We start from the raw sequence: 541,264 nt of genomic DNA, 5'->3' as shown, positions 1-541,264 counted from the left end.
TGTCTTGGAACTGAGGCGAGATTGAAACAGCCCTCCTTGCAATTGAGCTAAGCTCCTGCCAGGCGTCATCTATAGACTGGTCTTCTGTCATCACGAAATTGGTGTATTGCTGAAGCAAACTTCTTCCAGTAGCGAGAAGTCTTCTCTTATATTTAGCTTCAGCCCATTCCCACAACTCCTTCGCATGCCGGATCTCGTATGTCATCTCTTGGTCATCTGTCGACAGACAGATGTACATCTCATACAGGGCCGTTGCATTGTGCCGTCTGTACGATGCCTTCCTTATCGCTTGATCCAAAGGAAGGGATGACTCCGATGATGTAGAGGGTGTCGCTATAGATGGGGTTGCAGCGGGAATGTCCGTGATGATGTCTTCGAGGACCCAGTCAACCTGCTTTGATACCAGGTGTATTCTCATCAGCTTGAACCATGTTTCGTGGTTCTCTCTTGTCAGAAGAGGTGCTGCTCTCTTTCTTATAAACCCAGTCTCGTTCTCCATTTTTTGTAAGTTGAGGGACAGGTTGGCTGCCCTCAGGTAAAAGGATGTATTCGGTCGTACGCGATCGGATCGAAATGGGATAAACCGAACGCGAGGTTGATAGCGGAGAGGATGGCTATCCGCCGGGAAGAGGAGGAAAGTCGGTCGGTAAGGATCGTGTTGGTGCTGAGACACTGTAGCGTAACTCTCTCAGCAGAGGGGGTTTCTGAGACACTGCGGCTCTCTCAGATGGAACAGTTAGTCGATGCGAACGCGATGTCCGGAGAGCGACTCTTCTCAGTAAGCTCGCCCACTTGTCTGAGGTATTGGCACAGGCTCCCTGACTCGGAGTCTGACAGTGCCTCACTAGGCTCTTTCACGTCTTATATGCACCTACAGCGCGGCTGTAGCTTCCTGTGCAATGCGGGTGCGGCCTCCAGTCTGCCTTCCTTTTGTTCTGAAGAGGAATAACTCCAATACGACTTTGTCGAGGGTGAAACACCGAGTTGCTAACCCGGGCTCATAACCTGTTAAACAGGTACGAGTTGCGCAGCAGTGGAAGACGGCGGATCACACCAAAGACGAAGAAGGACCCAATGGGATAGCGTGTATCTACATACAGTATCGCCGGTGTTGGTGTAGGTAGATGCTAGGTGTCCGGATGTTGGCCAGCCTATAGGCTGGCAAACCCTAGTCACGTGATCTAATCACATGACACACCCACACCTACATGCTTGTCCTGCGGCCTGTATGTTCTCAACAGATCTAGATAATATCGAGAAGTAGTTCTTACTTATACGTAATATAAAGGAGAAGTATAGTATCCTCAACTAGGACACCTATAACTTCGACGAGATAGAGTTTATAATAGGTGTTATTATGTCTTAGAGCGTCGTTACGGGTTTAGAAAGGCGTAGTAGAAAGAGGAAGGTCGTTTAATAGGGTAATAGTAAATAGGTAACGTACTTTACTACCGAGTGGGCTATACTACCGAGCGGGCTACTTTTGCTAAGAACTGTACTACTTCTACTTTAATTGCGACGGTATCTTAACACGACGACATCCTATAGAATCGTTACTAGGAGGACAATTCCTCTTTAGATTCTTCGCTATCTAGCGAGTCTACTTAATAGGTACGTACGTTATACCCCGACTCGCTATATCGCTTATAGCGTCGTAGCCTTAGTACTAGCCGAACACTATCTAGCAACTCTCTACTTACTTCCTACCTTCTAGTATCCTCTAGAGATATTAATTACGACGCCTTATCGAAGGTTAGAGACCCTCTAGACTAAATATACTTACGCTTTCGTACTTTCCGCTATATAAGGGCCTTATTAGACTTACGTAGCTTACTAATCTCGCTTTATATAAGAGCTATCTAATGCGCTATCTCTCTACTCCCTCTCTATTGCCCTATTAAACGACCTTCCTCTTTCTACTACGCCTTTCTAAACCCGTAACGACGCTCTAAGACATAATAACACCTATTATAAACTCTATCTCGTCGAAGTTATAGGTGTCCTAGTTAAGGATACTATACTTCTCCTTTATATTACGTATAAGTAAGAACTACTTCTCGATATTATCTAGATCCTCTATTAGGGCTTGCTAACGATCGTATCTACGTGTTATATAAACCTTTAGCTCATAATACCGCCTAATGAACCTGTCTGTCTAATTGAGACTAGTAGGCTTAAGACCCTTCTCTTATAGTAATAAATCGGCTATTACTCGTATACTAGCCTTTAATAGCGGGAAAACTCTAAGATCTAGCTCGAGTATATACTTAAGTATTAGCCTCTCTTCTAGCTCTATAAGCTTCTTCGAATTAGGCTCGTAGTCACTCCGAGGAGGTCGTCTATTTAATCGATACCCTAGTATAGTTCGAGACGCGTCGTATACCTTGATAGCAAGTCGATTCGTGATTGTCGCGTCGCGTTTCGTAGCCTAGACAGCTAAGGTGAGTTTAGCCTCGTTTGAAGATAATATACGCTATAATAGTAGTTATATAGCTATATCTATAGAAGTGGTATAGTTCTTAGTAAAAGTGGCCCGCTCGGTAGTATAGCCCGCTCGGCAGTAAAGCACGTTAATAGTAATATTACGGTTTACTACTGTAAGGGCGCGCGTACCATAGGGTCCGAATGAGATAGTTGTTGTTCTACGAAGCTACGAAAGAGGAGCGCGAGGCGCGGCGAAGTTATAAAGTAAAGCCAAGCCGCGCTAACCCGATGCAGAAGGTCCGCGGTTCAGCCGGGCCGACGCAGCTACAGTGAGGGGTCGCGGGCTGCCCGTGACAGTACCCCCCCTCCCAAAACACGCCTCAGTCCTCTGAGCGTTATTCACCTTGTGAGGCCACTTGCCTGTCGAGCTCCATAATCGCGCGAACGCCGAATCATCCTCTAGTGCCCTGTCGTCATCCGATAACATCGCATTCGCTCTATCAAGACTATCCTCGACCGGCTTCCTTCGAGAAACATGTTGCCTAGTTAGCTGGCTTGCCCCAGATCTAAGTCTGTCTTCGGCTCGCACTCGCGTATGATCCTTATGACCAAAGTTGGGTATCATTGCAGGCTCTGTAGGCTCCACTCGAGTATCGAATATGTGCGGAGCAGATTCTATTAGAGGCAAGGCTCGAGGCGACTCATTCGTGACGGTGTCTTTCGGAATGACCCTGATCGAGTTGAGCCCGAGTATCTCAGTGGCTGGTAGGGACCAGTCAGATGGAGCTGCGAAGCCTACAGGCGTAGACAACTCCGGCCGGTTATGGTGAAAGTCTGCAACAGCGGCGGCTGCGTGTTCAAGCATGTCCTCTGCAGGTTGCCAGGTCTCACCATCCTCTTCGTTCTGATATCCAGCCCATTTCACCTTGTACCATGTATCTACTTTGCGCTTGTGCCCCTTCTTCACCTTGCCTGCCCGCTTACGGGTGTACATGTCAAGGATCTTTTCCACCTCGTACATGTGCGTAGGTGCTGCCACTACATCGGCTGCTGCATCAGCCTCGGTGGTGTCAGGTTCGATAGTTATCGGTGGTGGCGGCGCCAGATGCTGCCCTTCAAGTGGTGGGAAATCGGGGTGGTCGGCTCGTTGTAGTAGTGAGGTGTGGAAGCAGTTATCAAGTCCTACTAGAGCGTCTGATAGTTTCAGTCGATAAGAGAGTCTGGCCGGCATAACTTCCGTGATCTGGTAAGGGCCGGCATATCTCCTGTCCAGCTTCTTAGATGGTCGAGTCGTGCGGATGTTCTTGGTGCTAAGATACACCCAATCACCCACCTTGTAGTCTGGAGGAATGCTTCGGTGGCGGTTTGCTGCCTCTGCTTGGAGAGCTTGTGACATTCGCATATTCTCTTGAAGGTGTTTGTGAAGCTCGCAAATTCGACGCACAAAGGTTTCTGCTGATCGCGCGTCCAGTCGCTGGAGAGTGGTCAGTCCTCCCTCCTTTCCAGCGTTCAGGTCAACTCGCTCTATGAACTCAGGGTTGTATCCTAAGGTGGCGTAGAACGGCGACACACCAGTAGTCTCAGACAGGTGATTGTTGATCGCGAACTGAGCAAGGCACAGCCATTCTGCCCAGTCATCCTGTGCCTCGTTGGTGAACATGCGGAGATACTGTTCCATCGCCTGGTTAGTGCGTTCTGACTGTCCATCAGTTTCTGGGTGATACGAAGAACTCAGCTTGCGATTTGTGCGGAGCATCTTGCAGAGTTTCTTCCAGAAGGTAGCAACCCACTGCTTGCCACGGTCTGATGTAATGGTGTCAGGAAACCCGCGCCGACAGAACACATGTTTGAGGAAAAGCCTTGCCGTATTCTGTGCTGTCATTGCGCCAATAGGGATCAGCTCGACTTCCTTAGTGAGCCTGTCAGTGACGGTCATAATGTTGTTGTAGACCATGCCGTCAAGAGTGCTGTCTGGGAGTCCGACAACGAAGTCGACTGCAATGTGTTTCCAAGGCCGATCTGGAACAGGAAGTGGCTGTAGTAATCCTAGTGGCTGGGAGTGCAGAGATTTTGTTGTACGGCAGGTGCGGCAATTCGCGGTGTATCTGCGCACGGATCTCGCTAATCCAGGCCAGTAGAATTCACGTGCTACGAGTTCATAAGTGCGAGCTCGTCCTGGATGGCCTGCTGCTGGAGCGTCATGGTTTATCTTGATTATCCTGGTCTGTAAAGCTTGGTCATTTGGTACCCATAAGCTCCAGCCGTCGTATTGGTTTCGAACATATAGCAGGTCGCCATCCACTTTGCAGTGTGCTGGGTGAATCTTCGCTCTCTGTAGCAGTGTAGGAGTGCGGTCTTTCTGCAGGTCCTTAATCGCGGTCTTGAGCTCGTTATCGGTTACGTACGCCGTCGACATTCGATACTCGAGTTCGGCTTCCCGCTGACTTTCACGCGTCGCCGGTTGTTCAGTAGGCGCATCTCGTTCTGTAGGCATAAACTCTTCAGCTTCAGGGTTTAGCGGTACTGGTTCCTCTTCTTCCGGCGCATCTTCTACTGTTGCCTGTAGTGAGGCGATCTTAAGGAATCGCTTAGGAGGCAGCAATGTCTGATGCTGATGCTGGTTCCGAGGGTCGTCCACCCCCTGCGGAAGGTCCTGGCTGCGTCTCGTCAGGCTGTCTGGCTTTGTACCTTGAAGTCCTGGACGGTATATTATCTTGAAGTTGAACTGTGACAAGAACTCAGCCCAACGCGCTTGTCGCCGATTTAGCTGCTTTGTCGTCATGAAGTATTCCAGGTTCTTGTGGTCGGTGTAAATCTTGACTGGCTGTGAGTCCTCATCATCTGCCTCGCAGGCGAGCTCGGGTCTCCATTCCTCAAAAGCCTTGATGATGGCTAACAGTTCCTTATCATAGATTTCATAATTGCACTCCTGTGGACTCAACTTCTTCGAGTAGAAGGCCACAGGATGTAGCACACCATTCTCGTCATACTGCGAAAGCACGCCGGCGTTCACAAAATCTGAAGAATCTGTCTCTATTACTGTTTCCCTGCCTGGCACGTAATGTGCGAGCATGCCGGCTTTGCTGAACGCAGCTTTCAAATTGTCAAAGGCTCGTTGGCAATCTAGTGACCATTGAATCCTTCTGTTCTTGTGATTGCTTGGTCCGTCCGACTTGGTCAGGTTTGTGAGAGGAGCAGCTATGCGCGAAAATGCTTCGATGAATCGCCTGTAGAAGTTGGCAAATCCAAGGAAGGCCTGGACATCCTTCAGGTTCTCAGGAGCTTCCCATGTCTGAATACATTCGAGTTTCTCGGGGTCCATCTCGATGCCGTCAGGGGTTATGATTAGCCCAAGATACTTCACCTTCTGTTGGTGGAATTCGCTTTTGTCGATGTCCACTGTAAGTCCTGCATCGCGTAGCTTGGTGAGAACCTTCCGCACGTGTTCAATGTGCTCCTCCAAGGTGTCACTGAAGATAAGTACGTCATCCAGGTAGGCCGACACAAAGTCGTCTAGGTGTTCTTGCAAGACCTTGTTGATGTATGATTGGAACGATGCTGGTCCGTTGCACAAGCCGAATGGCAACACTAGACACTCGTAGATGCCGTATCGTGTCGCAAACGCTGTCAACCACTCGTGCCCTTCAGCTATCCGTAACTTGTTGAAGGCTGCTACAATGTCCAGCTTTGTGAAGTACTTCTTGCCGTGCATGCGGTTGAGCGTCTCTTGTATCAAGGGAATCGGATACCGGTTCTTGATAGTGATCGCATTCAATCCTCTGTAGTCGATACAAACACGCAGCCCACCTCCAGGCTTACGTACCACTAGCACTGGTGCAGGAGACTGGTTCGTCTTTTGCCCTGCTTTCCGCACCTTCCCTTCAGATGTTTGCTCGTCTAGCCATTTTTTAACTGCCTCGTTCTCCTTCTCAGCTAGGCCGTAGGGCTTGCGGTATGGTGGCTCTTGTGGACCATCAGGCTTAATGTGAATCTCATGATCTACGCCTAGTCGGTGAGGTGGGAGTCCTTCATGATCCTTAGCTGAGAAAGCGTCCGCAATATCGTGGTACATTGGCGGCAACTTCTCCTTCGGGTTGTGATTGAACTGCTTGTTCAAGAATTGGTCCAGATCATCAGCAGCCATTGCACTCAGCTTAAGCTCTCCGCCGTCGCTCTCACGCCTAGTGGGCATGATGTAGAAGCACTCAGCCCCAGGCCGGTGCGCGTACATCCCCCACGCGCGTTGAGAAACGCCCTGGCAGTCCACTTCTTCATCGTCTATGTCTTCCAGGTCATATGATGAGGCATTCAGCTCTGCTCCTCCTGCTGTGAAGCTCGCTACATCTCCAGTGAAGGGCTCTGGTCCGTACCGTACTGGTGCCTGCTTCTTCTTCTCGCGGTGGTTCAGGGATTGCACTGTTGTCGGTGTCTTATTCTGTAGACAGTGACCAAAGCAGTAATCCGACCTGAATGCCACCTCGCCTGTCTCCCAGAAGATGTTTGGGTTGTGCGCTGTAAGCCACGGCAGGCCAAAGACGATGTCGTATTCGAGGTCGGTGACGTAGCATAACATTTGCTCGTGATGATCGCCTATGACTACGTCTACAGGGGCCGCGTGTGTAATCTGCCGCGCAGTGGCCGTTCCATCTCCCAGTGTTAGTCGTCGGCTTTGCGTCAAAGGGATCAGGGGTATTGTGTATTTGCGTGTGAATTTCCAGTCAAGAAAGAGAGAGGTGGAAGCAGAATCTACAAGGCCTCGAGCCTTTCTCTGTTGTATCATTACGGGTAACACTATGTGAGGGTACACAGCTGGCTGTTGCTTATCCAGTGCGCATGCCGATATCTTAAGCTCCTCACTATAGTCTGTTACCGTCTCTTGCGTTCCGTGTCTCTCAATCTCATGCTCTTTCTGTCCTAGGAAGTTCGGGTGACCGCTGTCTACCACGCTTAGGCAGCGGTCGTGCCATTTCCCTGCCGCGGATCGGCGGCTAGGGAACTGAGGTTCGCGTTCGGATTCGGCGTGGTATTGCGTGGACGCGGTGGGCGATAGTCGCCATCGTACCCATACATTGGGCATTCAGGGTTGGTCGACACGTGAGAACCTGTACGGCAGCGGTAGCACTTACCCTGCTTCTTAAGGTCTTCGCGCTGCTCACGGTTGAGCGTAGGCAGGTTCTGTAGATGTGTCGGCAGATCCTCCTTCTTCTTGGTACCAGCGTACTGTAGTGGGCGCTGTACTAAGGCACCTGCTACACCGGCAGCGGCACTAGCAACTGCGTTGCCGTTGTTCTGGTTGTTCTGGCCGCCATTGCTGTTCGAGTTGCCATTGCCCCGGGGGCGCTCCTTCTGCGGGTATAGTCGATCTGTCTCGTAGAAACTCTCGTCCAGTGCGGTGCACTCCTCGATAACGTCTTGCATGCTGTCTAGGCGGCGGTCGACTTCGCGGTCGCCGAAGGTCTTGATGAAGTACTTGCGGTTCAGTCGGTTACGGAACAGCATGAGCTCGGTCTCATCGGTCCATGACATCCAGGCGCGCAACTTCGAGTAGCGGGCATGGAAGGCTACAAAGGTTTCGCCTTGTTCTTGCTTGCAGGTAGCAATGTCAACCATAGCCTTGGTTCCCTCATTGCGTGTGCCATATTGGCGTGTCATCCAGTCTAATAACTCTTCTCCAGTCTTGAACTCGTTGAAGGACTGCTGTCCAGGCACAGGGATCCTCGGCTTGATGCTTCGCTGAGGATCACCTTGTGTCCACCCATACACGAAGCGCAGACCATCTGCCTCAGTGCGGAAGGTTGCTACAGTCAGCTTTAGGAGAACACTGCTGTACCAGCTGTCGAAATTGGGGTCGTCATCGTTCTTGAAGTGCTTAGGGTCGGGCACACCCTTGCCGATCTCCATGCCGCGAGTGAGGGTGCGGTCAATGGTGAAGAGACGTTCTGGAAGGTCAACCAGTGGTGTCTGGGTGCGGGTGTTGCGCATTCTCGAGTCACGACTGTTGTTGGGTCCTGGTCGCGGACGGTCGTTGTCACGTCCTCGGCCATTGTCGCCACGGTCATCGTCGTCTCCATCGTTATCGTTATCACCACCACCGCCACCGCCCCCTCCACCAGCAGCTTCGCGATACCTACGCAATAGCTGCTCGAGTGAGGTCTCGCGTGGGCGGGAACGAGAGGGTCGGCGGCCTGAGCGGCCCCTACCTCCGTTCTGTGTGGTGTCTCCTGCCTCAAGCCGAGCCTTCAGGTCATCGACTTCTTGTTGTAGGGCCTGGTTCTTCGCCTCAGCATCTTGTGCCTTCTTCTTCTCCTTCTCGCAGATCTCGCTGAACTGCTTGCACAGGTTGTTGGCTTCCTTGTATTTCTTCCCCAGCTCTTGCAACTTAGCTGGGTCGCAATCCTTCTTGCTCTTGAGATCTGCTGCCATTTTCTGTGTGACAAGCTCTTCACTTCGCAGCATCTTGTAGATGCGGTCGTATTCGGTGTACAGCGTGGTGTACTGGGTGTTCTGGAGGTCGTTGGCTCGCTCCATTACATCGAGTTGTCTGCCCTTAGTAATTGCCGTGTTGACTGCTTGTAGCACGAAGTCGTGGGTGGTCTTCGGGTGTTGGGATGCAAGGGTCGTGAGGTTGTCTGGGGTGACATTCTGGTATTCGGATGCGAGAATGTGTTCTGCCTCGTCGAGTGATAGATACACCTCGTCTGGGTCGCCGCCTGGGTTCTCTTCGAGCTTGAACTCGAACAGTTCTGTAAAGTCAATCTCACCACCTTCTTCTCGCTCGAAGGCCTTCTGGTAAGCTTTATCAATCTCTTGTTGTAGCGCGACACCGGTGTCTACTGTGACCCGCCGGTTGTCGTCCTGTGTCTGACTCTGAGGAAAAGAGGAGAGGTCGGGGAAAAGAGATGTGCGCTGCTTGCTTTTGCCCTTAGGCTTAGGTGGCGGTCGCATGCCGCCGTTCGCTGTTTGTGAAGTCATGTTGTCTGGGTTCGGGGGAGGCGTGACGGTGCCTGTATCCTGACTGTCTACGAGCGCGCGACCACCTGCTGATGGTGTCGCCGCGTTGCGTTCTCTAGGCATCTGCGCGCTGTGCGCCTTACCGTGTTCTGTGTTCTGATGCGGCTCTGCGCGTTCTCGAGTTCTGCGGTTCTGTCTGTTCCTGTTGTTACGCGTCCCTTACCTAGATCCGCGATCAGGGTAGTAAGGTAGAACAAACTGTAAGGGCGCGCGTACCATAGGGTCCGAATGAGATAGTTGTTGTTCTACGAAGCTACGAAAGAGGAGCGCGAGGCGCGGCGAAGTTATAAAGTAAAGCCAAGCCGCGCTAACCCGATGCAGAAGGTCTGCGGTTCAGCCGGGCCGACGCAGCTACAGTGAGGGGTCGCGGGCTGCCCGTGACAACTACTAACGTAACGTCGCGCGCCTTAGCGCTTCCTTATATATCTCGCGCGCTTTACGCTTCTCTTTCGTAGCCTTACCGAATAACGCTTATTTTACGGCAACCCTATACTATCGTCTTATAGATCACTGCCCGTAATAGTTTGTTTAGTTAGACTACGAAAGAGAAGCGCGAAGCGCGCGAGATATATAAGGAAGCGCTAAGGCGCGTAACGTTACGGTAGTAGTAAACCGTAATAGTAGGTTCGGAAACTTCTATCGAAGGTTTATATAGAACTTCTCTAAAATCTATATACCCCTTACGAATTTGATAAAGACTAGTGTTGAGAACATACAGGCCGCAGGACAAGCATATGGGTGTGGGTGTGTCATGTGACTAGATTACGTGACTAGGGTTTGCCAGCCTATAGGCTAGCAAACATCCGGACACCTAGCATCCACCTACACTAACACCGGCGATACTGTATGTAGATACACGCTATCCCATTAGGTCCTTCTTCGTCTTTTGTGTGATCCGCCGTCTTCCACTGCTACGTAACTCGTACCTGTTTAACAGGTTATGAGCCCGGGTTAGCAACTCGGTGTTTCACCCTCGACAAAGTCGTATTAGAGTTATTCCTCTTCAGAACAAAAGGAAGGCAGACTAGAGGCCGCACCCGCATTGCACAGGAAGCTATAGCCGTGCTGTAGGTGCATATAAGACGTGAAAGAGCCTAGTGAGGCACTGTCAGACTCCGAGTCAGGGAGCCTGTGCCAATACCTCAGACAAGTGGGCGAGCTTACTGAGAAGAGTCGCTCTCCGGACATCGCGTTCGTATCGACTAACTGTTCATTCTAAGAGAGCCGCAGTGTCTCAGAAACCCCCTCTGCTAAGAGAGTTACGCTACAGTGTCTCAGCACCAACATCAACCTCGCGTTCGGTTTATCCCATTTCGATCCGATCGCGTACGACCGAATACATCCTATTACCTAAGGGCAGCCAACCTGTCCCTTAACTTACAAAAATGGAGAACGAGATTGGGTTCACAAGAAAGAGAGCAGCACCTCTTCTGACAAGAGAGAACCACGAAACATGGTTCAAGCTGATAAGAATACACCTGGTATCAAAGCAGGTTGACTGGGTCCTCGAGGACATCATTACGGACATTCCCGCTGCAACCCTAGCGACACCCTCTGCATCATCGGAGTCATCCCTTCCTTTGGATCAAGCGATAAGGAAGGCATCGTACAGACGGCACAATGCAACGGCCCTATATAAGATGTACATCTGTCTGTCGATAGATGACTAAGAGATGACATACGAGATCCGGCATGCGAAGGAGTTGTGGGAATAGGCTGAAGCCAAATACAAGAGAAGACTTCTCGCTACTAGAAGAAGTTTGCTTCAGCAATACACCAATTTCGTGATGACAGAGGACTAGTCAATAGATGACGCCTAGCAGGAGCTTAGCTCAATTGCAAGGAGGGCTGTTTCAATCTCGCCTCAGTTCCAAGACATCAAGACTAAGGACAGAAAGATCCAGTAACTCTTAGCAGCTCTGCCAGACTCATTTGGCTCAATTCGCGATGCAATTGATGCCTAGGTGAATCTCTCGCCACAAGACATTCTTGCAATCCTTAGGGAGAAGCAAGAATCAATGATTCATTAAGGGACAGCCATGTTCGCTAAGAAGGGTTTCTAGGGCAAGCTCACGTGCTATCTCTGCAATGGTGACCATTTTATGAGCAAGTGCCCACACCTTTCTGCAGCTCAGCAGGCTGTTAGGAACAAGGACAAACCAGCTAGGGTTACCTACCCTGCTAAGAGACAACCGTCACCACCTCGTAGGAGGTCATCATCACCAAACCTTCGTAATGTCCTCAAGGTGATGACGGACCTTGCAAAGCAGATGAAGGAGAGCCGCAAGCCAAAGGCCTCCTCTAGTAAGCCTGCAAGGGCCCATGCGACCCAGGAAGACGCATCAGACTCTGAGATACCATCAGAAGATGATGATGTTGATGAGGTTGCCCATTCCACTATAGAAGCCAAAGGCAAGTACCCCTCGTCCGAGTGGTTGCTTGACTCTTGTGCATCATCACATATGACTGACCAAGATTCACTATTCAGGACACTGAAGCCTCTTCAAAAGAGGAAGTGGATCAAGGTTGGGGGTGGCTATCTACAAGCTATACATATAGGAAGTGCAGTAATGGGTGGTCCTTCTGGAAAGCAAATTGTCTTAGAAAATGTCCTGTTTGTTCCTGGCCTTGGAGTTAGTCTTGTTTCGTGGAATCAGTTCAGCCAACAGTTTGCTGTCTAACCACCCAGTTTCACCCTAAAATCCTTGTCTAGTAAACCCGTTGTCCAGACCAAACTTCGAGGAGGAGTACCGTTTATCCACTCGATCTCGGAAATTCTTGAGCCACAGCATGCTGGCATACTCTCTTAAGAACGTGACGGTCCCGCTATGGCTAACACTGAGTCCGAAGATCAGTGGGAGCTATGGCATAGAAGATGTGCACACCTTGGCAAGGGACTGCTAAGAAACCTGCATAGAGTCACTGACAAGAAAGATCCCATTCCTGTTCCTTCTGAACACCAGAATTGCAAGGTCTGCTCCCTTGCAAACATGAGGAAGTTCAAAGGACCTGCCACAGAGAGGAAAGGGGAGAGGCTGGCCCTCATCTCCATTGACATCTGTGGGCCTTTTCAGGGCGTAGTCTCTAGGCTAGGATACAAATATTGGCTTGAGATTGTAGACAACTTCTCTAGGAAGAAGTGGGTAATCCCTTTGAAGGCCAGGAGCGACGCTCCTGCAGCCCTACGGGATTGGAAGGTCCAGGCAGAACGGCAGTCAAGGTGCTTTCTGTCTGCGATCCGCAGTGATGGTACAAAGGAAATTCTCGCCTTGCTAAAAGAGTGGGAGAAGGAGTTTGGCACTCAGATGGACACAACTGATGCCTACAACTCTCTTCAGAATGGACCTGTGGAAAGGTCAATTCAAGCCTCTAAGAACACAGTCCGGGCTATGCTTGAAGACTCTGGCATGCCAGTTGAGTTCTGGCCAGAAGCTTTGCAAGCACAGACTGTGATCAGAAACAGACTGCCTAATGGTCCGATCATTGATGGTATTGCTCTTTCACCAGAAGAAGCCTTTACTAGCCAAGTACCGTCAGTCGACCATTTCCGCGTCTAGGGATGCAAAGCTGTGGTCTATGTAGACCTAAGAGCCCAACCTCAAGGCTTGAGGAGAGACAAGTTGATGAACCGAGGAAAAGAAGCCGTGTTTATAGGCTACTTAGAAAACACTACAAAACAATAGCTGTTCTAGGATCCCCACATAAAAGCTATAAAAGCGTATAGTCACGTCGACTAGTTTAAGAATAAGAAGGGGGGAGATATAGATCTTGGTATCACCTTCACTAACCAGCCGAGTCGAGCGCCACAGCGCAATCCTGTTAGGAGGAAGCCCTTTGGGGCGAAATTTTCCGATAGGGGATTATCAGAAACACCGTTACGAAGGCTAGGAGAAAATATTGAGGCGGTTTCAACACTGTCGAAGGCCGATAACGGTGGATCTATACAGAACCTACCCGAGTTATCAACACTATAGTAACCGCTGTCTATACAACTTCCCCCTCCCCCAAAGGACATTAGGGAATACCAGAAGTTTAGAGATCAGGGTACTCTAATGAAAGAAAAAGAAGATGTCGTTCAGTTCGACCTATCTAAACACCTAGCGCCACCTCAGGTTATAGGCAACAAGAGGTCAAGGGGGGACGGAGATAATAACTCTAAAGAGTATGAGGCTAAACACTATAAGGCTCTTATCGCCCAGATGTTCCATCTAGACCCTATAATGAGCTAGGTAGAGGAGATTCTGAACGACGTGGAAGAACATACATTTGCTGCTGTTAGGTAGGCCATAGCCTATTAGTAGGAAGTGCTAATCCCAAAGTCCTATAAGGTAGCCGTAGGAGACCCCGAATAGGGATATATATAGAGAGAGGCAATCGAGAACGAACTTATTGCCTTAGCAAGCAATAACACCTAGGAAGCAGTTGTACCGCCAAAGGGTACGAATCTAATTACTTCTAGGTGGGTCTTTGATGTGAAAAGAATGATTAGTAGAGCTATTGAGAAGTTCAAGGCAAGACTAGTTATAAGAGGGTTTTCATAGAAATATAGGGTTGACTTCGAAGAGACCTTTACACCTACTATTAGACATGATACTCTCCGAGTATTTATAGCAGTAGTGTGTAAGAGAGATCTCGAGATGCACCTAGTAGATGTGAATAATGCTTTTACCCAAAGTAGCCTCCTTGAAGACATCTATATGATCCCACCCCTAGGAGTTGAAGCACCTCTAAACATGGTGTTTAAGGTCCTACGAAGCCTTTATAGGCTTAAGCAAGCAGCTAGAGACTAGAACAAGCTCTGTGTTACGAAGCTAGAGAAGATTAGATTTACCTAGTCCTAGGTAGATCTATACCTACTTGTCTATACGGATAGAGACCTTATGGTCCTTACCTATGTAGATGACATACCTATTGCAGCTCCGAAGCTGTCAGATGTTTAGTGGTTTAAGGCTGAGCTTGGAAAAGTGTTTAAGATTAAAGATCTTAGTGAACCTACGAAGATCCTTAGAATGAGGATTACAAGAGACAGGTCCTAAGGCACTTTAAAGCTTGATCAAGGACACTATGTCCACGCTAACTTAGCCAAGATGAACATGGCTAGAGAGAAGGCTACGCCAACCCACTCACCTATAGAGAGCTACGAGCACTTAGTGCCTACGGCACCTATGGATAAGAGGTGCAACAAACAGGATTACCAGAGCCATAATGGTACCTGGATGTGGCCAATGACAATGACAAGGCCAGACTTAGCATTCCCCCTTAGAAGAATTAGCTCATATGTTGCTGATCCCTCGTAGCAGCATATAAAGGCTTTGAAGAAGCTCTCCCGATACCTGCGGTCGTACCCAGACCTAGGTCTTATGTATAGAAAGGGAGGGGGCAATCTCCAGGGATACTCGGACTCTGACTACGCTATAGATAAAGTGGATAGAGTCTCAATTCTGGGATACGTGTAGTTCCTTTGTGGATCACCTGTGTCCTGGATGAGTAGGAAGCAGAAGTCTGTTGTAACATCAACAATGGAAGCTGAGTTCATGGCTATGAACGTAGCCGCAAAGCAGTCACAATTTCTTACTGCTGTCCTCAGGGAAATAGGGTGCCCAGAACTGGTGGGAAAGAGCTCTTTCCAGCCGAGTGTAAGGGCAAGCAGGGGCACTGTTGACGAGCTAAGGCCAGTCAAGCTCATGGGTGACAACCAAGCCGCTTTGACACTTGTCAAAGATGCCCATGTGCATGAAAGGTCAAAGCATATTAATGTTGCATATAACTATGTTAGACATCTCTGGTGGCAGAAGAAGATTGCAGTGGACTACTGCCATACAAAGGACATGGCTGCTGATGGGTTAACAAAGCCCCTCAATGGCCAGCAGTTCCAAAACTTTGTGAGGCAGCTCCAGCTTACGTAAAGGGATTGTAGGAGACCATGTGGCCTGAGTGGGAGTGTTGAGAACATACAGGCCGCAGGACAAGCATGTGGGTGTGGGTGTGTCATGTGACTAGATTACGTGACTAGGGTTTGCCAGCCCATAGGCTAGCAAACATCCGGACACCTAGCATCCACCTACACCAACACCGGCGATACTGTATGTAGATACACGCTATCCCATTGGGTCCTTCTTCGTCTTTTGTGTGATCCGCCGTCTTCCACTACTACGCAACTCGTACCTGTTTAATAACTAGTAAGAATAGCAAGCCGATACTATTCATTTAGATAATAGAATACAAAGTAGCCTTCTAAGGATTAAAAGATGTATTCTTAACGGACACGGTACTCGTATACTTCGTACTAGGGTTGGAAACTATAGTCGAAACAGATGCCTTAGATTTTGTTACTACGGTAGTAATTTTATAGAAACACGGAGACGTCTAGAGACCGGTAGTATATATGTCTAAGAAGATGTTACTATAGGAGTATAACTACGAGATTTACGATAAGGAACTATTAGCTATCGTCCTCGCCTTCGAAGAATAGAGACCTAAGCTTACCGTTAACTTAGACGATAATATAGACACCAATTTCGAGAATATAAATAATATAGATAACAACCCCGTTATTGTCTACTCCGATTACAAGAACCTAGAATACTTTATAAGTACGAAATAACTTAATAGACGGTAGGTACGCTAGGTATAGTTCCTAGTACAGTTCGTATTCAAAATTACCTATCGTCTAGGTGTATAGGGTATAAAGCCTAATAGTCTTACTAGACGATCGTAAGATCTACCGTTAGATCTAAGCGATCTACGTCTATAGCATTAGAGCTAGGTCATCCTACCGCCCGCTCGCCTCGATATCAAGCTCAATTTAAGCGAGCTACGGGAGGGGGAGGTAGCGTAGTAGGTAGTATAGTAGGATTTACTTATATAAGTTAAGGCTCTATATAACGAAGAGACCGTTTAGGCTACTATATAATAGCTATCCTAGAACTAGTAAGTACCCCTATTACGTAAATATAAGATCGACAATCGTACGTCTAAAGTAGAAGATAGAATAATCTATATAAAGAACGCCTACGAAGGATATAGCTTATTTGTCCTAGAAGTGACTAGCGTAGTAGAACTTCGTACTCTAATTACGAAACGTTTCTACGATATACCCGCGGCTAGGCATCCTAGCCGTTAAAAGACATTCGAGTTAATTAGTAGATACTACCGCTAGCTACGTATAGTATAAACGATTAAGAGATTCGTCCGTAATTATATTATATATAGAACAACGGTTCCGTCAAATTAGTAGTATTAGGGCCTCCTTATACTATTACCGGTACCCTTCGGAGTATAGGAGGATATTACTATTAACTTCGTTATAGATTTACCCGTAAGTAAGAGCTTAACCGATAGACAAACGTATAAGAACGTCCTTATAGTTACGGACAGGCTGACTAAGGAGAGACACCTAATTCTAGTGCTATAGATAGACGCCCTATATATTGTATATATCTTTATCTACTATATCTTCGTACGTTATAGTATTCCTAAGAGTATCGTCTCGGATCGGGGCTCCTAGTAGATGTCTACGTTCTAGAGACGAGTTTACTCCCTACTCGGTATTTAATAACGACTATCGACGGCCTTTTATCTAGAATTCGATAGATAGTCTAAAAATATAAATAAGGTTATAGAACGCTACCTTAGGGCCTATATAAACTACGCCTAAGATAATTAGGTTGATTAGTTACTACTTACCGAGTTTACTACTAATAATTATATATTAGCTACTACTAGAGTATTACTCTTCTACGCTAATACTAGTCGTAACCTAGAATTTACGGATACTAGTCTAACTACCCCTATAAAGCTTATACCCTATGTTACGAGGCTATAGTACGAGAGTATAGGGGTGTGATATTAACAAAGTCAATAGCTAAAGAGAGAAGTAGGTTCTAAGGTCGAGGCCTATACTTAAGGGCCGAGGTGTTACGGGTCGGCTTCGGGCCGAGCGTCACGTGATCTGAGGTCACGTGCCCCTTTGCTAATCCTTTACTTACGGAGCGGCCGTAACACTACTCCCCCTTAAAACACCTTCGTCTCGAAGCGTATGTCCTTAAATCTTCCTTAGTATATATACGAAGGCTTCGTTATCCTCTATACCGTCCGTCTTATCGAGTAGCTCTATCTAGGCCGTTTTAATTATATCCTCTATCGTTATATCCCTCGTTATATCTATTAGCTTACCGTAAGCCTTTATATCGTTACGCCCTCCTACTATACCGGCGGGTAGTCAACTTGGCCTATACGAGCGTATAAAGGTATAGTCGAGCTAGTACTCTCGCTTAATAACTTACTAGAAGTAGGTACCAAAACCCCTTTAACATTACCTATAGTAACATTAGAAGGCGTATAGTTACTAATAGGAAGAGCTATAGTACTAGTACCGTTAAAGGGAGGTCGTACGACTATAGTTACCTAAGGTACTAGATCTATACTATATATATCTCCTTTAGGTCTTATATCGCGTAACGTTTTATTCGGGATCTAACTAGGTAGCGGATAAAAGTTGACCGGTATAGACTTCGCTAGGTTGTTATACTAGAAGCCTATAACTACCTTCGGTACATCTTTATATACTACGCTCGCGGGCTCCTAAGTAGACTTACTATCTAAATATCCCTACTACTTCACTAGTATAGTAATGCCTCTACCCTTCGGCTTTAAATCTAGAATATACTTAATCTCCTACGTTTTAAACGTATTGCCTATATTATCTATAACCTTAATTAGCGGGGGACGTATATTATCCTTAGGATCCGCCGGTCGTAGAAGGTTTACGTAGAACGAGTTATATACTCGTATACGGGTCTCGTCGAGGTTGACTCTATATACGTTCTGTCCTAGTATAGGAGTAATAGTAACCGGTCCGTACTACTTTACGTCGAGCTTCTTAGATAGTCGCGATGACTTCTAGTTCTTAGTATTAATATAGACGCGGTCGCCTTCCTAGTATCTAGGCGGTACGGTACGGTATATATTTATATTATTAGCTTATAGGGCTTAATTATAACGGAGGCACTCGTATAGGTACTCGTAGAAGTCCTTTATCTACTATATAAAGCGCTCCGCTTTCTTAGTACTAATATATTACTTAGTAGGTATAAGGCGCCTCGGTAAGTTACTATTAAAGTTACTAGTACGCGGATTACGGCTACGCTCGGCGAAGAATAGCGAAATACCTATAGCTTCGGTAATATAGTTATTCTTTACAAATTTAGTAAGTAGTAGCCAATCTACCTAATCGTTCTAAGCGTAGTTAGTAAAGGTACGGAGGTACTTCTCTATCTCCTTATTCGTATTCTTAGATTAGCCGTCCGTTTTAGGATAGAAGGCGGTAGATAGTTTATAATCTACGCCGATAAGCTCGTAGAGCCTACGCTAGAAAGTAGAAAGCTATTAGCTACCCCTATTAGTTACAATCGATAGAGGTAGGCCGTAGAGACGGTAGTAGTCCCGTAAGAAGATATATATAATATATTCTACGGTCATCTCCTTTACTAGGATTATATAAGAGCCCTTACCCGTACGGTTAGTAATAGTCAAAACATCCGTATATATCATACCGTCGTAGCTACCCGTGCTTTCTAGTAAGCTAACTACGAAGTCTATTACGATCTTATCCTAGAGCTTAAAGGGAATTAGTAGTAGTTTTAGTAGCCTAGGGTATTACGTCTACGAGGGTTTCGATAAGCGGTATTTATAGTACTTAAAGATCTTATTACGGACGTATTACGATAGACTAGGCTAGACGAAGTCTCTAGTAATAAGCTCGTAGGTCTTCGCTCGTCTAGGGTAGCTAGCGGAAGGTATACTATAGTAAGCCTAGAACACCTTAAAGCGTAGATTAGGTATATCCGGAACCAAAACGTTATAGCCGCCGTATCTATTCTTAATATATATTAAACTGCCTATAGCTACGGCATTAGTATCGTCTATACGGTGTCGCCTAAGGAGCTAATATAGTTCTCCGGTATCTAGCTACCGTAACGCTTACTATATCTCTAGTTTACCGTAGGCTATACGTACTTCTGTTATTAGGTTATTATCTTATCGCCCGGGGCGAATTTCTATAGGTAAGATATTAAGGAAGCGATATTTAGGTAGTAGCGTTTGTTCTTAGTACTATCGCCGTAGGTCGTTATTACTAGCTAGAATGTCTTACGGACGACGAGTAAGCGTATCGGGCTTAACATTACTTTTACTAGGGATATATACGATCTTAAAGTAGAACTATAACAAGAATTTAGACTAGCGTACCGGCGGTTTAGTACCTTTGTACTTGTAAACTATTCTAGGTTCTTATAATTAGAGTATACGAGGATAGGCTTGCCGCTCTCGTTAGTAAGGTACTTAAAGTCGGTCTTATTACCGTCGATATCCCTAGACATAAGCTCCGGTTTCTACTCCTCGAACGCCTTAACGATAGCGAGTAAGTCCTTATTATAGATATTATAGTTACATTCCTATAGTAATATCTTCTTTAATAGAAATATAACCGGGCGCTAAATACTATTATTACCCTTTTACGACATAATAGTAGCCGTAACGAAATCCGATACATCCGTTTTAAGTTTAGTTTCTCTACTAGCTACGAAATACGCGAGTACGATATCATCTTCTATAAAGGCTTACTTTATATTAAATAGGTACGAGTTACGTAGTAGTAGAAGACGGCGGATCATACGAAAGACGAAGAAGGACCTAATAGGATAGCGTATATCTATATATAGTCTCGCCGGTGTTAGTATAGGTAGATACTAGGTGTCCGGATATTTGCTAGCCTATAGGCTAGTAAACCCTAGTCACGTGATCTAGTTATATAACACACCTATACCTATATACTTGTCCTACGGCCTGTATGTTCTTAACACTCCTACTTAGGCTATATAGTCTCCTACAATCCCTTTACGTAAGCTAGAGCTACCTTATAAAGTTTTGGAACTACTAGCTATTAAGGGGCTTTATTAACCTATTAGTAGCTATGTCCTTTATATAGTAGTAGTCCACTACAATCCTCTTCTACTACTAGAGATGTCTAATATAGTTATATATAACATCAATATGCTTTGACCTTTTATGTATATAGGCATCTTTAACAAGTGTTAAAGCGGCTTAGTTGTTACCTATAAGCTTGACTAGCCTTAGCTCGTTAATAGTGCCCTTACTTGCCCTTATACTCGGCTAGAAAGAGCTCTTTCCTACTAGTTCTAGGCACCCCATTTCCCTAAGGACAGTAGTAAGAAATCGTGACTACTTTACGGCTACGTTTATAGCTATAAACTTAGCTTCTATTATTAATGTTATAATAGACTTCTACTTCCTACTTATCTAGAACATAGGTGATCTATAAAGGAACTATACGTATCCTAGAATTAAGACTCTATCCACTTTGTCTATAGCGTAGTTAGAGTCCGAGTATCCCTAGAGATTGCCCCCTCCATTTCTATATATAAGACCTAGGTCTAGGTACGACCGTAGGTATCGGGAGAGCTTCTTTAAAGCCTTTATATACTACTACGAGGGATCAGCAACATATAAGCTAATTCTTCTAAGGGGAAATGCTAAGTCTGGCCTTGTCATTGTTATTGGCTATATCTAGGTACTATTATAGCTCTAGTAATCCTGTTTATTACACCTCTTATCTATAGGTACCGTAGGCACTAAATGCTCGTAGCTCTCTATAGGTAAGTAGGTTGGCGTAGCCTTCTCTCTAGCTATGTTCATCTTGGCTAAGTTAGCGTAGACATAGTATCCTTGATTAAGCTTTAAAGTACCTTAGGACCTATCTCTTGTAATCCTTATTCTAAAGATCTTCGTAGGTTTGCTAAGATTTTTTATCTTAAATACTTTTCTAAGCTTAGCCTTAAACCACTGAACATCTAATAGCTTCGGAGCTACAATAGGTATGTCATCTATATAGATAAGGACTATAAGGTCTCTATCTATATAGATAAGTAGGTATAGATCTACCTAGGACTAGGTAAATCTCATCTTCTCTAGCTTCGTAATATAGAGCTTGTTCTAGTCTCTAGCTGCTTGCTTAAGCCTATAAAGGCTTGGTAGGACCTTAAATACTATATTTATAGGTGCTTTAACTCCTAGGGGTGGGATTATATAGATGTCTTTAAGAAGGCTACTTTAGGCAAAAGCATTATTCACATCTACTAGGTGCATCTCGAGATCTCTCTTATATACTACTACTATGAATACTCGGAGAGTATTGTGTCTAGAAGTAGGTATAAAGGTCTCTTCGAAGTCAACCCTATATTTCTATAAAAACCCTCTAATAACTAGTCTTGCCTTAAACTTCTTAATAGCTCTACTAATCATTCTTTTTATATTAAAGACCTACCTAGAAGTAATTAGATTCGCACCCTTTAGCGGTATAACTGCTTCCTAGGTATTATTGCTTACTAAGGTAATGAGTTCGTTCTCGATTACCTCTCTCTATATATATCCCTATTCGGGGTCTCCTACGGCTACCTTATAGGACTTTAGGATTAGCACTTCCTACTAATAGGCTATAGCCTACCTAACAGTAGCAAATATATATTCTTCTACGTCGTTCAGAATCTCCTCTACCTAGCTTATTATAGGGTCTAGATAGAACATCTAGGCGATTAGAGCCTTATAGTGTTTAGCCTTATACTCTTTAGAGTCATCATCTCCGTCCTCCCTTAACCTCTTATTGCCTATAACCTAAGGTGGCGCTAGGTGTTTGGATAGGTCGAACTGAACGACATCTTCTTTTTCTTTTATTAGAGTACCCTAATCTCCAAACTTCTAGTATTCCCTAATGTCCTTTAGGGGAGGGGGAAGTTATATAAATAGCGGTTGCTATAGTGTTAATAACTTGGGTAGGTTCTATATAGATCCACCGTTATCGGCCTTCGATAGTATTAAAACCGCCTTAATATTTTCTCCTAGCCTTCGTAACGGTGTCTCTAATAATCCCCTATCGGAAAACTTCGCCCTAAAGGGCTTCCTCCTAATAGGATTACGCTGTAGCGCTCGACTCGGCTAGTTAGTGAAGGTGATACTAAGATCTATATCTCTACCCTTCTTATTCTTAAACTAGTCGACGTGACTACACGCTTTTATAGCTTTTATATCGGGATCCTAGAACAGCTATTGTTTTGTAGTGTTTTCTAAGTAGCCTATAAACACGGCTTCTTTTCCTCGGTTTATTAACTTGTCTCTTCTTAAGCCTTAAGGTTAGGCTCTTAGGTCTATATAGACTATAGCTTTATATCCCTAGACGCGGAAATGGTCGACTGACGGTACTTAGCTAGTAAAGGCTTCTTCTAGTAAAAGAGCAATACTATTAATGATCGGACTATTAGGCAGTCTGTTTCTAATTATAGTCTGTGCTTATAAAGCTTCTAGCTAGAACTTAACTAGTATACTAGAGTCTTTAAGTATAGCCTGGACTATGTTCTTAGAGGCTTGAGTTGACCTTTCTATAGGTCCATTTTAAAGAGAGTTATAGGCATCAGTTGTGTCTATCTAATTGCTAAACTCCTTCTCCTACTCTTTTAGTAAGGCGAGAATTTCCTTTATACTATTACTACAGATCGTAGACAGAAAGTACCTTGACTACCGTTCTACCTAGACCTTCTAATCCTATAGAGCTATAGGAGCGCCGCTCCTAGCCTTCAAAGGGATTACCTACTTCTTCCTAGAGAAGTTGTCTATAATCTTAAGCTAATATTTATATCCTAGCCTAGAGACTACGCCCTAAAAAGGCCTATAGATGTTAATAGAGATAAGGGCCAGCCTCTCCCCTTTCCTCTCGATAGCAGGTCCTTTGAACTTCCTTATATTTATAAGGGAGTAGACCTTATAATTCTGGTGTTTAGAAGGAATAGGAATAGGATCTTTCTTATTAGTAACTCTATATAGGTTTCTTAGTAGTCCCTTACTAAGATGTATATATCTTCTATACTATAACTCCTACTAATCTTCGGACTTAGTATTAGCTATAGCGGTGCCGTCACGTTCTTAAGAGAGTATACTAGTATACTATAGCTTAAGAATTTCCGAGATCGAGTAGATAAACGGTACTCCTCCTCGAAGTTTGGTCTAGACAACGGGTTTACTAGATAAGGATTTTAGGGTGAAACTGGGTAGTTAGATAGCAAACTATTAGCTAAACTGATTCTACGAAACAAGACTAACTCCAAGGCTAGGAATAAATAGGACATTTTCTAAGACAATTTGCTTTCTAGAAGGACTACCTATTACTACACTTCCTATATATATAGCTTATAGATAACCTTGATCCACTTCCTCTTTTAAAGAGGCTTTAGTGTCCTAAATAGTAAATCTTAGTCAGTTATATATAATAATGTACAAGAGTTAAGTAACTACTCGGACGAGGGGTACTTGCCTTTAGCTTCTATAGTAGAATAGGCAACCTCATTAACATTATCATCTTCTAATAGTATCTTAGAGTCTAATACGTCTTCCTAGGTCGTATAGGCCCTTATAGGCTTCTTACTAGAGGAGGCCTTTGGCTTACGGCTCTCCTTTATCTACTTTATAAGGACCGTTATTACCTTAAGGACATCACAAAGGTTTAGTAATAATGACCTCCTACGAGGTAGTAACGGTTGTCTCTTAGTAGGGTAGGTAACCCTAGCTAGTTTGTCCTTGTTCCTAACAGCCTACTAAGCTATAGAAAGGTGTAGGCACTTGCTTATAAAATGGTTACTATTATAGAGATAGCACGTAAGCTTACCCTAGAAACCCTTCTTAGCGAACATAGCTGTCCCTTAATAAATTCTTAATTCTTGCTTCTCCCTAAGAATTACAAGATTGTCTTATAGTAAGAGATTTACCTAGGCATCAATTACATCGCGAATTGAGCCAAATAAGTCTAGTAGAGCTACTAAGAGTTGCTAGATCTTTCTGTCCTTAGTCTTAATATCTTAGAACTAAGGCGAGATTAAGACAGCCCTCCTTATAATTAAGCTAAGCTCCTACTAGGCGTTATCTATTGACTAGTCCTCTGTTATTACGAAATTGGTGTATTGCTAAAGCAAACTTCTTCTAGTAGCGAGAAGTCTTCTCTTATATTTAGCTTTAGCCTATTCCTATAACTCCTTCGTATACCGGATCTCGTATATTATCTCTTAGTTATCTATCGATAGACAGATATATATCTTATATAGGGCCGTTATATTATACCGTCTGTACGATGCCTTCCTTATTGCTTAATCTAAAGGAAGGGATGACTCCGATAATATAGAGGGTGTCGCTATAGATAGGGTTATCGCGGGAATGTCCGTAATAATGTCTTCGAGGACCTAGTTAACCTACTTTAATACTAGGTGTATTCTTATTAGCTTGAACTATGTTTCGTAGTTCTCTCTTATTAGAATAGGTACTACTCTCTTTCTTACAAACGTAGTCTCGTTCTCTATTTTTTGTAAGTTAAGGGACAGGTTAGCTACCCTTAGGTAAAACGATATATTCGGTCGTACGCGATCGGATCGAAATAGGATAAAACGAACGCGAGGTTAATAGCGGAGAGGATGGCTATCCGCCGGGAAGGGGAGGAAAGTCGAAGGATCGTGTTAGTACTAAGACACTATAGCGTAACTCTTTTAGTAGAGGGGGTTTCTAAGACACTACGGCTCTCTTAGAATGAACAGTTAGTTAATACGAACGCGATGTCCGGAGAGCGACTCTTCTTAGTAAGCTCGCCTACTTATCTAAGGTATTAGTATAGGCTCCCTAACTCGGAGTCTAATAGTGCCTTACTAGGCTCTTTTACGTCTTATATATACCTATAGCACGGCTATAGCTTCCTATACAATACGGGTACGGCCTCTAGTCTGCCTTCCTTTTGTTCTAAAGAGGAATAACTCTAATACGACTTTGTCGAGGGTGAAATACCGAGTTACTAAACCGGGCTTATAACCTATTAAATAGGTACGAGTTACGTAGTAGTAGAAGACGGCGGATCACACGAAAGACAAAGAAGGACCTAATAGGATAGCGTGTATCTATATATAGTATCGCCGGTATTAGTATAGGTAGATACTAGGTGTCCGGATATTTACTAGCCTATAGGCTAGTAAACCCTAGTCACGTGATCTAGTTACATAATATACCTATACCTATATACTTGTCCTACGGCCTATATGTTCTTAACACTTTATACGGTCGAAGGCTTGTTAATAGGTATTATCCTATAGCTAAGGTACGTCCTTCTTAGTAAGTTATATAATAGGATACGCGATACCTAAGTAGTTACGAATAAACCTACGATAGAAGTTATAGAATCCTAAGAATAACAAGATGTCCGTTAGGTTACGAGGGGTCTCCTATTCCTAGATCGTAGCGATCTTTTCCTTATCTATCTTAATCCTATTAGTACTAATAATAAGGCCTAGGTACTTAGTCTCCTAGACGTAGAACTCGTACTTATCGATGTTAAGCTAGAGGCCGGCCTCCTAAAGCTTAGCTATCACCTTGTCTATATACTCGATATGCTCCTCGAGAGTGTCGCTAAAGATTAGAGCGTTATTAAGGTACGCGGAGGTAAAGTTATCGAGGTACTCTCGTAGGGTATTATTAATATATAACTAGAACGTACTAGGGGCATTATATAATCTAAATGGCATAACTAAGCATTCGAACTACCTATACCGTATTATAAAGGCAGTCTTCTATTTATCGCCTTTTATAATACGTAGGCGATTAAATACGGCGATAACGTCGAGCTTAGTAAAGTACTTCTTCCTACTAATCCGGTTTAGGGTGTCTTAGATAAGCGGAATAGGGTACCTAGACTTGACTATAATAGTATTTAAAGCTCGGTAGTCAATATCTACTCGTAGACCGCCGCCCGGTTTACGTATAATAATAACTAGCGAAGCGGCTAGTAAATTGCTACGCTAGATATTACCTTTCTCGAGCTAGTCGTCAACCTAAGCTTTTACTACCTTAGACTCTTTGTTAGATATTAGATATAGGCGTTTGAAAGGTAGTCTAGCATCCTACTTCAGCTTGATCTCGTGATCTAAGCCTAGCCGATACGGAGGTAGCTTACTTAATTCTGCTTTTAAGAAGAGTTCCTTTCTATACTAGTAGTAGGCTAGCAACTTCGCTATATCGGCTTCCTTCTCCTTCCTATATAACTTCTCTATAAAGACATCGTAATCTACTATACTTATAGCGTACACTTCCGTCTAGTACTCTTAGCGGTGTCATAGTATACGGTAATAGGAATCTTCGACGTATATAGCGTAGGCGAAGGTAGCTTTACTACCTATAACTTTTCGTGCTATTATAGTATATAGGCCTAATACTTATATAGTTACGGGGTTAGCTACGCTCTTACTAGCGTAAGTCTCGCGCGGGTCAATCTATATCGTATAGACTTTAGCCCCCTTTATACGAGATAGCTTACGGAGTTCGTAGAGGCTAATTTGCTTAATATCGCCTTTACTCGTATAGTACCTAATACGCTCTACGCTAACTCCTTCGATAGGTTAAGAGACCGGTATAGCGAAGATGTCTAGTCGTTTAAGGCTATTATAGTCTAGTAGAGGGGTTGCTAGTGTTTTAGTAGGAGGTAAGACTATAGGTAGTATAATATCCTAGTAAAGGGAGTAGCTACGGTAGCTAGTAAAATTAAATATAGGTCGACGACGAGAATTACCTATACGTAGTGTCGGCTACGAACCTCTCGTCTAGCTACGAGAGAGCCAAGTATTCTTACGCTAGAGCGTCGTAGGCGCGACGGGCGCGTAATATAGGCGAAGCCGCGGCGAATAGAGAACTACTAGTAAAACGGGTATAAAAACTATCCGACGAGCGTGTACTCGTGTCGGGAGCGAGTCCCTCTTCTTTCTACGTATAAGAAGGGCGCGGAACCGTGGCCTATACGCTCGACAGGACACCTCTAGTATAAGTGTAGAATTTTCACCTCCGGAGACCGTAAACCGAGTAGGCTAAGCGACGAATATTAGACGAGCGGACTACAGAACAACAACTAAGCGGACTATATAACGGCGTCGAGCGGACTACGAAACAATCTAGTGTTTGCTAGCGGGCAATACGGTGGGTAGGTAGACACGCGACGAAGCCTATAAGGGCCTATTAAACACCCGGTATAGGAACGAGGGTTTTGCCTAAGGTACTACCTATCCCGCTACATAACGTACCTAGTCTAATATAGTAGATTGCGACGAGGAAAAGACGATAGCCTAAGCAAGGAAAAGACGGCTATTAGGACGGGGAAAAGACGTATAATACAAGTAGATTAGTTCTATAATCGGGGAGGATTGAGGGTAGGGTGATAAGGAACTTCATATTAGTTAGTAAGTAGAAACGTAAGGAGTACGCTACCCGGCGTAGTGTGTGCCCCGAGCAAACCTACGAGGTATAGACGGCCGCTTTCTAGAGATAGGCTACGGTAACGCGAAGGGCGTTAAAACCTAGGGCGTAGTATATACTAGTAGCGACGGCTAATACTATCTATATAGCCCGAGAGGACGGATACGTATATCGGTCAATAGAGAGCACTAAAGGGCTTAGGCCTATAGAGGTAGATATTAGCTTAAGGAGTAAATAGGGAGGGAGGGCGTAGAGGGAAGCTTTTGCTCCGGGCTAACCTCTCGAAACGAGGCTATACGGTAGTGCTAGATAAGTAGAAAAGCGCGGTTAAGACTCGTTACCTTATCTCGTAGCTAGCTTACTAAATACGATTCCTTCCTTACTAGGGACTACGGACCTCCTACTTAGGCAAGTCGGCACAGTACCTAGTATAGAAGGTCATCGCTAGTATAGTCGTAAGGGCCCGCGAATTAGTACTAGCGTATAAGGGCATTTGACCCGGAAACGAGCCGAACTACCGGGTAAGGGACGAATAGCTAGCAATATAATAGGAAGGTAAGAAATCGTTTATAGAGCAACTATAGAAAGAGAGGTAGAACAACTAGGTTATAGGGTATAGTAGACGCCCTTAGCTAGCGGGACAACCTAAGGAATAGTTAGCTACAAAATCCGCGGTTAAGCACCCCCCGAAGCTTATCTACTACCGCCTTACGAGGGTATAGAGTAGTATAGTAACCTAACTACGAAGCGAACATATCGGCCTCTAGGGGTACCTATTATAGAGGAAGGTTCTAGGATACACGAATACTAGCTACCCCTACGGCTATCGCTCCTAGAACGTACGGCACGTACTCCTCGTCTATCCGAGGTAGTCGCTAGGAAGGGGGGAGTAGATAGTAAAGGCGAGGAACCGGACGATTAGGGTACTTCTTAACAACGCTAAGGACCTACGGCGCATTACGAACTAGATACTAGAGAAGGGCTAGCTAGAACAGTACCGCCTAGTAGGAGCAGTATAGGAAGAGAGGACACGACGTAGCGCGACGAGACCGGCTAGGAGCGGGGGCTAACGGGGTAGTGATATAGACTACGTACGTTTAGAGAGAAAGCTAAACTAGATAAGGAGTAGTCGGGGGCGGGAAGGGTTTTCACCTATTCGGGTTTCCCTTTATATATAACAATAGATATATACCTATATAGGCCGGATAGGGTTCTAGAACAGGAGAATAACAAATCTATCTATCTATCTATTATTAAATATAATTCTGTGTCGCTTCTAGTCCTTATAAGGGCTGTGTTTTGCGTACTAACCTAAGCCTAATACGATATCGTAGCAAGTGTTAGTAGCTAGATACTTCACGATTTCGGTATAGCCCTATAGGTTAAGCTCGATATTTATTACTTTTAAAATAATAGTAGGAGCTTACGAGCCGTCCCCTAGTCCGAGAGTAAAAGGTTTAATATTATATAAATAGAAGTTGTGTTTTTACGCGTAGGAAGTGTTTACGAGTTTAGAGTTAGTACCGTTATCGAGAAAGGTATATATATAATGTCTATTTGCCCTACCCTCTACTACAAAGTAATACGAGACTTCGGGTCCTTTATCTACTTCTATAGAGGGCGTGTTCGGACGGGCTTATAAGGAAAATGCCTATACTATTCTTATACCGTAATGTTTATGTTCGTGTTCGTGTTCGTAAGGTAAGTAATAGTACTTATACTAATGTAATACTTTCTATATCGGACTATTATCTATTACGCTTAGATAATAGTCTAGGCGTTTTCCGCCGGTAGTACTACTACTATAGCGGTTAGACTGTTATTAGCGGTCTTTCGCTTAGGGCGCTCGTAGGGGTCGAGTAGATAGCTAGCTACTCCTAAGGCGTATCTAGTACCGCGGTACCGTAGGTAGCTACCGCTTATAATAATCTAGGTACGTTAATCTTAGGTAAGTAGTACGAGGTTCTTATATTGCTTAGGCCGGTCCTTCTATAGAAGTAAGGCCTAGTTAGTATACGGTAAGCGACTAAGCGGTACACTAGTATTAGTAGGAATCGCTAGCGGTATTACCTAGCCGATAGTAGGCGTAGTTATACCTAGCGTCGCGCCCGTAGGCTTGCCGCTAGATAGCTTCTTATTGTCCTTATTGTCGTTAACCTTTCGAGGTAGGTCGATATCGAGCTAAGCTATCTCGCTCTCTAGGCGATAGTATTATAAAGCTAGGCCCTCGACTATCTTAAATTCCGTAAGTCCTATAAGACGGGTACGATACTTAAAGCTAAGCTTCTTCTTTAGCTTAAGAGCTTCCTACCTACGGCTTAAAGCTAGCGGTAGGCGAGCGCGTTCCTTCTAGTACTTAGCGTAGAATAGAGAGAACTTGTCTAATTCTCCTATCTTTAGAGCGTCTATATTATTACGTACCGTGCCTTCGGGGTTATAGTCGCCGAAGTTACGGTTAAGGAACTTAAGGGCTTTCTATACGGACTTAAAGGGCTTACTAACTATATACTTTCCGATAAGGATCTTCTATAGAATGTAGTTTCGAAGTATCTACTATACTAATCCGGTAGTATATTCTTAAACGAAGCGGAGGGCGGATAGTACGTCCTTAAAAGTCGAGATGGCGAACTTGTTACTAAGTTATATAGTCTACTCGTCGGGGCTTAGGGAGTCCTTACTATAGTTCTTACTAGAGAACTTAGGCTTCGGTATATCGACGCGGCTACTAGTCTTAAAGTCCTTAGATATAGTAGGATTATAGCGGACCACGTCGACGCTAGTATCTACTATCTCGTAGCCCTCCTTAATAATAACTAGTTCCTTACTCTTCTTCTTATCCTTCTTCTTACCCTTACTCTTACGCGGAGGTAGATCGACGTCGGAATTAGAGTCGGAGGATAAGTCGGATAAATCTAGATTAGATAACTTGTAGACGCGCTACTTACGGTACTTACGGGCGGTAGGCTACTTCTTAGTCCCCTTATCGATAGGCTTATCGGCGGGCGTATTAGTAGGCTTATCGGCGGGCTTATTACCGCGGCGGCGTCGTAACTCGGAGAGGGAACGAGCACTACGTTCCTTCGGTTTCTCGGTAGTACGGCTAGACTTAGCCTCCTCGAGTTCCTACTAGAGCGTCTAAATCTTCTATTATAGCCCTACTATATCTATAGTAGTAGGTACGGTCTTATTAGGTACGAGGCTATCGAGTTCGGCTACCTTAGCCTTAAGAATACTAATTTTCTTCTTAGTAGACTTAGTGTGATTATACTATTCGTTAGCCTACTTCCTATACTTAGTCACGTCCTTCTTTACCTTACTTAAGTCCTCGTTTACTTGTTCGAGGTCTTACTTATATTCCTACTTATACTTCGTAGTATATTATAACTCGGTATATATATCCTTAAACTTCTTCTTATTCAGCTCGTTAGCCTTATATAACGCCGCCCTATCTAGGATAGCTTAGCGATGATCGGCTTCGAGCTTACGAAGTACGTATAAGATAGCTTCTAGTTAATTCTTAACGTAATCGTAAAGCTAGGTCGAGTCGAGTATACGTAGCTACTCGAGTAGGATACGCTAGGTACTACCGCGACTCTAGGCGTCTATAAAGTTAACGGCGAAGTCTTTTCGAGTACTATCGTAGGACCTATCGTCGTTCTTATACTTAATAATATCCCCCTCGTATAATAACGTAGTAAGGTTAAGAGTATCGGGGATTTCGAGCTATATCTCGTTATCTTCCTCCTCTTCTAGAAGCTAGTCGAGAATCGCGCGCTCCGTATTAGCGTACTTAGTATAGAGATCTAGTAGGACGGAGTTATCGGACTAGGTGTACTAATCGGCTCGCGTAAAGAGTTCTAAGTTTCGAGTTAGTCGCGTATAGCGTACGATACGTTAAGTATTCGCGCCGCCGCTAGGGCCGGTACCCTACGGTCTCGCTATACTATAAGTATAGTACGCCCTTCTAGCGTCTTTACTAAGAGGGAGAGAGAGAGAGAGTACTACGCTACTTTCTACGCTAGTACGAGTCGGGGATTTCGAGGAGTCGCGTTATCGCGATTTTTAAGCTAAGCGGCGCTAAATATAGTAGCGCCCTTATTAATAAGCTATCGAAGTGTTACGAGGCTATAGTACGAGAGTATAGGGGTATAGTATTAATAAAGTCGATAGCTAAAGAGAGAATTAGGTTCTAAGGTCGAGGCCTATACTTAAGGGCCGAGGTATTACGGGTCGTCTTCGGGCCGAGCGTTACGTAATCTGAGGTCACGTGCCCCTTTGCTAATCCTTCACTTACGGAGCGGCCGTAATAGCCGTACGAGATTACCGTAGTAATCCCGTATTAAAATACTTACCGCGCTATAATACCCGATTAGTTAGGTAATCTCTATAATACTTTCTACGCCTCGCTCCTATAGCTAGCTACTAATAACCCCGAACCTAGATAGATCTTAGTACCGCCGCCTCTAATCGAGATTACCCGCGACGACGACGGTAAAACATCCGAAGAGTACTTCGTAGAGAATATACTCGATAGGAAATATTTTAAGCTAAAGGGAAGACTACTAAAATACTTACTACCAAAGTAAGACGAGTATAAGTACCTAGTAAAGTAGAAAGGATACCGCGAGCCGAGCTAGGAGCTACTAGAAGTATTAGTAGGAGTAGCCGCCTCTATTATAGACTTCTACTATAACTTTCCGACGAAGTCTATACCCGCCGACTTTAAGCTACCGTACGACTAGGTACCTAATAAGGACCGAGTTACTAGTATACTACGATCTTATACTAAGTCTAGGTAGGTGCCTACGGAGAACGCGAGTACGTCTATACCGGTAGTTATACCGTAAACTAATACGCCCGTAATGGCGTCTAAGCTATAAGTAAGGACGTTACGCTGCTCGATAAGACTTAATATAAGTACGATAGAGTTTTATTCTATAGCCGCCGTCGATACGCCTATAGTTAACCTATAAAGCTCTATAGAAACGAACGCTATAGATATAGGCTCGGATACTTAATACGCTAGGGCTACTATAGAACCGCGTATACCTACTTCTATAAGGATAATAACGGATAGAAGTCTCTATAATAAGCGTTAGAACAAGGATATTACTAACCCTAAGCCTCTATATAGCCGTACTAGCTTAGCCGCCCGACGGATATAGTAATCGATAGTAAGGAGGATATTAAGGGTTTAGAGGATACTTAAGCTAAATAAGGTAGACTAGAGGATAATATAGTTTTCGTAGATATACTACTATAGAGATAGAGCCGTCCGAGGACGAATAGCGATCTAAAGGGGGGGTACTATTACGGTTTACTACTACCGTAACGTCGCGCGCCTTAGCGCTTCCTTATATATCTCGCGCGCTTTTTTCATCGATCTCTACGCCAAAACAAGACACATTCGAAAGCTCTTATCAAGGCCATTCTAACGATATACAAAGCAGGCCACTGCCCCTAGGACTAAGGGAGTTCTACCTTATTTAATCTAGACAGCTTAAAGCTCTCCTTACCCTATTTCTTTAGCTCCGAACGCCGCGGAGGTGCCTAGCTATATTAGGCAACTCCTAGGCAATAGTAGCCTAGGCTACGGTACTAACCGCGCCTACGGCCCTATAGGCGAAGCCACCCTAAGACAACTAGTAGTAACTTATAGAGGACGCAAAAAGTATAGAAACTAACGATTAGCTCCCTTACCGGTCTCTATAGGTAATGATTACTTAGCTACGTACGGCGCTTATACTATCGTATTACCGAGGGCAATAAGAAATAAGGACGACGTCCTAGGCGATTAGTAAGGCCACCCGGAATCAACACCCCTATAGCTAGGTATCGGTCGCGGTATCGATACTAGGCCCCCGCCTAACGTACGATATAGTTACGATCCGTATTATAGTAAAGGAAGACTAGGCCGAAGTTACGAAGCTATTAAACAAGGAGCTCGCCTAACGAATTAACTAACTAGGGGTGGTCGTAGTGAACTAATAGTCTAACGGTACTCTATAGATCTATACTAGCTCTACTACTACTAGGAGGCACCTAGAGGTATAGCTATAGTAGGCATCTAAGGTTACGGCATTAGCGAAGGTCTTAACGAAACAATTCACGATCCTAGTCTACGACATACCTAAGGAGTTTAACCTTACTAACTAGGGTCACCTACGCGCTCTCTAAGAGGACAACCCGGTCACTCTTAACTCTCTAATCCAGAAGGCGACTTAGCTCTATAGGAAATGGCTAGAAGGCAAGAAGGCCTCGGCGCTAATAGTATAGCTATAAGACGCGAAAGCGGCAGATCTAGCGATAGAACAAGGCCTAGTCTAGCAATATAGCCTTAAGATAGTAGAAAAGCACTCCTTATCCTTTCGTGTCCTCTAATACTTCAAATGCTAACAGTATAGACACCAAACCTACACGTATACAAACAAGTAGGCCTACTCGAACTGTATAGGAGGCTATATATCTAGGGACTATATATCGACTACGAGACGGTACGCGAACTGTCCGGGGTACTACCTATCGTATAGTACGGAATGCCTATAGCGGAAACTAGCGAAAAACAAGGCAATTACAAATAGAACCGTCGCCCTAAGATTCTACGGCGACCGTAAGGCTAGCCTATACCGGAACTAACTAGCGGCGGTCGGGTATAAGCGCCCTAGGGCCGAGAACGATATAAAGGATACGCAACCTAGGGCGTACGGGAGGCCACGTACTCTACTAGCTACGGCGAGGGAATCTAACTAGGCCCGGCTCCCCTTTAGTATATAGCCGATAGGCGTAGACTAGGACGTATAGGGTAGTAGGACATAGGACGATATAGAGGAAATGATTATCGATGCCGATAACTAGCCTCGACACGCTTAGTATTATCTAGTATAACGTTAACTATAGTAAGGATATAGTCTAGAACTATTTCCTATACGAGGCGGACCCGCGCGTCCACTACGTCCTTATAATCTAGGAGCTATAGATTAACCCGTACTATAAGAGACTAACGACCTACAAGTTACTAGGCTATACGACATACCTACGAGGCGACGGCAGACCCCGTACGTACTTCTATATTAGTAAGGATATACTAGAATCCGACTAGGAGGTAGTGTACTACGTAGACGAAGAAGGCGGGGGCGATATTACCTCCCTCTACGTAGGTAGTACCTAGATATATAACCTATATATATAACCGCTAGCCTCGAGGTCTAGCCGCGACCTAGGGGTCTATAGATACCTAGACAGTACGCTTAAGAGACAAGGGTGCTACATCGTAGTAGGAGACTTTAACATATACTACCCTTCCTAGGAAAGCCTTATATAGCCGTACCCTATAGCTAACGAAGTACTCGACTTGATAGCGAGTAACGTAATTGCCCTTAATACCCCGAAGGACCTAGGTACCTAGAAGAGAGGGGGACTCTAAGGTACGATCGACCTCTCCTAGATCTTAGATAGCTACTACTATACGGTAACCTACTATAGGATCGAACATAAACTCGAGGCGTCGTTAGACTATATACTAGTCAGGACCTCTATTACGATATAGATATAACGTATACTAGCGAGAACCCCTAAGCTAAACTAGGGAAAGGCCTACTAGGCCAACATCTAGGCGTACCTCGATGACTCTAAGAGGCTAGTCTAGATCGCGTAGTAGTAATATAATAGTAAAGACGAGATAGACGAAGTAGTCTAGGGGTTGATAGACGAAATAAGAAAAGCGACCTTACTTTACGTTCCGCTTACCTAACTAACGATATAGTCTAAACTATACTAGACGCCGGAGTATACTACGGTAGTAAGAGAAGCAAGGAGAGCCCGCCGGGTATAGACGAGCAGCTATAGCGGGGAGGCCTAGAACGTATATAGGGAGGTATACTAATAGAAGAAAGCTATAATACGAAGGGAGAAAGTAGTCGGCTAGAGGGCTATAGTAGAAGAAATCGCCGGTAAGCTAGAGAGGATATAGAAGCTAGCGAAATAGGCCCGACAGGACCCTATATAGGGCCCCTCCTTCTCTATCCTAGCGCTACAATCGCCTAGTAGCCCGGTTAGCGACCCCGAGGCTAAGGCGCGTCTACTAGCTAGTAAGTTCTTCCCGCCTCTAGTCAAGGCTAATCTAAGCGACATAAACAGCTCTACTCCCCTAGCCCCTAGCATCGCGGTCTAATAGGAGGTGTCCGAGGGAGAAGTTGCCGCTATACTAAGGAAGTTACCGGCGAAGAAAGCCCCGGGGCCGGATAGGATCCTAAACGAGCTACTAAAGAAGTGTAGAGATCAACTAGCCCTAGTAGTTATAGCGATCTTTAACGCCTACCTACAGACCGGATACTACCCGATAGCTTTTAAACAATCGACGACAGTAGTCCTACGTAAGCCGTAGAAGGAAGACTATACGTAGGTAAAGTCGTACCGCCTAATTACGCTCCTTAATACTCTTAGGAAGGCGCTTAAGAAGCTAGTTATAACGAGACTCTCCGAGGCGGTAGAGGAACACTCCCTACTCCCGGACACCTAGATAGGTACGCGCCTATAGCGATCGACGCTATCCGCGATAGAAATTATTACCTCTTAGGTAAAGGCTATCTAGTATAAGAATAGGGACAAGGTGGCTTCCTTACTTAGCCTAGATATATCGGAAGCCTTCGACTACGTGTTATACCCGCGGCTACTCTATATCCTAAGGTCGAAAGGACTCCCTAAGTAGCTTGTTAACTTCGTACGGTCCTACCTCTAAAACCGTAGTACGTCGATCCTAGTCGGCTAGTATAGAAGCCTATCTTAAGTAGTCTATACTAGAATCCCGTAAGGCTTAACGCTAGTACCTATTCTATTCCTCTTCTTTATAGCGACGCTACTCCTAGCCCTAGAATCCTAGAACACCGCTACGAGCGGCTTCGTAGACTATACAAACATCCTAGCGTAGTCTTCCTCGACTAAGGAGAACTATAGGCTACTAGAAGAGAAGTACAAGATCTACGAGGACTAGGCTAGGAGGCACGGGGCTCGGTTTGCCCTAGAAAAGTACAATCTGATATACTTTACGCGCCGGCCACGGTTCTATAATATGTAAGCTTCTATCTAGATATAGGGGTATACGACTAACCCGGTAAATTAGCTTAGGATCCTCGGACTATAGGTAGACCCGGCGCTACGGTAGAGGAAGTACGTATAGGTAATATTACGGAAAGCTAAACAGAATATAGCATTATACTAGAGGCTCACTACGTCTATATAGGGGGCGGACTTCCGGTAGTTACGACTTCTATATACGGCTATTATACGGCTAGTCCTTACCTATAGTAGCTAAGTATAGTCCTTAGGCGAGAGGGCCTACCTATCGAAGGGACTCGTCGCGCCGCTAGTAAAGATCTAAAACTAATGCCTAAGGAAGGTCACCGGGGTATATAAGTCGACACTAACGAGGATGCTTAAGCACGAGACCGCTATACCGCCGATCGACCTATATATCTAGGGACTACGGACCTCCTACTTAGGCAAGTCGGCACAGTACCTAGTATAGAAGGTCATCGCTAGTATAGTCGTAAGGGCCCGTAAATTAGTACTAGCGTATAGGGGTATTCGACCCGGAAACGAGCCGAACTACCGGGTAAGGGACGAATAGCTAGTAATATAATAGGAAGGTAAGAAATCGTTTATAGAGTAACTATAGAAAGAGAGGTAGAACAACTAGGTTATAGGGTATAGTAGACGCCCTTAGCTAGCGGGACAACCTAAGGAATAGTTAGCTATAAAATCCGCGGTCAAGTACCCCCCGAAGCTTATCTACTACCGCCTTACGAGGGTATAGAGTAGTATAGTAACCTAACTACGAAGCGAATATATCGGCCTCTAGGGGTACCTATTATAGAGGAAGGTTCTAGGATACACGAATACTAGCTGCCCCTACGGCTATCGCTCCTAGAACGTACGGTACGTACTCCTCGTCTGTCCGAGGTGGTCGCTAGGAAGGGGGGAGTAGATAGTAAAGGCGAGGAACCGGACGATTAGGGCACTTCTTAACAACGCTAAGGACCTATAGCGCATTACAAACTAGATACTAGAGAAGGGCTAGCTAGAATAGTACCGCCTAGTAGGAGTAGTGTAGGAAGAGAGGACACGACGTAGCGCGACGAGACCGGCTAGGAGCGGGGGCTAACGGGGTAGTGATATAGACTACGTACGTTTAGAGAGAAAGCTAAACTAGATAAGGAGTAGTCGGGGGCGGGAAGGGTTTTCACCTATTCGGGTTTCCCTTTATATATAACAATAGATATATACCTATATAGGCCGGATAGGGTCCTAGAACAGGGGAATCACAAATCTATCTATCTATCTATATATCTCGCGCGCTTCGCGCTTCTCTTTTATAGCCTAACCGAATAACGCTTATTTTACGGCAACCCTATATTATCGTCTTATAGATCACTACCCGTAATAAGTAATTAAGACTGTCTATATAGACGGAATAGCGCTCCTACCCTACGTTATCCTTATAGGCAAATAGCATATTAGTACCTAGTACTAAGACGGTAACTTAGGTCTAGACTGGATAATCGGGCTAATAGAGAACGGCTAGACTTATAATAAGTTTAGTATACGGTAGCTAGAGTATTTCTAGAATTATACTATAGCTCCTACGACTAGGGTATAGAGACTACTTATTATCGATAGCTACGAGAGCTATAACTCGAAGGCATTCTAGAATCTATATAAGGAATATAAGATCTTAGCCCTATATATAGATAGATAAATTATTTATTCGCCTATTTTAGTACCCTATAGCCTATATAGATCTCTCGCTATTTAGGTCTATTTATATAGGTAGGAAACCCGATTAACGGATAAAAACCTCCTCGTCTTTGCCCTCCTCGTTCTTTCCTGTCTTGTCTTTTCGTTCTCCTTCCTTTAGGGTACGCTAGTGTTATAGTTATTACCCTATAACTACCTTGCCCGTAACCCTAGTAATGTCCTCCTCTCGATTCCCTTTCTCCCTTCTGTTTCTCCGGCTCTTCTCTCTCTCTCTCCCTCCTCTCTATCTACCTTTCCGTTTCTACTACTAGGGAGAATTGCTCTAGGTAGTCCTCGTTAAGGATCTATCTTGTCACTCTCCTTATATCTTGTCTGTTCTAGATAATAGCCTAGTATTGCCTATCTCTTGCCTTCGCCCTCTACTAGCTTCTCCCTTTTACCCACTTAGTACAGTTTAGCACTATGTGCTCCGGGTTTTAGGATAGGTAGCTATAGGGGTAACGTTTAGAATCGTATCTTAGGACTCTTATTTAGTATAAGTATGCTCTTAGCCTAATGTACTTAGAGCGAATCTAGATAGCTATACTTGCTTCCGCCCTCTTTAGGTCTTTATAGATTAGGTAGTTATACCTCCCGAAGGTCCTAGCTACTAGTAGGGCTCCTAGCCTTACCGGTTTTAGTTCTAACGCGTTTCCTATAGGTGACCTACGATCCTTTCTACTTAGCTTTACTTCTTTTTCCCTTTGTCCCCTATGTTAGCTTGCTCCCTTAGAGCTTCTCTCTATCTAAGGGCGGCTAGGATTTCCTATAATGTTTTTAGGTCTACTTCCTTCTATAGGATTATATATAGCCGGTTAGGTCTTCTCCTCCTCTCCTACTAGGTTCTTATCCTTTAAGTAGCTACTTAGATAGTTCCCTAGGCTAGGTATACTGATGTCTTCTCTACGTATTAACACCTTATACCCTAGAGGTACTCCTAAATAGGGGCTGTACCTGATTCCATTTCTATTGTCCTATAAGGGGTTGACTTATATATCCCTAGTACTCTCTTTAGGCAGGCTACCTACGCTCTATTAAGGGGGTCCTTAATTCTCTTTAGGATATGTTTTTCCGCTACCTAAATTGCTACTCTATATAGTATTACGGGCTTAATAATAGGCTTGTATATAGTCTAGGCCTTTATAAAGGTCGCCCCCTAGGTTGACGTAGTAAGTCTCTCGATTAATTGTCTATTAGTGTCCGCTCTCGCTTACGCCTTCTTTACTTGTGGTCCCTAGCTAAGTTTCGGGTCTAGCTATATCCTAAGGACTCTAAGTTCCCTTATAGGATAGGTCTCGAACCCCTAGATTTTTACTAGTACTACTAAGTTGTGTTTTGTCTTTACCTTACTAAAATAGATAAGTTAGTACTTGTCCGGTACGAATTTTGCCCTATACTCTCTTACCTACTTTTCGTATTGTCTATATCTCTCTTCTAGGAGTACGTAGTTTTCCTCTATAGACCCCGACTACGCTAGGATATTTGTGTTATCTACGAACCCCGATACTAAGGTATTTACTATTTCTAGGAGTCGGGTCAGGTCGGCTATAAAGAGGAGGAACAGAATTAGGGAGAGTATAGAGCCCTATAGGATGCCCGTGTTCGTAATTAGGGTCTATAGGGCTTTAAAGGACCCTAGGAGGATCTAGGTTGTTCTGTCCTTAAGGAATGACTATATAAAGTATACTATCTAGGCTAGGATACTTTTTATTCTAAGGATATATAGGAGCCTTACGTAGGACACGTTATCGAAAGCCCCTAATATATCTAGTAAAAGTAGTAAGGCTACCTTATTATTACTATAGTACTAGATATGTCTAATTTGCTCTATAATCAGTTCGACTACTATAAGGGTAGATCTCTTTTGTCTCCTCCCTATTTACGTTACCGGGAGGAGGTTATGTTCTTCTACTAATCCGGTAAGCCTTATAGCTACGACCTTCTCTAGGAGCTTCCCTAGTATATTTAGTAACGCAATTGGTCTATATAACTTCAACTTGGTATAGTCTTCCTTTTAGGGTTTCCTTAGGACGTAAGTTAGTAATTGCCTAAAGGCCTTTAGGTAATACCCCTTATTTATATACTAGGTGAAGATTAGCGTAAGCACTAGAGTAATAAGGCTACTACTAGCTTTTAGGTAATAGTTAGGGATCTTATCTAGACCTAGGGCTTTGTTACCCTTTAGTTTCTTAATAATGTTTCCGATCTCTATAGTAGACACTTACTAGTCAGCCTCCCTTAGCGGAGGAATGTGTGTTCCTAGGATATTACTTAGGTCTAGCTCTACCTAAGTCCCGAAGAAGTAGTCTACGAATGCTTTCGCTTTCCCTATCGGAGTGGTTTGCGTTTCCCCGTCTTAGTCCTATATTAAGGGAAACTAGGGCGGGGAGTTTCGTTCCTCGTCTAGTTTCCTAGCCTATTCTACTAGTCTCTAGATTTGTTCCGGGTGTTCTATAATCATCCCTATAGTTAACCTCTACTCCTACGTCTTATCTCTTCTAATCTACGCCTTCTTTGCTTTATACGCGTTGTTATAGGCTTCCTAGTTTGCTTAGGTACGTCGTTACTCCTATCTCCTTCTTGCTCTCCTTACCTCCTTGACTTTAGCTATACACTCTAGTGTCTAGTATAGCTTCTAGTATAGCGACTATCTCTTCTTAGGTATATAGGCCTAGGCTACCCTTTATATAGCTTCTATTAGCTACTCTACTACTTAGTTAATCTCCTCCGTTATATAAATGTTGTCTATATTCACCTATTCTAGTTCGCCTTCTAGCCGCTACTATACTAGTATCCACTCGGCCTAGTTCTAGTAGAGCCTCCTCTTAGGTTCCCTCTCCTCCTTAACTATAAGTTAGATGTCGGTTTGGATTAGATAGTGGTCTAATAAGGACTCTAGTTAGTCATTAACTATATAGCTTTCTACCCGTCGTATTAAGGCGTAGGATATAAAGTATAGGTCTAGCGTGCTAGAACTGTTGTTTCTAGCCTAAGTTTCTGTTCCCTTTAGCGTAATCAAGTCTATTTAGGCTGTTTCTATCTAACTAATGAGCCTCCCTACTAAGAAGTAGTATACTAGGGTGAAGTCCGATCCCTACTTTAGGTAGTAGAGGTTGAAATCTCCTATTACGATGTTGTGGTTTTGTTAGTCTATTGCTTCCGGGAGCCTTCCTAGCGTATATAGTTGTGTGCTGCTTCTAGACTCTAGAGGTAGGTTATATACGCTATAGATTAGGATCTAGCCTTAAGTTGTTTTAAGCTATACTATAGTAATATCCCTATCGGTTCTCGGCTAGGCCTACTAGTCCTCTACTAGTACCTTCTTACTAACATAGATACAAGTTCGTAGGACTCCCTCGGTTCTATTTATTACTACGTAGTATCTCGGGTCTCGTATAGTTAATAGAATCCTAGAGTATAGGTTGATCTATAGTTCCTATATTGCTATAATATAGTGTTCCTCCGGGTCTAAGGCTTGTAGAAAGCTCCTTTAGACCTTGTCTTTGCTTCTGTTCACATTATACTAAATGATTGATAGTCTATTAGTATAAGGCATTAGGACATGTTTGTGTCTAGGTCCATTTAGTCTTGCTATTAGTCTTGCTATTAGTTTTCCCGTCCCTCCTCCTATTCTTCCCTTTAGGGTTGGTTCCCTATTATTTAGTTGATTCTTATTTATCTATTGGTCTACGCTACCTTGTATAAGAACGTTAGTCTCCCTATTACTAGCACTATTTATAGCTCCTCTTATAGCCGGGGTCTCTTATTTGGGTAGGTAGTTCTCTCTAGTTGTTTCTATTTACCTACTAGGAACCTAGTTAGTGTTATTACCCTTGCTTCCCGCGCTCTCTACTAGGCTAATAGTCTAACTAGGCATTGGTTTAACTATACCGGGTGTTTTCTCCTATATACTACGTATCTTATGTCCTCCTTCCGTTTTTGGCACTCTTAGGTCGCGTGATTACTAGTATAGTAGGAGTAGACTAGTATAGCTTTACTATACTTTAGGGCAATATGTCCGTACTGTTAATAGTTAAAACATTAAAGGATTCTATAGTTACTCTAATAGATTTCTATATCTAGTCTCTTAAAGTCCTAGTATAACCCTTAGTCTAAGACCTTGTTCGCTTACTCTAGTATTACAACCTATAAGATTAGCGAGGAGGCCCTCTTACCCTCCTCTATCTTCTTCTTGACCTACGCTGTCTTTATGATCTATAGTCCTAGTACTGTTACCTAGTTTTGCCTCTAGAGGTTTAGTGTATCCCTTTATATATTAAAGGTTCGTAGGACCCTATACGTAATTACTATATACTATTAATAGGAGACTTTCGCTATGCTTCCGATCTTTAGTGTCTACTTCTTATTTATTTCGAGGGCCTTCTTGTCCTATACGTATACTATAAACAGCTTGACCCCTTTATTGTCTACCCTTACCCCTACTATTCCCTTTACTCTAATCTTCTCGACTATCTCCCTCCCGGTCATCTTTCCTATCTCTTCCTTCTCTTTCTAGTCCGTAATATAGACTCGTAGTACTATACTTTAAGGGGGGATAGGTTGGCTCGCGATTGTTACCTAGGTCGTTAGGCCCTAGGTCTGTCTCGGGTCTCTTTAAGGGTTATTTCTTACGTTTCGTGTTACTGCCTCGATTGCTATATAAATCGTAGTGCTTGTTTGTCGTTTAAGCGCCTTTAGTCCCCCGAGTAGTACGCTTATTACTCCTTTTAGTACTCTCTCCGGAAACCTCCCTTCTTCTACCGCTACTATCTCTTCCGCTATCTTATAGAGCGTCCTCTACTCGTCTCCCCCTTACTCCTAGTCGTCTACTACCGTTGTCGTCGCCATTTTTCCCTACTTTTATCGACCTATATATACTATCGTACGCCTCGTACTTACTCTAGCTATTAGATATAGGTTACTATTCGCCTTTAAAGAAGGTATACGGTACTTAGCTCTCGGGCTTAGTACGCTAGCGTATTACTTATATCGATAAAGTAGAGTTCTTACGCGCCTTCCGGGTAGCCTATAACGCTATATTTAGATAGAAGAACATCCTATCGAGCTTTAGAGGCGCTAGTTTAGTTCTATTTAATCTATAGGTAGTAATAGACAAGCTTAATATTAAGCTACGTACGCTAACCCCTCTAGCTCCGGACTCTACCCCTTAGGAGTCGAAGACACTAGGAACTATAAAAGAATTCGACTCTTAATCGATACTAGTAACGAACAAAATACGTGCCCGGGCAGGTTTATTACTAAACTCGTTATAGGAAGGGGTGTATTAGCTTATAAAAGGGAGTAGAGAGATAGCGTATTAGATAGCTCTTATATAAAGCGAGATTAGTAAGCTACGTAAGTCTAACGAGGCCCTTATATAGCGGAAAGTACGAAAGCGTAAGTATATTTAGTCTAGAGAGTCTCTAACCTTCGATAAGGCGTCGTAATTATCATCTCTAGAGGATACTAGGAGGTAGAAAGTAAGTAGAGAGTATAAGGGAGCTGTTCTTAATATAGGGCAGATAACGAAGTTATTAGATAGGCTATCTAAGAGGAGTACAAGGTACGGAAAGTTAATATATAAGCCGAGGTATACGCGCCGGCCCGTACCGAGTTATATAACCGACTACTATTTACTAGACGTCCGCCTAGGCCCGTAATAGTCGGTAGTTTACTACTACTACTATATCTATCCTTAAGTCTATATATTATATATAGACTCGTACTATACTACTAGTCGTATAGCTAGTAGCGAGCGTCGCTATCCTTTAGGGCGTACTATATTAGGTACTACTTAGCCTAAGGTAGTAGTCTCTTATACCGAGTCGTACGTTTTTTCTAACGTACGCCGTAATATCTTATTACGGTTATTAATAATCTATACTCCTATAGATCCCGTCGTAGCTCTTCTACGGATATAGAGACCTAGCTAAGTATAGCGGTTTATAGTCGTATTATTACGAATATAGATTAGTAGGTATGTCGTACGGTACTTAGACTAACTTAGTATATACTAAGCTAGTCGAGATAATAGTACGGTAATACTACCGAGACACCGTACGAATAGTAGGAGCGACTTAGAGGACCTAAAGTTACTTAGCTAGTTAGTACGAGACTGTCGGAGGAACTGCCGTCATAGGATAAGATATAGGTAAAACCGATAAGGCGTAGTAAAATAGAACTAGGACTAGAGTAGTATCCCTCTATATAGGTATAAGAGACGTAGTCTCTATACCGATAGTAGAGACACCTTTAGTACTAAACACTATTCTACTATATACCTTCGTATACTATATTAGTCCTTCCTCCTTCCCTATTACGTGTCCTAACTTCCGTATATATATATACTATACCTGTTTAATAGGACATCGATATACTAAGGAAGTACGATGTAGGGTATTATACTCTATACCTAGAATCCGTACGGTAACGTACTAATAGACTCGGGGAGTCTACTATACGGAACGCTACTAATAGACTCGGGCAGTCTAAGCTTATTCTAACTACCGTAGTTAAGTAGAGCTTACTATATATTTAAGGCTACCTTCGCTATAGAAGACTTAACGAGTTACGAGGGCCCCCGGAAGGTCGGCCCTATCCTTACTCGTAAGAACTAGAAGCGCTAGTTTATTATACTACGAGACTATCTCGAAAGCCGGGAGGTATCCTAGGTCATCGACAACTCGTCGGCTAATCTCCTAGAATCCGTTACGCCTAAGATTACTTCGAAGGCGAACGGTATAGCGAGATATACTATCTTAGTATATTTGTCCGAGGAGGATAACTAAGAAATCTTAGATATACGAGATACGAAAGAGATCTAGAAACTTCTATAGAAGAAGTATAGTAAGGTCTATAAGGTATACGTAGTAGCGCTTATGAAATAGCTAGTATCGATTAAGCTACCGGACGATTAGACAATTAGATAAGGGTAGACATATCTAGGTAACCTATCTATATAGATTGCCGAAACAGATAGTAAAGAGACCTACTATAAGGACCCTATCCGGAGGTTTAAGTACCTACTAAGTAGCCTCCCGGACGTCTACGCTAGTACTAGGGATACTATCCTAGCCTAACTAAACCTAGGCTAGGAATCCGCTATAACCTTACTTAAATCCTACGAATTACGGATCTAAGAGAGTAAGGGCGAGACCGCTCTATACTCCTAGAGGCAAGGGGGTAAGAGCGGCTACTTTATCTACGATAGTAACTACCTAGTTATATCGTGCCCGGAACTAGATTCCGTAAAGGAGTTTATTAAAAAGAAGAATACCTAGAAGTAACCGGAGAAGAAGTCCTACGAAGAGCTAGTCCGGGATCTAGAGAAGGCCTAAAACGCCCTTAAGAAGTCTAGGAAACAGTAGAAGGATAGGAGAAGCCAATCCGATAACAAGACAAAGGCAAAGGCGACACGAGCCTATACCTTACGAGAAAGCGATACCGAGGAAATATACGACGACGAAGTCGTCTATTCTACTACCGAAGTAAAAGGTAAGTTTCCCGCCTCCGAATAGTTACTAGACTCCTATACTGTCATGGTCTCCCCACAGAGAGTACAGAAGGTGGGGACAGAAGAGCCTCAGAGTGCTCAGAAGTCGTCAAGAAGTGACAGTCCAGCTTGGTATGTGAGCGCCAAGAATCACATGCCCCGTAATATTCACTACGGGACCCAGCCCTCTAAATTCACCCCTCTACCAAACCTTGACAGATTCACTTCGGCTCGTGACTGTGTGACTCACGGCACTCCCGCGAGCACCCGCGACTGCGCTGGACCCTGGAAGAAGCACGTGGAAGACTCGGAACGTAGGGCAGGTTGGAATAAGGTTTTGAGCAAAGCTGCTAAGCGCGGCTTCGCACGGGTTAGCCCTGTTGATGCGGGGACACGCACTCGCGAGGGTCGCGTATAAATATCTGGCCTTCCCCAGGCCTCTCTTGCTTCCTTCGTCTTTTGTTTTGTGTAGCAATTATACCATACCCTTTTGTATCTGCACTTCGCACCTGCATTCTCGCTTTCACCCTTACATCTCACAGGCCAGGCTCTCGCCCTGACATATACCTCCTTATACATAACTAATAATAAGTCTCTATTCAGATCGCTTAGGAAACTAGCGAGAAGGAAAGTAATCAAAGTCGGTAGGGGGTACCTAGATATATTCTATAAAGGAATAGTAACTATAGGAGGCCTCTAGAGAAAGTCTTGTTTATTCCTAATCTCGGAGTTAATCTAGTTTTATAGAGGTAGTTTAGTAAGTAATTCGATATCGAACCTCTAAACTTTATACTTAAGTATAAGAGCGGAAAGCCTATTATACGAATAGTACTACGAGGGGGGGGTACCGGTAGTATCTTCGATATCCGACTCCCTAAACTAGGTAGATAATAGACCCCCGGAGATACTATACGAGGAAGCTCTAGCCGTAGTAACTACTAAGGATTAGTAGGAGTTTTAGTATAGAAGATTCGTATACCTAAGTAAAGGATTACTCCGGAACGTCTATAGGGTAAGTAATAAGAAGGGCCCGATTCCTATCCCGGACGAGCATAACTATAAGGTATACTCTATCGCGAATATACGGAAGTTTAAAGGCGCTGTCGTAGAACGAAAGAACGAAAGACTTACGCTTATATATATCGACATCTACGGACCTTTTAAAAATGCGACATCTAGGCTAGGTTTTAAATACTAGCTAGAGATCGTAGATAACTTCTTAAGAAAGAAGTAGGTGATCCTACTTAAGAACAAATCCGACGTACCGTAAGCACTAAAATAATAGCGGCTAACTATAGAGAAAGTATCGAAATGCTACGTAAGAGTAGTATAGAGTAATAATATACCTAAGCTACTAATAGTTCTAAAAGAACAGGAGAAAGAATAGGGGGTTTAATACAATACGACGGATACTTATAACTCTATATAGAACGGAGTAGTAGAAAGGTCAATCTAGGTATCGGAGAACGCGATCCGCGTAATGCTCGAGGAATCGGGGATACCGGTAGAATTCTAGCCTAAAGCGCTAGAGGTATAGGCGGTTATACGTAACCTACTACCGAACGGACCGTTACTTAACGGTATCTAACTTTCGCCGGAAGAAGCACTTACTAGTAAAGTGCCGATAGTAGATCACCTAAGAGTATAGGGTTATAGGGTAGTAGTTTACGTAGAACTGAAATTATATCTAAAAGGGCTACGATAGGATAAGTTAATAAACTAGGGTAAGGAAGCTGTTTTCGTTAGATACGGTTAATCGACTAAGTAATAGTTGTTCTAGGAGCCAGATATACGAGCTATTAGGTAGTATAGCCAAGTAGATTAGTTCGAAAACGAGAAGGGGGAGATCTAGACTTAGGTATCTCCTTTATAAACTAACCTAGTAGGGTACCCGAACGAAGGCTAGTCGGTCGACTACCGGCGGTCTCGCGACTACTACTAGTTTAGCGACTAGCGGATACCCTAATAGTAATCTCACGATCCTCGGGTAGTATAATACCCTAACTTCCTACTACTAAAGTAGCCGAGTCCTCTATAGAAGAACAGACGTAGCTAATCCCCGCTCCCTACGTAGAGACCGAACCCGCTACGGCTAAGGACAAAGGACTAACTGTCTTAAGACCGCTCTATATCCAACTTCCCGGTAGACTAGATAATATCGCGGACTATAAGAAGATCGAGGAAACCCCGGAGCTACCGGAACTAATCGTCCGGAGGAAAAGGACTAGGGATCCTAATAATAACTACGGCTAGGACTAGGACTATAAGGCTAAGCACTACAAAGCTATAATAGCTTTATTCTACTAACTACTATAGGTGAATAATAGACTTACCGATACCGACGAACGTATATTTATAGCTACGGAACGTATTTAATCTTAGCGAACGGTATACCTAACTAATCGATCTATTATAGCCCTAAAACACGGCATATTCGAAAGCTCTTATTAAGGCTATTCTAACGATCTATAAAGCAGGCCACTACCCCTAGCATTAAGGGAGTTCTACCTCATTTAATCTAGATAGCTTAAAGTTCTCTTCACCCTATTTCTTTAGCTCTAAACGCCGCGGAGGTGCCTAGCTATATTAGGTAACTCCTAGGTAATAGTAGCCTAGGCTACGGTACTAACGGCGCCTACGGCTCTATAGGCGAAGCTCCCCTAAGACAACTAGTAGCAACTTATAGAGGACGTAAAAAGTATAGAAACTAATAATTAGCTCCTATACCGGTCTCTATAGGTAATGATTACTTAGCTACGTACGGCGCTTATACTATCGTATTCCCGAGGGTAATAAGAAATAAGGACGACGTCTTAGGCGATTAGTAAGGCCACCCGGAATTAATACCCCTATAGCTAGGTATCGGTCGCGATATTGATACTAGGCCCTCCCCTAACGTACGATATAGATAGATAGATATTTCATTAAGCTGTTATAGTGCCCTTTGGCTTATATAGCTATACTATCTTGTTTTCGTATATATAGAGGGGAAACTATGTTAGTGAAAACCCCTCCTCCTTCCCGCCTATCTTTTCCTCCTAGTTATCGTCTTAAATTTCCCTTATTAGGGGTACGCTAGTATTATAGGCCTGCCCTAATAACTACCCTATATACAACCCCCCTAGCTTCCGCCTCTTATCTATCTACCCCTCCGTCTCGCTAGCGAGGCTAAACTACTAGAGGTATCCCTACTATAGTATCTACCGAGAGATTCGGCGAATGTTACCTTTATCCCTAATAATTGACTTATAGTCTCTCCTTCCCGCTTAGTGCCTCTAATTTCCCCTACCTCTCGCCTACTACGGGCATCGTAGTAGTATATATTCTAGGTTTTACGATAGGTAGCTACACTAGTAGGCTAGGCTATAGATGTCTAGTACGCGTCTCCTAAATAGGTAGGCCCTTAATCTAATATATTAGGACCTGATTTGGATCGCTATACTTGCTTCGGCCCTTATTAGATCCCTATATAGCTAGTAATTGTGTCTCTAGAAGGCTCGGAGCGCTATCGGGCCTATTGTCTTAGGGGGCTTCCTTTTCTAGTCCTACTCCTATAGGTAGCTCGCTATCTATTCCGCTAGGCTTTAGGTCTTAGCCTTACTCCTACCGGCCTAGCGAGTCCTACGCTCCTACTCTTTTCGTGCTAGCTATTCGGTACTTGTCTATACGGCCGTAAAGGTAGTAAGGTCATCCTCTTTTTAGCTTGTCCTATGTCCGGCCCCTCTCCGGTAGCGGCTTTCTATCTTATTCTTTACCTCCTAGATCGTAGTTTATACTAGGTAATCTGTCGTCTTTACCGCGTATTAAATTCTTATTCCCCGGATATACTAGCCGATTAGTAGTGTTCCTATCTCTATTTCTACCGTACTTATTAACGTTGTCTTATATACGCCTAGTATCCTACGTAGGTTACCTACCTATATCCTATTTAGGGGTTACTCTATCCGTTTCGGGATCGGCTTACCTATACCTCCTATTCCCTAAATCTGTGCCCCGTATAATATAGCTAGTCTAACGATCGCCTTATATATTACTCTTACCTTATCGAATATTACTCCCTATATAGATACCGTAAGCCTCTTTATCGAGGCTTTATTAACTTACGCTCGACTCTAGGCTTTCTTAATCTATATATTCTAGCTTAGCTTCGGGTCGAGCTAGATCCCTAGTACTCGTAGCTCCGCTAATAGCTTAGTCTCGTAGCCTTAGATTCTTACCGCCGCCTTTATATTATAGTATATTCTCGCTTTACTAAAGTGTATAAGTTAGTACTTTTTAGGGGCGAACCGGGTACTATACTTCTTTGCCTACTCCTCGCATTTCTTATACCTATCTTTAAGGAGGCGACAGTTCTCTTCTATCGAGTCTAACTAGGCTAGGATGTTTATGTCGTCTACGAACCCCGATACTAAGGTTTACGGAGAGGTAAGTAGGGGGATTAGATTAGATATAAATATTAGAAACAGGATAGGGGAGAGAGTAGATCCCTAAGATATTCTAGCCTCTACCTTTACCGGGTCGGACGTATACCTTCCTAGGACTAGGTATATCGTCCGTTCCTAGAGAAAGGAGTAGACGAACGTCGTTACCTACTAGGGGATGCCTTTCTACTATAGGATATATATTAGCCTTTAGTATAAGACGTTATCGAAGGCTCCTACGACGTCGAGGGATAGTAAGGACGCCGCTCGGTTCCTACCGTAGTACTAGAGGGTGTAAATTTGCTCCGTAATTAGCTCTATTACTATTAGTATCGATCGCTAGCTTCTTCCCCCTATCTATGTTACTAGGAGTACGTAGTTGTCCTCGGTTAGCTACGTAAGTCTCTAGGCTACTATCTTTTCTAGGACCTTCCCTATCGTGTTTAGAAGTACGATTAGTCTGTACAACTTAGGCTAAGTATAGTCTTCCTTCTATAGCTTACGTAGTACTACTGTTATAGACTCTCTATACGGCTTCGGGTGATACCCTAGCCGTAGGTACGCGGTAAATAGGTTTATAAGGCTCGGCGCGATCTCTTCTCTATACTCTTTTAGTAGTATATTTAGTATCCTATCTAGGCCTAGGGCTTTTCGTCCTTTTAGCTTACTTATGACTCCTATTACTATATTAGAGCTAACCGCCTAATCTATGTCTAGGGGTTCCGGGTATATACTCGGGTCGATATCCGTAAGATCTGCCTCTACTTACGTCGAAAAGAAATAGTCGGCTAATACTTTTGCCTTACCCCGGGGCGTAGCCTAGGCAATCCCTTCGCGGTCTACGATTAGGGCGAAGTAAGGGGTTTGTTGCTCTTTAGGTAGTCATGCCTATTTAGTAAGTCTCTATATCTATTCCGGGTTTTCTATAACGAGCCCGATCGTCGCTCTCTAGTCCTATAGCTTATCGCGTCGTATCTATACCTTCTTCTCTTATGTCGCGCGACAGTATTACTCCTACGTCTCTTAGGTATACTCCTTCGTCTACTATCGCCTTGCCCTTCTAGCCTCCCTTACCTTCGTAGAGTACTTAGGGGTCTAGAAGGCCTTCTACTACGTTAAGGGCCGGAGTAACGGCGTATATTATTCCGCTACTTGCTATATAACCGAGGTAATCTGTTCCGCTACTTAATCTAGCTAAGCTGTCGTCTCGATCTCTCTATACTATAGTAGGTTCGCTATTAGGAAGCCTCTTATGTCGTCCTAGCGTGCCTTCTTCTAGTTACGGCGTAGTTCGCTTACTAGCTCCTCTATCGCCTTTACCCCTAGCGTCGTTTAGATAGGGATATAGTCTAAGGAGACTTCTAGCGCGTAGTTCGGTCGGCATTAGTCTAGTCTCTCTTTAAGTTCTCGTAATAGAAAGTATAGGTCGATCGTACTTATACTAGTATAGGCGTTCTACGTCTCTATTCCCTTTAGTATTACTAAGGCTATTCCGTAGCGTACGGTTATATCTAGTAGCTTTCCCCCTAGAAACGCGTACGGGGGAGTAAATTCGAGTCCTAACGTACGATATAGTTACGATCCGTATTATAGTAAAGGAAGACTAGGCCGAAGTTACGAAGCTATCGAACAAGGAGCTCGCCTAACGAATTAACTAACTAGGGGTAGTCGTAGTGAACTAATAGTCTAACGGTACTCTATAGATCTAGACTAGCTCTACTACTACTAGGAGGTACCTAGAGGTATAGCTATAGTAGGCATCTGAGGTTACGGTATTAGCGAAGGTCTTAACGAAGTAATTTACGATCCTAGTCTACGATATACCTAAGGAGTTCGACCTAACTAACTAAGGTCACCTACGTACTCTCTAAGAGGACAACCCGGTCACTCTTAACTCTCTAATCTAGAAGGCGACTTAGCTCTTTAGGAAATGGCTAGAAGGTAAGAAGGCCTCGGCGCTAATAGTATAGCTATAAGACGCGAAAGCGGCGGATCTAGCGATAGAACAAGGCCTAATCTAGTAACATAGCCTTAAGATAGTAGAAAAGTACTCCTTATCCTTTCGTGTCCTCTAATACTATAAATACTAATAGTATAGACACTAAGCCTATACGTATATAAACAAGTAGGCCTACTCGAACTATATAGGAGACTATATATCTAGAGACTATATATCGGCTATAGGACGGTACGCGAACTGTCCGGGGCACTACCTATTATATAGCGCGGAATACCTATAGCGGAAACTAGCGAAAAACAAGGCAATTATAAACAGAACCGTCGTCCTAAGATTCTACGGCGACCGTAAGGCTAGCCTATACCGGAACTAGCTAGCGGCGGTCGGGTATAAGCGCCCTAGGGCCGAGAATAATATAAAGGATACGTAACCTAGGGCGTACGGGAGGCTACGTACTCTACTAGCTACGGCGAGGGAATCTAACTAGGCCCGGCTCCCCTTTAGTATATAGCCGATAGGCGTAGACTAGGACGTATAAGGTAGTAGGATATAGAACGCTATAGAGGAAATAATTGTCGATACCGATAACTAGCCTCGATACGCTTAGTATTATCTAGTATAACGTTAACTATAGCAAGGATATAGTCTAGAACTGTTATAGTCTCCCTATAGAGTGTATAGAAGGTAGGGACAGAAGAGCCTTAGAGTGCTTAGAAGTCGTTAAGAAGTGACAGTCTAGCTTAGTATATAAGCGCTAAGAATTATATACCCCGTAATATTTACTACGGGACCTAGCCCTCCAAATTCACCCCTCTACTAAACCTTAACAGATTCACTTCGGCTCGTAACTATATAACTTACGGTACTCCCGCGAGTACCTACGACTACGCTAGACCCTAGAAGAAGCACGTAGAAGACTCGGAACGTAGGGCAGGTTGTAATAAGGTTTTGAGTAAAGCTACTAAGCGCGGCTTCGTACGGGTTAGCCCTATTAATACGGGGACACGTACTCGCGAGGGTCGCGTATAAGTATCTAGCCTTCCCTAGGCCTCTCTTACTTTCTTCGTCTTTCGTTTTGTATAGCAATTATACTATACCCTTTGTATCTACACTTCGTACCTATATTTTCGCTTTTACTCTTATATCTTATAGGCTAGGCTCTCGCCCTAATATTACAAAAGACTAAGAAACCGTTAAATACTCGAGTCATCCTTATAGGTGACTACGCTACCGATAGAGATGTTAACCTCGACAACTAAGACACTCTATTCTACTTTAGTAAGTAGGCTAATATCCCCTTCTTAAACGCCGCTCCCTTCGGTACCTAGGTAAATACTCACCCCGATACCGCCTACGCTCTTATTAACCGTACTATCTCCTCTTTCCGCGAGACCGCCTAGTAGGTCGAGCAAGTAAATAACTAAGTAATATACCTTTAAGGTATTATAAACACCTTCTAGAACCTCGTACCGTACGCCGACGATAACCGCCGCTAGTACTTCTCTAAGAAGGTTAACGACCTAAACGAGTTCGACGGTAATAAGAGTAAGTTCGTAGCATTTAAGACATAGCTCACTATTAAGCTATTAGCTATTACCGACCACTTTCCGTAAGAGAAGGATAGGGTTACGTACGTCTTCTCCCTCCTTCGGGGAGACGTCGCGGCTTAGGTATAATACTATATTAATAACGCTACGTAGACTATCGGCTACCCGGACGTCCTTACCTTAATATAGGACCTCCGTGCTACCTTTAGTGATCTAGACCGTAGAGCTACCGCCTAGAACGCTATCTATAACCTTCTCTAGAAGAACAAGAGCTTCGCCGAGTACCTCGCGGCCTTTAACCGCGACATCGAGTTTACTAGCTATAACGAAGAGACTAAGAAGAGTACTCTCCGCCGTAGTTTATTAGTAGAGCTTCTTCGAGCCCTCGAGGATAAGGACGTCGGTACTATAAGCTTCCGTAAGCTCGTCGAGACCTACTAGCGCCTCGACTCTAATATAAAACATACCGCCTCTCTCCTCGCTTCCCGTTCTTAAGGTCGTTAGCCTCGTAGTCCCGGAAGCCACTTCGCTACTCTACTAGGCGCCGCCGCTCCTACGGCTCTCCCTCCCGTCTCTATAGGTAACGCTATAGATCTTAGCGCTAGTACCGCCGTCCCTCGAGTCTAGGGCCTCGTTAACGGTAAGCTTACTCCCGAAGAGAAGCTTCGCCGTCGCTAGGCCGGACTCTATACCTACTACGGCGGTCTAGGCTATATCGTAGCTAACTGTCCGTAGCTCGCTACCCGTAACGCCCGTAACCCGGTTCGCGGCGCTATCGGCGCTATCGAGCCTAATCCTACTACTCCCGCTAAGCAGGAAAAAGCCTAGGTCTTCATTATCGACGCGATAAAGACTAAGAATAACGTTTACCGAAAGTAAAGAGAGGAAAGAAGTTAAGGATCAATATAGTATAGCTAGACCTATACGACGAGACGGGCAAGGACTACGCTTATAAACCGTTCGTTACGAATGTAAATATCGGCTTAAAGAAACTCTCTTCTTCCAATCTCACTCTTATAGACACTAGCGTACTAGGCGAGTCTTTTATAGACTATAAACTCGCGACCTCTCTTAACCTCGAACCCTAGGAACTAAAGTACCCTCGTACCCTTGAACTCTTTAACGGCACGGAGACTACTACTAGTAAGATTACTTATGTTATATATACGTCAATTACCCTCGGAGGCAAGCGTATGTCGATCACTAGCTTCCTTACGTCCCTACCGTATTAGAAGTTTATCCTCGGCCTCCCCTAGTTTAGACGATACCGACCTATTATCGACTAGACTTCCCTTACTATTAGCTTCCCTCTAGAAGTTCCTCCGGTACCTCCGCCTTCTCCGCCGCCTTAGCGCGGTCCTAAGTATACTAAGATCTTCTAGGTGAACGCCGCTACCTTTACTACTACTACTAAGTAGCCTAAAGCTTAAGTCTTCGCCGCCTCTCTCCGCGATATCGACATCGCCCTCGAGAAGCTCGATAAGAAGCGTACACCTACCGACCCTACTACGAAGGTTCCTCCTTAGGTACACTATATCCTCTACGTATTCGATACTAAAGCCGTAGACGAGCTACCTCCTTATCGCCCTTACGACTATAAGATTAAGCTAGAAGAAGGTATAGAGACACCGTTCGGACCGCTATATTCTATATCCCGAGAAGAGCTTATCGTCCTTAAGAGATACCTCGAAGAGAACCTAAAGAGGGGGTTTATTCGAGCGAGCCGTTCTAGCGCTAGCAGTCCCGTTATGTTCGTTAAGAAGCCCGGCGGTAGTCTACGCTTCTACGTAGACTACCGAGGCTTAAACGCTATTATAAAGAAGAACCGCTACCTAATACCGTTGATTTAGGAGACGCTCGAGCGCCTCTCTAAGGCCAAGTACTTCACTAAGCTCGATGTCATCGCTACGTTTAATAAGTTACGAATAGTAGAAGGATACGAGTATCCTATAGCCTTCCGTACTAGCTACGGGCTATTCGAGTCGCTCGTTATGCCCTTCGGCGTTTATAACGGGCCTAGTACCTTCTAGAACTTTATTAACGACATCCTTTAGGAGTTCCTCGATCAGTTCTACACTACCTATATCGACGACATCCTAGTCTATAGCGAGACTAAGGAGGAGCACCGCGAGCACGTCTATAAGGTCCTTTAGAAGCTCGTAGACGCCGGCTTATAGCTCGATATCGATAAGTACGAGTTTAAGAAGACCGAAGTCAAGTTCCTTAGTTTAATTATTACCGTAGACGGTATCAAGATAGACTAAGAGAAGATCGACGCTATCGTCGAATAGGATGCTCCTACGAACGTTAAAGAGGTCTAGGGTTTCCTAGGCTTTACTAACTTCTACCGCCGCTTTATCTATACATTTTCGGGCGTAGTACGCCCTTTAATAAAGCTTACGCGTAAGGGTAAGAAGTTCGCCTAGACCGACGAATACTAGGAGGCTTTTGACTTACTTAAAGCGAAGTTTATTAAGAACCCGCTTCTATAGCACTTCGATTTCGAACTAGAGACCCGTATAGAGACCGACGTATCCGACGGCGTAGTAGGCGGTGTCCTACTATAACGCCGCTCGCCTAAATCCCCCTAGTTACCTATCGCCTTCCTCTCTAAGAAGATGACCGCTACGGAGTATAACTACGAGATCTACGATAAGGAGCTTCTCGCTATCGTTAAAGCTTTCGAAGAGTAACGCCCCGAGCTCGAAGGCTCTACTATGCCCGTCTAAGTAAGCTCCGACTATAAGAACCTTGTCTACTTTATAAAGAGCAAGCTGCTTAATCGTCGCTAGGCCCGCTAGAGCGAGTTCCTCTCCCGGTTCAACTTTATAATCTCGTATACGCCCGGTAAGGCCAACTCGATAGCCGACGCCCTTACCCGCCGCCCTAGTAACTCTCTAGTTAATCGAAGAGGGGGCCGGTAAATCGTAGAGCAACAAGTTATTAAAGAGTATAACCTCTCTTCCGAGCTTTAAGAGTACCTATCGAACGGCTAGCCTACGCTCGCCGCTTCCTTTACTACTCTCGTACTCGCTCCTACCTACCTTAACGAGAGTAACGATAAATCCGAGCCTAAAGAATACGCCTCGGACGCTAAGGACTTAAACGACGATAAAGAGGGCTTAGTAACGACCGACGGCTTATCCGAATTAGACTTTAAGGGGTTTAATAATAAGGAGTAGCCCGAAAGTATTATAGTACGAGTACGAATAGCGTACGATACCGATATAGACGCCTTAGAGTTAGTTTAGGCCCTTAAATCTAGCGCGAGGACATTCCCGGGCTTCTTACTATCCGAGTACGAGCTCTAGGAAGGTATCGTCTACTTCCGTAAGAAGCTTTACGTACCGTAGCCTAAAGGCTCTAATATCCTAGCTAAGATTCTTTAAATTATCTACGACTCCGCCTCTAGGGGTCACCTAGGCGTAGCTAAGACCTATAAGCTCCTCGCTAGGTATTACTAGTAGCCGTATTCCTAGAAGGACGTCCGCCGCTACGTACTAAACTACGCTACTTACCGAAGAGCTAAAGCTAACCGCTACCGTCCCTACGGTCTCTTACACCCTCTCCCGGCTCCTAATCGTCCGTAGAAGCACATCACTATAGACTTTATTACCGATCTTCCTTACGGCAAGACCTTTAGCGGCGTAAAAGTAAAGGCCCTTCTAGTAATCGTATACCGTTACTCTAAGGACCGGTATATAATCCCGTACTAGAGTATAACCGTAAAGGAGACTACTCGCTTATTCTACGAATTTGTCTAGCGCTTTTAAGGCCTCCCGGATAGTATCACCTCTAATAGAGGTACCTAGTTTATCTCGTACTTCTAGAAGCGTCTATATACTATCCTAGGCATTAAGTATAACCTCTCGACTAGTTTTTAGCTACAGACCGACGGCTAGACCGAAATTACGAACGCTATCCTCGAGTAGGTCCTTCGTTACTTCGTCGACTACTACTAGAAGGATTGGCCTTAGTATATCCCTACGGTAGAGTTCGCTACTCGTAACTAGGACTCGGAGACTACTAGCTACTCTCCCTTCTATACTACGAGAGGTTACTACCCTCGTATAGGTATAGAACTAGAAGAACCTCTCCCGCCTACCGAAGACAAAAACGAGTAAGTAGTAGACGAGTTCGCTACTATACTCTTATAGATCTATAAAGAAGTTCACGACGAGATAGTATACGTATAAGCAATCTACGAGGATCAAGCTAATCGTCGTCGCTAGCTAGCTCCCGACTACTAAGTAGGCGATATAGTCTACCTTAACTCTAAGAATATTAAGACGGACCGCCCCTCTAAGAAGCTAAACTAGAAGAACCTAGGTCCTTTTAAGATCACCGAGCGTATTAGTTCACACGCCTACCGTCTAGCTCTTCCTACGAACATAAAGATCCACGACGTCTTCTATCCCGTACGCCTTCGGCCGTCGGCTAAGGACCTATTCCCGAACCAAAACTAAGACATACTAGGTCCTCCCGATAAAGTAGAAGTCGACGAGCCTATTAACCTACCTTCTAACGACTATACCGTCCGTAAGATCCGGGGAATCCGCGTAGAGCCTAACGACGTTAAAGGACTACCGCCGATTAAGTATAAAGTCGAATAGTAAGGTTGCCCTAAGTAGGATACCTTATAGGAACCTATCTAATATATTATCTTTAATCGTTAAGCAATCGAAGAATACTACGCCGGCGTAGACGGCCTAGAAGTTAATATCGGTAGGCTCTTCGAATCTAAGCTCTTCGACGGGGCTTACTAATAGTATATCGACTATAATATTAGGCCTAGGCCTAGTACTAAAGCTGAACATCCTCGATATATAGAGCTACTACGGCTTCGTAGGAACTTAGCTTTGTTCGGGGGGGCTACTATTATAGTCTCCCTATAGAGAGTATAGAAGGTAGGGACAGAAGAGCCTCAGAGTGCTTAGAAGTCGTCAAGAAGTAACAGTCTAGCTTAGTATATAAGCGCTAAGAATTATATACCCCGTAATATTCACTACGGGACCTAGCCCTCCAAATTCACCCCTCTACTAAACCTTAACAGATTTACTTCGGCTCGTAACTATATAACTTACGGCACTCCCGCGAGTACCCGCGACTACGCTAGACCCTAGAAGAAGCACGTAGAAGACTCGGAACGTAGGGCAGGTTAGAATAAGGTTTTAAGTAAAGCTACTAAGCGCGGCTTCGTACGGGTTAGCCCTATTAATACGGGGACACGTACTCGCGAGGGTCGCGTATAAATATCTAGCCTTCCCTAGGCCTCTCTTACTTTCTTCATCTTTCGTTTTATATAGCAATTATACTATACCCTTTTATATCTATACTTCGTACCTATATTCTCGCTTTTACCCTTATATCTTATAGGCTAGGCTCTCGCCCTAATAAGAACTATTTTCTGTACGAGGCGGACCCGTACGTCTACTACGTCCTAGTAATCTAGGAGCTATAGATTAACCCGTACTATAGGAGACTAACGACCTATAAGTTACTAGGCTATACGATATACCTACGAGGTAACGGTAGACCCCGTACGTGCTTCTATATTAGTAAGGACATACTAGAATCTGACTAGGAGGTAGTATACTACGTAGACGAAGAAGGCGGGGGCGATATTACCTCCCTCTACGTAGGTAGTACTGTCAGGGCGAGAGCCTGGCCTGTGAGATGCAAGGGTGAAAGCGAGAATGCAGGTGCGAAGTGCAGATGCAAAAGGGTATGGTATGATTGCTACACAAAACAAAAGACGAAGAAAGCAAGAGAGGCCTGGGGAAGGCCAGATATTTATACGCGACCCTCGCGAGTGCGTGTCCCCGCATCAACAGGGCTAACCCGTGCGAAGCCGCGCTCAGCAGCTTTGCTCAAAACCTTATTCCAACCTGCCCTACGTTCCGAGTCTTCCACGTGCTTCTTCCAGGGTCCAGCGCAGTCGCGGGTGCTCGCGGGAGTGCCGTGAGTCACACAGTCACGAGCCGAAGTGAATCTGTCAAGGTTTGGTAGAGGGGTGAATTTGGAGGGCTGGGTCCCGTAGCGAATGTTGCGGGCATGTGATTCTTGGCGCTCACACACCAAGCTGGACTGTCACTTCTTGACGACTTCTGAGCACTCTGAGGCTCTTCTGTCCCCACCTTCTGTACACTCTGTGGGGAGACCATGACAGTAGCCCCCCCGAACAAAGCTGAGTTCCTACGAAGCCGTAGTAGTTCCACATATCGAGGATGTTCAGCTTCAGTACCAGGCCTAGGCCTGATGTCATGGTCGATACACCATTGGTAAGCCCCGTCGAAAAGCTCAGATTCGAAGAGCCTGCCGATGTTGACTTCTGGGCCGTCTGCGCGGGCGTGGTATTCTTCGATTGCTTGACGATTGAAGATGATATGTTGGATAGGTTCCCATGAGGTATCCCACTCAGGGCAACCTTGCCATTCGACTTCATACTTGATCGGCGGTAGTCCTTCAACGTCGTTGGGCTCTACGCGGATTCCCCGGATCTTGCGGACGGCATAGTCGTCAGAAGGTAGGTTAACAGGCTCGTCGACTTCTACTTCATCGGGAGGACCTGGCATGTCTTGGTTTTGGTTCGGGAATGGGTCCTCAGCCGACGGCCGAAGGCGTACGGGATGGAAGACGTCGTGGATCTTTATGTTCGCAGGAAGAGCTAGACGGTAGGCGTGTGAACTGATACGCTCGGTGATCTCAAAAGGACCTAGGTTCTTCCAGTTCAGCTTCTTGGAGGGGCGGTCTGTCTTGATGTTCTTGGAGTTGAGGTAGACCATATCGCCTACTTGGTAGTCGGGAGCTGGCTGGCGACGACGATTGGCTTGATCCTCGTAGATTGCTTGTGCGTACACCATCTCGTCGTGAACTTCTTCATGGATCTGTGAGAGCATAGTAGCGAACTCGTCTGCTGCTTGCTCGTTTGCGTCTTCGGTAGGCGGGAGAGGTTCTTCTGGTTCCATGCCTGTACGAGGGTGGTAACCTCTCGTAGTATAGAAGGGAGAGTAGCCAGTAGTCTCCGAGTCCCAGTTACGAGTAGCGAACTCCACCGCAGGGATATGCTGAGGCCAATCCTTCTGGTGGTAGTCGACGAAGCAACGAAGGACCTGCTCGAGGATAGCGTTCGTAATTTCGGTCTGGCCGTCGGTCTGTGGCTGAAAACTGGTCGAGAGGTTATGCTTGATGCCCAGGATAGCACACAGACGCTTCCAGAAGTGCGAGATGAACTGGGTGCCTCTGTCAGAGGTGATGCTATCCGGGAGGCCTTGAAAGCGCCAGACGAATTCGTAGAACAAGCGAGCAGTCTCCTTTGCGGTCATGCTCCAGCACGGGATCATGTACCGGTCCTTGGAGTGACGGTCCACGATCACTAGAAGGGCCTTTGCTTTCACGCCGCTGAAGGTCTTGCCGTGAGGAAGATCGGTGATAAAGTCCATAGTGATGTGCTTCCACGGACGATCAGGAGCCGGGAGAGGGTGCAAGAGACCGTGGGGACGGTGGCGGTTAGCTTTGGCTCTTCGGCAAGCAGCGCAGTTCAGCACGTAGCGGCGGACGTCCTTCCAGGAATGCGGCCACCAGTAATACCTAGCGAGGAGCTTGTGGGTCTTGGCTACGCCTGGGTGACCCCCAGAGGCGGAGTCGTGGATGATTTGAAGAATCTCAGCTCGGATATTAGAGCCTTCGGGCTGCGGTACGTAAAGCTTCTTACGGAAGTAGACGACACCTTCCTGGAGCTCGCACTCGGACAGCGAGAAGCCCGGGAATGTCCTCGCGCCAGATTCAAGGGCCTGAACTAACTCTTGGGCGTCTATGTCGGCATCGTACGCTGTTCGTACTCGTGCCATGATGCCTTCGGGCTGCTCCTCATTATCAAACCCCTCAAAGTCTGATTCGGATGAGCCGTCGGTCGTTACTGAGCCCTCTTCATCGTCGTTCAAGTCCTCAGCGTCCGAGGCGTATTCTTCAGGCTCGGATTCATCGTCACTCTCGTCAAGGTAGGCAGGAGCGAGCACGAGAGTAGCAAAGGAAGCGGCGAGCGTAGGCTGGCCATTCGATAGGTACTCTCGAAGCTCGGAAGAGAGGTTGTGCTCTTTGATGACTTGTTGCCCTGCGATTTGCCGGCCCCCTCTTCGATCAACTGGAGAGTCACCAGGGCGGCGGGTAAGGGCGTCGGCCATCGAGTTGGCCTTGCCGGGCGTGTACGAGATCACGAAGTTGAACCGGGAGAGGAATTCGCTCCAGCGGGCCTGGCGACGATTGAGCAGCTTGCTCTTCATAAAGTAGACGAGGTTCTTATGGTCGGAGCTTACTTGGACGGGCATAGCAGAGCCTTCGAGCTCGGGGCGCCACTCTTCGAAAGCTTTGACGATGGCGAGAAGCTCCTTGTCGTAGATCTCGTAGTTACACTCCGTGGCGGTCATCTTCTTGGAGAGGAAGGCGACAGGTAACCAGGGGGATTCAGGCGAGCGGCGTTGTAGCAGGACACCGCCCACCACGCCGTCGGATGCGTCGGTCTCTACACGGGTCTCCAGTTCGAAATCGAAGTGCCGTAGAAGCGGGTTCTCAACAAACTTCGCTTTGAGCAAGTCAAAAGCCTCCTGGCATTCGTCGGTCCAGGCGAACTTCTCACCCTTGCGCGTGAGCTTCGTCAAAGGGCGTACCACGCCCGAAAATGCGTGGATGAAGCGGCGGTAGAAGTTGGCAAAGCCTAGGAAACCCTGGACCTCTTTGACGTTCGTAGGAGCATCCCATTCGACGATAGCGTCGATCTTCTCTTGGTCCATCTTGATGCCGTCTGCGGTAATGATCAAACCAAGGAACTTGACTTCGGTCTTCTCAAACTCGCACTTGTCGATGTCGAGCTGCAAGCCGGCGTCTGCGAGCTTCTGAAGGACCTTACAGACGTGCTCGCGGTGCTCCTCCTTGGTCTCGCTGTAGACTAGGATGTCGTCGATGTAGGCAGTGCAGAACTGATCGAGGAACTCCTGAAGGATGTCGTTAATGAAGTTCTGGAAGGTACTAGGCCCGTTACAAACGCCGAAGGGCATAACGAGCGACTCGAACAGCCCGTAGCGAGTACGGAAGGCTGTGAGATACTCGTGTCCTTCTGCCATTCGTAACTTGTTGAACGCAGCGATGACATCGAGCTTGGTGAAGTACTTGGCCTTAGAGAGGCGCTCGAGCGTCTCCTGAATCAACGGTATTGGGTAGCGGTTCTTCTTTGTAACAGCGTTCAAGCCTCGGTAGTCTACGCAGAAGCGTAGACCACCGCCGGGCTTCTTGACGAACATGACGGGACTGCCAGCGCTGGAACGGCTCGCTCGAATGAACCCCTTCTTTAGGTTCTCTTCGAGGTATCTCTTGAGGACGATAAGCTCTTCTCGGGACATGGAATATAACGGTCCGAACGGTGTCTCTGCACCTTCTTCTAGCTCAATCTTGTGGTCGTGAGGGCGATGAGGAGGTAGCTCGTCTGCGGCTTTAGCATCGAATACGTGGAGGATGTGGTGTGCCCAAGGAGGGACCTTCGTAGCAGGGTCGGTAGGTGTACGCTTCTTGTCGAGCTTCTCGAGGGCGATGTCGATATCGCGGAGAGAGGCGGCGAAGACTTGAGCTTTGGGCTGCTTAGCAGCAGTGGTGAAGGCAGCGGCGTTCACCTGGAAGATCTTGGTATACTCAGGACCGCGCTGAGGCGGCGGAGAAGGCGGAGGTGCCGGAGGAACTTCTGGAGGGAAGCTGACAGTAAGGGAAGTCCAGTCGATGATAGGTCGGTGTCGTCTGAACCAGGGGAGGCCGAGGATAAACTTCTGATGCGGTAGGGACGTAAGGAAGCTGGTGATCGACATACGCTTGCCTCCGAGGGTGATTGACGTGTGTACAACATGAGTAATCTTACCAGTGGTAGTCTCCGTGCCGTCAAAGAGTTCAAGGGTGCGAGGGTACTTCAGTTCCTGGGGTTCGAGGTTGAGAGAGGTCGCGAGTTTATAGTCCATAAAAGACTCGCCTAGTGCGCCAGTGTCCATGAGAGTGAGATTGGAAGAAGAGAGTTTCTTTGAGCCGATATTTACATTCGTGACGAACGGTTTGCAAGCGTGGTCCTTGCCCGTCTCGTCGTACAGGTCTAGCTGTGCTGTATTGATCCTCAACTTCTTTCCTCTCTTCACTTTCGGTAAACGTTGTTCTTGGTCTTCATCGCGTCGATGAGGAAGACCTAGGCTTTTTCCTGCTCAGCGGGAGCAGCAGGAGCAGGCTCGATAGCGCCGACAGCGCCGCGAACCGGGTTGCGGGCGTTACGGGCAGCGAGCTGCGGACACTTGGCTGCGATGTGGCCTGGACCGCCGCAGTAGGTGCAGAGTCCGGCCTGGCGACGGCGAAGCTTCTCTTCGGGAGTGAGCTTACCGTTGACGAGGCCCTGGACTCGAGGGACGGCGGCACCAGCGCTGAGATCCATAGCGTCACCTACAGAGACGGGAGGGAGAGCCGTAGGAGCGGCGGCGCCTAGTGGAGCAGCGAAGTGGCTTCCGGGACCACGAGGCTGACGACCTTGAGAACGGGAAGCGAGGAGAGAGGCGGTGTGTTTCATGTTGGAGTCGAGGCGCTGGCAGGTCTCGACGAGCTCACGGAAGCTCATAGCACCGACGTCCTTGTCCTCGAGGGCTCGAAGAAGCTCTGCTGACAAACCACGGCGGAGAGTGCTCTTCTTGGTCTCTTCGTTGTAGCCGGTGAACCCGATGTCGCGGTTGAAGGCCGCGAGGTACTCGGCGAAGCTCTTGTTCTTCTGGAGGAGGTTGTGGATGGCGTTCTGGGCGGTGGCTCTACGGTCTGGATCACCAAAGGCAGCACGGAGGTCCTGCATCAAGGTGAGGACGTCCGGGCAGCCGATAGTCTGCGTGGCGTTGTCGATGTAGTGTTGTACCTGAGCCGCGGCGTCTCCCCGAAGGAGGGAGAAGACGTACGTGACTTTGTCCTTCTCTTGCGGAAAGTGGTCGGCATTAGCCAACAGCTTGATGGTGAACTGTGTCTCAAATGCCTCAAACTTGCTCTTGTTGCCGTCGAACTCGTCTGGGTCGTTGACCTTCTTGGAGAAGTGCTGGCGGCGGTTGTCGTCGGCGTGCGGGGCGAGGTTCTGGAAGGTGTTCACAATACCTTGAAGGTATGTTGCTTGGTTGTTTGCTTGCTCGACCTGCTGGGCGGTCTCGCGGAAAGAGGAGACGGTGCGGTTGATGAGAGCGTAGGCGGTGTCGGGGTTGGCGTTTGCCCAGGCACCGAAGGCAGCGGCGTTCGAGAAGGGGATGTCAGTCCACTCACTGAAGTGGAATGGAGTGTCTTGGTTGTCGAGGTTGACACCTCCATCGGTGGCGTGGTCACCCATGAGGATGACTCGAGTGGTTGACGGTTTGTTGGTCTTTTGTGATGTCAGGGCGAGAGCCTGGCCTGTGAGATGCAAGGGTGAAAGCGAGAATGCAGGTGCGAAGTGCAGATGCAAAAGGGTATGGTATGATTGCTACACAAAACAAAAGACGAAGAAAGCAAGAGAGGCCTGGGGAAGGCCAGATATTTATACGCGACCCTCGCGAGTGCGTGTCCCCGCATCAACAGGGCTAACCCGTGCGAAGCCGCGCTCAGCAGCTTTGCTCAAAACCTTATTCCAACCTGCCCTACGTTCCGAGTCTTCCACGTGCTTCTTCCAGGGTCCAGCGCAGTCGCGGGTGCTCGCGGGAGTGCCGTGAGTCACACAGTCACGAGCCGAAGTGAATCTGTCAAGGTTTGGTAGAGGGGTGAATTTGGAGGGCTGGGTCCCGTAGCGAATGTTGCGGGCATGTGATTCTTGGCGCTCACACACCAAGCTGGACTGTCACTTCTTGACGACTTCTGAGCACTCTGAGGCTCTTCTGTCCCCACCTTCTGTACACTCTGTGGGGAGACCATGACAGTAGCCCCCCCGAACAAAGCTGAGTTCCTACGAAGCCGTAGTAGTTCCACATATCGAGGATGTTCAGCTTCAGTACCAGGCCTAGGCCTGATGTCATGGTCGATACACCATTGGTAAGCCCCGTCGAAAAGCTCAGATTCGAAGAGCCTGCCGATGTTGACTTCTGGGCCGTCTGCGCGGGCGTGGTATTCTTCGATTGCTTGACGATTGAAGATGATATGTTGGATAGGTTCCCATGAGGTATCCCACTCAGGGCAACCTTGCCATTCGACTTCATACTTGATCGGCGGTAGTCCTTCAACGTCGTTGGGCTCTACGCGGATTCCCCGGATCTTGCGGACGGCATAGTCGTCAGAAGGTAGGTTAACAGGCTCGTCGACTTCTACTTCATCGGGAGGACCTGGCATGTCTTGGTTTTGGTTCGGGAATGGGTCCTCAGCCGACGGCCGAAGGCGTACGGGATGGAAGACGTCGTGGATCTTTATGTTCGCAGGAAGAGCTAGACGGTAGGCGTGTGAACTGATACGCTCGGTGATCTCAAAAGGACCTAGGTTCTTCCAGTTCAGCTTCTTGGAGGGGCGGTCTGTCTTGATGTTCTTGGAGTTGAGGTAGACCATATCGCCTACTTGGTAGTCGGGAGCTGGCTGGCGACGACGATTGGCTTGATCCTCGTAGATTGCTTGTGCGTACACCATCTCGTCGTGAACTTCTTCATGGATCTGTGAGAGCATAGTAGCGAACTCGTCTGCTGCTTGCTCGTTTGCGTCTTCGGTAGGCGGGAGAGGTTCTTCTGGTTCCATGCCTGTACGAGGGTGGTAACCTCTCGTAGTATAGAAGGGAGAGTAGCCAGTAGTCTCCGAGTCCCAGTTACGAGTAGCGAACTCCACCGCAGGGATATGCTGAGGCCAATCCTTCTGGTGGTAGTCGACGAAGCAACGAAGGACCTGCTCGAGGATAGCGTTCGTAATTTCGGTCTGGCCGTCGGTCTGTGGCTGAAAACTGGTCGAGAGGTTATGCTTGATGCCCAGGATAGCACACAGACGCTTCCAGAAGTGCGAGATGAACTGGGTGCCTCTGTCAGAGGTGATGCTATCCGGGAGGCCTTGAAAGCGCCAGACGAATTCGTAGAACAAGCGAGCAGTCTCCTTTGCGGTCATGCTCCAGCACGGGATCATGTACCGGTCCTTGGAGTGACGGTCCACGATCACTAGAAGGGCCTTTGCTTTCACGCCGCTGAAGGTCTTGCCGTGAGGAAGATCGGTGATAAAGTCCATAGTGATGTGCTTCCACGGACGATCAGGAGCCGGGAGAGGGTGCAAGAGACCGTGGGGACGGTGGCGGTTAGCTTTGGCTCTTCGGCAAGCAGCGCAGTTCAGCACGTAGCGGCGGACGTCCTTCCAGGAATGCGGCCACCAGTAATACCTAGCGAGGAGCTTGTGGGTCTTGGCTACGCCTGGGTGACCCCCAGAGGCGGAGTCGTGGATGATTTGAAGAATCTCAGCTCGGATATTAGAGCCTTCGGGCTGCGGTACGTAAAGCTTCTTACGGAAGTAGACGACACCTTCCTGGAGCTCGCACTCGGACAGCGAGAAGCCCGGGAATGTCCTCGCGCCAGATTCAAGGGCCTGAACTAACTCTTGGGCGTCTATGTCGGCATCGTACGCTGTTCGTACTCGTGCCATGATGCCTTCGGGCTGCTCCTCATTATCAAACCCCTCAAAGTCTGATTCGGATGAGCCGTCGGTCGTTACTGAGCCCTCTTCATCGTCGTTCAAGTCCTCAGCGTCCGAGGCGTATTCTTCAGGCTCGGATTCATCGTCACTCTCGTCAAGGTAGGCAGGAGCGAGCACGAGAGTAGCAAAGGAAGCGGCGAGCGTAGGCTGGCCATTCGATAGGTACTCTCGAAGCTCGGAAGAGAGGTTGTGCTCTTTGATGACTTGTTGCCCTGCGATTTGCCGGCCCCCTCTTCGATCAACTGGAGAGTCACCAGGGCGGCGGGTAAGGGCGTCGGCCATCGAGTTGGCCTTGCCGGGCGTGTACGAGATCACGAAGTTGAACCGGGAGAGGAATTCGCTCCAGCGGGCCTGGCGACGATTGAGCAGCTTGCTCTTCATAAAGTAGACGAGGTTCTTATGGTCGGAGCTTACTTGGACGGGCATAGCAGAGCCTTCGAGCTCGGGGCGCCACTCTTCGAAAGCTTTGACGATGGCGAGAAGCTCCTTGTCGTAGATCTCGTAGTTACACTCCGTGGCGGTCATCTTCTTGGAGAGGAAGGCGACAGGTAACCAGGGGGATTCAGGCGAGCGGCGTTGTAGCAGGACACCGCCCACCACGCCGTCGGATGCGTCGGTCTCTACACGGGTCTCCAGTTCGAAATCGAAGTGCCGTAGAAGCGGGTTCTCAACAAACTTCGCTTTGAGCAAGTCAAAAGCCTCCTGGCATTCGTCGGTCCAGGCGAACTTCTCACCCTTGCGCGTGAGCTTCGTCAAAGGGCGTACCACGCCCGAAAATGCGTGGATGAAGCGGCGGTAGAAGTTGGCAAAGCCTAGGAAACCCTGGACCTCTTTGACGTTCGTAGGAGCATCCCATTCGACGATAGCGTCGATCTTCTCTTGGTCCATCTTGATGCCGTCTGCGGTAATGATCAAACCAAGGAACTTGACTTCGGTCTTCTCAAACTCGCACTTGTCGATGTCGAGCTGCAAGCCGGCGTCTGCGAGCTTCTGAAGGACCTTACAGACGTGCTCGCGGTGCTCCTCCTTGGTCTCGCTGTAGACTAGGATGTCGTCGATGTAGGCAGTGCAGAACTGATCGAGGAACTCCTGAAGGATGTCGTTAATGAAGTTCTGGAAGGTACTAGGCCCGTTACAAACGCCGAAGGGCATAACGAGCGACTCGAACAGCCCGTAGCGAGTACGGAAGGCTGTGAGATACTCGTGTCCTTCTGCCATTCGTAACTTGTTGAACGCAGCGATGACATCGAGCTTGGTGAAGTACTTGGCCTTAGAGAGGCGCTCGAGCGTCTCCTGAATCAACGGTATTGGGTAGCGGTTCTTCTTTGTAACAGCGTTCAAGCCTCGGTAGTCTACGCAGAAGCGTAGACCACCGCCGGGCTTCTTGACGAACATGACGGGACTGCCAGCGCTGGAACGGCTCGCTCGAATGAACCCCTTCTTTAGGTTCTCTTCGAGGTATCTCTTGAGGACGATAAGCTCTTCTCGGGACATGGAATATAACGGTCCGAACGGTGTCTCTGCACCTTCTTCTAGCTCAATCTTGTGGTCGTGAGGGCGATGAGGAGGTAGCTCGTCTGCGGCTTTAGCATCGAATACGTGGAGGATGTGGTGTGCCCAAGGAGGGACCTTCGTAGCAGGGTCGGTAGGTGTACGCTTCTTGTCGAGCTTCTCGAGGGCGATGTCGATATCGCGGAGAGAGGCGGCGAAGACTTGAGCTTTGGGCTGCTTAGCAGCAGTGGTGAAGGCAGCGGCGTTCACCTGGAAGATCTTGGTATACTCAGGACCGCGCTGAGGCGGCGGAGAAGGCGGAGGTGCCGGAGGAACTTCTGGAGGGAAGCTGACAGTAAGGGAAGTCCAGTCGATGATAGGTCGGTGTCGTCTGAACCAGGGGAGGCCGAGGATAAACTTCTGATGCGGTAGGGACGTAAGGAAGCTGGTGATCGACATACGCTTGCCTCCGAGGGTGATTGACGTGTGTACAACATGAGTAATCTTACCAGTGGTAGTCTCCGTGCCGTCAAAGAGTTCAAGGGTGCGAGGGTACTTCAGTTCCTGGGGTTCGAGGTTGAGAGAGGTCGCGAGTTTATAGTCCATAAAAGACTCGCCTAGTGCGCCAGTGTCCATGAGAGTGAGATTGGAAGAAGAGAGTTTCTTTGAGCCGATATTTACATTCGTGACGAACGGTTTGCAAGCGTGGTCCTTGCCCGTCTCGTCGTACAGGTCTAGCTGTGCTGTATTGATCCTCAACTTCTTTCCTCTCTTCACTTTCGGTAAACGTTGTTCTTGGTCTTCATCGCGTCGATGAGGAAGACCTAGGCTTTTTCCTGCTCAGCGGGAGCAGCAGGAGCAGGCTCGATAGCGCCGACAGCGCCGCGAACCGGGTTGCGGGCGTTACGGGCAGCGAGCTGCGGACACTTGGCTGCGATGTGGCCTGGACCGCCGCAGTAGGTGCAGAGTCCGGCCTGGCGACGGCGAAGCTTCTCTTCGGGAGTGAGCTTACCGTTGACGAGGCCCTGGACTCGAGGGACGGCGGCACCAGCGCTGAGATCCATAGCGTCACCTACAGAGACGGGAGGGAGAGCCGTAGGAGCGGCGGCGCCTAGTGGAGCAGCGAAGTGGCTTCCGGGACCACGAGGCTGACGACCTTGAGAACGGGAAGCGAGGAGAGAGGCGGTGTGTTTCATGTTGGAGTCGAGGCGCTGGCAGGTCTCGACGAGCTCACGGAAGCTCATAGCACCGACGTCCTTGTCCTCGAGGGCTCGAAGAAGCTCTGCTGACAAACCACGGCGGAGAGTGCTCTTCTTGGTCTCTTCGTTGTAGCCGGTGAACCCGATGTCGCGGTTGAAGGCCGCGAGGTACTCGGCGAAGCTCTTGTTCTTCTGGAGGAGGTTGTGGATGGCGTTCTGGGCGGTGGCTCTACGGTCTGGATCACCAAAGGCAGCACGGAGGTCCTGCATCAAGGTGAGGACGTCCGGGCAGCCGATAGTCTGCGTGGCGTTGTCGATGTAGTGTTGTACCTGAGCCGCGGCGTCTCCCCGAAGGAGGGAGAAGACGTACGTGACTTTGTCCTTCTCTTGCGGAAAGTGGTCGGCATTAGCCAACAGCTTGATGGTGAACTGTGTCTCAAATGCCTCAAACTTGCTCTTGTTGCCGTCGAACTCGTCTGGGTCGTTGACCTTCTTGGAGAAGTGCTGGCGGCGGTTGTCGTCGGCGTGCGGGGCGAGGTTCTGGAAGGTGTTCACAATACCTTGAAGGTATGTTGCTTGGTTGTTTGCTTGCTCGACCTGCTGGGCGGTCTCGCGGAAAGAGGAGACGGTGCGGTTGATGAGAGCGTAGGCGGTGTCGGGGTTGGCGTTTGCCCAGGCACCGAAGGCAGCGGCGTTCGAGAAGGGGATGTCAGTCCACTCACTGAAGTGGAATGGAGTGTCTTGGTTGTCGAGGTTGACACCTCCATCGGTGGCGTGGTCACCCATGAGGATGACTCGAGTGGTTGACGGTTTGTTGGTCTTTTGTGATGTCAGGGCGAGAGCCTGGCCTGTGAGATGCAAGGGTGAAAGCGAGAATGCAGGTGCGAAGTGCAGATGCAAAAGGGTATGGTATGATTGCTACACAAAACAAAAGACGAAGAAAGCAAGAGAGGCCTGGGGAAGGCCAGATATTTATACGCGACCCTCGCGAGTGCGTGTCCCCGCATCAACAGGGCTAACCCGTGCGAAGCCGCGCTCAGCAGCTTTGCTCAAAACCTTATTCCAACCTGCCCTACGTTCCGAGTCTTCCACGTGCTTCTTCCAGGGTCCAGCGCAGTCGCGGGTGCTCGCGGGAGTGCCGTGAGTCACACAGTCACGAGCCGAAGTGAATCTGTCAAGGTTTGGTAGAGGGGTGAATTTGGAGGGCTGGGTCCCGTAGCGAATGTTGCGGGCATGTGATTCTTGGCGCTCACACACCAAGCTGGACTGTCACTTCTTGACGACTTCTGAGCACTCTGAGGCTCTTCTGTCCCCACCTTCTGTACACTCTGTGGGGAGACCATGACAAGTACCTAGATATATAACCTATATATATAACCGCTAGCCTCGAGGTCTAGCCGCGACCTTAGGGTCTATAGACACCTAGACAGTACGCTTAAGAGACAAGGGTACTACATCGTAGTAGGAGACTTCAACATATACTACCCTTCCTAGGAAAGCCTTATATAGCCGTACCCTATAGCCGACGAAGTACTCGACTTGATAGCGAGCAACGTAATTGCCCTTAATACCCCGAAGGACCTAGGTACCTAGAAGAGAGGGGGACTCTAAGGCACGATCGACCTCTCCTAGATCTTAGATAGCTACTACTATATAGTAACCTACTATAGGATCGAATATAAACTCGAGCCGTCGTTAGACTATATACTAGTTAGGACCTCTATTACGATATAGATATAACGTATACTAGCGAGAACCCCTAAGCTAATATTACGGGTAGCCCGCGACCCCCTACTATAGCTACGTCGGCCCGGCTAAACCGCGGACCTTCCGTATCGGGTTAGCGCGGCTTAGCTTTACTTTATAACTTCGCCGCGCCTCGCGCTCCTCTTTCGTAGCTTCGTAGAATAATAACTTTCTCGTTCGGACCCTATAATACGCGCGCCCTTATAGTTTATTCTACTACCCTATCTAGATCGCGGATCTAGGTAAGGGACGCGTAATAATAGGAATAGACAGAACCGTAGAACTCGAGAACGCGTAGAGTCGTATTAGAATATAGAATACGGTAAGGCGTATAGCGCGTAGATACCTAGAGAACGTAACGCGGCGACATTATTAGTAGGTAGTCGCGCGCTCGTAGACAGTTAGGATATAGGCACCGTTACGCCTCCCCCGAACCTAGACAACATAACTTTATAAATAGCGAACGGCGGTATACTACCGCTACCTAAGCCTAAGGGCAAAAGTAAGTAGCGTATATCTCTTTTCCCCGACCTCTCCTCTTTCCCTTAGAGTTAGATATAGGACGATAACCGGCGGGTTATAGTAGACACCGGTGTCGCGCTATAATAAGAGATTAATAAAGCTTACTAGAAGGCCTTCGAGCGAGAAGAAGGTAGTAAGATTGACTTTATAGAACTGTTCGAGTTCAAGCTCGAAGAGAACCTAGGCGGCGACCTAGACGAGGTATATCTATTACTCGACGAGGTAGAACACATTCTCGTATCCGAATACTAGAATGTCACCCTAGACGACCTCACGACCCTTATATCCTAACACCCGAAGACTACCTACGACTTCGTACTATAAGTAGTTAATATAGCGATTACTAAGGGTAGACAACTCGATATAATAGAGCGAGCTAACGACCTCTAGAACACCTAGTATACTACGCTATATACCGAATACGACCGTATCTATAAGATGCTACGAAGTGAAGAGCTTGTTATATAGAAAATGGTAGCAGATCTTAAGAGTAAGAAGGATTACGACCTAGCTAAGTTATAAGAGCTAGAGAAGAAATATAAGGAAGCTAACAACCTATATAAGTAGTTTAGCGAGATCTACGAGAAGGAGAAGAAGAAGGCATAAGATACTAAGGTGAAGAACTAGGCCCTATAACAAGAAGTCGATAACCTAAAGGCTCGGCTTAAGGTAGGAGACACTATATAGAACGGAGGTAGGGGCCGCTTAGGCCGCCGACCCTCTCGTTCCCGCCTACGCGAGACCTTACTCGAGTAGCTATTACGTAGGTATCGCGAAGCTACTAGTAGAGGTGGCGGTAGCGGTAGTAGTAATAACGATAGAGACGACTATAACCGTAGTAATAATAGCCGAGGACGTAATAACGACCGTCCGCGACTAGGACCTAATAATAGTCGTGACTCGAGAATACGTAATACCCGTACCTAGATACTACTAGTTGACCTTCTAGAACGTCTCTTTACTATTAACCGTACCCTTACTCGCGGTATAGAGATCGGTAAGGGTGTGCCTAACCCTAAGCACTTTAAGAACAATAATGACCCTAATTTCGATAGCTAGTATAGTAGTGTTCTCCTAAAGCTAACTATAGTAACCTTCCGTACTAAGGCAGATAGTCTACGCTTCGTATATAGGTAGACGCAAGGTGATCCTTAGCGAAGCATTAAGCCGAGGATCCCTATACCTAGATAGTAGTCCTTTAACGAGTTTAAGACTAGAGAAGAGTTGTTAGATTAGATAACACGCTAATATAGTACACGTAATAAAGGAACTAAGGCTATAGTTAACATTACTACCTATAAGTAAGAATAAGGCGAAACCTTTATAGCCTTCTATACACGCTACTCGAAGTTACGCGCCTAGATGTTATAGACCGATAAGACCGAGCTTATACTGTTCCGTAACCGACTAAACCGTAAGTACTTTATTAAGACCTTCGGCGACCGCGAAGTCGACCGCCGCCTAGATAGTATATAAGACGTTATCGAGGAGTATACCGTACTAGACGAGAGCTTCTACGAGACAGATCGACTATACCCGTAGAAGGAGCGCCCCCGTAGTAATAGTAACTCGAACGGTAATAGCGGCTAGAATAACTAGAATAACGGTAACGTAGTTACTAGTACCGCTACCGGTATAGTAGGTGCCTTAGTATAGCGCCTACTATAGTACGCTAGTACTAAGAAGAAGGAGGATCTACCGACATATCTATAGAACCTACCTACGCTTAACCGTAAGTAGCGCGAAGACCTTAAGAAGTAGGGTAAGTACTACCGCTACCGTATAGGTTCTTACGTATCGACTAACCCTAAATGCCTAATATATAGGTACAATAGCGACTATCGCCTACCGCGTCTACGTAATACTACGCCGAATCCGAACGCGAACCTTAGTTCCCTAGCCGCCGATCCGTAGTAGGGAAATAGTACGACCGCTACCTAAGCGTAGTAGATAGCGGTTACCCGAACTTCCTAGGACAGAAAGAGTATAAGATTAAGAGACACGGAATGTAAGAGACGGTAATAGACTATAGTAAGGAGCTTAAGATATCGGTATATATACTAGATAAACAATAGCTAGCTATACACCCTTATATATTGTTACCCGTAATGATATAATATAGAAAGGCTCGAGGCCTTATAGATTCTACTTCTACCTCTCTCTTTCTTAACTAGAAATTTATACGCAAATATATAATACCCCTAATCCCTTTAACGTAAAGCCGACGACTAACACTAGGAGATAGAACGGCTACTATACGGCAGATTATATACGCGGCCCTTATAGACGTAGTTATCGGCGATTATTACGAGCAAATGTTATACTACGTCACCGACCTCGAATATAACATCGTCTTTAGCCTACCGTGGCTTATAGCGTACAACCTAAACATCTTCTAGGAGACAGGCGAGGTGGCATTTAGATCGGATTACTGCTTTGGTCACTATCTATAGAATAAGATATCGATAATAGTATAATCCCTAAACTATCGTAAGAAGAAGAAGTAGGCACTAGTACGGTACGGACTAGAGCCCTTTACTAGAGAAGTAGCGAGCTTTATAGTAGGAGGGGCGGAGCTAAACGTCTTATTATATAACCTAGAAGACATAGACGATAAAGAAGTGGACTACTAGGGCGTTTCTTAACGCGCGTAGGGAATGTATACGTACCGGCCTAGGGCTAAGTACTTCTACATTATACCTACTAGGCGTAAGAGCGACGACGGAGAGCTTAAGCTAAGTGTAATAGCTACTAATAATCTAGACTAATTCTTGAACAAGCAGTTTAATCATAACCCGAAGGAGAAGTTGCCGCCGATATACTACGATATTACGGACGCTTTCTTAGCTAAGGATTATAAAGGACTCCCACCTTACCGACTAGGCGTAGATTATAAGATTTATATTAAGCCTAATAGTCTATAAGAGCCACTATACCGCAAGCCCTACGGCCTAGCTAAGAAGGAGAACGAGGCAGTCAAGAAATGGCTAGACGAGTAAATATCTAAAGGGAAGGTACGGAAAGTATAGCAAAAGACGAGCTAGTCTCCTATACTAGTACTAGTAGTACGTAAGCCTAGAGGTAGGCTACGTGTTTATATCGACTATAGAGGATTAAATACGATCACTATTAAGAACCGGTATCCGATTCCCTTAATATAAGAGACGCTTAACCGTATATACGGTAAGAAGTACTTTACGAAGCTAGACATTATAGTAGCCTTTAACAAGTTACGGATAGCTAAAGGGCACGAGTGGTTAACGGCGTTTACGACACGATACGGCATCTACGAGTGTCTAGTACTACTATTCGGCTTATATAACGGACTAGTATCGTTCTAATGATATATTAATAAGGTCTTATAAGAACACCTAGACGACTTTATATCGGCCTACCTAGATAACGTACTTATCTTTAGTAACACCTTAGAGGAGCATATTAAACACGTACGGAAGGTTCTTACTAAGCTACGCGATATAGGACTTATAGTAGACATCGACAAAAGCGAATTCTACTAATAGAAGGTGAGGTATCTTAGGCTAATTATAACCCCTAACGGTATCGAGATAGACCCCGAGAAACTCGAATGTATTTAGACATAGGAAGCTCCTAAGAACCTAAAGGATGTCTAGGCCTTCCTTAGATTTGCTAACTTCTATAGGCGGTTCATCGAAGCATTTTCGCGTATAGCTACTCCTCTTACAAAACTGACCAAGTCGGACGGACTAAGCAATCATAAGAATAGAAGGATTTAATAGTCACTAGATTGCTAACGAGCCTTTAACAATTTGAAAGCTACGTTTAGTAAAGCCGGCATACTCGCGTATTATGTGCTAGGTAGGGAAACGGTAGTAGAGACAGATTCTTTAGATTTTGTAAACGCCGGCGTGCTTTCGTAGTATAACGAGAAGGGTATACTACATCCTATAGCCTTCTACTTAAAGAAGTTAAGTCTATAGGAGTGTAATTATGAAACCTATAATAAGGAACTATTAGCTATTATTAAGGCTTTTGAGGAATAGAGACCCGAGCTCGCCTTCGAAGTAGATAATAAGGACTTATAGCTAGTCAAGATTTATACCGACTATAAGAACCTAGAATACTTTATAAAGACAAAGCAGCTAAATCGGCGACAAGCGCGTTAGGCTAAGTTCTTGTTATAGTTTAACTTTAAGATAATATACCGTCTAGGACTTTAAGGTACAAAGCTAGATAGCCTAACGAGACGTAGCTAGGACCTTCCGTAGGGCGTAAACGACCCTCGGAACTAGCATTAGTATTAGACATTGCTACCTCCTAAGTGATTCCTTAAGATCGCCTTACTATAGGCAATAGTAGAAGATACGCCGGAAGAAGAGGAACTAGTATAGCTAGACCCTAAAGCTGAAGAGTTCATACCTATAGAACGAGATGCGCCTACTAAACAACCGGCGACGTATAAAAGTTAAGGGGAAGCCGAACTCGAGTATCGAATGTCGACGGCGTACGTAACCGATAACGAGCTTAAGACCGCGATTAAGGACCTATAGAAAGACCGTACTCCTACACTACTATAGAGAGCGAAGATTCACCTAGTACACTATAAAGTAGATAGCGACCTACTATATATTCGAAATCAATACGACGGCTAGAGCTTATAGGTACTAAATGACTAAGCCTTATAGACTAGGATAATCAAGATAAACTATAACGCTCTAGTAGTAGGCCATCTAGGACGAGCTCGTACTTATAAACTCGTAGTACGTAAATTCTACTAGCCTAGATTAGCGAGATCCGTACGTAGATATACCGCGAATTGCCGTACCTACCGTATAACAAAATCTCTATACTCCTAGCCACTAGGATTATTATAGCCACTTCCTATTCTAGATCGGCCTTAGAAATATATTATAGTCGACTTCGTTATCGGACTCCTAGATAGCACTCTTAACGGTATAGTCTATAACAACATTATGACCGTTACTAATAGGCTTACTAAGGAAGTCGAGCTGATCCCTATTAGCGTAATAATAGCATAGAATGCGGCAAGGCTTTTCCTTAAACATATATTCTATCGGCGCGGGTTTCCTAATACTATTATATTAGACCGTAGTAAGTAGTAGGTTGCTACCTTCTAGAAGAAACACTATAAGATGCTCCGTAAAAATCGTAAGCTAAGTTCTTTATATCACCTAGAAACTAATAGATAGTCAGAACGCACTAACTAGGCGATAGAACAGTATCTTCGTATATTTACTAATAAGGCATAGGATAACTAGGTAGAATAGCTATGCCTTACTTAGTTCGCGATCAATAATCACCTGTCCGAGACTACTAGTATGTCGCCGTTCTACGCCACCTTAGGCTATAACCCTAAGTTTATAGAGCGAGTTGACCTAAACGCTAGAAAGGAGAGAGGACTAACTACTCTCTAGCGACTAGATACGCGATCAGTAGAAACCTTTATACGTCGAATTTACGAGCTTTATAAGCACCTTTAAGAGAATATACGAATGTCATAAGCTCTCTAAGTAGAAGTAGTAAACCGCTACCGAATCATTCCTCTAGACTATAAGGTAGGTAATTAGGTGTATCTAAGTACTAAGAACATCCGTACGACTCGACTATCTAAGAAGCTAGATAGGAAATATACCGGCCCTTACTAGATCACGGAAGTTATACCGGCTAGACTCTCTTATCGACTAAAACTATTAGACGCTCTAGTAGGACTTAATAACTGCTTCTATACCTTACTACTATAACGAGCCGACCACCCCGATTTCCTACTACTTAAAGGGTAGTATCTAGCGCCGCTACTACCGATAACTATCGAACCTAACACTACCGAGGCTAATATAGTAGCCGATATAGTAGTAGCACCTACGTATATATACGAGGCGGGAAAGATCCTTAATATATATACCCGTAAGCGGGTAGGCAAGGTAAAGAAGGGGTATAAGCGTAAGGTAGATATATAGTATAAGGTGAAATAGGCTAGATATTAGAACGAGGAGGATAGTAAGACCTAGTAACCTATAGAGGATATACTTAAACACGCGGCCGCCGCTATTATAGACTTTTACTATAACCGGCCGGAGTTGTCTACGCCTATAGGCTTCGTAGCTCTATCTGACTAGTCCCTACTAGCTACTAAGGTGCTCGGGCTTAATACGATCAGGGTCATTCCGAAAGACACCGTTACGAATGAGTCGCCTCGAGCCTTACCTCTAATAGAATCTGCTCCGTATATATTCGATACTCGAGTAGAGCCTATAGAGCCTATAATAATACCTAACTTTAGTTATAAGGATTATACGCGAGTACTAGCCGAAGACAGACGTAGGTCTAGGGCAAGCTAGCTAACTAGGTAATATGTTTCTCGAAGGAAGCCGGTCGAGGATAGTCTTAATAGAGCGAATACAATATTATCGGATGACGACAGGGCACTAGAGGATAATTAGGCGTTTGCGTGATTATAGAGCTCGATAGGCAAGTGGCCTTATAAGGTAGATAACGCTTAGAGGACTAAGGCGTGTTTTGGGAGGGGGGATACTATTACGGGTAGCCCGCGACCCCCTACTATAGCTACGTCGGCCCGGCTAAACCGCGGACCTTCTATATCGGGTTAGCGCGGCTTAGCTTTGCTTTATAACTTCGCCGCGCCTCGCGCTCCTCTTTCGTAGCTTCGTAGAACAATAACTATCTCGTTCGGACCCTATAATACGCGCGCCCTTATACTACGTACGTTTAGAGGGAAAGCTAATCTAGATAAGGAGTAGTCGGGGGCGGGAAGGGTTTTTACCTATTCGGGTTTCCCTTTATATATAACAATAGATATATACCTATATAGGCCGGATAGGGTCCTAGAATAGGGGAATGACAAATCTATCTATCTATCTATTTATAGCTACGGTAGAGAAACTATTCGACGAAGTCTAAGAATACGCCTTTACTACATTCGGACCCGGTATCGCCTACTAATAGGAAGTACCTATCCCGAAGATATATAAGGCTACGGTAGGGGATCCTAAATAGGGCTACTTATAGAAGGACGCTATCGATACCGAGCTACTCTCGTTATTAAGTAATAACACCTAGGAAACGGCTATCGCTCTAAGGGGGGCGAATATAGTAACCTCTAAGTAGGTCTTTAACGTAAAGAGACTTATTAGCGGAGCAATCGAAAAGTTTAAGGTAGGACTTGTCGTAAGAGGGTTTTTATAGAAATTCGGCGTTAACTTCGAAGAGACATTCGTACCTATAGTACGCTATAACACCCTAAGGGTCTTAATAGTAGTAGTTTACGAGCGGGATCTCGAGATATACTAGGTCGACGTTAATAATACGTTTACCTAAAGCTACCTAGCCGAAGATATCTATATAAAACCCCTACTAGGAGTCGAAACCCTACCGAACACGGTCCTTAAGGTACTCCGGAGTCTCTACGGCCTAAAGTAGGTAGCTAGAGACTAGAATAAGCTCTATATCGCTACGTTAGTCAAAATAGGATTCTACTAGTCCGAGGTAGACCTATATCTCCTAACTTATACTAAGAGAGACATTATACTACTTATCTATATAGACGATATACCTATTATAGTACTCAGGTTAGTCAATATCTAATAGTTTAAGAAGTAGTTCGCGTAACACTTTAAGATTAAGGATCTTAGGGAACCGGAGAAACTACTAGGACTAAAGATTACTCGCGATAGGCGTAACGGTACTCTAAAACTCGACTAGGGCTATTATATCCGTAAGGCCCTTACTAAAATAGACATAGTAAAAGAAAAGGCAAGCCCTATACTCTCGCTAATAGATAGTTATAATAATCTCCGTCCTATAGCCCCGAACGATAAGAGATGTAGTAAGGATAACTACTAGAGCGATAATAGGACCTAGATATAGCTAATAACTATAACGAGACCGGACCTAGCCTTCCTACTTAGGAGAACTAGTATATATGTCGCGGATCTAACAAAGCGGTATATAAAAGTACTAAAGAAGGTCTCGAGATACCTAAGGTCGTTCCCCGACCTAGGGTTAATATTTAGACGTAGTAGCGGTACCCTAACCGGATACTTAGACTCCGACTACGCGATAGATCGAGTAGATAGGGTCTTAATTCTAGGATATGTCTAGCTAGTATACGGTACGCCTATATCCTAGATAAGTAAGAAGCAAAAGTCTATAGCAACCTCTACTATAGAGGTAGAGTTTATAGCGATAAACGCCGCCGCGAAACAATCCTAGTTCCTAGCGGCTATCCTCCGAGAGATAAACTACCCGGGGCTAGTAGGAGACTACTCTTTCTAACTAATAGTCCTAGCCGATAAGAGTACCGTCGACAAACTAAGACTAGTACACCTTATAGGGGATAACTAGGCGGCTCTAACCTTAGTTAAGGACGCCTATATCTACGAAAGATCTAAGTATATTAATGTTACCTATAACTATATTAGGTACCTCTAGTAGTAGAGGAAGATCAAAGTAGAGTACTACTATACTAAGGAGATAGTAGTAGATAGTTTAACTAAACCGCTAGCCGGTCCCTAGTTCTAGACCTTCGTACGATAGCTATAGCTAGTATAGTAGGAATAATCGTTCCTTACCTTACGACCTAAGTAGGAGTATTACGAATATAGGTTAGTAGGTATGTCGTACGGTACTAAAACTAACTTAGTATATACTAAGCTAGTACGGTAATACTACCGAGACACCGTACGAATAGTAGGAGCGACTTAGAGGACCTAAAGTTGCTTAGCTAGTTAGTACGAGACTGTCGGAGGAACTGCCGTCGTAGGATAAGATATAGGTAAAACCGATAAGGCGTAGTAAAATAGAACTAGGACTAGAGTAGTATCCCTCTATATAGGTATAAGAGACGTAGTCTCTATACCGATAGTAGAGACACCTTTAGTACTAAACACTATTCTACTATATACCTTCGTATACTATGTTAATCCTTCCTCCTTCCCTATTACGTATCCTAACTTCCGTATATATATATACTATACCTATTTAATACGTATTAATATAAAGTAGCTAAGTACGTAGGAAAGAGGAGCGCGAGGTACGCCGAGGCTATATACAAGCCGAGGTGTCACGCTAGTACGCGCGGTCACGTGACCTACGTGCTAGCTATCTATTTACTAGGCCTAGGGCCGTAATAGTTAGACTAGCTATAACGTACGAACGTACTAGGAAGATAAAGAGAACAATTCTAAATTAGATAAGAGTATAAAGTTCACTAGTTCTCTATTTAACAGTAGTGAAAACGATTAATAAAGAATGCGAGTTGGTCGTACTAAGACAAAATTCCTAGCTTACTAGTATTCCTAGCTTACTAGTACTTTACGTTATAGAATTCCATTTTTCTACAGTTAATATTATAGATAAATCCTTAGCTAGACTAGTATATAACTTAAATATACTATAGTCTTTAGGTCTAATACTATATTTACTATTCTTAAAAAGGAAAGAGTATTAATATAAGCTATATTATACTTACGCTAACTTATAGATTAAAATAAAAATATCTATGATTTTCGGATGATTGACAACTATAGCTCTAGTCTCTATACTATACTCTATACCTTATATATATAAGAGCACTCTACTGCCTCCGGAAATTTCTAAGCTAGAAGAGAACCCCGGCCGCTTCGTGGCCTCCCCTGGGCGTCTACCGCCGCTCAGCAGCACCTGGTAATGCTGCCGCTCAATGACCTCACGATTTCCTTCGTCATGGGCTGAAACAACACTGAACGTGAACATACATCCATATCTTCGCCCTAAGGACTTAATCTCTGTAGATATTCTCGAACAATTCCCGCACTCCATAATGCCCTCCCTCTCCTCTCTATCCGACCCTAAAGCCTACCACATCCTAACCTACGGCACGCTCCTCGGTAGCAATCTATTCCAGACCTTCCTCGCGGGTCCTCTCGCCTTCAAAGCTCTCCCTCGCCCCCAGTTCAGCACTCTCCAGCAAGCCATCTTCCCGCCCTACTTTGGCTTCCAGACCGTACTACCCCTCGTCCTCGCATTCACATGGCCTGGTGAGAAGATCATCAAGGCTGGAGGTCTAGAAGCTAGGGACCACGCGGGATGGATCGGGTTACTGGAGGAGCAGAATCGATGGATCGCGCTTGTGCCCATTGCGACCATGTTCCTGACGAGCTTGGCGAATCTTCTGGTATTGGGACCGGCTACGACGAAGGTTATGAAGGAGAGGAAACATCAAGGTAGGGCATAGTAGAAGCAGCGCGTGATACTGGCTGACTAGCGTGGCAGAAACGCGAGACGGGAAGAAATACTATGATCCTGGCCCGAAGACACCGGAGATGCAGCGATTGAACTCGTCGTTTGCTAAGCTGCATGGCATGTCTTCGCTGGCGAATGTCGTCGGACTTGGGGCTATGCTTGTGTATGGTATGGCACTTGCAGAGAAGTTATGATCGGGAGGAATAGATTATATGATACCTCGCTACTGTATTGATACTGGTTCATCAAAATGGTGAAAGCTTTTACGCGAACGCAAAGCAGAGGCACCATCGACTACGAAACTCAACTGTTGGCGGTTATCTATCCGCGCTCATCAGGTCAACGTCGCAGGCGCCGGCGTCCCAGTGACCTCAACAGCACTGGTAGCCTCGTTCGGACACCACGTCTGGCTCCCACACGTCACAGGCCAAACCTCCCGTGTCATGCTGCTTCCGCAGATACAAGAGACAGCACCCCCCGATGCCATTGATCCCGTCTCCGCCGCATCCTGCCTCCTCGCAACAGCAGTCCCTATGTCTCCCACCCCAGAAGCCTCAGTGATGACGACCGGCCCAGCAGCAATCTTCGTGCACTGACGCAAGTCCGCGGAGGTCGGTATGGCACATGCAGATGTCGCACTCGCTGAGATCATCATTGGGGCGGGATCACCCTGAACCTCGATTGCTGTCGTGGCTTCGTTTGGACACCATGTCACGTTGCCGCACATGGTGACGGGCCAGACCGCTTCCGTCATCGTGTTGCCGCACCAACAGGACAGACTACCTGTAGTCGCTGTCTCGCCTCTTCTGGCAATGGGAGTAGCGGTGGCATCTGCTCCTGCCACTTCGGTCATGATGTCTTGCCCTGGTGCGATGATTTTCGTGCAAGGTTCGAACTGGGTTGAAACAGGGGGGCCGCAGTCCGATCTTGAAGAGGAAGAATTGGCGGCCATTGTGGGCATGGGTTCCCAAGTGATCCCTATTGCGCCCGAGCAGCCTACGAGCGATGTCGAGATGGTTGTTGAAGTTGACCCTGTGATGTCGCAGCCTGTGTAGACGGTGGTTGCGGTCTTGGTGCAGGTAACGGATGGTGTAATGGTACTTCCAGCGACAACTGTCTGGGCCATTGAGAAGCAGCTTTCTGTTGCGTCTGTGACTGTTGTGTAAGAATGACAGTCCGTGGAGAATACCGAGGTTGTGGTGGCCGTCAAATCACAGCCTGTTTGTCTAGAGGTTCGAGTCTGCGGACAGTAAGTTGTCGTCATGTTGGCTCCGGTGGCGACGCTGCAAGAGGCTGAGATATGATCGACCACGGTCTCCTGGCAGGTCGTACTCACGATGGACGTGCTCTCTGCTGTGGCATCGCATCCTGTCACCTTGTTCGTGATGGTGCTAGGGCAGGCAGTCGTCACAGTCGAGCTGCCTGCTGTGATGACGGTGCAGTACTCGGAGATCTGGCTGGCTGTAACGGTCCCGCATGCTGTGCTGGTGACGGTGGTTGTTGTAGCAGGAGCCAGGGTGCAGCCTGAACGTGTCTCGCTGGCGGTTGAGGTGCATGTCTCAGAAGCGCCGCCGTTCGTAGCTGTCATCACCTCACAGAAGACTGTTTTGTCGACCGCTGTAGAAGTCGAGGTACAGTCCTCGTCACCTTCATCGTTCTCAGGCTCGAGATCCTCGCACTTATCCATAGGTTCATCGCAGATCTTAGAGTCTCCGAAGAGGCCTGTGATTGATGGGGGCGGATCGCAACCAACGCAGTCCTTGTCCTTGTCGTTGTTCTTGTCTTTCTTCGGACAGCAATTCAAACGAAGTAGACGGCACAACATCTTGGTGATGGGATTGCAAGGCTTGATCCTGATGGGTATCAGCTTCAAGAACCAACCCGTGATACCGTCACAACCGAGCCAGCCGCAGTCGAAATCTCCGCCAATGATCTTGATCCAATCGATAGTAGGCGGCTTAGGGAACCTGATCTCGCCGAATTCGATGTTGATTGTGGGAGGGGGGCCTGGGGGATCCGGTCGTTCGTGCCAGAGAGGAAAGATCGGAATTAGATGGTCGTCATCATCATCGTCCTTGTCTTTGTCCTTATCTTGGTTCAACACCTTGCAGGTTGTGGAGCTATTCCAGCAATCTGACCAGCCCAGCTGGCATCCAGCACCACAGTAGTCTTCGCCGGTACCACACTTTCCATTCTTTCCACAGCACTTCTTTTTGGGGCAGCGGTAGTGGTTGTCTGGTCCACATTTGTCATCATCATCGTAGAACATGTGATAAGGATCACATGTGGTGTAGGCTCCGGGAGCGTTGATGCTGGTCGGTCGCGACATGTAGCTTGGCACGGCGGTGATAATGCCGGGCTCTGACACATCTAAGGGGTAGAAGCATAGCTCTGTTGCGGTGATAGGAGGAAGCTGTATCGTCGTTCGGCTAGTGAAGTGCAGTCCGCAATGTGGTGTACACAGCGTTGTGGTATAGGGGGGATGGCTTATTGTGAAGGGCGTCTCCGAAGGCTTGCACGGCAGGCTGAGTAGGCAAGGAGGAAAGCACCTGATGGTTGGTGTTGGAGACTCCCACAGCCTTGGATCGATGGTTCCAATGTTGACGGTGCCCGATGGTATATCTAGAGAGAGACCACCGGAGCCGCTGGAGCTGGGTAAATCCAGGGAGTTCGCGGGAGTACTCAGGGTTGGGAGACTGAGTGAGCTGCTCGGGCTAGGCAAGTTCGGGGAGTCCGAAGAAGTACTCAGGCTTGGAAGATCGACTGATTCGCTAGAGCTGCTGAGGCTTGACAAAAGACTACTGGCCCCGAAAGTAGCACTGGTCAGGGCGGGCGGCTCTGTGGTTGATACAGACGTACTCGCTGGCCCATCGGAGGTAACGACACTGCCTGGAGACGCCGATGCTGTGACGGATGACGGGGCGTTCGAGGTCGTGATTTCTGCCGACGACGATGACAGTGTAGACGACGTTGGAGTTTCTGATGACAGTCTCGACGAGCTTGAAGTCGTAGAGCTCGAAGGCGGGTATATAGCGGTCACAGTCACTGATGGTGGAGGACATGACTCCGCTTGCCGGACATTGTGTTTTGGCGAAGACCAAATCCTGCTAATAAGATCCGTAACATAAGACACCCCATCCCAGGGGTCTCTGACGATCCTCTGAATTCTTGTAGACGTGAGTGTGACCTGTGTCCCATTCGCAGTGGACACATATGGTTCAGTCTTTGTGACAGTCGTCGTTTCCTTGTAAGTGGTGTAAATGGTGGTTATCGGCTTTGAACTGCCGATGGTAGTGCCACTACCCAAGGTCTCGTACTCAGTAATGGTCGTCGTCGCAGGGCAGCTGTCTTGCGAGATGACCGATGATATTGTTGATGCCAAAGCCAGTGCCAGCAGATGACCTGGCCTGTGCGTGCGACGCATCCTTGTAAACGTTGCGGTGATAATTGAAGTAGGATGCAGTCTTGATGTTAGTGCAACGGGGCGGAGACGTTTCGACTGTAGTCTTGGAAGGCACCAGAGGTCCCGTCCAGACAAAAATGCCGGGCCTTACTCTTCGCAGCTGCTCTCACATGCAAAGCCCAAGCACGCCGTTGCTTGCGTGTTCACGTGTGGTGACCGGACGCAAGTGGCAGCGATCTTTTGCGTAATTCGAGCGGCGAGAGCAGTATTGTGGTGAAAACCAACTGCTAGGTACCGGGACGACACGACTGTGACTCCTTCAGGTGCTGGCGGTGGTGTTGATATAGAACGTCACGTCCGCCGCTACGTTGTATGAGCGAGAGGCTGATGCTAGTGCGTGGTGCTCGAATGCGTAGGACTGGTGTCGTTGTTTGGTGGAAGAGAATGGAAGCAAAAAGGAGTACGGCTTAAGAGCTAGGACAGACCCATGCGCGCGGCGGCTTGCACGTGAGAGTCACTTGCTCACTTGGGCACGCACAGCCTGAAGCCCTTCTGCACATGGCCTCACTCAGCTTCATTGGGCTTCTTTCCTCTTGAACTTGGGACTCGGCAGTTGTACCGTCTCCATGTACGAGGCGATGAAGTGGACTGCTCCCGAACGCACAGTCGACATCTGCGAACAGTGTCAAGTCAAGGGAGTGAAAGCTTTGGGAGATTCTGGAACAATAGCTGGGCCTTAAAGTTAACAGAGCAGCCGGCATGCTTTGTCGTTCTTCTCTGATCGTTAGCAGTCAGTCTGCATCCGACAGATCGCTTTCGAGCGTTCTCGCCACGGCTCCGATGGAGAATGTATATAAGTTAGCTTTTTGAATTCCATATCGAAGATTCAAACGGCAGCTCTGATCGGTCGTTATCGAAGAGGAGCAGAGAGCCAGAAGAGGCCATAGTAACGCATCCATTAGCCATCGACTTGGTAGTCTTCGTTGATCCGCATTGACAGCCAAGGGACATATAAGTGACAGTTGTGCGCTATACCGCTTTTGTGCTTGTACCACGTCATCTGAACATCTGAGGGTGATTCTCCAGCATCTATTCTGTGTTAGCATAGATGTCTGCGTATCAACATTCCCGAGGTGATCTTCTTCGCCAGTTGGGCTATTTCAAATTCTGCGATTGTAACACGAGTTCCTCTCGCCGGAAGACGGGACGAATCGACAAGACCATGGCATGAAGCCAGTCGATGAATGTTAGCGCCACGACAGTGAGACCTCACAATGGCGTTCCTTCAATATCTCTTCTTCTGGAACTTCAAAGAGCCGGAGAGTAACAAATGGCGTCCAGAACCGGGCGGCAACCCAACAAAGTACATCGACAATCTTCCCAATATCCTGAAGCGGACGGACCTCGAAGCAACGGTAGTCGATGTAGCACCTTTCGTTGCAGGAGCTGGAAGCCTGGCACACGTCTCTCAAATTCACGACTTTGGGTTCACGGCACCAGCGAGTGTCTTGCGGAATGTGAAGACGATGACGGCTATGCATCGCACAACGCTGTACCTTACACCGCTGATTCTCGTCTGTCAAGCCGTCGGGTTCCAGTATCGAGACTTCATCCCTCGCTTTGCTCATGAGAGGGAACTCAGGAGACATGAGGAGGAAGTCAGGAAGCATGTTGATGCGGGGATGTACTTGGGAGGGGGCATCTACGCCCTGAGGATGGGCTTCAAGGTTGGCGCTCGGTATTGGGCGCCAATAGATGTCGTGATGGGCGGGGCGCTGGCGGACCTGCTGCAGAGAGAGTATATCAAGGCGCATGGGTTCTGAACAGTGGGCGTTGGAGTGTTGCGTCGCCATGGTGCCTCCAGTTGACATGGCAGTCGAAGAAGGCCCTGCACATGTCGCTTGGCAGCAGTGTCATCGGCAGGTACATGTAGAATCCATGATGGTCCATTGAAGCGGTGTTCCACGTCTCAAGCGCGTGGCCACGTGTTGACATGGCGACGCAACGGGGCGGCTACAGTGAGATCGCCATTGCTGATGCAGTTTGGCCGTCCGCCGTTGCACGGCAGCCGCGAGCCTGCAGAAGATGATGTCAGTGGTAGAGACAAGATGAAGTGCGTGTACAGTGCATGTACATGTATATACATGTAGTATATGCCACACCATCGGCGAAGTGCTGACAGCGGAGCGGAGCAGCACCAGCTCGTCAGCTCTCAACGCATGCACAGGGGTACCGACACGTGGTATAGATGGTCTCTGTCTCTGCGACAGTGGCAGTGGCAAGACTCCAGAGGGCAGGAAACGGCCGCGCCTCTCGAGAGAGCCACCGACGGCATCGATTGCACTGACGTCGCCTTTGTATTGTGTCCACGTGCAGTCAAATTGTTCTTGGGCCGTTTTCGTTCGAGGTGACAAGGTTTCGCTATTTCGCTATGCACGCACAGTGCACTTCTCCACAGCGACCGGCTAGAGCTGCTACCTTAGCCTAGTATCATGTATTACGTGCACCACCACCACGGCCACCTCCTCTCCCATCTCACCCTCCCTCCCTCCATCTCACTCTCCCTCCATCTCACCCTCCCTTGGAAGCAGCGACGACGCCGCCTGCCCCGTTTCACACCCTCACTGTCTCTATTAGGCGCACCCCCGTTGAGGCAAGCTCGCCTCGTCCAAAGGCCGCCGACCGCCGCTCCTTCACCCAGCTCGCCGCAGCCCACGCTGGCTCCCGCCTGCCAGTGCATCGATCATTACCCATCGAAACACTCGAGTCCTGCACCACACCCAAACACATACACCACAACCACACCACACCCCGCGCGCAGCAGCACCCATACACCGCGCCGCCCTCTGCTACCACAGCAGCTTGATCCCGTGCACCCTTCGCACAAAGCAACGATTTTGGCTCGCTCGATTAAGCATACGTCACGCAAGCATCCAACACCTCGAGCCTTGCTCCCCTGACTCGTCCATTGCCCTGCATCCGTGATAGCAGTCAGCGACGACGATACCGGCCACGCCGCCTGTACCATACAGAAGAACATAACATACACAGCATACCATCCCCCGACTAGCCAGTCGCCATGGATCAGCAACAGCAACAGCCCGGTCAGAATGGTCCGCAGGGGCCCGCCGGACGTCGACTGCACATTGCTCATCGCCGCAGCCCATCAGAGATGACCCCATTGATGAGTGAGTTGCCCACTGCTGGCATTCGTGCTTGCCGTCTTCCCGCACGTCACTCCCCCTGTCTAATGCTAATACCCCTCGACAGTGGAACAGCTAGCTCTTGCCCAGCAGATTGAGATGCTGCAGGCCCAGCAACAGCAGATCGCTGCTACCCACCAGCAGTACGTCAACATGGGCATGATCCCGCAGCAACAACAACTCCCCAACCAATTCCAGCAAATGCAGGGACAGATGCAGAACCTCAACGTGTCACCCCAACCCGGCGCTTTCCAATTCCCGCAAGGTCAGCAGATGGGCCAGCAACCTATGGGCATGTCGATGGGTCAAGCCTCTGCACATCGTCGCAATCAGTCCGCAATGCCCAACATGGGTATGGGCCCACCTCCTGCGCCGTCGTCCGGGGCATCCGGAACGGGCTTTGCCGACTTTGGAGCCTTCGGGGCCAGCATACCAAGAAACGAGAACGCAGCGCCGACTCGAGGAAGAGGTGGTGGTGCAGCAGGTGGTGGACACGCACGGAGACACTCGCTTGCCTTGCCCGAGGCCAAGAAAGCTGCTGAGCTGGCAGAGGCGAAACGGAAGACTAGTGGTTTCCAGTTTCCACTCCCTGGCGCGAGCACCGATTCTCCACCCGCGAAGGATCGTACTGCAAGTCCTGCCAACGCAGCCAGCGATGCCACCCAGACCACTCCATCCAGTGCGTCTCGAGGCGGCATGGCTGGGCGTGGTCACGGCCGAAGCCAAAGCATGGCTGTCGGAAATGGTCGCGGCATGGGTCAAAGTAGCCGTGGAGGTCCGCAAGGCTTCCAATTCCCACCACCACAGGCCACAAATGACGGCGGCGCGAATACATCCGAGCTAGGCCGACGCGGTAGCCAAGGACATGGACGAACAGGATCCAGGAACTTTGAGGGTAACTGGCGCAACCCCAACAACAACAACCAGTCCATCAGTGAACCGCAGAACAGCAACATGGGTAACTTCCATATGAACCAGCATGCGTCCGCTCAGCCATTTCAGCCTGGTCATCGCCAGCGCGGATCAGTCAACCAATCCCTCAGCTCTATGCAGGGCTTCCAATACCAGCCTCAGCCACAGCTCATGCAGCTCACACAAGGTCAGGTCCTTGTTCAACAGCCAGGCATGTTCGGTGGTCAGCAGCTGAACGCTCTTCAGCTCGCCCAGCTTCAAGCCTACCAGCAGGCAGGTATCCCTGCACCAAGTCTCGCCCAGCTCACTGGCGCACACAACATGCCACAGATGGGTCCAGGTATGGGCGGTGGACAGCAACAGCAGCGCAAGACTCTGTTCACCCCATACTTGCCTCAAGCAACACTTCCAGCTCTTCTGGCTGATGGCCAGCTTGTGGCTGGTATACTCCGTGTCAACAAGAAGAACCGCAGCGACGCCTATGTTACTACCACCGACCTCGATGCAGATATCTTCATCTGTGGTAGCAAGGACCGCAACAGAGCTCTCGAAGGAGATCTCGTTGCTGTTGAGCTGCTTGATGTTGACGAAGTCTGGGGTCAGAAGCGTGAAAAGGAAGAGAAGAAGAAGCGCAAGGACGTGACTGACGCGCGTAGTGGCAGCGTTACCGCAGTCAACGATGCTACTACTCAGCCTGAGAGTGCTGCAGATGGTGGCCTCCGCCGACGTGGCAGCTTGAAGCAACGTCCAACACAGAAGAAGAACGATGATGTCGAGGTCGAAGGTCAGAGCCTGCTCCTCATGGAGGAAGACGAGATCAACGATGAGCAGAAGCCCCTTTACGCCGGACACATCGTTGCTGTCATCGAGCGTGTTGCAGGACAGATGTTCTCTGGATCACTCGGTCTGCTGCGACCAAGCAGCCAAGCAACAAAGGAGAAGCAAGAGGCAGAGCGTCAAGCTCGTGAGGGTGGTCACGGTCGCCCAGAGCGTCAACAAGAGCGTCCAAAGATTGTTTGGTTCAAGCCAACCGACAAGCGTGTACCACTGATCGCCATTCCAACTGAGCAAGCACCCAAGGACTTCGTCGATCGCCATCATGAATATGCCGGCAAGATCTTTGTCGCATGCATCAAGCGCTGGCCAATAACCAGTCTGCATCCTTTCGGTACTCTCGTTGAGCAACTGGGCGATGCCGGCGATCTTAAGGTGGAAACTGATGCATTGCTTCGCGACAACAACTTCGGTCCAGACGATTTCTCCGATGCTGTCATTAAGAATGTCGGCTACGAGGACTGGTCTGTCGAGAACGACGGCGAGACTGCTCTGGATGGACGCCGCGACTTCCGCGAAGAGCAGACTTTCACCATCGACCCGAACGGCAGCAAAGAGCTCGACGATGCCATTCACTTCAAGGAATTGGCTGATGGATTCGTCGAGATCGGCATCCACGTGGCAGATGTTGCCCACTTCGTGAAGGCAAACTCTCTCGTGGATCGTGAGGCCAAGAAGCGAGGTACTGGAGTATACTTGATGAATAGAAGCGTCAACATGCTTCCGTCCAAGCTTTCGCAGGAAGTTTGCTGCCTTCAGCCAGGTGAAGACCGCTACACTGTCTCGGTCGTTCTCAAGGTTGACGCTACTGGCCGCGTTGTCGACGATGACACCTGGATCGGCAAGTCGGTCATCAAGAGTTCTGGCAAGCTTTCTTACGATGAAGTCGATGCTGTTATCAACGGCGAGACGCCATCTTCCGTCGGCGAAGAGCGAACCAAGCAAATCCTCCAATTGCACTCCATTGCACAAAAGCTCCGACAAGCACGGTACGGCAGCGATGAGAGCAGCATCCCTCCACTCCGTCTGCTGTACCAGCTTGACGACGAGAATGTTCCTGTGGAGCACAATATCTTCGACTCAAGCCCATCACACGAAATGATCGAGGAGTTGAGCCATAAGACGAATGCCTTGGTCGCCCAGAAGATTTACGAGTCTCTTGGAGAGCGAGCACTGCTCCGCCGTCAAGCATCGCCAAACCCAAGACGCCTACGCACCTTTGCCGAACGCATGGCAAACATTGGCTACGACATCGACATCTCCACATCGGCTGCGCTTCAGAACAGCCTTTTCCGTATTGACGATGCAGAAATCCGCAAGGGTATGGAAACACTCATCGTCAAAGCCATGGGTCGTGCCAAGTACATCGTGCCCGGCAGAGCTGCCGACTCCGACCTGAGCCACTACGCCCTTAACCTGCCGCTCTACACACACTTCACTAACCCATCGCGCCGCTATGCCGACATCATTGTACACCGCCAGCTGGAGTCGGTCCTTTCTGAAGGTGCCGTGGAGTTTGCTGAAGACTTGGAATCACTAAACAAAACCGCGGAGACATGCAACACCAAGAAGGACTCTGCTCATGCCGCTCAGGAGCAGAGTGTGCACATTGAGTCTTGCCGAAAGATGAACAAGCTGAGTGAAGAGCAAGGCGGTGACCTGATTTCGGTTGGTATCGTTGTTTGCGTGTACGAGTCGGCGTTTGATGTTCTGATCCCGGAATACGGTTTCGAGAAAAGAGTACACTGCGACCAGCTGCCACTCAAGAAGGCAGAATTCGACAAGAACACACGTCTTCTAGAGCTCTACTGGGAGAAGGGTGTACCTTCTTCGGCGTTCGTACCTGAGGATGAGCGTCAACCAGCGAAGGGCCACCGCCCAACTCACAGCACTGTCGCACGGGAAGTAGCTGCCAAGCAGAAGGAGGCCCAAGAAGCTGAGCGAAAGGCCATGAACACTGGCTCGATTGATGCACAGGATGTTGATGCTCTTTTCGACGATGACGACGACAATGCTTCAGAGGTTACCGACAACACAGCCGGTGTCGCGCTCAACGGTGACCGTGCCACACAGAGCGGTCCACCATCGCCTACCAGAAATGGTCTGGCACCACAACGCTCCAAGTCCGACTCTCGACTCCTCGCCAACAGCTCAGCACCAGAGTCCAAGCTGACGAACAAGGATAAGTACCTTGGTTTGTTCGGCCTGCGTGAGCAGAACGGAGACTATATTCAGGACGTGAAGGAAATGACCAGAGTTCCGGTCCTGTTGAGAACTGATCTGACCAAGAGTCCACCGTAAGTCATGACAGCAACCACTTTTCTGACAGACACTAATGTTTGCCAGGTGCTTGACCATCCGCTCACTCAACCCTTATGCTTTGTGAGCGACCCGCACGACCTCACCATTGTGCGCCTTGCACACCACTACCACACAAGTGCCTATCCTGCACCACCTCTCAGGACGACAACAGCGACTTGCCTGAGCGAAAGCTTGGCACCGTCCACCTACCTGCAGCTCTCGTGAGCCACTGACCGAATACCATCTTTACTACAGCATGCACGCATGCAGTCTGACCTGCACGCCAAGAGAAAACGAGTGGAAGAGAGGAGACATATGTAAGAACTTGCATGCGTTTTGGAACGACATGAACTTCTTGTGAGTATCTGTCACACTTGGGAAATTGAGAGAACGAAGATGTGCCGTCCAGGACGGACGGAGAAGGATGATTGTGGATGAACGGCCGAACAGTCTGGGCTGAAAGGCTCGGTTTGTTTTTATTGCTATCTTGTGTTAATGTTTTGAGCGTTTGTCTGTAGCCATACTATATCTTAGACGACCTTTCTTGACTGCTTGGCAGCTCTTCCAACATGTCTTGTGCACTGCTGTATGACTGCACTCAATTGCCCTGTAACGGCACGTCCACGACCGTCAGACCACCTCCAAATGCTTCATCCCCTCTTGTGACCAACGACTTATCTCAACACGGTGCCACGATGTTCACGCAACTATCAGTCTCCCAGGGCTGCGATACTGTGATGCCGGGTCAACAAGAAGACCCTGTGCTCCTGCTCGACCTCGGCAAGACTTGTTACTTCTAGTGATGTGTTAGCACCGCGAGTCCACAATTTGCTGACATGAAACGCACCAAGCTATAGTCGATACCGCAGGTTGTCTCCATTAGATGGCTTTGGAAGCTCCTGAAGGACGACCGGCAGCTCCTCGCTGCCACGGATCATGATCCTCATTCTGCGGCTGCCATGTTGTGTGCTATGCCACTCGCACCATTGCAATAACTCACGCTTTGGGCCATTGTCATCGAGGGTAGTAGTAAGGCGTCTGGTGCGTTTGTCCTATTGGCAACGGCGGGTGTGCACTGTTTGCAGGCACTTGGTAAACAGCAGGATATCCATTGGCTTGCACATTACCACGTGGGACTTGCTGAATGGCAGCTGGCGCTCCGTGGACTGGAGTTGGAGCCTGGATGTAAACTACTTGCGGTTGCTGAGCGCCTTGGTACCTCAGGTCTGGCCTCTGGGGATCGTACGCCGATGGACGAGGAGCATTTTGGTACTGGGCTCCGTTCTGCTGTGGATGAGGGACGTATTGAATTGGCGCTACCTGCGCATCCATTATGGCAGTCTTCGGTCGCTGGTCCTGTCTGTGGTCACGTCCGGCATGGTACTCCCGACGGTCGTCAGCTCGTATCAGTGGCCGCAATGGATCGTAAGGTTCCGGATCCGGAGGCGGTGGTCTCCGACTGGGATCATGTTGCGCGAAATTCTGCATATGGTATGTTTCCTGAGGCCTACTGGAGAAACCACCTGTGGATGGAGCATAGGGTCCTTCAGGGCGAACGGGCTGGCCAGCACATTGTGGTGCAACTTGCGAACCCCCTTCGATAGAAATACGCGACCTCGCATAAGGATCAAAAGACTGTGCAGCGACAGAGCTTGATGGCGAGTAGCGCTGCACACGATTACCTTCAGTCGTGGACACAGGAGTAGTGAGATCTACACGCCGCCGTTTGCCTGAGTGATCACTGTTTGGTGTTGCAGGGCGAGAGCGACTGCCGTTTTGGCGTGAATGAGACGCAATGGCTGCTCGTCGAAGGTTGTCCTGCGGCTCAATCGATGCGACTGGCCTGTCGTAGAATGATGCATAACCACCTGCAGGGTCAGTATGCCGCTGGTACTGATGCACACTAATCGGTCGGCCAGGTTGCTCGTGCTGTACAGCATACGGACTGCGTGGCTGCGCCGGTACTGCTGCGAATTGCTGTGGTGATGGACGCTGCAATGCCGACGGCGCAGGGGTCTTGGGCGATTCAGCAACCGGTGGCAGGTTACGTGCTGGAGCACTACTCACACGAAGGAATCTCTGTCCATTGATCTCGATAATGTCTCCTCCATTGTCGGGTACGTTAACACGTATGACCCTGACAGAATGATTAGTCTGTACCACTTTACCGGGGAATGCGACATACTGCTGAGTTGTTGGTGCAATACCATTCCTCATCTGCTCTCGTACTGCACCGATTTTCTGACGAACATCAATTCGACGTCTTTGGACATTGCGAGGCGGTGGCTGCCAACGCTGCAAGAACTGTTGCGAGCGCTCATCGTGGCTTTCTGCCCCGAGGTCTTCATCACCTGCCAGTTTGTGGCTGATCTCGATAGTCGTGTCGCTGTTGTAGCCTGTCTCCATGGCCACAACAGAGTCCTCGTCATCAGCTTCGCTACCGTTTGCAGCAGTGGTATCATCGTCATCATCAATCACGATGGTTTCGCGGACGATCTCCTCGAGCTCGTTGTCGTTGTTGTCTTCTGTCTCGCCTCGCCACTCGATCAGCTTCTGCAGGCATACTGGTTCTACCTCAGCACGAGCTTCTTTCCACTCGAAGGCGCGAAGCAATTTATCGTAGTCTGTGTACTCATGGCGAATGCGAGCAATGGTTGCCAGCTGGACGCGGCGTGGCAGGGTCAGCTCGACGTTATTACCTACACGTCCTGTACCTTCTTCCCAAGCATGTTTGAGGATGGCCTGGAGATCCGCTTCAGGTATACGTGGGAAGAGCTCCTTGATGGCAGCACGAACTTGGTCGTCCGTCTCCTGCTGCTGCTCGGATTGATCCAGATGGAGACCATACTTTGCCATAGCTCGAGCCATTCTAGTATGCTCCTCGCGGGCCGCGAGGTCGGCTTCCTTGACAAATTGGTTATTGTGATGAATGTAGCCCAGTTCGTGGCAGGCATCCTCAACAACTTCTGAACGAAAATGATAACCCACACGATGGATATGGTGCGAGACTTTCTCCGGATCGATAGCATGTTTGCTCACGGGTTTGGCCTGTCATTGCATTAGAACTGATATCCTGGTGAATCGTATGGCTGTTTCTGCACATGATATGCGTACGTTGACGACGTAGACTGGCAGGCCTCGCTGCCTTGACAGCTCTTTGCAGCGTTCTGCGAGCTCTGGTGTTCCGACGTGCAGCAGTGTAAATCCTGCGGGTGTGGTTGAAGCCGAGTACGTTGTCTGTGTTGATCGCACTGTCAGTGTCTTCCCTAGCGATGCGCAACATTCCTGGCAACCAACATGTAGGTCGAGCTTTCGCTTTTTCGCGATGACTCTGTTTTGTTCCGTCTTGTAGGGCTTATCGCGCCGTTTCGCAATACTGCGCGCGACACTGCCAGCTCGAAGGCTGGCTGCGCGGGAGGTGGCGCCGTTCGTGGTGGCCGTCATGATGTGTACAGTCGCGCAGAAGCTATGTTAGTGTAACAAGGAAAAGAAGTCCCCAAATCTCCCCAACGCCTCTATCGCCGTCACTTGGACGGATGGAAGCAGTGGCTGGTAATGCAGAAATGCGTTCTAGACAGAGCAGTCCAAGTCCCGGCAGATGGCCAACAGCAAAGGTGAATGTGGCTGGCAGATGCGTATGCTCAAGCGCAAGGCGCGGAGCGTCTCCCCAATGTAAATGTGCGCTGCGCTTCCTCGGACGATTCCTGTTTCCTGCTGGTCAGGCACGAGTCACTGCAGAAACAGGCGACGTTGCTAAAGAATCACAGCACGAAGCGAACGCCTCGCGCAATCTCTACACAGCCCGGACGGGGCACGCGCAACAGCGGTGAGTTATGAACATGGTAGCTGAGAAACAGCGGCCATGTCAGAAGTACACGTTCGAAGCGCTTTGGGAGGTGGTGTGATGAGGGAAGGAAAGAAGGAGGAGAAGAGGCGACGCAGGAAAGTGCTTTGAAAGATATGCATGACCGATCGGATGATCCCGCTCAGATCACGTGCACAGTGGCTCCTGCCTCCACCGCGGTTATTCACGACGGAGACAGTCACTCACCACCGCCACCACCACCACCAACTACACTTCGCTGCTCACCTCCTCGCGCCGGCGACGCACCCACAATCACAATCATGTCGCTACTACGAGCCACCCGATTGATCAGCACCTCCCGCGCTCGTCTCCAGGTCATCCCCAACATTGCCGCTCGACCGCAACACAGACAACTCTCCTCCACAGCCGTCAGAAGCGCCGGCGACCACGCACACGAAGACCACTACGACCCTCCCGGTGGCTGGCTCTGGGGTATCAAGCCAGGAGAGAAGCCTGAAGCTGAAGGCTGGGAGAATATCTGGTTCTACGGCTTCTTTGGAAGCTTGCTTTTTGGTGTAGTCGGATACTGCTATAAGCCTGACACAAGGTAAGACAACTTACGAAAGGTCGAGAACATCTTCACCGGACGTGAAACTAACACTATGTAGCATACAAACATGGGCTCTCGAGGAGGCGCGAAGACGGCTGGAAGCAGAAGGTATTCTGGAGGATCCGGATAAGAGGAAGTAAGGCGGTGGGAAGCACGATAGCGAATAACGAATGGTGTAGAGCAAGCTGTGGCTATGCTCGAGGTCTTCGACGGATCGCTCGGGCGATGTACATACCCAGCCGAGCAGCAGTATAGAGCAGCTGGTCTGTGAGGTGTTTTACAGACGATTGCTGCGTTAATGCTCAACAATCACACTCCGGAGGCTACGCGAGAACAAAGCGGTCAGAATAGAAGCACGTTCCCGGCTCACGTAAAGGCCGTGCCATCTAGACACCGGGCGTGTTCTTAGGAAAACCTCAGAGTTTCGATGACTGGAGAGCATCACAAAAGACTTAAGCTGTAAAGGCCGAGAATCGCAACAATGCAGAACGGAGCACTACCAGAACACTGTATCCTTTGGTCCTGGTCCTCGACCTGGCATACTCTCCGATCGAACACTTTCGTAGCAGTCAGTACGTCAGCGCATTATCGATCATGCAAGTCGCGTATGACGTTGCCGTGGCACGATTTATGAGCACGTCGGTCCTTCTCGGAACAGTATACACAGTAGCATGCTTGCCCATCTCTTGAACATCAAGCGCTTTCTCACCCATTCAGTACAACAGATAACATACTAACTGCCAACATGGAAGACAACCACATATATCAGTAAGCTACACAAGATTGCACCCAATGCCTGACTCCATCATTACGTGCACTGACATGAACTGCAGGTTCTCCCTCCTCAACGCTTTAATGGACGGTGTCTGCGAAACCGGCATCCCCGTTTCCAAACTCGCCACAAAAGGCAACCAAGGCCTCGGCACCTTCTCCCGCATGAACGGCGAGCTCATGTTCCTGGACGGTCACGTCTACCAGCTCCAAGCACAAGGCAACGTCCGCGAGGCAGACCCCTCAGACCAAATCCCCTTCGCAGTCAGCACCCACTTCGTCCCCCAAAAGACATCGCAAGTAGAGCTAAAGGACAAACCCGACGTCGGCAACGCCCTAAACAGTTTCAACGACCACGCCAAAAACTTGTTCATGACGTATCGCATCAATGGCACGTTTGAGTATCTGAAGTGTAGAACTGTGAGGGGGCAGGAGTACAAGGGCCAGCCGTTGTCGGAGCTAAGTCAGAAGCAGAGCGTGGAGGAGTATGAGAATGTTGAGGGAACGATTATCGGCTTCAGAACACCGAAGAATTGGCAGGGGTTTGGAGTCGCTGGGGAGCATCTCCATTTCATTAAGAAGGATCGGAAGGCAGGTGGGCATGTTTTGGAGGTGAGGGCGAAGAAGGTGGAGATGCAGATGGCGGTGGCGAGTAATGTGCATGTCGAGTTGCCGACGAGTGATGATTTCAATGCGGCGGAATTGGTTACTGATGATGAGGGCGTGAAGAAGGCCGAAGGTTGATTAAGCCGTTGCATGGATGACATTGGCAGTCCTGATTTCTGGCAAAATGAAGAGTAATGTGCCCTCGAGACGCGGTATCACACTTCAGGGTGGACGAATGCGGAGAGCCCATATACATTATATCTATACGGTGGCCGCAGAACAGCTCTCAGCCGTGCTCTTAGGCTCTCAGCCGACACTGTCCTTGACGAGGTTGCCCGAAAGATCCTTCGCATGAGAGTAGTCGATCCTGACATCGACCAGCGACAGACCTTTGTGTGCCAGAGCTTCGTCCATAACCTTCTCGATCTCGGATGTGTTGTTGATCCTACCGACTGTTAGCTCTTGCCCAAGGATATGATCGTAATCGCTGAAGCTGATAGACAGAGTAGTCTACAACACTTGCGACGACTTGGCCAACATGGCATGGAAGGATACGTACCTGAATCCCTTGCCACCAAAGCTCTCAGCATACTTGACAAAATCTACGCCACCCAGCTTGATACCACTGCTGCGGCCGTACTTCATTTCTTCCTGAAACTCCACCATGTTGTAGGCTTCGTCGTTCCAGATAAAGTGGGTGATGTTGCAGCCTTGCTGTACTGCAGTCGATAGCTCCTGGGATGAGAACATGAAACCACCATCGCCACTTAAGGACACCACCTTCTGCGAGCACGGTGGGTCTTGAGTCAGTGAGGCTGCGATGGCCCATGGCATGCCGACTCCAAGTGTCTGTTGACCGTTCGAGCATAGCAGTTTTCGCGGCTCGTAGGCGTAGAAGTATCGCATCATATAAATATAGACGGTGCCAACGTCGACCGTCACTGTTGTGTCCTTCGACACGCGTTTCTGTAACGCAGATATAAACCGCAGCGGCTGTACGAGACCCGTATGTTGGTCTTCCTGTTCTTCATACTCCTTTTGCCAGGCGCGCAGTTCCCTGGTCAAGCCCTGGCAAAATTCGTCTTCGGCTGGGTTCGTAACATGTGTCACCTCATTGCCAAGGGCTAGAATGTTCTCCCGTACAGACCCAAGAAGCTCTACCTCAGGATGGTAGTATGCGCCATAGTCGCAGGAAGTGTAGTCGACGTGAACCAGGTTTAGGTCACCATGAGGATTCCACGAGTTGGCGTCATATTCGGTAGGATCGTAACCAAGGGTGATAATGAGATCTGATTTTGCCAGCACTCGATCTCCAATTTGGTTGCGGAAGAGACCAACGCGGCCAAAGAATATTTGATCAGCCAGGCTTTCCGGGACGGCACCAGCTGCTTGGAATGTCTCAACCACTGCGATCGGATGCTTCTTGAGAAATTCTCTGACTGCACTGACAACTACCGAGCTGGAAGCTCTCATCCCAAGGAAAAGGACTGGAAGCTTAGCCTCATCGATCATCTTGGCCACCTTCTTGACATCTGTGTAAGGTGCTGTGCCATACAGGGGCGCCTTGAAAGCTGTGCCAGGGAACGCCGTGATCTTAGACTTCCCAGCTGCCACATCCATCGGCAGAGATACGACGGCGCTGCCCTTTGGGTTGCCATTGGCCGTTCGGAAGGCAGCAAGTATAACCTCCGCCGCCTGATCCTCGACGTCAATGTTGGTGGCAGATTTGGCGGTCGGTCGGAGGATGTCCAAGGCTTTCATAGACTGATGTGTGTGCTTTGTGTTGAGCAGGCGGGGCACGGAGCCAACGATGGCGACAACAGGATCACCTTCGGTAGTGGCTGTCACCAAGCCTGTAGTTAAGTTGCCAGCGCCGGGTCCAGATGTTGCAATGCAGACTCCGGGTGTTCCAGTGATGCGGCCAACGGCGGCTGCCATGAATGCTGCATTTTGTTCGTGCCGGCACACCACGAGCCGAATCTCGGGGTGATCTGATAGAGTATCGAAGACAGCATCGACTTTCGCTCCGGGTATACCGAAGACCACCTTAGCATTGGCATTGATCAAGCTTTGCACGATGATCTGAGCCACCTTCTGTTCCGCCATCATGTCTGTCGTAAGTGGGTTGCCGGTAGTTGAGATGTGAGAGAGAAGACAATGAGGACTCTTAACTTGCCATATACGCCGGAGTACACAGCTCCGAGCAGAAGTGTGGTACGAGAGGGCTCACCAGCATCACCGTCTTCCCGTGATGGGCCGAAGTGGTTATACGTACCGTGCAGACGCAGAAGACGCAGGAACGATGTCATTGTTTGATGACAGAGCGGCGAAAGAGCGGACTGATTCGGCAGGCACCCTGAACCGAAGAGGAGCTTGGGCCACAGCGTTTTTGTGACCTTGCTTGCGACAACGCTTCTTCCTTCAACACATTGAGATATCTTCATGACATGCAGAGGTACAGCACCTTCTTCCTGAGTAATGTGCGACTGGGACGAGCGCTGCAACATGTCGCTCAAGCGCAAGCACTCCCAAGATGAGGATGCGACAACTCCGACCATCTTCCGCTCAGCACCAATCGAAGATCGGCAGTCCACCTTCGTTGGCTACTTCTTCCCAGCAACGACCAAGAAGCCCAAAGAGCTGCAGCAACTAGAGGAGTTCGCAAGCGCGTCCCACAAGGTCATTGGCTGGCGCAGAGAGAGCAATCAGCAGAGCATCACGAAGGCCAAGCAATACGTTCTCGGCAACGACGACGATGGCGAGAAGTATGCTGGCAAGAAGGTCGAGAAAGTCCTCGATGCTATGCGGGTCGAGGGATCATGTGTTGTGGCGCGCTGGTACGGAGGCGTCATGTTGGGCCCGGTCAGGTTCAGTCACATCGAGACTGTTGCAAAGGAGGCTGTTCGATCATGGCAAGACTACGAAGCCGAAGCCAAGTCGAAGAAGCGAAGGCTTGAAGAGGAGGCTGCCGAACATACGAGGCTATGCAAATCCCTGGCAGAAAGAGATCAGAGCGTCGATGTGCTTCGCGACCTGGCTGCCAAGAAGGAGCTTGAGGTGAAGCAGCACGAAGGGGACGCCGAGGAACCGAGTGAGACGCCTACTTCGAGTGCTGCCAACAAGACGGTGGCAGATTACACCATAATGACGATCGAGCGCCTCAGAGCTCTGGACAAAGCTAGAGATGCGACCATTACTTTCCTGCTGAAGCGAATCGATAAAGCGGAAGCAGAACTCAAGGCTCGTGAAAAGCCTACAGGAGATCCATCGTGAACGTACCAGTGACAGTCAATGGAAGGTCCGCGGCTCTTCCTATGGCGTTGTTTAGCCTCTAAGGGCGACCAAACCCAATCACGATCATAAGGCTTGTGGTGATCATGATGATAGTAAGTTCAGATGTGGGAATGTCTTGGCATTGCAGTCTAACGTTCTGCCTTTTTCAAGCCATCAGCATTAAGATACGGATCTCGGGCCTGTTGCGGCGAATCGCTCTCGTGCGACGTCTTCTCAACGTCCTTACCAAGGACTCCAGCCTCTTCATCAAGCGCCAACTCTTCCTTCTCAGAACCGCCAGCGTCCCCTTGCGAAGCACGATCGCCAGAGTGAGCTTGATCGTTATTTGTTGGCCTGCCCTCCTCAGTGGGCGCAAACCTGCTTCGCTTTCTGATTTCTGCTCCATATCGGTAGAACAAGAATGGGATCGGTGCTAGCAGACACGCAACGCCTGCAATGAGGGATCCGGCTGGACCTACGCCGAGCGCCTCAAACATCTGCTCTGTAAACAGTGGAGCTGCTGCGCCCGCTGCAGAACGACAGACTGTATTCGCGGCTATCGCCGAAGCAGCAAAGAGCAAGTAGCTGTCAGCCAGGTAGTTCAGGTAAGAGACGAAGATCAGCACGATGCCTGTAGACAGGAAGACTCCAGCCTGTGGTCGCAAGAAGTCAGCACGATGCCATTCCAAATCATGGACAGCCAGGACTTACAATCGCGACCACCGGCCACGGACATGAGTTGAAATTGCCGCTCCATGCGAACCAGAACATCGATATAGGGAAGAGAATGCCACCAATCATTGCCAGAGGCATGCGGTCTTCTGGAGTTCGTTCGATTCCAGCCAGCATTCTCTTCTTCCCGATTGTACTTTCGTAGAACACTATACCGCCCGCAAGGAAGGCCCCCAACATTGTACCGATCAGTGGCAGCGCTCCCACCCCAGCGTTCCAGCCACGCATCTGCTGGAAAACAATAGGGTATATAGTAAATAACATGTACAGGAGCGCGTAAATGACACTCAAATATATAGCCACCAGGAACGAAATCGGATCGAACAGGATAATCCATGGCCGTGTTAGCGCAACCTTGAAAATGCTAGCAAGACTCTGATTTGCGGCTTCTGCTGGTGACTGCACATTCTCGTAACCTGGTATCTTGGCCTTGCGAATCCGTCTCGCCTTGTTGGTGAGGACTCTCGAAGGAAGAGTCTCAGGAATCGTGAGCATGGGGAGCAACGTTCCAAACGCCAACCAAATCAGCACGTAGAAGATCCAGCGCCAACTCTTCGTGACTTGTAGAAATCCTGCCACGACTGGACCAAGAGCAGGGCCAGCATAAGTCATCATGGAGAAAACTACCATAGCGTTCCCGCGCTGCCAAACAGAAGGGTATTAGCCATAATCGAGGACCACGTGGTAATGTCTTAGCAGATGGTGCCAGGCATGTCTGAGAGAGACGATGCCTTCTGCCCTTCAGTACTCACCTCGATTGGCCCCCACAGATCGGCGAGTACACCAGGAGCATTACTAAGAGCTGCCGATGCGAGGGTGCCAGTCAAGAAGCGTCCGACCAGTAGCCCGGCGAAGTTTGGCGTGAATGCGCAGAGGAAGTTGAAGGCGAAGTACGCCTTGAAGGTTAGGTAGAATATCCATCGTCGTCCGAAGAATTCTGAGAGAGGCGCCCAAACTAGTGGTCCAAAGCAGTATCCAAGCAGGAACAATGTCGTGACCAAATTTGACGCTGTCGTCGATACGTGAAGTTCCTCAGATATGCTCGGAAGTGTTCCAGAGGGTGCTGATGAGGCGAACGTTGCGCTGATGACTAGCGAGACAGAGATCACGGTGATATACCATCGCCTTGCAGTCGACCAGACTTTCGGGTTCTCTATATCGTTGGGACCAAAGTCGACATGTCCATCGGCATTTAGATAGACTCTCTCGTCTTTTGCAAAATTCCCAGACCGGTATGGCTTCGCGGTTGGCCGAGAGAGGACGCGCTCCAAGGACTCTCCAAACGCCATTGTACCGAGAAAGCGGGAATGGGGAGGTGGTATAAGAGGGAGGAAGAAAGAGGTCAGTGTCGACTCACTACTCCTGAAGCACACTACTTCTCTACGTATCCGACGGCCGAGCGACCTACCCACGAGGCCCAAACCCGCTGCGGAATTGAGTCCTTTTTGATACTGGTTCCATATTTGCGAGGAGGCGATCATGGGAACTGACCAGTCGATTGCGTGCCGTCACCCTTCGGCATGCGGCTATCGGCACCTGCTTGCCGTGTGCTCGGAGACGTGGCAGGCTTAAGCCCGAAGTTGTTTGCAGCCAGTCTCATTTGTAAAGCTTGTCGCAAGTACTCTTCCTCCGAAGTTCTCAAGGCGATCGAGCATGGGGATAGGATGGCGTGGTACCACCGGGTACACTGCTATGGGAGATCTGGAGAGTGGGGCAGGTAGGTATGCGTGACATTGACCGGGCCTTTGGACATCGCCTCCATTTTCGGATCCGGAGTAGGCAGTCTTTCCATTCCCTTTCAATCTCTTTCGTTAGAGGACCGCACAGGAGACATTTCTGAGCGCAGGGTCAGCGTCAGCCGACCCTGCAGATGACCGGGTTGGAATGTGATGAACAGCAGGAGAATTTGAATCGCCATCGTGTGCGCTGAACAAGCCTGTGGAGGTGATGTCAGTCGTGCGAATGACGAGCCAGAGATGAGAAGATGCGAGGAGACGAACTTACATCGTGGTCGACGGTTCAAGTGGTAGAAGAAGACAACCTTGAAGGAAACTGATGGCGTGAGGCTCGGAAGACGCCGGTGGCAGCAAGGATGATGACTTTCATACTTTCACATATCAACGAGAGAAAACATGAAACTCAGGGAGAACGTCAAGAAATGTTTGCTTTGTACAGCTAAGAGAAGACCCGGACATACTCAAGTCGTAAAGTAACACTGGTGCACGCACTCGTAGTTATTGCAGTTATTGCTTGAGCGCTTTCAGTAAGTGCGTCCGCATAGTTTTGATAAAGAGCCCCAGCTGCTTCGTCTCTTGCAGCGACTCTTGCGCGGCCTCGATGTCCTCTCGCTCGAGCCGTGGCTTTGTGTTGACCACTTTTTGCTCCCTTCCAATCTGCAACTCATACCAGCACTCTGGCATAGCCGTGTTCTCTTCACTCGTATCGAACACAAATCTCAAACGATCCTCCACGCCCGTACCTTCCAAATGCATGCCTAAGCAGTTCTCCCAAAATTGCAGTTCCGGTAGGTTGTGACGTGCTTGAGAATCCAGCGAGCGCTGATGTGCGGCCTGCGCGTCGCGCTTCTGGCGTATGGCTGTCCGAATCGATTCAATCTCTGACTTGATGTGATCGCGCTGTCGGTTATGCTCCTCCTTCTGCAGAGTCAGGCCTTGGATGGCCTCATGCATCTCATCCGCTTCTTGGGCTTCTCGTGCAAGAATATGCGCATGACTCGATGTCTTCGATTCAAGCTCGTGGATCGCTTGTTTACGTTGGCGCTGTTGATCTTGAGAACAATCAGTATTCGTGTCAGTCCGTGAAATGCCTTCCGTGACCTACCTTCCGCATCTGCCAAGTTCATACGAAACGCATTGCGCTCTTCGAGCACTCTCTTGCGCCCGCGCTCGATGAAGTCGTCAAAGCGCGCCGTGAATTGCGCCATCCGCTCGCGCAAGTCGCCAAAGTTGAAGTCGATAGAGGGTAATGTGTCGGCCATCGAGGGTCCCACTGCGGTGTAGTTGCCAGTGTGTGATGCGCTGAAGCGGCTCGGGGTCAGAGTACCGGCGGCCATGTTGAGGGATGTGAGGTGTGCTCGTGTTTCAGTGCGTCAGTCTAGAGTTGATCAAGTTGTTATGGCGAGTGTTCGTTCTTGCTGTTGTCGCGCGCGCGGTGAGAAGAGGAAGTCGCGTTTCGAGAGCTTGTTGAACATCAACATCCGGAATAATGCCGGCTGTTGCTAGCCGGCAAGCGCCGACGCCAGTTCTCTTGCGAAGCACTTCCAGCTTTTCTGGATGCTCCCACTTCACCAGTATCGGCAGCAGGATCATCAGACTACCATTCAGCGACGTCGACCAAGATATACCATGATTTGGCTTGCGCATCTGGACCCACATCGAAAACGTCGCGCAAAGCCGAATGGCTGATAGGTCGAAATGCGACCTGCCATATGGTCAATATGGACGCATCGCTTACCAACCGCACGATAAAACACTTTCCTTTGGACGTCGCATTCAATTGCCGACTGTCGTCACAGCATTGGGTGGTCCGAAAGTCATAGAGCATCCGCCTCACGCCGACCACCTCTTCGGAAATGTCCGCGATGGCGAGCCCAAAGGCAAGCGGCATGCGAGACAGGTTAAAGCGTTGGTCGAGGCCTTTCCAGAACTTGAGCCAGCAGTAGACTTGTTGCCGCCTCTACTCCAAGTTTCTGAGACGGTAGAGGATGCTCAGAGCCGCCACGATCCGTCAGCAGGAAGCATTGTCGCTTTTGCTAATATCAGATCCCAAGCTGGCCATCGAGCCGTGCCAGTCGTCGCCATGAGGACAGGCGTTACTGGATGTACTTTACGTGTTGCTCAACTGGAAATGCAACGACATGGCTGGGCAGAAGACAAGACCACATGGCTTGAGATGCCCGTCCTTGGGAGCGACCAGACGACTTGGAGTTCTTCTGCTGGCGTCATACAGCAGCTCCTGTTCGCTGAGGAGACCGAAAATCGAGATACTTTACTGGCAGTCAGGCTTCCGACCAAGGTCATCGTATTCAGAATTTTGATTGCCAAGGGTTCTGTTAAAGCTGGCACACCGTCCGGTCTGAAGCTGGACATGATTTTCGAGTCCGATGGCAACCTACCTTCGCAGCGTACCTACATGGACATTGCTTTCAATCCGTGGTTCTCGCAGCAGATCGCTGTCATTGACAGTGCTGGAGAATGGCAAGTGCTCGAGGTGTCCCTGAGAAAGGCTCGACAGTATTCCGTGGTTTGCAAGAGCGCTTCCCAGGACAACAACGATCGTGCTGCCATTGCAGATGGCTGGGCGCGCATTGCTTGGGTCTCAGATGTGGCGACTGTCGCCACCTGCAGTCGGCAGCGAGTCGCACTACACAGCATTCGCGATGCCGAATCTGTGATGCTCAAACAAGTGCCACTGCAGCTGACTGGTGCTGTACCATGGGTACTAGGGTTCGTGAGACTACCCAGCCAGATGCAAAGACTAGCAGTCCTGACAAGCACTCACTTGGTGCTATGCCATATCACGCGTACTGAGCTGGGCGTACTTCGAATCAACGCCGAGCTCAAGGTTCGCCACTACCAAAACACGGACGACTTGAGCTTGCGCATCACGTCCTTTGCGAACGACGAGAATGATGTGCGATCGCATGGGGTTATCGAGCCCTCCATTGATTGTCGCAAAGTACTGGTTCTTGGCGTCTACTCGAACATGCACAGTACGTTGATTATGTACCAACTCTCAAGGAGCTCCGCCGGTCAGCTCGTCAGCAGCGATCCTTATCACTTGACAGTGCCCTCGAGCGGCACTCAGGCTTCACCCGCTGAACACGTTAGGGATCTGCATTTTAGGCTCTTGCGCCTCTGTCCCAAACATGGCACCGGAGCGAGCTACGCTGTGCAACAGTCCTCCAGTGATGCGCAATACCATACATTAATGGTCATTCGAAGCAACGGTGTAATTGAGGAAACTCTGTTCCACACTCAGACCAATAGAGACCAACTCTCCGCTGGTACCCCGGCCACCACATCATGGACCACAAAGCCGGTTCTGAGGACTACGAAACTGGGCTTTCTCGATGCCATGGTGGGCGATTCCGCGTTCCAGTCAGGTGATGCTAGAGAACATCGTGCCGAGCCACTTGCATTACGAGCACGACGACCAGGAAAGAGCCAGATGCCGCAGCAAGCCTTTCTTGACCTGGAAAGTCTGGCCGATGCTTTGAATCAGCCGACAAGCCGTGACTGGACTATGGAGGACGCCGTGTCCGAGATCAAATCGATTGTCTCGTCAGCCGTCCCAAATAGCCAACATACTATGCACACACTCGACCATCTAGTCGGCTCCGAGCTTCTCGTTGATGAGGTGGAGCGAGCCTCGACTGAACTGGAACACTTGTTCTCCACCTTGGCTCGTACGAATGAGGAGCACGAGGACGGTCCAGCCTCGGGCTTGCAGTTGGAAACTATCAGCCTGCCCGCTGCTACAAATTCCTATCCCGAACCCGAACTCTCCAGTCTCTCCACTGCCTATGAGCGAGTTGTGTCTCACTGGATCACTGTCCTGCCCAGTCAGATAGCTGGTAGAATACGTCTTGCGAAGCGCGAGGGAGCATGCCGTATTGCGGCCGAGCTGATACTGGCCAGCCGTAGGTTACGACCCGCTAGTGAGCTGCCCCATCGAGGGATTTTATCTCCAGGAAAGGAGAGCCACAACCCTGTGGAAACATGGGATTTACCAGTAAGGGCTACGAGAACAGCACTCCCATCGTTTTCATCCAGCTCTTCAATGCCAAAACCCTCCACACAGCCCTCCTCCCTACCGACCCCTTCGCCAACTGCAACCCCATCGATCACTACAGCCTCGAGCCGTGTATCGACAGCCGCACCACAACTCGATCGATTAGCAGCCTACACATCCTTCATCAAGCCGTCACCGCTTGTACTGCCGCGCGCGCTTAGCAATGTGCTTTCTCACTGGGAAGTCGGCAGTGATCCGCATGAGTACGATTGGATGTCGAAGTCCCGTCACATCTCCCAGGTAGACGATGACGAAACTCAGGGCCTCACGGAGAAGGAGCGACAGCGGGCGCAGCGCCAAGCAGAACGACACTTGAGGCGTCAACGCAAGGAAGCTGCAGCAAGTCAAGCCTCACAGATGGCGAGCAGTCAGGCAGTGGACATCATCAGCACCAGCCAGAACAGCTTACCTGATACTTACAGCCAACGAGCTGGAGCATCGAAGACTAGCCAGACAGAAAGCCAAAGCCAAAGCCAGGGACGCGATGCTGTTGCCAGTCAGATTATCCGTGGCCCACATGGAGGGCGACCACTGGCGAAGAGGAGGAAGAAAGGTTTCTAACAGCACTCTCTTCCTGAGTGTAACCACCTGCACTCGATAGCAGTGAATGCCTCAGGCTGTCATTCTTCTTGCTGGAAACACGACCGCGGCTGGAATGTGCCTCGGCTCGAGCTAATCTTGCATCGACCGGCATGTGCGAAAGCCAATCTAGTCAAGATCTGTGGAGTCTGCCGATCTTTGTTTCAATGCGGCATGATCGTTGACGACATCGTGACTGGGCGTGCAGCTTCCCGTGGCTACAATTACGATAGCATCGATTCGAGGAATTTTCGATAACCATTCAGAGGACTTTTCAAGATGGCACCATCAGTAAGATTAGGTCATGTGGAATGTGGCATACCACGTCTAATGCAACATGACAGGACAAGAAGAGTTTGAAAGAGATCGCACAAGATAGCAACCCAAGTCAGCTTGGAGATCCTGTATCGTTGAAGGCTGAGACATCCAACACGGTACATAGGAATAGTTCCACCGGGCCATACAGCTAACTAACGTTCATTCGAGGAGCCAACCGATCAGGACCGAGGAGCGAAAGGAGGGGAGAAGTCGTTGAAGCAGATTGCTGAAGACAAGATGAAGACGAACCCTACACAACTTGGCGATCCGGTGAGCCTTAAGGCGGAGACATCGGACACTGAGCCAACAAATGATGATCGCGGTGCGCGGGGCCCAACGAAGAGCAGTGGAAAGCCAAAGATGTGAGGTGGACCTTACCTACACATCGACAGTAAATGCATGGTTAATGTACACCCACGGCCATGTGTAACACGTATCTCGGGCTCAGAAAGAGGTTGATCTGGACACATTTGCAGTCACTGATCTAGAAAGGCGCATGCAAGCGGAGTACCCGCCTTGTGATTACACCACATGTTCAAATGTGTGTTTCAAACTGAGTGAGTGGAAGCAATTGCGGCGGCAAGAACGACCTTGATATGACTCTTCTGCACTTTCATTCTCGTCCACAGCATCTACATACACACATAACACCATTTTGACACGATCGACTCACCAACCATCTACCACCACAGTGAAGCTCCTCGAGCATATTAGCGACATGGCACTTCTCACTCCGCCGCCTACGGTAGCGGAGACTGCAGGCTTCTTCAAGCCGTTCATCTCAGACCCAGTCTACTATGAAGACATCTATGGCACCCGCAACCCAGATGGAGAGCTTGAAGAGCTTGATGCCCCGGATGATTGCGAGTCTGATTCGGACAGTGAGGATGAGGAAGCTCTTTGGCAGGAAGGCGGCGGCTTTTCCAGCTTCCCGAGCACATATCCAAGCCCAGCTGAGCCGCAAAAGCCTGTCACTGATCAGGGTATGTGGCATGATCATTTAGGATCGTTGGTGAGTGACGGCTGACAACGCTCACTGCAGAGGCCGTCTATCCTGATGACAAGGAGACGCGGTACAGGATCGCGCCGAACATCAATGCGAAGACCTCCATACCAGTTTCTTCAACCAAGAAGCTCGCCACCAGGAAGTTTGGAATGTTTGCCACTTATGACCCGCTCGACACTACTACGGTGTCTGGTGACGAGTCCGCAGACATAAAGGAAGTCGTGGAAAGGCGTCGAAGACTTAAGACAATGAGCACCAGTGACCACGGTAAAAGTGATGCCTTCTCATCAGGTTCGAGGAGCAGCCAGAGCGTGTCGGGCAACTCGTCAAAGACTCCAGCGCGCCAAAAGCGTAAGAGCAGAGTCGTTACCATCGACCGGCCAAAGACTCGCCGCTTGATCAATCAAGAGATCGCCCAGCACGCTCGTGAGCGGAAGGCAACTCTTCGAGCAGGTCGCACTCCTCAAGGACGACCAAAAGCAGCTGCGGTTGTTTCGCTTGCCAAAGATCGCTCAAGTCATCCGGTCGTGTTTGAGCGCTTCGGCGAGGACGGCGCTGGTATCAACGGCAACTCTTCAACAACAGATACAAGTAGCCAACGAGAGCCATCTCAGCATGCAAGAAATGCCAGGGCCAGCCACCGCGGTGGAGAGGGACAGGCCGCGAATGCGCCCAGCGACAAGAGCTTCCGAGAGATTGGCAACCAAGAGTTCGAGGAGCTCGTGAAGCAGAAGCTAACGGTGAGGATCGATAACAGCAGCATCGAGGTCGATGAGTACACCAGAAACAACTAGCAAAACATCGGATAAGGTGGTTGTCGTGGTAGTTGGACAAGGATGGGAATGAGAGACAGGATGTACTGTATGCCAGCAATGACATAAGGCTCGTTGTACGACATCTCGCGGGACTCGGGAGCTTGGTGTTGCTTAGCTTAGACCATTCTGGGGTCGAATCGATGTTTTCTAGACGACCACACCTCCTGCAGAGCCTTGTATGTATGGTGTTTCACCACCATCTCCGTACCCATGGCGTGTGTACTTCTTCCCGCTGCTGTCCACGGAAGGTTCATGTTGTCACCGACGTGCAGAAGCATGAGCGAAGTCCATCGTTGCCAAGGACACGACCCGGCTTGGTACCCGACTAGCCAGCCTGCATGCTGCATGCATGTGTTTCAAGCGGTCGTTGCTTGTCGACGGCAAGGTCAGTCAATTACGCGGGCATCCCATCTTGCATCCTGCATCTCAGCTGTCTGCGTCCTGCGCCCTGCACATCGCGCCTTCCCTGCGCCGCCTGCACAACCAGCGCACCTCCCGCGTGTCACTCCTTCTTGCTACACATTCCCTCGTCGCCTTCCACTTCCGCTCTTTGCCTCAGCCTCGCCTCAGCCTCGCCTCTGCCACGCGCCAGAACACTAATTGACAGCACGTGTATGAGCAGTCACTCACCATATAGATTGCGTGCATAATGTCGAACAACAAAGCCGATGGCAGCACGCGCCTCACGACGACGGAGCAGCATGCCGAGCACGCAAAGGCAGTCGCTGGCCTCGACCACATCCCCGATTCCGACCAGCACCGAGCCGTCGACCCGTCCGCTACACGTCAGCCAATCTCACAGAATGCGGATGGCCTTGGGAAAGGCCCGGAGCTCATCAGCACCTCTCACCAGGTCGAGATCATCTGCGGCCCTCTCCTGAACTGTGAGTCTGGCAGCATTGATACGGTGGAAGACGCGGAGCTGACATGGCCCAGACAAGCGCATGAGCAATGCACACACCGATCGCCCACAATGGCACGGAAGCGTTCTGCTGGTCGCGAAGCCTGGCAATGTGCCCGAGGAGCTCTCCATACGATCCCGAGGGCCCACTGGGGGCGCAGCCGGTGCCACGTCTGGCGAGCGCAAGTTCCCTCCTGAGAAACTGTTCGAAGACCCGCGCAAAGGCTTCTGGCGATATGAGATTGACGTGCCCTTTGAGGAGCAAGAGACGGCATGGGAGTACATTATCCCCAGGATGATCACGGCAAAGGATAAGAAACCACTGGACAACGTAAGGACGTTCGTCGTCCCCTCAAAGCATGAGAGCATGCGCATCATGTTCCATTCCTGCAACGGATTCAGCGTGGGAACCGACATGGACCAGTGGACAGGACCCGTACTCTGGAACGATGTCCTGCGCGTGCACGAGCAGCAGCCGTTCCATGTCATGATTGGAGGAGGTGATCAGATCTACAACGACGGAGTGCGTGTTGATGGTCCGTTGGCGCCTTGGACCGCCATTGGCAACCCGAGGAAGCGACGCGAGTTCCCATTCAACGAGGAGATGCGAGCCAAGTGCGACAACTATTACTTCGACAACTACGTGCGATGGTATGGCACTGAGCCATTTGCCACAGCCAACTCGCAGATCGCCCAGCTCAATATTTGGGACGACCATGACATTATTGATGGCTTTGGTTCTTACACCGATCATTTCATGAAGTGCTCCGTGTTCCGTGGCATTGGAGGTGTAGCGCACAAGTACTATCTGCTATTCCAGCACCATATTCCCCCACCACCATCCACTTACACTACCGATGCGCCGCAGACCACCAAGACTACCGGGGCCACGACCGCTGCAGACTCCGTGCAGCTGAGAGACACCTTCGTCATGATGCCAAAGGTGGAGGACCCGAGCTTCATCATCGGTACTCGACCGGGTCCCTATGTCGAAGAGCGAAGTCGCAACATCTACTGTCAGCTTGGCAAGCGCATAGCTTTCTTGGGTATTGATGCTCGCACAGAGAGGACTAGGCATCAGATCAACTACCCAGAGACCTATGATCTGATCTTTAGACGCGCGGGTGAGGAGCTGGCCAAATCAAACGGCACCATCAAGCATTTGATTCTGCTCTTGGGTGTGCCGATTGCATACCCTAGACTGCAGTGGTTGGAGAACATCTTGTCAAGTAAGTTTTTCATGGTCAACTACTTCTTGCGCTTATTAACAACTGAGCAGGTCCAATTATTGGTCCCATCAAGTTCTTGAACAAGCGATTCGGCGTAGCAGGAGGCGTCTTCAACAAGTTCGATGGTGGAGTCGATCTTCTCGATGATCTGGATGACCACTACACGGCTCATCAGCACAAGAAGGAGCGCAAAGCACTTATTCTTCGACTACAGGAGCTGTCCAAGCAGCATAGCATCCGTATCACGATCCTTGGGGGTGATGTCCATCTTGCTGCTCTAGGACGATTTTACAGCAAGCCCGAACTCAACATCCCTGCTGAGCGCGATCATCGATACATGCCCAACATTGTCAGCTCAGCCATCACCAACAAGCCCCCACCGCAGGCAGTTGCCAACCTTCTCGCACGAAGGAACAAGATCCACCATCTTGACCACGAGACTGATGAGACTTTGTTGGAGATGTTCGACAAGAACCCAGGAGAGGGTCTTGAAGGCGTCAAGCCAAAGACGGCGAGCAACAACCACGCCACGATGCCTAGTCGCAACTATGCCATCATCGCGGAGTCACATTTCCACACTGGCAACCAGACCAATGGTGATCCGGCAGCGAATGGTATCAGCGGCATCAACGGAGCCGTCAACGGGGAAGTCTCCGCAGTGCCTGACAACACCAACTTCACCACACCGAAGAACCCACGTGAGCCGCTTCACAAAGGTGAGGAGAAGGCGGGCACGCAGCATCCGGCCGCTGGTGGCGTACAGAAGACCGGTCTGGCGGGTCTCTACGGACTTGATGTCTCGATCAAGGTTGAGATCCAGTCAGGTCGTCCTGAAGGTGATACTGAGGGTTATGGTATCAGTATCCCTGCATTGGACTCGGGAGCTTACAAGGGCCAGGGATCAACATGGTAGAAACGCGCTGATTCTGATGGCGCCGTGTCGAGGGAGTGTTTGCTTTGTTGCTGTTGAGGAATACAGCACTGCAACGGAGTGTGTTAGGTCGGCGCAGATACCCTGTATTGTTTTAGTGTTTGTAGCTATAGTTGCGTAGAACAGAGACGCATCAACGGTGTTATGAGGTTTTACATGATTCCGTTTCGATCGCAGTACGAATATATTGAAGTAGAGATTGGTGCTATATGGTGAATGAGTATTGTACATTCTGCCTATACTACAAGAATGCCTGCAATGCCGCTCGCTAATATGCCTAATACATTAGATCTGTACACTCTTTGGCGTCATGGGAATGCATGGGATTGTCCAACTGTTCTCCTCCGCATCACTGTGGCGCCACCACATCCAAGTGCTCGCCGCCTTCCCTTATTACAACCTTAGCGATATCGCCGCTCTTCACCGCCCCTCGAATAATCTTATCAGCCAGACCATTCCCAACCTCCTTCGCGATGAGCCTATTCAACGGTCTCGCACCATATCTCGGATCGTACCCCTTCGTACACAACCAAGCCTTGACGTCCTCACTGACTTCCAGTGTGATCCGGCGATCGTCCAGACGCCCTTGTAGCTCCTTTAGACGGATGTCAACAATATCCCTCAACGCTTCGCGCGAAAGTCGCCTAAAGACGATGAATTCATCCAGGCGGTTGAGGAATTCTGGTGGGTAGGACATTTGCACCACGTCCATGACCTGCTTCTTCACGTCTGCAGAGATTTCTGAGCCGGCACTTTCATCTGCGACTAGTGCTTCCGCTCCGAGGTTGGACGTGAGCACGATGATGGTGTTGCGGAAGTCGACTTTGTGGCCCTGCGCGTCGGTAAGGAACCCTTCGTCAAGAACTTGCAAGAGCAGGGTACTGATGTCACGATGTGCCTTCTCAAACTCGTCGAAGAGAAGCACCGCGTACGGTTTCCGCCGCACGGCTTCTGTGAGTTGGCCAGCATCTTCGTAGCCTACATATCCAGCTGGGGAGCCTATGAGGCGGCTAACGGTATGTTTCTCGCTGAACTCGGACATGTCGAAGCGGACTACGGCGGTTTCTGTCGAGAAGAGGAAGCTAGCCATTTTCTTGCAGAGTTCTGTCTTTCCGACACCGGTTGGCCCGAGGAACATGAAGGATGCGAGTGGACGGTTCTCGCCGCTGAGACCTGCTCGTTGCATGCGCACTGCGTTGGCTACGGCTGTCAAGGCTTCGTCTTGGCCGCGCACTGATTGACGGAGGGTGTCCTCCATGTTGATGAGTTTCTCGATCTCGCCCGACATAAGCTTGGTAACAGGTATACCAGTTGACTTCGCGACTACTGCAGCGATGTCGTCTGCTGTTACTGAATCGTGGATCAACGTCTCACGGGGCGAAGCGTTGGCTAACTCGCCGCCTTCTTCCGCTGGCAGCTTCTTCTGCAATTCTGGGATGCGAGCATAACGGAGTTCGCTAGCTTTCGCGAAGTTGCCCTCTCGTTGAGCCTGCTCAAGCTCGAGGCGTGCCCGTTCGAGGTCTTGCTTTGCTCGTTTGAGCTCTTCGATCTCCGCACGTTCTCTCTCCCATTTCTCAGTAAGGGCGCCAACTTCATCTTGCTTGAGCGTTAGAGTCTTCTCGAGCTGCTCTCGTCGTTCTTTGCTAGCGATGTCGCTTTCCTTTCGCAATGACTCCAGCTCGATTTGGATCGTCATGATCTGCCGGTCCAGCTCCTGGATGGCATCGGGCTTGCTTTCTTGTTGCAATCGTAATGCTGACGCAGCCTCGTCGACCAGATCGATCGCCTTGTCAGGTAGGAACCGCTCAGTGATGTAGCGGTTGCTATAGGCTGCGGCGGCAACCAATGCGCCATCTGTGATGCGAACACCATGGTGTACTTCATATCTGTCCTTGATACCTCTGAGGATTGATACAGTATCTTGAACAGATGGCTCGCCAACGAGAATTGGCTGGAATCGACGCGCCAGCGCGACGTCCTTCTCGATTTGACGATACTCGTTGAGCGTGGTCGCGCCACAACACTGAAGCTCGCCACGAGATAGTGCAGGCTTCAGCAGATTGCTTGCGTCGATGCTGCCTTCTGCTTTCCCCAATCCAAGCAGAGTATGAAGCTCGTCTATGAACAGTATTACTCCCCCCTTAGCATCCTGCACTTCCTTCAACACGCTCTTTAATCGTTCTTCGAAGTCGCCTCGAAACTTTGCTCCTGCGATCAGACTGCCCAAATCAAGACTGATCACTCGCTTGTCCTTGATGCTTTCGGGCACATCGCCCTTGACTATCCTCTGCGCAAGTCCTTCAAGAATAGCAGTCTTGCCTGTTCCCGCAGAGCCGATCAGCACCGGATTGTTCTTCGTCCGTCTGGACAGGATCTGAATCGTTCTGTGGATCTCGCCATCACGACCGATAACCGGATCAAGCTTGCCATCCTTTGCCTTTGCTGTAAGGTCCACGCCAAATTGCTCCAATGCCGGCTTTTCTGGTTCGCCTCCCATGTTCATTCTGTGTGTGCCTCCTGGCGGTCGCGGAGGTCCGCTCGCGTATGTCCGGCATTGCGATGGTATCATCGATGTTGCTCTTGATACTGCTGGCAGTGTATGCGGCGCTTCGCATCGTGCCGCCGCTCTCAATGCTGTTCGTGATGATGAGTATCGTGCCATGGCTATGCGCCTCGCAGCGCTGCGGCTTGTTGTCTGAAGCATAATGTTTGAGATGAGGCGTAGTGGGTCTAGGAGAGATGATACAGATGGCTATGAAGATGTACAACCCATTGCAATGGACAGATGCATGATACATGTATCTTCAACATCGTGTCTCTTCTCTCTCTGGCGTGACTTGCTCGAAGGCGCTCGAATGCTCTTTCCGTTTGCCGTTATCGATAGCAGAGTCAAGCCACATGGGCTCCACTTCGTTGCAGCCCAGGTGGCTGGAGCAGCGCTTGGACCGTCCAAAAGAATTTGTACTGCGAGCTGTTCTGATTCAAACCCCACCGACTCACAACACCATCAATTGCTGTCTCCTCATCCGAATCACCTACAATACAACCGGTCAACCACACAACAACTTCACGTTACCCACACAGCACGAGGGCAGCGAAATGGGCTTCACCGACTTCGTCTCCGACACTGGCTTGACCCGTACGTGTCACCTCCGTGTTGGCTCCCTCCTGTAACTGGACTAATATCACTTGCAGTGCTCGACCACTGGGTCAAGACTCGCAGCTACATCGTCGGGTATGTTTCTCCCCTTCAGCCCCATCCTCATTCCCTCCTTCCATGATGAGAACTATTTGGTCCGTGTTTATGAGCAGCTTAAGACCCTGCATACGATTACTTCCAATGCGCTTTGCGCAACTCTGATTTTGTCGACATTGTCCCATTTCACCACTCCAAGCATGTGTGTGACTTGTTCACTGACGATTGAACAGCTACGGTCCATCTCAGGCCGACGTCAAGGTCTTCCAGGGCTTCAGTGAGCAGCCAAAGGTCGAGAAGTACCCACACGCATACCGCTGGTACAAGCACATCGCCACCTTCGAGCCAGAGTTCTCCTCGCTTCCAGGTGACCCAAGCAAGGCTGCCACCGCATACGGCCCAGAGTCATCTGAGCTCACAGTCAACCCCGCCAAGGCACCAGAGAAGGAAGAGGAGGATGACGATGAAGTCGATCTCTTCGGCTCGGACGATGAGGAGGAGGACGCAGAGGCCGCCAGGGTCCGTGAGCAGAGGTTGAAGGAATACGCAGAGAAGAAGGCCGGCAAGACCAAGCCAGCCGCCAAGTCTATCGTCACATTGGATGTCAAGCCATGGGGTAAGTCACTACACACTTCGGTATCATTTGAGCCTTGGCGCTAACCACATCTTCAGATGATGAGACCGACATGAAGGAGCTCGAATCCTCTGTTCGTGCCATCGAGAAGGACGGTCTCGTGTGGGGTGGCTCCAAGCTTGTCGCTGTTGGCTTCGGTATCAAGAAGCTCCAGATCAACTTGGTCATTGAAGACGACAAGATTTCCCTTGACGAGCTCCAGGAGCAGATCCAGGACATCGAAGACTACGTCCAGTCTTCCGACATTGCTGCCATGCAGAAGTTGTAGAGAACCACCGAGATGTGGTGGAAGGCGATATGTCCAGTCGCCGGCACAGATACTGCGCGCGGACATGCCTGACATGATATGATAAATGCATGGTCTTCATGGTGACGAATTTTCATGAAGGCATAGACAGTGATACCAAAAAGCACAACTTTCACAGCTATGCATACATTGCAAAGCGCACACCATGATACTTTTCCTCTTCGTTCATCAATCCGTGCTCGTTCTCAGTGTAGTAGTCTCAAATATCTTGAGGTGGAGTTGTCTGCGGAAGTGTGCTCCACGTAGCAGCGTAACTTTGAACTTCGAGCTCAGCTTCAACTTCATTTCCATCGTGCTTGCGCGCACAACAAGCTTACTCCTACACAAATCGCAAGCGTCTCAATATGGGCGCCACCGCCAACGCGCTGAACATACTAGGTCTCGTGTTCCTCTCACATGCGTACGTATTGCGCCTTCAATGCGACAGCACTCCAGACTACTCGAGCTAACATGTCCTACCACAGCGTCTACAGCTCTTACGAACACTCCCTCCTCCCCTCCTCCTCTGTTCCACCACCTCGCAGCTCAATCATTCCACGCCTTCTCGACCCCGCAATCAACCTCCCACTCGACATCGCGCTCGAGACTGTATTCTCGGTACTGTTACTGTGTGTGGGCGTGGTCATGAGCAGCCCGGAACTTAAACCAATCCAGTGGAATGTATGGGCGGGAAGACTGGAGAGGAGCAAAGAGGCGAGAGAGGTCAAGGCTGTGGGTGTGGGAGGAGGAAATCCTTACGCGACACTGGAGGAGAGGCCAGGGTTTTTAGATGTGAGGAAAAGACGGGGGGAGTTTAGGGAGTGGGTGACAAAGGGCGAGGATGTGAAGACCTTGTAGAAGATACCTGGTAGAGGACGACATGGTATGGAATACTCTGCAGAAGTGGTAGTACAATAGCAGACTCGTCTAGGCAACTTGAGCTGGAGCGTACATGCAGACAGTGGCATTACAATCTGTAAGTATCGCTCGTGGCTGCCGACGATCACGAGCAGGTCTTCACCGGCTTCAGAGCTGTACGCTCTTGGTACATGTAGGTCGCCATGGTCCGGAGCGTGAGCTCGATCGTGCCTTCCGTAACTGTAGCGCTGGCGTGCAGGTGAGGAAGGCTCACATCTCTAGCATCTCAAACTAACACAGCACCTCCAAAATCCATCCACAACACCAACACTCGCCCAAGTCCCAGCATTAGCGGCTATGCACGCGCCAAAGAGGCCATACAGCAGCGAGGCTGGCCCGCCTCGTCGCGTCGTGTCGAGAACAGGCACACCCGCATCAAGGCCGCCTTCAGGCAGGCCACCCAGTAGCTCACGCCGAACGTCGCCAGCCCGATCTCTGTCTGGACATGGTCAGCGACGGGTGCATCGATACGATTCCAATCGTTCCGTGGCATCAGCAGCGTCAAGCGTCACTCTCCGTGGCGATGCACCCAGTCGGCATGGAGTGCTGTCCAGGCGTCAGCATCTATCAGGACGAGAACATCTGTCGGCACGCGAAGAAAGTGTTGCTGCCACCACTGAACCGCCTTCGGACGACTTTGGTGACGACGACGATACGGCACAAGAAGTGGTCATGGCCGTACATGTCACCGATCAAGGCTCAGTTGGCTGTGTCTACTACGTGGCGCGTGAGCACAAGCTATACTTCATGGAAGATGCTCAATTAGGCGGTGCTGACGTTGTTGACTTGCGTAAGTACAACGATTCGCTGGTATGGTATACGCTGACAAAAGCCGAGTACGACTGTACATCGACCCGACGACTATCTTGACATCAACCAAATGCAATGACGAGGTCATTGACCGCCTTGATCCGGACATCAGGAACCAGGGTGCGTCTGATGATGGCAGAAGTGACCAAACACGGCTACCTTACCTGCTTGAGTGCCGTCCTAACGCAGAGTTCAACTATGATTCTGCCAGAAACAAACTGGTCAACTTGCGCATAGGTCAAGAGGATGGCCCGAGCCTGACCTATGTCGTGCCTGGCGATGTCGTTGCCGAGGAAGAATACCATGATCTTCGACAGGATGCTGGATTCGCTGGCCGCCACGCGCAGCTGCTGCGACTGTCTGGCTGGGTCAACATGGAGAGCCGGTTGACTGTAAGTTGTGCTGGCGCCGTCCTTTCCTATCTACAGCGCCGACGAGCCACTGCCTACCTTCCAGGAGATCGTGAGGCCGACGCTCTGTTTCGTATTGGCACAGTGGAAATGTTTAGCTTGAAGGATTCCATGTTCATCAACTCAGATACCATGAGCTCACTTCAGATAATGTCGACCGAGTCTCACCCAAACGCACAACAACACGGCCCAGCTGGGAATCAGAACAGCTCCGGAGGCTCAAAGGAAGGACTGTCGGTATATGGACTGTTCCACCAGCTGGCCAAGACCTCACACGGCAGACTGTTGCTGCGACAGTTCTTCTTGCGTCCCAGTCTCAACATGGACGTAATCAAGGAGCGTCACGAGACGATTGCTGTCTTCACCGACCCCGAGAATGCAGTCAGTTTGGAATGCTTAGTCAAGGAGTTGGCCATGGTGAAGAACATGCGCACCGCCACCACCAACTTGCGGAAGGGTATCAACAGTAGCCCCACGAGGCAAGGCAGAGGTGGTATCGCGACTTCTGTCTGGTTCAGTCTACATCGCTTCATGTTTTCGGCTCTCGAGATCTCGGATTTGCTCGCTGGTATGCGAAATGCTGGCCACCTTGCTATCAGCTCGAAAATTGCGGAGCGGTTTGACAGACAGCAATATGCAGCGATCGGCCAGCTCATCGTAGACACGATCGACTTCGACGAGTCCAAGTCGTCACGCCGAACATTCGTGAAGCACGGTGTCGATGAGGAGCTTGATGAAGCTCGGCGAACGTATACCGGCATCGAAGACATGCTGTCTGAGATCGCTACTCACGTAGCTCGTGACGTTCCACTGAATCTGAAGCGCGACATCAACGTCCTGTTCTTCCCGCAGATCGGCTTCTTAATCAGCTTGGAGAAGGAGGAGGATACTGTGGCCACATACTGCGGCCCCCCAGATGAGCCATGGGAGAAGATGTTCTCTTCGCTGAGCGCGGCGTATTTCAAGAACCCGGACATGATTGAGCTGGACGAGCGTTTCGGCGACATCTATGGACACATCCTAGACATGGAGCTGGAGATTGTCCAGAACCTAGCGCAACGCGTTCTAGAGTGTGAACATCTGATCAATGCGACCTCCGACATGTGCGGCGAGCTCGATAGCCTGGTCGCACTGGCTCGTGGCGCGAAGCAGTACAATCTCGTTCGGCCAAGAATGACACACGACAACATCATCAAGATCAAACAAGGCCGGCATATCTTGCAAGAACTCACCGTCCCCGGCTTCATCGCAAACGACACGCTACTGGTCGGTGGCCAAAGCAACGACGGAGAAGAGCGTCGACAACGCATGATCCCCTACCAAGCTCAGATCGACCAATCCCAGATCATCCCCGACCGCTCACGGATAGGTCCCAGCATGCTCATGCTAACAGGCCCCAACTACTCCGGCAAGAGCGTCTACCTCAAGCAAGTAGCTCTAATCGTCTACATGGCCCACATTGGCAGCTTCATCCCAGCCACGGATGCCAAGATCGGCCTGACAGACAAGATCCTGACCAGAGTCTCCACGAAAGAGAGCGTCTCCAAGATCCAAAGCTCCTTCATGATCGACCTACAACAGGCCTCTGTAGCAGTCGCGCACGCGACGCGTCACAGTCTCATCATCATTGACGAGTTTGGCAAGGGGACCGAGTCCTACGACGGAGCAGGTCTTGCGGCAGGCGTTTTCGAGCACTTCCTCCAGCGTGGTGATGAGTGCCCGAAAGTACTCGGAGCTACGCATTTCCACGAAATCTTTGAGACGGGTTTCCTGGCGCCACGGCCGAGTCTCGCGTTTGCGCACATGCAAGTGCAGGTCGATACTGATGCTGAGGACGTTGAGAGTCAGGTGACGTTTCTGTACAATCTTTGTCTGGAGCGGAGCACATCTAGCTTTGGCACGAGCTGTGCGGCGATGAATGGGATTGACAAGAGGGTTGTAGATAGAGCTGAGGAGCTTATTCTGCTTGCTGCTCGGGGAGAAGATCTCGTGGAGGCATGCTCGCATCTGTCGACCAAGGAGATGGGGGATCTGAAGGAAGCGGTAAGCCAAATTGTGAGTTTGTCTGTTGGATGCATACTGACTTTTTCGAACAGGAGGACACTGCTCGGGACTTCCTTGCGTGTGACGATTATGAGAATCCTCGCGAGATCCTGGATGCGCTGCTGGCTGGTGGCGAGACTGCTCCTCCCACCGAAGTTGAAGTCGCATAGACGTCCAAGTGGCTGCTGCTCAATGGAAATTGGTGCGTTGATTGCGGAGGTGAACTTGATAGCTCAACCTGTAGCTCCACGAATGATCGGATCAACGCTCTCATGCGCGCTGAGTATGGTTAATCTTTCATATCACCTTACATCACAGACTCCAATCGCCTCGCCCTTATCCTTCCGGGTATCTTCCCCAGCTAAATACAACCATTCCATCACATCCCATACCCCAATGATCCTGTTTACAATTCAACACCAAATACATTCCAGCACGTCCATCATCGTCATCGAAATTCCACCGCGTCTGGAGTCCTCTGTGTGCTGCACTCACTCCCTTGCGGCTCCTCCCCCGCCGCATACGAGACCTGCTCAATCTCCTGCGTCTTCATGATCTCCAAGGTAGGCTGCCGCCTCGGAGCCCCAGGTCGTTTGTTACTCCATTGCCGTATTATACTAGTCCTCGATTCAACTTCCCGCACATTGTCTGGGACGTAGACCGCGGTTGGTCCTTTCTCTGTCCCGTCACGGTCTAGGCGTAGCATGCCGTATTCCTCGTCGCCGTCCCAGATCGAGTCGCCGCCGCTGCGTTTGGCGAAGGGAGGGCGGAAGGTGGATTTTGTTGAGCGGGTGCTTTTGGAAAGGTCTTTGGGTATTTTGGGGGCTGCGCCGAGGGTGCGAAGGGAGCTGAGTTTGGAGGTCACGAGGCTCGAGACTCGTGACATTGGTTTGTGGAGGAGTGGTTTCAGAGCGGGAGCACACTTGTCTGGTGGTTAGCGAGGAGTTCCGCAAATGACATGATTCAACACTCACGGCGCATATCTGATTGTTTGTCAGCGAGAACTTTCAAAGGTGAATGCGACCCAACACTTACGACACCAACATCAATCTCAATGGCAGCGCATATCCACAGTGGATAGCTGAACCAGGTCTCGTCCCAGCTGTTGATTAATGACTGCCAAATGTAATACGTTCGCACAATGCCTGCCACTGTCACTAGCACGCCAAGGCACAGGAGCATACAGACTCCTAGTCGTTGGCGCACTGGCATCGTGAGTCGGACCACGAGCGGGATCGGTAGGACCGTCGTGAGAAGGTCAGCGCAGCAGTTGAAGATGCCCACGATAAGAGTCGCTGTGCCTTCGTCCAAACACTTGTGGCCGGCCATTGGTGGGAAGACCCAGTACGCTTGAACAGGACTGATGGATACATCAGCTTCGTCTACTAGGCTGGCGAATGCGACAACTTACACGCAAAGGAATATGCCTAGCAACGTGAAAGCAATGCCCAGACCCACCACGAAGAACATGCTGGCATGCAGGACCCAAGCGAACCACGCAATGCCACTGTCCCGCACCAATCGGTAGTAGAAGAATATGAGCGACATTCGCGTGCAAGTAGCCGCCTCCACGTATAAGAGCTTCGCCGCGAAGGCGACGATACTCGCATTTTGATACAAGGTTGGCTTCACATCCCATACATGCCGATCCCATCCATACCTGCGATTCGCAAGCATAACGGTAGCATTCATGCCGATGGTGAAAACCTATCGCCACGTCAGCGACAAATGCTCATAGGGCAGACACATGGCACCAAGCGCCAAGACCTACAAACGCCAGCGTAATCATGGCATCGTCCCAGCCGAACCATTTCTTGATTATGATGCGCGAGTAGTACCGACCGAAGACGGCGAAGAAGACCAGAATGGAAAAGAGAACAAGTAGCACCAGCAAGGCATCTCCTCGCGTCTTCGGATCATCGTAATTAGGAGTAGGCCATGACACAGTCACGTCGACGGGAGGTATTTGCATCTCTCTGCTTTACCAACGCTGCTGAAGCCTCTTCTTTCGTCGAACTCGCGGTAGCGTACTAGTCATTGCCAAGCGAAGTGCTCATACATGCAGTATATCGTCAGCCAGGCCAGCGCAAGGCAGGTCGTGCCTGGACAGATAGCGATCCAATCTGTTTTGGGCGGGGCGAGGGTGGAAGTAGTGGCAGTCAGGTGTCGGAGGAAGGTGAGGGCAGTGAGGGCCGTGAGCGAGAGAAATGCCCAGATGGTATGGCGGCCCCGAGCAGCAAGGCGATTAGAGCTTTGGTGCAGCGCTGGGAGAATGCTGGGAGTACGAGTCAAGCATTTTTTCCAATGAAGCTGTCTGTGGTGGGAACGCATACCCAGGCCAGATTACGGCTCTGACGGGAGCACCACCACATGACGAAAACACGATAGGGTGGTGAGTGCGGGTAGCTGATGTTGTGCAGTGTTACACGACGTGTGATGAGCGTTGTCATGCAGCAAGGAGCGGCCGAGGGCTCTCGCGTGCTGGAACGATAGACGTGGCCACGGCCTGCAGGAGTCAACGTTGACGGTGACAGGTGCTCCAGATCAAGCGCACGCGCTTCGTGTAGCGTGACGGACGGGTGAGAGGGAGAGGGCAGGGCGTGTCGTGCTGTGCTTTCGTTCAATGAATGTCGTTGGCGTGCTGACGTGGAACCATCGCGACTCGCTGAAACGGTGATGCGGCAACCACGTGGGATGAACGCCTGTCAGACCCGAGCCTCACTTGTAGTCTACCTTGCTGCCGATGACTCCCTTCACACACCATGTTCCATGTCAATGGACTAACTACATTTCCCCTGCGCCCACCAGAGGAGCTCGTCCAAATGCTCGGGGTCAGGTCAACAGCAGGGATAACGATCGGGGAAGGCGCTCATCGTAGAGTTATACAAAAGACTCTCTGCGACTACTCACTCCACCGCACACTGCAGATCGAAGTTGCGACTATCGCTTCCAGTCCGAGATATCTACAGTACATAGCTGCTTCTGACGGAGCTAGCTCATGGACGACTCCTTCCAGCGACTCGTGTGGTGCCGCCGCTGCTCGTCTGTCTCGTTATCGCAAACGCCCTCAATGTCCGTACCACATCCCCCGCAACAAGGCTACTCATCCGAGGCATTGTCTTCGTCGACTTCGAATTCGTCAGGCACGGGCGCCTCTTCACCGTCCTCGTCTTCATCGACAGCTGTTAGTACGCCAGCAGCGGCAGCTGCGCCGCCAAATGAAGCCGCTGCGGCATCAGCCATAGCAGTGTCGTTCGAGGATTGCGATACACCAGGGGCTGCCGCCGCCGAAGTCGTCTTCTTGCGTGCCTTGAGCTCCATCAGGTTCTTCTCTTCGCCAGAGTGTTCGTCGTGAAGCAGGATGACACCACCAGTGGGCTGCCAACCGTTAGCAGATGTTGCAATCGAAGCATAATAGTATTCACACTCACCTTCTTCACCGGTTGATACCGCCCCTCTGGCGCGAAGCTGATGTATTTGATCTGCGCTGGGAGCACGCGGCTCATGTTTTCAAGCTCATAGCCCACCTTCTCCTTCTCAAGCTTCTTCTTGGTGCTGTCCTTCTCGCCATCCTTGTCATCATCGATCTTACTCGTGTCGATGACAGACTCATCAGTGTCCATCTTGTCTGTGTCAGCTGAATCTGGCTTCGGTGTGGTCGGTGTTGGATCGATGTCCATGCTTTCGCGTCGATTCTGCCTGTCCTTGGCCAATCTTCTTCGCTTCGCTTGAGCAGTCGTCGAGAGCACTGCAGTCTTGACTTTCTCTGGCGCCTCTTCCGTCTTGACTTCGACCTCAGGCGGGTAGTCGAACATGCTCGGCCTCGTGTTGCTGTGAAACGTGAAGCTTGGAATCTCAAGATCTGAGTCTACACCGATGATCGAGGTGGGCGAGAAGGAGAGTGCCAGGAAGTGGGTGAGTGGGAACCAGTACCAGTACTGCAAGAACACAGACGTGCCGACGATCGCGGCCATGTTGAGGTTGCCAGTCTGTGTCTGAAGGCTGATTGTGCAGTTTCGGCCACCAGCATCGATGATTCCGAGAGCGAGAGCACAGCCAAACTTAGCCATGGCGTCTTCGTGTCGGTCGCCAACAGCCTTCTGCAGCTGCTTCCGTAGTGCGCTCACCTTGGGGTTCATGGCATCATTCTGCTGCACCATGATCATGGCCATGGAAATGAAGGCTCCTTGTCTGACAAAGTCGACAGAGTCCTTCATCATTGGCTCGAGCAAGTCGATGGCCTCGTCGAGACCAGTACCTGCGCAGGCAATGCCTAGGGCCATTGTGGCACCATATCGCACATGAGGGTTGTAGCTCTCAGCCAAGAGTTCGACCATTCTGGGCACGCTGCCAGGCTTCCTGAAGAGCACAAAGCCCAAGCACATGACTGCCGATCTTCTAACATCGTCGCTGGTGTCGGAGACAGCAAGATGCAGCAATTTTCGCACAGCCTTGTTGTTGCCGCTGCCAGCATATGCCAATGCAAGGGTCATGACACCACCGTATCGCAAAGCTGGGTCAGCATCCTCCAACAGACCACCAATGAGCTCATCGGCGCCTTCTTGTCGGTTGTAGTTGATGAGTGCCATGCCCATAGCCAGGCCGCGGACGATCTTCTCGTGCTGTGTGTCGTGGGCGTACTGAATCATGTCATCAATGGCGCGGTTGTTACCAGTCCCAAGCATGACAAGACCCATGGCAAGACCGACAGCCTCACCATTGATGGCAGAATCGGCATAAAGCACGTTCTTGAGCTCATCGTAGATCTCGTCGGAACCAGTAGCCATACCGGCCACACCCAATCCAAGCGCACCGCCGTGCTGCACCACCTCTTCTTGCGTTGCCTTGAACTGTCGCCTGAGGTAGTCTAACACGTGTGTGCCGTGGTTTGTGTAGATAAGACCCAAGGCGAAGAGTGAGCCACCCTGGCTGTATGTGCTGCCAGCGCTGGCATTGGCATGCTCCTTTGGCAAGTAGGGCTCGAGGAGCTTTTGGCCGTTGTTCAGATTACCGCGGTGGATGACCCCAAGAGCTGCGGTTGCGGTGAACTTGCTCCAGTTCACTGCCTTGCCCAGCCACTCGAGGTTGTCTCGGAAGAAGCTATCGACCGTTGTACCTGCATTCATGAACGCATTGGCGAAAGTGACGGAGGTATGGAATATGCTGTTGCGTGCTTCCAGAGAGTCTCGAACCTTGTTGAGGATAGCGCGATCGGTGTGTGCTGCTCGATACAGAAATTCAAGGTTGAGCTCGATGCTCTTTGTGCCTCGCAGGATCTCTCGTATCGATGTGAACGCCTTTTGTTGAGCCTCCGTCTCCGGCTTCGGCTTCGTTCGCGATGTGACGACAGTGGAGGTCTGTGGTGCGCCGGCAGAGTCGTTGAGCTCAGAGAGAAGCTGGTCCGACTCGGCCGCGTTCTCGCTCTGGTTGGGGTGCGGTGTTGACGGACGAACAGCATTACCGTTCATCTGCGACTCCTCTGCTTTCTCTGCCTCATCGTCCTCTGGTAGCTCGTCCATGACCTTTTGCAGGAACTCCTGCGTGCCGTTCTCGTAGAGATCGAAGGAAAGCTGGTACGCAATGGCCAAGGACTTCCCATCACCCTTCTGTACCAGTTGACGGAGCATGTCCGAGGCCATCGATTGCTGGTTCAGATATACCACACACCTGGCAATGGCAAAGTAGTCCGGGCTTGGGATGTCGTTCAGCAAATCGAGGATAAGCTTCAAAATCTCATTCCGAAGCCCACGTTCTTGCACCACGTTCATACAGATATCCAGCACGTATTCCATGAGGTCCTCGGTCTGGCCTGCAGACACATTTGCCGCTTTCTTGCCCTTGCTCTTCTCATCTTTGCTTGATCGCAATATTGCCTCCTTCAGGACTTCCATATTTCTCGCCTCCACTGCAATACCGGCGACATGCTTGTACGCACCAACCTCGTAGCAGCTTTCGAAGATGCTCCTGATAACAGCCTGCAGATTCTTCTTCACTGGGTTGGGCAAAGTCAAAGGATGAGGATGTGCTCCCGGAACGCCCGCATTGCCACCACCGGGTGCCGTGGAGTCCCATGCCTTCTCTTCCTCACGAGACAGTAGCGATTTCGATGGGATAGCCGATTGAGAGAAGGGTGTTGTGGGAGAGCCTCCTGCCGCAGCGGCGTTGTCGAGGTCTTGCGAGGCGTGTCGGCCAAGTGCAGAAGCTGGGGTCGGTGGGTTGTGTAGGGCGCAGAGTGAGATGTATGTGTCGACGCATTTCGCAACGATGGTCTCCTCGTACTCGCCCGCGTGATCGGACTTGAACAGCTTGCCGGCGCCGAGGGCAAAGACCATCGACTCGTCGTATTCCTGTAGCTGGTAGTAGACCTTGGACAGTACCAGCGCGGCCAGTTCGCGGTGGGAAAAGGTCTCGTCCTCGTAAAGTGCTTCTCTGTACCGATTGTGTCAGCTCATCCGTAGCACAAACAGCCACATCATGTCACATGTTCCTCGAGTCCAAAAAGACGACTGTGTCTTTCCATCGAAGGAAGATGAGCACTCACATTTGTCCAATAGAGCCGGATACCTCCGTCCATACGGCGTCGATCTGGGTGTTGAGGCGCTCGAGGGCAAACGCTTGCAGCGCCGGGTCTGGCTCGGACAAGAAGCCCACCAGACCGGCGGCAGACGTGAGGCTAACCATGATGCTATGCCAGTCGGTCTACTCGCGGTCTCCTCTTGCGTGTACTGCGCGGTGATGGCGGTGATGGTGGGATGTGGTGTCGAGACAGATGGTGTTTGGTGTTTGCGGAAGTGCCAGGAGCTTCGAGAGGTCGAGGTGTTTCTGTGTGCTGTGAAGTGGCAAGGCGGCCGGAAAGGACGGCGGGTAAGTGTTAAGCTAATACAAGGCCACGTTGAATGTATGCGAGATGGAGCGTGATGAGTGGTGGCAGACTCGTGACCGGAAGTGAGTGTGTGTATGTGGCAGCCGCAGACAGCAACAGGGCAGCTTCGCGAAGGCAAGCACGACACGCATCATCGGGCAGAAGCCTCCGACCGGCAAACCTTCTCGCCGCACCTTGGCGCTAGTGGACGTGCGGCGCGCGAACTGCTCTCTGGCGAACAGGTCGCGGTGATGTGCTGTTATGGCCATCCACACACCCTCTCATAGCCCTCATCACTCGTAGATAGCTTCCATTCGCCTGCGTACACACCCTCTACTGCCTCTACCTATTCGTGTTCTTCCCCGGCAACAACGACTGCCAGAGCGTGTCCGGTCTCCATCCATGATCCACCAGAGCCGCGTTCGCCAAGGGTCTGCTGTTTGAGGCATCGCAGCAAGTTGAGAAACGTCGCCTACATACATCACTCCTCTTCACGTGTAATATCGTAGCGTGCTGGCCTGATAGCTGACCCTTGCCACACACTGCCCGGCCCTGGATCGATTCCTTACGAGCGCGCGACGGCAGGCTCGACCTGCGGCTGGATCCCTTCGCCAACACCTTGACCCAAGGAGCTCTCCCAAAAAGACGATTTCCCGACGACGGCGGCATATGGCTTGAGGGCGTGGACGCTCAGCGACTGCGCGCGCGACGTAGCCAGGTGGCATTGTATGGAAAAGGAAGTGCCTGGCAGGTCCGGCAATAGCCATAGGAAGAGCAGGCACGGGAGTGGGGCACAGCAGCCGGCGAGATCAGAATCACCATGGACTTATCGGCATTGATGAACGATGGGGAGGGAGCCGCGCCGGCGAAGAAGTCATCGACCGGATCACAGAGCTCTCCTCCGGCCTCCAGTAGAGGGAGCGCGCCGCAGGTGACTCCCGGCCCAGCGCAGAATGGCGCATATGCTGGCGGGGGACCTGGCTATGGACACCCACGACCGGGCCAGGCGACACCACTGTACGGTCCGCCTTCAGCATCGATCGGGCCACCAGGCCAGCCGCAGAGTAGAGGTCTGACGCCTCTGCAGACTTCATCACACGCTCCTGGTGGTGGACAGTATCCCTTTCCTCAACAGCAACAACCGGCGCAAAGTCCGGTATCAGCGCAGCCTCGCTACCCTCCTCTTCAGATGCAGCAGCAGTACAGACCCTACGATGCACATTCGGCGACGACGCCAGGTGCGCGTCCGCCGAGCCATGGCTTTGCCCAGCCGTCTCCATCTGCTGGCCAGTTCTCCCGGCCTCACAATGCGCATCCCTCTCTCTCTCCGACTCCATCCTCGCACCACAGTCAGACACCACACTCAATGCGTCAGAGCCCGATGGCCATGATGGGTCATCCTCCTCCACAGCAACCACCGCCGCCGCACCACTATCACTCCTCGCAACCGTCGACTCCACTGGGACCACCTCAATTACCCCAAAGACATTCCAACCCCCAGTTGGACATGACCAGCCCCTATCACTCGCGAACGTTCTCTGGCACTTCCAACGGCATGATGACGAACTCGCCGGCACACCATCATCAATCGATAGGTCAAGCGATTGCATCGCCAGCGGCATACAGTCGGCCATCGCCTCAACAGCGAAGAACGAGCGATCACTACCGCACTTCGCTTGACCACACTCGTGAAAAGAGTGAGTCTGTGAGTCCCAAGACTCAACCGCGACCACCATCGCTTGGTTCGCGACAAAGCAGCCAGCAAGAGGTGCACAGTGCACGAAGTTCATTACAGCCGGGTGTCAGTGTGGCGCCGCACCCAGTGATACCTAATCACGGACCGACACACAGTCATGCACAGCCACAGCCCTCCTACTCGACTAGTGAGGTCTCACAAGCGTCTTTGCAAACATCTAGCTCATGGCCGGCGCAACCTGTGAATGGAAACTCTTTGTCTCAGCCGGACAATAAGATCCCGCTTCAGCACCAACATCAAAAGATGCCAATGAGCCATTTGCTTGCTCCGACATCACATGCGCAACAACAACATCACCAGGCGCAGAACGGCGGACTTACTCAAGCTGCGCCTCCGACACTGGACACGGCACAATCACAAAACTATTCACGACCATCTCCTGCACCATCAGCAGTCTCGTCAAGATCGCACGAGCAATCTCAGGGTAACATCAAGCAGGAACAACCACTAACACCTGCTTCATCCGTACACTACAGCTCACAGTCACAATCCGAAGGGGTGCCTGGTCACCGTCTGTCCCACCAACGCTCCAGCGACATGTCAGCATCAGAAGCCGCCGAAGCGAGACCGCCTCTGAAGCGTCCCGCAGACTCCGAGTCCGTTGTCGAGCCTCCCGCAAAGCGTGGCAGGATCCGGAAACATCGAGAGCGGCCGATCTGGGCGCATTTGCACCCAAGCAATCCCAGATCTCGAGAGTTCGGCATTGCGCCAAATAGTAGGGAGGTTTCGGCGCCACGAGTGCAACAAGCTCCTCCGCAGACCCTCGCGCCTGGCCAAGATCACGACCATCAAGTACCGCAGCAACCGAACGGGCAGCTGCCACCTCAGCTCAACGGAGCTTCCGACAAGCCTTGGGATCGGAACCCGCCGCTGGACGATGATCTTCTCAACGCTCGACACATTCTTGGCATGCCATGGGAGAAATCAATCGACTGGAACAAGCCACTCCCCCAACTTAACACAGTGGTAGCGGACTGGCTCTTTCATAACTTTCGAGCGAATGCTGACATTGGTCGCGATGTTCGGAGAGGTACCATCGAAATCGAAGCGAAGGTCGGAACATTACGAGGCGAGGATGGAAACCGGTTCTATCTTCCCATCCAGAATGCGTGTGTACTGCACCCAAAATGTCCTGTGAACTTCGAAACCAAGATGAACGCGGATGAGCACAAGCACATGAACCAATTTCTGAACGAAGCGACTGAGAGGGCAGCAAAGGAGCCGGGCCGGCAGAAGCTCCAATACAAGCACACCAGGGAAACAGACTCCTTTGAGCCCCTGAGCAAAGCGGGTCATGACTTACTGCCTGACGCAGCTCACCGGAATGCTGGCAGACGCGGGCGCGAGCTCAGCCTTCGCACAACCACCGAAAACAAGACTGGTAGCGTTGTCGCTCGCATCGTGAAGGTCAAGATAGCGTGAGTGGATCTCAAGCTGCTGGAAGACCAAATGCTAACCTACTATAGTGACGACTTACACATCTATGGCGCCAACGGTCACTACGACATCCGGATCTCGATGAATCTTGAAGTCAACTTCATGGGCGAAGACGTGGATCCAATGGCGCTCACCAACGAACCCCGCCCGGAGAAGAGAAAGCCTGGCCGTAACAAGGACAGAGTCTCCTACAAGCACTTGAACAACACCTTCTCAATCGACTTGACGCGTGTGGACACGCCAGGAATGGATCCTACATACGAACTGGAACTAGAACTGGACGCGAATGTGGCTCGTGACCAAGCTGCCCTTGCTGCGACAGGACGGCCGAATGCTTACATGCCTGTTGTAGAAGGCTTTGTCGACAATTTAACGCTCCTGATGAAGCAGGCTAGAGGGCCTGTTCCGCAATAGTGGCACGGAAGCGAGCCAGGGTGGCTTCGTCTTTGTAAGGCTTTGAGACCAGGATAGGACAGATGGGTGATACAGCACCCTCCGCCAACAGACGGATTCAATTTTATGAGATACCAGAGCGCCTTTTTTGTGACAATATCATAACCTTTAGTCCGCTTCCTCACTAAAGAGTCATGACCATTTCTATCTGTGCTGTACCGGTTTGCGAAAGTGACCATTAGGATCGATTGCTGTGAGCTCCCATAAGCTGAAACACCGAGCAATGCACGCGCTCTTCGCTACACGAGTATCGTTCCGCTTGGTGCTTGCTACTCTTTCACACGACCATGGATCTCCTCCTTTCTATGCGATCATGAAGCTTTGCGATCCTGGTATGCTAGTAATGCGCCACTGTGTAGCCACCTGGAGTCCGCACAACACCACCTCGACCACGAAGCAGCAGCAAAGTGGAAGACTCCTGTCCTGGCTAAATAGCAAAGTTATCATGATTGGTCCAGTAGCGACCTCGCACTTTTACTTATTCCCTCGACAAGGCTTGCAACTCCAGAATGGCTCTGATGGAATGCTGAGTCATTTTGACCTGGTCGCTTTACTTTTGCTTCGGAGTTTCAATGCCGCAAAGGTCGCATGTGATGCCAAGACATTGTAATTATTCTGTCGCATCGACGAACTTCTGTCGGATTGTCAAATTATCTGAGAGGATTGAAGCTGCGGCAGAAACGAGCTGTGTCTCGATGACGGAGACGATACTGGGCTCGCTGGCGTCAAAGGGAGGCTGTGTCTGACCCACAGGTCCACCCAGAAGTGGTCGGCAGAGGGCATAGAGGGAGGATCAGGGGCACGATAAGGTGGTGATGAAGCAGAACGGAGGTACAGCGAAGATACATGCCTCACCCAGCTTGGAATATAACGGAAACTAGAATCTCGAAGTTATCTTTGTATCAGGATGGATGATGCAAAACAATCGGCATCCACCTAATCGCTGTGGGATGACGCATTTGAGCTGAAGCAAGCAATTGTGTCACTGCTTGGACCAAGGTCAGAAGGCGGACCCATATCTTATCAGTGCTTTCCTGGGCGGAAGTAAGCATCTATACCATTAGACCAATGCCGACTGTCAAGTTTACATGGATCGTAGTCACATATATAGCTTTGGAGTCGCACGCAACCGCAGCAAAAGCAGCCTCGAAATTTCTCTCAGGGAACACAGAAATAGCGAAGAAGACGTAACTCTTGAACTGTATAGCTCGGAGCATATTACTATAATTCTGAGGTTATATCATGCTTCAAGCTATACCGTTCCAACGCCTTGCTCAAACGCTTCAACATTTTGCGGACAGTATCTAATCGCCAAGCCAAACTGGTATACCATAGACCACCGGCGCAGCACCGTTCAGATACCTCAGGTAACAGGCATCTCGGTTCCTCGCCACAGCCTCCACCAAACTTATCTTCTTCTGCCCTCTTTCGCGCGACACACTACCACTCCTGACCGGCGTCTTTGGAGGTACAGGGGTCTTCTTGACTTTCGGAGTCTTCGGCGTCTTACACGTCTTCTCTGGCGTCGAAGGTGCAACGACTTTCTCCCTCTTTCGCGGCGTCTTGGCGGGAAGCTTTGTGGAAGCTTGTGGGGCTTTCCATAAACCCCAGTCTTCGCCTACCGCAAGCGAGAAGCGATCGATGTCTTTGTCGGTGACATCCCACAGCGTTGCTAGGACGGACATGCACTTTCCTGTGGATTGTGCGGGTTCAAGCTCCGGGGCTTGCTGTGTCTGGCCAGCTAGCATGTACGTGAGAGGCACAGCAAACGCTTCCAATTTACCGTACTCAGTAACTGCGCCCGAAGAGCAGCCCATGAGCCACACAACCTCACTACACTTCTCAAGCCTTCTGACAGTCCTCGGACGAATGTACTGAGATCCGGCTCCATGACCGAAGTACAGCAGGGTCGATGTCGAGGATAATGCGGATTTGAACTCATCCTCGCTAGGCGCGTGGCGGACGATGGACTTCCAACCAGAACCCTCGGAAGCCGCAAGCTGTGACAGTTCTGGTGTCAGAATGCTCTCAGTGCTCTTGAGATCGCCACCTGGATTGACAATGTAAGTGCCGGACGAACGAGGCACGATGTAGCGGTCCTGCTCAGTAAGCTTTGACGCCTGGACCTGCTGCCGCATTGCAATGATCCGGTCCCGCAAAGAGTGCATGCTGTCCATTCTGCTGACACTGACATGCTCAAAACATGGCAAGCTCTCCCACGGAAATGCTTGCAGGCGTCGGTCAAGCACCAGGATGAGGTGTGCTCCTTCACTCGTCTTCTCATCTGAGTCGTGATAGCTCCTCATGGCATCGAGTACATCGACCACCATTCGATCAATATCGACCTCGTCATAGGCATTGCGCTCTCCATTGAACTGAAGAATGTCTACAACGAAGTAGAGCAGCTCTGCCAGCAGCTCGTCCAGCTCCAGCTCGCCGTCCTGATCACTGCCAAGACCAACGAAGAGCTCGAGGATTTGATCATCAAGCACAAGTCTCTTCGAGCCGCGCTTCGAGCCTCGTCGTGAAGGTAGATGCCGGTCCAGCATCGCCTCGAACGCCTTTCTAAATCGATCAAGCTGTTCCTGGTTCCGGCCGTGTTGCGACATGATGCCTCGAAAGCCACCAAGCCACAGATTCTCCATATTGATAAGAAGCTCGTGCATTCTCCTGTCTAGTGCTTCGCGCTCAGCCCACCAATTGGTCTTGGCACCTTTTGCGCTGGTGTCAAGGGTGCTGTGGCAGCTGAAGTTCGAGAGACTAATGATTTCTTCCAGCTCAGACTTTCCGTCCTCGAAGAGGAACGGTTCTTCCTCGGTCTCATCAGACTTTTGACGCGAAAATGGTATGCGCAGTACCACGGGAGCCTGCGAACCTCGGTACCTGGCAATGCAGAGCTCCTCGCATGACTCACTGAGGCACAGCGATACCACTGTCCAGCTCTGTGGCAGATTGTCGATGTACTCGCTCTGAAAAGATGCCGATGCTACATGCGTTGAGGGCATCGAGAGTTGTTCATTGGGCCACGCAAAGGAGTCAGACGAGCTGTTAGAAACTCGCTCGAGGCAAGCTACTGCCATCATGCTCTGTGAAGCATGGATGCGGCCCTGATCTACGAAGGACAATGGTTTGACAAGCTCAAGACTACTCCGAGACCTTGTTGTGGGGGTGGCCGACGTGATCATGCAAGTCGTTGACAATAGATCATACTGCTTATGTGCCTCGATAGTCGACAATACGGCGCTCGACTCTTCATGTATGGTAGACGCTGTCAAAGGCGAAATGTTGGCGGATGATGATCCTGTAGGAGCGACCTTCTTAGCCCCGCCGGCAGATCTTGAGGACTTAGGCGGTGCTTTGACCGTAGCTGACGTTGTTGATACTTCTGTGGAATCAAGTAGCTGAAGCGAAGGATAGGACAAGACCGACTCGGTCAAAACGCTAAGCGAGAAGTCTGCCTCGAGAGACTTGATGGTTTTGCTCAGAACCACTTCCTGTTCCAGTGATCGCCAATGAATGCCATGGCACTGGCCCGCGTAAAGTTCTTGAAGCTCACTGGTATCTCTGCAACTGTTACTGCCGTATTTGATCTCCATAGCAGCCGTGTTAAAGGCAATTTCAGCTTGGATCTTGCGCAGCAGATAAGGGATGGCTGTGGCTGCATTTTGCTTTGCCGAAGCCTCTAAGATAGCTCTAGGCTTCATAAGAGGCTTCGTGGGAGCGGCTCGGGACTTGATGGATTTCTTGAGAGCGGTACGAGACGATGCTGCCGCTGCTCTTGCTCCAGACGCTGGCTTAGCAGCGTCAGGAGGTCTAGACTTTGCGGCTGACGGTTCAGTGATGATCTGAGGCTTTGTTTCATCCGTCGCGATGCTTGCAGATGTCATGTCTTGCGACAACATTGTCGTTATGATCTTCCCGGCCTCTTGAAGGTGAGTGACGGCGGCTTTCGGTTCGCCTCGCTGTGCGCAAGCAGCTGCCTTTATTTTCCGTCGCTGGGCGCTTCTTAATGACAGCAGCGCCTCTTCTGTTGTCTCCTCTTGCTCTAAACAGAGTTCGGAGTCTTCGAAGCGACCTGCAATCGCCAAGAAAAGACCACGATGAGCTCTGACATCTGACAGTAAGCTCCATGATCCTACAGCTTCAGCAGTCTTGAGTGCTTGTTCTGATGCGTGGTTTGCTTCGTTATAGATCCCATGGTGTACATACATGTCCGAAAGGTGTAAAGTCGACTCACAGAGAGCTCGCACAACGGGCCAGAACGACGCACCTCGAAGCTCGTTTTTCTTGTGTGATCCCGGAGCTGCTGGCTTAAGATTGAGCTTGCTGACTTTGGTGGACAAAGCATCGGCAGGCGGATCTCTCGGCTCCTCTCCATCGTCAACGACTGGGGGCTTCGCGGAATGATCATTACGCTCTAGAGTAGCCCAAATGCTGTTCATGATCTTCGATGCTTGCTTTGCAGCACGCAGTGCGTCCTGGGGTAGGCCCGATGCCATCAGAAAGCGCGATTGTACCAACCATGCTCTGCCGTGCAACACCTTGTAATGCTGCGACTGTGAAGACCTGACGGCTTGAGGAGGTAGCCTTTGACGTGCTTGATATGCGTTTGTCAAAGCCCCGCGACATTCATCCACCTGATCAAGCAGAAGCGTACTCTCAGCCTTGGCAAGGTGATACTCAATCAAGTCCAGAGATGGTGCAGTCTCGTCGACGAGAGGCGATACCAAAGCCGAGTGCAGCACATCTCTTGCCTTCTCGGCATTTCCAAGAATCATGTGTACCCGTGCGAGCTTGCTTGCGCTGCCACATTGCTCTGTGGCAACGCCACGTAATTGTGTGCACTTATGAAGCAAGGTGCTGACAGACAGGCGTGATACATCATCGCCGAGCATTCCTAAGTACTCCTCTAGAGAGATCAGCTGTGCTATGAGCACAGTCGGATTGTCTATCGCACTGTCGATGTCTGCCGGATCATCCGCTTTTTCGAGCAATGTGTTCCATGTCTCCAGGGCGGAGTGCAACTCTGTGGACGAAGGGCGACCATCGCAGAAAGCTCGCGACAGGTTCAAAGTGGCACGAACATCCAATAGGTAGCGCTTGAGACCTTCGTCCTTGGCTAAGTCTGTAATGTTGTCGAGCGTCGCTTTGCTCAAGACCGCAATTGTGTGTGGTGGCAGAAGCTCAGGATACTCTTCGCGAACACGCAGGACCAGCGCTGATAGTCTGGCTCGTCGTATCGGGAATACAGCCGCATCGTATGTCTTTGACAGTCTCCGCACAAGCTCCTGCACGAGCTTGGACAAAGCCTGTCTGTATTTTGGCTTGTGCGCTAGATCTAGTGAGTTCTTGAGTTGCAACTCGAGCAGGGTGCCTCGCTCTGCTGTCTCCAGGCCATCGTCATCCACAACACAGCTTGCACTCTTTTCCGGACCAGATATGATAGCTTTCGTCACCAGAATCTTGAGGATTCTGCCGAAGGCTATAGCAGTACCGGAAGAGCAGCAGAGTAGTGCGAGAGGAGAGGAAGATGCCTTGTCCGTGAGCCGGCGAAGGGCGCCAGACTTGATCATGACTGACGCGGTGTCCGAGCTGACCCAAGAGGTCACATCCTCGCCCGAGCCGCACTTGGACAACGCCAAATGCACAATCTCCTGAGCAGTTGCTACATGCTTTCCAGGACATAACCGTACGTATCGCGACGCGAAAGCTGCTGCGGCGCATAGTAAGCGCTTTTGTTCTTCCAGTTGTGTGTCATTACGAGAGTTGAGTCTGACTACTTGCGCCAGTTCCAACAGCAGCATCTCGTAGTCGGACGAGGTGCCAGACAAGTCCTTCTGTAGGCTCTCGACGATAGTCTTCAGATCCTGCTGATCGGACATCCCAGAAGACATCTCGTGGGGCGTTGCCAATTCTGCACATCCTCGTCTGATTGAAGCCGCAATGTAACGTGCATGGCTCATTTCAAGCTTGTGGCATTGCGTAAGAGCCAGGTCTGCATAGTAAGTCGATTGCTCTTGCGATCCCGCCAGCTGCGCTATCCTGGAAAGTGTGATCAGTACCGTGAACCCGGCGCCAGTACTATCGCTCGTCTCGTGGGCGTCGCAGCCCAAGGATCGATAGCTTGCCGTACACGTCTCCAGTAGCTTTTCCGCATCGCCGCGCGAGCTTGTCCGACGCAAGAGTGTGGACAAGCATTTTGAGAAAGGCCCGACGACGTCTTTCTCGGTATCTTCTGGTCGCTTCATGAGCCTCCTACTCTCCCGTTGAAGTGATAATGAAGCCACTTGCAGCCGAAAGACGGACAGAGGCGCTGCATAGAGAGTTCTGTCTCTGGAATTTTCATCTGCTGCTGCTGATATGCTGGGACACAGTTGGAGCATGGTTCGAGAGAGAGTTTCTAGTTGCTTCGCAGCTTTGATGGGATCCGCTCCACTCTCAACGTGTCGTAGGATGGTTCCAGCGGGTGATTCCTGAGACCCTGAGCACAGGAGTTCGGCAACTCTCTCGACAATGGATCCACTAGTGGTGAGTACAAGAAGCTGCATCACGTGCAGCTGATAAATGATCAGCGTTGGAAGGACCAAGGGCATAGCATGTACATGCCGGTGGAGGAGGAGCAGACTCCAGTGAGAAGCATGCTGCGAGGGCTTTGCGGAAGTAGCAGGGCCTGGTCTAGAGCCAGGCACAGCACGTGCCGCGGTCTCCAGACTGTGTTTGACGGAACGGAGCTGCTTAGCAGCAAGTGCACGATGGTCCAGGGTCAATAGCTTGCCACACAGCGAAAGCATTCCAGTTTCCAAGTGCCATTGCGGAAGCTCGCGAATGCCCAACGTCTTCACGTCCGTGGATCGCAAGCATGAGAACGCGAGTCTTGCACATGCGGCGACACATTCTAGATGGATCGAGCCGGGTGAAGTGCTTGTCACCGAGGCTTGAGATGGCCGCCGCTGAGATCGTGGCTTCTTCCCCGTCGATGTCGGGACGGGCGTGGCATTGGCGCTCCGGAGCTGAAGCGCTTTGTGCGATGGCGTAGAAGGCTGTTTCGCAGTCGAATGGCGCTGTGCAGACGATGCTCTTCGCTGCTGTTGTGGTCCTGGTTTCGTGGCGTCGGTGAGGAGCTTCAAGGTAATGTTGACAATCTCGGTGGCGAGCGCATATCGTGCTTTCGCGGGCACGGGCGCAGGTACATCCTCCAAGACCTGGACCTCGGGCGCCTGACGTCCTCGCGCAGTCGGTGTGCGCCGTGCTGGCGGAGTGGGTGGCCGTTTCGTGATGGCGCGTCGAGCTGTGGAGGCTGATGCAGCTCCGGTCTTGGCTGAAGCCGGCCGGGGCGACGGCTCGCAGAGTAAAGTGTGCAGTGTGGTGACGGTGGCAGAGGAAGCGCCGCCACTCGTGATGGCCGCCTTCACTGCCTCCGCTGCGGCCGCTGTCGCCATGCGCTCGTTTCGACGGGTCAAATAGACATTTCCACTGATGCACGCACAGACGGCCCGCGTCGTGGTGGAAGAGCATTGAATGCCATGTATTATGCTCGCCATGCCGGGCGGGTGTTGCTACGGATACGCCCGGCGTGCCGGCCAAGAATATTCCACTAGCTTTCTCGCTCCAGATCTGGAACATGTTTGCACGTGAGGACCGACATCGATCAGACGGTACATCCATCATGGCACCATCCAGAGCATTGCTGGCTCCGCGTCATGTATGCACACACTGGGTGCAGGCACTTGGTCTGCGACGGCAGTACAGCGCAACGACAAATCTCTTCTACGCCGAAGCGTCATGCCTCCCGCGAGTCGCAACGCCCTCCTTCTGCTCATCTTTGATCCCGAGCTTCTTGCGGCGGCCTGCTAGCAAGGCGGCAGCTGTACGCAGGGCAGAGATCCGCGATGCTGGCGCAGACGAGCGACGCACTGGCCTCATCTTCCTGTTCCTGGGCATTTTCGTTGGCTCCAATGCCATCAACATTATCGGCATTCGAAGGGAGATGCTGAACTTCACCCGCCAGACAGACGCGAAGCTGGAACTGCTACGCGACGTCGTACAGAAAGTGCAGAATGGAGAAGACGTCGACGTGAAGAAGGCGCTCGGCACTGGTGACCCTGAACAGGAAAAGGAGTGGGAGCAAGTGATGCAGGAGCTGGAGAATACGGATATGCTGTGGGAAGGGCGGAAGAAGAGAGATGCGAAGCGTGCCGCAAAGGCTGAAGAAAGGAGGCTGAAAGATGAAGAGAAGACCCGAGCGAAGGAAATGGCCCAACATTCTCCAGACAGCAACAACGAGGCACCTAAGACATCGAGGCCCAAGTTTTTGATGTGAGGATGATAGTACATGTTACATTACGCTTCAGGATATGCCTCATATCTTCCACACCACACGACGATTGATCAAAGGGCTCTGGACAACTACGAGAAAACAGCTCCCCAGCCATGGTCTCTGTCGCCCTGCACTCCTCCTGTCCAGAAACTGCGCGGTTCTGGGAGCTCTCCTTGGGCCATCTGGTCTGCATACTCTCGATTGATGATCTTCGCTCGTACCTGACTGCGGACAGTCAGATCAAACTTGAACGGCATCGGTTTCGCTATAAAGAGAGGACTGAAATCCATTGTAGGGTCACCTTCGTGTTCTGGACGTTGCTGTTTCTCCCGGAAGATCGAGTTTGGAGGTAGATATCCATAGCAGCCCGGGATGTCGGGAGCCAGATCGTCGTGATGTCCGGCCTTCACTCAGCGCGCTCTTGGTACGATCAAATCTACTTCCTCATCAAGCGCAACCTCGGCGAGGGATTCCTTTACGTAGGAGACGTCGAGACTCTCGGCAATGGAGCTGCGCAAATTCGTGCTCGACATCCTGCTGCACACCCCGTGTAGCGTCTTGCTTTCGAGTGAGAGACTTAGCGCCGAGTCATTCGAGTGCTGTTTCCAAAGAGATGTCCCCGACTCAGCGCCGAGGCCAGAATCGTCGGAACTCCGCCTGTGCTTGGTCTTGGAGATTGCATCATCTTCCAGAGGAGGACTGGCGGGCCCCTGATCAGATTCAAGTATCTCGAAAAGAGTCGTTGAATCAGAAGAGCAGCTACCTCGTCGCGAAACACTTTCTCCTGCTTCATTCAGACGGTGCTTCACATCCAGTCCCGCTCGAGAGTCGCCTATCGTTGTACCGGAGGTCGATATCGAGAACAGCCAAGCAAAACTCCCCAAGCCAACAAACAGATCCGCTTCCGCGACGCCCATACCCAAGCATGTGCGCTTCCCGTAGCCAAATTGCGACTACTGCGTAATGGTGGGATGTGTTGTCAAAGGTTTCCGATAAGTTGGATACTGCTCCTCTAACCACCTCATAGGATTCCACTCTTCTGGCTGTGGGAATACCTTCGGATCTCTGGAGATTGACCACTCCAGAGGATGAACCACGGTTCCTTTTGGTATATGGTACCCCTCATACACATCATCATCTTCCAATGCATGAGGGATCCCAGTTGGTATAAGAGGTCTCCATCGAAGTGTCTCACGAATAAAGGCGCGGAGGACTGGCATGTTGGGCACATCAGCGAGCGTCGGCATACTATCCCCAACAACGCGGTCGATCTCTTCGTGAAGGATGTGTTGAAACTGTGCATGGTGGGTCATCGCGAGACAGAAACTCTGCATTGGTGCGGCGATGGTGAGGGCGCCGGCTATGCCGTGCATACCGATGGCATGGGCGCCTTCGAGACGGTTGGAAAAACCTAGGCTCGTTTGGTTCTCGAGGAACGTCTTGGTCCAGGATGGGGTTAGACGAAGTGGAGTCGGGGTTGGTCTCGATCGATTGTTCTGCCTCATCTTGCAGCGTTTTGAAGAACTTCGTTTCGGTCTTGCCTCGTCGCAGCTCCCAGGCTTTGGCCTTGCACCATCTAGCAGGGAGCGACATGACGACAGGAAGCTTGTTGCCCCAAGAGCCGTTGGGTGAGACAGCGACGAGCAACTCGCAAGCTCGTTGCTTGAGCTCATCAGCCGGCGTCGGCGTTCCCCATGCGAGACGACATGTCGTTCTTGCGACGAAGGACTCTAGCTATTCGTCGTACTTTGTGGGCTCAGTCATCAGCTCATGTAGAAGACCAACAGTCTCCAGCTCAGGGTATCCGAAGAAGTCAGCCTTTTGCGACTGATCCAAGATCTGCTTGCCGAACTTGCGTTGACGGGACCAGGTAGAGTTCGGAGACATCAACGGAACGTACTTGTCGCTGGTCCGATTGTCCTGCTCCAAAGCTGGTATGAGAGGTCGTCCAGAGTAGATTGCGCTGCGTTTCGACAACAGCTCTTGAGCAACATGATCGCGAGTCAACCAAACGTGGTTCGTCCCTCCCAGATTGACTTGGTATATTGGCCCGTACTTCTCTGCCCACTCATGGAACTTCGTCCAGACACATTTCGAGGTGATGTCGAGGACATTGCCGATGAATGGGAGCCCTGGTGGCCCAGGCAATCTGGTTCCCGCCGGAGGCGACAATATCCTCGTACTGCGTGGAAGGAGAGCGACGGTGACGAGCACGAGCAGAATGAACAGTGTGACAAGCATAATCTTGCATGGTCGAAAGATAAGACCTGGTCGGCGGGCGATGCTCTGGGACGATACACGGGGAAATACTGGCGATTAAGAACAGTATCTTTTGATTGCCATTGCTGACCAATCAATGCCCACTGTCTCAATATCAACCACATATAATAATAGCAGTAAGCTCTTCCATGATGAAGCCAAAGCCGAGATCACTATGGCACAAGTCAAGAGGACAGCAGCCACACAAAGCATGACCTCATTGGACTGAGAGCAGAACAGCAGTCTCACGGAAGAAGACGCAGTTGAACCTTACGATCGTCATTGCATTGGCGAAGTCTTGGAACTATATTGATTATCGCTTCGAACACATAGTGCAGGATTGATCAGGACTCCATCCCAGGACCATCATCTTCGCGCAGCTTGTTGCTGGGCAGTGTCACTGAAAGTTCCATGGCAACAGGCACGACTCTGGCTTTGTATACCGTAGTACTGCCTTGACGGTGTAGATCGAGCGTACAACTTGTACGGAGCTTCACTCTAAATGTGCTGGCTGAGCTCTGGTGAGCCTAGCCAGCATGATCTCAAACCCAATGGGCAGACCCGATCTGGTGGGAGGTTCTTCCTGATGCTAGACACAGATGAGGGTGAGCATGTCTAGATGCATCATCCAGCGAGAGGCTCCCACCGCCCAGGACCGAGCGATAGTGTCGACTCTGTTCCTGTTGGCCGTATCGAGTCCCTTTCCTGAGCTATGACCCGGATCTGACGAATGAGCACTTCTGTGCAGCACCAACTGTACCGCCGCGAAGCGCGAAGTCGCCAGTACTTGTCGCGTTACTTTCGAACATCACGATCTGGTTATGCACCTTTAATGAGGTAATGCCGTTCGAAAGCGTTCGAACTGTCAAGTCATGGTTCATGGACTCTCTTCACGCACGGAAGTGAAGCTCAGAGGTTCATTATGCTGCGAGTAATCATTGGTAATTCCCCGATGGGCTGGTTTGCATACGCCATAAGGCTAGCAGATAAGCATATGAAGGATTCTATGGGGTTTCGAACCTTCTGCATATGCACGACTCGTGTGAAGCGAGGGACCTTTCTGTCAATATACTCGACACGTCACTGCTGCAAGCCAGACAGATACCAACATTGTACTCTACCCTACAGCGAAGACCATGTGCCGTGTCCAGTCTGCAGTAACCATCCGGCCTGGATTATTGAGCCGACCATGGACTTAGGCATATCCTAAGACTGCAGTGCTTTCCAGCACATTAGCAATACACGCGACCCCGACCCCGACATTCGACGTGCACGTACATACATGATACGGCGGGCTTCAAGCCGTGGTCATTGACTCGGTGTCTACGATCAGGGCTTCCATCTTCCTGGATCCATATCCTATCGGATGCGAGATCACGTTACACGTTACGAAGATGCAGCGTGGTTGTCGTTGGCGAAGAAAGACAGGCAGCCTGAGGCAGGAGGCAAGCTGCCCAGTGCTGAAGTCAAACAAGCGAAGTCGGCAAGCTCCTTCTCCACTCTACCCGACATCCTCGGCCTACTGCAGCGACCTCATTGACACCGACAGACATCATCAACTCATATGTACATGTAGGGAGCACAACAAACGATTGGCACCTCCATCACTTCTCATATACCGATTCAACATGTCTAAGTCCATCATTGACGAGCCAGATCTGGCGCTAGACCAATATGACAACATCTTCATCCTGACCATGCGAAAAGCACCAGAGAACAGAATCAACAGCGCCTATGCCCAGAAACTAATCGCAGCATACAACAAAGTCCACAAGATCCTCGGAGACGATGCAGAAGGGGCTGTCATCACAAAGGGCAACGATGCCAAATTCTGGTGTACAGTAAGTGTCACGGCCAATTCGCAGTGTGGCAATCACCTCCACATCCTTAACAATGTCAACGAACAAATCCTGACACTTCCCAGGGCCTCGAACTAGACGAAGCCGACAACAATCCTTACGCCAATTCCGAGGGCTTCTATCCCCTCCTGGCCACCCTAGTCGACTTTCCCTTCCCCACCATCGCTCTCATCACCGGCCACACCTTCGGCGGTGCAGGACCATTCGCTCTCTCCCACGACTACCGCATTATGAACTCCAAACGGGGCTTCATCTCCATGCCCCCTGTAAATCTAGGCCTTCACTTCCCCGGGATTGGCGCTCTACCACGCCTGAAGTTGCAACCACAAGTGGCACGGAAGATGTTATTGGAAGCGCACCGCTGGACCGGCGAGCAGGCTTTAAAGGACGGGATTGTGGATGAGATTGCGGAGCCGGAGAGAATGTTCGATGTGGCGATGGCGAAGGCGAAGCAGGTGGCGCCAAAGTCGAAGATGGGGGTTTGGAGTCTTTTGAGGAATGAATTGTATGGAGATGCGGGGAGGCATTTCCGGGAGATCAGTTATATCCATGGGAGCATGGTTGGATCAGCGGCGAAGGCGAAGATATGATCCATGTATTCAAGGTTGATTGTACGGAGCTATGCTATAGCTTGGCTAGTATGTCCTTGATGCCCAGTCCGCCACCTCTGACGATCTCCTCATCTTTGTAATACGAGTTGAACGTAATCTCGTTCAGCGGGTTCAGTCTATGGGCCCTGTTGAACAGATCTTCATACACCTTACCGTCCGATCTTCCCAGAGCACTGTCCAGAAGGAAGTCAGGTATACTCCACGCATCGACGAGCCTCACAGCATGAGGCCTGATCTGAGCCATGAGATCCTGGATCCTTGCAGTCAGCTCGTCCAGGTCCTCGTCACAAACAGCGTTCGCCTTGGCAAAGTCACGAGCCTCGTTGTCCATGGTGAAGTAAGCGAACAGGCGGAATTGGAGCTGGAGGTGCGATCTCAGTGTTGATGAGAGGTTGGAACGCGACATAGCTTCGTGGAAGTTTGTCACCAGTATCGACTGTGACTCAGCCACGCTGGCTTTTCGAAGTTGAAGGAGCATGCTGTTCCAGCTACGCTTCTTCTCAAACCGATCAACGTATGCACGATACGTGATGTCTCGTGACCTGCGATGGAAGGCATTCATGAGCTGCTCATCACTGTCGAAGATGCGGTATGGTGATGGCTTCGAGCCCTTCTCATTCTTCAGCCAGTCTCGGCAGATCTGCTCGAAGTCGTCCTGTGCTTCGCCCTTCGATGCCACAGCTGCTTGCATATGTTTGATAAGATATCGTGCAGTCTGCTGCGTGATCATCCAGTTGTCTCCTTCGACTGTGGGCTTGGACAGATAGTCATTGTTAAGCTGAATAAAGCCACTCGATGCCATGAAGCCATGACCACCCATGGCCCTTCGACAGGTTTCGATACTGTTGGCTGCCAACTCGGTGCACAGGCTCTTGAGACCAGACGACTGAGCATGTAGTATTGCGAGTTTGCTGAAATCTCCCTTGTCGATCTCGGCTCTGGTGCTGGAGTACAAATTGTGCATAGCCTCGCCAGTATAGTGTAGTGCGTATGCTGTGGCCAGGAGTGGTAGGATGCGGATCTGCACTGTTGGGTAGTCTAGCACGGACATCTCTGGGGCAAATTTGTCGCTGCTGTCACGGTCCTGGAATTGCTTTCTGATCGTAGCATATCGAACAGCGATCGTTACAGCTCGGGCGATAATCAGCCTCGCATGCATGATGATGCTGGCTCGTACTGCCGTCAGACTGCCGTATACAACAGCTGGGTTGGCAGGCTTCGTATAGGTACAGTTGTTTGGGTCTATCCTCGAGTAATTCGACAGCATAGCAGAGTGCGGTACCCGGATGTTGTTAAGTAAGAGGTACCCGTTATCCATTGAAGCGTAGCCGTACTTCGGGCCAATGTCTCCAACAACGATGCCTTCCAGAGGTTGGTGTGTCTTCATATCTCTGATCTGAACGATGAATGTATGTGGCCCGTGGTTGATTAACTCCGTTGACTCTCTCGACTTGGGCACATGGAGCTGTGCAACAACAATAGCATGATTCGCAGTACGTCCCATGCTACCATTCCACCATTTGCTGGCCGTTAGTGTTGGGCTGTGAATGACGAATTCTCCAGCTTTGGGATCCCACGTCGCTCGACACTCCAAGCCTTTGACATTGCTGCCATGGCCCAGCTCTGTTTGCGCATAACACCCTATGACCTCCCACCGTTCGATTCGAGGCAACCAGTGCTTTCTTTGCTCCTCGCTGCCCTGCTCTCGAATGGTGGTCGGGAACATCGCCTCGTGGACCATGAAAGGACTAACATCGTCGCACAGGTACTCTGCCATCTTAAAGTCTTCCTCGTCCCAGGCATGTTGGTCCATGTACCTTCGGAGTTTCTTGGCTCGTGCCAGGCCTAGCTGGTAGCGTTCTGGTCTTGCCAGGTTCAGCTGCTTCTCCTTCCGGAACAATGGATCTTTCTCGATTATTGGCAGAATCCGCCGTTGCCTGGAGAGGAAGTCATTTCTGGAGAGAAGGTGTTGCGACAGCTCGTCAACCGGTACATCTGACTGCCCTCTTTCTTTTGACAGTATTTCCGGCCCTGTTGGCGAGGCCGGCTTCAGATTATCTGAGAAGTCCGGCATGATGGCTCCAGTGCCTAGATAGTCGTGCTGTCTGTCGACGGTGTCTTGCTCACGTTGTTGATGGCTCCACGATGCAATATAAGTTTTGCTGACTCGTCATCAACGTCAATGGTATAACAACGTCTATGACCTTGATACCCTCGGCAATGTACCCGAGATTCGGAGCGCGTAAGCGTGAGAGATGTCCATTGACCACATCTCACCCCATGCGGGGTTCGCGGCTAACGGCACCTCACCCGTTGTGTTTCATGATCATGTACTGTACAATGTCTCGCCAGCGATCTCGGCCTCGATATGCTGTGAGGACATGTTGTGCAAGTACACTGAGACCGGTCAGCATTCTAATCCATTGTGGCTCGTTGATTAGCGGCAACGAGCCATATGCCACCGACGTTCCCGAGCATAGCTGCCCTATTTCGTCAACTGGAGAGAAAAACAGTAAACTCGTCCTCGACTTACACTCCAGACGCAAGAACCGCACACAGCGATTGGGATTCCAAGAACATCTTCTCAGATGTATTGCCACTGTCAACCATCATGAGATCGCCATGCACTACAGCCGACCCAGGCGATCGAACACAACACGTACCACCACACACAGGCGACAATGTCTTTCCTTGCCATCCTCTCTTCAATCGCCTTGTCCGCTTCGCACATGCAGATCCACCGCGGACCTGCATTCGAGATGTCAACACAGGCGTCGAAGCAACTCATCTCCAGCTCCTGAGCGATGTCTTGGCCTTTCGGTCTCGAGTCTGGTCGAACCTAAGTTCTCCAACTAGACAAGCTCTGACTAACCGCGAGGAAGTCTACATCGCGATTTTGGCTGGAGGTGGATATGAGTTCGCCGTTGCGATCCTGGCGGCGTTGGCATTGGGATCAGCAGTAGTGCCCATGACCACCGCGCTTCCGCCCGAGGAAGCACTTTACTTTGCGCAAAAGTCCCGCGCGGCTGCGCTCTTAGTATCTTCAGACGCGTTACGACTTGGTCTGTCGCTAGAAAAGCTGGTCAAGGACCGCGACGCAAGCTCGCTTTTCATCTGCATACCGGTAGCGCCTTCCCTGCAAACGCCACCTCTGCGACCATCGCAGATTATCGTCTCCTCGGATCGGTTTCTCGATGATAACGCGCCGGGTGTGGTGATCTTCACCTCAGGCACGACCGGCCCACCAAAGGGTGCCGTGATGCGGCGAGCCTTCGTCCACGATGAAGCGATGAGTGTGGTCGACCATTACGGCATAACCTCCAACGATGTGTGTCTTCACCTCTTGCCCGTGCACCACGCGACCGGAATTGGGATGATGTTCTTTCCTTGGCTGATCTCTGGGGCCTTGATGGAGTTCCGAAGTGGTAGCTTCGATTCCAAGTGGACGTGGGAACGATTGCGCAAAGGAGGAGTGACATTCTTCTCAGGAGTACCGACAATATACATGCGTATGATGCGATACTTCCAGCAGCACATTTCGTCGAAGCCGGATGCGCAAAATTATGTTGACGGAGCGAGGAGTCTCAGAGCGTGTATCTGCGGAACATCGGCACTTCCCAAACCTATCGCAGACTTCTGGCGAGGGCTTCTCGGCAAGAATATTCTTCTCAGATATGGCATGACCGAAACCGGTGCTGTCTTCAGAGTCCGCATAGCAGACAAAAGCGTACCCGATGGCTCAGTAGGTAATTTGTTGCCCGGTTGTGAAGTCCAACTATCGGAGGGGGACCAAGGGGAAGTGCTTGCCAAGTCGCCAGGGATGTTCTCGAAATTCTTGTTTGATCCCGAAGCGACCGCTGTTTCGCATACTGAAGATGGGTTCTACAGGTGAGCCTGTCATATCCGAATCCGGCGACCTCGCATTGCTGACGAACGTGTAGGACGGGTGACATCGCTCGAAAAGAAGGCGATTACTACTTTATCATGGGAAGAGCGAGTGTCGACATAATCAAGTCCGGAGGGTACAAGATCAGTGCTCTCGACATCGAGCGTGAGATACTCGCCTTGCCCTACGTCGCCGAAGTCATGATCGTAGGAGTTCCCGACGATGAGTATGGCGAGCGGGTAGCTGCAGCCCTTTGCCTGAAGCACGAAGGCGATCTGCCTGTAGCAGAGAAGAAGTTTGCGCTGCGAGATCTCAGCATACAGAAGCTTCGGCAAGACCTTCGCGACCGGTTAGCAGGCTATAAGATGCCCACTGTCTTGCGCGTCATACCTGGCGAGTTGCCGAAGTCCGGGACTGGAAAGATTGTGAAGAAGACCTTGGGACCGCAGTTCTTTCCTCCAGACCAGTATACGAACGTGTCAGAAGTTCAAGTCTGGGAAAAGGCCAAGGCAAAGCTATGAACAATCTCCCGCTGGGAGCCTGGCTGCCGAATATTCGCTGCACCGTAACAGCGCTTGATGTCGCGGGTCAGCTGTCGGAAGGGAGAGGGATTGTCTTGTCCGCGCTAGTGGGAAACGGGTGCCAACGACATGTTACATTGATAAATGTTCCTAGAGCAGCGCAGCTGCTTATAGTAGGCCCAGCCAGAGTCTATTGGTGGCATGGCATCTGTCCAGCCTGGTTTGGTGGACCTTGCCTCGTCGATGTTGCTATGCGATTTCCTAAGAGGAGAACTTCGCCTTGCGTCGTTCAGCTGCCTGCACAGGTAAAGTGTCAGCCACGCAACCACATTCTCGATCCCCAGTCCATGCGCATGACCACAGAATGGTCCAGATAGAACACTCACCTCTTTATCTTTGTCGGTCATCCAGCTTGGGTAGCCGCCATTGCTCTTCTCGTTGCTCTCCTTCTTCGGCTTAGCCTCACCGCCACCACCTCCCTTCTTACCAGGCCGCACCTTGCTCCTCTTGCGAATGCCACCATCGTTCTCCGCGCCTTCGCGTCCACGCTTACCATATGGCTTCTCTGTCGATAGTGCTTGGTTGAGCATGCCCAGACCCGGCTCACCCTCGACGCCAAACTTCTTCGCGCGTTCCATCTTCTTGATGTTCTCTAACATCTCGGGTGGGTTGCCGAACTTCTCTGCGCGCTTCTTCAGCTTCTCCAGCTCCTCGTCGATAGTGCGATCTGGCATTGTGCTCGTTGGCTTCGCCTCTGTCGTGCCTTCCGGAGGCGCAACGCTCAGGTCATCTGTCTTGGCAGGATCGATCGCGGCTTCTTGGTTAGGCACGGCTTGTGGGTTGGACACCTCACCGACACCTCCTGCTGCTATCGCGTTTGCGGCAGGTTCTGTTGTTGCTGCTTTCGCCGTCTCTGCTGCTGGCTCCTCGTCCCAGTCGATCTCGTCCTCTGCTTTTGCGGGTGCTGCTGCTGTGCCGCTGTCCGCTTTTGCATCGTAGTCTTCGAGTCGCTTCACCAGGTCAGCCTTCTTGCCTGTGTGAGGAAGGCTGCGCTCTTTGCATAGTGCCGCAAGCTCGTCGTTCTTCTTCTTAGAGTAGTCGACCATCTTCAACAGCAATATGCGCGTTCGAAGCGGTGTGGGTGCAGTAGGCGAACCGGCGCGTGTGATCAAGTGGAGGAAGTTGGCGGCAGTAGTGGATGCTGTGATGTTGATGTCGGCGTGAAGATGAAGGCGCGTTGGAATGAGGCCAGGTCAAGCTGGCGCATTGACTGCAGGTGCACTAATGTTTTATGGGGCTACCCAGTAACTCGGGAGTCTCGGGTCGAGGTGGATCCTGGCAACGCGCGATCCAGCACAGACGCGACTTTCTCTCAAGTGAATTAGACCACTCCTTCAATGACTTCTTTGTCTTTCGACATCGGAAACTGGCGCATGCGAGTCTCCGAATAGACGAACCCATCGACCTTTGGAACATGCCAATCTAGCCTCCCGACGAAACTCCCAGAAACGAAGACACAAACATCGTCAAAGCTTCCCTTCTCGATCAACACTCCCGTCAACGTCTCAGCTACACACATTCACGATGTTCAACCTCCGCAGCTCACAGCAGCAGCGTCCACTTGGCATGCAAGTACATGCTGTTCCCGAAGCAGAGCGCTATATCGATAGCACTGGTCGGAAGCTACCTTGGAGCTACGACACTGCCAACACCAACGCAGACAATGAGCCTGCGCCACAAGAGAAAGGCCCTTTTGGCCGGAGTATGAGGCGGACTCGAAGCGGCGCATCGCGTTCGAGGTCGAAGACAGCGGAGCCACGACGGGAAGAGGATAGACTGAAAGCAGAGAATACCGCAGCTGAAGACCTTGTGTTCGGTTCATTACGCAGGGCCGGCACCAAGGACGAGTCAAAGAGAGAAGCTTTGGGTGAAGTAGACCCGAATTCGCAAGCAGCTTCAGGGCGGGGCGCCGACGATGAACCTACAGAAGTGTTATTGTACGGCTTCGGAGAGGACTTGCAATGGTCTGCGATCGACTTTTACGAGCGGGTCTCGAATGGTGTGATTCTCGAGGACTATGAGCGCGCGCCACCTGGGTCGAGATACGACACATCACGGACACTGGGACGAGCCGCTGCGCAGAAGAGCATCTCGCGAGCGGCATTGAGGAAGAAGAACAAGTTCGCAGGCGGAGGACACTGGATCAAAGTAACATTTGACACAAGAGGAGCTGCTGAACTGGCGATCGCGCGAGCACCGCATACCATCAAGGGCCATATGGTGTTCGCCGAGTTCTTCGTCGGCCACGGACCACAGAAAGACGAGCCGGTCCTGGCGACACAAGCAGGCGCACAGATCACGTCCGATGCACTTCCTCCAACATTTTCTACACTCCCGCAGGACCAAGGCACTCCAGAGGGGTCGTCAGCAACAGCATCATCCGCAACAGCTACAGCACCTGATGGTAGCAGGCAAGGTCGTATACCGCCTCCACCGTGGAACATGGCCCTAGCAGGAGTTGTCCAAGATTCTCCTGCCGCCAGCACATCGACTATGAACGGCGCAGCGCCACAACGACCAGTAACGACCAGCTTCCAGACCCAGTCGCAGTCGCAGACTGTACTACAACCTCGACGAGGCCGGATAGAAGGCGCAACACGAATCGAACCGCTGCCAGCAGAACTCGCTATGGCACCGAAGCAACCAAAGGCATCGTGGACATCGTGGATCGGCGCAAGCGAGGTGATAGGATCGGCGGTACCTAGGAAGCAAGACAACACTTTCGACTGGGAAGTGGCAAGCTTCTACTGGAAACTCTTCTATCTGCTAGATCAGCTCCTGGGTACAGACTTTTGTGGGCTAAGGTTGGATGATTGAGAAGAGTTCGCAGATCTCAGCTAAGCAGAGCCGGGTTGCATGATCTTGTGGTATAAGTGTATGATACGAGGGTGGCCCTGGTATCACCATAGAAGTCAACAATGTTTGCGTCTTCTTCAGGAACAACTCATCTTTCAACGCCTTGTGACTCAGCCAGCGAAGCAGCTGGCCATCCTGCTTGCAGAACAGTTGTTGCGAACATCGCTGAGGTGGGTATCGCGCGGGTGAGGTCGTCGCTAGCACACATATGGATTTGGCGCGCAGATCTTGTCGACCACATCGAGCCTTTGGCCAACATCGATGGTCTCTTCGCGCGGACGTTTGGAACGGGTCGTACAACGGATGAAGCCCCGACTGCGGGAGAGCTTTGACTAGATATTGTGAGCGTCTTGGAGAGTGTAGTTGAGTACTGGGCGCATCGCTCGAAGGTTGTTAATTATCATCTCCTCGGATGGAGTGGGATGTCATCTCGATGTATCATGCATGATTGTTCGCATTAGCCGTCATCTGTCTGCTGAAGTCGCAAATGCCTCTGTTCTCGGAGCGCCGAGGTTCTGCTGTCGATCGTGTTGCTACGATGCAGACCCCTTAATAGATGTGCCTTCAGGTGGGAGGACTTTCTGCGTCTCGATTGAGATGTACTGGACGGCACTGTATGGACCGCGAAGCTGGGGTGCCCCTATCCGTCATGTCAAATCGCGTGTCGTCGTTAATCACTGCCGTGTTGGCATTCAAACCTGCAGTCAGCTCTAAGATCGGCTTTGTTGTGGGGCTCGGGCGCGCTACGGCTATGCATATACTAGTACTCTGACCGCGTTCTACGCAGAGCCTCCCTGCCTCCTCAGCGTAGGTGATGTCTCAACGCGTCACATTGGCCAAACGCAAGGCCTTGCGGTCTGATGCTCCGTCGCCGCGAAGACCGATGCCGTGAGCTGCAGGAGCTACCAGGGTGGTTCTCTTCACTGCTCCGTGGTCTGCTCTTGTCGCACAGGATTTCCTCGACGTCCACCTAATTGGCAGGAACGCGACGAGCGCTAAGAAATGTTTCGGAGGAGGACTGCTCTCCGAGAGAGCAAGTTGTATCAGACTGAATCGATGCGATCCGGTCCTGACATGGCTTGGAGGCAGGGCTGAAAGGAGCTTGCAGATTTCCACGAGCATAGCTCCCGCGCCTGGTCAAAATAGAGCAAGCTGAGGTGCATTGGGAATCGGAGATAGTGTCCTTGAGCTTTGCTTGCGCGACATGATCAGAATAGGCGAGAGCTGAAGGCGTGCGACCAGACGATTCCGTGGATAAGGCGTCCAGCCCTGCAGAACAGCATGCCTTCACTGTGTCGTGGCGTTTAGAGTAACTGCTAAAGGCTCGGTTATATCGTGGCAACATGTGGCCGTGTGCCGCCACGATGCAAGTTTGTCACGGGGAGGTGCTTGTGAAGAAGATATGTAGTGCACACTGTATTGACGGGAACAGGAGTGAACACACGCAAACCTCCCGCCGGGCTCAGGTCCGTCGTTCGTCATCATCCCCACGACCTCTGCTTATGTACGCCACAAGCTTCGCCGCACCCCAGCAATCGCCGCACCCCAGTGACTTTTTATCATCAACACCACCAATATTGCTCATATCAACTTGATTCTTTTCCCAATGTGTTTGCAGCTATCTGTTTCCATATTCTGCATACTCATATCGCGTAAAAACACGTTGTGTTGCCGAGAGGTTGGTGTTGACGCTTCGGCATGGGATTTTGGTGAGAGCCCCACCAAAGCTTCATGCGCCCGTGTCGAGATTCACGCGTTTCTTGCTTTCTCACCACCTCACCACATACAACAACACACCATGGAGCCCACTATAGTGCCCACAGGCTCTCAAATTCTGTACTCGCGATGCTATTCTGAGCAATTTGAGGTACATATCGTGTATTTTGAGCGTGTGTGGCAATTGATACAAGCCAGCAACACCATGTGTCGGAACGCGAGAATCCGAGCTGGGGTGCGGCGATTGCTGGGGTGCGGCGAAGCTTGTGGCTATGTACAAGCGTGCACACTGTATAACAATAGCACGTGGCCACTTCAGATGTTGATATTGCGACCTTTCCGCCGGTAGCTGCACACCTCGACTCATTGTCGCGACGCACAAAGCGCAACCATGACCGCCAACAACGGTTACGACACGCTGCTTGAGGCTGTGGCCCACCACTTCGACGCGAATCGACCACTTGTCCCCATGTATCTTCATCTGCTGCTCTCCGCGCTGTTCCCGATCTATATTGGAGCGCACGCTTCCTTGTCGAAGCCATCCTCTGCCGCAAAGCGCAACAAGACTTCGAAGGACGAGGCAGACGACGATGACGATGAGGAAGAGGAGACACAGGTGATGGAGGGCTTGACCCCAAGAGATGCCATAATATTCCCAGTTACGGCTGGCATCGTTCTGGCAGGGCTGTACTGGTTGATCAAGACCTACGGTGCCAGCGTTATCAACATGGTCCTTGGTGTATACTTCTCCTTGGTAGGCACTTTCAGCGTAGCCAAGCTCATCAATGATTCATGGACCACGATCGAAAGCTTCATTAGTCCTGCCTACTATCGCGACAATGGGATAGTGTACAAAGTGCTCAAAGGCGAGCGCAAAGCACTTCAAGTCTTTCCCGCACCACAATATGGCAATGCAAGGATAAGAGCATCACCTTTCGCTGGACCATTGGGTCGCCTACCACTACCAGGTCCGTTTCGAAAACTTGCATGGAGTGCACGCGACCTCACAAAGCAGAAGTTCGTGGTCAAGGGATACCTTCAAGGCCTGATCGACTTTCGCGCTATCTTGACTCGTCATAACATCTTGTCAACTATAATTGGCATCATCGCAGTCGGTTACTCTTTCTACGACAAGCCATGGTGGCTGACCAACCTACAAGGCTTTGCAGTGTCATACGGCGCGCTGCAGCTCATTTCGCCAACCACTTTCGCAACAGGCACGTTGATACTGAGCGGCTTGTTCTTCTACGACATCTGGGCCGTCTTCTTCACCCCTCTAATGGTCACAGTGGCAAAGAACTTGGATGTACCGATCAAGCTTGTCTTTCCACGGCCAGCAGAGCCAGGTGCAGCTCCGGAAGATCCACCAGTCAGAAGCTACAGCATGCTAGGACTTGGCGATATTGTCCTTCCTGGCCTTATGATCGCGTTGGCATTACGATTCGACTTGTATATGTACTATTTGCGTCAGCAGAAGCGCCGCACAGTAGTGGCGAGGGCAGGCGAGGGCCAAAACAAAGCGAAGGAGACCATTGACAAGGCTCCTTACATCCCAGCATCGGGTCACTGGGGTGACAAGTTCTGGACTGCTGTTGAAGCGTCGACACCAGCATCTGCGGTACTGCCAGCGTACCTTACGACTACATTCTCGAGGCCATACTTCTACGCTACCATGACAGGCTACGTCATTGGTATGATCGCAACACTGGTATTCATGAGCATCTTCCAGCATGCTCAGCCTGCCCTTCTGTATCTAGTGCCCGGCGTTTTAATCAGCTTGTGGGGTACTGGTCTGGTCAGAGGCGAGCTGCGGCAGATGTGGGACTTTACCGAGACTTTGACAGGTGAAGAGGCAGAGTCAGATTCCGCAAAGGAAGAGACCAAGGCAGACTCAAAAGGTTTTTGGTCAGACCTGTGGGCTGAACTATTCGGAACCAGCGAGCAGAAGCAGACTAACAAGTCTGGCGCCTCGAGCTCTCTGGATGCCACCAATACCAAGAAGGTGCCAGAAGCCGGCGATGCGTCGAACGAGAAGGCAACGACTGTATCGAAGGATACTGTTTTCTCCTTCGTCGTGACCCGCCACAAGCGGACTGCCACGTCGATCCCCAAGACCGACGACAGTCGCGAAAGTACAGATTCGATTGCTGACGACGCTGTGCTGGTCTCCAATGCTGATTTGGACAACTCCAGCGACAGTATGTCTCATCGGCGTCCTGTGGCAGCTCGCGATGGCGCAAATGCCTAGATCTCGACCCATTGGGGTGGCGCATGTCGAGAAGGATGAAACGGAGTCTGCATAGGTTGCGATAGGTACGCGAGGGCTAAAGCCTTGCTTCTACGCCAGGTCACGATCATCGTGGATGGTCCAATGGGAATAGCTCATCGTCGTCCATAGTAGCCGGATCCACAACGACAGCATTCGCCCCAGCAATAGATTTCTGCTTCTCCAGTTCCTCTTTCCTCTTCAGCCCTTCTGCACGTTTTCTTGCATTACGGACATCGGTCGGTTCCCAGTTCGGGGGGGATGTCCGGCTTGAGGTAGTGCTCAGGAATGCGTGCCGGAAACGTTCTTTGCGTTGCGCATTGCTGGCAAACCTCTCGTTCGCAACCTCGAGCATAGATCTGAGGTACTGCTCCGTGACCATGGGCTTGATGGTCCCATTCGAGTCGACGTAAGCGACCACGCTTTCCAGGGCCAGGCCTTGTGTCCGGACTGCCACGTATGGCGTCGGATCAGTACCAGTGATGCTCCAAATGCCGCTCTCACGGAAGCCGGAGTTGTAGGCAGCGGCGTAGGCGGTCTGTGCATTGACAGCTGAGGACGTAAGGATGTGGAGAATCTGAACAGAAGGACATGAGGAAAGAACAAGATAGAACAAGAACGTATTACCCTCGAACTTACCATCGGCTCAAACTTGAGGTAGACTAGCCGGCAGTGTGCTGCTGACGTAGGCACAGAAGGTGCGGCGTACTCAATGCCGAATGACTTGAACACTTCGCCGTCACCACTTACTTCGTCGGTCTTGAAGGCATCATGCGTGACGAACAACCACTCCCCACCACCCTTTCCTCCCTTGCCCGCCTCTCGCTCAGTCCTTCCACTCCGACCGTCCTCACTGCGATCCTTTCCTGAACCATTCATATACACAGCAATGCGTCCAGCGCAGCTGCTCGTCGTTACATACCCCTCCAGCGCATTGATCTCATCGCAAAGTTCTCGCACGCCCTCATCGACTGATCCTTTCGGCGACAGATCGGTATACTCCTCGGACGGTGTGGCGAGATCTTCTAGAATCCTACGCTTCTTGTCCTGGAAAGTGCTCGGGTTCGGCATGGTGACGCGGCTCAGGATCTCTGAACATGGACATGGGACGGCTGGAGGGAGTGTGAAGTCAAAGACTGCCCGAGATTCTTTCCCGACCTTTCTTAGTGTCCGCGGATCTTTCACCAATTGTGACCCCTGCTTGTCGGCGGAGGTGTGGCAGGTCTCCGTGCTTGCTGTGTGAACTTCGTCCTTCACTCCTGCAACACACACCGGCATACCCCTACGGTTTCCATCTTATGGCGATCAATATGCATCGCAAGAGGCCTACACGCCGCGGGACTCCCATCTCACTGCCTGATCTTCGCCATGAGGAGCGCAGGTGTGTGCATCGCAAGCTTTTGCCGTTTCGCCGCGATACGACCAAAGGTGCAGTGGCGCATGGTAGTCAGTAAGTATGGCCGAGGCCACGTGCCAAGTCGAGAGTCGAAGGAAGAAATCTGTGCGTCTTGAGGTGTGACGATTTGTTGTGCAAACCAGCGGTAGGTTCGCGCAGAAGTGTACGCAATGACGGAACGCGTGGCAGAATTCCCTTTCCCATCGTGGGATGAAGATGTACTGGAGGAGCGGTACACTGTTAATATCATCGGCAAAGCCTTGCGGACGGCGCTGGACGTGATGATCTTTGGAGATGTTGAGAGTGCTAACAAGATCTTGAATGTGAGTGTTGAGCCAGGCGGGCATCCTCTCACTTTCGCTAACTTTTCGCAGCTCATGTACAGCCACAACGCACTGGAATACGGTCTGGCCGACACGAGAGTATTCATGCACTACGCATGGAACGCAAGTGGCTGCTGGCCGACTCATATTGGCCGACCTGAACAAGATCGACTCCCTCCAGCAAGGGATGCGCTGATACAACAGCAGGGCGGTATAGACGGACCAGGACTGATCCCACACCTTCAAGGCCTAAGCCGAAAGTCACGGGCCGACTTACTGGACAAAGACCCCGCAGATGCGGCAGCATGGTCGTGGGGAGACCTAGAGAAAGCTTGTAGGATGATCAAGATGGGTACCGAGGAGACCGTCAACACCGCTGTTTTGCCTCTCAGCGTTGAGATAGCTCTAGAGCTCGAGAAGCACGAGATTGCCGAACAGCTCATTCGACAGCATCTTGTTCGGCCTCTCGGCGACACTACGCTATTGACGCACCCGGACAGTCTGGCCATGCTTCACTCCCCGCGGATTTGGAAGCTACTATGTGAAGGATGGCTACGTCGAGAGCTTCAAGTCTCGCCTGGACTGATCAAATCAAAGGTGGAAGAAGTTCTGAGGCTGCTGGAGAAACGTCTGCTGCATGTCCCGCTACGACCCTTTCGTGACTACAGCATCGATCGTTTGGTCCAGAGCTTCAATGCCACCTGTCTTGAGAACAGACGACTCGGCGGAATTGGGGCCACCAGATTATTCAAGGAGGACGCTGAGAACGAAGATGATAAGCTACCAGCAACATTTCTCAAAGCTCCCGCAGCCGAAGACATGATTCAGGGACTCGAGGACGCAGCCAAAACGAAGGGGTACACCACCGGTCTTCCCCAGGACTACAAGGCCTTCCTACGAGTGACTGATGGGATCTACGCTCATGATCATACCGATTGGGGCGATAACATTTTCCGACCCGTACGTGCTCTCGACTTCGACGACGCGATTGACTGGTGTGTTGAGCTCCTCCCTACCGAATCGCTTGGCTTCGATGGGGACATCGATATCGACTGGCCAGCTGTTGATGTAGCACTTAACATCGGAGCTGGTGGTGATGAAGGCAACCAGTGGCTCGTTCCTGCGGATCTTACCACGAAGGCCAAGGAAGCTTTCTTAGCAGCATATTCGAGGGCTGATCCCGTGGGCCGTATACGTATGGAACGTGCCGCCAAGGATCTCTACGGCTCAGTCGAGGACCTGATGAAGCTGGATTATGTCATTCTGCGTATGTATCATTGGACTGCGGAACTCGAATGCTTTGCATCGTTTCATCATCTCCTACAGGCCACGCTTATGGAAGCTATCAAAGGAGGGTCTGAAGGCTCGGTAGAAGGCGATGAGGATGCCGGCTATATCCACGATGAGACTCGGACGACAGCGAGCCTTACAGCAAATCCAAAGCTCAAGATATAGCACACCGAGCAGGTCTCAACGTCACTTAAAGTGGTGACAGTTTCGTCTCGGCTTCCACGATTGTGCCCGTGTACGCAAATACGTTGCCACGGCACCGGCTCATATCTCGATGCGGTGTTGAACGTGGTCTTTGTCCTCCGAAGATGTGTGTCCCTCGGCTTTGTCCGGCATTTGGGCTATATCACCCACCGCAAATGGCTAGCACAGTCGACACAAAGGGACTTGAACGGAACCTACACAGCCTGCACACTACCTGGGCGATACAATCTGTATGCATTGACTCGACCCAAGCATTCTTCACAATGACCGACAAGACTCGCGGAGGCCGCGTTAATAAGCGTGGTCAGAAAGCACCTCGTGGCGGATCGACAAGCAAGCGAGCGGCTGAGACGCAGCCGCCAGTGCTCACGTCAACGAAGCAACCGAGAGGTCGACAGAGGGGAGGCAGGACGCCGAGATCAGATACACGGCCCAAAACAAACAAGGCAGCAAAGAAGGTAGTCCCAGCACCAGAGCCCAAGGTCGATCGAATTGGCAATGATATCGTGACGACGCTCGTCGAAACACACCTGGCCTTTGTCGCAGATGGCAATCTTGCCAGCGATAGTAATACCGAAGTCATTGCTCTCAACATCATGGACCACATCATCCGGCCAGAAAATTGGGACCCAGCTTTGACAAGGAATGTGCTCTGCGCAGCATGCTTCTATTTCGCGAGCATGGTCACGGGCAAGCAGAACAGCGCGTCATCTGTGGCCGCAAGCATCAGTTGGTTCTGGGAGAAGCACATCAACGCAAACCCAGATCCATACTATGCTTGGTTTGCGAAGGAACGTGATACCAATCTCATGTCAGTCTCCATGGATGAGGTTGAACAAGGCTATGCTCTACTGTGGGACCAGCAAGACCGATTGGAAGATCTTGTGGGCGACTACAAGCAAAGTCTCGCGCAATTGCCGGCTCCTGCGGTCGAGCGACCGAAAGTGGTGGAGGACGATGGGCAACTTGCGCTCGATGAGGAGCTGCTGCAACTCACAGGTGGAGAGCAGCGGGATGGGGACGAGCAGGTATATTACGGACCTGAGGATCGCTCTGGCCAAGATGAGGAGACGTTGGCGGAGGATGAATACAACGAGCTTAGAACACCTACGTACGATGAGGTGGATCAGTCGGAGCTTGATGAGTTTGATCTGTATGTAGAAGAGAATGAGTAATCAAAGGGCGAGTCCTGGAGTGACGACGCATCCATCTCGGGTTAAATGTGCTCTACCGTGCAATGGGATGACCATGCAGTAAAGACGCTGTCACTTGGCGAGAGTCGTAAGCCGGCAGCACATTCAACGCGCAGCCACCCTCGAGGCGGCGCGATGTGACATAGCTCTCGCAGTCAAAGCCGCTTGCAGCATCGCCCTCCAGGCAGGTGCGTAAGAGTAGGTCGTGGTGCCGACAGTGGGACGATTGTGGCATCGGGAGGCAACAGCTTACGGTATGGCACGTACATGTAGCGTATTGCCATGAAATCTTGGTTGATGTTGCGTAGTCCAGCTGCAGGTTCTTCTAGACTTCTAATTTGGCGCGCACTGCCCACCATGCACAGCCGCCCCGGCTGAGCTTAAACGCCGGCAAAGACCCTGGCGTGCCTGGTTGGACGGCTAGCGCGAGCGTGAAACTGCCAACGGCGCATCCTCAAAACACAAGGCGTTCGCACATGTGTGTGTAGCATCTCACTGACGGTCACGCCTCTCACCATAGAAACACAGCAAACATCTTACCATCCAGTGGCGCATTGGTTGAGGCTTGGGAAAGAGCATTGCGGTTACTACAGTACAAGCAGGAAGCAGGGGCACCTTCTGTCTCAGCAAGGCACGCGCGTGACGGGACGGGAGCATTCAGGGGACAACGCAGCCGGAAACAGCAATTCTGGTCAGCAGCAGCAGGAACAGCAGGCGCCAGAATACTCATACTCCGACATGGCTGTAAGTTCAAACCACCACACCATCCTGCAGACACCATACGGCAGTCAGGCGGCAGTATACATGTACCCTGTGTATATCAGAATTGCAGCCATTTGAACAAGCATTGCCTTTCCACAACCCATACAACCGGCCCACTGACATGGCTGCTCCACAGTACAACAACAACGACTACGGCGGCGGCGGCTACGGCCAGTCGAACCCGTACGCAAACAACACCAACGATGCCTACAGCAATCCTCCTCCCGCATATGGCGGCCACAATGTCGAGATGCAGCCACTCGCACAGCACGGCGCTCCCTACTCGGCGACTCCTGAGCCACAACGCGATCCCAATGCCATCCTCAACGATTGTCGTGCGGTCGGGCGTGCCATTGACGACCTCGAGGGCCGACTACAGGAGCTATCACGTCTCCAGAAGAACTTCATCTCTGGCAGCGGCGCCAACAACAAGGATGTGGACTCCCTCAGCGCCGACATAATGAGTGGCTACCGAGGGCTAGCCGATCGTGTGAAGCGTATCAAGGGACAGCCAGATGCTGGCAGCCCTCGCAACAAGGCACAGGTCGAGGCTCTGGACCGCAGAATTCGCAAGGCTATTCAGTCATACCAAACCACCGAGTCTGCGTTCCGCAAGGAGGTGCAAGAGCAGCAAAGAAGACAATACCTGATCGTCCGCCCAGATGCCACGGAGATGGAGATTCGGGAAGCGACAGAGGCCGGTGCGGACACCCAGATCTTCCAGCAGGCGCTGCTCAACGCAGACCGGAGAGGCCAGGCACAGAGTACATTGCGTAACGTGCAGCAGCGTCATGAGGCCATCCAGCAAATCGAGCGCACCATGATCGAGCTGCAGCAGCTGTTCCAGGATCTGGATGCTATCGTTGTTCAGCAAGAGGCACCTGTCATGGCTATTGAGCAAAAGGCGGAGGAGACACACACGCATCTCGAGGCTGGTAATGTGCATGTCGGCAAAGCAGTTGACAGCGCTCGTGCTGCACGCAAGAAGAAGTGGATCTGCCTTGGCATCTGTGGTAAGTCAAGAAGTGTGATGATGTACTGTGAATATGATACTGACACGATCTTCAGTCGCCATCATCGTCATCATCATTATCATCGTGCTCGCATACGGTGCTACGCAAGGCTGGTTCAAGTCGAAGGATAGCACCTAGCAGACAAATGGGCAATAGAGGACGCACCCAAAGATCTCCTACCACTACTACGATACCCACATTCTCCCTAAGTCTGGTTTTGGCGCTTTTATCGAGCTCATTGGAGCATGGTACGCGCAGCCCAAGAGGCAGTTCTCCTTTGTACACTATTCAGCGATGGCGTTTCGGCACGGCTTGGAAAAGGTCATCACATTGGCATATGGTGCCGTAGACGGCTGCCTGTTGTTCAGCAAGTACAGTAGAAGCTTTATAATCACAACATCAGTTCACGTTGAAGGCTTCTCTGCCGTTCCCTCCAGTTATGGTGTTCGCGAGGTCGAGCGTGAAGCCTGCGCTGTGCTTGATGCGGGAGGTACCCGCAACATCGAGGAGGATAGCTGTCAAGGATACAAGCGTGCCTCGACATGCAGGAACAAGACACTCGACGTACATCTCCTTGGACATGGACAGACGATGATCTGGATCGCGTCGCTCCCAACGGCCAGACGCGTCCAAGCCAATCACTTTGTCACAGATCATTTCCGTCGAACGGGTGACTACAGAGTGATGCGAAGGACAGTCAATCTGTCGTCATGCCGTGTTGTTGACAAACGCGTTCAGATGAAGCCAACTCACACTTCAGCATCGCGTTAGAGCTACTGCAATCGATCACCAAACCTCACTACACCTTCCATCCACCAGGACAGCAGACGCAGCAATGGCACCGCGCAACGTCGCCATCACCGCCGTGGACGGCAACACAGGCCACAGCATCGCAGAGCTGCTCCTCACCGACGAGACCTTCTCCACGAAGATCGACTCCATCACCGGCATCACCCTTCACCCATCTGCCGCCAAATCGAAGGAGCTCGCCAAACTCGGCGTCAGCATCGTCGCTCACAAGCACGGCCGCGAGCGTGACATGGTCAAGCTCCTCAAGGACTCCGGCGCTGACACCATCTGCCTGATCCCACCAACTCACGCCGAGAAGTTCGACATCACCGTCGAACTTCTCGGCGTGAGTTAAAGGCAAGCGGCAAGTTTGAAGACGAGCTATGGATACTGCTGTACCATGAACATGTCACCTCCCAGCGAACAAGTGTTACAAGTAGACATTATGTTAACATCCTTGGCAATCGCTAGTGATAGCTCCCCAGATGCCCTCCAGGCCGATCGTGGCCGCCCATCCCATTCCCCTGACCTTCCGAGCCATACTCCGCAGGTATCGCCGGGAACTCGTCAACCCCATCCAAGAACGCAAGCGCCATACCACCCGACAGATGCGACTGGATGTGACAGTGCAGCATGAACGCCCCCGGATTCACGACATGATATCGCATCGTCAACCAGGTCGGTGCTCCAGCGCTAGGAAGTGTCGTGAAGCCATCTCGATACGGAGGATCGTCAAAATTGAACGACTGTGGCTGCGCCGCCGCCGCTTCCGCCACAGACGACCAGTTCCAAGGTCCTACCCCCCGACCGACGAGATACCCCTTGTTACTGTGCTTGTGCATTGGATGCGGCGGACCGTTGAGATCCACGACGACGAAGACGATGTCGATCCAGGTATCGTTCTGGGTCTTGATCACGAGGTTCTGGTTGTTGGCCTCTGTGCTTTCGGGGTAGTATAGCAGTGGTGCGTCTTCTGCGTATTCGGTAGGGAACATAGGGTACGTCTCGTCGCCGTCGAGGGACCAAAGCCAGGGCTTGCCAAATCTCGATAGGCGAAGGATGTGTGTTTGAGCGATTTCCTGTGCTGGAGGTATGTTGTGGAAGGGCACGATCTGACTCTCGTTGAGTGTGACGACCTCTGGGGATACTGGGAAGCCGCCGTAAGTATAATACGGCTGTGAGTCCCTCTTGAAGTGTCTGTTGTATCTGCCGATGCCTTCTTTGTGGCCTCTGCCGCGACCACCCTTCCAGCCGTACCCCTTGCCGCCATTGCCGTGTCCTTCCTGCCAGTGGCCACCGTTCCAGTCGTGATGCTTGCTACCACTGTCTCGATTCTCGTTATCGCTGTTTTTATCGTGACCACCACTAGTGTAGCTCACAGTAGCGAAACCACTGATGAGCTGATTCAAGCCAAAGTTGCTGGCTCTCATGGTGTAGGACCCTTCACGCTTATCAAGCTGCACCATGACTGAGTAACGTTCGCCGCTGAAGATATGCAGGCCATTGACCTTGACTGGTTGAACGTAGCGACCATCAACAGCATAGACCCACATCGGATGCTCGTCTATGGAAATAATTGGCGCCTGGATACCGGTGACACTGATGAAGTTGAAGCTTGCCCACCGCGACCTAGGGTCTACTTGGAATTCTTGCTGAGGAGTATCTGTTGCTGAGCAATCCGTGACGAGGTCTCGTGGTATGGCATCGAGGTTGAGAGTGGCATTGCCCTGGCTGAAGGGACCAAAGGGAAGACATCCGTTGGGACTCAGCCACTGTCCTCGCAGAGGTCCATTGAAGAGCTCCTGGAAGGGTGGCGCGAGTGCTGCCCGCTGCTCTGGCTCGGATAGACAGTTGACTCGTCCTTTACCGTTGAACAATATGCTATTCGTGCAAAAAATGTCAACATTACTGTCCTCTTGGACTTGCCGATGCTGCTGGGACGTCAGATGCATCCAGTCAGAGATCATCACGAACTGGGGATTCTCTTCGGCTTTGAGAATCGCATCTAGCGCATTCTGGTCGCTAGTAATCACGTTGAAGGGCTTGGGCTCAAACGCCCTGGGTTTGATGTAGATCGGTCCGAACATGCCATCGAATACCTGGCTCTGGTAGTGCGCGTGATACCAATAGGTGCCATATTCTGTCGCCTTCCACTTGTAGAGCCATTGGCAACCAGCTTCAATGGGCTTTTGAGAAAGGCCTGGCACCCCGTCCGACCAGGGAGTGTTGAGCTGTGACCCAGTCAGTCGAGAGTGCCCCAGAAGTATCAAGGCCTCAGCAAGCTGGACTTACTTGCTCAATACCGTGAAAGTGCACGGCAGTGTCCACGTTAAGCTTGTTTGTGACCAAGAACTGTCCACCCTGTCACCGCTGGCGCATGATATCTAGAATCTCAAAAACACACCTCGACATCGTCATCTTGGTCGATCACAAGAGCTGGACCTGGCAATTGTCCGTTGACCAGGATCTGTTGCTTCTCAAATCCATCAGGACTGCCCGTCGACCATGTCAGTACGACAGAGAATTGTCTGGTGGCCCCATATGATGACGGACAAAATGCCAATGCGCACAATGCAAGAAATGATAAGGAAGGCATTATGCACGCTGCTACGGGTCCCCACCGAGCACGACAGGCATTGCGAGAGGCGTAGAAGACTTTATACATCGCAGCCAAGAGCAGAATGATCCACTATCAGCCACTGCTCTCCCTCAAAGGCGCACTGCACGTGCAGTGCGGTCGTGGCAGGACCCAACATATCGCAAGCCTGGCCGCAGTGGATTGAGGTTCATCAACATGAGAAGTGCGCAGAAATAGGACTTGCCTTGCAGACTTTGTGGCTTGCATGCCTTCCAATAACGCTCATCTGATCCTTGTCGACTCAGACAACAAAGACTTCCAACCGGTTGGGTCCAAGCGTAAGGCCCATCGGAACAGACGCAGACAGCCGCCAGGCTTGGTTTCAGGATTTTGCGTTCCTCGCGACAATGATAGGCAGACTTCTATTGCCAAGTCGCTTTCTCTCTAGCCAGTGGAATATAGGACGTTCGAATCCAGAATCAAGACATTGCGGCGTTCGCTAGAATTGAGGGCCGAGACGATCTGCGTTTATTGAGGGTCGGTCGCAAACCAGGCAAAGCCCTAGCAATGTGTTGTGCCTCAGTAAAGCGCATGCAAGCCCCGAGCCAAGGCCAGAACGCTGCAGGCGCCACTTTGGTCAGTGCCAAGCAGGCTGTGTTGGCTATAAGGATTGATCGGCGGCAACAGCACGCATGGAGAATCGCTGACTGCTGCAACAGATCATCTAGCCGATCGACATGTGATGAACAGGGCTGAATCGGACCATATAGACCTGAATGTTCTGGACTTTTGTCGAGGACTCGATGCTCGAACACGCAGTGAGAAAGTATGCAGGTACACAGGGTAGAATCAGTTCCGGTCAGCGAGACCCTAGATGCCTCGCTGCAGCCACGTGCGGTCCGGGAGGAACGGCATCTCAATCGCGGACTGTCGTGCCTTGGCCGGCGAGAGATGATGGTACGGTATGTAGGTATAGAGCCGCGAAGAAGGCCGCGAAACATGGTCCTTCCGAGGGTCAGCCCACTTTGCCCGGTGGTGTCGATAGTCGTGTGGCTTTCCAGACCACGGCCTGCTGAGGCGTCAACATCGTGGCGTGCACTCGACTGATTTTGCTGTGGGCGCTGCAGCCATCGATCTAGAATGAACAGGCGAAGGCCGTGGCTACAGTATGTGGATATCACCTCCAGAGCTGGAAGCTTCGTTGATATAGGCTTGCATGGTATTGTGCTTTATCAGTATGTTTCCGAATCGATACCTTGGCAGCGGCTTCTCATTTCGTCTAAATGCCACGCAGAGTCGATGGCGGCGATGAACAGACGCTGTCATTGTTGCTACTAACCGTACTCACGCATCTTAGGACGCCGTAACCGAGCCTGCGTTTGAGATGGCGCTGTGTTAGGGAGGTGCCAGTCCAGGAAGAGTTTCCTCGCATTATCGAGGCAGGTGCCAAGAACATGAGACGTGGAATCTCCATTGCGTCCTGATCAAAGAAGACATCGGAGGAGAGGTGCTGTCCAGACAGGGAGTAGAAATGGTGAAAGGGAAGTGCCAGGCGTGAGCCCATTGAAGACGATGAAGAGCGACCTGCAGTCCGATGAAGGACTTACTGCGCGGCATGTGACACGCCAGAGCAGTACAGCGCTGTTGTCTTTGGATGAACATATGGTCGTGATGAGGGGAAGGGAGAAACGCGTTTGAGGAAAGAGAAGATAGATGTGTCAGCTAGTTCAAGTACATCCGAACTTACCGTGGGACCCGAGGCTCCGAGACATCGGTCAGCTATCCATGAACCACGAGGATAAGGATACTCATACAACGACGTCACCTCCTGTGTATGAGTGGTCCGAGACGATGGTTGCGCGAGCCGCCCACTTTGTGAAGCGTAAATTACAGGCTGCGATCGATGATAGAGGACGGCTATGTATAGCGACTGTAGTAGCATTGATAGAGTTATACTTCTAACTGCTGCGATCCTGTATGTCTCATTATGCGGTGCTCGGCACCGTTTGCCTACTGCTACAGCGTCCGGCTTTTGTAAGTTGACGGATCAAATTGTGAAACAGAACCAGCTATGCATCTTCCAGCTCAACCCGCCCAAAGGCTCCATTGTAACCAGCGCTGCAGGCTGCTTAGAGGGAGATTGGTACGCAGACGGAGCCGAGGGAAACGAGACTCTGTGGAGGTATCAGTACTTGAGTAGCGAAATCATGGGAACGGTGACGAACCTGTGAGTTGACGTTGGTGGTTGGGCAGCATGCAACGGAGCCCTGGCTGCAGACACCGCCGACTAAGGAAATGTTAGTCCGATTGGTTCGAAGGTGGACAAGTTCAATAAGGGTTGACTTACGGACGGAGAGGGTGCAGTCGCCACCGAGGAGGCCGCCGAGAAGGCCACCGATGAGACCAGCCTGGCCACCGGCCTGGTTGTCGCCGTTGCAGCAAGCTGCCTTTTGCTGGTTGCCGCACATGTTCTCACCGGAGCCGTCGCCCATCTCTGGGAGGTACGATTCGGTTGGAACAGCAGCGACGAGGCAGGCGCTGAGGGCCGCAGCGAAGATGGTGGTGAACTGCATTGTTGCTGGTTGAGTGGTTGCTGGAGAGCTGGTGATGAAGTGAAGGTGAATGAGTGTGGTGGAGAGCTTGTTGCTGTTGATGTCTTGTGGTTGCTGGATGATGAGATGAGTGGATGGTCGAGAGAGGTCTACTTATACCTCTCTGTACAGCACCGCGCCACTGCCTTGCAAGCAGATCGACAGTGCGCAATACCGTTTGTATTCGCCTTCCAAGGCGAGAAGCATACAACGCATGCTTGGAGTTTCACCATGCGCAACCCTGACTGCCATCTTAGATGGGCCGTCGTCCGTGACAGCGATTCGGAAGTCAATAAACCTTCGAGCCCGTTGTTGGCTGAGTAGTGTCAGCAGGCCCATAAGATTCCTGGAGTCCAAGTTTGTCCGCAGCAATTACCAAAGCGCAGACGAGGGTCGTGCATCACGAGTGATTAGTTGTGACTTGCTAGATGCCGTTGAGACTTTGGCCGATGCGTTACAGCATCCTTACGAATCCGGCATACATCGTGCGCACTCTCGACAACGCCTTGGGTTGTCGTCGTGCACCTGGACTCACTGTCCCAAACTGTCGACTGATCTCGTGCTATAGGTTTCCGCGACTCGGTGATAATGATATATTCCTGGATGTGTCGTCTATCAGCCTGACAGCGCTTCTACTGCGTTCGGCGTACGTTCATGCGTCTCGCAGCACCCAGCTTCATTTGCTCGGCTGAGTGGGTGGCTGTTAATTGATGCCCTTGGTGGGAAGACTAGGGTTTCAGGAGGTTGTTGCTGTGCTCAGTTGACTTTCGGGGCCATACCGACTGACATGGCGGTGTTGCTCTCGTAAATCATAGGGGGTCCCGAACGTGCTCTTGTTGGCATCCGCTCTTCCTCGCAGATGCCAGACCAACCAGATCTGCAGAAGATCGACTCGAAGAGACAGGGTCAGGCCTTACTGGGCTGACCGCATTTGTCGATCTTCTCATTCTTCGCATGACTCGCGACGGGTATATTCCCATGCGTGTATGCATACGTGCCGGCACGCCACTTCCGACGGAGGCGCTCAGGCGAGTGCCATGCCGTTCCGTCGTCACTGTTCCCTGACTGCATGCTCTGATGATTCTGCGGGCAAGTGTCACAACATTCGATGGGAACGCATTGGCATTGACCATCCAGATCTTCCCAACAGTTCGCATGCGGGAACCCAGAGTCTAAGTAGTGGTCGTCAAGGGTTGGAGTACTGGGTGTCGTCTTGACTTCGTGCCTGTCCTCTTAGATATGCCGTGGTTTGGCCTCTTCGCCCCTCGCACTGTGACATCGACCTGGTAAGAACATTGAGCACGGCTTGTATGCAAGATTCGGGAGCATGATGCTCATCAGAATCCCGAAGTATGCAAAAAGCGGATATGCAGCAGGAGCGGACGTGCCGCTCGGTTGCGGCCTGGTAATCTCGTATGTCGACTCAAGTCAGACTCGTGCGGTGGCCGCCCACGTTTCATACAGCTTGATGGGAATCCTGCGCTTGGTACAAGACGCGGCTGCACGTACGCCAAGGTGGCAAATGAGTAGGCCGATATCATATGGCTCGACGAGTGGAAGTTGAGGTACCACAACGCGGGGATGGATCGTCGTATTGCCTTGTCAGCTTGTGGGCACTGGCGGAGACAGTCCGTTGCGCTTGCTGAAGGAGCCGCGAAGCATGGCGCCGTTTGATCAGCACGCAGTGCATGCGCCTGCAATGTGAACTTGGAGTGGCGCGCAAACTCATCTCATCGGATACCGGCAATCTTGCTCTTCCCTGGCTCCAAGGGTCTACATGTAGTTTGTGAAGATGATGACCGGTCTAACACTCGGTTGTTGGCGCACATTGGGTAGGTGCTGATGAGTGCTGTTCGATGTCAATGTCTTGGACGTCACGGGCCAAGGTGGGAGTGGGAGTGCAGCCAAGCAGGGCTTCGGAATCATGTCCACCGAAGGAGTTGCTGTCAACTTGACTCGTGTGTGCATAGCCGGCAACATATCGACTGGGAAGCTTCATCAGCAGGAGCGAGCGACGACGAGTCGAGCAGCACAATTCAGCCTTCAGGGCGCAAAGCTGAAACGGATCGTCGCGCGGGAACGATCAGCAAGAAGGAAGTGTCGCCATAGTTCTGACAGGCCGGACCGCGGACGACTCTTGCAGGACAATGTCCACGTCGACGGCGTGTTGCCTGTGAAAGTGCATGTGAGTTGTGTGTTGGTGTGGTGGCAGCAGCAGCAGCAGCAGCAGCAGCAGCAGCAACGGCAGCAGCAGGCCTGATGAGAGACGTCCGGGTGTTTGTTAGCCTCGGAAATAAAGTGCTTGCTCGGCTGCCCTGCCCTGGTTGTCGTTGCAGCATCGGATCTCATCCCACGTCCAACACACGCCCGGCCTGCCATTGGGGTGGGGCAGCTCGAGAGCACACTCCAAAGGTGAAGGGCAGTTGTTTGTTCAATGTTGCATTGCCCTGACTACAACTCACCGGCAGCACGACACTGTCACAATCATGGCGCTGACTCTCCTGCCTAGGCGAGCAGCTGTTCGTTCATTACACGCTTCATCCTCGGCCTGCACTCGGTCGTTCAGCACACCCGTCAACGATGCCTTCTCCCCAATCTCGGCAACCCCTCCCCCTCCTCCAGAAGGTAGCAACGCGCTATGGAGTGCAGTGAATGCTCGCACACCCAGGTACGACTGGTCGAAAGATGAGATCCGGGAGATATACAACACCCCGCTCATGGAGCTGGCTCACCAGGCGGTACGTGTTGCCAAACCATAGTAACGAGGTGGACACACGATACTGACACGCACGTTGAATACAGGGCGTGCTACACCGTCGTTTCCACTCTCCGTCAGCTGTCCAAATGTGCACTCTCATGAACATCAAGACCGGTGGCTGCAGTGAAGACTGCTCATACTGCGCCCAGTCGTCCCAGTACAACACTGGTCTCAAGGCAACGAAGATGTCTCCCGTCGATCAAGTCCTCGAGAAGGCTCGGATAGCGAAGAGCAACGGCAGCACACGCTTCTGCATGGGTGCAGCCTGGCGAGACATGCGAGGCCGCAAGACCAGCCTCAAGAATGTCAAAGCCATGGTCGAAGGGATTCGCTCAATGGACATGGAAGTGTGCGTGACCCTTGGCATGATCGATCAGAACCAAGCCCACGAGCTCAAGGCTGCCGGTCTGACAGCATACAATCACAATGTCGATACCTCGAGAGAGCATTATCCCTCGGTCATCACAACCCGCTCGTACGACGAACGACTTCAAACTTTGGCCAACGTCCGACAAGCTGGCATAAATGTCTGCAGCGGCGGCATCCTTGGCCTTGGAGAGAAGCCAGAAGACCACGTCGGTCTCATATACACTGTGTCAACACTTCCAGCGCATCCTGAATCCTTCCCGGTCAACGCCCTGGTACCGATCAAAGGCACACCCCTTGGGGACTCCAACAAGAAGAGGATCGAATTCGACGCTATTCTCCGTACAATCGCTACAGCGCGTCTAGTAATGCCAGCGACCATCATTCGTATCGCCGCAGGCCGGACGACTATGTCTGAATCAGAACAGATTCTGTGCTTCTCTGCGGGTGCCAATGCCGTATTCACCGGTGAGAAGATGTTGACCACAGATGCTGTGGGCTGGGATGCGGATAAGGAGATGTTCCAAAAGTACGGCCTCGTACCGATGAAGAGTTTTGAGCGTGGGGGCTTTCGCGAGACGAGCTGGTCCGCCTTGAAAGCGGAGGCTGCAGCGACTCCTGTCGTCGAGGCTGCTGCGACTCAGCAGACCGCCACTGCGTAGTCAGTCAGGTATGCATATATGTGTACAGCGTGTACAGCATGTACAGCCTAGCCTGCCTTATAGTGACAAATCAGCAGTGCTTCGCGCACGCACTCCGCAGTACTAAGAATCGAGCAACAAAAGCATGGTTCGAAACCTCGAAACCTGCCAGACCAGATAGATGTGCCTTGTCCAGCCACTCAGCCCGGCAATGTTCTTGTTGAGGTCTGTAGTGTGCTCTCTGCTCACTGTGCTTATCATAAGCTATACAGACAATTATAGGAGAAGTGACGGGCTGTCTGTCCAGGCGAGTGCCGTATTTGGTGTTTTAAGTATTGTACAAGACCTGGTATCTCCAACGGCGCTGTGCTGCGATCGAAGCCGAAGATGGTTGATATCGTGCGCGATCGTCCCAACGCTTTCATGCATTCGCGACCTTGTTTATTGATATCTGCAGTGTCCTAGTCGTGCTGTGTATGTGCTGTTGTTATCCTGTCGACATCATCTGAGTGCGACTGAATATCAACTCGTTTACAACGGCTTGTGGATTCTGGCGCTGGAAGCGTTGAAGTAAGCAGACCGACAGTTGAGGAGTAGGTTGATAATAAAGAATCGGCCAAACGCCTGTAGAGTGGGCAAGAGCGCTAGCAGCCCTTCTTCGACACAGGAGCTTGCATGGTCACTGTTGGATTAACCTGTGAAAGTCAGAACCTACCACGATACCTGAGCCTCTGGAACTGGAAGCGTGTCAATACTACAGCGGAGCTAAGATCCCTGTATGCAGCGGCGAGGAAGATCTAGCGATTGAGTAACTAGCAGCTCTTCCCATGGATGGATTGGATTTCCGGCGTCTCCAGCAGCGAGGCCTTCTACTTCAAGAGTAACGCGGGATTGGAGCACGTCCCGTTGTCCGAAAGAGAAATTTAGTTGTGATACCATCAATTCGCGACGTAGAAGCGCTTCTTGATTCTCGGTGAAATCGACGCCAGCAGGCGACATGTATCTGAGGTCACATGGTGGACGCTGCACGCAGCTCTTACTGTTGTCTCCTGAGAGTTGGACAATATCAGCTTTCGTGAGGCCAACGCTCTGGGAGTAACGCTTGATGAGGCACAACTGACAAGGTGTGTAGATGAATTGCTAGTGTAGCACGGAGGCAAGAGCGAGACGCAGTCACGAGCTGGTTGAAATAGAGTTCGGGCCCGTGAGACCAGTGGCCTTGGCGGCATCAGCTCGACTTGCGTCACTGAACAAGGTTCACAGAAGCATCAACAACCTTCCACCGACTCTCAGCGAGCATCAGCAGTCAAGCATCAAGCATCATGCGTAGCCTCGAGGAGGCCAGAGCATGCTGGCCTGAGCTACAACGCCACGCGTCGCTGCGTGATCTCAAGGACGCTGTCCGCCTGGACGGACGCTCCTCAATCGCAACCAACGGACTTCGGTCCGCCTGTTGGAAGGCTTTTCTGCTCTTCGATAGTGTCGACGTGGCGGAGTGGCAGAAGACTCTTGCAGCCTCGCGCTCGGCGTACAACTCACTCAAGTCGCACTTCTTCCGGTACATCGACAACCCTGACGACGTTGGCACCGGCTTCGATCCGCTGAGTCAGGAGACAGAGGTAAGGCCTTGACCTCACTCGCATCGCGTATGCCGTCTGTCTGACGATAGCTAAGGTGTGAAAGACTTCTCCCTGGTCTCGTGTCCATAAAGATGAGGAACTTCGGGCTGAGATCCTGCAAGATGTTGAACGTTGTATGCCAGAATCGGCTTATTTCCGCCAACTTGAGACGCAAAGAACGCTTACAGACATACTATTCGTGTTTTGTAAGCTCAACCCAGATGTCAGCTATCGGCAAGGAATGCACGAGCTCGCCGCTCCAATACTGTGGGTAGTTGAAAACGACGCAGTCGACATCGGAGAAGGCAGCAAGACCCTGGGCCAAGACAGCACGATCAAAGCTCTATTCGATGCTGACCACATAGAACATGACACGTTTGCGCTCTTTGGTCAAGTCATGCAAAGTGCAAAGACATTCGTGAGTCTACGACCGCCTATTTCAAAGTGCAGATGGCAGCTGACCTTTTAGTACCTATCTGAAGGCCCGGTATCAATCGCATCAAGGAGTCGCCACATCTTCAGCGAACTGCTGCCACAGGTTGATCCTGACTTGGTCAAGCATCTGGAAGGTCTCGACATAGTACCTCAGGTCTTTCTCATCAGATGGATCCGCCTTTTATTCGGCCGAGAGTTCGAGTTTGAGGACGTTCTCAGCCTGTGGGATATCATATTTGCCGAGGACAACACCCTGGAGATGGTCGATTACGTGTGCCTGGCCATGCTTCTACGAATACGCTGGCACTTACTAGACGCTGACTACAACAACGCTTTGGGACTTCTGCTCAAGTATCCCGAGCAAGACAAAGAGTTCCCAGCCCAGACATTGGGATTGGACGCTCTGTACCTGGAGTCTCATTTGTCGAAAGACGGTGGCAGTTACCTCGTGTTGAAGTATACCGGTCGGCCTTTGGCCTCTGGACGACCCAGCACGCCACCCGCCCTCCAGAGGAACATCACCGCTTTCAGTGGCGTGAATGCCATCAGGAGTGCAGGCCACCGTCCGGCATTATCTCCTTCTCGTGCTGTGGGTCAATCGAGGAACATCGAGGCTATTCTACAGTCCACAGCCAAAAACATCTACGCTCGTGGGGGAAAGCTTGGCATTGGCAAGGCGGTTCGTAGTGCCGTCGACGAGGTTCATAAGAAGGCCCAGGAGATGCGGGAAGCGCAGACCCCATCGCCACCCCCATGGCGGCGGCCCAACACCAGTGACCCAGCCGTAAGCAGAGTCCTTAATATTGAGCTTCGGAACAAGAAGCTTTCGGGGCTGCTTGCGGGTGCCGTTGGTGAGTTGTGGGAATACCAAAGGTTAGTGACGGAAAATGGGAAGGGCAGCGAGAAAGCCCTCCGAGACGAGACAGTTGAGAAACTCAGCACAGCGATTGCCAAAGTGCAGTTTGTGCAAGTTTACCTCGATCAACCGACCTTAGCACTTCCCGAGGACGATGTTCCGGATACAACTACAGACCACGAGGTTTTAGCCGATCGAGGGAAGCAGAGTCACACGGTGGAGCTAGAAGATGATGGGCGTACAATCGTTCTTCCGGTGACGACTTCAAGCAGTGATCCGGCCGCTGTTGCTGACGATACGAAAGCTTCAGCATTGGCAGATCCTTCCACGTTCGAAGGCTTCTCGGAGTCAACAGACAAGCCTGACTCCTCAAAGTATCGTCATCAAGATAGGACCCAACAAACACTTGGCCATTCAGACCGCGTTCCGTTGGACGCAGACAATACATTGGGCAGCCCGGTACAGCTCAAGCCTCGACCGCGGCTAGATCAGAGCTCATTCTCTTTCATGCTCGGCCAAGAGAAAGATTCGGAAACACCCGCCAGAGCCGCGCACAACCGCAACATATCTGGCGGGTCTCTTTTCGGCGAGAACGAGCGATCAACAAAGCTGAGTACAAACAGTAAAGAAACCGGGCCTGCTTCTGACAACGAAGACTTCGACCTAGGGAGCCTCAGAAGGGCGAGAGGTGCAAAGAAATGATTAGCTCGCATAGCATTGATTCTCTTACAGTTGAACACGACAGGACACCCTATGCAGGAGCGCGCTTTGTAACGATCCCGGACTATTTCTTCCAATGACTACTCTGCGAACCACCACTCTCCATCATGCCGACCTCAGGGGCGTCGGCTCTGAGGAGGAGCTTCATCTCTGGATCTCCCTTCTCCATTGCCTTCTGGTATGCAGGCCTCTCCGAGCAATCCTTGAGCCATCGTAAGATGTTGTCGTATCCAGCAAGACTTACGCGCGGTCCGAAGTATCGTTGTGTGGTCAAGGCGTACACAGACATCGTCTCGGCAGCAGTGAACTCCTTGCCAGCAAGCCACTTACTCTGGCCGAGTCTCTCGTCCATGTGCTTGAAGCCGGCATGTAGTCGTCCTTCAGCGAACTGTGCTATCATTTCATCCTTGGACACGTTGCCCAGGGTCAAGAACATGCTCGTCATCATGTTTGGCTGCGTTGTTGAGCTACATCCTCGTCAGCATCTAGGTCACTTCGTCAATATTGCGCAAACTACTCACTTGGCGAAGTCCTTCCAGTAGAGATAGTCTGCGAAATTCTTGTGGCTGGGAGGAAGAGCAAGCTTTCCGTTGCCATACTTGTAGATGATGTCGTCGGTGATGGCGTTGCTTTCCGAGAGAGTGATCCCAGCGTCGGTGTCTTCGATGAAAGGGGCCTTGCCTGGCTTATTGCCAGGAACACTCTTCAATGACCCAGGAGCCATGACAGGATCGCGTACATGCTTGACGAGTTTGTATTGGAGGCCCAGCTCTTCGAGGAGCCAAACAATCCTCTCCGACTGGGAGATTCCTAGATGGTGGAGGACGATGGTCATAATGTCGATGCTGATGCTGATGCTGACAGAGAATGAGCTGTGATGTAGAAGGAACGAGACTTCGCTGGGAGTAATAGAATGGTGCAGAAAGAAACTGCTTGAACATGGTGCGTCTCACTTCACTAATGCGATGCTACTACCTTTCCGAGGCTACGTCAAGTGGAGTTCGGTTTCCGGGTACATGGAGGGCTCGCTAGAGTTGTGCAAGATCCACCATTGCTTATGCGGTCAGTTCTGAAAAACTGCGGACATGCTCATACCATGTGAAGGCTATGTCGGAAAAAAGCATGTCGTTGGTGTAACGATCTTACCAGCGGCGTTGACGTGGATCGTGGACCTCGGCATCTCCAGGCGCAAGGTTGATGACCACGTCCCATGGCAGCGCTTCAATATCGTCAACTCTTTCTTCCAACACAATACTACGAATACAATGCCGGAGCCTCTCGCTCTCGATCTCGCATCAAAGCGTACGCGGACGCGTAATGATTATGTCTACCTTGAAGACTACAGGTCTCGGTGGTGAGAACCCGAAACCAGAAGCAACGACGAGCCTCGACTGATCGGAAGGCAGGAACGACAACGATATGTTTCATCACCTGAACAATCCTATATATGGTGTCCTGATCGACTCCATCATAAACTCTTACTTGATACAGAAGACTGGCTATAGCACATCGGAGTCGGAATTCATCGGTCTCGTTGGATCTAGCTATTGCGACTATTTTGGCTCTGCGCATTATCCTGGCATGCTGAACGTCGGCTTACGGGTTGTCAAGATGGGCAAGAGCAGTGTCATGTGAGTACTGCTGATGTTCGTGGACATCAAAGCTAATGATAATTAGGTATGAAGTCGGCGTCTTTCAGGAAGGCGAAGACCAGGTCAAGGCTGTAGGCGGCTTCATCCAGATCTGGGTGCTGCGCAAGACGAACAAGCCTACTGCTGAAGGCATTCCTCAGCATGTGCGACGCGAGCTCTCGACATTATTGCAAGGCAGTGAGCAGGATCCGACTACGAAGTCGAAAATGTGACGGCGGTAGAGACGATGCTTCTGAGCTAGCACGCGAGCGCCTCAGGCAACGACTCGACTGCACTTGAATGCCAGAACACAGGGACTTTATGCAGAGTGACGAGGGATCTGTCAGATCATCTAAGATCAACTGGACCATCCCGAGGGTCGCCAAGCTCGCCGAATTGCCTCCGCTTGACAAGAAGCATCAATTGACGCAGACTTGTCGCTTGATGGCGGGTTATAGGCGTTCTGAAAACACTCTGAAGATATGCTCGAAAACTGGATTCCGAGAATGACAAGTGCCGAATGTCAGTACCCGCTGGAGTAGCTTTTTCTGTTATACATGTCTCGATAGTACAGCTCAAAATTCTTAGGTGGAACCAGAATTGTCCGCACAGGAAAACGCAGAGCCTGTCCCCTGATGTTAGCAGCTTCCACGAAAGTTCTGATAGAGTAGAACATACCAATAAGCCCATCCGCATAAGCCTGGATAATCTGTTCGATCCCCCCGTAGGTGCCAGCAACCAGGAAGAACAACCCAAGCGGGATGAGGAGTACGTGGAACCAGAAAGCAATTTGCTGCGATGCGGTGCCTCTCCGATAGGACATGTGGTCATGAAGCCAAAGCCATCCGGGAAGTGCTATAGTAATCGGCGCAAAGCACAAGCTTCCTGTCAAAGCCAGCAGATAGTTGAATATTGGGATCGCCTGCGAAAGGATGAACGAAAGAGCGGCAAGACCAAAGGTGCAGCCAAGCCAAGTCCCCCAATGTACAGCAGTATTCGCTTGTAGGTGCTTGCTCCCGCGTAGGATTCTTACGAAGACGTATTTGGCGGCGATATGTAAGTAAAGGCACGCGCTGACGATCAGTCCGATCAGGCCTACTCCGAAGGCGACCATCTTCACGGTCTGACCAGCGCTTCCGAGTGAGGGAGAGGCGACCCATTTTCCGCACCAGCGGTATACCACCAGTGAGAAGGCCAGGTATGCAGACGTGACCAGGCCCATGCAGACGAACAAAGCCTTGCGATAGTCCTTTGGATTTTTCTGGGGGATGATGTGTTAGCATGTCTGTGCTTGATACGACACACGAGACCTACCATCTCGCTAATGACGGGCAGAAAGGCGCTGGTCGCTGCTGACGAAACAAAGATGGTGCAAGAAGCCACGACTCCAGCTGCAAAGGTGACACCGGAGGGGACGGTATAGTATCCTAGGTCGTAGTCTCCGGTCAGGGGTGCAGCAGCAGGCCGGTCTCGAGTCGTGACGGCAACGACAATAATGAAGACCGCTATGAAGATGCTCGTGAATCCGGCCCATGTAAGCCAGCCGATTTGATGGAACTGCTCACGTTATTAGCGGCGCTTGCCACAATCGTGGTCCCTCTGCATTACCTTGCGAACGGAGGCAGCAACAGCGACCACTATGGTAGCCAAGAATCTGTGTGGTAAGTTAGCGAGGCATCTATGCGATCAGGAATCTCCTGCGTACGCCCACCACACTGAGCACGCAGTATGGGTCGAGAGAGCGTTGAGCCCGATGGCCACGCCAAGAATACCAGATCCTGCTCTGATCAGCGCTAATACACATCTGACGCACATAATCGATCACTTACCAGTACAGAGAATATATGCGATTATGAAGAGGATTCCAGTGATCTCTCGCACCCAGATTCCGCCGACTTCCATGGCCATATCTGCGACGGAGTGACAATAGGGGTGTCTGTTCCGAAAGTCGCCGCTAATCCACACCCCATGATCAGCAACTCTCCTATCCCAGGATGGATGTGCGCTCAAGAACAATACCTACGTTATGACGCCAGAATAGGTATTGAGCATACCAAACCCGATCACGTTGAGTGCGCCGCCAATGGCTCCCAATGATACCATAGCTGTCGGGATGGATAGGACGCCCGTGGCGAAGATGACCTTCAAGAAGATGACCGATGCACGTGGCCAGCCAACGGTACGGAAGTTCACCTCGCCATCCTTCTGGAACACTTCGTGCTCCTCGAGGTCGTCAACCTTGCCCTCGAGCACTTCTGGATCAGGCGAATCTTGGCTAAGATGGATCGTTTTCTCATGTGTCTGTGATGTCGCCATGCTTGAACGTATTAGACGGATGCCTGTTACTGCTGAGGTCCTAGAAAGGGTATGGAGTAGACGGCCAAAAGAGCAGCACAAATCCCAATGCCTAATTCGCGTCCTGCTTGTTGGTATTATGCGGCGCAAGTATCATCGAGCAGTCCAGGCCAGCGTGAGGAGATAGGCCTGCCGTCTCGCCTTCGGCCGTCTGCCATGAGACTTGACAAGCATGCGAGCAGCACGGACACGACGGAGGTAGATAGGTAGCCGCAGATCTGCCAGCCAAGGGCAATGTGAGTGGTCATGGTGACAATCATTCCACTGTTGCTATCGTTGTTTCCACGCGCGAGAGCCATGTGCCGAATGAACCTTGACCGGCACCAGGTCTGGTCGGAGGTGCCAGCTGTGTCATGCAGGCCAGCTTCTGTCTGGAAGCGAGTATCGGTATCTTGATAAGAGCCGCTTGGCTGCCATCACAACGAGGTTGGTTCTCATCACAAAGCTCGTGGTGGAGATCTTGGCGCTGCCACATTCTCCGTTATGATTCGAAGGTTGATGTCCGCGATCGAAGTCGATGCCAATGTTGGAAAAAGAATAAGAAGAGAAAGCTGGCAAGGATGGTCCCTGCACCACCGATGAGAACCCCCCCCCCCCGCGGGGCGACAATAGACATGACCTTCATCTCTCGCGTGCAGCAACATCAACCAACGCCGCCAACTTATCCACCTCGACCCGGCCTTGAAAGGCATTTCGCTCGTGCTACCGAAGAGCGATTTGAGCTCACCAAAGTTATCGAGAGGTATGATCCACTTTGGCGCTTCAGACATCTCAGCGCCAGTCTTGATGCACTATGGCGCATCGATCAATCTCGAAGCTGGTCGAGAAGGTACTCCAGTTGGTGCACCCAAGAGAGCTCATCAGCATCGCCACCGGCTCTTGGTGGACTGCTTAACGGATCAGAGGCAGCTGGAGCGCTACGACTGCCAGGCCGGCATGGGCGCGGGTCAACGTCCGACAGGGACCGCCACGTTTGTCAAGAGCTCTATACTGCAGAACTTGGATATCAGCGAGAGAGATTGGACCGAGTGTCTGAAAGATTTGTAGCTTGCGTCGGAAACAATGTACACAGCTCGCTTACGGGACGCATGCTATGGGTTCAATGCTGGAGACTACTAGCGTCGACGACCAAGACCTCTCTCAACCGCCTGGCTCACGACCTCCTGGCCGCCGTTCTGGTCAACACAACCTCATCTTGAGTCTTCCTCCTCCCCAACTTCCCTCGTCTCACTCTCCGCTTCCTTCTCTCCACTCGAGCCTGGAGGGCTTGGAAAATCTTCTGCCCGCGCAGAGCCCGCTTCGTCTTCGTCCGTCTGCTCTTCTGAGGAGTATATGCTCTGGCCTTCCATTAAAGATGGCGTCCTTGGATTCAACTCGGAAGGCAGATCCGGGCTCGAAGGTGTCGACCCTGAAGCTCCATCGTGTGTCAAGGCCGGTACAACCGACAGGAGACTGCCGGGCCGGGGATCACTGCTTGTGTTGAGATCGGGGGGTGCACTGCTTGATCTGTCCGGGGCATTCATGACTGCATTTCTCATTCGCTCTGCAAGAGGCGCAAGGGCGCTGACACGTTTTCTGTTGCTGTATATGCCCTCGTGGCGTTCATCGACGATATACGTTGGCCTCGCTTGAATGGAAATTATAACCGGAGCGATGAATCCGAGATAGATTGGACGGTTCTCCAGATACCTCTCGCGATTGGTGAGCATGTCTGCATCCTCGGGTTCTTGCTGGGTGGATTACTGAATCAGCCGGCCGGCGGTGTCGTGTGGACTTTGTTGATTGTCATCTTCTTGGCCCGAAGATTTAGGACTTGGCTGACGCGTGTAGTCTGGCATTTTGTACGAGCGGATGTACAGACGTTGAAGTGATATGGTACGGGTTGCTCGTTGCTAGATCCCGATGCGATAAGGCTGGCAGGCTGCGATGTAGAGCGCTAATGATGTTGGGTGTTGGATGCTGGATTGCTGCGAAGTGGACTGCTCGACGCTGACAATGCTGTGTAGTGGTCGGACTTATGAGGCCGCCGCGAAAAGCATTCATCACCGGTGACGACGCTTGCCATCGTTCATCACGCGCAAACCTGCGAAGGAGGCACGAATGCGATGTGGTGGAAACGAAGAAGTCACCAGTGGGTGAGGTGATCGCGGAAGCCTGTTCACAGCGAACCTGCTATCAAGACTTGACAACCCCCCAGGACACGAAGTCTTGCTTGCCACCGAGTGAGCAGATTCATCAAGCTCATCAAAGATCTCGACGCAGACTCCAATCCCCAATGATGAGACTTGCCCTTGACTCATTCACGACGCCAAGCCATGTGCCGCAACAAACCGTCAGCGGGACCCACTTTCGTTATGGCACGCACGTGTAGTAGGGCGTCTCGTGGCGACAAGTCGATATGGAAACGTCTCTGTTTCCTCCTCACTTGCTCTTCTTTGGTCTTTCGTACCTTCCCTCTCATCAAGCCAAGCCGGCCGGCCATAACCACAGCCGCACTACCCGCCCGCGCCTGCCTTCTTATCTCCACGCTCAGCACAGCGGTCCTGCCTATCTGGTCGCGCCTATCTCTTGAGCCTCCTGCCAAGTGATATCGTACAGAGGGAGCGACCGCATGAGAGATGTTCGAGCCTTCTGGCATAATAACTTCGTTCCGGTCGTAACCTCTTCTTCAATATCATTGATTTTGAAATCTTATTTACATTTCCCATCATCCACCAATTACAGATTATGCATACGAACTACTATCGCACGTAAAGGATCCTCTCACGGAGCCGGAGTTATACTGGTCCATGATATCCTGCACAGAGGCGTACGTTCCAAGCCCCAGAGTCGCAACACCGATGATGAGGCATCCAGCGTTCGCCAGGGAAAGCACGATGTTGTGTGTGCTGGCATTCCACTTCCCTTCCTTGATCAGCTGGAACCAGAAGAGAGCTGGGAAGTAGAATGTGAAGCCAGAGATGAACAGGGACGAGATTAGACCGAGCAGAGCGTTGAAGAATGGAATCGCCTCAGCAATGATCCAGCCAATTATGGTAATGGCGGCAATGAGAGCAGCCCACACTGTCCAACCCTTGGTGTTGTTCACCCATCGAATGCTGGAGTTTGGGAATGCCCTGGTGATGATGTAGCGGCCGACGACAGTTCCATTGATCGAGCCAGAGATGAAGATGACTGGCAGAGCGACGCCAAAAGCAATCCTGGAGACCGTGAAGCTGGAGCTGAGAAGTGCCGGGGAGTTGACAGCGCTACCAACGAAAGCATAGATGACGGCGCCGGTGATTGTGTAGATGAAGATCTCGATCAAGCCAAGTGCCCAAATGGACTTGACATAGTCCTTGGGGGTGTGCATCTCCGACATGAAGGAGAATTGGCAGACGGCGAATGAGTAAGCGAAGATGATGTTGGTGCAAGAGAGGAAGGCCTTGTAGAGGGACGTGTCTGGTGGTGGCCAGAGGGACCAGTCCACGGCAGAGAGGCCTCCAGGGGCATTGGAGGCTTCGACACCGGTTGCGACCATTGTGATGAGGATGGCGGCGATGATGCTGACGAAGTCAATGTAGCCGAGGAAGGAGACTTCGTGGAAGGTCGGTGGGAGGGCCAGGAGGAAGAGGATTATCGCGGATACCACCGAGAAGATCAGCGCGCAGAGGCCTGGCTGGTCGACGATTCGGATGAACGCGATAGTACCGGTCAGGGCGTGGGAGCCGACTAGGAGGATGAGGAAGAGTGCGAACATGACACCACACAGCTCGTAACCCGGACGTCCCCAAATCAACCGCACCGCATCGGCGTAGTGCTCGACCTTAGGGTACTTCATCTTGACCTGGCCAACGACATAACTCGTGTAGATGGCAATCAATCCGAGACCGACTGTGAGGATGACACCAGGTACCATGCCAACCGTCGCGAACGCACTTGGAACACTCAGCGATCCCAACGCAATGGCTTCCACGATCAAACAAATCGTCAATGCTTTCCACCCCAGCTTGTTGAACTTCTGCTCGCCTTCATGGACCGTCAATTGCTCGCCCAGCGCGAGTTCCGGATCGAACTTCTCTTGATCCTTGAGCTCATTATCAGTCTGGCTGCCATGCTCCGGTGTCGATGTCGAAAGCTCATCCGGATTCTTGTAACCGCCATCCCGGGCAGCGCCATACTCAGTCATGCCTGTTGCCATGGTCGTGCACCGGATGCGGGGGGGTCTCGCTAGGCCTAGCTGTTGAAGGCAAACGCTGTCCGATGTGGTTGAGCTGTCGGTGCTGTTGAAGAGGCACGACCTGGCACAAGCGCAAGACGGTGACTGTCGGTGCTGTAGTCACGGGGGAGAGTAAGGTTCGAAACGAAGATCAAGACGCGCAGGGCGGCGGAGTGTGCTTTTTGAGGTGTGGTGGAGCAGAGGAATAGAGTGGCTTCTAGCGTCACGCGCCAGGACCTACCCACCTGGTCACCCGAATCGGTGTGTCATCCGGAAAGAGTGGGAAAGAGTTGCACGCGACACAGACCATCTAACTGCAATTGACCGTAGTAGATACGGACATTGTATGCCGTTACTGGCGTTTTCGCTTGCCACGCATTTGCAAACGGTGCAATTGGCTGCGATGAGGGCGTGTTTCCCGAGCCTGAGGGAGGATTGCGGAGTCCATAAACCTTCGCCCAGTAGCAGCAGCAGCGGGCAGCCTGGAGGTTGTTGTGCGGTGGTGTGGTGTGGTTGCAGCGTGACTTCCGACAGAACTATGACGGCACGATGCACTTCCTCCAAGCAGAGGAAATTTTGAGTTTTGAGTGACGTCAAGGCCAAGAAACGCCTCCCGCAAGCCAACCGTGAGGCATAACTGCGATAAGACTGCGATGACCCGTCTTGCCGTCTTGACTATGCAAAGAAGCACACATATAAGCACCACTGCTGCCTCAGAGGTGCAGAAGGGGAGGTCTGACAGGATCGCCGAGAATCAAGCTTCCGTTCAGCCGGAGTGCGTACCTGTATCGCCTTCACGACGCAACACGCTCACCGAGATGCACTCCTCCCACCAACAACGCTTACAACTCTCGCTCATCTCATAACGACATCATTTCTGTCACGGCGGTTGCGCAATCTCAACTCCATCTCGCCATCTGCACACAGCACGCTCGAGCTTGAAACCGGCATCTTGGCTCTGGGATCCCGACCGACAAAAGTTCCCAAAGCCGAACGCCGATGCGGCCCTAGCCGACCTTCAACCATGTTTTCAATGGTCATACAGAGCAACTTCTGTGTCAAGGTTGATGTACCCCGTACGAGCGTATCAGCAGGATTACCATCTCCATTCATGTCACCGGCTTCTCCACACTCTGAGCAGACTCGCGGCGATGCAGCAATTGTCTGGAAGCCGCGTTGTTGCCACGAGAAGTTTCCGGATGTCGAATTGGACGTCTTTGGCCGGGATGCCTGGAGTTTGCTCGGAGACGACACTTGCCATTGCCAAGCCGAGGTCATGGATGCGTGATGTCTGACTAACATCTACCACGGTCATTTCGGATGCGTGATGTCTGGCTAACATCTACCACGGTCATTTCGGATGCGTGATGTCTGGCTAACATCTACCACGGTCATTTCGGATCCTCAGCATATCGGTAGCGCGCGGGTACATCCTCTCACGACAAGGATGTTTTGGCTGTCGAAGCGGCGTATATTCCGACACGCTTCCGAGATTCTGAAGATCCGAAATGATCGTGGTAGATGTTATGCTCTTCTGCGCGTGAGGTGTGAAAGAGAAACATTGCAGGCTTCAGTGAGGAATTCACGGAAACCCTTCGAACAGCTAGGGGAACACCAGATATGAACGTTGTTTCCCGTTTCGAACCGTTGCGAACTTGTCTTGCGGGGGATGAAGAGGTAAGAAAGCATCGGAGAAACATGCCTCCAGCTGTGCCTCCGGAATATCGATGGCATCTCGTCCTCTCATTCATCCCCAGATCCAATTCTGCCCTCACTGCTCAAAGCGATAGCACATTGCCACATTCAACGGCAGGTCCACCTGCCTACAAGACGGGGGCATGTACGCATTGTCAGTCGGCCGCCATCACCGTGTACACATCTTACCAACCAGGATAAGACCGAAAATTGAGTCACTGATGTTGTTGATAGTCTCGTATGTCCCGCCTTGAACATAGGTCCCAATTCTCGATAGGGCTGAGCTCCTCTCCACGGCCAAGTTGATCAGCCGGACACCACGACTCCAGAAAGCCACTGAACCAAGTACAGTACATACAGGAGCCATGCCCTTACGGGTGATCGAGGACCTACGCATACCCGAGTATGTAGCCACCACAAGCAGCCTGTTTCCAAGCACTACCCATCGGTATCCACCTCTTACTGCCCATTATTATCCGGGTCCGCACAGAACAACCACCCCTTGTCTCCGCCCGAAAAGCACTCTTCACCTCCTTCCTTATCCCTCGTAGTGACGCTGGTCCAGATCCGCTGAGGGAAGTTTTCGGTCGTATCGATATCGTAGATGCACTAACCGAGTCGGTCAGAGAAACGCGAACTGTCAAGATCATCCTTCCGATAATGCGACTCACGCAGACAGTGTAGACATTCTTTCCATTGGCCTCACAGCCACCATTACCTTGAGCGCCGCGGTTGCAGGACATGATGCCGCGAGCTGAGACGCTAGCAGCGAACAGGATGGGGAGGAAGGACTTCATGGTTGGGTCGGTCAAGGGTGATGTATGTGAGTTTCACGGATCGATCTGTGGGGTGGACAGTACAGCGTAGTCTTAGAGGCATCGGTGCTGACCTATAGCAGATACAATGACCAAGAAACTAACATCTGAGACAACTGCGCCAAGAATAACATGGCACCACGTCATGCAGCGATGAATGGCTCCACCCCATACAGCCAAGAGGACAAGATACTAAGGCCGGTCCGCAACAGACAAATCACTCCAGGCTTCCGCTCGTCACCGTAAGATCTTGGGCAGGTCTTCGCAAGTATTAATTTGCCACTGGAAGCTCAATAGGTCTGCCATAGCCAAATGCCAGGACACTGTTCGAGATAAGAGATGAACGGACGGGTGCTTACCAGGTTACATTCTTCATAGCAATCGATCGCGTAGCTAAACAAAGTTAGTATTAGCGAGACCACCTCAGCTCTTCCGCGTACGTTATCTGAGTATGAGCAAATGTAGGTTCTGGGGCATATGCTTGATTGACGGGACAGTAAATGAACGATTAGTCACATCGACCGAGCAGCTTCCACAGCTAGCAGCGAAGATGATGGTTTCTCATGTTGCCATCTTACTCTTCGCCCTCGAGTGGTTCTTCCTCGTCGTACTCCTCGCCTTCCGAGACAGAGGCCTCTTGGTACTGCTGGTACTCGGAGACAAGGTCGTTCATGTTCGATTCAGCCTCGGTGAATTCCATCTCGTCCATACCTTCGCCCGTATACCAATGAAGGAAAGCCTTGCGTCTGAACATGGCGCTGAACTGGTCGCCAATGCCTGTTTATGCCAAGATTAGCGGTCATATCACTTTTGAACCAGAGGATGGACATGTACTCACGCTTGAACACTTCCTGGATAGAGGTACTGTTTCCAACGAAGGTCGAAGACATCTTTAGACCCTTTGGTGGCACAGAGCACAATGCTGTCTGAACATTGTTTGGGATCCATTCGACAAAGTACGAGGTGTTCTTGGTCTGGACACCTCGAATCTGGTCCTCGACCTCCTTCATAGATACCTTGCCACGATAGATTGCTGAGCACGTCAGATAGCGACCAGTGCGGAAGTCCGATGCTGCCATCATGTTCTTGGGGTCGAAAAGCTGTTGCGTCAGCTCCGGGACAGTTACAGCTCTGAAGGTTGTGGATCCGCGGGCCGTAAGGGGAGCGAAGCCGACCATGAAGAAGTGCAGCCGTGGGAAAGGAACCATGTTGACAGCAAGCTTGCGAAGATCGCTATTCAGCTGGCCAGGGAAGCGGAGACAGGTGGTGACTCCGGACATGACTGTCGAGACGAGGTAGTTGAGGTCACCGTAGCTAGGGTTCTGGACCTTGAGCGTTCGCTGCACTGTGATGAGGCATGTATGTCAGCCTGAAAGTCGCGGCGCTCGCGAACTGTGGCGCCAACTTACAGATGTCGTAGAGCGCCTCGTTGTCAATGCAGAAGGTCTCGTCTGAGTTCTCAACGAGCTGATGAATAGACAGAGTCGCGTTGTAGGGCTCAACAACGGTGTCAGAGACCTAGAGTCCGGATCAGTCTGTGACAACAATGCGTGGCAAGCGGCAGGAATTATACTTTTGGAGAAGGCATGACCGAGAAGGTTGCCATCATGCGATCTGGAAACTCCTCGCGAATCTTGGAGATTAGGAGTGTACCCATGCCGGATCCAGTTCCACCTGATCAATGTGGGTCAGTCTGTCCATCTTGATGGTGGTGCCAGAGCGGGAGACTCACCGCCAAGAGAGTGGGTGATCTGGAAGCCCTGGAGGCAATCGCAACCTTCTGCCTCACGACGCACCACATCGAGCACATTATCGACAAGTTCTGCACCTTCTGTGTAGTGACCTTTGGCCCAGTTGTTGCCAGCGCCAGACTGGCCAAAAACGTAATTGTCGGGGCGGAAGAGCGAGCCAAACCCTTCTCGCAGGGCGTCCATGGTGCCGGGCTCAAGATCGACGAGAACAGCGCGTGGAACATACTTGTTGTTGCTTGCCTAAGGAGAAGTGTTAGCAGTGCCTTGATGGCATCTGCGAGCACAAAGCCATATTGCGGTGCTTGTCAGATGAGTCGCCATTTGGCGGGGGAATGAAGATTGCCTACCTCGTTGAAGTACACATTCATGCGCTCCAGCTGTAGGTCTGAGCTGCCATTGTACCTATCACTTCTTCAGCATGTGCCACTGACGCGCCATACTGAGCAAGACATACGTTCCGGTGCCATCGAGACCGTGCTCGCCAGAAATGGTCTGCCAGAAGGCGGCTCCGACTTGGTTGCCCTGATTCCGGTTAGATTCGAGACCAATGATGTGGTTCTGTTCGTGCAGGCGCGCCACGTACACACTGGCCAGTCTGAAGATGAACCTGGATGTTTGATAGCGGTTAGCATCAGTCACCTTGCGCACATGGGCGGTACAAGGACACTGCCAAGACGTACGATTTCGCGCATGTTGACGATTCTGCAGGGCGGTCTACTCGAAGATGGTGGCAGAAATTCGTGAAGTCCAGTTGCGGTGACGACGCTGCTGGACGAAGGAAGATGGAAGGGACGGTGTGTGGTGGGAAACTGAGCAGCGTTGGCTAGGCACAGTCTGCCGTTCCCTAGCGGCCGCTAGCTCGCATGCACTCTGCAGGCAGCGATAACCACAGAACAGCCCATTAATAGGATCTACGGTGAAATTTCTGATAGAGTCATCTTCCTGCTGCAATGCTGCATCCGCAAGCGCAGTTTGGCATGGAGCAGGTGCTGAGGAACATGAAGATAGAGGGCGGGAAGTGACCAAGACGCAAGACCCCTCGTCGTCATCACGTGACAGCGCGCGAATCCTGGCGTTTCGAGCACAAGCTGAAGGCAAACACAGCTTTCAACACGTTCAGGCCGTCCCTCCATACATACACTCAAGATGACTGTGACAAGCTGCTCCTTGCTCGCACTGCCCGCAGAGCTTCGATTGAGAATATACGAATACGTTCTGGCGCCTACCCAAACCCTTCACCTCACCTCTTCGGCCACTCATCGGCGTGCGGTCAGTCCCCGGGTGTCTCCCCAGCTCCTGGCAACCTGTCAACAGATCCATGGAGAAGCCCACGAGGTCCTCTATGGCGACAACAGCGTCTGCATCGTCGTTGATGGTCAAGCTATGGGCGCACCGGCCGTTGCAGAGTCGCGTCTGCCACAGAGCGTGCTCGACAGACTCCAACATGTCTGCCTCGTCGTTGACTGTACAGCACTCTTTCGCGCCCATTTCGTGGAAGTGGACTTTGATACCTTGGGAGCACTCATAGGACTGGAGAGAGCGCGGATTGCTATGGTCATACGAACAGGAACGGAGGATGACACGCCAAGCGCAGACATGCGAGACGCGTTGGGAAGTCTGATAGCATTGATTCTGCAGAGAGTTCCAGCTACTGCCAGTGTCGAGTACGGTGTAGAGGCGGGCTCTGCAGAAGCAGACGTTGCCGAGCGTGTTAGAGTCATGCGGCAGCAAAGTTTCAGGAAGGAGCAGCGGATCGTTATCATCAACGTTGACGGAAGCGAGCTGAAGGAGAAGGCTGTCAAGGCTGTTGCACAGGAGGAGATTGAGCAAGGAAGCAAGTCGGGTCTGGTTGCTGATGTTTACGCCGAGTACCGCAGGAGGAGATAAAGATCAGATGCCGCAGGGTTAGCAGCTTGCAGAGCGAAGCTTGATTGCTGGCGTTTTGCACCCACCGCCTGAACAGAAGGGTGTGAGCCATACTCGAACACCACGTGCTAGTGTCGCAGCAACTAGTGCTGAGATGGAGATGCAGCACGCATGTCCCGGACGGGCGATGCCTCCTGATCCTCTGCGGCTAGAGTTCTACCCCAAAGTCTATTGTGGTTGCTGGCAAGTTTGGAGCTAGTGATAAAAGACCAGCCCCAGCCATCTCATGTCCCGCAATGTTCGTGGAATACCATGGTCCTGGAAAGGAGACAAGCTCAACGATACCGCTACCGCAGAGTGGACTCGTGGGACAGTAGATCCTGGTCACTGCTACAAGCCCTGCCTACTCGATGGTCTGCATCGGATTGACCTTCACACTGCCACACTCTGGGGTATAGTTCATTACGAACGCCAAGCCTTGCTACGGGTTTGGAAGTATGAAAGCGGTCGTGACTGCCAAATAGGAGGCATCAACGGCGCCAGGAAGCAGATTGTCTGGACTGGACTAACTTCACACAGCCAGTAGATGACTCCAGAGAGGACGGATTTGGTGACCTACGTCACGGAGATGGGTTACTCTTGCGTTGACCAACGTTGTAGCATCTACTCCAGAGGCTTAGTGGTCATCTGAATGCTCCGGGGTGTTCGGAGAGACGTTCCACGCACCGCGAACAGAGATGGCTTCCCTCAGAATGGTGAAGAAGGGTGTCACAGCATTGTCTCATGACATACTACTCTCTAGTCGCACTGCTTGTGCCGCGATGGAAGGCGTTCTGCATGCTGATGCTGAGGCAAGCGCCTGTACCGATCTGTGTCTTATCCAGCATTTGCACCCAAAGACTCCGGTCGCTTGGGGCTCGACGAGTCGTGCCGGCTACTGTTCCGCTCAGGGATTGATGCTTGCTCTACTTGCGGCCGAGATTGCTGTATAAGGTGTGTTGCTTGATGAAGATGCTGACGAATGCCGTCACGACCGCGAACCCGAGCACAACCACCCAGACTCCTCGAAGTACTCCGACGTATGACTCAATGACACCATCTCGCCATGATTTTGGCAGATCTCGTATGCTACTTGCATCGTCTCGAATGTGTCTGATTCGATCGCGCGCGTCGGGCTGATCACCAAAGCGCTCCCAAAGAAGCGACCTCAGTAAGTTCTGGAAGACGGCACTTGCGATTGTGATACCAATGGAGGATCCTGTTGATCTGAAAGCGTAGCTGGCGCTGGTGATGACAGCCTGGTATTTGTGGTCCACGGCAGAGATCAAGGCGATGAGTGTGATCGTAAGCATAGAGCCGTAGGCAAGACCTCCCATAGCAAGGAAGATGAAAGGTGGTATAGTGGGCACATTCCGGTCAAAAAAGGCCAGTATAAGAGAGCCAGCCGCCACATTCAGCAGCTGGACCAGAATGTTCAACCACCAATACTTTCCAGTCCAGCGCATGATTATACCAGATCCAAGTGAGCCACATGCCATCCCGATGGCCTGTGGAACGAAGAGTGTTCCTGCTTGAGTCGCTGATACATCTCGTACGACCTGGAAGAAGATCGGACCATAGTACATCAAGCTAAAGACGGACTGTGACAATGTCAGGATGTGTGTCTATGCGAACTTCTGAGAGCTTACCATGGTCATAAACCAGTTTGTCAAGCACGCTGCCAGGACACTTCTGTTGGCCAGCAACCTGATCGGGATGATCGGCTCCGAAGCGATTCGATCTTCGACATATATAAATGAGAGGAGAAACGCCAGACTCAACGGCAGAGAAACATAGACTAGCGGATGGTTCCACGGGACAGTGTTACCTCCACTGTTGAGCCCAAGGAGGAGCAGGACCAGAGCTCCAACTAGAGTGAAAGCACCCAGGAAGTCTACTCGTTGGATCTTAGCTTTGTCTGACTCGTTGATGGGAACCTGTATCTCTCGTTAGCCTATTGTCCCTCCTGGCGCGAGACTGCAATTGGCAAACCTTGATCGAAAAGACGCCGACTATGCCTCCCACCACGATGAAAGGTATCTGTATGAAGAAGGCGTACCTCCAGTTGAGGTTGTCGTTGATGACTGTCGTGGTCAGCGCACATCTCAATGTTGCATGAGGTGCACTTACAGCCTCCATAGACTCCACCTAGACCAAGGCCAGCGCCGAATACGATGTTACCAATCCCTTGCCACACACCTCTACGGCGAAGAGGTATCAGATCAGAAGCAACAAAGACGGAGACAGTGTTGATGCAACCACCGCCCATGCCAGCGATGACTCGTCCCGCGATCATCATCTTGTCGTTCTGCGCGAGTCCGCACATCAAGGTGCCAGCAACGAAGAAAGTGACAGCAAATATAAGGCCAGCCCGACGTCCATAAATGTCCGTCAGCTTGCCAGAGAGTGGCTGACAAGCTGCATTGGCCACCAGATAGCCGGACGCAATCCATGAAAACGATGTGCCAGAGTTGAATGATGAACTGATAGGTCCAGACAGCGTTGCCACGACCGAGGTGTCCAGTGCGGCGAAGAAGCTGGTTAGCCAGAGGGAGCCCATCGTCAACAGCAGCTTCCTGGTGCTGGGCTCTTCGGCGACTGGTGCGTGGCCGGCGTCATACTCTCGCCGTTCTTGCTCGGCCTGCGCTTCGAGGTCATCTTCCTCCTGGTCATTGCCGAGCAGAAGTGATCTCTCGTCTATTGGATTTGGCTCCAAGGTTCTGAGGTTGTCCCTCTTCTTGGGCGACATGGCTGTTCTGGTGAGAGTGTTTGTAGCGGAGATGTTCTGCGCGCGTGAGCAGGTCCAGGTGCAAGGATCATCGTTGGCCGAAGTAGCCGCTCGGTAGACCGGGCCGAGAGTTCGTAGTTTCTGCACCTGCGTCTCTTTTGTATTGCGCTCTTCCTTTCAATGTTATTAGCAACATCAACATCCACAGTACGGAGCCTCATGGACGGTAGATTGTTGATGATTACATGATCTTCTACCTCTAGAAACGCTGCTTCACCAGCAACATACGCCAATCTGCAGCATACCCGTTGCACCAGCACACTTTAACTCTGGTCTGGCAATGTGCCATCACTAGGATATGCCAGCAAAGTGAAAGGGATCCGGGCCATCGAAATGGACCGTCGTGGGTAAGTCTTCTGTGCCAAGATGGGCCGCCATCCCAGTAAGATGGCATGCATTGAGATCGATCCAAACAACCATCCGCTCCAGCAGGCCGTTTAACCCAAGTGTCGACAACCCTCCACGCAGCTTGACCATCTGCTGCAGACCTCGCATGTGAGCTGCAAAAACAGTAGTGTCTCCAAAGATCGACTCATACGCCGCGAGCTTTGCTACTGCCATGATCATGGCATCGGTGACCGCTTTTTCGGGATCTGCTAAGGAAGCATTGATCTCGTTCAGCGCTCGTGCTTTCAGTGCGAGCAGATCGATGAGCTTTCCTTTTGTGGGGTTGACCACGCAGTAATGAGACGCACCCATTAGCAGAATGGCGTACATCGCAGCAGCTTCCGTCATGCACATTGGAAAGAGCGATCTTCTCAGCAGTCCTTTCTCATGGGGTCCGTCCAGATCTGGTATGTCGACAGCAATGTTCTGGATGTCTGCATCTCGTCAGCATGGTCTTACAGCCTGTGCCAGATCACGTACAGTGTGCTAATATGGGTGCGATCTCTGGCTTGTAGTCCACGCCAATCGTCCAGAATGGGTCTTCTACACCATTGTCGACCATCCGCGGTATAGTGGGTAAGAGCTCCTCGGATCCAACCGAAGAGCCTGAGGAAGAGCATGCCTTGTCGACTGCAGCAATGCTCTTGATCGGAGGCCGCCTTGGTTTCCTTCGAGACGTGATAGACTCCTTTGGCACACATGGATCGACCGTCCAGCTTTGTAGGTCGACTCCAGCGAACTGTTTCGAATGGGCATGTTGCACACGTGTGACATGAGCACGAACCACTCTCTTCGCGCTCCCTCTGCCCCTTGCGGCCTCCGACTTCGATATCGGCACGAATACAAATGGGTCGATCAGTTTCTGGGCGGCCTTTAATGGTACAGCTCGTCCATCTCCTACTTTCAAGAGAGAACCCCGTGGCTGAACGCAAGTAGTCATTCCAAGACACCCTCATTCAGCTACTGCATTGACGCCTTTCTTGGTCAAGCTTGGTATCCCGCGGGTGTGGGACTCTGATGGACACTCTGCCTAGCTGGGCCCGATGGAACGGTAAGTGTGACAAAGCGTAGTATAGATGGAGTTCGCAGGGAGAAATCGTCCAAGGCAAAGCACCTCCACTAATTGAAGGATTCGGCGACCATTCGTCCGCTTGGCGATCTGCAGAACGGGAAACCCTTAGCCAAACTCTATAAGGCATGCTGACTACCGAAGGAGTCTAGCGAGTTCATACGTGGCGTTGAGGCCCGGGGATGGGGCAAGTCTGGATACAATTCGAATGAATTTGCCTCGTCATCACACATGCAACGACAGTGGCATAGAAGGACTCGGCAATGCAACAGACAGCACGATACGGAACGATCAGTTGTTATCAAGTCACACACCATCATCGAAAGTCACGTCTGAGGCCTGCACATTTGCATACCTGCAAGCTGGACTACTCCGTCAAGTCTAGCAAATGCTAGCTAGACCAAGTAGAGGCGTTACGTAGCAGTGCGTATTGTCGGCCTGACGCTACTCCGCATACTTATGCTGACTGCAGACTCACTCCAAGGCCCTATTGGGTACGACGTAGACCAACGGCAGCCTACTCCGTGATGGGATAACAGCGATGGCCACAACAAGCAAGAGCTCGCCTTGTCCCAAAGTTTCATTCCTCTTCGGTGCAAACTGATGACGTTCGAGTGTTATGCCTACTGTGCTTCGTACAAGGCCAGACAACAACGCCCTAAACAGGCAGTCGACTGCCCCTGATAGTGTCGTACACATGGAACGCAACAATGGTCGGTGAAAGAGCCATGGGGGTTGACAGCATGATGGCACGTACACTGTCCACTGTTCTGCTAATTTTTCGCATCAACTAAAGTGGCAGCCGTGTCCAACACGGACAGCTGGTATTTCTGTCACGAAAACAGATTACTAAAATCAATGAATCTGCTTGATCACTCCTCCGCCATGACCGGAGCTCCCACCACGGCATCGCTGCCAGGAAAAGTGGCATTGATCATTGAAGCATCCAAGATTCCTGGTTGCCACGCCGCACGATCTCTTGTCGAAAAGGGCTTCAGTCTGGCCTTACACTGCACGGCCAGGAGTGGATGTCTTACGTCAGGAGCTGCTGAATTGTTCACATCCCTCCTCAAACATCAGCGTTCACCAGGCACATCTCAGCGGTATCGATGGCATTGAGCTTCTCTTTGCGAACATCCGGCGAGAGCATTTGCGGATCGACTTCGTCGTGAAGCAGGACGGCACCATGGCCGGGAGGTGCGCAGGAGATATCTCAGAGCGCGATGGCTATAAAATGTTTGCATATGTGGTGTTTGTCGATAGCCAGCGAAGGATCTGTACGGACCGGTACAATCAAGCTATGGAGGCACGCCAGAAGTAAGGCTATCTAGTGCAGAAGCCTCTCAAGCGTTCAGACCAGCAAGCTGCGAGCACCTGCACATAGCAACCAGCTTCACATCACCAGACCCGGAACTCCAACCACAGTGAGCTCCAGCCCAGACATCGAACACCTCCTCAAGCAATCTTACACCGAAATCGCCTGCAACCGCCACAAGATCTGGACCACTGTCCCCTCTTCGCTACCATCGGCATCCCACCGCACGGCCACATGGCCCTCGTGTCTCTCTCGAGAGAGAGACGAGGGTTTGCGCCTTTGCGATGATCTCAACGGTAGCGCGCGCTGGACGAGTTTTGAAGCGATAACTCTGCAATTCTCACAGTATGGGGCGCCCGTGCATCCAGCTAGTCGCAATTGGGAGGAGCTTAGTGACCATTGGAAGAGGATGGAAATGATAAGTGAGATGAAGGGGATCGCACATCGAGAGGACGGAAGTGGGTGCAGAAGCAGGACAGAGACAAGCAGGAGTCCGGAGGTGGGTAAGAGTTTTGATCAGTGGGAGGAGGAGAGGAGCCAGAGGGAGGCGAATTCACAAAGTATTGGTGGGAAGGGAAACAGACGCAGTAGAACAGAGGTGATTTGAAAGGGGTAAAAGGAGACATGGTGTGTTCACTGTGCGTACCAGATCGCTGCCAGAGCCTCAAATGTGTCACATGCACACAGCCCCTGTCTTGCATTTCGCTCCAATATCTGCAAGATTTCCTTCCAGGCCATATGAAGTGAGAGCCAACGAAGAGGTCGAACCAGTCCCTGGTCAGAAGTGTTCGCTACCAATGCCAGCAGATCGTTGAGACAGCCTTCTTGGCTCGGCATTCATGCTTGACAATTCTGGCCCCGACTGACAGTGGTATGTAGACTCTTCCGTTGAACGCTTCCCCGCGGGCCTGCCCATAGTCTGCCAGAGGTAGAGTAGCCGTCCTGTCCTCCAAGATAGCAGAAGACAGGGCGAGAAGGCCTGTAGATTGCAATGTCTACATCAGCTCACGACTGCATCGTAAAGTCCGGGCGGAAGAAACGAGCTGAGCTCTGCATGACTGTCATGCAGGCGGGTAGAGAGGCCGGGTAACGCAGCAGGCTTGACATGAGGTCCTGGCCGGGATGGAGGATCTGATGTTCTCGTGTCATGCAGTCAAGTTGGGTTGCAGTTCGGCTTCATGCGGCTTCATCTGACAGAGGTGATCTGGCTACGGCTTGCGTGGCATAACATACGGTGAAGGACGAGTTGGATCTCCTCATACTTTCGAAAGTGACGAGACAGTCGGAGGTGGAAGGCTAGACTTTATCGTAAGGATGCTTGATGATGATGATGATGATGCGAAGGATGAGATGGATGAAGGAAGTTGGCGGAGCGGACAACGTGGCGATTGCTTCCACGTGGTCCAACAGGCGCGGCCTCCACGACGCGAGCTGTGATTTGTCGATGGCAACTAGATTTCGGGGCGGAGTCGGACGCATGTGGCACGCGGTCGGCTTGAACATGATCCTTGCACGCACATGGCTGCAAGCAGGCCACTGGGGACGCCCTTGTTGGACGGTGACACGAGCAAGAAAGGGATTGAGAGACCGAATGGCGCTGTGTCTGCAATATGGGGCGTTCTACGCCTGGTGTATCTGTAAAGAAACAGTGCCTTATAAGAAACCAACGTCAACGTAAACGCAATCTTCACACTTCGACCTCCCCCCGGTCCGCCGCAGATCGATAGGCAGTTTCACAGCTCCTGCTGATCGTCGACGACGAAGGGAAGGCTCTCGCCAGCTTCTGCCGCTGAAGTCAAAAGCATCGCTCGCCCAAGCATTTGAGTCGCCGAGACACCTCTTCCCTGGCTCTTCACTAAAGTAACGAGGTTTCCACCACGACATCTTACCGCGCCCACACACATCACATCACCATACCGCGATTGTCCCGCCCTGCCGCGACTGTGTGCTGTGAGAGTGCGACAGTGTAACCAACGACATCCGCTTCTGTGCCTCGTTTCAGACGACTGTCTCACTTTCCTCGACGAAGGGATAGTTCTCGCAGCCGCGTGCTATACCTGCGACCTCGCGCTCTCGACAGCGCATTCGGCAGACCTTTCGTCCCGTCCACCACCACGCTTCCTTGGTGCAGCGCCAGCAACGTGAGGTACGTTCGCATCCACATGTGGAAGAAGCACGTTTTCGGCACGGTATCAAAGCTTAACTCGCATTGCAGGCACGTGGCAGGAAACAACACAGGGACAGCTACCTTATTCAATACGACACCATGGTATGTTGTCGCATCATCTCCTAGCCAACATACATACACCATCACCCATCCTGCCTGCCTGCCGATCTTGACTCACACAATGCCTGCCCAGACACGCAACGACGCCCGCTTCAGCACCTACTCCGGCGCCCCATCTCTCCAGCCATCTCTCGCTCCAACGCTCGACACAACCTCCAACCGCTCGTCCACGAACCACTACACCACCTCGCGCTTCAGCGAACAGACCTTCCTGACGCCACAAACGATCCCAGAGAACGGCGGCCGCACCGTCTACGGTAACACTGCGGCCACTGGCAGCTCCTTGACGCTTTCATCTACAGACCCTAAGACGGCGGAGATCAAGTGCTTTGCGAATGTGCTGGATCGTATGAGCGATGAGAGGGCAGATAAGCAGCGTTTTGTGATGAACGCGCACAAGACGGAGGAGGTGAGCAAGATTGCACTCGGGGCCAAAGTGGAGAGGGCGCTGTCGAGGAGGATGGTGGGGCAGGATGCGGTTTTCCGGGCCAAGGCTAAGTGCCCGATTGATGAGAAGAGGTGAGAGTATCCTGAGCTGCCATGCGACAAGTCTTGACTGACAGAGTGCAGGGCATTGGAAGTTGAGGCAAACTAGAACCGGCCAACACGACTTCCTCCAGTCGCAGTGAAGCGGCGATATACGTTCCCGGAGCCAACAGCCCGAGATACACGCACGAACGACGACGACAACGACACAATCTTTTCGCGCTTCTTAGCAGCGGGCTATGAGGATACCACTACCTGAGTAAAGCTTGGCGAGGCGTTCACGGATGGAGAGCAGGGCAATGTGGTCAGCTCACAGGTGGGCGTTACGGCGGCATTAACGTCATCATGGGGATCTTGTTTCTTCCTAACTTTTTGGTCCGACTTGCTTACCACTGATGAGACACAACTTCGATCAATGTATGTCTAGACTAAAAGCAGCTTATCCTACCGCGCGGTGGAACAGTACGAAGTAATGAACCGGATTGAACTCTCACAGTACTGTCTAGACTGGTCCCAATAACTGGATCAATGATACAGCCATTCGACACTTCAACCTCAGCCGAAGACAAAAACTTGTGCAAAGAACCCGCCGGTGCTCTACAGCTTCTGTTTGATCTCGGCAACACCTCCTACAAAACTATCATCCACCTCCCTCCAAAGCGTCGTGGACTTCTCAAAGTCGAAGTCAGGATCTAGATAGCTCCTGATTGCCTCTACAGCCACACCATGTTCGCGCGCCTCGCCATGAGTTTCCAACGCCTTGCCATCTCTGTACCTGGCAAACACCAATACCTCCCTCGCCGCCTTTGGTCTCGTAAAGGTCGAGTACGTTAGGACACCCGGCTCTTGGTTTCGTACGAAAGGTAAGAAGTTCCTATTGCTCATTGGACAAAGCTTGAGACACGTCATGTACAGGCACTTACTGTATCGCATTGACAATCCCATCCTTCTCACCGGAAAAGCGAGTGATGCTAACAATCGTCTTGCCCCTGTGTGCGAGAGCACGATCTGAGCGAGCCATGAAGCCGGAATGGAAGTACCATGCTTCTAATTGCTCTTCTTTTGCATAAAGGCCTTCTGTCTTGACGGTGTTGTGGTAGGCTTGGAAGTATTCTGTATCGTCGACTTGGCGTTGGAGGGCGGACTCGTACAAAGGTCAGGCGTCTTAAGAGATGGGAAGGGAATGGGGCGATTTACTTTGTCTGTGTACACTTCCAGCCCGACGACGAGAGGTTGGCTGTTAGGAGGAGGGTTGATGGGAGTGAAGTAGGACCATGTTGTGCAGAGGGAGGAGGGGAGGGGATAGTAGTCTCGGGCGTTGTGGCGGAGGAGGGAGAGGATCTGGTTGGTATCTAAGCTATTGCGTACGATCAAAGGGATGAGACTGCTGAGTACTGACCCTCTCCTGTTTCGAAGATGAGGCTGGGTAGAGGGTGCACAGGAGTGCTATACCACTTTCGCTGGAGGAGGCCATGGCTCTTCAAGCGTCACACTGACGACCTCAACGTCGCTACCGACTGCTTCACCGCCAACTTTATCTCATCGACAGCAGATGATAGCTGTAGCTTCAGTGTCAACAACCAGATGACTTCCATGGAGGATCTTGCTTCCTGCAGGCCGCACGTCATGCTCCACGAGAAATTGAGTTTGGAGATCGACGTTGAGCAAAACATGATCAGATCTTGTGATCGAAAGTCCCTCATCCATTCTCTGCTCTTACCTTTGGAATAAAGAAGGGCTGTCTGTTTCCTCATGTTGCACAGATCTTGATTCATACCTCTTGTCGTTCGTTCTTGCCCTCGAGCAAGGATTCTCCACGATCTCGAACCAAGCCTGCGGGCCCCGCACCAGCAGCCAAGATGGGCTTCACAAACTTCTTGGGCGATAAGAAGTCGCAAGTAAGACAACGTCCTCACTCCAACACACCCTTGGTAGCACATCCAGCAGTAAGTACGCCTGAAGGCTCACAATGGTAGGTCGTCGCATTTTCCTCCTCGGCCATAGCCCTCTATGGCTACGATCAAGGCATGATGAGCCTGATCAACACGAATAAGAGCTATCTCCGAACAATGGGCATAGCAGAAGAGGATCCTCAAGTCGGAGTGATCGTAGCAGTCTATTACCTAGGCTGCTCCGTCGGCGCTGTGCTCTTTTCCTGGCTTGCAGATAACTATGGGCGTAAAAAAGCGCTGTTTGGCTGTCTCGCCATGGCGAGCTTGGGGAATCTCATTATGTTCATTGCAGGATTGAACGGGATGCCGGGAGCTCTGGCAGTAATGTACGCAGGAAGAGTTGTTATGGGACTGGGAGTAGGAGGTGTGGATAGTGTGGTGCCGGTATACTCGAGCGAACTCAGCAGCGACGATGCTCGAGGAAAAGCTCTGGCCCAGGAATTCCAAGCGAACATTCTGGGTCTGAACATTGCGTTCGGCATCAATCTCGCTGTGACCAGAGCTCTGGGAAAGCAGAATCAGTGGGCCTGGCGGATTCCAATCATTGCGATGCAGGTGTTTCCGGTCGTGTTGATGGCGTTTATTGGTGGGCTACCGGAGAGCCCGAGGTGGTGTGTATTCCACGAGCGGCAGGAAGATGCGAAGAAGGCACTGATGCAGTTCGTGGACGAGGAAGAGGCGGAGAAGCAGAGAGATGAGCTGGTTAAAAGTCACGAGGAGGAGGGTGATAATAAGATTGGCTACACAGATATGTTCACGCCGGGACATGCACAGTTTCATCCTACGATCTTGACGATTATGGGGCAGGTCAATCAAGCGTTGACGGGATATGGAGGTAAATTATCCAAAAGTCGGTCTGCGTGTCACTCAGTACTAACATGCTCGACCACAGCTGTATCCGTCTACGGACCCCAGATCTTCGAACTCCTAGGCTACGGGACCCGCACATCCGAATATCTCACCCAAGGGAACTACATCTCCTACCTTGCACTCATGACTTTCGCCTGGCTTCTCATAGACGCCGTCGGCCGTCGTAGCGTCCTCCTGACCGGCTCTGGTACCCTCACAATCTCCTTCCTCCTCCTTGCCCTCTTCGGCGGACTGGCCTACAACAGCTCAGAGCTCCACATCCACGTCGACGCCGTGGCCGTCCCTGGTATCGTCGTTCTTTACATCGCTACCGGCGCCTTTGGCATAGGATGGTTGGTACCGCCGTGGCTGATCCCAACGGAGATATGTAAGCAATCCATGTGCAGAAGCCATTTCACTCCAGCTGACATTCCTCGCCTTCAGATCCGACGACGGCCCGCGCTCAAGGCACAGCCGTCTCAGTCATCATTTGGGGCCTTGCCAACTTCGCCATTACGTTGCTCACCCCCATCATGTTCAACAACCTAAAATACTGGATCTTCTTGGTTTTCGGAGCTACGAACCTGTTCGCAGGGCTGTGGACCTATTTGTATTGCCCTGAGACGGGTGGGAGGACGTTTGAGGAGAACCAGGAGTTCTTTGAGGAGGCGAAGAAGGAGAGAAGTTGGAGAGTTAGTAGGATACGGGATGGGGAGTTTAGGTTCTTGCCGTATCCTAAGCCAGAGGGGAAGGACGATGGTGAGAGTCAGCCGTTGCTGCAGAGGGTTAGAGATCAGGTAGAGGCGTAGAGGTAAAGGGGATGCCCAGTGAGTGGGGTGAATTGTTGCATCGTATTGGGTATCTTTGCATAGCCTTGTCGATTTTGCACAGCATAGCGCTTCACAATATGGGTGCACTGCCAGCGAGCTCTTCGACAGCCACGAAGTCCAGTAGCGCACTGAACTTCCCAGTATTGCACGCATCGCAAGACGCACCCCTCTGCCTCTCACCTCTCCCGACTGAGCCTTCAGCATGGCCTTCCCGCTCACGAGATCTTCGCATTCGAAAAGTCCATCTCCGGATGCTGTTCCTGAAACTTTTTCAACATATCCATCTTCTTCTGTTCATCACTGGTAGGTTTTCCCATCTCCTTCTGCTGCTGATCATACATCATCTTCTCGACCATCGTGCGCGTCTCGCCCTCCAAATCGCTCAGTTTTGAATTCTCAGGCTGGATTTTCGACGTGTCGATTTTGGGCGCAGAGGTGATGACGTGCGGCCACCATTCCATGGTGTTGACCTTTTGGAGGTGGATGTTGAGCTCTTTGCCAGACGGGGAGGTCTCGAGCGTCCAGGCGGATTCGTCGAGGTCGATGGGGTGTGGGAGAGTGCCCTGAGGGGTTTGTTAGTCAGCGAGGATCTCGAGAGTAGTGGGGTGAGCTGTGCTACATACATCGATTATTGGCTCTTGTCCTTTTATGCCGGCTTTGAGAGTGGTCTTGGTGATCTTCACATCAAAGTCCTTGCCTTTCAGGTTGCCTGGCACTGGCGAGACCAGATCGACGTCGGCGATTGTTTGTGTCCATTTGTACGGAAGTTTGCTTTGTTCTTCATTTTCACGCTTTTTGGCTTCCTCGTCAAGCTTCTTTCGCTCTTCAGGCGTTGGCGATGCTGGTCGATCGTCAGCCATTTTTGGAGGTATGGCGGTTGATGTTTCTAGAGAGAGTCGCGTGGAAGACGAAGGGGCCGAAGTTCGGCGCGGGGTGTGGGGTGTCATGTTGAGTTTGGCAGGCACGATCCCTGCGCGACGACAACGTCTGTGCTGCAGGAGGTCGGCATTTTCTACAGACTACATCAAGCTCTACTCAGCTCCCAAGCGCGTCGACACGAGCTCAACATGTCGTGAGCCGGCGAGAGCGATACCGACGTCCCGCCACTCTTGCAGCAGCAGAGCTTCGGGTGTATGGCAGTTCCCATTCACGAACCATCATGCCTTCCAAGGTGGGGTCCGCGTCGGGATCGTCTCACGTGCGTCTTCAGACGCCAGTCCAGAGCGGGGCACTGACGATAGAGCTTCCGGGGACCTTGATGAGATATAAGTATTGACCCTTCTGGCCTCCGCCGATGCAGTCAAGTACGCAACACTTGGAAACATCCAGAGCAGACACTGTAACCGAAAAAGAAGCCGTAAGTCCGCGCCGACCACCCAATCTTACAATCACACCTATGCTAACGCCCAGTCCCTTCGCAGACTCCAAAGACTAGCAACTCCCCAAGTATCACCACCAGTACACACTGCAACCATGGGCGCAACCACCACCGTAGTCTACCCCCAGGGCGTCAACTTCAACAAAGACTACTACAAGTCCACACACATGCCCTTGGTCCAAGAGAAGTGGGCCAAGTTCGGCCTCAAGTCCTGGAGAGTCATCTACTTCGACAACGACGCTCCCTACGCGGTCCAGGCTTCCCTTGAATGGGGGTCGCTGCAGGACTTCCAGAATGCTGCTAGCAGCCCAGAGGCGAAGGAAGTTTTGGGCGATGTACCAAACTTTGCTGATAAGGATCCCGTGATCATCAGTGGAGATGTGGCATTCTCTTCTTCTTAGAGAAAGGGTACTGAGGAAAGGGATATGTAGATATGCTGGTATGGTATGAAATGCCTACATGTGTCGGCATCGTCTCGCGCACTATTCACTATCGCAAACGCCGTGTCTTACCATTCTTCACCGCCAGCACCTACTAACTCACACAGCTGAGACATTCTTCACGACTTCGTGAGCTCAGGTGTTTTTTATCGCTCTTCTCCATTGCTAGACATTCCGACCACCTGGCTGAAAGCGAGACACTCTTCACGATCAAAAGCAAACACAGATATGCTCATACTGGCGAGCCCAGATCGCCTCATTTATGAAAGCGAACCATGAACCACCATCTCAATGGCGACCTCCTTCCTCTACGATGCCGCCAGGTCCATCATGATCCTCCTGAATCTCACCGAGCCCCCATACCAATACCACATCTCCATCCACGACTTCACCAACCCTGACCCGGAAGGCTTCGTTCCCAACAGCGCCTGTATCGCGGTATACGACAGTCGACGCGAAGCAAACGCTGCGCTAGCAATTGCCCTTGGAGACATGGACCTTACTAACAGAAGGATCTGCAGGCGTTTCGTAACGACGACCGACCCAATTGGAATTTGCCATTGTACGACGAATGGAGGAGGGATCAAAGTTGTGGGAATTGTTCACAGAGTTGAAGCATGAGCGATCACTCTATGAGTCGCGTCAATGCTTCGCTATCCACCAGGCTAGGATTACGAAACTGCAGAGACAGAGGAACGCCAGCAGAGCTAGCCACCAGATCCATTTCTGATTCCGAAGAGGCACATTCCTGGAACGCGAGTCATCACTTTCGGAATCTGTGTAGATGGCACAGGATCCGTGCGAGGAGGGAGTACCGGGAGACGCACGCTGAGCCTCAGAGTTGCTGAAGCGTCCGCCATAGGTCCTGGCCGGGTCGATGGCATTGTTTGACAGGGGCTGTCTCTCTCGATGAAGTGGGCTGAAGACATCGTCTGAGGCGAAAGAAGGTCTGCTTACGGATGCTCTCAGGAATGATGCATTTTGAACAGGCGGCGGAGTGGAGGGTGCACCTTTCCAGTGCCAATGGCCGGAGTGTGCGGACGTGCGAGTGGTTGGTGCTATGATACTGTTGTTAACAGGTGGATTGGGGCACTTCGAGGACCATGCCGTTCCGGTTGCGCCTTCTGCTTCCATGACGATGCTCAATGATGTCTGCGGAAGTAGTGGATGGGGTGGATGCATAGTAGAAGGGCGTGCAGCCATCTTATGGCTGCTGATCTTGTTTGCTGGCGTCGCCGATCAACGAGACCGAGTCGCGAGACCTCAGGCGCCATCAATGAGGGCCAGGCCTCACATTGGGCGGACGACGTGTCGATCGAGGTCATGAGGTGAAGGACAGGGATGGCTTGAAGCAAGAACGCTTGAAGACGCATCGCTATTAGCCGACTCGTCGCTGTGGCGGGAAGGTGGTCCGGTCGGAGTTCTGTAGGCTTCATCCATATCTTCAGTCATTGTTGTAATGAGGTGTGTCGTAAAGGCGTCCGACTGAATCATGACGAGTCTCTTCATGTATTCGTGACGGTGACGAGGTCTTAAGTCTGTTTGATGGTCTGGTCTGCCGTCAATGATCAACGGCATTTGGTGCAAAATGACATTGACGAGCATCAATGCTCGGAACACATTGGCAGACATGAAAGACGTCGATGCCCAAAGGCCGATATAAAGAAAACTGAGTTGGTATGGTATCTCTCTCACATGCTAAGCCCCTTCCCTATGCAATCCCGCATCAAATCATGGTATCTCAAACAAAAGACTCGTCGCATCGCATTAAAAAAACATCGTTACCTCATCACACCTTAAATGCATCATGCATGGACTTCACTTCAGCGTGTCCAACCAAAGAAACTCCTGACAGCACTGTCATCCAACCAGTCCGAGAACAATGACCTTTGCGTAGGCGCAGGGACAGCTGCAGCGTTGATCACACCAGCAGGCTGCGAAATGCCAAAGTACTCCTGCACATCTGTCCAGTTCCTCATGACCCAATATGCCACGGCACCGAGCAGCCCACAGCCACCGACGACTTGTAGGAGGACAAAGCCCCCTCTTCTGAAAGTCTGACCGAAGGCAAGGACTCCTAGCGGGTCGCGGGGATCAATGAAGCCCAAGTCACCACCGAGACGACCAGCTTTGGGTCGGCGAATGGCGTCTGCAGTCATCAGCTGTTTCTCGCTCTCGTCAGAACTTGGTGTGTTCGATCGGGTAGTATACATTTGAATGTACTTTCGGCGCTCGTTGTCGAGACTACGCTTCAATTCTTGCGCCCATTTCGCGATTCGCACTTGACGGCATGGTTCTGACGGTTGCGTCTGCTCGTTATACTGCGCCAGCGCTTGCTCGGATGCTCCGACTCCGTTGTTTGCTAACGCGTACCGGTCTGAACTCGTAGATGATGGCGCGCGAAAGTATCTAGAGGTTGAGTGGGGCACAAGGACCTTACTCGGGTCCTCCAAGAGACTGCCAGTACTGGTAACTCCTGGACTCTGTGATCGAATGAAGGAAGATTGTGTAGTGAGAGCTTGGAGATTTTCTTGTCTCCAGGTCACAAACTTTGTAGCAGATTCGTGTCGCATCCTGGCAATGTTGTGAGGCGTCAAGAGCAGGTCGACCAGCGTTCCTAGCTCACTTGGCGCAAGCGGCTGCAGGTACTGTGAAGACATGAGTATGCTAGCATCGATTGTTTCGGCATCATCATCCAGCGCTGATGATATCGCAAAGGGCTCAGTGGGCGTGACTTCATCGCTGGCACTGCTGAGCTGATATGACTCGGACAAGAGCGAGCCCAGCATTTGTGTGAGCTGAGTCTTCCTTGTGAACAGCTGCTCTGGGTTTACAGTGTCCGCGCGACCAATGACCGGGATGAAATTTGTCCAGCGGCAAAGGTCCTGTAGCAATTTCGTATGCAGCTCGCTGCCCCAGTGTGCAGGACTGGCGCCCTCGAGAGGTGTCGGATCAAAAAGGTACACGATAGCATCAATCTGAACGCCGCCTTCTCCCCCAAGCAGGCTCACAATCTCACTATCACTCAAACTTTCGAAGCTGGAAGCACGTCGCAAGCCAAGCTTGACATGGTCGAGCACCCTTTGTACGGAGTCATCGTCGTCCAGTGGCGGTGTATCAATGAAGGTCAGGTTCCGTTCGAGTACGCCTTCGCCGATGCTGGATCGCCTATGCAGACTTCGACTGCGTTCAGCATCAGTCCACCAGGAAGGGTAAGGCCTGGTCGATGCCAGAATTTCGGTGAATGTAGAAGGGTTGTTGTAGTTTTCTGTGTTTGTTGCGAGTGATGTCTGACTTGACGAAGTTTGCGCCACCTGGTCGACATGAACAATGTGCTCAGACGTTCGAAACACACTGTTGATGAAGCTTGACTTTCCGATACCCTTTGGACCGAGGACCATGATCTTCGCCCGTCCCATCCGCCGCCCCTGCTCCGTGAAAGGCCTTCTCGAGGGCATTGCTAAGCTGGGCATGACGAGTTGCGGCATTCGCCGAACTGGTACCATATCATTGTCTTCATCGTCAGAGAGGACTGCCTGGCTGTTAGACTCATCGGCAAGACTTCCACTAGCGATGCTGACTTCCTCATCGCTCAGCCTGAAAGACTTTGGCGATGTAGATCGAGGTGTACTAGGTGTCGCGGAATGTGGATGCGGACTCAATCGGATGGGCGTCAGTGGTTGGCTCATGTTAATCGAGGATGTGGCGGAGCTTCTTCGAACGCCCTTTCTCTGTGGAGAGTCTGTGTTTAATTTAGAGGGAGGCGAAACAACAGAAGCTCGCTGCGATGGCGATCTCTCTGATGAAAGGATGCGTTGGCCAGTGGCTAATATAGTTGGGTGAACGCGGTTGCCCGCTCGGCGCTGCTTGCGTAGTGTCGCGTGCGGGTCGTCGCCATTCACGGACGACAGTTCGCTGCTGTTGCTTGCCGTCCGTGACAAAGTGGCCCCTGCCGCATGGAATACCGAGTTGATCGTGTCATCCAGACTCTGGACGCCAAACGAGCTTTCGGCCATGACTGTGCTGGCATTGGGTGTCTTTTGTTCTTCTGACGCTATCGAGCTTCGCGAGGCTTTCCGACCTCTTTGTGCAGTCTTCTGCTTCTGCTTCTCTTTCTCCAACTCCTTCTCCGTCTTCAGGAAGAAGGTGGTCGGTCCTGACGGCTCACGTTGATGCAGCGAAGGCGGAATCGCCGCGTTCTTCTTCACCTTCCCGTCTCGCGCATGGGGGCCGTGTATCGAGCTCATCGTGGAGTCCTCATCCGTTCTCGTGCTGGCGGGTTGTTGTGGCGTACGCGGTCCTCCTATGTACAGCACTACCGATAATGCGGTATAAGTGTTTCGGTCACTCTTTCAGGATCCACACCACGGCTCAGGCTGTCTTATTGCACTGACCAGAGTAATGTTGAAAACGACCATATGCTTCAATCGATGCCCTGGTCAAGTGGTGATGTTGATATCAACGGAGATCGGGTCGGAGTGTGGTGCCCCTCATGGAGCCTGGCCAAAGCTGTGGTGGAGAGTGGAGCTCGAGGCACGAGATGTCGTCTGAGACAAGACCTGACACAAGTCACCCAACAGACAGACACAGACGACGACGACGACGACGACGACGACGACGAAGACTTGGCTCACGAGACTCGCTAATCACACCGCGGGAGGAAGGTGACAGCGGCTGATGTGTACTGGATACTGTAGGTGTCGAAGGTCACTCCGCCTAGAAACATCACGTCTGATTGGTGGAGCGTTAAGACTAGCTGCATACCAGCTGACAACACATGTCCGAGGTCAACAATACATGTGTTCCTTCATCCCCAAACAAGCCTCTGCAGTATCCCATCATGTGATTGATAGCCCTTATTGACAATGCGGCACGAAGCTCCCACGGCTAAAGCAGCGAATCGACGGCATTGCCGTCAGGAACAGACGGCGCCATCATGGCTGTGGCAGCAGATCACTGCCACGCCGTATAGCCACAAGCATTGAGCCAGCCAACGACATTTCACGCAGCTGAGCTTGACTTTGCTTGCGTCCTCTATTCTGATGGTGGAAGGTACATTCTCTGGTGTCACCCTACAGAAAGATCTGGGAATGTTTCCATTTCCAAACTGCTCAGCCCCGCGAGAGGATGGATAAAGTACGATTGAAGCAGACAAGCGTGCGATCTGCGGTACGAGCTCAGCCCTACAGGCTGGACTTTACATGTACCACGTCGAGACCAACTTGAACGACAGCGGTCCTACAGAAGACACACCCATATCTCCATCGCCAACATGTCTGCAAGTAGTAACCAAAATGGAGCCTCCAGCGACACGGCATCCACTGCGTCATCCCTCTCCAACGACACGGCATTCACAACAGCCACCCTTGTCAACCACAACAACAATGAACAACGCACAACCCTCACCGGCCAGCCCATTCCCCGCCAACAATACGACAGCTACACGAGCATGATGTACAGCCAAGGCGGCATGGGTCTGACTAACGCCGGCGGTGTCAACCTCCTCCCTCCTGGCTACACCGACACCAGCATGGTGCGCATTCCCATCAAAGTCTCTGACTACGCCCCACAATCCCCAGCGCCCAAGAAGAGAAGTCTCCTCAGCAAACTCGAGCACGATAATGATGTTGAGATTAAAGTGGTTGCCATGTCTCGCGGGGATTATCTAAGTACTGGATCAAAGGTGAAGACGGGAACTTCCGGTCTGATGTGATCGTACCACCTGAAGGAAGAGCAGAATGGATCCGAAAGCAACTCGATCTCAACGACCGCTGGCGATCCGAAGGCATCCTAAACGACGGTCCGGACAAACGCATCTCAGGCCCAGGAGGTCTCGTGATCGGAGTCGCAGGCGCAGCGATCACGATGTCATAGTATCATAACTTCGTACCCAACATATACACATCTTACATCGTACACTACCTCCTCGCCAACCCAGGATTTGCCATTTCTCCCTGCACAAGCCCGACTAGCGCCGCATGCACAGACGGCGCATCAAGCTTCTCGTAACTAACTTGCACCTCCCTCGTAACCGTGATGCCCTCGATCTCCTCGGTCGTAGTCGTCCCAAAAATCGCATCAAGACTCGACACACTCGCGCTCTGCGTTGAATGTTCATGGACCTTGATCCTCGAACTGTTCTTCGTACTGAGCGCACTTCCTAACTGAATATGCGACCTCCAAGAGGGCGGCGCAGCATCAAGGCGGTTGCGAGTCCCAGGGCGGGACACCGGGAGGCGGGGTCGCTTGAACAAGGGTCGGAGGAATGGGATGGAGGCGGTGATGATGACGATGTTGATTTCGACAGAGACCCATATCACATAAGAGCAGAGGTTATAGGTGTAGTCGGTTACTTCGCTGAGCATTTTGGCCTCGTAGGTTTTGACTATGGAGGAGATCATTGCCCTAGCAGAATCACGTGTCGTTAGAAGATAGTCCTGAGAGTGGAGAGAGTCGATTGGATGATACTTACAGGGTACTCAGGCAAAGTAAGAACCACAACGTCGTCTTAGCTTTCCTCGATAGCTTGGTATTTTCGATCAAGATAGCCGGGATGACAGCTAGGAAGCAGTCTGTAACCGTATTGACGGCCCCCATCAGATACTGATAATCCGTTTGAATCCTTGGATCCCAGCAGAACTTCTCGTAGTTGAGTTGCTTCTGCACGTGCCAGAAAATATCCAACTCCGTCCCACACTGGACATAGAACACCACAACCCCCACTACATTCACGGCCACCTGCATTACGATGAAGACCCAGATCGGCCAGATCCAAACGCGAGAGTCCGTCTTGGTGAGGTAAAAGATGGTACAACAGAAAGCTACCCGTCCGAGCATAGGGGATAGCCAGCCAAACATCAACGACAGCGCGCCGTACTTCATCGTTCCTTCGATTTGCGGAATGGACAGGTGGATTATATGCCGACCGAAGCCCTTGGAGATCGCCACGGTGACCATGACGGCGTGGACGATTCCCACAAGCAGTGCCGCGACCATGAGGACATCATCGTAGTAGAGGCGGTGGGCGCGTTGGAGTTTTGTCCAGATACGGAGGGCGACGATGATGATGGAGAAGGCGAGAAGGGTCCAGAGTACCTTTAGGAGGAGAGGGCCTTGGGTAACATTTGGCGCTTTTGTCAACTTTGCGAAGATTTTGACGAGTTGTTCCGTTGATGGCATGTCGATGTATGACGTGCGGTGTATAATGTAGCAGAGGTTGAAAGTCGTCGGTTCCCGGGATTTCGTCTACTAGAAGGCAGTTTTGGACACCTTGCTGGGTCTATCATCTATGGATGTCGTTTAGGTCGAGCACCAACGCTTATATGGCGCGTTGGCTTCCTCCCAGGGTAGGACCCAGATGGTGTCCTGGGGTCGAGAGATTGCTCGCAACATATCTTTCCAGGCCAAGAGAAAAAGCTGTTGCTCCCCTGCTTCGAACGCTTGGAGAGCGTGCAAAGGTCTCGAGAAGGAGCGGAAAGATCTGAACCAAGCGTTGCGAATAGAGGCATGTCATGGTCTTTTGGCAACTCCCGCACTCGCCAGATCACATTTGGGTTTGACCATTCAGAGTCGCTAACTTCCTTAGGCCCTGTATCGTTGCTCTAACGTCAAAATCCAATCCTTAAAACAGGCTTCAAGGCTAGGAGGTGAGCACGGAGCACTGCGTTGGCGTTAGATTCGCGATAGACTCCTAGTCCCGACCAGGAGTCGCTTTTTTGAGCTACGGCAACCTCGGAAAGCTCTGGGATACTCGTTATAACATCTGCAAGGGTCAAACTGGAGAATACGCCGCTCCGACAGCGAACATATCCTGGTCGTGAGAGGATATACCCGCGCGCTTGCAGTTCGGTGAGGGACTGAGGATCCAGTCTGACCCTTGCAGATGTTAGCCTAGTTTTTAGTAGCTTGCGATGTCAACGTTCGTGCGATATCCTAAGGCTAGCAGAACTTTTTTGCGGCCTTTATACAGCTTATACATACCCGGATTAAACAACGTAGCTAGAACTTACGGTACGCAGTGGGCTCGTGCTTTTGATTGTCAAAAGTGGTTAGAACCTGTGCAACGACACAGGGCCTTAGTCTAGCTCGAAGCCCTTGCTAGACGTTCTGCGGAGACGGGTGCTAAGGACCGGGATCGCGGTCTAAAGGTCGTTTGCAGATCGGTTCATTCTTGCTGCAAAGCGCTGCCGAGACAGTAACGGCAGTGCTCGCGCGGAGCGCGTGCGGACTTCGCACAAGTCGTTTATAGCGATATGAGGCTCAACACCGCGTGTTGATAATGCTCAAAAAGGGGAGATCTAAAGTGGCATCTATAATGTTCTCTCTATGCGAAGCTGTACCTAGGGTTGCCCGCCACATTGCCAGACTGGCCATTTGTTGCGTGGCTGTAGCTCGGCCATCGAGGCTTAATCTTCGGCTACAACGGCCATAACTCTGGAATCACAAAGTGACCTAGCGACGGCGATATAAGCACGATACTGCGTAACAACGCGTCGTGTAGTAATTACCTACCTCGATAGCACGTACCTAGCGCTTTTAAGCCCGATCCGAGAGAGCTCGACACGACGTTCTTGTTGCCTAAGGCACAATATTTGAAGGGGACCTATTAAACATCAATCAACAATCACGAGCTTAGTCAATAAGCCACGTACAGCCATCCACCTAGTGGCCACAGCCACTACGAGGCCAACGAGGCTGTTGCTTAATCCACGCTGGCCTTGCAACCCTAGCTGTACCTGGGATGCGATCTTATTTGAGCCAATAGTTGTCCTGCGATGTATCAATATATCGACAATGCATGTCTTCGCATCGTTCTAACTCTGTTCGTTCATGTGCCGTCGCGCCGGCTGTGGACATCTTCGGCATTATGACCGACTATGGACATGGAACCCTCGTGACGATCATCGATGAGCACTGTTAAGCCTCTGAGTCGTTGACTTTGGCCGTACCGATGTGATAGCTGTAGCCTTGTGACTGCTCATGACATCTTCGGTTCTGCACCATCCCAGCTATGTGATAGAAGGCTGCGACGCCTGGGGTACGTGGTTGGCAGATCGATCTGCTCGTTTCGATGCACGATGGATGCCAAGGTTGTCGGTCATTAAGCCGCTCTTGCACTTACCATGCAGTATTGAGTGTAGGTGCCAGAATGGTCAGAAGACGGCCAAAAATGATGATTGTATGTGTTGGAGTATCAATAATCTCGTTCGTCCTCAGCCATTTGCCGGTCATGACCGTAGCTTTCTTCTTCGTCTCGAACTCGCTGGAACCCGCTGTTCGGACTGGACGTGCCGTTAGCAACGGTGAGTGGTACGTACGGCTCGTGGCATTGCCTGTCAAGCAAGCTTGGGTAGTATCTTCTCCAGTTGAGATAGGCAACGACCATACCCAACACTGACCCGCTCACGACGTCAAACACGTCATGTCTGTAGTCCTCCAATCGTGATATGGCAATCATCGCAGCTCCTACCAGAGGCGCCAGGCACACCAGTACAGTGGCGAGGTTGGCTCGGGGTCGCAAGACATGCGTCTGACTAGCGAGCACGAGAGCAAGCCAGCCTAGACCTGCGAAGCTGAAGCTGCTGTGTCCACTGGGATAGCTCCGCCAGCCATCGTGTAGCAGGTGATGGTTTGTCTCTGTACATACATCCACCGTCACCATCTCATTTCTTGGAGTGTCGGCTCCTGGCTTGCATCGCGCAACGAGGTCGGGTCGCGGTCGTCCAATGGCGTCTTTGAAAAGGTCGGTCAGAAAGGTGGTGGTGAGGATAGCAATGACAAGCCCTAGCATAGTGATGTGCACTTTATTCGCGTCAGGGCGTAAAAGTACGGCCCAGGCCGCCAATGCAGCAAGAGGTATTGCGCCGGCGTAGGTGAAGAGCCATACTGTGGCGTGCATTAGCCACATCTTCCACCACTGCCCTGTCGATATGTAGGTAATGCATCACATACCAACGCCAACTCGCTCTACCTCTGCGTGCGGGTGCTGTATCCTGGGATCGTCCAGGCGAAATTGTGAATGGAATGGCTCGCCGAACAGCTTCAGCAGCACATATCCAGCGACCAGGACGGCAAGACCAAGGTAGTCGGCAGCGTGCGTCTTTCTCGAGAAGCGCTGGAAGGCGTCGAAAAGGCCGGCATCTTGTGCAGACGCCTTGCCTCTGTCACTGCTCGGCATGTTGTAGTAGATGGCAAGAAGAAGTGGTGGTCGCGGAGGTGCCAGCACTGCCAGCACTGCGGGAGGGTGCAAGGGTAGGGGGCCTCGTGACGAGGCGTGAGGTGCACTTGGGTGTTGCCATTGGACATATCTCCCGACTCATCCCTGCTCTCTAATGACACCAACAACGTTTTCAGACACATGACCGGGCCACCTGCAGGCACCTACGAGGCTCCCGTCTGTCTGATGTGTTACTCCTTTCGAAAGCAAGCACCGAGTACATGGCGTTGCGGCTGCCGACATCCAACTGCGTTGGCACTTTCACCTTTGACGCGTCGACGCGTGAAGCACGACATCATTGCTTGACGCGTGATTTCATGAGGCGCATCATTGCTTGACGGCGATCCTCTTGAAGTCCTGCGTTATGCCTGTGATGGCCTTCTCCACCGGCAGCCTCTCCATCGAGCTGGCTCCAAAGAATCCATGGATGCCACTGACCTTCTCCAGCACGTACTTTGCATCATCTGGTGCCGCGATAGGTCCGCCATGACACAGCACCATGATATCTTTGTTGACCTTCGTCGCAGCATCGCGGATGGCTTGGACCTCCTTCACGCAGTCATCAAGGCTCTTGCCCGACTTGGCACCTATCGACCCAGACGAGGTAAGGCCCATGTGCGCAACAACAACGTCCGCACCCGCCGTGGCCATCTTCGTTGCTTCATCAGCGTTGAACACGTATGGAGTGGTGAGCATGTCCATCTCATGCGCTATCCGAATCGCCTCGACCTCCATATCGAAGCCCATACCAGTCTCCTCCAGATTCGCTCGGAAGGTGCCATCGATCAATCCCACAGTGGGGAAGTTCTGCACGCCTGCGAAGCCCAGTTCCTTCAGCTGCTTCAGCAATCGAGTCATGTCTTTGAACGGATCTGTCCCGCAGATGCCTGCGATAACTGGAGTATGCTTCACGACCGGTATCACCTCCTTGGCCATGTCGACGACCACGTCGTTGGCGTTGGAGTATGGCATCAGTCCGGCCAGCGATCCTCGACCTGCCATGCGAAACCGCCCACTGTTGTAAATGATGATCAGGTCTCCGCCACCTTCCTCGATGAACTTGGCAGAAAGACCAATGCCTGACTGTGGTCAATAACGGGGCCTTGCACAAAGGATGCGTCACGTACCGGCTCCTGCTCCTACTATCGCTCGACTATCTTGTGTCTGCTTGCGGAACGTTTCCAGGATCTGCTTGCGATCTGTGGGGGGCGACATGGTAACGTTTATTCTTGATCGTTCGATATGTCACTGAGAGTATTCACGGCAACAGAATGCACACTGGAGGTTGTTCATATGTACCTCCGGGAATATCTTACTTCTGATGCGCGCACGAGCTGGTGCATCTTCCTCGCAGGATGACGCAGCAGCTGCACGACCCTGGCCTCCGCAGTCGTACCTGGAGCTTGTGCTCATGAGCTCCACCTCAAACACATCTACTACATAACCACACTGAGACTGACTGGAGGCAGTCGTGTTTTGATACAGCCTCATAGAGCTTTGGCAGAGAACAATCAGCAGCAATGCCTCATATTGTACTCCTCGGAACATGCGACGTACGTGCAAGCCATCACCCTAGGCTTCGTTATGGCTGACATTCTACCATCTTGAAGTCTAAGCTTGAAGAACTTCTCTTTCTCAGAACGCAAATCCTCAAAAGCGGAGGCGATGACACGAGGGTAACACTGGTTGATGTAGGACGATCGCCAACAAAGCACGAGTTGATCACAGTATCACAAGATATGTTGACCTCCAAATATGGCCCACTCGAAAGACAAGACTTATCATCACTGGCAAGAGGAGATGTCATAAAGTACATGATCTCTTGCGGGCAGAGCTGGCTCAAGGAAGCTTTTGCTGTTGGCGAGCAAGTCCAAGCCAAAGCTATACACGGAGTCATCAGTGCAGGAGGCACCGGTGGCACCTCTTTGGTTTCCGGCATCATCAGAAATATCCTGCCTATCGGATTTCCTAAGCTCATCGTGAGCACTGCTGCATCTGGAGACACTGGACCTATCGTCGGCGAGACGGATCTGACATTGACGTATTCTGTTGTTGACATCGCAGGAACCAACTCTCTGCTGAGACGCATTCTTTCGAACGCGGCAGGAGCCATCTGTGGAATGGCAAGAGTTTATGAGAAGTCACTGGCCGAAGAGACATATGGCAAGCAACGGAAGCGAGTCGGCCTAACAATGTTTGGCGTCACGACGCCTTGTGTCGACACGGTCCGACAACACCTAGAATCCACTTACGACGTCGAATGCTTTGTGTTTCACTGTACGGGCCATGGCGGGAAAGCTATGGAGCGCCTTGTTGAGCAGGGCGAGCTGGACGCTGTGCTGGACATCACGACTACAGAGATCTGCGACTACCTCTGCGGTGGAGTCATGAGTGCTGGAGAACATCGACTTGAAGCGTCGCTGGAAGCCGGCATTCCTTGCATTATCAGCCTTGGCGCAACAGATATGGTAAATTTCGGTCCAAAGGCGACTGTCCCGGAGAAGTATCAGAATCGCAAGCTCTTTGAGCATAACCCAACTGTTACGCTGATACGCACGTCGCCCGATGAATGCAGGCAGATTGGCGACTTCATCGTGGACAAGCTCAAGAATCACGTCAGGAACTCCAGCAACGTCCAAGTAGTTGTGCCGAAGGGTGGCGTGAGCATGCTCGCATCACCTGGTGGCCCGTTCTATGACGCTGAAGCAGATAAAGCCATCTTCTCTGCAGTTCGTGAAGGCTTGAGAGAGACCGAAACGGACTTGATCGAGGACGACCGCGCTGTGAACGACGAGGGATTCGCACATGATATCGCAGAGCGACTTGCAAAGCTGATGGGCCTTGTTCGTCAATGAGCCAAGTCTAGCTCGCCTAATGCTCTACGGCTATGTCCGGCGCACAACGCATGCAAAGTCATAGCTGACTAAACCCGGCTCAGAGAGCTTCGAGTATGTCTGGCGGGACAAAGCATTCTCTCCTGTAGGGCTCTTACGTTGATCTGTTGCTCAAGACATCCGGCTACGAAACAATTCGGTGGCGGGACTGTGAACTCTATGCCTCGAACATTTTCGATGCTCATCGACGTGTAGTCAGCAGCTCCGGACAAGAAATTCTGGTCGGGCGCGAGAGCGAAGCACAACGCCACCAACGCGAGATGCAGGGCGTCGTTATCTAATTGGCCGCAAAGCACTTTCGTAAAGGACGCGCTTTCGGTGTACCGCAGCTCCGAGCTTGCTTTCAGCCGGAGGATGTTTCTAAGCTGTACCTGTTCCTGACAAGAGGATTGCAAACGTGGAGACCATAGCTAGACTACGTGCAATCCTGCAGCGTTTGATGCGTGCGGGCTAGGCCAAGAGGTCTGGCCTGGGAGTATGGACAGGCTACAGTATAAGAAAGGCTGAGTCGGCTCCTGCTACATTCTGAGGTGCACATAATCACCCAGAAACTCCTAAGACACCCACACAGTACCGATCATTGCAGAACAATTCGGAATCTACTACGACGTCCAATCGATCCATCATGTCTGACAAGAAAGTCATTACAGTGTTCGGTGCCACTGGCAACCAGGGAGGCTCAGTCATAGACATCGTTCTGGCGCGAACAGAGCTCTCCTCCAAGTATGCTCTCCGCGGTGTTACTTGCGACCCCTCCAGCTCCAAATCCAAGGCTCTCGCCGACAAAGGCGTCGAAATGGTCAAAGCTGATCTTGACGATGTGGAGGCCATGAAGCAAGCCATCAAAGGCTCCTACGGCGTCTTCGGTGCCACCGACTTCTGGGCTATCATGGACAAGCAACGAGAGATTCAGCAAGGCAAGAACATTTTCGAAGCTGCCAAGTCCCAGGGTGTCAAGCATTATGTCTTCTCAAGCTTGCCGCATGTTGAGAAGCTTACGAATGGCGAATTGAAGCATGTCGAGCATTTCGATGGCAAGGCAGAAGTCGCGGAGTACATTGAAGAGAACAAGGGCGATATGCTTGCGAGCTACTTCATGCCTGCTATATACGTCTCCCTCACAGGTCAAAACATGCAGCGGGCTAACATGTTCTACAGGTTCATCACTTTCGTCAAGCAACAAATCCGCGACGTCAATGGCACACCAACCCTTGCTCTTCCCTTCCCATCCGAAGACATTGCCTGGCCCCTCCTCGACCTACGCCGCGATAGCGGCGCATACGTCCTAGGCCTCTTCGAATCTGGAGCAGATGCCAACGGTGCTCGCGCCCATGGCGTTAGCGCATGGACCACACCGAAGCAACTTGTGGCAGCTGCCAGCAAGGAGGCTAGGAAGGAAGTCAAGTTCGCGCCACTGCCGGCTGAGGTCTTCGCTGGGGTTTTGCCGGAGAATATCAGAGATGAATTGTTGGAGACGATGTTGCTCGTGGGCAACTACAGCTACTACGGCCTTGGCGAGGAGAAGAAGCAGGAGGAGCATGGTGGGAAGTGGTTGGTGAACGCGGATTTGATTAGTATCGAGGATTGGGTGAAGAGCCATGGCCCTTGGGAGCTTTAATGGCAGCGAGTAGTCATAAAATACTACAGCAGAATTCATCGCGATCCGATGAGTTGAGAGTATGTCCATTGTGATCCTGCCGCAAGACGCCGTTGCGTCGCACAGACGCCTGATGAGGCTGGATCATGGAGGGTGGCGTCGTCGTGCAGACAAGTAGCTTAGTATCAGGGAAGCTCTGCACTTACTCACTTGCAGATCGGAGCCCGTCCGAGGTATACGTGATATGAGAAACAGACGGGTTGTTTCGCGAAATCGTTGTCGCTTTATCTTAGCTTCTCCCCAACCTATCTTCCCACCCAGGCTTCGTGCCCGCACTCACAACTCTTTCTGTGCCTCTGCCTTGGTCTTGCCGTTGATTCCCATCAACTCAATCTCAAAGATGAGCACCGCACCACCTGGAATTGGTCCCACACCGCGATCACCGTATCCATACTCTGGCTGAATTGTCAACGTCCTCTTGTCACCAATGCACATGCCCTGAGTTCCCTCATCCCAGCCCTTGATGACCTGACCTTTGCCAACGGCGAAGTCGAGAGGTTGGTTGCGGTTGTAAGAAGCGTCGAATTCGGAGCCGTCCTTCTCGAGTGTGCCGCGGTAGTGCATGGAGATCTTGTCGCCTGAATTATCGCAAGTCAGCATAGCTCATAGTGTGTTACAGGGAGGATTGTGTTGTTACCAATCTTTGTGCGCTCGCTGTCTGCGCACTCTTCGGAGTGCGTCTTCTCGATGTTCAACGGCTTGTCAAGTGCCAATGCGCCCGCACAGAAGAGAGCGACAGCGGTGATAATGGTTGTGAACTTCATACTGGCGGTATTGCTACTGTCGATGTGTTCAATGTGTAAAGAGAAGATGTTAAGAACTTGAGCTTCAACGTGGCTTTACCGCCTGTTCATTCACACGCATGCAAGGGACCGCGGGGCTTGGAAGCTCGAGCCATGATCGACGGGAACGGCCCGAGAAACCCACATGGTGATCGACAGTCGTTGTCAACGACATGGCGATGTAGGCCAGAACGGTAAAATGTACTGCTAGTAGCCATGCAGTTCATTGGAAGTGTCACAGGAAGCTTGATGATGGTGACACATGCATTCGTGCGATGGAAGATGTTACTTGCCCGATTGGGCAGGAAAGGCATGTGAAATTGTCTTAGCGCGAACATGTTATACTGCCTCGTCCACGAGCGATATCCCCAATGCAGCCAGCGTCGAGAGTCCCATAAGTCGACTCAATTTCGGAGTAGATATCTCCCAGAAGTGAATGCTGCATCGCTTTCCTTCATCCAAGCATAGCCGACAGACAACGTCATCATTGGTGAATGGAAGGTAAATGTGGCAGATGGCTCGAGCTTCACTGAAGCCACGCTTTTCATGATCACGATTGTTACAGCTTGAAGCTCTTCTACCATTGTCAAACATCATAACTCGGTATTGTCAACTAAGTTGTATTGTTGCGATACATCTCTATTGTCCGAGACCAACGGACTTCGTTGCATAAGAGTCCGTCTCTTCTCAACAACTTCGACTTCCTTCCATCACCCGAGACATCTCGCCCGAGTCCCTTTCACGACCAGCGACTGTCTCGCGAACAACACCAAGACCGACCACGTCTACGATCGCGTCCATCGCTCACGCCCCTTCTCGACCCTCCGCGACACCACATCTGAGACATCCTTCGGCGAAGATGGCGAGTGAAGCGAGAGCCGCAGCTGCTACCCAGCGGCGCATGCAAGAACACTCGAGACTGGTAAGTCGCTGTTTGCTATCCTCGACTCGAAGCTTCTCCATCTAACACATCTCACCAGCCTTCCACATCAGACTTTAAAGGCATAGCGCGCCCTTCCCTCCAAACTGGCAACAACATGCCTACAAGTATAAAGCACAAGCGAGACGCCGAGCCACACCCATCCCACAAAAAGGCGAGGACGGACATGCCACCGCCGTCCCCACCACAACCATCACAACACAAGTTCCAAGTTCCTGGCGCCGTGACACACAGTATGGCGAGTGCTCTGAAGTCTGCAAAGGACCCATCAACCGTCACCCGCAACAGCACATCTGTACCAAACATCTATAGCAATCGCCCGAACACTTCGGCCACCACTCCATCATCCTCAGGCACCTCGAGCACGCAACCAAAGAAGCGCAAGCGCAACGATGGCGCAGCGACACAGAACACTTCAGCCAAGAAGTCTCGACAAGAGTCATCGGACGAGGGCGGAGAGCAGTCCATGCGCGTGAAGAAGGAGGCGTCAAGGAAGACGACCGTTAACTCCAAGCCAGCAGCGATGGCCGAGAGCACCCGCTGGATCTGTGACCGCTGCGGTGTCGACCAATCCAGCAAGAGTAACAAGAAGCGCCACCAGAAGAGCGAGACGTGCCAGAAGCTCGCCCACGAGCGCAAGTACGGAGTCAAGAAGACTTCACCAACACCAGCCTCGAAGCAAGGTGCGAAGCAGGAGAGCAAGCCCTCCTCACCAGACCCGCAGAAGAGCGCGACAGCCGGTGAAAGCCCACGAAGCCGACTCGACTCCGTGAGCACCAAGCGAACCTCCGTCTCGCCGGGACCAGAGAAGTCCATCCAAAAGGATGAGACATACCGCGTCGCCACATCTCCCTCCAAGCCCACAGAACAGGCCAAGGAGCCCACACCTACTGCGATGCCAATTGGCTTGAACAACATGCGCGGAGTCTCGGTCTCAGCCCAGAACGCCGCACTCCAGATCCTTTTCCACACATTTACAGATAAGGAGATCGAGCAGCTCTGCGCAGGCGAGGAACCAAAGATGTTCAACCTGAAGCCCGAGGAGCTCCTCAAGTACGACAGCCCCAGCCGACCCAAGAAGCGGTCCATGTTTGACATGAAGTTGAAGGAGGCAAAGGATAAGATTGTCAAGACTGTTCTCACCCCGGAGGAGCTCACCGATGAGCAGGTTCAAAATCCCCAGTACGTCAAGCCCGCCATTGCTCTTGGTCCGTACATCGGCCAACTCTTCAAGAAGATGCGAGAAGCCGAGAGAAGTGGCGAGAAGATCGAGCTCACTGCGATGATGGTGCAGACTACCTTCGCTCTCTCGGGCAAGAAGTTCCGTGAGAGCATTAAAGAGACGGGTGTCGACCTCCAAACCGCCCTTGATGGCCGCAAGTACCTCGACGTCTTGGAAGAGAACCAGAACGAGGATGCCGGCGGATACCTTACGAACCTGACCGAAGCTCTCGGTAGGGAGCACCACTTCATCCTCGAGAAGTTCAAGATGAAGACCCACTTCTTCGGCCACTGCGACAAGGACAATTGCGACGGCAAGCACCAGGAGCTGAAGACGTCCTTCGCTCTCAAAGCTACCGTTCCGGCAGAGAAGTATGATCTGGCCATCGACGAAGATGATGGCGATGTGTATGAGACCGAGATACGGAATGCCACCGGATACATCATCCAGGAGGCAGTCAAGTATGACGACTTCCGTCAAGTCATCTGCCCAGTAGTCGATGCTGACGGAGAGCCATGCGAAGGCGAAATGGAGGTGAAGCCGTGCGTCATCCAGTATCCCGACTACTTGCTGGTGCCACTTGAGCGCGAGGATGCAGAGGCACCACTACACACCGTGAACCTCATCTCCACCATGGTGGGAGACCAGAAATACCGCATGACCGGTATGATCCAGGCAGATGACAAGACGGACCACAACGTGGCATTCCGAGAGGTCGAAAAGAAGTGGTGGAAGCTCAGAGACGAGGACGTCGAGAGTGCGACTCCGGCACAGCTGCAGGACAGCGTGAGGCGCAAGTGTGTCTTGATTTTGATGCAAAAGGTGTAAGGACGCAAAACGTTGGAGACGAAGAGTTGGCGCAGTATGTTGAAGGGCTTCGAGATTCCCGGCGCGGTCTGTTAGGAGGGTTGTGGCACTTAAGAAGGCCGATACAGATCGCCTGAATAGCATGCTTGAGAAATGTGGCTATGGCCCTCTTGAATGACCGCTTCCCGTAACTTCTTACTCCACATCGTGATTACATTGGCGGTGGCCATTGTGCCGGTCGTGATCTCATGAAAACGGCGTTGGAGTGCTAGTGTGATCTGCCGTCTCTGCTCGAATGCTGTAGTTGATTTGTAGTGGTCCCTCACCATCATCGTTCTCGCTTCAGATCATTCGGCTTGTCGTCGTCGATTATTATGATCGGCTTCGTGTCCTGGCATTTGGTCTGGGTCGGTTGTAGCGAGGGTCCTGCCTTCGTTGGCGAGGATGAGGAAGTCTTGAAAGCGGCCCCTGATGTGGCGTTGTGCGTCCTTACAGGACTCGTCCTCAAAGGCGATGAAACTGATGGCGGCTGTGGCGATCCTCTCTTCTTCTCTTCCTCAGAAGAGACTCTTTGTGATGGTGGTAGGTGTCTTGCGGAAAAGCTACGCCTGATGGGCATGCCCATCGTTGCCTGCCATCAGTCAGTAATGTTGATCCCGGCCAGTCGATGTTGAGATCTCATGATCAGCAGCCATCAGTCGTGGTTAATGTCGCGAATTGTCGATTCTGCCGAGACGAACAGCATATATTCCCCACAGCGCTTGTGCAGGTCTTGGCCAAACCTCAGAAGGCGCCAAGTTCTACAAGATAGACATTTATGCTCCTGTCGTACATCTACGCACGTGCAGCGACAAAGTCGGTGGTCTCACAATACGATACATCTTCGGCCTGGGTCACGGAAAGTATGTTGATCGGGGCTGTCATGATAGCCACCGGTCTTCGTGGCCGATCTGAGGAAGTTCATGATTCTTTCTTCGCGCGTCCTGTGCAGCTCGAGGTGCTGCATATCGATGCCCGTCGCTCAATCACTGCCAGCCTGTCTCGATGCCGTCTCCGTGGTAAAGCTTGGTTCTCGACTCGCCCACGACAGGGATTCCAGGGCACGTGCCTGTCTTGGCCGCGCGTACAGCAATGCGATCAAGGCAGGCAGGAACGCATTGCTTGCAGCAAGCATTTACAGCAAACAACACGGGAGGGAAGGACAAAGGCGAGGGATGCACTGATAAGCTTACTCGGCGATAATTGCAATGTAAGTACAGCTAAGTATCAACCTTTGTTCTTTCGTGCATCTTTCTCGCTCGCCTCCGAGGCAACGTGGACCAAGTAAATGGGACGTCTAGTAGAGGGAACAGAATCTCGCAGTGCACAAAACCAGTGACAACACAATGTTTCGGTCAAAAGGAGGAAAAGATTCATCTGCAGTAGCGAAAATGGTGTTGAAGTCCGCCGTTGTTCCAGCCTTCCTCCTTCGCGACCATTACCACAACTTCAGCATGCGCGCGCAGCATCCAGATGCAAGTAGAGAGTCAGGAGTAGCTCCATAAAGCTCCAGCGTTTCGTTCCGCGAGCTCAAGATTGTCATCATTTCTCCAGCAAAGCTCCAGCTTGCTCAGTAGATGGTGTTAAAGTGGGGATCGTTGTCACGCCTTTCGTCGGTGATGACCCTTTCAGAAGTAGGATGTCGTTTCGGTGATGATATGTCGCCACTGATGAGCCAGTAATGTCTTTCGTAGTAGTTCGTAAGGTTTGAAATTGTCGTCACGATGTCGATGATGATGATGATGATGATGATGATGATGGTGGAAATGAGAACGCCGCACCCATGTCAATCCAGGACTTCGATCAGCACTTGATCGAGGCTGGTGCCCAGTGTCGTCCAGTTCCGTGTTCCCAGAGATGTCGCAAATAAAAACACAATTCGGGGTATCCAGTAAGCGAAAACGGTGAAGAGAGAGGTAAGAGAGATAGAGAACAGCCACCCATGTCAGTCCAGGTTCTTCCATCAGCACTTGAGTGAGAAGACTGGTGCCCAGCTGCCGTTCATAAACAAGAGGTAGAGAGGTGTGGTGATGTCGTGTTATCCGTAACGCCGGTGAGTAGACGCTCACATGCTGCCCATCTTGATGAGAGCTGCGATGGCTTCGTGTTCCTCCGGAGTCTGCATAGCCGGAGTGATGGTGTTGAAGCCGCTGCCATAAGGCAGTGAAGTAGATTGTGAAGAGTGGCTGTTGAAGTTGTTGTTCGATGGTCGGCGTTGCCAGCTCTTCTGAGCAAAGCGACCGTTGTAGGGAATGCTGACGGCACGGACTGGCAGTTGTGGAGCGTTGGAAGTGGGCAGTGAAGCCTCCCGCAACGCATCGACGCCAACAGCAGCCCAGTCCTCGTCGTCGGTCTCATCGTCCAACGAATCGGAGTCAGACTCTCCGTCGAGAGACATCTTATCAGCCGCCTCCTCGAGTGGGTCCATGTCGTCCATATCGAGTTCGTCCTCCTCTCGAAGACCATGTTCGGTCCAGCTGCCACCATAGTAGTGCTCTCGATGCTTGCCGTGCATGTGTACAGCAGGCATGTTGACTCCTGAATCGGTATGAGAGACGGCATAGCTGCGCTCGCTTCGCGGTGGCGATAGGTGGCCGTCGTTGAAGGAGCCGACGGCGGAGTCGCGCGACGATCCCTTGATATGTGCATCCCATCGACCCCAGCCGGTCTTGCAGAACTCGACGTTCCCGTCAAGTCCACCTCCCGATCGGCTTTCGAGGGCAGCCACGACGATGCGACGTGCCTTGGCCGGTGGGATGCGAGAGAAGCCGGGCACGGTCTGGCACAGCTCACCCATCACATAGCGGATGGGTCGAGGTCCGTTACCCAGCATGATACCTGGAAGGTGATGCTTGGCGAGCATGCTCGGGGTAATGGTGACTGCATCGTCGAGGTTGGACAAGGCGCCTTTGCTCAGCGGCATGCCGCCTTGTTGGATGTCATCGTTCGGAGAGTCGTGTCGATCCTCCAAATCCATCTCTTCCGTGATGTCCATGAGCGGTGGTGACATGGCACTGGCATGGTTCGGCCAGGCGGCCAGTTCCGGCGAGATGGAGTTGGGAGGCGTCAGCAATGCGCTGGCAGCCCTTTCGTAGCTGGCAGTGCCGGAGTGGTCTCCCGCAGGGCGCGTCTTCGGGATGGCGCGCGAGGAGGACTGCGAGGCCAGAGCCATCGCGATGGAGGACACCTGAGCCATGGAGTCGGTGTTGGTTTCGGGAGAGCTCTCCTGTGGGCGCGGGTGAGTCAGTGTTGATGTCCGACGTGTTGTTGCGCAACGAGGCCGCGGCGGCAGGCGGCAGGCGGCAGAAAGGCTGTAGACGTGTTTGTAGGGGCTATGCGACTCACTTGACGGTGCAAGAGGGCCTCTGGCGGTTGCAGACGCGTGGTGCTGGTAGTCGACCTGCTTGATAGCTGGGCCGAAAGCGGAAAGCTGGATGCGATATGCAACGGAGCGGGCTGAGCGAGCAGGTATGGTTGGTGGTGGTGGCGGTGGCCTGATCAACGGAGCGTTTGCTGTTGGTCAGGGAGAAAGAGGGGACGAAGCTGCGTGTGGTGGTTGATGTGATTTCTTTATTGTGCTGTGCGAGTGGAAACGAAAGGTGGAAACAGGAGGAGCGTCGAGGCGTTGTGTCTCATCGCGCCTGCAAGTTGCGACACACGCATGAGATTGGCTGCATAGTTCTAACGGCAGGTGATCGAGCGCACAAAGGTTGCGGGCTGCGGCATGGATCGGATACATCATACATGTCCTGCAGGCTGCAGCAGATGGTGCACGTTTGCGCGCTTCTCCAACATCACTGGTGGCAACTACATGTATAATGTATTGCTCAACGTGGTCATTCGGTGGCTGTTCCGACTTCGTCATCTGCTAGTCTCACTCACGGCCGCATGTTTGCCAGCTTCTTGGTACTGCACTGTAGACGTGGATGCGATGTCGTCGCCGCCTGTTTCTTGTCATCATCATCATCATCACTATCATCATCGAGCGCCGCATCGTCGCGTCGCACAGTCGTCACGGGTCTCCCACATCGAATTCCGCAGCAACGCTCCTAATCTCGCCTCCATCAGCCTCTTATCAGCGACGGCTGATTCAAGCTCCCAATAGGGCAGTGACCAGTCCACAGCTGCAGCGTATTTCCTATCAAACAGTATCGCGGCGCTTGGCCGGGCCCAGTACATAGAATATGTAGCTGGAGCTGCCCCTCCTTCGCGATGCATCCCACGGCGGAGGTACTGCTGTGTGTACTGTACAAGATACATTACAGGACCGAAGCCGGAGAGAGACGGGCAGAAACCCGGCTCACTGCCTCCAGAACATCGAACAGGTGGCACGTGTATTCCAAGCATCCACTGCGCCGAGGACTGAATATCGACCACTGCTTCACGTGTGCCATCTGCATCGGCTCCTGGTACCTTCGGGCGCTCTCATCGTGTTCCTGGCCCAGACTCCAGTGGTGGTACAACGTGCTGCACTGACTCGTCCAAAGCGCCATGTACTTCTAGCGAGGCACAGCTTGTGGGCACCTCGGCGCTCCTGTACGAAGCCACCACCACAGCTTGTCCTTGTTCGTTGTCTCGGATAGCCAACGACTGCCTCCACAATGACCAAGACACCGCAAATATTGATAACAACTTCCGACAGTGCCGTGACGATTGCGGGAAATCTTGGTCCCGGGCGCACACGAATATGGAACGTTTCCGTCGTACTGATGACTGTGCTGTGGCAGTGTCGATAACAGCACATCAGCTCGGTCAACGATGCTCCGCATACATTGGTGCCTCAATGTGCTCACAACACCGAAAGTTGATGCAGCAGCACGAAGCACGAAATCCGAGAATTCCACGGCCGAACTCAACGAAGTAGGCAACAGAAACGTAGGAGAGCATGTCGTGTTGCAGTCTTGACATCACGGACATCATCTGGAGAAACATCGTACATGTAGGTCAGCATTTCATACCTACTTTCCCACAGCATAGATGACATCTACGTTGAAAAACTCTCGTCCCATAGCCAAACATCCCTCCCCCGTCTCACAAATCTGCCCACCTCCCTCCTCAATGCTTTCCCCAAACCTCTCGGCCCACAAACCACAACAGCAATATTCTCACCACTACTATGCGTAAACATCTGCTCCACAACCCTCCTCAAATCCGGCCTTCCTGCATGTACAACAAGCCCACTTTCTTCCTTCGCCTCACCTCCATCCCTCCCCAACAAATTCTGCTGCTCCTCCAACTCGATTCCATCCTCACCCTCGCCTACCGGCCCCTGCTCATCCTCCTCTTCGCCTACAGCAAAAGTTCCACCAGAGCTCGGAGTTGCAGCGCTGACGTCTTTCGTGAGATGCACCTGCAACCTCTCCACGAAGCCTTCCCGCTCCTTCACATCTTGCGGCAGAGCCCAGGAGACTTCTGCCATAGATCGAGCAGTCCAGATGAAAGTGACACGCTGACGTCTGTGGCTGCCCTTGCTTGGGCTGAGGTCTGAGAGAAGCTGGCGGTAGAGCGGAACGATGAAAGTTGCGCCGACGCCGCCGGCTAAGACGAGGATTCGGTCATATTGGAGGAGTCTTTCGGGGTGTGATGCGAGACCATAGGGACCTTCGGTTGTGATTTGTTGCGAGGTCTTAGGGTTGGAGGCGAGTTTTGCCGTATTACCGTCCAGAATGCGAGCTACAAACCGCAGATTCCCGTCGATGGACGGCATGGAGCTCACCGTGAAGGGGTTACTCTTGAAGGTGCGGAGGAAGGGGTTGCCTGCCAGGGACAGGTAGGCGTGTTGGCCGGTCTGCCATCTATGTGCTACTTTTCCGCTGACAGGTATGTTGATCTCGATGAGGTTGGCATCTTGAATTGTCTTGACGGATCCAGTGTGCGTTTTCGTCGTCACCGCACGAAGGACGATGTGAAGGCCGTACACGAGCAACGTCTCGTAGACGTAGACCCGGACATGATTCACATGAAAGTACAGTGCAGGAAGCACAAGTGTAGCGAGGACGACGTGAACGATGTAGAACACCCGATAGCTCCAGTCTCGAAGTGGCTTTAGGGCTGTTGTGCCAATGGCCGTGAAGGCAAGGATTCCAAAGATGCCGCAAATGATGTAGAACTGCGTAACCTTGGCCAGGAGGAGATTCGACTGAATATAGAAGTTGAGATAGAGAGCCACGTGAGCGTAGAACAGCGCCGTGATGATTCGTCCAAGAAGCTGATGCAGTGCTATGAGACTTTCATGAGAACGTCTGGTCAGCAGCTGAAGTGGAGAGTAGGGCGACTTTAGGGACAATAGATAATGGAAGGGCAGCTGAGATGCTCCAACTGCTCCCAGACGTTTCGTGAGGTGGAGATAGTCTATACATTGTACTTAGCTTGAATGTCTCTAGCTTTCGCAGGTGTGATTCCATGCTCACCATCCCCAGTCTGCAAGAACGACAAAACCACTAGCCAAAGCGTCCAGATGCCAGCTCCCAGTATTTCTCCTCTCGTTCCAATGTGCAGCCCAGCATACTCGACAGAGTCACCGCACCACCACTGGAACTTCCTCCATCTCGCTGCTATGCCGGGCACGTTCAGCCCGTGGCCCAGCCTCGATGCTTTCACATACGGCGAGCTTGGCGTCTGCAGATCATCTTTGCCAATCAATCTGGACTGCGCCCAGCCTACGAGTCTATATATTTGCAATGCTAGGAGAGGCACTAGAACAGACACCTGGGCTAGGAAGCCGTACCAGTCCAAAAGTTCTCGTCTTTCCAGCTGCTGCTCGTGGGTGAGGTCCGCGAAACGGTACATCGTGGCGGTGGGTTGTTTTCAGCGAGATAACATCGCCGTCACGACAAATTTTCAGAGCTTCATGATGGCGCTGTGTTATCTCGACAAGGTTGCTCGTCGGTGTTGGAAAGTGCAGGGGCAGGGTCAGCTCGGCCGAAACAAAGAAGGTGTATCTTCAATAACGGACTCTGTTGGGACTAGCTTGGCACGAGTGGAACGCGTGATACATTCATCGTTGTCTTTGCGTCCTGCTCCTTCCCAACTATCATCACAGACCCGAATGTAATCCTCTCATCAAGACTGACAACCAGCTACGGTATGCCTTCAACTGCCTCTGCGAGAGCTACTCGCGGTCAGACAATGCTTCTTGAGCGAGTCTTGATCTCAAATCAGTACTACAGACCACACATTCAGGAACCTCCTGACATCTCGCCCACTCTCGACGAGTCAGAAATACAGATGCGGGTTAATATGCTCTCAGTCAGCGTGGGAGAAGGAAGGTCAAGGGCGCCCTTCCAAAAGACCAGCCTACGAAGAGCGACCGTCATCCACTGTATCAGCAGGAAAGCCAGGGAAGGGTACATGATCGTGGCCATGTCACCAATAGGCGCTGCTGTTGCGGGTCTGGCTCTTGTGCATGCATCTCAGCGATTGATAGACCAGCAGCAAGAAGCAACATGACGTTTGTGTCGCGTTGTGGGCAGAGGCGACACGCATCTTCTTGTCTTCTAGTCGCATTGACCTCACAACAGTCTGCATGATAGTAGCTTGCATACGTGTACAGCCTGCTGTATGCCATATTCACATGTCAGCCGTGGCGAGCCATTGCCTGAATTCTATATGAGATTCAGTAGGATCGACTCGTCTCACCGAGCTCGATGACCCTGGGACGGGGGCTGGTGAAGTATACAACTCAGCCTCGGCTATCTCAGCTCGAAGGAAGACCTCACTTCAAGCTGCCTTTGTATGCTCTACTGCACGCAACATTCATAGTGTCGAGAAAAGCTACAGCAAAGATGACTACCACAGATCGCCTCAAGTCCGTACTGTCGCAGATTAACCCAGCGACAAGCGCAGTCGACCAAATGTAAGCAGTACAGAGCCTCTGTAGCTGGTGCTTGACACTTACTGTGTCAACAGATGTCAAAAGAATCCCGACGATGTTGTGATTACTTTAGCCATCCGAACGCCACTATGCAAGTACAAGAAGGGCGGCATGAAAGATACGACGCTGGATGATATGGTCTTCAAGCTGCTCGAACAAGTCCGAGCGAAATGTGGCATCGACCCTGCTCAAGTAGACGATATTTGCCTGGGCAATGTAAGTGCTCGCCATCATCGACCACTCCGATCTACTGTCCATACTGACCATCATCAGGTCAACGAAGGCAGAGCAGCGCACTACTGCCGTGCTGCGGCCTTAGCTGCTGGCTTTCCAAACACAACAGCGGCATCAAGCTCCTCCCGCTTCTGCTCCTCCGGCTTGACAGCAACTTGCCACATCGCCAACGAGATAGCAAGCGGCATGATCGACGTCGGTAAGTCATCGCCCCGATCCATCTCTCTTCCACCACTTTCGTGCACTAACACGACACCAGGCATCGCCATCGGCGCCGAATCCCTCAGCGAAGGCAACCAACGCCTCCCCCGCGCGTTCGCTGACAACATCATGAAAGACCGTGAAGCCGAAGACTGCATGCTCCCTATGGGCATTACTTCGGAAAATGTTGCCTCAGACTTCAACATTACCCGTGATGAGCAGGATCGCTACGCAGTAGAATCCTACAAACGCGCCGAAGCAGCCCAGAAGGCCGGCCTCTTCAACGACGAACTCGTCCCTATAACCGTCAAAAAGGACGGCCAAGACCTCCTCATCTCCCAAGACGAAGTCCGCTGGGGCACAACCTTCGAAAACATCAACAAGCTCAAACCCTCCTTCACCAAAGACGGAAAGTCCACACCCGGCAACTCCTCGCAAATCACAGATGGCGCCGCTGCCCTTGTCCTCATGCGCCGCTCAAAGGCACTGGAACTAGGTCAACCGATCCTTGGCAAATACGTCGCCACCTCGATCGCCGGCCTGGCACCTCGAATCATGGGAATAGGGCCATCGATTGTGATTCCCAAACTCCTCTCCCGTCTTGGTCTCGACCTGCACAAAGACGTCGATGTTGTCGAGATTAATGAGGCTTTCGCAAGTATGGCAGTGTACTGTCGCGATAAGCTAGAGGTCGACTGGAGCAAGATGAACCCTCGCGGAGGAGCGATAGCGCTGGGACATCCTTTTGGCATGACGGGTGTAAGACAGATTGTGACGGGGCTGAGTGAGTGTAGGAGGACGAAGAAGAAGGTGTTGTTGACGAGTATGTGTCTGGGCACGGGGATGGGTATGGCAGGCGTGTTCGTCAATGAGGCTTTGTGAGGGGATGGTATTACATTCGGTTGATCCTCAGCCTTCCAACACGATCCCTGAGGTGACACGTTTGGTATCTCTCAAAAGCTAAACTCTCTTCGATCTTGAACCCATGAAGCCTCTTAGCGACGCCAGAGCTCCCACTTTGTTCTGCCCTGCTGCTTGTCCTTCGATAGGAGCCACGTTATCAGGTGGTGCAGGTAGTGGCTTACTCATGACCCAGTCCGGTATGTCGGCCGCTGGCAAAGTCCCGTAAAGGTTCTGATCTACCATGTCCATGCTGTCGAAGCGCTGATGGCCCACTGCTGGGTCACGAAGATCATTGACCTTCATAAACTGATCCAACATGCTCAATCTGTCGAACCTCTCGAGCGCTTCGTCCAGACTTTGAGGAGCTTCGTCTTCGCTTGGACGGTGCATCACGTTCTCGTAGTCATGGCGTTGAAGCTCTGCGCCGTGAAAGGCATTGCGCTTGATCGGCGATCCACGACTGCAGCTTGATGTGCTGGCCGTGAGCTGCATACGTGGCGGGAAGGAAAGGCGGTAGCTGCTCAACTCATCTCGAGCTATTGCTGGCGCCGGCGACGACAGCTGTGGAGAGCTCACGGGTGACAGCGATCTTGGGCTTTGTGGTGGTGAAGAAGCGTAGAAGCTTGCTTTGTAGGCGCCCAGATCGATACCCATGTCGGTGAGTTGAGCTGTCTATTGTCAGTGCGGGTACGCTGCGCGATTGACGAGGGAATACTGACCGATGCTACGCAAGTGGTATCTGAACGTTGCATATGGCTCGTCGATAGGATCGATTAGCGCGTAGGTGTACATGCGCTTTGGATCACTTCTCCTGACACGGCCGGCATCGAGCACGCTAACAGGACGTCAGTATTTAGACTCACCGAGCCTGTTCCCGCTGATACTCACTCGAAACCGCCACCTTTACTTGCTTTGTCTTCATACTTCGGCAGCGTCAAAGGCTCGCGCTTCCTCGCCTTGCTCCGGTACACCCTGATGTCGAATTGCCCACCATGTACGTCTCGGCAACCCCTGTGCTTCCTTGGGAAGAAGAATGCTTTTCTCTCCACGGTGTCATTACCCTCAAAGTCTGTGCCGCCATTGAAGATGCCAAATGATACCTTGCCGCGCCAGCCATCCTTTCCACCCACACCCCAGCTCGAGACGCACCTGCCACCGATGAACACCTTGAAGTAATAGTACTTCACCTCGTCGTGCTGTTCGTCTTCGAAGAGTCTTTCATCGCGATGTTGCGCCATCAGGCAGTCGTAATGTATCCAGAACTGCGCTCCATAGTAGATCGGCACGAAGGATTCGACTGACGGCTCCTGTGATAGTGTCTCTGTTACGATCGATGGCCCCGAGCACAAGGAGCGGAGGGTTGAAGAGCGAGATAGTAAGCTTGTTCTAGAAGCATTACGGTCCGCTGGCGACGCGACAGTCGACGTTCCAGATGTGATACTGGCATTGGATGAAGCGCACGGTGTATGCGGTGCGCGCAGTATCCCAGGGCGAGTAGTAGAGCCATGCGACGAGCTCAGACTAGCGGCAGTCTGAATGTAGCCGGAGGGTCGCGTGTCCGATACTGAAGGCGATGTAGTCTGTGGCGGCGGCGCGTATTCTGGTATCGGGAGGGCATCGTATTGTGTCTGCAACAAGACCGTGATACCGCCATAGCTGGGCATGGTGGCATTGAAGACGTGGTGCAGGCGCCGTCGTTGTGCAAACGATGTGAAGTGGAAGTTGCAATCCGAGATGTTGAGTCCTATCAGCAGGCGCGTTTTGCATGTGACGGAGGCAGGTGGGGTATCAAGGTCCTTCTTGTGCAATCAATAATTGCCTTCGCAGCAATTTGTCTCCCGGACATCACTTACTGGTGATTCCTGAGCGCGTGTCTCAATGCAGCAGTGTCATTTGCTAGGTATCTTTTTTGAGCCCAAGTGCATGTTGCGTCCACAAGCCAGGGCCACAATGCTCATTATCATCGCTAAGAACAATTCCTCTCTGATCTCCTAGCGCTGATTCCTCGTCACACATACCGTGCTCAATGCGGTGCTCCCCATACCTCGTCCCCTCTATTGAATGCCCGACGTAACAGATTCCATGGATTTGACTCCCTAAGTCTCCATGGCGTTTTCTGTGTCAGTCCAGGCCTTGTTGGCCGTAGTTGCGAAGTACCTCACATCCACATCGTCGTCCTGCATCAGCTTCTCGAGTGGGGGAATGACCTCTTCTCTGATGAGTTGTGCGCCGCGCTCGCTGCCAGGGAAATTTGTCGAGCCCTTCTTCTCCAGCTCGACGATTGTGGTGTTCTGATCGTCTGGCAGCCGTTTCAGGATGTCGATGAGGACAGCGTACGACTTTGCCACGTTGAAGCGGATGTTGGGAATGGGATCTGCGACGAGTTGGTTCAGAATTGGCAACACAGATTGCGCCAGGACTGGCAAAGAAAGTGCAGGCGCGAGAATCTATATGATAGTCAGCAAAGGGCAACTTCATGAATCTTCACAGTATTGACTTACGGACACTGCGAAGCATGTCGTCATGCGGTAGAGGTAATTGGGGTGCTCAGCCATTGCAGCAACCTTTGGCACTATCGCCTCGCTGGCCCACTCTACGCCGAAGACCTCGGTGAGCTTCTTGAGGTTCTGTGTGCTTGCCTCGCGGATGCTGAAGACAGTATCGCCGAGCCAGGACATGCAGAGACTGCTGAGCTTCTCATCGAAGAACTTCACGCCAAGCTGCGACGCGAGCAGTGGTACATACTGGATGATGGCCAGTCGGACGCGCCACTGCTTGTCTTCCGCGAGCTGCACGATGGCAGGAAGAAGGGACTGCGACAGGAGCTCAATGCCAATAACATTGTTCACCTGCTCGAGCTTCGAGATGATGTTCAGTCTAACGTCAGGGAAGTCGTCCTTGAGCATTTGCAGCAGCATTGGGAGGAGATGTTCGGTGGTCTCCTGCTTCCCGAGGATGGGCGCCAGGCCGCTGATCTGGTTGCCGAAGGCTGCGCGTACATGCTGAGAAGAGTCGGATACGAGATCTTCGATGGCTGGCATGATGTCGCGGAGAAGTGCCTGTCGGTCCACAAGCTGACAGAAGCCCGGTATTTGACCAGCAATTGCGCTCCTGACTTCGGCCTCGGTGTCTTTCAGAAGCTTGACGAAAGCTGGTACCAGATCTCTTGCAATGACCTCCTCGTCGACTGCCTTCGCAATCTTCTCGAATCGGTCGGCCACCATATATCTGACTCTCCAGCTTTTGTCCTCGAACAGACTTCGCAATGCTGTCAGAAGCACGGCGTGGCTGGTCTGCTGCTCCTTCGGTACTGCCTCTGCAATGGCAATCAACACCTCAACAGTCAATAGTCGCACGCTGTCTTGATCATCCTGTGCCAAATGCTGGAACAACGGAATCATGTCCTCGATGACGACCGCTGCCGGCATGCTCTTGACAAACTTGGCAAGGTTGTTAGCCGCCTGTCTGCGGACCATGGGTGTGTCATCGTGCACGAGCTGCGCGAATTGTTGTCTCAGGCCTTCCTGCGACTGTGCTGTGGCATGGGTGTATGGCGTGTTGTAAAGACCAGTGGCGGAGATCTTGGATGTGAACCAGTCGGCTTTCGAGAGGCGGATGGTGAGGGGGATGAAGTACTGCTCAACCTGCTGTTGGGAGAGCTGGTCGCAAATCTTGTTCAATGATTCAACGGCCTGACTGTGTTAGCTAGTCCTTTGCGAATCGTGTGCCAGTGTCGGTTACCTTATCGCGCACGAGTGGCTCCTCTATTGTTGCGAGATTCTCCAAGGGGGAAAGGAGCACGTGCCCATGCTCTGGGCCTCCAACGTACTCGACGAAGTTGCCAAGCTCGTCTCCCAGGGCGGTCAGCACCTCGTCTTCATCCTCAACAGACTCTACAATGCCGTTAGCATTTTAGGTATACGTGCAATTATTTGGACAGATGCGCCGTACCATCAAGGAAGGGTATCAATTCGTCTCTCGTTCGCTCCGGGCCGAGCGCTAGCGCGATGGTGGACAGTCTGCGGATGGCATTCAATCGTAGCAGTACATCGTCGTGCTTGCACGAGTGTTAGCATGGATACCGTCGTCCCAAGCGAGGAGTGCCAGGGTATTGGCAGCAGCAACGTCATACCTTGAGCTCATCTATGAGGACCGCAATGGGATACAGCTCGTCGTTCTGGCCTTGCTCTTCCATGTTGGAGGATTACTCGGCGGTATGTGGTAGGTAAGGAACGGATGGCCTGGCTGCAGGCCTTTGTATGCAAATCGTCTGTGGTGGTCGCAAGGTCGCCGTGTGCCAGATGTCGGGGGCAGCCGCTCGAGTGTCGTGAGTCGTGGGTGGTGGGTGGACGCGCGCTGCTCGGATCAGTACGCTACGCTATATGCGACATCGCAGACTCGAATGTGGTCGCGGAGGATGTTTGCAGGACCTGACATGGACCTTGGGTGCAGACAAGGTTCGCGGCCGTGTGCCTGCTGCAGGAACCACCACGACCAAGTCACGCTGCCAATACTGCTGCTCCGCCCGCGAGTGCTCGCATGTGAGGGGTCGCACCTACCTGAGTGAGATTGTTCGTGTTGTGGAAGGTGTTGTGGGTGGTGTCTCTGCTGGCGTGGGAGTGTTCGTACAATGTCGCTTGGGCGATGGTCTGCGATGATGTTGTGCCCTGCCCGTGGAGAATCTGTGTTGCGTGGGGCGAGCTTTGGGCAGCCACACCTTCAGCCACACCTCCAAAGAAGTTCAGCCTCCAGCTGGCTCTGGATGACTGTAACAAGACCACTGAACACTTCCCTCCCAAACCACCGCGGAGCAAATCTTCAGCAGTCACGACCCATAGCCGTGCATTTCAAGCAAGCGCGACCCACGACGCATCACGAACAGCGTACGACCAACCACGACGAGGAGGCAGACATAAAGTCTTTGGGTGGAGAGAAGCAGGCAGTGAACGGCGTGCCAGGCACGGCGCATTCGTCAAGACAAGATGCCTACAATCGCAGTAGACAAGGCTCATCTCTACGAGGCATTGGGTAGAGAGTACACAACGGAAGAGTTCGACCAACTATGCTTCGACTTCGGCATTGAGCTCGACGAGGACACCACCGACCAGAAGCGACCAGTGGTGGATGGCGTGCAGGAGAGGCCACAGCTCAAGATCGAGATCCCCGCGAACAGATATGACATGCTCTGCTTCGAGGGCATTGCCATGAATCTCAAGGTCTACCTTGGTCAACAACAGATGCCCAAATACGCCCTCGTGCCCCCCGCCAATGGCGAGATTCTCACCGTCAATGTCGACCCAGCGACAGAGAAGGTCCGACCATACTTCTCATGTGCTATCCTCAGGAACATCAAGTTCACCAAGGAGCGGTACGAGTCTTTCATCGCCCTGCAGGACAAGCTTCACTCCAACCTTGCTCGCAATCGAACATTAGTCGCCATTGGTACCCATGACTTGGACACTCTCGAGGGACCATTCTCCTACGAGGCACTTGCTCCCGACCAGATCAACTTTGCACCTCTCAACCAGACCAAGTCGATGAGGGCAGATGAGATGATGGAGTTCTTCGAGAAGGACAAGCATCTTTCCAAATTCCTGCCCATCATTCGAAGCAAGGATCCTGAACAGCGCAAGAACGACTTATATCCAATCATCTACGACAAGAACCGCACAATACTCTCCATGCCACCCATAATCAACAGCAACCACTCGAAGATCACCCTCGACACGAAGAATGTCTTCATTGACATCACGGCGACTGACAAGACGAAAGTCGAGATTGTCAACCACATTCTGGTGGCCATGTTCTCCACGTATTGTGAGAAGCCATTCACCATCGAGCCTGTCAACATTGTATCGGAACACAACAAGCAGACACGGCAAACTCCTAACCTGAAGCCAGTTCCGTTCAAGGCTTCTACCAACTTCATCAACTCAGTATGCGGGCTCGATTTGTCGCGGGAAGAATGGTCGGAGAAGCTCGCGAAGATGTGCCATTATGTCAAGCCTTCAGAGTCGGATCCTGATAAGCTCGACGTCGATGTGCCAGTCACTCGTGCTGATGTGCTACACGAAGCTGATATCATGGAGGACGCTGCGGTCGCATATGGCTTCAACAAGCTGCCTCGTAACTTTCCCAACCAGAACAGTTCAGTCGCAGCTGGACTACCCATCAACAAGCTCGCCGACATCGTGCGGCTCGAAGCAGCAATGGCGGGCTGGAGCGAAGTCATGCCACTAATTCTTTGCAGTAAAGACGAGAACTACGACTGGCTAAACCATCCATTTGCTAAGGAGGGCGGCAATGCCGTACAGCTGGAGAATCCAAAGACTGCAGAGTATCAAATTGTTCGAACATCACTCGTGCCAGGTCTCCTGAAGACCATCCGAGAGAACAGGAAACATGCCGTGCCGATGAAGATCTTTGAAGTAGCTGACGTGTGCTTCAAGGACGACAAGCTCGAGCGGAGAAGCAGGAATGAGAGGCATTTCGCTGCGGCATGGTATGGCAAGACGAGCGGCTTTGAGCAAGTACATGGCCTATTAGATCGTGTCATGCTTATGTTGAGGTCGACTTTCATCACACGAGAAGACGGTATGAAGAACGACAAGCTGCAGGGATACTTCATTGAGGAAGTTGATGGTAAGTTTAACGGCACTCGCTGTACACTCCCTCCGCCGGCTAACATCTGTTTCAGACCCAACCTACCTCGCAGGCCACTCTGCAGCCATCTACCTCCAACTCGCAGGCAAGCCCACACGTATCGGCACGTTCGGCATCCTTCATCCGAAAGTACTCAAGCGTTTCGAACTACCATTCCCGACATCAGCTCTGGAGTTGAACCTTGAAGTCTTTCTCTAGGATATGAAGACGCTAAAGATTCGCACCATTCCGACCCTGGTCATCCAGGCGGAGTTGCCCTCGCCTACTCGCAGCCTTGGAAAGGGCGAGAGCATGGCGCGCATAGAGCTACGTCCGGACGTGATCGGATAAGACGCCGTCGTGTATTGAGCTTCGAGGCCCTTGTACAGCAGGGAGATAACCATGTTGAGATGGTGTAGATGCACAATGACGACCACTGAACTCGTGAACTCCTATAGCCAGGGTTCAGAAGACGAAGGGTATCATTCTTGCCTTCCCCTTCACAGCTACAACGCCGAACTTCCGCTCATACCATTGCTTCGTACCATACGCCGTCACTCCTAAATTGACGGCAACGAAGGCCAGTGCACTGACCAAAGTCCAGTTCAGCCAATCTCCCTGTGGCGCAGCCGTGATGGCCAGGGCGAGATAAATCAGGCATTCGGCGAAGTAGTGCGGTGTGAGGGATATGTTCCAGGCCGGGTGTTCAGGTACTCGATACCCTGTCTTGTCATTGATGGAGTCCATCTTCTTGTCCTTCAACGCTGCGAGGTATGCATGACAATCGTGCTGGAGACCAGATGCTAGAATGAACAGTATTAGTCCGATGAAGGTGCGTATCGACGGAGGATCTATGGCGAAATCCTTTGCCGTTGGGATGTGGATGAGCATGTTCACTGTACAACAATCAGCGAATCTCCCGGCCTCGAGACCGTCTTCATACTCACAACTCCCCTCGATCCAAACCGCTACACTGATCGCTACATAGAAGAACATGCCCAACGCCCAATGTCCAACCCACATCTCAGATGACGAAGGCTTCGCTACGACCATGCACTCGTACAGCCTCCTACTGCCCTGCGCGAGCATCATCGTCCAGACTACCATCACCTGTCGAAAGCTCATCGACCGTGATCCATTAGGCACAAGTTGTGCGATAGCTCGAAAGGCTGGTCCCTTGACAAGCAGTTCTGCTGCCCAATACAGAGAGAGGATTGCGGAAATGGCGTAGAAGGATGCGAACCAGCTGTGGGGGACGCGGAGGGTTGCTATGGTGTCTAGCATTCTAACAGCGATGCTGTCTTCGTTCTTCGTTGTGGGCTTATCTCTTCCATGCTTCGCGCTCTTCGCATTACGGGGCCCATAATCAAGAAACCTTGAGCGAGTGGCAGGAACAGCGAAGACCACCAAGACCTACCGTGCATCAGCCTCGATAGACTGTTCTACACCTGCTTCTCCGTGCGTGCTCACCGACGCTGCAGCGCCCAAGTAGGCGGCGCGGCAGAGCTGTATGGCGTCCATGGTGGTGTTCTGCCAGGCCGGATAGCTCTTTCGTGTCGATGCACCCCTCCCAAGCTCCCTTGCTCTTCGCTGTCGGTGGTCTCGTGGACGTGGACGGCATGTATGCTCTCCCCTCTCCCCTCTCTCACACGCTGACTGCAGGCAATAGCGCTGTGCGGCAACGAGGTAGGTTGTAGGCTGATGAGAGTCGCGGCGTTGCCATTATTGCGTCAAGTAAGCGGCCGATCATAGATGTCCCCCACAAAGTGGGGCCCCTTTGATCAGCAACCACCACTGTTATGTTGCGAACGGCTGCTTCGCAATCCACTTACTTTCATTTCTCCCTCACAACATCTCCTGCTACCATATGCTTTGCGCCTCTTTCATATCATCATTCTCACGTAACGCGCCCCATCTACCGCCAGCAATGCAACAATAGCAACGGCACCATGGACTTCCCCAATCTTCTTAACCCATCGCCCGAGACCGAAACACGGCCAACAACAGACACTTGCCCCCCGACTCAACAGGCGCCCTCGAGCGAAGACACGCGTACGATATCGCCGGTATCCTCGCGATCGAATCCCCCGAACTACACCTACTCGACTGCGACTCAACAGGAGGCAGCGCAAGCTCTAGCAAGCCTGTCGCAGAGCCCGCAGCCTCCGCCTGCACAATGGAATGGCTATACCGCACCTGATGCCAATGCCTTGGAACGGCAGAGATCGTGGGAGAGGCAGAAAAGTGGCTTTGGCGACCCAATCCAGTTGCCCCCCCCTCCGATGGGCGGCGATGCGCGTAAGATGAGCTCGCCCACCCTCGACCAGTACCATGTCGCGTCGCGGTCGCCAGAGCACCGACGACAATCCATGGTGTCGCCACCTCAGGCGAACTTCACTTTGCCGCCGTTGCAGGGTTTCGCGCTGCCATCAGCCGAGCCGGCGAGACGGCAGTCGCAGGTCTCGAGCCACGAACATGAAGTGAATGAGCAGCAGAGAACGTCATCGAGCTCCTCACACGGCCATAACTCGAACGCGCCTTCCGCTGCTCTTCCAAGTGAGCCTCATGTGGAAACCTCGACCCAGACACCGATCACCGCACAAGTCGCAAATGCCATTTCACCACAACAACCGAACCCTCAAATCACAACCATACCCGAAGAAGTCGCTTCGTCACCAGCAGTCATCAAGCAAGAGAACACCAGCACACCTCAGCCCTCGTCCCCGATCAACGCTCGTCGACCGTCCGACGTGGACCAGAAAGCACTCAAGGCGGTAACTTCACTCAAAAGCGAGCACAGCATGTCCAAGCAATCGCCCCTACGCGAGTCGTCCGTGCCGATCCCCTCGACTGAAGACCCATCCCTCGAGCAGGCCGCCACTGCGTCAAAGAAGCGCCCAGCACCCGCCAAGACGAAGAAAGGTACCGCCAGTATGGTCAAAAAGGACAAGGCCGCGCCGCCGGCGAAGAAGAGGAAGGTAGAGACAAAGAAGTCAGGAACACCTTCGACAGCAAAAGGGACCAGCGCGAAAGGCACACCGCTCAATTCCTCGCCAGCACCGTCCAACCGCTCGTACTCGGCCGACCCGGATGAGGAGACGTATGAGAATGAGGACGAGGATATGGAGGGACGCTCAGACGATGGCGACGAGTATTGCATCTGCCGTAAGCCCGACAATGGCACATTCATGATAGGGTGCGACGGTCCTTGTGAGGACTGGTTCCACGGCAAATGCGTGAACATTGCGGAGCGTGACAAGAACCTAATCGACAAGTACATCTGCCCAAACTGCACCGAAGCCAGTAAGCACGGGTTGACGACGTGGAAGCGGATGTGCAGACGTGGTGGCTGTCGCAACGCGGCGAGGCTCGGCAAGTCGAAGAGTGGGAGTGGCAGCAAGTACTGCTCGGATGACTGTGGCGTGCAATACTTCAGGGAGATGGTTTCGCGGAGTCGTGGAAGCGAGGAGACGGCTAAGAACCGTGCTTCGCGAAGAAAGGGAAGCATCGCAGGATCCGACTACCGTCCTGGTGACGATGACCTGGGCGCAAGAGGCGGTGCTCTAGCTGCAGGAGAAGTCAAGGCACTTTTAGACTCGTCGAAGACAGCAGATGAATTCAGGAAGCTTGGCGATGGAGTACTCAGCCCTCCTGCAACCCCAGACGGCAAGGACCACAAGGGCAGCCAGTATACCGCACAAGAGGCACAGGCAATGCGACGCATCGAGGCCGAGAAGGAGGAAGCACGACAACGACATGGTCTACTCAAGGACCGCATGAAGTTCGTCACCCTTGCCAAACAGGCAGGAAGCCGCACCGCTACCGAGAAAGAGCTGAAGTCGAAGGACTACTGCGGATACGACCCACGTCTCGAGTGGACGAACGAGCAATTCCAAAACTGGCGGAGCAGCACGGCAGCACAACAAGCTTTCGAGCTGGATACCCTGCAAGTCGAGAAGAGCAGCGAGGAAGAGAATGGTGTGGACGAAGATGACGCGGACCTCACCATCTGTGACCGCAAGAAGTGCGCGAGACACCATGAGTGGAGTAAGCTTGCGGTGGACAGTCTAAGGTCTGAGATGAATGATAATGGTGATGCTATGCGGAAGCTGGAGCAGGAGGAGTCGGACATCAAGGAACGCGCTGCGCTTCGCGTGAAGGCGGGCAAGATCAATGGTGAGGGCACCGTGGAAGTGCATGGTCTCGGCATAGCTGCTGAGACACCGCCTGATGCGATGGAAATCGAGGCGCAGACCAATGGGCCGGTGGAGATGGGCGAGCGTTGATGCTGCGGCAGCATAAAGACGCCACGGCAGCACGAAGGGTAGCATAGCTGCATTGCCTCTATTGAAGCTTGCTCACGGAGAGAGCAGCTACGACGACACTATACCATACCATAGCTTTTTAGCGATACCACGACTTGCATTGATATGTGAATACTGTACTTTCGGCCTGCTCCAGCAGTCTTATGATTTTCAGATCATTCACCTTCTTGGTGTTTCGTGTTTGTGCTTGCAGCTTGCGGCGGTTGTGGCTGCGTGAGGCTCTTTCAAGTTGGGTAGACAAAGGTGGATGTAAAGCCATTTATCGTGTGTACGTAGATCAATCGACATGTGACATCCGGTTGCACAACACAATTCAGCTATCCACCCTGCACCCGGTGTGCCCCTTTTCAATTTCGTCCTGTCCTCATCCTCCTCTCTGATGCCTCATCTTATCAAACCTCAAGACCGCACCCATCAACACATTGGCTCCATCTCCGCACTGCTCTGGTGTGCTGAATTCCCGCGGATTATGACTTACTCCCTCTCGACAAGGCACAAAAATCATACTGGTCGGACAATGCTTACTCGCATAAACACTATCATGTCCAGCTCCACTCGTCATCAACTTTCCCCAGCTGCCAATATTCTTGCCCTCTACATGGCCAGCGCCCAGCTCATGCTCGCCTCGAGCGTTGACACCGCACAATGCTGCGCCGGCACCTTTCACACAAGAAATGCAATCGGTAGAAAAGTGCGTAGCGGGACTGGTAAAGTCTGTGCGCCATTCGACTGTGCAGTGGCGTGAGCTGGACGCGGTGCCGAAGTCGTCTTTGCCGGCGGCGATGGCGGAGAATGCTTCGCGGCATTCAGCTTCGACTGTCTCAACAGTACTGTCATGAGGGGAGCGGATGTCGAGGCTAAACTGCACGAAGCCAGGGACGGTATTTGTACTGCCCGGTTCAAGATTCAAGATGCCGGTGCTGGCAAGAGCATGGTGCTTGTGTGCGATCTTGTGGCTGGCGACGATCATTTTCGAGGCTGTTAAGAGAGAGTCTGCGCGGTGTTGGAAGCTTGTGGCGCCGGTGTGGCTGTCGAGGCCGTGAACGGTCAGCGTGAACCATTTGTAAGATTGAACGCCTTCGACTACGCCAATGCGACGGTTCTCCGCTTCAAGGATGGGACCTTGTTCGATGTGCAGTTCAAAGTGTGCGGCCATAGGAGTATTCTTGTGTGACGCAGGAGTCTTGCCCAGGTAGCCAATGCGTTCGAGCTCGGACTTCATGGTTGCTGTGTCGTTGGCTGGAATGACTGACTTCAGGTTGTGCGCGTCTTCTATAGGAATCGACCCTGCCCATACGCCTGAAGATACCATTGATTTTGGGAAGCGAGCGCCTTCTTCGTTCGTCCAATTTACCACGCCGACGGGGTAGGCAGTCTCCACCCAGTTGTCGTTGAGGGTCTTGAGCATTTCTACACCAGCACAGACACCGAGAATACCATCATATCTGCCTCCAGTCGGCTGTGTGTCCAGGTGCGAGCCAGCGTAGACTGTGAAATCCCGTCAGTAGCTGTACATGACTGCTTTGATAGACCATGACTTACCAGGATAACCCCTCTCCAACCCAGGCCTGACAGCGAACTGGTTTCCCATTGCGTCGACCGTGACTTTGCATCCCAAAGCCTTCGTTGTCTCTGCAAACCAATCTCGTGCCTTCTTGTCCGCATCGGAAAGACTCAGGCGAGACATGCCAATTTCTGTATCGCCACTGCAAATGACATTATCATTAGCCTCTCCATCTGCAGAACGATCATGGTGGTTATGAAGTAGTGCAGGTTATGTACGATTCAGTTGGCTGTTCTTAGTATTGTTTTTTGATGTTTCATCATCAGAATAAGATAGATTGGTGTGTAAGTTGTGTCATCATTGTACATTTGCGAGGTCGAGCCTCGAGCACATTCTCGAGGGACGACCTGCTTTCGACGGAGGAATTGTAACAAGGCGGAGCAGACTTACTCTCCCCATCGTTCTCCCTTTCCCCATTCTGATGTCGAGTGGATGTCGTTCATCAGTCGGCCTTGGTCGATCTTCAAAGAGGCCAAATCGCGTTCAGCCATCTCTGAGACCGCGAGCTGCGGCCGTGCAGAGGCGGCAAATGCTCGTCGAGCCTGCCATCTTGAACATGATGTCCGGATCGGGCGCGTTGTTGATGTCGCGAGACGTGTTGTGGATGTCGCGAGACGTGTTGTTGATGTTAGTGTACGGAGTGAAGTCGACATTTCGGAAGAGACTGGAGGTCGCGTGGGCCTTTGCACGGAGCACAGATCTTGGCGCTGGTCCCGAGGAGGTGCCTTCGTCGACGATGAACACCGGCGAATAACGATGATATAAACGCTTTACACCTGATAGACTATCCTGCTGACAGTGAGCGATGATACACACGCCGTGTACCGTCAGAGATGTACGTGGAAGGCGCTCTTGGCCGAAGAGTGTCGAGGCCGAGGCGGCAATGCTTGATCTCCACACCGATCGGCCAACATATCTGGAGACGAACATCACGAACGATCACCAAGGACATCACGCGATAGAGTCACTCGAAATGAGACTGTGAAATGAGAATCGCAAACACTTTCATCATGGATACACACCCGGCACGTCGCATGGGTTATCTGGCTTATTCCCTTCGGAGCCATGCCGCCATCGATGGTCTAAAAAGGTAGCACTCTTCTTTTCATACCATTCCGCTGTCGTCGAAGCTACCGCATGCCACCTTACAAACAGCGTTGTGTCCATATCTTGCCTCGCCCTTTCTTTTACCAGCCGCCAGTGGTCTCCTCGGTTGGAGCTGCAGTGTTGTCCTCCCAATTACCAGCTGGAGCGGATGTGTCGGCGACATTGTCGGCCCACTCAGAATCCGCTACCTAAGAGGAAGCTGGTGGAGCGCCACGGCCACGACCGAATCCGCCACGGAACTCTGGGTTGAAACCACCTGGGGCACCACCCTCCTTGTTCTCGCGGTCACCGAGACCACCCTCGCGACGGCGGTATCCACCCTCACGATCGCCGCGGTCACCACGTGGGCCACCACGGCCACCGCCACGGCGCTCACGGTCGTCACCGCCCATCATGCCGCGTGGAGGAGCGTGCGAGCGCTGCTGCTTGACGTGGGTTTGTGGAACGATCTCAGCTGGGAGGTGAAGCCACTCGCGGAGGTAGTCGAGACCCTCTGGGGTGAGGGTGTAGTAGTACCATTGCCAGGAGAACTGAGTCTTGAGGTAGCCGCGGGAAGTGAGGGATTGGCAGGCCTTGACGACCTAATGCGTGTGTCAGAGATGTGGTCAAGGATTGTCAGAGTACTGCACATACGTAGAGGTTCTTGGTGTCAATCTCGCCGTGCTTTGGCTGGTTGTAGTCCTTCTTTGCGACGAGCACACCCTCGCGGAAGAGGTACTCGTGGATCTTCTTGCGGTCGGCCTTTGGGATCAGCCTGCGATCGCGTTAGCACTGTGATTGTATGGCATGCGCATTGAGTGTGTATGCTCACATCTTTGCGGTGTTGACGGGTGGTTGAAGATGTGATTCTGTTGCTGCAACGGAGCGTACAGAAGAGACCCTTCGTGAGGCTCGAATTATGGATTGGCAGTGTGAGAACTTTCGCTTAGCAGCCACTAGTGTCGGCAGCGGCCGTGAATGCCTGAGGAGACAACATGCTGCGACGGACTTCACTTTGCGCTTCCTGCCTCGACTAAGTGACACACATCGGCACCGTTGCACCACTTCACCAACCATGGCGAGCTCACAGGACCACACAATCAACATCCTCCTCGCGACCTTCGCTGGACTTGGACTCCCCCGAACCCTATCGCTGCCCACAAAGTCTTCGACCACCGTCAGCGATGTCTACACCACAATCCTGTCACGGCTCCCACCCGTCCAGGACGACCTTATCCTCACCACCGTCTCAAACAAGCAACTCCTTCCTCACAATGAAGATCCAGTCTCCACCCTGCTCTCTTCCAGCCATGACACCATCCTGTCCCTCCGCCTCTCCCGCAAATTATGCGGCGGCAAAGGCGGTTTCGGCTCCCAACTTCGCGCCGCCGGAGGCCGCATGAGCAGTCGCAAGAACCGCAACTCTAACGTCAACCCCAATGGCAGCAATCGCAACTTGGACGGTCGAAGGCTCCGAACTGTCGATGAGGCGAAGAAGCTGGCAGAGTATCTTGCTATTAAGCCAGATATGGAGAAGAAGGAGAAGGAAGAGAGGAAGAGGAGGTGGGAGGCTGTTGTCGAGGCGGCGGAGAAAAGGGAAACCGAGATGAAGGATAAGAATGGAGCACGGGGAAGGTTGGATGCGGAGTGGGTTGAGGGGAAGGAGGGGGCGGAGGAGAAGGTTAGGGAGGCGGTGATGAGGGCGATGAGGGAGCAGATTGAGGTGGATGGGAAGGAGGAGAGAACGGGGAGTGAGACGGACGAGGAGGATGTTGGGGAAGAGAGCTCCGTATCAGGTTCAGGGTCTGGTGAAAACCTTCAAGTCGATGGTGCTGCGGGGAGGAGTTTCTTCGGATGGGATGAAGAAGAGGACGACAGTTCTGAGGACGACGAAGAGGAAGATGCTGTCCCGGAGCAGCAAGAGCCGCCGAAGTACGAGGGCAAAGGCAAGGCTCGAGCCAGTTAGAACAGTATGTCAACTCGCGCATGATGCATCTCCAACATCTCAACCTACTCTGCACCCCCCGATGTCTGAATCACCCTCCCACGGCTCAACCCATCTTCGTCTCCTCGGCATTGTTCTTCACCTGCACACTCGCCCCACCATACATCTCCTCCCACTCCCTGTACTCCCGCTCCCACTGTTCGTACCTCTCCTGGTCTTACCTCTCCTGGTCCTCCTTCCCCTTCCTCTGTTTCTTGTACTTCTTCCCCTTGCCACCCATCTCCTCCGCCTTCAACACCTTCTCCCTCTCGCTCAACATCTTCAGCTCCCGCTGTATCACGACGCGGCGCGCCTTGACTTCGGCGACGCTACCGTACTGCCATGGGCCGTATTTGGGGTCCAGCGGTGTGGTGGACGGTGTGGGCCAGGCTGGTGGCAGCGGGGAGGGCGAGCGCTTCCGCTTGATGGTGGGCGCGTCAGGCTGTGGGTGGTTCGCTTGTGGTGGAGGGCTGGGGTGGTGGAGAGGGCTTTCGCGGGTTGAAGGGTCGGGAGCTGTGGTTGGGCTGGCGGCGCGGTAGGTCAAGTTCGGATCGCCGGTGAGGTCCTCGAAGAAGAGGTCATTGGCTTTGATGGTATTGGTCATGGTGGCGATAGTCTGTGCTGTGGTGATATGGTGTGTTAGTGTGTGCTGTTGTGTATGAGTGCAGAGCAATGTAGGCAATGGCAGCGGCAACAGTATGTTGATGTTTTGTTGTATGAAAAAGCCTGACCTTGAGCTGGAGCTGTTTTGGTACTCCAGGCATGCAGAGACGTTAAGCTAGTGCAGCTTATACAGGCCATGGGCTTCATTCGCGCAAGATATGGCTACGAAACGATCTGACAATAAGCTACATCCCACGAAACCACCTTCTAAACAGGAGCAGCAAACGTCGAGTTCAAGGCCCCAAACTTAATCGCCGAGAACTTGACCGTAGCATCCGGATGCGCTCCCTCGACGGTTGCTGGCACGCCGCTTTCAGCATCGCAAGTACCTCTCTTGGCACCAAGGTTCGTGCCCTCCACGGGGTAGGTGGAATCCAACCACAGCATATTGGCAGCATAGTCGTCCCAGACAGACATTACAAGTACCATTCCCCTGCCAAAGCTCTTGCCCATCGCGGCCAATCCACCTCTGGCGTCGAACGAGTTCTTATCTCCAAATGCCGTCTTCTGTTGCGAGCAGAGACCCTCGGTGATGCTGTTCGAAGCGTCTACGCCAGCGATATCAGACGCCGAGTTCTGGATCACGACTCCGTCTTGGACATATATTCTCCTGATCTCCACCAGCGTTCCATTGTCAGTGTTATCATCCGTAATGAACTGCGTCACAACTGTAAAAGGGCTCGCAGTGTCGATGATAGATTCTGGACCATAGAAGGTCTCATTGCCCATCCGGTACGAATTGAAGTCGCAGCCGTCCTTGTCGCAAATTCCATCGTATCGAGAGTCGCTGGCGCCGCAGGTGGTATTAGATTCACAAACTTGCAAGCCCGTGCCGTTGCAAGGGTGAGGTGTGAAGGCGGATGAGATCGAGTTGGCTTCCCAGATGTCCATTTCGGCGCAGCAGGCGCCTTTCGAGCCCGTGCCGGAATTTGGGTCACCCGAAGAAGGAGTCCAGTTCTCGATGTTGGCCTGAAGGAAGTCAGTAAGATGGAAGGGCATAGGGCGGAAGGATTGGAGATCGTACCTCGCCGTTGATGAACTTGATGTCCTGTGGACACTGGCTGTCACAGTAACCAGTACCATATCTGGCTCCGGCCTTGTGTTCTCCTGACTCGAAAGACCACCATCTGCAGGCATCTCAACAAAATACAACGCCCCATTCAGCCCACACGGCAAGCCGGAGACATCGAAATCAAAAGTAAACTCCTTATTTCTGAGGTCGAATATCTGGTATTTCTCACCAGAATCATCCATAAGGTAGTTTCTGCTGCCGACATTGGCGCCAGTGACGAATGTCAAGGAGAGAGAGTCGTCGGACGTGCTAATACCGTAGGTCGACTCGTAGTTGGCGCCATCGAGGGCGCAACTTGTGGCACAAACTGAGGGAGAGGTGCAGATTGAGGTGTCCCATTCGTTGCCTGGTGGATAAAGGTGTCAGTCCTGCATCCTCGTTCGCGAGCTGCGCATATCAATGCATCTTACCAGTATAGCAGTTCGTCGATCCATCGACAGAGTGCGTCCAGCGCCAGTTAGCATCGAGCGTGATCGCAGTGCTGAGTTTCGTGCAGCCAGAAGCTGTACACTCTGAGACGGGCAAAGATAGATGGGTCTCTGCGGTGTTTGTGCCGGCTCGCTGAGCACTGATACCTGCAGCGAACAGCGAAGCGGCGAAAGCGATGGTGGAAGACATGTCGTTTCAAGGAGTGTCAAGAAGAAGTGTGGAAAATTGTGATCGAAGACTGAGATCCTGCTCAGTTCGAATTGAATGATCGCAGCCTGTTGACCAGCCAGAGAACAGAGCAGGTCCTCTTTGCGAGCCTTATACCACAGCGAAGACGGAAGAACTCCCCCCTCATCTCCGCAAGTAAGACGATCAGACACGGCAACCACGCCAGTGCTACCCAGTGTTGTTGGAATATAGCTCGCTAGACCGTGTCGCTTCAACTCCCGGGCGTCAAGGAATCGCCTATAGTGTAATCTGTGGCAGCCATCGATCCGGTAGACGGCACGGTGCAGTAAAAGATGCGGTCAAGATCCGTACCCCATATTGCTTTGGCGTCTTGTTCCTAGTTTCAAGCCTCGCCACCAGGTGCTTCGCTTGAATGGATTCATCTATTTGATGCGGTCAAGTCAGGTGCCGTGTCTCAGGTTTGGCTTAATCCAATGCTGGCGTCTTGGCAAGGCCGAGCGAATCCTCGCATAGGTCGCTTGGGGACATGGAGCTTTTTCACATGATGTCGCATGGTGTTCGGTATAGCAGCCTTTTGGTAGTGTGCAACGAGCGGCGGGAAAGAGGCCTGTGAAAAGATCGTGCAAGCTTCATCGCTTTTCTAAAAGTACATTGCACACCCAGCAGAACCTTTCTCGTTTAATTCGTCCCAGGATGAAGCAGTATCTTCAGTGTTACCGCTTCCTTTCGCGCCTTTGCAACCAGTGTCAGCTTCAGGAAAATGAAGCAGTCTACTGGTCGCCTCCCTTGACATCGACCTTGCCATCCTCTGGGTACTCGTCGATGGCCTTTCCGAACCTGCTCTCGATCTCGGCGATGACTTTCTTGTCGCGGTCATTGGTAACGAAGCTGATAGCGACACCCTTGGTACCGAAACGTCCAGCACGACCAACACGGTGGAGGTATGTGTCGGCCGACGAGGCCAACGCTTCTTTTGCCTCTGGGTCGGCGCCCTTTTCGACAGACTCGGGCATGTCGTAGTTGATGGCCAAGTTGATGCGCTCGATGTCAATACCACGACCGAAGACGTCCGTGCTGACACAGATACGCTTGTCGTAGTTCTTGAAGGCTTGATAGCGCTTGATACTGTAGTGACAATCAGCAACGGTGCAAGGACTATGAGCGCCAGATGACTTACCGCTCTTCTTGGCTGACACCAGAGTGCACAGCAATGGACGGGAAGTTGCATTCTCGCAGAAGTCGGTCCAGCTCACCACATCGCAGCGTGTTCTTGACGAAGATGATCACCTGGTTATACTGAAGCGTGTCGAGCAGGTCGTTGAGCTTTCGGTTCTTCTCGCCTTCGTCACACTTGATGTAGTACTGCTGAAGACCGTGCAGAGTCAACTTCTCTTCGTCGTCCACATAGATCTCCAGAGGATTCTGCATGAACTTCTTGCAGATTGGGCGTGTGGCTTGAGATAGAGTGGCAGAAAACATCATGACTTGTTTCTGAGTAGGAGTTGCGCGGAAGATTTCCTGCACGTCGCGGCGCATGTCTATGGTGGTGTCAGTCGTGATAGTCATTGGCAGTGTGATAAAGTCTTACCAATCTGGTCGAGCATCTTGTCACACTCATCGAGGACGAAGCGGGACACGCTGCCGAGTCGGAGAGCCTTCTCGCGGACGAGGCCATTGAGACGACCGGGGGTTGCAACAATGATGTGCGGGTGAGTCTCCTTATCCTTCAGCATCGCCTTGTCCTTGTTGATGTCTGTGCCTCCATAGAAGACAGCGGTCTTCACCTCTGGCATGTACTTGCTGAATCGTGCGTATTCATTCTTGATTTGGAAGGCCAACTCACGGGTGTGGCACATGACCAACACGCTGGCCTCACCGGCGACCGGCTCGATCTGCTGGAGCGTGGACAGCACGAAGACTGCCGTCTTACCAAGACCGGACTTTGCCTGACAGAGCACGTCGGTTCCGAGAATGGCCTGAGGAATGCAGACTTGTTGGACTGGAGGGAGATGTTAGATTCTGTTCGTCCATTGTGTATGCGCGAAAACAGCTGTGTCCGAAGCGTCCATCCATCGTCCTTGCCCACCGTTTTCAATGCTTTAAAAGTGCTTGGAAGCAATGGCGCATTCCGCCTCTTTTGCACAAGGCTCTCCTTAACGTGCCTTTCTCCCACAAAGCGGCCTTCCTGCATAGACTTTACGTCATATGCTCCCGCCAGCACTGCACAGCAGAGTATGTAACCACAGACGTAGTACATATCTTCGTGCCTCCGCTTAGCAGGGCTCAAACAAGCACGGGTGCTTCCAGGTAGTGCCTCGCCAGCTGCAGAACTGATCGCACATGCCCATTGTGATGGTCTCGCCTATACTTGCTTCCTTCTGCTTACTTGCGCGCTTCTGATGGACAAGATGGATGGACGCTCCTCGATGGGTCGGTGGAATCGTTGGCTGGCTCAAAGCAGGATGTTATGGAGATGACTAACCCTCTGATGGATGCTCGAAACCACAGTCCGTGATGGCCTTGAGGAGTTCCGGCTTCAGGAGGAAGTCACGGAAACTGGCGGAGTTGATACCAACGTAGCTGCCCTTGGCCTGCGCGGCGCCAGATCCAGACACGGTCAGGTCGCCCTTTTTGGCCTCGCCATTAGCGGCAGCTCCAGGTGCGCCAGTCGCGGTCGCGCCGTCGGTGGGCTGAAGCTCCTCGTCGGAGTAGTCGATGAGGTCTTCTTCGCCGGCAGACATGGTGATCGAGGCGTGTGTGGTTATTAGCAAGTGCCTCGAGGAATGTTACGCTGTCGGATCCGCTGGCGGATGGTGAGGGGCGGCGGTGCGCGCAAAAAATCGGTGGAGTTGTGAGAAGTCGAGTATTGAGATGCGCCGAGCGGAGGAAAAGCTGCGGCGATGGTGGTGATGATGTGGTGGTGGTGGTGGTGGTGGTGGTGGTGGTGGTGAGGGAGGGTGAGGTGTGGGAGTCGGCGTGGACACGAAAGCCAGCCGCACAAACAAGCAGGAACGCGCGACAGCGAAAATTCAGCTAGCCGCGTTTGGACACAAAGTCTTGGCGGACTCGCCCCGGTCGCCCCTTCGAGTTTCCAGCCAGACGTCTTCCTTCACATGCACCTCTTCCACACTACTCCCAGCCAGGCAGTTCTTCGATCAGCCACACATGTGACCGGCTCCGAACTGCATCCACTCACTGTTGCATCACAGTTTAGTAATAGCAGTTCATCTACGGTCCAGACTTCCCCTTCCACCTCTGCTCTCTTCACGCCTGCAGCCTGCATGCACGCGTCCGACACTGGAGCGCTGCGCATTCCGGATACGGCCAGAGGTACGATAGCGCCGACGCGGTGTGTTCCCAACCAGCATGGCGAAGGCGAAGCCCACCAAGGGTACTAAAGGCTCGCCTAATAAGCACCTTTCTGCCAGAATCAACTTCCTACAGCAGGCTGCTCTTCATTTGGCTGAGTCACACTCCGGGAAGGGTGTTCAAGAAAGCCCAAGACATTCAGGGGATTTGCAAATGCACGATGATTCAAAGACGACCATGAACCACAATGACCATCCGCCAAATGGCCTCGCCGCTCACTTGGCTCTCCAGCTCCGCCAGGTTGCACTGAAGTCACAGATCCGCCTACAACATTCTACGAAGTACTTCAGCTGCAAGGTGTGCCACGCCGTTCTGGTCGACGGTTACACGTGCAAGAATTACACGGAGAACTTGTCTCGTGGTGGTATGAAGCCCCATGCCGCTCTTGCTGTACACGAATGCAAAACATGTGGAACGAAAAAGAGGTTTCCGTTGAACTCAGCGCGGCAGTCTAGGAAGTCCAAGCGAACCGTAGTCGCTTTGCCAACGGAGATGTTACAGCAAGTCGAGGATTCACCTAATATACCGCCCGCTTGAAGATGCCCTTCATTCATGGACGTATAGCCATCGCCAGCTCGCCCTTGCTCATATCTGTTCGCAAAGGGAGATCCCTTCAAACAGACGAAATTGGTTGCTGATGTGGAACAATATCCGCTGGGTCCGCATCAGGGCGATATCACCCACCACAGTAACAAACTTGCACTGGCCTGGTCAACTTCTGTCGTTCAGGAGTCGCCATGATTGCTCAACGGGAGTATCAATCTTTAAGGACCATCTTGACTGGCAGCACATGTCTGTCACGATGACGGGTGGTGTTGAGGCAAAACCACCCACACGCTGTCGGGCAGCGAGTGCAGCAGTTGCAAGGAACAAGGCCATCTTGCAGTGAACAAGTCTTACAAACGAGGCTGACGAGTGAAAGTGCAGGGGCAATCGGGTCTGTACAGGAGTTGATGTCTTGCTATCAGTATCAAAAGGAGGGACTATATAGCCCGACCATGCGCCAAGCCGCTGTAAATCCACCAAAGCAGTGCCTGGGGCCCATGTGGCACCTAACAGTGGTCACGTTGCCGTGTGCTCGATGGTCGGGCTTTGAACATTTGCTCGCGCCCGCTTTGCTCAGCAGAGACACGTGCTTGTTGCCGGTAGCCTAGCCGAACACCTTCAACGCTACCGCCGCTGGCACCGGACTCGGCACGCCAGGACTTTTCAAGACGTTGCTCGATACTTCGTAATGTGCCGCTCATGACGTCCAAATCCTTCGTCAAGCAAGCTAACGTCTTGTTGTAGTTCTCGGCTAGTTGCAGCATCCTATCCATGGTGTCATCCTTTCTATGGAAATCCTGTCAGCCATGTATTTACAGAGGCACCTGAACGAAGACCCACTTTGTTGGTGGTACATCGCGATAACAACACTTAGTACTCTGCTCTGAGCAAGGGTGACAAGGCTCGCCACCGTCACATTTCTGCTTGCGCTTACGACACTCCTCGCAGGCCTGATTCATGCCTTAGCTCTCGACACATTGACCTGCATTGGGGCGACTCACTGTCCTGGTTCGCCTGATCTTCTCTCTTCTTTCGCCATCATCCGTATCGGTCAGATCACGGCGAGCTGGTCGTCTCACCCTCACTATGGGGTATGTAGTGGCTGGCACACCACCAGGGATAGGGAATATCTGCGCTTCGTTGACCCGAGGAGCTGGTTGTTCAGACATATACTGGACCTGTGCGGTACTATCTGATTGCTCAATAGGGTACGCAGCATGGCCCGGTGGGTGAAAATATGTCATTTCCTGGCCTTCGGCGACAGGGACGAAAGTTGCATCCGCATTCGGGTATTGCCAATGAGGCTCTGCAAAGAACGTCTGTTGTTGAAACGGGTCCATCGTTGCCTTGATCAACAAGCGTACCAATAGACAGGTTTCGTCAAAACTCAAAAGCTGTCGTTGGTAAAGTTGGTGACGGAGCAGTAGGGCCCAGGAAGATCCAACAGACGAGGTAACGCCTATATCTGACTCTCGACACCCGAACGTTGCAGCCAGGACGAGTGACACGCTACGGAAGCCTCCGTGGTACATTCAAGGGCAAGCGCAGACGCACACTACCATCCTTTCTGTCGGATGTATCCAGTTGAATCAACTTCTACCCGACTAGCGTATCGACAATGCAGTGAAGGCAAGTCTCGGCACAGCCGCAAGCGACAGTGAACTCTATTCATCTAGTCGACATGCTCTACCCGGCGAGCTCGCACATTCGCGAAATGCACGCATTGAAACAGATCCCATGCCTTCCGACCACGAAACGACCATTTTGGTAGCTCTGCCACTGGCAGAGCATCTGCGGAAACGGACCGCGCTCCTGTGTCGACCATGTATGCATAAGATCGGCCGACTCTTTCGACATAGTCAGGCATAGAGACTCACAAGCAGCATGCTTGCGCCAGCACTTTACTGATGCCCGGGAGGAGCTGTTCTCACGGCCAAACCTCCGACGTGGATCAGGCGACAGCGATCAACAGCGGCACAATTTGGTTGGACTCAGATTACACCCATGCTCGCGTCTGTCTCCACAACATTGCATCAGATCCTTACTGCATGAATGTCAAGACAGCACGCCGATGCCAGATGGCGTGGTCTAGGCTCTCACGCGGTGTGGTGTTGAGGGAAGGTCACTCAGATGAATGGTCGATATTGCTGCTCGCTCTCTCAAGCGCCCGAAGCTGATGCATCTCATATCCACATGAACGACGTGGTTCATTGCCATGGACTGGACTTTCCGTACACTGATGCATTCTTTCGGCTAGCTGCTTCTGAGGCTTCCGGGGCAGCAGCTCCCCTAGTTTGCACGGCAAGGCCCGCCGCGTGGAGACAGAGGCGCACATTTGTCACACGAACTTAGCAGCAACCACACAGCCGTTGCAGAGACGAGAGAGGGAAGTCACCAACACACTCGACAATCGGCACGCACGGGTTGCCGTGCGAGCGGTGGACATGACTGCCTTGCACGAGCCTGGCGTGCTACTATCTACCAGACTGCTCTGGCAGCAGCCAGCTCATCTGACCACACGGGACATACATGTGTGCGCACACACTGCGTTCGGATCTGTTGTCAGGATGTAAACTCGGTGATAGCGCATCGCCCTGAATTCTTAGGACCTCAAGGATTGCGGATCTGCGCACTCTCAACATGACGATTGATCGAGTAACGATCACTAACCCGTCTGTGTTGGCATACTCTTATCACCAGCACAACCGACAGTCGCGATCATTGCAGGACCCACAACAGCGTGCAAATCCGAGTTCCAGGCTCATCAGGCTATTTTCATGCATAGCTGCTGCGCTGCACATGCTCGGACATTAGAATCTCCCTGGACAAGGATTCAAGGATCAATGTCATCCCCGCCGAAGAATGGCAAAACCTATGCGGCAGGTAGACTTTTCCTATGCGGCAGGTAATCTAACCGGACAAGGTAACTTTTGAGCGCCTTAGATGCCTGAAGCTAACATAGCCGCAAGAGCTCTTATTCTAGAGCTCAATTCGAATTGCTTCGAGGGACAGCGACTATTTCTGCCCCCCCCCCCAACCCCCGAAGGGGGGCTCAAAAAGCATAGGGTACGAGGTCTCGCAATTCAATTCGAAGTGCTCTCTGCAAGTATTCAATTTGGAGTCTAAACTATCGAGAAAGTCAAAGCTGAAGTTGATGGATTTGGGTGTGAAGCTTACCTGCCGCATAGGAACGTGTTACCTGCCGCATAGGTTTTGCCCCGAAGAATCTGCCCGATCGAAGAGAGTTCAACTTCGCCTACTTTACGATACGTCCTGGGGGTTGCATGTCTGGGCAGGCAAGGCAAGACCCAAACAACGCGCCGGAGTTATGACTGTCGTGATCAACAGACCGTCTGTGCGCACAATAACATGTGCGAAATCACCTCCAGCCCCGCAGAACCTGACAGCACTGTGCATACTGGTGACATGGAGGAGCAACACCACTAGCACAGACATGGAATACACGGCAAGTGCGGGCAAGTTTGCACGTCCTGCTCATGTGGCCGCGCGAGAGCAGTAGAAGATGCAGTGTGTGCGAGCCGGTCCTCGTCGCAAACCGACAATGTGCAGGTTCTCCGGTATCCTTGGTCCACAATGAGAGCGTTGTCGATACTACCATTCAAGGAGCGCACTTCGGGTCATAGACCATGAAGCTACAGCAGTCGCCATTTTGCCCTGACACGCTTGGTCAGATTGTGTCCCACGAGGCCACACTGGCGCAACCGGGCGCTTCTACAATTCGAGACAGAAATGATCAGCCACGCAAGCCATGAATCGCAATCGCTGTCGCAACAGTGCACAGCCAGTGACAGCTTGCAGAGCCCCATCGCAGATCCCTTCCAAAGCGTGAGCTATTCGGTCCTCATGCAGTTGACCAATGGCGCGCTCAACATGCGCATGAGCTAATGCCGAAGTGTAATCTCAGAACGCCACCCAACGGGATGCGCTCCTGCCCTTGCACATCCTGGTTGCCAGCCTTGGCGCAACGGCGGTGAGCTTCGCTTCCACTCTCGATAGAATCCTTCATGCGGCATTGACCCTGTATCCTGGTATGTGGACGGTGGTATAAACTTGGTGCTACAGTCTCTGTCCACCTCCGATCGTTACCCACCGGTCTGACTGGCTTTTGCAAGGTCGAGAAAGAAGCATAACCAGCATCGATAGTGCTTCCGGATGCTGTGAAACTGCGCTTAGCCGGGTATTAGAGTGCTTTTACGGTGTTTCTGTCGTCCTCTTGCCTACTTCTGGACGTTACAGGGTTGAAAGTGGGTAACGATCGGACGTGGAAGCAGACTGTACATCGCGATTGTGCTACCACACTGTCGCTGCGCCACCGCACTTCGCATGACAAAGGCGTCGTGGGCAGATCCCGTGCGACCAGACGGCATCGGCCGTCTCAACCGATGCTACAAAAGTGGCAATGGATGTCTCGGGCTCGGCGTCACAATCAATGGGACGTACATTTTCCGATTCTGTCGGTTGCTGCTCATGTCGCGAAGCTCTTGGAGATTCCCGATACAGCCTCAGGACATCTCATTCCCCTCGACTCAGGCTTTACTACGTCAAGGTGCAGATGTACCGCCAGGGCGGAGTTGTCACTGATTCCAGCATCTTGAATAGCAGGACGAAGGTATTGCAGGCCGCAAGCGAACACGATTCGTCTCGGCGGGATTGTGTCGCTCCCATGAAATGGTCGATCAGGACTCGCCGATATTGCCAATGGTGGCCCTTCTTTCAAAGGTTCCGGAAGTTGAAGAGGGTCGTGTGCAAAGTCGATTATGCATGGATGGGACGTATCGTTCGGCCATGGCGAGGTCGGGGGCGACCTGTACGACGGCAGCCACTATAGTTGAGGGGAGCCTTGTGAGTAGAGTCATAAGGCACGGGGAGTCACAGCAAAATGTGTAAAAGGTGCTGCATCCTGGCGGCATAGTCTTGTTTCGATTCAGGCGGCTGGGAGGAATCAGGGAGGGTTGTCAACGTTCAAGACGTCGAGCTTTGTGAGGACCGTAAGGTCTCTGTTCAAGGCAGAATTGTTTGTGCCGTATTTGGAGCTGGATTTTGCGAGGAGGAGCGAGGGAGAGTGATGAGGTGGTCAATGGCGCATGTGGACTTTCCTTGGCTCCGTGATCATCTGTCATGGCTAGCATACGTGTTAGGCGCTGGCTGCTGCATCTGATGACCATCCACCTGATCAGTGTTATGAGCTGGCGCGCACGCCCCAGCTCTGCCTCTTCCAACTTCTATGGCAGTCGATCTCACACGATGCCTAGTTATCACACATCACGACCAGCACAAAGATCCTCCAGCTCCTCGAGCAGAAGAACACATAAGGCTCGTCGTTCTTTGACATGGCTCCACTCGCCGCCATCCTAGCCACAGTAGTGGCACTCTCCTGGCCGCTCGCGACAGCTAGAAACTTCATCGCTCCAGTCTCAGTACCAGACCCCGAGCCAACTGAGATTCAACTGTCCTCGGCGACATCTCTGAATCGCGAAAGACCAACCGCGCTCTCTGTTCCGCCTCCGGTCCTCGACACGGCCACTTTTGACGACCTCGCCGGGAACACGACCTCCTTCACTCTTCAAGACATGATATCCTTCTTCACCGGCACCAAGAACTCCATAACCTCAAACTTCACACTCTTCGCTCCCAACTCCGCATCCAACACCTCTACCTCCCCTGCGCGCTCCGCGAAGGTAATCGCCACGGACCGCTTTGTCAAAGCTCTCAACAGTGCAAAATGCACCAACTCCTCAGTCCTACTGACATTCACCGACACAGAGAGGTACAAGGCAGCCCAGAAAGAGTGGAAATGGGTCAATCAGAAGAGAGAACATCATGTGTACATGGTGACAAAGAATCAGGAATGCGATAGGGGTGCTGATGATCCGGAGGATCTGCAACTTTGGGCTATTAAGGAGGTGAAGTTCAATAATTTTAAGAAGAGTGTTACGATGGTGGGGACTGCGGTAGAGTTTATGGATGTGTTCAAGGAGTGGAGATTGAAGGCGTCAAACACTGGGATCATGGCAAAGCGGAAAGGCATTGATGGGGCTGAGGGGGTACACGGCCGTGATATGGTGAGCAAAGGCCAGATCGATCTTGACTACCAGATTAGTCCGAAGTTTGGCCTCGCCTTCGGAGGATCACCACCGCGGCCGCTTCTTCCTACTGATCCGGACCATATGATGACAGGGGCTTTGTTTTGTGAGACGTGCTCAATATATGGGACTTTCGACTGGGACCTGGACATCGGGAGAGGGTCCTTGAGCGACCTCAGACCGCTCAAGGGCGTCATCTCGTTGACTGCTCGCAATGTTGGCGCAATGATACAACCTAAGCTGGCGTTGTATGAAGGGACCGAAGTCATCGACCATGAGATTGAGATTTGGGGCAAGGCGATACCCAGATCCGGCATCTACAAGCGCGGGTTGTTCGACATTGGTGCTACGGTTCATCTTATCTTCAAGATCAAGCTGCAAAAGACTCCCGTTCCGATGGCGATGATGGCGGGCTTTAATGTGTCGCTAGCAGACGAGGCTGTTGTCAAGATCGATCTTGGGAACCCTGAGAAGAGTGTGGTGAATGGGTGGAAGCCCAGCATAGACTCACTGGAACCTTACGTGTCGTCGAACTCGTCGATGACTGCCATCATGGGTCCACGTTTAATGCTCTCGTACGGAGCCGAGGTCATTGGTCAAGGAGCTCAGGTGGGCATTGTCTTCGCTGGCGGTAATCTGGAGTTGAAGGTCAAGACCGACGACAAGAGTTCCTGCAGCAAGGAAGCCGCCGCCCGGGGAGTGTCGTTCGAAGGAGGTCTGGTGAACGAAGTCGCCGCCTATGGTACAGCAAAGCTTATCTCGAGTATTGCTACCACGACAACGCTGGCAAGTACCAGCAAGCAACTCTTCTCCACTTGCAAGACTATAGATGCATCCCTCCTGGGTACCCGTCACCGGCCTACGCAGCTGCATGAGCACTTCACACCAGAGATAGTGGCGAAGCTTGCATCTGTCACAGCGGCCGTGGGATCTCTTGCGAGCAAAGCATCCGAGGCGATCACTTCCATCGCCAGCGAGGCATCAGAGACAGCTGCATCTGTCATTGATGAAGTCAAGACTGAAGGATCAGAAGTTATAGCAGGGGCCACGTCTGCTGTGGGTGGCGTCATATCAGAGGTTGGCGATGTCGTGGGAGACGTGCTTCATATCTGGTAGTTCGAGATTGCGATCTGCGGGTGAAGCTCGGGGGTATAGTACGACCTCAACTGCTTGCGATATCAGGTCCAATCAATGTGCGAGCCCTGCGAATCTCAGGCCTTGAAGGCTGTGGTTATGCTTGGTCCACGGTGATCGCTCACGGTATTCTGTCCATTCCGCAGACCACTTCGACTCGACAATGCCAGAAACGATGCTATGAAGTTAGGCAGCAGAGGTCCATCGCAGTTGTCTGATATGTGAATTAGCCTTCGTGTTTACGCTGGTACTGACTAGACTTGATGACGAGTGCGGAAGCTGTGGGGCGTTTGTCGAGCGTGCAGGTATGCTGAGGCCTAGATGACGACCAAAGAGCCATTAGTCGCGCAATGAGAATAAGAGATGACGGGTTTGCAAGTAAACAGTGAGACGCTTATCAGCTAGTCTTGGCTCAAGCTATGTAACATTCGGCGCCCATCACGTGGTGGGACATGTCGCACAGCGATCGCCTGATTCAGACAGAGCTAAGCTATAGCATCTACGCTGTGAACCATTCTCTTGACCAAGTCGTTAACATCTCATCATGCCGACCATATCAAGCAAGCATCTAGTAGCGCTTGCCCTCACGGAGGACGTCAGAATACTCCTCCAGTGGGGAGCGGACGAGCTTGGTCTCCTTCCAGAGGTTAGGAGTGAGGAAGCCGTAGGTGTTGGTGATGGCAGTGAAGGTGGCCTTGAGGGTGTTCTCGAGGGTCTTGGTGGAACCGGAGGAGGCGGTGTAGATGTCGTTGACACCAGCGAGCTGCAACAGACGCTTGACAGCTGGCGAGGCGACCAGACCAGTACCACGTGGGGCTGGGATGAGCTAGGAGACATTAGTATTTTGTGGGCGTGGACGTGAGGTGTGCTTGACAAGACTTACACGAACGGTGACGGAACCACACTTGCCGGACTCCTTGACTGGAATGGAGTGAGGCTCACCAAGGTTGGTACCCCAGTAGCCACGTCGGATTGGGACGACGGAGAGCTTCGCGATGATGATGGCGGCACGGATGGCAGTTGCGACTTCCTTGGAGGTCTTGATGCCAAGACCGATGTGGCCCTCGCCGTCACCAATGACCACGATGGCCTTGAAACGGGTGCGCTGACCGGCACGGGTCTGCTTCTGGACAGGCTTGATCTGTGGTCAATTGATCAGTATGTCTGCCTCGCGCGTGTGCTTATGTGCCCATGTGAGGCCGCACCTTCATGACCTCGTCCTTGAGCTTTGGCAGGAAGAAGTCGACGATCTGGTACTCCTTGATTGGCAGGGAGTGGAGGTAGATCTCCTCCATGCTCTTGATCTTGCCGGCCTTCACGAGACGACCGAGCTTGGTGACTGGCTGCCACTCCTTCTCGTCGCTCTTCGCACCACCACGGCGCGGACGTCCACGACCACGTCCACCGCGTCCACGGTCTCCACCGCCACGGTCGCCGCGCGAACCGAAACCACCGCGAACTCCGCCTGGAGCAGCACCGCCTCTGTCTGCCATTGTGATGTTCTGCTGGGGTTGGTCGTGGTTAGCAGAGGTGTTGATGTTTGTCCGGCCGAACGTGTCGAGGGAAGTTCCTTCGTCAAAAGTTCGCGCAGGAATTGGAAAGTGCAGGTGCCAAGCCTGTGGGGCAGACGGCCCGGAGTTTTGCCGCTAGCGTGGAGTCTCGCGCATCTTCTGTTTACCTCCGTCAAAACAAGAAGAAGGCGCGTGGGGCAACGACCACTTTCACCGCGCACGCACACACCACCACGCAGACACTGTACAGTCAGCGCACTCGCGCATTGCAGTCATGGCGTCGCCTGAGAACAAGGAGAATCGTGCACCGATAACGTCGAGCGACCCTCTCCAGCGCAAGGGCGGGTCGCTGTCGCCGAAGAAGAATGGCCGCAAGGGCAGAAGCAAGAGCATCGGACCAGGCACTCTCGAGGAACCAGAACCACCGCAACAGAGCGCGAAGGACAGGCGGAAATCGGCATTTGTGCCCGCGACCAAGTCCATCTTGAGCAAAGATGATCTTAAGGAGAAGGCGGCGCGTCGCAAGTCGATGATGAACCGGCGCGTCTCCTTTGCGCCTGAGGCTACACTGCATACTTGGGACATCGTCGAGTACGCCAAGGACCACACGACATCGACAGACACGTCTTCCGAGAGCACACGACGGGCATCGCAGTGGAGTGCTTCTTCAAGTTCGCCGGCACCACAGTCAGATGACGCGCAGGAAGCAGAGGACGCAGAGCTGCTCTCTGCCCAGACTTCGCCAGCAAAGGAGGCAGAGAAGAAGAAACGACGGAGCTCTGGCATTCCACCGATGGACTTCAACAACCCGGAAGATGCCTTTTCGAGCAGTGATGCGGAGGGCAGCGAGGAGGAGGAGGAGGAGGAGGAAGATGATGGTGTTGTGTCTGGGGACGATACTGGCACAGCCATGAGCTTGGATGTGGACGACGTCACAGTACAGTCTACCGCTGCAAGCGACGACAGCACAGGCTCCAGTGCACGGCTTGAGATGGCATTGCGACAAGCCTCATCCGCAGCTGGAACTCGAGGAATCGAGTGGGACGAGTATGGCGACCAATCAATGGAAATAGCAGGCGACGAGATCACAAATGCGTTAAAGCCGTGGGCACAGAGGCAGCCGACCGAGGCACCAGGGTCCGCCGGGATGGACCAGGAGAACATCAATCCGTTTTCGCCTGCCTTTAGTAAAGCAGCAACACGGCCTGAGACTGTCGAGGAGGAAGACGAGGAAGACATGAGTATGGACGTGACTCGTGCCGTGGGTGGCATCGTTCGAGCACCTCCAGCTGAGGAGCCGAGCTCGCCCACGAGCGACGATTCTATGGACTTGACGCAGGCTATTGGCAAGATCATCGGACAGAAGAGGCGCAGATCCGCGAGCGGAGCTGGATCACCAGCAGCTCCAGCTGTGCAACCAAAACGAAGACGTTCTTCGGCAGCTGGGTCATCGATGGGCGAGGATACTATGGAATTGACAGTTGCAGTTGGTGGTATTCGAAGCATGGGATCTCCAGCCAAGCAAGAGAGGCGTAAGAGCCTGCGAAGTCGAAGATCTTCAGGCGCTGTGTCTGATGTGTCAGAGGCTACAATGGAGTTCACACAGGCAATTGGTGGTATCCGGCCCAACAAGGCCGAGCCAACTGACAACAGCTTTGCTGGTGACGAAGACTTATCTATGGAGCTGACCACTGTTCTCGGTGGCATCAAGGCCAAGCAGCTGGGTGGTGCTAGGAACGGGCGACCCATTACTCCACAGACATCAGAATCGCCTGTTCGCTCGGCTGCCAACACTACACCGAAAGATCAAGAGCGCTTCAAGGACACTCCTGACATGGGAGCCAAACAGCTGCTTACACCAATATTGCAAAAGTCCAACGAGAAATCCGCATCAGGTACGAAGTCCCGGCTGTCACGGTCACCTCTGCGACAGGTTCAATCCGGTCAGGCGTCGCCCGTAAGATCGCCGTTGAAGGAGGAGGTCTCATACCCTGAGCTGCCTGCATCGAATGACAAGCCTTCGCCTGTGAGAACTCCAAGCTCAAGTCTGGAACGTGCAAGATCGAACAAGACACCTGAAGCACGCGAGCATGTCGGACTGCAAGCGCCAGAGTTGTCTCCAGTACAGGCCAAGCAGCAGCGCAGCTCGCCACCTGTCAAGAGTGCAGCTGTCACCCCCGAGAAGCTTGACTTGTCACAAGAGTCGAAAGATCTCACGAACACGATCAAGCTGCTGAACACGCCTAGGAAGGAAGCATTGAAGACTGTGACGCCCAAGAAGCAGCCGATAGCCAGACAGATATCTCCAGTCAGGGGCATGACACCACGAGGCCGACCGACACCCAAGGCGAAAGAGCCCACGGCTGCGATTCCTTCTCCGGTCAGACGCCTTAACGAGGATCTTGACAGGATTTCGGCAGACGGACCGCAAGCAGAGAGGGTCGGCCTGAACGACTTCCTCACTAAGGCTGGTATCCGCTTCATGGACCTCCTGACCACGACAAAGCGCCGCTTGACAGTCGCTCCTACTCCATCGAAAGCCAGGGGCACTCCTCAAGTTGACGAAGACATCAACCTCGAAAATGCAACGACTGCTGCCGCTTGCACGATCCCGGAGCTTGAGCTCTATCAGCATGCATGTCATGAGCTCAAGCGATACACAAAAGAAGGCAAGCAAATGATTGCTGAGCTCGAGACAGCAGTGCAGAAAGAGCAGCCGCCGCTGATGAAGGCTTACATGCACGCTGCACCTGAAAGGAAGCTAGCTCTCGATGCTCACATGCGTGAGATGAAGACAAACGCGCGTCTGAGGAGCAAAGAGATGTGGTATGGGTGGCGAAGTCAGCTTAAAGACGAGCTCATGGGCGGCCTCCAGTCGATTGGTGAAGGCATGATCAAGGACGATGAGCTTCTTACAAGATCTGAGGAGGTCCTCGAGCAGACTCTGCCTCCTCTTGCCGCAAAGCATGCCGAACTGCAAGCAGAAGCTGATCGCCTAGAGGAATCTGTCAACGCTATTCCAGAAGAAGAGAAGGAGGAGCTCAACGCAACGAGAGAAGAATTGACCCGCGTCAACTCTGAGTTTCGAGAAAAACAGCAAATGCTCGAGGTGTTGAGGAAGCAGGTCGAGGAGCAAGAAGCCACTGTTGAGCACCTCCAGGACAGCAAAGAAGAGTTTATGGCAGCGATACAGGAAGCCAACCGGGTTCGAGAAGCTTGTCGTGGAGTCTCCTTGAAGGAGATCACTGCGCTGAAAGGTAAGCGATGTGGATGTGTCATAACCCTGGTCCCCACTGACATTTACAATAGATTCTGTGAAGCACATCGAAGATACCTTTGGCTGGTGCATCACTTCGGCGTCCGCCGCACCTTCGACCGTCACCATGACTTATCGATCTCAACTTCAGCTCTTTTTCCACCCCAAAGCCTTCGACACCAATAGCGAAGATTCCGATCGACCCAACGCTGCCATCCATCTGACCTACGTTGGATCTGAGAAGAAACCTTTGACGACCACATTACGATTCTTCCTCCAGCTCCTTCAAGCCACACTTCACGCGCTACCTCAATGCTCAACTAAACTCTCAGACTTCCTCTCCCTAGCTAGCGACGGCTGGGACACTGCGCTCGGGGTTGCAGAATCCGAGCGTCGGCTCAATCTCGAAGCTCTAGCTAGCTCAAGGATATTGTCCGATGAACAGCTTGCGATAGAGGCGGATGTCCTGCTTGTAAAGGTCAAGACCAAGGTGCGAGCCAGCTTCGTGCTGCGTGCAGGGGTGGGTCCGGACATGAAGCTCAGTGTTAGAGCCGATTCAACAGTCGCTGTGGTATACGGCGAGCAGTATAATGAGAAGAACATGACGGAGTTTGTGAAGAATGTTGCAGGTGATGGCGTGGAGGGATGGGATCTGGCTGTAAGGGGCATGAGGGAGAAGTTGATTGCCAGGGGTGCGAAAGGAGCGAGGAAGTGATTGATGGTTGAAGATTGTTAATGACTCTTGTATTGTTGATGCAATGTCTGGTGGGTGAAGGACTGGTTGATTGTATAGCTCATGATTGCTAATTGCTTGGTTCCGTGGACTCCCTTTCTTCGGCTGTGCTTCAATTTCGCTGGTGATGGTATGTGCTACGCACCTGCGCCTCAGTCGATGTTACACGAGATATCTCACGAAGCAAGGAGGTGTTACAACCATGTAAATCAGAAAGCCGAACTCATTCTACCAATGTCTCGCTGATCACCTCTTCGACAGCATCGCAATGCTCTTCCATCACTATTACCCAGTCACATCCGACAATGGCATCGACTCCGTTATTCAACCCATCTGGATAATCATCCTCAGTATTATTGGCGGAATCGTAGGTTTGGCCATTCTTGTGGCCAGTACGTCTCAACCTCCATTCTGACCGTTCCAGTCTTCTCGTAACTCTTGCTGATTTCATGCTAGTCTTTGGATCCATTTTTCACTCCTACAAATTTAACAAGCTGAGCGACAAAGAGAAGACGGAGTACCTCGACCGCGAACACGAGTTCGAGGACTCGTTGAAGAGGGTGAAGGACGAGGTGAAGGAGGCTCAGGAGCATTTGAAGAAGGTTACAGAGGCGAGTCAGGCTGCTGAAAAGGTGGCGATGAGGGAGTGGACGGATTGGAGGATATAAGGGGATTTTCCCCACTTGATAATTGACCAGGAGGCCGGTGAAAAACGATTCTGTCATACTTGTCATGATGTCCATGGAGCTCCTGGCCTTGGTCCGAGAATTCTGCTCATGTACTGCTATGCCGTGATGGAGAATGACCAAAGCCCTCCACTGCTTGGCACGAGGTTTGTCTTGAGCGACAGCCTGGGCATAGCTCGTACGATGGCACGTTCTGAAATCGGGAGACCACGGCCATGAATGTCTCTTGATGTCCACAGGGCGTTACTGATTGTTAGGGCTTGTCTGCTGACAGACAGAGTCGGCACATCAACGACCCACTAGCTTGGAGGTGAAATTGTTGGAGAAGCGCACCCCTGCACTGAGCATATTCCCTGCGGGCGTGGTACACAAGTCGTATGAAGGCATAAGTAAGATGGACACTAAGCTATAGTCCATAGACCTGCATTGGGTGGAGGGCTGCGTACATTGAAGCATGTAGCTTTTTCTGCCGCAACATTACAAGAACTCGCCCAGCGCTGCAACGAAAGCATCGTGGTTCTCCAGAAATGGCAAATGGCCTGCCTTCGGTATCGACTTGAAGCTGGTGTTTGCAATGCCGAAGTTCTGCATGACTTCTGGGATCTTGCCGTCACTTTCGCCCGCAATCAACAGGCCTGGAGATTTGATATCGCCTAGTCTGGGCTTGAGATCGTACTTGCTCAACGCCAACGAATTCTGCTCGAAGCCTTGCAAGTTCGCTTGCTCCGCCATAGGCAGAACCTTTTTTGCGGTTACAGATTCATGGTTCTCTAGAGTGAACCATCGCTCGACCGTAATCTTGGCCAGCTCTGATATGCCCTTTGTTTTCGCTAGCTCGACTCTCTCTGCCCAAGCCTGACTGTTCGCTGGACTCGAGGCGACGTTGCAGTCACACGCAACATACTTCTTCAGCATATCCGGGTGGCGGATGGCAAAATTGATGGCAGCCACTCCGCCCATACTGACGCCTATCACAGCATGTACCTTCTCAACATTGAGTCGCTGTAGTAAATATTCCAGGTCGTCCGCAAGTATATCGAAACTGGTGTGGTTGCTCTTCTCCGATTGCTGAGCGTATCCACGACTGTTGTATCTGAGCACGCGGTAGGTTTTGCCATTTATGCCAGCAATCAACGCCTTGCTGACCTCGTCCCAGATATGGAGATTCGTCAGGATAGAGTTCACGCAGACAATGACTGGATCAGCCGGGTTGCCCTCAAGCTGGAAGCGCAGCTCCGCGTCATCGGTGGTTATCACCGAGGAGGGGGGTTCCTCGAGCGCATCAAATGTGAAGTAGTGCGACCAGGTTCTAGAGTGTCTCCACAAGGCTTTTTCGATCATCTTGTTTCGCCACGGTGTAGAGGTAGCCGCCTTCCATTCCGCACCATCCAATGCATCGCCTTTCGAGAAGTCATGCACAGCTAGTATCTCGACTTGACCAGAGGGCGGCATGCCCTGTAAGCTGCCGAGCTGCATTCGAAATCGTCTCGTACGGAGCCAGCCCGGGACTTTAGATAGCATATCGATGTGTTCCTCTTCGTACCATCTGTTGAACTCGTCAAGGTCCGCCTCGTTGACCCTTAATGATACTGCTCGAGTGACAGCTGGTGGACCGTTATACTCGCCACGAGTAGAGATGAGACTATAGATCTTGCGATCAAGCGATTCAAACGTGCTCATCACAGCCTTCTCCCGGAGTGACCGCTCCTCGCGTAGACGTGTGTAGATTCGCTTTTGCAGCCAAGACAGATCAGACACATCGTACACGGCTGACCATTCTGGCGTCTGCTGGTCTGTGGCTTTGTACCTGTCTCCTGTCTGGATAAAGGGTAGTCGAAGACGCAATGGGCCATGTTCTGTGTTATACCAGTCGTGGAAAATGGCTTCGTCGGTGTTCCAGCCAGGTTGGATAGCGACGGCAAGATAACCAGGTCCTTCCATCGTTGTGAACACAGTAGCGAAGGTTGCGTTGCATGGGCAACTCTGCGATGAAGTATTCGCTACAGTACTGTACTTCCCTTGCCGAACGAGCCCCCGGGGCCGGAGAGCTTCGTCGGCATCTGCAGTCGGCGGCAGAGTGTTTACGCAGCATCACGGGCACTAGTCCGGGGTGTGAGGGACCAAAATGAGCAACAGTACTGAGTGAATTGCATCGATGCTTCTGCCAGTATGGGACAACATCGCCCATATGTTTGGCGAAGCCAGAAGATGCCGGCAGGAAGGAGGAAAGGACATTGTGGCCTTGGCGGGTTGTTTTGAGCATCTTGACCAATGTGGCTCGTGTGGCTCCATGTGGCTCATCTCGCTTCTGCCTGTCGCTGCGATGACGTGCATTGAAACGTCCCAATGCCCAACATTCGAGGGTTGAGCGATACATGTATGTGACAGCCGCTCCATCTCCGCTGCTTACCACGACCGACAACGTGAAGCACGAAGCTATTGCGGACGCCTGAACCTCACGCAATCTTCGATCTCACAGCAGGAAGGCAATACACGATGTCTGCTCAAGCTCCCGCTGTCACAACACCTCCAAGTGACAAGGACACTCCGTCTCAAGACCGCGGCCTCTTCCATCACGAGTACCAGAAACACCAGTCACACCACTACATGCGCACATATGGTGGACAGGCCCTCAACGCGATGATGTGGGGCTTTGGAGCCACCCTCGGTGCTGACGCAGCGCAGGCGGTAGTGGGTGAAGCGAAAGTGCGTTGGTTGGCAATCTCTTCTGTCGTTGGTGCTGTGCTGATCGAATAGTAGGAGTGGTGGCGGCATTAAGAAGTCAAGAGATAGTAACCGGTTAACCCTAATAATAACGACATACGGACAACAACCACAAGATAGAAGAGCATAGCGAGGCATAACAGGACGAAATGCATGGGAAAGGAGTTTTGAAGGGTTGAATGACGCACACAGTTTCCTGACGAAGGTGATGTCCGTCCGGGCCTAGCGAGCATGTGAATGTCGAGGTTCGCTATATGTCTACAGTGGATAGAAGTGAGCGGACAGCAAGTCTACAACCATGAACGGGTGCAGGACAACCCCGCCCTAAGAAAGATGCTTGGAACCCGACTCATGCCCATGCGCAGAATGTGGCACGCATGTATATAGTGTGATATGAGTTGCTGCTATTCACCTAATTTGATTCGTGCAAGCACAACGATACTGCTGTATGCACACCTGGCTTGCATGTGATCGTTCCTGCCTTGCCGAAATGCCTGCGCCACTTGCAATGTCCGTGCCTGCGCTAATCGCCGATCTTCCGCCGCTCAAGCGAATGACGCTCCGTTGATTTGCAAGGCCAAAAAACTACATGTATCTTGAGGCAAACTCCATGTCACGCTTTGAGATTAACGACATGTGGCAATGTCAGACATACAACTGTACCTCCTCGAGGTGGACAAGAATCATGCCGAAGCTCGCAAGATAGCAGCCCAGAGTGCCACAAATTTCGCAAGCAAGCAAATCAAGCTCATTGACCTGATAACGAGTCTCGAGGAATACATCAACAACAAAGACGACGGTGGCATACGAGCCAAGGCCGTCAGTTATCTGGCGGATGTGTTAGAGCAGTTACCTTCGAAATGTCTCTCAAATCAGGAGAGACGGCTTCTCTGCGACTTTGTCCTTGGCAGGATCGAGGGCGATGTCGAGGGCATTGGTGCGTCGGCGAGGGCTTTGCTCGCACTTGAAGAACGAGGCAAATGGGACGCAGAGACAGCGCAGAACGTGATGCGGACGTTCATGGACCACACGCACCCGATTCGACAGTTCAAGCTGCAGACCGAAAGATATCCCGTTATCCGACTCATCGATCGACTGCTGGCCAAGTACCGGACTGCCATGAAGCAGATACACGGAAGTGATCCCAGATTCTTGGATAGCTTCATTTCGTACTTTGACGGCGAGAAAGATCCAAGAAATTTGATGATCATCTTCTCTTTGATGCAGGTGCCCATGGCAGAATGGGACATCTCAGCCAACGCACAGGATATGTTCGATGCCGTCTTCAACTACTTTCCCATCACTTTCAAACCTCCTCCGGACGATCCGTACGGTATCACTGCCCAAGACCTCAAAGACAGGCTGAAGGACTGCATTGCAGCCAACTCTGACTTTGCCCCTTACGCCTTTCCTGCTCTGCTGGACAAGCTGGACTCGACATCCATGAACACTAAGCGAGACGTACTCCAAACTGTGCAGGCATGTGTCATTGGGTACGGAGCGAACACGGTCAACCTTTACTCTGTCACTTTGTGGGATGCGTTGAAGTTCGAGATCATCAATGTGCAGGAGGAGGATCTTGCGCAAGAAGCATTGAAGGCACTGGCATTCATTGCCGCAAAGTTCGCCGGCGCAGAAGGACCCCTGCAATCATACTTGCGACCCATCATAAAGGAGTGTAACGAGCACCTGGAGGACGCCCCTACTAAGCAATCCCAAGGTGCCGGCCGCATACTGCATGCCGTGTCGCAGGGTGGTCCCGAAGTGGCGGACAAGATTGCGAAGGGTATTCTGCCTGTACTCTTCTCTCTCTTTCAATCTTCAGAGTCCATCACCAAGCGCAGAGGACTGCTGGAAGTATTCAACCAGATTATTCAAGCCTATAAAGAAGCCCAGGCGGCCGGCATCATTGGACAGGCTGAAGCATTGCAAGCGTTCGCAGATGATGCGCTAGACGCTCTAGTACGTGCTGTGGCAAACGCCCCCAAAGCAGAAGTCTCGTTCCGATTGACTGCTCTAAGCGGGTTGTCGCAACTGGCCAGCGTCAGAGGCGCTCTTTCGGAGGTGCAGACAGCTCGTACAGTGGATGCCGTTGACGAGATAATCCTACGGGAGCGCGTGGAAGGCCATGGCGATATCAGCAAGGATGCTATCAAGGCCCTTGTGGAATTAGCGCACTTTGTGCCAGATGCGGTGCGCCAACAGGCAGTCCCAACTTTCATGGTAGAGTTGCCTGATGTGCCGGGTGAGCAAAGTACATGGCAGCCTGTGCTTGTGGCTTTTGCGCAGTTGAGTGCAGAGCAGCAGATGTTTGACACAGTTGTCGTCCGGATAAAGAACAAGCTCGATGCTGCCCGTCGCCAGAACGCTTCACGCGAGTACCAGCACGCGCTCTTGCTGGCACTACTATATGCCTTCACATTCGGCTCGGCACTTCAAGAGGATGGTGTCATAAGAAGCAAGTACTACTCCGAATATGCGGAGCCACTGATCACTCATGTACGTGGCACTTCACTATCTGAGAGGGATGATAGCACGGTTGAGATTGTTGGACGAATTGCAAACATTGTCCTCCGGCAGCAGACTCCGCACTTCCAGAGCACTGTGTACAATCAGAACCTGGAGTGGATGTCGCATGCAACGAAAAGTGCACCGGAGGCGATGGAGAGCATCAGGAGACTTGCTCCATTCTCGCTATACTACTACGCAGCAATACGACCCGACATTGTGGACCCGAACGATATCCTGTCACTCCTGCAAGCACAGGCCAGTTACTTACTGAGTGATGATCAAGATGCCGCCGGTAGTGCAATCATATTACGACAACTGTCGCTCGTTATCAACAAGTTCCTCGAGCCGAGAACAATGCAGGAGTCCTTGACCGATTCTGGGCTAGAAGTCGAGCTGCTGCTCAGCGAAGAGGCCTCTTCGAAGAAGATAGCTGTAGCGTTCGCAGTCGTGAAAGCCCTCATGATCCAAGGCAGGAGCGGCGCACTCACCACGAAGTATACGCAGTCGCTGCTACGAAGGCTCTCTACATCCGACAAAGCATTTGCGAGGCGATTTGCAGGACTGCTGGCACCCGATGACATCCTCACAAAGGAGAATCACTGCATCGTGTCCGCCCTTCACAAGCAGAAAACGTTTGGTCAGATGGTCCCCGCCATTGTCGACAGCGTACGAAGTGCAGATCCAGCAACCAAGTCCAACTACCTCATCGCATTATCAGGCATACTTCGATGGCTGCCATATTCGATCATAGAGTCATCGCTCGCTTCTCTCGTACCGGCACTGCTACAGAGTTTGGATCTCAACGAAACGGCAGACCAGGAAGTAAAGTACCCAACTCTCACCGTCTTCGAGTCCCTGCTCATGCATGACCCGAACATCGCGGCTGAGCATACTGCTTCACTCATCACGAGATTACTCAATTCAACTTCATCTCCGGGTAACGTGGCGAAGGTGCGAGCCAAGGCTCTTCAGTGCCTTTCACTGGTACCGAAGCAACTGAAGCCCGAGGCTGTGATTCCATATCGTCGGCCTGTAGTCAAGAAGCTCCTAGGATGTCTCGATGATGGCAAACGAGATGTACGACACGAAGCAGTGAAGTGTCGGACCGCATGGCTAGCCCTGGAGGAGGCGAATGAGGACGAGGAATGAGGAACGATAGATGAAGCCACTCTGACTTTCTTCCTTGCACATTAGGGTATCTATAACCAGCACATAAAGACACAGCAAACAGAAGCCTGTGCTAAAACTTTTGTCTACCCAATGTAGGCCGCCAATCCAGCGGGTGCGTCTCTTCTGTGGCGTTCTCGTCCTGCTTCCAGACCTTGATCGTCTTGTCTGCCTCTCCTGTGATCAATCGCAATCCAGTCTGATCGAAAGTGCTAGTCATAATGCCAGCTTCTGCATCGAGAGAGCCGGGCTGTGCTACACTGTCTTCGTACTGAAATCGATGACCAGTCTTCCAATCCCAGAATGCCACGCTGCCATTGTCACCACCGCTGAAGAGGACGTTCTCCTCGTTGACAGAGAGGGAGTTGATGACACTGTTGTGACCTTCGAAATTCATCATGAAGTCGCCCTTTGGGCATAGCCATTGTTTGATCTGTCCTGGCGATGCCGAAGCGAAAGTGAACTCGGTAGGATGTGTGGCGAGAGAGCGCACGCCCTTTTTGTGGTGAGTCAAGACACCCATAGTCTTGCCTGCTGCTAGATCGTACATTCGCACAGTGCTGTCCAAGCTGGAGGAGATGACTTGGGGATCCGTGGCTTGTGTCACGATGCTGGAGACTGTCTGCTTGTGTCCGCTGAGGACGTGGATATTGGAGCGTGTTCGCATGTCCCAGACCCGGACTACGCCATCTCGACCTCCTGTGCATAGTACGTCCAGAGTCGGATGTAAGCTAAGAGTGTATACTCCTGATAAGTGGCCGTGGTAGTGTCGGATGACTTTGTTCGTCTCAAGATCCCAGCATTTCACCATCTTGTCCTCTCCGCAACTGAAGAGATATGGATGCCGTGGACTCACTGCCAGGCCTCGCACTGAAGAGATGTGGCCCGTCAACGTCAGTTTCAGCGTTCCCGTCGCCAAGTCCCAGATTTTGATGGTTCTGTCGCCTGCGCCCGACGCAAACCACTGATTGCCCGGCTCTGTCGCGAGCGCACGAACCCAACCAAGGTGGCCTGAGATCACACGGAATAGCTTCCACGGCGGGTGCCATTCTGGTCTCTGCTGTCTCACGGTGTCTCGACGCACCAGACTCGTCGACGGTGTGTTGCGCTGGGGTGTAGGCCCATTCGCGTTTGGTGGAAGTTTCGCATTCGCAGCGCCGTTGATCCTCGTCAGAGCTGTCGATGTGCCGTTCGCCTGACTTTGCTGCTGTCTCGAGCTCGAAGCATCTTCGATCATCCTGGCCATCTGTGGATCGCTTGCCTGCTCGTCAGTCTTTGGCTTCTTCCGGCGTGCCGCGAGTGATGTCGCAGCATTCGCCTGCTTTTGGGCGAGAGCAGCGGGTAGCTCCTTGACGTCGGCATATTCGAGGCGTATCCGTGCTGCGACGCTGGCTTTCTGCGCTCGTTCGTAGGGCGAAGGATGTGCAGGTGCGATGGCGGGCTGTGGAGGCTTCTGCAGCGCCGATGGCTGACCGAAATCTGCTGCAAAGACGTCGCGCGTCCTCTTGGAAGATGTCCTGACTGCCTCTGCTGCTCGTTCCGTCACTTCTGCTGCTGTTTCTGCTTCTGCTGTGGCCGGCACTGGCGCTGCGTTGGCAACCTGGGCCATGCTGCAACCGGCCAAAAGTGTCTTTGGTGGGTGTCGGTGTGTGCTGTGTACTCGTTCTGCAGTGCACGTCTTCCCCGACTGCACGCGACAATTTTCTGTTGCTTGCACGTGAGATTCCTGTAGCTTTTCGCAGTGAACATCCAATCGATGGAGCAAAATCGCGGCCGACGGGAGAGCACGAGTCAGGTTATGCGCTTATGCAAGTTTGCATAATGTCAAGGTAATGCAAGCTCTCCATCGGCCGCTTCCAAAGTCGACTGTCGTTCGCTTCATTGCATCGAAGACTGTCAAGACTGTGCTGTCGGCCGACGGCAACATCGCAGGTGCAACGACACCATGCATCACCTGCACCCGCGCTCCAAAGCGACGGGCACGCTCTTTACCACCACTCTCGCTATATCTTTCCTCGTCGTGGCTGCACCACATCTGCTGCCATGTCCAGTGGACAGGAGACAATTTGCCGACAGTTTCGAAACTGCAGACGGGAGGCGATACAGGAGGAAGCGGAAAGACAACCAAGAGGCGGCTACTGGGCCGGGGGAGGCAGAAGCGGCGGATGATGCTATCGATGGGAACGTTCGGCCAAAGAGAGAATGTCCTGTGCCAAAGCCCGGAGGCATTGTGGGACAAATCATGGGTTTCAAGCAGGAGGAACGACAGAAGCCGGCAAAAATCATCGTACAGAGTTTGGACAGTAAGGGATCTCAACGGCCGGAGCTTGAGCGCAGCAAGCCTTGAGCAGAAAAACAGGACCGCCGGTGTGCATCCCATACTCAACACAATCCATGCCAAAATTGGTCACAACGCCAACTTTCCCATCTGGAAAAGCGATACGCGACGCTCATACACCTAAATTGCCGAGCACGTTACTGTGGGCTTGTATGAGCACGCACAGAATGCTCATGGCACAGACCCCACGAAGAGCTCCAATTCATCCGATGGCAGTCGGTGGTAATGAGCTGCAGCTGCAGCTGCTGAGAGGTGACCTACGGATCATCCTTCGGGCGCAAGGGTGTTTGTTCTGTCCTCGAAGCAGCAGCCTCGAGCCTCAAGTGAGCCTGGAGAGCGGGTGCTTCTATTGACAAGCTTTCGGCGCGACTTGCTCCAGTGATACCAAAGCAGTACGGGTTTTCAAAGGTGACCAGAGGCTGAATGAGCGCCACTGGAGGCACAATTCGGCATCTAAGCACAATTGATCGTTGCCGCCGAGTCCTGTGGCGCTGCTGTACACAGGTTTCACGAGAGATTGTACTGTGGTTAGACGTACAGTGTTCTCTGGGCGGACACGCCCGAAGTGTCATCCCGCAGGGAGGGTCAAATGAACGGCCGACATGTGTAGCATAGGCTCGATGCTTAGGTCAAGGCATGTTCAAGATTCTGAGACGTATGACACGTAGTGAATACAAGCATTCACGACATGCCATGTCTTGTCATGGTTTGTCCATGCTGTTGTGCCTCTTGCACGGTGAATGTTGATATTAATCCTTGTCCACAAACACGCTCTGCCCGGGTGTTCCCGTCTGCCGGAAGGGAAGTAAGGGTCGCGTCTCTCTTCTTTCGTCAGGACACAAAGCCAACACCTTCACCAACCACACCACGTCGCATCACGAACTAATATGCTGAACACATTGGTGACCAACTCACTGCCTCTACTGTGTGCACCACCCTTCGCGCGACACCCTAGGTAGCGACAACACCTCACGGATTCCACTTCTTTGTCCGAGTCCTGCAACAACGAATGCAGCATGGCTTCACCATATCGACGCTCCGAGCCCTCGAGGTCCAGCCCTGCCCGACACACGAATGGTCTTCATCGCTCGCACAGGGACAGTATGACCGTCAACGGCTCCTCGACACTTCTCGAGGAACTTTCCCAGCTTCTCATAGACGACGATCGCGCATTTAGGAAGGAGCTTGACGACCAATCGCTCAAGCAACAGAAGCTCCACGTTGAAGCACTCGAGAAAGCGCTGGCTCAGCATGAAGCTGTCAGGAGGTCTGCAGAGCAGATGCACGAAAAAATCCAGATCGAGATTGAAGCAGAACGCAAGCGACAGGAAGCCGAGGCGGAGCGCCAGCTGGACGAGGCGCGGCGAATCGCTGCCCAGCAGGAACAGCAGCGTCAGGAGGAGCGCCAAGCACGTGAGACGGCCTTGAAGCGACAGCAGGAACAGGTAGCACAGCGTGCAGCGGCCAAGAAGAAAGAGGAGGAAGAAGCAGAGCAAGCCCGCCAGAGGGCAGCGAAGGAGAAGGAGGATGCGGAAAGGAAGGCCAGGGAGCAGGCTGAAGCGCAAAAGGCCGCCCAGGAACAGAAGGCAGACGCCGAGAAGCAAGCCGCGGCGGCAGCGGCAGCTTCTGCCGCTGCTCCTACTCCAACGCAGGCCGCGACTAGTCAGGCGAATGGTATTGGAGCTGCTGGGCCATGTTCGACCACATTGACAGAAGCGCCTGCGAGATTACTGCCCACTGGGATCGTGACAGCTACCTCAGAACGTGATGCCATAAACCAAGCCTATCGCGAGATCCACAAAAAACTCAAGGATGTACGAAAGCAGGTCGAGGAGCTAGGGAGACTCGACAGCAATTTCAAGGAACTGATGAGCGGCGCAAGTCGTGAAATAACGCAGACTGTTGGTCAGCTGAATATGGCGAACAAGTCGGTCAACGCGCAGAAGGTAAGAAGGATTGGCATTGTCTCGCAGCTCTGTTTGCATGCTAATACTGTGACATCAGACTCGCAAGGTTAAAGCCATACTTGAGACTGCTGTAAAGATGGACGCGCCAAGGGTGGACGCATCTCGCTTTCTCCATCCGGCCCCCGAAGAACCAGTCGAGGTGCCGTTGACATTCATCTACATCGTCAACATTTTTGTCAAAAGCACCTTGAAAGCACTGAACACGGAGGTCTCAACTAAACCTCCAAGTGACCGAGCTGCTTCCGCGGACCCTCTGGGCATCATGGTGGCACAAATCTTTGCTCTGCCGGAATTTTATGTCAAGCAACGGTCCCTAATCGACATCCTTTGGGCGAAGCTCCACGTCGCATGTCCTATGCTCTTCGGATTACCATACGTCCAGGGGCAGAAAGGCATCAGGAATACTCCGGCTGCATACGCTTCTGGTTTTGCGGCAATCACGCTTCGCGACTTCTCGAACTCTGTCCGCCAAAATCCGGCACCCAATAGACTCTTCTGGGAATCGTTCGCTCGCGTACTGAACCTGCCGCCGGATGATCGGAAACGGTCTCAGTACGAGATCTTGACATCGTTCCTCTCGCCTGGTTTTGTTGAACGCTTCATCAAGTTCTACGGACAGGCAGCGATCGTTGTGCTGAGGATGGCATTGGATGAGTTTCCGGCGCATGTGATGGCGCAGGGCCCGGATCCAAACAAGGTTCGTCCATACGCACTCATTCTACAGGGTATGAAGTACAATCTGGATACCGCACTATGTCTCAGCTTGTAGAGTAAGCTAGGCTCGACAGGCGGTGCTCCGGTAAGCGCATCGCGAATGCCAAACCCATTGAGCATATCAAAAATGAAGACCAGTAATGTCGCTGGAGGATCCGGCATTGCTAGACAATCACCACCTGCGCCAAATCCTTTAATGAGCAGACCAGCGAGCTCGCGCGGAGTGCAACAGGATGGATACAATCTCGACGGCTCCTTCTGGGCTCGCCGAGACATACCTCCAGGGCCTAAGCTTGCGCCACAGCGCAGCCCTTCTGCTGGCTATACCAGTCGCAGCAGTTCAGGAGGCGTTACTACCGTCTCTAATACGAGCATGCAGTGGAGGCCAGCACCTGCGGCCAGTGGTGTTAACGCCATGCCGCTGGGTAATAGACCTCCGCCAATCATCAGAACGGGCCTGCCAGGCAATTGGTATAGGTGAAAGGTGCTCCTAGAAGAAAGAACAAGCAGCAATATCGAAGCCATCGAGCACTTTCAGAGCACGTCAGACTGTCATCTCCTTTTCCATGTCTCTACGCTTTCTCTACATGTGTGCACTATACCCGTGCACTAATCGAGGGACTTACCTTTCGGAGGTACACTTCACGAGTCCAACATAGGCTCCCGCACCAACTTCTCCACTTTCATAAGCTTCCGCATGAGCTGTGCAAATCCGTCCTGCTTGCCATCGTCGTCTGCATTAAGAACCCAGTCCTGCGGAAACCAATTCTCCATGTCGTCGGCCCAATCGACGCTCGCGCCAATGGTCAGACGAGCATTCTCCGTGAACATTGTGTCCCATTCGATGCGGAAGACGTTCAGTCCCCAACGCGGCTCGTAGACTGTAGGCACGGGATTGTCTGCCACAGACTTTTTCGCAGGATAGGTTCGATCTTGGAACTGAGAAAGCTCGAGCGTGTAGTCTGTGCCAATGATTCCGTACTGGTAGCGAATCGTTTGTCGCACAAGCTTTGGCTGCACGAATGGGTTGAACACGATGAAGGACTTCTCGCTGGACTTTTTTCGAAGGGCCACAACGTCGATGCGGACTTTGTCGGCAAAGTGTCTCAGCTCTTGTGGGAGCTTAGCATGCTCCATGGGTTCTGACGACAGCATCTCGAACTGCCAAGCTGAGCCGGTTTGCAGGTCAGTCAAGCTCATGTCGACCAGCTTCGTGGCATGACTGGTGTCGCGATCGAGACGTGTCCACTCCTTAGTAGACTCGAGAAATTCGAGCTCGTCGCTATTGTCGTCCGATGACTCGATCCAGGTCACTTTCAGGCACAGGTCGCCTTTGGTATTGGCAAAGATGAACTCTGCGGCGTAGCTTGGCCTGACGTCGACGAGATGCTCCGTGATTGCATCTTGCGGAGAGAGGAGGTCCGTCGCGTGTTGAAGCTTTGAGAGTACGGTATGCTCGGGATACTCTCCGCCTAGCCTAAGTAAAGTGTCAATCTCACAGTCCAAGCATGATAGCACGACGGCGGCGACTCACTCTTCTGTCACGCGACCCACGAACTGGGATGCTCCAACCATCTCTTCGTAATCTGCCAGTTCCCAAAGCTCGCCATCAGAAAGCTTCTTGTACTGCGCAAGCAGAAACGTTCCGAGGCGAATGCGAAAGTTGAGGTGTCCTTGCAGGTAGTGAACCTTGCGAAGGGCATTGCGGATGGTGGTCTTGACTCGTTCCGCGTTGACGGAGGCACGAGTATGGGCCAGCTGCACAGCGCTCTCGTCGTCTAACACGCCTTCTCCACGAGGGGAGTAGCTCGGGTCCTGGCCGATCGCCTCTTTGCCCTGAGACGCGATAATGACAGGTCCCATGTACTCCTCCAGGAAGACGTGCGAAGGAGGTGGTCCGCTGCGCCACTGAAGCATGTAGGCCCTGACGGGATTGATTGTACGTGAGCATATGTTGAAAGCAGTCTTCCGAATGCAGAGCAAGGCAGCCTGAACGTCCTGAACTTTGCCAAAGACCTGGAAGATGGACTTCTCGGAGCTGTAGATGATGTAGCAGCTGTGCTCCATTCGAATAGGATCGAAGGCTTCGCAGCTCATGCCAAAGGCTTCCTCGGGGCGGAACTCTTTGGAGGGCCAGTGGAAGGTGCCAATGGCACCGAAAGCTTTGTTGGTGGGCGGGAACTGCCGGTAGCGGTTCTTCTTGATGTCGGTGGCCCATCGCTTCTCGGCACGCTCTCGCAGCTTTGGAGTCAGAGACACAATCCTTGCCCACTTTGCTGCTCCTGGGGCCCTGTGGGAAGATGGCTCGGCGTACTCGATCCAATTGAGGATTTGACGCTTGGCTGCTGAAGCTGCTTTGGCATCACCCCATATGCCGAATGTCAGCGACACGTTGTCGCTCTTCAGCTCTTCGCAGTACACAAAGGCACCGCAGTCCACTGCAAGCTGCACGTAAGTCGCTGGATCGTTCATATCGCGGTCGGCATGGACCATGACGGCAGGTATGCGGACTGTGTCGGTGGGTGGCCGACGCTCCCGCCAGGCATACTGGGCCTCGTTGTCGGCGTTCTCCACCAAGCGAGGCACCGGTCGACCCGGAGCTTGGGGTCTCGGCCGATCCGGGTGTGTCTGACGCGGAGCGCGATTCTGTGGCGAGAAGCGTGGTGGTGGCAATCGAGAAGGTCCCTGAGATGGTCGATAGTTCTGGTGTTGTGCCGGCGAAGCTTGGAGGGAGCGCTTGGCTGGCGTGTACCTATTATTGCGGCTGGGGGTCGGGGTCTTCGGAGGTGGTGCTGGCGCTGGTGCTGGCGCTGGTGCTGGCGCTGGTGCTGGAGTCGCCTTCGATGGCGGCTTGCCACGGCCGCCTACCGTCTTCCACTCGAAGCGTGGTTTGTCTGCTAAGGAGTCATCCCACTCGCGGGCATTCTCCAGCTCGTAGTCGTCCATCTTGACGTTCAGAGGTGTGCTCAGGTGGCCGACATGAAGTTGCTGTGTGGTTCTAATGTAGCAAGAGGAAACGGCAAACGCGTTTTAGGAGCTGCGCATCACTGCGGCACCCAAAACGGAAAGTGCGATGCGAAGAGGAAACTGACATACTGTGCCATTTTCACTTGATCTCACCTTCGTAGTCACTCCGATCTGCCCGCTCACCATGTTTTGCTCGGTGAATGGAGCCGCCCTCTCCAAGATGCTGTCGCTCAGCGAACACTATATGCAATTTGATATGGAAGCAGGATGCAGCCCGCATTGTACGTTTGACGCTCTCTCATCCGCCAGCAACGGAATGCACAGCGACGACGAGCCCATCGTCGACGACCACCTGCACATTGTTGCGTGGACATCGTTGATGCGGACAGAGGAAGACAACTTGAAGCACATGAGCTGTGAGGAAGACACGACGTAGAAACGCCCCTGTCAAACCTGCCGGGGGCCGAAATTGATCACGGGAAGGCGCGTCCCTCAGTCTCGTCCACGCGTGCTTGCGCGTCACCGAAACCCTCCAAGTCGACTGCATCTTGACTCGACGACCTTTCGCTCAAAATGCCACCCAAAAGAAAGAGGACGAAGCTCGAAGAGGCGAGACATTATCTGTCCGGAGGTGGTGTGATCCGAGAAGACTCCGATGACGAACTCGGCCTGGAGGACCATCCGTGGGAATGGATGTACGATGACGAGAAGGACCTTATTGGAGCACGCATGGGCTCGTTCGAGTGCCATCTAGGAGACACAGTGTTGCTCAAAGCCCCGACGAGTAATGAGGCATGGGTCGCCATCCTCTACGGCTTCGCCGATGGGACGACGGAGGATGACGACGGCGACATCGTTCCAGAAAAGCAGGCCACCATGCTGTGGTTCTCGTCGGAGAAAGAAATCAGAAGCAAGAAGAAGCGAACCGACTTCCTCCCAAACGAGCTATACATAACGACAAACTTCGACGAAAATGCTTTGAGCACCATCAACGGCAAGGCACAAGTCTTGTCAGAAAGTGAGCACCAACGCCTGTATCCAACCGGCAAGATACCTCGCAACTCCAAGTTTCACGGCAAGACATTCGTTTGTAGAAGAGGTGTAAATACCAGAACTGCGACATACACAGACGAGTTCGGCTGGGAAGAAGTGTACGGAGGCAAAGACGACATGGATAGCTTGCTCCACTTGGTTGAGTCACAGACAGTCAAGACGAGGCGGAGGCGGGCAACCAAGAGCCTGAAGGAGAAGGACCTCGACGACTTTGTCATGGAAGACGATGGGTTTGATGAGCCCGAGACGCCCAAGAAGAAACGAAAGTTGACCACAGACACACCAACATCATCGAAAGCAAGACAGCTTACGCCGCGCAAGTTTCTCACGCCTAGTGGTCGTAAGATCGTTACGAAAAGGCCTTTGGAGTTTACGCCGCTTGGCACTAGAGTCTTGTCGCCTTCACAGTCACAGGCTTCCCCTTACCAGATGGCGCGCTCTACATTGCATGTCTCGGCCGTGCCACACGCGCTTCCTTGCAGAGAACATGAATATGATACTGTTCACTCGCACCTTGAGGCTGCGATTACTGCCGGCACTGGCGCTTGCATCTACATATCGGGCACCCCAGGGACTGGAAAGACAGCTACAGTTCGTGAGGTGGTTGCTAACTTGCAGACGGCGGTTGCCGAGGAGCAATTGGATGACTTCTATTTTGTGGAGATCAACGGCATGAAAGTCACCGACCCTCATCAGTCGTATAGCTTATTGTGGGAAGCTCTCAAGGGCGATAGAGTAAGTTCTGCTCATGCGCTGGAGCTACTCGAGCGAGAGTTCACGACTCCCAGTCCCCGGAGAGTGCCTTGTGTAGTCTTGATGGACGAATTGGACCAGCTGGTCACCAGGAACCAGGGAGTGATGTACAACTTCTTCAACTGGCCTCAGCTACGACATTCAAGGTTGATTGTGCTTGCAGTAGCCAACACGATGGACTTGCCCGAACGCACCTTATCAAACAAGATCTCAAGTAGATTGGGCTTGACGCGAATAACATTCCCGGGCTACACTCATACACAGCTGATGACAATCATCCAGAGCCGACTGGAAGGTGTCGGTCAAGTGATTGTGGAGTCTGATGCTGTTCAATTCGCCAGCCGCAAAGTCGCTGCCGTCTCCGGCGACGCTCGGCGAGCTCTGGATATCTGTCGGCGAGCCGTAGAGATTGCTGAGGAAGAGACGGCCGAAGTCGAGCCTGGCAAAGAGAACCAAGCTCCAGACACACCGAGCAAGACCCCGGCGCGGAAGCCTGCCACTACAACTTTGGCATCGAAGAAAGGCATCGTGACAATTGCAACGATCAAGCGTGCGATCAATGAAGCCACTTCTACTCCTCTTGCAGCACATCTTCGCTCGTTGTCCTTGAGCAGCAAGCTATTCCTGGCAGCTCTACTTGCTCGACTGAGACGGACTGGCATTACTGAATCGACCCTTGCCGACATTACGGACGAGGCGCGAAAGATGGCAGTCATGGCCACCAACAAGGATATTCGGGAGCAATTGCTGACGCCGGTCGCGGTCACTGAAATGGCAGATGATGAGCTTGGAGGAGCAGCCGGAATGACTCCTTCGAAGCGTGGTCGGCCCGCCGCCAAGAAAGAGATGGATGAGGCGGCGCGCGTGCTTGGCTTTGGTGTTGCGGCGCAGGAATTGGCTGAGGCTGGCATCATAGGTGTGGAAAGTAGAAATGGCGATCGCGTGGGAAGAGTCAGACTTGGCGTTGGCGAGGACGAAGTTAGAGGAGCTTTACGTGAAGACGAAGAGTGTCGTGGGCTTGGATTTGCTGCTTGATGTGGTCGAATGCTGCTGACCGACCTCTGAATCGCCTGAAAATGGTGCTCATGCTGTTGCCGTGTGTTCAGACCAGGCGCACCAGGACAGCGACCCACTATAGTGGCAACAGGGATGCACAATATCATATGGAAAATAGGGAAACGCAGCAAAATACAACAAACATCGCGATGGCTCACGCACACGATTCGCCGCGACCACGACCCCTTCCGACTGGCGTCGGTCTCTTCCTAGACCATATCGTGACAGCCGAATGCATTGACGGTACTCGGCAAGGAAGCCCATCCTCACCCTGTCACCAACTACATCCCGAGCACGAGGTCGAACATCATGGGCCCAGCGCCCTCTCCCATCTGGATACTCGTCTGAGCATCGATGCGGCATGTTTGGTTTGCGAGAAATAGCCTCCGCTCGCCCCCGTCTACACTTGTCCAGGTGCCGGACCCAGATCGATTCGTAAGCGCCAAACATCCGTGGAGGTCAAAGTGGAGGAGGAAATGGACTCGGACCTTACTCTGCCGTGATGTCCATTGCACGACTCAATTTGACAGATTTCTTGCGCTTGTAACACCTTCTGGTAAGGTATTGTACATTTGATGCTTTGCTCCTAATCTTCGTTACTATACTTTTCACTCAAGATGGTATTGTCACCATATTCCATCTGTCGTATGCAACTCGACTTTAGCCCATTACTGCCAAACAGAAGGTTGTTAGCTATACTCGAGATCCACGTGGTAATGTCTTGGGGGATGGTGTCAGGCATGTCTGAGACAGACGATGCCTTCTACCCTTCAGTACTTACCCATGCCCTTGAGACCAGCCATGTCGCCTTCCTTGGCTGCGATCTCGAAGTAGGAGTAGATGATTGTCACGGCCATCAAGATACCAGTGCCGCTACCCATTGCGCCCATGAGGTCGCTGACGATCGAGAGAGCACCAATGCAAGCACCGCCGAATGCGGCAGCAGTTGGGATGACACGCTTGAGCTCACGGTACATGCTTTCATCACGGTGTCCAGCCATAACCAATCCTTGCTCCTTCAACTGCTTGGCAACATCGCGTGGGCTTGAGCCCGAGACTTCGATCCAGGTCTTGCTGAAAGCGGCGCATGCAGTGAGCATGTAGACGGTAAAGACTGCGGTGTGGATCGGGTCCGTAAGGGCATCGATGAGGTTGAGAGGTGGGCTCATGTAGTAGACGAGACCGCTTGCCGGCAGGACCTGAGCTGTGCCCTCGCGAGCCTCCCACACACCGAGCATCTTGACCAAAAGGTTGTCTGGAAGCTTGTTGTAGAGCATCTGAGACACGAGGAAGACGTTCGAGGAGAGGGCGGACTGGAGCATGATCGGCATATTCGAGGTGTAGAAGAGGCGGACTGGGTACGAACCGCGCATGCCACGCTGGCGGGAGGACTTGACTGGGATCTCAACACGGAAGCCTGGATTGTGTTAGTAGAGAGCCAATCTGTGTCTTTTGACGATTGCTGACCTTGGAGATAGATGACAACAGAGAAGACCAAGACCGTTGAGATGACACTCATGATGTTCGGGAGGTTCTGGCGGTAGAAAGCCTCGCGAAGTGCAAGCTGCTTGTTTGGCCAGGTGAAGAGCAGGTGGACCAGTGCGGGAAGAGCGCCCTCAAACTCTGGGCCACGACCGGTGTTGACGGTGGTCGGGGAAGCAATGCGCCACATGATGTTCTCGCAGATGTTGGTCGCGATGAAGAGAGAGATACCAGAGCCCAGACCATAGCCCTTCTGGAGGAGCTCGTCGAGAAGAATGACAATAAGAGCAGCAGTCAGGAGCTGGACAACGAGAAGAACGCAGATACCGGCGCCGAGATCTGCTGGGGGCCCGTAGAGACCAGTGAGCACGTAGACACACGCTTGGCCGAAGGACAGGATGATGGCGAGGAGCTTCTGGGCGGTTTGGTAGAGTTCGCGGTCCGACTTGAGATCGAGGTTGACATCGATGAGGTGGGTGCCGGCAAGGAGCTGGAAGACCATGCCGGAGGATATAATGGGTGTGATTCCCAGCTCCATCAGTGTACCACGATTACTCGCCATCATCATACGTAGCCAGTATAGCGGATCGGAGGTGTCTGCATCGTGTCAATCATGCCTCCGTCTCTTGCACCTTCGCGCCGCGCTCACCTGACGACACAATGCCGTATAGTGGCATCTGGCTCATGACCAGGAAAATGACGAGAGTGACACTGGTCCATATTATTCGCTGCTGGAAGGGTACTTTCGTCTCGGGAACCTGAACTTCCGGGATGAGGGGGGTGAAGGGCTTCACGAGGTCGAGGAAGCGGACTGTGGTCGCGTCAGTGATGCGCGATGCTGCTGGAGGAGGTCAGGTGGTACGTACGTCCAGACATCGCGCAAGTGGTGATGAAAGGTGGGATGAAGAAAGAAGGAAGGAGTGTCGTGTGTAGTGGGCTCTTTCAGCAGAAGCGGCTCCAGCTAGAAATCGTCGGCCAGCTGTCTTGAAGAGAGCCCCTGGCCAAGCCCGAATGCCTTACGAGGAAATGCGGAGAATCACGTGTCTGGCCACGCGACAACATTGTCATCAACATTGGTAGCTTTCGTCCTCAAACTCCGAGTCAAACAGCTGAACATTCTTCGCACGTTGATTCTGTCTCACTCAGCACTACTGACGTTCTTCCAAGCCATGGTTATCATCACGAGCGCTGACTTTGGACTAAGGATATGTACATGTTGAAACATCAGCTGCTTTGTACAGCGTGCAACTGAACGGGGTATATACAGAGCTTCTAATCAGCACTCCACCTCCAACGCCATGCTAGCAACCACATCTAGGGTCTATGTCTATCGTAACGCCAACCGTGCTCTCCGTCCGGCTTCTATGACCAGATGGTCAAATGCCCGCAGGACAACTACTCGTGCCCTTTCACCTTCCTGTAGATCTTCTTGTGCTGCTCCAAGAACAGGAACGTCGCGATTGTGTGAGGACCAAGTCTGATAAAGCTCGGCACCCAGCCCTTGAACATCCATATCAGACCTTCGCTAGCAGTAATCCGGGTCACCAACGATACGATGCCTTCCTGAGTGTGCGCTCCCATGACTCTCGTCTTGATCACATCGACCGGACTGCAAACCGTCGTGGCAACAAACCCGGCCATGAGTGAGGCCGAGAAGTGGGTAGCCAGATTGTCGCCCATGCTGGTGTGCTCCAGGATCTGCCTCTTGAACACATCATAACTTGCAAGCTGGGAAGCTGTCATGAGCACCGCGCGCATGCTATTGGGCCAGACTCCACGGAAGAGTGAGGATAAGCCTTCGTCGCGACTCATCCTGATCAGACCATCGATCGCGTGTTTGTAATTTCTTCGTTGCTCTTTCGGAAGTGCAGCATCGTTCTGCATGCGTACGTTCATGATGTCGGCTGGGTTGCCTGCCACCCCTCCAAGGAAACCAGAGGTCGAAGCCATGGCCACGAGGACGGCGAAGGAGGGCTGAGTATCGCCGCTGAATCGTTGCTTCAGCTCTTCGTAGACGCCGAATCGAGTCGTGCTGTAGGTGATTTGGCGAAGGAGAGCGGCCGTAAGCTGTTCCAGAGTGTCCGTTAGCCATTGCCAAACACATCGATTCCAAAGCTTAGGGCTTCCAACATACACCCCGATACAGCCCAGGAACCCCGTCTGTCCTCAAGATATGCGAGAACATCTGGACCATGCCTTTCTTCGAAGCATCATTAGGTTGCATCTGAAGTCGGACCTTGAGGCATTTTAGCAGCTGGTCATGTTGCATTGGTCGCTTCCGGAGTCACCTTCACTGCGGCGTTGGTTAGCATAAGCCAGCAAGTCTCGGACCGGCTCGCACTCACGAAGATCCAATGGGTGTGTCACGCATGCCGCGAAACAGCTTGCGCTTCCGCCAAACCAGAGCGGATAGTGTATCTTCTGCTGCTTGCCATCCTTATTCTTGGATGCTGATTTAGACATTCTGGTGGGGTCATTGCTCCATGGAACGAGGGCGCGAGATTAGTATTACAAGAGGACGGAGTGGAAGGGGAGTGTGAAAACAACATGTGAAGGAGAAGCATGCAATGGGCCGGGAATAACAATCTGCCGTCCGAAGACAGAACGTGTCGTGCAGGGATTGTGAGGTCGGCGGCTCTTGTGGTTGGTCAAGCGCGGCGGAGGTTTGCATCTTCGCCGGCATCGCGAGGAGTGCAGTGCAGTGCAATGAATCTCAGTCAATAATATCTGTTCGACAGCCATTGAGCACCCCATCAACGCAGCTCTTCTGCGCAGTGGCCGCCATGGCCACGCTGAGCTGCCCGCGATTCTCGCTGTGCAGTCTGCCAGCCAGCGTGCGATGCCTCGTTCGGACGCGCATTGCTTCCCAGCGATGCTTCTCGTCGACAACAGCTGGAGGTTAGTTCGCTCGGCCTGAAGCGCACAATCGCCGGAGTGCTGCTCCAAACCACATGCCCCCCATACATGCCCTCCATTGCAGCGAGCATCATCTCCGCATCGGCAATGTGAGGCCGGATCATGACCACCGTCCTTGCACACTGGCTACAAGCCGCGCTTGCTGCGGCCGGCGGAGACGAGAGCTTCCACGCTGCAGGTGCCATTGCTCAGTGCTAGTGGTGGGAATAACGTTTCACATTCACCTACCTCACCAGCGCCATGTACTGATTACTGCTGGCCACAGATCCGCAATCGCAGTCGCTGACCGTTGGCGGCAAACAGTACCCCACCGACGACTGGACCAACGTGCCACCTTCGATACTGAAGCACTACGGGAAGAAGCTCCACGTCCAGCCGAATCATCCCTTGTCCATCACGCGGACACTGATTGAATCTGCCTTCCCTGGTTTCAACCATCACAACGACCTTACGCCCGTCGTTACAGTACGCCAGAACTTTGACTCTTTGGGCTTTGCGCAGGACCACCCAGGACGAAGCAGGACCGACACGTACTACGTCAACAAGGACACCGTACTTCGAACACACACGAGTGCCCATGAGGTCGACATCTTCAGATCGAACGCTAGCAACGGTTACACCATCTCCGCTGACGTGTATCGGCGAGATGCGGTGGACCGCAGCCATTACCCGGTATTCCATCAAATCGAGGGTGCATTGACGTGGGATCGAAACGCGTTCTCAAGCAGAGAAGCTGTCACCAAACAGATCTGGGCAGGCCTGGAGAAGTTGCCGAAGCATGACTTGGTAGTAGACGATCCGAATCCTACATTCCACCCGGTACGCAATCCACTGCAGACAGACTACCACTCTGCCGAAGAGGCCGAAGCCGTGGCAGCGCACTTGAAGCGATCACTGGAGAACATGGTCGTCACCATCTTCGCCGAAGCAGACAAAGCGTTAGCTGCCGCTGGGCATGGTGCTGAGGTCGAGCAGGAGCCACTCAAAGTTCGCTGGGTCGAGGCCTTCTTCCCCCACACGTCGCCATCATGGGAGCTTGAAGTCTGGTGGCGTGGAGATTGGCTTGAAGTTCTTGGCTGCGGTGTTATTGATCAGCCTCTGCTCAACCGCGCCGATGTGTCCTCGAGAATCGGATGGGCCTTTGGCATCGGACTGGAAAGAATCGCCATGCTTCTCTTCGGCATCCCCGACATCAGACTATTCTGGAGCAACGACCAGCGTTTCCTGAGCCAATTCGATGAGTCAAAGCCAACACGCCGCTTCCAGCCATTCAGCAAGTATCCTGCAGCGCCGCGAGACGTATCGTTCTGGCTGCCAAAGTCTGGTCCGGTTGTAGTCGAGACTCCGGCGTCGGTCTCGTCGGCTCCTTCTCCTGCCGGCGGACAACCCACAGAGCCACCCACCATAGCGCAGGCACCTGCATTTCACGAGAACGATCTGATGGAGGTCGTCCGCAACACAGCTGGCGACAGTGTTGAGGATGTCGCCCTGATCGATGACTTCACACATCCAAAGACTGGTCGGCACAGTCTTGCTTACCGTATCACGTACCGCAGCTTGGAGAAGACTCTCACCAACGAGGAGGCCAACGCATTGCATGAACAGATTAGGCAGGAGCTAGTCAGCCGGTTCGGCGTCGAGCTGCGGTGAGAGATCCGATACTGGCAAGACTCTCAACTCATGGCAGAGCACTTGTACAGTACGTGTACAAATAGCATAGACTGGCATATTAATCAGCTCGCACTCTCGCTTTCCTCGGCCTCAAATTACAGATCCTTTGTTCTGTCCTCTGCCTCCTTGATCCACTTCTCCAGCATCTCCCGATTCCTCACTCTCAGTCCGACCTTGAATGGCTCCGGATCCATTGTCAGCCCATTGGGTAGCTTGTTGCAACTCATGCAATCCAAAACCGGCTCATCCGCACTGTCCTTTGGCGGAACGACCTGAAACGCTGTGATGAGCCTCAAGAATGCAGTGTACAGCTCCCGATTCGCAAGGTGAGAACCAATGCACATCCGTGATCCCGCGCCATAGCCGTAGTGTGGTGTGCCACGGGTCGCAGAGGCATCATCGATGGTCTTGTCTGTAAGATAGCGATCTGGGTTGAAGTCTTGCGGGTTCTTGAAGTGGGTGTCATCGTAATGCGCGCCGTAGGCGTTCATGTAGAAGGAAGTGCCGGCTGGGATGACCTGGATGGAGCTCTAGTCAGTTTTGAATTTAAAAGTTGCTACGGAGGATAAACTCACCGCATCGCCCCATCTAATGTCCTTGATGCTTGTCCGCGGCAGGCAGATTGGAATGACGGACCAGTAGCGAAGAGTCTCCTTGACAAGAGCTGTGATGTACTCGGACTTTTCCTCGTACAAGCATCGCTCCCAGGAGTCGTTGTTTGGATAGAGTTCATTGATCTCATCAAGAGCACGCTTCTGAATTGCTTGCCCATGTTCGGAGGAGAGATAGGCGACCGTCATGATGAGGTTCCCCGGAACCGTGTCAAGACCTGCGGAGACCATAGTAAGACCGATGGACATGACTTCAGCGTCGTTGAGTTTGGCTTCGGGGTCCTTGAGCACGTTCCCACTGATACATGGCTTGTCTGTGCCGTTGGCGATTCTTTCCTTGAGCATTCCGAGGAGCTTGTTCATGTAGGTCGCTCTTCGCTTCTTGTATTCGAGAGGCTTATCACTGCCACCTGGTAAAAGACGCATCATGGGAATGTAGTCGGCCCAGTTGGTCGCGGTACTCCGAAAGTTGCTGATTTCTCGCTCGACGTGCACGATCTCCTGCAGCATATCGTCATCGACGTTGCCCTCGATCTTGAGGCCGTAGTTGAGTGTCAACGAGGTTGACAGAGCGTAGCGTTGGAAATAGGCCACAGGATCAATATCGTGCTTGCCGTTCTCGGAATTGTGCAGCATCTCCCTGATGGACTTCAAGGACTCGTAGTCGATGATTGGCATGTAGCTCTGCACAGCAGGACGGTTGAGCGCTGTTGCGGCAGCCTTCCTCCTCGCCTTGCAGCTCTCGTCCCATGGACTAGTACCGATCGTGAACCCTTCACTTGAGCTGACCACGGTGTGGAAGGTGTGCAGCTTCGGTCTGCTGATCAATGCCGACTGGTTCGTGATCCACAGATTCCTGACACTGTCGAACGTGTTTGCAAAGACGATTCTACGGTTGCCCAGACGTACTTGGAACACTGGACCATGCTTTTTGGCCATCTTCTGAGCGTTGACGGCATGGTTGTCGCCTAATTGTGCTAGATTGCCAAGAATGGGCACTCCTGGAACCTCTGGGAGATTCTTGATCTTGGGCACGTCTGTCTTGTCGATGAGCTTGATGGCAGTGTATATGACGGCTATGAGGAAGAATGGAAGGACCTGAGGTTGCAACAGCATGCCAATGATGCTCTGAGGCTCGTTGGTTTGAGACATCTTGCCGCTTGCTCAAAGTGACTGTATTCGGGTCGTCCTTGTCCAAGTGTTGGACCTTCTCGACTGACGTTGCGTCAGGCAATATATATGATCAAATGGATGTCGAGAAAAGGATGGAATGGTGTCGGGGTCCAAATGTCAAATTAATCTCCTTCCGCGCGAGGTAAAGGCTCTTCAATGATTGGCCTTGTTGCGAAGCCTTGACTGTGAGATCGCATGCAACACCAGCCCCAGATCCACAAAGCGGGGATAGTCCTGCAGTGGATGCCTCCACCAAGATGGCAGGAGCCACATGCTGCGGAATTGTCGCGCTGCTCAGGTAGCGTAGGAGCTTCCCATTTTGGAATAGGGTTCAGATCGCCCAGAAGATGGGCACAGTCTGACAGCCCGAGAGAGGTCGAGAGTGTTTCGACCGCACTTGACATTGCGGCACGTATGTCGACACGGTCCAAGCGAGCCTGGCTTGATAGTCACGGAGAAAGCAGAGTGCCCTCCTGAAGATGAATACCGACAGCAATCGGCCACGTCAGGCAGCTAGGACTTCATTTCTAGTGCTGGCTGTATCGTGCCAATGCAGTCGCCAAAGCCAACAAGAGCACCCTCATCGGTCCCGCATACGCCTGACAAGGTGACAGTGTCGCCGTCCTCGAGGAATGTTCGCTTTTCACCGCTTTCAAGCTCGAGCTCATGCTTGCCATTCTCGGTTTGCTCCAGTAACGCACCTTTCTCAGCTCTGCTCTCACCACTGATAGTTCCTGATCCCATAAGATCGCCGACGTTGAAAGGGCAGCCGCCAATGGTGTGATGAGCTAGCATCTGTGGGAACGAAAAGAGCAACTGCGTGGCAGATGTCCTCGTTATAGTGGTCCGACTTCCCGAGGGTGTCGTCAGCGCGACGGATAGGTCGATGGCATAGTGTGACTGGCGAGCCTTCTCGTCGAGATAAGGCAGCAACCGTGTGTCATTCTTAAGGCCATCCGTTGCAAAAGGTTCCAGGGCGTCCATCAGCACGACCCAGGGCGAGATAGAGGTACCAAAATTCTTGCTGTTGAAAGGTCCAAGAGGCACGTACTCCCATGCCTGGATATCGCGAGCAGACCAATCGTTCATAAGTACTACACCGAACAGATGTTCGGGAGCTTGGGAGATAGTCACTGGCTCACCAAGAGTGGAAGGCTGACAAACGAAGCAGCCCAATTCGAGCTCGATGTCGAGCTTCCTACAAGGACTAAGGACGGGCTCCTTCTTTTCAGCGGCAGGATCTGTCAATATTTGTCCTGTAGGCCGGCGGATCGGAGTGCCAGAGACGACGACAGAGCTGGCACGGCCGTGATATCCAACTGGTAGGTGCTTATAATTAGGTTGAAGGGCATTCTGGGGTCCCCTAAACAACACGCCAACATTATACGCATGATTCAGCCCTGCGTAGAAATCCTAGACGCAGTCAGAATGCTGTTGTAAGCTCGCGTGCGGTACGAAGCCAACTTACTGTGTAGTCGCCAATCTTCATGGGCAGATGCATCGTACACTGATCCAGGGGAAGTAACACTTGCTGCTGGAGCTGATCATTGCTCTCCAGCACATCTGGGAAGGGGCCATTCTCCAGGAGTACACTCTGCAGGTACTCTCTAACGAGCCTATGAATAGGCCGGCCAAGGGCAGCGAAGTCGTTCAATGTAGACTGCGAGAACACACTCTGGTGAGGCTGCACGATCGATAGCTTGGAGAAGCCGTTGCCGCCAGCGAATGCATGCAGGTCCAGGGCGTAGCTGCCGATGGCAATGGCCGGTCGGGGCTGCGGAAGATGCGGCGTTGAGATGATGCCGAAAGGGAGGTTGCGGATGGAGAAATGACTTCTCGCATCGATCGAGAGCCAGCTCTTCAAGGGCGGCATGATGGGAGCTGATTGTAAGCCTTGGCCTGTGACGCTGACTTGGCGGTGGTCGTCGATGAGTGCTCAGGGGGATTGGTGTCACGGAGGATGCTGGATTGCCAGACGATCATCAAGACATTCAACGCAACCGCTCGGTGCATGACAGACACGAGTGTGGCACAAGGTGGACTGGAGCATTGTCCCGAGCTCTGATGTGCAAAACGTGACCAGGTGTTGAGCCGCAGAAGGTGCGTCTGGCGGTGGGTTCGAGAACTACCAGGATGCGGAACTGCGCCGCCTTCTTGCCGAGCGGTGACTTCCCCACCCCTCATCACCGACCACTTCTGTCCCTAAGCCGATCGGATATCGGCGGCGCTACGTGTTATGTAAGGGACTGTTCCGCCATGGAGAGCTCTGCAGCGAACATATGAAGCGGAAAGATTGTTAGCCGTGAACCTGGAAGACACTGATGGGATCGCCATCATCCTCAACAAGAACCCGTCGCGCCTTTCCTGGGTACATGTATAGTAGCACGGGAGTATAGTGTCTCCTTCCTCACAATCATACCTCATAACACGCTTGCACACCCGACTGATCTCGACATGCCTGTCACACAGTTCAGCTTCCAGGAGAGGTACAAGTATCAGAACGGCTTCGGCTCATATCACGAGACTGAAGCCGTGGAGGGCGCCCTCCCTGTAGGAGCCAACAACCCTCAGAAGGCACCCTACGGCCTATACAACGAGAAGCTGTCCGGCACGGCCTTCACAGCACCACGACACGAGAACAAGCAGACATGGCTGTATCGTATATTGCCCGCCAGCGCACACTCCCCTTTCGAGCCGAGAGAGAGCAGCACGTACGATCTCAACCCAGGAGGTCTAAGAGATGCAAAGTGGCACCAGATCCCCAACCAACTGCGATGGGACCCGTTCGATCTCGACGAGACAGTCGACTGGATACATGCACTCAAGCTTGTGGCAGGTGCTGGGGACCCAACCATGAAGTCTGGGCTGGGCATACTCATATATGCTGCTGGCAAAGACATGGATAAAAAGTCGGCCTTCTACAGCGCAGACGGCGATCTCCTGATCGTACCCCAGCACGGCGCGCTGGATATTCAGACCGAGCTTGGCAAGATACTTGTACGGCCCAATGAGATCTGTGTAATACCACGCGGTATCCGACATCGCGTGACACTGCCAGAAGGCCCAGTCCGTGGATTCGTGCTTGAGCTATACCAAGGGCACTTCGAACTCCCAGAGCTCGGACCCATAGGCTCAAACGGCCTTGCTAATGCGCGGGACTTCCAAGCTCCGATCGCTCACTTCGAGGAAGACACAGACAGCGAGCATCTACTGTTCGCCAAGTTCGCTGGCACTCTCTTCGCTGCAAAACAGAATCACACAGCATTTGACGTGGTGGCATGGCACGGCACTTACTACCCATACAAGTACGATCTTGGCCGCTTCAACACCATCGGGTCTATCTCATACGACCACCCAGATCCCAGTATCTTCACTGTCCTCACAGCGCAAAGCGAGCATCCTGGCACGGCGGTGGCGGATTTTGTCATCTTCCCACCAAGGTGGCTTGTTGCTGAGGACACATTCAGACCGCCTTGGTATCACAGGAACACCATGTCTGAGTTCATGGGCTTGATCCACGGCCAGTACGATGCAAAAACTGGAGGTGGTTTCCAGCCAGCAGGCGCCTCGCTTCACAATGTCATGAGTGCCCACGGACCAGATGCATCAACGCATGAGAAGGCCAGCAATGCGGAGCTCAAGCCCGCAAAGGTCGGCGACAACAGCATGGCTTTCATGTTCGAGTCGTGTCTGATGGTCGGCGTGACAGAGTGGGGTCTGAAGCAATGCAACAAGGTCCAGCAAGACTACAACGCGGAGTCTTGGGAGCCGCTGAAGCCGCACTTTCAGAGGCCTACGCCCGCGAAGATTGTGAATGGCGCAGCGAACGGCGCAGGGGGTTTGCAAGCGGACAAAGCGCAGCAGCCTCACTATACTTGATGATGATCCGGGGCTTTCCAGTGTACTCGATGCGTTGGTGTTTATAAAGCTATACTTGTTTGTAAGATTCAGTAGCTAAATGATCACCGAGAATGAATGCAACGAAGAAACGCAAGGCTGTCACGTGAACGGCTGAGGAGATTAAGCTTACAGTGCTGCGTACAGTATGTTCCAGTCAGCCACTGGCCTCGCGTAGGAGGTATGAGCACACCAAATCGGTAAGGCGTCAACCCTGCAAGTGCTCCAGGTATTGTCACTTCCCATTCCTCGTCACGCATCCACATTCGATCGCCCTTCGCACCGATTCGCGTCAACATGTCAGGCGAAACGAACACAGCCGCGGCCGCGCTGCCAGTGAACCGTTCGACATGGCAGACACAGCAAACGCTGCACAGCATTGCGAATGGCACCCATCTGAAGCAGAAGCGTGCAAGGTCGCAGCTCTCGTGCATACCATGTCGCCAAGGAAAACTGAAGTGCAACAGAGCTCACGATCCGGCGTGCGACCAGTGTATCAAGAGGAACAGAGAGGCGTCGGGTCCGGAAGGGAACAATATCCCGGAAGCTGGATGTCGTTTCAGGATATGGATGATGCCAACTTTGACATGAGTGGAACTTCAGGTGTGAGTAGTTATCAGGGAGGATCACGATACCGGACGGACTGATGTAGTCACGATACGAGACGTAACATAACGAAAGGGATGAAGCCAACGATTCAAGCAGATCTCAATGAGTGTAAAGACGACTGAAGTACTATATTTCCACTCCTCGGAAAGTACACAACACGCTCAGGTAATTGCAGATCATCGCGTCCTCTCCCTTATTGCTCCATCCCAACAAACATACATATTAAGCCCTCGTCTTCCAAAGCGTTACGCGTCAATCATGTTCACACTCTGCAACTAGTACCCAGCAGGCGACGGGCAAGACGATCCGTCAAGAGCGCAAGTCGTAATGGTGTCGGTCGTGAACACGGTCGTAGTTCGTATTGCTGAGCAAGACGTCACAGTGACCGTGATGACCGGTACGGTACCGGTGCCGGTTGGTGTGCTTGTCGGTGGGACTCCACTGCCACTGCCGCTGACACTGCCGCTGATGCTACCACTGACAGGTGTGCTTGAGGGTGTACCGCTGATGCCAAGATATGTGTTAGTGTTTGGCGGCGCGGACGGGCTTGAAGAACCAGAGATGCCTTGACCAGGATAGGTATTGGTATTTTGCGGTGCGGAAGAGGTTGTTGAAGAACCAGTGTTTCCTCCAGGATAGCCATCGGGCGGCACTGTGGCGCTTGAAAAAGACGAAGAAGACGAAGAAGCATTGCTACCCATGTTTCCAGGATCGTAAGGGCCAGGTCCGATATTGGTGCCCGGCGCTGTCTTGAGCAGTGCGATGACACCAGGCCTGTTCTCGTATGTCAACTGGACCGAGCTGAAGTACTCACACTCCGTTGGCGTGATGTTGACACCCTCACAATCAGCTATGTAATCACAGACCGCCATACAGTACGCTTGAGATGGAGTTGACTCCTGTCTGCGGTAGTAAGGCGCGGGCTGATTGATCTGGACCCCGGCGTAAGAGGCGCCACAGTCGACGAGGTAGGTTCCGGCACCCGGAACGGGAGCAGTGAATTCCTGGTCGTCCTGGCCTGGGCAAACACTGACGGAAGGCAGAGTCGCCGGATAAATGTTGGTGGGGAAGACATAAGCGGTCGTGGGTGTTCCGGTGTATGGGGGCGGTGACGGACCGCCTGAGGTCTGGAGCGAGGATGTAGAAGCGCTGGCAGGGACTGAGCTGTCGCCACCAGGAACATAAGCACTCTGGGAAGCTCCCGTCCCTGGTTGCGATGAAGTCACGCTACCGGTGACAGAGTCATCGCCGTCGCCGGGAACATATGTGCTTTGCGATGGGGCTCCTTGGGACGAAGCGGTAGATGACTCGCCATTGGGAGGTTGCGAAGGTGTTGGTAAGTAGCCTCCTTCAGAAGATGAAGTTGCATCAAGCGAGCCGGTGGCCAGGCTCGTGGATATACTGCCAGGCTGCGACGGTTCACCGGGATAGTAGCCCCCGTTGGAGGCTGAGGAAGTGGTCGTTGAAGTAATAGCAGCTTGCGATGACCCTCCAGGCAAGTAGGGAAGATCTGACGTTGAGCTTGTAGATGCGCCCATGGAGGTGTCAGTCGAAGCGCTTGGGGGTTGCGACGGCCCTCCAGGTAGATAGCCAGCATTCGAGGTCGAACTTGTGGCAGCTGTCGAAGTGTCAGTCGCTGGTTGCGATGGCCCTCCAGGAATGTATCCGGCATCAGACGTTGAGCTTATCGAAGCGATCGAGCTCACGTCGGTAGTAGAGCTCGCATCATTTGTCTCTGTGTAGTCACTGGAAGATGTCGACGCAGATGATGTGGTAGCAGTAGTCGAGACAGTCTCGGACGGGTCAGGATTCGGAGGCGTCTCCACAGTCTCGGCAGAATACGCTCCAGGAGCGTACGAGTAGCCCAAGATAGTGCTGAGTAAAGTGCATGTACCAGCGCCAGTGTTATCATCCGCTATTGGGACAAAGTTGACAGCCACACACTGAGGTTTGTTCGCTTCACAGGTTGCCTGACAATAGCCAAAGTCTTGAGGCCGATCAGAATCGACGTTGGCCAGCGGTGCCGCGTCTCTGACTTCATTACCAACACCAGTAAACCCACAATTGATCGCGTAGAGGGAGTTAGAGTCTAGAACAGAGCAGAGACTAGCTCCTAGCTCGTCCCCACCTGCTTCCGTACAGGCCTCTTCGAGCTGATCGGACGAGTCTGGGCAGTACGTTTGTGCCGTTGCCGTTGGTGGCGACGTTGGAGCAGTCCTTGTTACGGAGTAAAAGAGAGTCGTGGTTGATGAAGACGACTCTGTGGAAGTGAAGCTTTCCGAGTCGGAGAATTCCGATAGGCTGGAGCTGGACGCTGTCGATGAAGTGGAAATGCTCATTGTCGTTGTTGAGCTGGAGCTAGATGTGTCGAGTACTGTCGTAGTCGAGATTGAAGTTGCCTCATCAGTCGAGCTGCTGTCGGTGGATGTGATAGTATAAGAGGAAGCAGTTGTGTCTGATAGCAATGTTAGCTGTATGTGCTAGTATCGCTGTCTCATGTTGTGTATTTGCGAAAAGTCCATCGCGATAAGGCCCATGTCCGCTTGCACGCGCGTCCTCGAGGATGACCATAACCACAGCCGGAAATAGGGTGATTTCGCTACAATAATAGATGATGAGGAAAGAGTGAGGAAGGATGAAGAGGAGAACACACCTGTCGATGATGGCGAGCTGGTGGAGCTCAAGGAGGTAGACTACGAGGGATTAGCAAACAGGGCACGCACGCAAGTGACCAAGGATCATACGGCAGACGTCGTTGGGTAAGATGTTGGAGGCCTGATCCTCACAGCACCGATGGCGTCAATGCCATCCGTGCCAGTCGCGAGCTCGCCGTTATCGCCATTCTTGAGGTAGCATGTTCTGTATTCGTAGTTGTAGGTAAAGCTTGTACACTCGACGCGTGCAGAGCATTCCGGGAAGCATAAGTGGAAGTCGCCAATTTCGTTGATGACTCCAGAGCCGTTGGGAAGGTCAACGGGAGTTCCACCGTGCTCGCCGTATCTGCACCTGACAACATACTCGGCGCCAGCATCGTCGACCACAGTCTGGTCTTCCATAATGTCATCGCTACACGTCATTGTTTCCGCGTCACCCAAGGAAGTGCTTGTCGGTGTGGCGCTGCTCGAGGTACTGGATGTGGTGTCGCTGCTCGAGATATCTGTGCTGGTCAATGTAGGGTATACGGTAGACGTCAATGTTACAGAGCTGGAGCTGCTGGACGTGCCAGACGGCGAGTCGACGATTTTGACAGCACCAACATTTGGGTCATCACTACTGCCAGTCTCGAGCCCGCTGGTCGCTCCGGGGTCCAAATGGCGTTTCAGATAGCAGGTATTAGCGTCCATGTCGTAGGTGAACCCGATGCAGGCGTCGCGGGCGGTGCACTCTGTGAAACAGTCGTTCAGAGTACTTTCATCGAACACTCCATGTGGGGTTGGGAGGTTTTCAGTGTTTTCCGCAGTGGCGGGTCTGCCATTGGCACATCTAACACTGTAGAGGATTTCGTTGGTATCTTCGACGGTCTGGTCATATCCTATGGCCTCACTGCCAGTACATTGAAAGCTCTCGGCTGCAGGATATGTTGGCGGTGACGGCGCTGGCGCTACCACGCGAGCCGTGTCTTTGAAGGCGAAGGCATCCGTTAGGCCGCCGCCAGCCATGCCCGTATACGCATTGCTCTTCGGCTGGCAGTCTCCCAAGCCACTATCGGGATCAACCTCTGAGAACTGCACTGCTACACATGATCCACTAGGTGTGTAATTGTCACACGCCACCATGCACTGATCAAAAGAGATCCCGGGCAGCTGTAGACCGAGGTCGCCGCCGGCGACACCAGTTTGACAGCGAATGCGGTATGAAACTCCCTCCGAGTCGGTATAGATAGTGTTCGTGTTCGCTGGACAAGTTGGAGTGGCAGACGGGTAGGCGATTGGGATGTTGGCCTCCGGGGTTTCAACACAAGTCATCGTGCCGGTAGGTCGGTCAACAATCACAGCGCCGATGACAGCAACCGCCTCGCTGCCTTCCTCGATTGGTCCAGTGGTGCCTTCCTTGAGATAGCATCTCTTTGTGGTGGTCATATAGTCGAATCCTATGCAAACGCCGCCGGCATAGGCGGAGCATTGCTCGAAACAGCCATTGAATGTGTCGGCGTAGTTATCAACGAGGTCCGTCCCAGGCGACTTTCCATAGTCGCATCTCACACTGTACTCGACGCCGCATTCATCGGTCACAGTCAGAAGGACTGCTTCCTCACCCAGAGTGGCCGGGCAGACAGCAGAGTAGGCGGTACCGGCATCCGGGTCTGAGGTCTGGGCGCTACCTATCGTCAGGAGTGTCAGGGCAATGCCTGCAATACTGCAGACATCCGCCGAGAATCGCACCATCCTTTCCCAACGATTGACTGAGACACGGGATAGAAAAATGGGTGAAAGCCAAGCAAAGTCGAGTTTGGAAGAACCACAGAAGAGAAGAAGAAAATACGGAGGGTAAAGGCAGACCGACCGCGCGTATCCAGACGTTCGAGCCAATACCACGACCACAACACGGTCTGCATTCCAGTCATCTTTAGCGCACGCTGGTGGAATTCGGCACTTGCATCCCTTGTTGGACGATCTGTCATGTCGAGAGGCTGGGTACAGCATTCTTGGAGAGTTCCGCCAGCGGTAAGTGCTTAAGTATTCGAAGCACCACTGGGCCATAGGGTCGGAGCAGGAGGACGCATTCGTGGGCTAAACGCCGCGCGGCGCTTATTACTGCGATGCATGTTGGAGACTGGAGGCGACGTGTGCTGCTCCAAATGTGTGGAAGAAGCGTCGTTCGGATGCATGTAGTCATGATTGGGGCATGTTTGTTGGTGAATGAAGACGCGTGAGGTTGGCAGTCGGGATGTTTTCAGCTTCAGGGTCCATTCTTGGCTGATGGAGACTCGATGAACATGGATGATGCCGCGGCCCTCCACGAGTCAGACGCAACATGCAGGTGACTGTGCCTTGGTCCGAATGCTTCGAGGTGACGGAGATTACCAATGCAGGCAGAGGTGTTGTTGCGACTCGCAACATAGCCGCAGGGACGCTCATACACGCGAGCGGGCCTCCTGCCTTTCACGTCGTCTTCAAACCATACGCAAAGGAGACTTGCGCGTTCTGCTTCGCGTGGGATCGTGGACGGACACTTCCGGTGCGCGACAATGTTACCGCCAAGGTCTTCTGCACGAGTGAATGTCAAGCACGGTGGGTAGAAGAGCAAGGCAAATTGGGTGTCGAGGCGTGGCTGTCGCTGGCTGCCTACGCAAGATCGAAGAAGAATGGTGCAGACCCGGACGAGGTGATGTCCGATGGGCCACAACCTGGCCTGGACGACATTCATACAGCATGGCGAGAGGCTGAGAAACGGGCAAAGATATTGCAGAAGCAGCGTACAGCCACCAGCCAGATCTCGAAATCGGACTGGAAACGGGCGCGAGCCGTCATCCAGAAGATGAATGAAGCTCTCGACTGGACCATGTTGTCCTACACGTTATGCGGCGCACTCTATCGTCATCAACATCCACTCGAATGGCAAAAAGAAGTGCTTGCGCTGGCGATGGACGAGCGGCCGTACAAGACCCAACACGACCTCCACGTCAGCTGCAATAGCTATGTTCAGCTCACATCCATCATGCCACTCCAGCTTCTGCCGAGTCTCACACCAGAGCTATGCAGGACGATGCTGATGGCGGACAACCACAACGCCTTCGGGATTCGTGCAGGCGGTGAAGATAGCGAGGAGTATATGGGCTATGGGGTCTATCCTTCATCGAGCTACTTCAACCACTCGTGCAGTCCGAATCTGAGCAAAAAGCGGGTAGGTCGATCGTGGGAGTTCAGAGCAGCGGAGGACATTGCTGCTGGCGAGCAGTGCTGTATCACGTATCTTGGTGGCGATGAGAAAGATCTGGACCGACAAGAACGCCAGAACAGGCTGATGGATGTATGGGGATTCGAGTGCTGCTGTACGCGATGTGTAGTAGAATTCAATAGTACTTCTATACCCATATGACCTGTGCCGTAATGTCCTGAATCCGCCGTGCTTGAACATTGAAGGTTATCTTGATTGACCGCACAGTATCAGCAACATTCCAAGCATTTGCTTCCGCAATGAAACTATTTCGACTAAGCTTTGCGTCTTCGGATCGATAGAAGGGGTGTAGGGTGTCGAGACTAAGAATCATTGTCAGCCAAAAATGCCAAGACTGACTTCACGTGGCCCACAGCCTGATGCTACTCAAGCATGCATGACCTCACCACTCCACGACTACGACACATGGCATATCGAATGAATGTTTACCAGTCAGTCTTGGAGATCTCATTGCATTGCATTGCATGTAAATTGTCTGTGATGAGTCTCGACCCATCGAAAAAAAATATCGGATTCTAACCGAATCGTGAATCGAGATCGATACAACATCGCTCCCACGGAGAGGCAAGAAGGATGTCAGCTTTGTGATCAAGGGAGTGAGGAGATTGTTGGCCTACCTCGAACTCTCAACCTTGAGATTCTCTTTGACCGTTCGAACGATGGTAAAAGTCTCACGCGCTAGCCACTGGTCGAAGTCAGTGGAAAACTCTACCGACCGCGAGAGAGTGCCTTGAGACGTACATTGTGCCACGTGGGATGCCAGTTGCGGCGGATTGGAAGAATTGCAGCTTCCGTAGCTAATGATTGGCCTGCGGAAAACCATTATTGTATATGTAGCACCGCAAAACGTCGAGGCGAGCAAGCTCGAGTTGCGGGGACTTGACTTCGCGGCTTGCAGCGACCAAGAACGAACCAGGCGGGCTTCCTGCAATACTCGATGATGAGCAGGTCGTTGTTCCATCCAAAGACTGTGCATTGTTGTGATTCGTATGTTGTTCGCTATGTTGTTGACGAAAAAGCAACGCGGACGCCGTCGAGCCTTGTCGACAGCTTCAACTCGTGCCTCCATTGTCTGAACAGAAAGGCTGTACATTTGCTCTGCTATCTGCATCTGTGCTGTCATGTCGTCAAACCAATCTTTCATTTCGGTAGAACAGTCCCGCTCGTCGGGGCACTGTTCAACGCAAGCGGTGCAAACATCCCACCAACGACAGGCCTCGCGATGAAGGTGATGCCGGGATAGCTACAACACAACAGTCAGCTTTCATTCACGAACCCAGCACGATGATGATAGAAACACCTACTTTCCACTGATCGTATCATAAAGATCAGTAAACGCAAAATTCGTCGGGGTCTGGTTGAGCCACTTGGCAATCGTGGAAATGAACCTGGTCTTTGTTGACGCAGAGGCAATGGCGGCACAAAAGATTTCCCAGTCGTCTATCAGAGTCGTCAGTCTGAGCCTTCCTTACTGAAGCCTTATCGACTCACTCTTGGTGTAAGTATGCCTGGTGTCCAGAGGCACGCCGAAAGCATTAAACTTTGTCGGGTAAAAGTTGCTCTGCATGTCGTAGACACTCTGCGGGACGAGCTGCAGACCCAGCTCCCTATCACTGTAGAGATTGTATAGCAGACTATACGAGCTAGCGTTACCGTAGTTGAATGTCGTGTGCGGTGGGCTATCATTATAGTTGATGCCCAAATTCTGCCATTTGGTAATGTAGTCGTGAGCGATGCGGGTGTAGTTCTGTCCGTCCGCAACATTGCCAGTGCGGTTCGCAATCTGGGCCATCGCTTCGATCCCGATTATCCCTTTGATGGCGAGATTCGTCTGGTTGGCCGCGGAGCCAGCGAAGTCGTCGGTGGAGATCTAGGGACTGGTCAGCAGCAGTTAGCTGGGATGAGGAAGATACATACTTGATTGGCAGGAATTAGTGCTTCGTCGACCAAGTATCCAGTCCATTGTTTCAGAATTTGGTAATGTTGAGTAAGGTAGGCATTGTCGTTCGCTCTTTGAGCATATGCCAAAGTCATGATTAGCATGTTACCACACTCCTCCAGTGGTTGAGCCTCAGCATTGCCGTCACTATGACCTGTGGCGTTAGGGAAGCTGCTTCCGATATCGTGGATCGAGTACTTGTTCGGCCAGTTTCCTGCTTCCTGGTTGATGAACAGTGGGTCCAGCAGCCATTTTAGTATTGCGGCGTTTGTGTAGAGTGCGATTGGATGGTACGGGAAAATCACATCAACCGTGTTGACGTTACCGTCAGAGCTGATCTCTTTCATGAACAAAAGTGGCTTGTCAGGGGTGTTGGTGTACTCAATCGCTCCCATAGCTTGTCTCGTTGCAAGAGAGGTCAATGAGACATAGTCCGAGCCACCAGCAGCGTTGGAGTCACTGGATATCCGTGAATCGAAGCTGGATGCCGTTGATTTTGCATTACTGAAGTCATTGTAGAAGAACTTGACTGCTGCAGCATCACTGGTGAAGTAGTTCGTCCACATGCATGGGAGCTGCTGAACGCCATTCTTTGTGCCTTGGAACTGTATGCATCGGTTCTGATGGAGACTGAGCTGGAACAATGTACTCTGCGTGCCGGAGCCGACCTGACCATAGTTCATTGCGTACCCAAAGACTGGGTAGGCCTGGTTGATAGGGCGATAGTTCGTGTCTCTGGTGTTTGGTAGCGTCCCGGACTTTGCAAAATTGCCTCGCACAGTCGTGTCGGCTCCAGACTGGAATGTCAGTCCGCTGACATTTGCTGTAGAGTAGTACCTTCGAAAGTACATTAGCGTCTCCTTCAACGAGTGCGCCAAGGCAGCTCACCAGTTGCCCCAGTCCGCCTGCTGATTCGTCTCTGAAAACTCCAGCTGAGTCTGCCTGAACACTTTGTGGTACGCAATGCCACCGCCAACTGCAGCAGCTTCCACAGTGATCGGGGAGAAAGTCGGGTGGGGTTGATTCAACGACGGCGTAGGACGATTGCCCTGTCCTTCGGCATAGATTGGGACCATCGTATGGGCAACAACATCAGGAACGGCGAAGGCTGTTTTGCTTCCAAATGTCGTCGATGCCTGAGAAGTAGAGACAGCGCTGGGCGCTGGACCGAAGCTCTTTGGAGTTGAATCTGTGTCGGTGGCAATGTTGCCGTACGACCATTGAGCTCGTGCACTGTGGTCACCAGCGACCCATTCGGCAGAAATGTCTGAGTATAGCTGAACGTTATGAGTCTTGCCATCGGTAGCATGAACATCGACGTTCATGTAAGTAAATGGAAGAGAAGATCGCAGCAAGTCATCCGGAGTCACGCTCGAAAGGAAAGTGATGACCATCTGGACAGGTCCGGCCTGCAAACAGAAGGATGTTAGCCATACTCGAGAAGCAAGTGGCAATGTCTTAGACTGTGGTGGACCGCTTGAGAGATGCACTGCACAACGCACTCCATGTACACCATAGTCTTGTACACTGCTCGATGCCAGGCACCCTTGAGAAACGTACCTGCATAGTGAAGATGGACTGCGTAGAAGTGTACTGGAACGATGTCTGGTTGACAAACACCGAGTTCGGCGGATTGCCCATCCACTTAGAGGAAGTATTAGTACTGGTATCGCTATGTCTCTGATGTAAAGGGTTTCGGAGGGTCGCTTACTGTGTACGTCGAGTTGTCTACCCGAATCATGCCAGCCCAGCCGGTGACCTGACCACTTCGAAATGTTAGTGTTGACGTTGCTGCATAGAAATGGATGACATGACATACAACCAAAAGGTGGGCCATTGTCCGGCTGCAATTCCAGAACACGTTAGCCATCGTTGCCATACCAGAGCAATCGAAACATACCCAGATAACCGCCGTTGCCGGCATCACTGCCAGCTTGGGACCATGTGCTGAGATAAGGCGACTTGACAGCCAGCGGAATGGCAGGTGGACGCAAAGGTGAAAAGCTCGAAGACTGTGCACCAACCACGGTGACTACGCCCGCTACGAGCAAAGATGGAATATGCATAATGAATAGGTTTGGGAAGGGTCCTTAGCCACGCCCGTCCGAAGATGCATCCTGTTCTTTTATACATATGAACGTCCGCACGATCGTACTCGGCTCACAAACGATAGTCCAGCCCTTCTACCAAGCCTTGCTCCCGGTGTCGACTCCACGAAGAGCTGCCTGGGAGGGATTCGATATCAAACCTTAGTCTAACGGCGGATACGATGCTCGAAGAGCCAATGATGAAACTTGGAGGAGAGCGCGAGCGCGATGCAACGACGCGACGGGTACTTCGTGCGTGTGTCGTGGCTAGAACCATCGGCGCAGCAGCAAGCGCAAGCCATCTTCCTGCATGAAATATTGACTTGGAGGTTCGGGCAGTCAGACCAGAGCATGTACAGGCCGGACCCTCCACAAGAGATGGCCGTGTCGATCTGATGCAGATAGGTTGTGGAGCATGACTTGCTATAGCCAATTTAGGGTGGTCTGCAAGCGTCTTCCGCGATGGGGAAGGTCAATGGGACAGCTAAAACGGCCCCAGCAGCCCCACGGGGTAGTATCTCGCTGTAGCTTTCGGGTCGTAGGATGAGATGTGAAGACGGGGAGTGGTTTGCCGAGCAAAGTCGCTGAAGACGACCGGTGGTGGAGGAGATGTGTGGTCATGATGGTCTTCCTTGTGATGAAATGGTGTTTGCAGAGTCGATGTCGTGATGGATCGTCACCCGCCGTGGAAGTCACACGAACAGCTCCACGGCTCCTGATGCGCGTAACCCTGATTCTCGCCTTGGATGCTGATGGCATCGCTGTCTCCAACGAGCTAGATCTTAGTCACTATGTGGACACTCGGCTCTCAAAAAACGATGCATACATCGAATGCCCATCTACTTGCACGAAACTAGGTAACCCTAATCTTGACTCATGCTGATGCTGCTGACAAGACAGAGAGGTACGACTCCGCCTGCCTACGGCACACCCACCCTACAAAGATCCCTGCCCTACTCTACGTCAACAGCCGGTGCATCTACAGCAGATCAAGATACGACATTTAGCATTTTCGAGCGACGTGTATCACGATTCTACAGCTGGAGGTTCGAGAGATGAATTCGGTAGAGTCGTTTCCGAGTATGCCGGCACAGTCTTCAAGCTACGTACGCCCGATGGGACGGCTGGCATCTACTCCTGATACCTACACGCTCACCAAACTCTCAAACCCTGACCCTGACGTACGCATCTTCAGTCCAGAAATGCATGCAATGCTTGATGCTACACTTTCAGCGAACTACTGAAGCATCCCGACAGAAATCCTACCAAAATTCTGCCAAGCTTCAGGTTCATCCTCCACCGACTCGACATCTCCAACACACGAGGATCTCGCACACGCTTGCACAAGCGTTCCGTGATGGAGGGCAAGCCGCAAACCTTTGGTTCGTGACCACTGACCAGACACATCCTGGTCGGTATCCATCATACGACAGGGCTTTGTCGGAACTCGGTCTCTATCGAGGTGGCATACGCACGCGATGTCGACGTTGCTTTCACACCAAATGCCTCGTGGACACTTCTCTGACGACGCGATGGCAGGTGATGCTGGACATGTTCTTGTGGAAGCATCGAGGAGGGGTAGCAAGAGTTGTGCACAGTCATTCCTAACCTTATTTATAATAACAAGTCTCAACCACTGACAGCGGCGGCGACGATCACTCACTGCCGATCTCATGCCAAGAGGGGCAAGCACAAGCACAAGGCGCGTCAAGCTTCTCTCAGCCATCAGTCATCTGCCAGCAGCCGCCATCTCCTCCTGCCTCCCCCTCTCATCACCACCCTCCTCGACCACCGGCCGGTGTTGAGCATGTGAAAGTCGCGCTTCCAACGACGATCTAGGTAGGAGCGATGCCGCCAATACACGATCGATTGTACCATGCCACGCCGTAGAAAGTCACCCTTCGATCGACACATCTCCTACACAGCCCATGAGGATAAGCACGAGCATGCACGCGCCCTCGCTGCGAAACGAGATGGGAGTCATGCACTGGCTACACAGAGCCTGAATGAAGTGGTCCAAGATACGCTACAATGCTGTGACGCAGTCAAAGGGCCGCATTCCCACGTCGTTCCATAAACGTCCCGCGGGCTCAGGAACACAGAAGCGCCAGTATAGGTGCTGCGCTCCGTTGCTGCATGCACAAAGACGATGTGAGGGTCTGTCCACCCGATATCAACATACGCATGCCTGGACGTAGCGGGAATCGCGAAGGAGTCGTCAGCAAGGCTGGTCTCCTGGCCCAGCATGCCACATTCCAATGTAAGATTGCTGCATTTCTTTGTTTACCATCTCACAATCCTGCCTTCCGGTCGCAGGCTACACGCTGTTGTATGTTCGTTAACTACACTGTCCTTTGTCTTTCCTGCATCGCTGCCATGCCGCCCAAGAAGGCGCAAACATCTGCGCCAGCCACTTCGCCTAAGAAAGGGAAAGCAACCGCTTCTGCAAGCCCCGCTGCGAGTACAAGGTCGTTACGAAAAGCCAATCCTTCAGCCGAAAAGGCACCAGACACAACCGAAAAGGAAGCAAAGGTTGCGAAAAAGCCATCGCCCGCTAAGAAGACCACTACAGCGCAAGGCACACGAGGAAGGTCAGCAAAGAGCCCTTCGCCCGTCAAATCCTCCAGAGATCCCACCATGCCAGCTGCCAACAAATCTGCTGCTGGAAGAGCAGGTAGCAAGAGGCCAGCACCAGAAGACGATGCTCCAGGGTCGCCGGCCAAACGTGGTCGTGGTCGTCCAAGGAAGGATGCGACACCCGTTGATGAAGACGATGTCATGGAGTCTATCGAAGAGCCCACGCGCCGTGCTCCAGGCAGACCACGAGCTGACACTTCACGATCACGAAGCAAAAGTGCAGCCAACAGACATCGCTCCGGGCAAGATCTGGAGAAGCAGCTGCAGCCTCTGACAGATGCTGATGATAAACCAAGGCAACGATCAGCCAGTCTGGCGAGGAGGGAAACTCCGTCGGATGGGTCTAAATTGACGCCATCACGCAAGAGGGCGAACACAGGCATGGCTCAAAGTGGTCTGTCCGAGTCAATGGTCCGCTCCTCAATCTCAGCTCGCCAACACCATCTCCAGACTCTGGATGGTGACGACGAAAGCGATACGGCAGACGTTGGGGAAGACAATGTGGTTCGAGCTGGCAACAATGATATCCGGCGAGGAGCGCCTGCCCAGGGCAAACGCGCCAGTCAGCAAGTTTCAGCGTCAGCAGCTCGCGGCGGACCTGGAGGTAGTTCAAAGAAGCCAAGCGTCTCTGGTACACCCATAGAAGCTGGAAACGGCTCAGTTACATCTTTTACCAACCCAGAGAACATCCCGGGTGATGATCACACCACCAGTTACGTCGATAGTCAAGGCCGTGGTCCCTTCAAGAATCCATTCCACGAGAAGATGCCACTGAAGGAGTCGTGGTACCGCAACATGCCGCCCATGTTTCCCTTTGGCGAGACGCCATACTTTGAGCAGAAGATGAGTGATCAGATTAATGCTGATCTGAGCAGAAGTAATCGCGACCCTGGCCGCTGAAGATAGACCATGTGCTAACGTTTCGTAGGCCACGAAGAGACGCTCGAGGCGCAGAAGAGGCAGAAGGGATCGGGAGGCCTCATTGGCAGCATCAGTAGCAGTATCAGCAGCATAGGAGGTGGCCTTGTGAATACGATCACAGGAGGTCCTTCTACTAGCCCGACCAAGAGCACCAAGAAAAAGACAACTGTCGAGGCTTTGAAGAAATTCACTCCCTGGGACTTGCCGGAAGTTGACTCGGATGTGATTCACAGCTTCGCTCGACAGTCGGGTATCGCTGCTTGATGGTAGATCAGGTCCGAGACTGGGAGACGCGAAGCAGAGATAATGGGATTCCCGATGGTTCATTTTTGTACTTCGTCACATGCAATGTACCTCTATTCTTCTATAGAATCTAATCTTTTGCCAGAATCTCACTTGCCAACTTGCTCTTTGCTCGGATTCTTGGTCCGTATAAGAGCAGTGCCCATGGCACTATGGTAAGGAGAAAGCCGATACCGCCCAGAAATCCGCCTGCTCCTTGGTAGGTCATTGCTCTGAACATTTGTCTTGTGAAACTGTGGAGCACGTCAGCTGTGATTCTGTCACAATAATGGTAAGTACTCACAGAGGAAATGCTCCAGCCAGCAAGTTTCGACAGAAGCTCTGGGCGGCTAAAGCACTGCTAGCGTATCGATGATACGAGTCCGCAAGGTAATTGAAAACCGCCAGATACACGCTGAACACGCCCATCGTCGCCAACGCAATTCCCAGTGTAGGGACAATCCAGTGGCATTGCGGGTAAGCTCCTGATACGCCAAACCATAGGATCCCAATGGGAAGTAAAGCAGACTCCACGCAAGCAAAATACAAACGTCCCTCTGGCCCTCGTAAGATCTCCCTGTGCGTTTCCGGGAGGTACTTGGTCGCAACCCGTTCCTGGTATATGCATATGAACGTGAATATCACTGCAGCAATGCTGATTGCTGCGAAGATGGCGCCTGTCTGCTGCAAGTCGAAGCCATAGGTGGTCGAGTAGATCAAGGGGATAGCGCTGAAAGTCATGTAAAGCACGCCCCAGCTGAAAGAGATCCAGAGGCTGAAGAAGAAGACGACCGGCTCTGTGATCAGCATGTGGAAAGGCCTGTACAACGAGATCCTGATCATGGTCGCAATACTGCTGCGTTCCTCGTCTGCTTTGCATTTCCATCTGATTCGTTGTATTGTCGTCTTCTGAGGGTCTGGTGCCGAAGGCATCGATACGCCGTAGTACCCGGCAGATTCCAGCTGATCGTACCATTTGTTCAGTGCCTTGGCCTTTCTGGAAAGGAGAACAGACCCTCTCGTCTCTTTGAAATAGAACACAATAAACACCATGAGAACCCCATCAACGATGACCTGCACCCAAAATATCCATCGCCAGCTGATGTGCTGTGCAATAAAACCACTGACAAGAGGTCCGAATCCAGTTCCAAACATTGCCGAGGCCGTGAACAAGGTCATTGCGGTATTTCGATCCGCGGCGTGGTATATATCACTCACGACTCCGCCCACCATGGTCGAGAAAGTGCTACTGGCGCAACCGACCAGGAACCTCCCTATGATCCTAAACAGAAGGGTGTTAGCCATACTCGACCACCACGTGGCAATTTCTCAGCAACTGCGACTAAGCTGGGGATGCCGCGCGCACTCACATTCCCGGATATGTAGGAGTCGTAGCACAGACGATCTGGAAAACCACCCATAGCAAACCTGTTGACAAGAAGATGGGTCTTCTTCCATTGATTTCTGAGAACGGAGCCAGGAACATGGGAGCAATGCCGAAACCACAGGTGAAAGTCGTGATACCGACCAGGCCGGCTAAGTTGGAGACGTTCCACTCAGTGATCATTTGATCGAGGCCAGAAGAGTAGGCGCCCGCATTGTAGGCCGTGAACATGGTGACAACGCAGGAAAGCCAGGTCATGAAGCTTTTTCGTTTCTCAGACCAGAGGAAGGGGGATGTGTATTTCTCCAGGTTCGGACATGGTGGTAGCGTCCCTACTACAGCAGTGTTCAACGATTCCTGGGACAGAAGGGCTGGTGCCGGTAGATCGGTCTCGAAGGTCAAATAATGCCACACGATCTCGTCGTCGGCGTTGATGCTACTAGCGGAATCATTGTGTCTGTTATCTCTATCACTCTCTGGCTTTACGATTCCAGGACTGAAGTGGCTCTTCTCCCCCTTTGACGAGTCCCGCGGCAATGCTACTTCTGGACTTGCCATCGAGCCAGAAGAACGAAAGGCCCCCATATAAGAATAAGAGAGGTTACAAAAAGGACAGCGACAAGAACATTACATACCCTCTCAGAGGTAGAGCGAAGTCGGGACTACACCACTTTTGATACGCCCCCTTCATCATGTAGGCCATGCGATAGTACGCCATGCAGAACCGAGAGCCGTACTTCCGTGGAGCCAGCAAGGCCGTTGTGAAACGCTTCGCGCCCTTCAACAATGCTACTGAATATTCCGTTGCCGCAATGCAGCCGCAAGTCGCAGAGGCTGATCGTCCCGTGCGGTAGTCCCAAGATCACAACCACTGACGCTCATGCTTAAGGTAACGCTTGGAGATGAGTCAAGTGCTTCACACTTCAGAGATGAAAGCAGTCCCACGTCACAGGGATGACGAGCTCCTCACGATCCACTCATTCCCCCCGCAACGTTGCCGAACGGCGTGTGGGAGATGTGGCCAGTCGTACGATTGGAGCGCACAATTTCTACCGGCCGACGCTCGGGCGCGACTCATTTTCTCGTCGTGCAAATGAACTGCTGTGATTGCATTCCTGCTTATTATTAGACTCGCCTTGCGACAGTATCCTGTCCCTTGTCGGAGGTGAATTGCTCTTTCCTGCAGGAAGACAAACGTCGCACGACTGCCGTCAGCCTCCTGGTCAGCAGAAGAACCTCGCTGCTGTGTATGCTGTTTGGGCGCGGTGCTTACAAACTTGGCCACGACCGTGATCACTCATCGACCGTCGCACCAGTCAGCTCAGATTGTTCATTGCGTTAGCAGACTGTTGAAGAACCTTTAGAGTGTGTGCCACAAGTTCACCAAGCAAGGTGTTGCAATCAATGCCAGGTGGGGGGCCTACATACGTTGAGGCTGCGGTATACTCAGCATGAGCCATATCAACCTCGAATGTCGTGTCGTCTTGGCAGGGTTGACGGGCACATTGTTTGTAGGAGGTACAGTAGGTCTACTATGTGCCTGGAGCGCGAATGCCAGGGACGCTTCCGTACTGGCTCTGAAATTTGATTGGCAAAGACCGACAATGACTTCGACGCAGCAGCTGGACATGGGTTAGTGGTAAATGACGTGCTCGCAGGGGTAGCATGTGCCCGCCGCATCAGCGACGGCTTGGAGGGGCAAAGAAGATTTCTTGTGTGTAAACAGTCAGAACAGTTGTCCTGCTTTCTTTCATCAACTCTACACCCTTTCGCGACATCAATACCCTCGTCCGACCAACATCACATCACCACATCACTACCGCAAACATGGCTTCCTCACTCCGCCTCGGTAGCACTGCACCAAACTTCGACGCCGAGACCACTGCAGGCCCAATCAACTTCCACGACTTCATTGGCGACAATTGGGTCATTCTGTTCTCTCACCCAGAGGACTACACTCCAGTTTGCACCACTGAGCTCGGTGCTTTCGCCAAGCTCGAGCCCGAGTTTACCAAGCGTGGCGCAAAGCTCATCGGTCTCAGTGCCAACACCATTGAGAGCCATGGCGGCTGGATCAAGGACATCAACGAGATTTCCGGCAGCAACCTCCGCTTCCCCATCATCGGTGACAAGGAGCGCAAGGTCGCTCTTGCCTACGACATGTGAGTGAAGCTGACAAACGCCCAGTACCTTTGTAGCACAAGACTGAATTGTGATCTTGCAGGATCGACCACCAGGATGCGACCAACGTTGACGAGAAGGGCATCGCCTTCACCATCCGCAGCGTCTTCATCATCGACCCAAAGAAGACCATCCGCCTGATCCTCTCCTACCCAGCTTCGACCGGCCGCAACACTGCCGAGGTTCTGCGCGTGCTCGATTCTCTCCAGACGGGTGACAAGCACAAGGTCACCACTCCAATCAACTGGGTGCCAGGTGACGATGTGATTGTGCACCCAAGCATCAAGACCCCTGAGGCCGAGAAGTTGTTCCCAAAGATGCAGGTCGTGAAGCCATATTTGCGATTCACACCTCTTCCAAAGGAGCAGACGTCTGCTGCGGTTTGACTTGGCGAACACAGCTTTAGGCAAGCGTGGGAGGCTCAATGGGGGAGATCGGTTACTGCCGAAGAATACTGAAGAGCAAGACCGCCTTGCTGGATTGAAGAGCTAGAACGTGCTTGCCCTATATTAGCGGAATGAAATGAGCAATGTTGCAAACAAGATGCGTCCATAAGGGTATGCCTTGAGATGTATAACCACCGTTATGGACATGAGCTCGCGCGCTATTCCCACACAAATGGCTGTTGCGGAGACTCTGTAGTCCCACTGAGTGTTGGATCGATGGTCTCAGGAGCACCATTGTTCGCGCGCGATGGATTCCTCGATCGAGCACTCCAGTATGCGAAGCGCCAGAACAGTTGTGTAGCTGGACCTGGACTTGCGATACTTTTTGTTCATGACGAAGTTACTGGAGTCGGCCTTATCTCTGTTGTACGCCACCTATAAAGCGGCTTGGCCCCTGTGCTGGTGAACGGGTCGCTTGTTGTCAGCCATCGGGTTTGAGACGTGTCCCCACGAGTTACCCTCTGCGCCGCACAGCTGAGATCAGCAATGGCTTGGTTGTTAGCAGGGTCATGCTGCAGCAACGGTAAGCTAAGATCGGACGCAGCCCAAGTAGATCCGCGCGGGATGTGAGTCGTCGTGACATGAGAGGAGCAGTGGTCCGGCCGTGGAGGTGTCCTTCCCCGTCTGCAAGTACGCCCTTCCACGTTGCTCAGTACGACATGCGCTGTTGTCGCTGAGCGGCAATCTCTGCAGAGCAAGCAGCCGTGGTTGGCCGGGAAGGAGTGTGCGAACAGCCGGCAGTCTAGGCGCGTCATTGCTGCCGTCTGGTCATGTGCATGTGCATACATCTCGTCTACTACAAAGTACATAGATAGCCTTTGCGACAGTGTCTGAGAAGATGGTCCCGAGAGCCTGGCGTATACAACGACAGAGTTGGTCGCAGCGCAGCCAGAGGTCTGATCTGGTCAGTGGTATGAACCAGGATGTGCTTGTGGGGACACCGGCACTCCTTGCTAGAGCAGCGATTGGTCGGAGGGCTCGTTCCCGCCCTCGCCGCCCTCAAAGAAAGCGCGTTAGTCAACAACGGAGCAATTGTGCTGCACACTGCCGCTGTCTACCACCACCCACACCGAACGCCCGCGGCCAATCTCGACAGAGGTGAGTACTGCACTCTGCGTCCCCTACTGGTGATGAGCCAACATGTCGCTGTCCCCGCCCGTGACCGTGACCGTGACCGTGGCCGTGGCCGTCGGGCTGGTCTCATCCTGCATCCTGGCTGCCACTGCCACTGCCACTGCCACTGCCGCGAGGGACAAACACGCACCGCACGATGCAAAACAACCGGAAGCATGGCACAGCAGGCCAACCTGCATACAGCGGACGTCAAACAGCCTGCCGCGCCCATAGCATCCTCTCCGAACCCCACCAGGACCACGGGAGGAGATCGCACCCGTTGCGAAGGACGAGCACCCTACCCACCATTCGCAGCAAAATGTCGCCCGTTTCCCTGTGCTTCTGCTTCTACGTTGCCTCCCTCTTGCCTAACCGCGTACCAGAATATTGCTATCATACACATCTTACCTTTGAACAGACAGGCTCCAGGCTGACCGCAGATGTCTTTTCCTCTAGGCTGTATCGCCTACCCAGCGGCCATTGCGCCGGACGGCAGCACAACTTTTTGCTCAGACAGGCCCAGTACCTCCAGGTCGACGCAGCAAGCCTTGCAGTCGCACTCGCAATCCGTCCAGTCCAAGTCTTTCGAGACCAGCAGGTCCAACTCGGTCAAGCGGCCCAAGTCTGCAAAGAGGAACTTGTCATCCAGGGCTTGGGTCTCCCTCACTCGAGAACGAAGAGAGTCCACCACCGAGGATATAGTCCAGACATCATTCGTTCAGCGAGAGGTATCGCCACAAGGCAGCGGCCGGCCCTCACCGCACGACTCATTCGACCTCCAGTACTCTCTACCTCGCAGCAAAGACACATCACGCCCTAAGCACGTTCCTATTGTTATCCCGGACGAATATTCCTACTTACCGCCGGCGCTGTCAGAGTCGGTATCTAGATCCCATCGCTCCTCAGTCTTAGCTGGCAATCGATCGCCAACATATAGCACCGCTCCGAGCACCTCGTCGCACGAGCATCGCCCGCAAAGTGCTCGCTCATCGCCAAGGCATGTGGAGATAAAGATACCTGACTGGGCGAATCCGGGTCTCAGAGAGCGCGACAATATTTGCACGCTGCCACTACCCATTGCCAAACCTATTGCTCTGCAGGATCCCTTCATCGACGTATCAAAGCTATCGCCACCAGACATGTCTGAGGCAACACCCGAATCAAGCAGAGCCAACACCATGGACTCACACACTTCACGGCCTTCACCTGAGCGGCTGTATGCTGGACGAGGAGACAACACGTCAAATGCCGCTCTGAGCTCCTACAGCAGTCAGACCAGTCTCGTCGGCATGCGCTCTGAGTACGAATCGACGTCGGAAGCCGAATCTACCACAGGCGATGAGGCGTCTGGTTCGCATACTCCATTACAAAGCGCGTCTGGGAGCACTCAGAACCTGCACGCGGTCGGCGGTAATGCATCGAACCTATCTGGTCTGGTGTGCAATGTGCACAGGACAACTGGCAAAGAACCACATCCACTTGTCGGAGCAACCACTACCGTTCTAGGCGACAAGTTGTATGTTTTCGGGGGTCGACGTCTTTCGAGGACGAAGCCGCAGCTGACCGCGAACCTGTATGAGCTCGATCTGATCAGGCGGCATTGGATCAAGCTCGACACTAAAGGCGACATTCCACCACCAAGATACTTTCACAGTGTGTGCGCACTTGGAGACACCAAGCTGGTATGCTATGGTGGCATGTCGCCAGCTCCGAATCTTGAGGTCACGGCTGAAGCGCAGCCAGAGGTGATCGTCATGTCAGATGTGCACATCTACGATGCGCCTACGCAGACATGGACAAAGGTCAATACGCCAGACGCTCCTCAAGGCCGGTATGCGCATTGTGCAGCAATCTTGCCATCCTCAGCGTTCTTCGCGTCCCCAAACGCGCCATTGTCAGCTGTCCACCACAACCCTGCCAGCGCACAGCCAAACCAAGGCACGTTGGGCATCAATCTTGACGGTACCGGAGGTGCCGAGATGGTGGTGGTTGGTGGCCAAGATAGTGCCAATCATTACATCGAGCAAGTCAGTGTGTTCAACCTGCGCAGTCTCAAGTGGACTGGTACCACAGGTATGGGACGTAGCTGTGGTGCATATCGAAGTGTCGTGACGCCCTTGAGTTCGATGAGTGCGGCTCAGATTGGCGCAGGACCTCACGCTCAGCGCGAACTGGACGATGAAGATGAGGAGCCGTCTGCCATTGGTTCTGGCTCTCCCATGCTGATATACTCAAATTACAACTTCCTGGACGTCAAGCTCGAGCTTCAAGTCCGGCTAACAGATGGAACCTTGACAGTGAAGCCGATGCAGACAGCTGTATCACCCCCTGGCCTTCGTTTCCCCAACGGTGGAGTCATTGACAACCATTTCGTCGTGTCCGGCACATTCTTGACATCGTCGAAGCAGGAATACGCATTATGGGCGCTCGATCTCCGAACTCTGACCTGGAGCCGGATCGATGCTGGGGGCAGCATTTTCAGCCAAGGAAGCTGGAATCGTGGTGTTTTGTGGAGCCGCCGGAACTCATTCGTGATATTGGGCAACCGAAAGCGAAGTCTGGTGGATGACTACAACAACCGCCGAATCAATTTCTCCAACATCTGCGTTGTGGAGCTTGAGGCTTTCGGCCTTTACGAGAATCCTCGAGTAGCAGAACCAACTTCGGGCTACATTTCCTCCAGCGCAGCCTCCATCATCTCAACCGCAAGCAAAGACGATCCTGGTTTCGGCCGACTTCTGAGCTCTGCGGCGGAGGACATTGGCAGCCTCGCCTTGAACGTTCGAGAATTAGCAGACATGGACTTCCTCGCCATAGATGGAACGCGAGTGCCGGTGAACTCGAGACTGATCTCTCGGCGCTGGGGTCCCCACTTCATAACACTGTTGCGGGAATCGTTGGTGTCATCGACAGAGAACGAGACTTCAACGTTGCGACCTAGCATCTCCGCCAACCCATCACGCAATTCGAGCATAACAATCACACCTTCCGTCGACTCGGCAGGCACCACACTCACAAACAACAGCAACACTAGCGGTCAACTGCACGACTTACCTGATACGCGCTCTGCTCCACCGTCCGGTCGCCCAAGGTTGCTCTATCTGCCTCATAGACCAGAGACACTGCAGACTCTCCTACACTATCTCTACACTTCGACATTACCATCTGCGCCTCATCCACTGGCGACTCCACAGATATTCTGCTCGTTACTGCAGCTTGCGCGACCATACAAGATAGATGGACTGCTGGAGGCTACGATAGAGCGCCTGCATAATAACCTCGATGGCCGCAACGCCGCTGCCATATTCAACGCAGCCGCGATGGGTGCCGGAGGAGGTGACAGTGTGCACTTTGCGACTAACACTCGCAGCATTGCCCAGAGCGACATACCAATCCGCACTGCGAGCCTCGCAGGTCTCGAAGGGCTATTGTCGAATGGTGCTCCTCGTGCTACTGGTCTGCGCATCGACACCGACATGGCGAACGGCAGGAACACGAGGAACACTTTGCGTCCTGGACAAACCGCAGCTGACGACACTGATGACGACGAGCCGCCAATGAGTGCTGCCACTGATGCCAGTTTCAGCGAGAATGAACTGACAGCAGGCTCGCGAAGCTTCACTGGTAGATCAAAGGAAGATCAGCAGGTATGGACTGGCGCGATGAGTGCTGTCGTTGGGCTCCAAAAGAGAGGCCTTCGAGGCCTGATGGAAGGCCGTCGCATGCGTGAACGCGGCTTTGAAGGCCAGAGAGTGGGACTTGGCATTGCTTAGGATGGAGTGGCAATTGTTGCATGACGGACGTCTGGCGTTCAGAGAGGTAAAAGGGAGGCTTCAAGATACCAAAATCTGCTCGGTTGTCATGCATCTGAGGATATGATAGCTTTCGGAATGATAGCTAATGCCTAGTTCTTTCATCACAATCGCCTGGTTCCCTTCCATGCGTGTTCCATCGTCCGGATAAATCAGCCGAGCAGCTCGGACCATGAACAGGCAAAATTTTGACAAAAAATGTGCAAAAACATACAACACGAGGGATTCCCACGTAGTCACCTACCGTAGTACTAATCTCGCGGTACAATGCTTATATATGGAAGAGCGGACGGGGTTCCTAGCTTTCATTGTCCTGTGGTCGTATGTGCTGCATTTAGTCTCTTTGCCCAATATGTCACTGTGTGCATGCATCCTTGGCTTGAGTCTGATCCCATGTGCTGTGGCAGCGCAGACTGTCTCATCCTTGCTCCTCAGGTGTATACAACAGACGTCTCTTGCGACTGCGGCCGGGTGCCTTACCACGAAACCCGTATATCGTCATTGTTTATGCGATCTTGACCATGGAGATCGAGCGCTGATTCGCGTGTGGTCGAACGGCGTCCGAACACGTGCGACTCGTCGTTGCGAGGCCTGACTGCGGTACGGACGATGCAGTCGCGGGTATTCGTGGTTACGATGAATGGTCATGATATGAGCTACTCTTGGTTTATGGGAGCAGAAGATGCGGTAGACAAGACGACAGCTCGTGCCCTGTCGTCAGATGTCGTTTGCCGCATTTGCCGGTGCGGAGCATCTCCTCCTCTCACTTCACCTGCTGGACCATTTGGAACAATGACAAACTACATGATCGACAGTACGCCTGCGATTATTACCGACGCACACGAGGGCCATAGAATTGGTTGTTAGCGTTTCTCCAGTGGATGCGCTCGCTGTTCATGCTCCACGTCCAGCTTACCTGACCAGCCTACGCCTGCAGACCATCTCTCTCAACAGCGGCGTCCTTCATCTGTGTCTTGCCGTGTTGTTCTGGCCTGGGGCCGCCTCGAGCTCATGGACCATAATCTACTCAGCACTCATCAATGAATCTGGCTAATCCGGCCGAGATCTGTCGCCTGCATGTTCAGGGTCCCCGTTCAGTTATGACACCACACGAGCATGTCAACAACAAGCCAACGAACGCGATTGCCGTAGTTTTATTACATGGTGTTGCGTTGGGTGCTCGATGCTTGACCTATGCCATGCTGCTGATTCGTCGCAGCTCATGATCCGATCAAGCAAAGGATGCTTCAGCCGAACGGCACAAGTGGCGCACGTTTGTCGATACGCATCTCCATCAGCGACTGGCAGGTAGGCGGCTCTTTTGCCGTACCTTGCTTGCTTGCGTGCTCAACTTTCCCCAGCTTTGGATTGTTTCCGGAGCGATCGACGTTGGCTGCTTATTTCCTGCGCAGTGCAACGCTAGCACAGCACTTTCGAGCACCTCCTGCCCACGCTGTCACTTGCTAAAATGGCCGAGCACTTACGGCCGGCATACTGGCTTTGCACTCTTGCACTCCATATCTTGTCCACACTCACGCCTGAGTTCCGGCGAGGACCTCGACCCTTCCGAATGCTTCTTCGAATCGCAGCAACATAAGCAGGACTGCCTACTTCTCGAAACCTTCACATCTGGCTACTTTGTGTGCCTCGTATATTGGCTTGGGGAGCAATCCAATCGTTCTATCGCTTGTTCTCGTGTCAACAACAGAAGCGACCTTCTTCAGATGGGTACATTGGACGGCAGCTTTAAGGTGTTTCGCACGCAACGCACATGTCAGAAGGCCATCCGTCAACTGTCACAGATGCACAGACATATCGCTTCATCTCCGACCCCGGCCACAAGGAGAATCTTTCCGGCAGAGTACGGGCAGCCTGTCTGACATGTCGACGTGTGAGTACATTCTCCATGAATGAGGTTCATGGCTGACATGCCTATGTAGAAGAAGATCAAGTGCTCGTGAGTATTGCCATGATGAAGTGCATGCTTGCTTGGGAGATTGACTTTATATGCTTGTAGGGGGGAGCCAAATTGTCGTACATGCCGCGAGAAAGGCCTTGTATGCGAGGGTCTTCCCGAGCGAAAGCGGCCGCGGAGAGACGCTCCAGACGTCGCCAATCACACACTGGCTTCGAGAGTAGGCATCAATCGAAGGCAACGAATTATCTCCGGGAAGAGGAGCAGCATCTCGCAGACGGCAGCTTTATCAGCTTGTGAAGACTTCACCGACCACAACGATCACCTTACTGGAAGAGCCTCCACAAGCCTGAAAGATGCTTTGTCGTCTACCATTGACTGCAAAGCACAATCCGGACAGATCGCGACAAGGACCTTAGCCCAAAGGAATAGCTCCCGCCGCAATTCTCTGCCAAACCAAATGCACAAGGATACATGGCAAGTGCATCAAGCGCCAAGTCAACCACAACACAATGACCGTCCTGCGGTACCAAGCATGGGCGGCGACACCGCGACCAGCATATCGACCGTCTCTCGACTGAATCAGACTGCTGAGCCACTGCCTACTGTCGGTGATGACAGAGACGATGGAACCGCTGGTTGGTGGTTTGGAGCCGGCGGCGAGTTTGTGGCAATGCCGCCGGAAACACGCACACGGCGGCAGACGGTCGCATGCCTATTCCCAGCGTGTGATGTGGCTGATCCGCGTTACCAAATGCCGTCAGGAGGTAGGTCTTGCAATCAGAATATCAGATGCCACGTTTCATGTAGTTAACCCGCGTACAGGATATAGCTTCTTCGACGACAGCTCATTGCTGGCAAACCACACACCAGCAGCGGAGTTCACGCCTGGTGACTTTTCAGCATGGCTGGACGCGAATGCTCCAGACCTAGCCTCGATGCTCCCGTCCACTTTCCCAGTGGACTCAGTTAACGCTTTCAACCATCCCACGCGCACGTCTGACGCTTTAACGATACCGCTTGCGCAGACTGCACCGAACCAGGATGGGCATTTTGAAGACTACTTCAATCAAGGCTGGCCAAAGTGATCATTTATCATCATTACCAACCACCGGTGCTTGTGAAGGGTCGTGCGAGCTGGCCCTTGGCGACGCAGAGAATGTCTCCACGACGCTCGTATAACTGGTGGTGGCGAAGCTGAAATCATCCTGGAAGTTACCAGGGCATGTAAATCCCAGGAGCCGTCCGCCGCATGGCAGAACACGACAGCTGTAGACCAGCGCTGGAGCAGGATGAGTTTGCAGTCCCCAGGACCTCAATGCCTGGATCGTCGAGAACATCTATTCACTACATGTTTGGTAGCTCGATCAGGGTCAAGAATTTACGGATCAGGTCGCAATGTCCAATGGCTCCATCGCAAATGGTCCACCGTCAAGCCGTGCAACCAGTCGGCCGATCTCGAATAATGTCAAAACTAGGTACAGCCTGCAGCTCATCGGAACAGGCGAAGGCGAAGCACGAACCAGCAACAGCTGAGCCCTTGTCCATACCAAAAACTGCGTCTCGAATTCGAAACGTTGCGTCTGATGTGGTTCGCGGTGCTAATGACAAGAGACTATAACATGCTTCTCGCCGCATCACATCGTCTTGAGGATAACACAGCTGCGCTCACGGATACATGTCCTGTGTCAACCCAGTCATGCCTTGAGCAGCTAGTGTTGGGGTAGTGCTGAAAGAACCCATGGGGCGTGCATATGAGAGCAATCAACGTAGCTTAGTATTCTAGCCGGTCGTCGATGAGGAGAACTTGACACATGAAGTCTCTCGGTGTGGCGATACCACTCACTTTTGTGAGAAACTTATTCATCTTCCAGTACTCTCTTCCTCCGACCACTTTTCGCCAACCCCGTCTTCCTTTTTGCCTTCTTTTTCCTCGGACCCTCAAACTCACTCTCGTCCTCACCTGAAGCTGCCGATGCTTCAGGCTGAGTCGCAGCCTTTGCTGATTTTCGCTTGCGCTGCTGTTGTCTTGCAGCAGGAGGATCAACCGACGGTGGATCAGCATTGACGCCATCGCCGTCTTTACTAGGCTCCTCGACCTCCTCAGAGAAGTCCTCAGAAATACCGTTCCTGTTACGCTTAGCTTTCTGCGCCATCTTACTGAGAGCGCTGCCCATTCTCTTACTACCCTCCGCTCGCTTCCTAGGCGCGAAGCCTTCGCCCCTGCCAGAGTCGCGAGCACCTGCCGCGCCGACCCCAACACCGCCGTCGAAGAAAGCAGTGATGTTCGCTTGCGTACCTTCGTCGACGCGTCGGTTCATGTCCTTGATCACGGGCACGAGGACTTCATCTGTGCGTTCTTCGCTCCAGCCAATAGTGGCCATCAGGAAGGAGCGAAGTGCAGCAAGATCAGGCACACCCCATTGAAAGGCCTCCTGCGTAGCATCAACGTCGGGCTGCTGGTATGCCAGCTCCACGCGAGCGTCCGGGAACGCAGGCGGAAGAAACAGCTTCGTTGCATTTTTCCGAAACTTCTTCCTGAAGGCATTCTTGGCATCTTCTTCCTTGGGAATCTGGTTCATCTGTACAGCAGTCCACCATTCTTTGAACTTTTCGAGGCTGCCGAACTCGGAGATGATCTCAAGAGCTGTAACGGGACCTATGCCAGGAATTCCGTCTGTGTAATCGGAGCCTAGCAGGTGTGCGACAGCGATAAGCTTATTCCGCGTCAGGTCGAACTCCTTTTCGAGGTCGGAGGTGAGGTAGCATTCTACGAACTTTGCTTGGTTGAACATGTTCTTGTAGATGCGTGTACCGCCGAAGAGAAAGCAATCAGAGTCGTCTGTGACAATGCCGTCGACGAGACCCAGATGAACCAGCTCGGCGCATTGCGCTTCGGCTTCCATGGGTGCGGTGATGTATGGTAGTCCGAATAGACGCAGCAGTGCCTGACACTCCTGGATCATGATTTGGGTAACTTCGTCTGCATCACGGCGATCTTTCTTCTGTTGGTTGCGCAGTTGCTTTAGCTCCTTCTCGTACTCCTGGATATTCTGAGCTTGAGATTTGTTATTGAGACTGCTCGCGAAGCGAGCATGTTCTTCGGCCTCAAGAGTCAATGCGCGAAGTATCTCTGCGTCTTCGGGGTCAGAGAAGTCATCGTACTCGTCACCTTCTGGCACTGACTCCTGCAGCGCCAGACCAGAATGAGGTTCTGTTCGGACATCTTCAAACTGATCCTCGAGCACCGGTGACTCGTCCCTGGTGACGACCGAGAAAGGGTGTTCCGGTAGCTCAACATCCTCGAAGTTAAGGTCTTCGTCGTCCTCAGCATCACGTGGTGGCTCAGGGTGGGCAATCTGCTCGTCCGTGGGCGCTTGTGCCAAGTCAGCTGCACCCGCTCTCGATGCGCTCGTCGTGTCTGATATCGGCACTGACTGTCCCTTGGCTGAGATTGTGGCGCTGGCAGATCGCGAGGTCCTCTCATTGGGCCCTTCCCGCCGGTCATCTTCTCGATCACTTTCACTCCACTCGAGTATGTCCCCGTCGTCTTCTTCAACGAGAGGTGCCTTGACCTTTGATGAGGGCTTTGCTTCGTGTGAGGGCGAGTGACTGGGTATCCCTTCCTCCTCGCTATCTTCCATGAATGGCGCCTTCGCTGTCCCCGGCGTGCGACCCACTGTTGGCACTTGCGCCACTCCTGCGCCACTCGTTGGAGACACTCTTTTGACGGGAGGAGCGTCCACCTTATCGGCAGCTTCCAAATGCTTGGCTATGTTGGGCTGCGCCCGAATCTCGTCAGCCATGTCGCCCATGGTCAAATTCTCGCCAACGAGCGGTCTCTCAGGCATTCCTTTCTCTTCAAGAACGAGGGACTCGGGTTCGTCTGGTTCAGTGTTTAGCGCAGTGGTCGTGGTCTCGTCGTGTTCAAGGTCGATGACTGCTTCGTCCTTGAGGCCTTCGTCGTCGTCGTCATCACCGTCGAGCTCGATGACATCCCCAGTGTCAGCTCGCTGAAGCATGCCCTCGCCCTGCTTCTGAAACTGAAATTGCTGCCCAAATTCACGATCTTTCTTGCGAGCTTCTCGTTCCCGGCGTCTTTGAGCCTCGAGATCCTGCTCGATGTCACCTGAGAACCAAGGTGGCAGCGGTTCCGCCTTCTTCTTCTCCTTCGTTGCAAGTGCAGGGTTCTCAAATCCACCCTGAGCCTCCTCGGTACGCTCCTGCATCTTCTTCTTGCCAAGTAGGGATGAGCCGAGATCGAGCTTCTCAAATGGCAGAGGACCTTTGAAGCCCGCTTGTTTGGCGATATCAGTAGCGGACTGTTCGGCCCTGCGGGTTGCGTCTTGCCGGCGTTGAGGAGGGCTGGACCTACGCTTACTCCTGCGACTTTCTGCAAGAGCAGCCTGAAGATCCATGCTATCGTCATTGTCGTCGCTGTCCTCCGGCTTCGAGGTTGGAACACCGAATGAGGTAATCTCGCGACTCTCCGGAGCGGTGTCATGTGCACGTTTGTTCAGGATGTTCGCGATCGCTCTCGCATTTCCCCTCGGAATTGGTCGCTGCTCTTTTGCCGCTGACTGCTTGAAAGCCTCGGGCAGGTTCTCCTGCTCCAGATCAGATGCATTGCCGTCAGCATCTGTCTGATTACGCCCTTCGGCACCAGTCCCCTCCATGGACATTGCAATGGCTTTTCTCAGATCTTCATCCTCACTTGACTCTGCCTCACCCTCGCCGAACAGGTCGTCGTCGACTTGCACCTCCCCCCACTCATCTTCCTCTCCGCTGCTATCCTGTACGAAAAGCGAGTTTGGGTCAGGTTCCGTCTGTCGTTTGGGCCTTGGCCTTCGTCTTGTCGTTGTCCTTCTCGAACTATAGAGAGCTCGCCGCTGCCTCAGAAGCTGGTCGGATGCCTCTTCATTGCCGCCCTTTCTCTTGGGTAGTCGATTTAAGCCTTCGATGGGGATATCCTCAAACTCGTCTTCACTTTCTCCATCAGGGTCTGTCTTGACGAGCGGCGCCGGCTTGTCGATATCTATCGGCTTCTCTTCCTTGCCTTCTTCGCTGATCACACCCAAGGCCCAGCCACCCTTGACTCCATCGTTCTTCACCAAGACATACTCTCTGCCCTTCTCACCTGCGATCCTGCCGAGTCCAAATGTGGTATCCTCGGACCCATTCAAACGCATCAGACGTTGTGTAAGCTCGTTGCGTTCCTGCACACGCTCGATCTGGAATTTGGAGAATGCCATCCGGTCCGGGAACATGACATCAAGCTGTTCCTTGGAGTGACCCATACGCAGCCGACTGCGCAGTCGTGCAGCGTTAAGGATGTTGTACCGGTCAGAGGCGGGCAGAGACATGAAGAAGGGACTGTCATAGTCGATTTTGGAGAAGTCATATACATTGATATCCTCGCCCGTGTCGAAGCTGCGCGCGTGTGCCTGCAGCTCCTCGAGCGACATGACACGCGGATCGTTGGGGCCGCCCATCTCGCTCATGGACATGTCCATCTCGGGCAGGTGATATTGGTCCTTCTTGCGGAACTTTCTGTTCTGCTGGCGCTCCTGCTGTGTCATCTGCAGCTCGTCCACGTAGACGAGCCCATCGTCCGGCACTGCCTCTTCTTGCTCTGGCGCGCGGTACCGCTGTGGCTCTGCCTTGCGCTGCGCCTCCTCCTCTTCTGCACGCCGCTGCATCTGCACCGCCAGCAGCTTGCCTGCCGTCCGCGCGGCATCTTCCCGACGGCCTTCTCTTCGCGCCTTGCGCGCTCGGATCGTCTGTCGCTTGAGAGCCGGTGCGCCCCCGTCGAAGACGAAGACGGGCTTGATGCCGAAGAACAGCAGTTTGCATATGCGGCGGAAGAAGCCGACGATGTGGCTGTTGCGCAGAGCGTTGCCCTCCTTATCACGCACTGCCTTGAGAAACTGGTAGATCCAGATGCTGGCGTCCACCGCCAGGCGCTTGCGATTGAGCGTCTCGATCTTGATGGGCCGCGCGCATGGCTGCAAGATCTGCCACAGCCCCGTGACACCCATCGTGTGGCGGTCGATGGACTATCATGTCTGGGTGTAGAGAGGAGATGCGCACGAGAAAGACAAGACGGAGCACGCAACAGGTCCTCTGAATGAACGGCAGTGATGTCAGAGCGCACGCGACTTGACCCGCGATCACGTGACTGTACATGTGATATGGCAAGGGAGGAGACGACAGATGCGCAACTCAGACAATAGTGCGAGGTGCCGTTGTCGAATACTGACCATTTTCAAGGGCCTTGTACATTCCCGACTATACCAGCTCCCACTCAGCGAGCCGACCAATGCCGTTACCAGCATTTCGAACAATGCACAACCTGCCATCTGCCTCACCTGCTCTGCCAGCCTCAGTAACGCGCTCAAGCAAGATGCTACCCACTCCAGTCCCCTTTCCCTCCCCAAGATTGTAGTTGCCCGATGTCACGAACCCGATCAGATCCTCTTCGCCGGGGCAATCTGGGTAGTGCTCTTCACCCACACGCGGCGGCTCGATTAGACTTTGAGCAAGACGTCGTTGCACAAGATAAGCAGGAGCGTCCTTGTCCAGTCGCGGAAGGCCATGCTTCGGACCCCGGTGCCTCGCACTCGGTTGGTTGCGAGGATGAAGCGTTAGCCAGCTTTGGCGGAGAGCATTTGAATCCGTGGTCGAAGGCAGGCGGTATATACGCGCGCAAGTTTGTGGTACGCCGCGGGTCAGGAGCTTGACTCGTACACTGACGGTCGATCCTTTGGCGATGGACGGCGATGCAGATGCTGCAGAGTTCCACAGCGTTTGAGCTTGCGGTGACGATATGTGAACGAGGGCTTCTGGCTGTACCGCAGGTTCGTCTAAACGCCTTTCATCGGCGTTCTTCATCGACTCTGTGGTAGCAACAGCGTCAGCCTGCCCAATTCCCATAGCAGATGGCGGTCCTGAAAGCAGACGTCCCCAGTCACAAGCCCAGCCCTCACCAATCTCGCCTTTCTTGCCGCCTCCTAGATCGACAGCCTGCCAATTCACACGCTTTGACTTTGGCCTCCGCTGCCAATCGGCTCTCCGCTTGGAACGTTCCTGCACTTCCCAATCCCAGCCAGCTTTAGTGCCTGGGAAGTCGCCGGGGAACCAGGGCACGCCTGCTTGAAAGGATAGCTGTCGCATTTCGTCGAGCCCGCCAAAACGCGGTTGTCCGCCTGTAGACAGAGGGTAGTACATTATGCTATACCACACAGGCTTTACGCACTTCCATGGGAGGATGATTGTCCAAGTGCCATGTTGGTTTGCCGCATTGGAAGACGCTTGCACCAGTATCGGTATCCTTGGGTCAAGGGGTAACCGATCAGGGTATTGTCCAGGTGCAGACAGTGCTTTTCGCCTGTTGATGGACTTCTGGCTAGGCAACGAAGAGGAAGCGGCAAGGCGCGACCTGCGAAGGAATAGGGAAGGTGTTGATTGTGTCTCATCTGCCGGCCATTTGGCTATAACTTCCATCATTTGATCGTGGTTCTCTGGCTTGTGAGCTAGCTTGATTGTCTGTGGGGGATGGTGAAGTCGTGGGTCTTGGATCTCGAAACCAAGCAGTGCCCCCGACGGGAGCATGGCCGGGCCACGAATACCTGCAAGCTGTGCCCAGATATGCCCAATGCTTGTGACAGAAGATGGCTGGTCGTCTGTGAAAGCTGAAGGTATCAGAGCGCCATGGAGTGCTTCAGTCGCACCCGGTCCTGTGATCTCGATACTCCCCAACTCGAAACGAAGGTCTTCGACAACGACTTGGGGCTTGGCCACTTTGGACAGACGAATGATCTCTTCCCAGAGCTCCCAGAATGCTGCCGGATGGACACGAACGAACACACTGCGCCTACGCTTTGCCGGCTCATCACCCATTGTGGGTCGCTCGTTGGTAGATAGAGCACACCAGGTGATGGTCAGCGGCGCAATGGGTCTGCGTGGATCCCCTCGGTGGTGCACCATACCTTCCCAGACTCGTGTGCCGTTCTTCCACTTTAGAACTTTGGCTCCAGCCAAGTCGTCTTTAGCCAATGTGGTGCCCACACCGATTGCTTGTAATAATCCTTCGATACTACTTTGCTGACCTTCGAGTCCAATGGTGGAAACGTAACTTGTATCCCAAGCCACAACGCCTCGTTCATTAGCAGCTCTATGGGTTGGCCGGTAGCTTTTCAGGGTGGATGTCAATGGTAATGCAAAGCGCCACATCGACTCCTTCGGCAGAGTCATACGTGCTCGCTTGGCGTGGAACATGTGTGTCGGCAACCAAGTTTTGTTCTTCTGCCGCTTGCGAAACTTTGCCTTGGGCACAGGCGGCATCGCTGGCGTGGCCTTCTTGACCTTTGGAGCACGGGTCTGGATGGCTAATGAAATAGATTTAAGAGTCGAGGCGGCGTCTGCATTTCTAGCAGACTTCTCCTTGGCTCCCAACGCTCGCAGTCTCTTCGCGGTCTCAATACGCAGGCGCATGTGTCTGGTGGGCTTTCTCCTTCGCGCTGTCACGGTGGGCGTCTTGTCCTCGACCATCTGCCATCGTGTCAGTAATCTCGCTGCTCCCAGTCGATCTTCTACCCACCTTCAGCCAATGACGTGCAGACAGTAACATACCTCCCTCTTCGCCCGTGGCTGCAACCTCTTGGGCACACGCTTTACGTTGTGGCTGGCTGTCCGTCTCCGCAAGTCCGGGGGCACCTGCTGAAAAGCCCGCTTGGTGAGAGCCTTCTTGCTGCGTGCCATTCCCTCCTCCAGAGCGCGTATCTCGTACTCGCGCGACTTGACAAACTTGTCCACGTCCAGCTCGCCATGCTTGAACGCCCTCGAGGCGGTTTGTGTGGAGAGGACTCGTGCATCTCGCTGTTTCGCGCGGTGATCAAACTTGGGCCGTTTCGTGCTGCTGCTGCTGTCCTTCTGGTTGGAGTTGGATGAGGGCTCCTTGCGCTTCCTCGATGCAGCGCTGGGCTTGTCGCCATTCTGTTGCGGCATCCTGTTGCCGAGTTCTACGTTTCAGGGGATTACATTTGGTGACCGTCCATTCAAATACTAGCCAGGCGTTCGTCGTAAATGCAGGATCACTGCGACACAGTGACAAGAGTGAATTCATGGATGAATAAGAATAATTTGGAGTAGACTTCCGGCTGTCGCGCTAGTTCTAGTCACAACCCTATATAAGATCTTACCTCCGACATGTATCTCCGAGACGCGTTGACCTCGCGTCCTTGGTCTTCGCCATCACCTCCGTTTCCCACCACATCACCTCTTCCGTCAACACCACAACAATGTCGCGTGCAGTGACGCCACAGCGACGTGGCAGAGAGCAGGATGCGGAGTCCGAAGGCATGTATGCAAGTGGCTCGGGGACACAAAGCAGCAAGCGGCGTCGAGTAGAGGATGATGTTGCAACCGAAGACGGTGACGGTGACGCCGACACTGATGAGGACGAGGTACGCCATGTCTCACTCAAGTTGCTCCCTCAATACTGATCAGCCGCAGCCCTCAGAGCGTCCGCTGCTTCCTGACAGCTACAGACGGTCTCCAAAGAACAAGGGACGCGCCCGAGATGTCCCAGGTGGCCATGGCCAGCAGGAACACAAGCCCGGATCCATCGTGCGAGTAACACTTCGGGATTTCGTGACCTACACCAATGCCGAGTTCCACCCCGGTCCCAACCTGAACATGGTCATCGGGCCAAACGGGACTGGAAAGAGTACTCTCGTATGTGCAATATGCATCGGTCTTGGCTGGAGTACTGTGCATCTCGGCCGCGCGAAGGACATCACCGAGTTTGTCAAGCATGGTATGAAAGAAGCCACTATCGAGATAGAGCTGAAGGCCGACCCACAGCGCCACACCACCAACCCGGTGATAACGCACACAATCAACCGCGATGGTGGTCGCAAGTCTGGACCAAGCAAGTCTCTTTGGCAGATAGACGGCAAGAAAAGTAATGCCAAGGAGGTGCAAAGGCTGGCCAGGAGCTTTCACATCCAGGTCGATAATCTCTGCCAATTCCTCCCACAAGACCGCGTGGTTGAGTTCGCAGCACTCTCACCCGTTGAGCTTTTGGTCCAGACTCAAAGAGCTGCAGCTCCTGAACAGATGTCCAAATGGCACGATCAGCTCAAGTCTATGGGCAAGGAGCAGAGGTTGAAGCTGGTGGAGCAAGAAAATATCACGCAGCAACTCAAGTCGATGGAGAATCGGCAGAGGATGCAGCAAGCCGATGTGGAGCGTCTTCGTGAGCGCACTGAGCTGCAGGATCAGCTTCACCTGCTGCAGCGGATGCAGCCATTTGCAGATTACGCCAAGTTGCAGAGCCAGTACAAGCAAGCCAGGAAAGAATGGAGCGTTGCCGATAAAGAGCTTCGGCATTTGCAGCGGAGAATGGAGCCCAATGTCCGAGCTGTGGACACCAAACAGGCCTACCGGGACCACTTGACCAACGTTGTAGCCTCGCGCGCTCGTCTTCTTGCTCGGTCAGAGAACAAGGCCGATCAGCTTGTGCAGAAAGTCGACGACAAGGCCGAAGCCATCAAAGGACTTGAACAAGAAATCGATGCAGAAAAGGCGGGTCGCAAAAAGTCGAGTGAGACAATCAACAAATATCAGCGACTTGTGCGGAGCATTCAGCATGAGCGAGAGAATCCTCCTCCAGACTTCGATCCGGTGAAGATGAACGAAGAGATCAAGAGCATCAAAGATGAGGTTCGAAGACTTGACACCGAGATCAATAACAGCGTGAACACCCAACGAGACCTCGGACATCAGGCTCAGCAGCGCACGCAGATCATTGAGCAGGAGACTGCAAATAGACTACACCTTCAATCTCAAGTCGGACGGCAGGAGAGTAAGCTCGAAAGCGCTTCTTCTGATGCTGCCAAAGCCTGGAAATGGATCCAGGAGAACAAGGATAAGTTTGCTGGAGAGGTCTACGCGCCGCCCATGATATCATGCTCGGTGACCGACGCAAGATACGCGGATGCTGTAGAGGCAATCATCGGTCAAGGAGAACTCATGGCATTCACTGTGACATCGCAAGCAGATTTCCGAGTCCTGGAGGAGCAGGTTTATCGGCGCATGCATCTGACTCACGTCAACATTCGCACTGCAGGACAGCTTTTGACCACCTTCTCGGCTCCATTCTCTCAAGAGGAGCTGCGGCAGTACGGGCTGCATCACTGGCTACTTGATCTGATTGAGGGTCCTGACCCGGTTCTTGCCATGCTCTGCGACAACACTGCCATCCACCAGACGGCATATGGTGAGCGGGATATCACCAACAATCAGCTTGAGGCTATTAAACAGACCGCGATTGGCTCCCTGGTCGCAGGGCGCCAGTCTTTTCGGGTGACCAGACGTCGGGACTTGGGTGACCACGTCGTGTCTACTCGCGTATCGACTATCAACAGCTCTAAGCTCTTGACAGATGCTCCAGTCGATACACATGAGGAACAAGAAATCAAGCGCCGCATTGGTGAGGCCGAATCTGAGAAAGAAGAGATTGCGAAAGAGATAGCCGGGGTGGCCTCACGATGCAGCGAGCTACGTACGGAGATGCGACGCCTCGAAATCCACCAAAAACAACTTGTGGAGGACAAGAATCATAAACAACAAGCGTATTCCAAATTCATGGGACTGGAGACCAAGGAGGAAGAAGCACAGGCCAAAGTGGACGAAGCCAAGGAATCGATGAAGGGCGTGCGCCAAAGGGTCGATACCCTGAAGGAAGAGATCGAGCAGCGGACTTTGGAGAGAGCACAGTTGACGGTCGATGCTGCCAGGGCCATTGATGCGCTGAAAGGTTTACACGTGCAGCTGTACGAAGCGGAGATAATGCAGATCGAAGCGGGCTCAGATCTCGAACAGTTACAAGCCCGACACGCTGATGAGCAACATCAGCTCGAGGTGAAACAGCAAGAGGTGCACCAGCTCAAGGAGACCACAGACCAAGCGAAAGAAAGGGGCTTAGAGGCGCAGGCTAAATGCAGGGAGATTCAGCCAACCATGACGGACAAAGAGCTTGAATACTACAACGAGGCTGAGAGTCACTGGGAGGACATAGATCTCGATGCCGAGATCCAGACCGTGGAAGCATCGCTTGAGTCCCGACTTGGCGGCAATGAAAACATTCTTCAAGAGTTCGAGGAGCGCGCCCGCAAGATCGAACAGAAGCGTGCACAAGAGGAAGGCCTCGTTGAATCCCTCGAGCAAATCAGGACCAGCATCGAGAACATTAGGCAGCAGTGGGAGCCTGAACTTGACCGCCTGGTGAAGCAGATCTCGGACGCATTTGGTGAGAACTTTGAGCGCATTCAATGTGCTGGCGAAGTCGGCATCTACAAGGATGATGACTTCGAGCAGTGGGAAATACAGATCAAAGTCAAATTCAGGTACGATGTCAGATTCTGAGAATCATCCATGCCAATACTGACGATGCGACCACAGAGAGAATGAACAGCTCAGCGTGCTCAACAGCCACCGACAATCCGGCGGCGAGCGTGCTGTGTCAACGATCTTCTACCTTATGGCTCTTCAAAGCCTAGCCAAAGCGCCGTTCCGTGTGGTTGACGAGATCAATCAAGGAATGGATCCCCGCAACGAGAGGTATGTGTACATCCAGTCTTGATGGAGCGATCATGCTGACCCAGTCTGCAGGCTTGTACACTCTCGTATGGTGGAAATCGCCTGCGCAGAGCACACCAGCCAGTATTTCCTGATCACGCCGAAGCTGTTGAACAACCTGACCTATCATCCCAACATGAAGGTCCACTGCATCGCTTCAGGAGAATATATGCCGGATGACCATCGTGAGCTGGACTTCGGCATGCTGGCAGAGAGGGCGCTGGCTGTTCGAGCTGCAGGTAATTGAGGGACAACTGGTTCGGTTGGTACAGGGAAGTGGCTGCCGTACTCGTTTCGCACCATGTCACAACTCAATCTGAGCAGTTCTGTATGCGTCTTAAGGGCGAAACCCTTCGAATGAGCACTAGGGCCAACTAAAGGAAGGTCGTTCTCTCGACAGCATGTCGTCCTGAAAACTGAGGGCTTGCCAGCGATTCCTTGCCCGCGACCAGGGTCCATTGACCGCTATCAACTGAGTGCGCTCGCGCAGCCATATGGCTTGAATATGGCTTGGCCCTGCATGCCCTGGGCGACTTAAGCATCCTTCCTCTTACACCTGCATCCTTGTGATGGCTAGGGATATCCCCGAGGACATAGTGCACATTAGCACAGATCGTGTCCAACGATTATCATGGGCGATCCGATCCAACCTTTCACTCACGATGGTTCTACAATTAACACGTACATGTAATAATCGTCTATGCAAGCAGCTGAGTCCTTCAGATCTTGCACGTCTGCTAACCCTGTTGGCCAATGCTGACGAAGTATGCCATGGTGGGGTCCAGATCGGGCAATATTGTCTTATGAGCTTGCTCCGTTCTGAAATTGAGTTGGCTTGGCTGATCTCTGAAGCCACCGTATGCACGCCATCTCGGACGTCTCAGACATACCAGCTTCTCAAAGTAGAAGGACCGAAAGTGCCTATTGTGCCGACTTGCACTCTATTACTGCGCCGCCCACATTCCAAATCCCCGATGATGGATTGGCGCAGGCACAATGCTAATGAGCTACGCACTACTGATGCAGCCCGCAGATCACGAAGAGCACACAGCCGTCGTAGAGGCGCCGAATCTAGTAGTGCAAATGCCGTTTAGCGATGCAACAGATCGCGATCCGCCATGTACAGTTTTTGAGAGGCTAGTGCCAGGCGTGATGATCATTGTATCACGCGTGTGTATGTAGTATTGCTGATCAGCACAACCTGACCTGCCCTTGCTCTTGATTGCAGGTAGTTGCCGACGCGGATGTCTCGCAGTAGCATGCCATCCACGTGCCGCTCTCATCTATTCCACGAGGTAGTCGATCATCGCGAGCAAGCGAGAACGCGCTGCAGCAAGCGTGAGCGAAGCGTGGACGTTGTGCTATCGTCGGGGCTACGCACGAAAGCATATACGATCGACAGAGCAGCGTCAGAGGCGCTCACAGTGTAATCTTGGCAGAAGCAATCGCAGCCGGCAAGAGCCTTGCGGCGTGGCGCTCGCCTTCTCACGTGGCGTTTAAGAACCGGCAGTCCGCAATCTAGACAGGCTAGAAGTTACTGTAGGTGCGCGTTGCGCACGGTCGTACATTAAGTACGGCCCTATCGTTTTAACCTATAGATTGTGCTGTTGGCGGTTGTGAAGCTCCAAAGGTAAGCGTAGCGGAGTGGAGCTCTCAACCAACCCTTCTAGACTGCAAAGTAGCGTGCGATCCACGCTACCGCTACCCGACGTACAGTGCTTATTATACGACGACATAGGCGTTAGCGACGAGTATATGTTTGCGAGTTCGCCAACAGGCACAGTGCGGTGGGTCACGTGACCCTAAAGCATGAAAGTTGACCAATCAGAGCGGGCGCCAAGGCTAGTTGAGGGCTGGTATAGAGCTTCACTCCCTCGCTGACGCCTCACCTACGTACTCGCAAGCTCGTACTCCGGTGTGGCTAGCGCTCGGTCGCTACGCTTAATTATATATAAAGATATAAAGGTAAGAAGATAGTTAAGGAATCAAGAGCGACCGTGCGCGACGCGTCCATACCTGACTTCTACTTACAAATCTGCTGCTGGCTCGAGCTGGCGGCTGGCAGATCGTCGACTGCATTTCCCAGTCGAACCATGGCGCATCGATGGATGTCTCCTGGCTCGCTGTCAGACTGCCGGGAGCCGTCCTCGAGCTTCAAGCCTACATCGAGGCCCCCTCCGACTCTCTGCCACTGGTGCCCAGCGGCAAAGGTGAGCATATAGCGAGATACATCGGCAATTCACCGCTGCGGTGCCACGCCCTCACCCGACGTGCATGCTTGTGCAGCAGAGCCAGGCGACGTGTCGGCTGGCGTCAATCTGTGAATATTGGCCCGGCCCACGGGAGATCTCGAATCTCATTAGGTTCTAGCACTGGACCCACCTCCACTGAGAACAGCAGTCGACGCCACGTCTCGCCACCTTTTGGCACCATGAAACAGCCTGCATTCCTCGTGTGGAGTGGAGACCCGTTCAGCAGCGTCATCACTGGGCTTGAACCTGGCGGTGTGGCTGTGTGGCGCTGGACTGAATCGCCGGTGTAACACAACGGTGATTGACCAGCCCATGCCGCCAAGCTCTTCTTCCATGGATGATGGAGATGGAGAGAAGTCACGGCTGTGGCCAACAGGTCATCTGGCTTCTTCACGATGTTCGACAACCGGCGATGCTGAAGGCGAGGCAAGCAAATCAGATAATCGGCACCGAGGTCATCGGACCCGTCCCGCTGCTATGCTGCTGCTTTGATGGAGCCAGCCGGACTGCTCTGTCGTCTAATGCAAGCGTCAAAATCCTGTCGAGGGCAAGCCAATGGACTGCCATGGGCAGATAGCTCGCTGTGCCACATGTCAGAGGAGCAAACTCCGGACATCTCTCGATGCATCACGCGTAAATGCAGCCCCTGATGTTGATGCAGTATAGCGTCCATGACAGCTGGGCAGGACGTACTGTCCAGGATGATGAGAAGGCATACATTTGTGTGGCGAATTCGTGGCTGCATGGCGTTTTGGAGGTCATCGTGCTACGCTGTTTGCCTTTGCCTTCGCCTAACTTAGAGCAAAACCTTCCGTCCAGAGAGCCTCTCCAGCAGATACTGATTCTGGTATCTGTAGTACGACTGGTTACAGCTAGCCCTTTGACGCCATCATGTCAGTTTCAGCAGACGCAAGACATCTCGATTCGGCGTCATTCTGCCATGTTCTCGTAACGAAGCATACCACAATCCACCCGCAGCAGACCTGTGCTGGAGATAGCGCAACAAGGACTATGGATGGTGGTGAGGGCGTTTACGGGCGTGGGAAGGTATCGAAGCGGAGACAGCATCGCCTTCGCCAAAGGAGCTCACTACGAGTGAGCATCCCGGAGGTATGCCTACGATAGTCAAGACTTGGTTGTGGGGTCCTTTGCATACACGAGGCCGCGAGAACGTGCCTGTCGACCCACTAGCCTATTCAATTCCCAATTATCTGTCATACGGATGCCATTGGCTGGGCGAAACCGTTGATCTTACAGCTTTCGTCACATCAACAATTCCCTGCCGGCGCGTGTTTTTTAGCGGGACCACTCTGCTGGAAAACGCCACTCTTGGAAGGTCAAACAATCCTCACGTTGCCTGAGTCGGGGCACTTTGCGCCGCAACATCTTTGTATTGATGAGTGCCAACTGGCAGCTGGCCGCTAATTGCGCAGTCCTGCGAAAAAAGAGTTTGGTCCTTGCATGGACTTGCCCAGTCGACCATTCACACAAGTCACATCATCTGCAATAGTACACCCATCTGATCGCATCGGTTGCCATCTGCAATTGGATCGAGCGCAGTGCGCGGACACCACAAGTCTAACGTTGTGGCGTTTTTGTGATGTCTTCATCAGATTCGTCCCAGCATGACCCTTCGCCCACCACTACAAGGCTCTCCAGCTATGCAGTCACAGCTCCCCAAGAGCACCTCACATCGGCGCGCGCCAATGCACCCTCTGCGTCGGGAACCCCACTATCGGAGAGGAAGAAAGGCAGGCCATCCAAAGCAAAGGCAGGTGAACAACTCTCATCAAAGTCCTTCTTGACTCCGCAGCTGCGAGGACCCATTATGTCAGAATCGGAACTCGACAAGAAGCGGAACAAACTGGGCTATCAGAGGATTTCAATCGCATGTGGTGAGTGATGCCGCATTCAACCCATGCTGGCTCGACATGTCGCCATACGAGCCGTTCTGGAACGCGCCATGTCACCCGCCCGCGCGAGACACTTGCTGACACTAGCCAGCACATTGCCGTCGCCGCAAGATCAGATGCTTGCTTTCAGAAGATGATTCTGAGCCGAGATGTCAAAATTGCATACGCCTGAAGAAGGAATGCGTCTTCTACCCTGTCGACCAGCAGAACGCTCTCGATGCCCGGTCAGACGCATCGAGTAGGACCGGGGAGCCATCAGCACCTTCTTCAGCAGCATCGACGTCCCCATCTCACCCTAGCATTCGATCGTTTGATCAGCAGAGTCATCAGTTCGGTGGTGGCTATCACCACGCCCCCTCCGATGCTGCCGGGGGCTACGGCATTCCCATCTCCCCAATCCCGGCGTTACCATCTCAAGGTAGGTTCAACAGCCCTGCTATTCGATGAGCACACGAGCTTACAGTGAGCAAGGTGGCTATGTACCACAAAGTTATGGCTATTTACCGCAAAGGGAGCCGCCGACGGCATGGAACAGCCACCAACAGCAATTGAGCTCCCATAACCAGTTGACGCCGGTCAGCACTACGAGCAGTATAGCCCCTCCTTTCACCAGGTACGAGACGTCCAACAATGCCGTCGATACTGCGCCCTTTCCTGGTTCCTCAGATCAGCAGCCTCCCGCTATCTCCCACCACTCCACAGGCTACAGCTACACTCCCGAGCCGATGCAGCAACAATGGCAGCCGCCGCAACAGCACAATGTACAGCAACCTGTTCACAGATCGATATCGTACCCCGACTATTCGAGCCAGAATCCATACCCACAAGGGTTTCCTTCGACGCATCAACAACCGTCCGCTTTCATGCAACACGCTGCTGTTCAGCCGCACCAAAGCGGTCCGCGAGCTATAGGTCTACCATCTCAAGCGCTGCCACCTACAGGTCACCAGTATGCCTATCAGATGCCACCTGACCAGAGGAGCTCAAGCATTCCGGCTATGGCTGCTTATCAACCCCCAGCGACACAGATGCAGCAAGACTGGTATCCCGAAGGTGCGTATGGACCGGGTGGTTCGAACGCTCGCGGACACGACCTGAACCCACACGGTGGCTACGCGAGACGTCCCACCTAGAACAATAGATTGGCACAGCAGTCACGGCAGCCCTGATACCCTTCACTCAAAGCATTTGCGGTCAAGCATTCATGATCGCGTTTGATGCACAAGGGCGAATTCGCTCATGGCGCTGAAGAAACCAATCATCCTCCCATTTAGACGAGGCACTGCGCCGTGAGAAGGAGCAACAAATCCCTCTTATTGGGAAAATCACACGATCGCACCAAGATAGCGAATGCGATCTGGGGCAGGGGCCGGATAAAAAAGGAATCTGGTTCCCAAGGTTGGAATGGAGCCTTAGAGTCTGCAATGGCTCTACGACCATCGTACCCGGAAGGCATTGGGGACAAGGAGAGCGTTGAAGCATGGCCTGGGAACCTGCCGGTCGGTGAGATTTGGAGACGCATAGGGCCGGGATGAACAGATGATATCACACACCGATTGGAACGGGGAATGACCTGCTAATGGACAGGTGGATCAGTTGTGCAAGCGAGGAAGGCCGTCTCCCATCGGTACGCAAACGAACACAGGAAGGGGTTCTATACTGAATAGCAAATAGACATAGGTGCCGAGTCGCAGCAGAGCACGAATCAAAAGCACACGGATGGCTCCATCGCAAACACATGGTGCGCCTCACTTGGGACACAACAATCAGAGATCCATGGTCAGTTGACCGCTCTCCGTCGAAGCCATCCCTCAAATCCCGTGAGGCGGGCTGTCCAACCTGCCGCACAACGCACCATACACCAAATGATGCACATCTTGCGGAATTGATCGCAAGACGTGCACTAGTCTCCTGTCCAACACCCTTGTCAGTGAATCTTTGTAATGCCACACCTTCCTCTTGCGCTTCCGGTGAAGACTTGGCAGTGGCTCAGGTGGCACGAGAAGTATTTTGAAGGTGTGTGAATCTTGCTGCACAGCTGTGCCTTCGGAGGGAATTGGACCGAATGCAAGGAGCGAGAATTCCTTGTTCACTGTGACTGGACAACGGACTCACCTCGGGCGTGCGTCTGAGCCCGGAGAACATCGCGATTGCGGGTGGACGACGCTATACGAGATTGCAGGTCCCTCGATCCGGGAATCTGTATTGGCAGCTTTGCCTCGATGTAGCAGTTGCAAACCCTCGTGGCAAACGTCATATGCGCGTTAAGTCTACCAGTAAGATACTACTGAAGCTCTTTTGTGATCTAGGGCACAATCAAAACAAGAATTGTAGGACCGAGAGTGGGCGTGGGATGTTCCCGAGCATCGAACGATACATTCCACGTTATGTTCGGGCCAAGCAGTCTCGACAAAGCACGGGGACTCGACAGCGCGACTGCTCGCAAAGACCCAGGCAGAAGCTGTGGATTACGTGCGCCTCATACGCATACCAGCGCGGCCGCACCCAAGCCCGACGGTGAAAGGTCGAAGCAAAGGCATGACTGCTGCTCGTCGTCTGAGAAGCTGCGGTGACCATCGGTGACAACGTCGACGGCCACAGGGTCGACACGAGATGACCGACGGTGACTATGTCGCTCGTACTTCGCTCGCACTTCGCTCGTATATGTAGTCATGACTCATATGTAGGCATATATCTATGAGGTGGATTGTGTGTTGCATTACACTGATCATTACACTGATACTGATCCGCGTGTGACTGAGGTCGATGTTCCACGTGGCGCAGCAAGCACAGGCACAGGCAGCGCGGCTCTTCCCGCCCTCAGCCGCGCTTTCTCCTTCTCCACCTCAAACTTCGTCTTCCCTTCCTGCCCCTTCCCTCGACAACAACATTCGACCATCTCCCCGACAATTACCGCCCATCATGTCGTGGAGACAGAACCTCGGCCAGACCGGCGCTAACACCATCCCGCTGGGCAAACGACGATTCGGCGACGAAGAAGATGCTCCTGGAATGGACGCGCCAGAACCCGTACCCGTAAAGCGTGGCCGCAGTCCTGAGCGCAAGGCACCAGAACTCAACCCGGACGGCACCAAAAAGAGGCGCAAGCGCAACCGCTGGGGTGACGCGGCCGACAACAAGGCGGCTGGCCTGATGAACCTGCCGACCGCCATCACTGCGCCCATGACGGCGGAGCAACTCGATGCTTATGTGACCCATTTGCGTATCGAGGAGATCAGCCAGAAGCTGCGCATCAACGATGTTGTGCCAGCAGACGGTGATCGGTGTGTACACTGTCCCCTTGTGCGGTGCCAATTACCCATTACTGACACCCCTTTCAGTTCTCCCTCCCCGGCACCGCAGTATGACAACTTCGGTCGTCGTGTCAACACGCGCGAGTACCGCTACCGCAAGAAGCTGGAAGATGAGCGTCATAAGCTTATCGAGAAGGCGATGAAAATCATCCCCAGCTACCATCCGCCGTCCGACTACCGCCGTCCCACAAAGACCCAGGAGAAGGTCTACGTGCCGGTCAATGACTACCCGGAGATTAACTTCAGTATGCACTCTAACCCACTAACCCTTCACTCTTTTGCTTTCATGCGAGCTTCGACTCTGCAATCTATGTTAACGGCGATCAAAAGCCGGACTAACACTTTCCTGCTAACTCACTCGCTCTGCACACGAACCATGACTAACACTTAGCTTTTTTCTACTAACAGTCGGTCTCCTCATCGGCCCTCGCGGTAACACTCTCAAGACCATGGAGAAGAACTCTGGCGCCAAGATCGCCATCCGAGGCAAAGGCTCTGTGAAGGAGGGCAAAGGAAAGTCTGACGCTGCTCACGCCAGTAACCAGGATGAAGATCTTCACTGTTTGATCATGGCAGATACAGAAGAGAAGGTCAACAAAGCCAAGGAGCTCATCCACAATGTCATTGAGACGGTAAGAGCATATATCCAGTCCTCTGCTACGAATCACACTAACACATCACAGGCTGCCTCCATTCCTGAAGGCCAGAACGAGCTGAAGCGCAACCAGCTTCGTGAACTTGCCGCCTTGAACGGTACCCTTCGTGACGATGAGAATCAAGCCTGCCAGAACTGTGGTGAGATTGGTCACAGGAAGTATGACTGCCCACAGCAGCGCAACTTTACCGCCAACATCATCTGCCGTGTCTGTGGTAATGCTGGTCACATGGCTCGCGACTGTCCAGACCGCCGTCCGGGTGCAGACTGGCGTGGGCCACCACGTCGCGGGCCAGAGAATGCACTGGACAACGACTACGAGAAGCTGATGAATGAGATCGGTGCTGGTGAGACATCGAACCCGAACCGCCAGATTGGCTGGGAGGAAGGCGTGGCACCCGACGCAAATGGTGGCGCACGTCCTGCCGCTCCTTGGCAAAAGGGGCCTACAGGGGCGCCAGCACCATGGCAACAACAACGCCCCACTGGCGGTGCTGCACCTTGGCAGAATCGTGAGCAAGGCAACGGCGGAGGCTACAACGCTGGTCCGCCTGCAGGAGGTCCTCCACCATGGGCTAGAGGCGGAGGCGGTGGTGCCCCAGGAGGAGCAGCGCCATGGCAACAGCAGCACCCGGCAGCACAGGGCTATGGCTACGGTGCTCCAGGCTATGGCAACGATGCGCCTCCACCACCTCCACCAGCTGACGTTCCTCCTCCACCACCCAGCGACATTCCTCCACCTCCCCCTCCCGCATGAACCTGCGATTCACTAGGCTTGAGATAGGCATCATCAGTGTTGGGCATTCGGAGATGCCGAGCGGCGGGTGTGGTAGCCAGGTAGTACAGCAGGATCACGAAAGCAGCTTGTTTGTCTTGTCATCAAAGGAACATCGCAGTCAGGTCTTCTCTTTTGGAACGCGGTATATGAACCGAGACCTGTAACTTGCATCTAATTCTCCACTATCAGTTCATCTCTATCCATGCTTGTGTCAAAAAAGCCATCGATATGCTTAAAGCACTTTATGGGCCACATGCATCCTGCTGTAAGGCATACTCTCATCTAAGCTGTTGCCATCGCTATTGCTGGCGGCCACTCTGGCAAGGCCCTTGTCCTCATGTGAAACCGCCCCTTTTTGCATCGCCTTTGCTGTACTCGAGCTGATCTTTCCTGCGGGTGTGCTCCATGTTCGACTTCCTGACCATCTCGTATCATACAACGCAATCACTGCCTAGGTTTAAGTCCTGACCACCTCTACCCTTCTTCGCTTCACACTCAGCCGTCACACGTTCGCTCTAAGATGTGATTCCCTCCCTGCACATGTTATGCACTTTTTCAAACTGCACCCAGAGTTTCTCGAGTGGTGAATCCGCCGTAGTCTGCGAGTTCTCGTGTACCTTCTTTAACTCTCTGCCTAACTTCATCCACCATGGGGCTTTGATACCCATCTTCTTCGCCCTTGGGACAGGGAGGAGGTTCTTGTTCCAGTTGCCATTCGCGTCGCCCACAAACTCGGCTATCCAGCGTAGATAGAGCTCGGCAGTGACACAGGCAGCGGACCAAGCATCGTCTGGGTTGTTGGTGTCTTTTTTGACTGCGCCGTACGTGAACTTGTCTAGTAAACCTTTCATGTCCTCGAGCCACTCCTGTATCCGAGCTTCCTGGTATTGGGGCTGGAACATTGCCATGAGCGGATTGTTCGACTGGGGTGGCGCTTCAGTGCCTTGACTAGTCTGATTGTTCTGTGAAGGTTCGGGGATATTGTTGCTGGGCTGCGTAGGAAGACCTTGGAACGGTGGCGCGCCGCCGTTGTTACCAGTGTCGCTTGCACCAGTAGGTCTGCCGAAAAGGGAGCCTGGCTGGCCTGGAGCTGGTGCTGCGCCAAACATGCCTCCACCGTTGTTGGTGTTGTTCGTGTTTACCGAAGGTGGTGGCTGTGTTACAGTGCCCCAGACAGCTCCGGTGTTCGTAGGGTTGTCGGTGCTTGCACCGCTGTTGTTGAAACCAGGGCCAAAGGTTTTCGTGTTCCCAGTGTCGGAACCAGTGTTAGGTTGACCTGTTCCTCCGGTCTGAGCTTTGATCGCCGAGATGATTCTCCAGAGTGGGATTTTGTTAGAATAGTCCCACTCGCCCATCTCGTGGTACGTTCCGTCTTGAATGTCAAGAAACATTGAACGGTTGTCTGGCGGGTGGATCTGGAAGACATCCTCCTTCCAGTGTCGAATGCTGTACGAATACAGGTTGAGCTTGTCCGCGAGGTTGACCTTCTTCAAGCGGACCTTCTCGCTCGCTGTCAGTGTAAAGCTGTCCCAGCGTCTGTAGACAGCCCCTGGCGGCGCAAGCTTTGCACGAGCTTCTTGCATTAGATATGCCTCGTAGACTGGGTCTGTTCCCCACACTATGTTGCCCTTCGAATCGCGCGGCGCAAGACCTCGAAGCGCTTTGAACTTTGGCGGTACTTGCGGGGGCAAATCGCTGACGAGTGCGAGAGCGTGCGCGTGTGCAGAGCCTTGATACGGCTGCAGTGATCTCGATGGGCGTGGAGGGCTGACGTGTGATGCGCTTTCCGTGCTCTGTGGCCGCTGAATGCCATCATGTGCCACCTCGCGTTCTTCTCGCATGCGCCTCGTCCACTGTCTCGTGGTCTCGATGCGCGGAGCTGCTTGGTATTGCGCCATCGCAGCCTGGTGCTTCTGCGCGAATTCGGTGTCCTCCTCTCTCCTAACCCACAACGCGTTTGGGTCGTTCAGGAAAGTGAGCTTTTGGGCGAAGCTGATGCGCCCAGCATTGCATTGCTCTTCGTAGAAGGCCTTCTTCAGGCCGTTGCGGTAGTCGTCGAGTTCGTGCTCGTCGTTAGGAATTTCTCGCTCCAGCAGTACCGACAGTATGAGTGGCGAGCCTGGGAAGGAGCCGACGATATCGCACTCCCGTGAGTCGTGAAGATAGTCGAAGCAAGCGGAGAGGAGCGAGCGTATCATGTGCATGCTAGCGATGTAGCGGCACGCAATGATGAGAATCTCGGCGAGGTGTAGAGTCTGCTCGAGGGCGATGCAGAGGATGAGAGGAAGGAGACAGATCCCGAGGAGTCTGCCGAGGAGCGCCATTGCGTAGTGGTATGAGGAGTTGAAGATGGTCTGTGGTGTGTTCGTGCGCGGCGGTATGCTTCGTCTCTTGATGTAGAATCGGCTTGGAGGTGGTCGAAGTGTTCCGAGGCGGTGGTGTGCGCGCGTTTGCTGGAGGCCTTCGGAAAAAGTGTAAAGAGGAAGCAGGCAGTCAGTGGCCTCAACGCGCAAGAAAATAACACGGCGTGTGAAGTTGATGTTTCGAGTGAATACACACAGATGTGCGCGGAGAATAGTGAGCATTTCCTGCACAATAAGAATGGTCCGAGCGTGCGAGTGAATCCGGGCAAACGTGCTGCGACAAAGGACAAAGAGCTCTACGCTTCCCATTGTCGCTTCATGAACGGCCGTCTCGTCTGTGCGGCGCACTCGTCCTTTGTTGGAGAACGAGTGATCGGTTGACAACGTGATCTGGACTCCACGTTGCGCTTCACTGAGCGGCCTTCTAGCAATACATCCCTTCTCTTCTTGTACACTTGACTTGTGAGTGAGCACGTTGCCCACAGCAAACAGTTATGCCTGGCAGCCGAGACACGCATGAGACAAATGCAGTGGCCCAACTATCAGGATGTAAAGGTGACAACCTCCGCCAAAACTCTCCCCATATCAACCACTCATGAAATGTTGCCCGGTTTGTTCCAGCACCATTGGAAATACACTTTCCCGTTATTCTGGTTCTTGGCATACTCGTTGCACGAATCTTCCCATGCGCTATTCTCTGTACGCGATCATCAGTCGGATGAATCGGCAGCACTATCATCAAAGTCACTTACTTATTCCATCGCCAGAAAGATGGCATTGACTAAAGGTAAGGCATGTTAGCATAATTGTCTCATACGAAGGGGGCAGAAGCCATGAGCGTCCTGGACGTGTCCCAGGTGTCTCATGATCTCATCAAGGCTTCTGTACTTGAGCTTACTGGTGAGGATCAACGGAGTAGGTGGCGCCCGTGGTTAGGCCGCAAGCAAACTCAGTCGCTGCATCATCTTGAAGCCCATTGGCCTTGTCGTGGCATTTGCAGTCGTCTTGGGCAATGGAGGTTAGTCACTACATCACATTCCCCGATTTGAAGCGGTCTTACTGTAGTATGCAGATGCATTGACACTGATGGCTGCGCTCAGGAGAAACAGGATGTGGCGGAGTTGCATCTTGCCAGGTCGAGGACACGATGTGAGGAATACTGGTCAGAGAGGTAGAGGGCCCTTGAGGTCTATTTATACCTTCTAGTAATCACAACAACAGGCACGCCTGGTCGTTGCGACTTGAACGGGCCGAAGTTTACACTGGCAACCGAGATGGCTGGTGAGTAATCAGGTCTTACATCTAGTCGTCCCTCACATTGCCGGCCGAATTGAGGAGGCTCGCACATTCGCACTAGTGTGTACGCGCCTAGCGCAGTCTGGATCAAATGTGCCTGTCCAGTCCTTCTTCGGCCTTGGACACCGTGTATCTGGTAATCGCCAGGCGATGTAGCAGAGCAGAGTGGTGACTAGATAGCCTGGATGAGTGCTTGGATATCGACCATTCGACCGGCTGCTGCTGCTTCCAACGGGTTCCGCGGCAAAGCTTGTCTGATGTGTTTAATGAATCAATGCATCGCTCTCTTCGATCGCCCAGCTCGCTGCCAAGACGTTGCCCATTCCCCGTGTCGTGGAAGAATTGTGTTGCGTATGTGGCCCAGAACTTTGCGATTTATGATGCCGTAGACACAACAAGATCGTTCTTGCGCGAGTCTTCATCTTGTAGGCATCGCTTCAGGCCGGCGGTGTGTCGTGGAGCACGACCAGCAAAAACTTGGCATCTACGGCAGTGTCAGTCGAGGCGTATAGCAAGGCACCCGAGGCTGCACCATACCAGGCACAATGACCAGTTCATTCTTCTTCGTCCTGATGCGCAGGAGCTTCGCTTCATCGTGTTGCCCGTTCAGCTCCTGAACCATGTCGCCGGCGCTCTGGTGGAACTTCCATACCAGCCGGGCGACATCTTCCTCCCTTCGTGTACCTCTTTCTGTGCCCGTGCCTTGGCCGTTCGCGGTCCCGTTGGAGTTGGCGTTGGCGGCGGGCTGGATCGTTTCGCCCTCGCCTTCGTCGTCGTCGGTTGCCAGGCCGGATGAGCGCACAACGGCCCCGGTGTCACGCGACAGGATGAGGGTTCCTTGCACGCCGGGACGGCTCGATAGACGCGCCAGGAGGCTGGCCGTCTCTTCTGACGGCGAAGGCTGCTGCATCGTGGCTACTGAAGTGAGGTCATGTCATGTCTGTTGCGTGTGACTGGAGTGAAGTGCATGTTGGCACTGTCCAGGAAGACATATGCTGAAGCGGGCCGAGCATCGGCGTTGGCGAACTCGCCTCGCTCCGACCACAAATTAGTTCTAGTGCTACTCCAGAGAAAAGTTGATGTGCCTTCCTGAGCAATTGCAACCATCGCCACTCTCACTACTCGTGCGAAGTGAGTCCCACCTAGCACCCACTATATGCAGGCTCAGTGCTAGCAATGGGATCCTCAGCAAAGAAGAAGAAGGAGAAGAAGCAGGACTTTCAGAAGCCAAAGCTCAAAGTCGGCAAGGCGCGACCAAAGAACACCAACGCGACCGATACCAGCTTCTCGGCAAAGTCGATTGTTCTCAAGCAACAGAATCTCAGCGAGTCAGGTCGAAATGCTACGGATCTGTTCCATCACAACTTGAGCTTACTAAGCAGCAAGAATGACACCCAGCGGCGGGATGCATTGACGAACCTCATCGCAGCCATTGCTGCCAACGCTGGCGACTTGCCCCAGCCGACCACCGTGATATTGAGTAGAGTACAGCCTCTGATCCTGGACGGCAGCAGTTCTGTCAGGCAACAGCTCGTCAAGCTGTTCAAAGTCTTGCCCAGGGCAGATGCAAGCGCATTCGAGTCGACATTGCTGTATATCCTGGCTGGCATGAATCACTTGTCGATTGACACTCGAGCGACTGCGCTAGATGTACTGGAATGGATGCTAGAGACCAACGGAGAAGGCCTCGTCAGTATCGCTGGTGGATGGACCAAGACTCTACGGAATTTTCAACGACAACTGGGATGGGATGGCGATCAAAGCAAGCCGACGACTACCAGCAATGGCACTTGGTCCACCACTAAGTCTACAAGCAATGACCTCGGCAGTAATAAGCTACTCGTACATCAATTGACAACACTGTCTCATCTGCTGACGGCTGGCCTCAAGAAAGCACAGCCAGATCCACGAGCGGCGGCGCAACAAGCAGCAGCACTTTTTCCCCTCTGGCAGACAGATGCGCATATGATATCGACGAGAGGCGATCCACTCGGCTACTTGAACATATTTGGGGCTCCTCGTGATGTGGAGAATGAGGTCTATGATGATGCCGATGAGCGCGCAGAGGTGTTCAAGGATCTTGCGATGAATGCTTCCTTCACGGAAGGTGTCAAAGAGGTGAAGAAAGTGGGAGGCGAAGTCGGGCGAGCCGCAGCAGCGGTTGACAAGGCGCTGAGGCTTGTCGACAGTACATGAGACTCTCGAATGAATTCATTCCTCCTGGATATCGAGTAACGACCACTTGGAGCCTGCCGTGGACTGCAGCATAAGGACCTGGCCCGACAGCACGACCTCTGGCGTGCAACATTCTGGTGCATGCAAAGAATATCATGGTTCTGCGCCCAAGATCTCGACATGATCAGGAAATAGGAGGGACTGCCTTTTCACGACTAGGGAGTGATCTGAGTGTATCGCCAGGCCCGCGCTGCTCGTGTGTTGCACATGCAGCGTAGAATGCGTGTCTGCCTCGCTTAAGCAGTCGAACGTCATTCACTACCACTGATTCGCCTGGTCCTCGCCTTCAGACTGGGCAGTGCAAGCGACATATCTTGCGGCCACTGCTCGGGTGAATAGTGTCCCTCGAACGGTCTGGGGCAGCCCGAATCATTCACATATTCCCCGTCAGGCCGAGGCTGGGACTGCATTGCTGCACGTTAGAAATGTGATTCGTAGGCAGGTAATCGTACTTCAACAAATGTTGATAGCGATGCGCTCGATGGTAAGTGGTCGCGGACGCCACGAGCGTCGTCCCGTCGGACAGATTTTCCTGCACGCCCAGCGCAGCCACGATCCTGAAGGACGAGGAAAGATCTTCAAGGTTGCTGCTGAGGCTGGCATCAAGAATGCGGCTTATCAGCTGGCCGTGCAGCTAAGCACAGCCTCTGCCAATTATTCCTGTGCAACACATCAGTCACTCAAAGAGCGACTCCTCTACGTCTTGTCCCGCGGAACTGGAGGCGGGAGATATGGATGGCAACCTCACCTGCTGTCCGAAAGCACGAGATGCTGGATCCACAGTCAACCTTTCTACAGCAGCGACGGCCTCGTGCCTCAGACCGACGCAGATGCTAGAGCTTACCACGGGTTGAGTCTCTGTGTCACGGATTGTGTCCAGCAGCCAGCGAAGAGTGTAACAAGATGTCTCGATAGCCGGCGAGCAGCACCGGGTTGCACAAGGGTCTTCGCGCGACACCACCAGTCGCCGAGGCGGTGCATACAGCTGAAATTTTGTAGATCGTCAGTCTGTCACGCAAGTGTGCTGAAGCTACGAATGCGCTTTCGGCAGATAGAATAGACTACCCTACTGTCATTTCTGGTGACATGGTGCCTGGCCGGCAGCGGCATTGCATGTGACTCTGCGGTAATACGTGTTGAGGGGCCTGTGTATACAAAAAGAACGCGCGAGGCTGGCTGTATAAGGTAGATCCCAAAGGGATGGTGCTTGTCCGATGCGAGACGATGAAGCGAAGTGCTCCAGATCAACCTAAATGACGCCGACCGCTCGGAAACGTGTCAGCTCAAGCTTTGGGTAGCATCGAATCAGAGGCTTCGGAGCGGCGGACGCTTGCAAGGATGTGCTCGAAGCGGCGGAGAGCTCGAGAAGTCTTGTGGGGCGGGGCGTCTGCGACGTGCACTGGTTGCAAGCAAGCAACATGTACGGTAGCATTCACTGTTGAGAGTGTGCCGACAGCGACCCGTATGTGTGCTATCGTAGGATTTCACGGGTAGCACATGATGGTTGTGTACATGTATCGTTGACAGCACAGGCTGCGTCATCCAGGCAATGCCTCCACAAATGATTATGCATCAACACTTTCACGTCCCGTATGTTGTATGTACACTGCCACTACTGGCGCTGCGCAGACACTGGCCAAGTGCTGCAGATCGCGCTACGTCTGCAGCCATATCTGGCTGCCGCACTGGTGCATCGTTCTGCTCGCTAACTCGTCTGTCGCGTGGCCGCCCACCCGCCGTGGTCTTGGACCTGGCCAGGCGCGGGTAGACTAGCAGCGACGCTGCACCTCAGCGCCGCCACCCTGCGCGGGCGGACAATTTGCGTGTGGGCGAGGTATAAGTCAGCCCGTTGCGCAACCCAGCCTTGTTTCTCTGCCGCGTCCAGCTCCACCATACCGTACTCAGCCCCCGTCCGCACGATTTTGATCTCCCATCACCAAAGGCCACCGCCGTAATGGCTGTCTTTGACAAGTTCCACGAGAAGCCGACCGGCGGCGTCGAGGTCTACTCCGACAGTGGCATGGATCTGCAGCAGGGCATCGTCTCAGAGAACAAGGACGATCTCCAAAGGCGACTGGGCAACAGACAGATCCAGCTTCTGGCTATCGGAGGTTCTATTGGTACCGCTCTGTTCGTGAGCATCGGCAGTGGACTTCACCATGCTGGGCCCGCCGGCCTGTTCATTGCCTACACCATCTACAGCTGCTTCTTGGGTCTAGTCAACAACTGCATAGCTGAAATGACAACTATGATGCCTGTTTCGGGTGGTTTCATTCGTCTTGCTGGCGAATGGGTCGATGATGCTTTTGGTGAGAGAAACGGGTCGTGCATGACAGGCATGGACTATGCTAACCTGGAAGCAGGCTTCATGGCTGGCTGGAATTTCTTCCTGTATGAGGCGCTTCTGATTCCCTTCGAGATCACGGCCTTGTACACAGTCCTCGAATTCTGGCGAGACGACATCCCAGCAGGAGCTGTCATCGCCGTCGCCATCGTCCTTTATGCGTGAGCCTCCCAGTGCGACTTTCTTTCTGCCCAGTGCGACATCCTCCCCAGAAGCACCATCTCCCAAAGCACCACGAGAAAGAAAGAAAGAGGCAGCGACGTGCACACCCCATGCGATACTGCCCATTGGTGCACACCCTTTGCTGTCAAGACATCGGCGCTGCCGTTTCGATTCAACCGCAGAGTCAAACAATGTAAGCTAAAGTGACCACAGGATACTCAACTGCTTGGCTGTCAAGGCCTATGGTGAAGCTGAGTTCTGGCTGTCCGGCGGCAAGGTCCTCTTGATCTTCCTCCTGTTCTCTTTCACATTTGTGACCATGTGCGGCGGCAACCCAAGAAACGATGCCTACGGTTTCCGCTACTGGAACACTCCGGGTGCGTTCGCGACCTACCTATCGACTGGCGATCTCGGACGGTTCGAAGGTTTCCTCGCCGGCGTGTGGTCTGCCTCCTTTTGCGTCGTCGGCCCGGAGTACATCTCTATGGTCGCTGCTGAAGCCAGGCGCCCTCGCATCTACATCAAGAATGCGTTCAAGACGGTCTACTGGCGATTCGGCCTCTTCTTCATCGTCGGCTCGCTTGCTGTTGGTGTTCTGATTCCATACAACGACCCAACTCTGACCGCCATCCTGGCTGGCACAAGCGAGGGCGGAGGCACTGCAGCTGCTTCTCCGTATGTGATTGCTATGCAGAACCTCGGTGTCAACGGGCTACCGCACTTTGTCAACGCGCTGCTCGTTACGTCGATATTCTCCGCCGGCAACACGTACACCTACTGTGCTACTCGCTCACTGTACGGCCTTGCGCTTGAAGGGCGTGCACCAGGCTTTCTGCGATATTGCACCAAAGGTGGTGTGCCATTGGCATGCTTCTTGGTCACTATGTGCTTCCCATGCCTCGCATTCCTACAACTGAGCTCTGGATCCGCCAAGGTCCTGACGTGGCTCGTTAACCTAATCACTGCTGGCGGCGTGATCAACTACATTGTGATGACCACCACGTACCTATTTTTCTATAATGCCTGCAAGGCACAAGGTCTCGACCGCAGGACTCTCCCATACACTGGCTGGTTCCAGCCATACTCTGCTTACCTCGGACTCGTCTGGATGGTGTGCATTGTCATGTGCTACGGCTACTCTTCGTTCAAGCCCTGGTCCGTCGACAGCTTCTTCACATACTACACCATGGTGATTCTTGCGCCAATTCTGTACTTTGGCTGGAAGTTCGTGAACGGGACCAAGATTGTCAAGCTGCACGATGCAGACCTCGTGTGGGAGCGGCCGATTGTGGACGCGTACGAGGAGACCTTCATAGACCCTCCAGTTGGCTTCTGGACGGAGATGGTCCAGATGATTGGCATCAAGCGAACAAAAGGCGGGAATGACAAGCGGCTTGGATCTGTGTCTGCATGAAGCGGTTGATGTATGATGTGTGCACGAAGTTACGGCGGATAAGTGTTTAGTCGATATACCCAAAGACCACTATGCAATTGATGTTGATTTACATGAATCTTGGCTTGATCGTTACTCAGTCGCTGGTGAGGTTTCTCACTGCTGTAACGAAATGTGTTCCATGGTGGGCATGACTGTGGAATGTGTGTACAAACGCGCTCTGCGCGTGCTCGAGAGCTTCTAGTTTGAACTAAGTCCAACTTTCTGTGCCAGCAACAGACTCACGTACGATTGCTCCGGCGCCAGTGACGTGAACATAACAGACATCAGTCGCGATGTCTGCCGCGCCGGTGCTATACCAGGAAACACGCCTCTCCCTCGACAGCGCCTCACCGTCCTCGATCCTCAACATCAACACAGCAACAAACAGCTTCAGCGCCTCGTTTGGCGCGGGCAGAAAGCGGCCGTTCGACGACATCAGCGGACTCGACGAAGAGAGCTATGCGCGCAAGCACCTCGCCAGCGAAGGCTCCGTCTTCTTCCGCCCGAAGAGCAAGGCACCGCGAAGTTTCCTCTGGCGCGTGCTGGACGAGCGTCAATTGCTGGAAGTCCAATGCGTGGACCTGGTGCTAGACGCAAACAAGCACGCAAAGGCCGAGTCGTGGCTGACCTTCCACATTGCGCTGCCTGCGCCCATCATACCGGGCGGTGTTGCTTTGGCCGACGCAGAAGAGAAGGATGCCTTGGAGGTGTTCGTCATCACCAGTGACAAGGAGCTGTACACCGTCACGCTGAGGCGCGACTTGCTTGTCCGCGAGACTGTGCCGACAGACTTCGATGCTGCCACGTGCGTCAAGCGGTTTGGGCTCAATCTGGTCAGCTACCGACGACCCTATCGTCTGCAGGCAGTCGGCAGTCTGGAATTGCTGCTTTCACTCAGCGATGGGAGCATACTGCGATTGACGCGGCAGCCGAACGAGAATGCCGCACAATGGCGCGAGACGCAGTACAGCGAAGGTGGTTGGAAGGGCACGTTGAAGCGAGGTCTTCCTTTTACCAAGACCCAGACTGTTCGATACGACAACCACGACCTCAATGCGGACACAGTTGCGGCAATGGCTAAGAGTCCGAACGGGAGGTTCATATGGACCTTGGGTCTGGACCACATTCTGAAAGCATGGGACATGGAGAGTGGCAAGGTAGCAATGACGCGGAGTCTTGTTGGAGCAGGAGCAGACGAAGACGAGCACAACAAGAATAACCGCTACATCATGAGCGCTGAACAGGGCACACTCCTACAGATTGTCTCTGCGCCCGATGCAGCGAACAGCCAGGCGCTTGCCACCCCCAATACGGAGGTCCCATACTACTTGATTGCCTACTCGCCCAAGGACCACGAGTTCAAGTTCTTTGGTGTTCGATCCGGACGAGACGGGGAAGGAATCGAGGATGTACACCTGGACGATATGCACCGAGGCGAAAAGCTCATACCACCCATCGACGACTTGATGAACACTAACATCTGGCACATGGAACACTTTGCATTCAGTCCTGGCGAGAACTTCTCTGGTGCGCAACTTTGGCTTCGAGTCAGGAGTGGAGCTGTTTGTCGGACCTTCATGCTCAATTTCGACTTGCTTGATCAAGATGGTGCTGCGATCGACCTCGAGGATGTCTTTGCGAGTGGCTGGAGTGCGGTCGATTCTTCGTCACTGACTGTCGACAAGCTGAAGAGTTCTGTCGATTTCATCGCAGCCACAGGCAGCCAAGACATGTCGAGGACACCCAGTGAAAAGTGGCTAAATTTCCTCTTCTTTCCCGGTCGTTTCAGCCAGGCATCACTCGAAAGTGCACTATATCTTTACTGCAAAGGTCGTAACTTGCCGACATCCACGTCACGAGGCATCCGTACCAACGAGCAGCCGCTGAAGGAACGAATCACTGGCGCTGTGGCCGCGAAGATTCTGTTGAGACGCCTGCCCTCCAACGACCGGCCAGACTACGAGTCTTACCAGCGCGATCTGCAGACCCAATGGGAGACATTCTACTCTCTGCTCACGCACCTCCACAACCGCCGACACGAGGCCGTTGGTTTTGCTTTCGACTTGGAAGAATGCCTGCCCTGGGCTATCTGTGCCGACTTCGTTGCGCCTATGCGCGCTAACAGCGGTTTCGAGAATTTGACATTGAATGCAGACCTCATCATGAGCGGCGATATCAATGAAACACACGATAATGTTCGTGGCCGCATCATCGAGACTGATGAAGACATCGCCAGAAGCCAGTTCCTCGCGCTCGCTCGACGATGTAGAAGTTGCTTCGCTGCCGCACCCCAGAGCAAGCTACGAAGCATTGCAATCGCGAATGCAATGGCGCAGACTCCTGATGAGACTGCGGAAGAAGGTATGCGATCCATCTATGACCGATGCAATTTCCAGGAGGAGATCGGAGAACTCGAGTACAATATTTTAAACGACCTTTCCGATGAGCTCAATGGCCTTGGCGGCTTGAATGACGACCACTTCTTGGCTATCACCGAACGGATCGAAGACAAGCCCGCCAACGATCGTGGCGTGGATCGCGAACTGCTTGGGCGACTGGGAAGACCCTTCAGTGTTGCAGTGGCTCAGGAAACCTTACAGCGCAGCCAGGCTATCTTGCTGGACATGCTCACGTTGCTGGTGTTCCTGCATTGCGATCTGCAAGAGGATGAGTTGAGCGAAGAGTTACGGCCTGCGCAAGTCTACGAGAACCTCATGATGCACTTGAGGCATGTTGAGTTACGCCTCTGGCTGGTCAGCAACATTCGTATCGAGAAGAAACAGGCAGGCGGTCGACGTAGCGAGCAACTTACTCTCTACGAGCACATGTTTGCGCAAGACTGGAGGGCGAAGCCAGATAGAGAGAATGTGTCGCATGGTTTGTCGGAGCTGCTTACCGCGTGGAGCAAGAACTGGATCTTTGGCATTAACATAAGCCACGACTACGATCGTCTGTGCGGGCACATACTCGCGGATCTCGTTGAGCACCACGATATTGACCTTGCGTCGGACTTCTTGCAGATTTCGCCCGACACAGCGTGGATCTCATACCTCAAAGGCCGCCTCTATGTTCTCAATGGAGAGTACGAGCTTGCTGGCCTCGCCTTCCACGAAGCTGCGAACGAGATGGCCACGATGGCACCAGATGAAAATAGTCTTCTGACTATGGAAGAGAAGCCATTCTTTGCCAAAGGTCTGGCGTCTTACTACCATCATGTCTCATCGCTCTTCGATAAGCTCAAAGTATTCGCCTCCACGGCGGAGTTCGCACAGCTGGCTTTGCACGAGTTGCCGCCTGACAATGAGCTTCATAGGTCTCTTCGGACCATTGACAAGAGGAAGAAGAGCGACTTGGACAGCCCAGCTCCTCAGCGGATCGACGATGCCATGGAAGAGCTGCACTTGATCAGAAACAAGGAGCACAAAGACGAACTTCGCCTTCGCCTGTTCAATTCCCTCAACTCCATAGGCCGATCCCACCACGCCTACAAGATCCTACTCGAAATCGACAACTATCAGTTGCAGAAGTCGAGCTTGAGGACGATCCTTGATACATGCATCAAGCGGGACGCTGTCTCCACCCTGCTGGAGCTCCCTATTGCTGGAGATCTAGCAAAACAAGCCGACACTATCCTGCTCGAACTTGCTAAGAAAAGCATGACGTCCGGTCTGCCCTCAGGACCAGCCTATCACAAGATCCTGTTCGCCTTCCGTACCCAGAACAACAACTATCGCGGCGCAGCAGCTATCCTCTATGACCACCTTGAGCGACTACGAAAGTCGAGTAAGCTCGCCATCCAGGATCCGGACGACGAGACTCTTGTGCAGATATATGTTCTGCTCGTCAATACTCTCGCATGCTGCGGGGAGGGCGAGGCATGGCTGCTTGCGGATCCTATACCTCATGTTCACGAGCCGGAGAGGCAGAGGAAGCTCGTTACGATTAGTGATATCAGGAGAGAGTATACAGCTGAGTTGGATCGGAGGAGCGAGATCATGCATGGAAGGTTCCCGTTGATGGGAGGTGGAGATGATATGGATTTGTTGTAGAGGTAGTGTAAGACGAGCCGGTAACGAAGGACACAGACGCAAACAGAGCTGTCCCTTTGCTAGCACTGTGTCACTTGCTTCTGCCGTTTCGCCCTGTGTCTTCTGCCATCAAGTGCGACAACTGATGTTAACGGCAAGTCTCCTGCTGCGTTCTTTTTCATGGCTCTGTCTTGCTAGTACGAAGAGCTGGGCGTCGATGTCATTAGCACCGAATCAGTGAAAGCAGAGTCACTGTGGTGGCGTTGTAGCGGCATATGTGTGCTGGACGACCGAGTCGAAATGGCATTGATGGTGTCCAGGGTGTCCTTGGGGAAGTCGAAGTGTGATGGAAGCTCCACTCTCCACTCTCGTCTCCACACGAGGACGCATTGGCCACCATGTCTCGATGTCACCCTCGCTGACTTAGTCGATTCGTGAACAAGACAATTGGACATGTTCATGTAAATCCCTTCGGCAGACAGGCTGGTCCTGTGCGTGTGCTCATACCTGCTCAAATATCCGTCATGGGCGAACGACAATCACACAAGCAGCTGCGTGCACTGCGTACCGGCGAAGCTCCCACGCAGCTCTCTCCTTCACGATCACGGACGGATCCTCCAGCTCCTCAGAAACAACAGCATGAGAAGTCACACTTACACAAGCGCCTACACTCCAACACGCTGCGCCATCGAGCATTCACGAGCTCGAAGGAGCACTCCCATCGCGAAAGCGCCAAGGAAATCGTACAATCGGCCATCGATCTAAAGCCTCCGATCAGCTTTGACAGCTTACTGCGACGCGACAAGAAGAGTCCTGATTCCAGCCGGCGAGGTAGCCATCTCCAGCAGCAGCAGCAGCAGCAGCAGCGCCAGCAAGACATCAGTCAGACTGATGCCGAGGAGGCAAGAAGGGCAGCGCAGCGTCGAGTGCGGCCCGAGGATGTGACCAAAGCACGGCGTGAGAATGCACGACGTGAGGAGCACCTTCGCGAGAGTCTCAAGAATGTCGAAGAGGTGGCCATGAGCAGTACAAGACAGCTGGACGATACATACTACAGCATCTTGGAGAAGGCATCCTTGCTTCGCTCGACAGTGGCTAGTCTGCAACAGCTTGCCGAGGAAAGCAAGAGGATGCATTCAACGTTCAAAGAAGACACAACGAAGCTGGAGCAGGAGACGAAGCAGAACCTGGACGGCTTCAACAACTTCGATGGCCAGGAGAAGACCATCAATGATCTGGTAGTTCAGCTCAGAACTTCGAAGGATAGGACTGGGAAGCTCAACGAGCGTCTAGAAGCTGCTCGAAATCGTATCGAAGCTTATGAGCATCGGTGGAATGAGCATCAGAAGAAGCGCCGCAAGAATTGGGGCATCATCTGGGCATCCATCATCGGTCTGGTTGCGTTCATGATCGCAGTCATCGCAGCAAAGAATAGGAGCACTGTTGGGAGTACGATGCACCAAGTGGCAAAGGTACTAGATGCCGAGATTGCTTCTCCCATAGCTGCGGCATTACGGCCGACTTCCAGCCCGGCTGAGGATCCATATCTAAGGAAACTGTTCGATGAGCTCTGAGAGCTTCCTTCGACACTCAAATTCCTCGTGGTTTCAGGATCTTTTGGGTCTTTTCATTGCAATCGAGGATCGTCCGGAGCTCCTATGCTGACACCATTCTCATACCTGGTCTGGACAGCACGTGACCGCATACTGGACGACATTGGACCAAAGTCGCGAAACTTTCGATCGATCTCGCGATTCATCTGGTTCCATGTCCTGATGGACGGTGTCTTTCTAGGCGTCGAGCCATCCCATATGGTTTCTGGTTACCGTCTTCGGAAGCTTCATGACCGGCTTGACCTCGGTGTCAGACCCTCGCCGATACCTCGAATTTTCGGCAGAGCTGCACCGATATGAGCGCTTTGTTCTGTGGCTACTTATTTTACCAGAAACGGTGCTTACATCATCAACCTGAATGATTTAGGCCGGCTGGTAAGTTCGATGTGTACTCTCAAGAGTCGGCACGGTGCTAACAACCACCCAGGCCCAATGGCAAGGCGCTTGACTACGACCAGTTGCTGGTATCAAGAGATTGCAGGGTAAGCGTTACTTCCAAAAGTATCACCTCAAGTACCTTTGTTAACAAATGTATAGTTCGATCCCTGCGTCGGTCAATTCTTTTTGCTCTTTTGTGCTCAGCATCTTGACAGTGGACGATGTTCTACTCTACGGTGGGGAGCTTATTCGTTGCCCCTGAGGCAGATGGTACATGTTGGCATCGGGTGCTGGAATGAGAGATCTTTTTGCATTCCTCACAATCCGCATAGTAGGACAAGCCTAAGCTGTTTGGCGCATTCTTGCAAGAACGGCCTGGTGTAGTAAATGCCATTAGGTGATGCGGTGTGCCTGGGAGATGCAAGGAACAACTCGAAGACAGACCAGGGCCTTGAATTTGGTGTTCCTGCTCTTATGATACAGTCAGGGTATATGTACACTGTGCAATGTACGCCTATCGCCCAGCCTTTTGTATGAAAGCCTTTTCAAGCTTGCCAACCTCAGCCTTGAACTGCTCAACCTCCTGCCAGCAGTCCAACGGTCTTCGGTCGTTCGTCCTCAAGCACTGTACGAGGCTCTCCTTGGCCTTTGCCACTTCTTGTGGTACCTTCTCCACCTTCTTCCGTGCGTCTAGCTTCTGCCGTAGATCCATGATTTCCTTGTGTACGCTGTCGTGACTCCTTCCGGAATCTTCCTGGGGAGCTGCTTCGATCTTTTTGCTCGAGTCGTGGTAGAAGGGCGAGCTGAGGTGGTAGGCGAGGCCGGTAGTCGCTCGCTGGGGTTCTGGGGCTTGGGAGTCTTCCTTGGGAGGGTTGGTGGTGAGGGAAGCTGTGAGGTCGTCGAGCTGTTTGGCTTGCGCTTCTTTTACTCTAGCGAGCTCGGCGTTGACGCGGTTCTGTACTTTCAGCTCGAGATCCTGGGCGCGTGTGGAATCGGTCTGGGTGCGATGGTCAGTAGTGTCTCTGCGCCTGTCTGCTCGTTGGAGCGTAGGTACCTCTGGACTGGACTGCAGATTGTTGATGACAGACTGGCTCAACCTCACAGGCGCATCGCTGTTCACTCGTTAGCGCCGCATTCGAAATGAGATGTCACATGTTCCGCGTACGCGTTAAAGACGTGTTGCTCGGGCTGTGAGCTGCCCTGACCCATTGCAAGATGATGTGCGTAGCGGAACAAGTCGCAGTTGCTTCCAAGTGATCTCTGGGAAGAGCTCGGGATAGATTTCTCGGCCCAGCTCAGCCGAAGCCCTGGCCTCGCTCAGATGTTTCCACTCAGCACGCGTCAAGAACTTATTACTGTCGCCAGAAAACATTAACCTGCTCATGGGCAAACACCATGTACAATGCCGCAGTCCTCGCTGATGACCTGGCTAAACAAGCCGAGGGCAGTCAACGAGCCTCCCAAGTCAGATAAAGTCTCTCCGGAACAGCATGAACCTGGCTCGAACGACGAACACACATCGACAGAAAGCGACGACGACTGTCCGTTGGAAAATGGCCCCATGATACCCAGTAATGTCACGGAGACGGCAACAAAGCAGGTTCTACCGCCAACGGCACCAAAAGGTCATCTTCCACCCAATGTCGACTTCCGCTCGTGCACCAAGCAGGATATCTTCCATCTGAAACGACTGACCAGCTTACTGCTACCCATCCCCTACCCAGACAGCTTCTATCGGGAGATTATCGAGGACCTCCTGAGCAACAATATCACGATGCTCGCAGTCTGGCACGATGATCCGGCAGCCAAAGGCCAGGAGAAGGGTCGTCTGATCGGCGCCATCCGCTGCAGACTGTTTGCGCACTCTCCAGTTGCAGAGGCCCACGAGCATTTCCGGAAAGGGCCGATGCTGTATCTGAGCACGCTGGTGCTTCTGTCCCCTTATCGAAGTCATGGCATCGCCACCCAGTTGCTACACATCCTCACGAAACGTGCCATCGAGGACTATGGTATATCGAGGGTTGGCGCGCATGTTTGGGTGGCTAATACAGAAGGCTTGGAATGGTATCGGAAACGAGGATTTCGTGAGGTAAGAAGGGAGAGTGGTTACTACCGGCGACTGGACCCGCAGGACGCCGTTGTAATGCAGAAGGACGTTGGGCCATCAGATCTTCTACCAAGCTGAGATGTCCATGGTGTTATACATATCGAAAGCATTACACGGGCTATCACCTGGATTTGCATGCCATTCGGGCTGTCCCGAGGACTGGCTGCCTTCGTTGTGGGAGGCTGGCTCGTCACAAGCAGCTTGTTCCATCTGGAGCCAGAATGCATCACAGAGGATGGGAGAGCGTGGACTGACGTGTCTGCAGCATGAGGCACCTCCGGTCGACGACAGAAGCCGCAACACAGAGCGCCGACATCACGAAGAACTCGAGTCAGCTATCTTTGGCCGGAAGTCCTTGAAACCAGACCGTACAGAGCGACCCTGACCCTGCTCCAGATCTGTGTCGACCATGAAAGTGGTAGCATGGATTCAATGGCACTCGCTCATCTATTGAGCGATTGAAGGAGCAGACGTACAGTAGTGAAGTCATTCAGGTTCGTTCAAATTCAGTCATTCTCAACTGTACTGGTGCTCACCCTCTTGACCAGCCCCATAGTCGCGGCCCTCGACGGTCCCGTCAAATACAAGTTCGTTAAGTGTGCCATTCGTCTCTTTTCCCTCGCTCGCCCAAAATTCCGCATACGCTATGCACATCCATGTTATACCAGAAACTCCAATGCCTACCCAAAACCCTTCACGCATCGTTACAAGACCTAGACATAGTACTGGCGTCTACTGCTTGAGCGATGTGTACTCCGTCGGCCGCTGCTTGCTGGTCTGTAATCGTAATCACGGCTGCGTGCTCGGCTGCCTGATCTTCGGTGGCCGTGCCGTGAAGAGTGGTACTCCCGCTTGACGACGACGCGATCATCGTCTCGGTGATGTCTGTGGACGAGTAGTGCGAGGAGCTGTGTGAGTGTTAGCTTTGGATGATGCAGCGAGACCAATGATCTGAGCTTACGAATGTGACGAAGAAGGCCAGAATGTTGATTATACCCAATGCGAAACTCGCCTTCAGCATTGCGCACACCTTGTTCACATGGAAATTCCATGACGAGTTGCCGTCAATTCCATCGATATTGATCCGAGCCTCAAAGTCCGAGCAGTCGGCTCCTGCAATGAAGCGCATCACGACCACGCCGGCAATCAATGCACCCACGAAGCCCAGATCGACGAGTGCGACAAAGATGGCGTCGTGTCTCGCGCGAAGATAACTAATCGTCGTGAAGAACGCCCATGCCAGTGCCAGTACGGAGACGATGAAGAGAACCAGAATGTAGTTGGGTGTCAATTGGTTGTTGTCGACGAAGCCATTGACGAACCATGCCAACATACCCACAATGGGGATGAGAGTGATGATCTGGAAGATCCGCCATGACAGGAACAGGAAGCCTGATAGTGCCATTGCGATTGCAGTCCGTCGAGTGATGCAGTAGTATTGGTCCGAGCGAAGGTGGTGTGGTTTGCGACTCGGATCCGATCGAACGATTCGGTGCTGGTTGTGGTTGTAGTTGCAGCTGTGTGCTGTTCTGTTGTCGCGTGGAAACAGTCGTGGTCGCAATGGAGTCGCGGATAGTATGCGACCAGGAGCGAAAGGAACAGAAAGCGGCTCCGAGTGGCAGGTGTTGCTGGTGCTGACGACAAGGTGCTCTCAAGATCAAGAAGTTGGCTGGCGGGCTGGATCCTTGCAGCAACAGAGCTCGCGCCTCGGACGGACTAGATCACTGGAGCTGTGATGCCAACTTCGCCGTCAGCCGGTTGAAGCAAGTATGTACAATTCAAGATTTCTCGAGGCAAGCGCGTGAGGGAGGGTGCAGGAAGTAGCAGTGCTCCGGCCGGAAAGATGCAGCAGCGCTATTAACCTTGTCGTTGCCGTGGACCTGGTCATGGACTTTTTGTCGCGAGAGGCTGGGATGTTGTGGCTGGTGGCGGGGCAACACGTGCGCGTGCGGGCGCAAGCGAGACATCTCCCGGATAAATTGAAACAAGCCGATGTCGATCGGCTTTCTTTCCTCATCGTCACTGTTCTCATGCTTCACCGCTTCGTGTCAAGAGACAAGACACATCTGTGCCATGGTTGAGCATGTTATTACTAGCATCACCGGAAACGTCGCTGTCCAGCATACCGAGCGGTTCGACCAGCCCGCTCCATCTCATGTCGATTCAGCATGCACTGCGGTGTTCATTGCAGCTACCTCGCAGCAGATTCGTCCTGCCTCGACATTGTACGCAAGGCCGTTGATTCACATGGAGCCTCAATCCTCCATATCAGTCAAAACTCTAGGATCTCCCGCACGCAAGATCTAGAGCTATCCTTTGCCTTCGCCCATTCCTGCCCCGATTCCTCGTAGACAAAGGTCGCTTTCCACTTTCTATCGTCCCGAGCGGTAGAAAGGATAGTATCTCCCATGCATCGGAGCGTCATGTTGATGCTGCTTGCGGACGTCTGCGACTACTTGCATGACGATATACAGATCTCGTCACAGGTAAAGTACAAGCCCTCTTCCCTGCAGTCATTTCGTTTTGCTCTACGACTTGAATCCACTGTACTGCAGCGGCCTAGCTGAAATCGAAGTTGATCACCAACCCTACAGCAATGTTTGGCAGTGCGAAGGTCGGCAAGTGCAGCCTCAGATCTGAAGAGCATTGCGTGCGTGGACGGCAGATCCATAGGTCACTCACGACTGTTATGTGCGCTGCTAACGACAAGCAGACTTTGCATCATAGAACTCTCCCTGGCATCCTACATCGAAGCTCGACGCTGGACCATTATAGTAATCATTCCGAAAGCGTACATGGCTCCCTGCCTTCTTTCGAGGCAGGATATCCCGCGATTATGGCGTTCTGCTGGAAGAAGAGGGCGTTGCACAGCGTGCTGCCTTCATCATCGATCCCAAAGGCCGTGTCCGCAACATAACTGTTAACGATGCAGACATTGGCCGTAGCGTCGATGAAAGTCTTCGCGTGCCGGAGGCACTCGCCTTCAAAGATGAAATCGGCGAGGTGAAGACCCGTTCTAGATCTGCATATTGTCGAGGCTGATATATTCATCTAGGTATGCCCCGTGGACTGGAAGAAGGGCGACAAAGGGCTCGATCATTCTGCTGATACCACAGTTGAGGGCCCGGTAGAGGTGCCACGGTGTTCATGGGGTTCGGCGACGCCAACTGTGCGTTCAGTCTCAGAGTGGGCTCGTCCAAAGCTGCAAAGAGCATGGCCCGCGACTAGTAAGGCGTCGATTGCGTGTCCCATACAGCTGGCACATCCGGCCAGTTCGGACGAGACAGGCGATCGTGGTATTTCCAGTGTCAGGAGTGGTCGCCACAGTCCATTGGTGATCCCGGGCAAGAAGATCGAGGGCGAGAGCACATTCCAGGATCAACTGGACAAGGCCTTGTCTGCGCAGAAGAGTATATCGGCGGCCATAGAAAATATGCAGGCCGCGATGCGTACCCAGCCGATTAAGGTCGCCAATTGGCCACCGTAGAGATGAAATGACACTCCGTTCCAACGAGAACACAGGCATGAATACGAAGTTCTCAAGCTGCATAGTCATCGGCTAATGCACGCCTTCCAGGAGTAATGCCAGACCAATCTATGCCATTGTGGCGGTAGCAGACCCATCCGTTTCGTTTTCGTTTCCACGAGAGTTGTGAAACTGTCTCAATGCAGACCCCATGAGGGAAACCTCCAGACTTGACAGTCAGCCATACAACCGCACTGCGTTTATGCTGGTCAATGTGAGAGGTAACGCTGATGACTTCCACCCAGTGGTCTGGTAAAGTCGATGATATTTTGCTCTGCGCCTGTAGAAAGTGGTCCCGATTGCAATGGACCATGTTGCCCTCATTGATTGCTGTGAAATTCTCGTCAAGGAAGTCGATGGCCGAAGTCTGAAAGTCCTTGTCGTTGCAAATTTTCGTGACGAAGTCGCAAGATATTGTTTCCAGTTGATCTGCAGTTACCTCTTCCTGCGTAAGGATCGGAATCCGGTCCGGTACCATTGGACTGTCTTCTCGTACTCGTAGTCTGATGTTCGATAGAATGTTCGTGAAAGCGCTGCAACGTGGATACTATATCAAGTAGGACCTGTGTGTAGTAATGTGGACACAAGATGTCTCCTTGTTCAGGACTAACATCATCAAGTCGCACAGCTGTAGCGGTGTCTGAATCGAGTACGTTCAGTCCTTGGTACCAAAGTAGTTGCACCGTCCAGCTTTCGCGAAACAGGAATGATGCAGCCTCTTGATCGATCGATACAAATTTGGTGCATTCCGAGACTCGAGATAGTAGTTCCGACAACGATGCTGTGCTCACCTGGGTTCTGCTTCTCGGCAAGTGTAGCAAAAAGCTCGGCTATTTTGATCAAGTGTCATATTCGGCAAACGAAAGTCTTCTTTATATCACATGACATCGTCATTGGTCGCTTTAGGTGAGCAGCCCTTAGTCTTCGGTGACCTGAACCCAGCTAACCAAAATCTAGCTCACTTGGGAGAGCGCCAGGTTAGTTTCGCTTTTCTGGATGTCCTGCTGAGCTTCGTGTTCTAACTCGTCCTCAGACTGAAGTATTCAAACTCGGTCAACGCACTGTGCGGTATCTGGAGGTACTGTGGTGAGTCAATGCTCTCGAGTGACTTCTCAGTGCCAATTCTAACACACAATTCAGTTCGATCCACAGAAGCGACATTACTTTTTGCATTGTCACAAAAGCTTCGTTCATGTTACTTTGTTGTGATGTAGTCCGTGGAGTTGATATGGATCAGGCTGAGAATGGCAAGACCTGGCTTCCCGATTCGGCGAAGGCGACATCATTTTTGCGAAAGCTCGCAAATGCCAAGATGGTCGCATTACAGCTGTTATACCGTGCGGCTGCAGACATGGTTGTCTCAAGATCATCATCCTGGTAGCCCGTGTTTCTTTCCGTTCTCCCCCTCGTGTTGGGGGCCATTAATCATACCGGTATTCTTGGCATCGACAGTGTCCGTGGTCGCCTGATATCGTCAATGAATTGCTTGACAAATAGTCATTCAGAATCTGCCAAGTGGGAGGTACTGGCTGCAAAGTGGCTTCGGGCCAGGCGACGGCGTGACGCCATGACCTGTTCGTTCCCCCGTCAGATTCACCAACTGACGCCGCACCAGGTAGCCAGATCATGATACTGTTTTGTGCCTGACGTTTCTGCTGTGAATGTTTCACTTCGCCAGATCTCGATAGTCTTCGTCTTTCGGCCCCATTCCCTTTGCTAGATCAGAGGCTGCACAGAGTTCCAGATTTGCAGTGGGAACCTGGACATGAGCCAGTGCGTCAGCTCTCGTGAGCAGTTGCATCGCCAAACCCGCTTCGGAATGCCACGAAATGTGGCAGTGGAAAGCCCAGGCACCGGGGTTACTAGCCACCAAGCGAATCAATATCCAGCCGAATGCCTCTACAGAAGCTGTGTCTCTCCGAAGCGGATTGGAGAGGTCCAGGCTCTCATACAACGGCATCAAATTCTCCTTGGTAATCTCTGCCCCGACCTGCGTCAGCGGAGGATATCCATGGCCTTGCGATAGAACCCAGTACTTGTACCCATGCAAATGAAGTGGGTGATTACCGTCATCAAAGTTCGATATCAGAAAGTCAATCGTCTGGATGCCCGTGGTCTGAACTACCAGCTCATGAGACGTGTCAAAGGCTGCACTGTTCACGAAGGCGATAATCTCATCGTTGGCGGAATGGAAGCTGCTGTTGGCTGTCGTCAGACCATTTACAGCTCGGTGCAGGACTGGAGAGCTCGGGTTTGGCCTGAAAGAACTGCCGTTGAAGAACCCGCGACTCAGTCGCCATGAACCGATCTCGAACTTGGAGCGGAGGTAGAAAAAAGCATCAGCGTCCTGGGGCGGAGGGATGACATCTGCCGGTACCAGCTTGGAGGCGTTCATATCGTTACACTGCTGGCCCAGCTGCTCCTCCCAGTCTTTCGTTGTGGGCTGGAGCTCCGATGTGCTGTCGTACTGTACCATGGCAAGTGCATCCGGGTTCATATTATGTGGAGGGTCGGTGAAGCAGCTCGTTATCATTCGAGCACGCATCCAGAAGCTCTCACCTCCGCTGACGTTCGAATGAAGCACCACACTGTATCTTTGGGCCGGGTTGATACTGATGCGATGAAAAGCAGCAGGCTCAACATCTGTTCCATCGACTTCTGCCACGGCTAGCTCATGTTCGTCGACCTGGAATTGGAACTCCGCAAATGCGCCGACATTAATGAGCCGTGACCTGTGACTTTTCCCAGACTGTAGTGTGATCGGTGGAATTCCCACTCCGGAGGTTGTGTTATCACATCGTCGTTCGGGAAAGTCGTCGCAGTTGCGGATCGAGCGGCCATTGATGAGCCCTGATAGAGGCACAGGCTCAGCGTTCTCAGCATCGGGCTGTAAGTACTGCCATAGGAGCGCTGATGACAAGTCATGGTAGTGGTCAGAGATCAAGATGACTCTGTCCGTGTCGTAAGACATTCGTTGCAGCGCCTTTTCGTGCCTACTGTGTACAATAAGCGGACCGTGAACACCGTCTGACGATTGGAGTCCTTGGTGAGCGTGCCTAAAACAGACGTCAGTCGTGGACTTCTGTTGTGCGAGCACAACACGTCGAGCAAAATGAAACAGGGTCGGGTTTAGCAGTGGTCGCCCCCACCAATATCCTTCCACTTCGCGCACTCACCACCAGTATGTCCCACTTTGGCCGACGACCTTGAACTCATACGTAAAGGAACGGCCTGCGAGTAATAGTTAGCACGGAATCGGTGCGGTAGGTGGCAATGACGAGTATCGGGAGCGATAGGACATTGTGTCACTCCAACCGTGCCATCGAAGTATGGAGTCGGTTGTTGATAAAGGCCATGCCAATGGATCGATGTAGCGTTCGTTGCTTGGTTGTCTACCTCAACAACCACGGTGTCGCCTTCGTTTACTTCGATCAAAGGTCCTGGGTACTGGTTGTTGACGAGTATCATGGGCCTGTAAATCCCGTCTGGGTTATGTTCCTGGTCTTTGATCGTCCATTTGAAGACTCTCCGCTTTGGTGCAGCGTCAAAGTTCCATGCTGGGTCCAGAACATAATCGTTATTCAGAACGGCATTCGAAGAGGCCATCACGTCTTGCGACTGTGACCCAAGCCCCAGCATGGCAGACCCGACCACCACAAGTGCTGCCAGAAAGGTGATGATGGCACTAATGAAGACTGCCGCGCTGCACATGCTCCATGCCTTGCCAGTCACGCCCGGTCTCTCATCGAGATGGTCCTTCCATTCTTGCAGGAGTCCTCGCTTGTGCTCATCTTCCGGCATGGATATGGGGCTGGCATCGTATGTCCTGATGGCATCGTGTTCAGTCATGATCACTCTGCTCCCTCCGAACGTGATGAAGGAACGAACAGCTCACTGGAGCGCATCCGCGTCCTCTGTTCTCGGTGCGTGTGGCGAGGCTGACATAATGCAGCTGGAGCCAGGACGTCAATCTATTTGCACCGTGGACCTGCTTCATTGGGAAGAGTGTGGTGCTGCAGCGCTTGTACACGTGAGGAAGAGAAGCCGCGTGCCTGGGTTGTTGATCTGCGGAGTCAGCCAATCGTTCTCCACGCTGCGGCCACGAGCCCCTCCTCGTCCGCCAACATCAGCGGCGAAGCTTTCAACAAGATCTTCGCAGTGGAGCTTGTACACGTCTTGACCACATCTGCGACCTGCTAGCTGCAGAGGGGCCATCTCGCCAGGCTTCTGGTACTGCGACACGGTCACCTCGTGTCTCTATCCAGCCAATCGGCCGCTGCCAGTGATCATGTTCAGGCGGGAGGACGGCATCCCGAGCGCATCCGACCTTCCTGTCGCGAGGCGCCGCGTGTGCACGTATGCGTGGTGAAGAGCACTCTGCGGCACCAGTTCAGAAGCCATGCGTAGCTTGGTAAGAGCCCAGCTGCGCTTTGCAGCCCTCGACGCACCGTTCGATACTGGTCGTTGCTTTGCTTCATCCTGCTAGAGCGTGACTATGGCTGCAACGTGGATAGCCGTGATCTTCGCTGCTACTGGCGTGGTTGCGCAAGACTCCCCGAACGCCAACACCGCCACTGGAACATCCGCCGTCAGCGCTGCTCAGGCCACCGCAGCAACTTACAACGGCAGCAGCAAGTACAAGCCAGGGAAGGTGTTCGATCGCTTCGTGGAGATATGGCTTGAGTTTTGGGACACTACTAATGTCCTGCTTTGAGAACAGTACGTCCGCAAACACAACCCGCCTGTCATCTACAATGCGAACACAAACTCTAGGCGTTTGTCGTACCAGAAGTAAGTCACTCATCCCAGAAGAATCGGGTGTGAGATATCATGCTGAAGGCTTAGAAACCTCACCAAGTTTTACGAGGACCTGGAGAATGAGCGACTTCCTCAGTGGAGCTTCATTACCCCCAATATGACAAGCGATGGTCACGATACGTCTGTGACCACTGCCGGCACCTGGTCGAAGAACTTCCTACAACCGCTACTTTCCAACGAGTACTTTATGCGACGAACACTTGTCTTGCTCACCTTTGACGAGAACCACACGTAAGCTTACCTCACTATGCTCGCGGACCATCGTCATTGATCTTCTTACAGCTATAACATTGGCAACCGTGTCTTTTCCATCCTGTTTGGAGGGGCTGTTCCAGAAAGTCTCCATGGAACCACAGACAAGCAGTACTACAACCATTACTCCGACATCAGCACCGTTGAAGCCAATTGGAATCTTCATACCCTGGGTCGGTGGGATGTCGGCGCCAATGTATTCAAAATAGTTGCTGACAAGACGGGCGATCTTTATCGTGCATGCGAGGGCGTCAGCGGCGATCAACCTACCACTTTCCTGAACTCGTCCTTCGCTGGGCCTTTCAATACTGGCTTCAGCTCAGCGGCCTATCCGATCCCGAATCTACACGCTGTATCGCCGAATACTGGTCGGACCGTCCTGCCCAGCATTGCCAAACAGTACCGCTCCAGTCAAGACTCGACCCAGATGTACTACAACGATGGAGTGGACATTCCCGACGGTCAACATCCACCAAAGGGTTACAAGGTGAATACTGCCGCCAACTGATGGGTGCCTCGGCCTGTGTCATTGGTGATGAGGGTATGTGGCAGTGAAGGCGTTACGATAGACTGTATGGGTCTTCGACACATATGAGTGCGGTTCCGCCGGTGAAGCTGGGTGTGACTCGCTCTGGCAAGCGCTTTGGTGGTACAATGCTGGCGTATCGCTAAAGCCTGGTCAGGAAGGAACAATCGGGCATGTAAAGCCTCCATAGAAATCAATCGTAGTGAGCTGGGATCCAAGCAAACAGTACGAGAAGCCTCCACAATCGAGAGTGAGACATTTCTGGCACGGACACATCTTCCAAGCGGCGTTCGCAGGACACTCGCAAGGATAGTGCCCGTAGCTGAGGGATCCTGAACTTCCTACGTGCCTCGTACAATTGGCTGATTCAACACAGTGGCGCCGTGTGATAAGCGACCTTTCACTATTATACCATGATGGACGTATAGAAGCAGGTGGTAAGTGGTAGGGAGGATGGCAAGACATATGCAGACTAACGCGAAAATCCAGGTGGTAATCGGAAATGCTCCGATTGGCTCGTACCAGGGGTGGCTTCCAGCTAGGTGCAGGTGAAGGTCAAGGTCAACCTCTCGAATCTCTCGCTGCAGCTCAAACTACACAAACAACAACCTCCCAAGAAAACGACAATGGCTTTGGTATACCTCAAGTCAATCATTCTCCCAAGCCAGAAACCGCTCCAGGTCGGCGAGCGCCAACGCCTGCTGGACGTTGAGCAGCAACCTGAACGACAATCTTCAGTGGACTCTGGATCAAGCAACCGCGGCTACGACGATAAGGCTTCGCACTCGCGGGGAAACTCGTTGCTTCATTGTCGAATCAATCCCAGGATCATCTCAGATGCCACGATAGGTCTTTCAGATGGCTTGACGGTGCCTTTCGCGTTGACGGCAGGTCTATCCGCAATTGGCTCAACTCGACTGGTCATATACGCAGGGTTCGTGCGACGTTATTCACGGTAGTCGCCATCAATGCTGATCGATCGTACAGATTTGCTGAACTGGTTGCTGGAGCGATCTCCATGGGTCTTGGCGGGTACCTGGTATGTATTGAAGACGAAGGCGGAGCACCTCGATCTGTACCCTTCACTCTGGCGTCGGCGATGGGAGTCTTTCTTTGGTAAAGAACTAGCTGACGGTCAGCCTCGTACAGGGAGCAAAAGGTGAAGCCGATGCGTACTATGCAGCCCTACAGGAGACCAAGGAGTGTGTTGCGATTGACACCCACAGAGCCCGTGAGATGGTACACTCTGCTTTCAACCGATACGACTTCTCCATCGACACACTCGACCGCCTGACACACGGCCTTTCTGCTCGTCCAGAGCAGTTCGTCGACTTCCTAATGCGATTTCACCATCAACTAGCAGAAGCCGACTTTACGCCTTCAAGAGCGTACATCTCCGGTCTGACCATCGCACTTGGCTACTTCCTGGGCGGACTCGTACCATTACTGCCATACCTCTTCTTCTCGAAAGTTTGGGAAGCATTGTACTGCAGTGTCCTTGTTATGGCGATTGCCCTGTTCACGTTCGGCTGGGTCAAGACGACTCTGGTGGGCGAGTGCAGCGTTTGGGTCTGCTTCCGGAACGCGGTCCAAATGCTGGTACTCGGTGGACTGGCTGCTGGCGCAGCTATGGGCTGTGTCAAGGCCATTGGAGGTTGAACAGAACCATGCTACTGGGATACCAAATTCAGCGTGCCTTCTTCGAATCTGCGTTCTCCACGGTTGTGGCTTCTCCAGTCCGAAGCCTAACGTCTCTCACTACTGCGGCGAGGATCCAGCAGTTGATCAGAAAGAAGACCGTACTTGCCAGCCACAGACCTGGCGCAAACACTGAGTGCCCAAGGAACTCAAGTTGATACCCCTGCTGCAGCCAGAAAGCTTGACCAACGACCCAGGAAGCGAGTGCGACTAGGCCGTTTGCAGGCTGTCTCAAAAGGGATGAGCGTGGCAGGTAGAATGGCAGGAACACCATGTACCATAGAAAGTACTACTCGGACAATTAGCTCAGCTCCATCGTGCGAAATAACCCAACGTACCTGGCTGGTACAGACTTTGTTGAACGTGACGAAGGCGAAGGTCTGTGCGAGCATCGTCGTCGCAAGGTCGGTCTTAGCCAGAGCAAGCGGGATGGCGATTACTGCAAGCAGAAGCTGTGGTACAAACGCGAGAGATTCTGCCTGAAAGCCATTATCCAGAGATTCCAGTGAGCTCAGATGGAGTATAGTCGAGTACACCGAGAAGTTGTGCCTGTGGTCAATCCGCGTAAGGTGATATGTGTAGCTGTGTTCCAGAAAAGGGCGGCCATATCTGTTGTGATCAGCAAGGATTACGGCTGAGCGTTGTAGCTAACTCACTCATGATACATGATGGCATTGAGACCCATGAACGTGGTCAAGCTTGATACAGCTAAGCTAATACGGTCTCGATTGATGAGGCTCAGAACGCTGCCAGCCACTGAACGCTCTGTCGACTCCGTTCTGTCGTTACTGCCGTCAAGATACCAGGCAATACTGAAAGCGTAGATGAACGGGTAGATCTTGAAGTGTACTCCAAGGCCCAACAAGCAGCCGCCCACGATGACGCGTCTGCTCTTGACTGCCCATAAGAGTGCAACCACTAGCACGGCAAGGAGTCCTTCGGAGCTTCCTCGCGTGCTGATGTTTGCCACCATCGGATTCAGCAGCCAAATGCTAGCGAACTTCAGCGCACGCCCCACGGGCATACCATCTGTTCTCAGTATGCGGAAGATCAGCCATCCCGCAACAACATCGCCAGCAGCAAACAGTGCCTTGCCGAACTCGAACCACAAGCCTCCCCAAGTCGTCGGGAGTAAGATCCATGCCAGCAGCGGGGTGTACCTGTAGGTCGCGCGGTCGTAGGGAGAGCGTCCATGTGCGACATAGCGAGCAGCATCAGTGAAGACCAAGTAGTCGATGTCAGTGTATTTCATCGCGCTGTGGGAGTCCTGATATCGGCCGTAGAACAACAGCGCAAGCCGGAACAGGATTGAGCTGGTAAAGACGATCGACGGCCGCCAGAAGCCTCGATGCCGGGCCATTTTGGGAGAAGCCGCGAATGCGACTCGTGCCTGGCAAGGAAAGCGCCAATGGAGTGGTGATGATGTTGCTGTTTAAGGTCGAAGGTCACGATGCCGACTTCAGGGGTGCAGGTTGGCACTCCACTTTTCATGCTTACTAACAGACAGCAAGCATCAACCTCACTTTGTGAGCTTCTTCCTTCATGTGCTTTCATCGGCACTGCCATGGCATTCCTCTGTAAGATGAACATACTGGAGACACTACCTTCGCGGCTGTCAGTGTCAGCTTAGAGGTGCAATGGTAGGCAGAGTTTAGTATTGCTGCTGGTCCCGACTGGACGGATGATGGCCGTGAGCAGAACCTTTATTGAGACACATCATTAGGCGCGTTGCCTTACTTTCCATCGCAGGCTGTGAGATCGCGAGTCGATTCTTCCTGGCACTGCTCATATACTTAAGTTGATATTGCGAAGTGGACAATGGATCGCCGGGCTGTTGCCATTGCCATGTGCCACGCTGATGGTGCACATAAAGGTAGAAGACGTAGCGATAAATCCACATGCTACGTAGTCTCGACCTCACAACCTCGCCTGTCCAACATTGATGTCTTGCAGCAATTCCAGGGCAATCTTGCGCAATTCGTGCTTCGCGGGCTTCCCACTGCCTGTTTTGGGAATGCTTGCCAATCCCTTGCCTACACCGACCCAAAATATGTGCTTCGGCGCCTTGTGTCGACCAAGCGTCTCACGGATCCATTCCCTGATCTCTGTGTTGGTAGGGCTGTCCGGGGCACTGGACGATGCTTGGAAGTCTCGCCGTAGTGCTTGTCCGACACACCGACAACGACCGCTTCAGCGATCGTCGGTAATTGCAGGAGCCGCTCCTCAATCTCGGCGGGATATATGTTCTGTCCACCTCGAATGATGATGTCTTTCAGGCGCCCACTAACATAGCAGTAGCCCTCATTATCCATAAAGCACTAGTCTCCCGTACTCATCCAGATGATGTTGTTCTTGTCTGTCTTCACAACCTCCTCAGTTTATTGTAATATTCCTTATGCACAGCATAGCCGCTGATGCAGAGTTCGCCACGTTCTCCACGAGGTAGGATTTGAAGTTACAAATGTGATCGGACCAGTCTCAGTCATGCCGTACGCGATTAGCATTGCTTCTGCCCCTAGCTCGGCATAGATGCGTTCCATCAGCGCGGGTGCAACATTTGCGCCCGCAATGAGTCCTGTTCGTAAGAACGCCTTGTCCAACGACCTCGTCTTGAGGACTTCAAGTTCAGCCAGATACATCGTAGGAACGCCGATGATGGCTGTACATCTCTCCTGCACGAGTGCGTCTACGGTCCTTTCCGCCTCAAAGACTTGGCTCGGAAGTACGAGCATTGTACCATGTACCAGGGCGTTAAGAAATCCCACTACCAACCCAGAGCAATGCGAAAGCGGTGCGGGACAGCAGAGAACGTCTCGCGAGCACAGGTCCATAGCATTACCCATAAACAGGGCGTTGTTCAAGATGTTGAAATGCGTGAGCGTTGCCAGCTTCGGATTGCCCATAGTTCCAGATGTGAACTGCAAACTGATAGGCTCTGTTGGGCTGACCAGCTGGGCGAAGTGGATGAGAAGAGCTTCGTCGATGAAGACGCTTTCAGATCGTTGGAGAAAAGTCTGCCAGACCTGATAATTTGTGGTCTCGGACCATAGTTGAGGCTCCCCAATTGTGATGACATGCTCCAGGTTGGAGTCTTCATTGCATAGCCGGCCAGCCATCTCGATGAGTGCTGATGTATCTCGTTTGCCGATCTTCGTCGCTATGAAGAGCACCTTACATGCTGCAGTATTGTCAGCAAGGTGACTTCAAAATTGTGGTCGCGTCAATACGTACTGCTCGATGCCAAAGCGCCGCACAACTCGTCAAGGGTGAAGGTTGCATGCATGGAAGCTACTGGCGCTCCGATTCGGGCAGCACTACTGAAAATGTCGATGTGCTCTTGACAGTTGCCGGCCATTACGCCCACGACATCTCCCTTTCTGACACCCATATCAAGTAGTGCTGTGGCAACCGACTTGCTTCGCGATGAGAGTTCTCGGAAGGAGAGCTTTGACTCTTGATTCTTGATGGCTGTATGATCGCCATACTGTTGAACTTGCTTGTCGATACACTAAGCTATAGTGATTTCTAAGAGAGGTGGTTCCGAGGGGTCCTGCACGAAGGATGGTCGCTGGCTCGACATCTTCTCACTAACAGGGCGTGAGGAGTGTTGCTGCGTTCTGAGAATGAAAGAACTTGGAACGTGCCTACTACAGGCCCAAAGTGTTTCTTCTAGGGAACAGCCAACTTTGATGCTGAGGTCGGGGAATCCTGCATTGTTATCGTGATCTCCTTTCGACCGCGCAAACTATAGCACCGTCGCAATACTCTCAGAAGTTACCAAGTGCCTTTGTCGGATTGAAATCGATCGTTTTTTTGGCTGTGGGAGGATTGATCAGTGATGAATTCTAAGCAGCATTTCAGCGCGAATGGGTGCATGTGTGAGTGAGACGAGAGTATACAGCAACAACCAGCAATGTGACCAGTCGCTTCTGAGTCCCCTCGATGCCATGTAAGTGCCTGACAACGAGGCAGGCACTCGTGGTGAAGACGTTCAAGGGCTGTTGACAAAAGAGGTGGCCACTGGGTTCCTTCGACCTGTGTAGTAGTGTAGAGTGTAGAGGGAAGCGCGCGCTCCAACGCTTCCGTCTTACCACCAGTCGCTACGCCACTGGAGCACAGTCGTAGCTGACGAGAAATGAGGACCAGAAATGACTGTACAGTTGTGCAAGTGGCCATCTCTCATGTCGAGGGCGCTTGCTTGGTCGCTTGCTTGCCGAGCTGCTGACTCAACTGAGGACTTAGGTCTTGGCGAATCCGCGCCCACATCGACATCCATATTCCGCGCCCCAGCGACGAAGGTTCGATCAAGGCGGACGCCGAAGTACAACACCAACCACCCTCATACAACCGACACCCCGTAGCCAACATGAGGACCTACGACGACACCTTCTCAGGCCAGAAGATCTACCCAGGCAAGGTACATCACCACCACCACCACCACCACACCCGTCGATGAAAGCGCCGCCCGAGATTCGATGCACAAGAGGAGGAATGGGGGACTATTACGTCCGCAAGCATGCGACATCCGTGTCTGTTATGGCTACGGCGCAAGAGATACGCACTGCAGAGAATTGAGGCGGCGCACATCGCACGCTGGACACATACAGCTTGAGACGCTCGCTGCACTTTGTGCGGCTCGAGAACTTAGGAGGATGCCAAGCTGACATGAGAATCTGAACAGGGCAAGCTCTTCGTCCGTGGCGACAGCAAGATCTTCCGCTTCCAGAATGGCAAGACCGAGTCGCTCTTCCTCCAGCGCAAGAACCCCCGCCGCATTGCGTGGACCGTTCTCTGCAGGAGACAGCGCCGCAAGGGTATCACCGAGGTGAGTCTAGTGTCGCACTCCGACATCGTGGCCCGAAAGGTCGTGAGTGGGCACGCTGACGTCCACATAGGAGCAAGCCGCCAAGCGCCGCCGTAGGGCAGTCAAGTCTCAGCGTGCTATCGTTGGTGCATCGCTCGATGTTATCAAGGAGCGCCGCTCGATGAGGCCAGAGGCTCGCAACGCCGCTCGCGCACAGGCTATCAAGGAGGGCAAGGAGAAGCGTACCGCTGCTCAGTCCGCAAAGAAGGCAGAGAAGGCAAAGACCGCCGCCAACCAGGCCAAGGGTGGCGCTACCGGCCGGTATGTCGATACCTTCTCATGACTTGCTATCCAGCACTCGCTAACATTGCACGCAGTGTCGTCGGCAAGCAGGCCGCCAAGGGTGCCGCACCAAAGGTCAAGGCCACCACCCGCTAAGCCATCAGACACGGCATTTTCACGGGTATGAGGGAGTTTACGTTTCATGGGCTATGGGCATGCACGCTATAGGCGGCTGCGTCAAATCGACGCTGTGGGATTCTAGGCTTGACAGTAAAGTAGCTCTTCACAAGGCTCGTGAATCTTCTGTTCTCTTGTCCAGCTAAGTCATCCCGTGCTCGGTACATCGAGCTGTATGTGAGCCTCACGAAACCCGGCGTCTGCATCTCCCCACACCCCTCATATCACGACGATACACAGTGCTGGACTGTCTGCTACTATGCTCCTTACGTCATTCTGGTGGACCAGCTTGACGTCCAGACTTGCTCAACATGACCGTTCTTACCTCCGACACAGCAACCCATCTACCGAAAACGACAACGTCTCCGCGAGCGACAGTCCACCATGCAAAGTAACGCACACCACGAGATTGCACAGACAAGGCGGTCCCAGCTGCATTCTCGCGCACAAGCATTCTGCGATGCATTTCTAGACCTCTCCAACAATCCACCAGAAAAGATCCTATCAGACCACTTCACCCACACCGGCACTCCCAAGATCACAGAACACGGACCAGCGTGGGCTTCCAAGCGCCTCCCCTTTCTCGGACGGACCTTCAGCGGCAAAGCAGAATGTCTTGAATACTTTTCTCTCCTGGCCAAGACACTTGAATTCCAACCTAGTGCCGACACATTCACGAGCCAAGGCAGCATCGTCGTGGATGACCGCGCAAGCGTCAACGAGGGCGACAATCGTTCTGAGCCATCTGGAGTTGCTAACAGGCCGTCGACAAGCGGCAGCATGGGCGTTGTCAGTGTCAAGGGGAAGGGGACTTTCAAGGCGGTCCAGACAGGGAAGGCATGGGATGAGGAGTTCATTTGGAGGCTAAGCGAGTATGATGAAGACGGTGGGATTGGGCATTGGGAGATTTGGGCTGATCCGTTAAGTGCTTGGGTCGCGGTTGGCGGTGAAGATGTTGCTTAGAACCGTGGTCGCGTGAGGTCTGCAAGGGAGGTGAAGGGCAGAGCGTTGAAGGGAAGTTGGATGGCGAGCCTAGGCACGTCAGACTATTGTCCAACGTCCCGTCATCCGCAGACATCAATCCGTAAACGAGGAAAAGAATCAAGGAAGGTCTTGCTCAAAGACCTCATACAATGCAGGGTTGTGCCACGGAGGCGTCGTGCTTTTCACTTCGCGTTTGATCTCAATATGGTTGCTCCGTCTTCTGGAGCCACCATGAGGGAGTGTGTCGACCACGAGCGGGGGAACTATCAGTCCGCTGCGATCGGACTGATCCTTCATATCCATCACGACTTGAAGCGGATCTCCTTGACCAGAATTTGCTCGATTGAGTCCACCGATCGCATCACGCTGCTATGCTGAAGCCACGAGGAAGTTATTGATGAAGCTATTGAACAGAATTTGAGACGTGTAAGCCTCTATTGTGTGTGGCTGCGACCTGCAATCGAGCATTTTTGAGACGAAGGGTTCCCTCACAGCACGCAGCAAGTCGGAAGCACGGAGGCGGTAGAACATGTAGACAATGTGCTCCGAGCTTACTAAATCAGCCCGTGCCAACTTATCACGGCTGGAGGATCCCAGGACGCATACTCGTATTTGTAGGCTCAGGGCGTGGAGCTTGAAGCGAACTCGAGAAGTGACTATGAGCAGGTGCAGCCGTACAGGTCAGTGGCTCAGGGAGAATGGTGATATAAAGCTATGCAGCTTGGGCTCCTCAATTGTGCGGCTTGCAGTTCGTAACACCAGATCAGTGACCAGAGACTGCAGGGTAATTATCCATCACCAATTCCAACCTCGACCAGCAACATGTCAGACAACTACCTCCAGAATATTGCCACTGTTGGCGTATGTTGGTGCTGTCGTTCCATCTTCCACCAGTCCAATTAATGCGTCAACAGGCCAGCGGCAACGTTGGAGCATCCACCATCAAGCATCTCCTCCAAATCAACCCAAACATTTCCATCACCATCATTACGCGTGAAAGCTCCAAGGCGATGTTCCCCGACTCGCCTCAGACCACAGTCCGAAAAGGATCGTACAATGATCCGGCTTTCCTTGAGTCTGCGTTTCAGGGCCACGACCTTGCCATGTTCACCCTGAGCTTCGAAGCCACTAAAGGACAGACAAGCTTGATCGACGCAGCAGCCAAAGCGGGTGTGGAGTGGATCATCCCCAATGAGTATTCTGGAGATGGAAACAACGAGAAGTGGTCAACCGGCGTGCCGCTCGTCCAGGACAAAATCGCGGCAAGACGACAGATCCAGGAGCTTGCGAAGGAGCATGCAGGTCTGAAATACATTGCCGTCGCTACGAACCCCTGGACGGAGCTTGTAAGTGAGATGTAGGTTGCGCGAGCGCCAAAGTACTGACCTAGATCGATAGAGCATCAATTCAGGTATGTTTGGCCTAGACGTCCCCCATCGTAGTGCAACACTATTCTCGGACGGCGGTAGATTCAACAGTACCTCAGCCGGACAGGTAGGACTCGGCATCGCGCGACTGCTGTCGTTGCCCATCACGTCCAGCTCCAATCCACGAGCTTCGCTGCAGCACTATGCCAACACGTACGTCTACCTGTCTTCCTTCTCCATCACCCAGCAGGATCTCTTCAACTCCATCAAGAAGGCCACCAAGACCAACGACGTAGACTGGAAGCTCGAGACAATGTCAATCCAGGACCGTATCCGGGAGTTCAAGGGAAAGTTCGAGGAAGGCGACTTCTGGGCCGGCGCAGCACTGTCGTACTGCCACTACATGGGCGAAGGTCTCGGTGGTGACTACGAGTCGAAGGCTAAGGATGACCGCAAGGTGCTGCAGCTAAAGGAAGAGGATCTAGATGCTGTTGTCAAGGGCGCTTTGGCCGCTAGTGGTTAATGCGACTGTACATTGGTATAGAGCTGAGAAGATGCCGAGAAATGATCGCTTGATGCCCGCCCAACGCCGCGCTAATGTGGAGACTGTAATCCGTGATGGTATGTGCAGGATGCTTTATCTTGCGCCCTTCTCCAGTAGCTCTTTTGCTTCATTGATCTTGGTGGCTAGGTATGGGCTGCCTCCTCGATCGGGGTGGTTCAAAAGCATCATTTGGCGGTGCTTTTTGCGGATGATGTCTTTGGTTATGCTCGCTTCTCTGCAGGCCCGGTGTCAGCGACGGTCTGTCCCGTGTGCTTGATGCGCTACGAGGTCGCAAGCAATAGTGCTACTCACGATGTCTCGAGTATCAAGGCAGCTTCCTTTTTGTTCATTTGCTTCTCAAAACCGCCCTTGTAGTACGCCTTGCCCAACGAGCTGATGCCTCCTCTTGACCTTCGCAATGCGACCAGGCCTGCGCGACCCTGCCGATGTGTTAGTCCGATGTCGAGGGTGTATGGTGTATCCGCGCAAGGCATACGAAGAAAGCTGCGGCGGCGACGCCAACGCCCACGGCTAACACTGTCGCCATCGCTATTGTGATCTGTCAAGACGAGTCCAAGATGGTTTCAAACAATCAGCCAGGACGTGGTGTATGGTGGTCAAACACTTGAGAGTATGAATGAGATGGTCGATCACAAGCCGTGTTGAAGAGAGAGGCCTTTGGTTTCTATCCATCTATCTAGACTGCAGTAGGAGAGGCTGTGCGGAATGCTTCCGTGCCCAAAGTTCGAGCCTTTGAGATTTCCTCTGCCACACAATCCCACCGCAGACCTGACAACTTGCACTCACCTCCACTCTCCGCCTCAACAGCAAAGATGAGGATCGAGACGTGCTACTTCTGCTCGTCGCCCTGCTACCCGTCCAAGGGCATCACTTTTGTGCGCAACGATGCGAAAGTCTTCAAGTTCTGCAAGTCAAAATGCCACAAGAACGTGAGTTCCCTCGTAGACCACCAGATGATGCTGGTGAAATACTAACAGAACGAACAGTTCAAGATGAAGCGCAACCCACGCAAGCTGGCCTGGACCAAGGCCTTCCGCCGCGCCCACGGCAAAGAAATGACCGTCGACTCCACCCTCGCCTTTGCCCAGCGTCGCAACATCCCCGTGCGCTACAACCGCGACCTGGTTGCCACCACCCTCCAGGCCATGCAACGAGTATCCGAGATCCGCGCCAGGAGAGAGAGGCAATTCTACAAGAACCGCATGAAGGGTAACAAGGCCAAGCAGCTCGAGGCCGACCGCAAACTGGTTGAAGAGAACCAGCACCTGCTGCCGCCACAGTACAGAGACCAGGTTGTGGATGTGCTGCAGGAGGTGCCGCCGACCAAGGAGGGGATGGACATGGAAGAGGATGAGCTGGATCTGGAGGAGCAGGAGACATTGAAGCCGAGCAAGGAGAAGCTCAAGCAGAAGAGGAAGCAGAGGTTGGTCAGAGGGCAGGGTGTCGAAGAGATGGACGTCGATGAATGATTTTTCCATGACCAAAACTGCGTGCTTTTTTCAGCGAAGGCGCTATGGCGTTCATTGGGCATGAATTTGCAGCGTATACTGCCGCATAGAGAACAAGGCAGGACGCTGAGAGCAAAGACTCCCATCCGCAAAGCTTTCCGTGTGGTGACGGTATCTGAAAGGACCCTCGCAAACGACAGACGCCCTCAGATCACACACCGCAAATCTCTACCTACGATGTAGCGCCTCATGGGGGAGCAGAGAACTGAGGCAAGATGGGAGTACTCTGATGGAGACAGTACATGACTGGCGTTACGAACATCAACGGAGGACCTCGACATTACCTGCGAGTCTCGCTCAAACGCTATGGCTATTGCATTGATGAAGTGTCGCCGTAAAGAATGTTCAGCCTCCCATTACTGCACGCCGGGAAAGACAAGACTGCTCAAAACGGGCAGATGTGGGACATTGAAGGCCAACACGGTCATGTGAAGCGTACAGACGATGAACGCAGTCATGGTAGTGATTTAGCAGAATGCAAAGCACTTTTCGTGCGCTACTTGTAACCTGAGCCGCATGAAAGCAGCCGCTGAGCGAACGGCTTCACTTCATCGTTAATCCAGCTCTCAGCTACTGCCAGACCCAGACCCAGACCCAACGGACCCACTCATCAATGCTTGCGCCAACTGCTCGCTCACAAGTCCCTCTTCGACACACTCTTCAAGCGCTTCCATCAAGGTCTCTGCGTTCCCTGCACCCTCTCCACCATGCATAAGCGCAGAGATCGCCTTCGCCAACGCCCACCTCTGCTGTGCATCTTCTTCTACCTCGTCATCCCCACTAATCTTCGCATGCGACACTGCCCCCTTGAAATACGTCTGTGCGTTCTGTATAAGAGTAGCAGCGCTTTTCCTCACACCATCTGCAATGTCCGTCTTTGGTATGTTCGCTACACGGTGTCGAAGTAGTTCCAGATCACCTTTCGATTTGTACACTTCGGCTTTGCGTTCCTGAATGTCCTCGCCGGTAGGTTTGGTGGCTTTAGAGTAGAGATCTTGGCATAGGCTGAGCTGCTTCCAGCAGAGACTTGCTGGTAGATCTGGTGTCTCGTCGAATCGATCCATGACGGAAAGGACGAGCTCAGTCCGTGCCTCAGCCTCTGCACAAAGTGCGCCGGCGTCGTCGTCTTTGTTGGCGATGTCGAAGGTGTTCAATCGTTCCAGATAAGTCTGCAGTTCGATCATTTGGGCCTCGAATTGTGCGTTGGCATAAGCTGCGATGAATGTAGCTCGGTCTAACGCCACTGCAAAGCGCGCTTGATCCTGATCTTCCGCTGGTAACAAGCTCAGATAGTGAGGCACCTTCGACTCTGTCAGGCTGTGTGCCATATCGCCTAGGTTCTGCAGTCCGCTGGGCTCGGTGAGAGGAACGAGCGTTGTCAGAGCAGAGAGCGATGCGTGTACTGTGTCTAACAGGTCAGAGGCTGCGATGGGTGTCTCGACGATTGCTGACTGCTCTTCGGCCATATCGACGTCAGTGCTAGGCGCCGGTGTCTCGTCTGCTTCCGGGTCCAGTGACACGCCACCATCCTCAGTGTCTGGAAAGTCGAGGCGATGTTGTTCAAACATTATCTCTTGCCGAGACAAACATGAGGAGAGCAACTCCAGTGCCTCTTGTAGCAGCGGCACTGCATCTTCGGCACGATCCTGATCAGAAAGCTGCTCGCTAAGCAATGTCAAGACCTGGGCTGCGTTGAACAGGATATCGGGGTTCTCCTCGCTCAGTTTCAGGGCATAGCGGTGGGACTCTAGAGTTTGCTTCAACCAGTCGAGGATGGAGACGCCAATGTGCTCGACCAGATTGGCCTGTTGAGATATCTCCAGCTGTAGACAGGCTTTGTTGTATGCCAAGTCGAAACTGGCCGGATGCTTTTGCAGGCCTCTGTCGTAGATGTCGAGGGCTCTGACAAAGGCTCGCCCCGATTTGACAGCATCTCCAACTCTGTGCTTCCCGCCGGCGCTTTCCTCGTGATCTGCGGCTTCCTGAAAATCGTCCACAGTATCCAGTAGGGCCGCTTTCTGTGGCTTCTTCTTCGGTGGCGGCCTGGTAAACTGCTTAGGTTTGCCCGCTGCCATATTGATGGATATTTCCGAGCACGGCAGATGACAGACTTTGATGATGATACCAGGGCGCGTAGTCTAGTATCGTCCTTAGCAAGATTTTGTGAAATTGAGCTTGGTCGAAGGCCGGAGGCTGCAGCAGGTCGTGAATAGAGATTCAGTCTCGTTCGATCAGCTAATGAACAATTCATGCTTTTAGACGTGTGGGGAGCTTATTGTGGGGAGCTTCGATACTTCAATTTGACTAAGGTAATACGTCAGAACACAGCAAAAAGTTCCCACTGCGCAGTCGCTATCGCTGATTCACCGACACCATCACGCCCCTCCGCCTTCTCCCTCTGCTCCTTCTGCTGCTGACTGCCAGCAACCACCACTCCAATATGGGTCGACCCGCGAATCTGTACTCCTTCAAGGACATCGACAAGGATCTTGCGCCCAACCTGCGCAAGTACGTGCTAGATGCGCAGAAAGAGGCATTGGATCGCCACAATGTCTTTTGCATTGCTGTTTCGGGAGGCTCGCTACCAAAAACACTGGCCAAAGCCTTACTGGCACCGTCCAACGGCAGCAAAGAGGACACTCCCGAGTTCAGCAAGTGGGAGATCTTCTACGCCGACGAGCGCTGCGTGCCACTGGACCACGATGACTCAAACCACAAGCTTGTCAAGGACGATCTTCTCGACCAAATCCCGCAAGAATTCGGCCAGCCAAAGGTGTACCCCATCGACACGACCAACCTTGAAGACCCGCACGAAGTCGCTGAGCAGTACCAGCAGCAGCTGATGGACATCTTCGCAGCGCGAGACTCTGTCCGACTTCCTCTTTTCGACCTCATTCTCCTTGGCTGTGGGCCTGACGGCCACACTTGCTCGCTCTTCCCAGATCATCCCTTGCTTCGGGAGACCGAAGGCTGGGTGTTGTCAATCTCCGACTCGCCCAAGCCACCGCCGAAGCGCATCACCCTCAGTCTGCCAGTCGTGGTGCATGGTGCAAAGATTGGCTTCGTCGCGACTGGCGGAGGCAAGAAGGATATCTTGAAGAAGATCTTCGAGACGGAAGAAGGAAGGAACCTGCCAAGCGGTTTGATCAACGAGGGTGCAGGCGAGAAAGTCAGTTGGTTCTGCGATGCTGCAGCAACAGAAGGTGTCAACTTTCCACGAAGAGGCAGTGTCATCTAGAGTGTGTGGCAACGAGCTGGGTATGAAGATTGGGCAGCGCGTTGATGAGGCTGGGCGAGCATCTCGTGAGATATCATACATGACCGCTAGCCAACACCACAGCATAACGAATGGAACGGCCGTGATCAAGTACTTCTGCTAGAATGATGTTGAGGTCAAGACGTCCGTCGAAGCTGCAATTGAAGGGTCTAGCTCTCCCTCGGCGCCAGCAATCAGAAACGTGGCATGCCAAAGTCAAAATCGTGCCTCCAAGGCCTATCATCTCTACACCGGACGCTATGCCCGAGTCCGTATCCTGTTGCTATGCAATACACACCCGCTAATGTTTCCATCTTCTTGAACTAAAGTTTCATGCCTAGGACTTTGTGTACCCTCAGTGCTTGTCTGATGCTCAAGTCCAACATAATCTCCTCGCTACCACCGGGAATAGCGTAGGCTCGCACGTCTCTGTACAGTCGCTCAACCTTGGCACCTTGGCCACCTCTGCTGTAACTCAGACCTCCAAAGATCTGAGACGCTTCACGAGCGCAAAACTCGAATGTCGTTGTTGCCTGTGCCTTGAGGCCAGCAATCGCGCCACCGAGCTTGAGCATAGCCTCCGTCTCGTTCATCTTCTGACATTGGTAGATGAGAGACTCCATCCACGCGTATGATGCTTCGATCTGTCTTGCCATATGTGCAAGCTTGAGTCGAATGACAGGATGTTCGATGAGCTTCTGGCCAAAGGTTCGTCGCTTGTGCGCATACTTGATGCTCTCCTCGTAGCAGACACGGCTGAATCGTATGCACTGAATGATGATGCCGATGCGTTCGTGGTTGAAGTTGGTCATGATAACCTTGAATCCTTGGTTTTCCTTACCAATGAGGTTCTCGACGGGAACCTTGACGTCCTCGAATGTTACGTATGTGGTACCAGAGCTCCAGACACCCTGGCAGTCCATACGACGAGTGCTGACACCTTCGAATTCGCGCTCAATGAGAAGGCAAGAGACGCCACCCATGCCCTCGCCACCGGTACGAACTGCAGTTGTGAAGTAGTCGCACCAGATACCGTTGGTGATCCACTTCTTCTCGCCGTTGACAATGTAGTGTTTTCCGTCTTCGGTGAGCTTCGCCTCGCATGTCAAGTTAGCCACATCGGAACCAGCATCCGGCTCGGTAATGGCAAGACAGATTCGCTTGTCACCGTTCAGGATGCCCGGGATGATTCGGTCCTTGAGTGCCTTCTTGCCGTGCTTGACGAGTGGAGGAGCGCCGATGCCAAAGCCACCGATCACATTCCACACGAAACCACCAGAGCCGCAACGAGACAGCTCATCCGTCAAGAGCATCTCATGGAAGAGATCCCACTTCTCAGCCGGTACCGATTTGATCGAGTGCTTTGTGTACTCCTTTGGCCAGTGGTGAAGACCCATCAAACCGGCAAGATATCCACGCTCACCCATCTGCTTGTAAATGCTATCAGGCACCTTCTTCGCCTCGTCCCATTCAGTAACGTTCGCCATGACCTCGTCTTCTACCCACTGCCGCACCTCTGCACGCAAGTCGGCGTGGGTCTGATTGAAGTACGGGGTGTGATAGCTTTGGTACCACGAGGGATCTGCGTATGGCACCATGTCTCCCTGTAGATTCGCATGTCAGTGCATGTCCATTCGATTCACGCCAGAGATGTCCTAGACTGCAAGCAAGCCACCGAAGGGTGACATTGTGTATAACCAAGCCATCTCCTTGTAAGGGCACTCACGAATTGGTCCATGGCTTCTACCTCCTCTGGTGCTGCCTGTGGCTGAATGCCCAGTGTGCCAGACTCTGCCGTTGGTACAGCTGCCTCTTTCTTCTCGGCTGGCGGAGGTGTCGCTGGTGGTGTTGGTGCTTGTGCTGGCTTTGGCTTGCTATCGAGAGAACCGACTTGCAGCTGGCCTTGGTACTTCTTCAAGATGCTCTCGTTGTGGTACTTCCAAAACTGCTTGCTTGCATCCTTGCCGGCGACTCGCTGTAAGACTACCCGTTGTAAGCACGACTGCCTTGTGTCGTGACTGAAACCAAACACATACTCTTCTTGCCTCCAGGATGACTGCGCGACTGTCAGCGATCATGCTTCATTATGCGTACGTCGGTGTGCTTACTCGTCCTGGAACTTGGTTAGGTCGTAGACATCCTCGTCCACAATGATGTAGAGGTCATCGGGCTTCTTGTGGGCTGCCACATCAACGGCAGTGAAAGTCTTCGACATCGTGACTGAAGAAGCAGTGGTGGAGATCGGGATGGATTAGACGAAAGTCGACAATGGTATGAGAGGAAACAACAAAGAGGGAGTGTCGAGAGGTTTGCGGAGTGCAGGCCGGGGAACGTGAAGGAAAAGAAAGGTCAGCAGGCTTATGGACGGGCATGCGCGCACATGCTTCGGGAGTTTGACATGTGAAGACTCCAGACTGTGCCGAGTGTGCCTCGTGATCTCACATCCCAGACTGTGAGCGGTCATCGACCGGGAGTGTCTGATGCCTCGGTGGGATCAGCCAATCACAATCTACCAAACACTCAGCCTTGAGGCGTCGCACCGCTTTCGTGTTCCGGCCGATGTCTGACCTTTCTACAAGGAGATACTCGAGCGAAGCTGTAATTATGGCAACCCGTTCGTTCGACGTGGCGGCAGGCGCGTCTCGAGACGTGAGCGAGAACGAGATTCACGTCCATGCGCAGTAGAGCTGCTGACATACTCGCGCCATTCGCGCCTTCTTGCGCAGACTTCTCCTGGTGTACGAAAAATATGCATACTTATACAACATCAAGAAACATCGTCCTCAACTGCATCGTCTTGGAATGAAGTTCCAGTAGACCACGGCAAGAAGGCTCGACCTTGTGTTAGAACGCTAGCATAAACACCTGGTGCACTCGGCTTTCCCGGTCCGCTGAATCGCGAGTTTTCTAAAAAAATTCAGAAAATAAGATATAACTTCGTAGTATAGCTAGATACGAGAATACAAATTTCTAGAAATATAGAACTAATATAGATCTAACGTGCTTTACTACCGAGCGGGCCACACTACCAAGCGGGCCACTCTTACTAAGAACTATACTACTTCTATAGATATAGCTATATAACCACCATTATAGCGTGTATTGTCTTCAAACGAGGCCAAACTGACCTTAGCTGTCTAGGCCACGAAACGCGACGCGACAATTACGAATCGACTTGCTATAAAGGTATACGACGCGTCTCGAACTATACTAGAGTATATTACGGCCCTAGGCCTAGTGAATGTCCAGCTGGCACGTGGGTCACGTGACCGCGCGCACTAGCTTGGCACCTCGGCTTGTATATAGCCTCGGCGCACCTCGCGCTCCTCTTTCCTACGTACCTAGCTACTTTATATTAATACGACTATAAACCGTCTGTTACAGCCCTAGGCCTAGTAAATAGTTAGCTAGTATATAGGTCACGCGACCGCGCGTTACTAGCGCGCCTCGGCTATATATAACCTCGGCGTACCTCGCGCTCCTCTTTCCTACGTACCTAGCTACTTTATATTAATACGATTATAAACCGTTATACTTAGCTAGGTCTCTATATCCGTAGAAGAGCTACGACGGGATCTATAAGAGCGTAGATTATTAATAATAACCGTAATAAGAGATTACGGCGTACGACAAAAAACGCGCGACTCGGTATAAGAGACTACTATAGGCTAAGTAGTACCTAATATAGTACGACCCTAAGGATAGCGAGGCTCGCTACTAGCTATATAACTAGTAGTATAGCGCGAGTCTATATTCAATATATAGACTTAAGGACAAACTTAAGAATAGTAGTAGGCTACCGACGACGTAGTCTAGTAGAGACTCGAGAACTTATAGTACCTAGTTACCTACCTACCTACTAAGTTTAACTTATACGACCTCCTTACCGACGACGAGATTTAAGAAGTTAATAGTATAGCTATAGCGGTAGTCGACTACGATAACGACGGCGCGACCGAGGAAGGCGAAGGAGAAGAAATATAATAAGTCGCGAAAACACTCCGTATCCTAGTTAATAACTTCCTCTAACTCGACGCTAACTAGCTCGTTAGGCTAATATAAGATCCTATTAAACAGGTACGAGTTGCGTAGTAGTGGAAGACGGCGGATTATATAAAAGACGAAGAAGGACCCAATGGGATAGCGTGTATCTATATACAGTATCGCCGGTGTTAGTGTAGGTAGATACTAGGTGTCCGGATGTTTGCTAGCCCATGGGCTGGCAAACCCTAATCACGTGATCTCGTCACATGACACACCTACACCCACATGCTTGTCCTGCGGCCTGTATGTTCTCAACACTCCCACTCAGGCCACATGGTCTCCTACAATCCCTTTACGCAAGCTGGAGCTGCCTCACAAAGTTTTGGAACTGCTGGCCATTAAGGGGCTTTGTTAACCCATTAGTAGCCATGTCCTTTGTATGGCAGTAGTCCACTGCAATCTTCTTCTGCCACTAGAGATGTCTGACATAGTTATATGCAACATCAATATGCTTTGACCTTTCATGCACATAGGCATCTTTGACAAGTGTCAAAGCGGCTTGGTTGTCACCTATGAGCTTGACTAGCCTTAGCTCGTCAACAGTGCCCCTGCTTGCCCTTACACTCGGCTGGAAAGAGCTCTTTCCCACCAGTTCTGGGCACCCCATTTCCCTGAGGACAGTAGCAAGAAATTGTGACTGCTTTGCGGCTGCGTTCATAGCTATGAACTCAGCTTCCATTGTTGATGTTGCAACAGACTTCTGCTTCCTCCTTATCTAGGACATAGGTGATCCACAAAGGAACCACACGTATCCCAGAATTAAGACTCTATCCACTTTGTCTATAGCGTAGTCAGAGTCCGAGTATCCCTAGAGATTGCCCCCTCCCTTTCTATACATAAGACCTAGGTCTAGGTACGACCGCAGGTATCGGGAGAGCTTCTTCAAAGCCTTTATATGCTGCTGCGAGGGATCAGCAACATATGAGCTAATTCTTCCAAGGGGGAATGCTAAGTCTGGCCTTGTCATTGTCATTGGCCACATCCAGGTACCATTGTGGCTCTAGTAATCCTGTTTGTTGCACCTCTTATCTATAGGTGCCGTAGGCACTAAGTGCTCGTAGCTCTCTATAGGTGAGTGGGTTGGCGTAGCCTTCTCTCTAGCTATGTTCATCTTGGCTAAGTTAGCGTGGACATAGTGTCCTTGATCAAGCTTTAAAGTGCCTTGGGACCTGTCTCTTGTAATCCTCATTCTAAGGATCTTCGTAGGTTCACTAAGATCTTTAATCTTAAACACTTTTCTAAGCTTAGCCTTAAACCACTGAACATCTGACAGCTTCGGAGCTACAATGGGTATGTCATCTACATAGGTAAGGACCATAAGGTCTCTATCCGTATAGACAAGTAGGCATAGATCTACCTGGGACTAGGTAAATCCAATCTTCTCTAGCTTCGCAACACAGAGCTTGTTCCAGTCTCTAGCTGCTTGCTTAAGCCCATAAAGGCTTCGTAGGACCTTAAACACTATGTTTGGAGGTGCTTCAACTCCTAGGGGCGGGATCATGTAGATGTCTTCAAGGAGGCTGCTTTAGGTAAAAGCATTATTCACATCCACTAGGTGCATCTCGAGATCTCTCTCATACACTACTGCCATGAATACTCGGAGAGTATCATGTCTAATAGTAGGTGCAAAGGTCTCTTCGAAGTCAACCCCATATTTCTGTGAAAACCCTCTTACAACTAGTCTTGCCTTGAACTTCTCAATGGCTCCACTAATCATTCTTTTCACATCAAAGACCCACCTAGAAGTAATTAGATTCGCACCCTTTGGCGGTACAACTGCTTCCTAGGTGTTGTTGCTTGCTAAGGCAATAAGTTCGTTCTCGATTGCCTCTCTCTATATATGTCCCCATTCGGGGTCTCCTACGGCTGCCTTATAGGACTTTGGGATTGGCACTTCCTGCTGATAGGCTATGGCCTGCCCAATAGCAGCAAATGCATATTCTTCCACGTCGTTCAGAATCTCCTCTACCCAGCTCATTGTAGGGTCTAGATGGAACATCTAGGCGATAAGAGCCTTATAGTGTTTAGCCTCATGCTCTTCAGAGTTATCATCTCCGTCCCCCCTTGACCTCTTGTTGCCTGCAACCTGAGGTGGCGCTAGGTGTTTAGATGGGTCGAACTGAACGACATCTTCTTTTTCTTTTATTAGAGTACCCTGATCTCCAAACTTCTAGTATTCCCCAATGTCCTTTGGGGGAGGGGGAAGTTGCACAGACAGCGGTTGCTGTGGTGTTGATGACTCGGGTAGGTTCTGTATAGATCCACCGTTATCGGCCTTCGACAGTGGTGAAACCGCCTCAATATTTTCTCCTAGCCTTCGTAACGGTGTTTCTGATAATCCCCTATCGGAAAATTTCGCCCCAAAGGGCTTCCTCCCAACAGGATTGCGCTGTGGCGCTCGACTCGGCTGGTTAGTGAAGGTGATACCAAGATCCATATCTCCCCCCTTCTCATTCTCAAACCAGTCGACGTGACTATGCGCTTTTACAGCTTTCATGTCGGGATCCCAGAACAGCCATTGTTTTGTGGTGTTTTCTGAGTAGCCCACAAACACGGCTTCTTTTCCTCGGTTCATCAACTTGTCTCTCCTCAAGCCTTGAGGTTGGGCTCTTGGGTCTATATAGACCACAGCTTTGCATCCCCAGACGCGGAAATGGTCGACTGACGGTACTTGGCCAGTAAAGGCTTCTTCTGGTGAAAGAGCAATACCATCAATGATCGGACCATTAGGCAGTCTGTTTCTGATCACAGTCTGTGCTTGCAAAGCTTCTGGCCAGAACTCAACTGGCATGCCAGAGTCTTCAAGCATAGCCCGGACTGTGTTCTCAGAGGCTTGAATTGACCTTTCCACAGGTCCATTCTGAAGAGAGTTGTAGGCATCAGTTGTGTCCATCTGAGTGCCAAACTCCTTCTCCCACTCTTTTAGCAAGGCGAGAATTTCCTTTGTACCATCACTGCGGATCGCAGACAGAAAGCACCTTGACTGCCGTTCTGCCTGGACCTTCCAATCCCGTAGGGCTGCAGGAGCGTCGCTCCTGGCCTTCAAAGGGATTACCCACTTCTTCCTAGAGAAGTTGTCTACAATCTCAAGCCAATATTTGTATCCTAGCCTAGAGACTGCGCCCTGAAAAGGCCCACAGATGTCAATGGAGATGAGGGCCAGCCTCTCCCCTTTCCTCTCTGTAGCAGGTCCTTTGAACTTCCTCATGTTTACAAGGGAGCAGACCTTGCAATTCTGGTGTTCAGAAGGAACAGGAATGGGATCTTTCTTGTCAGTGACTCTATGCAGGTTTCTTAGCAGTCCCTTGCCAAGGTGTGCACATCTTCTATGCCATAGCTCCCACTGATCTTCGGACTCAGTGTTAGCCATAGCGGTACCGTCACGTTCTTGAGAGAGTATGCCAGTATGCTGTGGCTCAAGAATTTCCGAGATCGAGTGGATAAACGGTACTCCTCCTCGAAGTTTGGTCTGGACAACGGGTTTACTAGACAAGGATTTTAGGGTGAAACTGGGTGGTTGGACAGCAAACTGTTGGCTGAACTGATTCCACGAAACAAGACTAACTCCAAGGCCAGGAACAAACAGGACATTTTCTAAGACAATTTGCTTTCCAGAAGGACCACCCATTACTGCACTTCCTATATGTGTAGCTTGTAGATAGCCACCCCCAACCTTGATCCACTTCCTCTTTTGAAGAGGCTTCAGTGTCCTGAATAGTGAATCTTGGTCAGTCATATGTGATGATGCACAAGAGTCAAGCAACCACTCGGACGAGGGGTACTTGCCTTTGGCTTCTACAGTGGAATGGGCAACCTCATCAACATCATCATCTTCTGATAGTATCTCAGAGTCTGATGCGTCTTCCTGGGTCGCATGGGCCCTTGCAGGCTTACTAGAGGAGGCCTTTGGCTTGCGGCTCTCCTTCATCTGCTTTGCAAGGTCCGTCATCACCTTAAGGACATCACGAAGGTTTGGTGATGATGACCTCCTACGAGGTGGTGACGGTTGTCTCTTAGCAGGGTAGGTAACCCTAGCTGGTTTGTCCTTGTTCCTAACAGCCTGCTGAGCTGCAGAAAGGTGTGGGCACTTGCTCATAAAATGGTCACTATTGTAGAGATGGTACGTGAGCTTGCCCTAGAAACCCTTCTTAGCGAACATGGCTGTCCCTTGATGAATCATTGATTCTTGCTTCTCCCTAAGGATTGCAAGAATGTCTTGTGGTGAGAGATTCACCTAGGCATCAATTGCATCGCGAATTGAGCCAAATGAGTCTGGCAGAGCTGCTAAGAGTTGCTGGATCTTTCTGTCCTCAGTCTTGATGTCTTGGAACTGAGCCGAGATTGAAACAGCCCTCCTTGCAATTGAGCTAAGCTCCTGCTAGGCGTCATCTATTGACTGGTCCTCTGTCATCACGAAATTGGTGTATTGCTGAAGCAAACTTCTTCCAGTAGCGAGAAGTCTTCTCTTGTATTTGGCTTCAGCCCATTCCTACAACTCCTTCGTATGCCGGATCTCGTATGTCATCTCTTGGTCATCTGTCGACAGACAGATATACATCTTATACAAGGCCGTTGCATTGTGCCGTCTGTACGATGCCTTCCTTATCGCTTGATCCAAAGGAAGGGATGACTCCGATGATGTAGAGGGTGTCGCTAGGGTTGCAGCGGGAATGTCCGTAATAATGTCCTCGAGGACCCAGTCAACCTGCTTTGATACCAGGTGTATTCTCATCAGCTTGAACCATGTTTCGTAGTTCTCTCTTGTCAGAAGAGGTGCTGCTCTCTTTCTTGTGAACCCAGTCTCGTTCTCCATTTTTGTAAGTTAAGGGACAGGTTGGCTGCCCTTAGGTAACAGGATGTATTCGGTCGTACGCGATTGGATCGATAGGAGGTGAACCAAACGCGAGGTTGATGGTGGAGAGAATGGCTGTCCACTAGAAAGCGAGGAAAGTCGGTCGTAAGGATAGTGTTAGTACTGAGACACTGTAGCGTAACTCTCTTAGCAGAGGGGGTTTCTGAGACACTGCGGCTCTCTCAGAATGAACAGTTAGTCGATACGAACGCGATGTCCGGAGAGCGACTCTTCTCAGTAAGCTCGCCCACTTGTCTGAGGTATTGGCACAGGCTCCCTAACTCGGAGTCTGACAGTGCCTCACTAGGCTCTTTCACGTCTTATATGCACCTACAGCACGGCTGTAGCTTCCTGTGCAATGCGGGTGCGGCCTCCAGTCTGCCTTCCTTTGGTTCTAAAGAGGAATAACTCCAATACGACTTTGTCGAGGGTGAAACACCGAGTTGCTAACCCGGGCTCATAACCTGTTAAACAGGTACGAGTTGCGCAGTAGTAGAAGACGGCGGATCACACAAAAGACGAAGAAGGACCCAATAGGATAGCGTGTATCTACATACAGTATCGCCGGTGTTAGTGTAGGTAGATGCTAGGTGTCCGGATGTTTGCTAGCCTATGGGCTGGCAAACCCTAATCACGTGATCTCGTCACATGACACACCCACACCCACATGCTTGTCCTACGGCCTGTATGTTCTCAACAGATCCCGAGATAGTAGCGGCTATTTACTTTATCCTACGCCGCGCCGAGTAAGAGTATAGGAATGTAATATAGATAGCTACTATTCTTTACGAACAACTAGGTAAGGTAGGGTAGAAACTCGGGAAATAGAAGAGCTACGAATAGTAGATACGTAACGAGTATAACGTATTAGTTAAGGACCGCGATATATAGAAGACTAAGAAGGAGGAAGCTACTAAGTACCGCGATATATATTAGAAGGACTTAGGTATAGTACGAGTAGAGATGAATTAGGCTAAGTAGTAGCTTATTACGGTCTAGTAGGAACTCGATAACCTAAAGGCTTAACCTAAATCCTCCTCTAGCGCCCTACTCGTAGTACAAAACGAGTCTCTAAAGAAATAAGCTAAGGAAGCCCTATAATAGCTTAACGATAACGACTCTAAGATAAAGGCACTTGAATTAGACCTCGACATATATAAGATAGAGGCTTAAACCTACTAGAACGATATCTAGGAGCTAAATCAATCCTAGTAAAACTAGGTCGACGAGCTTAAGAAGTAACTCGAGGATCGTAGTAGGTCTAGGGTACGCTCGTTGCTATCTCGCGTAATGTTATAACGCCGCGTACTATAGAACGGTTATGACTCTTTTAGAGGTAAGGATAATAAGGTAGAAGGTAGACGAGTAACTAAGAAGGTTAAGAAACACTCTCGTAAGCTAGATAATAACGACTCGGACCCGTTATCTAAAGGTTTAGAGTCAGAGGAGGACTTAGAGTCGGATAGTAATACCCGTACTTATCGCCGCTCTTCTAAGAAGAAGAAGTAGGTATACGACTTTAAGTCTCTAGTTAAGTACGATACCGAACTTAGCCAGCCCTTTAAGACTTAGCGCGGTGTTAATAAGCCCGAGAAGTTTATTGGTACTATCGATAGTAAGCTATTAGGACCCTCCCTTAAGAAGTTCCTCTTAGAGTTAGAGACTATCGTCGACTATACGGTCTTCCGTAATAAGAAGGTAGTATTAAAGTTCGTCTATAACCTCCTTACTTCTCCTAGCGACGCGTAGGAGTTAGTCGGACCTAAGATTCCTACTATTTCTAGCGACCTTACGAGTAATAAGAAGTTATATAAGGGCATTAACGACCTAATTTAAGAGCTCGCTAATCGCTATAGTAACCGTAACCCTATCGGCCGAGCCCGCGAGCGTATATACTCTCTAAAGATAGATAGTAAGGACACCTTCTAGTCCTTCTACCTAAAGTAGCGCTAGAACGTAAACATCCTAGGCCTAAAGGGTAAAGACGCGATAGACTACCTATAACGTAAGCTAATAGTCCGCTACCTTAATAAGTATCTAATATATCGGCTAACCTCTCTTAGTAATATAATCGATAACCTTTATTAAGCCGATAAAGACTTTAAGATCTTAGACAGCCTCTACCCCCGTAATAAGAAGCCTAAGAATAATAAGAAGGACGATAAGAAGGACGGTAAGGATAAGGACGATAAGCTAGTAGACGTAGCTCCCGGTAAGCTACCTCGTAAGGCCTAGTCGACCCGTCCTAAGTCCTTTAAGAGTAGTCTCGATAAGACCTTAGACTAAGCCGAGAACACTCGCTATATACGCGAGAGCCTCTATAAGAAGTGCCGTAAGCCCGGTCACCGCTTATAGTAGCGTACCTACGAGCTCTTCGAGTACGAAATACCGGTACGTCTAGGTACTAACGCTAGCGGTACTACCGTTATCGAATTACCGGCGGGAAATACGTAGTCTACTACTTAAGCGTAGAAGTAAGTAGATATAAATAAGAATAGTTATACGAAGAATTAAGAGAAGCACTACTAGTAGAGCCTCTACTAGAAGGACTTAAGCTATTATTATATATTCTTAGGATAGTAGAAATAGAACATAACCTAGTTATTAGCTTATACCTAGTAATACCGGGCGTAGCTAATAGGCAATATATATTGACTTTCCTTAATAACGGTACTAACTCAGATTATATTAACTCTTCTTATACGCGTAAACATAACCTACCTTTAACTAAGCTTAATAACCTATTAGTACTCGGATTAGCTAATAGGTCTATAGCTACGGAAATGATCGAACACCGTATGACTATAGAATTCACGCTTAGTAATAGCTATAGAGAAACGAGAACGTTCTAGGTTACTTATCTAGAATACGATATAGTACTAGGTAGACCTTAGCACGATAAATATTAGCTAGACATCTACTTTGCCTCTAGTATAATAGCCCTCGACTCGGAGTACTATAAGGAACATTACCTATAGAGTAGTAAGCTAGTCTAGGTATAGAGTATTAACGGTAAGTAGGAGCCTATAATTACTAAGTAAAGCTTCGAAGTAGCTCTAAAGACCCGATTACTATATCAAGCCACCGTTAAAGAAGACGATAAAGAAGATCTAGTCTAGACTATAACTTCCGACGTGATTATAAAGTAACGACCTAAGCCCGAGACATCGACCGGGACGCCGCCCGTACCGATACTCCCGGACATCGATATCTAGGAAGTTAGCGAAGCGGCTATCGACAGAATAGCTAGGCAAAAGGGAGCTAAAGTATATATAATGTTCATTTTCGATAAGAACGAACAATAGTAACTAGGGGATCTCTACGTAACGGACCCTTTAATAGCTTATACTATAAGTACTTAGGATATACGTAAGGTAGTAGTATATAGGCCCGATACTAGCTATAGGATGCTATCCGATAACAAGACTATCGAACGACTAGATACTCGAGTAGCGGCGTTTGTACTAGTAGCGTAGCGTACTAGCCCGATACTGTCCGCTTATAAGATATACGTATAGTCTAATATAACAAGTTTATAAAGAAAAAGGAGGAGACAATCGATCCGAAGGATCACCTCCTACCTATCTATTACGAGTTTATATACGTCTTTTCTAAGTAAGATACGAAGGAGCTCTTACCGTATAGGCTAGGTATCGACTATAAGATTAAACTAAAGCCTAGCGCGACTCCGCCCTTTAGCCGACCTTACCGTATATCAAACTAAGAGGACGAGGTAATAGCTTATTAGGTCTAAGAGCAATTGGCCTAGAAGGGCATCCGTAGATATAAAGGAAGAGTAGACGTATCTTTACCTATACTTATCGTTAAGAAACCTAGCGGAGGACTTAGAGTTTATATCGACTATAGATAGGTAAACGAACGTACGATAAAATCTAGGTATCCTATACCCCTAATATAGGATATACTTAACCGTATTGTAGGGAAGAAGTACTTTACTAAGCTAGATGTTATCGCCGCCTTTAACCGTATACGTATAGCGGAAGGGTCGGAATGGCTTACGGCGTTTACGATACGGTATAGCTAGTTCGAGTACTTAGTAATGCCGTTTAGACTATATAATATACCCGGGACATTTCAATCGTATATTAACGATACCCTAAGAGAGTTCCTCGACGACTTTACGTCCGCGTACCTTAACAACATCCTAATCTTTAGCGATACGCTCGAAGAATATATCGAGTATATAAAGAAGGTGCTCCGTAAATACGGTAAGGCGGGCCTTTAGCTCGATATCTCTAAATACGAGTTCTATACTTAGTCTACTAAGTACCTCGGATTAATTATCGGTAAGGATAGCGTATTAATAGACCTAGCTAAGATATAAGCGATACGTAGATAGGGGACTCCTACTAACGTAAAAGACATCCTTACGTTTAATAGATTCTTAGGCTTCTATCGACGCTTTATTAAGGACTATAGCAAGATAGTTCTACCTATAGTAAAGCTAACTAAGAAGAACAACTCCTAGTACTAGACAAACAAATATTATAATGCGTTCGAAGGACTAAAGTAAGTATTTACCGACGCTAAGGGAACAGTACTAGCGATATTTAACCCCGGGAGACGTACCGTCTTAGAGACTAACGTAAGCGACTTTATAACCGTAGTAGTCCTATCGTAATATAACGAGGACAACATCCTCCGCCCTATCGTATACCTATCGAAAAAGATGAGCCCGTAGGAGTATAACTACGACATCTACGATAAGGAGTTACTCGTAATCGTTAAGGCGTTTAAGGAATAGAAGCTAGAGCTAATAGCCGGCGATATTAATAAACTAGACTTCGAGAACTTTACCGACCTAAGCGGCTACTCTATACTCGTCTATAGCGACTATAAGAACTTGGAATACTTTTTAACATCTAAGTAGCTAAATAGACGCTAAGCTAGGTAGGCCGAGTTCTTGTTATAGTTCTTCTTTAAGATCGTGTACCGACTAGGAGTATAAGGAGCGAAGCTAGACAGCCTTACTCGACGTTCCTAAGACGCTATCTTATATAACAAGTTAGATCCGCGTTATACTTAATAGGACAGGGTACTACTAAAACTAGAACACTTCCTATCGGTTAGCGTAAGCTAGATCCTAAGACTATCCGTATCCGAAGTAGGAGTCGTTATAGACGAAGCCCTAGTAGTAGATATTAGTAAGTTATACGAACAAGATAACGTAGTCGAAGCTACTACCTAACTCGCGGTAGGAGAACTAGTAAAACTACTCCGAAAGAACAAGATAGACGATAAGTACGTAATGCTAGTCGATAGTATAATATATATTAAAAACCGATATAGTGGGTATAGCCTCTTCGTTCTACCTATAGAGGATAAGGAGAATACTATCTATATACGTATAGTTAAAGCCTTTTACGATGTACCGGTAGCCGGACACCTAGGTAAGACTACTACGAGTAGGCTCGTATTACGATATTATATATAGCTAAGGATAACCCGTTTTATTAGATCTTTCGTACGCGCCTACCGGATATATTGTAATAGCCGTAGTATTAACAAACTATAGTACGGACTTTTGGCCCTACTACCTATCCCCTTCGATACTTAGGATAATGTCGCTATAGACTTCGTTATCGACTTACCTAGAGCGAAGTATACGGCCGACGGTTAATAGTACGAGAATGCGCTTACGGTAACTAATAGACTAGGTAAGGAGCGCTACTATATTCTAGTTCTCGAAATAATAGCTAAATATATTGCCTACGTCTATATTAAGCACATCTTCTTACGCTACGGATTACTAAAGACGATTATATCGGACCGCGGACCTTAATAGATTTTAGCCTTTTAGGGACGCCTTTATAAACTACTATAGATTAAGCGTAAGATCTCTACCGGGTATTATCCTAAGACCGATAGATAGAGCGAGAATACGAATAAGATAATAGAGCAATATCTACGCGTATTTATTAGCTATATATAAGATGACTAGCCGGACTAGTTACCGCTTATAGAATTTATAGCTAACGACTATATCTCTAAAACGACTAGTATAAGCCCCTTTATAGCTAATATTAGTAAGAATCCGAGATACGCGGATATAGAGCTCAACCTGCCTATATAGCTACTCCTATATAAATAACGCCTAGACGCGGAATTAGTAAGTACCTTTGTATAGCGTATAATAGAGCTTTGCTATAAACTAAGAGACTCGATAGAGATAGTATAAGCGTCGTAAGCCGAGTACGTAAATAAACACCGTACGATCGTACTACGATACGAAGTAGGTAATATAGTATACCTTAGTACTCGTTACTAGCGTACTAAGCGCCCGTTAAAGAAACTTAACTACCGCTATACCGGACCTTATACGATTACTAAAGTACTACTATACGATACGTATCGCCTAGATTTACCGCGATCGCTAAGCAACTTATATAACGGCTTCTACGCTAACCTACTAATACCGGTACACAAACTAATACTAGGCTAAGTATAACTACTATAAGCGCCTATAGAGGTAGAAGACGATAATAGCGATATAAGTACGTATTAGTTACTAGATACGATACTAGATATAAAGAGTTTACTACCGCCGGGACTAGCGCTACGTAGTAGAAGGAAGGAGAGACGATACGAGTATCTAGTATAATAGGTTAGTTATAGTAAGCCTACTTAGGAGCCCGCTAAGGAGTTAATAGATACTACCGCCGCCTCTATCGCGGACTTTTACTATAACTATCCTACAAAGGATAGGCTAGCCGACTTTATACTACTACTAGGGTACATTCCGAACGAGGATATACCTAAAGACGTTATAATTAGCGATACTATAAACGCTTCGTTAATAGCTACGTCTAACCTAGTAACTATAGGAGGACTACGTATACTAATTACGTAGGTGCCTATAGCTCTACTACCGGTTAAGAGCTATAAGCCTAAGACTAGTATAAGTAAAGACCCGTAGGCGGCTACTTTAAGTAAGATGACCGACGGTAGGTAAGTATAAGACAAGCGTTAACGCGAATAGTAAGAAGCTATAACGGACTCTTTCGCGGAGTTCGTAAATCGCTACGGTAAGTACGAAATTACGACTTATATAGGCTAGGTTAGCCACCGCGGAGGATACGATAATACCGACCGAGGTAGTAACGACGACATAATAGCGGATAGAATAGATAATAGAAGTGATAGAAATAACGATATAGAGGATAACACTACTTTCGTAGTAGCGATAATACGAGCTTAAGGGACTAAGCGCGATTTTGAAGGGGGGGGGTAGTGTTACGGCCCTAGGCCTAGTAAATAGTTAGCTAGTATATAGGTCACGCGACCGCGCGTTACTAGCGCGCCTCGGCTATATATAACCTCGGCGTATCTCGCGCTCCTCTTTCCTACGTACCTAGCTACTTTATATTAATACGATTATAAACCGTTATACCGTTATACTTAGCTAGGTCTCTATATCCGTAGAAGAGCTACGACGGGATCTATAAGAGCGTAGATTATTAATAATAACCGTAATAAGAGATTAGGGCGTACGATAAAAAACGCGCGACTCGGTATAAGAGACTACTATAGGCTAAGTAGTACCTAATATAGTACGACGACCTAGTATTAACGAGCTAAATTTAATCGGGTTTATCGCGATCAAAAAACGCTCATCGATCTCTACGCCAAAACAAGACACATTCGAAAGCTCTTATCAAGGCTATTCTAATAATATATAAAGCAGGCCACTGCCCCTAGGACTAAGGGAGTTCTACCTTATTTAATCTAGATAGCTTAAAGCTCTCTTCACCCTATTTCTTTAGCTCTAAACGCCGCGGAGGTGCCTAGCTACATTAGGCAACTCCTAGGCAATAGTAGCCTAGGCTACGGTACTAACGGCGCCTACGGGACTATAGGCGAAGCCCCCCTAAGACAACTAGTAGCAACTTATAGAGGACGTAAAAAGTATAGAAACTAACGATTAGCTCCCTTACCGGTCTCTATAGGTAATGATCACTTAGCTACGTACGGCGCTTGTACTATCGTATTACCGAGGGCAATAAGAAATAAGGACGACGTCCTAGGCGATTAGTAAGGCCACCCGGAATCAACACCCCTATAGCTAGGTATCGGTCGCGGCATCGATACTAGGCCCCCGCCTAACGCACGATATAGTTACGATCCGTATTATAGTAAAGGAAGACTAGGCCGAAGTTACGAAGCTATTGAACAAGGAGCTCGCCTAACGAATTAACTAACTAGGGGTGGTCGTAGTGAACTAATAGTCTAACGGTACTCTATAGATCTATACTAGCTCTGCTACTACTAGGAGGCACCTAGAGGTATAGCTATAGTAGGTATCTAAGGTTACGGCATAAGCGAAGGTCTTAACGAAACAATTCACGATCCTAGTCCACGATATACCTAAGGAGTTTGACCTAACTAACTAGGGTTACCTACGCGCTCTCTAAGAGGACAACCCGGTCACTCTTAACTCTCTGATCCAGAAGGCGACTTGGCTCTATAGGAAATAGCTAGAAGGAAAGAAGGCCTCGGCGCTAATAGTATAGCTACAAGACGCGAAAGCGGCGGATCTAGCGATAGAACAAGGCCTAGTCTAGTAATATAGCCTTAAGATAGTAGAAAAGCACTCCTTATCCTTTCGTGTCCTCTAATGCTTTAAATGCTAATAGTATAGACACCAAACCTACACGTGTACAAACAAGTAGGCCTGCTCGAACTATGTAGGAGACTATATGTCTAGGGACTATATATCGACTACGAGACGGTACGCGAACTGTCCGGGGCACTACCTATCGTATAGTACGGAATGCCTATAGCGGAAACTAGCGAAAAACAAGGCAATTATAAACAGAACCGTCGCCCTAAGATTCTACGGCGACCGTAAGGCTAGCCTATACCGGAACTAACTAGCGGCGGTCGGGTATAAGCGCCCTAGGGCCGAGAACGATATAAAGGATACGTAACCTAGGGCGTACGGGAGGCCACGTACTCTACTAGCTACGGCGAGGGAATCTAACTAGGCCCGGCTCCCCTTTAGTATATAGCTAATAGGCGTAGACTAGGACGTATAGGGTAGTAGGACATAGGACGATATAGAGGAAATGATTGTCGATACCGATAACTAGCCTCGACACGCTTAGCATTATCTAGTATAACGTTAACTATAGCAAGGATATAGTCTAGAACTATTTCCTATACGAGGCGGACCCGCGTGTCTACTACGTCCTTATAATCTAGGAGCTATAGATTAACCCGTACTATAAGAGACTAACGACCTACAAGTTACTAGGCTATACGATATGCCTACGAGGCGACGGTAGACCCCGTACGTGCTTCTATATTAGTAAGGATATACTAGAATCCGACTAGGAGGTAGTGTACTACGTAGACGAAGAAGGCGGGGGCGATATTACCTCCCTCTACGTAGGTAGCACCTAGATATACAACCTATATATACAACCGCTAGCCTCGAGGTCTAGCCGCGACCTAGGGGTCTATAGACACCTAGACAGTACGCTTAAGAGACAAGGGTGCCACATCGTAGTAGGAGACTTCAATATATACTACCCTTCCTAGGAAAGCCTTATATAGCCGCACCCTATAGCCGACGAAGTACTCGACTTGATAGCGAGTAACGTAATTGCCCTTAATACCCCGAAGGACCTAGGCACCTAGAAGAGAGGGGGACTCTAAGGCACGATCGACCTCTCCTAGATCTTAGATAGCTACTACTATACGGTAACCTACTATAGGATCGAACATAAACTCGAGGCGTCGTTAGACTATATACTAGTTAGGACCTCTATTACGATATAGATATAACGTATACTAGTAAGAACCTCTAAGCTAAACTAGGAAAAGGCCTACTAGGCCAATATCTAGGCGTACCTCGATGACTCTAAGAGGCTAGTCTAGATCGCGTAGTAGTAATATAATAGTAAAGACGAGATAGACGAAGTAGTCTAGGGGTTAATAGACAAAATAAGAAAAGCGACCTCACTTTACGTTCCGCTTACCTAACTAACGACATAGTCCAAACTATACTAGACGCCGGAGTATACTACGGTAGTAAGAGAAGCAAGGAGAGCCCGCCGGGTATAGACGAGCAGCTATAGCGAGGAGGCCTAGAACGTATATAGGGAGGTATACTAATAGAAGAAAGCTATAATACGAAGGGAGAAAGCAGTCGGCTAGAGGGCTATAGTAGAAGAAATCGCCGGCAAGCTAGAGAGGATGTAGAAGCTAGTAAAATAGGCCCGATAGGACCCTATATAGGGCCCCTCCTTCTCTATCCTAGCGCTACAATCGCCTAGTGGCCCGGTTAGCGACCCCGAGGCTAAGGCGCGTCTACTAGCTAGCAAGTTCTTCCCGCCCCTAGTCGAGGCTAATCTAAGCGACATAAACAGCTCTACTCCCCTAGCCCCTAGCATTGCGGTCTAATAGGAGGTGTCCGAGGGAGAAGTTGCCGCTATACTAAGGAAGTTACCGGCGAAGAAAGCCCCGGGGCCGGATAGGATCCCAAACGAGCTACTAAAGAAGTGTAGAGATTAACTAGCCCTAGTAGCTATAGCGATCTTTAACGCCTGCCTATAGACCGGGTACTACCCGATAGCTTTTAAACAATCGACGATAGTGGTCCTACGTAAGCCGTAGAAGGAAGACTATACGTAGGTAAAGTCGTACCGCCTAATTACGCTCCTTAATACTCTTAGGAAGGCGCTTAAGAAGCTAGTTATAACGAGACTCTCCGAGGCGGTAGAGGAACACTCCCTACTCCCGGACACCTAGATAGGTACGCGCCTATAGCGATCGACGCTGTCCGCGATAGAACTTATTACCTCTTAGGTAAAGGCCATCTAGTATAAGAATAGGGACAAGGTAGCTTCCTTACTTAGCCTAGACATATCGGGAGCCTTCGACTACGTGTCATACCTACGGCTACTCTATATCCTAAGGTCGAAAGGACTCCCTAAGTAGCTTGTTAACTTTATACGGTCCTACCTCTAAAACCGTAGTACGTCGATCCTAGTCGGCTAGTATAGAAGCCTATTTTAAGCAGTCTATACTAGAATCCCGTAAGGCTTAACGCTAGTACCTATTCTGTTCCTCTTCTTTATAGCGACGCTACTCCTAGCCCTAGAATCCTAGAACACCGCTACGAGCGGCTTCGTAGACGACACAAACATCCTAGCGTAGTCTTCCTCGACTAAGGAGAACTATAGGCTACTAGAAGAGAAGCACAAGATCTACGAGGACTAGGCTAGGAGGTACGGGGCTCGGTTTGCCCTAGAAAAGTACAATCTAATACACTTTACGCGCCGGCTACGGTTCTATAATATACAAGCTTCTATCTAGATATAGGGGCATACGACTAACCCGGCAAATCAGCTTAGGATCCTCGGACTATAGGTAGACCCGGCGCTACGGTAGAGGAAGTACGTATAGGCAATATTACGGAAAGCTAAACAGAATATAGCATTATACTAGAGGCTTACTACGTCTATATAGGGAGCGGACTTCCGGTAGTTACGACTTCTATATACGGCTATTATTCGGCCAGTCCTTACCTATAGTAGCCAAGTATAGTCCTTAGGCGAGAGGGCCTACCTATCGAAGGGACTCGTCGCGCCGCTAGCGAAGATCTAAAACTAATACCTAAGGAAGGTTACCGGGGTATATAAGTCGACACTAACGAGGATACTTAAGTACGAGACCGCTATACCGCCGATCGACCTATATATCTAGGGACTACGGACCTCCTACTTAGGCAAGTCGGCATAGTACCTAGTATAGAAGTTTATCGCTAGTATAGTCGTAAGGGCCCGCGAATCAGTACTAGCGTATAGGGGCATTCGACCCGGAAACGAGCCGAACTACCGGGTAAGGGACGAATAGCTAGCAATATAATAGGAAGGTAAGAAATCGTTTATAGAGTAACTATAGAAAGAGAGGTGGAACAACTAGGTTATAGGGTATAGTAGACGCCCTTAGCTAGCGGGATAACCTAAGGAATAGTTAGCTACAAAATCCGCGGTCAAGTACCCCCCGAAGCTTATCTACTACCGCCTTACGAGGGTATAGAGTAGTATAGTAACCTAACTACGAAGCGAACACATCGGCCTCTAGGGGTACCTATTATAGAGGAAGGTTCTAGGATATACAAATACTAGCTACCCCTACGGCTATCGCTCCTAGAACGTACGGTACGTACTCCTCGTCTATCCGAGGTGGTCGCTAGGAAGGGGGGAGTAGATAGTAAAGGCGAGGAACCGGACGATTAGGGCACTTCTTAATAATGCTAAGGACCTACGGCGTATTACGAACTAGATACTAGAGAAGGGCTAGCTAGAATAGTACCGCCTAGTAGGAGTAGTATAGGAAGAGAGGACACGACGTAGCGCGACGAGACCGGCTAGGAGCGGGGGCTAACGGGGTAGTGATATAGACTACGTACGTTTAGAGGGAAAGCTAAACTAGATAAGGAGTAGTCGGGGGCGGGAAGGGTTTTCACCTATTCGGGTTTCCCTTTATATATAACAATAGATATATACCTATATAGGCCGGATAGGGTCCTAGAACAGGGGAATAACAAATCTATCTATCTAATATAGTACGACCCTAAGGATAGCGAGGCTCGCTACTAGCTATACGACTAGTAGTATAGCGCGAGTCTATATTCAATATATAGACTTAAGGATAAACGTAAGAGTAGTAGTAGACTACCGACGACGCTATATAGTAGAAACTCGAGAACTTATAGCGCCTAGTTACTAACCTACCTAGTAAGTTCAACTTATACGACCTTCTAAATAACGACGAGATCTAAGACAAGAACGGCGTTACTATAGCGGTAGTCGACTTCGACGACGACGGCGCGACCGAGGAAGGTAAGGGCGAGGATATATAATAAGTCGCGAAAACCCTCCGAATTCCCGCGAACGACCTTCTTTAACTCGATATCGACTAGCTCGTCAAGCTCCTAGTAGAGCCCGAGACCGCCGCGGCTATCTACTTTATCCTACGACGCGCCGAGTAAGAGTATAGGAATGTAATATAGATAGCGACTATCCTCTACGAGTAGTTAGGTAAAGTAGGGTAAGAGCTTAGGAGATAGAAGAGTTACGACTAATAGATACGTAATAAATACGACACCCTAGTTAAGGACCGCGACACGCTAAAGGTATAGAAGGATAATACTACTTAGTACCGCGACGCTTATTAGAAGGACCTTAGTACGGTACGAGGAGAAATAGATTAGGCTAAGTAATAGCTTATCTAGGGTTAGTAGGAACTCGATAACCTAAAGGCCCGACCTAAGGTATTATCGAATGTAGTAATGTCCGTAGAGATTAGTATACTTACCGCGAAGAACGATACCCTAAAGAAGTAAGCTAAGGAGGCACTTTAGTAGTTATCTAATAATAACTCGAAGATTAAGACCCTCGAATTCGATCTCGATACGTATAAGACAGAAGCTTAAACCTACTAGAACGACATTAAGTAGCTTAATAAGTCGTAGTAGACTTAGGTAGATAATCTTAAGAAGTAACTCGAAGACCGCCGAGGCCGCTCTCGAGTACGATCCTTACTATCTCGCGCTATATTATAGCGTCGTGCCCTATAGAACGGCCGAACCCTATCTAAGGACAATAATAGGAATAATAATAGAGCTAGTAATAAGGACGAGTAGGACAAGGTAGCTCGCTATAATACTAGAAAGAAGGCTAAGAAGTCTATACGTAAGGATAATAGTAACGACTCCGATCTATTATCTAAGGAGTTAGAGGAGGACTTAGAGTCAGATAGCAATACTCGTACTTATCGCCGCTCTTCTAAGAAGAAGAAGCTAGTCTACGACTTCGAGTCTCTAGTTAAGTACGATCTAGACCTTAGCCAGCCCTTTAAGACTTAGCGTAGTATAGATAAGCTAGAGAAGTTCGTCGGTACTATCGATAGTAAGCTATCTAGACCCTCCCTCGAGAAGTTCTTCTCCGAGTTAGAGACTATTATCGACTATACGGTCTTTCGCGATAAGAAGGTAGTGCTTAAGTTCGTATACGACTTACTAGCCTTACTAGGTAATACTTAGGAACTAGTTAGACTAAAGATCCCTACTATCTCGGGTAGCCTAACTAGTAGTAAGAAGACGTATAAGGGTATTAACAACCTTATTAAGGAACTCGCTAAGCGATACGGAGACCGTAACCTAATTATTAGGGCTCGTAATTGCCTAAGTAACCTTAAGATAGATAATAAGGATAGCTTCTAGACCTTCTTCCCTAAGTAGCGCTAGAATACTAACATCCTAGGCCTTAAGGGTAAAGATACGATAGATAACCTATAACGTAAGCTAACTATCCGCTATCTTAATAAGTATCTTAACTTCCGTCCTAAATCGTTATAAGAGATAATCGACAATCTCTATTAGGTAGATAAGGACTTTAGGATCCTCGACGCTCTCTACCTACGCTCTAAGAAGCTAAAGAATAATAAGAAGGACGATAAGAAGGACGGTAATAAGGATAATAAGGACGACAAGCTAGTAGGTTTAGGCTCTAATAAGCCGACCCGTAAGGCTTAGTCTACCCGACCTAAACTATTTAAGAGTAGCCTTAGTAAGACTATAGACGAAGCTAAGAACACTCGCTATATACGTAAGAGCCTCTATAAGAAGTGTCGTAAGCCCGGTCACCGCCTATAGTAGCGTACTTACGAGCTATTCGAGTACGAGATACTAGTACGTCTAGGTACTAACGCTAGCGGCACTACCGTTATACTACCGGCGGAAAATGCCTAGTCTACTACTTAAGCGTAACAACTAGTAGACATAAAAAGGAGAATATAAGACATAACGAAGAGGTACTACTAGTAAAGCTACCCGAAGGGCTTAAGCTATTATTATATATTCTTAGGATAGTAGAAATAGAATATAACCCTATTATCGGCTTATACCTCGTAATACTAGGGATAGCTAATAGGCAAAATGCATTTACTTTCCTTAATAACGGTACTAATTCTAAGTATATCGACTTCTCCTTTACGTAAAAACATAATCTGCCCTTAATTAAGCTTAATAACCTACTAGCCCTTAGGTTAGTAAACGGCTCGATAGCCGCGGAAATGATAGAATACCGTATAAGTCTAGAACTTATACTCGGTAATAGTTATAAGGAGACTAGAACCTTCTAGGTTATATATCTAGAGTATAATATCGTGCTAGGTAGGCGCTAGTATAATAAACACTAGCTAGGTATCTACTTTATATTAGGTACTATAACCCTCGACTCAGAGTACTATAAGGAGTATTGCCTATAGAATAGCGAGCTAGTCTAGGTATAGAGTATTAACAATAAGTAGGAACCGGTAATTACTAAGCAGACCTTCGAACCTGCCCTAAAGACCCGACTAGCGTATTAAGCTACTGTCGAAGAAGACGACGATAGAGATTTTGTCTAGACTATAACCTCTAATATAATTATAAAGAAACGCCCGCAAACCGCTAAACTATTATTCGAAAAGAAACTAGCTACGCCGATACTACCGGATATCGATATCTAGGAAGTTAGCGCGGAGGTAATTAAGAAGATAGTAAGGCGGAAAGGAGTAGAGGTATATATAATGTTTATCTCTAATAAGAACGAGCTATAGTAACCTAGCGATATACGTACTATAGACCTACTTACTACCTACGCTATAAGCGCCCGTAATATATATAATGTGGTAATATACTCGCCTAATACCGGCTATAGGATACTTTCTAATAACAAGACTATCGAGCGACTTAATGTACGTATAGCGGCGTTTATACTAGTAGCGTAACGCGTTAGTCCGACTCTCTCTACCTACAAGATATATATATAAGCCGATATAGACAAATTTATACGTAAGAAGGAGGAGACTATTGATCTAAAGGACTACCTTCTCCCTATATATCACGAATTTGTATATTACTTCTCTAGATAAGATACGAAGGAGCTTCTACTATATAGGCCTAGTATTAACTACGAGATCAAGCTGAAGCTAGGAACTATACCGCCTTTTAGTAGGCCCTACCGGATATTAAACTAGGAGGACAAAGTCATCGCGTACTAGGTCTTAGAGTAGTTAGCCTAGAAGGGTATTTGTAGATACGAAGGCAGAGTAGATACTTTATTACCCGTACTTATTATTAAGAAACTAGGAGGTGGATTGAGAGTCTATATTAACTATAGACAAGTTAACGAACGCACGATTAAGTCTAGGTATCCTATACCCTTAATATAAGATATACTTAATCGCATTACTAGTAAGAAGTACTTTACTAAGCTAGATGTCATTACCGCTTTTAATCGTATTAGAATAGTAGAGGGCTCCGAATAGCTAACCGTATTTATAACACAATATAGACAGTTTAAATACCTAGTAATACTATTCGGGTTATATAATGCCCCTAGTACTTTCTAGTCTTATATTAACGACATACTATAAGAGTTCCTTAACGACTTTATGTCGGTATACCTAGATAATATACTTATCTTTAGCGATACTCTTAAGGAGTATATAGAGTATATTAAGAAGGTACTTTATAAATGTAGTAAAGCCGGCCTATAACTCGAAATTACTAAATATAAGTTTTATACCTAATCTACTAAATACCTAGGCCTTATTATCGGCAAGGACAGAGTCTTAATAGACCTAGCTAAGGTATAAGCTATAAGGGAATAGAGAATACTAGTAAACGTAAAAGATATCCTTACGTTTAATAGGTTCTCCGGGTTCTATCGGCGCTTTATTAAGGACTATAGCAAGATAGTATTACCTATAGTGAAGCTAACTAAGAAGGACTGCCCTTAGTAATAGATAGAGGAATGTTAGAAGGTATTCGACGGACTAAAGTAAGCTTTTACCGATACTAAAGGCACTATATTAGCGATGTTTGTCCTAGGACGTAGAATAGTACTTAAAACGGATACGAGTGACTTTATTACGGCTACGGTCCTATTATAATACGATAAGGATAACATCCTAAGGCTAATCGTATACCTGTCTAAGAAGATAAGCCCGTAGGAGTATAATTACGACATTTATAACAAGGAACTACTTGCTATCGTTAAAGTATTTAAAGAGTAGAAGCCCGAACTTATAGCTAGCGATATCGACGAACTAGACTTTAAGAACTTTACTAATCTAAGCGGCCACCTAGTACTAGTATATAGTAACTATAAGAACCTCGAATACTTTATAACTTCTAAGTAACTAAATAGACGACAAGTGAGACAGGCCGAGTTCCTCTTACGATTCTTCTTTAAGATTATATATCGTCTAGGTGTTTAAGGAGCTAAACTAGACAGCCTTACTAGACGTTTATAGGACGCGATTCTATATAACAAATTAGATCCGCGGTACGTATAGTAGGATCGTATACTACTTAAACTAGAACACTTCTTATCTATTAGCGCTAGCTAAATCCTACGGCTAAGCGTATCCGAAGTCGAAGGAGTAGTAATAGACGAAGCGCTATTAGCCGACATTAGTAAGCTATACGAATAGGACGATATAATCGAAGCTACGACCTAGTTAGTAGTAGGCGAACCTATTAAACTACTACGAAAGAACAAGATTAACGATAAGTACGCGATACTAGTCGATAGGATAATCTATATTAAATATAGATATAGCGGTTATAGTCTCTTTATCCTACCTACCGAAGATAAGGAAAATACTATACGTATACGTATTGTTAAGGCCTTCTACGATATACCTACTATAGTATACCCCGGTAAGACAACTACGAGCCGGTTAGTGTCACATTACTATATATAGCTACGGATCGATAGAACTATATACTCGGAAGAGGGAATCATCGATCTCTACGCCAAAACACGACACATTCGAAAGCTCTTATCAAGGCCATTCTAACGATATAAAAAGCAGGCCACTGCCCCTAGGACTAAGGGAGTTCTACCTCATTTAATCTAGATAGCTTGAAGCTCTCTTCACCCTGTTTCTTCAGCTCTAAACGCCGCGGAGGTGCCTAGCTACATTAGGCAACTCCTAGGCAATAGTAGCCTAGGCTACGGTACTAACGGCGCCTACGGCCCTATAGGCGAAGCCCCCCTAAGACAACTGGTAGCAACTTATAGAGGACGTAAAAAGCATAGAAACTAACGATTAGCTCCCTTACCGGTCTCTATAGGTAATGATCACTCAGCTACGCACGGCGCTTGTACTGTCGTATCACCGAGGGCAACAAGAAATGAGGACGACGTCCCAGGCGATTAGCAAGGCCACCCGGAATCAACACCCCCATAGCTGGGCATCGGTCGCGGCATCGATACCAGGCCCCCGCCCAACGCACGATGCAGTTACGATCCGCATTGCAGCAAAGGAAGACCAGGCCGAAGTTGCGAAGCTATCGAACAAGGAGCTCGCCCAACGAATTAACCAACCAGGGGTGGTCGCAGTGAACCAACAGTCTAACGGCACTCTACAGATCTATACTAGCTCTGCTACTGCTAGGAGGCACCTAGAGGCACAGCCACAGTGGGCATCTAAGGTTGCGGCATCAGCGAAGGTCTCAACGAAACAATTCACGATCCTAGTCCACGACATGCTTAAGGAGTTTGACCCAACCAACCAGGGTCACCTACGCGCTCTCTAAGAGGACAACCCGGTCACTCTTAACTCTCTAATCCAGAAGGCGACTTGGCTCTATAGGAAATAGCTAGAAGGCAAGAAGGCCTCGGCGCTAATAGTATAGCTATAAGACGCGAAAGCGGCGGATCTAGCGATAGAACAAGGCCTAGTCTAGCAATATAGCCTTAAGACAGTAGAAAAGCACTCCTTATCCTTTCGTGTCCTCTAATACTTCAAATGCTAACAGTATAGACACCAAACCTACACGTGTATAAACAAGCAGGCCTGCTCGAACTATATAGGAGACTATATATCTAGGGAATTGACGGAATCATCGATCTCTGCGCCAAAACACGACACATTCGAAAGCTCTTATCAAGGCCATTCCAACGATATAAAAAGCAGGCCACTGCCCCTAGGACTGAGGGAGTTCTACCCCATTCAATCTGGACAGCTTGAAGCTCTCTTCACCCTGTTTCTTCAGCTCCAAACGCCGCGGAGGTGCCTAGCTACATTAGGCAACTCCTAGGCAATGGCAGCCCAGGCTACGGTACTAACGGCGCCTACGGCCCTACAGGCGAAGCCCCCCCAAGACAACTGGCAGCAACTTATAGAGGACGCAAAAAGCATGGAAACTAACGATCAGCTCCCTTACCGGTCTCTACAGGTAATGATCACTCAGCTACGCACGGCGCTTGTACTGTCGTATCACCGAGGGCAACAAGAAATGAGGACGACGTCCCAGGCGATTAGCAAGGCCACCCGGAATCAACACCCCCATAGCTGGGCATCGGTCGCGGCATCGATACCAGGCCCCCGCCCAACGCACGATGCAGTTACGATCCGCATTGCAGCAAAGGAAGACCAGGCCGAAGTTGCGAAGCTATCGAACAAGGAGCTCGCCCAACGAATTAACCAACCAGGGGTGGTCGCAGTGAACCAACAGTCTAACGGCACTCTACAGATCTATACTAGCTCTGCTACTGCTAGGAGGCACCTAGAGGCACAGCCACAGTGGGCATCTAAGGTTGCGGCATCAGCGAAGGTCTCAACGAAACAATTCACGATCCTAGTCCACGACATGCCTAAGGAGTTTGACCCAACCAACCAGGGTCACCTACGCGCTCTCCAAGAGGACAACCCGGTCACTCTTAACTCTCCAATCCAGAAGGCGACTTGGCTCCATAGGAAATGGCCAGAAGGCAAGAAGGCCTCGGCGCTAATAGTATGGCTACAAGACGCGAAAGCGGCGGATCTAGCGATAGAACAAGGCCTGGTCTGGCAATACAGCCTCAAGACAGTAGAAAAGCACTCCTCATCCTTTCGTGTCCTCCAATGCTTCAAATGCCAACAGTATGGACACCAAACCTACACGTGCACAAACAAGCAGGCCTGCTCGAACTGTGCAGGAGACCATATGTCTAGGGACTGTACATCGACTACGAGACGGTGCGCGAACTGTCCGGGGCACCACCCATCGTATAGTGCGGAATGCCCACAGCGGAAACTAGCGAAAAACAAGGCAATCACAAACAGAACCGTCGCCCCAAGATTCTACGGCGACCGTGAGGCTAGCCCACACCGGAACCAACTAGCGGCGGTCGGGCACAAGCGCCCTAGGGCCGAGAACGATGTAAAGGATGCGCAGCCTAGGGCGTACGGGAGGCCACGTGCTCTGCTAGCTGCGGCGAGGGAATCTAACCAGGCCCGGCTCCCCTTTAGTACACAGCCGATAGGCGTAGACCAGGACGCACAGGGCAGTAGGACACAGGACGATACAGAGGAAATGATTGTCGATGCCGATGACTAGCCTCGACACGCTTAGCATCATCCAGTATAACGTCAACCATAGCAAGGATATAGTCCAGAACCATTTCCTACACGAGGCGGACCCGCGCGTCCACCACGTCCTTGCAATCCAGGAGCCATGGATTAACCCGCACTATAAGAGACCAACGACCTGCAAGTCACCAGGCTACACGACATGCCTACGAGGCGACGGCAGACCCCGCACGTGCTTCTATGTCAGCAAGGACATACTAGAATCCGACTGGGAGGTAGTGTACTACGCAGACGAAGAAGGCGGGGGCGATATTACCTCCCTCCACGTGGGTAGCACCTGGATACACAACCTATACATGCAACCGCCAGCCTCGAGGTCTAGCCGCGACCTAGGGGTCTGCAGACACCTAGACAGTGCGCTCAAGAGACAAGGGTGCCACATCGTAGTAGGAGACTTCAACATACACCACCCTTCCTGGGAAAGCCTTATGCAGCCGCACCCTATAGCCGACGAAGTACTCGACTTGATGGCGAGCAACGCAATTGCCCTCAATACCCCGAAGGACCTGGGCACCTGGAAGAGAGGGGGACTCCAAGGCACGATCGACCTCTCCTGGATCTCAGATAGCCACTACCACACGGTAACCTACTGTGGGATCGAACATGAACTCGAGGCGTCGTCAGACCACATGCCAGTCAGGACCTCTATTGCGACACAGATACAACGCACACCAGCGAGAACCCCTAAGCCAAACTGGGGAAAGGCCCACTGGGCCAACATCCAGGCGTACCTCGATGACTCCAAGAGGCTAGTCCAGATCGCGCAGCAGCAATACAACAGTAAAGACGAGATAGACGAAGCAGTCCAGGGGTTGACAGACGAAATAAGAAAAGCGACCTCACTCCACGTTCCGCTTGCCCAACCAACGACATGGTCCAAACCATACTGGACGCCGGAGTGCACTGCGGTAGTAAGAGAAGCAAGGAGAGCCCGCCGGGTGTGGACGAGCAGCCATAGCGAGGAGGCCTGGAACGTATACAGGGAGGCATGCCAACAGAAGAAAGCCATAATACGGAGGGAGAAAGCAGTCGGCTGGAGGGCCACAGTGGAAGAAATCGCCGGCAAGCCAGAGAGGATGTGGAAGCTAGCGAAATGGGCCCGACAGGACCCTACACAGGGCCCCTCCTTCTCTATCCCAGCGCTACAATCGCCTAGTGGCCCGGTTAGCGACCCCGAGGCCAAGGCGCGTCTACTGGCTAGCAAGTTCTTCCCACCCCCAGTCGAGGCTGATCTAAGCGACATAAACAGCTCTACTCCCCTAGCCCCTAGCATCGCGGTCCAACAGGAGGTGTCCGAGGGAGAAGTTACCGCTGTGCTGAGGAAGTTGCCGGCGAAGAAAGCCCCGGGGCCGGATGGGATCCCAAACGAGCTACTAAAGAAGTGTAGAGATCAACTAGCCCCAGCAGTTGCAGCGATCTTCAACGCCTGCCTACAGACCGGATACCACCCGATAGCTTTTAAACAATCGACGACAGTGGTCCTACGCAAGCCGCAGAAGGAAGACTATACGCAGGTGAAGTCGTACCGCCCAATTGCGCTCCTTAACACTCTTGGGAAGGCGCTTGAGAAGCTGGTTGCAACGAGACTCTCCGAGGCGGCAGAGGAACACTCCCTACTCCCGGACACCCAGATGGGTGCGCGCCCACAGCGATCGACGCTATCCGCGATGGAACTTATCACCTCTCAGGTAAAGGCCATCTGGTATAAGAATAGGGACAAGGTGGCTTCCTTACTTAGCCTAGACATATCGGGAGCCTTCGACTACGTGTCACACCCGCGGCTTCTCTACATCCTAAGGTCGAAAGGACTCCCTGAGTGGCTTGTCAACTTCGTACGGTCCTACCTCCAAAACCGCAGTACGTCGATCCTGGTCGGCCAGTACAGAAGCCCATTTCAAGCAGTCCACACTGGAATCCCGCAAGGCTCAACGCTAGCACCTATTCTGTTCCTCTTCTTTATGGCGACGCTGCTCCCAGCCCTAGAATCCCAGAACACCGCTGCGAGCGGCTTCGTAGACGACACAAACATCCTAGCGTGGTCTTCCTCGACTGAGGAGAACTGTAGGCTACTAGAAGAGAAGCACAAGATCTGCGAGGACTGGGCTAGGAGGCACGGGGCTCGGTTTGCCCCAGAAAAGTACAATCTGATACACTTTACGCGCCGGCCACGGTTCCACAATATGCAAGCTTCTATCCAGATACAGGGGCACACGACTAACCCGGCAAATCAGCTCAGGATCCTCGGACTATGGGTGGACCCGGCGCTACGGTGGAGGAAGCACGTACAGGCAATATTACGGAAAGCTGAACAGAATATGGCATCATGCCAGAGGCTCACTGCGTCCACATGGGGGGCGGACTTCCGGCAGTCACGACTTCTATATACGGCTATTGTACGGCCAGTCCTTACCTATGGCAGCCAAGTGTGGTCCTTAGGCGAGAGGGCCTGCCCATCGAAGGGACTCGTCGCGCCGCTAGCGAAGATCCAAAACCAATGCCTAAGGAAGGTCACCGGGGCATATAAGTCGACACCAACGAGGATGCTTGAGCACGAGACCGCTATACCGCCGATCGACCTATACATCCAGGGACTACGGACCTCCTACTTAGGCAAGTCGGCACAGTACCCAGTACAGAAGGTCATCGCCAGTGCAGTCGCAAGGGCCCGCGAATCAGTACCAGCGCATAAGGGCATTCGACCCGGAAACGAGCCGAACTACCGGGCAAGGGACGAACAGCTAGCAACACAATGGGAAGGTGAGAAATCGTTTGTAGAGCAACTATGGAAAGAGAGGTGGAACAACCAGGTTGTAGGGCATAGTGGACGCCCTCAGCCAGCGGGACAACCTAAGGAATGGTCAGCTACAAAATCCGCGGTCAAGCACCCCCCGAAGCTCATCCACTACCGCCTTACGAGGGCACAGAGTAGCATAGCAACCCAACTGCGAAGCGAACACATCGGCCTCCAGGGGTACCTATCATGGAGGAAGGTCCCAGGATACACGAATACTAGCTGCCCCTGCGGCTATCGCTCCCAGAACGTACGGCACGCACTCCTCGTCTGTCCGAGGTGGTCGCTAGGAAGGGGGGAGTGGATGGTAAAGGCGAGGAACCGGACGATTGGGGCACTTCTTAACAACGCTGAAGACCTACGGCGCATTACGAACTGGATACTAGAGAAGGGCTGGCTAGAACAGTACCGCCTAGTAGGAGCAGTGCAGGAAGAGAGGACACGACGCAGCGCGACGAGACCGGCTAGGAGCGGGGGCTAACGGGGTAGTGACATGGACTACGTACGTTCAGAGGGAAAGCTAATCTAGACAAGGAGTAGTCGGGGGCGGGAAGGGTTTTCACCTATTCGGGTTTCCCTTTGTACATAACAATAGATATATACCTGCATAGGCCGGATAGGGTCCTAGAACAGGGGAATGACAAATCTATCTATCTATCTATATATCTAGGGACTATACATCGACTACGAGACGGTACGCGAACTGTCCGGGGCACTACCTATCGTATAGTACGGAATGCCTATAGCGGAAACTAGCGAAAAATAAGGCAATCACAAACAGAACCGTCGCCCTAAGATTCTACGGCGACCGTAAGGCTAGCCTACACCGGAACTAACTAGCGGCGGTCGGGCATAAGCGCCCTAGGGCCGAGAACGATATAACGGATACGTAGCCTAGGGCGTACGGGAGGCCACGTGCTCTACTAGCTACGGCGAGGGAATCTAACTAGGCCCGGCTCCCCTTTAGTATATAGCCGATAGGCGTAGACTAGGACGTATAGGGTAGTAGGACACAGGACGATATAGAGGAAATAATTGTCGATACCGATAACTAGCCTCGACACGCTTAGCATCATCTAGTATAACGTTAACTATAGCAAGGATATAGTCCAGAACTATTTCCTATACGAGGCGGACCCGCGCGTCCACTACGTCCTTATAATCTAGGAGCTATAGATTAACCCGTACTATAAGAGACTAACGACCTACAAGTTACTAGGCTATACGACATGCCTACGAGGCGACGGCAGACCCCGTACGTGCTTCTATATTAGTAAGGATATACTAGAATCCGACTAGGAGGTAGTGTACTACGTAGACGAAGAAGGCGGGGGCGATATTACCTCCCTCTACGTAGGTAGCACCTGGATACACAACCTATATATATAACCGCTAGCCTCGAGGTCTAGCCGCGACCTAGGGGTCTATAGACACCTAGACAGTGCGCTTAAGAGACAAGGGTGCCATATCGTAGTAGGAGACTTCAACATACACTACCCTTCCTAGGAAAGCCTTATATAGCCGCACCCTATAGCCGACGAAGTACTCGACTTAATGGCGAGTAACGCAATTGCCCTTAATACCCCGAAGGACCTAGGCACCTAGAAGAGAGGGGGACTCTAAGGCACGATCGACCTCTCCTAGATCTTAGATAGCTACTACTATACGGTAACCTACTATAGGATCGAACATGAACTCGAGGCGTCGTTAGACTATATGCTAGTCAGGACCTCTATTACGATATAGATATAACGTATACTAGCGAGAACCCCTAAGCCAAACTAGGGAAAGGCCTACTAGGCTAACATCTAGGCGTACCTCGATAACTCTAAGAGGCTAGTCTAGATCGCGTAGTAGCAATACAACAGTAAAGACGAGATAGACGAAGTAGTCTAGGGGTTAATAGACGAAATAAGAAAAGCGACCTCACTTCACGTTCCGCTTGCCTAACTAACGATATAGTCTAAACTATACTAGACGCCGGAGTACACTACGGTAGTAAGAGAAGTAAGGAGAGCCCGCCGGGTATAGACGAGCAGCTATAGCGAGGAGGCCTAGAACGTATATAGGGAGGCATACTAACAGAAGAAAGCTATAATACGGAGGGAGAAAGTAGTCGGCTAGAGGGCTATAGTAGAAGAAATCGCCGGTAAGCTAGAGAGGATGTAGAAGCTAGCGAAATAGGCCCGACAGGACCCTACACAGGGCCCCTCCTTCTCTATCCTAGCGCTACAATCGCCTAGTAGCCCGGTTAGCGACCCCGAGGCCAAGGCGCGTCTACTGGCTAGCAAGTTCTTCCTACCCCTAGTCGAGGCTGATCTAAGCGATATAAACAGCTCTACTCCCCTAGCCCCTAGCATCGCGGTCTAATAGGAGGTGTCCGAGGGAGAAGTTACCGCTATACTAAGGAAGTTACCGGCGAAGAAAGCCCCGGGGCCGGATAGGATCCTAAACGAGCTACTAAAGAAGTATAGAGATCAACTAGCCCTAGTAGTTATAGCGATCTTCAACGCCTACCTATAGACCGGATACTACCCGATAGCTTTTAAACAATCGACGATAGTAGTCCTACGCAAGCCGTAGAAGGAAGACTATACGTAGGTGAAGTCGTACCGCCTAATTGCGCTCCTTAACACTCTTAGGAAGGCGCTTAAGAAGCTAGTTATAACGAGACTCTCCGAGGCGGCAGAGGAACACTCCCTACTCCCGGACACCTAGATAGGTACGCGCCTATAGCGATCGACGCTATCCGCGATAGAACTTATTACCTCTTAGGTAAAGGCTATCTAGTATAAGAATAGGGACAAGGTGGCTTCCTTACTTAGCCTAGACATATCGGGAGCCTTCGACTACGTGTTATACCCGCGGCTTCTCTACATCCTAAGGTCGAAAGGACTCCCTAAGTGGCTTGTTAACTTCGTACGGTCCTACCTCTAAAACCGTAGTACGTCGATCCTAGTCGGCTAGTACAGAAGCCCATTTCAAGCAGTCTATACTAGAATCCCGTAAGGCTTAACGCTAGTACCTATTCTGTTCCTCTTCTTTATAGCGACGCTACTCCTAGCCCTAGAATCCCAGAACACCGCTACGAGCGGCTTCGTAGACGACATAAACATCCTAGCGTAGTCTTCCTCGACTAAGGAGAACTATAGGCTACTAGAAGAGAAGCACAAGATCTACGAGGACTAGGCTAGGAGGCACGGGGCTCGGGTTGCCCTAGAAAAGTACAATCTAATACACTTTACGCGCCGGCCACGGTTCTACAATATATAAGCTTCTATCTAGATATAGGGGCACACGACTAACCCGGCAAATCAGCTTAGGATCCTCGGACTATAGGTAGACCCGGCGCTACGGTAGAGGAAGTACGTATAGGCAATATTACGGAAAGCTAAACAGAATATAGCATCATACTAGAGGCTCACTACGTCTATATAGGGGGCGGACTTCCGGCAGTCACGACTTCTATATACGGCTATTATACGGCCAGTCCTTACCTATAGCAGCTAAGTGTGGTCCTTAGGCGAGAGGGCCTGCCTATCGAAGGGACTCGTCGCGCCGCTAGCGAAGATCTAAAACTAATGCCTAAGGAAGGTTACCGGGGCATATAAGTCGACACTAACGAGGATGCTTAAGCACGAGACCGCTATACCGCCGATCGACCTATACATCTAGGGACTACGGACCTCCTACTTAGGCAAGTCGGCATAGTACCTAGTATAGAAGGTTATCGCTAGTATAGTCGTAAGGGCCCGCGAATCAGTACTAGCGTATAAGGGCATTCGACCCGGAAACGAGCCGAACTACCGGGCAAGGGACGAATAGCTAGCAACATAATAGGAAGGTAAGAAATCGTTTATAGAGCAACTATAGAAAGAGAGGTGGAATAACCAGGTTATAGGGTATAGTGGACGCCCTTAGCTAGCGGGATAACCTAAGGAATGGTCAGCTACAAAATCCGCGGTCAAGCACCCCCCGAAGCTTATCTACTACCGCCTTACGAGGGCATAGAGTAGTATAGCAACCTAACTACGAAGCGAACACATCGGCCTCTAGGGGTACCTATTATAGAGGAAGGTTCTAGGATACACGAATACTAGCTGCCCCTACGGCTATCGCTCCTAGAACGTACGGCACGTACTCCTCGTCTGTCCGAGGTGGTCGCTAGGAAGGGGGGAGTGGATAGCAAAGGCGAGGAACCGGACGATTAGGGCACTTCTTAACAACGCTAAAGACCTACGGCGTATTACGAACTAGATACTAGAGAAGGGCTAGCTAGAACAGTACCGCCTAGTAGGAGTAGTATAGGAAGAGAGGACACGACGTAGCGCGACGAGACCGGCTAGGAGCGGGGGCTAACGGGGTAGTGACATAGACTACGTACGTTTAGAGGGAAAGCTAATCTAGACAAGGAGTAGTCGGGGGCGGGAAGGGTTTTCACCTATTCGGGTTTCCCTTTGTACATAACAATAGATATATACCTGTATAGGCCGGATAGGGTCCTAGAACAGGGGAATGACAAATCTATCTATCTATATATAGCTACGAATAATACGGTTTATTAGATCTTTCGTACGAGTATACCGTATATACTATAATAGCCGTAGTATTAACGAACCTTAATATAGACTACTTGCTCTACTACTAGTCCTATTCGATAGGTAGGACGACGTTACCTTATACTTCGTTATCGAACTACTAAGGGCCAAGTATACGGTAGATAGTTAGTACTATAAGAACGTACTTATAGTTATAGGCCGTTTAGGTAAGGAGCGGCATTATATCCTAGTATTAGAAATAATAGCGGAGTATATCGTATATATCTACGTAAATTATATCTTCTCCTAATATAGTCTACTAAAGACAATCACGTCGGCTCGTAGTCCTTAATAGGTATTAGCCTTCTAGGGACGCCTCTATAAGTTACTATAAATTAAGCGTAAGATCTTAACCGGCTATTACCCTAAGACTAATAGTTAAAGCGAGAATACTAATAAGATAATAGAATAGTACCTACGTACGTTTACTAGTTACGCTTAGGATAACTAGCTAGATTAGTTCCTACTTATAGAGTTTACTACAAACGACTACGTCTCCGAAACGACTAGATAGATAGATAGATTTGTCATTCCCCTATTCTAGGACCCTACTCGGCCTATATAGGTATATATCTATTGTTATATATAAAGGGAAACCCGAATAGGTAAAAACCCTTCCCGCCCCCGACTTCTCCTTATCTAGATTAGCTTTCTCTCTAAACGTACGTAGTCTATATCACTACCCCGTTAGCCCTAGCTCCTAGCTAGTCTCGTCGCGCTACGCCGTGTCCTCTCTTCCTATACTACTCCTACTATACGGTACTATTCTAGCTAGCTCTTCTCTAGTATCTAGTTCGTAATACGCCGTAGGTCCTTAACGTTATTAAGAAGTGCCCTAATCGTCCGGTTCCTCGCCTTTACTATCTACTCCCCCCTTTCTAGCGACTACCTCGGGTAGACGAGGAGTACGTACCGTATATTCTAGGAGTAATAGCCGTAGGGATAGCTAGTGTTTATGTATTCTAGAACCTTCCTCTATAATAGGTACCCCTAGAGGCCGATGTGTTCGCTTCGTAGTTAGGTTACTATACTACTCTATGCCCTCGTAAGGCGGTAGTAGATAAGCTTCGGGGGGTACTTGACCGCGGATTTCGTAGCTAACTATTCCTTAGGTTGTCCCGCTAGCTAAGGGCGTCTACTATGTCCTATAACCTAGTTGTTCTACCTTTTCTTCTATAGTTGCTCTACAAACAATTTCTTACCCTCCTATTATATTACTAGCTATTCGTCCCTTACCCGGTAGTTCGGCTCGTTTCCGGGTCGAATGCCCTTATACGCTAGTACTAATTCGCGGGCCCTTACGACTACACTAGCGATAACCTTCTATACTAGGTACTATGCCGACTTGCCTAAGTAGGAGGTCCGTAGTCCCTAGATGTATAGGTCGATCGGCGGTATAGCGGTCTCGTGCTTAAGCATCCTCGTTAGTATCGACTTATATGCCCCGGTAACCTTCCTTAGGCATTGGTTTTAGATCTTCGCTAGCGGCGCAACGAGTCCCTTCGATAGGCAGGCCCTCTCGCCTAAGGACTACACTTGGCTACTATAGGTAAGGACTGGCCGTATAATAGCCGTATATAGAAGTCGTGACTGCCGGAAGTCCGCCCCCTATATAGACGTAGTGAGCCTCTAGTATGATGCTATATTCTGTTTAGCTTTCCGTAATATTGCCTATACGTACTTCCTCTACCGTAGCGCCGGGTCTACCTATAGTCCGAGGATCCTAAGCTGATTTGCCGGGTTAGTCGTGTGCCCCTATATCTAGATAGAAGCTTATATATTGTAGAACCGTGGCCGGCGCGTAAAGTGTATTAGATTGTACTTTTCTAGGGCAACCCGAGCCCCGTGCCTCCTAGCCTAGTCCTCGTAGATCTTATGCTTCTCTTCTAGTAGCCTATAGTTCTCCTTAGTCGAGGAAGACTACGCTAGGATGTTTATGTCGTCTACGAAGCCGCTCGTAGCGGTGTTCTAGGATTCTAGGGCTAGGAGTAGCGTCGCTATAAAGAAGAGGAACAGAATAGGTACTAGCGTTAAGCCTTACGGGATTCTAGTATAGACTGCTTGAAATAGGCTTCTATACTAGCCGACTAGGATCGACGTACTACGGTTTTAGAGGTAGGACCGTACGAAGTTAACAAGCCACTTAGGGAGTCCTTTCGACCTTAGGATGTAGAGAAGCCGCGGGTGTGACACGTAGTCGAAGGCTCCCGATATGTCTAGGCTAAGTAAGGAAGCCACCTTGTCCCTATTCTTATACTAGATGGCCTTTACCTAAGAGGTGATAAGTTCTATCGCGGATAGCGTCGATCGCTATAGGCGCGCACCTATCTAGGTGTCCGGGAGTAGGGAGTGTTCCTCTGCCGCCTCGGAGAGTCTCGTTATAACTAGCTTCTTAAGCGCCTTCCTAAGAGTATTAAGGAGCGTAATTAGGGGGTACGACTTTACCTACGTATAGTCTTCCTTCTACGGCTTACGTAGGACTACTATCGTCGATTATTTGAATGCCGTTAGGTAGTATCCGGTCTATAGGCAGGCGTTGAAGATCGCTACGACTACTAGGGCTAGTTAATCTCTATACTTCTTTAGTAGTTCGTTTAGGATCCTATCCGGCCCTAGGGCTTTCTTCGCCGGTAACTTCCTAAGTATAGCGGTAACATCTCCCTCGGATACATTCTATTAGACCGCTATACTAGGGGCTAGAGAAGTAGAGCTATTTATATCGCTTAGATTAGCCTCGGCTAGGGGCGGGAAGAGGCTAGTTAAGCTTATAGGTAATAACTAAGCCGCTTTAACACTTATTAAAGATGCCTATATATATAAAAGGTCAAAGTATATTAATGTTATATATAACTATATTAGACATCTCTAGTAGTAGAAGAAGATTATAGTAGACTACTACTATATAAAGGATATAGCTACTAATAGGTTAATAAAGCCCCTTAATAGCTAGTAGTTCTAAACTTTATAAGGTAGCTCTAGCTTACGTAAAGGGATTATAGGAGACTATATAGCCTAAGTAGGAGTATTAAGAACATATAGGCCGTAGGACAAGTATATAGGTGTAGGTGTGTCATGTTACTAGATCACGTGACTAGGGTTTACTAGCCTATAGGCTAGTAAACATCCGGACACCTAGTATCTACCTATACTAATACCGGCGATACTATATATAGATATACGCTATCCTATTAGGTCCTTCTTCGTCTTTCGTATAATCCGCCGTCTTCTACTACTACGTAACTCGTACCTATTTAATAAATACCTTATATAATAGGTAGGTTATAGTAAGCCTACCTAGGAGCCCGCTAAGGAGTTAATAGATACTACTACCGCCTCTATCGCGGACTTCTACTATAACTATCCTACAAAGGATAGGCTAGCTAGCTTTACGCCGCTACTAGGGTAGATTCCTAATAAGGATATACCCGAAGACGTTATGATTAGCGAAGTAATAAACGCTTTAGCCGTAAACGCTTCGTTTAATATAAGTAGTATACTTCTCTTAACTCGGTAACTACGGATATACCGCTAGCTTAAGCTAGTAATAGGTACCGTAGCTCTTCCTCGACTTAATTAATAGCTACTATAACGGACTCCTTTACGGAGTTTATATATCGCTACGATAGAAACGAAATTACGACTCGTATAGGCTAGGTTAGCTACCGCGGAGGATATAATAATACTAAGATTAACAAATACGATACCGGACTAACGAAGATAGATAAGATAGACGGTATAGAGGATAATATAGAGGATAACGCCGCGTTTATAGCGGCTATACTACGAGCTTAAGGGACTAAGCGCGATTTTAAAGGGGGGGGGGGTAGTGTTACGGCCCTAGGCCTAGTAAATGTCTAGCTAGTACGTAGGTCACGTGACCGCGCGTACTAGCGTAGCACCTCGGCTTATATATAGCCTCGGCGTACCTCGCGTACCTCTTTCCTACGTACCTAGCTACTTTATATCAACACGACTATAAACCGTTATAGAGTATCGATTAAATAGACGACCTCTTCGGGATAAATACGAGCCTAATTCGAAGAAGCTTATAGAGCTAGAAGAGAGGGTAATACTTAGGTATATACTCGAGCTAGATCCTAGAGGTTTCCCGCTATTAAAGGCTAGTATACGAGCAATAGCCGATTTATTACTATAAGAGAAGGGTCTTTAGACCGCTAGTCTAAATTAGATAGATAGGTTTATTAGGCGGTATCGTAAGCTAAAGGTTTATATAATACGTAGATAGTTTCGTTAGCGAGCCCTAATAGAAGATCTAGACGTTATCGAGTAGTAGTTCTTACTTATACGTAATATAAATAAGAAGTATAGTATCCTTAACTAGAACACCTATAACTTCGACGAGATAGGGTTTATAATAGGTGTCATTACGTCTTAGAGCGTCGTTACGGGTTTAGAAAGGTATAGTAGAAAGAGGAAGGTCGTTTAATAGGGTAATAGAGAATAGGTAATAGTGATTAAGACTATCTATATAGATATAATAGCGCTCCTACCCTACGTTATCCTTATAGGTAAACAGCATATTAGTACCTAGTACTTAGACGGTAAGTTAGGTCTAGACTAGACAATCGGGCTAATAGAGAACGGCTAGACTAATAATAAGTTCGGTATACGGTAGCTAGAGTATTTCTAGAAGTATACTATAGCTCGTACGACTAGAGTATATAGACTACTTATTATTAATAGCTACGAGAGCTATAAGTCGAAGGTATTCTAGAATCTATATAAGGAATATAAGATCTTAGCCCTATATATAGATAGATAGATATTTCATTTAAGCTATTATAGTACCCTTTGGCCTATATAGCTATACTATCTTATTTTCGTATATATAGAGGGGAAACCGTATTAGTAAAAACCCCTCCTCCTTCCCGCCTATCTTTTCCCCCTAGTTATCGTCTTAGATTTCCCTTATTAGGGATACGCTAGTATTATAGGCCTGCCCTAATAACTACCCTATCTATAACCCCCCTAGCTTCCGCCTCTTGTCTATCTACTCCTCCGTCTTGCTAGCGAGGCTAAACTACTAGAGGTATCCCTACTATAGTATCTACCGAGAGATTCGGCGAATATTACCTTTATCCCTAATAATTGACTTATAGTCTCTCCTTCCCGCTTAGTACCTCTAATTTCCCCTACCTCTCGCCTACTATAGGCATCGTAGTAGCATATGTTCTAGGTTTTACGATAGGTAGCTATACTAGTAGGCTAGGCTATAGATGTCTAGTACTGTCATGGTCTCCCCACAGAGTGTACAGAAGGTGGGGACAGAAGAGCCTCAGAGTGCTCAGAAGTCGTCAAGAAGTGACAGTCCAGCTTGGTGTGTGAGCGCCAAGAATCACATGCCCCGCAACATTCGCTACGGGACCCAGCCCTCCAAATTCACCCCTCTACCAAACCTTGACAGATTCACTTCGGCTCGTGACTGTGTGACTCACGGCACTCCCGCGAGCACCCTCGACTGCGCTGGACCCTGGAAGAAGCACGTGGAAGACTCGGAACGTAGGGCAGGTTGGAATAAGGTTTTGAACAAAGCTGCTGAGCGCGGCTTCGCACGGGTTAGCCCTGTTGATGCGGGGACACGCACTCGCGAGGGTCGCGTATAAATATCTGGCCTTCCCCAGGCCTCTCTTGCTTTCTTCGTCTTTTGTTTTGTGTAGCAATCATACTATACCCTTTTGCATCTGCACTTCGCACCTGCATTCTCGCTTTCACCCTTGCATCTCACAGGCCAGGCTCTCGCCCTGACATCACAAAAGACCAACAAACCGTCAACCACTCGAGTCATCCTCATGGGTGACCACGCCACCGATAGAGGTGTCAACCTCGACAACCAAGACACTCCATTCCACTTCAGTGAGTGGACTGACATCCCCTTCTCGAACGCCGCTGCCTTCGGTGCCTGGGCAAACGCCAACCCCGACACCGCCTACGCTCTCATCAACCGCACCGTCTCCTCTTTCCGCGAGACCGCCCAGCAGGTCGAGCAAGCAAACAACCAAGCAACATACCTTCAAGGTATTGTGAACACCTTCCAGAACCTCGCCCCGCACGCCGACGACAACCGCCGCCAGCACTTCTCCAAGAAGGTCAACGACCCAGACGAGTTCGACGGCAACAAGAGCAAGTTTGAGGCATTTGAGACACAGCTCACCATCAAGCTGTTGGCTAATGCCGACCACTTTCCGCAAGAGAAGGACAAAGTCACGTACGTCTTCTCCCTCCTTCGGGGAGACGCCGCGGCTCAGGTACAACACTACATCGACAACGCCACGCAGACTATCAGCTGCCCGGACGTCCTCACCTTGATGCAGGACCTCCGTGCTGCCTTTGGTGATCCAGACCGTAGAGCCACCGCCCAGAACGCCATCCACAACCTCCTCCAGAAGAACAAGAGCTTCGCCGAGTACCTCGCGGCCTTCAACCGCGACATCGGGTTCACCGGCTACAACGAAGAGACCAAGAAGAGCACTCTCCGCCGTGGTTTGTCAGCAGAGCTTCTTCGAGCCCTCGAGGACAAGGACGTCGGTGCTATGAGCTTCCGTGAGCTCGTCGAGACCTGCCAGCGCCTCGACTCCAACATGAAACACACCGCCTCTCTCCTCGCTTCCCGTTCTCAAGGTCGTCAGCCTCGTGGTCCCGGAAGCCACTTCGCTGCTCCACTAGGCGCCGCCGCTCCTACGGCTCTCCCTCCCGTCTCTGTAGGTGACGCTATGGATCTCAGCGCTGGTGCCGCCGTCCCTCGAGTCCAGGGCCTCGTCAACGGTAAGCTCACTCCCGAAGAGAAGCTTCGCCGTCGCCAGGCCGGACTCTGCACCTACTGCGGCGGTCCAGGCCACATCGCAGCCAACTGTCCGCAGCTCGCTGCTCGTAACGCCCGCAACCCGGTTCGCGGCGCTGTCGGCGCTATCGAGCCTGCTCCTGCTGCTCCCGCTGAGCAGGAAAAAGCCTAGGTCTTCCTCATCGACGCGATGAAGACCAAGAACAACGTTTACCGAAAGTGAAGAGAGGAAAGAAGTTGAGGATCAATACAGCACAGCTAGACCTGTACGACGAGACGGGCAAGGACCACGCTTGCAAACCGTTCGTCACGAATGTAAATATCGGCTCAAAGAAACTCTCTTCTTCCAATCTCACTCTCATGGACACTGGCGCACTAGGCGAGTCTTTTATGGACTATAAACTCGCGACCTCTCTCAACCTCGAACCCCAGGAACTGAAGTACCCTCGCACCCTTGAACTCTTTGACGGCACGGAGACTACCACTGGTAAGATTACTCATGTTGTACACACGTCAATCACCCTCGGAGGCAAGCGTATGTCGATCACCAGCTTCCTTACGTCCCTACCGCATCAGAAGTTTATCCTCGGCCTCCCCTGGTTCAGACGACACCGACCTATCATCGACTGGACTTCCCTTACTGTCAGCTTCCCTCCAGAAGTTCCTCCGGCACCTCCGCCTTCTCCGCCGCCTCAGCGCGGTCCTGAGTATACCAAGATCTTCCAGGTGAACGCCGCTGCCTTCACCACTGCTGCTAAGCAGCCCAAAGCTCAAGTCTTCGCCGCCTCTCTCCGCGATATCGACATCGCCCTCGAGAAGCTCGACAAGAAGCGTACACCTACCGACCCTGCTACGAAGGTCCCTCCTTGGGCACACCACATCCTCCACGTATTCGATGCTAAAGCCGCAGACGAGCTGCCTCCTCATCGCCCTCACGACCACAAGATTGAGCTAGAAGAAGGTGCAGAGACACCGTTCGGACCGTTATATTCCATGTCCCGAGAAGAGCTTATCGTCCTCAAGAGATACCTCGAAGAGAACCTAAAGAAGGGGTTCATTCGAGCGAGCCGTTCCAGCGCTGGCAGTCCCGTCATGTTCGTCAAGAAGCCCGGCGGTGGTCTACGCTTCTGCGTAGACTACCGAGGCTTGAACGCTGTTACAAAGAAGAACCGCTACCCAATACCGTTGATTCAGGAGACGCTCGAGCGCCTCTCTAAGGCCAAGTACTTCACCAAGCTCGATGTCATCGCTGCGTTCAACAAGTTACGAATGGCAGAAGGACACGAGTATCTCACAGCCTTCCGTACTCGCTACGGGCTGTTCGAGTCGCTCGTTATGCCCTTCGGCGTTTGTAACGGGCCTAGTACCTTCCAGAACTTCATTAACGACATCCTTCAGGAGTTCCTCGATCAGTTCTGCACTGCCTACATCGACGACATCCTAGTCTACAGCGAGACCAAGGAGGAGCACCGCGAGCACGTCTGTAAGGTCCTTCAGAAGCTCGCAGACGCCGGCTTGCAGCTCGACATCGACAAGTGCGAGTTTGAGAAGACCGAAGTCAAGTTCCTTGGTTTGATCATTACCGCAGACGGCATCAAGATGGACCAAGAGAAGATCGACGCTATCGTCGAATGGGATGCTCCTACGAACGTCAAAGAGGTCCAGGGTTTCCTAGGCTTTGCCAACTTCTACCGCCGCTTCATCCACGCATTTTCGGGCGTGGTACGCCCTTTGACGAAGCTCACGCGCAAGGGTGAGAAGTTCGCCTGGACCGACGAATGCCAGGAGGCTTTTGACTTGCTCAAAGCGAAGTTTGTTGAGAACCCGCTTCTACGGCACTTCGATTTCGAACTGGAGACCCGTGTAGAGACCGACGCATCCGACGGCGTGGTGGGCGGTGTCCTGCTACAACGCCGCTCGCCTGAATCCCCCTGGTTACCTGTCGCCTTCCTCTCCAAGAAGATGACCGCCACGGAGTGTAACTACGAGATCTACGACAAGGAGCTTCTCGCCATCGTCAAAGCTTTCGAAGAGTGGCGCCCCGAGCTCGAAGGCTCTGCTATGCCCGTCCAAGTAAGCTCCGACCATAAGAACCTCGTCTACTTTATGAAGAGCAAGCTGCTCAATCGTCGCCAGGCCCGCTGGAGCGAGTTCCTCTCCCGGTTCAACTTCGTGATCTCGTACACGCCCGGCAAGGCCAACTCGATGGCCGACGCCCTTACCCGCCGCCCTGGTGACTCTCCAGTTGATCGAAGAGGGGGCCGGCAAATCGCAGGGCAACAAGTCATCAAAGAGCACAACCTCTCTTCCGAGCTTCGAGAGTACCTATCGAATGGCCAGCCTACGCTCGCCGCTTCCTTTGCTACTCTCGTGCTCGCTCCTGCCTACCTTGACGAGAGTGACGATGAATCCGAGCCTGAAGAATACGCCTCGGACGCTGAGGACTTGAACGACGATGAAGAGGGCTCAGTAACGACCGACGGCTCATCCGAATCAGACTTTGAGGGGTTTGATAATGAGGAGCAGCCCGAAGGCATCATGGCACGAGTACGAACAGCGTACGATGCCGACATAGACGCCCAAGAGTTAGTTCAGGCCCTTGAATCTGGCGCGAGGACATTCCCGGGCTTCTCGCTGTCCGAGTGCGAGCTCCAGGAAGGTGTCGTCTACTTCCGTAAGAAGCTTTACGTACCGCAGCCCGAAGGCTCTAATATCCGAGCTGAGATTCTTCAAATCATCCACGACTCCGCCTCTGGGGGTCACCCAGGCGTAGCCAAGACCCACAAGCTCCTCGCTAGGTATTACTGGTGGCCGCATTCCTGGAAGGACGTCCGCCGCTACGTGCTGAACTGCGCTGCTTGCCGAAGAGCCAAAGCTAACCGCCACCGTCCCCACGGTCTCTTGCACCCTCTCCCGGCTCCTGATCGTCCGTGGAAGCACATCACTATGGACTTTATCACCGATCTTCCTCACGGCAAGACCTTCAGCGGCGTGAAAGCAAAGGCCCTTCTAGTGATCGTGGACCGTCACTCCAAGGACCGGTACATGATCCCGTGCTGGAGCATGACCGCAAAGGAGACTGCTCGCTTGTTCTACGAATTCGTCTGGCGCTTTCAAGGCCTCCCGGATAGCATCACCTCTGACAGAGGCACCCAGTTCATCTCGCACTTCTGGAAGCGTCTGTGTGCTATCCTAGGCATCAAGCATAACCTCTCGACCAGTTTTCAGCCACAGACCGACGGCCAGACCGAAATTACGAACGCTATCCTCGAGCAGGTCCTTCGTTGCTTCGTCGACTACCACCAGAAGGATTGGCCTCGGCATATCCCTGCGGTGGAGTTCGCTACTCGTAACTGGGACTCGGAGACTACTGGCTACTCTCCCTTCTATACTACGAGAGGTTACCACCCTCGTACAGGCATGGAACCAGAAGAACCTCTCCCGCCTACCGAAGACGCAAACGAGCAAGCAGCAGACGAGTTCGCTACTATGCTCTCACAGATCCATGAAGAAGTTCACGACGAGATGGTGTACGCACAAGCAATCTACGAGGATCAAGCCAATCGTCGTCGCCAGCCAGCTCCCGACTACCAAGTAGGCGATATGGTCTACCTCAACTCCAAGAACATCAAGACAGACCGCCCCTCCAAGAAGCTGAACTGGAAGAACCTAGGTCCTTTTGAGATCACCGAGCGTATCAGTTCACACGCCTACCGTCTAGCTCTTCCTGCGAACATAAAGATCCACGACGTCTTCCATCCCGTACGCCTTCGGCCGTCGGCTGAGGACCCATTCCCGAACCAAAACCAAGACATGCCAGGTCCTCCCGATGAAGTAGAAGTCGACGAGCCTGTTAACCTACCTTCTGACGACTATGCCGTCCGCAAGATCCGGGGAATCCGCGTAGAGCCCAACGACGTTGAAGGACTACCGCCGATCAAGTATGAAGTCGAATGGCAAGGTTGCCCTGAGTGGGATACCTCATGGGAACCTATCCAACATATCATCTTCAATCGTCAAGCAATCGAAGAATACCACGCCCGCGCAGACGGCCCAGAAGTCAACATCGGCAGGCTCTTCGAATCTGAGCTTTTCGACGGGGCTTACCAATGGTGTATCGACCATGACATCAGGCCTAGGCCTGGTACTGAAGCTGAACATCCTCGATATGTGGAACTACTACGGCTTCGTAGGAACTCAGCTTTGTTCGGGGGGGGCTACTGTCATGGTCTCCCCACAGAGTGTACAGAAGGTGGGGACAGAAGAGCCTCAGAGTGCTCAGAAGTCGTCAAGAAGTGACAGTCCAGCTTGGTGTGTGAGCGCCAAGAATCACATGCCCCGCAACATTCGCTACGGGACCCAGCCCTCCAAATTCACCCCTCTACCAAACCTTGACAGATTCACTTCGGCTCGTGACTGTGTGACTCACGGCACTCCCGCGAGCACCCTCGACTGCGCTGGACCCTGGAAGAAGCACGTGGAAGACTCGGAACGTAGGGCAGGTTGGAATAAGGTTTTGAACAAAGCTGCTGAGCGCGGCTTCGCACGGGTTAGCCCTGTTGATGCGGGGACACGCACTCGCGAGGGTCGCGTATAAATATCTGGCCTTCCCCAGGCCTCTCTTGCTTTCTTCGTCTTTTGTTTTGTGTAGCAATCATACTATACCCTTTTGCATCTGCACTTCGCACCTGCATTCTCGCTTTCACCCTTGCATCTCACAGGCCAGGCTCTCGCCCTGACAAGTACGCGTCTTCTAAATAGGTAGGCCCTTAACCTAATGTGTTCGGACCTGATTTGGATCGCTATGCTTACCTCGGCCCTTGTCAGGTCCCTATATAGCTAGTAATTGTGTCTCTAGAAGGCTCGGAGCGCTATCGGGCCTATTGTCTTAGGGGGCTTCCTTTTCTAGTCCTGCTCCTATAGGTAGCTCGCTATCTATTCCGCTAGGCTTTAGGTCTTAGCCTTGCTCCCGCCGGCCTAGCGAGTCCTACGCTCCTCCTCTTTTCGTACTAGCCATTCGGTGCTTGTCTATATAGCCGTAAAGGTAGTAAGGTCATCCTCTTTTTGGCTTGTCCTATGTCCGGCCCCTCTCCGGTAGTGGCTTTCTATCTTATTCTTTACCTCCTAGATCGTAGTTTATACTAGGTAATCTGTCGTCTTTGCCGCGTATTAAATTCTTATTCCCCGGATATATTGGCCGATTAGTAGTGTTCCTGTCTCTATTTCTACCGTGCTTATTAACGTTGTCTTATATACGCCTAGTATCCTACGTAGGTTGCCTACCTATATCCTATTTAGGGGTTGCTCTATCCGTTTCGGGATCGGCTTGCCTACGCCTCCTGTTCCCTAAATCTATACCCTATATAACATAGCTAGTCTAACGATCGCCTTATATATTACTCTTGCCTTATCGAATATTACTCCCTATATAGACGCCGTAAGCCTCTTTATCGAGGCTTCGTTAACTTACGCTCGACTCTAGGCTTTCTTAATCTATATATTCTAGCTTAGCTTCGGGTCGAGCTAGATTCCTAGTACTTGTAGCTCCGCTAATAGCTTAGTCTTGTAGCCTTAGATTCTTACCGCCGCCTTTATATTATAGTATGTTCTCGCTTTACTAAAGTGTATAAGTTAGTACTTTTTAGGGGCGAACCGGGTACTATACTTCTTTGCCTACTCCTCGTATTTCTTGTGCCTATCTTTAAGGAGGCGACAGTTCTCTTCTATTAAGTCTAACTAGGCTAGAATGTTTATGTCGTCTACGAATCCTAATACTAAGGTTTACGGAGAGGTAAGTAGAGGGATTAGATTAGACATAAATATTAGAAATAGAATTAGGGAGAGAGTAGATCCCTAAGGTATTCTAGTCTCTACCTTTACCGGGTCGGACGTATACCTTCCTAGGACTAGGTATGTCGTCCGTTCCTAGAGAAAGGAGTAGACGAACTTCGTTACCTACTAGGGGATGTCTTTCTACTATAGGATATATATTAGCCTTTAGTATAAGACATTATCGAAGGCTCCTACGATGTCGAGGGATAGTAAGGACGCTACTCGGTTCCTACCGTAGTGCTAGAGAGTCTGAATTTGCTCCGTAATTAGCTCTATTACTATTAGTGTCGATCGCTAGCTTCTTCCCCCTATCGATGTTACTAGGAGTACGTAGTTGTCCTCGGCTAGCTACGTAAGTCTCTAGGCTACTATCTTTTCTAGGACCTTCCCTATCGTGTTTAGAAGTACGATTAGTCTATACAATTTAGGCTAAGTATAGTCCTCCTTCTATAGCTTACGTAGTACTACTATTATAGACTCTCTATACGGCTTCGGGTAATACCCTAGCCGTAGGTACGCGGTAAATAGGTTAGTAAGGCTCGGCACGATCTCTTCTCTATACTCTTTTAGTAGTATATTTAGTATCCTATCTAGGCCTAGGGCTTTTCGTCCTTTTAGCTTACTTATAACTCCTATTACTATATTAGAGCTAACCGCCTAATCTATGTCTAGGAGTTCCGGGTATATACTCGGGTCGATATCCGTAAGGTCTACCTCTACTTACGTCGAAAAGAAATAGTCGGCTAATACTTTTGCCTTACCCCGGGGCGTAGCCTAGGCACTACTTTTACTAGATATATTAGGGGCTTTCGATAACGTGTCCTACGTAAGGCTCCTATATATCCTTTAAATAAAAAGCATCCTAGCCTAGATAGTATACTTTATATAGTTATTCCTTATGGACAGAACAGACTAGATCCTCCTAGGGCCCTTTAAAGCCTCGTAGACCCTAATTACAAATACGGGCATCCTATAGGGCTCTATACTCTCCCTAATTCTGTTCCTCCTCTTTATAGCCGACCTGACCCTACTCCTAGAAATAGTAAACACCTTAGTATTCTTACGGATAACGAATAATACTATACGATAACATTACTATCGTATAGTATAACGTAAACAAAAGTAGGGACAAGGTCTAGCGCCACTTTCTATAAGAGCTAGACCCGCTACGGCACTACGTTATCGCGGTATAGGAACTATAGGTCAACCCCTACGAAGGACTCCTAGCTACTTATAATGACCGGAGATACTATACCGTAATCGCGGGCTAACGAGGCGTTATCCCGAGGATATATATATACGTAAGCAAGACTATAGACCTTAAGTCGTAGAAGGTTATACTACCGTAGTAGGGCAACCTAGGAGACATAATATTAATCTAGATCGACACGATATAAGGCCCTATCTAGATCTATAACGTTTATAACCCGCTACTATAGGGTCGGACGAGTAGGGAACTAGGAACCCTCGCCTACCTAGAGCGGACCCTAAGCCAAGACATAAAGCAAGTACTCCTCGGCGACTTTAACCTCTACTACCTACGGTAGGGACTCGAATTCACTCCCCCGTACGCGTTTCTAGGGGAAAAGCTACTAGATATAACCGTACGCTACGGAATGGCCTTAGTAACACTAAAGGGAATAGAGACGTAGAAGGCCCGTATAAGTATAAGCACGATCGACCTATACTTTCTATTACGAGAACTTGAAGAGAGACTAGTCTAATGCCGACCGAACTACGCGCTAGAAGCCTCCTTAGACGATATCCCTATCTAAACGACGCTAGGGGTAAAGGCGATAGAGGAGCCTATAAGCGAACTACGCCGTGACTAGAAGAAGGCACGCTAGGACGATATAAGAGGCTTCCTAATAGCAAACCTACTATAGTATAGAGAACTCGAGACGACAGCTTAGCTAGATCAAGTAGCGGAACAGATTACCTCGGTTATATAGCAAGTAGCGGAACAATATACGCCGTTACTCCGGCCCTTAACGTAGTAGAAGGCCTTCTAGACCCCTAAATGCTCTACGAAGGTAAGGGAGGCTAGAAGGGCAAGACGATAGTAGACGAAGGAGTATACCTAAGAGACGTAGGAGCAATACTGTCGCGCGATATAAGAGAAGAAGGTACAGATAAGACGCGACAAGCTATAGGACTAGAGAGCGACGATCGGGCTCGTTATAGAAAACCCGGAATAGATATAGAGACTTACTAAATAGACACGACTACCTAAATGCCTAATGTATAGGTACGATAGCGACTATCGCCTACCGCGTCTACGTAATACTACGCCGAATCCGAACGCGAACCTCAGTTCCCTAGCCGCCGATCCGCGGTAGGGAAATGGCACGACCGCTACCTAAGCGTAGTAGATAGCGGTTACCCGAACTTCCTAGGACAGAAAGAGCATAAGATTGAGAGACACGGAACGTAAGAGACGGTAACAGACTATAGTAAGGAGCTTAAGATATCGGTATACGTACTAGATAAGCAACAGCTAGCTATATACCCTTATATAGTGTTACCCGTAATGATATAATAGAGAAAGGCTCGAGGCCTTATAGATTCTGCTTCTACCTCTCTCTTTCTTAACTAGAAATTTATACGTAAATATACAATACCCCTGATCCCTTTAACGTAAAGCCGACGACTAACACTAGGAGATAGAACGGCTACTACGCGGCAGATTACACACGCGGCCCCTGTAGACGTAGTTATAGGCGATCATTACGAGCAAATGTTATACTACGTTACCGACCTCGAATACGATATCGTCTTTGGCCTACCGTAGCTTATAGCGTATAACCTAAACATCTTCTAGGAGATAGGCGAGGTGGTATTTAGGTCGGATTACTGCTTTAGTCACTGTCTATAGAATAAGACACCGACAATAGTACAATCCCTAAACCACCGCGAGAAGAAGAAGTAGGCACTAGTACGGTACGGACCAGAGCCCTTTACTAGAGATGTAGCGAGCTTCATAGTAGGAGGGGCAGAGCTGAATGTCTTATTATATGACCTAGAAGACATAGACGATGAAGAAGTGGACTACTAGGGCGTTTCTTAACGCGCGTAGGGGATGTACGCGTACCGGCCTAGGGCTAAGTGCTTCTATATCATGCCTACTAGGCGTAAGAGCGACGGCGGAGAGCTTAAGCTAAGTGTAATGGCTACTAATAATCTAGACCAATTCTTGAACAAGCAGTTCAATCACAACCCGAAGGAGAAGTTACCGCTAATATACTACGATATTACGGACGCTTTCTTAGCTAAGGATTATAAAGGACTCCTACCTTACCGACTAGGCGTAGATTATGAGATTTATATTAAGCCTAATAGTCTATAAGAGCCACTATACCGCAAGCCCTACGGCCTAGCTAAGAAGGAGAACGAGGCAGTTAAGAAATGGCTAGACGAGCAAACATCTAAAGGGAAGGTACGGAAAGTAGGGCAAAAGACGAACTAGTCTCCTACACTAGTGCTAGTAGTACGTAAGCCTAGAGGTAGGCTACGTGTTTGTATCGACTATAGAGGATTAAATGCGATCACTATCAAGAACCGGTATCCGATTCCCTTAATATAAGAGACGCTTAACCGTATATACGGCAAGAAGTACTTTATAAAGCTAGACATTATAGCAGCCTTTAACAAGTTACGGATAGCTAAAGGGTACGAGTGGTTAATAGCGTTTACGACACGATACGGCATCTACGAGTGTCTAGTGTTGCCATTCGGCTTGTATAACGGACTAGTATCGTTCCAATTATATATTAACAAGGTCTTATAAGAACACCTAGACGACTTTGTGTCGGCCTACCTAGATAACGTACTTATCTTCAGTGACACCTTAGAGGAGCATATTGAACACGTGCGGAAGGTTCTTACTAAGCTACGCAATATAGGACTTATAGTAGACATCGACAAAAGCGAATTCTACTAATAGAAGGTAAAGTATCTTAGGCTAATTATAACCCCTAACGGCATCGAGATGGACCCCGAGAAACTCGAATGTATTCAGACATAGGAAGCTCCTAAGAACCTAAAGGATGTCTAGGCCTTCCTTAGATTTACTAACTTCTATAGGCGATTCATCGAAGCATTTTCGCGTATAGCTACTCCTCTTACAAACCTGACTAAGTCGGACGGACTAAGCAATCACAAGAACAGAAGGATTTAATAGTCACTAGATTGCTAACGAGCCTTTGACAATTTGAAAGCTACGTTTAGTAAAGCCGGCATGCTCGCACATTACGTGCTAGGTAGGGAAACAGTAATAGAGACAGATTCTTCAGATTTTATAAACGCCGGCGTGCTTTTGTAGTATGACGAGAATGGTATACTATATCCTATAGCCTTCTACTCAAAGAAGTTGAGTCTATAGGAGTGCAATTATAAAATCTATAATAAGGAACTATTAGCTATTATTAAGGCTTTTGAGGAATAGAGACCCGAGCTCGCCTACGAGGCAGATAATAAGGACTTATAGCTAGTCAAGATTTATACCGACTACAAGAACCTAGAATACTTTATAACGACAAAGTAGCTAAATCGGCGATAAGCGCGTTAGGCTAAGTTCTTATTACAGTTCAACTTCAAGATAATATACCGTCTAGGACTTTAAGGTACAAAGCTAGACAGCCTGACGAGACGTAGCTAGGACCTTCCGTAGGGGGTGGACGACCCTCGGAACTAGCATCAGTATTAGACATTACTACCTCCTAAGCGATTCCTTAAGATCGCCTCACTATAGGCAATAGTAGAAGATGCGCCGGAAGAAGAGGAACTAGTACCGCTAAACCCTAAAGCTGAAGAGTTTATGCCTATAGAACGAGATGCGCCTACTAAACAACCGGCGACGCGTAAAAGTTAGCGGGAAGCCGAACTCGAGTATCGAATGTCGACGGCGTACGTAACCGATAACGAGCTCAAGACCGCGATTAAGGACCTATAGAAAGACCGCACTCCTATACTACTATAGAGAGCGAAGATTCACCTAGCACACTATAAAGTAGATAGCGACCTGCTATATGTTCGAAACCAATACGACGGCTAGAGCTTATAGGTACTAAATGACTAAGCTTTATAGACTAGGATAATCAAGATAAACTATGACGCTCTAGTAGTAGGCTATCTAGGACGAGCTCGCACTTATGAACTCGTAGTACGTGAATTCTACTGGCCTAGATTAGCGAGATCCGTGCGTAGATATACCGCGAATTACCGTACCTGCCGTATAACAAAATCTCTACACTCCTAGCTACTAGGATTACTACAGCTACTTCCTGTTCTAGATCGGCCTTAGAAACACATTGTAGTCGACTTCGTTATCGGACTCCTAGATAGTACTCTTGACGGTATAGTCTATAACAACATTATGACCGTCACTAATAGGCTTACTAAGGAAGTCGAGCTGATCCCTATTAGCGTAATGACAGCATAGAATGCGGCAAGGCTTTTCCTTAAACATGTGTTCTATCGGCGCGGGTTTCCTAACACTATTATATTAGACCGTAGTAAGCAGTAGGTTGCTACCTTCTAGAAGAAACTCTATGAGATGCTCCGTACAAATCGTAAGCTAAGTTCTTCGTATTACCTAGAAACTAATAGATAGTCAGAACGTACTAACTAGGCGATAGAACAGTATCTCCGTATATTTACTAACGAGGCATAGGATGACTAGGCAGAATGGCTATACCTTGCTTAGTTCGCGATTAACAATCACCTGTCTAAGACTACTAGTGTGTCGCCGTTCTACGCTACCTTAGGATACAACCCTGAGTTTATAGAGCGAGTTGACCTAAACGCTAGAAAGGAGGGAGGACTGACTACTCTCTAGCGACTAGACGCGCGATCAGTAGAAACCTTTATACGTCGAATTTACGAGCTTCACAAACACCTTCAAGAGAATATACAAATGTTATAGACTCTCTAAGTAGAGGTAGCAAACCGCTACCGAAGCATTCCTCTAGACTATAAGGTAGGTGATTAGGTATATCTTAACACTAAGAACATCCGTACGACTCGACTATCTAAGAAGCTAGACAGGAGATATGCCGGCCCTTACTAGATCACGGAAGTTATGCCGGCTAGACTCTCTTATCGACTGAAACTATTAGACGCTCTAGTAGGACTTAATAACTGCTTCTATACCTTACTACTATAACGAGCCGACCACCCCGATTTCCTACTACTTGAAGGGCAGCATCTGGCGCCGCCACTACCGATAACTATCGAACCTAATACTACCGAGGCTGATGTAGTAGCCGATATAGTAGTAGCACCTACGTATATGTACGAGGTAGAAAAGATCCTTGACATATACACCCGTAAGCGGGTAGGCAAGGTGAAGAAGGGGCATAAGCGCAAAGTAGATATATAGTACAAGGTGAAATGGGCTGGATATCAGAACGAGGAGGATAGTGAGACCTAGTAACCTGTAGAGGACATACTTGAACACGTAGCCGCCGCTGTTATAGACTTTTACTATAACCGGCCGGAGTTGTCTACGCCTATAGGCTTCGTAGCTCCATCTGACTAGTCCCTACTAGCCACTAAGATACTCGGGCTCAACTCGATCAGGGTCATTCCGAAAGACACCGTTACGAATAAGTCGCCTCGAGCCTTGCCTCTAATAGAATCTGCTCCGCACATATTCGATACTCGAGTAGAGCCTATAGAGCCTACAATGATACCCAACTTTGGTCATAGGGATTATACGCGAGTGCGAGCCGAAGACAGACTTAGATCTAGGGCAAGCTAGCTAACTAGGCAACATGTTTCTCGAAGGAAGCCGGTCGAGGATAGTCTTAATAGAGCGAATACGATGTTATCGGATAATAATAGGGCACTAGAGGATAAGTAGGCGTCTACGTAATTATAGAGCTCGATAGGTAAGTAGCCTTATAAGGTAGATAACGCTTAGAGGACTAAGGCGTGTTTTAGGAGGGGGGGTACTATTACGGGTAGCCCGCGACTCCTTACTATAGCTACGTCAGCCCGGCTGAACCGCGGACCTTCCGTATCGAGTTAGCGCGGCTTAGCTTTACTTTATAACTACGCCGCGCCTCGCGCTCCTCTTTCGTAGCTTTATAGAATAACAACTATCTCGTTCGGACCCTATAGTACGCGCGCCCTTATAGAGAGACACCTAATTCTAGTACTATAGATAGACGCCCTATATACCGTATATATCTTTATCCGCTATATCTTTATATATTATAGTATTCCTAATAGTATCGTCTCGGATCGGGGCTCCTAGTAGACGTCTACGTTCTAGAGATAAGTTTACTCCCTACTCGGTATTTAATAACGACTATTAACGGCCTTTTACCTAGAATCCGATAGATAGTCTAAAAACATAAATACGGTTATAGAACGTTACCTTAGGGCCTATATTAACTACGCCTAAGATAATTAGGTTCTAACTACCCCTATAAAGCTTATGCCCTATAAGTAACGACTCGATATAGAATCTACGAATACGTTTACTAAGCGTATAAACTAGATATACGTATACCTAAGGTAAGAAATTGTATTAGCCTAAGCGTTATAAGTAGATTTTATGAACGTATATCGCTAGCTACCTTCGAATTATAATATCGGCGACGAAGTTTATATTAATACTACTAACTAGTTAATAATACGCCCGTCTAAGAAGCTCGACATTAAGAACGTAGGGCCGTACGAGATTACCGTAGCACTCCCGTATTAAAATGCTTACCGCGTTATAATACCCGATTAGTTAGGTAATCTCTATAATACTTTCTACGCCTCGCTCCTATAACTAGCTACTAATAACCCCGAATCTAGACAGATCCTAGTACCGCCGCCCCTAATCGAGATTACCCGCGGCGATAACGGCGAAACATCCGAAGAGTACTTTATAGAGGACATACTTAATAGGAAATATTTTAAGCTAAAGGGAAGACTACTAAAACACTTACTATAGAAGTAAGACGAGTATAAGTACCTAGTAAAGTAGAAAGGATACCGCGAGCCGAGCTAGGAGCTACTAGAAGTATTAGTAGGAGCAGCTACCTCTATTATAGACTTCTACTATAACTTTCCGACGAAGTCTATACCCGCCGACTTCAAGCCGCCGTACGACTAGGTACCTAATAAGGACCGAGTTACTAGTATACTACGATCTTATACTAAGTCTAGGTAGTTACCTACGGAGAACGCGAGTACGTCTATACCGATAGTTATACCGTAAACTAATACGCCCGTAACGGCGTCTAAGCTATTAGTAAGGACGTTACGCCGCTCGACAAGACTTAATACAAGTACGATAGAGTTCGATACGCCTATAGTTAACCTATAAAGCTCTATAGAAACGAACGGTATAGATATAGGCTCGGATACTTAACACGCTAGGGCTGCTATAGAACCGCGTATACCTACTTCTATAAAGATAATAACGGATAGAAGTCTCTATAATAAGCGTTAGAACAAGGATGTCGCTATATACCCTAAGCCTCTATATAGCCGTACTAGCTTAGCCGCCCGACGGATATAGTAATTGATAGTAAGGAGGATATTAAGAGTTTAGAGGATGCTTAAGCTAAACAAGGTGGACTAGAGGATGATATAGTTTTCGTAGATACACTACTATAGAGACAGAGCCGTCCGAGAACGAATAGCGATCTAAAGGGGGGGTACTATTACGGTTTACTACTGCCGTGACGTCGCGCGCCTTGGCGCTTCCTTATATATCTCGCGCGCTTCGCGCTTCTCTTTCGTAGCCTTACCGAACAACGCTTATTTTACGGTAACCCTATACTATCGTCTTATAGATCACTACCCGTAATACGAGTATATACTTAAGTATCACCCTCTCTTCTAGCTCTATAAGCTTCTTCGAATTGGACTCTTAGTCACCCCGAGGAGGTCGTGCATTCAATCGATACCCTAGTATAGTTCGAGACGCGTCGTATACCTTTATAGTAAGTCGATTCGTAATTATCGCGTCGCGTTTCGTAGCCTAGATAGCTAAGGTCAGTTTAGCCTCGTTTGAAGACAATACACGCTATAGTAGTGGTTATATAGCTATATCTATAGAAGTGGTATAGTTCTTAGTAAAAGTGGCCCGCTCGGTAGTATAGCCCGCTCGGTAGTAAAGTACGTTATAAGTTATAGTATTTTAAGGCACGTATTCGATAACGTATATATAGGCGAGCATTTTAGTATATATATTACTATATATAAGCGCCTCGTTATTTCCTAATATACTGTTTTGGTTAAAACGTCGCGGTTTAACGTAACGATCGAGGAAGCCGAGTATACTAGGTGTTTATACTAGCGTTCTACGTTAGTCTCGACTCCGCAAACCTTATATATATGTAGCCATTAACATCAATGCTAGTCAGTCAGTTGTCTATATTATTCATTATCACATCAAACCATTATTGTTCTAAAGAACATAATCCTAAAGACAACAACAACAACAACAACAACAACAACAACAACAACATCACCATGCCTCACGAACAAAAGCCAGTAATCTACACATCAAGCAACAACCTCCAAACCTCCGGCGCCCAGACGGAGGGCATGATCCGACAGAATGCAATCGTAGATGTCTGCGACGATATATGTGCATCCCGCATGATCGCCAAGCCCAGAACCGCATCGGCAGTGCATCATCACGGCGAGGAGAATACCATAGTGTTCGCCTTCTCGGGGCACGGCGCAATCGTGTACGAAGGAGGGAAGATGAGGCAAAATCTCGCTCCTGGGGATTATGCATTGATTCCAGCCTACGCGGAGCACCAGGTATGTTGTTTGTAGGGCGTTGTCTGGGACATATGTTGGCGTTGCGGCATGCTGGGTGCTAGATGATATATCGTTACGGTTTGGCTCTCTTGTATAGCTAATAGTCTTCTTCTTGTAGGAAGTCAACGACTCCGACGAAGATGTTGTATGGGCAATTGTGAGAAGCGGTAAAGCCCCGATAGGTATGGTAGTATTCGTGTTCAGCTTTCACACATCTAATCAGTCATAGTGGTCAATCTGCCCGGAGGTTGGGGCTCCAGTTGAGCTGCTCGCAACATCACACGTGGCTCGTTGTTCTCTGCGACCTCCGGGACAGGAGCGCCAGATTGTGCATGGTGGCTCAAGAGTCGTCTGCTATGCTCGCATATGTACATGACGTCGTACCCTGTGAATATGAATATGCTCTATGAAGCATGCAAATCTAGTCGTCTACGTTCCTGGGTATCATTTTGATATATTCAATGCCGTTCGCTCTCCCTCATTAGTGATGTCGTGACTTCTTCCATTCCGGCATTATCATGGACATCTGCAAGCCTGTCATTGCTTTCTTGATCTCAGGAGAGCTGGGCGCAGGTGGTCGTTGTGCATCGGTGCCCCAGAAAGCCTTCATACTTATACTTGGCGAGGCTGGTTGCGAAAGGAAAGCAAGCATCTTGCGCTCATGCTCTGTGGGCTCCATGATGTCGGACGTGTCATCACCATCGTCGTCGTAGTGGGAGTCTTTCTCATCGTAGGATGTCAAGGGTGACGATTGTCCTGATGGTATTTCGTCAGAAGAAGATAGGACGTGGTCGCTGGTGCTCTGACCTGCTAAGAGCGCAGGCGTAAGTGTAGGCCCTTCTATCATGGATTTGATGGAACGGTGCAGGTTCCCGCGGCCTCGAGGCAACCGTGATATGATGTTGAGTCCTCCTGGGCCACCTCTTCTCCGCCGAACATGGGACAGCCCACGCTCTGATCGTGTTGATGAAGGTACACGTCTTAAGCGTGCGCCATCTGGTCTGATACCCGCAACCTGCATGGTCTGAATGTGGCGAATGCCTTCCTCTAGGGAAAGTTCGATCGCCACAGAGTTGTGAATTCGATCGAGCTTAGGCCAAGTTGCCTGCTCTCCTTCGCGCGTCGCCCTCATCATGAACTCATGATTAGGGTTGGCTAGTACCTGTAGCCATGGTACCCACGAGATATTGGGCAGAATGGTAACATCACCATCGTACTTTTGACTTAGCACAGCGTGTGCCATCTTGACGGGGAAAGAATCCCATCCCCGATCCATGACGTTGTCAAGCAAGTAGATCAGGTTTGCCTGTGATACTGTCAAGCTTCTGCGCACAAAGCTCGGTGCCTCTCCTTCTTTGGGCAAGAAAGCTGCAACATGAGGGTTGACTTGTGACGCGATGAAGTTGTTCACGTTGAAGAGCCTTTCAAGCGTTTGCGCTGGTAAGTCCCCCTCGATGGATCCGTCGATCCACTTGTGATCCGAATGTCCCCACGCTTCTACCTCGCCAGTCTCTGGATGCTTCGCTCGCAATCCCGGAGGTTCGAACACCAGAGGTAGAGAGCAAGACGAAGCCACCGCGGACCAGATAATCACATTCGGCGCAGTCACATGATTCAGTAGCCGTGGTAAATTGTGTTTGTCGCGACACGAAACATGGATGTTCAGAACCATTCCTGTCAGGTTGTATGCTTCTTTGAAGGTGATGTTGCCCAAAAGACTTCTCATAACCCGACACAAGTTGCTGACATCGAATGCCGGGTCACCTTTGAGAATATTGATGGCCATTCCCGGAACGCCTTGCCATTCATCCGCTCCCTGGAAGACACTCAAATCACCCTTGCACAGCTCGTCAAGCTTGGCTGAAATGGCACTTGTCTTTTGTGTGCAGAGGACGGAGCCAACGATGCTTCCTGCAGAGGAACCGCAAACAACACGCGGTAGGAGACCTTCCTCAAGAAGGCACTTGACAACTCCGATATGACACATTCCGAGCGTTCCACCTCCCGACAACATCAGTGCAGTGCTGCCGAAAGACTGCCGTGCTGCCTTCATGGTGTCCAGATAGCGATTCACAGTAGGTGCATCGGCTGTCTCGCAGAACATGGCAATTCTCTCGATAGTGTACTTGACGACCTCGGTATACTCCTCGATCAAATGCTTGGTGCCGACAAGACTGTGCTGGAATAGACGCACGTTGCCCATACCACCCAGGTCCCGTTTCAAGGCATTGCGTATCTGATGTAGCATCTCATCCATGTTCCCCTCGTGGTTTGCCTTCTTGAGATGGTCCAGACGAAGCCGGATCAAGTCCATGTTACACTCGTCGGAAGTCTCGTCAAACTTCCAGTAATGGTTGCCCTCCAATATGTCCAGCTTGTCCGCTGCTGTCCTCCATTGTGCCGCAGTGTCCGCATCTTGCATGTGCATAAGCTCCCTGCGTTTGGCTTGCTCAGCCCGATCGCCTGAGCCATCCCACTGCTGGCGAATGTTGTATGCCGTTGCCAGGAGACCATTTGCCAGCCGGATGGGCCTTGCGAGCGATGTCGCGTAACCACGACGCCGAGAGGACGACGCTCGGGCATCCTTAGATCTCTCGCTCGCCTCATCTCTTGTCGCACGCTGCTTCGTGGCAACATGGTCGCATCTCGTCGACTCCACCAAGCGCGACCCTAGTAGCAAATCCATAGAGCGGCCATTCGCTGCGTCGGCTGCTTCTCGAACGCTATGGGTCTGGTGGTCGTCTCTGTCTCTGCGGCTCGAGGAAGGGGCTAGTGAAGGTGCAGCGTGGGAGGATGGCGATCTGAATGTCGAGCACGTCCAGATGTTTGAACAGAGAGGATGAACATGGCAGTGACACTCAAGGAGATAGCCAAATTGTTAAGGTTAAGTGCTAGTGGCTGACCGCCATGAGATTCAGAAGTGGTGGTCACAAGATCGCAATTGGAGGAACTCCACAAGATGCGCTCATGTGCACCACTAGAAGTGGTAGTTCTCAAATGCCGAAGCAGCAGGACAGCAGAATCGGGCACGGAGGCTTCGTTTCTTGCTAGGTACAAGTGAAACCATCACGAGCAACAATAGTCCATCTGGAACAGGATGCCACACGATAAGCACTTCATCTTTCGCAGGCTCAGCAGGCTTGACTTCCCCCCGCCGCAGCGCGCATCCATGTGAGATTGCGTCTAGACTACAGTCTACAGGGCTGTGTCATCATTACCTCAAGCGAGCGACACATACATGCTTCGTGGCAGCCCTCACATTCACCGTCTCTGTGCGTCCTCCTAGAACGGCTTGCACACGACACGACAGCGCCGCATCATTGCATAACTTGTTGCTGCATCACATGCACGGAAAGCTGTTCAAGAGATCAGGAACCTGTCCGCTGCCCACCATTGGCTGTATCGTGCAGCTCTGCGGATGCTGTACCATCATCATCATCATCATGCAGCTGCGGGAGATGCCGCGATCCACGATCTCTCAAGCTCTTCCAGAGCTGGTATGATGAGACACTGGTCGCAGACGTAGTGGAGTGACGGATGCATCGTGTTAGCGAAGTGATGATAACAGTGCACCACTGCTCAAGGGGCTGCAGTGTATCAGCACGAATCACAATCAAGCCATGTATCATCCCCTTCCAGACAGGACACCACGCGGATCACGTCTGCAGACCACCGGGCCTCGATTCCCCACGGAGGCTCGCCAACTTGCGGCCACAGTACTGCCGAATGCAACTCCCATGCTAGCTCCGACCTGAAGCGTGGAAGTCGTAAGCCGTGAGAGTCACATCTTCACATGAAAGACAAAAGATGGTGTAGTAAGCCGTCGAGAGTTCCTCCACCAACAATAACGAGGCGTCACCGAAAGGACCTGGACTGCGTGGCAGCAAAGACAAACAGTCTCATGACAGACATGACTTCGTAAACCTCATTATCACAAGCAAGATCTATTCTAGCCCGGTGCCCTTGGCCTGTACAACCAGCAAACTTGCCCTGATGCCGCTTGCCGCAAACGTATCTGCGGCCGCTCCAAGACAATCCGGCGCACTGCCAGTACGTCTGAAGTGATCGATGTGTCGACCAACCACGACGATGTCTCCGCCATTCTTGGGGTTCTGTGAGACTTCCCCCTGCGCTTTGGACAATGCATCTTCCAGCGGACTCGTGCTGTGCACAGACTCAAAGACCACCCTCGGAGCGATGTTGGCTGGTATAGATCGTTGTATGCTTGCAAACAATGTCGCGTAATCGCTTGAGCGGCCGGACACGGCCTGCGATTGTGGCTGCTTAGCCTCCGTCGTAACTGATGGCTGGGTATCATCAGGCGTTTCGTAATGAACAACCGTCGCTGTTACTGTTGGATTCTCCGCGAGCTGTAGCACTATCCGCAGTGCTATGCGATCGTCGCCGCTGACGCCAAAGAATGGCATGAAGATATGGTGGCTTCGATCGACGCTCAACAGTGTTTGCTCACGTCCACTGCGCACGCTCAGGTGACTCAATGTTCGCTCAAGTGTATTTGAGCGTGTCTTGAGAGTCCCGGAGAAGCCTTTGTTGATGAAGACGGCTGTATTCGACTGTGTTGACCTCAGTGCCTCACTGACAAAGGCACTGTACTGGTCACTGGTAAGCTTGTTTTTGACGTTGTCGTTGGATACCGTCTGCTTTTCGCTCAGCGTGCCAGTCTCGCTCCAAGGGATGAGCAGGAGGTCTGAAGCTTCCTCGACGGCTTTGTTCAAAAGTGTATCGGCGAAGCTTGCTTCTGGAATGACCGCTACTTCGCCAGAGACTGCCAGGTTGAAGAGCTGGCCCAGCACCCGGAACGCATTCAAGATAGGGTCGAATGCTGAATACTCGTCGATCTCTGACACTTGCATGACCGCTGAGCCACGTTCAGTGAGCTCGACTAAACGCACACCGTGCACCGTCACGCTCTTCACTTTGTCGGTCGTCGTGATCTCTTCCTGAGACTGTGCCTTGGAAGGGTGAAGTTTGGGCGTAAGCTCAGTAGACTTGTTCCCAAGCAGCGAGATGAATGCAAGCAGAGTTGGCATGTTGTCCAGGCGTAGATAGACCATGAGGTTTCGCACGTGGTGGAACTCTGCCTTCTGTTCTCCAATACTGTCGTAATCATGTCCTGCATCTTGCAGTGGTTTGCCGGTGTCCCAGTCAATCTCGCCACGTCTCCATGCCTCTAGCTTGCGCTGATACCACTCGGGGTACAAGACTTGAACTAGCGGTGTCGTTGCAAACGTTGTGACCAAGGCCATCACAACGAAGATGGTAAAAGTCCGAATGCTGAGGATACGTGCTTGCAGTCCAATGTTGAGGACGATTAGCTCGACCAGGCCTTTGCAAGACATCAGAGCTCCAATCGTGAAGCTCTCGCGCCATACGAGGCCATTGACTCTTGCGCCGAGCGTACCTCCCACGAACTTGGCCACGAATGCAACAGCAATGACTCCAATCACATACGCCCAGGTGATGCCGTTGTCGAGGAGTCCAATGTTGGTCGACAGACCCGAGAGCGCAAAGTACAACGGCAGGAACAACGCACTGATAAGATCCTCGATCTTCTCTGTCAGCTTGATGGCGAAACCACCTTCGTGAGGGCAGATCAGACCGGCCATGAAGGCGCCAAAGATGGCATGTACGCCGATAACGCCCGTGAAGAACGAGGAGCCTAGGGCAATGAGCAGCGTTACCACAATGACCGATTGTGATGGCCCATCTGATAGTGCGCGATTGCGACGCAAGTACCAGTGGAACACTGGTTTGACAGCCATGAAGAGGAAGGCTGCGTAGCCTACTGTTACCAGCACGACCTGTGGCAGTCAGTATCACAATTCAGCTTTTCGTGTTCTAGTGCTCACCCAAAGGGCCGTGAGGCCACTGCCAGCATTGACAAGTGCCACACATAGGGCGAGGAGGATCCAGCCCACAACATCGTTGCTAACGCCCGCTGCTAGCGTGATCAAGCCCACCTTGGTGCTCAAAAGTTTTAATTCGGTCAGAATGCGACAGAGTACTGGGAATGCCTTATGCCTCGTTAGCTCAGGTGCAAATTCTCTCGAGCTTGCGTCCATACCGTGATAGCAATTGCGATACCAATGAACAACATGTACGTGCCGAAAGCAATGGGCACCGTATTTGGTTCGTCGCTGAACTCGTTGTACAGACCCCAAGCTATTGCACAACCCAGCCCAAAGGGCAATGCCATCCCGGCTGCTCCCACACTCAATGCAATTCTCCAGTTGGCCACAAAATATCTCAAGTCCACCTCGAGTCCCACCATGAACAGGAAAAGTATGAGGCCAAGGTTCGCGACGTTGTTCAGGTTCGGAATCGAAGCGGCTGGGAATATGGCATCGGTGAAGCCAGGTATACGTCCCATTACGGACGGCCCTAGGAGGATGCCGCCAATGACTTCGGCAATCACTCGAGGCTGTCGAATCATGCCCAAAGGCCAGTGTAGCAGGCGGCAGAAGATGATGATTATGCCAGCCTGGATGATGAAGAGGATCACCGGATTCTGTGCTCATGCCTTAGCATCCTCTATGGCCTTGCAGCTACCATACTGTATGTACCTTGGAGTCATAGTGTGTTGGATTGGCGCCCTCGAGGATACCGCCTTGGGGTGTAGCCCGGTTCGTGCTGGTGGCGCTAGCCATTGCTGCTGTGGCATTGACGGTCTGGGTGACCACTTCCGTGACCGTGGCTGTTAAAGATGCCATGCTGGCAGATATTGGCTGGCGCGGAGGCCTAGAAAAAAGACGAGGTGGTGCCCATGTGCCAGCAACGCCCACTCGTCGTCAAATGGTGGCAGATTCGAGCGCGGAGGAGAGGGCTGTATATGGTGATGAATGAGGTATAAGACAAAGAAAGTTGTGACCTACATCAGCCAAAGCACGAGGTGATAAGGATAAAGCTAGACGCATGGCCAGCTAGACCCCGTGAGCCATCGTTGTTGCGTGCTGAGGTGCTGAGGCGCTGAGGTGCTGAGGTGCTGAGGTGCAGGCCCAGACCAAGAGTCGACGGCGTTGCATGGCAGCTGGGAATGCTGACTGAGTGGCCAATTGTTGCGCAGCAAATTCGAGGCATCCTTCAAGCTGAGGCGACATCTTCTCATGCACACCGCTCGGTCCGCAGCCATCCTATAGTTCTACCGGATGAGCTGTGACCTGTGAGCTGTGGGTGTCGCAATTCTCGTCCCGAAAGTGGCGTGAATGCCATGCGGTGATTAAGGTTCTCATCTGACTTGCTACCTACGGTCTACCTAGGTAGGTAGTGCGGCGGAGAGGGTCAAGGTTTGCACAGACCACACATCTGGACAACCGTCGACCGAACATGTTCCTACACACAACTCCCAGAGTGTTGACTACACGTACGATCGATGGAGCGGAGCTGGGCACAACGAGCCGCGAGTGTAACTTATCAACTTGTTGAGCAGCGACAGGCAGCCGCATCTGCCGAAATATGGCAGTTGAGATGACATCCACACCATTCACGCGGAACTAGACATTCCACATGAAATGAGGACCAGATCACGACCATGTCAATGTCCTCCAGACATTGTGACACATGAGCCTTGCCGTCATTCAGCTGTCGCGCTTCCGCAGCTCTGTATCATAGATTCGGGGTGTCTGCTGCTGCAACTGGTCACGAACATCTACCATCGCCAAGGCTTGGGCTGAGGCTGAGGCATTGGCGACATGTGAACCAACCAGAGACATCGTCTGACCTCTGTTCGTACAGCTGTGCATCTCGTGGACAGCAAGGGTATCGAAAAATGACTGCTCCTCACAACCACGTTGCGGTGATTGTGCATCTACCAGGGTAGTGTCGGAGGGGCGTGCCAACTCGTCACATCCTGCTTCTGTCGAGAATGGTGGGCAAAGTCTTCTTCGAAGGAGTGAAAGCATACATGTAGGAAACCTGGCCATCAGCACTTCCACCGCTGATCGGAGGCCGTGCTCAGCATGCGAGTCTCTTCGTCGCTGTGAACGTGTAGCGTGTGTCAGGCATGGCTTCCTCACGCTTGGCAGTGTCGATGGGGATCTGATCGATCGGCGAGGCGCTGATGATTGTTGGTCTGGCGATGGTTGATGAAAGTGAACGTGAAAGCGCATGGGTCGAAGCAGAGCAAAAACGTGGTCGCGATGGTGGGGCTTCAAACCCGTCGGCGCTTATTCAGGTTGCCGCTGCCTGCGCCCACCGGTGGTGAATCGTGATCAACAGCCAATGTGGGCTGACTCCAGCTGTTTTTGGCGATCAGATGCGACTCACACTTGCAAGAGGCTTCGACGTTGCTGTACCCACATAACTCGACCTCACACCTCACCACTCACCACTCACCCCACATCGCGGAAACCCCTCCCCCGACAGACACCACGGCCGCCTCAACCTCCGCCGACCAACAGCCTGCTGTGCGCACGACGAGCACGTCCCCCTCGTCGCCCTTGACGGTTGCCAGTCAGCTCACCACCGCGCGAGCCACGCTCTGGGACGCCAGATTTACATCCCGAACTGCGCCCGACATCCACCTGCGACCAACAGCGGTCGGCACCCTCAGCGTTGGTGACAGAACCGACAGCAACATCTCGGTGCGAAGTCTGGGCGGCGGCCACAAAATCGAGCCCATGGACAAGCGCCACCCCTCCAGCTTCCAGCAGCTGGAAAAGCTGGGCGAGGGCACCTACGCTACCGTCTTCAAAGGCCGCAATGGCCAGACCGGCCAATTCGTCGCTCTCAAGGAGATCCACCTCGACAGTGAGGAGGGCACGCCCAGCACCGCCATCCGCGAGATTTCGCTCATGAAGGAGCTCAAGCACGAGAACATTGTCAGCCTGTACGATGTCATACACACCGAGAACAAGCTCATGCTGGTCTTCGAGTACATGGACAAAGATCTCAAGAAGTACATGGACAGCTACACGAATCCTGTCGGGGGTGCACGCGGCGCCCTGGATGCCGCCACTATCAAGAGCTTCATGTGGCAGCTGCTGCGCGGCATTGCATTCTGCCACGAGAACCGAGTGCTCCACCGTGACCTCAAACCTCAGAATCTGCTCATCAATGCCCAGGGACAGCTGAAGTTGGGCGATTTTGGATTGGCGCGCGCTTTCGGCATCCCTGTGAACACTTTCTCGAACGAGGTGGTTACCCTTTGGTATCGTGCGCCGGACGTCCTGCTTGGCAGCAGGACATACAATACAAGTATCGACATCTGGAGCGCTGGCTGTATCATGGCGGAAATGTTTACTGGCCGACCTCTGTTTCCTGGTACCACCAACGAGGATCAGCTGCTCAAGATCTTCCGCCTTATGGGCACCCCTTCCGAACGCAGTTGGCCAGGTATCAGCAGCTTCCCCGAGTACAAGCAGACATGGCCAGTCTATGCGACCCAGGAACTGCGCGCCTATCTGCCTCAAGTCGACTCACTGGGACTACAACTGCTTGGCCAGCTGCTACAGTTGCGTCCAGAAATGCGATGCAGCGCACAGCAGGCTCTGGCGCATCCGTGGTTCGCAGAGCTGAATGCACGTTCACAACAAGCTGCCCAGGGTGGCTTCACACAGCCGCAAGGAATGGCCGTGTCACAGCAGCGTGCCTACTAGATCGCGTTGCGAGGTGGAGGATTGTCACTTTAGTGAGCGCTTCGACCTTTTCAGCGTGGACTTCAGCATTGACGACTTACGTTGCATGATCTGCTCAGTAGCCAGGAGTTCTAGGGGAGAGAATGAGCAGCGGACTTTGAGCCCCAGGAAGCATCTGAGAAAGTTGATCTTACTTGGTCGACACCAACTACAAAAGCGGCCTTCGCCTCAAGGCGACGAGATAGCGGCATCAGCAACAGGCGACTTCGTAGAGTTGTGCAATGTTGAACCACTTGCTCAACCCTGGAGTACGCATGCTTTTGCCCCCCCCCCATGATGAGACCTGTTGGACTAACAGGCTCGTGCATCATGCGCAGCAACAAGGCTATTCCAAACAGCTTCCAATGCCTGTGTGGCAGTAGCGCAGGAATACTCTCGGCCCCAGCCCGAAGCGGCTCACTCCACGTCACTCAAACTCAGAGAGTAGCCAACATTACCATTTCGGGGACAAGCTTTCCCTTTCGTTCCCGCTAACAAGCATAAGCTTTGCATACTCCTGAGCTTGATTTGCAGCTTGTCTTCCCAGATACCCTTTAAGCAAGCGATCGACGGCGCCCGTGACGCGACCTCGCGGTCTTCCGATTGACAATCTGTCATGCAGTATATATAAGTATCCCTCAATGTCTCCGCACTGTTCACATCACGTTATTACTCCAGTCCGACCACACCACCGCGAATAGTTCATTGGCATATTTGTTGATAACTCTTGACCATCACTCGCCATGAAGTCGACAGCTGTTGCTACCTTCGTGCTCTTTGGCATTGCTTCTGCTGCTTCGCTGCCAGGCCAGCCGTCGTATGGAAGCAAGAAACGTGCATGCTGCCCAGCTGAGATCGCGTTAGCCACTGGCATACATCTGAACATTAATGGCCAATACTCCGAGTTCAATACCACTCAAAAGTGAGTAACCTGGATCGCACTGCCTGTATAGTCCTGTGGACTTTACCCCTGCTATGGTGGTACATCAGACTCGGTTGAGCTCGTTTTGTGCCGCACTGGTCTCGTCATCTCCAGCATCCGCATACTAACGACTTCACAATCAGAATCGAAGACGCCGAAAAAGCCCACCCCGACGGCCCTTCCACCCAGATCTACGAGCTGATCGGGCAACTGCAAGCAAATGTGCAAGGAGGCCAGAACCTTCGTCTGTTTGCACGTACCCATGAGACAAGGTAGTTCACTAAACCGACACATCTTGCTGACTTTTGTCATTTCAGAGCCAGCAAATCGCCCCTGCAGGCAACCCGGCTATCCCAGGACTGGCAATGTACGCCGCCGCGGAAGAGACAGAGAAGGCACAGGCGAACACTGCACTCAACGGGAACTGCGCCCATGACAAAGCCACTCTGGAACTGTTGAAGCAGGAGATCACAAAGGGCATTGCGCTCAACCAAGCAAATTTGAAGGCTGTAAGTCTCCGGGATTATGACTCGACGACGATGTTGGCTGACTGAGTTGTACTAGGCCGTGTCCGAGTGCGACTTCAACCTGGTATTCCCGCCAGAGAACGAGATGGGTGTTTAGATCTGTTGTAAGGCGACGCTGATCATACGAAGCGAGACGTAGAAACGATTGCCAGGCAGCCACAGACTGCTGTGAGGAAAATCTATAATAATGAATCTAATCGCGAAGACTGCTGTTCTCGATCTTGTGCGATCTTCTGTTGTCCTACCTTACTCACAGGCGCCGCCGATTCCGCATTGCGCGGCCATCTCTATTGCCGCAGTGCGTATAACATGCAGGTAACGTCTGGGCTTCGAATAACGGTGACTACTCGCGCCTCTTCTTACCCTCTTCGAGAATACCAAGACGAGCATCTGGTCTGCCAGCGCCGACCAAAGCGCCGACAACAGGGTCCTTCCCAACCCTGTCCAAGGTGTCTTGGTACGCCTCAACTGCCCACTGAGGCGTGTTTAGCTTCGGCCAGTTGACCTGCGTAAAACATTAGCACTGTCATATTCACGCGGTAAGTAACCACTCACGTAAAGGCTGCCGTAGTTCCACATGAACCTGCCCGAGTACCCTGCAACGGCGAGACTGAAGAAAGTGAACATTCGTAGCGGCCATATTGTCGAATCCGGCAGACGATTGGTGCTGACGCTGACTGCCACGAAGAACACGCAGAAGCCGAGCACATAAGGCACCGCCTGCACGATTAGAGGTCTCCGGTCTGCGAATTGGTGCGCTGAGCCTATGCCGGCTGTCTCTGGGGAGTATGCGCCCAGGAACAGGTCGAAGGCATCCTGTCTAGGTCCATCTGCGAAGTTGTTCCGTACGTATCGCGTACAGCTGTTGCTAAGATCTTGCAGCATGCCAGCCCTTGTGCGATTACCCGTACGCGTAAAGTCCGTCTTCAAGGCGCCTGTACCAGAGTACGTCTTGGACACTACATCTGCGTTGTCGGCCCAGACATTGCGGAACAAGTGTTCGAAGGTTTGATCGTCTTGTGCAGTCTCGCCAGATCGCAAGACACCAAGATCGACCAACATACGTGTGAGAGCCCATCGGCCAAGCATCGACTGCACTACATTGGTTCGGTCGAGACAGTCCATGCAGTTGGTTCGAACGACGGCAGTCTGCTTTCGTCGAATGTCGATGCCTCCCGAAGGCTTGTCGATGCCATGGAAGTAGCCACCTGCGGTAAGTCCATCTTTGAGCTGATCCAGCAGAAGTTGTGCCCGGTACCATTTCAGACCCTCGGTCTCATTGTGAAAGTCGAAGTAAACGTAATGCAGATGATCATACCAGCTGCGTTGGTCACCCGGCTCAATCACATTGAACTTCTCATTCGTCTTGCGATCTGCCTCTGTAGTCTCTCGAGGATCGGATTGCAGGATCTTGACGAGTTGTTCGTACGCATCCTTGACACGCATTTCGCGTCCTTTTTGGTTGACCAGATTTACCATGTAGTTCTCGCCATACAGCTGAATCTGCTCGTCAAAGTGCTTCCTGGCCGCGCTCGCGGCAGCTTCGACGCCGCGAATCTGGAGTTTCGGTGTGTAATGTAATGTGTTCACCTCAGCCCAGAAGACTGGAACACTGCCACGAGTCTGCACATAGGAAAGCACTTGCGTCTCAGGCCCGCTGACAGGTTTCTCCTTCGCGTACCCTTGATCGCCAGCGTAGCTAGTCATACCACTCGATGCATTGTCGTTGAGAATGATGGCTTGTTCTGTCTCGTTGTAATTCGAGACATGACCTTCCTCATCGATACCGCGCGACAAGTAACGTGTGCCAGTTCTGTGCCTCGATCGGCGAGTGATAAGCACGAAGGTGAGGAAATTGCCTTTGATCGATGTGTTGGTGATGCTCATCATGCCATACACTGCTGGCAATATGTATGGGTCCACGGCCGGTTGTGGTCCTGATGACAGTCTACCCGACGATCTACCAGTCCGGAAGTCCATGAGGGAGGATGAAATGTGGCGGTTCCAGAAGAAGCGGTCATCTGCGCGTTGCCACAAAGGCTCGTTCGTGTCGCCCCGGGCCTGCCGTTGGAAACTGTTGGTCAGGTCGAAAGAGTAAGAAAAGTACATCGGACCAGTCTTCAGCAATGTCTTCAGATATGCAAGGTACGTATCCTCATCGGGATCGTGGACTTGGCGTTCGCGCAGTGGTAAGAACTCTGTCGAGACGACCTTGTAGATCTGATGGCCTTTCATGCGGCCGACCGGTTGGGATTTGGTGATGATGATCACATAGCTATCTAGGCGAGCACTTCAGCATGCTGCAGCGCAACGCCACGAGCTCAGGAGCATACCTAGTCGGAGTTTGATGATGCCCAGAATGCCGGAGATGCTGGAGACTCGATTGCCGCCCGTGAGTCTGCCATCGTTGAGTCTTAGATCGCCAGACGGCCTGTCGATGACCAAGGTTGGCGCGTTTGGCGAGGAAGGCGAGGAGAAGGCATAGTAGGTAGCGGATGCGTGCACGTTGATGTCCCGGAAGGGGAGCGTTGCACTCATAGTCGGTGAAGTGTATGTGAGTGTGCACCGCACACGTTACTTTGCAATGTCCGCGGTGTGTTGTGATGAAGTTGGTGTAGATATGGTGTTGTAGCGCGGGAGTTCACATGTGCGAAGGAGTTAGGCAGTGGTGTCTGGAAGCTTGACCCTTGCCGCATGACGACGTTCGCCCTTCACGACCGCCAGGCTTCTTCATACACCCACCCAGCTCCATCCACCACCACCACCCCTTCGCTCCGATAACACCGACTCGACCACCCGGCATCCTCATCACAGCAAGCGAGGCAGCAAACCACATACACGAGTTCGACACCGAAGCCCGCGACACTTCCATCCCCGCTGCTTGCCATGGCGGCCAGAATGCAGCAAGGCGGGCGTCCCGGCGGTGCTCGATTTGCGCAGTTCAAGCTGGTGCTTCTGGGTACGCGCGATACAGACTCGCGATCGCAGGGAGGGCTGCTGACCATATCTAGGAGAATCTGCCGTCGGAAAGAGTTCACTCGTACTGCGCTTCGTCAAGGTGGGCGTTCGCGAGAGCTCATGCGCTCGGCCCCGATCTGACACGTGAACAGGACCAGTTTGATGACTACAGAGAGTCCACCATCGGCGCCGCCTTCCTCACACAGACCATCGCCCTCGACGAGCAGACTACAGTGAAATTCGAGATATGGGACACGGCAGGGCAGGAGCGGTACAAGTCACTAGCACCCATGTACTACCGCAACGCGAATTGCGCAGTCGTGGTTTACGATATCACACAAGCGGTGAGATTCAAGTCTTGGGCCACGGGCACATGAACACGCAGCTGACAACAGGACAGAGCTCGTTAGACAAAGCGAAAGCGTGGGTCAAAGAGCTTCAACGACAAGCCAACGAGAACATCATCATTGCGCTCGCAGGCAACAAGGCCGACCTTGTTGCTGAGCAGCCCGACAAGCGTGCAGTTCCTACCGCCGACGCCGAAGCCTACGCAAAGGAGGCCAATCTTCTATTCTTCGAGACCAGTGCCAAGACAGCAGAGAACGTCAAGGAGCTTTTCACAGCCATCGCAAAGAAGCTTCCGATCGAGCAAGCGAGCCAAAAGGGTATGCGTGGAGCGGCTGCCAGGCCAGGAGGTGTAGATCTGGGCTCAAGGCAAGATCCGGGTGCTTCAGCTGGCGGACCCGGCGGGTGCAACTGTTAGCGATTTGGACATGGTAGCTGCATCTGGTGGATTCGGAGTTTTTATGTCAACAATACCAAACTTGAGCGTCTTTCTCACACAAGGCGACATCGTGCGCATGGGAACCGGACAGTACCTTTTCTTGACCTGCGGATACTGGGCTAAGGTGTTGGAGCGCGACTAGTCCTACAGTAGGTAGATGGCCGATTCGATGTGTCTCACGATCAATGCAGCCCCGGCTCCATGCAAGCCTGATATATGAGCTTTGCAGCGCGGCACGATGGAGCTCAGTATATCGACCGGAGCGAGCAATATACCTCGATTTCCCATGCCAAGCCTCCTCGCGAAACTGCGCGCAACAGCAGCGCATCAATGAATGTGTGGAGGCCATACTTCGCACACATTGCTCGTCGTCCATGTTCCACCTTGAGATGACTTCGACCGCTTTGTGCTCTCTATGCTCTACAGCATCTTCGCGTGCTGGAGTCACCGGTGCCCTTGGCTTCAACTTTACGGATTCTAACCGAAGTGCTACAATGCTGGCATTTGCTAGGATGATCGGTCCGCGCCATTAGCAGTAACGTGATCCCAACGCACGAGAACGCTGAGCCTGTATCTCATGTCAGATCCATGCTACGTTTAAGCGCAGCGCGGCTGGTGCTTCGGGCCTAGCGCTTGTAACGCGCTTGTTCCATCCCGGATCGCAACCACGACATACAGAGCCAGAAACACACATATGCACTCCAGGCTCCAGGGACATACTGCGAAAGCAACAGTTGCCTTATCAGATTTTCAAGGCCATCCGTCTGTCTAATAGAAGCGTCAAAAATGGCGCGTAGATCACAGCGACTGTCCACAGGCAATGGATCCGCCTCCAAACACAAGCGAAGCGCTTCCGGCAATGCGACTTCAGATTCCACGGCAAAGAGGCCTAAGGCACAGCATGCTACACCTGTCAAAAGCCAACACTTTCGCCAAGACGGGGATTCTGATGGCGAAGAGTCCCACGATGACCATGAAGATTCTCCCTCAGAAGAGACTGGATCCGATTTCGCAGCCGCCGAGAAGCTCGACCCTGCTGATGAAGCGACCTCTGGAGACGATCACGACGAGGAAGACGATGATGACTCGGGTAGCGACGTCGCATCTGCCGCACGATCGCAGAAGCAGACGAAAGATGTGTGGCGACCCGGCGTCAAAGCTGGTCTAGGACCTGGCAAGCAACTCATCATCAAGAAGCCAAAGCCAAGAAGCGCTGGAAAGATACCTTACTCCGACGAGACCATCCACGAGAATACTCTACTTTTTCTGGCCGACCTTAAGGCGAATAATGACAGACAGTGGCTAAAACGTGAGTGCCCCCACTGCCAGATTACATAGCACCTAGAGTACTGCTCTTGTGGGCGGATGTGGCAAAGGTTGCTGGGCATATCGCTTGGCCGTTGTTGTGCATTATTGTGCACTGCAGGCTTCGCTTCAGTCCGACCCACATGTGTGTCGATGTGGATATTGCAACATGCGGGACTCCTGCCCGACTGATGCGCATGCAGCAGCGGCGCCGTGGCGCTTGTGATCCTTGAACTTCGGCCTTGCCTAACCGAACTGCTGTGCACATCGAGGAGATTTCTAGAGCTAGATGTGTCATTCCTAAAGCCGTGAATGCTGACTGTTACCACAGTGCACGATGCCGATTTCCGACAGTCAGAGAAGGATTGGCATAGCTTCGTGGAGCAAATGACTGAGAAACTTGTGGAAATAGATGACACAGTCCCTGAGCTCCCAGTAAAGGACGTGTAAGATCATCGACTGGCCAGGTCGTGCTGGACGGGACTGACATCTGCTTTCTAGGATATTCCGCATTTACAGGGACGTACGTTTCTCAAAGGATCCGACTCCATACAAGGTATGTCTAGTTTCAGTACCGACTTCCCCGGCAGTAGTGGTGTGTGTACATTGACTGAAGACGCACTAACGCGGTGCACCCATACGTAGGCCTGGTTCAGCGTTGCATGGTTAGTTGCATCTCTTCAACAACCCGCCAACGGCGGCAGGCTGAAAGGAGTACAGGTCCCGAGCTGGACGAAAGTCCTCAGCATACGCTCATTATTATCTTCAGATTGCTCCGGATAAGAGCTTCATCGGTAAGTGCATGAAATGCATATCTTTAACGTGATGCGCACAATGCTCGAGGCATCGACCGCCCTGAGCCCACATGGCTTCGACCAAGCTGCGCACTTTACGCGACGGCGGCCTGGACGGAGCGCACTTCACCACTACTGGCATATGCTGCAGAGGTATCACAATGCGATCGCATCGACGTCGCGGACTCAATGAAGGTCTTTTGCGCGTCTCTGGCATGGGAGTCATGGACATCCTTGGCTTGTGGTGTTCGACGGTCGAGGCAGACACGCGTCTGCCCGACATCTTGGCCTTTCCTAGCTCTTACACGGCTTCGTGATTGAGTCTGATGGGTGTCTTTGGAGAGCCGCAGAACGCATCGTTGGGAGCCTCGCCGGCGCTCTGGGCCCAAGGCGCTGGCAGAAGAGCCTGACGGTACGCAAGAGTCGAATACTGGACACTTTTTTTGTGGTGTGTGTGACGATCGGGCCAGGAAAACAGCTCCTGCAATGCTTTGAAAGCGCTTTCGATGTTGTCGGCGAAAGGAAGCCTTTGTTGGCGCGTCACCATTGACTATGCGGTGTTGCGCTTCGTCGAGAGACGGTGAACATGTAATCCTCGGGCCCGGAGGCTCGATGCTCAACACCGACATTATTGTCATGATCGATGCCAGAGCGTACGCCGGGTAACGCCCGTCGGACCTAACAGGCTAGCAGCATCCGCGGAACATCCCAGTCCTGCACCATCGCCTGGAAGACATACAACGACAAGACCATCGGAAATATATCGCCTTTCGGCTGTATGGCAACCCCATGAACCCAAGACCTAGATAGTCAACGCTGCTGAGACGTAGCTGGATGCTGGAGCGACCCAGAACCCTCGACAGCCTCGACAGAATGTGAATGGGTAACTTGCTGAGCGACGAAGCGAACGACGCGTCTTTCGGCACGCACTACAGACCACCGATATCTGATGACCACCCTGGACATGCTTGCGATGCCTTGGGACAAGACATGATGTCCTCTTCGCTTTTGAGCACCTCTTACTGCAGAACCCTCGCATTTCTGGCGGACGAAGATTGTTATCGTTCATCAGAGATGATCTCTTGACACTTTCTCGCCTTTTGGCTTGATAGAAGGACCCATCGCTGACAGAATCGCTAGGTGGAGGGCTTTGGCATCCTGAAGCTGGACCAACTGCGTCCATGCGCCGAGCGATCGATCGTGATTCGAGTCGTTTGAAGAGCGTATTGATGGACGATCGCATACGGAAGGAGTTCCTCGATGGGTGTGGTAAGAGCGAAGGCGCGGCAGTCAAAGCCTTTGTCAAGAGCAACCGTGAGAACGCGTTGAAGACAAAACCTAAAGGTCAGTCGAATCCCGCTTACAACCCATCTGACTGTGCATCGTGAATTGTGCTTGGTGTGCTTGAGCTGCCACCGCCATCCTGCTGTCGTCGCGTCTCAAACTCGTTTTTGCCATTGCTCTGGGCGAGCATGTGCTGGAGATTAGATGCCGACTCAGGTCTGATCTCTTGTTGACGGTCACACCGCGATGGCTAAGGGTTTGCGAGTGCCAACGGACGCGAATTGACCCAACTTCGATGATGAGAGAAGAGCAGAGTCCATGTCCTCCACGGGCCCAACAAAGTCTGCCGTGTGGCACCGTCGCGACGGACCGAACGGCTACAATCTTGAGTCGTTAGCTCTGCATCCCAGTTACCAGCCCGACGGTCAAACAAGTTCGAGCTACAGATCTGGTCGGTCGCTGACGAATGCCGACCGGCAAGCCATCAGCGGTTGCAATGCTGCTGTCTAAACTCTTCCTGCTGGTCAAATTGTGGCTGTGTTCCGCAGCGAACGCTTTTGATCAAGCATCAGGCGAGGAGCTGAAACGTATCCCATCGCTCTGCTGCCCAGCTGGGACCTTTGCTCACTCAGCATAATCGTCACATTGTTAGCACATGTCACCTACAGTCAACGCGGATACCACATAGATCTTTCCTCTCGTCGGTCAAACCCAGATATCACTAACTTTCTAAATACTAGGCTACGATGCGGACCACGCGGACATCGACCTTCTGAGACTTCGCAACTTTACGATAGGGAGAAGTCTGACCGACCCAGAGGTGGTGGGCAAGGCTGGGGTGCTACGAATCGCACATTTGCTCGCATGTCTGAAGCCCTACGTAAGTTGCACCACTACCCACCTGTTTTTTGCTCCTCGGTTATGTCAGAGTCGTGTCTCGACTGAACCGTGGCGCGTCGCAAAGCCAAAATCCTCTCTCGGCACCTCTGGCGAACTTCACGGGCAGGCTGCGTAACCGTACGAAAGACATGCTTGTCGCGCCTTTCTTCCGGGTGCTACTGCGACTAGAGATCTTGTTCCACGCACCGACTTGACCACGAGCTGACCATGCTTGACTTAGATCACTTACGTGAATTCTGTGATCAGTCCAGACGAGAACCAGTCAGACGAAGATGAAGGGGACGAAGAAGCAGATGATTCTGAGTAGACTCCGTGTTACAATACTGTCGTAACGATACATCTGGCTGCTCATAGCCATAGCGGATTAGCAGTCATCATACTTCCTCGAACAGCGTATCCTCGTCTGTAGAGGGCCCTCGGTCGCGTCCATGATCAGCAACCTTGTGACTTCCTTTCCCGGTCCTTCCACCGATAACCTTGCGTAAGCTACTTCCTGTATCAAGCTTGAGCTCATTGAGCTCCTCGCTCGCTGTATATTCTCAATGTCGGGCAGACATACATAGTAACAAGAAGTGACACGTTTTGCACTGTCGTTGGACACTTGCATCCTGTGGTGCAGCCACACTGCTGTGCTGGCAGCATTTCTCCACCTGCCAGCAGGAAGAAGAGCTCAACAGAGACTTCGACGCTACGAGGATATAGGGCAAGGCGTGGCCTTGAACGGGCATCCTGAACCCAAAACTGTACACAGCGTGCTAGGATATGGCGGGCCGTTGCAGTACATTTTCATCATGTGATTTCTACCCTCTAGGGTCTGACAGCACAAATCGGCGATGGCAAGCTCTTCCTGTTGCAACTTTCTGCAGGGCATCGGGAAGCTGAGACCTACCTTCAGGCTGCACTCCTAGCTCTACGCAAAAGATCTCGTAACGTTCCAATCTCGCTCCGTCAGTGGCACGACTGTCCATGGCCTAGCGAGGATGTGCCTGTACAAAACGCAGAAGCGTCGGATGGTGCTGAGCTTGATACGCTACAGTACAAAAGTCCGTCAGCTGAGGCCGACCAAATCAGCTTCGCGTTCTGTCGGCATTGGGAGACTTCGCCGTGTTGGTTCGGAGCACCCCTGGATTTGAGCCAGAATATGTAGCGGTACGTGCCGGCGCCTCTGCTGTGCTACCTGCCTGGGTCGGGGAGGGTGACGGAACATGCTAGCAATATTTCCTGGGAGCTCGCGTTTGTGTATGCTCTACGCAATGCAGTGCTCTCGTCTCACGCCGTCATGGCAGGCGCGCTTTGTGAGCAAAACTGTAGTCCTGGAGGCATGGTCTTAGGTAGCACCTTCAAGCCAACGTGACGGATAGCAGTAGCGTGATCAATCGTGTAATAATGGCAGAGCGGATCCCTTGCTGTGCTGTGTCCGTGGGCTTCGCGATGAGGGTGACGGCAGCCACCCGGCGGATATTCATGTGCTTGGACGTGCACTAACGAGCTCACAAGAGCCTGCAGTCGAACAGCTTCGCTCTCCAATTTGTGACATCCATGCAACACATCGCAATGAACGTGTCACGAGCGTCTGGCGCTTGTTAGTGAAGTCGCTTCGATGGAATGGACAGCGCGCCGTACCGATGTCGCGCATGTCTCGGCATGCGTTCCATGATTACAAGACCGTCCTCCTCACACCAGCAGAGGAGACGTCCATCGATCTTGATATCTTGACGGGGTGTTGCTGCTGCTGCGCGCCAGAAATGTGATGAACTTGTACATTGGAACTGTGAGCTCGCTCCTTCTCGGCCATTGAAGTCCCCCTTCGTACCACCGTTTCTGCCGATGTTGATGCTAATGCTCAGTTGCATGCCTAGCCGGGAAGACTGGTGGGGTCCTATTAAGTAGCTGATCGCGCTGTCATCGCGATTCTCGTCCTCTCACCTCACATGCCTGATCAGGGTTTCTGTTTGTCTTTCTGAACGCACCGCCTTTGCCACGCGTAGTTGCAGTGACGAGTACAGGATCAAGATCTTGATACCCTCCGGTATCTAGTCAACCTCACCCGCGAATCGCTCCATGCAAGGACTGACGTGACGCTGGTGCTAGCAGAAACCTCGAGCGCCATCGGGCTCTACGCTGGGTCCACAGATCGTTTGGACTCGCGCTTGGTCCAATCTTCGAGTGGCGTAAACCACTGTCGAGAGGGAAGCTGTCCGAGGTGAGCATTGCGCCAGAAATGCGGCACGTAGCTGCCCCATAGCGGCATAAGGTTCGGCTCACGCCCGTCGCCTCTTCGCCTCTGGAACGCTTCGGCCAGCTACTCTAGCGTCGTTCCGCTCTCACACACATGCAGTTCATCATGGGGCTGCATCGGGCATGACGTCGACCAACGGCCGGCACACCCTTGCCCAATGCATGTCCGCTCCAGCAATTTTTCTAATTGGCCGACAGGCGCATTTTGGCAACGTACGCTGCGGCGTAACCAGCTGGACCCGGCGGCATAGCGAGCACGGCCGAACGGAAGGCTTGGTGACGGCGGGCCAGTCGACGCTCTGCTGCGGCGAGAAGCAGCTCGAGTGTGGGAAATGTAAGCAGCTTTCGGTTGTCGACTTCTCCCTCCTCAAATCCCTGCGTTTGCCACGTTTTGCGGAAGACGAGGGCGGAGTGGGCGAGTGCGGTGTGATTGGGCCGCGAGGGTGTTTTCGCTTCTGCTGACCCAGCCTAGCGCGGAAGCAGCCCGTCTCGCACAGCTGAAATCCTGGATCGGTCGCCACTTCGACCAGTCAAATCAGCGAAACGGCGGTCGTCATACAGGCCCGCTTCCAGGAGGCGCGGTACGCCCGATACCACAGATCTGAGCTCGCGCGAACAGGGCTGATCTCAGTGGGCTGGCCACTCAGCGTGCGCACAGCAGGTGCCGAGGGTTTTGCTGCACGTAGACGAGTGCTAGCCCGCGATTAGAAGCACGAACCCTGCTGGCTGGGTCCTGCCTGGGCGGTGGGTTGCAGGCGGCGGACCGTCAGGCTTGCGTGGTCGGGAAAGATCAGCGCAGCAAACAGGCGTGTGCGGAAGAGGCGTACGAGGTAAGGTTGTCAGCGAAGGAGGAAGCATGCGACCCGAGGAAAGCAGCTAATAAGGGTACTTGTCGAACGACGCTGTTGGCTGCTGCTGCCAGCTGGTACTACTGCGACTACTAGTTGCTGCTGCTCGCCGCTCGCGCCGCAACCTGACCACGCTGACTTGTCGCTGTTGGTTGGCACCACGGTCCACGGTCCACACCACGTTTGCGCTCGTGCTTCACCCGCACGCACCTTCTCGACTACTTACCCAGCGCGCTGGGTGCATTTCCTTCAAGGTTCTCCCGCTCCCGAACTCCCATCTCCAACAAGTTCACTGCCGCGCGCGCTGCAGCGAGTGTGCTTCTTCCACCGACCGCTGCACTGCACTACTGGCCTGCACTTTGCGCGCGACACCACTACTCACCGCACGACATCATCACCTTCACAGCACCACCGCACCGCACCGCACCGCACCGCACCAAACCGCCCGCGCGTCACGCCGTCCGCCAAACGCCTGTTGTGCAACTGTCGGTCGCAGTGTCGCACGCTCGGGAACCTTCCCTGCAGCATCAGACGGCCTTTCGCCATCGGCCCGCGCCTTTGTGCAACCTCAAAACACCACCGACTCCGACAGAGAGGGTCGCTTGCGCATATCGCTACGAGCGCGGCTGCGTCAAGCAATAATTAATTAAGCGTCGGACCTTGCGCCCGCCATGTATCAGTCGCCCACCCAGCCCGGGGCCAATTGGACTCCCAACCCACCGCCAACATCGCAGGCCAACCAGCAGCCTCAGCAATGGGCCCCGAACACGCAAAACTCGAATGGCCAATACCACCAACCAAGGCCGAATCCAAATCAGGTGAGTCGCACTCGATGACTTGGACGACCTGAGTCTCGAAGCTGCAGCACGCCAAGATTCTGTCTGCGCCCGTGCCCAGCTGTACCTACTGTGATTCTCCCATCTGCAGTTGCAAGCTTCCTCTTTGCATCCGCAACTTCGCACACGACAACACATTGCGCATCAAGATGGGAGAATCAGCCTCGGCGGCGGCAGCGGCCATCGATCCCGCACTATCCTCTGAAGACAACATCAATACTGACCAAGATGATGCAAAGCAGCTTACGCCCATCTCGCAGGCAGTCCAGCAGCAAGGCGCACCGCCGGCCATGCAGACGCTTCAGCCAAACCACCCCGATCAGTACCGCGCTTTGCCTCCACCACAGCAAATGTACGGGCCACCATATCAGCAGCCGCAGATGGCCTATCCTCCCACTCAACCCGCGCCACGTCAACGTACCGCAATCGCCTGCCGCTATTGCCGACGACGCAAGGTAAGCATGATCGAGAACTGTTTCCAGTCTGCGCAAACTGATTACGCGTTTAGATTCGCTGCTCTGGGTTCGACCAGTCCGAGGATGGCCGCTGCACCAACTGCCAGCGCTTCTCACAGGAATGTGTCTTCACGCCAGTGAGCGCACAAACCCAAGCGTTTGTTCCTGCACATACAGTCTGGCGTGGTCAAAATCCTCCGCCAAACACACAGCTCTATGGCGCCTACGGTCAGCCATTGCCTCAACACGGTAACCGCGATCAGTACCAACAGCAACAGCAACAGCCGCAGCAACAGCAGCAGCCTGGCCAGTATCCACCTCCGCCCCAGGGCTACCAACAACAGCAGCCCATGTATTCGCAACAGGGCGGTCCGCAGGGCCAGAATGCAGAAGCTGGTCGCAAGCGTCCAAACGACGAGCCGCACACGCCAACTATCGCTCCGCCGAACCCGGGAGAGCAGTCGCAGATGCCACAGCATCGTGGTGCTGACGGGCAGCCGTATGGTTATCCTGACCCATCCGGTCTTACTCCAGCTGGTGCGTCGCCCACTTCTTCTACTACCTCGTATCGTTCCGCGCAGTATCATTCCCAGCCATATCATGCCCAATGCCAAGCCCAAGCGCGTCGTGCGTCGCCGCGGAGCACGTACTCTTACGATGCCTCGCGTGCATCATCGTCGCCGCATGTGCTTGGGCAGCCTGGCATTTCCACTAGCTTCCAGCATGGTACTGCTGTCCGTGATGGTCGCACTTCTCCAACATCTGCGGCAAACGCTCAGCGTCACGGCGGCAAGGTCCACGATCTCGCCAGCCAGCCCAAGATGGAGGAGCGCACCTCCACGGACAGCAGCATGCTCCAAGCTCTCAATCGTGGACCAAACTGAAGAAACGGTAGCTGACGCGTTCAGCAGAGAAAGATATCGATGGACACGCGGGCGGTGACCGCAAAGAGGATGGATATCGTCAGATGGTCGATGTGGGCGTCCAGGTGGATTTGATCGGCAAGGATTAATAGGCAGGAGCTGGCCTCCGCCACGAAAGAGATGCGCAACAAAGGGAGCTGGGTTCTGTCGCGCTCCGAGAACCTGATACATGCTTTCTGCAGGGCGTTGTGCTGTTATCTGGGAGGTTTCAAGTGGCTTGCTGCATCACAGCGCTTGCGGCGCCAAACGGCTGGGCGCCAGCAATGGGGTGGGTTTCGGTCGAGTTTTCGCAAAGTGTATTTGGTTTCTCGAGATCGGATTCTCCTCTGCTCTCGGTGGCCGAGCAATGTGTGTGCAAAAGAGGGCGAGTCTGGCAACAGATATGCGTGATGGTAAATAATAAACGGATGCTTCAGTGGCTTGTATGGAATATGAATGCTGCAGATTCCAACCGTGCACTTCCCTTTCATGATCTTGATTGCATATTTCTCATCAAGACGGATGAAGAGATGAGGTCAGTCCTGTTGCGGTGCGGCCCTGGCCGTTTTGCTCCCTCCATGACCCGTGCCGTCGAAAGCAGCACCTCAAGTTATCATCAGGGCTGCCGCTTCATGTTGTTGCTGTGATGCGACGGCAATCCTGTATGGAGTTGGGAGCATCGGGGCACGCCACAGCAAGAGCATACATGCACACAAGTGTCCCACGTCCTCATCCGACTAGTACGAGTCAAGCAAAGTGCAGCGAGCGCCGGTGTATGCTCTTCCACACCCGCATCAACACGACTTTGGCTGTAGCGACATCTCACACTTCCTGTTCTCTCCCTGCGAATTCGATCTTCAGAGTCGTGACATCTATCCGGCCATGGCGTCCATCGAAGCCTGGGCGCTCCCTCGACTCCAACAGCTCTTGCCACTTGACGACGAGTCGCTAAAGCAGGTCATTGGCTACGCAGACTCGCTGTCCAAGGATGCAGCCGCCGAGCACTTGAAGAACTTGCTAGGGGATGACGCGAGAAGCCTCGAGTTCATATCTACCTTCAACCTTCGACGACAGAACGCACCCGCGCAGGCTCCTGGCCAAGCCACGGGGACCACATCCAGCACTGCTGCAGCAGCCACGCCAGATACACCGAAGAGGTCGCGGCCTCAGAAGAAGAGAGCGAATATCCACTCTTTGCCCGCCCGCCAGCTGGAAGGTCACGGTGACACTTCCGGTGCCTACCAGAAACGCCATGAGCAAGATTATATGGCCGCTTCATTTCGTCAGAGGCACAAAGATCAGGTAGCAGGCAATCTTGCACTGCAACGCAAACCGGATGCAACCCAGATGCCACTGATTACAGATGATGCCGCTCCCACAAGTGCTCCCATCACCAGTAAGCCTCCCCCTTCTGCTTCCGGACCTCTGATATCAGACGCCCTTTCCACGAAGAGATCGGGTTCTACACGAGAATCCACTGCGTCTTCCAGAAATGCATCACCGTCTCCAAGAACCAAGATCAATATCGCTGGCGGTACCGCCATGCACGGAGCCTCGACTGCTCTATCCGACTTGGACTCTGCAATTCGTGCTCTCGAGGTGCAAATCAACCCAGGACTATCTGCAGGATCAGCAGCTGAGACGGAAAGACGCAAGTGCAATTGCATGGCCACGAGGCATCCCCTCCTCGACATGGCACCTAACTGTCTGCAGTGCGGCAAGGTCATCTGCGTGAAGGAGGGTCTTGGCCCTTGCACGTTCTGCGGCGCACAACTTATGGGCGCTGAAGAACTACAGAAAGTTCTTAGAGTACTGAGAGATGAACGTGGAGAGGCCCGGATGAAGGCTAACAATGCTGGACACAAGAAAGCAGATGTGGCGCAAGGAAAGGCAAGGGCGTTCACAGGTCGGGATTTCCTCGCACAAGCATCATCGTCGCGATCATCGCCATTGTCCTCCCAGCCATCTACTCCCGCCGGCTCGGACGACGAAGCAAGTGCGAAGGCGAAAGATCACAGGGACAGGCTTCTCGGGTTCCAGGCTAACAATGCCCGCCGCACACGAGTCCATGATGAGGCCGCCGATTACGACGTACCAACTGCAGGGACCAACATGTGGGCGAGTCCGCAGGATCGGGCAATGCAGCTGAAGAAGCAGCAAAAGATACTCCGCGAAATGGAGTGGAACGCAAAACCAGAGTATGAGAAGCGCCGCGTGGTGGCTAGCATTGACCTGAAGGGTGGGAAGATCGTGCGAAAGATGGCAGAGGTAGAAAAGCCAGATTTTGGTAACGATGACGAAGCAGAGGTGGAAGAGCACCACCAAAGCGCTCCCTCTGGTCAAGGAGGTGCATTCAGCCACAATCCGTTAGCTTCTGGTCTTATCCGGCCAGTTGCTCGCGAAGGTAAGGGAAAGGATACGGTTAGGGAGAATAGAAACACATGGCGGCGGGTGCAGATGGATGAAGATGATAACGAGCAGTGGATCCTGGATGGCGGAGTCTACGGCGGGCAAGCGACAGATCGCCCTTTGGGCGATGAGGAGCACGCTCAAGGATGAGAGCGCGGAAGTCCATCATCACCAATGGTGGCAGAAGTTCTCAGCCACCACTAGAATCCATTCCAAGCCTTCTTCTTCTCCTCCTCCCTCTCTGGTACCATCGCATAAGTCCCCTCTTTCTGACCCCACACGTCCCATGCACTCTCTCGTCCTTGCGAATATCCAGGCTCCCAATGATGTTGATCGTTCTTGAGCCGTACTCCTTCCGCTGCCCAGTCCTGTCAATATCACGTAAGTCAGCTGCATATCAACCATATCATACCACGCCTGCATCTCGCACATGTCGTTACGACCTCACATACCTGCATCCCACCAACCCAAGACGATAACTTCTGCCACGCAGTCGGTGCCTTTCGTCCCTTGGAAATGAACAACGTCCTCTGGACCGTGCCGCTCTTGAGCTCCATCACAGCAGGCTGCTTGAGCGCCACAATATCAAAGTCAACGAACCCTGCCTCTTCATACATATCTCGCATCTGGTCACCGGTGAAGCCGTTATGCTTGATTGTGTGCTTCATCTCCTGGAACTCGCCGCTTTCTCCAGCATGGCCATGATCTCGCTCAGTACTGAAGGGGAGGAAGTCAATAATGACGAGAACACCTGTGGCAGCTTTGAGGCGCTCGGCGAGACGCTTGATTGCCACGTCCGGATGCTCGAAGTGATGGAATCCTAATCCAATGCAGGCGATGTCGAATTCGTAGTATTCCGAGCTCTTGAGCTCGGCGGGTACGGCCTCGGCGAAGAGGTCTCCAACAACTGCATGGGCTTGCTCAGGGCTCAGACCTGATGACGAGGCGGCCTCGTTATACTTTGCGACCATGTTTTCGCTAATGTCAATGCCGGATATCGACGTCACGTATGGTCCCAGTGCTTTGGTGATTGCGCCAGTGCCGCAAGCGTAGTCCAGTAGCTTGACATCCTGCGTTCGCCTTTCTGGTGGTACATTGGGGTCGTTCCATTGTGCTCCGACCCAATCTTTCCGTGCTCGTAATGCGTCGGCTACTTGGTTGGAGATGTCGATTTGCCATTGCTTGGTACTGTATGTGGCTGACAGATCGCTATAGAATATCAGCGAGCTTCATCAGAGGTGCATTCAGTTTGATTTACTCGAATGCTTTGCGATTCGCCTCAGTGAAGGCACTCATGACGTTGATCCTGCCGGAGTGGCGCGTTTATTGCTGCAAGTATGGAGGCCGACGTCGAGTCAACACAGTATATCAGAAGAGCTATTTAGAGAGGAGTGATAGGAAGCTAGTGCAAGTGATGATCAGCGGGCATTTGCTATGGTGCCGTGCCGGTATATGTAGGGCTTGCGGAGAGTAAAGATCAAGTGTGCGGAGAGAAGTTGGGCCAAAGTCTCCGCCCTGGAACTCGGCATTGCACACCACGGCTTTCCGTGAGCTATAGCATTGGGTTGAAGAGACCTAGACGATTCTCTCAATGTTCTCGCGATTAAAGGATGAGCACGGAATGACGCGCCAGTGAGTACTGTGCTACTCTTCTCAACTGTGCTAAATTGTGAAACTGCTGGTAAGACTGTGGACTGCGCTTAGTAGATGCCAGGCACTATTCTGTAAGGAACCTTCTCACAGTACTTCTCCCAGTCCTTGCCATACTTGCGTCTGCATTTCTGATCGTCGCGCATCTCACGATGAATCAGCAGAATAGCAAAGTACAGCATGAAGAAGTAAGTGATGGGGATCGCAGCGCCCTTCATCCCGTCAGTGGTCACGAGACGAGTGCCCGGGTATAGGATGGAAGGTGTGATCTTGTAGCCGGCAGCAAGAGTTGGGAGACAGTATGCCCAGCTCATTATCCAGTCGCCCATGTAGTTGATGTGACGAGCCATTCCCCACCAGCCAGATGTCAACAGACGAGAGCCAGTCGTGGTCTCAATGTATTTTAGATGCGCGACTGAGGGATCGTCAGGGTTCGTGCGGAAGCGGTTCTTCTCGTTGTTGCTGGAACGGAAGATGTAATATCCAAAGAGCTGGATGCCGACAATGAGCAGCAGGTAGAAAGGACCAAGAACCACAGGATGTATGCTGAGGTAGCGAGCCTGGATTGAGTAGACCCATGGCACCCAGACAAGGTCACCAAATGACAGCATGAATCCAAAGCCATCCTGGATGAGGTCGATTGTGGTCAGGATAGCAGGCTCATTCCAGAGCGCATCCAATACGTAGACTGACTGACTGATGATGATAAGAAGCATTGAGTCGGTGACTCTACCATAGCTCTTGTACTGCTTGGCTGCAAAAGCCAGGTCCAAGATGATCCAGCCTAGCAAGCCCGGGCGCAGCTCCATGAAAGCCTTGATGTCGATCTCGCCGAAGAACGGAAGGGTCACTCGAGGGTTGAGCTCACGTCCAATGTACCAATCGTAGAGCAAGTTGCCGCTGTGACCTCCAGCTGCCAGCTCGCGCAAGTCCTTGTTGCCGGGCTTGACCTCGAAGGACTTGACGTAGACGAAAGTGGCAAGACCGTAGGCCACGATGATGTTACAGGTCAGAAGCTGGAGGTAGTTGCGGTTGATGAACGTCCACACTTGGAAGTCCGGTCCACGAACGACGGTGCCCGCCGCGCAGACGACGAGAATGGTGACAGCAGAGAGGAAGGCTTCAGTCATGTCAGCTGTGACTCAAGCGATGCTGATGGCGAGGTAGCATACCATTGAACCTGTACTTCAGCCTCCCGCCCGTCCTGAGTTCGGTGCCCTGGACTTCTTGCGCGGGCAGCAGAACGTATAGGAACAGGCTCAGGCCGTACCAAAAGAGGGTGCCCACGATTGCCTCGATATTGATCAGACCGGACCAGCCCGGCCAGCCGACTTCTGTCTTGAGCACGTCGAGTGCATGTTCCCAGCCTGCCTGTCGCGAGAGCACGCCGGGCGTGAACAGTTTGCGCGGGTCGAGGAGCGAGGGCGCAGGACAGCCGGTGACATCGTTGCAGAGGAATGCGAAGGCGTAGCACGCGATGGGAAGGCCGAAGGAGATGAGCGACGCGCCGATGCTGTATGCGACACACCTGTCAGCCATGCCGTTCGTGAGCAGAAATGCGCGTGATTTATACATACGGTCCTCCAAACTCGAAGCCGTGTTCTTCTTCTCCTTCTCCTTCCAGGGGCGCTGCAGCCTTTGCTGCGCGTTTGGGTGGCATCGCGAACGTGTGTCGCAGTGGTGGAGAAGTGGGAGCGATACGCAGCGTATTATACAGCAGCCATTGATCAGGCGTCTTGTCTTTGCACAGTGACACGACCAGAGCCAGACACAATAATCATACGATGTTGGAGCTTCACGCTGGACGCGTTGATGACGCACTACACGGCTGTGCCCGCTTGTGTCACTTCCACAACACACCCACGCCATGTACACAGTGCGCACAAATGGATGTCTATGACTGTCTTGGTAATTGCATACACACACACTACGGCACGACCACGTCGGGCCATCTCCGCCGAGTTGAGTATGTGGTATGTGCGGCCAATCTCAGTCGAAGGGTACTCCTTCTATATAGCAATGGCAGTGAAAGGGGTATTTTGCACGCCTGATGAACGAAATGTACCAGGACGTGTGCCTTTTCGTCTTGGTTCGCGCAAAGACGGGTGTTGTGGTGTTCAATGTTGTTTTCGAGACGCAAGAGTCGATCGATACATTTCATACCACGAATTTGATCCACCGACTCGAGCAGGTGCGATGGAGCAAAAATCGGTTTGATGTTCCACAGCAGGAGCTGGTGGCGAGCTCGAGTCTCCGGCAAATAGTGTTGCGTGGCCACGGTGGATCAAGCAACAGCCGTCGGGCCAACGACATTTTAATCCACAGCCACCGGCTCGAGTCAGTGGCTTACTTACTAGTTGCTCAAACTTGATTGATATTCGATGAAGAAATATTGCAAGAGGTCCACACTTTAGGGTTGCTTGGCAGTCTTCATGTCGCGGCCGTGTGGATGAGCCTATAGCCACCTTGGCCGTCAAACATGGCCAGTGGATATGGCTGTGGTGGATTCGTGGCTGGCAACACTACCGGCAAAGCAAGCTCGAAGCCGACAGGAGCCAAAAATAGTACGAGGATCCAATGGCGCCATGACATCGATGTATCGAGCGCCAACATTAAGTAGCAGACAGAGAGGCGCGGAACATCGCTACAGTATGCCACCAGAAGAACTTCAAACCGATCAAGTCGCCGACGGGTTGGGCGATGCTTGATCTGATGGCTTACGCAGGTCCGAAGCGGCTAATATCGTCGCCGCATGAAGGATGCTGGCATTGCAGCCACAGCGTGAGCTGAAAGCCCCCGAAAGGCTATCGCTCGTATCACTAATAAGCGCTGTAGCGACACTTCGCCAGATCGCCAACGGACCTACCTCTGCTTCCCCTCCTCTCGAGGAGCATTTCTTAGTACTGCAGTAATCTTGCGCGCGGCCGACGACCCCCATCGCAGACCAGACTGCCCTGCCGGAAATCAACGACCTCCGCTCCGCTCCTCCTTGCTACCACGATGAGATCGCTGGCCTCGACGATCTGCGCGCTTCTGACCGGGACACCGCACGTTTCTGCCTTCTCACTGCCGTCGATATCTTCGGTGTATAGGGCGAGCACCCACCACTTAGTAAAAAGAGCGGATGGGCACAGCACGGCGATACCTGCTGCGATTGAGATCGCGCCGAGTCAATATTGGGACGGAGATGGTACGACCTTTGCGCGATGGTGAGGTGTATGCGGAAGAGGCTAATGGAATCGCAGACGGACCTTGGTCATCATTCCCTCTACAAGTGGGCACCGCTGCTCAGAACATTCGCGCCTTCATCAGCACTGCATCGTTTTCAGTCCTTACCGTGGGCGCGGATGGATGCCCTTCTTTCTATCCCGGCGACTGTGCGAATCAGCGCGGATTTCTCTTCCTACCAAACAAGTCCCTGACATGGGTCCCGAACAGCATTTTCCAGATCGGCGTTGGCGTCAATCTCAACCAGGACACGACCGCCGACGCTGGCTTTGACACCGTCACTCTGGGATGGCAAGGTGCTGGAGGGCCATCTGTCGCGCATTCGACGGTATTCAATCTTGCCGACCCCAAATACTGGCTGGGCTCCTTTGGTCTAAATCCTCGACCTGCCAACTTCACGACCTATAATGATCCTCAGCCGTCATATATGCAGCAGCTGGTCAACAACAACACGATACCCTCACTGAGCTATGGCTACACCGCAGGTAACCAGTATCGTTTGAACCAAGTGTACGGCTCTCTTGTTCTCGGCGGCTACGATGAGAATCGTTTCGATGCGACCAAGAACGTCTCTATACCTTTGTATTCCGATCAGAGCCGAGACTTGCTTGTCAATGTACAATCTATCACCTCTGGAACGACCAATCTCTTACCTGGTGGTTCCATCAGCATGTTCATCGACTCCACGACAGCGCAAATATGGCTTCCGGAGACCGCGTGCACTGCCTTTGAGCAAGCCTTCGGGCTGACGTATGACAACACGTCGTCGCTGTACCTCGTTAACTCAAGCCTGCATACGACGCTTCAGCAGTCGAACCCGAGCGTGACCTTCACGATTGGTTCTGAGACAACTGGCGGCGAAACTGTCGACATTGTTCTCCCTTACGGCGCTTTCGATCTGCAGGCCACTTTCCCCTCTGTTCAGAATCCAAACACTTCCTACTACTTTCCTTTGAAGAGGGCACAGAATGAAACACAGTATACGCTCGGTCGCACTTTCCTTCAAGAGGCCTACCTGATCGCGGACTACGATCGGCAGAATTTCACGGTGGCTCCATGCATTTGGGACCAGGATAAAGTGTCTTCAGCGAGTCTGAAGTCAATACTTCGTACCAATGAAACCTCGTCAGATGGAGGTAGTGGCTCTTCGTCCAACACTGGAGCAATTGCGGGCGGTGTAGTTGGTGGTGTACTGGGGGCAGCCGTGATCGTTGGCGCCATCTTGTACTTCCTGCGACGGAGAAAGCAAGGAGAAAGGAGGCGACTTGCAGAGCTCGAGGGCAAGGACGCTGCTGTTGGTGGAGCCGGCAAGCATAGCGATGACTCTGCTGCGAAGGGCAAGCCATTCATATCGCAACCTATGGGAGGTGAGCTCGGCGGCGGTGATATCCACGAGCTTAATGCGCCATACAAACAGCAGGCACAAGAGATGGACAGCCCCTACAAAGTAGATCCCAACAAGCATGGCTATTCGGAAATGGAAGGAGGCGAGTATTTTGGACCTTCAAAGGGGGCGCCTGCAGAGATGCATGGAAGCGCGCCCATCTACGAGATGGCAGGCTCGGATGTTCACGAAATGCCCGCGGGGGAGAGGCCGACAGATGTGAAGCGATGATCTTTGGCGCCATCTTCTGCGTTTGAAAGCGTTGTCTGTTTGCATATACCTGGGCGATTCGGAGTTTAATCCTGTCATGACTGGAAAACGGTACGGCATGCAAGAGATAGATTATAATTGCAGGGCTTCTTACGACTGTGGTCGCGTGTATAGCTTCGCAATGTACAGACTCACATATACTGTATGGTTCGAGTTGCAAGTCCAGACCTGTTGGTGAATGTGCCGCATCAACCCATGATGAGCCCCACGTCGCGCGTGGTCATCGCCGTGCAGTCAAGCTCCTTCTATCTAAGCAACATCTTGATCGCACGGCACACGACCATCATTCAGCGAATGTTGCAACATGCCGAGTGCTACAGCCAGTCCGATAGCAGACTCTCTAACACCAGAGAATCCACCAGACCTATCGAAAGCGCTGCCCAAGCTTACACCTCGCCGACGACCGCGAACAGATGAAGCAGCCTCAATCCCACCACCTCCCACGCCACGCTTGCCGACGACTCCAGACTTGCGGTCGCACAAGTATACAGAGCCGAGTCGAAGAATCCTCTCTGAACGCGACCACCAGCTGTTCACAGCATCGCCGACACACGATCTCATAGTCAGCTTCGTCTTCAACCTCTCCGATGCGGTGCGCGACAGGACGGTAGCCAGTGTCGCCAAGTCGCCTGGAGCAGAGGACCCGGCGATACTTGCACTGCTGGCAGTCCTAGACGAGGCGGATCAGCTTCTCAAGAAGCACCCTGCCCTGGATACTGGATCGCGCTTTGGCAATCCTGCTTTCCGCGACTTCTTGCTGGCGGTAGAGAATGCATCGCCCGAGTGGCATAAGAGACTTGGCGTCGCAGACGACGAAGCTCAAGAGGAAGTGTCGACGTATCTGGCGAGTTCCTTCGGCAATGGAACGAGGATAGACTACGGCAGTGGTCACGAACTCAACTTCATCCTCTGGCTGTTATGCCTTCGGCAGCTAGGCATCGTCAAAGACAACACATTTGCTGCGCTCACACTCGTGGTCTTTCCAAAGTATCTACAAGTCATGCGGGATATTCAAAGCACATACTACCTCGAGCCTGCTGGATCCCATGGCGTCTGGGGACTCGACGATTACCAGTTTCTGCCATTCCTGTTTGGCGCCAGCCAGCTGGTCGATCACAAGCATATCCGGCCCATGAGCATCCACAATGATCTGATCATTGAAGAGTGCAGCAGAGATTATCTCTATCTAGACCAGATACAGTGGGTCAATGCAACCAAGACGGTGCAAGGACTGAGGTGGCATTCTCCTATGCTTGATGATATATCATCCGCAAAGTCTTGGGCTAAGGTGGAAGGCGGCATGAAGAAGATGTTCCTTGCAGAGGTTCTAGGAAAGTTGCCTGTCGCACAGCACTTCTTGTTCGGGTCATTACTGCCTGCGACCGATGAGATGAGCAAGGATGCTGAACAGCGGGTGGGCGATGAAGATGTTGGAGAGTACGAGGTCACTGTGGACGGCATGAAGCATGTTCACAGTGCCAGCAGCTGGGGAGACTGCTGCGGCATAAAGGTACCCAGCGCCGTAGGAGCGAGACAAGAGGCGCAGAAGAATGGTCAAGGTGGACAGCTACGCAGGCTACCTTTCGACTAGAGACCCGTGGTTTATACGAATGATGATAATGTCTTCAAGCGGCCATACCGCAACATGTCCAATCCGGTTTCCTTACTTTCTTCATTCCTATCGCCGAGAGAACACTTCGCCTCGCGTTGACTCTAGTCCACGGATCGAACGGCCTAGCTCGCAGTCCGCCACTGGACTCGGCGATACTACCCTGTGCGTGTCGTGCGCTGCGGCACTTGAACACAAACACCTCGTGATCCTCGCCGCGGCTATGGTCACCCTTGGAGGCCCAGGGAAGAGATTTACTTGATCGAAGGGCAAGTCTCTGGCATCATATCTCGAATTTGTCGATCCAGTGCTGTACAACAACCCTCCCTTCCGCGAAGCTCTCTTTCTGGATGCGAACCACTATCGCCGCATGCGTGTGACGGACTTTTTGGATATGAACTGGGTACTTGGTGAACCCAAGGTTGTCCAGGTTCTCAATCATATCAAACTGGCCTTCCGTGAGTACTAACAGCGGAGAGGGACCTTTCTCGCGAGTCGTCTCTCGTCTACTCAACTCCAGATCTTCTTTGGTGTGACTTGAGGCAGAGTCTACTGATTGGGATTCTGGAGGTGGCGTCGGCAGGTAGTCCTCTGCTTGCTGTTCGACGACTCTCTCGTACACCCTATCCTGGACAGCCTGTGCTTCTTCAAGTAGCTTGACGCGGTAACGATCGAGGCTGAACGCCTTTCCGGATTCATGATGTCTAATGCGTTGTGCTGATTGATATGTCTGGTAGCCGGCATTCGCCAGGAAGACTGGCAATGCCAGGGGCAACAGGGAGAATATGACCATGTAGAATGGTATGTTGTTGATTGTTCGCTGATGAGGCATAAGCCTTTGGACCAGCGAAAGCTGCTCTCCCGACGGCTGCTTTGGAGTAACTGGATTCTCCGGGTCCAGTATCACGTTCCCAGGCTTTGGCTGACCCTTGGCGTAATGGACCTCGACTTTGTCGAGATCCACGTACGCGTCTGTTCGGCTGAACATTGCAGTATAGTAGGGCACGCTTCGATCGTTCATCGTGTTGGCGTAAAGCCATTTGTGCTTGAAGCGCCGCAGACCCGCTGTAAACACACTGTTTGGGTCTGCCATCAGCGACAAGAGCGGTCTTCCAGTATCTCGGAAACTATCGATCAAGAACAGCTGCTGCCCAGATGTGCTCAGCGTTCTTGCGCCCATGAAGTTGAAGAAGTAAGATCTTGCCCCCAATCGCGGTGTGCGAACTCCGATGTGTGGCGTCGCGAAGGTTGTGAAGTTGATGGGCTGTATTCGATCGAACAAGCCGGAGCTGTACATCAACCCTATGGCATAGCGAGCTACCAGACCGCCTAGCGAGTATCCAGTGATGCTGATCTTCTTGATCTTGTGCCCTTGCTGCTCAAGCTCCGAGAGCCTCTGCTCGATCTCGTTGGCGATGCGTTCTCCGCCCACTTCCACGCCATCGTAGGTCTGATTATCGCTGTTGCTCGTTGGTACTAGGATGTGCAGGCTCTGGTCCGAGTATGCGGCCCGTAAAGTGTCGCGGAGGTGGTTCAAATGAGACGGGTTGCCCCATAGCCTGTCGACAGTGTTAGGAATGAGATATGTCGCTGGACGGAGCGGGCTCCTACCCATGGCAGATGACTGCCAGGTGATCGGCCGAGGCGTTTTGCTGGGCGGCGGCCATATTGAGTTCAGTGCAGTAGAGGAAATGAAGGAAACACCCACAACGCCAGCGTATGCTCTATCGAATACCGAACTTACAGATGTCAGCAGAAGAATGGCAGAGGGAATACGCATGTGGCAGCACCGCGGTCGACGTCACGAACGACACACTGGCTCGGACTTGGGTTTGTCCGAGATGGATGGTCGGCGCAGTCGTCTCGCTCCTTGCATACATGTACATGTGCCCATCCCCATCCCCATCCTCTCTCCGTGCCGGACATAACATCGACGCCCTCGCCATCGCCACCACGAGTCTGTACACAATTGCGCGGCGTGACGGCGGGAACGGCACTCATGGTCAGTCAGCGCCCTTCTCCAAAGACAGCACTGCACTGCTCGCAAACAGCCGGTGAGCCTGAGTGCATAGGTGCATAGGTGTAAATGTGCAGAGGTGCTTCGTCCGGCTTCAGCACCGGTCGTCAACGGCACATAGAGGCTGCCCTTTCGGTAAGTCTACAACAAGTGATCTAGTGGGTAGTTGATTGATTGCGCTTTCTTTGTTAACGTCGCATGTCTGCTTCTGTCACAAGCAACCTCACTTTCTGACCACTTCTCGGACACATTCTCACGGCTGCACAGGTTTGTGGAAACACCAATGGACGGCAACACCGGCTTCGCAATCCAGGGCCAGTACCTGCGCTCATAACAACTGCAAACACATCCAACTACTGATGCGCAGGAGGCAACATGGTCTTCTCCACCACCAACCTCTTCAAAGGGATTGCGTGTCCCAAGGGAGAGAAATGCGACATGACATGCTGCATCTACGCACACGATGAGCGAGTCGACGTCGCAGCATCTCAGCCAACACTCTCGGCTGCGCCAACACACAAGGCTATCGACCGGCTGACTCAATCTGCGCATGACTTCCGGGAGCCCGCAGCGAAGCGGCGGAAGATCACATACGATCGCCTGCAGGACAAGCCACCTAGTCGAGCTGATCTGATACGCAAACAATTGGCAGCCGTGAAGTCAAAGCCGCCTGAGACATCGTCACGAGAAGATGCACGTGGCTCTAAGACAGGTGCGGTTCAGGCACAGCCTCCGTCAAGTCTTGCACCTCCAGTCTCTCCACCGCCGAAGAGATCTACGTCACAGCACGATAGTACTTCCGCGGCAAACAGTGAACCCGGCAAGGTGATTGTGAAAGGACCAGACTCCGAGAAAGTCGAAACTCTCAACCCACGGCTAATAGCGAACGATCCTGTCGGCCACTCAAAGCGATCTGCGTTCCTCAAGCGCCTGCACCAGGAAATGGCCAAACTCAATTCAAGAGTGGCAGCGGCAGCCAATGTGGACTTCAAAGCCGTCCTGCACCTGAGTGAGCAGCAGCTCATCAAGCTAGCATTGGGCGAGGAAGAGAAAGTCGTGTCACACCAGCCTCAAGTGTACACCAATGTCATCAAGCAACGCATCGCCTCTCTGATGAAGATGTCCGTGGAAGACTGGATCAAGGACCTCAAGCCGAGGATTGTCATTCCCGATTCGAAGCCATCAATCAAGGGAGAAAAGCTCATCGACACAGGCTTGCCACTTGAGCAAGAGCACCTGATCTTGCCTCAGCTGGTAGCTGATCAGAAGCCTCTGGCCGCATTCGGCTACGTGCCAGAACCGCCAACTATTGAGCAAGCTGCAGAAGCAGCTGCTGCTGTAGAAGCCAGCCAGAATTGGGAGATCTGCGACAGATGCACGGCACGTTTCCAAATATTTCCTGATCGGGATGAGAAGGGACGATTGTCTTCAAACGGGCCTTGCAGACATCATCCGAATCGAAAAGTGTTCCCACCGAGATCAAAAACAGACAAGGAGACGGGCGATAAGCAGCCATATTTCCCGTGCTGCACCGCGGCCGTGGGCGAAGTAGGTTGCACAGAGAGTCCGGAGCATGTGTTCAAGACCAGCAGTCCTGCACGTCTCGCGGCGACAATGCCCTTCATCAAAACGCCCGAGAACGAAGCACCTTCCCGAGATCGACGGGATAAGAAGGTGAATGCAGTCACGTTCGATTGCGAGATGGGACATACAACCATGGGACTGGAGCTCATCAGATTGACTGCTGTGACATGGCCAGCGGGAGAGCCTCTTCTGGACATTCTTGTTCGACCACTGGGAGCGGTGATGGACCTCAACAGCAGGTTTAGCGGTGTGTTCCCTGAGCACTTCGCCGACGCCATACCTTACGACCAGTGGCTATCGTCACCTCCGCCGCCTCCACGCGATGATGGCGCTAGTCCGGCTTTACCAATTGTAGACAGTCCTCAGAGAGCCAGGGAGCTTCTCTGCGGTTTCATCACACCGACCACACCACTTATCGGACATGCCATCGATAACGACCTCAACACAGTCAGGCTCTGCCATCCGACTATTATCGACACTGTGATCTTGTACCCTCATCCCCGTGGTCTTCCGATGCGGTTCGGGCTCAAGATGCTGAGCCAGCGCTACTTACAACGCGCGATTCAGACGGGCGGGTTGCGCGGTCACGACTCCCTTGAGGATGCGGTAGCAACCGGAGACCTAGTACGGGTGAAGGTCAGGGAGAAGTGGAAGCAATTGAGAAGCTCAGGGTGGTCGATCGTCAATGACCAGCTCCTGCCTCCGCCTCCTCGAAAGCCAAGCGTTGAAGAAGCTGGAATGGCAAGTGCTGAGCAGCATGCGAAGGACATGGTAGGGAAAGCATTGCACGGAACAAAGCGCAAGAAGCGACCAAGCACAGATAGTAGTGAGGCCGAGGATGGTCACTAGCTTTCTGGTTTCACTATGCCAGGAACGTCTCCAGTGTGGTCGAGGAGTTATGATACCCCATAGGTACTTCTGTTGTCGTTACGTGCGCTTCGCGCAAAGGAATGACCCTATTGAGAGCATGTCGCACGAGCGCACTATGATCCTATGCAAGGTGCTGTCCGGATCTCCAGCTGTACACCTTCGTCACCCATACTTGACATGAAGCTGTCAGCTGCAGCATTACCGATGGGTCGCTAAGTCTAGAAGCGGCCTTAGCAAACACAAGTACGAACAATTGGGAAACCACATGATGCTCTAGCACACGTCGGAAGTTCGGAACTTTGTCATGATCCAAATATGGATAAGCTACAGCCGTTGGCTTTTCTCAGCTCCCCGCCCACCGGTAGCTTTATGGCTGACTCTGCTGGTGTCCTTGGGTCTTGCAAGTTGCAACAGGGTGCTTCCACTGGTAGCCGCCGCGCAGTGTTCTTGTTATGTGCATTACAGTGGCGGTGGTGAATGTGGCGCAATATCGCCGGACTGATGCCAGAGCATGTGATACGAAGTCGAGGTGTTGTAGTTCACTGCTAACGTGAGCACTGGGCGTGGGAGATTTGCGTTGTTTCAAACAGAAGCGGGCGCTGGAAGGCCGAGTCGCGATCGTCAAGGGCCTGCAGTAGCAGCAGCACTAGTTCAAGCGGCTAGACACCTCGCGTTCGAGGGTCCTTCGTCCTTCACGCCTTCTCTCCTGCAGTCGCCATTGCAGCGTCCTTTGCCTCTCACCATAGGCAGGTCCACCGTCCAGCTGTTCAACGCCAACACATGGGCGACACTCGACTCCCTGTTGCAGTGTCGCCAGCAAGACCGCGCTCCGCTGCCGACTGCCAGGATCAGGATCATGGCTTGCTCGAGTCGCCCGGACGTCAGCAGCCTGGCCGTCACAATCAACGACATCCCGCACATCTTCGGAGCCCCGGCTGCTGGCGACGATGAAGACGAGGCAGCTTCTCCCATGGACGCAGAAGATACATCTACTCGATCTGACGCCCAGGCACGCCCACATCTCTTGCCACCTCTGAAGCTGAGGCCCGAGGCCGCACGCAGTTCCACCGACCCCTCGTCCGCTGCCTTGCAAGGATACACATCTAGACCGACGAGCGGCCAGCGGAACAGATCACCATTCTCACGGAGTCACTTGCGGTCACGCTCGAGTGGCGCGGCACTTAGTGCCCCCGTGATGACCAGAGCGCATTCGAGTCCGTCAATATACACTCCCACAACCCGTACTTTCGAGCTTTCCACGCCTCCCGCGCTCTCTCTGCCACCCGGAAGTTCCATGAAGACTTCCGCACGTCAGCGCTCGCCGTTCAGGCAACAGGAAGAGCTTGGGGCCTACAACCCTCCATCGCGGTCTCCGAGCTGGTTTGAACCGACAAGTGGCACTGCCATACAGTCGATTCAAGAAGACAGCGAGCTCGATATAACGCCAAGACAGCAGCTACCTCCGCCAGCATCTACGCTGGCATCATTCTCGCGATCGTCTTCTCTTCGCAGACGGCCCGCTTCGCCATTACATTCTTCGACTGCAGCCGGTCCCCCGTCGTCCTTCCCATCCGTCCTCGTCGAGCAGAACACCCTGATCAACGCGGCTTCCGGATCTAACTCGCCTTCTTTGGCGCCGCAACGATACAACGAAACGCATCCATCACTACACCACTACGCGAGCAGTTCTTCATTCAGCAGCATACCATCGACGCCAACCTCACAACGATCCCGTTCACCATCGATCAGTTCCCTGGACACTATTGAGGATGCGCCAGATCTTGAGAGTGAGGCTGTCGAAACAGAACGGATCGAGAGACTGAAGCTGGCTGCCGAGAGGCAGGAACGAGCTGAGCGTGGTGAAGATATGGATGACGAGCCCAGGCGAAGGAGCAGCCTCGATATGCCGCGTGGGTTTGGCTTCGGAAGGGGCAGCAGTCGCGAGAGGAAGCGGTGGTCGGTCTGTGGAGGTGAGCGAAGGGGCGACTTGGACCTGGAGACTATCTATGAAGATTGAACTGCTGCGCTATTGTCTACAAAGAGGGTGGTGTTACGGCGGATGGGTTGCAATGCAACGACCTGTAGACCGCGTGAGCCAAGGTGGGCACGACTGGGGTGGTGTTTTGGAGTTGTGGGATGTTTTGCTGTGTATACTACGATACCCATGTGTCTTTCAAGCACGCAAGCTCAGTCTGGGAGCTCTTGATTTAGCTGGCATGAACTATGAGAAGCCCTCTCTGCTTGAAGTGTACCGCGTCCTCGACGCACGAACGTCGTGCCCAACTTCGAAAATTACAGTAGAGACTCTACTACTGGCGGATAGTCGTTCCCGTTCAACATGGGGCAGTAGAGGAAGCGCCTCGACATTCAAAGACGCTGTGCTTGCCGTCTACTTTCACATGCTGAAGGCATACCGATATCGCTCATGACCTGCCAAGACGCGACAACTTTCATCCGCCAAAATGACACTGGCTCTCACATCATCGGTTTTCGGAACCACTGCGTCTCCCTGTACATGCAGCCATTGATGCAATCAACGTCGCGGCCATGACAGCTCTCGTGCAAGTGAAGCATGAGCTACCGATTCCGTTCAACAACTCGTTGGAGTCCTTCGAGCTCATTACACAAGGCGCGGAAGCACTACTCTACAAGACCACCTTCCTCACCTCAGATTTTCCCGCGGCATTGAAGGTCCGACCGAAGAAGCAATGGAGGCATCCCACTCTGGATAAGCGTTTGACGCGACAGCGAATCCTGGCCGAATCACGAGTCTTGGTCAAGTGCAAAAAAGATGGCGTGAGTGTGCCTGCAATCCTCGGCTTGGATTGGGAGAATGGCTGGCTAGTCAGTGAGTGGATCGATGGTAGAATGGTGAAAGAGGCGATCCAACAGCGGGATCTGGCAGATGAGGAGGGCTTGAAGGTATTGATGGAGAGAATTGGAGCGGCTGTTGGGAAGTTGCATTCTGTAGGTGTGATACATGGTGATCTGACCACGAGCAATATGATGCTGCGCGCGGGTGGAGCCCATGCATCAAAGAGCTTGGAAGGCGAGATTGTGCTCATTGACTTTGGGCTCGCAACGCAGGCTCAGCAAGAGGAGGATCGGGCGGTGGACTTGTATGTGCTGGAACGTGCTTTTGGCTCGACACATCCGAAGGAGGAGGGCATGTTTGAGGAAGTGCTGAAGGAGTATGGTACGAGCTATAAGGGTGCTAAGATGGCGTTGAGAAGGTTGGAGGATGTCAGAATGAGGGGGAGGAAGAAGAGCATGATTGGATGAACGTCATCAGGACATCCTCGAGAACTGCCCTCATCAATGGGATATCGCTGGTCAATGTTGATGAGCCTAGTCTCCTCCATATTGACGGCGCCGAATGCGCGAACAGGCGACCGGCCTCAGGACTGCCGGCAGGGCATACCCAGCCGTGACACACTCATGACCGGAGCAATTCAAGTCGCTGTTCAGGTATCGAGGCCGCATTATCAGTAGGTCCCTGCAGCTCCAAATCTGGGCAGCGGTCTGAAGCACCGCCTGCATATACAAGCGAGAAGTCGCTCAGGATGTGGATGAACGTGTGATCGCAGCAGGATTCTATGACTACTGCATCGCAAGCACCCCGACAAGCATGCTCTCCAAGCACATTGCCCGTCAATAAAAGCCAAATTCAGGTTCACGATCGCGCATCTCAGGCAACTTCCCACAACTTGGGACAAATTGGACGATGCCCCATGCAAGATTCCGACTACCTCTTGCTCACCAGTGTTTGCTCACCAGTGGAACAAAAGGGCTGGTTAGCCAGCAACATAGTATGCAAAGCGCAGTCATGTATTTTGCTTCGACCACATGCATGGCGTTGAAGGCGTCGGTAGCACTTCGTAGAGCCTGTGCTGCTTAACTATTACTATACTAAGGAAGAAAGTGATCTATTAAGACCTTCTATAAGGAGGCTTTCCTACCCGTTGGTCTGTTTCTACATCCCGTCTTGGACCACCTGGGCACGTGCAGCCACGCTTTCCCGGGGGCTCCGACATCCGACTCCGAGGTTGGACCGTGTCGCGTTCATGTGAAAGGAAACACTTCCTTGCATTCCTTTGCTCGCATGTGACGCGATCTCAACCGCTGAGCCTGACGCTTGCACCTCGCTGGCGACACCTTTGTAGCATTTCTCTTACACATTGCAGTCTGTAGCCTGAACACGATGTCGTCACATCCCGCCGCCCTCACCGTGGCCGTCTCGAAGCGCTCGTTGAAGCAGCTGTTGGCCGATCTTACGTCGTTATACGTGAGGCACCGCACACGCATCTCACGGACCGTCTATGTCGCGCTACTCTTCGCGCTCATCTCTCGCATCCGAGGTGCCATCAAAGAGCAGAAAGCGGCTGCTGCCAGAGCGGCGGAGAACCGGCGGAAAGGCCTAGGGAGAGGAGATAACAGCAAAAAGAAGGTCGAGCTCAACGCCGAGTTCTTTCGCAACCTTGGCCGCTTGCTCAAAATATGCATACCGTCGTTCAAGAGCAAGGAGGCCCGCCTGTTGCTGAGCCACTCGGTGTTCCTGGTCCTCCGTACGTTGATCAGCCTATACGTTGCGGAGCTGGATGGACGACTCGTCAGCGCTCTCGTGAGAGGCAAGGGCAAAGAATTCTCGAAAGGTCTTGTTTGGTGGATGCTGGTAGCAGTGCCCGCCACTTTCACGAATTCGATGCTCGCATATCACCAGACCAGCCTGAGCCTGGCGTATCGATCTCGACTTACGAACCACATTCACAACCAGTATCTGGGAAATATGACATTCTATACGCTGTCGGCTCTGGATGACAGGATTAAGAATGCCGATCAACTGATCACTGTGGACGTGACCAAGTTTTCGAACAGCCTGGCAGAGCTCTACTCCAGCTTGTCGAAGCCAGTCCTGGATCTGGTCATCTACAATTGGAGCTTGTCGAGAAGCGTGGGCGGGGAAGGCTTGTTCTCAATGAGCTTGATAGTCCAGATCAGCGCTTCATTAATGAGAGCACTCACTCCTCCCTTCGGTCGCTACGTTGCCGAGGAAGCCAGACTGGAGGGGGAATTTAGAGCACAGCACTCGCGTCTGATCGACTACAGTGAAGAGATCGCTTTGTATGACGGGCATGAAGCAGAGAAGGATACGGTCGATAAAGGATACTTCACGCTCATCAAGCACGTGAATCGAATCCTTCGCAGGAGACTGTATCATGGCATCATGGAGGAGTTTGTGGTGAAGTACTTTTGGGGCGCACTTGGTCTACTGCTCTGCTCAGTGCCGGTCTTCTACAAGTTACCTGGTGCTCTACCAGGCGGTACCAGTACAGGATACAGGACCGAGGCATTCGTCACCAACAGACGGCTGTTGATGTCCTCGAGCGATGCATTCGGGCGATTGATGTTCTCATACAAGGAGATATCGGAGCTTGCTGGCTATACATCGCGCGTCAGCATGTTGCTTGATGTGATCAGGGACATTCAGAGAGGACACTTCGAGAAGGCACTAGTGTCCTCGGCATCCACGGAAGCGAATGCGGCTGTTCTGGCTGGTCGAGGTGAGCTGGTAGAAAGCGAGGACATCAAATTTGAAGACGTTCCGATCGTGTCACCCAATGGTGATATCCTGGTCCGGGAACTGTCCTTCCACATTGGCACTGGTGACCATTTGCTCATCGTAGGACCCAATGGATGTGGTAAGAGTAGTCTGTTCCGGATTCTGGGTGGATTGTGGCCAGTGTACGGCGGCAAAGTACGCAAGCCACCAAGTGAGGACATTTTCTACATTCCTCAACGTCCCTACCTGAGCAAAGGTACGCTTCGGCAGCAGGTGCTGTATCCAGACAACCTGTTGGACATGCGCGCGAAGGGTGTCACGGACAAAGATTTGATCGAAATCATGAGGACACTCGGGCTGGACTCTCTACTCGAGCAAGCCAGCCCGAAGGCATCGAACATGGACGCAAGCGCAGCTAGTAGTCCCGCGGATCGCCGCACGGCAAAACAAGCAGATCGAGGCGTACTTGATGTGGAGAACGAATGGGCTGATGCTTTGAGTACTGGCTTCCAGCAGCGGATTGCAGCCGCCCGACTATTCTATCACAGGCCGAAATATGCCATCCTGGACGAATGCACCTCATCGTTGACCCCAGAAGTGGAACGCACCATGTATGATGAGGCGAAACGTCTAGGGATTACCCTGATGACCGTATCACACCGAAGATCACTCTGGAGATACCATGGCTGGATCCTGCAATTCGATGGTCAAGGTGGGTACGTATTTACCGCCCTGGATGCCGAGACGAGGCTGCAACTTGAAGATGAGAAGGACGAGCTTGATCTGCAGCTCCGAGCTGTACCGGAATGGGAGGCTCGCATTGCTGAACTTGAAGCTGGCGAGGGCTGAAAACAGCTGGGACCTCAACCCAGCGTGTAAAGTAGTCATCCACCCTTCGGTAAAGATGGCTAGCAAGTGTCATTTGTGAGGTTGAGATTCTGCATTCGGCATGGCCAATGGACAGCTGAGCTGGTGCCAAAAACTGCCAAGGCCACGACACGCCTGTCTCCCCGAACACGAAACTTAGTCGAACATTGCGAGAACGCATTACGCCTGCGCACCTGCAGAACCGTGAGGCGAGAAGGTGTCGTGGTATGGTTGCCAGATAGTCGAGATAGCTTGCCCAGGATCGTCGTTGAGAGTAGGCGGCACGGCAAAGAGTGAGGCGAAGCGGAGGGCGAATGAGCTGGGGCAAATTGCCACCCATGCTTCGGCGATGTGTCACGAGATCAGTGGTATGATTGACACGTCTGATGAGGTAGAGAAGTCGAAATATTCGTGCATATATAATCGAAGCGCAAGCTGACTCTACTGTTGTTTATCGAGATTCATGTTCTTGGTACCTCAGGTACCTATTAACTTCAAGTCTTGCCTTCTTTCTCTTGTTCTGACTTTCCCTACCAGCAGCTCCTGTCTGCCACTGCAACATGGTCAACGTGCAAAGGTGCCGCAAATTCCATCGGAATCGGTATGTAACACCACGAGAACCCAGTTGATGATTTTGTTTGCTCACTGCTCTGGTAATAAGCAAGGGGACGACTTATACTTCAACACCCCCACCATGGCATTGCGACATCTTTCCTGATGACGACCATTGTCTGCGGATCGAGTCAAGTTATTGGATCTGCCTCGTGTCTGGAACCTGTCCTCGCGGTGCTCATCCTGGTCGCCCTTTCTTCTGATGCCGTTGGTGCCTGCAGCTTGCCCGGTCCCCAATTACACAGTACCACCGAGGAATCCATATGTCTTGATCTTCCCCTCGTGGATCGAGCTGATGATCTGGTCGCGTCGTGGGTGCTTGATTAGCCTTTGAATTTGGTCTCGAGGACTGGTCCATGACTTAGCCGTGAGAGGGCATTCAGCTGACGTGTACCGGTTTTTGTTTCCGTACCGCGAGCTCAGAATTCGCGGTGGTATATCAACCATTATCCAAAGAGCATTTACGTCTCCGGTCCAGGTCATCCTTGGAACATGACGGCCGCGCCGCAGGAATCAGAATGGAATTGGCCAGGTCCCCTGGCTTGGCAAATATATGTCGCCGTGGTCAGAACCCTCTAGGAATGTTCCCGGACGATTGAGGGCAGGGTTTCCTCTACTGGTGTCGATCGACTCGGGCCATCGACATGTGCAAAATGAGCTCTGTAAGGAAGGAGATGTATTTAAGCTTGTTGGTGTACACGCCGGCCCTATGGACGATTTATCGAACTGACGAATTCCTGGATTCTCCAAACCGGCTGGTGTCAGTGGCAGGCTGGAAAGTTTCATCCCGGTTCTTGGTTCACTTGTGGCGTTGTTCTGCTGGATATTGCCTTCCACGATGAGTTGCATCGACAGACTGCGAAAGCAGTAAGCCTTCACGACATGCGAGGCGATGTTTTGTCCAGGTACCGGCGAGGACTTCTCCACCTATGGATACTTGGAGCCATTGTCATTGTTCGCCACGATTGGTGTTACTTACAGGGTAGCAACTGTGCCAGATGTATCGTGCCCAGGGCTAACAGGCAGGACGACGTTCTCGACACGAGCAGGAGTGGTTGGTAAGTCGTGCCACTTCATCCTCGGACAGCAAATCACAATCGCATCCCGCGTCGAGTGCATGACAAGAGCCGCTCAGTCTTTGGCATCGAGGAATGACTGATGTTAATTGCGCACTCTCAGAAGTTACTCGCCTTCATGCCTCCAAATGGAGCGACGAGAAGCTGCATGCGGACTTCTGGCCTACAAATACGTGATGTCAGTGAAAGTGCTGCTGCGTGAGGTATAGGCAGCATTAATCTGTCAAAAATGTGCTCATCCTGGCAAGCTCGCACAGATATGACTTGGATTATGGTGGCGTATCAGTGGCCCATGTTGGATTGCTGTAGCAATCGCCCATATCAGACGCTGATACAAGCCTTCGCTCGGTCGATTCAGGTGCACGGTCGAGACACGCCATTCAGTACCTTTCCTGGCTGTAGCCGGAGTGTCAAACAACACTTTTGACATGGAACTTCTCAGAGCGTCCTGCAAGACACGGCGCAGTAGGCGTCGGTTCCTAGTCGTTTGCGAACTGCTTGAGGCTTTGAGTCGTCGTAGGGCTTTCAAACAAGATAGATACGACGTGAAAAGCTCCAAACCGGCCTCTTGCCGTTCACAACATCCTCGCTGAAGCCGTAGAGCAATCAGTAAGAGGTGGACGCATAATTGCTATCGCTATAGCCTTGGTGCATGATTGTGGGCCGCACCGTCTGATGATGCCATCCAGAACGGCTTGAACGTCTCCCAGCTACGTTGGGTCGTGGTGTAGAATTATGTCGCCATGTATAGCGCGGCAGCATGGAAGTATAGATTTAGAGAGCAGAAGTAGAAGGCCCAAGCAGCGTTATGAGCGATGAGAGGGCGATATTGTCCAGGCTTCGTCTATGATCCGGTTCAGTAACTCGAGATCCGAGCATGTATCTTTGTTTTATGGCCGTATGTGGCGGCTCGCCTCCAGAGAGCCGGGAGCCGTGAGCTGTATTCTGCGATTCACCAAGTCATGTCACGATACTGTCCGGCCGAAATGTGTCTAGAAAGTGACGAAGACCTGCTGCTGAAGGAGTGTGTGTTGAGGGGATTGAGTTTGTTAGGCTCGGAAAGATTGCCGCGCAGACGCACGGATCCTCTCCCCCGACCCGAATCACATGCCTCTTCACATGCAAATCGCCAAACGTCCTCGAGTCTTGCACATACAACGCCCATACTGCCTGCTATCGTCGCGTCGAACAATTACACAGTGAGAGACTGACTGAATGTAGAAGGCAGCCGTTATACCTGCAACATCGTCCAGTCGCCGCCCTCACTACCGAGCACCACCCAGCTTCACTTCAGCATCGCCGGCGTCCTCACCTCCGGACACGGAGTCAATCTGGCAGCCTCAGGCCCGCGACTCAGGTCTATTGAGCGGCGCGGTGGATAATAGTCAAGAAAGAGCAGCATTTGAGCAAGCAGACGAGCCCAATGAGACGATGATCAAGCCCCGACATACATCACCACACCATTTGTCTCGACGAAACAACTAGAAGACAGCGTTCTCAGCTGCCGGCTATGCAAGGACAGCAAGAAGAAGAACTAGAAACACGGGAAATAATAGCAAAGATGGCGGCTGCTGCAGTATATCCTGCTCATATGGCTGGTGGAGACTCGACCTCGGCCATGGGGCAGCATAACTTCCAGGGTGGACCAAGTCAGGGCGTGTTATTTGGAGGTTTGTGCACACACTTTCCCCCGCAAGTCAAGACTTTGTTCACTCGCTGATCTGCTACTTTGCAGAAACCAACTTCCTACAGTGGGGCGACTTCGAAGACCAAATTCCAAGCGACCAACCACCGATCTTGAATCACACCGACCAGGATCTGCTGGCCGACTTCTTCAGTGACCCGAACAGCACAACACAGTCACTGATACCGTATGACGTCGGCTTTGCTGGCGTTGGCGTTCAGCAGCCCGGATACTCAGGCTCACAAGCCAAATCGCACGTGAACAGCTTTTCGGGTTCGGCAGGCGCTATGACCAACAATCACGAGCTCAACTCGCTAAGCGCAGCCGACTTCACTGCGGCTCAAACCATCAACGGCTTCAAGACACCTGCGACGTGGGGCGCTTTCTCGATGCCCTTGTCACTCCAGAACAACAACCAGGACATGTCTTCACATGCCAACCAACACCTGGCCAACAACCGCCACCTCTCAATGGCTGGACCCCAGCGCCAGCATTTCATCGCACAAGCAGCACCGTCGTCTATTCCGTTCAGCCACCCTAGCTATCAGAGTAACGCGTACGAGCAGCATGCGCCACCAGCTCAATATGACATACCTTCTCGACAACGTAACCCATCATTGAGTGCGCAGCACTTCATGAACACAACACATCATCATCAACAACCAGGATCTCACTACAACGCATCGCAAGTACCCGGTTCACAGAATGTGCATGGTCATCCAATGCCACAAGTGAATTACGGCACAGACGACAACTTCGCGGCAAACAGCAGCTACAAAGGTCCTGCTGGCTGGGACGCAGAGCATGAGCAGAAGCGAGATAACTTGCTCGGCATACCACTAGTGCGACAAGCTTCCCAATCATCAAACACTCCAGTGCAGCATAGCGGTATCCCGCCTCAGACTCGTGGTGGCCAGGGCAGCTCGTGGGCCAACATGCCGCAGTCCAGTACCTTCTCTCAAACTGGTAATGCCGATGAAGGTCGTGACCGAAAGCGACGCAAAAGCCAGATGGACGGGGCAGACGCTGGGGGATGGAGTCCAGTCGTGCCGGACGCGCCCAACTCTGGCAGACGCAGTTCGAGACCCTTGCGGACCGAGGAATCTGAAGACGAAGAAGCCCAGTCCGTGGCCAAGCGGCGCAGGCACGGCGGCTATGTACGTCCTACTGGTGTCCCGAAGTCTCCTGCCAACCGTAATCGTCATTCTCTTGCCAACGGCGGCGATGTCGACGACGTGTCTGGAGGACGAGCGGGAAAGAAGGCCCGCGAGACTCTCAGTGAGCAGCAGAAACGCGAACACCATATCGAGTCAGAGAAGAAGCGGAGAGAGATCATCAATCGCGGTTACAGTGACCTGAATATGCTTGTACCTTGCCTTAACAACGGCAAGTCTGGCCTGTCGCGCGCCGAGTGCCTACAAGAAGTCGCTTCATACATCGAGACCCTCGTGGGTGGCACCGAGCAGCTGATGGCGGCCATCGGTTTGACCGATCAAGACCTGATTGGCCCTGCTCCTGGCACGAGCACATCTGCTCCCCCGCCACCTCCAAATGCTGGCAACGGCGCTTGAGATGTTGACATAGCTGCACGCTATCTCACATCATGTACTTATCACCGATTGAGGCCCGCAAGGCGACCTCAATGTCTAGTATCGACCCTGCTACAACATCGGCGAACATTGGAGTTGGCACAGCCTGATGACCTCGATAGAGCACGATGGAAAGGGCACAGACCAGCCGAACGGAGTTGGGATGGATATACCACGGTTTGCTTTTACGACCACCGCCACTATAAAAGGGAGTGACACTTTGGATCTTCTTATGATACTTTGCTGGAGCGATCACGTTGGGATTTCTGCAGGAGAATGGATTGGCGCATGGAGTTCTGACTATACTCGACATGATGATGGTCGACAGCTCGTGCTCTGTCTTTCTCTTCTGCGATGCCTTCATGTGGATAGTTGCTGCCTAGAGGCACGATATGATACAGTCTGAAGAATGTGAACAAATGCAAGCAATGTCTCCTGTTTCTCATGTCGTGTCTTCTGCTGGCACAGCCATACCATCATCGGGTTGGTGTTGCTGGGCGTGAGGCTCCCATTCGCTGCTTGATCCTCCTTGCTCGTCGACCATAGCTGGTTCAAACTCATTTCCACACGTCTCCACTTGCCCTGCTGTTGACTCAGTGGCCTCTGCCGCGTGTTGTTGCAGTACAGCGTAGTAGTAGATGATGCCGAAAATAGCGCCACCTAGATGTGCAGCATACCCAATCAGAGGCCGACGAACTGCCCCCAGCCAGCTCTTCTGCTTTCCAGTCATCAACTCATCCAGTCTCAGAAGTCCAGCAAGGTCCCCACCGAATGGTAAGACGGCCACAACCCAGTATGGTACGTTGATGCCGTTTACGGAGAATGAGCTTCTAGGAGCTCCCGCGGCAGCCACAGCCATGAATGCACAGACAATCCCACTCGCGCCAATGGCATGTGTGAGGTGCTCACGCAGCCCTGGAACCAAACGTATCCTCCACTCTGTGATCAAAGCCGCACTGGCACAGATGCTGGATCCGACAGTGATTAGGAAGACTCGTGATGGCGTCATGCCATGAATCCGTGAGCAGATTGGAGCGACTGACGATAGACCGATCAAGTTCGACACGAGATGGCTAAGCTCGATATGCATGAAGCCGCTGGTAATCCATGTGTACAGAGGAGATCTGGGTGACAACCACAGTTTATCGATCCACTCATGCACTGCCACTGAACCTCTGACATGGCCGCTGATCGCTACGAACTGGTGCGGGTCAGTATACTGTACTCAGCATCTTGCCTTGCGCCTGCGATAATTCTTCGGAACTCATGGAATCGCATCTCCTGTGCACTTACCGTAGCCTTTGCACCAAGCCACTCTAGAGCTCCTGAAGTCCATCTCCCACTGATGGTACGGCTCGACCAACGTGCCCAGCCATCGATTGCTTGCTTGGTGGCCTTGGCCTTGATTAATTCGAGTTTGAGGAAAGCAGCAATGTTCAAGGTACCAATGAGTACGAACGCGGCTTCATTTCGAGACCGCAACCAGATGCCAGATGCTTCGGAACCCATACGCCATTTCTGCAGGTGCTCTCGTTGGGCTTGCGCGATGTCCATTGATCTGCTTTTCACAGCTTGCGGTAATCGTAGGTCGGAATGATGCTGACCGCTGACATATCTCCTGTCTTGCTACCGAGCACGAGGCGGCAAGCGCTCTGTAATGCCTGTCTATCGTGTGAGAACGAAGGAGAGAGGGAGAGTTGATTGAAGAACATTGAGGCCCACAAATTCTACGGCTCGGCTCGTGAGCCGAATGAGGCCAGGGGAACGGACTGGTGGGGTTGTGTGGATGTGCCTTGCAGATAGACTAGAGAGTTAGACGAGGGGAGCTCTAATAATAATTGATAATCATCCAAAGCTCTTATCGGTAGGCCCAAATTCACAATCAGAATCAACTTCTTTTACAAAGTTGACGTGATACTTGCGCATACACAACTATGGCCTCACACTCACATTCTCACGAGGGACAGTCCCATTCGCATGCTGCTGCTGATCATGGACACTCGCACGAGATTTTGGACGGACCAGGCTCATTTCTGGGTCGTGAAATGCCGATCATCGAAGGTCGTGACTGGAAAGCGAGGGCCTTCACCATAGGCATCGGTGGGTACGTGTGTCCATTCAGGGAGTTTGTCGTGGTCATTTGCCATGAGCCCATCGACGTGGATCGCGTCGTTGACTTCGAACGTGTAGACCAGTCGGTTCTGGCAAGACCGCCCTAATGCTTGCTCTTTGCCTCGCCCTTCGCGATAAGCATAATATTGCTGCCGTGACGAACGACATTTTCACACGCGAAGACTGCGAGTTCCTCACGAAGCACAAAGCTCTTCCGGCGGAACGTATACGAGCGATAGAAACAGGAGGGTGTCCGCATGCTGCTGTACGAGAGGACATCTCAGCAAATCTTGCTGCCTTGACGGATTTGCATCGGGAGTTCAACACCCAGCTGCTTTTGATCGAGAGTGGAGGAGACAATCTGGCAGCAAACTACTCGCGGGAGCTTGCGGACTTTATCATCTATGTGATTGATGTCAGTGGAGGTGACAAGATTCCCAGGAAAGGCGGCCCCGGCATTACGCAGAGCGATCTGTTGGTGATCAACAAGACAGACCTTGCGGAGCTGATTGGAGCGGACCTTGGAGTGATGGAGCGAGATTCGAGGAAGATCAGGTAAGATAGTGAAGACGCATTGTGTCGTCCGATAGCTGACCGCCGGAAATAGGGAGGGCGGGCCAACGATATTTGCTCAGGTGAAGAACGGCAAGGGTGTGGACCACATCGTCGACCTAATCCTGTCGGCCTGGCGAAGTTGCGGTGCTGCCAACGGGTCGGCATGATGAGCATGTTGATGTTGAGCTCGTAGCAGGTAGAGTTGATAAGCTGTGCCGTTGGCGTTGGCGTTGGCGTTGTCAACGTCAAATGTGAACAACTGCCATATATGGGGCACGAGGTAGCCTTGGCTCGCTTGCCGAGTCCTGGCGGTAAATAATCAGTCGCAGTGGCTGTCGGCCTAGTCTGTCGGAAGTTGGCAGTGCGCGAGTCCAAGCTCACTACTGAGTGTAACACCAAATGGTGGAAACACATGCCCAATGGAAGATCGTGATCGAGACGACGAGGGAGCTCGTGGAAGAGCCTTGACAGATAGCCGCTTGACTGGTAGCTTTGGGAAGCGTCCTCGGTGTCGCGTGTCGGGCAGTAGCAAGACTTTCAGGTGAGCTTATCGTACATGTATTGTAGATTCACATGGCCGTGATGCCCATGTTGACGGTTCGGTTGGTGAATGTCTTGACTCTTCGGCCATTGGCTCGGAAGCGGGTGAAGCGTGAAAGTGCAGTCTGCAGGGGTCACGCGCGCTAGAAATGGCAGCAATACAGTATCATATCATCCAGACAGTTCCCGACCGGTTCATCTCTCTCTTCTTGTGCATTCATCACAGCACACGACAGGACAGCACTCGGGCGTTGGGTGGGCTGGTCTCGGACGCAAGCCTTGCCAGCAGAACAAGTGAATCGCATCCGCTGGGTTGGGCAGCATTGCCATTGCCATTGTCCATCGAAGATCGAGCTGCAACGCGCATCATCGTGTCGCAGTGCCGATGAACACATGCACATGCACACGCACATGCACATGCACACGCACATGCACATGCACATGCAGCGTCGCTGTTTCACCAAGCGCATGTTCATGTAGCCTGCGCGACTGCTGCCACCCACCAAGCTAGACTCTCCGATGTAGACCACTCTCTCCCTCCCCGCCGACACCATCCCGCCAACGGGCAGCCGGTGCTGCAACCACAGCGCAACCATCATGTCGCTCGCTAACCCCTTCGTCAACCCACCGCGCCTGTCATCGCCCTCCCAAGGCCGCATCCATGCCCGCTCCGCCTCTCGATCGCCAACAAGAAGACAAGCCCGCGACACCATCGACCCGCTGCTGCGAGACCTTTCACCCGCAACGACCTTGCGCGCGTTTGTCGCCGACCCGCCTGACACCCTCTCCGCCGACCCCACGGACAAAGCAGATGTGCTCGCCAAGAGCATTCAGACATCGTCTGCCTCGCAGCGGGCATTGGGCGCCCAGGCAGCGCAGGCATGTCTCCATCTCCGAACATGGACACGCGAGCTGGAATCGTGGCACTGGCCTGACACTTTCGATGTGCCAGAGCCTGCTCGAAAGAAGCTACGATTGTCCACGATGACCTTCAACAGCGCAGGTTCCAACGACACAATTGCCACTGTCCTGGTGGGCGATGATGAGGAGGAATACTGGGGCAGTTTGCCGGCCACCCTCGTACAGGCATACGAGAAAAGGGCAGATGAGATCGGGCAGGCTCTCGATCAAATCGACGTTGAAGAGTTGAAGGATTATGTTCTTACATGGCATTATCGGGTGGACTCCAGACCACCCTCAAGAGACGACAGCATCGCATCGATTGATTCTACGACAGAAGTAAAGCATTTGGATGACTTCACAGCTATAGTCACGGCTACCATCCTCCAGGCACTCCCCTACCTATCCCGCCTTAATCGATTGCTTGACATCTGGAGCATACGACTCACCGTACTGCGGCAGTCCACGAACTATTTAGTTGATCTGAAGCGAGCACGTACAGACCTGGATCATGGCTGGGCAGCGATTGCTGTCGCAGCCTCCTCTTCGGGGCATCAGCACGCACAGTTCAACAGACAGATCATGCTGGATATGAAATCTGTGATTGAGAATCAGGTCACAAGTCTAGGCAGGAGGCTTGATCGCTTCCTTGACCGCCTAGAAGGGAGGGACGACACGATTCCTGAAATCTGGCTTGAGGAGTTCGAGCTGCTTGAAACTGCATATGGAGATTGGGTGGTTCAGGCAGAACAGAAGGTGCTTCAACTGGAATGGCGGGATACGTCACGGAGCTCCTCGGGTCAAGCAAACAGTGCTGCCAATGGCCTCGACGAAACCACTGTGCACACCACGCGTGACTCGTCAAACCCGCAAAGTCGCAACATGCTCGCAGAACCGGCTACGGATCTCGCCACTGGGCAAGCAATTGACAACGAGCCTGCTCAGCCTGAATTACCTTCAGGTGGACTTTCATCACACCCAGTTCCAGTCGCGGCCGTAGATGGCAATCGAGGTCGCAGTCAGGTCTCTCCCATAGATGTGGCCGAAAGCAGCGTCGGACAATTGGCTAAGAGGAGAGCTGCATTCCTGAATGACATTGAACGCACGAATTCGTTGAAGCCCACCAAGACTCCTGTTCGATCGTTTGAACACGCTAGTAACGCGTTCACTCGGCTGTTCAGGAAGGATCGAAGCCCTGAGCACGCTCGACCAAAGAGAACTGCCAGTGGTAAGCTCAGCGCTCCCAGTAGCATAAAAGATAGGTCGACTTCTGGAGAACGCCAACGGCTGCCATCATTGTCACCGATGGATCCTTCAGGCAATGTCGGCAATGCTTCGCGCGCGGTCTCGCTTCCCATGAGTACTCCTAGGTTGATGCAAAGCGCCTCGGAACCCAATGGCCTGCAGTCACTTCAGGACAGCCACTTTCGACCTTCAAACGAGCCACCTACATTTCCTTCCCAGCTTGGTGAAGTAGGACACCTAAAAGAACTACGAAGGAAACACACAAAGCCAACGCCAACCACATATCAACCGACTGGACTGTCATCGAATCTCGACCCCCTTGACCAGCCAACCATCCCAGACAATTGGCCGCTGACGTCGCCTATGGAAGCTCCTGCCCGCGTTCATGCTCCCGCTCAACGCTCAGGCAGCGTTCCCGCACTGAAGACCGACGCTCTGGCATCCGAGTCCGAGATCTATTCTCCAGTCGTGGCAATGCAGACGGATACGTTTGACCGCATGTTTGTCCAGAGTCTGCCGGATGGTAATACAGAGCGGCCAAGCACTGCTCAAGTACGGCAACGACCTTCGCCCTCTCCGTGGGCCGTCGATCGTAGACGTACAGCTTCCTTGCCACGAGTTGCTCATAGTCTTGCGTCGCAACGTGGCGATGCGGTCAGCTACCCTGACATAGTGTCTACTCACCAATCACGAGAGACACCAGCTGTTTCCCACACAAGCCACGAGCGTGTATCGATAGACTCCAAGTCGCCAGGAACGGATATGGTAGGCTCAAATGCACCTTCGGGCGATTCTCACAGCGTCGGTGGTGCTAGTATGTGGAAGCATAATCTGCCACTTGGATCCCGAGAGATTCCTCTGCCAATACTTGGATCTCACAAGATCGATGCTGCCAAACGAGCTTCCGTTGCATCCATTGAAGCGTTTCCACGATCTGAGCTCAAGACCATAGACGTGCAGCGACTGTCAAGACAGAACAGTATCACACCAAAGGTCACGCCTCCTGGAACACCACCTCGGGCGAGAACACCCTCCGATGTGATCGGAGGAAAGGATACGCCCGACACCAAGAACAGTGCAATGAGCTATAAGGGCATGGTGTCATTTCCCTCTCCTGCAGCTGCACGCCCGAGCCTTTCAACTCCATCATCCGAATTGGCCAGCTTCCGCCGTGTGGCAGTGGGCGAGGCCGTGAACTATGATCATGCGCAAGATTCCCCCGGACTTGACGAGCCCGAGTCACCACCGGCACCTCTGAATGCCGTTATTCGAAAAAGGCGAGACAACATTGTGCTGCAAGATGAGAATGAGGATCCATCCGAGAGCATCGCAAGCTCGCCTACCAACAAGAGAAGGCCTTCACCCGATGCTTCGGAAGACTCCTTCGATCGTCATGTCTCCGAGGTGCTCGAGAGACTACCAGCGCAGATCAAGTTCAGGGCGAGACCAGGCGCGGTGACACCAGCGTCCCGCGCATCAGAAGCTCGTGGTGCTTATGGCCCTCGACCAAAAAATATGCGTGCACCGCCGAAACAGGGCGCTATGACCATCGCACCCGCAGAAGCGTCTCCAAGGAAGCAAAGCTCGAGTAACGACCCGGAGGTCAAGCTATACCATCTGACCCAAGCTGGACGGGAGGATCCCATCAGGCTATTCGTTCGCCTTGTAGGCGAGGGAGAGCGTGTAATGGTTCGCGTCGGAGGTGGCTGGGCTGATTTGGCGGACTATCTCAGGCAGTATGCAGAGCATCATGGCTCTCGCACTGTTTCTGAAGGAGGTCTGGAGGTGCAGACCATGTCGAACACTCCACTTGCCCGTAAGGTTAGTGGCCCTGCGGATGCTGGTAGAGCAAAGACGCCATTGACGCCGTTGACACCCGCCAACGCAACGCCTCGACCATCTAGCAAGGACAGTGAACTTGACTGGCCTTCGTACTCGCAACCCACTTTCAGCTCCACCAACGGACGGAGTACACCTGTACAAGAAGGCGGACGCCAGACGCCTGGAGTATCGACGCAGAACTCGACTCCGAAATCGACCTCTACTGGCAACTCGCGACCTTCCACTGCAAACGTGTCTCGCCCGCCGAGTAGGCAGAGTACGGGAGAGGCCGTTGGTCTCGCTGGTATGTCCGGCGGCAAGAAAGCTGGCTTGCCCGATCATAAAGTAAAGTGGGTTGAAGGTATGATCGAGAGAGCAAAGAAAGCCAGCGCAGAGAAATCGAAAGAAGAACGTGAGAAGCACTTCAACGAGCTGGGTAAAGCAGGAAGCACTCGACGTGTTATCTTCAAATCCGGCTGATGAAGTGCACATGCAGGACAATCGTCGCGCGACGTTGGAACATTGTAAAACATGATACAGAGGCTGTAAAACAGGACGCTATGAGATACCCAAACGCATTTGATTCTGCCAAATTGTGCTGCTTGTACGGGCGCATACTCAGCGCTCCGTGAGCACCTTTAACGCCTAGAGTCTCAAGTCCTTTATTCGCTGCCGAGCCACGTGGTCAGCGCCATCGTTATGCACTAATCACACTGTTACTTGTTGTCTCATCGATAACGAGACGATTGCGCAAGATTCATGTGTGCAGCGTTGGAAGGGTAAGGGAAGGTTGACTTACAATAGTGAAAGTGTCAGGTCACCACGAATGCTGGCCTTCAGCTCGATTTCGATGTCGAGGTTCGCTTCCAGGGTCAGTTTCAGGCCATCTGTATCTTTGAGTGCACTCTGACGAAGTGTTAGTATTCATCATTGCCGGCGACATCTTCCATCACAACTCACGCCTTCCTGCTGTTCGGGTGGGAGGTAATATGGCTGGTTAGGATTCGACCCTCGAATGGGAATCTCTCCTCTCTTCGCTCTTGCCATCGTCACAGGTCCATCCATAGAAGTACTGTCGGGTCCGATACGCTCAAAAGGTCTCATCGCTGCCAGGTCGTGGTTTGCATCCGCTTCTTCCAGCGCCTCCAGCGATGCAGTCTTCATGTACGTGCCGTCTTCCATGGCCTGCTTGATGCGTTTCCTCCGATCTCTTCGCGAGGAAGAACGCGATCGTGCGGTGTCGATACCTTGCTCCCGTCGTTCTTGCTTGATGAGCTTGTCTTGCTTTTGTTGTTGCTGGACGGTCCTCTGCTTCGGGGGGTTCTTGAGAGTCTCCTCGGACAGATGCTCCAGCTGTGGCTCCTCCACCCACTTCTTCCGGTCCTTTTCGTTGAACGACATCTTCTTGCCTGGATTCCCTATGTTGAGATTATCGTCTGGATATGCGCTCTGGTCGGCCAAGTATACGGAGGATTGATGGGGAAAGCAGTGGTTTGTTGAAGGTGCTCTTGTGATGCAGTGCGGAGCTCCTGTACAGAGTCGTCCAGTCTTCCGATCTGAAGCAAGGTAAATCAAGGGCCAATCCACAAGAGAGGCATGAGACCGGATCGCGAAACCTGTTTGACGAGCGATCGCGTAACTCCGGTCCATCTTGCTTGCAGCTCACCCATGTCTGTTCAGCCACACTCTGACGTTTAGCTTCATGCAAGCACTAGCGCATCCCTCATCGCGCCATTCTCGGGTACCTTTCCACGAGGCCCGCACGTTGCAGGGCATGCTCCACACTGACCAAACCGCCCAAAACAACTGGTGGGATTATGTTCATTTCTGAAGGTGTTGTTCTATCTCTCTATTCACATCCACACCACCTGGTTCTTCGTTCTGCTGCGTCTATAGTCACAATGTGTATCTACTGCGTTCTTCTGACCCCTGCTGAATATGATATTCTCCAATCTCTCGGATGATATGGCTGTCTTGAGCCTGCAGTGTCCAGAGCATTGCGCACCTGATGCCTTGTGGGTGCGAAGAGCGGTTTGAAGGTCTTAACAAAGTCTCTTTGCGAGCACTTGATGCCCTTAAGTCTGCAGTAGTGATAGGCTCCTACTGTCTGATTCTTTTGAGGTGTTGAAAGGTGTTTGGTCATCTTGCAGTAGCTTCTCCAATCTAAGAAACAGGTGAAAAGTTTGCGACGGTAGCATGCGACAACAACACCACATATAGCCAATCCAAGCACGACAATTTGTTTAGTGATGTATCCAAACACGTATATAAATTTGCTGGTTGCAATGGGCCTGATATTGGATAAAGAAAACACGATTGAAGATGTGGTGTTGTCTTTTGGTGGAGGTGGGCGCTTTGGTCCGTATGACGCGTGCAGGGGTCTGGAGAGTGGCATTTGGCTCAAGGTTCGGCGGCAGGTTGCGCGTCAATGCCCAGAGCGGCGGCTCGAGTGACTTCAGCTGAGGCGCAGAAATTGGCATAGCACGCGTGAAGGCATGTTTCGGAACACTGCGTGCCACTGACCTGCAGAAACAAAGCTCGCCACGCCAGCCGCGTACAGTGGCGAGAAGCTGTCCGAGATGCTTGGAAGTATGGTCGTTATGACGTGGAACGGAAAACAAGCAGACTGTTGGCTCAGATCATGACCATGTTGCCAGTGGCTTCACCCAATGCCCCGCGGTACTCTGCATAGAGACCTGACAAGATTCACTCAAGCGCAGTGGATATGGCATTCATAGACGGAGCAATAGGCACGTGTACGGCTCTGTGAAATGTTGTTGCAATTGTTCCCGGCTATTTACCGTACAGTTCGCCACAGATTAGCACGAATAACAAAACAGAAATGTCCCAGCCCCATACACCTACAAAGTACCAGCCTCTAGTTGAGCAGACCCAAGGTAAGATCACCATGAATCTTCGCCTTCAACTGGATCTCAATATCGAGGTTCAGTTCCAGTCTCAATCGAAGCTGCTCGCCTCCGCCTTCCTCTTCTTCACCGCCACCTTGTTGTTGACCCTTCTGGCCGCCACCAGTCAGACCGCCCAAAGCTTTACCAGCGGTGTCGCCAACGGAGTTGACAGCATCTCCAGCAGTCCCTTGGACGAGGTCGCCAGCTTGGTTCACAAGTTCGCCGCCTGGAAGCTGCTCGGTGATGTCGTCAAGAGGGCCACCCTGGGAGTCCTTGGTTTGAGCTTGCTGCTTGTTCTTGCGCTGGCGTTGTCTGCGACCACCTTGGGCACTCTGATCACTCCGAGCTACGGATTCGGTATCGCTCTCCTGGCCACCTTTGCGTCCACGTCCTCGGCTTTGTCGTCGACGAGATTGTTGGCGTTGTTGCTGGGGCTGTTCCTGCTGAGCTTCTTCTTCGCCGTCAGCTTCGGCTTCGGCTTCGACGTTCCCATTCGCTTGTCCGTCTGCCTCTGCACCACCTTCAGCATCGGCCTCGTCGGTTTGATCTGGAGTCGGCTGCTGCTGTTGGTTTTTTTGGCCGAGCTTCTTAGGTGTTCGCTTCGATGATCTCTGGCTTGCTTGTGCATTGCCGGAAGCATTGGCACCGACGTTTAGGTTGCCCTCACCTTCGGCAGAAGCGCTCTGGCTCTGTTCTTCCTGCTTCGCTGACATTTTGATTCGAGTGGTGTTGGTTGGTTTGATGTGAGGCGCCTGGCTGTGTTGTGGAAATGCGGAATCGAAGAAAGGGAATGATATGCAAAAGAAGCAGACGGGACTGTCACGAGAAATGGTTGACCAAACCTGTTTCACGATGGTAGCCAAAGTGCTCTTCGCAAAACTACCCTTGCACTCTGACGCAACGTGAGCTCCGCTTACTAGCCACAGTCGACAGGGATATAGCTTGTTTCAGATGTCTGGGTGAAGGAATGTTACTAGGGCCCATGTTGAACGACGTGGCTGAGTCTTGAAGCTCTCTGGTTTTGGTGACTGGATTGCTCTACTGCAGATCCTAAAGAGGTATGGTTTGCAGGTGCTTTGTCGTCTTGCAGTATCCAGCGCAGAAGAAGGTGGCGAGTTGCGTTTCGAGTACCACGGAATTGGCATGCGACGAGAGTCATCGTGACTAGGATGCTGTCAAAAAAGCAGCGGTTTCGATCAGACGCGTGGTGTCGTGGTTGTGCTCGAAGCGTGTAAAGTGGTCCAGCAAAGCGCTCGTAGTTGTGACTGACGTAACGTGCAGGAGAGTCCATCACTCGGCTGGTAGGGCGCTGCGGTGCAATAGATTCATCGCGGAGATCATACGTTCACGAGATACCTCTTGGCGGTAGATGTTGTTGTTCGCGTGAGAGATGAGAGACTGTTCTCGAGCACAGATTGACAGAGCATCGTCGGCTTCGGCAAAGTTCCCAGTCATGTGACTGGTCACTTACCATTCGAGCCACTTCATGACCGATGATCTCAACAAGGGCAGCGTGGCAACTGCAGAACATTGCACAGCAGCCCACCAAGTTCAGCATGGCAGACAGTGATAGCCAAGATGCAGCCGCCAGGGACAGGATCATCTCACACATGAACAAGGACCATCACGACTCAGTACGTACCTCGATCTCACAACCAACTTTCAACCATGAAACTGATGCCACTTAGATCAGCCGATACTTGCAATACTGGGGCAAGGTCTCCCTCTTGCCCGCTCATGACGGTCGAATGACCGACATCACACTCAGCAGCATGACACTGTCCTGCCACGGACGAGACTACCGAGTCCCATTCGAGCCTGCCATGACTTCCTACCGAGAGGCCCGGGAGCGTGTCGTTGAGCTGGACAAGGAATGCCGCAAAGCACTCGGCCACTCAGACGTGACTGTCAAGCAGTACATTCCACCCAACACTCCTATGTACATGACCGAAATTGCAATCATCTCGGCGACTTTCCTGGCATACAGCCAAAGGTGGTGGTTTGCAGCTGGAGGACCTGTCGGTCACATATGGCCTGCATTCGCTCGGTTCAGCTGGGCGATACAGCCTTGGGTCATCGGGCTCATGGTACTCATCCACGGAACAGAGGCGGTACACTTTGCAAGCAGCAGACTATTGCACCACTCCGTGAACCCTCGATCGAGGGTATTCTGGCTCTGGGCTGCGTCCTTCTTCATTGAGGTATGTACAGGAGGGCAGAAGGAATCGTCAGTCTCAGGCATGCGTGGCACCATCTGCTGCAACATTGCCACTTGGTTCTCAAGTATAGCTAACACTCTTCGGTTTGGCAGGGAGTCTTCGCTCTCCGGCGTTTTGATGAACACGTGAAGACTCTGAGATTGAAGCAGAAGCATTGAGAAATGTGTAAGTCGGGTGGAGAGGAGATGCCAAGTACTGAGCACTAGCGAGGAACGGTGGCCTTATGTTCAGTCCACCGTGGCGCCTCAAGGCCTGACGCCTCGAACTACTTATCATCCAGGACCTTGATCACACGAACCTTCCACTTGCCCAGGCGCAAGATCAGAATGCCGTCTATTGAAAGGCTGGCAATGTCGGCAGGACGCTGGTCTTTAATAGGCACAAAGTTGAGCTCGCTTTCTGTGCCTTGAGTATAAGTGGCAACGTAGGCGCCGCCTTTCGAGATAGCACGAGCTCCTTCGGATTTGGTTGCTACCAACCCAGCGTGGTACAGGATGCGAGAAAAGGGTGCATCCAGTACGAGGGATTTCGGTAACGCTATGTGCTGATTCGCGGCCGCAGCTTGCTGGGTGTCCGTGTTGCCGGCATTCTGGTTCATGAGGGAGGCTACAGTCGGCCGTCGCATGGTTTCATGCTCTTCTCGTGTTCTTATGGCTTCTTCGGGACCATGGACAAGCTCCAGCACTTCGCTTGCCAACAGATGCTGAGCTATCCGCTTCCCTGGATCTGCCCTGTGTTCGATCATGATAGCTGCAATCTGGTCATTCGTCACGAAAGTGAATAGATTCAGGTATCGCTCAACGTCATCATCGGTGGAGCGTAGCAGGAACTACAGCGCGGTCAGTCAATCGTCGTTGCTGCATAGCCAGCTTCAGCACTCACTCCATATAGATCGAACGGCGACGTCAGGTTGCGATCAAGCCATACCGCATTGCCAGCGCTCTTTCCAAACTTCTCACCGCTCGACGTAGCCAGTAGAGGTACCGTGAGACCCATTGGCGATCTCTCCTGCCGCAGATGCTCGTTGGCTGGAGTTTGCTCGTTTTGTTGACTGATGTACTTTACGGCGTCGATACCAGCGATGATGTTCCCATACTGGTCGCTACCTCCAATTTGGATCTGCACTCCTCGATCTTGATACATCTGCCACCAATCCCAGGCCTGCAGTAGTGGGTACGTGAACTCTGAGAAGGACATGCCGTCGCCCTTTTCCATCTTGTTTCGTACACTGTAGCTAGCCGTTAGCCAGGATATCCGCAGATTTGACAGCTTTGCGTGGCTGTTGCCTGCGATGTGCGTAGAGGTAACTCACGTATCTCGACCCAGCATGGTACCCACCCTCATGCCATTGCCCATCAGCTTCAAGAACTGGAGTATATTCAGATTGTCCAGCCACTGCGCGTTGTTCAATAACTCCTTCCTGCCCACGCCTTCTCCGCCTTGCCCATGTCTGATCCCATATTGTATGGCATTTTGCCAAAGCTGCGCGACCTGAGCATGCATAGCCTGAAGATTTGACTCGGTCACAGCCTCTGCAGTCTTCGCCCGCGACGTGAGTCTGCCACTGGGGTCGCCCACCTTCGCCGTCGCGCCTCCCACAAGACTGACAGTATGGTGGCCATGCTGGTAGAGCCAGAAGAGGACCATGAGCGGGAGAAGATGGCCAAGATGGAGCGATGGCGCGGTGGGGTCGATGCCTGCATAGAAGCCGACTTGTCTTGTATCGAGGAGGCCTTCGAGGGCGTTGCGATCACTGGCGTCGCTCAGTCAGGTGCTTGCTCTCGCATGCTATCTGGTCGTGTCGGCCTACCCAGCGATCTGATTGACATATCCTCGCTGCTCGAGGAGCTTCAAGACACCTCGTTTAGGTGCTGCCATTGGTAGTGATGCATATCGTCGCAGTCGATGCGGTGTCAGTCGAGCCGTACATTCGGCGCATATGTACGGTCTGCTCGCATTCAGACGGTTGAGGATGGTGCGTGACATGGCATGGTCGTTGCGTGGAAAGTTGATGCGAGGACACGACGCGACAATTTCGCGTTGGCATTGGCTGCGCCGCAAGATTCCTCTGCCTAACAGCGGGCACTGGACGCAACGCAAATCAACGAGCACCATCGAATACTTTGCGACATGAATGCAGTCAATACTTTGGTGGTATCACGTAATAATCTATCTCTACATCTCAATTCGAATCAAAGCCATGGTGTGTGGTGCAACCTCTGCCCGTTGGACCTGCTGGTCCAACCAAGCAGTGCACAATCCTTCAAATGCAGACAAAGTGGACTCGCCACTCCCTGCGACTTCGTGGCCTGGCCCATTCTGCTCTCTGCGGTCCTTTGGCGACGCAGGTCGTGCTAATACACCTTTCCACCACAAATCGTTGAATGCCACAGAAACGCCGTGGAGAGTCGACCTCCAGTGATGCAGTATCAACGTATGCAAAATCGCTCCAAGTAGTTGTTGTGGAAGGAAGTCAAATCCTGAGTACATGTCGCTGAAGAGGCAGGGTTCTGCTGGGGTCATGTCCGCCAGGGAAATCGCTCAATACCGACGCAATATCAATCGAGATGTCCTCCAGAGATGTACGAGCTGTGTGAGTGAGGCACCTTGGCCGGTTCGTTATTGCTTCTTCTCAGCTTCCTCCTTCTGCTGAGCCTCCAGCGCCTCCTGGTCACGCTTCGCCTTTTCCTTCTTCTTCCGCGCGTTCCAAGTGTCCGAGATCCAATCTTTGAACTTCTCCCATGGGTTGCGGTTGAGTCTATTGCTCAGCTGCCGGAAGTTGTACATTTCTCCCCAGCAATCGCGCCCCCATTCGCAGCCCGCCATATTCACCAGGAAGTCTCGCTCTTTTTCTTGATAGTGGATACCTTGTACGCCACACTCTCTCATGTCGTCTCCGATCTGTAATGCCTTGCAGCCACCAGGAGGTATCCCCCGATCGTCGCCACATGCTCCATTCGGGAAGGCGTTGATCTTACGCTGCGGAATAAACGCGACGTGTGGGCGTACCCAAGGTTGGTTCGTGTAGATGTACTCGAGAGCATCCTGTTCCTTGTGCTCCCACTCCATATGTCGTTGCTCGTAGAAGACTGGGTCCCACCATATGTCCAGTACCCGGTCGGTCCAGTGACTTCGCCGCACGAAGAAGGAACCCAGATTGAAGCCGCCGCAATCTTGCGGCACGAGAAGATTGATACTCTCTGGCTTCCCATCGCCGACCGGGGACAATGCTTCATCGTCCAGATAATTCGCGAATTTAGGCGCAGTAGGATCGCCAGAAGTACCGTTTGGAGGATGCTGTATCTTCAGAGGGTTATACACGTTGATGTCACGGTATGCGTTGGTGTTGAGGTCGTTGAAGATGTGCGATTGCAGCGAGTATGTCGGCTCCATTATGAAAGTGTTGAGGTCGAGCCACCAGAACCTGTCAACTGTCAGTCAGCTTCCATGCAAGTAGCGCCAATCATCCGCGAATGTCCTACCACTCAGCATTGGGATACTTCTTCATCGCATTTCGGATGACGTCCACCTTCTCCCAGCTTTCTCTCCATTCGTGGGCATATCGCTTCTTGGTGCTCATATCCACAATGTCCAGCTCGTAGCCCCATCTTGCAGCATACTTCTTCTTATTCTTGACACTGTCTCTTTCTATTGCCCATTCTCTCGCGCCTTTCCATTCCATGACTCCGCCCCCCTGGTTTGCGCCCAGTATCAAGACGAATTTGGAACCACCTCCAAGCCATGATGTCCTTCTGTACCAGAAGACGAGGGCTGCGAACTTATTAGCCTGATTTCCATCACTGACGAGGAAGAGACTTACAACTGCTGTACAGCCATAGTAGTAAGATCGCCGCGAGAACAGACAGTGCCATGTATTTCCGCCTTCTAGACAGCAACAGTCCTGCTCGACGTGGGATCTCCTTCCAGTTGATGCTAGATCCGTCGTGCGACCAACCTCGATTCAGCTTTTCCTTCTCTGCGATCCTGTCTTCTTGTCCGCCGTGTGCGAAAAGTGGCAGGCTGACCGACATCTTCCTGACTCTGCTGAACCAGCCCTGGTTTTGGCTCTGGTATCTGGGATATCCGTTGACCCTCTCACTATTCGCCTTGGCACTCGCCCATGTAACGTTGCCCTTGCCGCCATTCATAATATTCGGACTCGGACTGGGTCCCCGCAGCCTGCCATTGGGGAGGGTGTCGTCGAAAGGAGTGGTGAGGCCAGGCGATGACCACCCTCCATCACGCCGCGGACTAGGCGAGCGGTCCAGGGACATGTGGTGATCCCGCTCGTCGTCCTCGTTGAACGATGTGTAGCCCAGCGAAGGCAGCCTCGAGGGCGATGGTGAGGCGCCGCGCTGCTGGTGGTGGGTCCAATTGGAGGCCGGGTCTAGGGAAATCGGCGCATGGACACTGGGTCGCGATGTGCGGCGACGGTGACCTTTGGATGCAGTTGAGGACGAAGCCTCTGCTCCAGAGGCAGGCGAGTGTGTGGATGCCACTTTGCGTGCTGTGTCCCCTGTCGCTGACCAGCCCTGGTATTGATAGATCCACCCGGGAGTCGGGGATCTCGCAGTCAGCCAGGCACCTTACGCTGTTAGGCGACCCTCGAATGCGAGCGCTACTGCGGCTGATACGAGCTGAGGTGCGCGGGCAGCGGTGTCGAGGCGAGTCGGATGGAGGCGCGTCGCAGCAGAGGAGAGGGCACACAGTGTGCGAGTATAGCGTGCAAGTCAGTCGGGCGTGGCACGTGGCTCGATTGTTCTAAGGCAGGGTGCAGTGCAGTGCAGCAAAGGGATGCGGCCGCGAGACAGCTCAGTAGAGACAGAGACAGAGACAGAGATGTGTGTGTGTGTGTGTGTGTGTGTGTGTGTGTGTGTGTGTGTGTGTGTGTGTGTGTGTGTGTGTGTAACGTGGAAAAAATGGGCCTCTTGCGCATGCACTCCTCTTCACACTCTGCCTGCTGGTGATGGACGATTTCTGCGTGCTCCGCAGTGCACCCGTTGTCATCGTCCCTGGACGCGCATGTTGCAACCTGTTCATGAGCCAAGATGCGGCCATTTGACTCTCGCTTCGTTCCACGTAACAGGCTGAAGCCTGAAAGTGCTTGTTCTTAACGCAATCTACCACGAGTTGTGCACAACCTATCACTCAGCTCCTCCGGCGCTGTTGGATAAGAACGATGCTTTGCGATAGTAGACACGTTCATGACCATCATGCGCCCAAACCAAATCATCCGACAGCATCTTCCACAACTACATCAACAACGAATGCCTCCAGCACCGTCCGCCCATCCAAGCTAACAATCACTTTGCCGCTTATTCTCGCATCCCATCCTCCCGTTGAACGCCTCTGCGGACCGACGTTAAGATTCGAAGAGCCGGGACCCCTGTGGATCTTAGGCTTGTTAAATTGCTGGTTCGGCAACTTTTAGGTTCAAGCTGGAATCTGGAACCACAACCTTGAAGGCCATTGATCTGGGCCCCACGAGTCTTGAAATGTCACTTCATTGAGCTACCTTCCTATTCTATGGTCAAGGGCCTCTCTTCGTCAAACTTGCTCTATGGTTGCCCAAGTCCAGGTGCGTTCCTTCGTCTGCACTGTCAACAGTACTCGCCTCGCGAGTATCGTCGGAGCATCTTTGTCACCCATTGATCGCATGAAGCAGCAAAATCGTCCAGTCTCATCGCGCTGTCTTCATGCTAATAGACTATGCGACTGCATGCTTGCCGTGCTACTGCCGCACTGTGCCTAGTAACCTATTCAATGCGCCGGACATTGGGGTTGATGGCGAAGATCAGATCCTGATACTGCCATCGATCCGAGACTACGTCACGATCAATGACCGTTGGAGGTACTGTATACCTTTATGATTGGCTCTGCGTCAACCCGTCGACCGGAAATATTCGAGTCCATGTGGACTGCTGTTCTCTGCGCCGCTGAGAGCTCAAGCCGAGACTTGTTGTTCATACCAAACGGGCTCCTCACGCTGCAAAAGTGTGGTCACCTTTTCGACTTCCTCTGCTAGCCCTTGGACGTTTGCGTCCCATGCTCGCAGGTCGAGCTTGATGCTGTCCTGCCCTCCCTTTGTGTTGAAGTGGATGATGCCCGCAATCTGGTCATTGGAGCCCGAGAGACGCTTACTCTCTATCATGGTCGAAGCGTACATCTCAGCTTTGTCTGCGTCGACACCGAGAAGCTTGCCCAAGCTCTCAAATGAGATGTTGGCGTAGATTCGTGAGACTGCGAGAAGATTGTGTTCGAGCACAGCCTTGTCCAGCACAGTACTGCCATCGGAGGTCTTAGCAAGCTGGTGCTCGGCAAGGTTGGCGGCGAAAGCGGCGACCTCTGGCGGGGAGAGAAGACGGTCGAGGAAGATGTTCTCGAGGATGCCATACTCCGCCGTCTCAGCTGCACGCTCATCCTTGTAAAGCTTCGCAAGCTGTTTGCCACGTTGGGGGCCAGCTGGGGCGAGGACAGCACAAGTAATGGCGGCAGAAAGCGATTGCTGGCGCTCCTCCTCGTCCACAACAGTCTCGTTCGAAAGCTGTAGGTACGCTGCGGAGGCGTCCAGGAAGCTGCGTTGGGAGTCACTGATGCGAGCTTGCGATAGCTGGAATGACAAGCGAGTGGTCTGATCGGTAACGGTGTAGATGATCTGCTTGATCTTGTTCAGATATGTGAGTGCGTTGGTTGGATCGTCCTCTTCCAAGTAGCAGCGACATATGCGCATCCAGACTTTCGCCTTGTCATCGTCGCTGACAGTGCGCTGAGATGACTCGAGTGTGATGGTTTGAAGCGTTTTGGCCGAGCTGATGAACTCCTCGTCCGTCTCGTAAGCATCAGCTAGGGCTAACTTCAGCTCGGTATCTTGCTGCTCGTACGAAACAATCTTTGGTGCAAGTATTTCCACGATCCGGGTGCTACCACAATGTCAGCCTATGCGAAGAAGGCCGTGTTGGTGCACCACAATACCCTGCTTCGATCTTGACGTCGTTGTTGCTCAGGCTGCGAAATCGCTGCACAAAGCTCGACAGGAGTGGTCTCGAGTTGATGACGCCGATGTTGTCTGAGGTGATGGACTGCACGTAGGCCACGAGATTCTCCGCTAGGTTGTCGTTGCTCGCGCATATGCTGCTCAGGATGTTCTCGTACTCTTCGCTGCGATTCTGTGCAGACGAACCTTCGAGCTGTGACAGCTTCGAGGTGATGCTGCCCGAAGCCATGATGTTTGGCGGTGGACGTGTGACAATCTTGTCGTGGTTTGTGGTTGATGGGTGCAGTTGCTTGTCTTGATAGCTGTGGCGCGCCGTTGCTTGCCTGGACCCCGCCAAAAGAACAATCTAATGCGGTTAGCGTCAAAATTTAATGGCTGCCCGCGGTCTGATGTAGGAGATAGAGTGTGTGTATCGGAGGATCATTAACTTTCATGTAACGCAGACTCTGGGGTGGTCGTGCAAGCGCCGAATTGGACCTTGTACCTAACTATTACTAGATTATATCCAGCTAAACGCCTCCGCTCTTGGGTATTTAAAAAAACACAAGGAAACAGAACTGTCGATAGGCTCAAAACCACAGCAGCCAACGTAGCAGTCCAAACGTGCCCACCACGATCTTCTTCAATATGTTGACCAAGACGACCATGAACCAAATCCACCACATGATGCCCAGTACAATCCACTCAAGAAGCTTAAAGCCAGCTCGCCGCACGAGCCGAAACTGTCGCCGTCGCTGCCGAAACATTGCATCTACTGCTTCGTCGACGCGCTTCACCTCCTGTGGCTGCTTCGTCGTAAGCTCGACATTGAACGCGTCAGCATCGTCGGAAGCCTCGTGGACGATCTTTGTCAGCTGCTCCGCGACCCTATGAGATAGGCTCTCCAGTCGTGACCCGAGCTCTTTCGCCGTGCTGCCTTGGAAGTGCTGCAGCGTATGCTCGAAGGAAGAGAGTGTCGAGAACAGGCTAGTTGTCAACAATTGTGCAGCAACGATGTGCTCTTCCTTCCTCGACACATCTCTCCACTGCTGCCCAGCTGTATGGGCTGCTTTCACCATCAGCGGAAGGGGACTGTCGCGAGATGAATTCCCTTGCAGGTTGATCTGGTGAGCCTTGATACCCGAAGCTAAGAGAAGGGCTCGGACTCTCGCAATGTCCGCGTGCGAAACATTACGCTGCTGCTCTGGGGGAACGGAACGGTCTGAGATGCTCCAATGCCTTCTGGCGTCGTGGCTCTTCAGACCACTTACTGGCCAGCGATCTTTTTGCTTCCCGTATGAGATTGTCGTTGATTTGGTAGGGACTTGAGACAGGTTGTTCTGTGATAGTGACTTTCTCCGATCGTGCTCACCGACGTCCAAGAATCGATTTGATTTGCCACTCGGAAGGTCTGGTTCCGAGAGTCCATCGTCTGGAAGTTGAATCTTTGGAGCAAGACGTGACGAATGGCCTCGCTGCTTGCGCCCCCCCTGTCTGGCGAATGGATCGCCCTGTTCCATGGATGAACTCTCGTTCGTTGAGCTTCTCTGGCGCGCTGCGGGAGATGTGAAGGAAGGCAAGTTGGATGTGTAAAACTTCGGCTTCGTGCGTTCTCGTTCAAAGGATAACCTCGGACTGATCTGGCTATCCGTATCTGCACGCTCCATTCGTCGACCTTGAGCAACGCCCTGAGGGTCATCCTCAGCGTCAGAAGCCGCCCGCGACACGTCGGAGGCAACACCCGGCTCGAGATGGTCGCGACTTCCACGAAAGCGGTCGTCCAATCGACGTCCATTGCCGCGTGACACATCTCCGACGCGGCTGCTTTTGAAGAAGCGTCGGCCAAACATTGAGCTCGAGTCCTTGAAGGCTCCCAGATTTGTGGCCGAGGTCTCCATACGGAACAGACTGCTGCCATTACTATCGTTTGTACGGTGTCGCCTCAGAAAGGGCCTGGATGACTCGAAACTGGACCGGGGCTGACCTGTACTAGAGTCTGCACTAAGGACTGGCGAGAGTGGGTTTCCAACATATGTATCCATGGTATTGGCAAAATCGGTTCGTTCAATCTTGTTGCCATCTTTACTTTTGTTGCGAGTGCGTAAGTGTAATGCTGGGAGGCGGTGCTTCTTGGCCTTGGGTTCGGCTTGCAAGCCTCGCTTGGTGAGGCCTGTAGAATCTTGCTGCATCGAGATATCCTCATCTGTAGCCCGCGGCGCGGGAGGCCTATCTGACATCCTCTCATTCAAAGAAGTCAGCCCTTGATCTACCGAACTGGCCCGGCTGTGGGAAGATCCTGATCGATGATGGCCAGCCCGCACAGCAGTGTCCACAGACAATCTACCATTAGCAACCTGAGACGAACTACGATGCGTCGTGTCAGTACTATTTCGTGACCTGTCGACGCTGCTTCGCGCGTTTGGGAATGGGGTATGTTTTGACTTCCAGTGGTCTGGCGACACGATCTCAGGCGATGGCAGCTCGCCTTTCTCCTCTTTCGCTATCATTCTTCGCATGTGACGCTCCAGCGGTCCAACATTCTCGTCACCGCCCTCAATATCCCCATAACGTAGAGGGGGCGGCTTGCGTCCCTCGTCGCTAGACTCGCTGGTGGCGCTGACAGAACGACTGACGTGATGTCGACGTAGTCGTCTTGGTATAGGCAACATATGTCTCCTGCGTGCTCGGGGTCTTTCTTCGTCCTCCGACGGCTCGTACTGACTTGGCCTATCCCCATTAGACTGGCGACTCGTCCGAGATTCGATGCTGTGGCGAGGCACTTCGATGCTTGAGCGAACTCGCGGCGGGAAGATGCGGTTTCCATGCCTGTCCTCGACGACTGTCTTGTTGTCGGCCTTCTCGAGCCAGTAGGTATCAGCAAGTAGCTCCGCTGGCTCAATCGACCAGCCATTCTCCGGTCGCGTAATCACAGAGCTCGCTGTATCCGATCTTCGGTGGCGTTTGCCTTTCTCCGGTGAGGCTGGTCCAGTTTCCATTTCACCCACGAAGGCAGGTAGCCGGACACGATCCTCACCAGGTCGGAAAGACGGGTCACTTGAGCTCGCTTCGACGCCATCAACCCAGTGCTTGATTCTGTCAGTCTCCTGCCAGGTGTCAGACGATGCTGGAAGCGGGCGTCTTTCTCTATTGCGCAGTCGCCTGTTACGAAGTGCCTGCAACGGATTGTATGCGCGACCGAGTTCGCGTTTGCTGTTTGTGTTAGTCGGGACTCTGCTCATCTCAAAGTTGGCACTCCCCGGGCTGCTCATGGCTTGAGTGGTGTAGTTAACCGGCGCTGTACTGTCCGACTTCAACGGCGGCAAGTTCTGCAGCAGTCGTCGGTGCTCACTGGCCAGCTCGAAATACCGGCGGGCTCGCTCCGCTCGAGACAGGGTTGCCGGTGAGAACGTGTAGAGAACATTTTCTTGGTCGAAGCCAGTCTCTGGCTGCTCGTTGACATACTGGCTAAGCCTTCGAGCGTCTGGAGACGGATACAAGGCCCCATCGTTGGTCTGGCTACTGCGCTTACCAGTTGACGAGGCAGACCTGACTGTGCTGTACCCAGAGTCCAGCGCCGAGACTATACGTCTGCCTGCTGCAGGCGTGGCTGTAACCGGGAGAGCGCTGCTCACATGACGTTTCCTGCTCTCGCTGAGATTGAGCGCCATCTGCACGAGCTGCGCTGTGTCCATGCCTGGAGACTGGAGGTACTCTGGCCGAGGCGCCTTCTCACTGGCCGGGTTGTCACGAGACACTTCTCGCGACAAGGGCGAAGCTCGTTGGGACGATTCGCCAGATACCCTTTCCTGGCCGCGTCTCCTCTTGTCAGCCTGTATTGATCCATTGGGCAAAGATGTGTTCTTCTGGCGATCGACTGCTTCGGACTGGGGGCCCTGGAGCTTTCCATTGGTGAAGATGGACTCGAGCAGAAATCCGCCCGATTTCCTGGATCTCTGCGGTGTGCTGCCGCGACTGCTGCTGTCTTCTGGCCTGAGCGAGTCTTGCCCGCTCCGTCGCTTGCCGCTGTCGTTGACTCGATTGTCGTTGTTGTGGCTCCGTCTGCCCAAGGAACTCCTCGACCCAGCCGGAGAGCTTGACTCGGCGTGGTGCTCATTGTTCAACTTCGCGAAGCTGACGTCGGCCGCTGCAGTGATCCCGCCAACCGGACGTGGCAGCGGAGGGGAGTCGGTGCCTTGGCTTGCATTGCTGGACATGGCCGGTGGGCGTGTGCTAACGCTCGCTATCGATCTGCTCGCGGGGGTGCTCTCGGGGGTGGAGGCAGCTCATCGTGAGCAGCGGGACATAGCATGCGCGGTGAACCAAACGTGAACCCAGTCGGCCTGCAGTGAAGCCCACCGCAAGCTGTCACTGCAAATACAGAAAAGGAGAAGGCAAGTGTCGCTATGGCTGCACCGTGCGTGTGGTGAGCGTGAAGCACAGTTCAAGATGCCGACCTTGCTTGCTTGCCTGCGGTACTTAGCCGCCTCCTCACTAACTTTACATTGCCGGTCGCTAGTAAATTTCGCAGCAGCAGACATCCTCATCCTTCTGCGGTGTTGAGTCGCTGTTTAGCGAATCAGTGTGTCGACTGTCAGCCAGAGAGCTCTGCATGTGCACTGCCTACTACACAAATCACTCTTGCACGATGACTACATGCCCGAACGTGCGGCTAGCCGCTTGCGCCTGACATTAGAGCTGTACGGTATTCACGAAACATTTCGCATGCCCTTTGGAGCATGTTTGACTCAGGACTGGCTATATCTGTCTGACTTCCTTGCCCTTCGTCTCTGGCCGCTCGGCCTCCCATTCATCTCTCAGGACCGCGTATATCGTATCTGTCAGTAGGATTGACAGTGCTAGGCTCCAGACCAACGTGATGGCGTAGAAGAAGTTGGCATTCCCAGACCCTGCATAGATCCATAGGTGATGGAATGCTGGCCCAAGTAAAGAGGCGTACAGCAAAGCAGCTAGGGCTGGGAAAGTGTAGCGATGTGTGGAACAGACTGTCGCTGTTAGCATACGAAGGTGCGTACATCGGCGGGATCACTCACGCTCGAAAACATGCCCCAACAGGCATAATGATCCAAGCCAAGTTCCGACGTCTCCTACGTTCGCATAAGGTTGGAAGACTGCTATGATGCCCATCATCACCACCACGGCTGCCAAGGGCTGTTTGCGAAAGCGCAGACACAGGGGCACGCTGTAGGATAGCATGTGCAGCCAGAACACCCCAAGAAAGAATTCGCGGAATGCATCGAACATTTCGATGAAGAAATACCACCACAGCCCAGGATTGGGTGTCAGGTCCGGCAAAGTGAGTGGAGTCATGTAGACCGACACGATAAAATGCCATGAAGGCAGCAGCAGCCTCGATAGGCCTAGTAGAAGTGCCAGCGAGGTGAGATAGATAGCCATGACCGATACTCCAAACGGAAGCGCAGCTGGAAGTGCTCGCTGGTCCAAGGCAACGCCAGATCGTTGGGTGGTGGACTTTGTCGTTGAGGCTGCAGTCTTGTGTAGACTGTGCCCAATCTGCTTGTAGCATATGCGGTCATAGCACAGCAAACCAATCGGAGGAAGTAGCAGCACCGGATGCAGACTCAAGTAGCTTGCAATGGCCAGCGCAAACGCGCTGGTGACAGCTTCCGCTCGGCATGCATGCTTCAAGCTAAGCAGCGTGAACATGGTCGTGAAGGTGGTCGTGGGCCGGCCCAGGCACGCCAGCAGTGTGAAGGGGTTGAGAAGATAGACAGCGACCACCGACGTGGGGTTCCATGATCGATCAGCCCGCGGTGAGAGATACAACGAGGAAACTGCGTTCGCGCCAGACTTGGCACTCTCGAAGATGCAGTCGGCGGAGACGACGTCCAGGGCGGTGTACAGGAGTACGCTCACAATCCGGCCAATCGATGTCGAGGGTGATGGCAGGAGCGAGAATAGTGGCAGAAGGAGAGGCGCCTGGTGGAAGATGCCGCCATCGTATGGATCGAGTCCTCGCTCGAATAGAAACAATCCCTCTTGTACTGCGCAATCTCAGCTCCTGTCCCAAGCTTAGCCGGTGCGGCCACGGTGCATGCTGTCCTACATACGTCTCTTGAAGCTGTTGACGGGGCTGGAGATCTCGACTCTGCCTGTCAACAGGTCGGGCAGTGCAGGGAACGTTGCAACGAGCAGGAGTCGGAGCACGGCGGCGGTGGAGAAGAGCAGCGTCTTGGGGTGGTCATGGTAGACCTTTGCGAATGCGTGCATCGTGTGCGAGCCAGCAGGGTCATGTTGGCATGGCGTCTGCGTGTGTTGGAGGAGTGTAGAGGTAAACTCGACCAAGGGACACAACAAAAAAGCCGATGCCGATCCGACGAATTAGAATAGCTCCGTCTCGAAGTTTTGCGACCTGGGACCATCTTCGCCGCAGTCCATTCGCACATCGTCTGCCTCTGCACAACACAGCACAGCACAGCACAGCACAGCAGCCATGCCGAAGATCAAGAAAAAGGGTATGCAAAGCCAATCACGTCGTTACTCACGAGCACTAACACTCCATGCCAGGCACGTCCGGTGCGGCCAAAAACTACATCACCCGCTCGCAGGCCGTCCGCAAGCTCCAGATTTCGCTGCCAGACTTCCGGCGACTGTGCATCTTCAAAGGCATCTACCCGCGCGAGCCACGATCGAAGAAGAAGGTGTCGAAATCCTCGACGCCGAGCACCACCTACTACTACACCAAAGACATCCAATACCTGCTCCATGAGCCGCTCCTCGCCAAGTTCCGCGACCAGAAAGCGCTTGCGAAGAAGATCAGCAAGGCGCTGGGCCGCAACCAAGTCAGCGATGCCTCGCGCCTCGAGCGGAATCTCACCCCGCGCATGAAGCTGGACCACATCATCAAGGAGCGATACCCCACCTTCGTCGATGCGCTGCGAGACCTGGACGATGCCTTGTCCATGCTGTTCCTGTTCGCCAACCTGCCCAGCACCGAGAGCGTTCCTCCCAAGACCATCGCCAAGTGTCAGCGACTGACGATGGAGTTCGAACACTACCTCATCCGCACACACAGCCTGCGGAAGTCGTTCCTCTCGATCAAGGGCATCTACTATCAGGCAACGATACAGGGCCAGGATATTCTGTGGTTGGTGCCATACAAGTTCGTCCAGAGAACAGCAGGCGAAGTCGATTTCCGCATCATGGCTACGTTTGTCGAGTTCTACACCACCCTGCTCGGCTTCATCAACTACAGGCTGTACACGGGCATCGGCCTTGTGTATCCTCCCAAGTTCGACATGAAGAGCGAGGAACAAGGCGCAGAGCTGGGAGCCTTCCAGCTCCAAGGAAAGGATAACGATGACAAGGCTGAGCCTAGTCAGCTTCCGGACGCAGAGACCAACGTAAGAGCACAGGCTGAGGCAGACAAGCTTTTGGCATTACCGGCTGAAGCAGATAGGCCAGAGGGCGAGGCAGATGCTGAGCAGGAGTCCTTGCAACAGCCCTCGACAGCCCTTGACCAGTTCGCATCGATTGACCCATCAGCAGACACACTACTACAACCATCCATCACAGCAGATGCCGCGTCGGCAGCTCGATTATTCGAGCCCTTCACATTCTATCTCTCCCGAGAAACGCCCCGGCATCCGCTCGAGTTCGTTCTGAAAGCTTTTGGGTGCAATCGAGTAGGTTGGGACAGTCTACTCGGCGAGGCAGGCTCATATTGCTCAGAAGATGACCCGCGCATCACTCATCAAATTGTTGACAGGCCAGATTTGCCATTGCCAGCTCCTCCTCAAGTCAATGGCGACGACGATGGCTTCGACGATGGCTTCGATGACGGTGCTCCAGTGGCGAGAAGAGGCAATGAGAGGGTTCCAGGCCGAATATACGTTCAACCGCAGTGGGTCTGGGACTCAATCAACGCTGGATCCATACAGAGACCTGACAAGTACGCTCCCGGTGCGACATTACCGCCACATTTGAGTCCGTGGGTGAAACCAAGACAAGGCGACTACGATCCTACGAAGTCGCTTGCTGAACAGCAGACTGCGGCAGAAGCGGAGGAGTCTGACGAAGACGATGTGAACGTTGAAGGAAGTGACGGCGAGGAGGTGGAGGGAGTTCGAGGTGACGAGGAGGCCCGAGAAATGGAGGATGACCTTGAAGACGATGGCATGGCCGTTCAATTAGCAGAGTCAGACGATGACGAGGAAGATGAGGACGACGCCGACGGTGGGGCAGGCGACGATTTTGGTGGCTTTTCCGACGAAGAGGACGAAGATCTGAGCGCTCGACAGGCGCGGGAGCATCAAGCAGAGCTTGAGGCTGAGGCGCTCGGTCGCAAAGTCAAGACAGCTGATCTGGCAGAGAAGAAGAAGACGACGAAAGCTGCAGCTCAAACCAAGCGCACGCAGGCAGAGAAGGCGGCGGCCGAAGAGGTCGAGAGGAGAAAGATGATGATGCCGCGCCGCAAGCGCAAGACTTACGAAAAGATGGTCTACTCGAACGCGCGCAAGGATGAAGAATCCGAGAAGCTGCGCGCGAAGAGGAGAAAGATTGAAAAGGGCGCCACGAAGCAAAAGGCCTGAGGTCGTCGTGTTATTCAATTGATCGGGTCACATACTGTTGGAAGAGGACTGCCGTCATCCATGATCGACTGCGCTACCAGAGCAGTTTGCCTTAGCCACAATCCGACGAGATCTCGTGGTGGCGATTCCTGTCGCCACGGAAGAGCTCTTACGCCCACTCCTTCCCAATTGTCTTCCTCGCAGGCCTCCACTGGCGCTCGCCGGATGCCCTGTGGAACAGAGTTAGCTACACCCCAAAGCCAAGTGGCCATGTCTCGGTCAATAATGCTGAAGGGGTCAGAGACGCGGGATAGTCTTGGGCAACAATGTCTTTCACCGTTCAGTACGTACCTTACGATCTGGCCGGCGTCGCTTCAAGCGTTGCCTCGAACGGTCTAACCGTTCTTCACGCTCGGCCATCACGCTCTCGCGCGCCTGCAGGTCCGTCTCCCAGCTATCGAGCTCCTCTTCACGATCGTCGAGGTCTTGCTCCAGTGCATCTGCTTCCTGCTCGCGCTCAGCGATGTTATCAAGACGATTGTCGATCTCCTCGGCCTTGCGGACCATTGTATAAAAAGCAGAATAGACTTGTTCTGTGGCCTTCTCCATATCGGATCCCTGTTCTTCCGACATACTCAGTGGCGAGGCAGAGGACTCTTGCTTGATGCTGTGTACTGTCTCGCCCATTTTGTTAACATCAGAGATGAGGCTCTTGATGTGGTACATCTGCTCGCGGACTATTTCCTCGTAATCTCTGGCGGCCTCGAAGCGCTGATGCAAGCATTGGAAGTAATTGTAGAGGAGATGTCGGTTCCTACTTTTTGGATTGTTCTCGCCCAAAAGCACGTCTTGCTTCGCCCTTTCGGCCGCTTTAATAGCAGATTGGAGGAGCTCCTTCTGTTTCTGCATCTCAACCCAGGCGCGAAGGTATCTTGGGGACTACTCAAGGCTTGGATACTCGTCAGCGTCGTCCTCGTCCAGCGCAAATGAATCGGACTGTGATACCTCCAAACCACTGTCGTGTTCAGTCTCAGTCGGCATCATTGCTGAGACGTCTTTGCTCATGATAACGTAGTCCACCTTGACGATTTTCTTTCTGGTTGTACGATCCTCTGGGGAACAAACATCTGTCTTGTAACCAAGTCTGTCGTAAAAGCTGCGAGCAGTCGTATTGCTCAAGAAACAGGTCAACATCACTTTCTCCAATCCAATCTTGCGCGCGACAGAATCTGCAACTCCGACCAGAAAACAGCCCAAGCCTTTCCCCCGCGCGTTATCTGTGAGATGGATCTCGTATATGTAAAGCACTGGCACCACTGGGGAAGAGTCGTGCGTGACCATGAAGCTCAAGAAGCCCTCAAACTGGTCTGGCTCCCCTGGTGAAGCTTTGTATACTTGCAGATAGCGCATCTCCTTCTCCTTCATTTCACGCCTTTTCCTTGTAGGGTGCCACCCGAAGCTACTGGGCTCATAGTCCTCGCGACTCGTGCCCTCTATCAGGTTGAAGCACCTATTCAGCTCCGCCGTTGTAAGATCTTCCGCGAATGTGAGTGTGATTTTCGAAACATCCGAGCCTCGAGCGTAATGCCAGTGTGTCTGGTCAAAGTACTGATCAGCGAGGCTGGCGGCATCAAGCGCGTTCGTTTCATCAACAATGTTCTTGCTCCGCTTGATTGTTTTTCCTGTTTCGTCTTCGCGGGTCTGCTTGGTGTGCGGTGGCTGAGGATCCGGCATGGTACGCTTCCTCTTAGCCATGGCTTTGTTGTACAGTATACACTAAGTAAGACGAACAAAGTATGCTGGCGGGAGGAAAGAGGAGGTACTGCAGCGAGCTGGATCCTTGTCACTGCAACGCGGACCACGTGGAGATCTGCAGCGGCCCGAATGCCGACCGCCGACACGGCAGACACGATCTTCACATGTCAATGACGCCTCTCCCTGCATCGCGTCAAATCCATCAAAGAACACCTCTCGCTGCATGTCCCATTCATATCACGGGTCGTGACATGCAGAGATCATTTTCGCGATGTGCTACCATCTCAACCGGCAGATCTCTGCGGTCTAAAGGGCCTCCGCTCAGCTTGGAACAGGTGCTTCCTATTCGACACAAATGCACCCCATCGATTGAGCTAATGTGAAGCAGTTCATCCAACGGCAGAAGGTCATAGCACTGTGGCGCGACTGCATGCGTACCGTCTACCGAATACCACCCAGCGATACCCGGCAGGAAATGCGGGAGTTCGCGCGGGTCGAGTTCGAAAGGTATCGCCACGTGGATGACCTTAGCCATGTCAGATACCTCTGCTCCGTGAGTGGTGCTGAAGTTTGAGCTTCCGTACAATTGCTGATTGAGCAAAGACTGGCAAGACCCAGCTAGACTCGATGAAGCGTTACGTGGAGCAGACAACACGCTAAGGATCGGTTCTCCTCCGCCGTATCTGCGACAAGCACTGTGCCAAGAAGCAAAAGACTGTAGGCGCCAAAGAGATTTAACAGTAACCAGAAGCAAGATCATGCCTCAACATACGTGGTTCGTACGCCCTCTGAAGCCGTTGTAGCGACCAATCTACCACGAATGTTGGGGGCCACGGCTAGAGAGGTGGAAAGCTCCTGACAGAAGAGGTGGCCGACGCACTCTCGGATAAACAGCGATCGTCACCTTTGCGCCGTGCTTTGAGCACCGCAGACAACGTAAATGTTCTCAAAGCGATGGACGAGCTCGAACGCTTCTAATATGCGAGCGGTCGCTGCTCCGCCACATTGCTACCACAGCGATGTAAATACAATCAAGTTCTCTTACAGACGGCCACCACTTTTGTCGAGAGCCTTTGGGATATGTGAGAGGATGCTCGGGACTGAATTTGTATAATGCTTGGGGATTCACCAGTTATATATTACCAATCACGACTGCAAAGCGCAGGCGCCCGTCGCCTTGATTCTTCATCGTCCTCCTCACCGCATCCCTTTCGACTGGTGTGGCATCAGGGTCATCCTTGGTATCCTCCAAGTCATCGCCAAGAAGCCCTTCGTCAAGCATTAGGGTACTACTTTTCCAGCCCCACGACTGACTATAGTTGAAGCGATCAGGAGCACTCTCATAGACAGAGATCATCCTCCCCCCGCGTGAAGGGCTGTAGATCTTGAAGTATGTCTTGATAGTTGGTCTGGCATCAACATAAGGCGGCAGCGTTGGTACGTGGAATCCATTGGACGCTTCCCTGGGGTCATCGTATTCGTTGTCGGAGTCTTCACTGTCCAAGTCGGAACGGGGTCCACGCACTTCTCCCACGGGGTACTCGTCTGCAAGCGATTGGTCCCCAACATCTGTCTGGCTTGTCTTACGGTGCCCGCGCGATAGGAAGCTGCGCATGGTGTTGGCTCGGGCGCTTGCGCTGCCTTCAGGGTGTGCTCCGCCAAGTGGACCGTCTTCGAAGCCAGCACTCCCACTGCTCTCCGCACCGTCCCCGTCCGGACCTTCTGAACCAAGTGTCGTTCTTCTGTGCTGTCTGTGTTCGCGATGCTCGCTTCGAAGGATCATAGCGCGCTCAAGTTGGCCAATACGCTCATCCACGCTGCCTTGCGCAAGACCAGCTGTCCCAGCGATTACCTCTTCGGTCTCTCGCTCTTTTGCGCGATGCAGATATACCCCGAGCTGCTTACTCCGAGATGACGCCACTTTCTGAATGTAGATGTTCCACAAAGACCCTGCGTAGAACACGGTCCTGCTGTACACCCGTTTCTTCTCTTTCAGCAGGCGAGGATTCGGGAATTCAGCGGCGAATCTGAAAGGTGGTAAATGGGTATATCTGATACTCATTGGCTCACTCGAGCCTTCAGCGTCACTCTCTCCCACAGCGGTTGAAGGTCTGGGTTGTGCTGAGGCGGCTGCAAAGTCGGAAGCCCACTGGACGTCCTCGGGCTGGATCGTTGCACTGAATCGACTCGCATGTCGCTGCATGGTACTGCTGTTAGGCGAGGTCGCAACGATTGGGTCGACGTTACCACCCATGACGATGTTACAATCTGATGAAGGTATCCAAAATTTTCGCGCTCTTCCATTTCCATCCCAGGAGCCGCTGTCAATCTCCTCGATATCCTCATCCGGATCGACAGCTCTGCGCTTCCCTTTGGCAATCGCAGATTCGGAGCTTGAGGCTATTGACATTGTTGTATCTCGATTCGCGGTCGCAGCCAGATCCTCGCTGCTCTCTATGCTCAATCCAAGCTCGAGGTCTATCTCTTTCGCGTTTGTGATCTTCTGCCTCAGCTCCATCTGCTGCCACAAAGAGCTGCTGATGACCTTCTCAGGGATGACAGGTAGTCCCAAGATATCTCTCGCGCTGCGAATGTATTGCAGCTGTTCGAAGTCCAAATGCATATAGTGAATGCCCTCGTCCAGTAGCACAAGCAAAGGCTCTACATCCGGGTCAGTGTAGGGTATGATCCATTTCTGAAGACCGTCAGGAACCCCTCTGCCAGTACCTGCAGAACTCCTTCGGTAGACAGCGTCAAAACGAACTGCGAGAAGATTGGCAGCATCCGGAGCTTTCTGGACTCGTCGCTGAGTTCCAGGCACTATCAAGCCGGCCGAGATTGCTTTTGTTTTGAGTCGTGCGTCCAGTATTCGCTTCGCTAGCACCCATCGATCCCATTCGCCATCAATGAAGAACCCGTCCCCGCCAACCTGTCCAGTGTTAGTGTCGAATTTCCACAAGTGGAGATACCGAGTAGCCAACACATCACCGTGACAGACGCGTTAAGCATTGTCTCACGATGAGATCAAGTACACTCCAGACAGACTTACGATCTCCCGAACAATATCACCCGGAATGCCATTCCAAGACCGCAGGGACATCTTCCACCCATCCCTACACAGCATGGACTTGGCACTGGCAAGGATCTTGTCCCCAGCTCGACCGTAATAGTTGCTAGTGACCATCGTGATCAAGAACGAAAGTGTCTCAGGCGTCATTTGTCGCAGAATCGATGATACCGAAGAATCGATCAGATCCTGCATTTCGAGCCAACATCCAGTCGCAAACAAAGCGACCGAGTGCTGATCTTCTTCTACAACACTGACAAAACCATATAGCCTCTTTATAGCTAGCTCAAAAGCTACTTGTGTGATGGAAGAATCGATGTCCTCTGGGTGGATGGTCATTTCTTTCGAACTAGCCTCTAGCCTGATGCACCGTAGTCAGCATGTATATAATCTTGGATATTTCGGCTGTCGTGCTGCTGGAAAGTGTTAAACTCTCTTGCGTACAGCTTACCATGGCTCAGTCAAAGCACTCGAAAAGAACGGCGCTCGATCGAGTATCAGCCTGTGAAGTTTGTATTGCTGGCCGAATGCGTGCACAGTGATATCAGAATGTCGCCCATCTAAAAATCCACGCTTGTAGAGATGATCTGACAACGCAGCCGGCGAGCGTGCAGCACGTCGATAAGACGATGGCCGACGAGCTGGAGCAACATATGACGGGTTGCGAGAGTGGTCCGGCGAAGCACCTGCCTGCACAGCGAACAATCTGTTCAGTGCCGTCAATGTGGAGGAGCCTGATCGGGTGGTCGAAGCTGGTGCCGTTGGGTCATCCGGCTCCTTCTCTACCTGCGGTATGAGGCAGGCACCCACCGTGGTATCTGGGCCATAGCGATGTCCCGATGTTGTTGAAGATTGGAATGATGCGAAGGTTTGGTCGTAACTATGCTCAGGCCCTGCTGATGGATGGACTGAAGTGCCGGCGGAACACTCGGGCTCCATAACAGGACCGAACATAGAAATCCTGTCCGAGGGGCGTGAGTTTGGTGGCAGGCTACGATTCCGACCAGATCCAGAACGATATCGGGGCTCTGGATGTCGTTCGATAGGGGCATCTGCAAAGGACCAGGACGAGGTTGAGCTGTTCTTGGACATATTGGAGCGGGTTGAGTCTTGCCGGTCAGGCGCCCGATCATCGTTCTCCATCTTGGCAGCACGTAAGAAACAGGAAATAGTTGCTGTTATACAAAGATAGCCAGGCCAGCTTTATCAGAGCTGCGCTGCGCAAGCGGTGGGGCATGTCACAAGATGTCAGCGTTCCGCAGCCACCATGGCGCAGATCTAGGTGTCGTGGTGGTGCTAGGCGAGCAGATCGATAGTGCATGCGCACTGGAGGTACTTCTGCGGTGTTGCAGTCTCTCTCTCCCAGAGGCGGCGTTGTAGGCAGCAAATGTGTTGTTGAGATAGCAGTCAGGTTGCGGTTGCGGCAGTGGCGGGAGCAACAGACCACTACACGTTAGTGGGTTGGCACTAAGGGCCTGTCCATTTCATCCTGCAGCCGCCCTGCCTTTGTAATATGCACCTTAAGCAGCTCGAAATGGACAGGCTATATTAATATACACCTATTGCATAATTAAATAGACACCATTAATACCCTGCCGCTACTATAGCTTACCTATATTATATTTTAAAGCGGTACTCGCGATATATTAAGATATAGAGCCTATAGGTAGATCGGATTACCCTAATAGGCTATCCGGACCTATAATATACTACTTCTATAACCTACCGCCTATAAGGTACTTTCTACTTTATTATAGATACTACGTAATATTATCGTAGCCTTATAAAGTCGTAGTAGGTCTGTATTATTGCTATTTATATATAAAGCTTTAGGAATAATATCTCTTAAAGCCTATTATCTGTTAAGATATAGCATCTCAAAGGGAGTTAACAATTAAGAAGTGATCTAGTAGCCTAAGGTATCTACGATAACTTAGCTTATAGAGAGATACCTTCTTATTACGGGCGAGAGTACTATAATAGGGTCGGCCAAAGATATATATAGTTACGCGAGCTATTGTAAGGGCGCGCGTACCATAGGGTCCGAATGAGATAGTTGTTGTTCTACGAAGCTACGAAAGAGGAGCGCGAGGCGCGGCGAAGTTATAAAGTAAAGCCAAGCCGCGCTAACCCGATGCAGAAGGTCCGCGGTTCAGCCGGGCCGACGCAGCTACAGTGAGGGGTCGCGGGCTGCCCGTGACAGTACCCCCCCTCCCAAAACACGCCTCAGTCCTCTGAGCGTTATTCACCTTGTGAGGCCACTTGCCTGTCGAGCTCCATAATCGCGCGAACGCCGAATCATCCTCTAGTGCCCTGTCGTCATCCGATAACATCGCATTCGCTCTATCAAGACTATCCTCGACCGGCTTCCTTCGAGAAACATGTTGCCTAGTTAGCTGGCTTGCCCCAGATCTAAGTCTGTCTTCGGCTCGCACTCGCGTATGATCCTTATGACCAAAGTTGGGTATCATTGCAGGCTCTGTAGGCTCCACTCGAGTATCGAATATGTGCGGAGCAGATTCTATTAGAGGCAAGGCTCGAGGCGACTCATTCGTGACGGTGTCTTTCGGAATGACCCTGATCGAGTTGAGCCCGAGTATCTCAGTGGCTGGTAGGGACCAGTCAGATGGAGCTGCGAAGCCTACAGGCGTAGACAACTCCGGCCGGTTATGGTGAAAGTCTGCAACAGCGGCGGCTGCGTGTTCAAGCATGTCCTCTGCAGGTTGCCAGGTCTCACCATCCTCTTCGTTCTGATATCCAGCCCATTTCACCTTGTACCATGTATCTACTTTGCGCTTGTGCCCCTTCTTCACCTTGCCTGCCCGCTTACGGGTGTACATGTCAAGGATCTTTTCCACCTCGTACATGTGCGTAGGTGCTGCCACTACATCGGCTGCTGCATCAGCCTCGGTGGTGTCAGGTTCGATAGTTATCGGTGGTGGCGGCGCCAGATGCTGCCCTTCAAGTGGTGGGAAATCGGGGTGGTCGGCTCGTTGTAGTAGTGAGGTGTGGAAGCAGTTATCAAGTCCTACTAGAGCGTCTGATAGTTTCAGTCGATAAGAGAGTCTGGCCGGCATAACTTCCGTGATCTGGTAAGGGCCGGCATATCTCCTGTCCAGCTTCTTAGATGGTCGAGTCGTGCGGATGTTCTTGGTGCTAAGATACACCCAATCACCCACCTTGTAGTCTGGAGGAATGCTTCGGTGGCGGTTTGCTGCCTCTGCTTGGAGAGCTTGTGACATTCGCATATTCTCTTGAAGGTGTTTGTGAAGCTCGCAAATTCGACGCACAAAGGTTTCTGCTGATCGCGCGTCCAGTCGCTGGAGAGTGGTCAGTCCTCCCTCCTTTCCAGCGTTCAGGTCAACTCGCTCTATGAACTCAGGGTTGTATCCTAAGGTGGCGTAGAACGGCGACACACCAGTAGTCTCAGACAGGTGATTGTTGATCGCGAACTGAGCAAGGCACAGCCATTCTGCCCAGTCATCCTGTGCCTCGTTGGTGAACATGCGGAGATACTGTTCCATCGCCTGGTTAGTGCGTTCTGACTGTCCATCAGTTTCTGGGTGATACGAAGAACTCAGCTTGCGATTTGTGCGGAGCATCTTGCAGAGTTTCTTCCAGAAGGTAGCAACCCACTGCTTGCCACGGTCTGATGTAATGGTGTCAGGAAACCCGCGCCGACAGAACACATGTTTGAGGAAAAGCCTTGCCGTATTCTGTGCTGTCATTGCGCCAATAGGGATCAGCTCGACTTCCTTAGTGAGCCTGTCAGTGACGGTCATAATGTTGTTGTAGACCATGCCGTCAAGAGTGCTGTCTGGGAGTCCGACAACGAAGTCGACTGCAATGTGTTTCCAAGGCCGATCTGGAACAGGAAGTGGCTGTAGTAATCCTAGTGGCTGGGAGTGCAGAGATTTTGTTGTACGGCAGGTGCGGCAATTCGCGGTGTATCTGCGCACGGATCTCGCTAATCCAGGCCAGTAGAATTCACGTGCTACGAGTTCATAAGTGCGAGCTCGTCCTGGATGGCCTGCTGCTGGAGCGTCATGGTTTATCTTGATTATCCTGGTCTGTAAAGCTTGGTCATTTGGTACCCATAAGCTCCAGCCGTCGTATTGGTTTCGAACATATAGCAGGTCGCCATCCACTTTGCAGTGTGCTGGGTGAATCTTCGCTCTCTGTAGCAGTGTAGGAGTGCGGTCTTTCTGCAGGTCCTTAATCGCGGTCTTGAGCTCGTTATCGGTTACGTACGCCGTCGACATTCGATACTCGAGTTCGGCTTCCCGCTGACTTTCACGCGTCGCCGGTTGTTCAGTAGGCGCATCTCGTTCTGTAGGCATAAACTCTTCAGCTTCAGGGTTTAGCGGTACTGGTTCCTCTTCTTCCGGCGCATCTTCTACTGTTGCCTGTAGTGAGGCGATCTTAAGGAATCGCTTAGGAGGCAGCAATGTCTGATGCTGATGCTGGTTCCGAGGGTCGTCCACCCCCTGCGGAAGGTCCTGGCTGCGTCTCGTCAGGCTGTCTGGCTTTGTACCTTGAAGTCCTGGACGGTATATTATCTTGAAGTTGAACTGTGACAAGAACTCAGCCCAACGCGCTTGTCGCCGATTTAGCTGCTTTGTCGTCATGAAGTATTCCAGGTTCTTGTGGTCGGTGTAAATCTTGACTGGCTGTGAGTCCTCATCATCTGCCTCGCAGGCGAGCTCGGGTCTCCATTCCTCAAAAGCCTTGATGATGGCTAACAGTTCCTTATCATAGATTTCATAATTGCACTCCTGTGGACTCAACTTCTTCGAGTAGAAGGCCACAGGATGTAGCACACCATTCTCGTCATACTGCGAAAGCACGCCGGCGTTCACAAAATCTGAAGAATCTGTCTCTATTACTGTTTCCCTGCCTGGCACGTAATGTGCGAGCATGCCGGCTTTGCTGAACGCAGCTTTCAAATTGTCAAAGGCTCGTTGGCAATCTAGTGACCATTGAATCCTTCTGTTCTTGTGATTGCTTGGTCCGTCCGACTTGGTCAGGTTTGTGAGAGGAGCAGCTATGCGCGAAAATGCTTCGATGAATCGCCTGTAGAAGTTGGCAAATCCAAGGAAGGCCTGGACATCCTTCAGGTTCTCAGGAGCTTCCCATGTCTGAATACATTCGAGTTTCTCGGGGTCCATCTCGATGCCGTCAGGGGTTATGATTAGCCCAAGATACTTCACCTTCTGTTGGTGGAATTCGCTTTTGTCGATGTCCACTGTAAGTCCTGCATCGCGTAGCTTGGTGAGAACCTTCCGCACGTGTTCAATGTGCTCCTCCAAGGTGTCACTGAAGATAAGTACGTCATCCAGGTAGGCCGACACAAAGTCGTCTAGGTGTTCTTGCAAGACCTTGTTGATGTATGATTGGAACGATGCTGGTCCGTTGCACAAGCCGAATGGCAACACTAGACACTCGTAGATGCCGTATCGTGTCGCAAACGCTGTCAACCACTCGTGCCCTTCAGCTATCCGTAACTTGTTGAAGGCTGCTACAATGTCCAGCTTTGTGAAGTACTTCTTGCCGTGCATGCGGTTGAGCGTCTCTTGTATCAAGGGAATCGGATACCGGTTCTTGATAGTGATCGCATTCAATCCTCTGTAGTCGATACAAACACGCAGCCCACCTCCAGGCTTACGTACCACTAGCACTGGTGCAGGAGACTGGTTCGTCTTTTGCCCTGCTTTCCGCACCTTCCCTTCAGATGTTTGCTCGTCTAGCCATTTTTTAACTGCCTCGTTCTCCTTCTCAGCTAGGCCGTAGGGCTTGCGGTATGGTGGCTCTTGTGGACCATCAGGCTTAATGTGAATCTCATGATCTACGCCTAGTCGGTGAGGTGGGAGTCCTTCATGATCCTTAGCTGAGAAAGCGTCCGCAATATCGTGGTACATTGGCGGCAACTTCTCCTTCGGGTTGTGATTGAACTGCTTGTTCAAGAATTGGTCCAGATCATCAGCAGCCATTGCACTCAGCTTAAGCTCTCCGCCGTCGCTCTCACGCCTAGTGGGCATGATGTAGAAGCACTCAGCCCCAGGCCGGTGCGCGTACATCCCCCACGCGCGTTGAGAAACGCCCTGGCAGTCCACTTCTTCATCGTCTATGTCTTCCAGGTCATATGATGAGGCATTCAGCTCTGCTCCTCCTGCTGTGAAGCTCGCTACATCTCCAGTGAAGGGCTCTGGTCCGTACCGTACTGGTGCCTGCTTCTTCTTCTCGCGGTGGTTCAGGGATTGCACTGTTGTCGGTGTCTTATTCTGTAGACAGTGACCAAAGCAGTAATCCGACCTGAATGCCACCTCGCCTGTCTCCCAGAAGATGTTTGGGTTGTGCGCTGTAAGCCACGGCAGGCCAAAGACGATGTCGTATTCGAGGTCGGTGACGTAGCATAACATTTGCTCGTGATGATCGCCTATGACTACGTCTACAGGGGCCGCGTGTGTAATCTGCCGCGCAGTGGCCGTTCCATCTCCCAGTGTTAGTCGTCGGCTTTGCGTCAAAGGGATCAGGGGTATTGTGTATTTGCGTGTGAATTTCCAGTCAAGAAAGAGAGAGGTGGAAGCAGAATCTACAAGGCCTCGAGCCTTTCTCTGTTGTATCATTACGGGTAACACTATGTGAGGGTACACAGCTGGCTGTTGCTTATCCAGTGCGCATGCCGATATCTTAAGCTCCTCACTATAGTCTGTTACCGTCTCTTGCGTTCCGTGTCTCTCAATCTCATGCTCTTTCTGTCCTAGGAAGTTCGGGTGACCGCTGTCTACCACGCTTAGGCAGCGGTCGTGCCATTTCCCTGCCGCGGATCGGCGGCTAGGGAACTGAGGTTCGCGTTCGGATTCGGCGTGGTATTGCGTGGACGCGGTGGGCGATAGTCGCCATCGTACCCATACATTGGGCATTCAGGGTTGGTCGACACGTGAGAACCTGTACGGCAGCGGTAGCACTTACCCTGCTTCTTAAGGTCTTCGCGCTGCTCACGGTTGAGCGTAGGCAGGTTCTGTAGATGTGTCGGCAGATCCTCCTTCTTCTTGGTACCAGCGTACTGTAGTGGGCGCTGTACCAAGGCACCTGCTACACCGGCAGCGGCACTAGCAACTGCGTTGCCGTTGTTCTGGTTGTTCTGGCCGCCATTGCTGTTCGAGTTGCCATTGCCCCGGGGGCGCTCCTTCTGCGGGTATAGTCGATCTGTCTCGTAGAAACTCTCGTCCAGTGCGGTGCACTCCTCGATAACGTCTTGCATGCTGTCTAGGCGGCGGTCGACTTCGCGGTCGCCGAAGGTCTTGATGAAGTACTTGCGGTTCAGTCGGTTACGGAACAGCATGAGCTCGGTCTCATCGGTCCATGACATCCAGGCGCGCAACTTCGAGTAGCGGGCATGGAAGGCTACAAAGGTTTCGCCTTGTTCTTGCTTGCAGGTAGCAATGTCAACCATAGCCTTGGTTCCCTCATTGCGTGTGCCATATTGGCGTGTCATCCAGTCTAATAACTCTTCTCCAGTCTTGAACTCGTTGAAGGACTGCTGTCCAGGCACAGGGATCCTCGGCTTGATGCTTCGCTGAGGATCACCTTGTGTCCACCCATACACGAAGCGCAGACCATCTGCCTCAGTGCGGAAGGTTGCTACAGTCAGCTTTAGGAGAACACTGCTGTACCAGCTGTCGAAATTGGGGTCGTCATCGTTCTTGAAGTGCTTAGGGTCGGGCACACCCTTGCCGATCTCCATGCCGCGAGTGAGGGTGCGGTCAATGGTGAAGAGACGTTCTGGAAGGTCAACCAGTGGTGTCTGGGTGCGGGTGTTGCGCATTCTCGAGTCACGACTGTTGTTGGGTCCTGGTCGCGGACGGTCGTTGTCACGTCCTCGGCCATTGTCGCCACGGTCATCGTCGTCTCCATCGTTATCGTTATCACCACCACCGCCACCGCCCCCTCCACCAGCAGCTTCGCGATACCTACGCAATAGCTGCTCGAGTGAGGTCTCGCGTGGGCGGGAACGAGAGGGTCGGCGGCCTGAGCGGCCCCTACCTCCGTTCTGTGTGGTGTCTCCTGCCTCAAGCCGAGCCTTCAGGTCATCGACTTCTTGTTGTAGGGCCTGGTTCTTCGCCTCAGCATCTTGTGCCTTCTTCTTCTCCTTCTCGCAGATCTCGCTGAACTGCTTGCACAGGTTGTTGGCTTCCTTGTATTTCTTCCCCAGCTCTTGCAACTTAGCTGGGTCGCAATCCTTCTTGCTCTTGAGATCTGCTGCCATTTTCTGTGTGACAAGCTCTTCACTTCGCAGCATCTTGTAGATGCGGTCGTATTCGGTGTACAGCGTGGTGTACTGGGTGTTCTGGAGGTCGTTGGCTCGCTCCATTACATCGAGTTGTCTGCCCTTAGTAATTGCCGTGTTGACTGCTTGTAGCACGAAGTCGTGGGTGGTCTTCGGGTGTTGGGATGCAAGGGTCGTGAGGTTGTCTGGGGTGACATTCTGGTATTCGGATGCGAGAATGTGTTCTGCCTCGTCGAGTGATAGATACACCTCGTCTGGGTCGCCGCCTGGGTTCTCTTCGAGCTTGAACTCGAACAGTTCTGTAAAGTCAATCTCACCACCTTCTTCTCGCTCGAAGGCCTTCTGGTAAGCTTTATCAATCTCTTGTTGTAGCGCGACACCGGTGTCTACTGTGACCCGCCGGTTGTCGTCCTGTGTCTGACTCTGAGGAAAAGAGGAGAGGTCGGGGAAAAGAGATGTGCGCTGCTTGCTTTTGCCCTTAGGCTTAGGTGGCGGTCGCATGCCGCCGTTCGCTGTTTGTGAAGTCATGTTGTCTGGGTTCGGGGGAGGCGTGACGGTGCCTGTATCCTGACTGTCTACGAGCGCGCGACCACCTGCTGATGGTGTCGCCGCGTTGCGTTCTCTAGGCATCTGCGCGCTGTGCGCCTTACCGTGTTCTGTGTTCTGATGCGGCTCTGCGCGTTCTCGAGTTCTGCGGTTCTGTCTGTTCCTGTTGTTACGCGTCCCTTACCTAGATCCGCGATCTGGGTAGTAAGGTAGAACAAACTGTAAGGGCGCGCGTACCATAGGGTCCGAATGAGATAGTTGTTGTTCTACGAAGCTACGAAAGAGGAGCGCGAGGCGCGGCGAAGTTATAAAGTAAAGCCAAGCCGCGCTAACCCGATGCAGAAGGTCCGCGGTTCAGCCGGGCCGACGCAGCTACAGTGAGGGGTCGCGGGCTGCCCGTGACAGCTATCTAAGAGAGCGCGAGAAGCGCGAGAAGATAAAATTGCGCGAATCGAGCTAGCGGGTACTAGCGGCCGCTAGCGCGCGGGCGTACGGCCGACGATACTATATTACGAGGTAGGTACCGAGGAGATGGCGCTATCGCTAAATACGATATATTCGAAAGCCCTTATTAAGGCTATTCTAACGATCTATAAAGTAGGCTACTACCCCTAGAATTAAGGGAGTTCTACCTTATTTAATTTAGAGAGCTTAAAGTTCTCTTTACCCTATTTCTTTAGCTCTAAACGCCGCGGAGGTGCCTAGCTATATTAGGCAACTCTATCACGGGCAGCCCGCGACCCCCTACTATAGCTATATCGGCCCGGCTAAACCGCGGACCTTCCGTATCGGGTTAGCGCGGCTTAGCTTTACTTTATAACTTCGCCGCGCCTCGCGCTCCTCTTTCGTAGCTTCGTAGAATAATAACTATCTCGTTCGGACCCTATAATACGCGCGCCCTTATAGTTTGTTCTACTACCCTACCTAGATCGCGGATCTAGGTAAGGGACGCGTAATAATAGGAATAGATAGAACCGTAGAACTCGAGAACGCGTAGAGTCGTATTAGAATATAGAATACGGTAAGGCGTATAGCGCGTAGATACCTAGAGAACGTAACGTAGCGATATTATTAGTAGGTAGTCGCGCGCTCGTAGATAGTCAGGATATAGGCACCGTCACGCCTCCCCTAAACCTAGATAATATAACTTTATAAATAGTAAACGGCGGTATACTACCGCTACCTAAGCCTAAGGGTAAAAGTAAGTAGCGCGTATCTCTTTTCCCCGACCTCTCCTCTTTCCCTTAGAGTTAGATATAGGACGACAACCGGCGGGTTATAGTAGACACCGGTGTCGCGCTATAATAAGAGATTAATAAAGCTTACTAGAAGGCCTTCGAGCGAGAAGAAGGTAGTAAGATTGACTTTATAGAACTGTTCGAGTTTAAGCTCGAAGAGAACCTAGGCGGCGACCTAGACGAGGTATATCTATTACTCGACGAGGCAGAATATATTCTCGTATCCGAATACTAGAATGTTACCCTAGACAACCTTACGACCCTTACATCCTAACACCCGAAGACCACCTACGACTTCGTGCTATAAGTAGTTAATACGGCGATTACTAAGGGTAGACAACTCGATATAATAGAGCGAGCTAACGACCTCTAGAACACCTAGTACACTACGCTATATACCGAATACGACCGTATCTATAAGATACTACGAAGTGAAGAGCTTGTTATATAGAAAATGGTAGCAGATCTTAAGAGTAAGAAGGATAGCGACCTAGCTAAGTTATAAGAGCTAGAGAAGAAATATAAGGAAGCTAATAACCTATATAAGTAGTTTAGCGAGATCTACGAGAAGGAGAAGAAGAAGGCACAAGATGCTAAGGTGAAGAACTAGGCCCTATAACAAGAAGTCGATGACCTAAAGGCTCGGCTTAAGGTAGGAGATACTATATAGAACGGAGGTAGGGGCCGCTTAGGCCGCCGACCCTCTCGTTCCCGCCTACGCGAGACCTTACTCGAGTAGCTATTATATAGGTATTACGAAGCTACTAGTAGAGGTAGCGGTAGCGGTAGTAGTAATAACGATAGAGACGACTATAACCGTAGTAACAATAGCCGAGGACGTGATAACGACCGTCCGTAACTAGGACCTAATAATAGTCGTAACTCGAGAATACGTTGTTGAGAATATGCAGGTCATAGGGTCAACATTGAGTGCTTAGGGGGATTAGTAATCAGGGCTTGCTAGTCAAGTCCTGAGTACAGCTGTCCCTCCTGAAACACCTACACCAACACCGGCGATACTGTATGTAGATACACGCTATCCCATTGGGTCCTTCTTCGTCTTTGGTGTGATCCGCCGTCTTCCACTGCTGCGCAACTCGTACCTGTTTAACAGGTTATGAGCCCGGGTTAGCAACTCGGTGTTTCACCCTCGACAAAGTCGTATTGGAGTTATTCCTCTTCAGAACAAAAGGAAGGCAGACTGGAGGCCGCACCCGCATTGCACAGGAAGCTACAGCCGCGCTGTAGGTGCATATAAGACGTGAAAGAGCCTAGTGAGGCACTGTCAGACTCCGAGTCAGGGAGCCTGTGCCAATACCTCAGACAAGTGGGCGAGCTTACTGAGAAGAGTCGCTCTCCGGACATCGCGTTCGCATCGACTAACTGTTCCGTCTGAGAGAGCCGTAGTGTCTCAGAACACCCTCCCCTGAGAGAGCTACAGACAGTGTCTCAGAAACACGATCCTTACGACCGACTTTCCTCGCTTTCTTGTGGACAGCCATTCTCTCCACTATCAACCTCGCGTTCGGTTCACCTCCTATCGATCCGATCGCGTACGAACGAATACCTTTCTTCTGTAGGCAGCCATCCTGTCCTATATATAAAAGCATGGAGGAAACCGGACACAGCACCCTTGGTAGGAGGAGAGCAGCACCTATCCTAACCAAGGACAACTAGAGGACATGGTTCTCATTGATACAAGACCATCTTGAAGCTCAAGATGTGCTTTGGGTTGTAGATGGAGGCCATCTATTATCAAGCACACCCAGCTCCTCAACACCATCTGAGTCATCAGATCCCTTACCTGGACTTGAAGAGTCAAGATACAGTCCAGTTTGGAGGAAAGCAAATAGATGAGACAAGCTGGAGAGATCTGGCTCAAGATGAGGGCAAAGTACAGCAAGGTTCATGCTGCATATGCAATGACAGTTGTTCAAGAATTGATCAACTTCAGAATGATAGATGGCATGACCATCAGACAGGCCTGGGTCCACCTTGGCAATCTTGTAAGAAGGATTGCTGAAGTTGACCCAGCAGAGGCTCACTACAGAGAGCCTACAAGGAAGCTGAAGCATCTGCTTCAAGCCCTGCCTGAGGTGTATCTTGGGACCAAGAACACTATCCTGGCCTAGCCAGGACTGTCATATGAAGATTGTCTACAACTGCTTGAGTCACATGAATCCAGGCTGGAAGTTGCATCCAAGGAAACAGCAATGTTTGTAGGAAGAGGTTTCCAGGGCAAGATCACCTGCCATCTCTGTGATGGTGATCATGTGATCAAGGATTGCCCACACCTCTCTGGAGCCAAGCATGCTGTCAGGAAGGACAAGCTCAACAGAGGA

At 51.9% G+C, this 541,264-nt stretch overlaps 178 protein-coding genes across 178 annotated transcripts; 90 read left to right on the top strand and 88 right to left on the bottom strand.

Annotated features, from left to right (window-relative positions):
* Positions 1-82,428: 82,428 nt before the first annotated feature.
* On the top strand, positions 82,429-83,044 carry CLAFUR5_01724 (uncharacterized protein; the record flags this gene model as incomplete). Its single annotated transcript, XM_047900872.1, has 2 exons — positions 82,429-82,831; positions 82,881-83,044. 2 exons carry the CDS (start codon positions 82,429-82,431, stop codon positions 83,042-83,044), a joined length of 567 nt encoding a protein of 188 aa, XP_047755338.1.
* Positions 83,045-83,184: 140 nt separating this feature from the next.
* Positions 83,185-83,577, bottom strand: CLAFUR5_01723 (uncharacterized protein; the record flags this gene model as incomplete). The annotated part of the gene is made up of 1 exon (XM_047900871.1): positions 83,185-83,577. The coding sequence occupies one exon, from the start codon at positions 83,575-83,577 to the stop codon at positions 83,185-83,187; it is 393 nt and encodes a 130-aa protein (XP_047755345.1).
* Positions 83,578-84,076: 499 nt separating this feature from the next.
* Positions 84,077-85,179, bottom strand: CLAFUR5_01722 (uncharacterized protein; the record flags this gene model as incomplete). Its single annotated transcript, XM_047900870.1, has 2 exons — positions 84,077-84,133; positions 84,187-85,179. 2 exons carry the CDS (start codon positions 85,177-85,179, stop codon positions 84,077-84,079), a joined length of 1,050 nt encoding a protein of 349 aa, XP_047755344.1.
* Positions 85,180-85,648: 469 nt separating this feature from the next.
* CLAFUR5_01721 (uncharacterized protein) lies at positions 85,649-85,912 on the bottom strand (the record flags this gene model as incomplete). The annotated part of the gene is made up of 1 exon (XM_047900869.1): positions 85,649-85,912. The coding sequence occupies one exon, from the start codon at positions 85,910-85,912 to the stop codon at positions 85,649-85,651; it is 264 nt and encodes an 87-aa protein (XP_047755343.1).
* Positions 85,913-87,527: 1,615 nt separating this feature from the next.
* On the top strand, positions 87,528-88,076 carry CLAFUR5_01720 (uncharacterized protein; the record flags this gene model as incomplete). Its single annotated transcript, XM_047900868.1, has 1 exon — positions 87,528-88,076. One exon carries the CDS (start codon positions 87,528-87,530, stop codon positions 88,074-88,076), a length of 549 nt encoding a protein of 182 aa, XP_047755342.1.
* Positions 88,077-89,332: 1,256 nt separating this feature from the next.
* On the top strand, positions 89,333-93,588 carry CLAFUR5_01719 (Virulence protein SSD1; the record flags this gene model as incomplete). Its single annotated transcript, XM_047900867.1, has 3 exons — positions 89,333-89,441; positions 89,524-93,499; positions 93,549-93,588. 3 exons carry the CDS (start codon positions 89,333-89,335, stop codon positions 93,586-93,588), a joined length of 4,125 nt encoding a protein of 1,374 aa, XP_047756373.1.
* Positions 93,589-94,517: 929 nt separating this feature from the next.
* On the bottom strand, positions 94,518-96,947 carry CLAFUR5_01718 (uncharacterized protein; the record flags this gene model as incomplete). The annotated part of the gene is made up of 5 exons (XM_047900866.1): positions 94,518-95,519; positions 95,571-95,640; positions 95,689-96,551; positions 96,618-96,740; positions 96,801-96,947. The coding sequence occupies 5 exons, from the start codon at positions 96,945-96,947 to the stop codon at positions 94,518-94,520; spliced, it is 2,205 nt and encodes a 734-aa protein (XP_047756374.1).
* Positions 96,948-97,628: 681 nt separating this feature from the next.
* Positions 97,629-98,058, top strand: CLAFUR5_01717 (uncharacterized protein; the record flags this gene model as incomplete). The annotated part of the gene is made up of 2 exons (XM_047900865.1): positions 97,629-97,915; positions 97,977-98,058. 2 exons carry the CDS (start codon positions 97,629-97,631, stop codon positions 98,056-98,058), a joined length of 369 nt encoding a protein of 122 aa, XP_047756377.1.
* A 605-nt stretch (positions 98,059-98,663) lies between these two features.
* CLAFUR5_01716 (Alpha-acetolactate decarboxylase) lies at positions 98,664-99,433 on the top strand (the record flags this gene model as incomplete). Its single annotated transcript, XM_047900864.1, has 2 exons — positions 98,664-98,686; positions 98,752-99,433. 2 exons carry the CDS (start codon positions 98,664-98,666, stop codon positions 99,431-99,433), a joined length of 705 nt encoding a protein of 234 aa, XP_047756378.1.
* Positions 99,434-99,601: 168 nt separating this feature from the next.
* On the bottom strand, positions 99,602-101,404 carry CLAFUR5_01715 (Acetolactate synthase; the record flags this gene model as incomplete). The annotated part of the gene is made up of 2 exons (XM_047900863.1): positions 99,602-99,740; positions 99,855-101,404. 2 exons carry the CDS (start codon positions 101,402-101,404, stop codon positions 99,602-99,604), a joined length of 1,689 nt encoding a protein of 562 aa, XP_047756375.1.
* Positions 101,405-101,800: 396 nt separating this feature from the next.
* On the top strand, positions 101,801-102,568 carry CLAFUR5_01714 (IMPACT family member; the record flags this gene model as incomplete). The annotated part of the gene is made up of 1 exon (XM_047900862.1): positions 101,801-102,568. The coding sequence occupies one exon, from the start codon at positions 101,801-101,803 to the stop codon at positions 102,566-102,568; it is 768 nt and encodes a 255-aa protein (XP_047756376.1).
* Positions 102,569-102,717: 149 nt separating this feature from the next.
* CLAFUR5_01713 (Major facilitator superfamily multidrug transporter mdrA) lies at positions 102,718-104,781 on the bottom strand (the record flags this gene model as incomplete). Its single annotated transcript, XM_047900861.1, has 3 exons — positions 102,718-103,221; positions 103,280-103,942; positions 104,053-104,781. 3 exons carry the CDS (start codon positions 104,779-104,781, stop codon positions 102,718-102,720), a joined length of 1,896 nt encoding a protein of 631 aa, XP_047756381.1.
* Positions 104,782-105,543: 762 nt separating this feature from the next.
* CLAFUR5_01712 (putative kinetochore protein spc25) lies at positions 105,544-106,373 on the bottom strand (the record flags this gene model as incomplete). Its single annotated transcript, XM_047900860.1, has 2 exons — positions 105,544-106,088; positions 106,142-106,373. 2 exons carry the CDS (start codon positions 106,371-106,373, stop codon positions 105,544-105,546), a joined length of 777 nt encoding a protein of 258 aa, XP_047756382.1.
* Positions 106,374-106,717: 344 nt separating this feature from the next.
* On the top strand, positions 106,718-109,675 carry CLAFUR5_20132 (uncharacterized protein; the record flags this gene model as incomplete). Its single annotated transcript, XM_059462969.1, has 1 exon — positions 106,718-109,675. One exon carries the CDS (start codon positions 106,718-106,720, stop codon positions 109,673-109,675), a length of 2,958 nt encoding a protein of 985 aa, XP_059318868.1.
* Positions 109,676-109,972: 297 nt separating this feature from the next.
* Positions 109,973-110,377, top strand: CLAFUR5_01711 (uncharacterized protein; the record flags this gene model as incomplete). The annotated part of the gene is made up of 3 exons (XM_047900859.1): positions 109,973-109,984; positions 110,038-110,127; positions 110,180-110,377. The coding sequence occupies 3 exons, from the start codon at positions 109,973-109,975 to the stop codon at positions 110,375-110,377; spliced, it is 300 nt and encodes a 99-aa protein (XP_047756379.1).
* Positions 110,378-110,729: 352 nt separating this feature from the next.
* CLAFUR5_01710 (uncharacterized protein) lies at positions 110,730-111,811 on the top strand (the record flags this gene model as incomplete). Its single annotated transcript, XM_047900858.1, has 2 exons — positions 110,730-110,994; positions 111,054-111,811. 2 exons carry the CDS (start codon positions 110,730-110,732, stop codon positions 111,809-111,811), a joined length of 1,023 nt encoding a protein of 340 aa, XP_047756380.1.
* A 670-nt stretch (positions 111,812-112,481) lies between these two features.
* CLAFUR5_01709 (uncharacterized protein) lies at positions 112,482-114,875 on the top strand (the record flags this gene model as incomplete). Its single annotated transcript, XM_047900857.1, has 3 exons — positions 112,482-112,716; positions 112,769-113,962; positions 114,013-114,875. 3 exons carry the CDS (start codon positions 112,482-112,484, stop codon positions 114,873-114,875), a joined length of 2,292 nt encoding a protein of 763 aa, XP_047755256.1.
* Positions 114,876-115,242: 367 nt separating this feature from the next.
* CLAFUR5_01708 (Heat shock protein 78, mitochondrial) lies at positions 115,243-117,597 on the bottom strand (the record flags this gene model as incomplete). Its single annotated transcript, XM_047900856.1, has 1 exon — positions 115,243-117,597. One exon carries the CDS (start codon positions 117,595-117,597, stop codon positions 115,243-115,245), a length of 2,355 nt encoding a protein of 784 aa, XP_047755255.1.
* Positions 117,598-117,992: 395 nt separating this feature from the next.
* CLAFUR5_01707 (Elongation factor 1-beta) lies at positions 117,993-118,991 on the top strand (the record flags this gene model as incomplete). Its single annotated transcript, XM_047900855.1, has 4 exons — positions 117,993-118,032; positions 118,089-118,128; positions 118,323-118,705; positions 118,762-118,991. 4 exons carry the CDS (start codon positions 117,993-117,995, stop codon positions 118,989-118,991), a joined length of 693 nt encoding a protein of 230 aa, XP_047755258.1.
* A 383-nt stretch (positions 118,992-119,374) lies between these two features.
* Positions 119,375-119,867, top strand: CLAFUR5_01706 (uncharacterized protein; the record flags this gene model as incomplete). The annotated part of the gene is made up of 2 exons (XM_047900854.1): positions 119,375-119,430; positions 119,495-119,867. 2 exons carry the CDS (start codon positions 119,375-119,377, stop codon positions 119,865-119,867), a joined length of 429 nt encoding a protein of 142 aa, XP_047755257.1.
* Positions 119,868-120,224: 357 nt separating this feature from the next.
* Positions 120,225-123,360, top strand: CLAFUR5_01705 (DNA mismatch repair protein MSH5; the record flags this gene model as incomplete). Its single annotated transcript, XM_047900853.1, has 3 exons — positions 120,225-120,717; positions 120,765-123,190; positions 123,244-123,360. The coding sequence occupies 3 exons, from the start codon at positions 120,225-120,227 to the stop codon at positions 123,358-123,360; spliced, it is 3,036 nt and encodes a 1,011-aa protein (XP_047755260.1).
* Positions 123,361-123,638: 278 nt separating this feature from the next.
* CLAFUR5_01704 (uncharacterized protein) lies at positions 123,639-125,162 on the bottom strand (the record flags this gene model as incomplete). Its single annotated transcript, XM_047900852.1, has 4 exons — positions 123,639-124,117; positions 124,165-124,550; positions 124,602-124,897; positions 124,962-125,162. The coding sequence occupies 4 exons, from the start codon at positions 125,160-125,162 to the stop codon at positions 123,639-123,641; spliced, it is 1,362 nt and encodes a 453-aa protein (XP_047755259.1).
* A 1,127-nt stretch (positions 125,163-126,289) lies between these two features.
* On the bottom strand, positions 126,290-129,871 carry CLAFUR5_01703 (26S proteasome regulatory subunit rpn2; the record flags this gene model as incomplete). Its single annotated transcript, XM_047900851.1, has 3 exons — positions 126,290-126,568; positions 126,622-129,619; positions 129,732-129,871. 3 exons carry the CDS (start codon positions 129,869-129,871, stop codon positions 126,290-126,292), a joined length of 3,417 nt encoding a protein of 1,138 aa, XP_047755262.1.
* A 1,001-nt stretch (positions 129,872-130,872) lies between these two features.
* On the top strand, positions 130,873-133,659 carry CLAFUR5_01702 (mRNA-capping enzyme subunit beta; the record flags this gene model as incomplete). Its single annotated transcript, XM_047900850.1, has 2 exons — positions 130,873-133,226; positions 133,275-133,659. 2 exons carry the CDS (start codon positions 130,873-130,875, stop codon positions 133,657-133,659), a joined length of 2,739 nt encoding a protein of 912 aa, XP_047755261.1.
* A 1,343-nt stretch (positions 133,660-135,002) lies between these two features.
* CLAFUR5_01701 (Separin) lies at positions 135,003-141,137 on the bottom strand (the record flags this gene model as incomplete). Its single annotated transcript, XM_047900849.1, has 1 exon — positions 135,003-141,137. The coding sequence occupies one exon, from the start codon at positions 141,135-141,137 to the stop codon at positions 135,003-135,005; it is 6,135 nt and encodes a 2,044-aa protein (XP_047755264.1).
* A 227-nt stretch (positions 141,138-141,364) lies between these two features.
* CLAFUR5_01700 (uncharacterized protein) lies at positions 141,365-142,018 on the top strand (the record flags this gene model as incomplete). The annotated part of the gene is made up of 1 exon (XM_047900848.1): positions 141,365-142,018. The coding sequence occupies one exon, from the start codon at positions 141,365-141,367 to the stop codon at positions 142,016-142,018; it is 654 nt and encodes a 217-aa protein (XP_047755263.1).
* Positions 142,019-142,968: 950 nt separating this feature from the next.
* Positions 142,969-143,520, bottom strand: CLAFUR5_01699 (Cytochrome P450 monooxygenase psoD; the record flags this gene model as incomplete). Its single annotated transcript, XM_047900847.1, has 1 exon — positions 142,969-143,520. One exon carries the CDS (start codon positions 143,518-143,520, stop codon positions 142,969-142,971), a length of 552 nt encoding a protein of 183 aa, XP_047756932.1.
* A 229-nt stretch (positions 143,521-143,749) lies between these two features.
* CLAFUR5_01698 (Cytochrome P450 monooxygenase virE) lies at positions 143,750-144,256 on the bottom strand (the record flags this gene model as incomplete). The annotated part of the gene is made up of 1 exon (XM_047900846.1): positions 143,750-144,256. The coding sequence occupies one exon, from the start codon at positions 144,254-144,256 to the stop codon at positions 143,750-143,752; it is 507 nt and encodes a 168-aa protein (XP_047756931.1).
* A 1,646-nt stretch (positions 144,257-145,902) lies between these two features.
* Positions 145,903-146,723, top strand: CLAFUR5_01697 (Enoyl-CoA delta isomerase 3; the record flags this gene model as incomplete). The annotated part of the gene is made up of 2 exons (XM_047900845.1): positions 145,903-146,115; positions 146,199-146,723. 2 exons carry the CDS (start codon positions 145,903-145,905, stop codon positions 146,721-146,723), a joined length of 738 nt encoding a protein of 245 aa, XP_047756942.1.
* Positions 146,724-146,757: 34 nt separating this feature from the next.
* On the bottom strand, positions 146,758-148,818 carry CLAFUR5_01696 (Peroxisomal acyl-coenzyme A oxidase 1; the record flags this gene model as incomplete). Its single annotated transcript, XM_047900844.1, has 1 exon — positions 146,758-148,818. The coding sequence occupies one exon, from the start codon at positions 148,816-148,818 to the stop codon at positions 146,758-146,760; it is 2,061 nt and encodes a 686-aa protein (XP_047756941.1).
* A 381-nt stretch (positions 148,819-149,199) lies between these two features.
* Positions 149,200-151,151, top strand: CLAFUR5_01695 (Malonate--CoA ligase ACSF3, mitochondrial; the record flags this gene model as incomplete). The annotated part of the gene is made up of 2 exons (XM_047900843.1): positions 149,200-150,632; positions 150,686-151,151. The coding sequence occupies 2 exons, from the start codon at positions 149,200-149,202 to the stop codon at positions 151,149-151,151; spliced, it is 1,899 nt and encodes a 632-aa protein (XP_047756940.1).
* A 261-nt stretch (positions 151,152-151,412) lies between these two features.
* Positions 151,413-152,257, bottom strand: CLAFUR5_01694 (uncharacterized protein; the record flags this gene model as incomplete). Its single annotated transcript, XM_047900842.1, has 2 exons — positions 151,413-151,448; positions 151,538-152,257. The coding sequence occupies 2 exons, from the start codon at positions 152,255-152,257 to the stop codon at positions 151,413-151,415; spliced, it is 756 nt and encodes a 251-aa protein (XP_047756939.1).
* Positions 152,258-152,735: 478 nt separating this feature from the next.
* CLAFUR5_01693 (Nucleoporin NUP53) lies at positions 152,736-154,028 on the top strand (the record flags this gene model as incomplete). The annotated part of the gene is made up of 1 exon (XM_047900841.1): positions 152,736-154,028. The coding sequence occupies one exon, from the start codon at positions 152,736-152,738 to the stop codon at positions 154,026-154,028; it is 1,293 nt and encodes a 430-aa protein (XP_047756938.1).
* Positions 154,029-156,174: 2,146 nt separating this feature from the next.
* On the top strand, positions 156,175-158,031 carry CLAFUR5_01692 (Signal peptide peptidase; the record flags this gene model as incomplete). The annotated part of the gene is made up of 1 exon (XM_047900840.1): positions 156,175-158,031. The coding sequence occupies one exon, from the start codon at positions 156,175-156,177 to the stop codon at positions 158,029-158,031; it is 1,857 nt and encodes a 618-aa protein (XP_047756937.1).
* Positions 158,032-158,137: 106 nt separating this feature from the next.
* CLAFUR5_01691 (tRNA wybutosine-synthesizing protein 3) lies at positions 158,138-159,120 on the bottom strand (the record flags this gene model as incomplete). Its single annotated transcript, XM_047900839.1, has 2 exons — positions 158,138-158,626; positions 158,689-159,120. The coding sequence occupies 2 exons, from the start codon at positions 159,118-159,120 to the stop codon at positions 158,138-158,140; spliced, it is 921 nt and encodes a 306-aa protein (XP_047756936.1).
* A 495-nt stretch (positions 159,121-159,615) lies between these two features.
* CLAFUR5_01690 (uncharacterized protein) lies at positions 159,616-161,223 on the top strand (the record flags this gene model as incomplete). Its single annotated transcript, XM_047900838.1, has 2 exons — positions 159,616-159,768; positions 159,820-161,223. 2 exons carry the CDS (start codon positions 159,616-159,618, stop codon positions 161,221-161,223), a joined length of 1,557 nt encoding a protein of 518 aa, XP_047756544.1.
* A 302-nt stretch (positions 161,224-161,525) lies between these two features.
* On the top strand, positions 161,526-162,437 carry CLAFUR5_20131 (uncharacterized protein; the record flags this gene model as incomplete). Its single annotated transcript, XM_059462968.1, has 1 exon — positions 161,526-162,437. The coding sequence occupies one exon, from the start codon at positions 161,526-161,528 to the stop codon at positions 162,435-162,437; it is 912 nt and encodes a 303-aa protein (XP_059318867.1).
* Positions 162,438-163,193: 756 nt separating this feature from the next.
* On the top strand, positions 163,194-164,368 carry CLAFUR5_01689 (uncharacterized protein; the record flags this gene model as incomplete). The annotated part of the gene is made up of 3 exons (XM_047900837.1): positions 163,194-163,199; positions 163,354-164,230; positions 164,286-164,368. The coding sequence occupies 3 exons, from the start codon at positions 163,194-163,196 to the stop codon at positions 164,366-164,368; spliced, it is 966 nt and encodes a 321-aa protein (XP_047755738.1).
* Positions 164,369-165,065: 697 nt separating this feature from the next.
* Positions 165,066-165,374, top strand: CLAFUR5_01688 (uncharacterized protein; the record flags this gene model as incomplete). The annotated part of the gene is made up of 1 exon (XM_047900836.1): positions 165,066-165,374. The coding sequence occupies one exon, from the start codon at positions 165,066-165,068 to the stop codon at positions 165,372-165,374; it is 309 nt and encodes a 102-aa protein (XP_047755739.1).
* A 112-nt stretch (positions 165,375-165,486) lies between these two features.
* On the bottom strand, positions 165,487-167,684 carry CLAFUR5_01687 (Laccase abr2; the record flags this gene model as incomplete). Its single annotated transcript, XM_047900835.1, has 3 exons — positions 165,487-167,250; positions 167,312-167,380; positions 167,424-167,684. 3 exons carry the CDS (start codon positions 167,682-167,684, stop codon positions 165,487-165,489), a joined length of 2,094 nt encoding a protein of 697 aa, XP_047755740.1.
* A 1,145-nt stretch (positions 167,685-168,829) lies between these two features.
* CLAFUR5_01686 (uncharacterized protein) lies at positions 168,830-169,369 on the bottom strand (the record flags this gene model as incomplete). Its single annotated transcript, XM_047900834.1, has 3 exons — positions 168,830-168,916; positions 168,946-169,181; positions 169,345-169,369. The coding sequence occupies 3 exons, from the start codon at positions 169,367-169,369 to the stop codon at positions 168,830-168,832; spliced, it is 348 nt and encodes a 115-aa protein (XP_047755741.1).
* A 357-nt stretch (positions 169,370-169,726) lies between these two features.
* On the bottom strand, positions 169,727-170,170 carry CLAFUR5_01685 (uncharacterized protein; the record flags this gene model as incomplete). The annotated part of the gene is made up of 3 exons (XM_047900833.1): positions 169,727-169,771; positions 169,823-169,884; positions 169,945-170,170. The coding sequence occupies 3 exons, from the start codon at positions 170,168-170,170 to the stop codon at positions 169,727-169,729; spliced, it is 333 nt and encodes a 110-aa protein (XP_047755742.1).
* An 827-nt stretch (positions 170,171-170,997) lies between these two features.
* On the bottom strand, positions 170,998-171,259 carry CLAFUR5_01684 (uncharacterized protein; the record flags this gene model as incomplete). Its single annotated transcript, XM_047900832.1, has 2 exons — positions 170,998-171,065; positions 171,106-171,259. The coding sequence occupies 2 exons, from the start codon at positions 171,257-171,259 to the stop codon at positions 170,998-171,000; spliced, it is 222 nt and encodes a 73-aa protein (XP_047755743.1).
* A 1,415-nt stretch (positions 171,260-172,674) lies between these two features.
* Positions 172,675-173,974, top strand: CLAFUR5_01683 (Biotin synthase, mitochondrial; the record flags this gene model as incomplete). Its single annotated transcript, XM_047900831.1, has 2 exons — positions 172,675-172,926; positions 172,991-173,974. 2 exons carry the CDS (start codon positions 172,675-172,677, stop codon positions 173,972-173,974), a joined length of 1,236 nt encoding a protein of 411 aa, XP_047755744.1.
* A 1,301-nt stretch (positions 173,975-175,275) lies between these two features.
* On the top strand, positions 175,276-177,565 carry CLAFUR5_01682 (TBC1 domain family member 5; the record flags this gene model as incomplete). The annotated part of the gene is made up of 3 exons (XM_047900830.1): positions 175,276-175,572; positions 175,637-175,990; positions 176,042-177,565. 3 exons carry the CDS (start codon positions 175,276-175,278, stop codon positions 177,563-177,565), a joined length of 2,175 nt encoding a protein of 724 aa, XP_047755745.1.
* Positions 177,566-177,647: 82 nt separating this feature from the next.
* On the bottom strand, positions 177,648-178,418 carry CLAFUR5_01681 (Glutathione S-transferase 3; the record flags this gene model as incomplete). The annotated part of the gene is made up of 2 exons (XM_047900829.1): positions 177,648-178,050; positions 178,105-178,418. 2 exons carry the CDS (start codon positions 178,416-178,418, stop codon positions 177,648-177,650), a joined length of 717 nt encoding a protein of 238 aa, XP_047755746.1.
* A 250-nt stretch (positions 178,419-178,668) lies between these two features.
* CLAFUR5_01680 (uncharacterized protein) lies at positions 178,669-179,447 on the top strand (the record flags this gene model as incomplete). Its single annotated transcript, XM_047900828.1, has 3 exons — positions 178,669-178,937; positions 178,990-179,214; positions 179,261-179,447. 3 exons carry the CDS (start codon positions 178,669-178,671, stop codon positions 179,445-179,447), a joined length of 681 nt encoding a protein of 226 aa, XP_047755747.1.
* A 351-nt stretch (positions 179,448-179,798) lies between these two features.
* CLAFUR5_01679 (N amino acid transport system protein) lies at positions 179,799-181,530 on the bottom strand (the record flags this gene model as incomplete). Its single annotated transcript, XM_047900827.1, has 7 exons — positions 179,799-179,839; positions 179,893-180,475; positions 180,529-180,771; positions 180,823-180,868; positions 180,920-180,992; positions 181,044-181,168; positions 181,238-181,530. 7 exons carry the CDS (start codon positions 181,528-181,530, stop codon positions 179,799-179,801), a joined length of 1,404 nt encoding a protein of 467 aa, XP_047757023.1.
* Positions 181,531-182,759: 1,229 nt separating this feature from the next.
* Positions 182,760-183,278, bottom strand: CLAFUR5_01678 (uncharacterized protein; the record flags this gene model as incomplete). Its single annotated transcript, XM_047900826.1, has 1 exon — positions 182,760-183,278. The coding sequence occupies one exon, from the start codon at positions 183,276-183,278 to the stop codon at positions 182,760-182,762; it is 519 nt and encodes a 172-aa protein (XP_047757022.1).
* A 1,016-nt stretch (positions 183,279-184,294) lies between these two features.
* CLAFUR5_01677 (N amino acid transport system protein) lies at positions 184,295-185,749 on the bottom strand (the record flags this gene model as incomplete). The annotated part of the gene is made up of 1 exon (XM_047900825.1): positions 184,295-185,749. One exon carries the CDS (start codon positions 185,747-185,749, stop codon positions 184,295-184,297), a length of 1,455 nt encoding a protein of 484 aa, XP_047757013.1.
* Positions 185,750-187,921: 2,172 nt separating this feature from the next.
* CLAFUR5_20130 (uncharacterized protein) lies at positions 187,922-188,259 on the bottom strand (the record flags this gene model as incomplete). The annotated part of the gene is made up of 2 exons (XM_059462967.1): positions 187,922-188,071; positions 188,134-188,259. The coding sequence occupies 2 exons, from the start codon at positions 188,257-188,259 to the stop codon at positions 187,922-187,924; spliced, it is 276 nt and encodes a 91-aa protein (XP_059318866.1).
* A 592-nt stretch (positions 188,260-188,851) lies between these two features.
* CLAFUR5_01676 (Tubulin beta chain) lies at positions 188,852-190,720 on the bottom strand (the record flags this gene model as incomplete). The annotated part of the gene is made up of 9 exons (XM_047900824.1): positions 188,852-189,054; positions 189,116-189,622; positions 189,687-189,795; positions 189,851-189,951; positions 190,010-190,268; positions 190,376-190,430; positions 190,483-190,550; positions 190,612-190,635; positions 190,709-190,720. 9 exons carry the CDS (start codon positions 190,718-190,720, stop codon positions 188,852-188,854), a joined length of 1,338 nt encoding a protein of 445 aa, XP_047757012.1.
* A 454-nt stretch (positions 190,721-191,174) lies between these two features.
* On the top strand, positions 191,175-191,915 carry CLAFUR5_01675 (uncharacterized protein; the record flags this gene model as incomplete). Its single annotated transcript, XM_047900823.1, has 1 exon — positions 191,175-191,915. The coding sequence occupies one exon, from the start codon at positions 191,175-191,177 to the stop codon at positions 191,913-191,915; it is 741 nt and encodes a 246-aa protein (XP_047757015.1).
* Positions 191,916-192,859: 944 nt separating this feature from the next.
* CLAFUR5_01674 (Multidrug resistance protein fnx1) lies at positions 192,860-196,048 on the bottom strand (the record flags this gene model as incomplete). The annotated part of the gene is made up of 6 exons (XM_047900822.1): positions 192,860-193,534; positions 193,583-193,870; positions 193,926-194,017; positions 194,064-194,835; positions 195,061-195,542; positions 195,589-196,048. The coding sequence occupies 6 exons, from the start codon at positions 196,046-196,048 to the stop codon at positions 192,860-192,862; spliced, it is 2,769 nt and encodes a 922-aa protein (XP_047757014.1).
* Positions 196,049-199,758: 3,710 nt separating this feature from the next.
* On the top strand, positions 199,759-200,374 carry CLAFUR5_01673 (uncharacterized protein; the record flags this gene model as incomplete). Its single annotated transcript, XM_047900821.1, has 3 exons — positions 199,759-199,761; positions 199,853-200,298; positions 200,350-200,374. The coding sequence occupies 3 exons, from the start codon at positions 199,759-199,761 to the stop codon at positions 200,372-200,374; spliced, it is 474 nt and encodes a 157-aa protein (XP_047757017.1).
* Positions 200,375-200,862: 488 nt separating this feature from the next.
* CLAFUR5_01672 (uncharacterized protein) lies at positions 200,863-201,739 on the bottom strand (the record flags this gene model as incomplete). Its single annotated transcript, XM_047900820.1, has 4 exons — positions 200,863-201,139; positions 201,189-201,409; positions 201,463-201,606; positions 201,665-201,739. The coding sequence occupies 4 exons, from the start codon at positions 201,737-201,739 to the stop codon at positions 200,863-200,865; spliced, it is 717 nt and encodes a 238-aa protein (XP_047757016.1).
* A 385-nt stretch (positions 201,740-202,124) lies between these two features.
* Positions 202,125-203,875, top strand: CLAFUR5_01671 (MFS-type transporter oryC; the record flags this gene model as incomplete). Its single annotated transcript, XM_047900819.1, has 4 exons — positions 202,125-202,163; positions 202,242-203,052; positions 203,110-203,454; positions 203,511-203,875. The coding sequence occupies 4 exons, from the start codon at positions 202,125-202,127 to the stop codon at positions 203,873-203,875; spliced, it is 1,560 nt and encodes a 519-aa protein (XP_047757019.1).
* A 236-nt stretch (positions 203,876-204,111) lies between these two features.
* Positions 204,112-204,906, bottom strand: CLAFUR5_01670 (Nuclear movement protein nudC; the record flags this gene model as incomplete). The annotated part of the gene is made up of 2 exons (XM_047900818.1): positions 204,112-204,459; positions 204,520-204,906. Coding segments are annotated over 2 exons (735 nt in total), but the record flags the coding sequence as incomplete, so codon positions are not given.
* Positions 204,907-205,369: 463 nt separating this feature from the next.
* On the top strand, positions 205,370-205,675 carry CLAFUR5_01669 (uncharacterized protein; the record flags this gene model as incomplete). Its single annotated transcript, XM_047900817.1, has 1 exon — positions 205,370-205,675. One exon carries the CDS (start codon positions 205,370-205,372, stop codon positions 205,673-205,675), a length of 306 nt encoding a protein of 101 aa, XP_047755806.1.
* Positions 205,676-207,537: 1,862 nt separating this feature from the next.
* CLAFUR5_01668 (uncharacterized protein) lies at positions 207,538-209,961 on the bottom strand (the record flags this gene model as incomplete). Its single annotated transcript, XM_047900816.1, has 1 exon — positions 207,538-209,961. The coding sequence occupies one exon, from the start codon at positions 209,959-209,961 to the stop codon at positions 207,538-207,540; it is 2,424 nt and encodes an 807-aa protein (XP_047755807.1).
* Positions 209,962-210,986: 1,025 nt separating this feature from the next.
* Positions 210,987-211,427, top strand: CLAFUR5_01667 (uncharacterized protein; the record flags this gene model as incomplete). The annotated part of the gene is made up of 1 exon (XM_047900815.1): positions 210,987-211,427. One exon carries the CDS (start codon positions 210,987-210,989, stop codon positions 211,425-211,427), a length of 441 nt encoding a protein of 146 aa, XP_047756817.1.
* A 205-nt stretch (positions 211,428-211,632) lies between these two features.
* Positions 211,633-212,893, bottom strand: CLAFUR5_01666 (uncharacterized protein; the record flags this gene model as incomplete). Its single annotated transcript, XM_047900814.1, has 2 exons — positions 211,633-212,119; positions 212,187-212,893. The coding sequence occupies 2 exons, from the start codon at positions 212,891-212,893 to the stop codon at positions 211,633-211,635; spliced, it is 1,194 nt and encodes a 397-aa protein (XP_047755801.1).
* A 2,014-nt stretch (positions 212,894-214,907) lies between these two features.
* CLAFUR5_01665 (Diacylglycerol pyrophosphate phosphatase 1) lies at positions 214,908-215,891 on the bottom strand (the record flags this gene model as incomplete). Its single annotated transcript, XM_047900813.1, has 2 exons — positions 214,908-215,599; positions 215,666-215,891. The coding sequence occupies 2 exons, from the start codon at positions 215,889-215,891 to the stop codon at positions 214,908-214,910; spliced, it is 918 nt and encodes a 305-aa protein (XP_047756815.1).
* Positions 215,892-216,257: 366 nt separating this feature from the next.
* CLAFUR5_01664 (ToMV susceptible protein tm-1(GCR26)) lies at positions 216,258-217,145 on the bottom strand (the record flags this gene model as incomplete). Its single annotated transcript, XM_047900812.1, has 2 exons — positions 216,258-217,009; positions 217,058-217,145. 2 exons carry the CDS (start codon positions 217,143-217,145, stop codon positions 216,258-216,260), a joined length of 840 nt encoding a protein of 279 aa, XP_047756816.1.
* A 305-nt stretch (positions 217,146-217,450) lies between these two features.
* CLAFUR5_01663 (UPF0261 protein) lies at positions 217,451-218,785 on the top strand (the record flags this gene model as incomplete). Its single annotated transcript, XM_047900811.1, has 2 exons — positions 217,451-217,483; positions 217,541-218,785. The coding sequence occupies 2 exons, from the start codon at positions 217,451-217,453 to the stop codon at positions 218,783-218,785; spliced, it is 1,278 nt and encodes a 425-aa protein (XP_047756821.1).
* Positions 218,786-219,449: 664 nt separating this feature from the next.
* On the top strand, positions 219,450-220,442 carry CLAFUR5_01662 (NmrA-like family domain-containing protein 1; the record flags this gene model as incomplete). Its single annotated transcript, XM_047900810.1, has 1 exon — positions 219,450-220,442. One exon carries the CDS (start codon positions 219,450-219,452, stop codon positions 220,440-220,442), a length of 993 nt encoding a protein of 330 aa, XP_047756822.1.
* A 315-nt stretch (positions 220,443-220,757) lies between these two features.
* Positions 220,758-221,245, bottom strand: CLAFUR5_01661 (FK506-binding protein 2; the record flags this gene model as incomplete). The annotated part of the gene is made up of 2 exons (XM_047900809.1): positions 220,758-221,059; positions 221,119-221,245. 2 exons carry the CDS (start codon positions 221,243-221,245, stop codon positions 220,758-220,760), a joined length of 429 nt encoding a protein of 142 aa, XP_047756819.1.
* An 877-nt stretch (positions 221,246-222,122) lies between these two features.
* On the top strand, positions 222,123-224,253 carry CLAFUR5_01660 (uncharacterized protein; the record flags this gene model as incomplete). Its single annotated transcript, XM_047900808.1, has 2 exons — positions 222,123-222,185; positions 222,244-224,253. 2 exons carry the CDS (start codon positions 222,123-222,125, stop codon positions 224,251-224,253), a joined length of 2,073 nt encoding a protein of 690 aa, XP_047756820.1.
* A 307-nt stretch (positions 224,254-224,560) lies between these two features.
* On the bottom strand, positions 224,561-224,857 carry CLAFUR5_01659 (uncharacterized protein; the record flags this gene model as incomplete). Its single annotated transcript, XM_047900807.1, has 1 exon — positions 224,561-224,857. One exon carries the CDS (start codon positions 224,855-224,857, stop codon positions 224,561-224,563), a length of 297 nt encoding a protein of 98 aa, XP_047757099.1.
* Positions 224,858-226,336: 1,479 nt separating this feature from the next.
* CLAFUR5_01658 (uncharacterized protein) lies at positions 226,337-227,467 on the bottom strand (the record flags this gene model as incomplete). The annotated part of the gene is made up of 1 exon (XM_047900806.1): positions 226,337-227,467. The coding sequence occupies one exon, from the start codon at positions 227,465-227,467 to the stop codon at positions 226,337-226,339; it is 1,131 nt and encodes a 376-aa protein (XP_047757098.1).
* A 1,788-nt stretch (positions 227,468-229,255) lies between these two features.
* CLAFUR5_01657 (putative metalloreductase AIM14) lies at positions 229,256-231,060 on the bottom strand (the record flags this gene model as incomplete). Its single annotated transcript, XM_047900805.1, has 2 exons — positions 229,256-230,622; positions 230,682-231,060. The coding sequence occupies 2 exons, from the start codon at positions 231,058-231,060 to the stop codon at positions 229,256-229,258; spliced, it is 1,746 nt and encodes a 581-aa protein (XP_047757103.1).
* Positions 231,061-232,055: 995 nt separating this feature from the next.
* Positions 232,056-233,461, top strand: CLAFUR5_01656 (3-ketoacyl-CoA thiolase, peroxisomal; the record flags this gene model as incomplete). The annotated part of the gene is made up of 4 exons (XM_047900804.1): positions 232,056-232,126; positions 232,180-232,360; positions 232,418-232,577; positions 232,638-233,461. 4 exons carry the CDS (start codon positions 232,056-232,058, stop codon positions 233,459-233,461), a joined length of 1,236 nt encoding a protein of 411 aa, XP_047757102.1.
* Positions 233,462-233,539: 78 nt separating this feature from the next.
* CLAFUR5_01655 (uncharacterized protein) lies at positions 233,540-235,146 on the bottom strand (the record flags this gene model as incomplete). The annotated part of the gene is made up of 3 exons (XM_047900803.1): positions 233,540-234,150; positions 234,202-234,317; positions 234,371-235,146. The coding sequence occupies 3 exons, from the start codon at positions 235,144-235,146 to the stop codon at positions 233,540-233,542; spliced, it is 1,503 nt and encodes a 500-aa protein (XP_047757101.1).
* Positions 235,147-235,578: 432 nt separating this feature from the next.
* CLAFUR5_01654 (Phosphatase PP2A regulatory subunit A) lies at positions 235,579-237,677 on the bottom strand (the record flags this gene model as incomplete). Its single annotated transcript, XM_047900802.1, has 5 exons — positions 235,579-235,929; positions 235,984-237,174; positions 237,224-237,375; positions 237,434-237,539; positions 237,615-237,677. The coding sequence occupies 5 exons, from the start codon at positions 237,675-237,677 to the stop codon at positions 235,579-235,581; spliced, it is 1,863 nt and encodes a 620-aa protein (XP_047757100.1).
* A 787-nt stretch (positions 237,678-238,464) lies between these two features.
* CLAFUR5_01653 (Phenylalanine--tRNA ligase beta subunit) lies at positions 238,465-240,343 on the top strand (the record flags this gene model as incomplete). Its single annotated transcript, XM_047900801.1, has 2 exons — positions 238,465-240,124; positions 240,180-240,343. The coding sequence occupies 2 exons, from the start codon at positions 238,465-238,467 to the stop codon at positions 240,341-240,343; spliced, it is 1,824 nt and encodes a 607-aa protein (XP_047757107.1).
* Positions 240,344-240,589: 246 nt separating this feature from the next.
* Positions 240,590-241,645, bottom strand: CLAFUR5_01652 (Polyprenol reductase 2; the record flags this gene model as incomplete). The annotated part of the gene is made up of 3 exons (XM_047900800.1): positions 240,590-241,020; positions 241,072-241,537; positions 241,595-241,645. The coding sequence occupies 3 exons, from the start codon at positions 241,643-241,645 to the stop codon at positions 240,590-240,592; spliced, it is 948 nt and encodes a 315-aa protein (XP_047757106.1).
* Positions 241,646-242,073: 428 nt separating this feature from the next.
* On the top strand, positions 242,074-244,410 carry CLAFUR5_01651 (Set1 complex component spp1; the record flags this gene model as incomplete). The annotated part of the gene is made up of 1 exon (XM_047900799.1): positions 242,074-244,410. The coding sequence occupies one exon, from the start codon at positions 242,074-242,076 to the stop codon at positions 244,408-244,410; it is 2,337 nt and encodes a 778-aa protein (XP_047757105.1).
* Positions 244,411-244,813: 403 nt separating this feature from the next.
* Positions 244,814-246,666, bottom strand: CLAFUR5_01650 (N-carbamoyl-L-amino-acid hydrolase; the record flags this gene model as incomplete). The annotated part of the gene is made up of 3 exons (XM_047900798.1): positions 244,814-245,937; positions 245,992-246,155; positions 246,404-246,666. 3 exons carry the CDS (start codon positions 246,664-246,666, stop codon positions 244,814-244,816), a joined length of 1,551 nt encoding a protein of 516 aa, XP_047757104.1.
* Positions 246,667-247,308: 642 nt separating this feature from the next.
* On the bottom strand, positions 247,309-247,933 carry CLAFUR5_01649 (40S ribosomal protein S10-B; the record flags this gene model as incomplete). The annotated part of the gene is made up of 3 exons (XM_047900797.1): positions 247,309-247,701; positions 247,754-247,874; positions 247,932-247,933. Coding segments are annotated over 3 exons (516 nt in total).
* Positions 247,934-248,174: 241 nt separating this feature from the next.
* Positions 248,175-249,065, top strand: CLAFUR5_01648 (Telomere maintenance protein SDE2; the record flags this gene model as incomplete). Its single annotated transcript, XM_047900796.1, has 1 exon — positions 248,175-249,065. The coding sequence occupies one exon, from the start codon at positions 248,175-248,177 to the stop codon at positions 249,063-249,065; it is 891 nt and encodes a 296-aa protein (XP_047755883.1).
* Positions 249,066-249,150: 85 nt separating this feature from the next.
* Positions 249,151-249,687, bottom strand: CLAFUR5_01647 (uncharacterized protein; the record flags this gene model as incomplete). The annotated part of the gene is made up of 2 exons (XM_047900795.1): positions 249,151-249,223; positions 249,266-249,687. 2 exons carry the CDS (start codon positions 249,685-249,687, stop codon positions 249,151-249,153), a joined length of 495 nt encoding a protein of 164 aa, XP_047755876.1.
* Positions 249,688-249,953: 266 nt separating this feature from the next.
* CLAFUR5_01646 (Exoglucanase) lies at positions 249,954-251,436 on the bottom strand (the record flags this gene model as incomplete). Its single annotated transcript, XM_047900794.1, has 2 exons — positions 249,954-251,164; positions 251,229-251,436. The coding sequence occupies 2 exons, from the start codon at positions 251,434-251,436 to the stop codon at positions 249,954-249,956; spliced, it is 1,419 nt and encodes a 472-aa protein (XP_047755877.1).
* Positions 251,437-252,206: 770 nt separating this feature from the next.
* On the bottom strand, positions 252,207-254,177 carry CLAFUR5_01645 (ATP-dependent RNA helicase SUB2; the record flags this gene model as incomplete). The annotated part of the gene is made up of 5 exons (XM_047900793.1): positions 252,207-252,561; positions 252,614-252,974; positions 253,025-253,331; positions 253,367-253,758; positions 253,919-254,177. 5 exons carry the CDS (start codon positions 254,175-254,177, stop codon positions 252,207-252,209), a joined length of 1,674 nt encoding a protein of 557 aa, XP_047755878.1.
* Positions 254,178-254,802: 625 nt separating this feature from the next.
* CLAFUR5_01644 (uncharacterized protein) lies at positions 254,803-255,342 on the top strand (the record flags this gene model as incomplete). The annotated part of the gene is made up of 1 exon (XM_047900792.1): positions 254,803-255,342. One exon carries the CDS (start codon positions 254,803-254,805, stop codon positions 255,340-255,342), a length of 540 nt encoding a protein of 179 aa, XP_047755879.1.
* Positions 255,343-255,857: 515 nt separating this feature from the next.
* On the bottom strand, positions 255,858-256,883 carry CLAFUR5_01643 (uncharacterized protein; the record flags this gene model as incomplete). Its single annotated transcript, XM_047900791.1, has 3 exons — positions 255,858-256,137; positions 256,192-256,301; positions 256,353-256,883. The coding sequence occupies 3 exons, from the start codon at positions 256,881-256,883 to the stop codon at positions 255,858-255,860; spliced, it is 921 nt and encodes a 306-aa protein (XP_047757293.1).
* Positions 256,884-260,702: 3,819 nt separating this feature from the next.
* On the top strand, positions 260,703-262,571 carry CLAFUR5_01642 (uncharacterized protein; the record flags this gene model as incomplete). The annotated part of the gene is made up of 1 exon (XM_047900790.1): positions 260,703-262,571. One exon carries the CDS (start codon positions 260,703-260,705, stop codon positions 262,569-262,571), a length of 1,869 nt encoding a protein of 622 aa, XP_047757294.1.
* A 586-nt stretch (positions 262,572-263,157) lies between these two features.
* CLAFUR5_01641 (40S ribosomal protein S2) lies at positions 263,158-264,082 on the bottom strand (the record flags this gene model as incomplete). The annotated part of the gene is made up of 3 exons (XM_047900789.1): positions 263,158-263,415; positions 263,473-263,730; positions 263,795-264,082. 3 exons carry the CDS (start codon positions 264,080-264,082, stop codon positions 263,158-263,160), a joined length of 804 nt encoding a protein of 267 aa, XP_047755874.1.
* A 292-nt stretch (positions 264,083-264,374) lies between these two features.
* Positions 264,375-268,071, top strand: CLAFUR5_01640 (Kinetochore protein spc7; the record flags this gene model as incomplete). The annotated part of the gene is made up of 2 exons (XM_047900788.1): positions 264,375-267,357; positions 267,410-268,071. 2 exons carry the CDS (start codon positions 264,375-264,377, stop codon positions 268,069-268,071), a joined length of 3,645 nt encoding a protein of 1,214 aa, XP_047755875.1.
* Positions 268,072-268,357: 286 nt separating this feature from the next.
* CLAFUR5_01639 (uncharacterized protein) lies at positions 268,358-268,757 on the top strand (the record flags this gene model as incomplete). The annotated part of the gene is made up of 2 exons (XM_047900787.1): positions 268,358-268,481; positions 268,546-268,757. The coding sequence occupies 2 exons, from the start codon at positions 268,358-268,360 to the stop codon at positions 268,755-268,757; spliced, it is 336 nt and encodes a 111-aa protein (XP_047757167.1).
* A 495-nt stretch (positions 268,758-269,252) lies between these two features.
* On the bottom strand, positions 269,253-270,716 carry CLAFUR5_01638 (3-oxoadipate enol-lactonase 2; the record flags this gene model as incomplete). The annotated part of the gene is made up of 1 exon (XM_047900786.1): positions 269,253-270,716. The coding sequence occupies one exon, from the start codon at positions 270,714-270,716 to the stop codon at positions 269,253-269,255; it is 1,464 nt and encodes a 487-aa protein (XP_047757166.1).
* A 555-nt stretch (positions 270,717-271,271) lies between these two features.
* On the top strand, positions 271,272-271,553 carry CLAFUR5_01637 (uncharacterized protein; the record flags this gene model as incomplete). The annotated part of the gene is made up of 2 exons (XM_047900785.1): positions 271,272-271,481; positions 271,536-271,553. 2 exons carry the CDS (start codon positions 271,272-271,274, stop codon positions 271,551-271,553), a joined length of 228 nt encoding a protein of 75 aa, XP_047757173.1.
* A 588-nt stretch (positions 271,554-272,141) lies between these two features.
* On the top strand, positions 272,142-275,159 carry CLAFUR5_01636 (MMS19 nucleotide excision repair; the record flags this gene model as incomplete). The annotated part of the gene is made up of 1 exon (XM_047900784.1): positions 272,142-275,159. The coding sequence occupies one exon, from the start codon at positions 272,142-272,144 to the stop codon at positions 275,157-275,159; it is 3,018 nt and encodes a 1,005-aa protein (XP_047757172.1).
* A 91-nt stretch (positions 275,160-275,250) lies between these two features.
* Positions 275,251-276,786, bottom strand: CLAFUR5_01635 (Pre-mRNA-splicing factor prp46; the record flags this gene model as incomplete). Its single annotated transcript, XM_047900783.1, has 1 exon — positions 275,251-276,786. The coding sequence occupies one exon, from the start codon at positions 276,784-276,786 to the stop codon at positions 275,251-275,253; it is 1,536 nt and encodes a 511-aa protein (XP_047757175.1).
* Positions 276,787-277,122: 336 nt separating this feature from the next.
* On the top strand, positions 277,123-277,524 carry CLAFUR5_01634 (uncharacterized protein; the record flags this gene model as incomplete). Its single annotated transcript, XM_047900782.1, has 1 exon — positions 277,123-277,524. One exon carries the CDS (start codon positions 277,123-277,125, stop codon positions 277,522-277,524), a length of 402 nt encoding a protein of 133 aa, XP_047757174.1.
* A 1,007-nt stretch (positions 277,525-278,531) lies between these two features.
* Positions 278,532-280,251, top strand: CLAFUR5_01633 (Nucleoporin GLE1; the record flags this gene model as incomplete). Its single annotated transcript, XM_047900781.1, has 2 exons — positions 278,532-279,461; positions 279,520-280,251. The coding sequence occupies 2 exons, from the start codon at positions 278,532-278,534 to the stop codon at positions 280,249-280,251; spliced, it is 1,662 nt and encodes a 553-aa protein (XP_047757169.1).
* Positions 280,252-280,838: 587 nt separating this feature from the next.
* CLAFUR5_01632 (uncharacterized protein) lies at positions 280,839-283,142 on the bottom strand (the record flags this gene model as incomplete). Its single annotated transcript, XM_047900780.1, has 2 exons — positions 280,839-281,673; positions 281,731-283,142. 2 exons carry the CDS (start codon positions 283,140-283,142, stop codon positions 280,839-280,841), a joined length of 2,247 nt encoding a protein of 748 aa, XP_047757168.1.
* A 594-nt stretch (positions 283,143-283,736) lies between these two features.
* Positions 283,737-286,004, top strand: CLAFUR5_01631 (Origin recognition complex subunit 1; the record flags this gene model as incomplete). Its single annotated transcript, XM_047900779.1, has 1 exon — positions 283,737-286,004. One exon carries the CDS (start codon positions 283,737-283,739, stop codon positions 286,002-286,004), a length of 2,268 nt encoding a protein of 755 aa, XP_047757171.1.
* A 791-nt stretch (positions 286,005-286,795) lies between these two features.
* Positions 286,796-288,383, bottom strand: CLAFUR5_01630 (Transport protein SEC61 subunit alpha; the record flags this gene model as incomplete). Its single annotated transcript, XM_047900778.1, has 4 exons — positions 286,796-287,442; positions 287,493-288,104; positions 288,157-288,318; positions 288,374-288,383. The coding sequence occupies 4 exons, from the start codon at positions 288,381-288,383 to the stop codon at positions 286,796-286,798; spliced, it is 1,431 nt and encodes a 476-aa protein (XP_047757170.1).
* A 519-nt stretch (positions 288,384-288,902) lies between these two features.
* CLAFUR5_01629 (Mitochondrial dicarboxylate transporter) lies at positions 288,903-289,776 on the bottom strand (the record flags this gene model as incomplete). The annotated part of the gene is made up of 2 exons (XM_047900777.1): positions 288,903-289,574; positions 289,642-289,776. The coding sequence occupies 2 exons, from the start codon at positions 289,774-289,776 to the stop codon at positions 288,903-288,905; spliced, it is 807 nt and encodes a 268-aa protein (XP_047755947.1).
* A 514-nt stretch (positions 289,777-290,290) lies between these two features.
* CLAFUR5_01628 (Phenylalanine--tRNA ligase, mitochondrial) lies at positions 290,291-292,073 on the top strand (the record flags this gene model as incomplete). Its single annotated transcript, XM_047900776.1, has 2 exons — positions 290,291-290,405; positions 290,689-292,073. 2 exons carry the CDS (start codon positions 290,291-290,293, stop codon positions 292,071-292,073), a joined length of 1,500 nt encoding a protein of 499 aa, XP_047755948.1.
* A 116-nt stretch (positions 292,074-292,189) lies between these two features.
* Positions 292,190-293,857, bottom strand: CLAFUR5_01627 (Phenylacetate 2-hydroxylase; the record flags this gene model as incomplete). Its single annotated transcript, XM_047900775.1, has 2 exons — positions 292,190-292,612; positions 292,670-293,857. 2 exons carry the CDS (start codon positions 293,855-293,857, stop codon positions 292,190-292,192), a joined length of 1,611 nt encoding a protein of 536 aa, XP_047755955.1.
* A 534-nt stretch (positions 293,858-294,391) lies between these two features.
* CLAFUR5_01626 (Fumarylacetoacetase) lies at positions 294,392-295,751 on the bottom strand (the record flags this gene model as incomplete). Its single annotated transcript, XM_047900774.1, has 2 exons — positions 294,392-295,291; positions 295,347-295,751. The coding sequence occupies 2 exons, from the start codon at positions 295,749-295,751 to the stop codon at positions 294,392-294,394; spliced, it is 1,305 nt and encodes a 434-aa protein (XP_047755956.1).
* Positions 295,752-296,332: 581 nt separating this feature from the next.
* Positions 296,333-297,757, top strand: CLAFUR5_01625 (Homogentisate 1,2-dioxygenase; the record flags this gene model as incomplete). The annotated part of the gene is made up of 1 exon (XM_047900773.1): positions 296,333-297,757. One exon carries the CDS (start codon positions 296,333-296,335, stop codon positions 297,755-297,757), a length of 1,425 nt encoding a protein of 474 aa, XP_047755953.1.
* A 902-nt stretch (positions 297,758-298,659) lies between these two features.
* On the bottom strand, positions 298,660-303,084 carry CLAFUR5_01624 (uncharacterized protein; the record flags this gene model as incomplete). Its single annotated transcript, XM_047900772.1, has 3 exons — positions 298,660-300,839; positions 301,038-301,077; positions 301,129-303,084. The coding sequence occupies 3 exons, from the start codon at positions 303,082-303,084 to the stop codon at positions 298,660-298,662; spliced, it is 4,176 nt and encodes a 1,391-aa protein (XP_047755954.1).
* Positions 303,085-303,358: 274 nt separating this feature from the next.
* Positions 303,359-304,423, top strand: CLAFUR5_01623 (Lysine methyltransferasw; the record flags this gene model as incomplete). The annotated part of the gene is made up of 1 exon (XM_047900771.1): positions 303,359-304,423. One exon carries the CDS (start codon positions 303,359-303,361, stop codon positions 304,421-304,423), a length of 1,065 nt encoding a protein of 354 aa, XP_047755951.1.
* A 999-nt stretch (positions 304,424-305,422) lies between these two features.
* Positions 305,423-308,287, bottom strand: CLAFUR5_01622 (Glutaminase A; the record flags this gene model as incomplete). Its single annotated transcript, XM_047900770.1, has 9 exons — positions 305,423-305,525; positions 305,587-305,722; positions 305,774-306,152; positions 306,200-307,058; positions 307,110-307,630; positions 307,782-307,865; positions 307,933-307,987; positions 308,041-308,065; positions 308,122-308,287. The coding sequence occupies 9 exons, from the start codon at positions 308,285-308,287 to the stop codon at positions 305,423-305,425; spliced, it is 2,328 nt and encodes a 775-aa protein (XP_047755952.1).
* Positions 308,288-308,927: 640 nt separating this feature from the next.
* On the top strand, positions 308,928-309,449 carry CLAFUR5_01621 (uncharacterized protein; the record flags this gene model as incomplete). Its single annotated transcript, XM_047900769.1, has 2 exons — positions 308,928-309,165; positions 309,211-309,449. 2 exons carry the CDS (start codon positions 308,928-308,930, stop codon positions 309,447-309,449), a joined length of 477 nt encoding a protein of 158 aa, XP_047755949.1.
* A 1,104-nt stretch (positions 309,450-310,553) lies between these two features.
* Positions 310,554-312,130, top strand: CLAFUR5_01620 (uncharacterized protein; the record flags this gene model as incomplete). The annotated part of the gene is made up of 3 exons (XM_047900768.1): positions 310,554-310,568; positions 310,625-311,822; positions 311,874-312,130. The coding sequence occupies 3 exons, from the start codon at positions 310,554-310,556 to the stop codon at positions 312,128-312,130; spliced, it is 1,470 nt and encodes a 489-aa protein (XP_047755950.1).
* A 109-nt stretch (positions 312,131-312,239) lies between these two features.
* CLAFUR5_01619 (Efflux pump) lies at positions 312,240-314,117 on the bottom strand (the record flags this gene model as incomplete). Its single annotated transcript, XM_047900767.1, has 3 exons — positions 312,240-312,402; positions 312,453-313,430; positions 313,519-314,117. The coding sequence occupies 3 exons, from the start codon at positions 314,115-314,117 to the stop codon at positions 312,240-312,242; spliced, it is 1,740 nt and encodes a 579-aa protein (XP_047757254.1).
* A 1,242-nt stretch (positions 314,118-315,359) lies between these two features.
* On the top strand, positions 315,360-316,099 carry CLAFUR5_01618 (Peroxiredoxin, mitochondrial; the record flags this gene model as incomplete). Its single annotated transcript, XM_047900766.1, has 2 exons — positions 315,360-315,694; positions 315,757-316,099. 2 exons carry the CDS (start codon positions 315,360-315,362, stop codon positions 316,097-316,099), a joined length of 678 nt encoding a protein of 225 aa, XP_047757253.1.
* Positions 316,100-317,712: 1,613 nt separating this feature from the next.
* On the top strand, positions 317,713-321,045 carry CLAFUR5_01617 (uncharacterized protein; the record flags this gene model as incomplete). The annotated part of the gene is made up of 1 exon (XM_047900765.1): positions 317,713-321,045. One exon carries the CDS (start codon positions 317,713-317,715, stop codon positions 321,043-321,045), a length of 3,333 nt encoding a protein of 1,110 aa, XP_047757252.1.
* Positions 321,046-322,855: 1,810 nt separating this feature from the next.
* CLAFUR5_01616 (uncharacterized protein) lies at positions 322,856-324,087 on the top strand (the record flags this gene model as incomplete). The annotated part of the gene is made up of 4 exons (XM_047900764.1): positions 322,856-322,975; positions 323,025-323,041; positions 323,102-323,766; positions 323,825-324,087. The coding sequence occupies 4 exons, from the start codon at positions 322,856-322,858 to the stop codon at positions 324,085-324,087; spliced, it is 1,065 nt and encodes a 354-aa protein (XP_047756172.1).
* Positions 324,088-324,858: 771 nt separating this feature from the next.
* Positions 324,859-329,037, bottom strand: CLAFUR5_01615 (DNA repair protein rad13; the record flags this gene model as incomplete). The annotated part of the gene is made up of 1 exon (XM_047900763.1): positions 324,859-329,037. One exon carries the CDS (start codon positions 329,035-329,037, stop codon positions 324,859-324,861), a length of 4,179 nt encoding a protein of 1,392 aa, XP_047756171.1.
* Positions 329,038-329,287: 250 nt separating this feature from the next.
* On the bottom strand, positions 329,288-332,005 carry CLAFUR5_01614 (Ribonucleases P/MRP protein subunit pop1; the record flags this gene model as incomplete). The annotated part of the gene is made up of 2 exons (XM_047900762.1): positions 329,288-331,549; positions 331,631-332,005. 2 exons carry the CDS (start codon positions 332,003-332,005, stop codon positions 329,288-329,290), a joined length of 2,637 nt encoding a protein of 878 aa, XP_047756170.1.
* A 293-nt stretch (positions 332,006-332,298) lies between these two features.
* Positions 332,299-335,888, top strand: CLAFUR5_01613 (Structural maintenance of chromosomes protein 5; the record flags this gene model as incomplete). Its single annotated transcript, XM_047900761.1, has 4 exons — positions 332,299-332,463; positions 332,513-335,409; positions 335,465-335,623; positions 335,675-335,888. 4 exons carry the CDS (start codon positions 332,299-332,301, stop codon positions 335,886-335,888), a joined length of 3,435 nt encoding a protein of 1,144 aa, XP_047756169.1.
* A 3,605-nt stretch (positions 335,889-339,493) lies between these two features.
* Positions 339,494-340,939, top strand: CLAFUR5_01612 (uncharacterized protein; the record flags this gene model as incomplete). The annotated part of the gene is made up of 3 exons (XM_047900760.1): positions 339,494-339,788; positions 339,898-340,224; positions 340,278-340,939. 3 exons carry the CDS (start codon positions 339,494-339,496, stop codon positions 340,937-340,939), a joined length of 1,284 nt encoding a protein of 427 aa, XP_047756168.1.
* Positions 340,940-341,617: 678 nt separating this feature from the next.
* CLAFUR5_01611 (uncharacterized protein) lies at positions 341,618-342,063 on the bottom strand (the record flags this gene model as incomplete). Its single annotated transcript, XM_047900759.1, has 2 exons — positions 341,618-341,898; positions 341,922-342,063. The coding sequence occupies 2 exons, from the start codon at positions 342,061-342,063 to the stop codon at positions 341,618-341,620; spliced, it is 423 nt and encodes a 140-aa protein (XP_047757246.1).
* Positions 342,064-342,728: 665 nt separating this feature from the next.
* CLAFUR5_01610 (Branchpoint-bridging protein) lies at positions 342,729-344,532 on the top strand (the record flags this gene model as incomplete). Its single annotated transcript, XM_047900758.1, has 4 exons — positions 342,729-343,090; positions 343,148-343,365; positions 343,529-343,752; positions 343,804-344,532. The coding sequence occupies 4 exons, from the start codon at positions 342,729-342,731 to the stop codon at positions 344,530-344,532; spliced, it is 1,533 nt and encodes a 510-aa protein (XP_047757245.1).
* Positions 344,533-345,068: 536 nt separating this feature from the next.
* On the bottom strand, positions 345,069-346,877 carry CLAFUR5_20129 (uncharacterized protein; the record flags this gene model as incomplete). Its single annotated transcript, XM_059462966.1, has 1 exon — positions 345,069-346,877. One exon carries the CDS (start codon positions 346,875-346,877, stop codon positions 345,069-345,071), a length of 1,809 nt encoding a protein of 602 aa, XP_059318865.1.
* Positions 346,878-347,509: 632 nt separating this feature from the next.
* CLAFUR5_01609 (Ecp28-1) lies at positions 347,510-348,043 on the bottom strand (the record flags this gene model as incomplete). Its single annotated transcript, XM_047900757.1, has 4 exons — positions 347,510-347,613; positions 347,669-347,697; positions 347,815-347,920; positions 347,977-348,043. 4 exons carry the CDS (start codon positions 348,041-348,043, stop codon positions 347,510-347,512), a joined length of 306 nt encoding a protein of 101 aa, XP_047756020.1.
* A 606-nt stretch (positions 348,044-348,649) lies between these two features.
* On the bottom strand, positions 348,650-349,122 carry CLAFUR5_01608 (uncharacterized protein; the record flags this gene model as incomplete). Its single annotated transcript, XM_047900756.1, has 2 exons — positions 348,650-348,696; positions 348,750-349,122. The coding sequence occupies 2 exons, from the start codon at positions 349,120-349,122 to the stop codon at positions 348,650-348,652; spliced, it is 420 nt and encodes a 139-aa protein (XP_047756021.1).
* Positions 349,123-349,388: 266 nt separating this feature from the next.
* CLAFUR5_01607 (Pre-rRNA-processing protein IPI1) lies at positions 349,389-350,408 on the top strand (the record flags this gene model as incomplete). Its single annotated transcript, XM_047900755.1, has 1 exon — positions 349,389-350,408. One exon carries the CDS (start codon positions 349,389-349,391, stop codon positions 350,406-350,408), a length of 1,020 nt encoding a protein of 339 aa, XP_047756010.1.
* Positions 350,409-352,401: 1,993 nt separating this feature from the next.
* Positions 352,402-354,367, top strand: CLAFUR5_01606 (General amino acid permease AGP2; the record flags this gene model as incomplete). The annotated part of the gene is made up of 3 exons (XM_047900754.1): positions 352,402-352,756; positions 352,811-352,952; positions 353,167-354,367. The coding sequence occupies 3 exons, from the start codon at positions 352,402-352,404 to the stop codon at positions 354,365-354,367; spliced, it is 1,698 nt and encodes a 565-aa protein (XP_047756011.1).
* Positions 354,368-354,681: 314 nt separating this feature from the next.
* Positions 354,682-358,437, top strand: CLAFUR5_01605 (Nucleoporin; the record flags this gene model as incomplete). The annotated part of the gene is made up of 1 exon (XM_047900753.1): positions 354,682-358,437. One exon carries the CDS (start codon positions 354,682-354,684, stop codon positions 358,435-358,437), a length of 3,756 nt encoding a protein of 1,251 aa, XP_047756012.1.
* A 503-nt stretch (positions 358,438-358,940) lies between these two features.
* Positions 358,941-359,990, top strand: CLAFUR5_01604 (uncharacterized protein; the record flags this gene model as incomplete). Its single annotated transcript, XM_047900752.1, has 1 exon — positions 358,941-359,990. One exon carries the CDS (start codon positions 358,941-358,943, stop codon positions 359,988-359,990), a length of 1,050 nt encoding a protein of 349 aa, XP_047756013.1.
* A 931-nt stretch (positions 359,991-360,921) lies between these two features.
* Positions 360,922-361,616, bottom strand: CLAFUR5_01603 (MICOS complex subunit mic19; the record flags this gene model as incomplete). Its single annotated transcript, XM_047900751.1, has 3 exons — positions 360,922-361,404; positions 361,462-361,519; positions 361,573-361,616. 3 exons carry the CDS (start codon positions 361,614-361,616, stop codon positions 360,922-360,924), a joined length of 585 nt encoding a protein of 194 aa, XP_047755924.1.
* Positions 361,617-361,809: 193 nt separating this feature from the next.
* Positions 361,810-362,592, top strand: CLAFUR5_01602 (N-alpha-acetyltransferase 50; the record flags this gene model as incomplete). Its single annotated transcript, XM_047900750.1, has 1 exon — positions 361,810-362,592. One exon carries the CDS (start codon positions 361,810-361,812, stop codon positions 362,590-362,592), a length of 783 nt encoding a protein of 260 aa, XP_047755925.1.
* Positions 362,593-363,227: 635 nt separating this feature from the next.
* CLAFUR5_01601 (uncharacterized protein) lies at positions 363,228-363,919 on the bottom strand (the record flags this gene model as incomplete). Its single annotated transcript, XM_047900749.1, has 2 exons — positions 363,228-363,422; positions 363,476-363,919. The coding sequence occupies 2 exons, from the start codon at positions 363,917-363,919 to the stop codon at positions 363,228-363,230; spliced, it is 639 nt and encodes a 212-aa protein (XP_047756016.1).
* Positions 363,920-365,110: 1,191 nt separating this feature from the next.
* CLAFUR5_01600 (Peroxiredoxin TSA1-A) lies at positions 365,111-366,001 on the top strand (the record flags this gene model as incomplete). The annotated part of the gene is made up of 3 exons (XM_047900748.1): positions 365,111-365,205; positions 365,337-365,517; positions 365,570-366,001. 3 exons carry the CDS (start codon positions 365,111-365,113, stop codon positions 365,999-366,001), a joined length of 708 nt encoding a protein of 235 aa, XP_047757359.1.
* Positions 366,002-366,921: 920 nt separating this feature from the next.
* CLAFUR5_01599 (uncharacterized protein) lies at positions 366,922-367,421 on the top strand (the record flags this gene model as incomplete). The annotated part of the gene is made up of 4 exons (XM_047900747.1): positions 366,922-366,946; positions 366,998-367,017; positions 367,074-367,126; positions 367,181-367,421. The coding sequence occupies 4 exons, from the start codon at positions 366,922-366,924 to the stop codon at positions 367,419-367,421; spliced, it is 339 nt and encodes a 112-aa protein (XP_047756258.1).
* A 285-nt stretch (positions 367,422-367,706) lies between these two features.
* Positions 367,707-369,889, bottom strand: CLAFUR5_01598 (Laccase-1; the record flags this gene model as incomplete). Its single annotated transcript, XM_047900746.1, has 3 exons — positions 367,707-369,096; positions 369,217-369,271; positions 369,340-369,889. The coding sequence occupies 3 exons, from the start codon at positions 369,887-369,889 to the stop codon at positions 367,707-367,709; spliced, it is 1,995 nt and encodes a 664-aa protein (XP_047756259.1).
* A 646-nt stretch (positions 369,890-370,535) lies between these two features.
* Positions 370,536-371,618, top strand: CLAFUR5_01597 (putative acid phosphatase; the record flags this gene model as incomplete). Its single annotated transcript, XM_047900745.1, has 4 exons — positions 370,536-370,691; positions 370,761-370,831; positions 370,886-371,089; positions 371,141-371,618. 4 exons carry the CDS (start codon positions 370,536-370,538, stop codon positions 371,616-371,618), a joined length of 909 nt encoding a protein of 302 aa, XP_047756268.1.
* A 644-nt stretch (positions 371,619-372,262) lies between these two features.
* Positions 372,263-373,295, top strand: CLAFUR5_01596 (Vacuolar iron transporter cccA; the record flags this gene model as incomplete). The annotated part of the gene is made up of 3 exons (XM_047900744.1): positions 372,263-372,570; positions 372,624-372,675; positions 372,786-373,295. 3 exons carry the CDS (start codon positions 372,263-372,265, stop codon positions 373,293-373,295), a joined length of 870 nt encoding a protein of 289 aa, XP_047756269.1.
* Positions 373,296-373,483: 188 nt separating this feature from the next.
* CLAFUR5_01595 (GPI mannosyltransferase 1) lies at positions 373,484-374,694 on the bottom strand (the record flags this gene model as incomplete). Its single annotated transcript, XM_047900743.1, has 2 exons — positions 373,484-373,943; positions 373,991-374,694. The coding sequence occupies 2 exons, from the start codon at positions 374,692-374,694 to the stop codon at positions 373,484-373,486; spliced, it is 1,164 nt and encodes a 387-aa protein (XP_047756270.1).
* A 557-nt stretch (positions 374,695-375,251) lies between these two features.
* On the bottom strand, positions 375,252-376,722 carry CLAFUR5_01594 (Acyl-CoA ligase sidI; the record flags this gene model as incomplete). The annotated part of the gene is made up of 4 exons (XM_047900742.1): positions 375,252-375,439; positions 375,511-375,652; positions 375,794-376,512; positions 376,566-376,722. The coding sequence occupies 4 exons, from the start codon at positions 376,720-376,722 to the stop codon at positions 375,252-375,254; spliced, it is 1,206 nt and encodes a 401-aa protein (XP_047756271.1).
* Positions 376,723-377,700: 978 nt separating this feature from the next.
* On the top strand, positions 377,701-378,576 carry CLAFUR5_01593 (60S ribosomal protein L24; the record flags this gene model as incomplete). The annotated part of the gene is made up of 4 exons (XM_047900741.1): positions 377,701-377,751; positions 378,016-378,159; positions 378,230-378,459; positions 378,516-378,576. 4 exons carry the CDS (start codon positions 377,701-377,703, stop codon positions 378,574-378,576), a joined length of 486 nt encoding a protein of 161 aa, XP_047756264.1.
* Positions 378,577-378,981: 405 nt separating this feature from the next.
* CLAFUR5_01592 (uncharacterized protein) lies at positions 378,982-379,560 on the top strand (the record flags this gene model as incomplete). Its single annotated transcript, XM_047900740.1, has 1 exon — positions 378,982-379,560. The coding sequence occupies one exon, from the start codon at positions 378,982-378,984 to the stop codon at positions 379,558-379,560; it is 579 nt and encodes a 192-aa protein (XP_047756265.1).
* An 843-nt stretch (positions 379,561-380,403) lies between these two features.
* CLAFUR5_01591 (uncharacterized protein) lies at positions 380,404-381,471 on the top strand (the record flags this gene model as incomplete). The annotated part of the gene is made up of 3 exons (XM_047900739.1): positions 380,404-380,442; positions 380,496-380,927; positions 380,980-381,471. The coding sequence occupies 3 exons, from the start codon at positions 380,404-380,406 to the stop codon at positions 381,469-381,471; spliced, it is 963 nt and encodes a 320-aa protein (XP_047756266.1).
* A 114-nt stretch (positions 381,472-381,585) lies between these two features.
* CLAFUR5_01590 (Mitochondrial import inner membrane translocase subunit tim14) lies at positions 381,586-382,039 on the bottom strand (the record flags this gene model as incomplete). The annotated part of the gene is made up of 3 exons (XM_047900738.1): positions 381,586-381,727; positions 381,805-381,932; positions 381,989-382,039. The coding sequence occupies 3 exons, from the start codon at positions 382,037-382,039 to the stop codon at positions 381,586-381,588; spliced, it is 321 nt and encodes a 106-aa protein (XP_047756267.1).
* A 286-nt stretch (positions 382,040-382,325) lies between these two features.
* Positions 382,326-382,982, top strand: CLAFUR5_01589 (Ribosome biogenesis protein RLP24; the record flags this gene model as incomplete). Its single annotated transcript, XM_047900737.1, has 2 exons — positions 382,326-382,442; positions 382,500-382,982. The coding sequence occupies 2 exons, from the start codon at positions 382,326-382,328 to the stop codon at positions 382,980-382,982; spliced, it is 600 nt and encodes a 199-aa protein (XP_047755165.1).
* A 605-nt stretch (positions 382,983-383,587) lies between these two features.
* On the bottom strand, positions 383,588-385,096 carry CLAFUR5_01588 (UPF0656 protein; the record flags this gene model as incomplete). The annotated part of the gene is made up of 1 exon (XM_047900736.1): positions 383,588-385,096. The coding sequence occupies one exon, from the start codon at positions 385,094-385,096 to the stop codon at positions 383,588-383,590; it is 1,509 nt and encodes a 502-aa protein (XP_047755164.1).
* Positions 385,097-385,461: 365 nt separating this feature from the next.
* On the top strand, positions 385,462-386,259 carry CLAFUR5_01587 (putative 6-phosphogluconolactonase; the record flags this gene model as incomplete). The annotated part of the gene is made up of 1 exon (XM_047900735.1): positions 385,462-386,259. One exon carries the CDS (start codon positions 385,462-385,464, stop codon positions 386,257-386,259), a length of 798 nt encoding a protein of 265 aa, XP_047755159.1.
* Positions 386,260-386,600: 341 nt separating this feature from the next.
* Positions 386,601-388,492, bottom strand: CLAFUR5_01586 (Acyl-CoA dehydrogenase apdG; the record flags this gene model as incomplete). The annotated part of the gene is made up of 4 exons (XM_047900734.1): positions 386,601-387,881; positions 388,004-388,260; positions 388,314-388,333; positions 388,386-388,492. The coding sequence occupies 4 exons, from the start codon at positions 388,490-388,492 to the stop codon at positions 386,601-386,603; spliced, it is 1,665 nt and encodes a 554-aa protein (XP_047755158.1).
* A 56,620-nt stretch (positions 388,493-445,112) lies between these two features.
* On the top strand, positions 445,113-445,673 carry CLAFUR5_01584 (uncharacterized protein; the record flags this gene model as incomplete). Its single annotated transcript, XM_047900732.1, has 3 exons — positions 445,113-445,409; positions 445,528-445,591; positions 445,639-445,673. 3 exons carry the CDS (start codon positions 445,113-445,115, stop codon positions 445,671-445,673), a joined length of 396 nt encoding a protein of 131 aa, XP_047755156.1.
* Positions 445,674-445,890: 217 nt separating this feature from the next.
* CLAFUR5_01583 (Triacylglycerol lipase 4) lies at positions 445,891-448,095 on the bottom strand (the record flags this gene model as incomplete). Its single annotated transcript, XM_047900731.1, has 1 exon — positions 445,891-448,095. The coding sequence occupies one exon, from the start codon at positions 448,093-448,095 to the stop codon at positions 445,891-445,893; it is 2,205 nt and encodes a 734-aa protein (XP_047755163.1).
* A 1,258-nt stretch (positions 448,096-449,353) lies between these two features.
* On the bottom strand, positions 449,354-452,140 carry CLAFUR5_01582 (K(+)/H(+) antiporter 1; the record flags this gene model as incomplete). Its single annotated transcript, XM_047900730.1, has 4 exons — positions 449,354-451,231; positions 451,280-451,444; positions 451,495-451,938; positions 451,994-452,140. The coding sequence occupies 4 exons, from the start codon at positions 452,138-452,140 to the stop codon at positions 449,354-449,356; spliced, it is 2,634 nt and encodes an 877-aa protein (XP_047755162.1).
* A 1,905-nt stretch (positions 452,141-454,045) lies between these two features.
* Positions 454,046-455,023, top strand: CLAFUR5_01581 (Negative regulator of the PHO system; the record flags this gene model as incomplete). Its single annotated transcript, XM_047900729.1, has 1 exon — positions 454,046-455,023. The coding sequence occupies one exon, from the start codon at positions 454,046-454,048 to the stop codon at positions 455,021-455,023; it is 978 nt and encodes a 325-aa protein (XP_047755161.1).
* Positions 455,024-455,784: 761 nt separating this feature from the next.
* On the top strand, positions 455,785-456,587 carry CLAFUR5_01580 (uncharacterized protein; the record flags this gene model as incomplete). The annotated part of the gene is made up of 4 exons (XM_047900728.1): positions 455,785-455,963; positions 456,107-456,235; positions 456,283-456,472; positions 456,528-456,587. The coding sequence occupies 4 exons, from the start codon at positions 455,785-455,787 to the stop codon at positions 456,585-456,587; spliced, it is 558 nt and encodes a 185-aa protein (XP_047755160.1).
* A 246-nt stretch (positions 456,588-456,833) lies between these two features.
* CLAFUR5_01579 (Phosphatidylinositol-3-phosphatase SAC1) lies at positions 456,834-459,028 on the bottom strand (the record flags this gene model as incomplete). Its single annotated transcript, XM_047900727.1, has 3 exons — positions 456,834-456,995; positions 457,046-458,769; positions 458,824-459,028. 3 exons carry the CDS (start codon positions 459,026-459,028, stop codon positions 456,834-456,836), a joined length of 2,091 nt encoding a protein of 696 aa, XP_047756694.1.
* A 348-nt stretch (positions 459,029-459,376) lies between these two features.
* Positions 459,377-460,211, top strand: CLAFUR5_01578 (GTP-binding protein ypt5; the record flags this gene model as incomplete). Its single annotated transcript, XM_047900726.1, has 4 exons — positions 459,377-459,449; positions 459,502-459,548; positions 459,601-459,792; positions 459,849-460,211. The coding sequence occupies 4 exons, from the start codon at positions 459,377-459,379 to the stop codon at positions 460,209-460,211; spliced, it is 675 nt and encodes a 224-aa protein (XP_047756695.1).
* An 807-nt stretch (positions 460,212-461,018) lies between these two features.
* On the top strand, positions 461,019-464,822 carry CLAFUR5_01577 (uncharacterized protein; the record flags this gene model as incomplete). Its single annotated transcript, XM_047900725.1, has 8 exons — positions 461,019-461,541; positions 461,869-461,983; positions 462,039-462,093; positions 462,183-462,202; positions 462,258-462,331; positions 463,472-463,675; positions 464,356-464,495; positions 464,736-464,822. 8 exons carry the CDS (start codon positions 461,019-461,021, stop codon positions 464,820-464,822), a joined length of 1,218 nt encoding a protein of 405 aa, XP_047756702.1.
* A 3,764-nt stretch (positions 464,823-468,586) lies between these two features.
* Positions 468,587-469,904, top strand: CLAFUR5_01576 (uncharacterized protein; the record flags this gene model as incomplete). Its single annotated transcript, XM_047900724.1, has 3 exons — positions 468,587-468,892; positions 468,946-469,429; positions 469,804-469,904. The coding sequence occupies 3 exons, from the start codon at positions 468,587-468,589 to the stop codon at positions 469,902-469,904; spliced, it is 891 nt and encodes a 296-aa protein (XP_047755287.1).
* Positions 469,905-470,676: 772 nt separating this feature from the next.
* Positions 470,677-472,353, top strand: CLAFUR5_01575 (uncharacterized protein; the record flags this gene model as incomplete). Its single annotated transcript, XM_047900723.1, has 1 exon — positions 470,677-472,353. One exon carries the CDS (start codon positions 470,677-470,679, stop codon positions 472,351-472,353), a length of 1,677 nt encoding a protein of 558 aa, XP_047756700.1.
* A 50-nt stretch (positions 472,354-472,403) lies between these two features.
* Positions 472,404-473,499, bottom strand: CLAFUR5_01574 (uncharacterized protein; the record flags this gene model as incomplete). The annotated part of the gene is made up of 3 exons (XM_047900722.1): positions 472,404-472,571; positions 472,656-473,412; positions 473,462-473,499. The coding sequence occupies 3 exons, from the start codon at positions 473,497-473,499 to the stop codon at positions 472,404-472,406; spliced, it is 963 nt and encodes a 320-aa protein (XP_047756701.1).
* Positions 473,500-473,903: 404 nt separating this feature from the next.
* Positions 473,904-475,513, bottom strand: CLAFUR5_01573 (Delta(14)-sterol reductase; the record flags this gene model as incomplete). The annotated part of the gene is made up of 3 exons (XM_047900721.1): positions 473,904-474,973; positions 475,026-475,366; positions 475,431-475,513. The coding sequence occupies 3 exons, from the start codon at positions 475,511-475,513 to the stop codon at positions 473,904-473,906; spliced, it is 1,494 nt and encodes a 497-aa protein (XP_047756698.1).
* A 1,340-nt stretch (positions 475,514-476,853) lies between these two features.
* CLAFUR5_01572 (uncharacterized protein) lies at positions 476,854-478,696 on the top strand (the record flags this gene model as incomplete). The annotated part of the gene is made up of 2 exons (XM_047900720.1): positions 476,854-477,043; positions 477,099-478,696. The coding sequence occupies 2 exons, from the start codon at positions 476,854-476,856 to the stop codon at positions 478,694-478,696; spliced, it is 1,788 nt and encodes a 595-aa protein (XP_047756699.1).
* A 343-nt stretch (positions 478,697-479,039) lies between these two features.
* On the top strand, positions 479,040-480,326 carry CLAFUR5_01571 (Serine/threonine-protein phosphatase 2A activator 2; the record flags this gene model as incomplete). Its single annotated transcript, XM_047900719.1, has 1 exon — positions 479,040-480,326. The coding sequence occupies one exon, from the start codon at positions 479,040-479,042 to the stop codon at positions 480,324-480,326; it is 1,287 nt and encodes a 428-aa protein (XP_047756696.1).
* Positions 480,327-480,627: 301 nt separating this feature from the next.
* CLAFUR5_01570 (Lipid droplet phospholipase 1) lies at positions 480,628-482,011 on the bottom strand (the record flags this gene model as incomplete). Its single annotated transcript, XM_047900718.1, has 2 exons — positions 480,628-481,903; positions 481,956-482,011. 2 exons carry the CDS (start codon positions 482,009-482,011, stop codon positions 480,628-480,630), a joined length of 1,332 nt encoding a protein of 443 aa, XP_047756697.1.
* A 725-nt stretch (positions 482,012-482,736) lies between these two features.
* Positions 482,737-484,794, top strand: CLAFUR5_01569 (RNA exonuclease 3; the record flags this gene model as incomplete). The annotated part of the gene is made up of 1 exon (XM_047900717.1): positions 482,737-484,794. One exon carries the CDS (start codon positions 482,737-482,739, stop codon positions 484,792-484,794), a length of 2,058 nt encoding a protein of 685 aa, XP_047755598.1.
* An 877-nt stretch (positions 484,795-485,671) lies between these two features.
* CLAFUR5_01568 (uncharacterized protein) lies at positions 485,672-486,832 on the top strand (the record flags this gene model as incomplete). Its single annotated transcript, XM_047900716.1, has 1 exon — positions 485,672-486,832. One exon carries the CDS (start codon positions 485,672-485,674, stop codon positions 486,830-486,832), a length of 1,161 nt encoding a protein of 386 aa, XP_047755597.1.
* Positions 486,833-487,362: 530 nt separating this feature from the next.
* Positions 487,363-488,097, top strand: CLAFUR5_01567 (EKC/KEOPS complex subunit bud32; the record flags this gene model as incomplete). The annotated part of the gene is made up of 1 exon (XM_047900715.1): positions 487,363-488,097. One exon carries the CDS (start codon positions 487,363-487,365, stop codon positions 488,095-488,097), a length of 735 nt encoding a protein of 244 aa, XP_047755604.1.
* A 919-nt stretch (positions 488,098-489,016) lies between these two features.
* On the top strand, positions 489,017-491,224 carry CLAFUR5_01566 (ATP-binding cassette sub-family D member 1; the record flags this gene model as incomplete). Its single annotated transcript, XM_047900714.1, has 1 exon — positions 489,017-491,224. One exon carries the CDS (start codon positions 489,017-489,019, stop codon positions 491,222-491,224), a length of 2,208 nt encoding a protein of 735 aa, XP_047755603.1.
* A 198-nt stretch (positions 491,225-491,422) lies between these two features.
* CLAFUR5_01565 (uncharacterized protein) lies at positions 491,423-491,804 on the bottom strand (the record flags this gene model as incomplete). The annotated part of the gene is made up of 2 exons (XM_047900713.1): positions 491,423-491,561; positions 491,728-491,804. 2 exons carry the CDS (start codon positions 491,802-491,804, stop codon positions 491,423-491,425), a joined length of 216 nt encoding a protein of 71 aa, XP_047755606.1.
* Positions 491,805-494,440: 2,636 nt separating this feature from the next.
* CLAFUR5_01564 (uncharacterized protein) lies at positions 494,441-496,185 on the top strand (the record flags this gene model as incomplete). Its single annotated transcript, XM_047900712.1, has 2 exons — positions 494,441-494,600; positions 494,666-496,185. The coding sequence occupies 2 exons, from the start codon at positions 494,441-494,443 to the stop codon at positions 496,183-496,185; spliced, it is 1,680 nt and encodes a 559-aa protein (XP_047755605.1).
* Positions 496,186-496,645: 460 nt separating this feature from the next.
* Positions 496,646-497,757, bottom strand: CLAFUR5_01563 (uncharacterized protein; the record flags this gene model as incomplete). The annotated part of the gene is made up of 2 exons (XM_047900711.1): positions 496,646-497,404; positions 497,497-497,757. 2 exons carry the CDS (start codon positions 497,755-497,757, stop codon positions 496,646-496,648), a joined length of 1,020 nt encoding a protein of 339 aa, XP_047755600.1.
* A 380-nt stretch (positions 497,758-498,137) lies between these two features.
* Positions 498,138-499,037, top strand: CLAFUR5_01562 (uncharacterized protein; the record flags this gene model as incomplete). Its single annotated transcript, XM_047900710.1, has 3 exons — positions 498,138-498,307; positions 498,394-498,870; positions 498,923-499,037. 3 exons carry the CDS (start codon positions 498,138-498,140, stop codon positions 499,035-499,037), a joined length of 762 nt encoding a protein of 253 aa, XP_047755599.1.
* Positions 499,038-503,349: 4,312 nt separating this feature from the next.
* CLAFUR5_01561 (uncharacterized protein) lies at positions 503,350-503,856 on the top strand (the record flags this gene model as incomplete). The annotated part of the gene is made up of 1 exon (XM_047900709.1): positions 503,350-503,856. One exon carries the CDS (start codon positions 503,350-503,352, stop codon positions 503,854-503,856), a length of 507 nt encoding a protein of 168 aa, XP_047755602.1.
* A 217-nt stretch (positions 503,857-504,073) lies between these two features.
* Positions 504,074-505,026, bottom strand: CLAFUR5_01560 (uncharacterized protein; the record flags this gene model as incomplete). Its single annotated transcript, XM_047900708.1, has 3 exons — positions 504,074-504,080; positions 504,176-504,282; positions 504,337-505,026. 3 exons carry the CDS (start codon positions 505,024-505,026, stop codon positions 504,074-504,076), a joined length of 804 nt encoding a protein of 267 aa, XP_047755601.1.
* Positions 505,027-506,254: 1,228 nt separating this feature from the next.
* Positions 506,255-506,998, bottom strand: CLAFUR5_01559 (uncharacterized protein; the record flags this gene model as incomplete). The annotated part of the gene is made up of 1 exon (XM_047900707.1): positions 506,255-506,998. The coding sequence occupies one exon, from the start codon at positions 506,996-506,998 to the stop codon at positions 506,255-506,257; it is 744 nt and encodes a 247-aa protein (XP_047756813.1).
* Positions 506,999-507,778: 780 nt separating this feature from the next.
* On the top strand, positions 507,779-508,662 carry CLAFUR5_01558 (uncharacterized protein; the record flags this gene model as incomplete). Its single annotated transcript, XM_047900706.1, has 3 exons — positions 507,779-507,919; positions 507,974-508,486; positions 508,597-508,662. The coding sequence occupies 3 exons, from the start codon at positions 507,779-507,781 to the stop codon at positions 508,660-508,662; spliced, it is 720 nt and encodes a 239-aa protein (XP_047756814.1).
* Positions 508,663-508,769: 107 nt separating this feature from the next.
* CLAFUR5_01557 (Tyrosine--tRNA ligase, mitochondrial) lies at positions 508,770-510,490 on the bottom strand (the record flags this gene model as incomplete). The annotated part of the gene is made up of 4 exons (XM_047900705.1): positions 508,770-509,333; positions 509,387-509,732; positions 509,817-510,257; positions 510,315-510,490. 4 exons carry the CDS (start codon positions 510,488-510,490, stop codon positions 508,770-508,772), a joined length of 1,527 nt encoding a protein of 508 aa, XP_047756803.1.
* Positions 510,491-511,123: 633 nt separating this feature from the next.
* Positions 511,124-512,778, bottom strand: CLAFUR5_01556 (putative alpha-1,6-mannosyltransferase MNN10; the record flags this gene model as incomplete). Its single annotated transcript, XM_047900704.1, has 3 exons — positions 511,124-511,928; positions 511,987-512,275; positions 512,325-512,778. 3 exons carry the CDS (start codon positions 512,776-512,778, stop codon positions 511,124-511,126), a joined length of 1,548 nt encoding a protein of 515 aa, XP_047756804.1.
* A 1,670-nt stretch (positions 512,779-514,448) lies between these two features.
* CLAFUR5_01555 (COP9 signalosome complex subunit 4) lies at positions 514,449-519,691 on the bottom strand (the record flags this gene model as incomplete). Its single annotated transcript, XM_047900703.1, has 3 exons — positions 514,449-515,424; positions 515,477-515,844; positions 516,110-519,691. 3 exons carry the CDS (start codon positions 519,689-519,691, stop codon positions 514,449-514,451), a joined length of 4,926 nt encoding a protein of 1,641 aa, XP_047756805.1.
* Positions 519,692-520,232: 541 nt separating this feature from the next.
* On the bottom strand, positions 520,233-521,726 carry CLAFUR5_01554 (Phosphatidylinositol glycan anchor biosynthesis class U protein; the record flags this gene model as incomplete). The annotated part of the gene is made up of 3 exons (XM_047900702.1): positions 520,233-520,480; positions 520,529-521,500; positions 521,567-521,726. The coding sequence occupies 3 exons, from the start codon at positions 521,724-521,726 to the stop codon at positions 520,233-520,235; spliced, it is 1,380 nt and encodes a 459-aa protein (XP_047756806.1).
* Positions 521,727-521,949: 223 nt separating this feature from the next.
* CLAFUR5_01553 (Pescadillo) lies at positions 521,950-524,047 on the top strand (the record flags this gene model as incomplete). Its single annotated transcript, XM_047900701.1, has 2 exons — positions 521,950-521,971; positions 522,024-524,047. 2 exons carry the CDS (start codon positions 521,950-521,952, stop codon positions 524,045-524,047), a joined length of 2,046 nt encoding a protein of 681 aa, XP_047756807.1.
* Positions 524,048-524,061: 14 nt separating this feature from the next.
* Positions 524,062-524,935, bottom strand: CLAFUR5_01552 (uncharacterized protein; the record flags this gene model as incomplete). Its single annotated transcript, XM_047900700.1, has 2 exons — positions 524,062-524,256; positions 524,378-524,935. The coding sequence occupies 2 exons, from the start codon at positions 524,933-524,935 to the stop codon at positions 524,062-524,064; spliced, it is 753 nt and encodes a 250-aa protein (XP_047756808.1).
* Positions 524,936-524,965: 30 nt separating this feature from the next.
* CLAFUR5_01551 (N-alpha-acetyltransferase 40) lies at positions 524,966-525,781 on the bottom strand (the record flags this gene model as incomplete). Its single annotated transcript, XM_047900699.1, has 1 exon — positions 524,966-525,781. One exon carries the CDS (start codon positions 525,779-525,781, stop codon positions 524,966-524,968), a length of 816 nt encoding a protein of 271 aa, XP_047756809.1.
* A 1,132-nt stretch (positions 525,782-526,913) lies between these two features.
* CLAFUR5_01550 (uncharacterized protein) lies at positions 526,914-529,991 on the bottom strand (the record flags this gene model as incomplete). Its single annotated transcript, XM_047900698.1, has 3 exons — positions 526,914-528,710; positions 528,831-529,209; positions 529,300-529,991. 3 exons carry the CDS (start codon positions 529,989-529,991, stop codon positions 526,914-526,916), a joined length of 2,868 nt encoding a protein of 955 aa, XP_047756810.1.
* Between the last annotated feature and the right edge of the window lie 11,273 nt (positions 529,992-541,264).

Source organism: Fulvia fulva, chromosome 1, assembly GCF_020509005.1.
Source record: "Fulvia fulva chromosome 1, complete sequence".
NCBI classification, from domain to species: domain Eukaryota; kingdom Fungi; phylum Ascomycota; class Dothideomycetes; order Mycosphaerellales; family Mycosphaerellaceae; genus Fulvia; species Fulvia fulva.
Note: the sequence above shows the minus strand (reverse complement) of the source record. Positions and strands in the feature narration are given on the sequence as shown.